Source organism: Odocoileus virginianus, chromosome 15, assembly GCF_023699985.2.
Source record: "Odocoileus virginianus isolate 20LAN1187 ecotype Illinois chromosome 15, Ovbor_1.2, whole genome shotgun sequence".
Lineage (NCBI taxonomy): Eukaryota > Metazoa > Chordata > Mammalia > Artiodactyla > Cervidae > Odocoileus > Odocoileus virginianus.
In genome coordinates, this window is record NC_069688.1 from 32840018 (window position 1) to 33357762 (window position 517745).

At 41.9% G+C, this 517745-nt stretch overlaps 1 protein-coding gene and 1 pseudogene across 1 annotated transcript; one reads left to right on the forward strand and one right to left on the reverse strand.

The window, feature by feature from the left end:
- Positions 1-15706: 15706 nt before the first annotated feature.
- EXT1 (exostosin glycosyltransferase 1) lies at positions 15707-324971 on the forward strand. Its single transcript, XM_020889053.2, has 11 exons — positions 15707-17485; positions 283881-283974; positions 285447-285554; positions 290959-291078; positions 299012-299144; positions 302882-303000; positions 304456-304551; positions 313108-313197; positions 318845-319005; positions 321861-322032; positions 324427-324971. Exons 1-11 carry the CDS (start codon positions 16524-16526, stop codon positions 324610-324612), a joined length of 2241 nt encoding a protein of 746 aa, XP_020744712.1. The 5' UTR covers positions 15707-16523; the 3' UTR covers positions 324613-324971.
- Positions 292653-293149, reverse strand: LOC110134499 (10 kDa heat shock protein, mitochondrial pseudogene; annotated as a pseudogene).
- Positions 324972-517745: the final 192774 nt, after the last annotated feature.

Here is a 517745-nt window from a genome sequence, read left to right on the forward strand (position 1 = left end):
GAAAGAAAAAGTATTACCCCTCCCCCTCTATTTTATCATATTTTGTTAATCTTTGTAGAAATTTGCTCTTTATAATTATTTCAGCCACAAAGTTAGAAACTTTAAAAGATAAATCATTTACTCTTTGCATGTAGGTCCCTGGAGTAGCCTCTGCAGAAAGACAAATACATAGAACGAGATCCCTTCTGCCAATGACATTGTGCTCACATTGTGAGGGGCTGGACACATATCTGTAGTTGGAAGAGAAAGAGGAAGCAGAAAAAAGGCTCCCTTTGCTTTCACGAGTAATATCAATGCCACTGAATCACTCTCAGACTTCAGAGTTCCTTGGGGAAGCAATCATTCCAGCTTTTAAAGGGTAAAACTGGTTTTCTCTGGCAGCATGGTTTTTTTTAGTAAATTTCATCTCATCATGTCTCCAGCAAGGGAAACCTTTATTTTAAAAGTTAAAAGGTTTAAAGTGGGGAACAGTTTATTGATGACACTGGCCATGAAGCCAGAAGAGGCACGCAGGTGCCCGCAGCCTTGGGTCTTAGCAGCTTGCCTCCAAGCCCTTCCCCTGCAGGAGACTTGGGAAGGGCCCAAGAAGATGGCTGAGTTGCAGAACTTGATGTTGGCTGCTTGGCCATGGGACCACTTCATTACTGTAGGGACATTCATTCTGGGACAGTTAATGACCACTCCTTAGAGCAAAATGAATTGAATACTTGGGTGAAGTCTTGAAAATGAGACCTAGACAGTAGTAAATCTATTGAGAATAAGACTCAGTGGGCATAGAGAAATAAGACAGCAATTCTAGATGTGTGACTCCTTTCACTGATTATAAGCAACACTGAAAAGTGAATGAAAGTCAGCTTATTGTAAAGAAAATCCCATCCTGCTAGTGGCCTGTATCATTTCAAAGATGATTTACCAGGCTGATTGATTTTCAAAATGCACTCGTTTCCAAACCTTTGACCTAAAATTTTTATTTTATCTTCCCAACCCTCTTGGTAAAATTACATTAAACTCGGGATTCATTCACTGCTCCCCTCATTCATTCCACATGAATTTTATGCAGACTTAGAGTGTGGCAGCTACTGTGCCAGATGTGCGGGAAACAGAGGTGAAAAATAGATCATCTTTGTCCTGACGAAGTTAGCAGTCCTTCTGAGACTTCTAGTGTCTCAATCAACAGATGAAATAAGATAGGAGCAGCATAACTATAGAGACATGGACAGGAGTGCTTGAGGCCAGATGAAATGATCAACTTCACACAGAGGGGATTCAGTAAAGGGAGCCTTTCATTCCATGCAGTTCTCTTCCACAGCTTTAGCAAGCTGAAGTGAGCCATTTACAAATTTCAGTAAATTAGTTGGTCTTAAAGCAAGACTTGGCTTAAACCATATATCTACTCCATTTTATTTTAATTAGCTTTTCTTGAGAATATGGGTTTATCTATTAGCCATTCATTCAACAAAAGTTTATTGCACACAATTACATGCTGGGTAGGTTGGAGAATTCCGGCTTTCAATGTGAGGAAGGAAAGAAGAGGTAAAGATTGGTTTGAAGGGAATAAAGGGAATAATAAGAATAATTGTGAGTCTAGGTCAGTTCCATATTGGTGACTAAGAGAATATTTAGGAGCCTGGGCCTCATGCATTTAAAAGCAATTTCCCACCTTAGATTAATAAGACCAACTGGTGCACATCACTTTCTTTCCAATTAAAGGGAGGATCTCAGTGCTGCATTCAAATCAGTAACTGAACTTCCTCATAAAAACAGCTCAGTCAACATAATATTGCTTCCCTTGTGGTTCAGATGATGAAGAATCTGTCTGCAATGCAGGAGACCTGGGTTTGATCCCTGGGTTGGGAAGATCCCCTGGAGGAGGAAATGGCAACCCACTCCAGTATTCTGGCCTGGAGAATCCCATGGACAGAGGAGCCTGGTGGGCTGTAGTCCATGGACTCATAAAGAGGCAGACACGACCAAGTGACTACCACACCCACACACAGCTTAATATTAATGATTTGACTTAAGGCCCTACTTCTGCACACACACACATGCTACACACACACATTTATGTACTACATATGATACATTTGTAGCTTTCTAGAAATTGATTTATGATTTAGACAAAAAGGACAGCACTAATACCATGATAAGTGAGAAAGTGAAAGTGTTAGTCACTCAGTTGTGTCCGACTCTTTGTGACTCCATGGACTGTAGCCCACCAGGCTCCTCTGTCCATGGGATTCTCCAGGCAAGAATACTGGAGTGGGCTGCCATTCCCTTCTCCAGGGGATCTTCCCCACCGAGGGATTGAACTCCAGTCTCCCATACTGCAAGCAGATTCTTTACCATCTGAGTCAACAGGGAAGCCCAATACCTTGATAACTTGCTTACATTTTAAAGATCCTTCTTCTCTGGCAATCTCAAGCATGTTACTCTGAATTCCACCCTGAGAAAGGCTTGGAAACAAGCCTGGAAGGAGAAGAGACCCAAAGAGCCAAGTGGCATGTGTAGTGGGACTAGTAGAATGTACCAGAAGCTCCCAGTGACAAGGGGACTTTCATTTGAAGGGTGTGGGGGAAAAAACAAATTAGACAGCAACTGAATTCCTCAGTCAGGTTGTTGGGCAGGAGTTAAGAGGTACACTGTGCTCGTGTAAGCAGTTTGTTGTTTTTGTTTTTTTTTAAGAACACCCAAGTGGAGAACACGGAGATATAATTTTTCTTGACACACCAATGTACAACGAGAACATATATTTAGTAACATTCGCCTCCCTGCACCCTGAGCAGCTGTTCGGCTCCAGCAAACCCTCCTCCTTCCTGCCAGGGAAGGAGAAGCGTGCCGCACGAAGATTCTGGAGTTGCCAGCAAGAGAGAGTCGGAGCCAGCCTTCCAGAGCCGCCTCTGCCTCTCCCCTCCACTAGGCAGCAGGGGGTCCAGCACCACCGTGGTCGGGAAGGAGAAGATGATGCTCAGAGGGAAGACCAACTGGAGAATCCTGTCTAACCACAGCAGGAAGAGCATTTGAAGTTCAATCCTCCTCCTCAAAAGCAGGGGGCAGGAAAGAGAATCTCTTGAAATTAACCCCCCGCTTTTGCTCCATGAGGTTGTAAGTCGCTAGGCAGGGTTAGGGGCCATTAGGGAATTATTTTGTATTGCCTCCAGGGTAGACTTGGGGGAAGTGGAAGACAGGATGTATCAACCTGGGGTCAAGTCATGCTTTTCCAAGGAGTGACAGAGTGGACATCTGGTTTTCTAGGCTCATAGTTACCTTCTTGACAGTTTTTGACAGGAACCTTGAGTGTACTGGTGGTGGTTAGAATGGGCCAGGGTGGAGAAAGGCCCTGTGTAAATACACACGTGATCCAGTCAAGGATTGTGTCATGGGTTTCCCTCTTCCTCTTCCGTTTCTTCCCTCCCTCTTCCCTTCCTTCTTCCTTCCATCCCTCCCTTCCTTCTACTATAGGCGTGGTGTTACAGTGTGGTCTTCTACTGGCAGCATCACTGTCATCATCACTTGAGAACTTGATAGAAATATAAATTCTTGGGTCCCACCCTGTATTCCCGCAGGAGGTAATCTCCAAGACTTGGCAGAAAGATGTCAACTCCTAGATGAGGATACAGAAAGACATGGGGTTGATCATAGATGTTCTCTGTCACTCACTCACTCACTGTGAGGGAAGCCCACTGCCATATTTTGAACATCCTTTTTGGGGAGGGCCCTGGGGCGAGAAACTAATATCTCAGGTTAACAGCCAGTAATGACTTAAGGTCCACCAACAGCCACATGAGTGAGCAGAGAACAGGATCTCCCCTAGTCAAGCCTTGAAATAGCATCAGCTCCCCGACACCCTGATTAGAGGAGCCTTTGAAAGTCTCTAAGCCAGAGAACCTGATTAAGCTGAGCCCAGACTGCTGATTCACAGAAACTGGAGATGATAAATGTTTGTTGTTATAAGCCTCTCATCTTGGGATAATTTGTTACACAGCAATAGAAAACTAATAGGACTATTGAACTTAAAACTCTGCAAGTGGGGCTCTGGAACGAAGTATTTTGACATATTTTCCAGGTGACGTTCACACAAGGTAGTTTGAGAAGCACTGCAAGTGACTAAGAGTCGAGGCTTTGGAGCCAGACTACTTGGATTCAAATCCTCGCTCAACTCCATCCTGGCTGTAAGAACTTGAGCGGCTTACTTAACCTCTCTGCGTCTTCATTTCTTCTGTAAACTGTTACTAACGATAGTATATACCTTTAGGTGATGTAAAGAGGATTAGTTGAATTAATATATTTAGAGCACTTAGTACATTGCCTGGCAACATCGAGTACAATACATTTAGTGGTGACTCATCACTCAACAAATATTTATAAGGCACCAACCAAGGGTGAAGCATTGTGCTAGATGTTGGAGTTACGAAGATGAATAAGACATAGGTTCACTTTTCCTGGGACTTTTGTCCCAGGAAATGGGCATAGAAAAAAATAAACACAGTGTAAAGTTAAAAGGCTGAGCTTGGCTTCCCCTGTGGTCCAGAAGTTAAGAATCTGTCTTGCAATGCATGGGACACAGGTTTGAGTCCTGGTCTGGGAAAACCCTACATGCTGTGGAGCAACTAAGTCTGCAAGCAACAGCAAAGACCCAGTGCAGCCAAAAATAATTTAAAATAAATAAATAAATTTTTTAAAAAAATGTTGGGCTTGATTCTGGAGTCCATCAGTGGATGAAGGCATTAAGGAGAAACTTGATAAATGGGTATTTGGAGGGATTTGGGCTTGATTGCCCCCAATGCCTTGTCTCAGTTTTTCTGAGTTTCTCCAGTTTCCTTTTTATATGGAAAATTGGCAAACCTATCATCACCAACAGCCTCCTTAGATATCAGCTGCTTGAATGCAGGGCCTGGTGTCTTATTCACAAGGCTCTAGCCACTCTGTCCTGTTTTCTGCTCCTGATAAGACAGCCCAGTTCATCTAGCCTTCGGGTGTCAGCATCTGCTCTTCCTTCGCTCTATAAGCTTCCTACCCCACCTCCTTGTAACAGAGGCTCCTACTTACCCTTCATGTCTCTGCTCTCACTGCCTGGTCACTCTGTTTAAATAACGCCTCCGTTTCAAGGCACTTTTCGTACCCTGAGCACCACTAGAATCTGGCCCTTGCTTAATTGGTTTATTTATTTGTGATTCTCCCTGAGTAGACTTCATGGTCTCTCCCAGGTAACGTTTGGTCTATTGTATTCACATAGCCCATGCCCAGTGCCCTCCCTGGGACATCGTAGGCTTTCAATAAATATTTGTTATTGATGGATAAATGAATGAATGGACATGTCCCTTTGCAGCCACTTTAACACTTCAGCATGATTTGCTGAAATGCCAATCTTAATCACAAAGGGCATTAATTCAAATTCTGGAAGACAGAATTGCTGAAACACCAATTGTGAAACCAAGTCACTCTAATTCTAAGGGGTTTCTGGAGAGTCGGGAAGAGATGGAGAGTAGGAGGCCATTATACTATTTAGCATTTACTAAGCACCTCCCCCTAGGTGCTGGGTGCTCTATTAAATGTTTTATATGCATTACTTCATATACATCTGAAGTAGTTATTATCACTGGGGAGAGCAGAGGGGGAGACTGAGGCTTAGAGCCCATAATTAACTTGCCTTAAGTCACAGCCAGTGTGATGTGGAAGTATCATAATGGAACCGAGATGGTCAGGCTCTGAACCTTCTGGATTTAACCACTCAACTCTCCTGCCCCCAGTGGAATGCAGCTCATTAGGTAAATATTCTCCACAGATGGAAGTGTACACAACTGAGCAGCTATATGACACTGTAACCAGACAGGGAAATATCAGAAAGGTCTCCGATGTCCACGAAATGACAGTCCTGCTGGTCATAGACAGAGGTAGGTCATTCATGGGGGCCCTTCTCCTGCACCTGGGGGTTTGTTGTTCAGAAGTCAGGTGGTCAGGACAGCTGCAGAGTGTCCCACCCGCTCCAGTTGATGTGAGTGTTCTCACTCTCCAAAACCAGTTTGGTGGTCTCTTCCTAAGCCCCTAAAAGATTAGCATCATCCTCCCCAGGACAGCTTGTAATTTGCAGCCATTGGCAATTCCTGTTGCAAGGGATTCTAAGATCAGACAAGCCAAGGAGCAGGTGACAGGTCACATCTGAACTTACGATGGACAAGTTGTCAGGGTGGGAGGGACAGTAACTGAGATGGGGGGCAGTTTTACAAAGCATTGGGGCCTGTCTGCATTGCACCTGGAGCGATCTTTGACCAGGGGTTCCTGTTAACAACAAGCCTCCACAGGCCTCAAAGAGCAAGAAAGGAGTCAGGCTTATCCAGTCTTAAACAGGACTAAAGTCTGCATTTTTCCTGTGTGATGAGGAATTATTGGGCCTTCAGTGAGGGCAGGCTCCTTCTTGGGTAGAAGAGAACAGTTAGGAAAAGTGAGAATGTGCTTCTGTGGGCAATTCCCTTCTCAAGGCTTAATTAAAGCCAGAATGTATATTTTTAGTCTGCTTTTGCATTTGTGACATTTAAATATTCAGATTTTCAATGAGACAAAGCCTATGCTGAAATTTACATATAAATATATTGAAATATATTTAAATATGAGTCTTCTTCATACCTTTTTTCTTAATGTTCCCAAGCTGTCTGCACTTCCACAAGGGAATCAGTCTCTGGGAAATGAAAAATAAAGGTGTCTAAAGAGAGAAGTAGTGAGAGATTTGCTGGGAAGTTGATGTACTTGGGTAGACCTAAACATTATATATCAGTTCAGTTCAGTCACTCAGTTGCGTCCAACTCTTTGCGACCCCATGGACTGCAGCACACCAGGCCTCCCTGTCCAACACCAACTCCCAGAGCTTACTCAAACTCGTATTCATTGAGTTGATGATGCCATCCAACCATCTCATCCTCTCTCATCCCCTTTTCCTCCCACCTTCAATTTTTCCCAGCATCAGCGTCTATTCAAATGAGTCAGTTCTTCGCATCAGGTAGCCAAAGTATTGGAGTTTCAGCTTTAGCATCAGTCCTTCCAATGAATATTCAGGACTGATCTCCTTTAGGATGGTCTGGTTGGATCTCCTTGAAGTCCAAGGGACTCTCAAGAGTCTTCTCCAAAACCACAGTTCAAAAGCATCAATTTTTTGGCGCTCAGCTTTCTTTATAGTCCAACTCTCATATCCATACATGACTGCTGGAAAAACCATAGCTTTAACTAGGCGGACAGTTTATAATTTGAGGAATGATTTTGTTTGTTTAGATTACAACTTTTCAGAGTGACAGTTTATCCAGGCCAGAGGTCAGTCCCCAGCCATGCAGACTTTGGTAGATGTATGTTTGTATTTATTTTAATCTATTAGAAAGGCTACAGGCTTCCTGAAACTGGCTTGGAGGCTTTCTCCTCAGACCTCAAGAGTTATGTTTCATAGAAATAGAGCAAATTTGATCAAATAACAACTTGAAGCATCACTCAAATAACTAGCTTTACAGTCCATATTATCACCATGCTAATAACTAGTTATCCATATACGATACATGGACCACCAACTTTAAATGATTTTGACAGTCATGAGCTGCATTTGAATCACTGAAATAAGACTGGATATAATCTAGCCTCCCTCGAGTGAGTTAGCAGGTACTTTTAAGATCCTACAGGGTCTCTCAGTTATCACTGCAATCATCAATAATTATGCACCAAGGGTAGTATATAAGTGCAAGAGGATACACATTTTTCAGCTGATAGAAGACAAACTTGATTCCACTGGGTATCAGAAGTTTAATTGTTGTTGTTGTTGTTGTTTTTTAAGTGAAGGGAATGTTGTCAGACTATTGCATAACAAAGAATAGTACAATCTAATGGGGAAAATTGGCTTGAATTGTGGGTGTCTTCCTGATTTCATCACCTTCAATAGTTGACATTTCCATTTCTCATTTTCTCTCAGTTACTCATCTATAAATGGATGTTCAAATGTTAATAGGGACCCAAACAAATTTAGCAACTTCCTGTTCTGGTAAATTATACTATGGAGCCAGTTTTATTGTGATTCTTTCTTCCCATGTCTGTTTCTCCTCCTGGAGTTTGGGCTGTGTGGTGCATGAATTGTTGAAGGAATGAAACAATTCTTTGGGAAGAAAACAGAAGCTACCAAGACAAGCCAGCAGGGTGGAGCTTGTGCCTTCCACCAGGGGTCAGTAAAACTTTCACAAGGCCCCTAGAATGGCATCCAGACTCACGTAAGGATAACTTCTTTGTCACCATTTGTTCCTCAGAAAACACTCACCAACGAAAGGATGTCCTGTCATGGAAAACAGCTGCCAGTTTCAAGTTGTGAAATACACATGGATGACACAGCTAAATATAAATATATATGAGTTGGACCATGTCAAGCACTGGAGTTAAGATCATAGAGGAAATTCTCAATTTAAATGTGCAGTTTTGATAAACTCTAAGACAGACTATCTTGCCTAATAATAACAGGCTAAGTATCCAGCAACTCGGCTTATTGGCTTGATTCTTGTCATTGTTTCTGTACCATGAAGACAGGACTTCAGTTCCCCTCTCTCCTGGCTTGCCGTCCTGGCTTCCAGTTGTTACTGTAAGGAATAAAGACTTGAGGAAAATGGACATGAATCTGAGCAAACTCCAGGAGATAGCGAAGGCCAGGGAAGTCTGGCATGCTGCAGTTCGTGGGGTTGCAAAGAGTGAGACACAACTTAGCGACTGAAGAAGACAATGCAGGCTTGACTTCCTGCCTTCGTTTTTGCTGTACTGTCAGTGAGAGGGAGCTGTTAAAGATGGAAATCAGATCATGTCACTCCCCTGCTTAAAATCCTCCAGGACTTATCCATCCCACCGAAAAGAAAATCCCAGTACTTTGCCCGACCTGCAGCACCAGGGCATGTACACGTGCCCGCAGCTTCTCTCTCCCCCTCCTGTCCTCTTCCGTGCACTCAGCATACTCCAGAAACAGTAGCCTTTCTGCAGATGCTCCAACTCAGTGGTTCTCAAAGTGTGGTTCCTAAACCAGCAGCATCAGCATCTTCTGTGTAGTGGCTAGAAATGCAAATTCTTGGGCCATACCCAAACTCTACTGAATCATAAGTTCTGGGGCTGGGCCCCAGCGATCTGTGTTTGCACCAGCCTGTCTAGGGATTCTGCTGCCTGCTGAAGTTTGAAAACCTCTGGTGTCGCTCCTCAGACTCACTTCTGCCTCAGGACCATGTACCGGTCAGACCCTTTGCCTGGTATGCTCTTCCCAGGGCTCTTTCCTCATCAGCTGGACATCAGCTGAAATGTTAGCACCTCACCAATCATCCTATATTTTATTTTATTTAAAGTCTTTGTTTTTTAAAGGAGTGTATGCACAATTTTATTTATTTTTTTAGGGAGAGTGTGCACAAGTTTATTTTTCTGTAGTGGTGTTAAATTTTTAAAGTGTTTATTGAATTTGTTACAATTTATTTTGTTTTCTGTTTTGTGTTTTTTTGGCCATGAGACACGTGGTGATCTTAGCTCCCCAACCAAATATTGGACCAGCACTCCTTGCATAGGAAGGCAAAGTTTTAACCACTGAACAGCCAGAGAAGTTCCTATTTTATTTTATCTGAGTAAAGTTGATTTACAGTGTTTTGTTAATTTAAGGTGGACAGCAAAGTGCTGCAGTTAAATGTTAATTGCTCAGTCATGTCTGACTGTTTGTAACCCTGTGGACTGTAGCCTGCCAGGCTCCTCTGTCCATGGAATTCTCCAGGCAAGAATACTAGAGTGGGTTGCCATGCTCTCCTCCAGGGGATCTTCCCGACCAGGGATCAAATCTGCTTCTCCTGCATTGCAGAATCTTGACCGACTGAGCCACCACATATACATATACTCATTCTTTTTTAGATTCTTTTCTCATGTAGCTTATCACAGAATATTGAGTAGAGTTCCCTGTGCTATCTAGTAGGTTTCTGTTAGTTATCTATCTTATATATATAGCAGTGTGTGTTTTCATCCCAAACTTCTGATTTATCCCTCTTAAGCATCTTATTTAAAGTGAGCCTGTTTGCCTCTCCTCATCTTAATCTATGCCATTTAATTACCCTCTATGTTCTCTGTAGAACTATCTCAAATTGTCTTGCTTATTTACTTGTTATTTTATTATCTCTCCCATTAGAAGGAGATCTGACACTCTATTTATTTTTATACTGTGGATTCTGAGTGCCCAGCATAGGGCTTGCACATAAGATGGGCTTAATAACAGTTTCTTAAATTAGTGCCTATGAGTTTTTTTTTTTTTAATTGTCTGTCTTTCAGAAGGAGATCAGTTAGACTCTCTAAAGGAAGCTGCAGTGTTGTGGCCAAGCCTTGTCATGGGGTCAGAAGATGAGGGTCAAATTCTAAATTCTCCACTTGAAAATCAGCTGATATTGGATAGGTCATTGAACTGGTTTAATGGGTTACAACAAGGAGTGATTTTGTCTCACTGAAGTGTTTAGCAGTGTCTAGAGATGTTTTTGGTGTCAACTGAGGATGCAAGTGAGAGTGGGCTGTGCTATTGGCACCTAATGGATAGAGGCCAGGGTTGTGGCTAAACATCCGATAATGCAAGGGCCAGCCCCCTACATTATGCTCAGGAAAATAACAGTGCCTCGGCTGAGAAAACCCAAACTAGAAAATTAGGATTAACACTCTCTTCCTAACTCATAGGGTCCTGACGATGCTCAAGCAAAATTCTTGTCATGAAATTGTTTTGTAAATGACAGAGGACTGTAGGCAAATAACCTGTGTCCGGCACTGCGCCTTACACAGAGTAGCTGCTTAGTAAATACCGGCTCAAGGAATGAATGGATGAATTGGACGATTCCATGAAATGGATGGTTGAATTGCATGGAGCCCCTTCCCAGAATTGAGTTTTTGTGTCCTCATTTGCAACATGGGATAAGGATAGTACTTGTGTCCTAAGAACCTTGGGCAGATCGCGGAGACGATGCGTACAAAGCACCTGGCTCGGGATTTGACACATCTTTGCGAGGTTGTCCTTGTTTCACCCTTGGCTATTGTCCCCCACCACCCGAGAGTTCCCGCTTCCTCCCTCCTAAGTGATTCCCCTCCTCCACTCCCTTGGTTTACACAGCGCTGCCCTGTCTGTTTCAGTGAAAAGGCATCATCAAGTCCTACTCCGCATTTTTCAGATGAAACACCTGTTATTCCAAAACCACCTGCTCCTGGTTTCCCAGAGTTCCAGAGAAGGGACTGGAACCCAGGCTCCTGTTTCCTGGCTGGGAATCTCTCCACCATGCCTCAACATTCCCTTGGCTCCTTCTGTTTTCTCACCTCCTACAACCAATCAGCACGTACCCAGCAGAGTTTCCCAACCTTTCTGAGAGCCGGCAATGCTTACTGTTAGAAACCCCAGCACACACCACCAAAGCATTAAAATGTGCCCACGTCAAACAAAATCTGTGTATAACTTTATGAAAATTGGGTTTCCTTGGCAGTCGACAGAAAGTTACATTTTAGAAAATTTAAGCACTTATCAATGTAAGTATTTTAGTTTGCTTTTTTACATTTTGAAGTCAATTTTCTTTTTTTCCCCTCCAGCAGATGTAATTATAGACCCTTGAAAGGCATTTGTGCCTTTGGTGCTTTACACATTACCAAAAAGGTCTTATTTACTTTTTTGTCCATTGGTGAGTTTCCCATCTTCCTTTTTCCTGTTTGCTTATAATAGTCAATGACCATTCCAGAGTCTGGGAAGCATCTGGAAACTGTTGAGTATTTGGTGGGTGATATTTCATGTAGGTAATGCTGTTGACTTGCAAACATGATCTCATGCACCATTGTCTAGTTTTGTCCAAGACTGTGACAGTCGAATCTTACATTTGCCATATGTTTTGTGGACTGCAAAGGGCTTTCTCATATATTACCCATTTGTACAGTACTTGAGCACAGTCTATATTATGTTACAGTTTCTCTTGATTTTACCAATAAGAATCCAAAGCTTAGGGAGCAGAAGTGACTGACTCACTCAAAGTTAGAAAGTCAGTGGCAGAACCAAGGTGAGAATTGCTATCTTCTGGGTATCAAGTGTGCTGTGATGCTTTTGGCCCTGGAAAAATTACTCCTGAAAGAAGAAATTAAGCAAGGATTGAATCACTGGGAATCACCAGGATAGCTTTAGCTTCGTGTGAGTGTGCGCATGCGTGTGTGAGACTGAAACTGTAGCCTTGAATATTCTTTATTTGCCTTACAGATAGTGGGATCAAATTAATTAATTAGGTCAACAAATACTTATTAGTGATGGACCCTGTTGTAAGTAAGTGCTGGGGATACAGCAGTGAACTAAAAGAGCCTCACAGAGCTCACATTCTAGATGCAACAGATAAATGAAAAGTTGACAAGACAATATATATTTGTAGTATATGATGTCAATTAGTGTTAGGATAAAAATTAAAGCAGTTGAGAGGATAGGAAAACTGTGGTGGGGGTGGGGAGTTGCTGTGTTGTTCAGGCAGGTCAAAGGAGGCTCATTTGTAAAGTGGTCTTGAGACTTAAAAGGGAGGAAAGATGTAGCGTGGATACCAGGGACAGACTAGCCCAGATGAACACGTGCAAAGGCCCTGAGACAGGGACATGTTTGGCATGTATGAGAAACCACAAGGAAACCAGCCCAGATGGAGAAGAGTGAGTAGACTGGGATGGAGGGAGAGGGTTATTGGTAGAAAATAAGGTGAAGAGGGGTCTGGTGAGGAGGGATGGGGGCAGTTAGGGAAGATCCTCCAGGACCTTATAGGGGCTTTTGGCTGGGATTCTGATGTATGGTTTCCTTGAGGGCTCTGACCAGAGGAATGACATGATCTGACATACATTGTGAAAGATTTTTGATGGACTGATTTGCCTTATGTTAAGATATTCCTAGTTTGTAATATGGAAATTACAGACTCAGACCTGCTTTGAGAGACCACGAGGGACACCTTTCTCTCCAAGCGTGTTCAAATGCTGAGGTGAAGTTGAACTTTAGTAATTGATTCATCATTCAGATCAGTGACTGGGCTCCACCCGAATACCAGAGCTACCTATGGCAGCCTTGGGGTTTGAGGAACGAGTAACACAAGGCTCCTGCACTCAGGAAGCTCCCCTTACAGTGAAGAAATACAAACAAACAAAGGATTTCAGCTACTGAGAAGGGCTGGGGAGAAAATAAAACCGAGGGAGACGCAATGATGATGCCATCGTAGAGGGCTACTTTAGATTCCAGTTGGCTTTTGAAATGTGCAACTTGAGCAAAAAGTGCTGCACACGTAGAGCAATTTACGGTATCTAGGTTCATTAAAAAATATTATTATTCTGACTTTTTAAGTGAGAAGCTGATATTCCGTGAGATTAAACCACATGCCCGAGGCTCTCGGAAATGACAGATCTGGGGGTCTGAATCCAAATTTTCTCTCATTTTCCGAACCAGAGTTTTCTCACAGTGTACACCACTATGGAATGTGACAGTAGGGCTGGATAACCCTGGAGCGTGGGATGAAGGAATCCGTAATGGTTAGGCAAGATGGGAAAAATATATCAAAGCAGAAAGAGACACAAAAGAGCAAGGGCTGTAACTTGCTCCCACTAAGGTCACACAGGATGGCTGTCAGGGGCAGAGGGGCTGCAGTCCCCATAGCCCCAACTCCACGGGGCTGAGAAAATCTGCACCCTAATCTCAACAGAAGGGCCTTTGCCTGGCATGGGTGCTCTCAGCAACCCGGGCTGGGGTGGGCCCCTGGGTCACATGAGGTTTCAGTCACTGCATTTATCTGCATCACTGTCATTGTATCTGGAAGATGACTGAAGCCTCATTCCTCTCCCGGGCCTGTCTGATTGTGCAGGGAGTACACGTCAAATCTGGAAAAGCTATCTCATCTTTGGCAGGTCAGAGACAGGGCAAGACTTCAGAAAGGTACAGCAACGTCCCACCCAGGCCCTTTTACCCCTTTATTAAAAACAAATCGGAAACAACAAATGTCTAAAATTTTCCACTTGATCATTTCACCCTGCTTCATTTATAACGATGTCCTTTTTCCACAATCGCTGGAGTTTCTTTTTCTTTTTTTTTTTTTTTTTGCAGCCTTGGGGAAAACTGGGATGTGTCTGTCCCTGGCTCTCAGTCCCTCCAGTGATAAACAATCACTAAACAGCTTGCTGCCCTAGGCAACTGTTTGTCGAATTTGGCCAGGCCCCTGTGACTTAGGCTGGGGAAGAGGGTGGGAGGTGTTCCCAGTAAAGCAGAATTCAGGCTGCAAGGCCAGGGACTTGGCTTTGACCAGAAGTACTGTTTGGGAGCACATCTTTGCAGTCTTGGAGGATCTTTAGAGAGACTCTGGATCTTTATCTGATTTGTCCAGTGATGGGTCCCTGAGGGTAGCAGGTGCTTATGGCTGGGGTGTGGGAGGGCTGCTGAAGGAAGAACTAGCTTGTACTAATGGTAAAAAAGGTCATCTCCTGCCTCAAGTGTCTCATCTACAACTGGCCATTCTACCAGTCATCTAGTCCTCAGAGACAGCTCCTTAAAAACCATTCCCCCTCTCCGCAAAAGAGAGTAACATCTCTTTCGGTACTGGGAGGAGCTTAAATCAACCGGGTTATTCTCGGCTATTAGAAGCTCTTTCTTTTTTCCACAGTGTGATTGGATCTCTTGGAAGCTTTCTAGAGAATAGACAAAGGGCTTCCGGAAGCTAGGAAAGGATGAGCGGAAAGTTACTGGTGATTTGGCATAGGTGAATTAGTGCACAGACAGACATGAAGAATCGAAACGATTCCTTTTGGTTGTAGCATTTCCTTTTTATTAATGGGGATTGGGGTGGTTCCTTGGGGGTAAGAAAAAAAAGATGGGCAATGCAGGAGACGCCGGAGATAATGGGTTCGATTCCTGGGTTGTGAAGATCCCCTGGAGGAGGGCATGGCAACCTGCTCCAGTATTGTTGCCTGGAGAATCCCATGGACAGAGGAGCCTGGCGGGTTACAGTCCATGGGGGTGGCAAAGAGTCGGACACGACTGAAGCGACACAGCAAACATTTAGGGGATAAGGGACCTGTTTAAATGCTTTGTAGGAAGGAAAATTTGGGGCCCTCAGAGGGTGGAAGGTGGGCAGAGAGAGGGCATCCTTCTGGTCAGCGGTCGCTTTCTATGAAGTCTTTTCCTTTTTTTTTTTTTTTTCTTCCTGCAACCTAAGGGCTAGCCCCACTGCTCCACTTTTCGAGCATTCTTCTCCAGGAGCCCGAACACTCCCCGCCGCCCGCTCGGGGAGGCGTTCCCGGCAGGCAGCCGAGGAGTAGGAATTCTTGAGGACGACCGGGGCAGCCGGAGCAGCGGGCCGGGGAAGCGCCCGCCGTTCCCTGGTTCCACAGCCTCAGCGCGCCCGCAGGCGCCTCTGGGAGGCGCTGGTTTCCCGGCGCGGCGGCTGCAGGTGGTGCGGCCCAGGCCGGGGTCCGGATCCCGGCGCGCCGAAGGGCCGCGGGACTCTCTCGGGGCAGCCCCGCGCTCTGCCCGCGGGGGCCCAGCCAAGGCGCCCCGGGGTCCCCGCGCCGCCCGCACCCCTAGCGCCGCGCCGGCGCCTCTGCCGGTGGCCGGGGGTTATGAATGGGCGCAGCGGAAGCACCGCCCCCCCCGGACGTGACGCTTGGCCAATGGCAGCGCGGGCTGCGTGGATGGATGAGGTCAGCGCTGTCGTGTCGGGAATGGAATGTGTAAGTGTAACATTCAGAACCGGGTAACATTCGGCGACCGAACGCGGCGGTCGGCAGCGATCGCGCGGGGGCCTGGGAAGCGCCGCTCGGGGCCGGCACTGCCCGCGGGGAGGACGCGCCGCCGCCGTCACCCAGCGCCGCCGCCGCCGCCTCCAGTCTTCTCCAGCCGGGCCGCCGCGCGTCCCGGGGGCCGGCCCCGCGAGCGCAGGAGTAAACACCGCCGGAGTCTCGGAGCCGCTGCAGAAGGGAATAAAGAGAGATGCAGGGATTTGTGAGGTTACGGCGCCCCAGCTGCAAGATGCACTAGCCGGCTGAACCCGGGGATCGGCTGACTTGTTGGAACCGGAGTGTTCTGCACGGGAGCCTGGATGAGTTGAAGTTGCTTTCCAGGGGCTCGTTTTCCACGCTGCCGAGAGGAATCCGAGAGGCAAGGAAATCACTTCGTCTTGCCATTGATTGGGCATTGGGAGCTTTTTTCTTCCCCCCTCTCTTTCTTTTCCTCGGTCTTGTTGCATGCAAGAGAATTACAGTCCGCTGCTCGCCCGCCCTGGGTGCGAGATATTCCGCCCCGCTCTCTCCCGTCCATTGTGCAACCCAAAGATGAAAGACCGAAGGGGAGAAAGTTAAAGAAATCGCCCACATGCGCTGGATCAGTCCACGGCTTGGGGAAAGGCATCCAGAGAAGGTGGGAGCGGAGAGTTTGAAGTCTTTACGGGCGGGAAGATGGCGGACTGGAGCTGAAAGTGTTGATTGGGAAACTTGGGTGATTCTTGTGTTTATTTACAATCCTCTTGACCCAGGCAGGACACATGCAGGCCAAAAAACGCTATTTCATCCTGCTCTCAGCTGGCTCTTGTCTCGCCCTTTTGTTTTATTTCGGAGGCTTGCAGTTTAGGGCATCGAGAAGCCACAGCCGGAGAGAAGAGCACAGCGGTCGGAATGGCTTGCACCACCCGAGTCCGGATCATTTCTGGCCCCGCTTCCCGGACGCTCTGCGCCCCTTCGTTCCCTGGGATCAATTGGAAAACGAGGATTCCAGTGTGCACGTTTCGCCCCGGCAGAAGCGAGAGGCCAACTCGAGCATCTACAAAGGCAAGAAGTGCCGCATGGAGTCCTGCTTCGATTTCACCCTTTGCAAGAAAAACGGCTTCAAAGTCTACGTCTACCCACAGCAAAAAGGGGAGAAAATCGCCGAAAGTTACCAAAACATTCTAGCGGCCATCGAGGGCTCCAGGTTCTATACCTCGGACCCCAGCCAGGCGTGCCTCTTTGTCCTGAGTCTGGACACTTTAGACAGAGACCAGTTGTCACCTCAGTATGTGCACAATTTGAGATCCAAAGTGCAGAGTCTCCACTTGTGGAACAACGGTAGGAATCATTTAATTTTTAATTTATATTCCGGCACTTGGCCTGACTACACCGAGGACGTGGGGTTTGACATCGGCCAGGCGATGCTGGCTAAAGCCAGCATCAGTACTGAAAACTTCCGACCCAACTTTGATGTTTCTATTCCCCTCTTTTCTAAGGATCATCCCAGGACAGGAGGGGAGAGGGGGTTTTTGAAGTTTAACACTATCCCTCCTCTCAGGAAGTACATGCTGGTCTTCAAGGGGAAGAGGTACCTGACAGGGATAGGGTCAGACACCAGGAATGCCTTATATCACGTCCATAACGGGGAGGACGTAGTGCTGCTCACCACCTGCAAGCATGGCAAAGACTGGCAAAAGCACAAGGATTCTCGCTGTGACCGGGACAACACCGAGTACGAGAAGTAAGTGGCGGCCTCAGCGGGTTAGCCCCGGGCCCTGCCCGCCTGGGTCCAGGCGTGAGGTTGGGGAATGGGGGTGGGACGGGGAGCCCCCCCGGTCCTCTTTCTCTTGCTCCGAGCCTGAGACAGAGCAGCCTGGTTCTCTGGTGTGTGACTCAGAGCTGAGGACCCAGAGTTGGCGCTCCTCGGGCAAACGGAAAAGCCTGGAGAAGTTTCTTGGGCCAAGTACGTGACAGTGTCTCCCTCTTGCTTGGAAAACCTTCAGGGTGATGTGTCTTCTATGAAGGGTGTGGGTTTGATCCAAGTTTGGAACCTGCGCTTCACCGGCGGAGCCAGGAGAGTGTTTGTGAGAGGTTATAGGGACCCCAGAGACCGTGAATCCACCCAGTCTAGGGACCTTCCACCCAAGATTGATGCTTTATTTGCTGTTCTCTGGAGGAGGGAGGGGAAGCTGCTTTCCCTGGAATTCTCCCACCCCCCAACTGTCATCTTTCCGTAAACCTTAAAGGTGTGTTAGTAGTGGAAGTGCTCTAATTTTAGCTCCTAAACTTTCTGTGCCTGTCTCTTCCCTACTCCCAGGTGGCATTGACTTTTATGAAGGGAGACTGTAAGCCGGTTAGGGCCTGTGGTCTTGCATGCACGCATGCATGCATGGGGCATTCATTCATGTGTGCTTGTTGGTATGTATATATCCTGCCTCCCCCCCCTGGGAGAAAGCCGTTTGTAAATCTGGGCCTCAGCTCTACTGCTGTAAACTCCAGTTGCTAATTTAGATTTCCTCTTTTCTTTTGTCTTTATCAATTTGCATGTAAATCGGAGACTGTTACTCTCTGAATGGGTGGTAAGATGCCTCCTCACCCTCTGGAGTGAAGCAAGTTTTGTCCAGTTGCTAAGTAACTGAGCTGGAGACTTTGTAGCCTTTCTCACTCTTGTTTTCCTTCAGGGTGATGGTAACCGACACACTGGACTTGGGGAGGCCAAAACTAGTTTCCACCAATGGGCTTTAAGCTGGGCTTGGAGGGTCCAGTTTCCTGGACGATGGGGAGGGAGCTCCAGTTTCTCAACATGTGTCTGGCTTTGAAAGAGTTAGTGAGCTCCTACGGTGCATTTCCACGTTACGCCAGTTAAAAACCAGAGCAGCCTTGTGCTACCCAAGGAAGCAAGGGGAACCTCTCCGCTGAGTACAAGAGTAACTGGCAGAGGTTGGCAGATTTTGCAATTGATTCATGAAATGCGGAATAGGGGAAACGCTTCGCAGACCTGATTGGAACAGGAAGGGGCATGGTGGGGAAAGGGCCCTGAAATGAAAGGTTTGATTGTTGTCTGTGGACTTCCGCAGACACTCAGGCCTCTGTTGGAGGGATTGGAAGGGAAGTTCAAGTCCGCATGTACTTGATCGTAGACAGTAAAGGAGAAGGGATCAAACACTGGGATTCCCCAACTCCCAGCACCTCTTTCCTTTCAAGCATAAGCAAAGCCCAAGGCTGGAGGGTCAATTATGAATCTAAATTGTCCCCTGCTTCAGGGGCAGTTACCTGTGAATGTTGGGTGCAGTTGCCCTGGCTTCAGTTTTTCTCACAAAAGAAACAAACTGTGGTTGGTAATGAATGCTTTGTTTACACGACATTTACATTGACCCATTCCTGTGGGTGCTTGTAAGAAAAAAAGGTTCATAGCCTTTGAAGAATTTCTTTGTCTGGTTTATGGTGGAGTAACTCGAGATGAAGTCTTAACCTTTCAGTCTAAAGCAGTCTCACTGTATTTCGTAGAAAGATCATGATGGTCTTCGTTCTTCTAAAGGAGCTGGACCTGAGATCTTGCCTTAAGAAATTGGAATTGTACATTTATTTGGGAAACACCCTCCATCCAATACAACAATCATATCTGCTTTACCCTCCTAGGCCTCAAATGAATATTAAATGTCTACATTCTCTGCTGAAGCGTTTTTCTAGAGATTTTGGCAATGAGGGAAGGAGGGGTTCGTTTTCTAGAAACTTTAATTTTTGCTCATTAAATTTCTATAATTTTTGATCCCTTTGTGACTGCGCCAAGAAATTTGACACCCACGTCCTTGTTTTGGTTTATGTTTAAGGCCACAAGGGGTCAGGCCCTCAAGATTGAGTCTCCTTTGAAAAGTGGCATTTAGTGAGGAAAGCAAGTTGCCTCTTTCTCCTGAGCAGGGATTTCTTTCACAGCCACTTCTGGATTTTCTTCATTCCTCTTTTGCATACTTTCCAGCGCTAACCTCCTTTCCTGGGATGGGATGGTGCCCTGGTCGACCTGGAGTTTTAACTCATTCCTCTCACTGAGTTACCTGGATGCTTTATCGTTGAGAAATGGTGTTTGCAAACATGATTGCCTATTGCGTTGACTTTGGAAGATATGAAGATGAAGAATGAGCCCTTATGTGGTGAGACAGGTGAACACAACCTGTCTTATGCTCTGAAGTAAGCCCAACTACTGTACTTTGCTATTTATCCTGATGTTTTCTGGAAGTCAGCCGTGCATGTATCAGACACAGAACTCCTCCAATCAAATGCTAATCTCGTTCCAGCATTCTAGAGGAGGATGTTGCAGTTAGGTCTATAGAAGTCATCTAAGTTCGACTTCTCATACTGCCTCATGGTGTGACTTCTGATTCATCATCTTGAACCTTAGTTTATCCTTTGGTGGAATGGGTTTTAGATGGTTTCAGGGCATTCTGTAAGCGTTCACTTGATAATGGCTTGTGAAAACAGAATCTGTTTTCATCTACTTTTTTTTTTTTATTAGCAAATGTCTATGAAAATGCTTCAGTTTAATTTGCTGCCACAAGTAACTACATATAACTTTGCTCTAGAATTAGGGGAATGATAATTAGATTGAAAATTTACAGTCTCATGGCCAAGTTAGGATACCATAGAATATGTACAACTAAAAAAGTTGATTTTAGTGAAATTTAGCCTTAAGTGACAATAAATATTTAGTTTCTTCACCTCACTGTCACTTTTGTGAAAAGCAGACATTTACTGCTAAAGGTATAGAAGAGCTAAGTGGAATAAAGGGAAAGACTTTTCTCTTGTAATAGAGCAATAGTTGTGACCCAGACGTCTAGGATTATATTAGAACATCCATTTTTATGACACTCATAATTAATTTTCATCAGTTACATATATTCACAGATGTAGATGATGCCGGCTAAAAGAAGTTGATGCGGTGATTACATGATTTGTAATGAGGCTTTAGAGAAATTCTGTTTTACATCTTTTGAGCTTCTTATGCATTCTTACAGAATGACCGTATTTTTTGCATGAAGTTCGTAGTTCAGATCCCTTCAGAGCGCATTATTGTGAAACTTCAAATTTGGCTTTCTGAAATAGACGAAAGAGAAGGAAATGAGAGGTGGCTTCTATCTTTGACCCCTCCAAGGAAAGCGGTGGAGAATATTTTAAGGCACTCTGCTGGTAACAGGCAGGATTCTGTGCAGGCCTTTTGGACACCTTTTTCCGGTGTTTGTTGAAGCTCACAATCCTGGTATTTTTAAGGGTCCCGAGGTTAAGGGATCATTCAACTTCCAAACATCCTCCTTTTACTGATGTGGAAACTGAGGGATAGACTGATGGATTTGCTTAAGGTCAGAAAACTGGTTCGCGGCAGGGGTAGTCCTAGAAAGTAAATCTTTTTCTGACTTTCTCTCCCTTGACCTACAATATTCTATCTTTAATTACAGACACACTTGAAAGGTCTCCAGCCACCAAAAGGTCCTTGTTGATGGTGTTTCTTATAGGATTTCTCTTGGACTCATTTGGGAAGTTGATAAAGACTTTGGACAAGCTTTGTGAGAAAAAAAAAGAAAGCACATACATGCATAATTTGTCATCTAGTTTTAGGGGTGATGCATAGCCACGACTAAAGGGCATTGTCAGACTTGAGAACTTTTGCTCTCAGGCTTGCATATTTCCTTTCATTGCCAACTAAGTTGGAGGTCCCTGGAGCTGTTGTGTCTGAGTAGGAGTTGTGGGAACCTTTCAGTTTGGCCTCAGGGAATTAATTCCCTGAATGAGAAGCTGAATTCAGATGCATTTACAGCAAGCACAAAATGTGTACAAGTAAATGATGTGTGTCTTCCCCCTTTTCCCAAACTATGTTCCTAGATACCTGAGCATGTTCGCGATCCAGCAGGGAACCTTGGAGGAATGAGAGGTGGAAATTGTGCTTCTCAGGTTTTAGATGTAGAAGCACCCTTTCCCCCACAGGGGTACAGTAGCACTGACACATTTCTAAAATAAACCACAAAAGCACAGTTTTAAAATAAAGCTAAAAAAATAAATAAATAAAATACAGCTAAGGCCAGCCCTAGGCTAATCTTGAAGTTGGCAATTGTGTCTTCTTGAACTGAGGTTCTAAAACTTTCTCTAACACTCCTCCCCACTACCCCCCCCCCCCCCCCCCCCCCCCCCCCCCGCCACCGCCTGCCCTTTTCTCAGTTGCTCTGAACTTGCTTTCTGGAGAGAGCCCAAGGACCTCATTTGTGAGGAGTCCCTGAAGGTTGGGGTTCCGTGTGCTGCTTCTAAGGACATTGCAGATTGATTGAGTCCAGTTCAACAAATGGCAGTTGCCAGTAGAATCCTTGACCTAAGCCTGCAGAGAATGGCTTGCTAGGAAGGCCCTGCGTGTGAGAGACCACTGTTGGTCAGCCCCGTGACTGGGACCTCAGCTTTGGATGGCACAGACTTGGCCAAAACGCATGTTCCCTTCGTTGGAAGGCCTGTGGATGTGCCTCGCCGGAACCGTGGCAGTGAGACACCTGCTGACAGTGACCTTGAGTGTGCTAAGGTCACACCAAAGGTTGTGTTTGGTAGGGCCTGGCTCCTCTGCTCACGGGTGTCTCGTCAGATTGTGTTCCAGGTGAGTAAGCTGAGGCCTGCTCTGGTGAGGTGCATCGTTGTGGGCTGCACAGCTTGTGGGGGCTCCAGCCCAAGCTGTGTGGCTCCTTTCATTTCTCTGAAGCCTGCTACTTGCTCGTGACCGTCACTTTCCCGCCTCTTCAGAGGAGCCTCTCTGGCTCAGCGGTCACTGGATGCCCCACACTCTGGAGTGTGTTTGTGTCTGGATGTGAACACAGGAGTTCGCGTTTCCTTGAGCTCAACAACCATCTGGTTTTCCTTCAAAGCTCTTCTGTTTGGTGGCTGAACTCCTCTAATGCCTAAGGACCTCCTCACAATTGCCTGGCATTTGTCCAGTGCCTGACATTAGGTTGCCTTTATTAGCGTCTTTAAGCCTTTCAACCAGTGTAAAATCTCCATTTTACAGATAGGAGTGCAGGCCTCGAGAAGGTCAAGTAAGGAGCCACAGTTGCGTCTGGTGAGGACATGGCAGTGTTCAAACCAGGCATTCTGAATACCGAAGACAGTGCTCTTTCCTCTTCAGGATGTTACCACCTTAAAGAATCAAACAGAATGTCCACCTGCTCACAGTTGTGTGTCAGTGAGTTTAATATCATTCCAGTGTTTGTGCATCGTATCTTCCCCCCCCAGCCCCCGCTACTGCTTTCCTTTCTATACATGTTTTCCAAGGAAAAATTTGGCTCAGAGATGGGATCAAGATGGCCCCATTTATCAACGTGGCGTGCTGCAGTTCATGCTGTCAAAAAGAGTCAGACGCAACTTAGCGACTGAACAGCAAAAACATTGAGCTCCTTCAGCTCTTCCGTTCAAGGGGTGTTAATAACTTTATCTATGTAGATTCTGGCTTTCATTCTCTCCTAGAGCTCTTCCCAGAAAAATGAGGAAGTGAATTGTGTGTGACCTTTGCCCTCACTGAGAGCACCTGGCGGGGTTTGCCCTGTACTGGGTGTCCGTGAACCCGTGAGATGGTACAGGAGTGATCATACGAGGTGTCAGTGAACCCGTGAGATGGTCCAGGAGTGATCATACGAGGTGTCAGTGAACCCGTGAGATGGTACAGGAGTGATCATACGAGGTGTCAGTGGACCCGTGAGATGGTCCAGGAGTGATCATACGAGGTGTCAGTGGACCCGTGAGATGGTACAGGAGTGATCATACGAGGTGTCAGTGAACCCGTGAGATGGTCCAGGAGTGATCATACGAGGTGTCAGTGGACCCGTGAGATGGTCCAGGAGTGATCATACAAGGTGTCAGTGGACCCGTGAGATGGTACAGGAGTGATCATACAAGGTGTCAGTGGACCCGTGAGATGGTACAAGAGTGATCATACGAGGTCTCAGTGAACACGTGAGATGGTACAGGAGTGATCGTTGCCCCAGGTAAGAAGGTGTGATCCTGCAGAAATGGGAGACCCCCTGGAAGGTTCCACTTCTGGCAGAATGGGCCAAGTTTCTTGAGTATAGCACCCCACTGCTCCCTACCCTCAGGATCCTTCCCTCAGGATCCCTATAGAAAAACAGCAGTTAAAAAATTATGAAAGTTATGCAGAGCCTGAGACCTGGGCTCGATCCCTGAGTCAGGAAGATCCCCTGGAGAGGGGAATGGCAACCCACTCCAGTATTTTTGCCTCGAGAATGCCATGGACAGAGGAGCCCGGTGGGTTATGTAACCCATGGGGCTGCAAAGAGTCAGACACAACTGAGTGACTCCCACAACCACAACCAACACTGCAGAGCTTTTGTGGAAAATTAGGCAAATGCAAAAGATATGAATATGAAAATTAAGTTTCTTCTCTAATCCCCACAATAAGAGCTCACCACTATTATTAAACTTCAGAAGTTGGCCTTTTATAACCAACAGGTACACCTCTGTGATTATGTCATTCTGTCTCTGCGTATCCAAGTACCTTGTATAGATATGTTAATTACTGCTTAATTAATAGTAAATAATGAATCTGACACATTTTCTTTAAGTGTCTTGTTTGTGCCAGACACATAAGTGTTGGAGCTTGGGGCATCCAGGAGCGAATACAGCAAACTTCCGGCCAGCCTCATCTGTGGGTTTTATGAAGTCAGAGTCCTACTTTAAATGTATTTTTACATGTTGCTTTTTTCTTAACATTATCTCAGAGCATTTTCCTCTCCCTTTAAATAGGAAAATCCTATTAAAATATTAAAGTAGGATTTTTAATGGCTGCATAGTTCTCATGGCTGTATCCTAGTTGATTTCCTTTTTCTTAGTTAACAGATTTAATTTGTTTCCCATCTTTTATTATACTTGGGCCTGTGATGAATTTCACTGTGCTGAGGATTTGTTTTCTTCTTGACTAAGGTCTCTCTCAGAAAATACAGCACTTCCTTTCTCCCAACCCCCACCCAGGTCCCTTTTGGAGGAATAGCTGTTCTTGAGTTGAGTCTGAGCACTCATTTAGTGAAGTAGCCATCCTGAAATGACTGCTTAGATAAACATTTGTAGGTGTTAATTGGTCCTGCAGGGGGTCTTTGAAGCTCCCACAGCTCTGGTCCCTTTGAAGTTTTGTTTTTGCTGGAGCCAAAAACCTCTGTTGTATCTCTTACTGAGCAGACTTCTTCCTCCCTGCATTCTGCAATCCTTTCCTGGGATCTCAGAATCTGCCGGCCTAACCTAGGTAGGTGTCATTTTTTAAGTTAATTGTATCAGTCGCTCAAAGTCCCTCATATCTTTTCTCTTTGGCTGTTGAGTTTATAGTTCCTTGGAGGTGAATTGAGGGAGGTGGCTTTGCCTGTGGGGTGTCCAGGTCAGATCTGGGATTCTAAGTGCAAATGAGGCACTATTCTAAGTGATTTAAATTCCAAGTCAGAGGGGAATTGGTTAGGGCTCAGGGCTTTCACTGCTGAGGGCCTGGGTTCAGTCCCTGGTCAGGGAGCTAAAATCCTGCAAGCCTCTCTGTGTGGCCAAGAAGAAAAGAAAAACAAAAAACCAAGATAGAAAACAAAGTGAACCACACTCCTTACACCTAGTAAGTTAGGCTCTCTTTGCATCATAATTGCTTTGAGCAGCAGTGAGAATTTTGGAGAACTTTCCTTGTCTTGTGTACCCTCTTGTCTCCTGCAAAGCCCTTTAGAAGAGTGCAGTGACCCCGGACCAGGGAAGTCACTGACCCACACACATTTCTGGATTAAGTGATGAACCTCTCAGCCTCAGTTTCCACATCTGTGAGTGGGGATCACAACCCCTCACCGGGACGTTGAAAGGAGGTAGTGTGGGTGCATGCTTCTGATGCAAAAACTGGTAAATGCTAATGTGCTCTACAAGGTGGTGGTGTTTATTAAAAACCATCTTCCTGCCATTTTCTAATCAGCCACAGAGGTTTGCTTCGTTTCATAACTTGGCTCTTAACTAAGCCACAGAAATAACTGCTCACCTCTTTCTTGATGTGTAATCCTCAGGAAATTGTGGTAGGTGCTCTGGAAGGCCACCCATTGTTTCTGTGGGCTGTGGAAAGACATAGATGGGCATTGGAGTTTGCAGGTGGGCTGGGGCAAGGGTGCAAGCAGGCGGAGCAGGCTGTCTCAGGAGCAGTCAGGAACTGCCTTGCCTCCACATCCTCCAAGTTCCCTGGGCAACTGCTCCAAGAATGCAGATGGTCACTTTTGCAGGTGACTTCGGCACCCTGATCGGTTGAGTGTAACTTTTGGAAGGATACCGCATATGAATGGGCTGGTTCCACAGGCCCTTAGGTTGCAAAGAGCAGAGTATCACTCAGGCCACCTTATGTCACAGGATTTATTGTGAAGGGCACACAGAAGCTGGATTGGAACTGCTCCAGTGAGTTCTCAGGACCCAGTGCAACACCTGGGTATCTCCATCTGGACCTTCATCTCTGCCCTGGCTGACACCTCTGTCCCTCCGTGTGTCTGCCAACCACGGGCCAGTCTTTCCTGAATTCTCTCATGCAGGCCCTGGATGAAACCAGCCTGATTGGCTGCCCTGGGGATCCTTGCTCCTTTGAAGGAGAGACATTCGTATTAGGCCACGTCTCTGGGTCTGGTGGTGATCTCATCAGTTAAAACGCTGCCCTGTCAGATTGTCATTCTTGATTGAATTGGTGGCTATCCTTTTGCAAAGAGCAGCCTAAAGTTGCTTCCTGAAACGGGGGGCTGTGGTTAGGGGAAGTTGGCTGTGGTAAACACTGTTGAAGCCATATCCTGTTGGCACTGACAGATTTGAGCCTGGTTGATGATGATGATAGCATTCTTGAGAGCTTACCGTGTGCTGGGTAATGGGCAGTATCTTCTTGAATCTTTATGTCCACCCAAGCAGGAAGATTTGCATTTGAGATGCAGAACGAAGTTCAGAGAATCTTTATAAGTGACTTGCCTAAGTGCACACAGCAAGGATACCAACCAAGGGCCGTGGGCATTCTGCGCCTGCGTCCTTCACATTGGCGTCTATTGCTTCCTGCACAGCTGGAGCTGATGTCATAAAGACCACACACAGATGTCAACAATAGTGTGATTGATTTATAGAGTATCACTCGTGTTTCTCACCTAGAATTCATTTCATCTTACTGAGGAAGAGACAGTTCTAACCAGCTTGGTAATCTGGTTTCTTAGCTCACAGCAGATTCAAAGCAATCAATTTAAAGAGAGAGCGATTCTTGGGAAGTCAGGTCTGGGGAGAAGGGACAGTTGGCAACCCAAATAGAAGGAAGCAGGCCAGGAAGGGATAACACCCAGAAGAAATAAAGAAGCTCCGCAATTTTTTAAAAAATTTATTTTTATGGTAGTGTAGTTGTGTTAGTTTCTGCTGTATGGCAAAGTGAATCAGCTGAACATATACACTTTTTCCCTCTTTTTTGGATTTCCTTGTTATTTACGTCACCACAGAGCCTTGAGTAGAGTTCCCTGCACTGTACAGTAGGTTCTCATTAGTCACTAATTTTATCCATAGTATTAGCACTAGTCTCCCAATTCATCCCACTGTCCCCTTTCCCTCTTGGTATCCGTGCATGTGTTTGTCTCTACATCTGTGTCTCTATTTTTGCTTTGCACATAAGTTCATCTGTATTGTTTTTCTAGATTCCATATATAAGTGATATTATACGGTATTGGTTTTTCTTTCTTACTCTTTATGACAGTCTCTAGGTCCATCCACATCTCTGCAAATTGCACAATTTCATTCATTTTTATGGCTGAGTAATACTGTATTTTATATATGCACCACATCTTCTTATCCATTCAAGAAGCCCTGCAATTTCAGCTCAGCTGGCCCAGAGCCTGAGCGTGACCTACAGATACCCCAGAAGTGTGCCTGTGAGTCCTGCCAACTAGCACTGTGGCGGTCACACCAACCAGAGCTTCTGTAAATATCGGATAAACTGTGCCATGGTACAGTGCCGACCACAAGCCATCACTTGTGTACATTGGCCTTGTAGGGGAGCATGTAATGAGTTTTATAACTTTTTTTTTTAACCCCTGTGGTGAAAATAAAAATATTTTGGTGGCCCTAAAAAGAAGCTCTCCATTTGAAAGGTTATCTATTAATACTAAGCTCAGCAAGTTCCCCAAGGGCTCGGGGTACAAGGGGTGTCCTTGGGGTTTGTATCAAAGTTCTGGTATTTGTTGCTAACTCAGATTTCTGGGGTTTTATGATACATATCAGTACGGTAATGAGAAATATGAAGTTTTCTAGTATTGCTGTATGGGCCTGTGATGTTATTCTTGGTTGACTAGTCTTCAAGTGACTTGGGCCCTGGGCTCGGGTAAAGAGCTGCCCCAGGTGTGCAGTGTGGAGGCTAGGAATTAGAGAGGGCATGTGCCCATAAAGGGATGAAGAGGTGCCTGTCTAGAGCTTAGAGGCTGCCCTGGATGGTGCGCTGGGGCACATGTCCTGCTTTCCCCCCCTTTCTAGGGGCATCCAGCATGGGAACTAATGGGTGGAAGCCTGGAATGGATTTCACACATCCTGCACACATGCCGGCATCCTGACAGACTGGTGGAAAGCACCCACAGCAGCACTGACAAACATAGGGTCCTGTCACCTGCGTACTCAGATTTGCCTTGGAGGCTTCTCGTGGCTCTTCCATACAGCGTGGCGGGGGCGGGGGCTGCGGTTGGTGCCGCTCCACCTGCCTTTCTGTCCTCAGGCTCTTAGTGGAGTCTCATTCCTCCTCTTCCTTTCCCCGCATGCCCTCCTCTCTCTTTCTTGGAAAGCTGTCCCTTGCTCCATTCATTTCTTTCGTAGTCACTTCCTTGATGCCCCAGACTTGGTCACAATCCCCTGTTGTGGGCTCTTGTAGAACTGTTCTATCTGGCATGGCTGTGTTTTTTTCCATTTGTTTAACTATCTGTTTTTTCTCTCTCCCCAGTAATTGTGTGAGCCCTGAGGGGAGGATTCAGGTTGATTTGTCACTGAACCTACTCAGCTGATACTTACTGAGCACCTACTGTTTTCCAGGCACTGGGGATTCAACAGTGAACCAAACAGACACACATTCCTGCCCCACGATGGTCCCAGTCTAACGATGGGAGACTGATAACCATGTCTATTGTGGCCTATGTTAGAATGCTTTAGATCCTGGGAAGAAAACAACCCACGGGAAGGGGTGAAGACATTGGATCTCAAGCTGGGAAGCTTCTGGAAATGGGGCCCAGGTCCCACTGCTGGCCAATCAGACTCTTTGGAGATGAAGTTCAGGTGTTTAGGAATGCTCACTATGTGATGTGGATGCACAGTAAGAGTGGGAGTGGGGCATTTACAGTAAATGTGGGGCAGGAAGGCCCTGTCGGTAAAGTGACGCTGAACTCACTCACTGCTGTATCTTCACAGCCCAGCCCTGTGCCTGACCCACCCCCACTGGGTACTCAGGTTTTGTTGGATAAATGAAAAAGAGAAATTACATTTATTTAAACAAGTTATGTTTATTTGTAAATTTAAAAAAATTATTTATTTGGTAAATCACACTTATTCATTTATTTTGCATGTATTTAATTACATTTCTTTAACATTTATTTATTTGATTACTGTGTTTAGTCAAAATGCTGTTAACCATTTATTCAATGTATGGGTCTGCAGGTGTCCCTGTCTTTGGTTTACAGCCCAGGAATCCCCGTGTTTTCCCCAAGTACATCATTTACTGATTCATCCAGTTTGTTTTTATTTCCAAAGGGGATATTTCTTCCAATAACCTTTTTCTCCCCCTCCACAGTAGTTGCCTTTCTTTCTTTTTCTTTTTGTTCCTGTTCTGTTGAATAAGCTATTGGTGAAACCAAATTAAAATGAACTGACAGGCTTTACCATGTAATGTGAGTCTAAAGAATTTATTGCTACAGGAGAAACCATTATGGTGTTTTTGTCATTTAATTTTAACAGTCTGTAGATATTGGGACTTTCTGTCCCCCCTTAATTGCAATTTTTCTCCCAAATGGTAGGTTGAATATAACTTTTGGCTTTCATTTCCTGCTCAGGTTACATCCCAACTCTGTTAACTGATATTGAAGCATTGCCCCAGAGTATATAGTAACACAGTGCTTAATTGAGCTATCAGGCTTCTAATGAATTCATATTGAGATTTATCATTTAATTAAAAAGGAAAGGAGAAAAAAGCAGAGGGAAGGTATTCCATTGTTCCTCCCATTGGCCTCCACTTCCTGCAGGTAAAAATCCGCTGGCTTGTTTGTGTTAGCTTGTGGAATTGTATGGATATTGCGTAGAAGTATTCGAGGTGTGTAGATCAGAGAGAAGACACTGGATCACACTTACTTGGCTTCTTAGTAGGTCTTAAATAAAGATTCTGGTTTGGTGGCCATCATATGACACTTGATTAAATATGAATTATGTTTTATGTTTTTACAAAGCTTAGGAAGGTCATTTTCCAAAATGATTTCTAGGTCTGTATATCTGAAGCAATCTGAAAATCTAATCAGAATGGATCTAATACCGAGATGCTTCAGCTTTACTGAGCAACAGAGAATACATTTTTCTTGAAGACATCATTTCTTAAATGCCGCACGCTCCTTTAAAATTCACACTGCATTAAAAAAGCTACCTTTAAGCAACACCTTTTATGATAACTGCATTTTTAAGCATTGCAAGTGTTATCTTGCAAATCTGTAAGTGTAGGGTCGTCAGTCTTTTACTGATTCAGGGACTGGAAATGTATAATATGCTCTGTATTTAGATTGTAGAGCTATATTGCATGTTTTTAAAAAAATTGAACAGTATTCTATATGAAGATAAAATTTAAGTACCTAAATGTTTAGTAAAGTTCAGAGAAGGAGTAGTATTTTCCTCCACTTGTTTTAGACTTAGCTGCCTCTAAGGAGTGACCCAAATAGGGTAAAAGAGAATGCTGCTGCTGCTGCTAAGTTGCTTCAGTCGTGTCCGACTCTGTGCAACCCCATAGTCGGCAGCCCACCAGTCTCCCCCAATCCCTAGAATTCTCCAGGCAAGAACACTGGAGTGGGTTGCCATTTCATTCTCCAATGCCTGAAAGTGAAAAGTGAAAGTGAAGTCGCTCAGTCATGTCTGACTCTTAGTGACCCAATAGACTGCAGCCCACCAGGCTCCTCCATCCATGGGATTTTCTAGGCAAGAGTACTGGAGTGGGGTGCTGTTGCCTTCTCTGAAAAGAGAATAACAAAGATGGAATATCAAAATAGACCCTTTTGAAAAATTGAGATATAATTGACATATAACATTGTGTTAGTTTTAGGTGTACATCATGATTTTACATATACATATATATGTATATATCATATATATTGCCAAATGATGATATATATTGTAGAATATTATATATATATGTATTGTGCCAGGCTCCTCTGTCCATGGAATTCTCTAGGCAAGAATACTGAAGTGGGTAGCTGTTCCCTTCTCCAGGGGATCTTCCTAATGCAGGGATCAAACCTGGATTTCCTGTATTGCAGGCAGATTCTTTACCGTCTAAGCTACCATGGAAGTTCACCTATATATTAGCAATATGTATATGTTGTGAAACGGTTACTACAGTAAGTTTAGTGAACATCCATCACCATACATTTTTATAAATTTTTTTCTTGTGCTGAGAAATTTTAAGACTTACTCTTTTAAGAGCTTTCAAACATACGTTATAGTGTTGTTAACTCTGGACACCATGCTATACATTATATCCCCAGGACCATTTATCTTAAAACTGAAAGTTTGTACTTTTTGACCAACTTTTCATTCACAAGTGGTATTCATATGGTATTTGTCTTTTTCTGACTTATTTCACCTGCCATAATACCCTCAAGATCTATCTGTGTTGTCGCAAATGGCAAGATCTCCCTCTTTCTTAAGGCTGAATAATATTCCATTGTGTATATGAACCACATTTCCTTGATCTGTCCTTAGATTGTTTCTGTGTCATGGCTACTGTAAATGATGCTGTCAGAGTAAATCTAAAGTTTCTATAAAAATAAGCTCAGAGATTAAGTGCTCTTTAATTCCAAGTATGAAGTAGATATTCCGGGGGTGTTGGTGGCATTTTGGGCCTTGCTGGGTCCTCAGGTTTCCCTTTACTGGTGTTCTTGCAGAGTCCTGTGAGTCCGTCCCTGATGGGAGCTGTCGGGTCTGTCTGCACACACATCCGCATGTCTTCGCATCTGTCTTTTCATCTGAGCAGAGGAGCCTGGTGTTCCGTCATGCTATCGTGGTGTCAGTTTTATCTGGAAGGAGGAGAAATAAGATCGCTAGCGTGATCTTAAAGATCTGGTGTAACTGTTGTATTATACAGATAAGGAAGTAGAGTCCAGGGATGTTGGGCAACTTGCCCAAGGTCATGTGGCTGGTTGTGACAGAACAGGGAATGAAGCGCCTGCCTCTTGACTTGCAGGAGTGTGACTGTATGGCACGGAGGTCATGCACTTGAGCTCTGGAAACCAGGGGCTTGAATTTGAATGGTAGTCCTGCCACCAGCCATGAAACGCTGGGTGACTTCTTTCCTCCCATTTCTTCACTTATAACATGCGGATGGTAATAGCTCCTCCTTCATAGGGTTGTGACTGTGAGGACTAAGTGAATATTACACATAAGATGCTTAGAACAATGCTTACAGGGTAAGCGATCAGTAACCATTGTTACTGTCATTAATCTTCCTGTGCCATTAAATCATCTTTGTCTTGTAGAGCTTCCGATTTACCGCTTGTGTCTATTTATCATCCCTTTCATTTCTTCCATTGGCTCTGTTTATAGCTCAGTCTAACTGTAACCTGCAATGTGATACAGTAGCTTGCTAGTCATATAGAAGTTCTAGGTGGTTTGGCAAGTGCCCAGAATTCCAACCACCTGTTGTAACTGTTGCCAAAATACAGCAGATTTTCATTTCCCAGAAGTTGTTTCACCAAGGATGCAGATCATTAATATGACTTAATGCCTTAGACATTTTTTTTCTTTTACAAATGTACACATCATGCTTCCCACCCATTCTGTGAAGCTGAGCAATGACATGAATCTTCTTGTTCCTGCCTCTTTTTTTTTTCTTATTTAAACTTTTTACTTCTTATTGGAGTATAGCCGGTTAACAATGCTCTGATAGTTTCTAGTGCACAGCAGAATGATCCAATCATACATATACACGTATCCATCCTCCCCCAACCCCCGCTTCCATCCATTGTTCCTGCTTTTTGAAAAGGCAGTAAAACAGTGGCAGACTTGCCAGTGGCATCTCCTGAAATGACTTTCTGAGCTAAACCTGCTTGAGACAGAGAAGATAATACTATTTTTTTCTTTTTTCTTCTCTCTCAATTCAAGTAGATGAAGGCGCAGTCCCCTCATGATGGGGGTACTTAGCAAATCAGGAAGCAATAACAGTGAATAACTTTCTACTTTCCCAAATTTGCATGATAGTTAACAATTGATGGCTTTTCTTTAGGAAGGCATTATCAGCTGCAGAAAGGACCCTTTCTGCGTGCTAAGTTAAAGCAGTGCTGTACCTACCCTTGATGATAAACTTGTAATTGCAGTCAGGGTGAACGTTGGGGAGGAAATTTTAGCCTGTGTTCTGAAGATCTGGGAGGGTTCAGACACATCGTAATTTATATTTTCATTCTTTCTCTTGGGAGACACAGCTGCAGTTATGAACAAACACGTGGTAGGAGCTGTTCTGAAATAACCATTTCTGCCAGCAAATCCAGATGTGATCTGATTCCTACTTTATTCCATACTGAAGCGGGCCTGACTGTGTGATTAAGATGTACCACACGGGCTGCACCTCATCCCTTGGCACTTTATTACTTCTCCCCTCCCCCAAAAGAACAGGATCATATCCTTGTTGTAAATCACAGAATCCTATAGAGTGTTCTTTAACATCAGCTTTTGCAAAAGAAACTCTCGGGACAGTTCATTAAGTGTAAGTGGGACCTTCTGCCGTCATCTCCAACACGATAGTGCTGGTGTGTATTTTATTCATAATAGCGACTCTAATCTTGTGTGTGTTTGTATGTGGAGGAAATATTTAAAATCATTTTTTTTCTGGGAATATTATTGGGTCAGTGTTGCATATTGTTTTCTATTTAAGAATCAGGAACTTTTTTTTTTTTTTGTCCCCCTGTCCTTGTCCTACAGTTCGCTCATCTCTTCCCCACAAAATAAAAACTGCTTTTCTTTCTCCCAGTAAGCTGACTTGCAGATTTAAGTAGTAGTAGAGATAAAAGGATCATTTTGTATTTCCAGTTAACTCATTTAATTAGATGAGGTGAATTAATTGGATTTTTTGACATGTCTTTTAACGTCTAAGATATTCGCTTTTGGAATTCCCAGGTACAGCAGCTTTCTCAGTCTGCTCCTTGGTTCAGGACTGGTGTAAGACCTGTCATTTGAAGCCTGTCATTTGAGTTCCCCTTGAGGGGGTAGAAAAGTGGCGGAGTGATCTTTCAGATAGTGGAGCATAAATCAACAGGCCCAGGGCATTCCCTGGTTATCACCAGGCTCATCAGCAGAAGCCTGGATTAAGCGGTGCTCTGTCCACACACAGCCGATGAGGTGGTGACCTAGGGGCCTGTTTCCATCACGTGTGACGTACTCTCTGAAGCTTCCTCCCCACTCTGTTTTCTCACCCTGTATAATTTTAGAGGTCTGCAAGCTTTGAGGGACCTCCTTGATGTCCCGTCATCCGGCCTGGGCAAGTTCCAGAATTTAGATTGGGGCAGTTTTAAACCTTACATCATTCTACTGTGCATTGTAATTATTTAGGTTTTGTCTCCCTAGATGCCTATTTTGTTGCTCTAGGTGTATACCAGGGTAAAGCTAGTTCCTTTTCCTTTGTGCCCCCAGAGTTCACCCCCACTTAAGCAGCTGACTTGCCAGGTCCTTAGTTAAATCTTAACTGCATTTGATTAGCCCATTGAAGTCCTTTCTTTGTTCTAGAAATTCCAGAACCCAAACAGATGAAGGTAAGACTATGGTGTATATACTGGAATTTTTCATCTTTTAAGAAAATATTGTTTTTTAGTTTAATTTTGCTTTAGTATCTGTCTTTTTCAAATACAGATTAAGGGGGCCAAAAAATTTACTGGGATCCAAGTACATAGCACCTCATTTCATGGTGGAAAAGTAACCGTAACAGGCTCTATCTCTACCATTTCCCTCCAGACGTCTTTTGATCACAAAGTTATTTGGAGGTTTCATACTTTGTATTCTACTTGGACTTAAGTAAGACTTAAATCATAAGTTTTATCTTTAGACTTGTGTATTTGTTTTTCATCTGTTTTCCTGGTTTTAACACAGTGCTGAACATATAGTAGCTCCTCTAGAAATATTTGTCCAATGAGTATCTTTTGGCCATGGTGACCTATAAATGTGGAAAGAAAGACTTTTGGAACTTAATAGAATTATTTCATTTTGTTTGGAATAAGCAACCCAAAGGGGATATTTAATAGAAAAAGTAAGTTTAGAAGACCCCCCCGCCTTTGTCCCCCCACCCCACATTAGGTTCAGTATAGTCAGTGTTAGTTGTTCAGTTGCGTCCAACTCTTTGTGACCTGCCAGATTCCTCTGTCTGTGGAATTCTCCAGGCAAGAAGAATACTGGAGTGGGTAACCATTCCTTTCACCAGGGGATCTTCCTGACCCAGGGATCGAACCGGGTCTCCTTGCATTGCTGGTGGATTCTTTACCAGGTGAGCCACAAGGGAAGCCCTATGATGTTAGAGATTCAGCAGAATCAGATGATTTGCAGCTTTGAAATAACTTGTGTCTCTGACTGTCATTTTAGCTATGAGCAGGTTCCCGGTCGTAATTCCGTAATATCCTGAAAAGCCTGCTTTATGGCCCTTGAGCTGCACTGTGTTGTCTAAGGCTTCGGTTCTTGGCCAGGCACAGTTTCTATCGCTTCAAAGTTCACTTCCTCCCGGAGGGCAGGCCGGGAGAGAGAAGCCCTTGTAGGGAAGTGTAGCGGGCTTTCCTGACAGCTCCGCAAGAGAAGAAGCCTGTGCCCACTCCTTCGGTGTTTCTACTGCCCCCTCCGAGGAAGGGACCAAGGTGCTTCTGGGACCGGAACCTCCGTCCCCACTGTCTGCTAATGAACGGGGCGCCGCCTGCCGTGCTGAGCCAACCGCTCTTGGTGCGTCAGTCTTTCTGGACTGTAACCTCATCTCAGAGACCGCACGCAGAAGGCCGAGGGGTGCAGTTCTGCAGCCTCATGCACCCGGGGCCGTTTCCCGCCCGGGGGCTTTCAGCTTCCAGGGTTCGTCTCTAGGCTTCTTCATTCTTTTCCTCCAGGCCTTCCATTGCCACTCGCTTCTCTGCAGAGCAGCTTCTGTCACCTCCCACTGCCTTTTGAAAAGGATGGGTTTTACACACCTCTTTTTTCCTGGGTCCTCTGTGGCTGTTAACCAGGAACTGTCAGAGGCGTTTCTTTGTGGCTGTTCCCGAAAACCCTCCCTCTAGTCTTGAGTCACCCACCCTACTCTCTGCTGCTTTTTAGTTCTTTAGTTCATCTTTTTTTAGTAACCCTCCCGCCTTACTGTGAGGGTTGTGTGCACACGCATACACACACACACACACACTCTCTCTCTCTCTCTTCCTGTTCCCTAATTCCCTTATCCTACGTCACCCCTCTTATTGCCATTCAAATCAAGCTGTTCTAACTTTTAAGGGTTCTTATCTCAGAAGCTGGAGTTTACATTTAACTTTCAAGATAGAGCCACCCAAAGGTATAGCGTAAACCACAATTCAGTGAGTGTTTGAGAAAAAAAGTTATTTAATTACGATTGCAGATTGCAGAACTAATATTTGAGCACTGTTCAAAGTTCAGATGCTACAGAAAGTGAAACTTACCTGTAATGCACCCATATATCATCTTGAACTGTTGAGTGTATATATCCTGTTTTTGAGGCACATAGCATATTATTTATTTTCTTGAAAATAGGATTATTTTACACACACACACAGAGCCTCCACCTTTGTAATTTTTTTTAATCATTGAATTATACATCAAGCACTGTTGCATGTCAGTACGTACAAATCTCTCCCTCGTTTTAATAGCTATATGGTATTCCATTGTGAAAATAATTCTTATTTAGTTTACAGCAGTGTATCAAGTATGGCATTTGAATCCTGATCTTAGTCTGTTTTCCTATATATTTAGCCTCCATTCTTGGTCTAAGAAAAAGAGGTATACTAAGTATACTTCTAGCAAAATGAGTGCTTTTTTTGGGGGGGTAGGGATAACTAGTAGCTTAAGTGGTGTATTTTTTTCAATTGCCTATGCCTGATTAAAAATCTATTTTAAAGGTTAAAAAGCCTTAGGATTTTAATTGCTTTTTAAAATACAAAAATAATGCAGTTTAGTGTGTCGATTTAACTGAAGGACCAAAGTCTGCTAACTGAAAAAAACGTAAGTTTTATGTACAGGAATAAAGAAATGTTTTCACAGAAATTGGGACTACTCTGAGATTCAGAATTGCAGACAGTGAAGTTTAGGGTGTGGCCCCTTAAATAAATGTAATTTGGGAAAGGGTTTTAGCACTGCTTCACATAGTACTTTGAAAATGTCTGTTTATTTTCTCTCGGCACAAGTGAGTACAAATCATAACTGGTTAGATGATATCAAAAGTCTGAGACTAGGGTAGGGAGTGGGTCTTACTCTGATTTGATCAAAAGCAAACAAAGCAAAAGCAAATGGAAAAAAAAAGTTAAATGTTTCTCATTGTGGGACTAAAATGCTGCATGCTGAGTTTTCACTTTCTGATTAGAACTGACAGTTGAACAGATATGATTTATGTCTTTGGGGTCAGGAAGAAACTGTCAAATTTTAGTGTGGCTGTTCTTTTCTCTGTCTCCCCCCTACTTTTTTCCCCCCTTAAGCATGGCTGTATTAATCAGATAGCAGCCAGTGTTTGACATGTCCTTCTGTGGTGTTTGCAGACTAAGTCAGAACCATGCCAAAAATCACTTTGCATTTTTCTGATGGAGCAGAAATGAACCTGTTTCATTCCATCTCAACAGCTTTACCCAAATGGGTCAGAGCAGACCTGCCTGATTTCAAGAAGGAGAGTAATGTGGGGTATGGTTTAATACAGGTACTATTAAAAGACTACCCCCCACCCCCCTCACCTCTAGGTTTTCTGTTTCCATGAATATTGGCCTTAATATATCCCAAACAAGCCTATGAATGACCTCGTTCTCGTATTGCTTGCTGATTTCAGCTCCCGAGTAATAACGCAGGAACGTTTTCTTTCTCAGCTCATCTAAGAGGGGGGAGCGGGATCTTCTGCAGTTACTTTGTGATACATTTACTTTCTACCTGCTGGCTTCAAACAGTATTAATTTTTATGTGCTCCTTGTGCATTGTGTTTAATTAAAAGCAGTTCTATTCGCAGAGGTACTTGTAAGATTCTTTTTTTCTCCCTGAAATGAATAAAACAAATAGGCATCTGGTATTTGTTTTGTATAACACAATCCCCATAAAATGAAGAGTAATAAAACATAATTATCTGTAAAGGCTTGTTTTATAAGCCTGAGAATGGGCTTGTTTCTACCAGCTTTTAAAATTCTGCTCATACTATAAAGAATCCCTTTTGTACATTAATACATAACAATAATAACAACAAAAACTTCCCAATTACATGCATGGATCCAGCTTATCTTTTATTAAACAGATTTTTTTTTCTGTTATGGCATAAATGACAAAAGTTTGTCATCACATTCTCTTTAGGTAAACATGTTAGGCTAAGAAAGGGGCAATATTTACTTCCTGTTCAATATTCTGTTCAATTGGGATAGCTCTATTTATGATTTTTCCCCATAATTAAATAAAAAATTTTATATCAGGTGTTGACTTTTTGGAGGGGTGGGTCACAGACCACTCTGTATATTCTAAAACCTTCCTTTCAAAAAAGCACACATCAAACTTTTGTATATATTTTGATAGGATTTGCAGATCTTCTGATCCTTGGTTACAGATTCCTGCCAATGCCTGATATTTATTTTGAAAACCATAGTTATAATCTGAAGCTAAGGTATTAGCTTTAGTATATGAATATCTGATGATGGAAATTTGCTCACTGGTTTAGTAGCATTGGATTTAATTTTGGGGTTGGGCTTCTTTTGGGAAATGGAGGAGTACTCCTGTCTGAGGGAAAGAAAAGAAAACAACCCTCAGATTGTGGAAAGTATAAAAATTATTAATTCAGAAGTGGATCTGTTGTCATATTGGATGACTGTGCCTACATCCCTGGGGGCTCCTGTTCCCAAGACCATTTTTATTGTTCCTATCCAGTGCTGGGTGCGAGCCTTGAAGTGGTGAATTCATCCTCTGAGGTTGTGTGTCCATTGCTGCAAGAATAAAAGAAGCAGTAACAAAATCATGCAGTGCAGTATTTCACGGTGACAGTTTTATGTGGTTGTGTGATGTTGCAGAGCCTTGTATGTGATATCGACCCCTTTCTCTTGAATCAAAGCCCAGGGTTTTATTGGAGAAGGGAGGCTTCAGAAATACCTGAGTCTACCACAAAGTTAAGCCCCTAGATAGTTAGCCCATTCTGTCTATTATTAAACTAATTGCTTACAGGAAGTAATAAAGTGCATATATCTATTATATAGTACATATACTTACGTCCAGTTTGAGTAATGATGTCTAATTTTAGACTTCTAACCCTTTCTCACCTTATCTTTTGGCATTGAAATTATACTAAAACATTCATATTATTATGAGTATGGATGAATTCAATAAGCTTAATACTTGATTTCTCTATCGTCATCTGTTGGAAAACAAATAGCTTTAAATAAGAGCATCAGTTCCTTATCCAAAGCGGGGAGGTTGGATGTTCCACTTCTAGATCGGCAGTTACTTTGCGTGCTTATTTGAAATACCATTTTTGAACATACTTGGCAACTTAAAGTACCCAATTAAAAAGCTCTGCGGAAAGAGGAAGTCTGGGGATGTGTAATTAGTCCTTAGGATTCAGAGCATTTCCTTTATGTGTGGAAGGCCACAATATGAAATCACTGGACACAATAGCTTTCTGCCAGGAACTCAGAATAGAAGGCATTTTTAGGATGGATTATTTTTGTACTCTGGGTCTTAAAATGGTTTATCCAAAGAGACTTCCAACTACATAGAAATACTGATGGTGTGAAAAAAACCTGGTTCTGTGCTTTCACAAAATTTTAGGTAGTTGACAACCATAACTAGCCATTTAATGAACAAGACATAATATTACACAAGCATTGCTGGCATTCTTACACTCTTTATTTTAGTTGATTGACAGCCTCACCCCTCCCACCTTTTATTTTGTTTTATTCTTAAAAGGATAAAGGTTGGGTTCCAGAAAATTGGCCCGATATGGTGCTGTTCCTTACCAAAACAGTGAAGTCTCCCTGGGTAAAGTCAAGTGAGCTGTATAGTCTGAGATTATTTATAGTGTTTACGATAGACCCAAAACACTAAGCACTTAATAGCTTTCCTTATTTACAAGTCAGATTCTTCTAAGGGATGTTATTCTTTATTTTTCTGCTGCTTGAAATGTCCCTTTAAGATAGATTATCAGGGGAATACACAGTGACAAAATTCGTTGGTGGTGAAAATGCAGGACAGATAAGCATTTTATTTTTAAATGCTCTGCAATGGAAAAGGTCCATTTTATCTAAGTAAAAGCACCACTTTTTTTCTAAGTGAAGTCACATACACACACGAGTAACATAGAATGGGTAAGTATATGTGAGAATGTGGCTTTTAGTTCCCAATTATATAATAGATGCCTTCCATTAAAGTTTGCAGCAAGTGAATGTCTATTAAGCAAATTATTTTTCCCCACTGATTTCTATTGTAGAAATGGTGTTGTCTTCCACTAGGCCATGAATGTAATATATTCTCTAGTAAGAATACTAAGAGAAAGGAAGGAAGGAAGGGAGGAGGAGGAAGGGAAGGAAGAAGGAAGGAAGAAAGCAAGAGAAAGTGAGAAGAGAGAAAAACCCTTTCAATACCATAAATCTAAAGGAAACCTGGACTTTTTAATGAAGCTTCTGTTGGATGCTCAAAGTATAGCCTGTCATAGTGTAATGGTTAAGGTATGGTGTATGACTTTAATAACAAAATGGGGACACACAATAATATCCAAATTCTGAAGGTGTTACCTTTTTCTTCACCCTTCCTCCCATTGTTCCTTTTGGAGAACCAACGTCACCAAGGAAACTTATGGGTTATTTTAATAGCCTCGGCATCCTTGTCTTCATACTGTATAATCTTGACCTCCAAGTATTGTTTTGTTAACTTGAAGATATAAGTTAAACATTACTCACCTCTTTCGGAACCATTTTCTCCTAACCCTTCACCAATTTGTTACAAGATATTTGCATGAGAAGTGATAATGGGTGATACCTAATACCTAGTGGTTGAAACATCTGTACTTTGTTAGCAATAAAGTCTCATCCTAGTTCCTTTCAATTTACATCTATTGTGGTGCAATGTGGATTGTAGAAGGCCCTGTGCTTTGGACTTCCAGCCCAAATACCTGACATGGATTAAACACCAAGAGTGTATCATCAGGAGGGAACTATGCTTAACACACACTTACCCTTGCAAAGGCTTCACTTGGTGTGTATTGGTCAGTCTCTATTTTACAGGATGGTGAGGTTTAGACTTGTCAAATGACTTGCCCAGAATCACTCAAAGAATAAGATAGGGTTAGAATTTGACCCCAGCTCAGGCTGGGCTCAGTAACCTGGAAAATGCTTAACTAACACCATGCCTTGGATCTCAGCCTGGTTGAGCTTTCAGAGTCATCCAGGGACTGTTTTACAACATTGCTATGTAAGGACTCAGCATCTCAAGGAGTGGGGTTCTGGGCATCTGTGTCTTAAAGGTATCACCAGTGACCCTGATGCTCCATCAGGCAACCTTGACAGTGGCTGAATTCTGTAACACGCCCAGTTTAGTTTCTTGCTTGTTTGTAGAACTGCTGAACAAAGATCCGATGCCCACTGTCTTTGAGCCTATTGTTGGGTCAGGAAGATGGATGTGCACACAGCCAAGCCTGAGCAAGACGCCATGTAACAAGTCCAGAGGTAGTGTCTTAATCTGGTCAAGCTGCTTTAACAGAATTCTACAGCCTGGGTAGCTTACAAACACCATACATTTATTTCTCATAGTTGTGGTGGTGGAAATCTGGGATCAGGGTACAAACATGATTAGGTTCTGGTGAAAGCCCTTTTCTAGGGGGCAAACTGACCCCTTCTTGCTGTGTCCTCACATGGTGTGTGGGGGGGAATGAGGGATCTGTCTGGTGTCTCTTTTATAAGGGTGCTAATCCCACTCTTGAGAGCCCCACCCTCCTGACCTAATAGGAGGACCCCAAAGGTCCCACCTCCTAATTCTATCCCCTTAGTGGTTAGATTTCAATATATGGATTTTGGGGAACACAAACATTCAGACTGTAGCGGGTAGGACAGACTGTTTGCTTTGTAGTAACTCTGATGAGAGGGCTTACAGTGGGTCAGGGAGCATCTGGAACATGGTCACTTCAGACCATAACATAATATAAACAGAATAAGACCTGTTTATTCTAGCTCAGTAGAGTTAGAATCTTTGCTCTCTAAACCCTATAATTTCCTTGGTCTAGGCTCTCATCAAGGTTCCCAGGCAGGGATTTGGAGTCTTCCGCATTGAGTTTGTCTGGGAAAGCTTGGGTTATAAAACCAGTCATTTGTACATTTCTTTGATTTCCCCCCCGCCCCCCTCCCGCACACTGACAGGTATGTTCTGCCTAGTCCACTTTAATGGGGTTATTAGGTCAGAGATAAGGCATCAGCCAAGACTTAAGCAGGCTGGAATGCTAATGTTCTCTTTTGTGCTTTTCCTTTTCTTTTTTTTGGCGTGTAATTGCGTTACAGTATTGTGTTAGTTTTTGCTGGACAACAAAGTGAATCAGCTGTGTGCATACATATGTCCCCTCCCTCTCACTCCCACCCTGCCATACCATTCCTACCTCCTCCCCATCCCACCCCTGCAGGTCATCACAGTGCACCGAGGTAAGCTCCCTGTGATCATGCAGCAGCTTCCCACCAGCTGTGTATCTTACACACGGTAGTGTATATATGTCAGTTCTGATCTTCCAGTTCCTCTCTCCCTCTCCTTCCTTCTCCATGTCCATATGTTTGTTCTCTATGTCTGCATCTCTGTTTCTGCCCTGCAAGCAGGCTCATCTCTACCATCTTTCTAGATTCCATACAGACCTGCACCTCTTTTACTCTTTTCTTATTGAGACCCATTGAACAAAAAAACTAGTGCTTGATTCCTGAGTTTAGAAAACCTCTGTTGGGCTTCCTATGTGCTGGGCAGTGAGAACACCAGGGTGAGAGAGACTTTCTAGGAAATAATTAATCTCTTTTAGGTGAGGAAGAGAGGTGTTGAGGTAACAACAACTAGGGCATTGGCAGATCTGTCTAGTAACTCTGGGATTTGGTTCTTGAATTCTTTGTTTTTGAAATATGGATTAGGGCCAGACTGCCATTGACAACCAGGATTATTAAATACTTATGGTGACTGTTGGGTGATTGACCACATAAGAAGAAGATAGTTCAGTGTTCTCCATAAAGATTCTTTAATTGTGGAGAGGACTGTTCTGTATATTTATTCTTTCATGCTTTGAATATGTACTTATTAAGTGATTTTGTGTGCCAGGCTCATTCAAAAGTCTTTAGATCTCAGTAAAGTAATTAGCCTCCAACTAATAAAAATAAATGGAAAAAAGAAAAAAGTCTTTAGATCTCAAATTTGGTTCTTAGATGACTCAAGTTCTGAGTTTAGCTAAAGGCATTGTTTTGTCCTGAGAAGGCGTTTTATCCAATTATAAGCATAATATAAAGGGAAACGTCAGTCTCTCCATTGCCCAAACTCCACCAGTTCTACTACTGATTGTTTTTGCCAATCAGCTCTAGGAGGTATAAAACTTTCTTGAACCATCAGTACTGTATTCTACTGCATATCCTGGTAACAGATTCAAAAACTGATTGGAAGAGAAGTTTAATCATTCATGCGAGTCTCACTGTTCAGAAATTTCAGACTTCTTTTCCTCACCACCAACTTAATTCTTTCTTCTCTGTTTTTAATTTCAGAAGAACTTTAGAATGTGCTAGGGAAATTGCAAAATGAAGTTGGGAGAATCAGCCAACATGTCATTGGTTCTGTGAATAGGGGCAACTTGTGAGAAAGTGACTTAAAGTTGGATTTTCAAAACTTTTATTGCATACTGGTCAGTTCACTATGTAACACTGTAATTACATTTAGCCCCAAATGGTGTTTTGGGTTGCATTATCTGTTAAGTTGGAACTTTTTGGTTGAAGAGAATATTGACACCTACATTTAAAAAAATGAGCCCATCCTTTTCTTGCTAAAAGAAACCATAGGCATCTGATAAAATCTCCGTTTTAGCATACTCAGTCTTACTATGACTTTATAATGGTTTTATTTCTACAAAGTTTATCCACATTGGTATGATTGAGAAAGAATAGATATCTCTTATGGGGGGAAAAATGGAGAATTTTTCAAATAATAATGCCACAAGATTTCCAGTTGTAATCTTCAGATGTTATCTCACGGCCTCCAGTTTTAGAAGCACATCTTTTCCCACCAGGTGTGAAGAACAATGCCTCTTAGGACAATGGGGAGATTTTATCACATTAGATTGTCCCTTTTGCATTGTGTTAGGGCGCATAGTGTGACAGCTTAGAAATAAACACACTCCTGGACACAACCAGATTCCATTAAGACACCCACTATTTTTAATACATTTTGCTATTTTGGGGCCTGTTATGTTTGGTCTCTTAGGGTGGGAAAAACTGTCCACTTGCTTTAATCTGAGGTCAGAGTTAGCCCTCAGTTCTCTATAATGGACTTGATGATGTTATGGTTTTGAAATAACTGAAAATAGGGGAAAAATGTCTATATGTGTATAACTGAGTCACTTTAGTGTGCAGCCAAGATTGGCAAAACATTGTAAATCAACTATATTTTAATTAAAAAATAAAATTTAAAAATGAAATTAATAGAAATAAAGCCCGAGAAAGTAAAAATAAGCAATGACTGAAAATGAACGTTTCCTGTCTCCAGGATTACGATGGTATCCCTCCATCATTTTTATGCTGTTAATCACACTCTTTTCAAGAACTAGCCCCTCTCCCCCGGAAGTTAAATGCCATCATTTAATACACCTAAGTAATACCTGGCTGAAATGCCACGGTGTTTTGTTTTGTTCTCAGCTTTTGTGACAGTGTGAAGAGGAAGGCAAGTAGCGCAGGCGTTGGGCTGAAAGAGGAGAAAATGGAACAGTTGGATTCCCCCAGGGACAGAGTAAGAGATTGTTAATACATTAGTGGTGGGAGGGCTTGTGCAGAAAATACGACTGTACAATTAAATGGGGCTATTAAAAGCACGCCTGCGTCAATTCATTACATGACAGTTGCGATTTCTTTATAAGCCCCGTTCCAAGTCTTTCTCCTCCTGGGACTCAGGAGCGCAAAGACTGCCAGGAAAGAGCCACAGTCACTAAGATGCCCAGTCCCTCACTCCCTGCCTTGGGGGCTGATTGATGAAAACATTTTATGCAAGGGAAGCCCACTGAATACCTCTTCTCATCTGTAGCCGGGGGATGAAAGCAGGGCATCCTTGGTGACCATCTAGATTTGCCCTCCCAAGCACACCTGGCTTTATAAGCAGATACTTGTATAGAAGACATCTGCTAGGAGATAAATCCAAGTGAGTTAGGTGGGAAATTTGGGGTTAGAACCTTTTACTCCAAAGAACACTGAATTGCATTTGTCAATCTTTTGTAAAAAACTGCTCAAATGTTTCTTTCTTTTACTAAAATGTGTTTTAAAAATCAGCTGGAATCTGATTACATGTATCACTTAGAACTTTGATTAAGGCTTGGGTTTAAGCATGTTTGATATCAAATGGTGTGGTAGAGATTTTGACTTGGCATCTTTTTTTTTTTTTTTCATGTTACTTAACTAAGATTATCCCATCTTCCACCACACCTCCATCCCCTACCCTATTTCCTCATTGGTAAAACAGGATTCTAGTATATGTCTTATTATAGTAGCTTTGTGAGATTAAAGGAGATACAGAATTGAAAGCATTTAGTACAGCTCCTGACACAGGATAAGTGCCTGCTGAATACTAACTACTCATTATCAATTTAATTTTGGGACCAAAATTAAAAAAGACATGTAGTCTCATCTATCTATTGAAGGGTAAGACTGAGGAAGCTAAGACCTAGAGATGATGCATTAATTAGTAGAAAAGCGAGATAAGAATCCAAATCTATGGCTTCCCATTGGACTCTGGTGCCACTCATAGTGTGAGGTGGTTCTATATTTTGTAAAGGAGGATGTACCCTTATGAATTTGGCCTGATTTTCCTGGGGATTGTATGAACTTCTCCATTTGGCTCCAACACCTTTTCCAGCCCCTGTTATTACATATGGGGGATGCTTTTTATATATTTAAGAACATAGTTTTCAGTTTTCCATTGCTCAGGTTCTTTTGGCGGCAGAAATCCCTGTGCTTTCAAAGGTATTATCATTGTCTGAGCTTTAAAAGAACTACCTTCAGAGGAAAATTCATTCTTTTTGATTATGCCCAAGGCCCGCAGAACACCATTTAAACAGCAAGTGATTTTTTTTTTTTAAAGGCAAGTATTTGATTAAAACCAATCTCCCTTAAAGACAAATGTTTCAGTCTGCATCAGGCCCTCTTCAAGGGAACTTCAGTGTGTTTTGCTGATGGCCAGATCCAATTTCTGGAGAGATAAAAGAAAAGGCAATTATTATTATTATTTTTTAATTCATCTGTTAACTTACAGACTTGATATGTTGGATCTAAAGAATGGTGTGAAGATAATAGAAGTCTGAGTACTTAAAAAAAATGTATGACATAGATTTCAGAGAAACAGCTACTTGATCAGATTTTGGGATGGCCTGAAGTTCTCTTTGATAAATGCTATTGACAGGCAAGTGACATTTATCAACTGAATGACTCAGGAAGCAGGTGATCTGAACCAATGGACATGCCTCCATACCGTTTTCTGCATTGCTTTGGTGACAGTCTGAGGTCTGTATGGAGGAGACATTGATAACTCTTGTTTTCAGTACAGATCACAGCGTTTGCTGTTTCCATGGCCTGCTATAGCATCTGCCACTTGCCTCATCCCAGCCTAATTTTTTGCTCACCTTTATTTGTTTTAAGACTCAGGTATAGGGATTTTCCTGTTGGTCCAGTGAGTAATAATCCAACTTTGTGATGCAGGGGACACAACTTCGATTCCTGGTCGGGGAACTAAGATCCCACATGCCGCAGGGCAACTAAGCCCATAAACCACAACTAGAGAGTCTGTGCACCACCAAGAAAGATCCCACAGGCTGCAACTAAGACCTTAGGTAGCCAAATAAATAATATTACAGAAATTAAGAAAAAAAAAAAGAAAACTCAGCTATCACATTACCCCTAAGAAAGTCCATCTTGTCTTCCTTTGTTGAACCATCCTAGTTAGAGGCCCCTCTCTTTAGGATCCCATAGCACCTTACTTTTGCTGCTTCTCCTAGCCCTTCTGGTGCAGTATTATAGTTATATTAAAATATTCTGTTTCTTGGTCTCTTTTTTCCTATGAAGCTTCCAGGTTTTTGGGGACAGACTATTTTTCACTCAGTATTGGAGCAGGGTGCCTGAAGGCAACAGTAAATGTTCATTGGCTAAACGAATGAATCACTTTATGTCCAAACCTGGCGTCCCTGGGTTTATAGGCCCTGGTAACCTTTTGTAAATGAAACTATTTTTATATAATTAGCCATTTCGCGTCTTCCTGTCTACCGAAGGGATTTTTTATTTCCATGTAAACCTTGTTTGTGCCCATGTGTCCCTCTTCCCCCACCACGCCCAGTGTGGCGCATGCTTTGTTTTGCTTTTTTTTAATTTTTGTAGGGTGTAAAGTACAAGAGAGACTATAATATAGGCTAAATCCCAGGGCTATTCAACTTGACTAGACCCTTTTAGCCTTCCAGAATGTTGAGAAGGTAATTAGTGAGTGGGGAGAACGTGTTAGAAGAAATGGCCATGATTCTTTGTACCCGAAAGAATGTTTCTCCTTGGTGATTGTCACCCTTCTGAATAAATCCTTAAGTAAAGTACAAAAACGCCAGTGGGCCGAACAATGACCAGCCGTCTCCCTTTGAGAAGGCAGTCCCTTGTATGGCAAAGTTCAGAAATGGGTTTCCTGTTCAGATTTTTGACGAGTCATAATGTTGAGTGGCAGGGTAACCTTTGAACTTTCTGCATTTCGAACATCAAAAGAAATTCTGTGCTTTACCAAAAAAAGTTGTATTCAAGGAATTAATACTCTTAAGGCACAGAGAGAAATTAGCATCAGACTTGTGGACAATGATGGAAAAATTAGTATCTTTCATTTGCTCAGTTTCTTTGGATTATAGTTTTTCATTTTTGTTTTTTTACGATGGAGAGGTCAGATTTCCCTAGGTTTTCAGTATGTTGCTTTTAATACCCATAAAATTAGTTTTCCTATGCAAAATTGGATTTGATGAAAATGGGTTTTTTTGGAATGACTTGAATATTCCCCTGATTCTTCAAGACACCTAATGGTGTTCATTTTACTTGTGAAAAATCTTGACTATGAGGGACAAGTTTTTAAGTAACATTTTTATAGCATCTGACAACTTTTGGAGCAAAAGTATGAATCAGTAAGTGCACGTGCTTTTAGCACAACTAAAAATTCTCTTCTTGGAATTTAAGATCTTAACTCTTGTTTTGGCAGCAAATTTTCGCATGTAGTAGGCTCTTAACATTGAATTGAATCCATTTGGACTGTTCTTTATGTTCTGAACATCTAATCTATGTTTCGTTGTGTCCTTCACTTCACTGTTAAGTTGTTTTTTTCTGGAGATGTGTCAGGGCAGATGTATTGTGCTTATTTCCTGATTATTAATTTAAAAAAACACAGCAGACAATTAAACACATCCATCCCTCAGCATTTCCTATTTATGAATAAGAGTGATTTAAAATTTTCCAACCTGGTTTGATGTGATGATGTGTATTGTAACCAGAGGTCACTGTTTGTTCACTTTACTTTCTTCTTCACCCTTCATTTTTAGAAAAACGACTTACATATTTATTGTGTAAAATGCCTTTCATAATGATCTTTGGGACTGAGTTGTTTTTTTTTTCCCCCTAAAGTGCTCCTGACCTCAGAAGGCTTATTATTGAAATTTTAAAATGTAATTAAATGCCCTTCACCCTTCAATAGACAAACAGTAAGATCAGAAAGGGTTCAAAGGGTAATTTGTAGAGTCAAAGGACTTAAAATATGTCACAAATTTTGTTCTATAAAATGGGCAAGACAAAATCATCCTGTCTAGGGAGGCATCCTTGGTTGATAAAACTATAAAGAAACGCAAAATATAATGAATGTTAAAAGTAATCTATAAACATGTTGCCAGTAGTGCATATAATGAACACTCAATTTATCATAGAAGCATTTAAGTACTTGCCCATGTTCTGATTTTTAAAGAAACACAAATGAAATCAGATTATATGCTATAGGTACAGATTTTTTTGGGGGGGGTCAAAAGTCTTAAATTTTGAGTAGGGTTATGTTGAGTCTGTAGACTGACATAGGGAGAATTTATATTTTTGCAAGGCTGACACTTGTAATCGGGCCTGGACACCTTTGTTTTACAGGTACAGATTTTAATGGTGGCTAATATGACAGTGCTGAGTTCTTAACAAAAATGTAAGGAATAGTTTCTGAGATATGGACCTAACAGAGATACTAGCTAGAAAGGTGACTGTATTGTTTTTTTTTAAATTATGAAGGAAATTCATTATCACTTTATTTGCTATTTATTTCTAGTCTTTATGTTAATTCTGGTTTTATTGCTTTTCAGAATAATGAAGACCTAAGTCTTCTGCTGAATTCTGCTCAATTTTGTGATTTCTTTTGCTTTGTCCATTCATCCTGTAAATGTTACCCAGCAGCTTCATAATGCCATACCGTGAGCTGGGGCTACAAGGATTAAATACAGCAAGGTAATCCTGCTTGTAAGGGTTTCCCAGGACAGGGTCTTGAATAGTAAGTAAAAATAATGAATAAGGATTTGTTATTTTTGCTCTAAAAGTTTGTGATGGGATTTTGTCCAGGGCAATCTCGGCTGACTTCTCAATAGGGACGCTTCTGAGCTGGACGCTAAGAGATTATGTAGAGCCTCGCCGTAGTGGCAGATGACTTGAGAAAGCTTGAAACTGGAAGCTCACCACTCATGGGTGACCTTTTTCTTATACTACACAACCCTTGACGTTCCTGGCATACTATCTTGAAAGACAGTTTATTGCCTCATAGGAATTCTGGATATTGTCAGAATCATTTGTTATTTTTCAAAATAAAATGGAAAATGCACTTTTTGGAAGAAAAATGAACCTGTTTATGTAACTGCATCGACTTGGGCTTTTCCAGGTGTGGTTTCTTTAATTGAAAGTTCTGTCTGGAAACAGATTTTTCATCTCCCTTCTCTTCTCTCTACTTTTAAAATGGGGAAAATTGGAACACTGCTTTCCAAACATTTTAATAAAAACAACTCCCAGGGTGAAATCTGTATGAAGTCTTTATTTTTATTATTCTATATATTTTTATTTTCCCATTAATAATTGTTGACTTCCTGCTTATCGGAAGTCCAATAAAAATGCTTGTGTAATTTCCATTTGGTTGCACCGTTTTGTCATCTAATTGTAAGATAAAAATAATTTCAGCAAATGATTTAATTTTCTAAAAAAAGAGGCGTCTCTAGCTCCTTAAAAATTCCATCGAACATTCATTCATCAGACACTGCTGTATAATAGTAGTATCTCGTGTTTATTGAGCACTTACTCTGTGTCAAGCATTGAGCATCCTGTGGAATTAACAAGACACCTTCACTGTTCTTGGGCATCAGGGTGAGTAACATAGGTTTTGGCCTCCAAAAGCTCAAAGATGAAGGGAGAGCTGTGGGGAGAAGGGGTCAAGACAGACACATGCCCAGGAGGAATTATTACTGATGATAATGGAAGTGCATACAAAGACTTTGAATGTCACAGAGAAAGAGATGGACACTGAAAACTTTTTTAATGTTTACATTTGTTGTTAAAATTCATCCAAAGCAGCCTATCGTACATACCTGCTCTGGAATGAAAGTCCATTAAGTGATTGCAATGGATGGTGTTCAAAATTCCGCAATTCACACCATTTCCCTTCCCTTCCAGAAGGGGAATGTAATGGAAAGTGGAAACTGAAATTTGTTCTTGAAAGCAGGGTACCTAACATTTACTTTTAAAAGCAGCCTAGTTTGTGTCTTGTGGACTTGGGGATCTTACAGTTCTTGTATTATCAACCGGTGACTTTTCTACGAGGTTCTTTTGGAATGATTTTATGGTTTGTTTCAGGAATATGCTTCCCTCAGCCTTGAATTACGTTCATGGTGATACATAAATCTATAAATTATGTTCGTAGTGATATATAAATCCCATCCTAAAGCCTCACCTGGTTGTATTTATTTTGTCTTTTCAGTATATAAAATGTAAAAGAAAACAGAATAATTACCCCCTACAGTACAAATAACAACTCCTTCTTCCACAAGAACTTTGTTTAAATAATGAGAAATTTGGATCCTTAGTACCATTCTTTAGTATACAGCACCGCCTTGGTATAAACTTTTCCATAGGGTCACAAAGAGTCCAACACAACTTAGCGACTGAACAACAAAAAAGCACCCTCCCCTCTTCTGCCACAGTGGACTCCTGAGGCTTCCCTAAGGTGAATGGATGGGCTTCTCTTCCTTTCTTGTGGCTTAAGCTTGAGAGTAGAGACACAGCACAACTGAGGTTCCTAAACGTGCAGATGTGTGGGTCCAGCCAAGTCCTGATTCACATTAGAATTCCCTTGCTCTGCTCTCTCTGAGCCCATGACTTTGGGTGCTTTCTGGAAGATCCTTTGACAGATGCCTTGGCAAGATGTTGCAGATAAAAGATTGGATCTCCATTTGCTCAGTCAAGTTAGATCTGTTTTGAGAATTCGGACCTGTGTTTAAGCATCACTTAAAACAGTAACATCTGTCAAATGTTAACCATGCCATTATATTTGAGAGGGGAGGAGAAAAAAAATAAACTTGTAGGAGGAAAAAAAAAAGTCCTTTAGGAGTGTGCGGTAATTGAAATCCCACTATCCCAGTAGTGCTTTATTGTAGTCATTGGAAATGAATGGGGATGGTAGCCACACCTACTGGAATGGATCTAAATAAAACTTGCAGCCAGCTCTCCGCTCCCCAAGAATCCCAACCTCCTGTGGTCCAGATTTTCATATTCTTCCCAATTTGCCCCAGAGCACGCTGTGACCCTCATCCATCTTTTTTGCATTTAACTAAGCTGTAAAGGGATTTATATGCTTTCCATTAGTCTTAGCAAAGCTGCTGTCATGAATATTTAATAGCGAGCACAGTTTGTTTTCTTTTTCTTTCTTTCCCAGCACCGCCCTCCCCAACCCCCACCTCTCGCTGGACTTTAGCCTGCCAGGAACAATGTAAATATCTCAACCCCTCGCCCCTGGTCCGATCCTAAAGTGGCTCTAGACGCAATTTAAAGCCTTGAACTCCTAAGGCTCCCCCCCCCCCCCGCCCCCCGCATTGGTTCCCCCCCTTCTCTCTTTTGGTCTCTCCCCGCTGGAATTGCTGTCCGTTTCGAGGTGGCGCGCGGTGGCGCGGGGACCAGCCTGCGCAGGGCTCTGCCTCCGCCGGGTCTCCCGCGTACTCCTCCTGCGCAGCAGCCCAGCCGCCCCGAGTCCCCCGGGACGGTCTTTTCCTTTGAACTTCACTGAAGCACAATAGCTGCCCTGCAACTTCGCTGGGGCTCCCTCGGATGCATTCCTGACACTTGCACGGGTCGCTGGTCCCTTTCTCTTTGCAGCCGCAAAAAGGATGAATGTCTGGGACAGAAAATGACTTTCTAAGACACTAAAAGATTTACCGCGCCTAGAGCAACCTCTGAACTTTGCGGTTGTTATCTTAGAAAAATGCACTTTTCCTGTTGGTGGCTAAGAGCGGTTCTGGGCCTTCTCTCCTCCTTCCCTTCTTCCTCTCATCTCAGCGTTTACTTAGGGAATTTCCTCATTTCACCGTGACCCCATCCTCCCCTCCATGCCTTCCCCCTTTTCATTTTTGCATTGTCTCCTCCTGGGCCTGGGAAATGAGAGGCTCCCAAAGGCAAGGGTCTATCCACAGTAAACTGAAGAGTTAAATCCTTCTCTGTAGGGGAATGTTAGGAGCCCTGCAAGCCCCTTCTCCTGCTGGTGAGGTCCCGCCCGTGAGAATGCCTGTGATCTCCAGTACCTGCCCTAAAGGCTTGTTGAAAAGTTGGACAAGGAAATCCATGCAGAATTTCAGTGTAGTAGTTGAAATATCAGTTATATGTTGTAATTAATGTCACTATATACACTTACTCATTTTTCTGAAAGTTCTCCTGGTCTCAAAAATTCTCATGGGTTCTAAATCTTTCCCATTTAATTAATTTTGGTAGAATGGAATAATGTTAGAAGTACTGAACTAGATTCTGTTTATCCTTTATATGTACAAATATAGGTTTTTTCGCATTAGTTAAAAAGCTACAGAGTTTATGAACTTAGATTTTTCTTTATTGGCTTTGGACTTTCATGTTTGACTTTTCACTTTCTCGGTGTATCCTGGACCTCTCCTCTCCTTCCTTCTACCTGTTGGATCCAACTTTAATCTTGGTTCTTTTTGATGTGATTTTAGACACTAAGCACATTGTATAAAAACCACAGAAGCAATATTTCTTCCTGATCCAGAGGGCAGAGCATTTCACTGGTTGCCATACCTCTCCCACTTCCTCTGTGTCTGACAGTAGAAATTCACTGTGCCTCCTGCTTTTAATTGCAGACACTATTAAAAGATGTTGTGACATCCCAGCAAACAAAAGTATTCGAGTGATAGCTAATTTATCTCTTAGTTTTCCCAGTGAAAGTTTTTGTAAATCTCATAGTGGAGCCGGCTCTCTGTGTAAGTCAACTTTATTTTGGGATATCCACGGATTATTTCTTACAAAGTGGAAAAAAAAAAAATAAAAATGGCTGCAGCTTAGTCACCAAGCAAATGCAATAGGAGTCTCTGTTAGTCTGCCCTTAGGCGCCTATGAAATCATTCTGTTTGCCTTCTAAGGAGTATGCTTGTGATAATGGTTACTTGATGAGTTCAGTGAATCAACCATAGGAACACTGGAGGAAATGAATGGGAACTCAAGTACGATTTACCTTCCGGGAGCTTATTCACCTGCAAAAGCTAGAAAAGCATATGACAGGCCTTGGATATGAGTGGTTCCCTTTCTCTTGAACGAATTATTTTTACTAGATCTTGTATCTTAAGTGCTTATCTATCTCTGATGAACGCCTACCATCTTCTGCTTAATTGATGAGAGTATTGCTTCATTTCTCTTTGGGTAATCTAAAATTTGAATCCATTAGCTTGCAGGTAACCTTAGCTCACTAATTTATTGTGTGGTTGCAGTTAGCTAAAATCTCTGAAAGATTTCTACAGGGGCTTCTAATTAAACATATCCTCCTTGTTCCTGTTTGGTAGACTTAACTACATATATCTTTAGATTAAATTTCTTCTCAATAGATTTGGCCCCAAATTCCAACTGACGAGATAATTTTGGATTCTGCCCCCAAAATCTACCAAGTTCCTCTTTCTCAGCTTCAGACCTCCCTCAGATTTTGTCAGCATACCCACTTGCATCTTTGGTGGCGATGTTGACAGAGCAATGGCAAGTAAGAGCCCTTCAGTGCATCTTTGGGATCTTCTTGCCTTGAATTGACATAGGCCCACTAGTAGATCGCTTTGGGTAAGAGTTCCTCTAAGGATTTTCCTCTTTAGTTTTTTTATCAAGCCATGAGGCACACTGGAGAGATGTTTTCAAATGCCTTGCTAAAATCTTGGCATACTTGTGAACAGATGTCGATATGATTAGGCTGGATGAACAGAAAATGTGTATAGCCAGATCCATCTCTAAAATAAACTAGTTTCCACATTGCTTTCGATCTTTTCCTGTTTGGTTTTCCTTAAGACTTAATCCCTGCAAATTTTAATTGACGTGAAGTTAAGAAGTCGGCTGAGGGTCTGGTCACCAGGTCTAGGGAAGAGGGATAGAAACAAATGGCGGCGGGGGGGGGGGGGTGTGGGGGGGTGGGGGGTGGGTTCCTCTCCCTTGGAGTAGGTGAGAATCTTACTGGATCAGACAATTAAGTAACAATGTAAGGAAACACTGTGTGTGCATGCTAGGTTGCTTTATTCAAGTCCAGCTCTTTGCAGCCCCATGGACTGTAGCCCACCAGGCTCCTCTGTCCATGGGATTCTTCAGGCAAGAATACTGGAGTGGGCTGCCATGCCCTCCTCCAAGGGATCTTCCCAGCTCAGAGATTGAACCCTGTCTCTTGTGTCTCCTGCATTGGCAGGCAGGTTCTTTACCACTAGTGTCACCTGGGAAGCCCAAGGAAACATAGATCAAATGCTAAATTAGGAAGAGTAGCGTATAGGCAGATGGTTGGGGAAAATGACTGTCTTACAACATCTCTGGAACGTGTCTGGAACAAATTTCTGCTCTCTATTCTGAGGCTGTTCACTGCTATTGAAACTTTTCTGCTTTCTTGAAGCAGTGATAATGTTTAACATTTTTCTGAGTACTTACTAATATCAGGAGATTGGTCTAAGGACTGATCATAACTCATTTGATCCTTTGCACACACCTCAGAGGTGGGTGTATTTCTTGTCTCCAATGTTTGATGAGGAAACCAAGGTGGGGAAGCTCATACCTGCCCGATGAGAGCTCTGATTAATTGCTTCTTCCTTTTGCTAGGACTTGATACCCTGTTTGCTGAGACGGTAAAGAATCTGTCTGCAATGCAGAAGACCTGGGTTTGATCCCTGGGTTTGAAAGATCCCCTGGACAAGGGCATGGCAACCCACTCCAGTGTTCTTGGCTGGAGAATTCCATGGTTAAAGGAGACTGGTGGGCTGCAGTCCAAAAGGTTGCAAAGAGTCAGACACGACTGAGCGGCCAACACTTTTGCTAGAAGGGTAGGCAGGGAGAGATGGGTTGCATTCTGAAAAGAGACCCTGAGTTTTTTATCCTGGCTTCTTTTTTACCTAGTTTCCTCTGTAGATAAGACCCTGGGCAAGTTGCTTCACCTGTCCGATGTTCTCAGTTGTAAAATGGGGCAGGATTGTTTGCTGGATTTAAATACCTCCTCTGCAATAGACACTGAAGGAATAGGCGTGCATGCATGCTTAGTTGCTCAGTTGTGTCTGACTCTTTGAGTTGAAGTAGGGTAGTGGACCAGAATGAGGAAGGAAGCAATGTCACCCTCCTCATGCCAGGCTTAGAAGTCTTCTCAAAGAAGACTTTGAGATCCCATGAGCTGCAGCCCATCAGGCTCCTCTGTCCATAGGGATTCCTCAGGCAAGAATATTGGAATGGGTTGCCATGCCCTCCTCCAGGGGATCTTCCCAACCCAGGGATCGAACCCAGGTCTCCCGCATTGCAGGCGGATTCTTTACATCTGACCACCAGAGAAGCTGTTAAGGGATGGGAACTATTGTTTATTCAAAGCAATGATAACAATGTCGTTATCACACTGTCTGCCCAAAGAAGATCTGTTAGAATTGCAGAGAAAAAGAACATATTTGACTTGATAAGTTTTTAAACCCCATGACTAAGTACAATATTCGTCCTTTATGGAATATTTGTGGAATGGACAGATGGAAGGACTGAATAGGACAGGGATCAGAAGAGTTCCTGTAGCAGGCGGAAATCATGTCATTTTGCAGTGGAGTTACTTTTAGCTTTTGTCATCATTCATTCATCGAAACAGTCCTTTTCTTACCCTTACTTTTCACCATTAGTGATGGTAATCATCACCATCTGACTTACATTTCTTGGGAAAACACATGCAAACAAAGCTATCTCTATGTCTTGAAGATTTTAACAGTAAAAACTCTCCTTATCATTAACTCCTCCTTGTAATTCTGCCAATGATAAAGAACAGTGTGCCGTCACAGTATGTGTCACCGCACACAGAGAACTATGGAATTTTACCCCATATTAATACATTGTCTTGAAGATACTGTCATCAGGTGGCAGTCTGTAAACACGGCTCCTGAACCAAGTGCTGGCACAATTATTTATTCTTCATTTATTTATTCCATCCTAAGTTTGGGAATGCTGACGGACACGGCAAGATGCACTACCTACCAATTTATAGGAATTGAATGACGGGCTCTTTGGCAGACTGAAGTAGCTTTTTATTGACACTATCTTTATGTATTTAAATTTCACACCTTAAGTGTGTTTGCAGCACCCACTTACATGACTGAAATGAGAGGCAGTTGTTCATAAAAGCTACTTCAAAACAAATAAATTAGGATTTAGTTTGAAAGGGTCAGATCGCAAATGGAGGTTTTCAAACAGCCTCATGAACATTCAAATTGCATGTTTAATATTTTATATGGTTTTATATTTAGATTGGATATTTTATGTAAAGTCTTTTTTCCCTTCTTAGTGCTTGGACCTCTTGAGATCCTTTTTCTAGCTGGGTTGGAGAGAAGAGTTACACTTAACTTCCATTTGCAGTAAGTAATTTCAATTTAATTTATGTCAAGGGAGATTACCAGAAAGTTCCAGCCTTGTCTCTTTCTTCCCCCACTTAACTGCATTGATAGGTACCATTCCTTTGATTCCAATATATTTCTACATGATAAAATATGATTCCAATGAATTTGCACTTAGCACCCATAGAAGAGTTAGTTTGGACTTCAGTTTAAGAGATTATTTATATTTGCATTGATTCTGGAATCTAAAAATGGAATCCTTCCCCAGATGGTATGGTTTCTTCGAAGATCAGTTTCAATTTTTCTTTAATCAGTTATTTTCAGTTTTGATTTTTCAAACTCATAGGTAATCCCCCAATTAATTGCCCTTTCCAAGACTTCTAAAAGGAAAGTAATTTTAAGTTACATTAACTTTAAAATATCCTTATGCCAAACACTTAATTGATTTGAGGGGGTTGGTTACATAAATAAAAGTCGTAAGGGAGAGAGAGCTTTTTAGGTGTTAAGAGATTATTTTTTGAAATACCCACGGTGCTTACTCTAGATATACATATGTGTGTACACATGTGTGTTCAGTTATGGCACACACAAACACACATATGGAAATATATGAGGTGCTTTAAGAATCTTGGGACCATCAGAAAAAAGTCAAGTAAATAAAAAACTTCAAAATAATCCCTGGAGTAACAGTGCAACTTCAGTGTTGCATTTCTGTATAAATCACGTTTACTGAAATTTAAAAGCAACCGAAAGCTTTTATGATTACTTTAAACTTTAGCAACAATCAGATACATCTTCTTTTGACAGAAGTGGCAGTGTGTAAATGATCACCTGTCTGTGCTGTACTCAGTTGGGTCTGATTCTTTGCAATCTCATGGACTGTAGCCTGCTAGGCTCCTCTGTCCATGGGATTCTCCAGGCAAGATTACTGGAGTGGGTTGCCATTCCTACTTAAGTAAATGATCATAGTTTTCCTTTAGAGCCTCATTCTTATGGATATAACAGGTATGTAAGGATATCATCTATTCACAGGGTTCTTGTCAGAAGTAAATGAGCTAGTATCACAAAAACCTTTCTAATGAGCCTGGATCATAGCTAACCTGTAGGGAAAGATCATTGAATTCTTACATTGTCAAGAGCTAGGCTTTCATCCTGGGTCTTATCAGAATCATTTCCAAGTCCTTTGCATGATACAGAGTGGGAGATTAAAGTAACCCTTTCAAATGTCTGTGACATCGCCACAAAGAATCTTTGAACCCTTCTGTGAAGTTTTTCCCTGACATTGAACTTGGCCATGGGTTGTCCTTTGTTGGTGTCTGTTTTTTTTCTGCCGTATGTCTCCTCCTGTCTGTCTCCACTAACTCCCAATCTGTAGTCCTTCCAAATTCTCACTCTACCTAGACTTTGCCAAAGAGTACTTTTCACTTCCTTTTCAGCAGCACAGGAGACTTTTATGATTTGTAAATGGAAGAGGGTGGCAGGTTTGCAAGATTGGCTTCCAGTAGGAGTTCTGAGGTAGCCAGCCCAGAGAGGAGGGCATGGAGTCAGAATGAAACAGGACAGGTGGGGAACTGGGCTGACAGTCGCCTTGGCGGGCAGCTGTTGCGGACTGATGCTGTCAGTCACAGGTGTGAAACTGCCCTCCTGTTCTGTTAGAAGAAACCTTAGGCTCAAAATGCTGATGGGTTGCTGTCTCACTTTGTGTGAAGTGTTACATACACATGGGAAGTTCACCTCAGCTATAGAGACAAGTCGCGGGCAAGTGGGAAGATCTCCATGGCTTAATTGCGTCCTTCCCGAACATCCTTTCTCATTCTCTCTGGTTGCATCATACTGTTTGCTACTTCCACCTGTTGCAAGCTAGGTTTCTGTCAGTCTGCTGTCTGTCAGTCACTTCATCGTGTCCGACTCCCTGCGGCCCTATGGACTGTAGCCCTGCAGGCTCCTCTGACCATGGCTTTTTCCAGGCAGGAATACTGGAATAGGTTTCCATGTCCTCTCCAGGGGATCTTCCCGGCCCAGGGGTCGAACCCGAGTCTATTGCATCTTCTGCATTGGCAGGCAGATTCATTACCACTTAGCCACCTGGAAGCCCTTCTCTCAGTAGAGAACTGCTGTTTAATGGATACTTGCTATGAGCCAGATATAGTACTGGGGGAGGTGGGGCGCATCTGTGCGGTATCCCTTCCTAGCAGGCTAGCTTGGCCGTATTTACATGCCAACAGGGTTCCAAGAGGGCAGGACTGGAAGCTGCAAGGATTCTTGCAGTTTTGGCTTGGACTAAACAAATAACAGCAAAATGATAACAGTGATAGCAGTAATGCAAATGCTCTTCTTTGGGACAAATCTCTTTCTTGTCCATAGAATATGAAAAATGTTTATCATTCAAGATGACTGTTAAAATTTTTTAAGTAGTGTCTTGTTTTTCAGGCATACGCACTTGGAATGACGTGTTTTTAGAACACATCCTGCTGATCATAAGGAGGCAGTTTTTTTTTCAGATACAGGTTTATCTGATAAACTTATGCAAGTTTATCAGTGCCAATTTCTGTTTATCTTTAATGTTACTACTTTAACCAGACCATTTAACATGTGATTAAAATCCAATATGATCTTTCTTCAAGACAGTTATGATTTCAGAAGTGTATCTACATTTTTGAGCTTTCTTCAGGATGCCACTAACATTCACTGACCACATTATTTAAGAACCCGGACTTTGGAGTCAGCCAGACCTGGGGTCCAGCCCCATGCAACCTTGCTGAACTCACTTGCTTAGCTCCAAAATGAACATGGTTTCTCCATGAAAATCTCTGTGAAGATGAAATGAGAGAGTGCTTGTAAGGATGGGAATGCAAGGAATGGGAGGCAGCTCTGGCAGTCAGAAAGGTATAGTCACTGTTGTTGCAGTTATAGAAAATGCTCTAAAACCAGGCCTCAGTGGTGACTTCTTGTAGCTGGAGATTTATGCTCACCTTCCACACTGAAGAAATCAGTGATTTACTTGCCTTTCATTGTTGTCACTCAGTTGATCCAGCCCTGAAATGCTTACAGCATGGGGCTCATGAATCATGGATCAACACAAATGTTAGCAAGCTAAGAGAGAGTTTAGCAGAAGTAGCCTGTGTCAAGATAAGGTCTCTGATTTAATGTGCAATTTCTGAAAACCAACCAGCATGTAACTGGCCTTAACCCTGCTGAGATAAGATCTCAGGATAGTTGTTTTGCAATTTTAGTAATTGGGGGAGGATAATGTCCGTAATTTCCAGTTAGTATTGATCTAACTACTGCTTTGGTCTAGGATGAAGCCCCTTTGTCTCTACCCAGTTTCCTTAGCTATGATGTGCACAGTTTAGTTTAATTTTTTTCCTAATATTTAGTTATTATTTTGCTGCATCAGGTCTTAGTTGCAGCATGCATTATCTAGTTCCCTGACCAAGGATCGAACCCAGGTGCCCTGCATAGGGAACACGGAGTCAGCCACTGGCCCACCAGGGAAGTCCCCAGCGTTTAGTTTAAAGCTAGGCTCAGTGATGTGCTGGGTCCACACTGGACAGCTTATTGGGCAGGAAACGGCCAGTGAGCCCTGGAGAGTTTCCTTCCATTCTGCTGGTGTGACTTCTTTCGTTCTGTCTCTTGCTGTCTTTTTAAAAAAATGCTCATCATAGTTTCTTTCCCAGGTTGATTTATTTATATACTGTGGCTGTGCTGTGTCCTGTTGCAGTGCTCTGGCTTTTCTCTGGTTTTGGCGCGTGGGGGCTTCTGGGTGCGGCGGCTTCTCTCGTGGAGCACAAGCTCGGCAGTGCATGCACTTCAGTAGTTGTGGCACTTGGGCTTGGTTGCTCCAAGGCAGGTGGGATCATTCTGGACCAGGTCTCGAACCCGTGTCCCCTCCATTGGCAGGTGGATTTCCCGGGCCACCAGGGAAGTCCTCTCATTCTCTCTTGTTCCTTGCTTCTTCCATCTAGTCCAAGCTATGTCTTAAGTCAGAATTGCCATCTCATGAACACTTGCTGAGAACCAGACCCTGTGCTGGTGGGATTTTAACAGACTCCAGGAGGAGAGAAAGCCCCAGACTGGTCCACATGGCTACAGTGTCCCAAGAGGACAATGAGTGGAAACTGCAAGCTTCTCACAGTTTAGGCTTGAAAGTCTCATAGTGTCATTTCCACTACATTCTTTGGGTCCAGGCAAGTTGTCTGGCTACACCCAGAGTCAGTGAAGAAGGACATTTCTCAAGATCTTTACATGGAGGGAGAGGATTATCGTGACCATGTTGCACAACAACCTACCAGAGACTTAGAGGTGGCAGCTACAATTTCCCCCATGTGGCTGTATCACTTATGAACAGACGTTTATCTAACAAATATTAGCTGGCGAAGCATCTAGGATATTAGGTTTTAGTTTTAAAACTTTTTCAGAAAGTTCAGCTCCATCTGCAAGTAGGTGATTAGCACATCCATAAAATTAACTAATTTTCAAACAAGTGTGGTGGAGAAGAACTTTTAGGACATTTCAGGCCGGAAACCTAATTAGAACTAGATGTAGACCTACAGTTGTCTTTAGAATCTTTTAGTCCAGTTTCTTCTCACCTTCTCTCATGAACTTTCCTTCTTTCCCAGTGTGACAGCTGGGACCCGCGGAGATTTTAGTCACATGTCCAAGGTCAGGTGGATATTTAGTGCAAGGGCTTCAGCCTCTTCCTGCAACCCCACCATCCAGTTGAAAGAATTGGAACAAGAGGAGTATTTAAAAATGCCCACCCACCAAATGTTATCTCCCCAATTTTCTCTATACACAGATATGCTAGAATTCTTAAACACTTATCTTCGGTGGTGCTTGGTTTGCAAAATCTGTGTTTAAAACCAGCCTTTCTTTAGCAAATTCGCAGGGTGTAAGTTCAAATGTCAGGGTTCTTCTCCCACCCAACCCCCACTCCCCACCCCCACCCCAATGCCTTAACACAGTAGGTAGTTTTATAACATGTACCAGATTCTCAGGTTCATTTGGGGAAGACTGTGAATTGAAACCCGTAAAAATGTTCCGACTTGAAACTGGAGAAGAAATAGAGAAGGGACACAACTTTGTGAAGTCGGGTGGTCCTGGTCTCTCTGGTCTGTTCATTGTTGCCTTTTAGTTGCTTGTGTCCACTCTACGGATGTTATTCTTTGATTCTTGGGGAACTGAGAGCCTTTTCAAAGCTTTCATCTGGAGGCACATTTAAAATCATATTTAAAAGCATGTCACTTGGTTTTATTAAGTGTATGCTGTTAGTCTCCGTGTAATAAGAGTAACACAATAATAGTTATGTAAGAACTGAGAAGCAAATAGTTCAATAAAACCTACAGCAAAAACAGCCTGCTGAATTGGGCTTGTGGTCTCACAGGTGGAAACTGAAGGCCGGAATTTGTAGCAAATTCTGCAGGGTTATTTGCGAGGGTATGTAGTCTGTCCTGGTTAAGTAGACTTCTCGGTGTTCCCTCAGAGAAGTCAAGCAGTTTGTTTTTAAGACCCAGAAGAGCAAACCATCTGCCTGTGATGGGACCATCGGCAAATGTAGTGAACCTGGTCGTCACAGCAATTGCTGTGTTTCAACTCCATCCAAGCTGTGATGGTGTGATTAGCGCTTCAGCAAAAGCTTGGGAACATGCCTCATCCACTTTTGTGGAGAGGTGGGAAAATAACTAAGTAGCTGCTTTCATTGAACGTGGCAAGCCTTGTTGAGGTGTACACCTTTCATACAAAAACCCCTAGATGAACTGCAGTGGAAAATAATTTTGAATGATGTGTGATTGCCTTGATTAGCGCTATAGTTACTAAGCAGATAAGCACTTCTTTGTTTTAAAAGGGAACTTGAATTTTTTTTTCTTTTTTTACTATAACTGCCAGTTGCTTAATCTCTACCATCTTTTGTCGTTTCAAAGAAAAAAAAAATTCTACCTAATCTGTGCTTGTCAGTGATGGCAAGTTTTAAAAGTAACTCAAGTTAAAAAAAAAAAACTCTTTAGAAGCTATCATTGGTCAAATGTTAGCAGTGGATTTTTCCTTTCAGATAGGTATGAGACGTTTTCTGCTTCTGTTTTGCATATTTGCATGTACCTTTAATGTTCCAGAAAGCTAGGCTTCCATATTATTTTGAGTTTATGAAATTATAATAACCTAGTGATAGCTATTGGAGAAGGCAATGGCACCCCACTCCAGTGCTCTTGCCTGGAAAATCCCATGGATGGAGGAGCCTGGTGGGCTGCAGTCCATGGGGTCCCTAAGAGTCGGAAACGACTGAGCGACTTCACTTTCACTTTTCACTTTCATGCAGTGGAGAAGGAAATGGCAACCCACTCCAGGGTTCTTGCCTGGAGAATCCCAGAGACGGGGGAGCCTGGTGGGCTGCCGTCTATGGGGTCGCACAGAGTCGGGCACGACTGAAGTGATTAGCAGCAGCAGCAGTGATAGCTATGGGGCGGTTGAGTGTGGAGGGGATAGATAGGTAACAGAAAAATGACAAACAGCATAAATTGTACATTCTTATTTTTTTTTTTCCATTTATTTTTATTAGTTGGAGGCTAATTACTTTACATCATTACAGTAGTTTTTGTCATACATTGAAATGAATTAGCCATGGATTTACTTGTATGTAAATCCATTCTTATTTTTTAAAACTAATTTATTTTTGGTTGTCCTGGCTCTTCATTTCTGCATGGGTTTTCCTCTTTTAATTGTGGTGACTGTGGCACTTGGGCTTCTTGTTGTGGTCATTTCTCTTGTTGCAGAGGACAGGCTCTCGGGCGTGGGCAGCAGTACTTGTAGCAGTGGACTCAGTAGCTGGGACTTCCGGGCTCTAGAGCGCAGGCTCAGTACTTGGGGCACATGGGCTTCGTTGCTTCTTGGCATGTGGGATCTTCCCGGATCAGAGATCAAACCTGTGTTCTCCCGCATTGACAGGCAAATTCTTTACCTCTGAGCTGCCAGCAAAGCCCATACATGCTTATTTTTGACAATATTCTAGTGTACAGTTTCCTTGCTTTCTTCCATCCACATATAGAACATCTCTTCCTGAAAACACTGGTCCAGTTACCAGCCTCTTGTTGAAAGCTTTCTGTACCTGCCTTTTCCAGTAGACAACAAAACAAAGAGACAAAAACAACCACAACAAAAATCACACTTTGAGGCATCCTTCCCAGGTTACCCTTACTTCTGTTTCTCATGAGTGGCTCACATCCCTATGCTGATAATGTGCTATTTTTCTCTGTTTTGAATGCCCCGAGAACCCCCTCCTTCTCCCCCAGCTGGTAACATTCTGATGATTCCTGTAGACTTGGGTCACCTGCCCTCACTTCCTTGAGTCTTGAGATCATGCCCCAGGTGACGCTGACCGGGTCATTTCCTCCTCCGCTTCCTGAGCCCTTGAGGGGGCCTTTTGTAAAGCATGACTCGTCCTGTGCTGGGAGTTTGTGTCTGCAAGTCTGCCTCCCTCCCGCAGATCCAGTTTATCGTTGGAACTGTAGGCCAGTCAGGACTTGACACATACTGGCCCTCTGCCTAAATATTGTGCAAGGCATTGAATGGCATGCAGTGGCATAGTTTAGCAGACCCCAAATGGTCTTTTCCTGGAACCCATGTCAACTGTGGAAGGATTGTGGAGAACTAGAGACCATCATGACTAGGAAGCTGAAAAAAAAAATCAGTGGAGGTGTGTAGATGTCTCTTTGTTGCTGTTCACTCACTCAGTTATGTCCGACCCTTTGTGACCCCATGGACTGCAGCACGCCAGGCTTCCTTGTCCTTCACCGTTTCCTGGAGCTTGCTCAAACTCTTGTCCATTGCGTTAGTGATGCCATCCAACCGTCTCATCCTCTGTTGTCCCTTTCTCCTCCTGCCTTCTACCTTTCCCAGCATCAGGGTCTTTTCTAATCAAAGCATTTTCTCATTTTACCAAGTTACTCAGATTTTTTGTCCTATAAAGTGGGGATAATGTCCTTGCTTTTCCTAATTTATCTTGAGAGAGACAGAATGGAAATATTTGATCTCCAAACCTTATGTGTAGATGAACTCAGTTTATTGGACTTTTTGTTAGAAACCAGCCTGTGCTTTTAAAATCTTGGAATGTTATTTGGTTGATCAACTAGACATATGAGTATTTTTTTTTCTTTTTATTTTATTTTATTTTTCCATTTATTTTTATTAGTTGGAGGCTAATTACTTTACATCATTACAGTAGTTTTTGTCATACATTGAAATGAATCAGCCATGGATTTACATGTATTCCCCATCCCGGTCCCCCCTCCCACCTCCCTCTCCACCCGATCCCTCTGGGTCTTCCCAGTGCACCAGGCCCGAGCACTTGTCTCATGAGATGGATGAAACTGGAGCCCATTATACAGAGCGAAGTAAGCCAGAAAGATAAAGACCATTACAGTATACTAACACATATATATGGAATTTAGAAAGATGGTAACGATAACCCTATATGCAAAACAGAAAAAGAGACTCAGATGTATAGAACAGACTTGTGGACTCTGGGAGAAGGCGAGGGTGGGATGTTTCAAGAGAACAGCATCGAAACATGTATATTATCTAGGGTGAAACAGACATATGAGTATTTTACCTCATGTGCCTCCTTTAGCTTCTTAGACTCTCCAGAGACCTAGTCAGTCCTGCTCCCCACCCTATGATGAACTGAGCCTGTCATGGGGAATTTATCTTACTTTACGCTTAAACGTTTGGGTAGAAAGCTTGGGGTATTGAACCTTGTGGGTTATGAAATGGTTTTAGGTGCGTAATGAGCCACACCACGAGTCTACACAGATGGAGAATTTTATTAGCACATTTTCTAGGAGATGTTGTTGCTGCTTACTCTTGAATGGAACCAAACACTAAAGAGTTTCCAAATTGCATTGCATACAACCCCCAGCTTATAGACTCTTGATTTATAAATGTCTCTCACTGGCGTGGCTGCCAAGGAATCCCCTTCCCAGCTTTGGTTGAATGTGCTTTTAATTTTGGCATGAATTGTCTGTGTTGATAATAATAAAACATAACAGTAATTTGAGCCTCCATTGAATGTGCACGCCAGCCCCTCTGCCAAGTGTTTTGCAGGCAGGGTTTATTTCATTCTCATGACAGTTCTCTTACAATGACTGATTTTAGCCGAGGAAGTCAGGGCAGCGAGGAGGGAAGTAACTGTCCCCAGTTGTCCGGCCACAGTTTGCAGACACGGACTTTTTGTGGAGTTTCCGTGTGTGTCTGCTGCGGCTCCTTGCTTTCAGGCTCAGGCATCTTGCCTGAAGATCACGTTTGCTTGAGAATGTCCGCTGGGTAGCCATTTCTGCTTTTCCTCTCACCTTCTCAGGATGTAAAGAAAGAGAAAATGATACCAGGCAGTGTTTTTGATAATAACAAGCAGATGCATTTTTATCAAATAGCTCTCCTTGGTGAAGAATAACAGGTGTGCTTCTCGGACTCTGAGCTGTGATTTTTACCTGGGGCGGCTGAGCTGGGTGGTGTTCCATCTTGTTCTTGGACGTGTTGATACAGCCTCTTAACTGCACAAGGTATGTACCTGTTAATCACCTCTCCTTTGACATGAAGGCTGTGCTATATTAGGACCTGGAAAATGTAGGCATTTTTAGCAACCCCAAATGTTAATGACCATTATCTACTGAAACCCCTCAAAACCACAGGTCACCAACTCAGAAACATCCTAGGGTGAAACAACTGGGAAAAGTCAACGTCATATAAAGGTAAACTCTTTTGAGCCTGCGAGGCCCTTGAGTGCTGGCTTCTTAAGAAGGCAGGTTGCTGGCTGCAGTCTGGAACGTTCTCCCAGCCCTCGCAGGTGTTGTGAGTGGAGAACAGGGTGGGAACTGGAGTGGTTGCCCTGCAGGAGAGTGGGGCTGGGGCAGAAGGGGTGCGGGGTCGGGGGAGACAACAGCAAGATGATCAGGTCTTTCGCGAGAACTTGGAAGTGTGGAATTTTAGAGGAAATCTCCCAATTTTCAAAATTGGAACCAGTTCAACTGTTTGAAAAAGTTGGGGGTGGGGGGGTGCCCAGCCAAACATGCCTGTGGGCCAGAATCAGCCTGCAGGAACCCAGCTTGTGACCACTGGTTTAAGGCATGTTGATAAATGAACTTACGGGTAGTTGACTAGATGGAATCTGAGAAAGATTTATCTTTCAGGTAAGAAGGAAGTCACTTAGGCATTATTGCTCAAGAGTTGTTGAATTGCAAGATGTTGGAAACTTGGCCGTCTTGGGGCTCTTGTGGAGAGCCGTCAGGGATGAGGCTGATATTTTGTGAAGACCGGCAGGGGTTCAGTGTGGTTCTAGTGTCTGGATGGGTTATGTGTGTGGGGCTATAGAAACATGTTCTCTAATGAGTAAGTTTTTGGTCCATGCATCCCAGTTGCATGAAATTATAAGTGATTTCAAAGTGGATCAGTAGTAGGCACAGGGGCTGTGGACTGAGGTCTTGTCTCTGTATTATCTTATTTATCAAATAAGTTTCAGACAAAGAAGCAGAACCATGGTGAGTGTTATGATGAAGGAATTTTTTGTTTGTTTTAATAAAAATTGGCTGTTTCTTGAATATGAGAGAAGTGAAGGCCTTGAGGGGTGGCGGGGGAGACAGAGGATTTAAAGAAAGTTCTACCTGGTCTTAAAAAGGGATCATACCAAAGAAGCCCATGAGAGTTCTCTAAAAATTGTTGTGGTTGCTACTTCTGTGGTCTGCAGTCAGATGTCTACTGGTGGCCTCTGTTACTCAGTAGGGCAAATTAGTTGGGAAGACAAAGATGTGAGAGTGTAAGCAAGGACACGCTGGGCCCTACCAGTGACCTTCCATCTGTCCATCAACCCTCTGAGAATCATGGACTGAACTTTACTTCTACTTTCCAAATCTTATACAAGCTCCTCATATGGCCAGCTATCACTGGAGCATAGTGGGAAGGGTATTCTATCAAATTAGGGCTCCTAGCTAACCAAGTTGACCCATGTACTGTCAGCATCCCCTGTGACTCCATTCTCAGAAGTGTGTACTGAGAACTACTGAATTCTCTCCTTTGCCCTTAAAAGACTTCTTGTGCTGACACAAGGAAATGAAATAGCAGATTTAGGGATTCCTGCTTTCGGCAGGCCAAAGGAGGTGCTTTTCTGTTTAGGACCCTTCCAGCATTTTATGAGTCATTCTTATGTATGTTAAGGTTAATTATTTTCTCTGATCTTCCTGGAAAATTTGAGTCTGGTGGGTTGGAGGAAAGAGGTCGTATCTGGGAGAAGCAAATGTAGAGATGTAGAGAAGTGGAGAGGAGAAGGAAACTTGAAGGTTAGGTTGAGGGAAGCTGAATTCAATTTTGCTTTGGGCCAACACATTAATTTGCTACCTTATAGTTTTGTCTACCTGCCGGCCTATTGTCTGCCTGACAATCAGTCAGACCGTTCATCCATCCATCAGTATCTATTTCTTTTCATTCTGATCCATGTCCATACACTTATCTATGTATTTATCTATTTGAATTTGTTTGCAGTATAATCTGTATCCTGTTATAAACACATACATCAAAAGCTTTTCAGTGGAGACTTTTATGGGTCTTTGACTATCTTATGTTGAAAGAATTTTGTATCAATTAGATACAGTAATCCTCTTCAGAGAGAAATTTCAGTTCTAGAAATCCTCACACAAAATAAACTCAAAACAGTCTTAGATGTCAGCCTCTTTTCAACCTTTCAGTGAGATAATTGGTTTCTCTCCATTTGAGGAGATGCAAGGATAAATGAGAACTCCAGCTTCCTAATTTGTCTGCCCTTTGTCTGACTACAGAGTTGTTACAGAATTACATACTTGCAGTTGAGGGAAGCATGTTTGTAAGTTTATGGCTGAAGTTGGCAGTTTTTGCCAAAGTGTGGGCTGCTTTTAGGTGATACTTCAGCTCTTATTGAAAAGTTGGCTACTTCTTCTTGACTGGTAGGCAGCATGACTGCTGAACAAGATAAGGGAAATTACTTTCAATCCTTAGAACCTTAATTTGGAAGTTACCTAGTGCACCACAACCAGTTTTCCCTCCTTATTTCTTAGCGCCGCAACCAGGTTTTTCCTTATCGCCTACTTTCAATTTGGTAGACGCCTTTTCATCAGTTTTGCTTGCTGCAAAAATGACCAAACTCCATCTTTCCTCCTGACGTTAGATGTTCTGGTGTGTATTGATGTCTCTGTGTATGTGGGAGAGGGAAGGGTTGTGTGATGTAGAAGTGTAGAGATGTGCTATCTTCAAGGAACATTCTCCCGAAACAGCTGAGCATTCTGAGTAGAGATAGTGGTTTGCTCACGTGCAGATCATTTTAGAATATTTTAAGAGAGCAGACATATACTGAATTCCTCCACGTTCTGGGCACTGACCTGGGTACTCGGCCCTCTTAGGTACTCAGTGGGAAGTCTGCTTAATTGTCATGGCCCAGGTGTGGAACAAAAGAATGGAAGTTGAACAGTCGTGAATTTGACTCATCACATTCATTAATTTACCTTGTATTTATTGAGCATCTGTTCTGCGCCTTAGGAATTGAGCTGAAAGGTTTAGTGGTGAGCAGAGCTTACATTGCAGCTGGGGAACAAACAGTAATCAAATGATTATACGAATAAATACATACACTCATTACTATGGTAAATACCCTGGGGAGGAGGTGATTCGGTGTTGCAGTGGGAGCACAAATTGGGAGCATAAACACAGCAGTTGTTTAGAGAGGCAGGGCTTTGGGGTGGAGATAAACTCGGGGAATAGGCTAGTCTGTCTGCCATGTCTGCATTAAGCCATCCTGTAGCTGTGGTCAGAAAAAAGAGTGTCCTTGAGGATGTTCCTGCTTCAGGTCCCAAGGCCCATTTGGAGGAAACTAGGTTGCACCTCTGGGGCTTCCCTGGTGGCTCAGTGGTAAAGAATCGGCCTGCAAATGCAGGAGACTTGGGTTCCAGCCCTGAGTCAGGAAGATCCCCTGGAGAAGGAAGTGGCACTCCACTCCAGTATCCCTGCCTGGGAAATCCCATGGACAGAGGAGCCTGGTGGGTCACAGTCCATGCGGTCGCAAAGTGTCGGACGTGACTTAGCGATTAAACAACCACAGAAGTCATCCCTCCAGCGCTCTTTGGTCCCAGGCAGAGCCGACTCGTCACCTGTGGAGTGTACTCCTCCAGGCTGACACAGTCAGCCTCGCGAGCTCTCCAACCACATCTGCCAAGCCCACCAGCTGCTTTGTTCCCAGGCAAGGTAGGACACTCACACAGAGATCCCCTCCAGGCTCTCCTCTAGTAGAGCTCCTTGACAATCTGTCCTGTCCTAGCTTTTCTTTCTCTCTCTCTCTCTTTTCTGATTCCATCGAGGTCAATCAGGTGCCTGGCCTCTCTTTGTGGAAAACTTACTGTTTATTTGGACCAGACCGCCCACTCCAGGATCCCTTCCCGGCTTCCTGGTAGAGGCTCGGTTGCTCAGTTGCTCAATCATGTCGGACTCTTTGCCACCCCATGGACTGTAGCACGCCAGGCTCCTCTGTCTTCCACTCTCCTCCAGAGCTTGCTCAAACTCATGTCCCTTGAGTCGGTGATGCCATCCAACCATCTCATCCTCTGTCATCCCCTTTTCCTTCTGCCCTCAATCTTTCCCAGCATCAGGATCTTTTCCAAGTGTCGGCTCTTGGCATCATGCGGTCAAAGTATTGGAGCTTCAGCTTCAGCATCAGGCCTTCCAATGACTATTCAGGGTTGATTTCCTTTAGGATTGACAGGCTGATGCTCACCCAGGCTCAAATCACACACGTTTCTTCTTCACCTGGGGCCAGCTGCTTCTCTTTCAAACACTCCCTTTTTAGACTTGCCTGCACATGTGCTGGTACAAGGGGTGGATATTAGGGGCTGGGTAAGTTGGGGAGGGGAGGTGTGGGGTAAGTAAATCAGGTACACGGAGCATTTATCACAGTCTTCATAGGAACTAGATGGGTTTCACTAAATCCATTCATTTCCTTCTTGCTGCTGAGTGAATAATCAGGTGACTCAGAGAGAGCTACAGGTTCGAAGGTTGCAACATGTTCTCACTGGTTCTGTCCTGTTTGACCTGGGAAAGAAGCTTCCATTGGGTGTGTTTTTAGGCACAATGTGTCAACTCTTCTGAGACTTCTATTAAATATTTTTTTCTCTTTCCTCCAAAGAAGGCATGGTTTATAAAACCATGAGAAGCACTCTGGTAGATCCTCTTTTTGTTTACTGTCTGCCTGCGAAGTGGTTGAGTGATCACTTAAGGTAAAAATCAGTCTAGAGGAATTTGGCACAAATATCAGGAATTCTGTGGTGGTTCAGATGGTAAAGAATCTGCCTGCAGTGCAGGAGACCCAGGTTCAATTCCTGGGTTAGGAAGATCCCCTGGAGAAGGAAATTTCAACCCACTCCAGTATTCTTGCCTGCAGAATCGTATAGGTGGAGGAGCCTGGCAGGCTATAGTCCATGGGGTTGCAAAGAGTCAGGCATTGCTGAGCCACTGAAACTTTCACTTTTCTCTGTTTAAAGGCATGATGGGGAGGCTTAGTCATTGTTTAATGATAGATAATCATATTAACAGCAATCTTATCCCATATTTATTGAATACTTATACATTGGGTACAAGGTTACAATTGTATGTAATCATCATCATTTAATCTTTACAACAGCCCTAGGAAGGAAGTCATGTTACCTTGCTTTTGTATATCAGGAAAGTGAAATAAGGTTAAATGATTACTAAGGGATGGGTCCAAATGACAAGACACACCATCTTCCTGGAAGAACATGTTTCTAGCTATTTCTGAAACATGCGCTCAATAAGGGAGCATGGTTTGGTTTCTCATCTCCATTTCTGTATGCTGGAAAGAGGGTTCAAAACCCAGTTTTATAATCTGGCAAAGTATTTCTCTGGATGTGAATGAATTTAAAAGGGAATGGCAGGACTTCCTGGTGGCCCAGTGGTTAAGAATCTGCTTTCCAATGTAGAGGATGTGGGTTTCATCCCTGGTCGGGAACTAAGATCCCACATGCTGAGGGGCCACTAAGCCTGCTCACCACAACCAGAGAAAGCCTGGGCATCACAATGAAGAGCCAGCATTTTGTATATAAGACCCGATGCAGCCAAGTAAATAAGTGGAAATAAAAAGAGAGAGAATGGCAACTTGTACATAGATGGATGTTCACAGCAACTATTTGTAGTAACCCTCAACTAATTACAACTCAGATATCCCTCAACATTTGGATGGAGAGACTGTGACATAGTCATACAATGGGATAATATCCAGCAATGAGAGGGAACGAACTATTCAGACATACTAACATGGACGTGTCTCAAAATATTATGCTGAATGAAAGAAGTCGGGGAGTGGAGAACAGTGTATGTGCCATATACTGCTGCTGAGTTGTGTCAGTTGTGTTGGACTCTGTCTGACCCCATAGATGGCAGCCCACCAGGCTCCCCCGTCCCTGGGACTCTCCAGGCAAGAACACTGGAGTGGGTTGCCATTTCCTTCTCCAATGCATGAAAGTGAAAAGTGAAAGTGAAGTCACTCAGTCGTGTCCGACTCCTAGTGACCCCATGGACTGCAGCCGACCAGGCTCCTCCATCCATGGGATTTTCCAGGCAAGAGTACCGGAGTGGGTTGCCATTGCCTTCTTCGTGTGCCATATGATGCCGTTTATTTAAAATTCCAGGAAATGCAAGTTAAGTTATAAGGACAAAAAATAAATCAGTGGTTGCCTGGGAGTGACTGGGATTGATGGTAAAGCAGAGGACCAGGAAGAAACTTTCAAGGGTGATGGCTAGATCATTAACTTGATTTTGGAGCTGCTTTCATGACTGTATATGTATCAAACTCTCCAAAGTATACAATTTAAATATGGGCAGTTTATGGTGTGTCAATTATACCTCCATAAAGCTGTGAAAAATATTTGCAGCAGGAGAAAGCAAAGAGAATGGTGTAGATATATGTGGGGGAAATAAAAACATGTACAGTGGAAACCTCATTCATGAAGTGGCCACTGAACCCCAATGAGGTCATTATTGTCAGGCCAGTCCTCCAGTGGGTGGATTTTGAACATTCTGCCAGGAGCCTGGCCATGGGACCTCTTCAGAGAGAAATCAACCTTTTCCATCAGTTGGGTGTGGATTTAAATCTGGGCTCTTCTGCTTCTCTTGGATGAAGGCTTTGAACTCCCTTAACTTCTCTGAGCTTCACTTTTAGTTGTGGAGAAAACAGAGGACAGTGTCTTTACTTGAGGGTTGCCTTTTGTGAACCTAAATATGGATCAGATGGTTGGCCAGAGTCTGGGTCCCATGGTAGGAATGCAGTGGCAGTGATCATTGTTATTAACCCCATGAGTTGGTGGAGCATTGTAACTTCTAAACTGGAGATGCAAATTCTAGGGGAAGGAACCAGCTACTGTGGGCTGGTCTTCTCAGGCAAAACCTCACTTGAAATAGCTTCTGATGGGAATTCCTTGGCGGTCTAGTGGTTAGGCCTCAGAGCTTCCACTGTAGGAGGCTAGGGTTTGATCCCTGGTCTGGAAACTCAGACCCCACAGGTTGTGCAGAAAAGAAATAGCTTTTGAAGGCTATACAGGAGTTAAGACAGATGGCATTAGCTGAGTAAAAATGCAGAGGTGACCTGACATGAATAAGTTTTGACAAGGGGGGTAAGGTGGGAAGAACAAGAAAGACTGCTTGTTAGGAAAGATGGTTTCCTAGCTAGTTTTGGATGCAAATAGCATGTAGACTTGAAAGTGAGGATGAAGAGAAGGAATGTGGGTAAGAAAGGTCTGTGTCGTGTGGGTTCTTATCTGATCATTCTGCGTTATTGGCATTTTGGTCAGGATAGTTCTTTGTTGTCGGAGCTGCCCTGTGCCCTGTAGGCTGTTTAACAACATCCCTGGTCTCTACGCAGTAGATGCTGGTAGCACTCTGGCACCTACCCAGTCATGACAATTCCAAGTATCTCCAGACTCTCAAGTGTCCCTGGGGGCCACTGAGGATGTGGAGTGGTTAGACCAAGCTTCATGAAGATGATATTTTCTTTTTCATGTTGGGAGGGAGAAAGGATTGGAGCTCATACAGTAGTAGAGTAAACCATTCTAGCTGTAGAGGTTTGTTTTAGCAGAAGTGGAACAGTTCAGAGCATTGATCAGACGTCAGAACTGATTTAGATCCCGGCTCCATCACTTACGAAGCCTCATAGCCTCTGGCAAATATCTGATTTGTACTTCAGTTCCCTTACCTGTGAAATGGGGACAATAGTGGTACTTTCCAATAGAGTTGTTGTGAGAATAAATAAATTGTAACAAAAACCATGAATTATCTGCTTGAAGAAAACAGCCTAGTGCTTCTTCCTTTATTCAAAAGACTTTGAAAAGCACCTATGGGAAGACAGTGGTGTCTTCCTGTCTCCAGGCTTCTTGAATTGATTTTTAAAGTGTCCATCTATTGAAGAGACCAGTTAAAAAATTAGTCTGAAAGGAAAGCATTGAAAGATAAATGTGGAAACCAGTACTTTGTCTCCACGCTGAGTCCTTCTCCCCGAGCCCATGGAGGGGTCCTTGTGTTGCTTCGTAGGTGCCAGGTGGCCTTCAGCAGAGCAGAAAATGACATCTGAGGTGTGAGATGGCTGTCACTGAGGTGAGTGGCTATGTGCTGGAAGAGAACTTCTCCGAGTGGCCTTGGCCTCAGGGAAATCTCCTTGGAACTGAAGGAAGCCCTTCACCGACACAAAGGCAAAAACATGAAAGGGCTCCATTCCGGTGGGATTTTTCAGTGACAATGGAGACCTGGAATGATGGCCAGATTGCCTCCTCAGACCATTTCCCAACCTGCGCCTTCTGCTGCTTTTATAACTTAGGAAATGCTATTAGGGATGTGTCAGGCTTCAACAAATGAGGACTTCCTCCCTGCCACCTCAGCGACGGGAGAGCAGCGTAGAGCCTGGCGGAATGACGGATGCAGTGGCTTATCGAGGTCATGAGTGGCAGCTGGCCCCATTGTAGCCTGCTTTCAAAGAAGGCTCCCCCAGCACTGCTACAGCCCAGGGCTCTTGCCCACATTCCGCACATTCCAAACACAGAGGAGGTACCCTCCTGCTGGAGTGATGTCCCCTGGGGGGAAAGGCAGATTATTTTTAAGCTCTTGTGTAGCCTTCTCTACAGACAGATGGGCATCCTTTGTCCTAAATAGAGGCTATTTGATAACATTTTGCTTCTTGTTATTAACTTTATTTACTCATCTCATGAATCTAAACTGTTTTGGGGACAGCATTTGAAATGTTCCAAAACAAAGGGAGAATCCTTTGGCCCAGTCTTTCCTTTAGACAGGTGAATATTAAATAGGGTTTAAAGATTTTTTTTTTTAACCTCAAAAAGTTGAAGCTAGTTCTGGGGCTTAACATATATCATTCTGTGAGTACGTTTCTTCTGTAAGTCCAGTTGTCCTAAAAGTATGCAAACTCTTCCCAATAATTCAGGTTCATTTGACGTGTGTGTTGCCTTTATTGGGGTTAGGGTGGAACTGAAGGAGAAAAACTGTAGAAATACAATCAAGCCCAAAAGAAAAAAAACTGAACAGCAGATAATGCAGTGTCAGTGGCTGGGAGTTTTCTACATTCTTTCTGTGTGCTGTGGTGGAGAAGACTCTTGACCTGTCCTAAAGTGGGAATGAGGTTTTCAGCAACATATTATTTCCATAAAAGCTCAATGTTTGTCCCTGTCTTGCTGCTCAGACTTATTGATTGAAATTTAAAAAGTGCAAAAATTAAAAAAAAAAAAGAATCCCAAGTAGGAGGAGGGAATGTCCCAAGGATTTTTTTTTTTTTTTGGATAGTCTTTCCTAAACATTTGAAAACTGATTGACAAAGAATAAAAATTGACCATATTCCCCACTGGCTAATGTTCTGTGGTACCTTAGTCTCTGAGTTCAGAGGAGTAGTCTTAATCATGTTGTTTAAGTTGCTCAGTCGTGTCCAACTCTTTGCGATCCCATGGACTGAAGTCCGCTGGGCTCCCCTGACCACGGAGTTTCCCAGGCAAGAACCCTGGAGTGGGTTGCCATTTCCTCCTTCCCAACCCATTTGATTTTCCCATTTGCCATTTGATCTTTCCAACCCAGGGATCAAACCCACATCTCCTGTGTTGGCAGGTGGATTCCTTAATCATGTTCACTTGCAAATCCTTTTCCCGTTTTTTTTTTTTTAATTAAATTTTTTTATTGGAGTTTGATTTACAATGTTGTGTTAGTTTTTGGTGTACAGCGCTGTGAATCAGTTATACACATACATGTCTTTTCTTTTTTAGATTCTTCCCCCCTTTTATCCCCCCACTCTTAAAGTTTTGATGATGCTAGGGGTTAGTTGATCTGATTCACATATGACTTTGTCCTAGAAAGACACTAAAGGGGCAAACACTCCTGGATTCTAAGTTTTTTTCCCTCTGTTCTCCTCAAAGTTGCTTCTGATGCTTAGAAATGCCGCCATCCCCTAGCAAGCATTTACTTTTTAGGAAGCATGCGGTATGGTAACCACCTTTTCAAAGGCCAATGGCAAGGCTGGGTTTGACTTCAAAACGTGGTTATATTTACACTTTCTGTTAGGAATGCATAGCAGAATATAACAGGCCAGCCATGTGGAGAAATAAAGCCAGAAAAGATAGTATATTTTTAGGAGCAATTTAGAGCACGATTGATCTTCCTGATAACTGCTAGTGTAGTGTTTATAGGTGACTAGGTTTACCCACAGCAACTAGCCAGAACTCTGTGTTTGGAAAAATCGTGGGAGAAAATACACTGATTAGTTGGTAAGTTAACTCCACACTCTCAAGTGAGGAAATCAGCCTGTTCCTGAGAACGTGGAAAGATGTTCCTAATGTAATATGTGCTCATCTCTGGCCAGGGTCACCTTTGTTTTCTCTGCCTAGTGACATCATCTCTCTACTTTGTTTTCCCTGCTTAACCAAATTTTCAACTGATTTTATTCGGTCTTCTTTTCCCATCAGAATAACAGAGGCAATTTTGCCCAAGAAGCAAACTTAATTCATAGGATGCTTCAGAGATCTAAAAAAAGAGATGAATTTCAAGGTTGTATGCTAGTTTGTGAACTGAGTTCATTTTAATTAAACATCGGTATATCTGCATGTTTCCTACTGTTCATGGGGTTCTCTCTTCCTCTTTACCTACTCTGAATTGAATCGACATGTTATCTATGAATGCCATAGAGCAGGGCTGCTGAACTACAGCCTGTGGGCGTAGAATGACTTCCACATTTTTAAATGCTTAAATTAACCGAGAGAAGAAAAACATTTTGTGACACATGAGAATCACCTGCAATTCCAATGGCAGTGTCCACACCTCAAGGTTTATTGCAGCCAGGTGTGTGCATTCATTGGCTTGCTCTCTGGCTGATCTCTTCTTACAGTGCTGGAGGTGAGTTACAGCAATAGAGACTTTAAGGTCAGCACAGCCTAGAATGTTTGCTCTCTGGTTCTTCATGGAAGAGTCTGCTGCCCCTGGTGTGGAGGCAGATTGAAAACTGAGAACCGTCAGTGAGAGAAAGAGCATAAGCTTTAGAGGCAGGCAGGATGGAGTCCATGCCTTGGTTCCTCAAAGGTAAGTCAACTGCAGATTGTTCTACTTCAGAAGATGTTGGTAAAGGTGAAATGAGATAATGAACATAAAGTATGTATATATATTATATATGATGTATATAACTACATGATACTTTATGTAAATGAATATGTATAGGTGGAATGCAACAATTTATAGTCCTATATATCTACATCTATTAGTATATACTATGTATAATATATATAAATGACACATAGCTGTATTATATCTAATAGCTATATTATGTCTAATAGCTGTATTATATATAATATGTATAATATATTTGTGTGTGTGTGTGCCTCATAGATACTCAGCTAGTACTTGTTATTGGTGTTACCGGTTTTTCAATTTCTTTTTCTTATCCCAGGTCACCTGTTAACAGAACTGTAACAGAAAATACTCTTTTCCAAGCCCGACAAGAGTTAGAAATGTATTTCTCACTCCTGCCCTCCTCCTTCCTTTATTCATCTGCTTCTTTCTTTGGCCCAGGAAGGCAGCGAAATGCATTTCACCTTGAGGTGAATAGGTGGATAGAACTGGTCTGGACCTTGAATGAGAGGAAAGCAGGCCAGGCATCCTCGTGCTGGGGGAACTTCAGAGAGAGCGCGGGGCACGGGGCCATGGAGCGCTGACCTCCAGAGGAGGGGTTCGCACCTGGCGTTGACTTTCCTGTCTCCCTTGAGGATGCGAGTGGCCCCGGGGGTCATGGGACCACCTCCACCCACCAGCCGTGCTTTTTCCAGTTAGCAGGCTTCTGGTTAAGCTGATGTGGCTCCTTCTAAACTGCATCTCCTCGGGCCAAAAAAGAACACAAAGCCACTCCGCGGGAAGATGACGGTTTTTTGGCAGTGTCTTCCTCTGTCTCTTAGTGAGCACCGCAAACAGAGAACTCCCTTCTTTCCTGCTTAAGTTACACATATTGTCCCCCCCAGCCCCCCTTTTTTTTACTTTCAAAGCTGGCAGCCTCATAAGAACAGCATTCAAGTTGGCTGCTCCAGGGGTGCCGGGCGTCATGAATGGGGCATTTCTTGTCTTCCTGGCCTCCTTCCCCTTTGTGCTGTCTCTGCCGCGTGTATTATTAGCCACCTTGCGAAGTCGGAACTTTGCCAGCCACTTGCTTCTGGGGCCTGTGGGTCACCGTCTGAATTTTGCTGCTTGTCCAGGAGAAAGAGTTTGTTTTACTCCTGTTTGTAGGGGAAGTTGAATCAGGTTGTATCAAACTCATTTAGGTTATTAGGACCTGTGGTAACTCACCTAAGTAAACGGGGAGTAAAGCTGATGCTCTTCAATGTGCTCATTGCAGCTGGGTTTTAATACGAGTTTTGTCTGGACTGGTGAATGATATGCCTATATGAGCTTTTACTTTTCTTACTGTTTTAAAAAAATTATTATCTTCTATCTTTCTGTCTTTCTCTTCCTTTAAACATATTTTCATGTAACCTACCATTCCTGATTAGTTGGCTGTAAAGAGGTTAGAAGGATGTAATTTCAAGCCTTTTGATACTTGGCTTTTTTTTTTGCGGCGGCGGGGGGGAAGAATGGATAACAGCGTTCGTTCTTGTTATTGGCTTATGATGATCATCTGGAATTATTTTATAGATTGTGTTTGGCTGCCAGCATGGTACTTGAGTGTGATTAATTTGTACAGCTTGCCATTGGATAAATAATATTCATTCCTTGGATCCTTGTTCAGAAGGGATTAGCCAAGTGAACTGGAAACCATGCCTTTGCAGGAGAACTTTGTCGCTGTTTGTGATAATCAATGAACAATCTAGTGGTTGGTTTAATTCATTTCTCATAGAACTAGCTGACTCATTGGCACTTAGTGCTTTTTATCTTCTTTTGTAGTTTAATCTGTAGTTTCTCACACATCCACCAATACTATAGTGGATACAGTTCAGAATTTAACATTTCCCTAGAGACTTTGCAAATTCAAAATGAATACCTTGTGAAAGAGGTTTCAAGAAAGTTGTTTTTTTAATGGGTCTGTTTTTTTCTGTTTTTCTTCTCATAGACCAAACATGAAATAAAGTAAAATAAGCTTAGTTTTTTGGAAAGGGAGGTTTAAAGCAAATATAACATTAAACAAAACACGTACTCTCAAAGTCCATAACATGACTTTGGGTTTTGATATTGCATCATTTGTAGGCTAAATAATTTATAATTAGGCTTTTGCCCTGTGGGAGGGTTGCAGCATGTTCTACCAGGAGGCAAGGGTTTCTTTTCAAATCTCCAGTTCACTTGATTGATGTGTAAGGTAAATTACTGAAAAACAGAAGGGTCCGTTTGGGAAAGCTTTCTCCCTTCTGGCTGTCCTTTGCCTTTGAATCATTTCCTCCAGGGTTTTGTTCATCTGAACAATGCATTGCCTTGTCCAATGTGGGGGGGCTGACTTGTTGTTCATAAAATGTAGTACTATGTCTTTTGGATACCAGGGAGTGAAACAGAAAAGGTACAAGGTACTAATTCCCCCCCCGCCTCGTGAGTTTGCGCGTGCATGTGTGTCTCCATGGACTAGACTCTGCTTCCCCCCTGAATTTTAGCCTAAATTTCAATAAAAGTTGAATGTAGGTTTGTAAGATTTTAACAGGTAGAAATGGAGTATAGCTAGGTAAATTTGATTTTCAGATAAACAGTGAAGTTTTTAAAAATTATATTGTAGTTACTATGTTTGATCATATTGAGTATACCCCTTTACCCAGTAGCCCTCAGTGAGTGCTGGTAAGTTAAGTTTCTCTATATTAAGGGCCCCCAAGTTGGATCAGGTATTCAGAGAGAATTGTGAGTGAAATGTAAGCGTGGGAAAAGAGAATGCCATTTATTAAGCATTTAAACAATATCAACTCCTTCATAGTTAGTCCTTAGCTTGAGAGATAGATACAGTTATTCTTCAATATCTATGGGGAATGGGTCCCAGGGACCCTTGGGATACCAAGGTCTGTGAATACTCAAGTCCTTTGTATAAAATGATTTAGTGTTGGCCTATAACCTATGCACACCCTCCCATATACTTTAAATCACCTCTGTCATTGTTGTTTAGTCACTAAGTCGTGTCCAACTCTTTGCCACCCTGTGGACTGTAGTCTACCAGGCTCCTCTGTCCATGGGATTTTTTTGGCAAGAATGCTGGAGTGGGTTGGCATTTCTTTCTTCAGAGGATCTTCCTAACCCAAGGATAGAACCCAAGCCTCCTGCACTGCAGGCAGATTCTTTACCACTGAGTCACCAGGATTACTTAAAATACTGAATGCAATGTCAGTACTTTATAAGTAGTTATAAATACAGTGTAATTGTTATGAAAATAGTTGCTGGGTGCACAGCAAATTGAAGACGTTTTGCTTTTTGGAACTTTCTTGAATTTTTACTTTTTCACATATTTTTGATCTTCAGTTGGTTGAACCCACAGGTGCAGAACCTGAGGATATGGAGGGCTGAGTGTATTATAAACCCTTTATACCTTTGCTGATAAAAGATTTATAATAAATAACATTTATTGCGTGCCTTCCATCTGCTGGTCACTGTTCTGAGAAGTTAAATGTATCCTCATTCAGTTTTGACAGTACTCCTATGAGGGTTAAGTACTGGAAGAATTCCCATTTTATAAGGGGTAGGGGATTGAGCTGCAGTCCTGTAGCTTGTTTGAGGTTTGCAGGAGAAGGACAAGCGAAGACCACCTTGGTCCAGGTCACATGATTTGTAATTAGTGGAGCCATGATTCCCAGAAAGTTCCCTTCACTCCAGCAGTTTTTACTTTGGCTGCATGCTGGACCCCCCTGGAGAGCTTTAAAAACCAGAGATAACTGGAACCCACCCCCAGAGAGTTGGATGTGCTTGGTCTGAGCTTGGCCCAGCTCTCAGAATTTTTAAAACTTCCCCAGGCGATTCCAGTGTGCAACCAGGGTTGAGAACAGCGGCTTTAGCCCATTTTTTTGGAGTGAGATGAATTACTCTCCTTAGGAAGTCTAGTCGCCCTATGTGGCCATTCCTTTAGTTCCTCCTCCTCCACAGTAACTCACCATTCCAAATCTGGCAGCTAATTTTTCATGGTTTTTGTTACTTCAAAATTATTTTCAGGAAGTCCCAGTGGATATATGTTGGGGTATAAACAAGCCACAAAGAAAGACCTCTTAGGGGTATTCTGTTGATGGATTTTTTTCTGAGCGATCTTTTCTTTTTCATTCATCTATTAGACTTCCTGGAGGAGGGAATATTCCTTTGTTCCTCATTTGGCTCCAGCTGGGTACCAGGCTGGGTATTTGAGGAAGTCCACAGATTAATAAAACTAAACTGCTGCCCTCCAGGAGTTTTCAGTTTTGCAAGGGAAGTATATAAAAGTAATTCTCGGTTTAATTTTCTAAAAGTCACATTGTTTTCAGTTTTGCAAGGGAAGTATATAAAAGTAATTCTCGGTTTAATTTTCTAAAAGTCACATTGGAGGATTTCAAAGTATTGAAGAATTCAGAGGTAGTGGAGGCAGGGGGCCGTGGAGTTGGGGGTGAGCTCTGCAGTCTACCCGCCTTGGTCTGAACTCCTGCCCCATCACTTACCCACTGCCCCTCAGTCTCCCTGCCCTCCTTGGCACAGCAGATGTTCCAGTCCTTTGCTGGGGGCAGCCAAGAGTCAGTTCCTGTCTGCGGAGTGAACACAGCTGACCTAGCCCAGTATGGAAGCTCAATCAGTATGAGCTGTCATTTTGTATCGCTTTATTTTTCATTTTTTCTGTGCATCACTTTAAGCTTTCCAGCTGGCCTTTGCTAAGCTGATGGGCCTAAAGTACTCATCTTAGGTCACTAACTCCTGCCCTGCAGTCTGTGGGTCACAAAGAGTCAGATACAACTTAGCAACTGAGCAACAATCACAGCAAAGCATGCATCCTAGCTCGCTAAACTTCTTCTGTTAGTCCTTGAATTCACAGGGTCAAGAATTTGCCTTCATTCTGGGTCCATGAGGGGTCAGGAAGATGTGTGAATGGGGGACTGGACATGGTTCTATAACTTGTGACCCAGTAGGAGCTGGAGTAGGATGTGATAGGGCCTCAAGATCCTGGCTTGGTCAGAAGGCAGCAGGAATAGAAAGAAGGGATGGATTTGGTGCAGGGACTCAGATACCTACTGTGTATGGTGAGTGGGGAGGAAGGGGGACTTCCCAGGCGGCACTAGAGGGAAGTAACCCACTGCCAACGCAGGTGACATAAGAGACGCGGGTTCAGTCCGCGGGTCAGGAAGATCCCCTGGAGGAGGGCATGGCAACTCACTCCAGTATTCTTGACTGGAGAATCTCACGGACAGAGGAGCCTGGAGGGCTGTGGTCCATAGGGTCACAGAGTCAGGCACGACTAAAGTGACTTAGCACGCATGGGGAGAAAGGGACTGAGCTTTCAGTCTGAAGGGAGACATTCACAGATGGACGGCACAGGATGAGAGGCTGATTGTTAAAGAGGAGAGGATGGTGAATGAGGTTCCAGGTAAAGTTACATTGCGGCCTTCATCACAGGCAAAGCAGTGTCACGTTATATATTTTCTGCGTGCCCCGACTGCCTATTTGGGGATACCGTAGAATCTTTCTCTCACTTTCACTGGTGTAAGAACTTGAATGAAGAAAGGTTCATACCACTACTAACATCCCATCTGTCCTTTATATTGAACTTGTACTTTCTTGCCCTGGTGTGTGTAGATCTGAGTATAGTATTTTGCATAGGGACTTGATAAATAATCTATTGCTCTTTGACTAAGGGGGCATTTTCCTTGCTACTGGACAGTTCTGCAAGCAACAGATACTTCTGATATTCCGAGTACATTTATTTCTGGATGGGAGCTGGAGTGGTAAGGCCTTCACTAATGCCACGCTCCACTTATAATTTAGACACAGAAGGCAGACAACTCGCAAAGACTGTTCCCACTCGGGATTTTTAAGGTCGCTGGAAAGCTTCCGTTTTTATTGCAGGCTCTGTACTTTGTGAACGATATGTTGAGACTTTTAGGGGATTGTTATGAGTTACACATTTTATCTTTGCCAGTGTAGCCAGGACCAGGGGTTGGCAGATTTGTTCTGCAAAGTGCCAGATAGTAAATATTTTAGGCTTTGTGTGCCATAGAGTCCCTGTTGAAGTGACTCAACTCTGCCACTGATACATGAAAACAGCCAGAGACCATATATAAACAAATGAGCTTTGCCATGTTCAATAAAACTTTCTTTATAAGTACATGTGATAAGCCAGATTTGGGCCTCAGGCCAAAGTTTTCTGACTCCTGGCATAGTATATGGGCCGTGGGGCCAGAAGCTTTTGGTTTGATTGGCCAGTTCTTAGCTGTGTAACTTACCCTTTTCTGAGCCTCCATTTCATCAGCTGTAAAATGGGATCCATAGAAGAACCAGCCCCGTGGGGGTTATTTTGATGTTAAATGAGATCACACAGGACTTCTCAGGTGGTGCTAGTGGTAAAGAACCTGCCTACCAGTGCAGTAGACATAAGAAAAGTGAAAGTGAAAGTCACTCAGTCATGTCCAGCTCTTTGTGACCACATGGACTTTACTGTCATTGGAATTCTCCAGGCCAGAATACTGGAGTGGGTAGCCTTTCACTTCTCCAGGGGATCTTCCCAACTCAGGGATCGAACCCAGGTCTCCCACATTGCAGGCGGATTCTTTACCAGCTGAGCCACAAGGGAAGCCCAAGAATACTGGAGTGGGTAGCCTATCCCTTCTCCAGGGGATCTTCCCGACCTAGGAATCGAACCGGGGTCTCCTACATTGCAGGTGGAAACACGGGTTCAGTCTCTGGATCAGGAAGATCCCCTGATGGGAGGGCATGGCAACCTGCTCCAGTGAGATCACACAAGTAGTTCTACAAGGTTGCTAAAAGTAGTAAGGGCGTAGAAAATGTTAAAGAGGAGAAGAAACCTAGCAGTCCATTTCAGTCTTCTTTATACAGTAATCTTGAGGTTTAAAGTTTTATTTTTTTTTTAATTTTATTTTACTTTTGCTTGCACCACACAGCAGGTGGGATCTTAGTTCCCCAACCAGGGGTTGAATCTGTGCCCTCTATGTTAGAAGCACAGAATCTTGACCACTGGGACCTCAGGGAAGTCCCAGTAATCTTGAGATTTGATTACAATCATTTTAAGGTTAAGAAGGAGAGACCAGCAAACCACAATTTTTGAAGGACCACTTGGAATCACAGTTCCACAACAAATGGATGTAAACTAGTTATATGTTAGCTTTTAACAGACAAGAAAAAGTTGATGAGATCATGTGAAGCCCCACATGGCCAGTATTGTTTATTCTTTGGATAGTTTGTCTTCTTGGAAATTTTGTGTTGTTCCCTTTCTGGAAGTGAGTTAGACGTTTACCTGTTTGGGGGAGATGTATAGTTGCCCCCCACCCCCCCATACGCACCCACGATAGCTGAAGTGTAAGGAATGATTTCACAAAGTGAAATGTAACAAGCACTTATTGAGTGCCTGCTGTATGTTCACACTGTGAAAGGTGTTGTGACCGCAGAGGGCATTTCTATAATCATGGACCTGGTGGTGAAGTTGAAAGAAAAATACATCCATGTGTGAAAGAGCCAGGCACAGTGCTCAGGCAGTATATAAATAACTGAAATAAGTAAATAAATAAAGACATAAATAAATAAGTGAAGGCTTGTGTGATGCAGGGGGCACTGTGTAAAGGTACCGAGGAAATTCAGCATGAAGACAAAAGTCCTATCAGATGGTCTTAACCAGTGAAAGCTTCAGGAAGTAAAATCTGGATGGGGCCCTTCCGAGGGTAGTTCATCTCATCTGGGAAGATCTCTTTGCTGGGTAATACTTCTCCTTCCTTCCCCATAGGCATCGAGTTTGATTTTAGATGGATAAAGTATCACTTTATTTAAAAAACGGCTCCAAATCACCAAGGCAGTGATGTAAGTAGGTGGGACTTGGTGGTGATAGCCCAGGGCAACAGTCACAGCTTTAGGCATTGGGTTTGCTTCACATTTCAGAGAACTTGTAAGTCAGGGTGATTTATTTATTCATGAAAACATGCCACGCACAGCCGCTGCTCATGCCTGGAATTCTTGTGGGTGGTCAGGCTGCTCTGGTGAGAAGGGTGGTGGGCAGAGGGAGGTGAGGAGCACTTCCTCCATTAGGATTGCAATTCCACTGGGCAGGCAGGCATTTGGGGCTGTTGGATTCATTGCCATACACCTGGCATACTGGAACCGAATGTGCTGCAAAGTCGGAGCTCAATAAATTACTTTCTGAATAAATGAGCAATGATATGTACCTGTTGCCTTAAATTTGATATTGGGCATTCAAGCAGAGTCTAATGACAGAGTGGATGTGAAACAAATCAGAATAATCCATAGGTGGGGCTGTGATCAGTCTTCAGAGGGGCAGAAGTGAGAGAACCAGCTGTCCAGCTTGGAGTTCAGGAAGGCTTCAGTTGTGCTTTGCAGGAACTTGGTCTTCAAGGATGGGTGGAGTTATGGCAGGTATGTCAAGGCAGGGAGCACAGGGAAGGGCATAGCTCGCAGCAGCAAGAGCTGGGCAGAGGCATGGTGGGGTTAAAGAACAAGGCAGGTTCAGGGGACACTTGACAAGCCTCTTGTGATTGAGGTGAAAGGTTCAAGAGAAGGGTTATTGATACACATACCCAGAGCACCTTAGCAGATGATTTTCGGATGTTCTTTGATGCTGCTGCTGCTAAGTCGCTTCAGTCGTGTCCGACTCTGTCCGACCCCATAGATGGCAGCCCACCAGGCTCCTCTGTCCACAGGATTCTCCAGGCAAGAATAGTGGAGTGGGTTTCCATTTCCTTCTCCATCCTTTGATGCAAGGACCACAATTTCTTAGAGTTCCTTCCTGCGCTCTAAGTATCAAAGACCACTTTGGTGTCCCCACCCTTAATGGGGAAAGAGGAGAGAGGACTATAGTCCTCATCCTTGTAGCCGGCAAATCTCCTCACCCAACCTGGCTTCAGTGGTGTCACGTGGAGTGTCACAAGTCACATGTGGGCACTGTATCTTTTTTTTTAAATACACCTAGTATATTTTCTGCAACTTGTAGGAATTGACATTTCTGGCTTTAATTAACAGCTACCATTCACTGTGGGAGCGTGATTCAATTGCCAGACCCTGTTCTAAGAGCCTCACCTCTAGTTCTTGGTATGGAATTCTTATAATAGCCCAGGGAGATAAGTATCCCAGTGAGACAGGGATTTGAATCCCTACTTTGTTGTTTTCAGGCAGGGACTTTATCTCTTTTGTTCCTTGCTGTGTCTCCCACACCTTGAAAGGTTCTTGGCACACAGTAGGTGCTGGAGTCTGAAAAGATCAATTGAGGGCAGATCATTTGACCACCTCATACTGGTTCTGTGGGGGAATTAGAAGCCAAGACTGAATGATTTCAAAGTCTGGATTCTTCACCCTGTGTGATATCACCTCCCTGATGCCTAGAGGAGGAAATCGCAGTGTTTTTCAGACTTGAGGTCTCCATGTTTTCTTATTTTAATGTTTATTTATTTATTTGGCTGCACTGGGTATTAGTTGCCACATGTGGGATCTAGTTCCCTGACTAGGAATTGAACCTGGGCCCCTTGGATTGGGAGCATACAATCTTAGCTACTGGACCACCACAGAAGTCTCAAGGAATTTTTTTTTTTTTTTTTTAATATTCTAGCTGTGGAATGTCCACACAGATACTTTTGGTCACTCTCTAATCTGTTCTGGATAAAAAGTTATAATAAGTCAGGTGCTGTTTAGAAATGGCTTTTTGTTTTATACTTTTGCAACAATGTGTCTGTTCACTTCTCCCGATTTCACACCTGCTAAGGGTGCTTGCTTTGCCCAAGATTGGGATCCCCTACTATAACCTAACTCTGACAGACTGGAAAATTTGTGACTTGGAGCCTGAATCCTCTCCTGGAGTCTGGGTCAGGCCTGAGTTTGGAGAAGCCCGAGGGTTGGAAATTTAGGGGCTCAGCCACCGAAACTCATGTGAAGAATGGACAAAAACAGTCCAAGGGTTTACTGAACAAGGACGGGCCATTCCATTCACAGATACTTTGTTAGTCATTATCCTCTGTACTGTGAGAAATGAGAGGGTTCTTTGCCCCTGGGAGCTTCTGGTCGGCTGGAGGAGGTAAACTTCTGGAAGTGGGGCAGAATGTGGCAAGAGCTTTAATCGAAGCTACACGAAGTGGGAGGACAGAAGAGATAGATGGCTTTTGGGTGCCTCACAGGCTTTTCTGTGATCCTGGGTCTGGAAGAACATGGTAGCATGGGTGATCTTGAAAGAAACCTAAAGGAAACTTCTACTAATAAGAGTTGAACACAGCCCTGGTCCAGTAGGCTTGCAATCCAATTTTTGGAAACAAAGCAAAACATAGACAAAGGGAAAGAGGTGATGAAGGGGAGATGTTTGAAATAATTAGTAACTCCAACAAATGTGCCTACCATCTCCTCCTATCCGCATCTCCTAAGGTTACCAAAAGGTAATTTCACAAAGATATGTAAAGGTAGTTTCCTGCACCCCTCCATCATTTTAATTACCCTTGGGGCTCCCGTCTCTGGGCAATGAAGATACTTGTAGGAGGAGAGTTTCTGTGGGGGTTTGTGTGAATCTGTGGTTTGAGGACTAGTCACCAGGGGTTTTTTTTTTTTTTGATGACAGAGCAGTTTGTTTAAAATGTTTAAAACATGCACACACTCACGCACACACACACACACCCGCTCCAAACTCTGGTTTCTTACTGTAATGAGATGGAAGGTTTCAGAGATCAAACGTTGTCTCTTTCTACTTCTCATTTGAGATTTTCGTGAGCCAGAAAGCTTCTTCATCAAACAGCATTTTCAACATTACTGGGCTGTGTGTTTTTTGGGGGCTGTTGTGCCTTCACAGAGGTTTTGAAATGTAACCACACTTCAGGATGAAAATGTGGTGAAAATGCTAATGTAATAAAGATCAATAGTAGAAGTGCTCTCATCGGCCTCTCTGCTTTAAGTGTTTTGTGTTTTTGGTGTGTTCATTTATTTTTTTGAAAAAAAAACCATCAAGCCTGCTTAGTCACTGCTCCCTCCCACTTGCCCAGTTGAAGGAAGTTTCAGACCTTTCACCTTCACTCAGAATTCTTGTGAATTATTGGCACCTGCTTGAGGGTTCAGTGAAAACACTTCATCAGCATTTTCTTCAAAATTTCCTGGCAGTTTTTTCTTGATATTTCCAGTTGGTGGTCTTTTCATTGTATTTCCTGGTTCTTAATGTTGAAATAGAATATAGGCTTACCTTTAGAGTGAAAGAATCAGGACATAAAATATCTGGGCATGTCTAGCCCAGCATACATTGAAAATGAAAAAAAAAATATATATATCTATATATTATCTTCCACTGTTTGGAATGAGATGATGCCACAAAATCTGATGAGTTATTTATTCATCCCTACAAATATTTTTTAAGCCCCATGTTCCAGATAGTAAGATATGGGAGAGTGAACTAGACGTTCAAAACCACTGCCTTAAAGGGACCTGTCTTCTTCTTCTTGGTGTGTATGTAGAGAAGATAGAGAATTCAATAAATTAACAAGACCTTTTCTGGCTACAGCAAGATCCATGAAAGGAACAAATTGTCCGTCTCAAAGGAAGGAGGCTAAGACAGGGGAGCTGGATGTTCAGGTCATGGTCAGTGTTCAAAGAGTCCTTTATGGAAAATGGGTGAGGGCAGAGTGGGCAGGCATCTTAGGATCATTTTGATATGGTTTAATGAAGAGTGCTGTAAACATTGTGTACCCTTCAAATTTCATGTTGAAACATAATCCCCAGTGGGGCGGTATTTGGAGGTGGGGTCCTTTGCAAGGTGGTTAGATAATGAGGGTGGAGCTCTTGTGAGTGGGATTGGAGTCCTTATAAAAGAGATCCCAGAGAGACCCCTGGCCTCTTGTGTGAGGACACAGAAAGAACACAGCAGTCTAAGAACTACAAAATGGATTCTTATGAGACACCAGACTCTGCCAGGACTTTGATCTTGTATTTCTCAGCCTCCAAGAACCATGAGAGATATATGTCCATTGTTACAAGCCACCCAGTTTATGGCATTTGTGCTATAGCAACCCAAGTGAACAAGACAAAGAGTAATGGCTTGACATGAGACAGGGCTAACTTCAAATCTCAAATTTACTTCTTGGATGTCCTCTTAGCAAGAGGGAGGAGTAATCTCTACCATGCATGTTTTTTTTTTTTTCATTTATGTTTATTAGTTGGAGGCTAATTACTTTACAGTATTGTAGTGGTTTTTGCCATACACTGACATGAATCAGCCATGGATTTACATGTGTTCCCCATCCTGATCCCACCTCCCACCACCCTCCCCATCCCATCCCCTGCATAGTTGTTAAGAGCAGTGAAGAGCATAGGGCCCCAGGGCACAGTCAGGGCTCAGTCAACAAGTGCTCTTATAAGTGTGAGGTGTCCTGTGTGTAGCTAGATCCTCAATGAATGCACGTTTGGAAGAAGGGGAATGGCTGATCATAAATGAAAATTAAGATCACCTAGTTTAATTAGGCTGCTAGCTGAGAGAAGTCCTGGAGGCTGTGTCAAAATAAGGGTCAAACAAAGAGTGGATGGCAGGCCTTGATAATTGCTGAGTTCTTTCCCCCTGCCTACTTCCCTGCCTTATATATTTAAACTGAATTTGCATTTTATTTATTAAGGGAGCAAATAAATCTCCAATACAAGTCATTAAATCGTGGTTTTTTTTTTTTAAACATTATGTTTTAAATACTGTTAGGATTTATCTCTCTCTCTCTCCTGCATTAAAACAAAATGCTTTTGGGACTCAGAACTCAAATTCTTTTTGAATTTTTTTTTTTTAAACTTCCTTTAAAATCTCTCCTTGATATAATGAGATAGCTGGAATTGTTTCAAAGGAGGACAATTGAAAGACTAAAAACTGACTCATCCAAGGATACTTAGCCAGCTGGTTATGGAGAAGATAATAGATTTTGGACCTTTCAGTTTTCAGTGGAGAACTCACATTTGGTTTTAACTAATGTGTAAAATTAGGTAGAGCATACTCAACAGTATGCATGCAGGCTGCATCGGAGCAGTCAGATCATTAAAGTGTGTGTGTATAACGGAAAATAAACACAGAGCCCCCTTTTCTGATTTGTTGTTGAGTGGATTGCTTTTCAGCATCTTTTCACCTGAAAGTTATAAAGTGCTTGAGGGCAGGCATTGGTGTTTAGATGTGTGTGTGTGCGTGTGTCCATGTGTATACCTGTGCATGCTCATGGCCACCTCTCATGCCTTTCCCTAATGCAAACTTGTACATCTCGAGGTCAGTGGGAGGCTTGTTTATTTCATACAGGTGTTTTCCTCAGAATATTCTGGAGAAAAGTTTGAAGAGAGCCATCCGCATTCATCATAAAGTTAGGAAACATGACCTGTAAAGTGATGCTGAAGTAGGAAGTTAGATTCCCTTTGTCAGTTTCTTGCAGGGAGTTTTTGAGGCCAGTGTTTCCTAGTCTTGCTTGAATCTAAGCGTCTCTTGGGGAGAATTTGGATTGCCTGGTTTCTTCCCCAGAGATTGTCATTGACTTAGCCTGGCTATGATAAAGCAGATTCTTAACACAGGAAGTTAAGACGGGAAGAAGATAGAAGTTCACTTGGAAGACGAGTATTGCAGGAATAGGGAACAGAGTTGACAAAGTCTTGCAGGTTCAAAAGAGCACTGGAGAAAGGGGTGTTGTGACTCGAGGGTGTGGGTGGTCAGGTGGGGAAGATGAACCCCATGAGGTAATGGAGACCGTGGCCCAGGGCCTTGTGTGTAAAGCTGAGAGTTCTTCATGGTGGGCCTGGTACCTCATTCAGTGTGTATGTTTTTTTGTCCTTACTGATGATCACAAAAGTAACATTTGTCCATTAAAAACAGAAACATTGAATAGAAATGATTGGAATAAATTGATCCCCAAAGCAAAATGTTCCCATAATTTTACCCTGTCCAACTTCAGTGAAATTACTATTGTAAAGTGTTTGGTGAGTCAGATGCTTTTCTTGTTCAGTCACTAAGTCATGTCCAACTCTTTGTGACCCCATGGCCTGCAGCTCACCAGGTTTCCCTGTCCTTCACTATCTCACAGAGTTTGCTCAAATTCATGTCCATTGAGTCCATCCATGTCCGTCTCATCCTCTGTCTCTTCTGTCTCCTCCTGCCCTCAGTCTTTCCCAGCATCAGGGTCTTGTCCAATGAGAGCCCTATGAATCAGACAAGTGATTTTTTTTTATTAGTTGGAGGCTAATTACTTTACAATATTGTAGTGGTTTTGGCCATACATTGACAAGAATCAGCCATGGTTTTATATGTATTCCCCATCCCGATCCCCCTTGCCACCCAGACAAGTGATTTAGAATTGCAAGTCTGGTGGTGGAATGCAACGGGAAAAGGGTCCAGCTTAGAGATACGGTGTGATATCATTTCAGTGTTCCAGGCAGGAGATGAATGAGGCTCTAAACTAAGGCCTAGGAGGATGCAGAAGAGGGGAGGCAGTCGAGAGATACTTAGACAGTGGAACGGATGGGGTGTGGGGCAGTGAGAAAGGCTGAGAGACCAGAGGGACCTCTGAGGTTTCTGGCTGGGTTAACTGGCTGGACAGGGGCATTGTATCCTTAAGAACACTTAGGATTCTGGTGGCAGATCATATGGTTGGAGACATGTCAAATTTGAAGGGCCCAGGGCTGTGTATGGATGAGGATATCTGTTAGCCTTCTGGCATTTTGAAAGTGAAATTTAGGAGTGAGTTGGAATTTTAAGAATATAGATTTGGAAGCCACAGAGACATGAACCAAAAAAAAAAAGAGAGAGAGAAAAGAGAGAGAGAGAAATACAGTGTCAGGGAGGCAAGAGAAATAATAGTAAAATGGGTCATAACTGGTTAAGTGCTTTTGTTTGTAAGGCTTAATGAGATAGGGCCAACACTCAGACTGCAGTAGGGACAGGGATGGGGGAAGGTATCTCCAGAGGTCACAAAGAGGTTATAGGATCTGTTCTCATGAATCCATGAAATTCAACTTCTCATGCCAAAAAAGTAGAACATTCCTACAGGAGCCATCATGTCAACTTTCTGTTATTGTTTTTTTTTTTTTTTTTAAACTTGAAAGAGGTTCAAATGCAGAGTATTTACAAATTCAGAGAAATGTTCAATTTAGATTCCAAGTGTGGTCATTCCCATAACTATGTGGTGAAAGAAATCATGTTTCTGATGATGATATGGTTTTAAATATTGTACTAAAAAACTGTGACTGTTGAGTTTTGGATTTACTGGTGTGTTTGTGTGTGTGTCTGTTTGTTTAATTGAGTTATAGAAGTTACATCTGAAATCATTTTTCTGGGGGACATTTTCATTTTAACATCAATTTTTTTCTATTTTTTCCTCTAAAAATTCTAGATTAGGAAGAAATGATAATCCTAAAGTTACAAAGTTTAGAAGTTTACAAAGTTTAAACTTTAAAAAAAAGGCAAATTTATTTTAAAAATTTACAATAGCTGTATTGTTGGTGGATTTGCAGCAGAGTCTATAGAGTGTGGTTTTGGAAAATACATTGACTTTTCATGGCTTCAGATGCAGTTGACTTCCCAGCGCTGCCACTCATGGGCTCTTGGAAATGACTCAGGACCTCTGAGCTCCAGGCTCCTGTTTGCAAGTTAGGATGGCAGTGCGCATTGCACGGGAGAGTTTCAGGGTTAAGATACACTTTGGATGAAAACCCGAGCCCAGTTCTAACCTGTCCTGGGTTGGTATTCAAAACATGTCAATTCCCTTTCTATTCTTTACTTCCCATCCTCCCTCCCACAAAAGTCATGCTCTGTTTTTGTTAAGACCCTTTTGTAATGTTCTATTTTGCATGCATTCTCTCAGTCGCTAAGTCATATCCCACTCTTTGTGACCCTATGGACTGTAGCCCGCCAGAACTGCTCTGTCCATGGAATTCTCCAGGCAAGAATACTGGAGTGGGTAGCCGTTCCCTCCTCCAGGGGATCTTCCCAACCCAGGGATTGAACCCAGGTCTCCCGCATTGCAGACAGATTCTTTACCACTGAATGCTCTATTTTAACATGATACTAAACATATTGTCAGAAACCATGCTTTCCAAAGCATCTGGTGTAGTTTTATCATTTCTAACTTGGCTATTTTCATTAAAAAATTGGAAAACATTTTAGCTTTATAAAGTCACCTTTTGTCGTTAATGTTTGGGTTGGGGGACAGTTTCTGGTTCTACTTTGCTGATGGCAGCTGCCCTGCTTGCCCTGCAGGGACCTCCCTGTGTCCTAACAGCATGATGGGTGTCATGCTTTGGCCACTGGTGCAGCTATTTCTCCTGCCTCTGTAGCCTTTGGCAAGGATAGGATTAGAGAGGTCCCTGACCCAGTCCCCTATGTGAATTGGTGGTTATCCTGAATGTCACAGTAGGCTGAAATGTAGACCCCATCAGGAACGCAACAAGTGAGAATTTTGTCCGGTGCTACCCCGTCCCACAGTGCTGCCTGTCATCGGGACCGCTGTGACTTTGGATGTGTGTGTGAAGCCGGGACATTGTCACATTTAAATCTATGTGATCTAATGCCATTTTGCTTTTCTGTCACCATCAGGGCTGCAGTTGTTTCTTTGCCTACAAATAACCAGCCCTCCATCTAGAACTCTGAGAGATGCTATCGGACTTTATCAGGCTTCTCTTTGAGAAGCAGATAGACTCTGCTCAGGTTCCAGAAATGTTGTCTTAAGATAGCTGGAAGGAAGTGTTTGAAATGGCACATATGCTTGTGATGCTGGTAACCAAGGAAACGTGTCCCTAATGCAAAGCTTCCTTTAAAAAAAAAATGATAGTACCTTTGGGGGATTGTCTTAGAATCACCCACAGCAAGACTCCAAAGGGACTGGAAATTAAACTAGGTCACTTCTAGAAATTGTGTCAAGAATGAACAAAGTACATGAAGAGCTGCCTCTATAAAAATGATATGTTTAGAAGAGCAACCTAATACATTGGGGATATAGTATTCTGCCATCTGAATAATCTGAGCCCTACATCCGTTATAATGGATGTTGGATAAATCTTACTCTGCTCTTGCGTTATTATTTGTATTATTGTCATCATTCTCAGTTTGTCTCCTATTCCCAATTAATCTTTAGATTCTGTTCGCCTTTTTTGTAACATGATTAAAATTATATAGTGATGGTTCAACGCAACAACTACCTAGCATGCATGAAGTGAAAGTGAAAGTTGCTCAGTCCTGTCCAACTTTTGCGACCCCATGGACTGTAGCCTGCCAGGCTCCTCTGCCCATGAAATTCTCCAGGCAAGAATACTGGAGTGGATAGCTGTTCTGTTTTTCAAGGCATCTTCCTGACCCAGAGATTGAACCCAGGTCCCCCACATTGCAGGCAGATTCTTTACCTTCTGAGCCAGCAGGAAGGCATGCATATGGAGTTTGTTAATACATGCATGTCGTGCAGAATCAGAGAAAGTAGAGTTGTTTTAGAAGATACAAACTTTTCTTTCCACAAATGAGACAGTTGAATTGAGTAAATGTTCCTTAGAGGTAGAAACCATGCCCTGAATCTGAATATACACGTTTTGATGATGTTCTTGACACAAAGACCTGAATGTTGATACAGTTCATATAGTGTGATCATCAATACCATTTTAACATTTCTTTTTGTTACGAAAGATTTCTGAGCACTGGACAACAGGGAGGAAAAGTACTAAATTTACAAACAGCCAAAGGATTAGGACAGTCTAGAATGGACAGATCTAAACCTCATATGTTACAGCAGCAAGGCAGTCTTTACAAATATGTAGACTGATCTGTCATGAAAGAACTGAGACTGGGGAGGTATTTGAGGAACCGCAGTGGGTGTAAATACTTAAAGTTACTTCAAGGACTCTTGACAGCCACATGGGTAGCAACTCTGCCTTAGACTTTCTTGTAATAAGTTGTAAACTGAACTGGTGCTGCCTTTTCCTAAAGTGATATGTTTTGTAATTAAAGAGGTTGAAGTGGAAAGAAGTGTACCTAGAATTTTCATTTGAGAGCTACTAAATTTACACCTGATGCCTGGTTATTAATGAAATTATATACTCGGGAATACAGTTTCAGTTTAGCTTAAAAGTTAAATTCCCACTGTGTATGAAAGATATTATGGAACCTTGATGGGATCTTAAAGATACTAGATTATGGTAGAGTCATGAAAGTGAGCACGGACCCTGAGACAAATCTGTATTGTCTGAAAGCTGTGGTTCTCAAACAGCCATGGGCACCAGAATCACCTGGAGGGCTTCCTGCTATAGGTTGATGGCCCTGGCCCCCATGTTTCTAATTCACTGAGGGTAGGGGAAGCCTGAGAATTGGAGTTTCTAACAAGTTCCCAGGAGATGTTGCTGCCTCTGCTCCAGAAACTGTGCTCTGAAGACCACTGGATTAAAGGAAACCCAACAGTTTACTTCATTTTACATGAGCATTCCAATTAACCTGGTGCATTCATTTTATTCTCAACCTACTTGTTCAGCCAGTGACTTAAAGACTATGGCCTCTTAGATGGCACGTCATAAGCTTGGTGCCTGGTCAGTGTTTCACAAGTGGCTATAGGGTTGAGGAAGAACTGTAGCTTGTACCGTTGCCAGTTTGAGTGGTACACATTCTCCCATCATGGCCAGTTTAAAGCTACCAATGTCACAACCATCACCTTGTGTAAAGTTTTTGAAAATTGAACTATCATGTTCAGCAAAGCCTGAGTCATGAAGAAGTGTCAAAGTTGACGTTGAAATTTAACCTTAAGAAAAGGGAACTCTTGTGCACTGTTGGTGGACATCACTGTTGGTACGACCATTATGGAAAACAGCCAGTATGGAGGTTTCTCAAAAATTAAAAAAAAAAAAAAAAAAAAATCTATCATGAGACCCAGCAATCTCACTTCTGGGTATATACTCAAGTGAAATGAAATCAGTTTCACAAACAGATAGCTACACTCCTATGTTCATTGCCACATTTTTCACAGTAGCCAAGATATAAAAACAAGCTAAGTGCATTGGAGAAGGAAATGGCAACCCACTCCAGTGTTCTTGCCTGGAGAGTCCCAGGCATGGGGGAGCCTGTTGGGCTGCCGTCTATGGGGTCGCACAGAGTCGGACACGACTGAAGTGACTTGGCAGCAGCGGCAGCACATGTACTTCAGTGGATGGAAATTAAAAATGGGGTATGTGAATCCAATGCAATACCATTCAGCCATAACAAAGAAAGAATTCCTGTAATTTGCAACAGTATGGACAAACCTTGAGAGTATTATGCTCAGTGACATAATCTAGATGGAGAAAGACAAATACTATATGGTCTGTATGGAGTCTAAGTAAGTCATACTCATAGAAGCAGTAAATAGGATTGTGGTTGTCAGGAGCTGGGTGTGGGGGAAATGAGGACATGTAGGTCAACGGGTATAAACTTTCGGTTGTAAGATGAATAAGTTCTGGGAATTTCATGTGCAACATGGTAAGCTTAGTTAATAATAGTGTGTTGCATACTTGAGACTTACCAAGAGAGTAGACCTCGGTTGTTCCTACTCCCACCACCAGAAAAAGGGTAAATATGTGAAAAAAAGGAAAAGAAAGCAAGGGAGGGAGGAAGGAAGAAAGTCCACTTACCCTTATGTGAGACGGACTTTGACCTTCTCTTTGAGGGTCAGGTATGGAGAGATATAAAAAGTCCATTTTTAGTTACAACATGGGTGGTCTGATGAAGATGAGTTTAATCGAGGGGAAGTAGACATTAGAGTTCAGAAGTCAAAGACTGTCCACTGAGGAGTTTTATTGGCTCTAAAGCCTTTTAATTTTGAATTATTTGCTGACTTTAACTGAAGATTTTTCAATAAACAAAAAAATCAAAGCCAAATTTCTGGCTCCTGTTGGATTGGACGAAAAGTTAGAAGCTGTGGAAACTGCAGCCCCAGATTCTTACTCGTTGGCTGTTAGCTGCTCAGTGCGTAGCTGCTGTTTCCTCCTCCACCTGTTCCCCACTTAGGCTAGGCAGGACCTTTCCTGTCCATCCTTGTCCGTCGCTCTCAGCAGTGACACCCTTGGACCTTTCTCATCCATCTGCGCTCATGCTGACTAGTGACGCCCTCTGCATCCATCATTAGATGCAGATCCAGCATTATGTGCATCCTCCTTCAGGGTACAAATGCTCGTGGGGAGAAGGGAAGCATTTAGTCACTTCGAAGACCTTTACAAATTGAACAGTGAAAGTGGTCAGGTGTCCCTTTTTTATTTCTTATTCTATGTTTTCATCCCCCCTTTACTTGGGGAAGGGAGAGGAGAAAAGAAGAATTATACTTTCTAGAAACAGAAGCCAAGACCCTGGGTTTTAGGCACTCAGTCATGTCTGACTCTTTGCAACCCCATGGACTGTAGCCTGCCAGGCTCCTCTGTCCAAGGGATTTCCCAGGCAAGAATACTGGAGTGGGTCGCCATTTCCTTCTCCAGAGGATCTTCCTGAACCAGGGATAGAACCTGTGTCTCCTGCATTGTAGGTGGATTCTTTACTCGCTGAACCATCAGGGAGGTCCAGAGAACTCGAATTTCTCTTTCTAAACTATAGACCTGGGATCTAGATGATGATATTCTTGATAAGAGAATATGTGCTCCTAGGTAGTTTAATTCTTGTTTGTATGGTATAGACATTTTTCTTTTCTGAATCCTGCTATTTGTCCCTCTGATATTTCTTTTCCCATTTGCTCTCAGCACCTTGAATCTACCCTACTCAGGTTGGTTTTTATATCCTTAACTTCTGTGCATCTGGGAACACACGGAGCAGAAGGAAATATTTCTCACAAAATCTTGGACTTGCGTGACCCACACTGTGGTTATTTTCTTTGAGGAAGATATTCTAAGTGTCTCTGGGAGAAAAGCCCGGGCTTAAATCTGATCATTATCAGATTGAGAGCTAAATACTTTGGCAACTTTCAGGAGGAAATATCCCTGGGAATTTTCTGGATAAACATATCATTCTTAAGTTTTGACAGTGTGCATAAATTCAGGCCACCCACATTGTGTGGGGTCCAGAACTGTTTGGTGAAGTTTAAATGATGTGTTTTCAGAGTTTGGTTGAACTTGTAATTTAACCTGGGGGAGAGTAAACAATACTTGTGGGGAAATATTTGTGCTCGAAATCAAAACGGAGCAGGCAGTACGTTGCCTACACTGAGAGCTCTATCTACTTTGCAGCTGATGTCAATACCGGGTAGCATTTGTCAAGAGCAGGAAAAGGAGTGAAGATGTTGAGTCTTGGTTGGGCATGCTGACTTGCTAAAGACCACGCCTACTGACTGTTTGTCTTAGGATATTCAAGTCAACGTTTATCCACAGACCAATAATCAGTGAGATTTATTCAGTATTTCCTTTGTGCCACGTGGTTCATCATAGAAATTTAGCGTTGTCAAGAGTTTCATTTTGGGGACAGATAGACTGTCTCTTGGAGAAGTCAGTTACCCTATGGTTTCACAGCTCGTATGTGAAAGAGCCAGACCTGAGTTCCCCTTTGTCATTTTTCTCTCTGGTGGCTCAGACGGTACAGCATCTCCCTACAGTGTGGGAGACCTGGGTTCAATCCCTGGGTTGGGAAGATCTCCTGGAGAAGGAAAAGACAACCCACTCCAGTATTCTTGCCCAGAAAATCCCTCCCAGGACGGAGGAACCTGGTAGGCTACAGTCCATGGGGTAAAGAGTCGGACACAGCTGAGCGACTTCACTTTCTTTCTCTGATTTCTAGTTTTAAGCCATTGTGATCTGGGTCCATCTTACTTTAAAATCAGTTTTTTAAGTTAATTATTTTGGCTCTGCTGAGTCTTCGTTGCTGCACAGGCTTTCCTCTAGTTGTGGCAAGTGAGGGCTACTCTCCACTTTTGGCTCACAGGCTTCTCCTTGCGCTGGCTGCTCTGGTTTCAGAGACAGGCTCTAAGTGCACGGGCTTTAGCAGTTGCCGCTCCCAGCCTCTAGAGCATCGGTTCAGTAGCTGTGGGGCACACAGACTTAGTTGCCGTGTGGCATGTGGGATCTTCCTGGACCAGGGATCGAATCCGTGTCTCCTGCACTAGCAGGTGGATTTCTTACCATGAAGCCACCAGGGAAGCCCTAGGTCCACCTTTTGAATCACATATTTTGTGTATATGTTCTGGCCCTTGGAAGACTGTTCTTTTTAACTTTTTATACTCAAAAATGTTGAATCTACAAACGCATCACTATAAAATTTCTTATTTTAAACTCCTAAACTAGGTGGTATGTAAATTTCTTTGGATATTGCCTAGCACACACCATCTATCTGACATGGCCTGAACATGTTTATATTTTTAATGAATATTGATGTATATGTTATGGCAAGTTCCTCTTACTTTGTAATGCATAGCTTTATGCCTTAAAATTTCTTTTTATTTTTTATTTTTTCCTTCTGTGGTTGATTCCTCCACCAATCAGCCATATGTACAGAGAAATAAATATTTTAATTTCCTTTCTTTCATTTAGGAAAATTGTAAGACACTAGGGTTTCAGACTCCCACCTAAATAAAGTAGGCAGATTACTATGTTCTGTAAAAAGCACAGCATCTGGTGAATAGAGCATGTTAGATTTTCCATTAAGAATTCTCACATGTATCCAGTTTTCTGGAGATACCTTGTACTCTCCCAGTTAACCCAGAAGTGTGTTTTTATTAAGAATTTCTTTTTCCTTGAGCCCGGATGCATCCCTGCCCTTTGGCTGAGTGATTCTGGGCCATCAGTGGAGTATTGGTAGCTCTGGAAAGAGAGCGGCTGCTTCAGGGTCCGAGCTTTGGGGTCTGTCACCATCTGCTATTTTTGTAGACTCATAAGCATTTTAGTTGTCCTCCCCACAAGGGCCTTTGAAGGTTGAGGTCACAAATTTCCCTCTTATTCTCTGGTTGTAGCTGCATAATTCATTGTAAAACTTTCACTTGTAGGTGAAAACTCTCTCTTTTTGGCAACCATAAATTCCCACTGTAATTCATTTAGAGACTGTGTTATTCCTATTAATGGAAGAGTAAGCTCAAACATCCAACAGCCTGGCTCATATGTGCTGTTAATTGTATATTGTTGATAACTGTAAACTCTGAAATTACACTAATAAAAGGCAATAATGCCCAGGACAGTCAGGAAGAGAGCTGAGGATGGCTTCAAATTCAGCTCTGGCCAGTTTGCCGTGTTTGGCTGTGTGCAAGCAAGCAGAAACTGATCTGAGTGATGATAATGCAATGGGAAATTTTTTTTGGACTAAATATTGGTGATCCCGACACAACGGACATGAACTTGGGCAAACTCTGGGAGATGGCGAGGGACAGGGAAGCCTGATGTGCTGCAGTCCACGGGTTGTGAAGAGTCAGATGCGACTTGGTGACTGAACAGCAACAGCAGGTGATGAGAGATTGAAGACTTTGTGTCAGTGTGAGGGCATGACGACTGCCCGAGCAGCAGATGGTTTCTTCGGATAATTGCTAAGGGCCTGCAGTGCATGGCAAGTGCTTCTCAGAAGTTGTAGCTCAGCCTTAGATGGCCAGAAACGGAGTCTCCTTGCTTTTGGATCCACATTTCATGGAAGCTGAGGGCTTCCCTGGTGGCTCAGAGAGTAAAGAATCTGCCTGCCTTGTAGGGGACCTGGGTTCAATCCCTGGGTCGGGAAGATCCCCTGAAGAAGTACATAGTAACCCACTCCGTTATTCTTACCTGGAGAATCCCATGACAGAGGAGCCTGGTGGGCTACAGTCCACGGGGTCGCAAAGAGTCGGACACGACTGAGTGACTCACACTTTCATGGAAGCTGGTACTCAAGGCAGGCGCTGGTAGAGGGAGATGAGGATGAGGATAAATCAGGTTTGGGCTTGGGGCTGGCTCAGCCCCTTGCTGAATGCCCTCAGCCAGATCCGTTCAACTCACTAAACTTCAGTTCTTCGACCTTTGTGGAATGTAGCTGCTTTGTTAGGGCCATTATGAGCATTCCCTGAGATAATGTAGGATGTTGAGAAGTGACTTTGTAAACTCTTTTAAACATGGGGAAACCAGATACCTCCCCGTTCTTAATTTCCCAGTGAGACAAATGGACCCACAGGATGGATCACTGTAAATCTAGTCTTTACACTTGAGGTTCTTTCAGAATACCAACCCCAAGTCCCCAGGTAGTGCTTGTAGTTTCTCTCTTTAAAAACATTATTTAAAAAGTCAGTTTTTGACCTATTCTCTGGGTCTAGAGGTGCTTTTTTTTTTCTTATGGTAACCCAGATTCTCATAGCTTGCACTGGGTCATTACTTCAGGCAGTCTGATGCCTGAGATCTTGTTCTCTGTGTTCCAAATGAACCCTCTTGGGCTTGGAAAAGGCACTGTCTAGAATGTGTGACTAACCGACTGTTGAAGGTATTAGATGTAGCCCAAGAATCTGGTGCATCAGCAGATGACGTTTGTTGTTAGTAGCCATCACCATTTCCCTCCAGAGATAAAAGACACCCCAGCCCCCAACAATTAAGTTTGACTGTAACAGCATTTATGGCAGAGCTGAAAATCAAATAAAAGTCAAGTTACTACTTGTGGCGTAACAGAAGTCAGACTCCTCAACATGGGTGGGGGAATGAATATATTGTGTCCTTCAAGGAGAGATCTCAGAAGTTTATTCTACCCTTTTGAAATTGTGGCATTTTATATCTTATTAAAAACTTGTAACTGGGAGGCATATTTGTTATGTTTAATTGCATTCAAAGAAATAAAAGTTGCAGAGTTGAAAGAGAGGCGTCTAGAAGACATTGTTACCTTTTAAAGTCTTTGTCAAGATTACGCCATGGACTATGCAAACAAGAAGTGATAACCCAAGCTTTTCATCTTGGGATTCTAATGAAGTACATCCTTTGGCTGTACTGTTTTCTCCTGCAGTCCTCACTTCATGCAGCACTGAGGGTGTCTTGGACAGGGGAGGTGGTATCCTCTCTGAAGTGGAGGCTGACTTCTCTTAGAAGAGTTAGTATGGATCCCAAGATCCCAAGAAGATCTCAGGGCTGGGCTTGGGCCCCCGCTCTCCTCCTGTCTGGATGGAGACCTCCGTGGAGTTTCTTCATGGCAAGAGGACGAGCCGCACATATCTCCTAGGCTCTGCATAACTGCAACCTCTAACTCGAGAGACAGCCCTGACAATGGAGCATCAGCCTGTCACATTCAGAGCGTGGCACCTCTCTTCAGCATGTGCTTTTTGTCTTGCATTTTTTGTTCCCTGCAAAACTTCCTGCAGCCAAAGATTGATGTGCCTGGGTGATTTATGGCAGTGATTGTCAGGGACTTTTGAAACCCATCCAGTTTCAGGATTTGGCTTCTCATTTCTTGTCGTTTGTGGCACATTTGATGAATTCTCACTATCAGCTGACATGTTTCATAATTGTCAAAACTTTGATGGAACTGGTATTTCTGGGAAAACAACAACAGCAACAACAATGGGAGAAAGAAAAAACAAAACTCCTTTAATCACTTTTTTTCCCTGTGCCCCAAACTGCACTGTAGGAGGTTCTCAGCCCCCTCGTTTAGCCGCTCAGTGACTTGCTGACCTTGCAAGCCCGCCCCGCCTCGCTCTCTTTTTTGCAGTCTTCTGCCTGTGCTTACCCTGCCTTGTATTTTGCTTGTTTGGACCTTTTCTGCTCCAGATGGTAAATGCTGTTGAAAGTAGCAGTTTGGAGAAAGTTTCTTTTCCCTTCAGTTGTCTTTCAAGGCACATCTGAGCGGGGGCCAGCATAGATAGTATCAAGCTCTTTCCCTTATCTTAAAGCTGGTGTTGTTTTATTTTGTTTTTGTTTTTATCCCACAGGCCAATGTTTTTTGGCTGGAATGTCGGCTCTGCAGGTCTTTGGCTGCTTTCACAACCTAGACATGCGTTTTGCACTTTGTTCCCTTCACAGTGAAAGCAGCAAGCATCAGTCAGGGATGGATCTGGTCCCTTATTAAGTAGAGTTGATTTTGTTGTTTATTTTGCTTTTCCTTTTCTATTCTTTTCTATTTCATTTCATTTTCATTTTATTTTTGCCCACCTTAGTCCTGTGCATCTTTCTCATTCAGTAAAAAAAAATATTAATAGCAACTGACTTCCTTCCCACTCTGCCCCCAGGATGCAATGACAATGAGGTCTTTCTTTTACCATGGCTTATAGTTTCTCAGTTTCCTTCCCTAGAAGCAATTACTATTAACAGTTTCTTTTGTATCCTTTTAAAGATATTCTATGCACATATAAGGATTCATTAGTACACATACATAGAAACACATATATACAAACATCAAGATAAAGTTTGAACTCATATAAATCTGAGCTTCTCACACTAGTGTTTAAAACATATTAATATCTGTCATCTCCCTCCTGCAATTTAGGTGAAAGACAGTCTGTTTAAGTCCTGTGAGGATGTGCCTCATGTGATCTGGTTCCTCGCTGACTCTCCAGCTCATTATCTGGGTCTTCCTCTTCCTCAATTCCCCAAGCTCACCCCTAGTTCTTCTGTTAGTCCCGCAAACAGAAGCCTTCCCTGGTCCCTCACAACAGTTACCTGGACTGTTCATTTATAGCATATATCATAGTTTTAAAATTCTGTATTTGTATGACTGAATAGTATCTTTCCTCTTCTCAACTGCAAGTTCCATGAAGACAGGCAGCTTTGCTTTGCTTTGCTTTTTCCTTACCCTTTGCTTTTTTCCTTCCTCCCTCCCTTTTCTCAATCCCTTTTACCCTGGAGCCTGTGCTTTGCCTGAAATATACATAGCAGAGTTGCCATAGATCACAGTTGCATGAATGGATAATGAATGACAAATGGTTGACTGGATGGATAAACGTATGGTCAAAGTTTCCTTTGGGTAGGGAGGAAGTGCTGCCTTCTGGAAAACAGTTGCATTTTACTGTCAAACACATTTTCAGTCCATAGCATTATCTTTTTGTTGTTCCTAACCAATTCCTAAGAAGTTAGCCATTCTAGAAAAGTTGATCATAAAACAATGTCAAGAAGAATCTTGGTTAAGTAGGGTACTTCCTTCTATATTTATTTTTATTGTGGTTTATTTTTTGAAACATAAACACCACCCCCCCTTTTTTTTTTAAATTCTTTCACATTGGCATGTCTCAATCCAGAAAATAAGGTAGGGTAGATTGGAGAGAAGAAGAAGGCAAAGTGGACTTCTGGTCCACTGAAGACGAGACTCCTGTCAGATATTCTTTGTTCCTAGCATCTGGCACAGGTGCTTAGTACCTGATATGAAGCCAGAATGGGACAGTGGACAAATATGTGGCAGAAAGGAAGAGATGGCACTGCCTGTTCCAGAGCTGACATTATCATGAGTGAACCACTCTACTTCTTTGCTCACGTCTCGAGTCTGATAAGCTGCTTGAGATCTGTATTACTTATGCCGCAGCCACTTTTTCAACTTTACCATCACTTTCTTCCTTTTTAGTTTTTTCCTTTAACTCTTGAGTTTTCATCTTGTGTCTGTAAAAATACAGAACGTATTGGGAGCATTTAGGGCAGGGCTGGTGTGATGAATTGTTAGGTGCAGCTCAGCATCTGGACGTGGCGCTCATTCATTTTTCAAGGTTGATCACTGTGTTTTTCTCTCAGCCTAGGATTCAGTTTGCAGTTACATCAGTCCACTTCTTGGGTCTCAGATGTTCAAGGGAATCAAGGTATTCCTGTTTAACTGAGCTTTCTTCTAAACCAGAGTCAAGGAAGGGGTACTTGTTGCTATTACCCACTGAGTGGATGGTGGCAGCCCCATACTTAATTGCCCATGGTCAGGAACCTTCCTTCTTACCAAGAATTCTGGAGATATTTATAATTAGCCCATTGCTTGTTTGTTACTGGATCTGAAGTGCTTGAAAAATCTCTCAAGTCAATTTCTCTCTACCTTATTCCCTACAAACTTCCATTTTCCTTAGCTAATCACAAAAACCAAGCTAACCAAAGTCATCCTAAGTAGTGAAATGGTTTTGCTCTTTTATGAAGCATTCAGAATACTGTGTCACATTTGGTTATTTTCCAGGAAGTAATGGGACCTTGCTCTGAAATTTCCTGTGGTTTGTGACTTCGGTTATGACACCAGATGGAAGCCACAGACTTAAATCCCCTACCCACTTGTTCCTCTTTTCCTTCCCTTCATTCACTTGACTTGACTTTTGATACAGTTCTTACATACCAAAATATGCCTAGGTGCCAAGCCTCATGTTATGAATGATCCAAGGATCAAAGTATTTGACCATTACTGTCTCCCCAGGCATTTTCCTCCATAAATGATGGGACACACTTTATTCCAGTCATGAAAAGTAATTGGTTGTTTCTTTTAATCTACCCAGCTGTGTTCCAGAAAGTAATAAATCTCTGAAGTTATTGAAATAATGAGCAACAATTACAGACATTATTGGGTTAACCTTGGGAGCTAATCTTAAGGGAAATTAAGAGTGTATCCTTTATTCTATGTCACTCCTCATTCTTCTTTCTTTTTATTTCCTCCATTGTACATTCATGTGTATCAGCTTCACAGATACCAAACAAGTTCTTGCTCTTTGGTAACACAATATTTGGTCTGCCCTGGTGGCTCAGTGGTAAAAGAATCCACCTGCTGAGTAGGAGATGCAAGTTCAATCCTTGGGTCAGGAAGATGCCCTGGAGAAGAAAATGGCAACCCACTCCAGTATTCTTGCCTGGGAAATCCCATGGATGAGGAGCCTGGAAGGCTATAGTCCATGGGGTCTAAAGAGTCGGACACAACCGATTGACTAAACAACAGTGTCCACAACAACACAATCTGTACCTAACATGAAAGCTGTTACTGAGGTTTCACTGATGGTCAGTTTAGCTGGGGTTTTATAAGTCAGAAGGTTTATGGAGATTCTTGGTTTTCAGCCAAGTTTCTATTCTATTTTGGGTGGAAAACCCAAGTCTCTTTCTGCATTCATTAAAATAGATTGATCAGGGTGACTAAAGTGATCAGAGCATAGCATGGTTTCCAGATGAAGAGCAGAAAGATAAGGACTTGAGAGTGGTAGGATGTAGGGAGATGTGTAGGGTAGGGGCAGGTGGAATGGAGACTTGCTCACCTAATCCCAGGATGCTGGAACAAAAGGGCACCTGTTTAAGCTGGAAGGAGCAGCTTTAGTTCAAATAAAGGGAAATGGAAAGGATCTTCCCAGAGGATAACAGGCATATCAAACCTATTATCCTAAGTGCCTGTGCCGTCTGAAATGCCAGGGCGTGTGTTTAGGGATGGGTGGTTTAGACAGAATCCAGTGATGACTTCTCAACATCCAGCAACGTTCAGACACCACCAACCTCTGAGTTCACCATCACATGGGCAGACAATCCTGTACAGTGTATGTTTTGTTGAGATTATCACACATAGAGTCCAGTGGAAACTTAGACTTCCGGTCTGACCCAGGGTGACGATTTTTATGTTCTTAATATTGGTCATCTTCCAGAAGTGTCCATTTGATCGTGCTCATATGTCAGGACCTGAGCTTCTAACAGAGAAATTTTATTTGAGTCATAAGTTTTTAATGTCAAACCTTCCTGAAATTATTAGCTCAATGTTTAGTCCAAAAGAGAGATTAAATACATATATCTTGTAACTTAGCTATCAGATGGCTTTAACCCAATGAAGATTTTCTGGTTGGAAGTAGTTTCATAGGACTTTGGCAGAGAGACCTAAAGATCTCATATTTTAGTGATCATAACAAAACCTTTGTAATATATTATTAATGACCCGCTGTATGAAAAACATGTTCCTAGAAGCAACCCAAAGTGTATGGTTAGGCAGGCCTTATCAATTAAAGACTCCCTCTTTTTAAAAAAATTTTTTTCATAAAAGTTCATATTTGCACAATAAATGATTTATAGAGAAATTTTATTGTGTAAGCTTTCCACCGAGTCTAACTGAAATTAGAAAGCTTTGAAATGAACTCATAAATATTATTCTAACATACAAAAATAAAGTGGAAGCTGTAAAACATACATACAGCAGTTTATCACTGAAAAGATAGGCTATATTAAAGGATATAGATTTGGTTTAACTCTGTCTTCCCCACAGGGCTCAGTGATAACTTTGATACTCAATGTTTTGCAGAGTCCTTTTTTCTTGCAATCGTATTTGTTTATCTTTGGCTGTGCTGGGTCTTCATTGCTTCACAGGCTTTTCTCTAGTTGTGGCATGGGCTTCTCACTGTGACGGCTTCTCTTGTCACGGAGCTCAGGCTCTCAGGCTCATGGGCTTCAGTAGTTGTAGCATCCGGACTCTATAGAGCACAGGCTCAATAGTTCTGGTGCTTGGGCTTACTTGCTCCACAGCATGTGGGATCTTCCCAGAGTAGGGATCGAACACGTGTCTCTTGCACTAGCAGCCGTCTTTTGTAAAGTACTTTTTACATATATTGTTTTATTTGATCTGTGGCACCACCCCCTCAAGTCAGAAGGAGAGTTGGTGTTACCATCCTGGCCATCCTGGCTTTGTAGGCAAGGGAGCTATGGTGGAGAGAGGCTGAAGGGCTTGTTGGAAGGAGCACAGCAGAGTGGGGACCTTAGAAGATGCAGATTCTATGATTCACAAGTCCAGATCTCTTTCCCCTCAGTCATGCTGATCCATCGTATAATACTGTTCGATCAGGCATGGTCCTGAAATGGCCTCAGACAGACCTTAGTGTTGAAGGGCATTTGCTTCCTTTTAATCAAAGAAGACCATGACAGCAAGGATTAGCTTACACTCATCCCTTGTATGCTGCTGGCTAGTTGAATATTTGAAAAAGCTCTATATTTGTATCTTTGATCAGATAATACACTAAGCATTGTTTTATAGAGGATTATCATAGCATCTGCAGTATATTTTAGATAACACAATTAATACAGCTCTGGTTTCACTCAATGCTTTTAAAACCATCTCTACCTTGGGTACCTCCATCAATAACTAGGTCTGGATTGAAATGTAGCACAAAAGTTAAAAGCAGAGGTGTATGGAGAAAAGACCTCGAGCTCTCTCTTTCTGATTCTAGCAAAGGGGGAAATTTGTAAATAGAAGCTCGAATAGTGTCAGTGAACTCAGTTGTTAGAGTGAACTGTTTTTGCTTTCTGTGGCTGTAGGAACTGAGACCAAATGATTGCAACATCTCCAAATGACATTTTATTAAAATTCTCTCCAGACAAGCATTTTTAGAAGGATTACAAATGCAGATTTTTGGTTCTTTTCCTTTGTCGAAATAAAATAAGTGTTTTTCCGAAGTCACTGGAAAAATGGTGAAATGAAAAAGGCCAATAAACGTGGAAGAGAAGCAGAGACTATGAATAATCTCCTAGACTGTTAACCAGGGCTGACTAGCCGGCGTGGCTACATTATCTTTTCCACGTTGGACTAGTCAGAGGTCTGCAACATGAGACTATAAAAAACATTCTGCATGCATTGGATGTATGACTTTTGGTTACTTAACCACTGCTTACTACAAAGCAGTGTTGGTGGTAGTGAAGATGCTAGAATCTGGAACCCAGATCCTGGGTTCCAGTCCTGGCTATGCCGCTTACCAACTGGGTAAGTAATTTGGGACAGTTGTTTAACCTTTGCAAATCTAAAAAGGGGATGTTAGCAATATTTCATAATACCCAGTATTTAAAATAGTGTCTGACACACAGAAACCTTGAGTGTGTTCAAATCATCATATTAAGAATGGCTGGGGAGAGATTTCCTAGGCAGTCCAATGCAGGGGACCCAGGTTTAATTCCCTGGTTGGGGAACTAGATCCTGTCTCCTGCATGCTGTTTCTAAGACCTGGTGCAGCCAAAACAAACAAAAAACAAAACAAGACAAGAAACATGTCAAAATAGAACATTTTAAATTAAAAAAAAAAATGGTTAGGGGTGAGAGGAAGAAAGATAAAGACTCCTGGGACCTTAGGGCCTGGGAGATGATCATTCCATTTCTACAAAGATGTAAGGGGTCCTCTTCTGGGTGTAAGTGATATGAGATGAATAACTAAGGAAAAGAACCTTTCTTACAGTAGAACCCACCATTTACTTGTGGTTCTGCTAACAATTTAATGCTGGGTTGCTTGTATTAATTAGTATTCCTGTTCTGCCCAACCTGTCCCTGATTCACAGATTTTTTCTTCCTCTCTCTCTCTCTTTCTCTCTCTCTCTCTTTCTCACACACACACACTTTTTTTTTTTTTTTTGGAGGATAACAGTTCAGAGAACCCCTTAGAATTACTTGTATTCAAGTCTTAGGCCACCTTCTGCATAGACATTTGAGTCTATTTCTCCCATTTTTACCTCCTTTTTTTTTTTCTGTTACTAACCTCATCTTACTCCCTCCTAAGGGAAAGAGAAAAGAATTAATTAAAGTTAAGGAAATCATAGTTTTCAAAAATGAAGAAACATGGATTTCTAAAGCCACTCACATTGGACTAGGTTATTTCATGTGTATTTCTTTAAGTCTTTTTTTTTGTTTTTAATTTCTTTTCCCTCTGCCTCTGGAGCTACCAAAAGCACATTGATCACTTTTTACAGCTTTGCCATGATAGGTGCAGTAGTTGTTTTTTTTTTTATTGAACCATAGATTGCAGTATTATAAAACACACTCATTCAGAGGAGTAATGAAGGCCATTTTTAATTGCACTTGGGAAGCAGGGCACTATTATTAAATTATACCTGTATCTGTATTGGAAAGAAGAGAGAGAAAACCAGGTTGTGTTTCTCTTTTGGGATTTGAGATTTCCCAGAGCTGAAGTGAATTCGGGGCTGCCTGACAAAATTTGGAGCTTCCGCCTTTGGGGAGTGTGAGTCAGAATTTCCCTGGTCCTGTGATTAACCTCATATACCCATAACTATTGCAGATCAAACAACCAAGGGGTCAGTAATCTAAGGTTATTCATTAGTGGGTGCCTATGTTTGTGCACAGACAAATAGGACACAGGGGTACATGAAGGTTTTCATTAAAAATTTTGTACATGTACATTGTATTAGTTTGCTGGGGCTTCCTTAACAGCCTCCATAAATTTGATGGCTTGAGTAACATCAACCTCACAGTTCTGGAGGCCAGAAGTCCAAGGTCAAGGTGTTAGCAGGCCTGATCCTTGTACAATCTGTTCTAGAGAGTCAGTTTTATATATTACACTTGGCTTCTGATGGTCTGCTGGCAATTTTGGTGTTTCTTGGCTTATAGAAGCATTGCCCCAATCCTTATATATATGTATGTGTGTGACACACACACACACACACACACACACACACACATAATCTGCCTGCAGTGCAGGAGACCAGGTTTGATCCCTGGGTCGGGAAGATCCCCTCGAGATGGGAATGGCAACCCACTCTAATATTCTGGTCTGGAGAATTCCATGGACAGAGGAGCCTGGTGGGCTCAGTCCATGGGGTCACAAAGAGTCGCACGCAACTGAGCGACTTAATACTTTCACTTTTCACTCCGTATTTGGTTTTTCTTTTAGTATTCATTTATTTCTTTATTTGGCTGCATGGGGTCTTAGTTGCAGCATGTGGCATCTTTGTTGCACCATGAAGGAGCTTTCCTTGTAGTCCACGGACTCTCTAGTTGTGGTATGCAGGCACAGTAATTGAAGTGTGTAGGCTTAGTTGCTCCACAACATGTGGGATGTTAGTTCCCTGACCAGGAATTGAACCTGCGTCCCCTGCACTGCAAGGCAGATTCTTAATAACTGGACCACCAAGGAAGTCCTTGTCCCAGTCTTTGCATTCTTCTTCACGTGGTGTTCTCTGTGTGTGTGTTCAAATTTCCTCTTTTTAAAGGGCACTCATCAGATTGGATTAAGGGTTTGCCCTGCTCCAGTATGACCTCATCCCAACTTAACTAATTACATCTATAATGACCTTATTTCCAGATAAGATCACATCCTAAGGTACTGGGGTTGAAACATAGGCATTTGGGGGGGCATTATTCAACCAGTTTAATCTTTATTGGTATATGTATATATCACAATGTTCTGCCATAAGTTGTTGAGAATTTCTAAGAAGTGTGGGAATGAGTTGCAAGGGGAGAAAAATTCCTTGTTCAATGAACAGCACTAATTTCCTTCTTGACATTTCAGGGAAGCATTCTGGAAAGTGAAATTGCTTTGAGTCAATGCGTGGAAAATCCTCTGTGAGTGATCACGCCTTTTGTTGCATTCTTCTAAAGATTCCTTTGGCAGCCATGTGCTTAGTCCAGAGGCCTCCACGTCCGGTGGTTTAGGCATGTGTGTACATGATTGTGCGCAGGGTTGTGTGAAGCCAATTAGGGTTGGAAACACTCGCTTAACCAGCAATTAGGTTCCTTACGGTCTTGAATTATGTTGCTTTAAATTAAGATTGTGCAGATTTGAGCTGCTTTGGTAATTTGCAAAAGACATTTTGGAGTTATAACTAGAAATGTAATCTTCCAATTAAGAGGTTTTCTATCTGATACCTGTTTTGTTCATTAAACTGCAGGCTTAGTTTTAGGATTTTTTTCTTTAGTTTCTAAAGCAATGGCATGAGTGTTTGCATGCCATCCAGGTGAGCAGGGATAGAGGCAGAATCCTGAATCTTTGTCTGGTCCTGACCTCAGCTTCTCAGGACCCAATTCTGGCTTTATTGCTGTTCACTTTAGCAACCAGGTAGAAACAAGCATCAAACAACTCTACCGTTGAATATAAAACTTGAGGTTTTGCAAGAGAGGAAACCTTTCAAATGTGAGATCTATTGTTTAAATATGAAGTAATATTCTATTATTAACCCAGGCCAGCCAAGACATGCTCTTTAATTAGCCTACAAAAGAGAGGATAATATGTAAGGAGAATGGAGGTGATTTTACTTAGTAATGTCTTAGAGGTTTAAAATTCATCCTAAGGTGATCAGATTTGGATTCAGGGGGACAAAGGGATAGAAATAATTAAAGTTCAAGATGATGGACATCTTATCTTTATAAATAGGATTGTATTAGTCCCTCTGGGGGAACAGGAGGCCATATGTTGCATTTTCTCTCTTTCATTGCAAATTTTATGAACGTACCATGCATATAGTGAAGTTCACAAATCACAGGTTCTCAGCTTAATGATTTTTCAGAAAGCGAACTCACCTGTGTAACCAGCACCCAGATGAAGGGACAGAATCCTGACAGGAAGTTGCATCTCTTCCAGTCACTTGCTCCAGCTTTTGTGATTGTGCTGAAAACATGTTTTTACCGGCAGTAACTATGATGATTTTTCAGAGCACACTTCCATCCTGGTGTTGTTTTAGTTGTTGGTTCATTTTTACTGGAAGCACTTTTTTTTTTCCATTTATTTTTATTAGTTGGAGGCTAATTACTTTACAACATTGCAGTGGTTTTTGTCATACATTGAAATGAATTAGCCGTGGATTTACATGTATTCCCCATCCCGGTCCCCCCTCCCACCTCCCTCTCCACCCGATCCCTCTGGGTCTTCCCAGTGCACCAGGCCCGAGCACTTGTCTCATGCATCCAACACTTTTATGGTTCTTGCACACCCTCCTGAAGGTTGTTTCAGTCCTGAGAGTGGCGCACCTGGTGCTGTGACACAGAGAGGATGGACTTTACTGCCCCAGGGAGAGTGTCCCCCAGCCACTGCCCACCTTTCCTTCTCCCCAAGTGCTCAGTCGCTTTAGTCGTGTCCGACTCGCTGCAACCCTAGGGACTGTAGCCCGGCAGGCTTCTCAGTCCATAGGATTCTCCAGAAAGAATGCTGGAGTGGGTTGTCCTGCCCTTCTTCAGGGTATATTCCCGATCCAGGGGTCAAACCCGTGTCTCCTGTGTCTCCTGCATTGCAGGCAGATACTTTACCCACTGAGCCACCTGGCAAGCCCAACCAATCTGAATTTCCTTTTTCCCACCAACCTGAATCCATGTGGTTCCTTGAAACCAAAGCCTTCTTCCCCTTTACCTCCAGCTTTTAACACTTGTTGTTACCCCTGCCAGGAGCCCGTCTGCCCATGCTGGCTCAGTCCTATTCTGTTAGTTTCCTTGGGTTGTCATAATAGAGTATCACACACTGGGTCGCATTAAACAACAGACATTTGTTCTCCTATAGCCCTGGAGGCTAGAAATCCAAAGTTATTTAGGTGTTGTCAGGGCCACGTTCTCTCTGAAGTCTCTAGGCTTCTCTGGTGTCTTTCAGCTTTGGTACCTCTAGATATCCTTGGTTGTATGACTGGCACATGACTGTTTTCCCTTTGTGTTTTGTGTTTCTCTGCAAGGATGTCATAAGGCATTCTCCTCCCTGTCTCTTTTTCCTTAAATTATCAGGACTCTAGTCATCTTGCATTAAGGGTCCAACCTACTCTAGTATGATCTCATTTTAATGAATTTTTATCTCTAACAACCTTATTTATGAAAAAAGAAATCACATTCTGAAGTGTTGGACTTAGGACTTCAACATCTTTTGGGGGTGATAAATTTCAACCTACTTTTCCTTCTTTCAACACCTACTTGTCCCTCTTTCTTGATTTAGATGTCACCATCTCCGGGAAGTCTTCCATGATGATTCTTTGACATTGATGTCACTTTGACATCACAACCCCCTCATTGTAATACTTCTTAGCATTTCTTAGAATTGTTTATTTTCATTCTCTATTCAACCCTAAGTAACCTGATGTCAGGGATAATTTAGGGTATTTTAGAGATGTTTGTTTTCAAATTATCAGAAGTGTTCCATTATAGTAATTTGCAGGCATTTATGCATTTTGAGATAACTTGAAACGTTGGTACCTGAATCATCTTCATTACCTTTCTTTTCGGGAAGGAAGGAACTGGTACTTATTTGTAAAAGCTGAAGCTTGGGTTGGGCATCACCCGCTGTCTTAAGTTTTTGTCATCGTGGAGGAACACAGTTTCTAAATCCTTGGCTTGAAAGCATATGACTGTCGAGCAGATGTGGCATCCAGTTCTCTCCAGAACCCTTAAGCAGCTTACTGATCCAACAGTTTAAAGATGTTTACCAGCCATGGTAACATTACTTCTGGTGGCCTGTCTTAATTCATTTTAGATTAATCTGTCTTGTAGACCGAAGGAAAATGAATTGAGTCAGTAACTTCGAGTTATGTAAAATCTGTACAGTGCTAAATAATTGAATGGGGTTTTATGTACAGTCTTGAAATTGGAATGTCAATTTGACACAAATGCTCCAAAACAGAGTATTAGATGAGTCGATCTGCTCCTCACAGAAAAGCTCTGAAGTTTCCATTCCTGTATCATTCTAGAATGTACCATTGCCCTTCTTCACAGAATATTCAGGGCCTGTTCATTTTCCTCAAGCACGTAAACTTTGGGAAAAGCAAGTCTGCCGCGGAGCTCCTTACTCTGGGTTGAGATGTTAGGGTGAAATGTGGAGTGTTAGTCACTCCAGTCATGCCCGACTCTTTGTGACTCCATAGACGGTAGCCCACCAGGCTCCTCTGTCCATGGGATTCTCCAGGCAAGAATACTGGAGTGGGTTGCCGTTTCCTTCTCCAAGGGTTCTTCGTGACCCAGGGATCAAACCCGGGTCTCCTGTATTGCAGACAGATTCTTTACCATCTGAGCCACCAGGGAAGGTTTTGGGGTGATGGTGCCCAAACTTCAGTGTATTTAAAGAATAACCCAAGTGGGCTATTTCAGAGGGATGCTTCCCGGGCTCCCCCTGGAAACTCTGATTTGGTAGGACTGTTGTGGGGGCCCAGGAGAGTTCTTTGTAACTACTGGTGGCTCTTCTGCTGATGTTCTCAGACCACATTTTAAAGAAATACTGCTTTAGGGGATATGAGGGGGAGAGTATGGGAACTCTGCAGAAGAAACTCAGGGCAGTTTCCCATCAAATACATTTATCGCAACCAAGTGAACCAAAATTTACTTTTCTGTCTGTGGGAAAGGGGATATTTTGTCAAGTCCTCCCAAGCCCCACCCTCCACACCCCGCCCCTCCCCACCCCCCCCAGATTAGTTCTGGAGGTTTCCCTGGAGACCTATGGGAGGAAGCCTAAAGTGTCATTCTTCCCAGAAAATATATTTGAATTCTATTACCAAACGCTTGGGGCTTCCCTGGTGGCTCAGATGCTAAAGAATCTGCCTGCAATGCAGGAGACCTGGGTTCCATCCTTGGGTCAGGAAGATCCCCTGGAGAAGGAAATGGCAACCCACTCCGGTAATTCTTTTCTGGAGAATTCTGTGGGCAGAAGAGAATTCCCCAGGTTAGTCCATGAGGTTGCAAAGAACTGGACACGACTGAGCAACTAACACTTTCACTTTTCACCAAAACCCTTAAGCCCATTTTACTGGGGAAAGACTTGACACTTAAAGAGCAAAGAAAACTAACATTGGTTGAGCATTAAATCGAAGCAGTAGAGATATTAGTAGTTATTATCATTACCTTTATTTCATATTTATTTCATATTATCATATTATATTTATTATACATATTATATTCATACTATATTTATTTCATATTATCATTACCTTTATTTCATTTACCCTTATAGAATAACCCTGTGAGGTGTTATCATGGTCATTTACAGATATGAAATGTGAGAGTCAGGTAGTTCCAATAGCCTGCCTGGATTATACCTTTAGTTTGTGATCTGATTGGGATTCACACACAGCTCTCTTGAACTCCGAAACCTAAGGTCTTGTTACTACATTAGGCAGATTCAAGATCTTTATGTGGCTTGAATTGCTAGATAACAGGATGGCCAGTTAAATTTGAATTTCAGAAAAACAGTGAATATTTTTACTATGGCCCATAAATTCATTGAGAGAGACTAAGAAATTAGTGGAATATATTTATACTTTAAAAGAAATATTTGTGGGTGTTGTTATATTGAAAAACACATTACTTATCTGAGATTCACGTTTAATTGTGCATCTTGTGTGTTCGTTTGCTAAACCTGGCAACTCTGTATATGGCTCGCGGGTCTCAGGTTGTAGGATCACCCTCTCCTGACTTCTGACTCCAAGTCCATGCCCCCTTCTCTAGGGTCCCACATCCCGTCCTCTGTCTCATGTTTTAATCTCTTCTCTTCATGTCTAGTGAATGGCTTATCTCCTCAGTTCTCTCTTCCTAGATCAGTGAAGCTAGCTCAGGTGGGAGGGAGATCTGTCTCACACCAGTAAGCACATAGACGTGGCTTTCACTTTCTTCAACCACAGCATGGGTAGCTTCATTTGCTGCATTTTAGAGACAAGAGTAAGAACCAGGGTGATTTTAGAGATTAAAAATTAGAACCCGAGTCAGGTACCTTTTGCAGTGATGATAGAATCAGACCTCCAGTCTGCTAACATCAGATTTAGGAAAAGGCTTTTATTTGAGGTATAATTAAAGGCAGAACAATAAAGGTGAGTTAAAAAAAATAGCTCCTGGGGTAAATTTTTGCCATAAAAATAATTATTTTTGGGGGGTTAATGTTAGATTAGGTACTTATTCTTTGGCAGGCAGTTTATGTACATCATTCTTACAGGCTGCCCTGTGAGGTAGTAATTATTATCACCCCATTTTAGAGATGTGGAGGCCGATAGAGAAGGATGCACACAGCCTCAGGTCTAATGGTGGTGCCTTGCAGAGCTGAAATTTCAGCCAGCTATCTTGACCCTACAGTCCTATTCTTTTTTCCTTTTACTTAATTTTTATTGAAGTATAGTTGCTTTACAATGTTGTACTAGTTCTACTGTACAGAGATGTGAATCAGCCAAATATTTACATATATTCCCTCTCTTTTGAATTTTCTTCCCATTTAGGTCTCCCCAGAGCCTTGAGTAGAGTTTCCTGTGTTATGCAGTAGGTTCTCATTAGTTGTTTATTTTATACATAGTATCAGTAGTGTATATATTGATCTCTCAATTCGTCCCTCCCTTCTCCCTCCGTATCAATCCATTTGTTCTCTATTTCCTACAGCCTCATTTTCCCCCCTAAACTTTTAATTTTTAATTGGAGAATAATTGCTTTCCATTATCCTGTTGGCTTCTGCAGCACATGAACCAGCTATATGTGTGCATACACCCCTTCCCTCGGGAGCCTGCCTCCCTCCTGCCCACCTCACTTTCCTAGGTCTTCTCAGAGCTCTCAGCCGAGCTCCCTTTATTATAGAGCAATTTCCGCTCTAACTGTTGTGCACATGGCAGTGTGTATATTTCAATGCTACTTTCTCAATTCGCCGCGTTCTCTTCTTCCCCCGCTCTGATTGTCTTCTGTTGCCGCCAGTGCTACAGTGTTGCAGCTGGCCACAGTCCTTCCCCTGCAGACTGCCCTGTCCAGGGGCCTTGTAGGGGGACTTCCCTGACGGTGATCCAGTGGCTGAGACTGTGCTCCGAATGCAGGGTGCCTGGGTCCGATCCCTGCCCAGGGAACTAGATCTCCCATACCATAACTAAGAGTTTGCCTGCTGCAACTAGAAATCCTGCATGCCGCAACGAGGACCCAGTGCAGCCAAAATTAAAGACAAACAAACAAAAATGTCACCTTGTAGGATCTATTCTCTGGGCTTGGAAGGCCCACAGCCCTAAAGGATGCTGTGAGCTCCACACGAGTGCTAGCAGGACTCAGGTTGAATGTGCAGGTGCTGGCAACTTTCTCCTTCTAGTTTTCCACATGGTAACTTAACAGGTGGCTCAGATGGTAAAGAATCTGCCTGCAGTGCAGGAGACCTGGGTTCGATCCCTCGGTCCAGAAGATCCCCTGGAGAAGGGCATGGCTACCCACTTCAGTATTCTTGCCTGGAGAATTCCATGGACAGAGGAGCCTGGCGGGCTTCAGTCCATGGGATTGCAAAGGGTCAAACACAACTGAGCAACTGACAGGCACACACACAGCTTCCCAGGAGCAGGGTCATTCCTGAGGTGCCTTCTGTTACTTGTGGTGCGTGGGGCGGCCACAGCGACCTCTTCAGGAATTAGACCTTAGCGCAGAGGAAATGCTGTTCTGTGTCTTCTGTGTGCAGCAGAAGCTTCCAGCAAACTTTCTTACTAACTCGATGATTGCTGAATTACTTTGAAATTAAAACCAGTATCTGGCACACACTTAAATAAAGGTTTCCTGCTTTGAGCGAGAGTTTTTGAAAACTTAACGTCTGTGAATTTTTCTTTATCAGTAAATGACAATGACGCTCTTTAAAGACAAGAAACAATGTTTGTGGTGGCAGTTGTGTGAAGGAGAAATGTGGAGACGGAGAGCCGGTCTTTGAAGTGTGGTACCCGGTGCCCCTCCTGCTGCATCCTTGAGCATCCCCCTCCGCACCAGGGCCCCCTGCGGCTGACGGTCTCTCGTCCTGTCTGGTACTCTGACGATGACACAGGTTCTCCCTTCCAGAATCATTTACAAAAACAGACTCTTCCCATTTTCTAAAGTGATTAATGTTTCCTTGAAATAGTGAGATCAGAAGTGCTGTTTGGAATTTATCTAAGTGAATATTAGCTGTGTCTTGGAAGCCTGGCAGAGGGGAACTGGGTCCTTTGAAATGCAAACGAAAGTCCTCTGAGCCAGAAAAGGGGACAAAGCGGGAGGTAAGAGATGCAGGGAGTTTTGGAGTCAGATGAGAAATGGTCACCTTCTACATATCTGATTTGGGGTGAGTTGTTTTAGAGTCTCAGAACCTCAGTTTTCCTAATCTGAAATACCATTAATAACATTGATCTCAGAGAGTCCTGGAACTAATATTACATGTGAAAGGCCAGGCAAGCTGACTTAAACCTAGTGCTTGTTCAGTGGTTTCTTCCCCCTCCTCTCCACATCTTCCCAGATGCACAGTGGTAAAGAATATGCCTGCAAAGCAGGAGATGCAGGAGATGTGCATCCAATCCCTAGGTCAGGAGGATCCCCTGAAGTAAGATATGGCAACCTGCTCCAGTATTCTTGCCTGGAGAATCCCCACGCCAGAGGAACCTGGTGGGCTACGGTCCAGGGTTGCATAGAGTTGGACGCGACTGAGTGTGCACAGCACCTGCCACATCATGATATGGTGGTGGGAAATGGGTTTTGATTTATAGAAATCTCATAGGCAGATTTTTATTTTTATTTTTTAACTAAAAAAAAAAGGCAATGCAAATTTATTCTCTTCCATTTGTTAGATTTCTGAAGGTCAGAAATCTAAAATCAAAGGCTGTTTCCTCCTGGAGTCTTAAGTGGAGAATCTGTTTCTTTGTATGGTTGGTTGGTTTAGTCTCTAAGTTGTGTCCAACTCTTGCAACCCCATGGCCTGTAGCCTGCCAGGCTCCTCTCTGCCCATGGGATTCTCCAGGCAAGAATACTGGAGTGGGTTGCTGTTTCCTTCCCCCAGGGATCTTCTCAACCTCGGAATTGAACCTGGGTCTCCTGCATTGCAGACAGATTCTTTACCAACTGAGCTATGCCGCTGCTGCTAAGTCGCTTCAGTCGTGTCCGACTCTGTGCGACCCCATAGACGGCAGCCCACCAGGCTCTTCTCTCCATGGGATTCTCCAGGCAAGAACACTGGAGTGGGTTGCCATTTCCTTCTCCAATGCAGGAAAGTGAAAAGTGAAAGTGAAGTCGCTCAGTCGTGTCCAACTCTTAGCAACCCAATGGACTGCAGCCCACCAGGCTCCTCCGTCCATGAGACTTTCCAGGCAAGAGTACTGGAGTGGGGTGCCATTGCCTTCTCCGACTGAGCTATGAGAAAGTCCATTTCTTTGTATAGACAGTTTTTTAAATGAAAAGAAAAAGCTGTTGCCTAATTCCAACTACGCATTCATGGATGTTTCTGTGTTGGCTCTATTCCTGGCACTCTTTAAGCAACTGGGGATAGAGTATGAATGGGTCAGGCATGATTCATGCCCCTCTGCAGTTTAGTAGGCAAATGAGCAGATGGAGTGTATTTTTAATGTTAGAGAGCATCTTGAAGGCAGAGCAGGTGGGTAATAGGAATACAAGGGTGTTTGACGGTGGTAGCCAGTGTGGGCTTCTCTGAGGAGGTGACAGTTGAGCATTACACTTTCTTGCCGTGAGTAGCTGTCATGCTGAAGTTGACAAATCGCTATCACTGGACAGATCAGTCTTTCCCCTGCGGTACATAAATTTTCTTTCATGTATCTTTATGGCTCTCACTTTTCCTCACCCCTGCTCGCTCCCTTCCACTGCCGTTATCCTGCCAGCATCATATTACCAGGCAGAATTCAATTACTGCCCAGAAAGCTCTCATCAATGTGGCTCTGCCGTCGAGGTGTTACTGTAAACCTTGGCACCATGAAAGTTGGCTGCAGAAGTAGCTTCTGGCAACAAGAGAACCTGAAGCCTGAGATGCGACAGGGTGAGAAAAAGTGAGCTGTGAGCTGAGAGAATTCTTAAAACTTTCATGAGATTCCACAGAGCCCGCTAGAATACCTGGAGGCCCCTCCGTTGTTGATGAGAATTGATGCCTTCAGCCCAAGGTAATGGAAGGCTCCTTGTAAACTGATGTGCTTTGTAAATATACCCCTGGTGGCCCTCAATGCTGATGTTAGGAGTAAACTCCTCTAAAACTTCTCTTTTTAACTAGTGAGATGGATTTGGAGAGGTCAGTGTAACTCACTCAAGTAGAATTTACATTGGTTTTGTCAACAGCCAGCCCAAGTTGGAATTTTTCCCAGCTGAGGGTCCCTGTTCTGTTCTCCCCTTGTTATTTTGCTGAGATTTGTGGGGAGGTGAAGTGGAGGGAGGGTCAGGGGAGGTGCAAAGTAAGCCACCAAGTCTGCAAATGTACATGGATCCTGCCAACTCTGGCATCCATCTTTTTTTTTTTTTTCTTTTTTGGATGCAGACCATTTTTAAAGTCTTTATTTAATTTGTTGCAATTTTACTTCTGTTTTTCTGTTTTGATCTTTTGACCTAGAGGCACATGGAATTCTAGCTCCCCGACCAGGAATTGAACCTGCCCCCCCCCTGCATTGGAAGGTGAAGTCTTAGCCACTGGATTGCTAGGGAAGTCCCTGACATCCATCTTCTGACAGGCAGATGAGACACTGAGAGGCAACAATTGTTCTAACTTATTTCTCTTATAGCTTCTTCTTCTCAGGGGTTCAGTAGCTCCGAAGCCTGTCTGTAACTTCTAGCACTTGATACGTTCATCAGCCTTTCCCTCCTTTTGTTTTGGGTTTAATGTGCTCTTGGTGGAGGCGGCTGTGGCCAGTGTTGGGACAGACAGCGTGCCCCTGCTGTCGCTGAGCCTGAAAACATTGGCCGGTATCTGGTCATTACTTGCTTTGACCCACTCGCTCGATGTCCTTTTCTTGAACTGCCTTCTGTGGACCAGAGCCACCGATCTCCTATGGCCTCATTTTCCAGTGCTGAAAACAGGGACATGTGATCTTGGCCAAGTGTTTAATGTTTCTTCTAGGATTGAGAGGTAATCTGGGAAATATAGCTTGGCTGCCAAGAATTGGGTATTTCTAGGACACTTGGGTGGTTTATGAGAAGAACAAAGAAGAGTTTAGAATCTGGGAGGGGAGATTATTTTCCCAAAGCAGTTCGAGAGTCACTTTCCACAGAAAGGACTTGCAAACTTCTGAAGTCCCTATGGTGACCTTTGGCCTTTTCCTGCCCCAGCGAAGTCAGTGGACACCTCATTTAACATCCCTTCCCCATTTCCTTTTAAATGTCTTGGTAATTCCACTACTGGAATCTGTGTTACATATATACTTCCATGGGTATGAGATGACCTATATATTTAATAATAGTGACACTTGCTGAGCCCTTACCTGATTTCAGGAGCTAAAGATTTTATATATTTCAAACTTATTGCATTCTTAAAACAACTCTTTGAGGTAGGACTAACAGTACCTCTATTTCTAAACAAGACAGTGGAGGCAGGAAGAAATTAAGTAACTTGACTAAAACAATTTTTTTTATTTTAATTTTTTTTTGTAACAACAGAAGATTGGAAGCAATCTTATATATAACTCTGGAATACTGTGTAGTCATAAAAGATGTTATTGAATATTGTCATGTAGTTACATGTAGAAATCTCCATGATATAATAAGTGAAAACACATAACTCTGTATAAAGAGTATAATATGCTGCAGTTGTCTATGGGTTTGATTGGAGGAAAGAGGATGTATTTTTTCTAATATCCAAGTGATGAATGGTAGTGATTATTTATGGTGGGAAGGGGCCAGACTGGCAGATGGGAGACACAAGTGGAAAGGAATCTTTTTCCTCACTAGTGTATTTTTGGAACCATGTGAATGTATTTTTTATTCATGATTACCTAAATATAGTAATAATAATTTCAGCAATACTGTTATGTTGCTCAGTCGTTAAGTCATGTCCAACTCTTTGCGACCCTGTGAACTACAGCACACCAGGCTTCCCTGTCCTTCATCTCCTCGAGTTTGTTCAGACTCACGTCCATTGAGTCAGTGATGCCATCCAACCATCTAATCCTCTGTCGTCCTCTTCTCCTCCTGCCTTCAATCTTTCCCAGCATCAGGGTCTTTTCCCATGAATCAGCTCTTCACATTAGGTGGCCAAAGTATAGGAGTTTCAGCTTTAGCATCAGCTCGGTTACTATTATGAGCCAAACATAAATGAACCAGCTAACTCTGTAGTTACAGAAAACAGCAACAAAAAAGACAACCCTCACAAATGTTTTATGACCCAAGCCCTTGTCATACATGATTTGATTCCACCAATCCTTGCATGGTAGATGTTATTAGCACCGTTGATAGTGGGAAACTAAAGCTTATGAGAAACAGTTGATGCCTGAAGCCCCAGATCTTACACAGGACTGGCTGATTCTAAAGCCCACTGCACTCTTTGCATTCTTTCTCTGTGTGGAGCTTTTGCATCTATTAGAAAAGGAACTCAGCATATGAAGTTAAACTCATTTGATCCAATTACAAAAATATATTTTACCAGGTTAATTTGAGGGCTCAGTGATGAGTTAGTGATGCTTTAAAATGTTAAACCTTAAATTATGAGACTCTTTTGCTAGTGCTTTCTAAAATGAATGCCTCTCTGAATTATTCGTTTGTCCTTTGAGACTTCATTTTCAAGAGTAAGACTAGGGAGTCCTTTAGTCTGGCATTTCTCTCTAGATTGTTTTGGCAAGAGTCAAAATACTGGCAAAATGCTGTTCTAATCTTGGGGGCATAGGTGGGCTTTTGAGGGTTTACACAACTCTAGGGAATGGGGGACAAACTTTTCTGTGTATTGATTTGCATGGAGGCATTTTCCTTGAGTGTGAGAGTAGTTTTAATCCAGTTTTCAAAGATATTCAGGATCTCCCGAAGTTGTTTAGGACTGTTATCCTTAGAGGTGCTACCGTTCTTCTGGAACCTGCAGACAGGTTTTCTGTGTCCATCAAATAATTTAAAAAATTGAATTAATTGCCAACTCCAATATTTGGGAGATTTCACATAAAAACCTGGATTCAGTGCTTAGGTAGAAAAATTGGAAGGCTTGACAGCACTGGGTTTGCAATTCTCTGGGGCAGTAGTCTTCTGGGGAAAACTTTTTTTAAAAAAATGTTTTTAATTGAGTTATAGTTGAGTTACAGTGTTCTGTTAATTTCTTCTGTACGGCAAAGTGACTGAGTATGCACATATATACATTCTTTTTTGTATTCTCTTCCATATGGTTTACCCGAGGATATTAAGTATAGTTCCTTGTGCTTTATAGTAGGACCTTGTTCTTTATCCATCCTGTATGTAGCAGTTTACATCTGCTAACTCCAAACTCATAGTTTGTCCCCGCTCCCCACCACGTAATCTCAACTCTGTTCTCTCCGTCTGTGCGTCTGCTTTTGTTCTGGATACATTCCTTTGTGTGAGACCTGGTTAATGGGGTGTGTGCCCTCTATTTTGCCTCAGACCACAAGCTTTAGGGCCAGTTGCAGTCTAAATGGCATTGATTTGACCTGGTAAATGGGTGTTAGTCTCTTTCCTCCCCAAAACAGCTCTTAAAACAGTGTGCGTCATTCTTCACAGAGGATGAGACTCAGTTTAGAGAACTAAGACTTGGGTTAGAGAGCTGAGACTCAGGTTAAATGACAACCCAAGTTGCACAGTGATATGGGTTAGGAGAGCATAGATCTTGAACTCAGATCATCTGACTTCTAGTATTTTCTCCATTGATCCACAGTTATTTCCTTTTTTGTTTGTTTAATTTGACAATCACAGCATTACTAACAATAGGTAAAGTGTTGTATCCATTTTGCAGATGAACAAACCAGAACTTAGTACAACTCTGAGAAAGGAAGGTAATGTCCCAGAAGGGCAGGACTGGTATTTGGTCCCAGGATTTTCTGAATCCCGACTTTATATGCCCTTTTAGTTGTAGGGACTTACAAACTACAGAGATCTATATGAATTCTGAGATTCTGTAAAGCCAAGATGTTAATGATTCTAACATGTTTGATTCTAAACAGAAGCAGGAAAGGTGCTTCATTGTTTCAGAACTGGTGGAAAGTTCCTGGGGTTAATCAGACCACAGCTTGTAAAAGACTCCTTCCTTGCAAGACAGGAACTGGTCTGGGATGTAGCACACGGCTAACAAGGAGAGATGTGAAGAGGGATAACAAACTGCTTTCCAGAGTCCTATAATCTTTAATGGGGAACCTAGCTGTACGTACCTGAAAGTATTTAAGAAGCTTTATAAAGGCAATACCTCAATAAGTACCTGTTAATGTTATTTTAACTGTGTTCTTACCTATAGCCTAAAAGGGATGGTATGTTCTATCAGTGAGAAGTGGCTGCTTGAGGGAGATGGGTTGTAAGCCATTGTATGGTGCTATTTGGGGCATATGCATCAGTGCTCTGTATTAGTCACTAAATTTGCAAAGTGGAGGTTCTCCAATGAAGAAACTTAGGGTGTGCTGTTTTCCTGGGTGCTTCTTTACTGGTTGACGAGTTCGCACTCAACCTGTAGTCTTCACTCGTACGTAATACAGAAGAGAAGGTGCAGGGAGAGCCAGAATCTCTGAAGACTGTTAGGTCTATTGTTGGAGACTCTTAGGTCTGTTAGGTCCTGGGCTCAGGACAGGTCTGTCTGGTTTAAATTCTGGCTCTGTCACTTTAAGAAGATGAACAAGGATGTGTCTATTTTCCTAGATTCGACATATATGCATTAATATACGATATTTGTTTCTCTTTCTGACTCACTTCACTCTGTGTGACAGTCACTTGGTCCATCCACGTCTCTGCAGATGGAACAATTTTGTTTATTTTTATGACTGAGTAATAGTCCCCCTGTATGTATGTGCCCCATCTTTTTTCTTTATCCATTCATCTCTCGATGGACATTTAGGTTGCTTCCAGGTCCTGGCTGTTATAAATAGTATTGAACCTATTTGTGAAAGAGACACAGACATAGAGCACAAATGCATGGACACCAGTGGGAAGGAAAGGGGCATGGGATGAACAGGGAGATTGCAGTTGATATAGACGCTACTATGTATAAAACGGATGTACTAATGAGAACCTGCTAGGGTGTAGCACAGGGAACTGTTCAATGTGACCTGGAAGCCTGAATGAGAGGGGAGTTTGGGAGAGAATGGATACAGGTATATTTATGGCTGAGTCCCTTTGCTGTGCTCCTGAAACTGTCACAACGTTATTAACTGTCTATACTCCAATATAAGAGAAAAAGTTTCTTAAAAAAAAGATACCTGCCTATAGAGTTTGTTACTTGTGTTTACTGCTTTGATTGTCAAGTGCTTGAGTATACCAGACAGTTCTCAGTTTTTTTATCCCTACTCCCCAGTTTTCTCTGAGAAACAGAAGTTCGTTAACCTGACTAAAGTTAATTAATATGAGTAGTGGATTCTATACTAGGAGTGGTAGTGATAGAGGAATGTAATTATGCAGATACTTTTGTTTTACAAGGAAAAAAAGTGCAGTTTGCTGCTCTTTTTGAATGTCAGACATTTTTGATCTCCAACCCTCATTATATTGAGTTGACTAAAATGTTTGTTTGGGTTTTTCCATAGCATCTTATGGAAAAAGTCAAATAAACTTTTTGGCCCACCCAATACATTTGGGCTTAGTGAAGTCTCTGTAGAACTTTGGTTTATGTGGTTATAACCATCACTGTTCACCATGTTGAAAATGGAAACCTAAAAAATTGTTAAGTACCTGTTTGTCAATTAATCTACAATAGACAGCAATGATGAACACAGTACCTCTTAACAAAAATAAGGTCTTGGTATATTGTGAAAATAACTGACTTCATGAATACTCTGAGGGAGAGCTGCTGACCTAAAGTATCAGTTTGTCTCAGAACATGAAATAATAAAGGATAAAACTTGGAAGGTGAATTGTATTTGTTTTGTTTAGAATGACCAAGCTTTTGAAGAAAAAGAAACAATAAAATGTATTAATATCAAGAAAATTTTGTTCAAAAAATTCTATCATTTACCAGGTTGTGTGACTTTAGATCATTCATTTATGTGGCCACTTATTGCCTTGGTTTTCTCCTCTGTAAAACCAAGAGAACACAAAATTCATATGCCTTGGAATTATTGTGAAGTCCAGTGAGTTATCTCTGAAAAAGACTTAGGACGGAATCTGGCGCATGCTAAGTAGAGCATGGGTGTTGGCGGCAGTTGCTGCTTTTATCACTGTTGAGACGCTGCTTCCTGCGTTGCTCTGTTGTGGCAGAAGGAGCTTGGGATCTAGAGCTAAAGAAACTGGTAGGCACAGATGCTGGGAATGGGCACCCTCTGGGGCTCCTTTCCTGAGCCTTCACATGAGGGCATCAGACTGTCCCAAGAGTCTGCCTAGCTGCAGACAAGTCTGGGATACCCTTCTGTCACAAAAAGTTTTATTCAGTACATGATGGCCTGTGAGGCTGGGACAGCCATGTGCACACAGATCCCTAGTTTTCAAAGGATGGCTGACTCTGGGGAGAACCATAGGCTCTGACTTTAAGCCTTGACTATACCACTCCAACTCCAGGATCTTACACAGATCTCTTCTGTTTAAGGCTTTGTCTCCTCCCTGCCATGTAAAAGTGGGATAATAAGACCATTTTCTAGGGTCTATGTTGGGAATGAATAGTTGTGTTTGGTGAAGGTCCTGCAGAGTGTAGTGGCCTGGTGCTCAGGAAATGGCAATAGCTCTGAGTATTGTGATGAATGAAAAATTCTGGCCTCAGATCCTGTAAATCAAAATACCCTAACTCCTTAAATCATCCACATCTCTAAAGACCAATAAATACCGTGGATTGCATATTGGAGAATGTGGGTGAACTAACTGCATCCAGGCAAGGGGGTGACTTGCTTGAGATTGAGTCAGAAGGAATTTGCTGGGTTTGTGACGTAAGGGAAGTCCATAGCCGTGGTGGTGGTCAGAGTAGTCAGGAGCTGAAATCCCAGATGCGAACCAAGAACAGTGATTACAAGCCGCTGTAAAAGTGATGGAGGGATTGAATGATGGACTGAGTTTAACTGGACATCTACACTGTGATCCGCATTCAGTTTCCTTCCTTTAATGGCTGAAAAATTTGGAGGTCAGCGCTCCTTCCTCCCCCAGCCAAGAACAGTTTCATTTTTTGCTTTAATTCTGTCCACACTATCTTTTCTTGCCTCTATTTGCCAATTTATTCAATAAATACTTATTTCACTTCTACTATGTACCAGGTCCTGAAGTTGCAATAGTCAAACACACATGTACACACATATAAACATGCACATATGCACACATATATATATACACATGTGTTCTCCAGTCCTCCCTTTGTACAGTTTATGTGCTAGTTGAAGAAAATAGAAAATTTCTTTTAAAAAGTGTTTAGTAAAAGATATAGTTTGTTCTTTTAGGACTGTTGTGTGTTTTTCTTTTTTTGTTTTTTTTTTGCCGATGCTATTTAGGGAGTTGTGTGTTCCCTTTCTTCCTCCTTAACCCATCCTTTCTGATCCTCTTCTGTAGGATATGCTAAACTCTGTTTTTAGTCTGTAGACTTGGAGCTTTTGGTGTGTATAGATTAGATCACCTTCTTTGTGTGTATAGAATCTTGGTCAGTCTCTGTCTTTCTTCCTCTCCTCTCCTCTCCCTCTCCCCTCCTTGAAGATAGTAATCTAACTCCAACATCCATGATACGATGACTTGCCAAATGCTCTATTTCTCTATTTCTGGCTACGGTTACTAAGGAATTGTAAGAAGGCACTGGAAAATGGCACTTGGCCTCTGCTTAGCTTTTATTCAGATTGGCTGTTTTCCAAGCCCCAGAAGATCAATGATGCATGTAGTGCGAAAGGGCAGCTGCAGGGTCAGGGCGTATTTATTGCTTGCTGGGGCATGTTATTGACCAATAAGAAGTTAAACAGTGCCTGGCTATACCGGTTAAGACGTTGCCTCTGAGCCAGGAAGATAAGAGATCACCTCAGGCCACTACCACTTACATGGACAGATGTACAAATGGACTCAATGCCTGTAGCGCTAGGCATTCCTGTGTCTACTAGAATTTCAGCTTGTTTGGTCCTGGTAGAAAGAACACGTTCATGACGCTGAGCCTTTTTTGACCCAGTTGTCCTCAAGGTGGATAGGGATTGATCACTTTGAAACCTCTGTAGGTACACCCAGGCTCTCTGCAGGTACCAGTTCATGGTGCCTGATGCTGATCTACCTCTTCTGTGTGTCTCTCTCCCTATGTATTTATCCATCTACGTGTCATCTACCTACATCTCTGTCACTTCTAGAACATCTCTATCATCTATCTTTATACTTTACAAACCTATTTATAATTTTCTCTCTTTTGAAACTGTCTTTAGGCATTGAATGAGGGACAGACAGGAGATTCTGGTAACATTTGATAAATACAAACACACTTTGCATGTGCTTAGATGCATAAGGAACTCCAGAGGTGCTTTATTCAAGAAAAAAAATCCAACTCTGTTTATATGTATACATATATATACACACACACTATATATATATTAAAGAAATATGTAGTGAAAATCTCCTTTTAGCTTTATGTTGTTTTCTGAAGCTCAGCTCTGGGGTTTATGTTCTGGCTGTGAAAAAAAAAATTTTATGAACTTATTAAAGAATATTTCTTCTCCTTTTTCTTCCTAAATGTCAAAAGTACTATTTGGGTGAAGTATTGACTGAGGAAGGAGAGGCTGGAGCAGGGAAAATAGCAGGAATCCAGATTAAAAGGCCCTAAAGAGTAAAAGCTAGTATTCCCCTGTCTCCCCACCCTGCCATGAAATAGTTGTTTCACTTTGGTTCTTTGAATGGAAATAACATTGAGGATTAGGCTTTCATGAGCCTCACAGCATTTGAGATTCCTGTGTTTTTCTTTTTTTTTTTTAAATTAATTAATTTATTTATTTTTCATTTATTTTTATTAGTTGGAGGCTAATTACTTTACAGTATTGTAGTGGTTTTTGTCATACATTGACATGAATCAGCCATGAGATTCCTGTGTTTTTCTAACCACCTGCCTTAGAGTGAAACATTTTAGCATGTTAAGGATGTGTTTTGTGTGTAGGAGGGTTAATCAGCAAATGGCATTAGAAGTTTAAGAGTATCTAAAACTATATCTAAAAGCACAGATATATTTTGGATTCTATTGTTTAATCATGTTTGATGAATCTGCAAGAATGGTAAGCAGTATGTATCTGAATTAAGAAGGGTTGTTGGGGTGAGGGAGCCTGCCCGCTCTTGTGACCACCTGTACTGTCTGCGGCTCTCATCTTTATGTGATCGACATGTAGGAGTTAAATTGTGGAGCATCTCCTATCAATTGGACTTCACTGGTGGCTCAGATGGTGAAGAATCCGCCTGTGATGTGGGAGACCTGGGTTGGATCCCTGGGTTGGGAAGATCCCCTAGAGAAGGGAAAGGCTACCTATTCCAGTATTCTGGCCTGGAGAATTCCGTGGACTGGGGTCGCAAAGAGTCAGACACGACTGACTTTCACTTTCACTTTCCTAACAATTTTTCCAGAATCATCCCTCTTATAACTGTGAATCATATACTGACTTGTTTGGTGGTTGGGCCTGATTTGATTACATTTTCATTGTTTCAGGTTGTGGGAACTGTTTTGTGCAGAAATCTGGTTGTTTTCAGTGCTAGAGTTAGGGGTTCCATTGTGTACCAGTAATTCTGGGAAACACTGAAGTAGACCAACCAACTTTGTAAATGATGGTACTGTTTGATTACTGTTGACTTTTCACAGTCTCCTTTAAAATCTGTGCAGCAGCCTCTCCTTCTGGAATTTCTGAAAGGGTGAGGAGGAAGTGAATGGCTATTTCCCTAGGACCTGCTACGTCCCGGGCATTGTCTTCTATGAGACAGACTTGCCCTTCTTTCTCGGAAACCTTGGGCTTGGGCCGGTACCTTCGGTACCTTCGTTTTACAAGTGAAGAGAGAGGTTAGCAGATAAGGGCAGGCCCACCCAGTTAGAGAGGAGTGAGCTCGGACCAGAACATGGTGCTGACTTCTGTGCCTTTATCTTTCTGCTTCTGTTTCTTGAAAATGGGCTCATTTGGACTCCTTTGGGGTTTTACCACTTGGCCTTTTGGTAAGAAGGGCCTGGAAGCCCTCACCTGTGTTCAGCTGTCTTGTATCTGTGTGCAGGGCATGGAGCGCTTTCATATTTGTTGTTCTTGTTTGCAGGATCAGCCTCATTCTACCAACAGGAATAAACTCCCTCCCTAAAAGTGCAGGGTTTACCATATGCATGAATGGCAGTGGATTCTCGCTCTCAAGGTCCATGTTTGCAGAAGCACAGGAGTGCCAGTCACAAGAGGAGGCCCCAGGGAAGCCTGCAGAGGCAGGATGACGCCACTGGTGAGGCAGGGTCCCGCGAGCTCCTCGGAGGGCAGAGGCGAGCCCTGGTGACACAGAGCTTTGTATTAAACCGCAGGCATTTGGCCAGCGAGGTGGGAGCTGGAGAGTGAGAAACACCCATCTCGGCCAACAGTTGCTTATTAGCTTGTTAAGAGAATAGCTTATTATTTCTTTTCAAGAGCTATATGAGGAGGCCAAACTCAGAAATAATCAAGAGTGAGCTTTACCAGGCAGGGCATCTCAGGACAGCAGTGTTTGTGTCATTTGAACCGCCTTCTGGAATCATTCTGACAGTGTGCAAAATGGCCCGGGAAAGGCTTGGAGAGGGAAACTGAGGCAGGAGGCGAGATTCTGTACAACCTGGGGAGGCTGGCTGATGAGAGCCTCCCTTTGGGGGATTTCCTTGCATGGAAGGGGGAAAACTGCTGTTAACTGAATTTTTAAAATTTCAGGTTGGGGTCTTGAGGATTGCCATGTGAGGAAGACCTAAGTTTTACTGTGGAAAAGAACTGAAAGAGTATAGAACTGTGGGTTAAACGGTGCTTCCTGCACATTTTGTTTTGTTGGATCCCATGTGATCACACAAGCCACTAAGGATGTCAGGGAAGTACCATCAGGCTGGGATGGCCGTATTCACAGATTGGCCAGTGTGTGGGTTTGGGTGAAAACCTGAGCTCCTGGCTTTGTTACCTGTCAGAGTTCTCACCTGATTCTCAGGTTGTGTGCTCTGCTTTCCTTATCTCTGGTAAAAACCATCTGGACAGTTGATGAATCCAGTGACCTTCGAGGCAAGCAATTTTTCTTTTTATAAACTTGGCACCTAAAGGAAATGGGTTTTGTAATTTTGTGGCTTCATCTGCATTGGGATATTAATGGAACAGAAATTGTGCTTATTAACTTATAAAAAATAATCAGAATAATCTAATCTGAGCTAATGCTTTCAGACAAAGGCCAGAATAGTCTGTTTACTGTTCTCTGCCTCTACCGAATGATAGAAAACATGTATATCAGTTCAGCCAGTTGATTTGCTTTAATTTTTCTTGATCACTTTTCCAAAGCAATTTCTGTTTGAGGTAATGGCATTAACCCCTTGTCTTTTAGTCAGTTATAAGGGGTTGCCTGACTATGGCTCAGACCCTTAACAGGAAAAATTTATCAACCTTGACCTATATTAATGAATATGGCTTTGTTGTATCTGTGCATTTATAATAAATTGCAAACCCTTCTTGAACAAAAGTAGGGGTGGAAATCTACATACGTATCTTTCAGTGTATCCTGTGTGCATTAGTCGCTCAGTTGTGTCTGACTCTTTGCAACCCATGGACTGCTCTGTCCATAGGATTCTTAAGGCAAAAATACTGGAGTGAGTTGCCATTTCCTTCTCCAGGGGATCTTCCCAATCCAGGGGTCAAACCTGGGTCTCCTGCATTGCAGGCAGACTCTTTACCATCTGAGCTACCAGGGATGCCTTCAGTGTATCCTAGTTGGTCATATTGGGAAGAAAATTAGCCCTTCCCATGGTGACTTGAAAGAAAAAAAAAAAAGAAAAAGGGAATGGCCACCATACATACCAGGAAGGGCCAGTGCCTAAATCCAGGCTATAACTTGGAGAGCCAATTGAAGGCATTTCATCTTCTCTCTCAGTTCATGCAAGAGCAGGATAAGACCACAGAGAAGTGTTCCACAGTGCAACTGGTGTTCTCCTGGTCTGCAGCCAAAAGAGGTACTGGTGGAAATTTTAGCTGCTTCTCGTATAAAATGTCAACTGCTCTGCTCAGCACAAGCTGAGGGTCAGTGACAGGGACTGAGTGTTCAGTTGTGTCACAATAAATCATTTCAACAACGACTGTTGGCTCCTTACCTGTTGCTCTCTGCTTCCTCCTTTACAATCCTGCATTAAGGAATGTAGGCATAATGGAGTTTTGCGAAGGGTCTCAGAAGTTCTAATAAGAAAGACTGTTCTTCCAGTTGCTATGACTGCATCACAAATGACTCCAGAATTTACTGGCGTAAACAGCCGTTTATTATGTTGACAGATTCTGTAGGTCAAGCATTAAGACAAGGCAGAGCACAGATGACTTGTCTTTGTTTCTTGATGTATGGGGCCTCGGCTGAAGAGCTCAAATGCTGGGGCTGGAATCATCTGAAACAATGCTGTCTAAGAGAACTCTCCACAGTGATACAAAGATTCTATATCTGCACTGTCCAATATAGCAGTCACTAGCCACTCAAAACTGTTGAGCACCCGAAATATGGCGAGTGCAATATGGAATTAAACTTATTTAGTTAATTTGGATATAAGTAGCTACTAGTGGCTGGCTTGTGGCTACCATATTGAACAGTACAAATCTAAAGGCTTGTTTTCATAGCTAGGTATAGATATGTACTATCCAATATGGTAGCCATGGGCCACTAGTTAACATTTAGTTGGGCCTGTCTCCAATGGAATACCTCTTTGTGACTTCTCCTTGTGGCCTGCTCTTCCTCATCACATGGCAGCTGAGTTCCAAGGGTGATATTCTTGAGAGGAGCCAAGGAACTGACCTACCACTCGAGTAGAGAGTGTTTCTTCCACTGTATTATATTCATCGAGGCACTTACAAAGTCCCATCCAGGTTCAAGAGGAGGGGCAATAGACTTCATTTATTGAGGACAAGTGGTAAGGTTCTGGAAGAGCGTTGGGACTGGAAACATTGCTGTAGTTATTTCTCGAAAGTGTCTTTCTGCCAGTGGTGCTCCAGGTACCCAGTCTGTTCACTCATTTATTCACGCAGCAGACATTGAGCACCTTCTCTGTACCCGCATTACATTTTTTAGGGGGGATATCAGTTGAAAGTAGTGAAGCTTATAACAGAGTGGACAGGGTGAGTGGGGAAGGCACTCAGGTATTTCCAAGGCAATGTGAAATGTACCGTGATAATATGTAGAAAGTAGAAATGATTTGTTGAGACACATAGGAGTCTATTTGAAGAAGCCACATGGAAACTGTATTTTAAAGTAATTCGAGAGGGACTTTCCTGGTGGTCCAGTGGTTAAGATTCCATGCTTCCACTACAGGGGGATGTGGGTTCAATCCCTGGTTGGGGAAATAAAATCCTGCATGCCATGCATTGTGGGCCAAAAAAAAAAAAAGTTATGCCAGACTAAGGAGTGTGCCAGGGAGGGACCAGTAATTTAGGCAAAAGGACAAGCTTATTGAGAATCAGGCGAAACGCTAGGCTTTTCCTAGGACTGTCTCAACACCAAGAGCTTGGTCAAGAAGGAAGACTGTACAGTTGCCCTGCCAACCACATCCTTCATTTCCCTTGTGTGTGTCCCCATCCACACTCTGCATATTGAGAACCAGCCGCACACCCAGCAGGTCACCAAACCAGAAAAATCCATAGCCCACGGGGATATCATTGATGAATTACCAACAAGTTGCCTGTCAGCAGGAAACATGGATTGGATTAGAGAGTCCTCATACCATGCCGGCTTTTCGAAAGAAGGTCTGGCTCTGAGAGAGAGGAACAAAGATGCCTGAACACATGGTCAGCATTGAAAGCAAATATTGATTGGCCCCTGCTGGGGGAGCCGAGCTACAGTGGGTTAGAGTCTGATGTCAGAAACTGCTGGGGTGGAGAAAACTATTAATTGTGCTGATTGACTAAAATAAAAGCTCCACCTATTTTTAAGATCTCAAAAATGAGGGGGAGTTATTTAAGCGGGTGGAAGGGCAAAGGGGTGGTTAGAACCCAAGCCTCGGGCTAAGGCACTTTCTTTGGGTTGGCCTCTGTTACTCTGGCCTGGATATCCTTTTCTATCTCGTGTTTCACATGGTGCTTCTCTGGACCTGAGTCTGTTTCTTAATGCGCTGCAGAATTCACTTAATTGAGTATGAATGTCCAAACAGCTGATGTTCAGCAGTGTTCAGATTTGGGATTCAGACCGTCTGCTGGCTGTTATTAAACTGGTAGAAAAATGCTCTGGCTGTATCAGATTGCATCTGACTGTCGACTGGGTTAGAAATATCTCCGTTCACTAGCAGATGTACGAAATACTGGAAAGCGAGCCTTCTCTTTAGCAAATTAGACTAGCCAGCTCCATGGATCTAGATTGACTAAAATAGCTTGTTGCGCCAGGGATAAGGCTGGTTGGGCTCAGTTCATTCCTTTAAAGTCTGATCAAGTCTTTTAATTGAAGATTTTCAAAACCTGCTCCTTTACTTTGAAACCTGTCCTGTGTTTGTCTTCTAGAGTAGCATTCTCCAGTAGAACTTTCTGCAGTAAAAATGGTCTAAATGTGCATGGTAACCATTAGCCACATGCGGATATGGAATGCTTGAAATGTGGTTAGTGCAACCGAGGAGCTCAATTTTAAATTTAAGTGTAAATAGCCACATGGGGCTAGCAGCCACCCCAATGGGCAACACAGTCATGGGTGTCTGTTTTTAGAAATAATATTTGCTGCCGTGATCATGACAGCTTTGCTAGCTTTCTAGTTTTTTTTAAATAATTTTATTTATTTATTTTTGCCTGTGCTGGGTCTGTGTTGCGGTTTGGGCCTTCTCTAGTTGAGGATTGCGGGGGCTACTCTCTAGGTGCAGCGCCCGGGTTTCTCATTGCAGAGGCTTCTCTTGGTGTGGAGCACGGACTCTAGGGCATGCCGGCCTCAGTAGTTGCCACATATGGGCTCAGGAGTTGTGGCTCCTGGACTTTAGAGCCCAGGCTCAGTGGTTGGGGTGTACCGGCTTCATTGCTCCGAGACATATGGGATCTTCCCAGGCCATGGATCGAACCCATGTCTCCTGCATTGGCAGGTGGATTCTTTACCACTGAGCCATGGGAAGCCTGACTTTCTAGTTTTTTGAGCAATATCTTAACTCAGGAGTCCAGTCTTTCCTGCAGCAGCAACCTGTGGAAAGAAGCATCAGCTGAGGCGGGCGGGTGGTCATGAGCAGATGGAAGGCTTGGGGTGAGGATGGAAGTTTTAAAGGGTCACTGGGTCAGTCACGACACTCATTTTCCCTCTGGCTTCTCTGAGAGAGAACCAGGGTATTGGTAGTGGACTCAGTAGCCAAAGAAGTTTGGGGAAAGCCAGGTTAATTGCAATCACACAGGTTATTTCTCAGCCTTAAATATGCTCATATGGATTGTGAGTTTCCAGATCAGGTTTCAGGGCCAGTATATTTGATCTCCTTTTCTCTTTCTGGTGTTTTCTATGAAATGCTTTGGGAAATACTGGTTTAAGCCATGACACTTTCTGCCACAAGAGCTGATAAATTTAATGTGTTACAGGCAGTGAGGGCTTCCCAGGTGGCACTAGTGGTAAAGAACCCACCTGACAATGCAGGAGATGTAAGAGATGTGGGTTTGACCCCTGGTGAGAAAGATCCCCCGGAGGAGGACATAGCAACCCACTCCAGTATTCTTGCTTGGAGAATCCCATGGACAGAGGAGCCTGGTGGGCTATGGTCCATAGAGTTGCCAAGAGTCAGACATGACTGAAGTGACAGCATGCATGCAGTGAATCTATCCATCCCTCTTTTGGATTTCTGCAGAGAGCTGGATTTCTGCATTTGTGCTGTGAGTCTGGTTGTTCAGTCATTCCTTCGCTGTGTGTGCATTGTCCGTTAGCTCAAGTCTGGAAATATCTGGGCTGGGCTGGCTAGATTGCAAGCCCTACAGGCCAAAGGCTCAGATGTCTGCTGCGGATAATTTCAACTTCTTGAGCCCTGGGTTGTAACGGCTAGCGCCACAGGCCTGAATATAGCCTTTTCTTTTCTTTCCTAGAAAAGGGCGAGACTTTTTAACCCACATATTACTGAGCCCTTGCTACTGACTTTCTGAGTGGTCAGGATTAGTTCTTGTAGTCGGAGAAATGCTGGTGTTTCCTGTTTCAGTAATTATTCTCTTTGCTCTCTCCTTGTATAGACTTGCATATGAATGCATGCATACTTCTCTCTCCTTTTTTTTTTAGTAACTTGATCAGCCAGCAGCAGACAAATCTAGCAGATCACAGCACCCTGTTCATTTAATCATGTGAGTTACTAAAGGAAGGGAAAGGTAGGAAGTATGAAAATGAAAGAGAAATATTTCTCCCCCTTCCTCTTTTGCCTTCCTCTCTCTTTAAAAAATTGTCCACCGAGTTATCTGCAGAAAACATCTGTCTCCCCAAGAATAAATGTAATTTCATTTCTGATCTCAGTGGGTCCCCCTCTGGTTGGAGGGAAGAGTTTTTGCCACGCAACAGAAGTGAAACCAGCAAGATGCTGTCTGTTGGGAAGTTGAAACACTGAACTTTATGAGATGGCAGTCCAGTGGGAAGAAGTGATGTTTTTCTGCTTGACAGCAGCACCATGGTGGGATAAGAAAGAATTCTGGGAAGAAGAGGCTCACAGATCACCAGGTCTACAGATGTCTGTCCCCATGTCCTTCCAGGCTTACTGTCATGGCAGTCCCACCACCTTGGAATGAGCATCATTTCTGCTTCCTCTGTGTTAGTGGTTTTCTGGCTTGTACTGATGATCTTATCAGGAGACAAAGGGTCTGCAGCATAGGTGCCTGAAGAGTGTCTTCTATAGCCCTGCAGAAAATAGGATGCTCCGAAGGCCTGAGGAGAAAATGCATGGCTAGTGCGTGAAGCCCAGAAGCCTCCTCTTTGTTAAAAAGATTCATGGGTCTCTGAAGAATGACATCATCAAGGCCAGGGGAAGATTTGGGGTCAAGCCTTTGTAGTCTATATCCATCTACTGAAAACAATTTTTCTTTTTTTGAGTTAGCAGAAAAGGGGAGGTCTCACTGGGGCTGTTTTGAACCAATATTTGCTTTCCCTAATTATGTAGCCAGAGCAGCTCTCCTGAGTGTTTAATGCACACCTTTGTATTGACAAAAGCATAAGGAAGAGTTTATCATGTGTTTGGGAGGCTTGTGAAGGTGGGGAAGTAATTCTTCTTTGCACTTCCTTCCTTAAGACTTTCCTTCCTGGGAGACCTCAGCCAGGTTTACCTTAGCCGCTGATCACGGAGCAAAGTGAGGAGACGAAACTCCAGAGAAGGGAGGAGCTACTTGGGGCAGCCACCAACATGTTTTATAGGCAAGACACCTGTCTTGGCCAAAAGTTTTGTGCCAGCCACCATCCTTTCTTTTCTGAGTAGGAGTAACAAGCAAGTCAGAGCTTACAGCTCCTTCCTGTTAGTGGGTCTGTGAGTGTCATATCGGGTGGGTGGCTGGCAGGCTGGGCTCTTGACCCTGATGGTGGTCTTCTGGCTCAGTCCCTCTTCTGTGATGGGCCAGACCGTCTCTTTATTAGACTCAAGATTTAGTGAGTCTTACTAAGAGAAGATTTGAAGAACTTGTCTACATGTTGAAGACACTGGGGTCTAAGGTAACTGAGTTCGAAACCTTCCTCCATCCTGTGTTTGGACTTTGGGAAGATTGTTTTACTTCTTGGTGCCTTGGTTTTGCCATCTGTAAAGTAGGCATAATAAACACCATTCACACATGCTTGGACTGATGTTTAGAGAAAGTATGTCTAGCTCTGGAGCCGGAGTGGACGCTTGTGTTGGATCAGTTCAGTTCAGTCGCTCAGTTGTGTCTGACTCTTTGTGACCCCATGAATCACAGCACGCCAGGCCTTTGTGTCCATCACCAACTCCCAGAGTCTACCCAAACCCATGTCCATCAAGTCGGTGATGCCATCCAGCCTTCTCATCCTCTGTCGTTCCCTTCTCCTGCCCCCAATCCTTCCCAGCATTAGGGTCTTTTCTAATGAGTCAGCTCTTCGCATGAGGTGGCCAAATTATTGGAGTTTCAGCATCAGCATTCCTTCCAATGAACACCCAGGACTGATCTCCTTTAGGATGGACTGGTTAGATCTCCTTGCAGTCCAAGGACTCTCAAGAGTCTTCTCCAACACCACAGTTCAAAAGCATCATTTCTTCGGTGCTCAGCTTTCTTCACCGTCCAACTCTCACATCCATACATGACCACTGGAAAAACCATGGCCTTGACTAGACGGACCTTTGTTGGCAAAGTAATGTCTCTGCTTTTAAATATGCTGTCTAGGTTTGTCATCACTTTCCTTCCAAGGAGTAAGTGTCTTTTAATTTCATGGCTGCCATCACCATCTGCGGTGATTTTGGAGCCCCCAAAAATAAAGTCTGACACTGTTTCCACTGTTTCCCCATCTATTTCCTGTGTTGGATCAGTGGGTACTAATTCTGAGAACACCTGTAGAGCCTTTTAACACCTGAGGCCAGCTTTATTTTGCAGGTTGGATAAAAATGGCTTCTGAAATCATTTCCTGAAATTTTTCTCCGTGCCATTCATTGCATCCAGAAGAACTCAAAACTGGTTCACTCAGGAGTCATGGTCTCCCCACAAAATGAGAGAAGAAAAGGGGGGGTTGTGGTAATACAGGGAAAGTGGTGAAGACTTTGCTATACACCTGAAACTAGCACAATATTGTCAGTCAGTTATGCATGTGTGCGTGCTCAGTTGTGGCCGACTCTTTGTGACCCGATGGACTGTAGCCCGCCAGGACGCCCTGTCCATGGAATTTCCCAGGCAGGAATACTGGAGCAGGTTGTCATTTCCTACTCCAGGGGATCTTCCCTCCCCAGGGATCGAATCTGTGTCTCCTGCATCGGTGCGTGGATTCTTTACCACTGGGCCAACTGGGAAGCCCATTGATCAACTACACAACAACATAAAATAAAAGCATTTTTTGAAAGTTATTTTTTTAAAAAAAAAAAAATGGGGAAGGCAATGAAGCACGTGAGTATGGCCAAGACCTCTAGGATAGTGATCCCCAGCTTTCTCAGCCCCTGGGACCAGTTTCATGAGAAAAATTTTTCCGTGGACCAGGGGGATGGTTTCAGGATGATTCAAGGGCATTACATTTATTGTGCACTTTATTTCTCATCTTATGCTACCATTGATCTGACAGGAGGTTCTGGTCCCCAGCTTGGAGGTTGGGGACCCTGCTTTAGGAAATCAGGTTGTGGGCAGTGAAGATATGAGTAGAACCTCTGTCCTCCAGAACTGGGTCTGTAGACCTAACTCGAATTCACCCACCTCACTGTTGGGAACTAGCTGCTGGAATTGCTGCCATGACTTCTGAGCATTTTGCTGTCAGGGAAAGCATATATTTAGGTGAAGATGTATAAACACTCACTTTCTGGGAGGCTGGAATATGTCAAGATGTCTCCTCTGCTGAGGAGTCTGCTTTTCCTGCTCCAATTTTTTTGGTTAAATCTGGTTCTGTGGATGATGTGCCCAGCGGTCAGGTGTCAGTTCTCTGGAGTTTGTTTAAAATAAAGCCAGTTGTTTCTTACCTGTTGTCTTGAAACAGAATTGTTCTTCTGGTCTTCATTGTTACCATTTCCAAGGTCAGGAAAGGATAATGTCCTCTACAGAGAGACAGGGAGTCACCACCTGGTTTCCAAGGGGTCCTTTGATTTAATTTCCCCTTGTGTGCATGCATTTGATTTGTAACATCATTGGTGTCACGTGAGCCTTGGAGATGGGAAAACATTGGCCATCCTCTGGCAGGGCCTGGCATCTCTGGTTCTTGGGCATTGACTTCAAATGTGGGTGGGTAATCTCAGCCAGATTGCTGACTGGTGATGCTGGCAGCTGACTTCCTGTCCTGGACTTTGTTGAGTGGTTGAGTGGGTGACTTGGCGGTTTGTTAAGTAATACTCAACAGGGCTTCTTTAAGTGGTACTTCCACACAAGAGGAATCACCACCACACAGAATGGGCTTTGGAGCTGGCTGGTTCAAAAGAACTATTGAATGAGCGTGTCAGGCTCTGTTCTGAGGCCTGGGGCCACAGCAATGAACTGGACTCAGCCGGTTCTTTGTTCTCTGGGAGGGTATAGTCTGGAGAGGGGTGGGCAGATGGACAGCAAACATGGAAGCCAAAATAAACAAAGATAAACAGATAAGACTGGAGAGGGGAGTGGACGCAGGGAGACCCTCACGAGGCTTTTGATGTTCTCCAGACCTTAGTAATGCTGTTTGGAGCGAGGTGAAGCCAGGGGAGATGGGATCTTCATCTATAGTTTGGCGGAGGATCAGAACCTGCCAGGTCTTGCCTCTGCTCTGGTTTGGTATTTAACTTCTTTTTAAAACCTTCATTTTCTTCTTCTGTAGAAGGGAGGTCATAGCAAATTTACTTCACAGAGTTGTACTGGTTAAAAATGCATGTATTTTTTTTTGTTGTGAGTGAAGGGGTGATGTGAGAGCAGGCACCTCTTGGTTTTCAAGGGGACGCCCTGTCCTGTCTCAGGATGTCCATTTGTCCCTGCTGCCACCTCTGCAGGGACTGCTCCTGACTCTGGGGGGTTGGGGGGCCTGAAGTGAGCAGCCGGGGGTGGGGAGGAGGGCAGCCCAAGGCCTGCACTGGTGTTCCTCTGTCTGGTCCGTCCTGCCTTCTCCCACTCCTGGTAGCTCCCGCCATCTTCTCTGATGCACAGTGCTTCCCCAAGAGCAGTGGGTACCCAAGTGTGGTCTGAGTCCCTTGGTGGCAGAACCATGTGGAATCTTTGTTAGACAGCTCCTCCCCAAATCTCCTGAATCAGAATACCCAGGGCTGGGCCCCAGAATCCCCACTTACTGATGGACTCTCTGTGCCAGCCTCATACACTCTAAATCTTGACACTGTCTTATTCTGAAAATTTGATTTTGTCCTTGGAGTCATGCTGCTGCTGCTGCTGCTAAGTCGTTTCAGTCGTGTCCGACTCTTCGCGACCCATGGACTGCAGCCTACCAGGCTCTTCCGTCCATGGGAGTTTCCAGGCAAGAATGCTCGAGTGGGTTGTCATTGGGTTCCCTGCCTTGATCATAAAAGTAGCTAATATTTGTTGTAGGTTTATTATATTTTACATGCAATAACCATGTCATAGATCCTAGTTATCTGCTTGTCTTATGAGTGAATAAAGTGTGTTCCTTTCTCAGTTGTGTCTGACTCTTTGCAACTCCATGGACTGTAGCACATCAGTCTTCCCTGTCCTTCACTACCTCCCAGAGTTTGCTTAAACTCATGTCCACTGAGTCGAGGATGCCATCCAATCATCTCATCTTCTGTCATCCCCTTCTCCTCTTCCCTTTAGTCTTTCCCAGCATCAGGATCTTTTCCAGTGAGTCAGTTCTTCGCATCAGGTGGCCAAAGTACTGGAGCTTCAGCTTCAGCTTCAGCATCAGTCCTTCCAATGAATATTCAGGACTGATTTCCTTTAGGATTGACTGGTTGGATCTCCTTGCAGCCCAAAGGACTCTCAAGAGTCTTCTCCAACACTACTGTTCAAAAGCATTAATTCTTCGGTCCTCAGCTTTCATAATAAACTAAGGACATTAAAGCAGTTTGTTCAAATATTGATGAAAGAGCCAATATCTGAACCCAGATCCCAGCTCTTGTCTGTCCCCTCTTCTTTTTCGTCTCCCTTAATGTAGCGATATTACGTGAATGAATCTTCTTAGTTTAAAATGAGGCCTGGGTGACCTCCTACTATGTAAAAAGTAGAAAGTTAAATGTGGAATGTTTTAAAATTGAGCTTTAACTTACATTAAAGCCTGGGATTTGGCTCAGAGTTTGACCTAAGTGTCCACCCTGATGACATTATTTTAAGGAAGGTTCCCTTTTGTTCACTTTGGTAAATCAGACCCTGTGGTGTGGCTCTGCGTCTCTAGTAAACCTTTACCCGCAACATGCCTTCATGTGCATGAAATGCTCGTGCTGGCGGGCCAGCACCTGAAACAGTTTCTGCTAAAGGGCCAGCACCTGGGCAGGTTGATGCTGTGGTACCCCGCCCCCAGCTTCCTGGGAGGCTGTGTAAAGAGACCAAGAAGCTGGGTTTCCCCCTTGTCTGGAGATCACTGTAGGTACATTTTTTTTTTCTTCTTCTTCTTCGTGATTCCAAGTTAGTGTCTGAGAAAAGTTGGCCGTAAAAATAGGACCAGCCCAAGCAGGCCTACAGATAAAAATCAATCATTCCATGCATAGTACTTTCTGACTTCAGATTCCTATTGCTTCCAACGCTAGGGAAGCAACGACCTCACACATGACTTAAGGTGGAAAGAGACTTTCCCTATATATAGACTTTATGTCTCTTAGAGAATATTATTTAGAAAAGGATAGGTGAGGGGAGGTCATGACTAACATTTTATCCTTGCATCTCACGTTCTGAAATCTTTAAAGTTTTTTTGTGCCCCCAAGCTGGCTCAAAATTGCATTTCTGAAAGCAGTTTTGCTGGTTTTAGCTTTACTTGAGTTGTGAGCACTTTGAAAATCCAAAGCCTAATCTTTAAGAAAAAGTACTTTAAAAATATAATGGTCTTGCATGCTGAACATTTGCAAGTTTGGTTTGTTTGTGACAACTTCAAGATTTACGACTAATTATCCCATTAACCATTTGCCAAATGTTTCTGAGTCGTTGGGATGCATTTTACCAGCTGTTGATAATAAGAATTTGTGAAGTTTTTCTGGCCAGTTTTCAGAAAACAAGCCTATGATCAATGTATATCTTTCTCTGAAACTAGGATCTCATCGTTAGAGTTTCTTCTCCACTGATCGGGTATTGAACACACAATAGTGGAGACACTGGACTTCCACGGTGCCCTGAATTTGTGGACTTTGGTATTTATAAAGTCGTAAAGTTATTCTCCATAAAAGGAGAGGTAAAGACAAACATTTTTTTAAGATTGAATTTTAGTGCTTTTTAAAATCATTTTACTTATTTGGCCATGCTGGATCTTTGTTGCTTCACGAGCTTTTTCTCTATTTGCCGTGAGCAGGGCTATTCTCTAGTTTCGGGGCATGTGCTTCTCATTGCAATGGCTTCTCCTGCTTCGGAGCGCGGGCTCTGAGGGCATGGTCTTCAGTAATTGCAGCTTGTGCACTCGGTAGTTGCGGCTCCTGGACTCCAGAGCACAAGCTCAATAGTCGTGGTGCACAGGATTAGCTGCTCCACGGCATACGGGATCTTCCTCCACCAGTGATCAAACCTGTGTCTCCTGCTTTGGCGGGTGGCTTCTTTACCACCGAGTCACCAGCGAAGCCCAGGACAGGCATTTCTGAGGTGAGCCAGGGACATCAGAAAGTTTGCACTTTGTAGAAAAGAGGAGTGCAAGGCACAGAGAAAGACATTTCTAGGCTTTGTATCAAGGGCAGAAAGAGGAGACTTTGAGCAAAGTATGTGTGTGTGTGTGTACACACATATGCATATGTGCCTAATTGTTGGGTTTGTTTTAAGCATCACAGAAAGACCTTGCCACCCTTTTATTCCTGCAACTAGTATAGGATATTGACTGCTAGTTAGCTCCTTTTTTATTTCCACTTTGAATATTTAGGGTGACAAATAGTCATAAAGTGTTTAGTATCACCATGAAGAGAATAGCCTAACACTCAGGAGCCACCACTATCCTTTTTAAACAAGACAAGTCTCCTGTAGGTTTCTGGAAAAGAAGAAATCCCCAGTCCAGAGTCACTGAAATTAGAACACGACATCAAATTCTAGCATTCCAAGCTAAGGAAGAATAGGCTGATTCCAATATACCTTATTCCAATATTATAGAAAAGTGATCTGTGAGTCAACTCTAACATCTGAGATTTGTTTCAGTCATAAAAATGAGAAATTAACTAAGGAGCCAACAATGGATGTCATCTCATGTGACATAAATTTTGACTTAAATAAAACAAATGTAATTTGTGTGGCTACACCCCCATCACTTCATCTTTACATAGTTGAAAAAGTTAGAAAAGTAATTCACATGAACAGAGTTTCTATATTTTTTCAGCTAAAAGTTTTTCTAATCTTTTCCTTTAAATGACCTCTTAATTTTTTTTCTCCCTATTTCCCTGAAGCTCCAGACTCCTTGTACCCTTAGAGCATCCAGAACGTGTAGACACACTTGTGTTTTTCTCCTTTGGACTGTTTTGCCATACCAGAAACACTTTCTATTTCTGGGGTCTTATTTCTAGAGATCTCCACGAATAGAGAGATCTGCAAATAGTGTACTGTGCCTGTGCTCAGTTCGGGGAAGTCTCCCTAATTTAGGCTCTGAATTACAAGGCATTTACAGGCAAGGTCAGTGCTTACTAAGCCTTCTCCCTGGTACGATGGGGGCAGGGGGACCGAAATGGCACCTGTGTGCACAGGAAAAGGCAAGTATGTGTGTGGGGACACATCTAAAACAACATTTCCAACTCCCACTGTCACCAGCCCTGCCTTAGTTTTTTCCAATGACAACTTGCATACTGTTTGTCTTTCCCATTAGAACTAAGGCTCCGTAAAAGTAGGGCAGTTCTCTGTTTTGTGAATCCTCCTATCCCTAGCATCGAGACCAGTGCCTAGCACATAATAGGGGCTCAATCTTTCTATGGTGAATAATGGGTTTTGAGTTTTCCATTTCTCAATGACATGCTCTCTGAAAATCACAATAGGAGGGAAGCCGGAGAAGACAGACAGACACCATATATGGGATAAAGATAGATCAATTCACAGTGTGGAGAACCAGGCCAGATGTGTCATCATGACTCAGAATACCTCCGTTTAAATATTGTTAGCTCTGAACAAAATAACGTTTGCATAGCCTTTTATAGTAAACACATACATACATTAAATCATTAGATTCCTCTAAAAGATCCTATTAAATGGTGCTAATTTTTTTTTTAATGGCTACAATATTGACCTTGTTTGTGGTAGGACTGTGTCTGCTTTTATTTTTATTTTGAGGGAAAGGAGTGGTGTTACAGATGCCAGGAGATGTTTAGAACCTGCCTATGCCACGGGGATTGACTACTACTAAGTTTGCATGTAGACAAAAGGAGTTTTCTCATACTTTTTTTTATTGTGATAGTCAAGTCTGATAGTCATTACTCCTTCTTCCCTGCCCATGCTGGTGTTACTTACCTAGAGAATAGAAAAGACAGACAGGGTTTGTTATATGCCTTCAAGGAAACCACAAATCTTATTTGATTGCACTAGTGGGTAGTGGCATCTTAAAACTATTTTATTGGCCTTGTTGAAGAGTCAAGAACATTTAAGTCAAGACCAGGAGAGTAGTGCTGACTGGGGAACAAATTTAAGTTTGTTTTTTTTTTTGTGAAAATCATCCTTAATTTTGAGTAACTGGGGTTACGCAGAACTCTAACATGGCCTCCAAGATTTCCACTCTGATGTACACACATCTTATCCTAGTGATCTAATCGAACATTGATGGAGGTGCTGCTCTGAAAAGATTATTGTAGATGTAATTAAGGTCCAAAATAGTTGACCTTAAGATAGGGAAATTATCTTGAGTGAATCTGACCTAATCAGACAAACCCTTAGAAAGGGACTGGACACTTCCTCAAGATCAAGAGTCAAGCCATCATTTGAATCACTTCTAATGAGATGGATGAAACTGGAGCCCATTATACAGAGCGAAGTAAGCCAGAAAGATAAAGACCATTACAGTATACTAACACATATATATGGACTTTAGAAAGATGGTAACGATAACCCTATATGCAAAACAGAAAAAGAGACTCAGATGTATGGAACAGACTTGTGGACTCTGGGAGAAGGCAAGGGTGGGATGTTTCAGGAGAACAGCATTGAAACATGTGTATTATCTAGGGTAAAACGGATAACCAGCTCAGGTTGGGTACATGAGACAAGTGCTCGGGCCTGGTGCACTGGGAAGACCCAGAGGGATCGGGTGGAGAGGGAGGTGGGAGGGGGGACTGGGAAGGGGAATACATGTAAATCCATGGCTAATTCATATCAATGTATAACAAAAACTACTGTAATGATGTAAAGTAATTAGCCTCCAACTAATAAAAATTTAAAAAAAAAAAAAAAAAAAAAAGAGTCAAGCCATGAAAGGGATTTGACCTGCGGGAGCTTTTCCTTTGCAGGCTTTGAAGATGGGGGGTAGGCAATGTGGCAAGAAATGGAAGTGGCCTGGCTGCTAGTGGCTGAAAATGGCCCCTGACTGATGGCCAGCCAGGAAGTGGGGACCTCAGTCCTTTAACCACAAGGAAATGAATTCTGCCACAGCCGTTTGTACTTGGAAGCAGACCCCAGGCTCCAGATGAGAACATCACCTGACTACATCTGGTGAGACCATGAGCAGAGAAAACATAAGCCAGGGCTGAACTCCTGACCTACGGAACCACTTGTTCTTAAACTGGTTCTTTCAAGCCTCTGTGTTGACAGTTGTTTATTATAGAAGCAATAGGAAACTAATACAGCGGGACATCTCATTCGGATTCAATCTTTAAAAAAAAAACAAAACCTAAACTTAAAAAAATGAAATGCAGTTTGCTTTTTGAAGGAAAATACTTCTTTTATGTCCACATCACCAACATACATGACAGCCTATGGAATCAAGCTTAGGGTTGATTGCCTTGCTCTGTTGGGCCCTGGCTAAATGAGTAGATTGAAAATTTGGGTAATTAGTAATCAAATGTTTATAAATTAATGGGTAGCTCCCAAGTATGAGAGGAGCCCTAAAATAGTTTCCGCCAAATGCTTTATCTATTCTTGGAACAGTCTTATTCATGCATTATCACTTGCTTAGCAATCCTTTCTTCACAGACAGGACAGAGATTTGTTTCTGCTCTCTTCGTGTCTGAAGACTGTAGTTACTGAATTAGAGTTGGAATTCATAGTTTTAAAAAAGATAAATAAATAAAGTGCTTAAAGTTCCCAGGGCTTCTGGTTTCACATAAAGAGGGAGTCTTTGATGAAGATCACAATATCCACAGACATTTTTCTATAAAGGCAGATTTTAAAGTGGGTTTGGGCAAATGAGGTCTCTTGCTGAGACGTGAGTGAAGCATGTTTATGCAGGAGGTGGTCTAAGTGCTGTCCGAATGCTCCTGCAAGTGGCCCTTTTGAAAGCCAGCCCCGGATGCATTTGTGGGCTGGCTGTCTTTAGCATGAATGACAGCTCAGTCCTAGGAAAGCATACGCCTGCTCCCTGGGCCACCTCCGCCACCGCCTTGCATGCCGCATGGGGCTGCCCTCCCGGCAGGAGAGTGTGTTTGTCCTGCCAGCCGGGGGACTGCGGTTTGGCCTTTCTGTTTACAAGAGAGAGAGGAGAGCAGCCTGTGTCCTCCAGCTGCTGTGAAAACAGTGTTGGAAAACCAGAGCAAAGTTTCCACTCAAGGACTCAGCCTAGAAAACACCCACCGAACTGACAAACTTTCCTTAATGAAAGGCCATCTGGGTTAAAACACAGCCCAGCGGGCCAGAACCCAGATGACAGGAAGAACATAATGAGAATAGTTGTTGTTTAGCAAACTTTCCGAGTGGGATTTCCATGTTTTAAGTTGGCAGAGGGCCCGATGGTGGAAAACAGGAAACTGGAAAGCAGTGTGTACATTTTGTAGTGAAGACTGGAGTGGTGGGATCAATGTGCATTTTGGTTCAGACCCCCATCTCTGAAGGTCTCCCTGCAAAGTGAAATAGGTTCTGAATCTGGCTTGGTATGACCTAAAATATGGGGAGCGGTTCACTGTGTCCTGGGCTTCCCTGGTTGCTCAGAGGGTAAAGAAGCCGCCTGCATTGTAGGAGAACTGGATTTGATCCTGGATCAGGAAGATCCCCTGGAGAAGGGAATAGCAACCCACTCCAATATTCTTGCCTGGAGAATTGCATGGACAGAGGAGCCTGGTGGGCTATAGTCCATGGGGTGGTAAAGAGTTGGACCTGACTGAGTGACTAACACTATTTACCATGTCCGAGGAATCAGGCTAGATTCTCAGCGGAACACTTGTGAAAAAACATACCACTATCTCAGCTTTCATGGGAGCTTGTACTCTCCTGGGGGAGCTAGAAAATACCAGTGATTTTCAATTGGAGTTTAAGCATAGTAATTGGACACTGTAACCTTCTCATTAGAAATTCTGCTGTGATACGGAAGAAACTCACCAGGTGTAGTGATACAGAAAGTGCTAGCGGCAGGCAGTGGGGGAAGTACAGTGACAGTAAAATGTGATTTTTTTTTTTTGGTGCCTCTTAGGAGAGGTGGCATCTAAGCAGAGTAAGGAATTCAGGATGAATCAGCTTATGAAGAGTTAGGGGAAGAATATTCCTGATGGGAGTAGTTAGGAAGCAAAACCTGAGTTAGGAAGGAGCTTGGGGTCATTGGAGACATCCAAGGAGGCTGGCATGACTGGGACGGTGATCACTAGGAGGGTGTCACCAGGTGAGGGTGGGGAGGTCATCTGGGCTTGCTTGCACAAGGTCTTTAAGGAGGTTTTGTTTTAGTGGCAAGGGAGCCACTGAAAGTTATATAGCAGGGGATGTATCCATGCTCTGTTGTGCATTGAGTAAAATCTCTCTGTTTACCTTTTTGGAGAGTGGACGGAAAGGAGCAGGGCTGGGCAGGAAGGCCAGTGTGGCAGCTCTTTCTGCCATCCAGGAGAGCGGTGATGGAGACGGGGAAGTGGGAAGTGACCGCAGGGGTGGCAGAGGCAGCTGGATTGGAGCAGGACTTGGGAATGGATTGCATCTTGAAAGCAAGGAATGGGGAGAGGGAAGTGGGGAAGGACCAGAATGACCCCCAAGTCATCCTTCCTTTTCTTCCTTTGCCCTGTCATTTTCCTCGAAGTTACCATCACAGGAAAAACGAGAAAGAGCCTGTGAGACAGGTGCTTTGCTCAGTCAAGGCCAGAAGCTAGTGATCTAGAATTCTGTGCAGAGCGCCTTGAAGCCTCTAGACATTGGTACAGAATATTGGCCCACCATGAATTAATAACATACCTAAGCTATCCTAGACTGGAAACCAGTTATTTACACTACGGGGGTCTCTCCATTACAGCTTTGCTACCTTGCCCCCAGGATCTACAAGCTTCACACTGAAGATTGGTCCCAGGGCATTACTGAAAACACCTGCGTTAACCCATGGGGCTGGTGGGGGCAGGGGGCGGGGGAAGGAGGGAAATACTGTGAAGCAGATGAGACTTCCCTCGTGGCTCAGACGGTAAGCAGTGTGCCTGCAATGCAGGAGACCCTGGTTTGATCCCTGGGTTGGGAAGATCCCCTGGAGAAGGAAATGGCAGCCCACTCCAGTATTCTTGCCTGGAAAATCCCTATGGACAGAGGAGCTTGTCGGACTACAGTTCATGGTGTCGCAAAGAGTTGAACAGGACTGAGACACTTTCACTTTCACTTTCAGATATAGAATGAAACAATTTGGTTAAATGGGAATTTATTTTCTAGCTTTTGTATGTCACTCACGAAAGGTACAATGGTCCAAATAAATGTGGTTTTATATGTATGTTTCCCCATGGCACTGTGTTCTGTTACAGAGCTTTGGAAAGGCGAAGAGAGTCACTTTATGCATTCAAACATAGAGATTAAAGATCAAAATCAACTGTGAACGGGAGCTAGCTTCGTCATGTTTCTATTATTCCTTTTTTCATTATCTGTTTACCAGGATGGTCTGAGGGCTTCCACTGGCTAGAGTAGTTTCTCTCCCTCTCTCTCTTTTAATATTCTTTAAGCAGCAGACTAAGTTCTAGAACTTTTAGAACTGCCTTATCTGCCTTATCATAACTGTGTCTCCCCCCCCCCCCCATTATCATAGAAATATTCCATTGTAATCAGTAATGAAGATAAACTTGGTGGATGGGGCTCATGGAGACTAAATGATCCCATTTGGTTTTTAACCCAACATAGTAATGTCTTCCTCCTGGGCTGAGGGCCTGGCGGACAGTGGCATGAGATGGGAGAAAAGTCATGTCTCTTGGAGTCATTTGCACAGGGGTCCATGCTGAGGTCTGCTGGTTACCAGCGGTGGAACTAAGGAAGTCACCCGTCAGCTTTGGTCTTTTGTTTAATCACGTGGAATGTGGTAATCACCATACCAGTCCTGCTTCCATCACACATTGGAGTGAGAACTCAAAGGAGAGGGGAAATCAGACGTGAAGTGGCTGGGTCAGTTGCACAGCGCTCTGTCACCATCTCCGGATGTTAGTGTTATTTCTAGACCAGTCGTGGGAGTGTTGGGTAGACCCCAAACCAAACCCAGCCTTTCTAGAGTCTTTTTCCTGGTGTTAATCACTGCTTTGCTTTCAAACATGTTACCAGTGGGTCTAAACTAAAAGTGAATCATTGTAGCCACAACACATTTGAAGAAAGATGAACCTTTCTGGGATGTCCTGGGAATGTTTAGTTTATCGTTCCTATATATATCATCCAGAGGAGGAAATCTCCCCCTCGCCACACCACCACATCCTGGGACAGACACACAACCCAGCCAACCCAGTCTGTTTCTTTTCCCTCGTTAGTTTAGATAAATTGCAATTTTTTTGTTCCAAGGAGAAACTTCGATAAGTTATTTTTATATAGTTGAATGTGACCTCTAGATTCTCTTTTTGGGTCTTAGCATTTGCATTAAAATTCCAAAGGGGTGATGTACTGGCTGAAGGAAGCTGACAGATAGGGATGGAATAAAGTCATTAACTCATTACTCAGTTTTTATTTTGTAACCGCTTAGAATAAGTGTATGTGTAAAAGGCGAGTGTAATGATGTGGTTTTAGCTGGAGCCAGATGCAGTCGTTCAGAAACAAGTAAGCTAAGGGTTACCAGACATTGACACATCACTGGGCCTCATATATGGTTGTCAAAGCTGGCAACGCTCCCCATGAAGTAAGGTATAATGTACCTACACCTTTCATCAGCAGAGAGGCTCCAAACATCATGGGACAGAGTAGATACTGGGTATGTATTCCATCTCCATCATCCAGATACTCCTTTAAAGATCCTCGATACTGAGTTAAGGCAACTTCACTGTTAAGTACTGTGTCAGGAATTCTTTTCCTTGAAATGAAACCTTATCAGCTCTATGTCCTCATTAACTCTTTAGTTAAGTGCCTGGATTATGTATAGCTCTCCTTAGGGAGCTCTTTGTTGAAGAAAGAAAACCTAGTGACTGGCTTCACTGTTTGGGTTCTTAAATTTGTCTTCTTTATTTTGTACCTACCAGGCCACTGGTCTTGAATGTTGCGATGTTTACATGGATCTCAGACCCTCTCATCTGATCCTCCATGCAACCAAGGCCAGTCAATGATTGACCCCAAAACTGAAGGACTAACGAGTGTCACATTCCATGCACAGACTCTTTTCACCTTCTGTCCTCTGTTCCTTGCTGCTTCTGTGTGTTTCCTGGTGTCAGGTTTGCAGACTTAAAATGGCTTTTGGTTTACCGTGAGCCTCACCTCTTCTTTACCTCTCAAGTTAAGAACTTCACATGTCAGCATCGGGCAATTTCTTTTCCCACTAGCACTTCTTTTACTACTTTGCCATACTGAAGGGGCACTTGATATGACCATCTATCTGAGAAATCTCAGGATTAAGAGTTATATTAAGTGTGCATGAAACCTTCATGTACTGTGTAACAATGAGTTATATGAGTGACCGAAAGATTCTTAGGACAATGCCCAGGGATACAGATACTAGGACCTCAATATCTAGGGCCACTCTTCCTTCAGGGGTCAGACCTGGGATCCAATGCCCTGACATCACCTTTTTGGATGTATCTCCTCATCCAAGAGGCACCCTGTCCTCCTCTTCTTACCTCCACCAAGGTCTTGCATCAGCTCCCTTTTCCTACCAGCCCTTCTGCTCCTACTGTGCTATTTCAGGGTCGTCTCCCATTTGAATTTGTTAAACAAACTTATACTTATTTAAACCTTCCCTGATGTATAAACTGACATCAAGCACCAAATCCTGTTTTTAGATTTCATACAAATGGAATCATACTGTACATATCTTTTCTGTCTACTGTAACGCAGCATTGTGTCTGTGAGATTCACCCACAAAGTTGTGTTTATCTGGGGTTCACTGTGTGTTCTTGTTGAGCAGTGTCCCACTTTATGAATATAGCACGGTGTGTTTACCCACTAGTACTGTGGATGAACATTCTAGTTGTTTCCAATTTGGGGCTATTTGTGAATAAAGTTTGTATAACTATATATGTATATATATATGTAGATAGATAGATGTAAACACTTATTTCTGTTTGACTGTACAGCCATAAGAGGATTGCTGCTGCTAAGTCACTTAAGTCGTGTCCAACTCTGTGCGACCCCATCCCTGGGACTCTCCAGGCAAGAACACTGGAGTGGGTGCCATTTCCTTCTCCAATGCAGAAAAGTGAAAGTGAAGTCCCTCAATCATGGCCGACTCTTCGAGACCCCATGGACTGCAGCCTACCAGGCTCCTCTGTCCATGGGATTTTCCAGGCAAGAGTACTGGAGTGGGGTACCATTTAGTAGGTTGTTCACATGAAATTTTTAATGGGAGAGGTTGAATTTGATATTGAGAATTATGCTTTATAGTAAGCCTGATGGGGTATCTTTTTCCATGAGTTGAAAAATAGCTCTAATACAGGTCTGACTACTTTTTTGCTTGATACTCTTAGAGAAACTTTATTCCTCCAAGTTACCAGGGCCATTTTGAACATGAATTAAGATTTGTTTGTGTGGTTTTTTTTTTAAACCCTAAGACCACTTCTTTACACTCATATTACTATTTTTCTGTCAATAGATTAGCCCATTTTATTTTCCAGCATTCAGATTATTTTTTAAAAATAACAACATGTGAGTTCAGGGTCAACACTGTCAGAATCTTTCTTGTAAAATTACTCCTGGCTTGACATTGAACTACAGATGACAAGTTTGCCAAATTATATGAGGTAAAAGTAAAGTGAGGAGGTTAATTTTTCAAGTGGATGTATTTGGGCACCAGGCATTTATGGAACACTCTGTGAAGCCATCACTCTATCAAGTACCCAAAAATATAGCCATTATTTGCAAGGAACTGACAGTTTGTTAGTGGGGAGCAGAAAAGGAAACCCGTGTATTTAATGTCCTTTAAATATTGCTTTGCATGTTAGAGGGGAGAATGGGACGGTGGAAGGGGATGGAGGCGGGGAGGGTGGTAACATGGGAGCATGGATATAGGGCATCTGAGTCAGGCTGAGACTCAGAGAGGGCTTCCTAGAGGAGTAGATTTTGAAAGAAGAGAAAAATTTAAATATTTTGGGGAGATAGGGTGGGGTCAAGGACTTGTATTCTAGGCAAAGGGACCAAATAGCATATTTAAAGAAATGGAGGCATGAGATAATATTATCCATCTGGTATCCAGTTTAGGGGATAAAACGTGTTCTGTTCCATTGGTGGTGCTCCTGCTGTATACATTTCTGCATTTCTGAGTGCCTCTTTTGTAATGACTTTCAGAGATAATTTTTTTTTTTTCCAGAGATAATTTTCAAACTCCACCAGAAAATCACTCGATACTTTATAGCTTTGACCCAAATGATATTCCCCAGCTGGGTCCTCACCAGATTTGTCTCCGGAATGCTTTTCACTCATTCCAAAGCAATACAGTCTGTCTTCAGAAGGTTTAAGATGTACCACTGTTGAGGACATTATGTGTGCCTTAGAACTCAGAAATCAATTCCAGAAGGCCAGCTATGTGCAAAAAGCACTTATTGGAATACGTCTATAACCTCTTAAGGTTGAAGTTCAGTTTCAGCTTTTAACCAAGTTTCTATTTTAGAGATTTTATGTCAAAATTGGATCATTTTGTATGATGAGAAATAGTGGATATGCCTTATGCCAAGCCCAAGTGCTTCTGGAGGAAGAAATGTATTCTTGTAACATTATAACTAGCCCTGGATTTGGCAAAACTGGCTTGTAGACCATGCAATCAAGGGTCATCTGGGAGACAGCATTGAGAAATGAAAGCCACATCCTGGTGATAATTGTCTGTGATATCTGCCAAATTGGGGTAACAGAAAGGCAGATCTGTGAAGCCATGGAACAGATTGGGACAGACAGGGGAAGGTAACAGAATAGAGGGTTCAAGAAGGCAGGAGGTGGAGTCTGGACGGTCAAAGAAGCTGACCAGCACAGACAACAATCAGTTAAATAGCCTTGCCTCCAGCTGTGTATTTTGAGTTGGCCTTTTCTTAGTTCAGTGACTCCTGTGACATGTGAGCAAAAATAAACCAAAACCCTCCCCACTGTCAATGTAGATCTGATCTGTTATCTCTCGTGTATTTAGTTAATCAATCCTAGTTACTTTTGAAGATGGGAATCATTTTATGGCCCAGTGAGTTGGGAGAAGGAAGGAAGAGTGATCAACTTTTTATCTTAGGTCAAGACTTTATATTTAAAGAGGGGCTAAACAATTGGAGCTGGTCTACACTGGTCTAAAAACTTACTTAAGATCCTGTTGGGTCCACTTCATTTATTTTCACTGTTCCAATAGCTCATGTGAGTTATTACTTTAACTTGGCTTAAACAGAGCCATCTATACCACATGCTTCAGAGTAATTAGATTCAAAAAGCTGTTTCTGCTCATGTCTCCCCACACCCTGACCCCCCAGCCCAAATGCATTTATAGACTTTTTCCTTTAAGGTGTAAAGGCCCCATCTTAAACTAGCATAGCAATCGTTGATTTGCACACATTTGGGGATGGAGATCCTAAAGGTGGCCAGAGTTTTCATCTATCTGTCCACACACATTACATGTTCTCATACAGTTTTGGTTAGAACCACAGTGAGGATCAACAGATTACCGCCCCCTCCAACCCCTACTTCGTGTTTCCAATATGGTTGTTGCAGTGGAAGGGGAGGGGTTTGCTAGCAGTTTTCACTCCCCTGTCATTTTATCTTGTATCTTCCATGGCCATCAATTTCCTAAGGATGTCACTTCAGTGCAGAAGCACCAGCCCTTAATTTGTCACAAATAGAAAATACTTTACAGTGGCTCTGCAAGTTCTACGACCAGCACCACATAGTTTGTGTCTGAAAATATTGTTCAGCCGTAAGGCAGCATCCTATACCCTGGTGGTTCAGATGGTAAAGAGTCTGTCTGCAGTGCAGGAGACCCAGGTTCAATCCCTGGGTCAGGATAGATCGCCTGGAGAAGGAAATGGCAATCCACTGCAGTATTCTTGCCTGGAGAATTCCATGGACAAATGAGGCTGGTGGGCTATAGTCCATGGGGTTGCAAGGAGTAGGACACAACTGAGCAACTGTCACTCATAAGGCAGCATCCAAACAGGTCTGTTCTTGGTTTTCAGAATCTTTCTTCACCGCTGGTGAAACGTATGAAAACTATTGAAGACAAGTTATTGGCCTTTGATTGTGCATTTGCCACTGTAATGTGGGGGCACGTGTGTGTTGTGTGAAAGTGTGCTTTTCCCCTTGGAATGGAAGAAACGCACTTACATAGTGAACGTGCTCTCTCGGCGCCTCTTCACCTCTTCCTACCATCTGAGCAAAAGCATTTCATATATTCTCTTCCAGCAATTGACCTTGCCTGTGTCTACCTATTACTTAACTAATTTTATTTGTGTCTGGCACCCTTGCCACAAATTTGCTTTTCAAGTGGAAAACAGTAAATATTCCTCTACAGTGTTTATTGCTCTGCAGAATAAATGGGCAGAGGTTATAAAATGTGCATCCAGCACAATGGATTCTTCAGCTCCTCTCTGGAAATCCAGGAGCCTCAATCAGTGCCAAACTCTATTTCATTTTTCTGCTGTTCAAGTTGTTACATGTTATGAATGGCCCTCCTCTTGGTGATCCCGAACACATTGGCACAGATCTCAATGTCTTTTGGGGGGGAAAAAAAAGGGAATGGCATTTACAAAAAGAGTCAAACCCTGGTGATTACTAGACATCAACAGTCTACAGCAGTGGTCCCTGTCCTTTTTGGCACCAGGGACCAATTTCACAGAATACAGTTTTTCCAAGGAGAAAAACTGTATAGTTTGGGGATGATTCAAGCATAGTACATTGATTGTGCATTTTATTTCTCATCTAATGCCACCACTGATCTGACAGCAGGTACCGGTCTGTGGCCTGGAGGCTGGGGATCCCTGGCCTACAGACTGCCATTCATTTAGGGGGATTTTCTAGTGTGGGGTGCAGGGGAAGGAAGGATGCTGCCTATTCTATAGCTTTTCATTGCTGATATTAACCCACATGGCTTTTTTTTTTTTTACTTCCTTGCAGTTTCATCATTAATAATCATGAAGTTTATAAACTCTGGATTTAATCTTCATTAATATATAAAATGCAGAGAGTGATGTCCTTTGAATATAAATAGACCATTTCTCCCCTGTATACTCAAAACTGCCTTTCCCCCTGTTGGTTTCTGGGATCCCCTTAACTCTAAGAAGGGTGTGCCCCAGCATGATTTGGATCAGAGAACTTCAGGAACTGCTTTGTGACTTTGGACCCCACCTGTATTTTGTGGGCTGGCCAAAGTTTATCACACAATGTCCACTCCAGGAATGTGCCCCAGTTGCTCAGCCTCTGGGGGAGTGGGGCAGGGGAAATGGAGTAGTGTTTGTGGGAAGCTTAGAAGAGATGCGTTTTCCTTTGAATTTCTATAGTGAGTGAAGTGGTCTGGTTTCAAATATGCGCTGGTAGGTTATGCAGGCTACTTACTACTTCCTTGGCAAACATGACAAATTCAGATCCTTCTGCTGTCTTGGGGCACTGGAGGCAAGCCGGCTGGACCCTAGGGGCTGGGGCAGGCCAGCTGCCTACAGCCCAGTGCCTCTGGAGGGAGTGGGGGCAGGAGAGGACGTAACGGGTTTCAGGACCTTCTCGGAACCCAGACCCTCACTAGGTGATCTCTCCAGGTTCCTCACCCTTCTTCCCTAGAATCTGGTGAGAGAAACCTGCCCACTTTGATTTTTTTTCAGATGAGAAAACTGAATAACCCGGGATTACACCAGCCATGAGTAACATAAAGTGTCAGAATTGGAGCCCTTGTCCTCTGTGCGTTCCCTCTCTCATAGGTGTTCTCATTAAAATCATTTAGCTCTGATTCACAAGGAATTTTTGTTCCATCTCAGCCAGGTCTGTAATTGCTAAATCATGATGTATGTGCCCAGATCATCAAGAATTTCAGCTAAACCACTCTTTTCCAAAGTGTGGTCTGTGGACCACACACCTTGAAATCTCATATGGCCTTTGCTGAAAATGCTGATTCCTGGGTCCTGCCTCAAATCAACTAGATTTCATGTTTTGAGGGTTGGGCCCAGGTATAAGCACCATGGGAATTTCTGTGGTACCCCAAATTTGAGAGCACTGGGGTACAATCTCTTCATAGTACTCTAGTAGAAAAATGTCTTGGGAAGAGGAATGGCTAAACCAGTATGTCTGCAGCAACGAGTCTGTGAATTCTGCCTGAAGAGTGTTTGGTTCTAGCTCCTCATTCCTCTCAAAAGGACACTGTGGTTTGGAAGGTTTAAGTAATGGTTAAAATAAATTCTCCTAGCTTCTTTGCAGTAAAGCAGAGACAAGGACCAGTTCTCCTTTTACCACACTGTAGTGCGCTGTCTCCAGCCTTTTAAAAATCAGCTAATCAAGGAAACTTGGATCCATTTCAATCCTTTCAGTGACCCTACACTCCACATAAAAGATGAGTCCTGGGAGAACCACCATTCTGATTCACACTCATTTGAATGTTGAAAAAAACAGTGCATTTCTTTGGAGTCCTCTGTAGGAGGTGGAAAGATTCAATAAACTAGCTAAAAAGGTTTCCATCTCTCTCTCTCACACACACACACCCCACCACCACCACCAAACAGCCTGGGTCTGTCACAACATGAAGGGTGGGGACTGGCAAGCATCCATAGTTTAGGCAAGATTTTCATGGATTTTTCAGTAGTTGCAGGCGATTTCTTCAACCATCTATTAAAACAATTCTGTCAAGGTTAAGCTGGAATTTCACTGTGGCCTCGAAAGGAAGAGGGTTGGCAATTGTGGGATTCATGTGCATATTTTAACGTGAGGCATTTCACCTTATGTCACAAGGAAGGTCTTACACAATGGCTGACATTTTCAGTATGTAGGACTGAATGCATGGATGGCCAGACAATAACTGGACCAACAGAAAGGTGGAACAGATTGCTTTGGAAAACTATGCAATTCAGTTAAGAAACACTTCTCTGCGTACAATTTGCTTGTTAGTTCTCAGAGAATAATGCAAAAGATACTTCTTGGGTGGGGGTCCTTGGGAGGAGACCAAATCCTGCTTATCCCCATTTTTACTTTGGATTCTGAGTCATGGGGCTTCTAGAAAGCTTGAACTTTGTCCCAAGGCCTTCCATAGGGGCTGACTTGTTCTCTAATTGTTTCATGTGTAAGAATCTTCCCAATAAAGATGGCAAACATTTTTGGACCAGATCTGCATTTTGCATTTTCCTCCTTTCTTTAAACACTATCATGGGGATGTAGTGCCTGTCTTCACTTAGTAAATAGTTTTGGGCATGAGAAGAGATATATGTTTATTCTTTCCACATAATACTGTTGAGTGCCTTCCATGCTCAACGTTATAGTGACGCTCCATCCAGGTTACTGAACACAGCTGTACACGGTAGGTAGGTTATAGTCAAATATTTATTGCTTTAGGTAAGGCAGAATGGGTTGTGTTTAATTAAGAGCATGTGTTTTGGGATGAGGCAGGTTGCATTTGAACCCCAGCAAAGATGCTTGTTGCCCCTTGTCATCATCTTGGGAAGATTGCTTAACACCGCTCTGCCTCAGTTTACTCTTCTGTGAGTTAGTAGTAACTCTCAGTAATGTTTTTGAAGATTAAGTAGCAGACTGCATAGGTGCTCAGTAAGTGACAAGTGCAATGGCTGTTATTATTTGTTAGCAAGAACCATAACAATGATAGTCATTCCATTATTGAAGGTATGGCTGTGCTGAATTATCTAAGTGTTTTTCTTATTTGACTTTTTGAACAGCTAGGCTTAATTTCTGGGTTTGGCTTTCCAACCTGCTCCCCTCCCCCCCAGTTTAGCTTGTTCAGCTCATATCTATATTTTGTGATGGTTCCTTTTGATCGTATTACCTCAAGTTTACCAAGTTGAAATTTTAAGCATGGAAGCCTGAAGAGGTCTCCTTTTCTGAAAGGATTTTACTTTTTTTAAATTTAATAACTGTTGCTTCTTAGGTCATTGGTCTGATGAAAGGGCAGTATTTCCTTGGCGGTTGGCCCAAAGACATAACAATAGGAGCTGGTCCCTGAACAGAAGTGTGGAGTTTGTGAGTGAAGAGTTGGTCACCCAGACAGCCCTCCTCCCTCAGACATTCAGGTGCATTCTGGGAAAGTTAACTTAATTCAAAACCCTCACCTTGTCAGGGTCGCCTTTAAGTGCCAGGCTCAAATCCGTAATGAGCTTCCTTTCTCATAATTCTTCTTTTCACGATTTTTCTCAGCTGGATTCTTCAAAGGATTATTTGTAAAGACCTTTATGGTGTGTTATGATTTAATCAGATGTAGCTCGAATTTCCCAAGATGTGTTAATTATCATTGCCACACAAGTGCATCAGAGGAAGCAAAATGTTTTTCATTTGGGCAGGTTGAGGGTTTGTTTAAAATGTACTTAGGGCCATTAGGATCAAATCAAAATATAGTGCATGGTAATTATGCATGAAATAAAAGATTACCTGCTGTTTAAGTAGCCAGTTTTCTGATAATATTGCAATAAAGTCTTGAGAGAAAATTGGTTTCCCAATAGCAGTAGAACGCCTTATTTAAGGGGACAAAGTGAACTGTATTCAATTGAAAAATGAGAAAGAGATAGGGAAAAGAAAAATAGATTTTATCATGAACATGATCAGTGGATATTATCCTCAGTCTTAAAGAAAAATTATTGTTTTAGTTATTCCCCTGATCCAAATTGAGAGTGATTTGTTTGCATTTAAATAGCAGTGGAGTTGTTATATTTCAGATTTGATTAAATAAAGGAAAGAATAAATATCTTATGTAAGAAGGGAAAGCATATGTTAGCTTTAGTATATGAGAGTAGTCAAAAACCTGACTTCAGAAATCAGACAAGTTCCCAAGTTGAAAACCAAACCCCAGGCTTACTAGCTACATGGCCTCCGCCATATTCCTTAACCTTCCTGACCCTCATTTTCTTTATCAGCAAAATGAGGCTGTTAATATAACACTCCTTGTGGTAAAGATTAAATGAGATAATGTAAGTAAAGCACTTAGCCAGACATGTTTATTGTGTAGGAGTGATGAATTAATATTAGATGTTGTTATTATCCTATCAGCTAGGGCTATGGCTGATGGAAAATAGTCTGAATAGAAGGGAAAGTTACTTTAAACTTCGGAATTCTGAACACATGTGGCATGTCTAAGGTAGAAATCTCATTCTGTGTGTTGGAAATGGATGTTGCTCTGTGGAACTGTGATGGTGAGGGTATGTTGACAAATATGCTGATACAGAGAATTTTCAGCATCACCCATTGGATCAGTACTTTTTATCTTTTGGAGAGAATTAAATGATGAAATAGACCTGTGTGTGGTGATTTGGCAAGGTGATTTCTGCGAAGGTTTTCTTGTCACAGACCTGTCCTTGAAAAGTGAAAAGTGTTAGTCACTCAGTCATGTCCAACTCTGAGTGACCCCATGGACTCTAGCCGTCCTTTGACTCTGTCTATGGAACTCTCCAGGCACGAATATTGGAGTGGGTTGCCATTTCTCCAGGGAATCTTCCTGACCCAGGGATTGAACCCAGGTCTCCTGCATTGCAGGCAGATTTTTTACAGTCTGAGCCTCCAGGGAAGCCCACAGAGCTGTCCCTGGTGAAGAAGAACTAATTTTCTTGTTTAATTCTCCAATAAGAAATCTGGACTTTGTCCTTTTGTTCATAATCGGCAAAATTTCTAGTTACTCCTTGTGAACTATCTGTGTAAATAGTTAACACATACTGATAGTTAAAAATTAACTAGTTACAGGAAGTTTTTTTAAAAACGAAAAAGTAACTTCTTTTTGGGTATTAGAGAAAAAGTTTGAGAGAGTCACTGGTTAATATTTATTGAACCAATTACATATCTGGCAGTGTGGTAGTGTTTTCACAGTTTCTGTGTAACTTAAGAATAACTGGAGGGGAAGAGGAAGAAAAAGATTCTTGTTCATATGAATTAGAAGACTATCCTTTAAGTTCTAAGAGTTGTCTATGGGCTTCTGAATTGCATGATTTTCAATCTGCAAGACCTTGAGACTGTTAAACTGGAAACTTCTGACCTCTGAATGCCAGCATCATTTTTGATGGTTTTTGGACTTAATTTCCCCTTGTTTTTAGGAACAGAATGGAGGTGATGCTTTTCTGCTGAGGGAGTCCTCAAACTGGCAGCACCATTTGGTTCTCAGTTGTTAATTGAACAGTAGCAATCAGCCAGCATGATCTTTAATATTCTCCGGCTGCTCACTGATGCCGAGGACATCAGACATTCTGTAATCCACTACAAAATCATTCTGTACTCAAGACCAAAGAGAAACAGCACATCGTTTGGACCATGTTTATCTTTATTTTCAAGGTCCAGAGGATAGGCTGGTTGTATCTTTCCATGGTCTCATTAACTCTCAGACATTCCATATCTCAAGCCCAACATGAAAGGTCTTGAGAGTTAGTTATGGTGAAATCATGTATTTCTGACTCTTCCTTTTACTTCATTTGTTTATCCAACAAATACTTATTGAATGTTCACTCTGTGCCAGGAGACATTCTTTTAAACACCTGGAGTGAACCAGTGAGTAAAACCAAGATTTCTGTTTGTGTGAAATTTACACAACCCACTCCAGTGTTCTTGCTTGGAGAATTCCATGAACAGAGGAGCCTGGTGGGCTACAGTCCGTGGGGTCGCAAAGAGTCGGATATGACTAAGCACAGCACAGCATGGCACACCTGTTGTGAATGGAGATGATTGGGATTTTTTAAGGCACCCTTAGCCTCTTGTCATTGCATATGGAAAGATGAATTAAATCAGAAGGCGAAGTACTGTACAAATCTTATTTTGGTGAATTAACATCTATTCCCTCACCTTCCACCACCTGCCCCAAACTACCATGCATACACACCTTTCTGGGAGGAGGAAAGGAAAGCAAGATAAAATTTATTGTATATGGCAGTGTTTGCTGTGGTCATACCAAAGGTCTGTTTAACTCAGCCTCCCAGTCTTAATAATTGGCATTTTATAGAATCAACTTTGACCATCTCCTTGTTGCCCCCACTGGACAGTTCTTTCTTGGTACCAAAAGTTCTGCCTTCTCCATACATCACAGTTATGGTAGTTTTTATTTTCTTTTTCACGTGCAGTACTTTAGAAGCCAATGTGATAGCTGACCTCAGGGGATCCTTATAAAAACTTAGCAGACAAGAATTATAAGCACTTCATTGGAATTCTACTAATTCTGGATTTCAGATCAACTGGGAGGGTTGTCTAGACAGAAGCTTATCTTTGCTTTACATTGCTATCTTCAAAGATAATGTAAATTAAAAGGATGGAGGGGAAATATTTAAAGTATATAAGTAAACAAATGATAAAAAGCACTCTAATTCCCCAAAGCAGACTCTTTGAGAATGCACAATGGTTTGTACTTAAAATTAATATTCCATGTTTAATAGCTTTCACTAGCTTTAATCAGCATAACCATTTCATCAAAATTATGGAGACTTTCATGAAATGAACCTGACTCCCAAGGGGTGAGGTGGGGAGGTGGATTGCATATAATAAAACTAATTTATATTTGGAGATAAACAGCCACCTACCCCAAACTCTTGAGAATAAAGTAGTTAGCAGTGGCTAAATTTGATTTGCCACATTTATAGAAGCAACCCAAGCAGTTTCTGCTTTTCATAGCAGATTCCTAGAAAGAAGAGCAGTCCAAATGGATAATGGCTTAATATAGACACTGTGTGGCTTGCAGTACATTCTTCTACCAGAAGGTGGTGGTTCTTTCAGTTCAGGAAGCCAGTCCTCTGGACAAGACTTACCTGGTAAAGAATGAGAGAAAACAGTGGCCAGAAGTGACAAATAAGGACTTTTTTGTGGCACTACCTATAGGGACAAGATTTGAGCCAACAGAAAGAAGGAAATGATTACCTTGCTAGTTTTTTCCCCTGTGCACTGATCATTACTAATTAATATCTGAAATCTCACCAAGACAGACTTTGTATCCTTCATTTATGGATGACACCAAGTGGAAAATTTATAGTTTACACAGAAAGTTGGGAGATCCATGTCTAAGACCCCTTTAAGGCTGAAGTAGCAGCTTAGCCCAGCAGATAAAGGCACTAGTCCAGGTATGTCTTGTAGTGAACCTGCAGTTTTTCTTGGATGTACTCCTGAGAAAGATCTAGCGATTCTTCAGATACAAGACCCATGCTTATCTTCTGCAGCAATACTTGTTCTCAACAGAAGATCAAGGAATAATCTCTATATATGTGACTTTTTAAAGTAAGTGCATGCAGGTTGCATGTTCTCAAGTAGCTTCCAATTTGAAAAAAACTCATTTTAAAAACTTTTAGGAATTCATAGGTATAGACTCATAAAATGTCAACTCAGCTTGTAATGACTCTTTTTGTACATCCAGATTTCTCTGTGCTGGGTTTGCTTAAATTCACTGTAAATCTTAATTGCAAAGCATATTCAAGTCAGTGATTAATGTCAAAGATAACTGTTTATCCTCAGGCTTGTATGCTAGGATTTTTTTTTTTTTTTCCTCCCTCAGTTCCATATGCTCTTTCCTTGACATCTGCTTTAAAATCAAGAAATGCTTTGGACAAGCAAATACCCTGAAATTTGGTCAAAGTAAGAGTCTCTTTAGGGCTTCCCAGGTCGCACTAGCAGTAAAGAACCTGCCTGCTAATGCAGGTAGACGTAAGAGACACGAGTTCAATCCCTGGGTTGGGAACACCCTCTGAAGGAGGGCATGGCAACCCACTCCAGTATTCTTGCCTGGAGAATCCCATGGACAGAGGAGCCTGGCAGGCTACAGTCCATAGGGTTGCAAAGAGTGGGACACGACCAAAGCGACTCACAGGAATGAACCAGAGTCTCTTTAATACCACAGAAAATGGTATTGAGATAATTCTGCCTTTTTAAAAAAAGTTTGTGAATGTCAGGCAGAGTCTTGTAGCTTCTGGGGTTTTCTCGCTGCTAGAATTAGCAGGATCAGGGCGGAGCATAGAACATCCCAGACAGATTTCACCCCTGTGGAATTCTTCCTTGTTATTAGTTGAAAAACAAAGGATTCCTTGTAGCCTTTCAGTGCGCTGACACTCGCATAGTTTCCCCCAGGCCTCTCATAAACAGCAGCATCTAAATGAAATGTCTGATTTCACCGCTTCCACATCCTCTGTGGGTACAACGTTCACGATGCTCATATCGCTTCTCCAAGATGGCCGCCTCGGGCGGTCGGTTCAGTCAAAACCAAGTTGTAACTAAGTTATTTTAGTTTTACACACCTGCCTTCATTCACATTTTTCACCATTTATTATGCATGGCGAAAGTTACTCACTGCACAGATCCAGGTACTCATGATGATGTATGAAAGACTTCAAACTGTTTCCTAAGGTTCATTCTTTTCTCTCATTTCCTCTCTATCTCTTCTCAGTTGAGTGCCTCTAAGATGACATGGTGGTGGTGGTGGTGAATAATTTGTGTTGGGTCTAGGTGAGTAAAACCTGGAAGGGTCCATTAGGTTTGGAGCTTTTGGTAAGTTTTTGAAGAAAGGAAAGGTGGGCTGGGGGGTAAAATGTTGGGGGGGGGGGCATTTAGATTATTTGTACAAAATAGCTTTTACTATGAAAAATGCACATTTTATTCAATTTGCTGATTAATTCATAGCTTGTGTTTTATATTTTATCATGTATTATACATTCTCATTGTGCAAAATCTGATGTTCTAACGAGTGGACTGGTCCTAACAACCCTGTACAGTCAGGTGGAAGCTTTTGAGATGTTGAGTAACTTAACCTTGGTTATAGAGAAAGTAAGTCACTAAACTGGGCTTTAGGGCACAGGTGGGATAGGAACTTAGACATTCAGCCTTCTTCAATGTGTTGCTCACCTCTAACACTGGACTCCAGGGCCTGACTCAGGGTGTTTGGACAGTTGTATTCTGAAGAAACATTGTGATGCATTCATTGTGAGCTTGGGTTCTGGAATTGAACACACAGGGGTTCAGTCTCATTCTTTCCCTTACTCTCTGTGACCTCTAAGGTTCTCACCTGTGAAATAGAGATAAAGCATCATTGTCGCAAGCGTGGTTGGAAGGTTAAGAAAGATCGTGGGAAGTGTTTATGTAGCATCTATATCCATAGGTGATGATGATGACAGTGGTGGAGACATGAGGATGGTGTAGATAACTGACTTGGTTACATTACCCTCTCCCTGTGTAGAGGCTTCCTGGTGGCTTAGACAGTAAAGACTCTGCCTGTAGTGCAGGAGACCCGGTTTCCACCCCTGGGTCGAGAAGATCCCCTGGAGTAGGATATGGCAACCCACTCTATTATTCTTGCCTGGGAAATCCTATGGGCAGATGAATCTGGCAGGCTATAGTCCATGGGATTGCAAAGAGTTGGACAGGACTGAGTGACTAAGCAGGCACTCTCCCTACGTAGGGCCCCCTCCCTAATAAGCCCCCTTCTCCTTGGCTATAGCTTGAGGGCACATCTGGTGAGGAATGCTAAGCTAGCAAACTTACAAAGGATGACACATCTTTATTTGTGGGGAGGTTAAAGCAGAGCAGAGTGATAGATGCTCAGGGCACAAGGCAGTGAAGGGTGGTGGTGAGACCAGGAAAGGAGGCGGGCGCCTGGGCAGGGCAGGCTTGTGTACCACGAGAGTTCTGTGTTTCCTCCAGAAAAGTGGCCTGTCCCTTGATGGCTTTCCCCAGTGAGGGCACCTTTCCTAGGCACAAGCCCGTCCACAGTCATTCTCATGCCCACACTCCAGGCACAACCTGTTGTCTAGGTGCAAAGAGGTGCTAGTTGAAGGAGGTGTCAAACATTAGAGGTCCTCAGGGTTCCTCTGGGGCCCTCTGGCTGATGGGCCCCTGCCTTAGAACTCGATCTTTGATAAAAGGCAGTAGTGAGGGAACCAGGGAGTCTAGGTAAACTCACCCTGCTTCTGGTTCACGGTAGCTTCAGAGAAGAGACTTCCACATGGACTAAAATGAGGATATTTAATTGAAAAGCCAGGGGTAGTGAGTGCAAGACCCATAGAGGGAGATGAATGGTGTATTTAGGGGGGAAAAAAAACACCAAAAACAGAAAAACAGCTCTTTGTGTCTATTTTTAACTGAATAAACTCCAATAAATTACTGACTTTTGACTGAACAAATTAAAAAAGTGTTCAGTTCTACTTGCAGGAACTAAAACTAGAGCCTGTGGGTACATAGTTAAATGCTCATGAATATTTGCTATGAACTCCAATGAAAATTACTGTGTTGCTCTAATATTTTTAGTTTCAGTCAGTTCAGTTCATTCACTGAGTCATATCCAACTCTTTGCGACCCCATGGACTGCAGCACGCCAGGCTTCCCTGTCCATCACCAACTCCTGGAGCTTGCTCAAGTTCATGTCCATCGAGTTGTTGCTGCCATCCAACCATCTCATCCTCTGTCGTCCCCTTCTCCATTGATACCATCCAACCATCTCATCCTCTGTCATCCCCTTCTCCTGCCTTCAATCTTTCCCAGCATCAGGGTCTTTTCCATTGAGTTAGTTCTTTGAATCAGGTGGCCCGAGTGTTGGAGTTTCAGCTTCAGTATCAGTCCTTTCAATGAATATTCAGGACTGATTTCTTCAGGAATTTTAGTTTAGTTTATTTTTATTGTGTGTGTGTTTTTTTAATTTGAAAAGTAGGTAAGCAGTCTAAAAATTGTATTAGATTTAGTGATTTAAATAGAAGGAAATATGAGTGGTTAGTCTATATGTGATTCACAAACTATTTTGATGACCAAGTTTTGTTTTGGTTTACAAGTAGATTTGGTGTCAGTGTTTCTCAATTACCCAATAGTGGGGTAGGCTGGGCAGTGGTTTGTGTTTAATCCAAGTACTCAGTTGGTAAAGAATCTGCCTGCAATGCAGGAGACCCCTGTCTGATCCCTGGATTGGGAAGATCAGGGATCAGAGTGGGATCTACCCACTCCAATATTCTTGGGCTTCTCTAGTGGCTCAGCTGGTAAAGAATCCACCTGCAATTCGGGTGACCTGGGTTCGATCCCTGGGTTGGGAAGATCCCCTGGAGAAAGGAACGGCTACCCACTCCAGTATTGTGGCCTAGAGAATTCCACGGACTGTATAGTCCATGGGGTCACAAAGAGTCAGACATGACTGAGCGGCTTTCACAAGTGAGAAACACACACTCCAAAGCAGGCTTGGTTCTTTCGGGAAGTCAAGTTCTTCGTAGGCGGTTTAGGGTCGTGTATAGAGCTGTGATGGCATCTCTCTGCATTTCATGTCCTGAACCCTGTCACACGTCCCAGTACTGCTGCTCACTCTCCTCCACTCCTTCTTCTGTGTACTTGCAAAGCTGGATGTTTTCCTATGAGATGGGGTATTGCTTACAAAGAACTTTTCACTTGGGAGAAGCTTTGGGGGACTTCCCCTCCGCTTTAACTTAGTCCCCATTTCAGTAAGTCTCTAAACCTTTGAAAATAAAACGCATCTGTTAAGAAGACTTGTTACCAGGAACTCTTGGGGGTAGAGGGTGGTTTCGTTAAAGGAATTAGAAGCTGCTCCCTTCTCCCTTCTTGAAAATAACCACTGAGTTCCACATTTACTAGTCCTCTTATTTTTAGAATGAGCTGGCTGTAATAGTCAGTTAAGATAAGATCATTTCAGTATCTACAGGCATTATTCTAAGAAAGCCTATTTCAACAGAAACATAGTTAAGTATCTTGAACTGCACAGATATGCTTTCAACGTTGAGCTGGAAATGAGTATTTTTATCTTCTTTAAAGAATGAATGAAGGAAAAGGAAAAGAATGAACTTTTTAAACTCCCTCTACCCCATAACCTCATAAAAAATTTAAAAAGTAGTACAAATACTCTAGAATTTCTTGAAATTCAGTACTGCACCATTAAAATGTCTCTTGAGAATATAAGCAAGACAGGGTTTTGCTGTCTTAAAGATTTACCTGAGGGGACTTTGAGGAAAATGCATTTCTATAACACCCCCACGCCTCAACCCTAAACACAGATGCACACACCTGTCTTGGTCAAATCCCCAGTCCTTTTCAGATAAGACTGGAACTGCGCAGGCAAGAGTTGGACCATAAAGAAGGCTGAGCGCTAAAGAATTGATGCTTTTGAACTGTGGCGCTGGAGAAGACTCTTGAGAGTCCCTTTAACAGCAAGGAGATCAAACCAGTCCATCCTAAAGGAGATCAACCCTGAATGTTAAGTGGAAGGATTGATGCTAAAGCTGAAGTTCCAATGCTTTGGCCACTTCATGCGAGAAACTGACTCATGAGAAAAGACCCTGATGCTGGGAAAGATGGAGGGCAGGAAGAGAAGGGCGTGAGAGAGGATGCATTGGTTGGATGGCATCGCCAACTCAATGAGTTTGAGCAAGCTCTGGGAGATGGTGAAGGACAAGGAAGCCTTGTGTGCTGCAATTCAGTGGGATCGCAGAGTCAGACACACCTTAGCAACTGAACAACAGGGTGTAATTTTGTAGTAAGATGGAGTCCTGATTAAAACATTGTATGGGGCGTATTAAGAACTTGTTTCAGTATGATTCTGGATTATTCATTCCACAACTTCTGTAGTAGTCCATACCAGAGTCACCAATTGGTAGAAGTATGCTGGTTCTCTGATTTTCTGGGGGCGGAAACATGGGCCAAGTGAGTGGAAGTGACTTCTGCAGGGCAAAACCAAGCTTGTGCCAGGGGTTCCTCATTTCCTATTTCAAGGTTCTAGGTCTGGCTCCCATTTAACTATCCCCCAGTGAAGGACCTGCAGCTGAGGAATCACAGCCTTTCTGTTCTGGGCAGAGAGCAGCACAAACTCATTGACACTGAAGGAATTACTGGCTATTTATCAGAACCCCTGGCATCAATTTAATTTAGTGGCACTTTGTTGCTGGTTGAAGGGTTTGCAACTTTTCACAAGTAATGGATTTAACCAATTCCTCTGCTTTTATCCTGGTGTCTTAGAAGTCTTCAGAAAACATCAGCAGTAATGAGGTGATGCAGACTACTCTTAAGGCACGCACGCCTGGCATCTTCCGCTCATCTCTTTGCTGCACTCTGAGCCTTTAAGACTCTTCACCTTGGTCGGAATATAACTCTTTGTGACTGTTAACATAGTTTTGTCGCCGAGACACAAAGCAAGGAGAACCACTTTTCCAGAACTTGTCAGGTGGTTCAAGTTACAAAGCAAATTATGACTGTGTTGTTAGAGCCCAGGAAAAGTGCAGCAGTGTGTTTCAAACTTGGCACTTCCTCTGCATGGGTGTAAATTGCCCTTGTCATAGGTGTGAATTTGGTGACCAGTTTCCAGTTCTCAGCCACTGGTGCCCACTGGGAAGGCCTGTACTGTGAGTCCACTCTTCAGTGTATTTCTACCCTGATCCTCCCCTTTCTCTCTTCTCTTCTGCTGTACATATGTATATTGATGCCCACTGTTAGGGAAACCTAGCTTGGAATGCCATTGCCTCCCGCTTTAGAATCTTAAGGTGAGAAAGCAAAGGTAGCTCTTTCCTCTGTTTTAAAATACTTCCTTGCAGTCCTTCCTGCCTGCTTATGGGATTGTAGTTGGGGTCTTTCCGCAGTAGTAAGGAAATACTATTTTTACTCTCTGTTTTGCTATTTTAAAAAATCCATGCTTGTCATTTTGGGACCTTTTTCTGTAGCATCATTATTTATTAATAACCACACTTAAAAGAGATGCAGGGAGTTCAGATGACCTGTAAACAGCAGCTATTTTAACATTACTATGATGTACTTTTGAATTCGTTGCTTTTGTGGCTGTTATTTTAGGATTCCGTCTTCTCTGAGTACTGTTGATTATATATAGTAAGCGGACTGGCCGTGTCCGGGGTGCCCTCCGGTTGGGTTGTGGTTCTAGGGGAGGCTGGTTTGGGTAGTGATATGCTATTGGCAGCACATTTCTTTCCATGATTCCCAGATGCAGGGAGTTGGCAGAATGGTGATGGAGTCTTGAATTATTAATATAACCTCGATGAGCTCTGTGGTGGGGTTTAAAGTAAGGCTTCAAATTCAGGCTTGGGTTTGACCTGCTGGTCTATTCTTGTCTGTATTGTTAGGCAAAGATGGCTGTTACCCTCCCTAACAAGGACTACGGTGATCGGGGCTTTTGACTTGGTTCATTCCTGACTCAGACACCTGGGTAGGATTGTAGGTACTTGACGCTTTTCCACGTTGCTGTCTCTGCACACCTGTGTTGGTCACAAGTTGACTCTCACTACATCAGGACAAGGCAACTTCTAGAAGTTTCTTCCTCGGGTCGTCTCTCAGGAGCATGAATATTCCTGGAGCCCCTTAATGGACTGTGTCTCAGCTTCCCACACTGAAGGGAGGGCAGAGACAAAACACCATGACCGGCTAACCCAGCTGGGAGCTGAACTCTGAGGGGAATCAGAGCTGGCTTGGGGCTAGTCTTCCTCTGAAGCAAATGGCCTGGGGAAGTGAGTAGACACACAGTGAGGAGTCTGCTAGAAAGGAGGATGGAGACCAAAAATGGAGGTTGAGGGACAAGGAAGAAGCTGGCCTCAGCCTCAGTTTCTTCTGTTGTGAAATGAGGACAACAGTAGTACTTAGTGGAATTATTGTGAGAATTCAGGGCTTCCTCATGGCTTAGCAGGTGAGGAGTCCACCTGCAATGCAGGAGACACAGGAGACGCAGGTTCAATCCCTGGGTTCATGTCCACCTCCTCTGCAGGAGGGCATGGCAGCCCACTCTAGTGTTCTTGCCAGAAAAATTCCATGGACAGAGGAGCCTGGGGATGGAGGGGGGCTACAGTCCAAGGGGTCTCAGAGAGGCCAACGTGACTGAGCGACTAAACACAGTGTTGTGAGAATCACAGGAGTTAATTCTCTAAAGCAACAGTCCCCAGTGTTTTTGGCATCAGGGACAGGTTTCGTAGAAGACAGTTTTTCCATGGACTGGTGCAGGGTGGTGGTGAGTGATGCTTTCAGGATGATTCAAGCACATATATTTATTGTGTGCTTTTTTTCTAATCTAATGCCTCTGCTGACCTGACAGGTGATACCAGTCCACAACTTTGAGGCCAGGGACCCTTGCTCTAAAGCAGTTAAGAGAGGTCCACTCACATAATGAATATTCAATATGCGGTAGCTGTGATTATTACAGTAATGCAAGCATTACAGTCCATTGGTGGTGTAATACGTGTTAAATTTAAAACCGATGATAAAAAAATGGAGGGAATGACCCAGTATATGGCTGCATAACGAACTACAGTCTGAACTGGAAGCAGAGGCATCCTTTGTCTGCTTTGTTTGGGTCTGGTCACTTGTCACATTGAACCTGAACATTTGGGGCTTTCAGGATCCACTGTCAGCAGAAGTATGGGCCACCGGATAAATTCCATCTGGGAGGAGCTAGAGAGAGCCAGCCCCTGAGAATGCAGGTCATTGATTAGGCTGTAAGCTTTTTGGGATTTGCAGCACTGGAAAACACCTTTCACAGAATAATGGAAGCAGAATGATCATTTCTCCCCGTAATCTGGGGTCTCGGGCCCCGTTTTGCTAGCTACGTAGTTTTATGAGCATGGATGAAAGCAGTGATACATGTATTTGTATTGCTGGATGAAGTGACAGCTGTGGGGCCAGCTGGGTTAGAACTCAAAATAAGATCATAGTCTCACAGATCCTCGGAGGTCCTGGGAAACAGGAGGGAATTGGTATTTGGGACACAATGGGGAAAGTGAGTGACAAGGAGAGAGGCAGATTAATTAAAATACACACATCCTTGCCAGAATTAAAAGCGATTACATCTCTGGTGTTCTAACTGCATTATTCAGTCATTTACTAAATATGGCTTGTAATACATCAGCCGATGGATAACCTTTATGTTACTGTAAAATTGATGAACCTCTTTGGTACACACAAATCCATCTTCGGTGGCTTACCTCATTTCAGCCAATGCAGAATTGAAAGGAGGGGTAAAGATTCTAAGGTTTTATTCTAGAGTGTCTTCTCGCCCACATATTTTTGAGTGTTGATTTTGCTTTCTGGATAAATTATAAATTCCTTTAAGGAACTCTGTCAAGCTCATCCTCTATTCCTGCTCTTTAGCGGAGTATCTGGAATGAAGTATTTATTCTGTAAATGTTTGCTGAGTAGGTGTTGAAGGTGTGAACCAACTACATTGTAAAGGTAATATGACACTAATTTTGTATTCAAATAATATTTTGGTATCTCATGCTTTATAATGTATATAACTAATGCAAATGCTACTTCATGAAGATGTGTGATAATGGACATTTTTTTCTTAAAGATTATTTAAAATTGACTGATGGGGGATATTTGTTCTAGGATGGTCACCAAATATGCTTCATCAGAAGCCATTAGGAATCCCATTTTTATGTGTGCTTGGTAGCTCAGTTGTGTCTGACTCTCTGTGACCCATGGGCTGTATGTAGCCCTCCAGGCTCCTCTATCCATAGGGTTTCTCCAGGCAAGAATACTGGAGTGAGTTGCCATGCCTTTCTCCAGGGGATCTTCCCAGTGGAGGGATCGAACCCAGGTCTCCCACATTGCAGGCGGATTCTTTACTGTCTAAGCCACCACGGAAGGGCGCCCCTCCATTTTTATGAGTTCTAATAATTAAACTAATAATTTCTGATGTTGATTCAGTTTACTTTTATCTTAGGTGAGATCCAAACCATCTAGATCAGGGGTCAGCAAGCTTTTTTCTTTCAGAAGCCGTGTAGCAAATATTCTTGGTCTTGTGGTCCATATGGTCTCCGTCATAACTATTCAGTTCTGCCCTTGTAGCTGGAAAGTATCCACAAGTAATACTCAAAAGAAGAAGCGTGGCTGTGTTCCCCCAAATTATTTATGAACACTCAGATTTGAATTTCATATATTCTTCTTTGATTCCCCACCCCCCCCAACCATTAAAACATGTGAAAATTGTTCTTAGCTTGCAGGCCGTCCCAAAACAGGCCCGGATTGTAATTGGGAGATCTCTTGTGTAGACCCAAGTCATCTCCTCAGTGTGCTGTCACAGAGGAAGTGGTCTCCATAAACAGCATCAATTGGAGAGGTCAGGAGTAGGCAGAATGGCTTGTGTGCAGCCATTTGCACATACGTCTTTTACAGTCATAATTCCAGTGAGTTTTGCTGCATGTCTTTTTTCCATGGGCAGTAGGTGTCCCTTATGAGGGCCGAGTCTTGGCCCATTCTTCTCCATATTCCAAGGGTCTAGTGCCTGTGAATGAATGAACGAAAGAATAAAAGCATCAATCCAATGTACATGTCGCAGTAGGTGCTAGGTTACTGAATAACAAAGGATGAAATTTCCTTTGAGAAAAACACAAAAACCAGAGGTCCACAGCATTGCTATCAGTTTGCCTACAGACACTGAACATTATAATTGGGCTTTGTATAACACATGGAAGAGGAACCAGCATGGGAGGGCTGTGTAAGGAGTGTGTTAGTTGCTGTTGTGTCTGACTCTCTTATGAGCCCATGGACTGTAGCCTGCTAGGCTCCTCTGTCCATGGAATTCTCCAGGCAAGAATAGTGGAGTGGGTTGCCATGCTCTCCTCCAGGGGATTTTCCCTACCCAGGTCTCCTGCTTTGTAGGCAGATACTTTACCATCTGAGCCACGGGGGAAGCCCTGTGTAAGGAGGGAAACTTGCAAATCATTCAGAAAGATTTCCATTCCTGTGGACTCTGTGTTGCCGAGGCATTTTGGTTCTTCCCTTAAAATGATGTCAACAGTGATACTCTAAAATGTTACCTTTTCTTTGGCTTTATGTCTTTGAAGAGAAACTGCTTAACCCTCAGGAAAGGTTTCCATAAGGAAATGATTTCAAATAAGATTAGCTTTTTTAAAAAAAACTAGGAACCATCTTCTTATGTATATTGATAGCATTATTTCTGATGTTGTTTTAATTGATCTTTAATTTGTTGTTGTTGTTATTCAGTCTCTCAGCCATGTCTGACTCTTTGCAAACCCATGGACTGCAGCATGCCAGGTTTCCCTGTCCTTCACCATCTCCCGGAGTTTGCTCAAACTCATGTCCGTTGAGTCAGTGATGCCATCCAACCATCTCCTCCTCTGTTGTCCCCTTCTCCTCCTGCCTTCAATCTTTCCCAGCATCAGGGTCTTTTCCAATGAGTTGTCTCCCCAAAAATACAACTGTCCTCTTAGTTTAAAAGTAAAGAAACCCATGTTTTTTTTTTGTTGTTGTTTCTCCATGGATACAATAATGTTGTTGTTGTTCACTCAGTTGTGTCCGACTATTTGTGACCCCATGGACTGCAGCACATCGGGCTTCCCTGTCCTTCACCATCTCCCTGGAGCTTGCTCAAACTCATACCCATTGACTTAGTGATGCCATCCAGCCATCTCATTCTCTGCCGTCCCCTTCTCCTCATGCCCTCAATCTTTCTCTGCGTCAGAGTCTTTTCCAGTGAATTGACTATTAGCCAGTAAAATCCTCCTATTAAACATATGGAAAAAGGCTGTGCTTAGTCTGATTATGCTCTGGGGTGGTTTCTGCTAAAACAGTCAGGGTGAATTTGTGTATTATCTTTGAGGGCAATCCATAGGCCATCCATTTAATGTTTCGGTATACTGATTTTTTTTTTTTTTTTACCTTTTTGTGGTCTGTCTTTTGATTCCATTTCTTACTCCTGTGTGCTCATGCCTGGTTCTGTCAGGTTAAGCTGATGTAAGCTTCAAAAGGACAATTCAGACTTGACCATGCTACGGGCACCAGGTAGTTTTGCTCCTATTGTGACTACTTTCGTTTAGCTGTTGTGATATTTTGACAAAGTGAAGGCTTATTGTGACAGGAGCTTAAATAAACAGGAATTGGACTCATACCCCCATTTCCAGGAAAAAATGGGAACAGCAGGTATTATCTGATGTAATTAAAGTGTATTGAATCCTGAACAGAGTCCTCATTGTAAATCCCCATTTGACCCTTACAGCCAGCAAGTTTAGAACCAGGGATGTGAATGACCTGCTGGTTGGAAGCTCTGTGGCCTCTCTAAGGGCATGTAGAGTGCATGGCAAGCCTGTTACAGTTTTCCTTGGTAGTTTTTAGAAAGATACTTAGATAGCATCCTGTCTCCCCTCTCTGAACCCCAGTTACCTTGTCTACAAACTGGATATAATTTTATCTCCCGTTGGGATTGATGTTGGTTGGGCTTAACAGAAGCATTTTAATTAAAGTGCTGAGCAGTTTCTCAGATTAGCAGACCCTCAAGTAAGTGACTGTTACTTCCTTTTCTTTCCTTTTTCTAAACATCCCCCCAAAATCTTAATTAGTAAAAGAATTCTTTCTTACTTGGTTGAAATGTTTACCATATAACCTAGTTTATTTTATATTATTGGAAACTTTCTGTGGTATTATAACTTATGTATGAAATAGCTGAACTCAGATCTCAAGCCGTTTATTTTGTAATTTTCTTCCACAGATAATTCATAAGCAAGCCTCAGAGAGTAGCTTCCAGATGTTCAGATTTTTTTCTACCTTGATATTTGTGTCAGTCACATATATATGTGTGTGTGTATAAGATATGTGTGTATCGATTATTAATATATATGTGTATGTATATATTGGGCTGGCCAAAAAGGTCATTCATGGTTTCCCATAAACTGCTATGGAAAAACCCAAATGAACTTTTTGGCCAACCCAATATATGTATGTGTGAGTGTGTATATAAAATAAATACATATAATTTAGAAAGCAGGTACTGACATTAGATTTACCTGCAGAATTATAAATATATCAGCTGTCTCTTTGGGTCACTGATTTTTCTAATGCTTTCAAATATTTCTAGAACTATAAGTGTATAGATTTATGATGAATCCTTTGACTTCAACAGGTGTTTGTTGTTCAACCTAAATATTATTCAGCCAGGTCCACTGCCTTCTCTTTTACCCAGATTAATTTTCTCTTTCTTCTGAGGATGGTTTTATATATAAACTGCTGACATATTGAAGATAATATGAATTGGGAAATTGATTGGGAATTTGCAGAATCATCTGGTTCTGGGTGAGAATGAGAATTTGGGATCTTTATCTCCCAAAGATACATAAACCTATCTCTTAAACACTCAACAAAGAATATTAACATCGTTAGACACCATTTAAAATTCGGGCGTATCCGCCCTTCCAGTTCCAAGTTGGAGTAGAGTTGTCTTCCACTGGGGAATAATTTGTCTCTATTAATTGAGAACAAACATGCATGGGTGTTTTAATTACACAGTAAATTAGGAGAGTTTAAGATGCAGAATATGTGGGAGCCAAGAATTCAAAACTAGCAGCTCAAAAACCAAAGTAGATTAAACAGGGAAAACATCTCAGCATACGAGTGCAAGCAGGTCCCAAGATAAAGAAGGGAGAAAAACAAGATCAAGACCAATTATTTGGGTTTTACTAAAACTCTTTTCAAGCTGAATGATTCTGACTTATGGTTATAAGTTGCTGCTGACTGGACAGGGCAGATGGAAGAAAACATATTCTTCATAGGTTTCCTTCAAAATGTCTGGCTTTGAGTGGCCCTTCTGTGCATTCAGTGAAGAATAACTATTGAAGATTTCTTACATGAATTTGAGTGTTAGAGAAGTATTCAGTCTATGTCCAAGGAACCCTGAGAGTATATGCAAAATCATATGATTATGAGCTTCTGTGAGGAAAGAGTCTAGAACTTTCCATAGCTTCTCAGTGGAGACCTTGATCCTAAAATGTCTGAGGAATCAGAGCTGCTGCTTGAGCGATGTGGACTTTTGTTGACTTTGTTCTCTGTCATTTGACCAGAATTGCCTTCTCATAAACTCTTAACAGCTTCTGATTTCGTTGTTGTTGATCATTTGCTAACTTGTGTCCAACTCTTTGCGACCCTGTGGACTGCAGCATGCCCGGCTCCTCTGTCCTCCACCAACACCCAGAATGTGCTCAGATTTGTGTCCATTGAGTCGGTGATGCTACCTAACCATCTCATCCTCTGCCATTCCGTTCTCCTTTTGCCTTCAATCTTTACCAGTGTCTGATTTTTAGGTGAGGAGAATCGGAATTTTTTCTCCCCCTACCCTCCAGAGTGCTTTCAACCAAATTTGGTATTTCCCAGCAAGACCAGCCCATTTGTCACTAGTTCAGAGCCTCTTTCTTTTTCTCCTGCAATATATACATGTTTAGATACCGCTGTCTATTCTTTTTTAATTAAAAAAGAAAATTGCCTGGTCATCTGAGTGTTTGTTGTGAACCACCTTAAATTCTTTCTGGAAGCAGGTTGGATGTGAAAAAAACACACGCCTCCTTGAGATCTCAGAGTGCTGGTTGATTGATTACAGGGCGAAGGAGGCAGAGGGTGTAGGTAATTCCTCAACCATCGTGAGGGACAGAAAACAGCCTCCAGTGGTGTGTTCTACTGATGGAGACTGGGAAAAGCCCTCTTCAAACAAGACAGGGAGGGAGGAATAGGGACTTCAGTTGACCTCTGAAGTAGAACTGAGATAATTTCTGCCTTCCTAGCACAACTAAGGCTAATTACTCAGTAATTACTTGTTTTTATGCTTCCAATAGGGGTTGTGTACTTGCTGGTTTATCTTGTTTCCCCCAATGGACTTTGCGCTCCTTAAAAATGAGGGCGCTCACTCTTTTTCTGTTGAGCATAATGTTTCTTTGGGCAGTACTTCTCACATAGCTGGCAAAATGCGACTGAAGTTAATGATCAAGACACTAATTATTTGGGAACCTAACACTGCTTCATGGAGGATCTTGAAAATACCATGAGGAGTTTTGTGTTAAAAATGTCATTACGCTCCAGAAAGTTTCAGAACTTAGTGATGATTTGTGCTTTCCCAAGACAAGCAACTATGCTAGCACTCGAGAGAAATGCTCCCTTCTAAACAGAGGGGATCAAGTTTAATTCATAGTAGCTGATTTCTGAAAGCTATAAGACATGGTTGTGTATTTTTTCTTCTAAACATTATCTCACAAGAAATCGAAAGAAAGAAAAAGGATGACTCTGGGAAAATGTCAAGGATAATTTATTGTTTAAATCCTGAACTATCTGTGAGATCTTTAGGCCACTGAGTACAGAACATTTTACCCTTCCGTCACTGGCATGGAAGTGTATTTACCTATTAAGGGTGGCTTATTTCCTAGTTTATGTGTGTTGTGTGTGTATAATCACGTCCGCCTTTTCCTCGCCCTCGCATCCTAAGTGGAATTAAACACTTATTATGGTCCCTTTAAACAAGACAGGGCAGATCTCTACTTAGAGCTTCAGAGGTCCCTCTATAACAGTGCTTGGCTCAGGCATCTCATGTGTGTACTTCTTAAAATTACATCCCATAATGTCCTGAAATTGGCTTCAGAGGCACACATGGTGTCCTCTGTGAGAAGCTCGTGAAGCAATGTAGAAGAAGGAAGAAGGAAGCATTGTCAAGGAGGGGCCAGAAGTCAATGCTTTTTTATTCCCCAATATACATTTCACTTTCCCCAAAGAGGAGGGTGGAAACGCCCTCAGGACTGTGCCAGGTGGCCTTAGGGCCAATGGCAAAGTCCACATGGGAACATGAGATGTTAATAATTAAAAAGCCCTAGGTCTCCCCCCTCCCCTGGATCAATGCCTGATGCTGAGACAAGTTGCAGGCCTGCTCCCAGTCCTCCTGCCAGGGCTTGGCTCTTTTTGTTGACAAAGCTTTTTGTCTGCTTCCCTTATGATCCCAAGTTACATGCTGGCTCCTGTGGGTTGTTCGGGCCCCTGGTTGTGTCTCTGCAGGCCCTGGCCTGTCTGTACCATCCTCCCGTGTGACCGACCAGCTTCAGATACAGGCCCCAGAGGGTGCTGAGCTCCACGAAGCACTTAGGTATGGCATTCCACTGTTCTAGAGTGTTGCATTGCATTTTATTGGTTCTTGCTTAGAACGCTGATGTCAAGTGAAAAAAAAAAATCATTACTTAGGCTTTAATGCCAAAGGGGAGAGAAACAGAGTCAAGTCAAATGTGCCTTGCTAACAAATCCCAATGAAACTGGACTCCCTCTAAACCCCAACCACACTTTTTAATATTCCATTACAGTTTCCACAGACATGACATGGGGAATCTTAAACATCAGCAGACACTTGGCAAATATTCTGTGACGTGATACTCCTATGAGAAGGTCCATCTCAAAGAGGAAGATGGGGTCCCCCAGATACATTAAACTTGGTCTCCTCTGTCCAAATGGCCTTCAAAGGGAAGCCGTGGAGTCCAGTTTGGGAATGTTGCCAGGGTCTCTTGGGGCTAACGTGGAGCTCACAGAGGGAGGGTGATGATTTGATTGAGGAAGGGTGACATGTTTACAGATATTGGGACCGCTGGCATCCATTTCTCATTTTGCAAACCTGCTAACCATATGATCTTAGTTACTTGGCCTCTCCAAGCCTCGGTTTCCAGTTTCCTCATCAATAAAGTGCTGATGCAAATGGGCTTATCTATTTTAGAGCTCCACCCATAGGCCGTATCATGTCATGTCTCGTTGTGACCCCAGGAATGGCCGTATCATTGCTATTTTTGTTGTTGCTATTATTAAAAAATCAATAATAATTGTTGTACTTTGAATTTGGGGGAGTAGGTTAAAAATTGAAACCATATCAGTAGTAAAAATTGCCTATTCTTTTAACGGAGCTTCCCCTGGTGGCTCAGACGGTAAAGAGTCTGTTTTTTAAATATGTGTGTTCTTCCTTGGGAAGCATTCCAACCATGATCTGAATTTTTCCAGCTTAACAGTCATGGAGCAGTTCTGTCTTAAAACCTATCATGTGTGTCGTTTCTGAGTAGAGTGTTAGGTGCCCAGTAGCTGTAGTGAGGCAAAGCTGTCATCTGTTTCACTTCTTCACCTTTATCACGTGGGGAAAAAAGTCAGTAGCTCTGGAGAGTAGAAAAGAAGTAACTCAGTGCCAGGACCACATACGGCCTCAGGGGCCTTCCACTCCCTGTGCCCACTTCATTTCCTGTAGTTAAAGGTAGAGTAGTGAAGTAAAGTGAAAGTTTCTCAGTCGTGTCTGATTCTTTGCGACCCCATGGGACTACAGTCCATGGAATTCTCCAGGCCAGAATACTGGAGTGGGTAGCTGTTCCCTTCTCCAGGGTATCTTCCCAACCCAGGGATTGAACCCAGGTCTGTCACATTGCAGGTGGATTCTTTACCAGCTGAACCACAAAGGAAGCCCAAGAATACTGGAGTAGATAGTGTATCCCTTCCCCAGGGAATCTTCCTGATCCAGGAATCGTACCGGGGTCTCCTGCATTGCAGGCGGATTCTTTACCAACTGAGCTATCAGGGAAGGGAGAGTAGGGTGGAGATCAACTAATAAAGGGCTTCCCAGGTGGTGCTAGTGGTAAAGAATCTGCCTGCCAGTGCAAGAGACTCAAGAGACGTGGGTTCGATCCTGAGGTCAGGAAGATTCCCTGGAGTAGAAACTGGCAACCCACTACAGTATCCTTGCCTGGAGAATTCCATGGACAGAGAAGCCTGTTGGGCTTACAGTCCATGGGTTCGCAGAGAAGTGGACGCAACTGAGCTATTGAGTGCAACTAAGAAAAACCACACACCCCATCTCCCTTGTATCTTTCAGTTCAGTTCACTCGCTCAGTCATGTCCAACGCTGCAACACCATGGACTGTAGCACGCCAGACTTCCCTGTCCATCACCAACTCTTGGAGCTTGCTCAAACTCATGTCATTTGAGTTGGTGATGCCATCCAACCATCTCATCCTCTCTCATACTCTTCTCCTGCCTTCAGTATCTCCTGGCATCAGGGTCTTTTCCAATGAGTCATTTCTTTGCATCAGGTGGCCAAAGTATTGGAGCTTCAGCTTCAGCATCAGTCCTTCCAATGAATATTCAGGACTGATTTCCTTTAGGATGGACTGGTTGGATCTCCTTGCAGTCCAAGGGACTCTCAAGAGTCTTCTCCAACACCACAGTTCAAAAGCATCAATTCTTCAGCAGTCAGCTTTCTTTATAGTTCAACTCTCACTTCCATACATGACTACTGGAAAAACCATAGTTCTGACTAGATGGACCTTTGTTGGCAAAGTAATGTCTCTGCTTTTTAATATGCTGTCTAGGTTGATCATAGCTTTTCTTCCAAGGAGCAAGAGTCTTTTAATTTTATGGCTGCAGTCACCATCTGCAGTGATTTTGGAGCCCTGTATCTTGTATTTCTTATTTTTCCCTGTGTCTGGTATCTATCCCTCTGGAGCCTTGGATCTATTACATCTCCTTATACAGAACTTGAGAGAGTGTCTCAGACATATGATTGGAACTAAGCCGCCATTATATGGGACAGTCAGTATAATGGGAAACAGGCAGTGAATGTGAGGCCATGGAGCTTGGTGAGGTTTGCTCTCTAGACCTGCTGGAGTTGCAGCATAGCTTACCCTGCAGCCAGAGCAGCAATGACATTAGGAATATGAGGCCTGAAGAACCAGCTGGCTCTTGAAGGAGGTGTGGGTATCACACCCTAGGTACCTAGCTTCTGGCCTATTTCACTTGGCAAATTAGAAACAAAATAGATTATCACACTGGTAATAAATATCAACGGTAAAAACAGAAAGCACTTACCATCATCTTACCTCTCAGATATTCCTGTTGATTGTGACCCGTGTGTCCATATGTGGACACACACACTGTACCTGGGCTCATGTCCTTTCCTTTTTGTTTTTAATTTTCTCTTTTTAAAAAAATTTATTTTGAACTGGAGGGTCCTTGCTTTAGAATGTTGTGTTGGTTTCTACTGTACAACAGCGTGAATCAGCTGTAAGTTCCATATATTCCCTCTCCCGAGCCCGCCCCCATCCCCACCCCCACCCCACCCCTGTAGGTCATCACAGAGCCCCGAGCTGAGCTCTCTGGGCTGCACAGCAGCTTCCCACTAGCTACTTATTTTACGCATGGTATTGTATGTATGTCAACACCACTCTTTCAATTTGTCCCACCCTTTCTTTTTCCTGCTGAGCCCACATCTGTTCTCCATGTCTGCATCTCTATTCCTGCCCTGTACATAGGTTCATCATTGTGTACTTTCTTTTGCAAGAATATCATCTCTGCTTTCTCTTTTTAACCCGATAGTCTCCCATAGACAGTTTTCCATTCTATTAAATATACCTCTGTAAACTTTCTTTCTGTGTGACTGTTTAGTATTCCTTGGCATAGGTGGACTATAATTTATTGATATAATCATATATGATTTTATCATGATTCTTATGATTATAATAATCACAGCCATTTCTTTGTACACCTCCTTGGCTCTTTCTCCACAAAAGACCTCCCATTCCACTTTCTTTCCAGCAGTTTATAAATTTCTACTTACTCCCACTCTTGCTGGTATCAGGTAATTATGTTATGGAAAAAAAAAAAATTCTTGCCCATTTGTCAGGCTGAAAAAGTTCCCTTCCTTTAACTTGTATGTCTGTGATTACTAGTGAGGTTGCAAGTCTTTTCCTATGTTTATTGACTATATGCATTTTTTTTTTTTCTTTTGTGAAGGGCCTCCTCATGTTCTTTGTCTAAGTTTCTGTTACTGTGGCTCTATCTTATTTTATAAGAACTCGTTTACATATTCAATCTATTTTCTCACTCTTGGTCATAAATCTTGGCAGAATCTTCTGATGACAAGGAGCTGATCTTCCAGGAAAGAAAATATTCTGGGCATAGTGATCTTCTGGAAGCAAGAGAAAAAAAAACCCCAAGCACAGCAGATTGTTTGGTTCTTCAGAAATAGGAAGACTTACTTTAGGGGATTTTTAGGGAATCCCAGTTGGTGCAGTGGTAAAGAATTTGCCTGCAATGCATGAGACACGAGAGGCAGGTTTGATCCCTGGGTCAGGAAAATCCCCTGGAGTAGGAAATGGCAACCCACTCCAGTATTCTTGCCTGGGAAATCCCATGGACAGAGGAGCCTGCAGGCTACAGCTCATGGGGCTGTAAAGAGTCAAACATGACTGAGCAAGTGCGAACATCCTTTTCTCCTTTAGGGATTGGTTGCCATAAATAAGGTACATTTCTAGTGAATATTTCAATGTTGCAGTTACATGTGCTCAACCAGTGTACTTGAGAGAAGACAGTTTCTAGTTTGGTAATATATTAAGAGCAATGAAGAATTTTCTACCTCTACTTTAAATAAAGATGGAATAAGAAAGCTATATCTGCAAACCAGTTACAGTGGCATGGTGGGGTATTCATGGTTTAAATCTGGATGGTTTAGGGCAAAATATCATATTTGCATGAAAGGTTTAAACAAAACCATTTTTTTAATTGCCTAGATAAATGCTTCCTTACTCCATGAACATTTCACACATTAAAGGGAGCTATAGAAAATGATATATGCACTGTTTTGTTTGAACATAAATATGATATCAACTATAGATTGGAAAGAATCCTTGTAACTACCAGAGACTTTCAACCCATTGGACTCATGTTCCAATGATCCATGGATCCGAGGATGTTCCCTATTTTCTCAGGGTCATATGACTTATACATGCCCAGGGCTAAGAGTAGACCCCAAGCCATCTGACTTTTTATCAAATGTCAGTTTTGTTACATCAGCAGAACTTGGTGGATTTTGAGTGTAGAAATTTGATCATCTACTCATATCAGCCACCCTGCTAGGCTCTGCGGATATAAAAGATATGGGCCGTGTCTGACCTTGTGCCATTATAGTCTCATAGGTAAGAAAGTTACTGTAACCTGGGAAAGTTACAGTAAATAAGTAAATGCCTGAAGTATCCAGGTGGTGTGTTTATGGTCTCTGCAGAAATGTAGAAGGAGGATGAAAAGTGTGATTCATTCAGAGTGAAGAATTAATGGAAGGAGGGAACCTTGAGCTGAGTTTAAAGAGGCAGGGAACTGGGGTTTAAGGGATTAATGTGGGCTCCATGTCAAAATGAGTAAGTTGGAACATTTGAATATCAGTGAGGATAAGGAGGCAGCAGAAGGTGGTGGAAAGATGATGGGCTGTGAAAACAGTTTGCCCTGTGTGTGTCCTGACTGGTTGAACAGCTGATATACTCTCTGTGAGCCTCAGTTGTCCTGTCTGGAAATAGGCCAATAATGTGTGTTGAATGTGTGGAATGGGGCTTGCAGTCTCAGCGCAGTGCCTGGTGGAGTAAATGGCAGAGAGTTCTAGCGGGGGTGGCAGCAGTGGCATTCACAGGGTGAGTCGCAGGGCGGGGAGCACTGAGACTCTCAGCCCCTGCGACCTTTCTTAACCTGTGTCATAAATTGGACGGCATGAGGCTGGACGTTGTGATTTTCGCCTTGTCTTTTCATTATAAAGTGAGGAGTCCCATGAAGAAAAGAGACAGTGAGTTTTGCGTGTGATGCTTTCTGAAGGACCCATTCTGGAAGAGCCGAGGATTTGGGACAAGGGTGTGAAATGGAAACAGAACCCTTCTGTGCCAGCCCTCTTAAGGGGTTGGTGTGGGGTTTGGGCTGCAAAAGGTGCACTTACCATCAGCCTTCTCTGTGCTGTGTGTGGCAAAGGACTTAGCTTACTGCCACCCTGCTGACTAGTGTGCAAGGCTGCGTCCGCAGCTGACCCTGAAGAATCCAACCTGTTTCCCAGCTTGTTCTTGCTCCCCTAGCTTCAGCCTTCCTGGAGTTTTCCCAGATCATCAGGGTTTGTTTTGTTTTTTAAAGTGATGAGCCTGGCCCAACATCTTTCTCCCTTCCTTAGTTTATGGTGGCCAAGTCCCCATATTCAAGCTTGGCAAGTTAGACACTGATTGATATCCTCTGCTTCTCTAAAACTTGCCAGTGGCTTTGCCTTCTGCATAATAGACTTCCTGCCATGACATTTGATACTCACCTCTGCATGCTTGCATGTTTGGTTGCTAGAGTTGTGTCTGACTCTTTGCGACCACTTTGCGCAAAGCCTTTTGCGGCTCTGGACTGTAGCCTACCAGGCTCCTCTGCCCATGGGGTTCTCCAGGCAAGAATACTAGAGCGAGTTGCCATTTCTTCCTCCAAGGGATCTTCCTGACTCAGGGACTGAGCCCACGTCTCTTACGGCTCCTGCATTGGCAGGTGGGTTCTTTACCACTTGAGCTACCTGGTATTCACCTGGACACCCTCTATATTCATCAGGTATCCACATCCCTGCTCCCCTGGACAGTCTCTCTTCCTTGTTTGTTGCCTGCCCGCTGTTGTAGGTAGGGTTCTTTGAGTGTGGATTCTCATGCAAGTGATTTATTGAGAGAATATTCACTATGGAAACCAGTGAAGTCGTGAAGGAAGCAGGAGAGGATGGGGCAAGAAGCTGGCCAAAGAGGGCTGTAGGTTCACTGTAGTCACATCTCAGCCCTGGCTGGCCTCAGAGTCATCTCACCTTGAGGCTAGAAGGATTCTTCACTGGGCCTTTGTATCTTGGCATCCATCAGTCATTGGCTGCCCTCTGGGTGGGGGGAGGTAGCCAGCCAGGATTGCTGCTGGAGGTGACACTTGTAACCTCAGCTACCAGGGCATTCACTGGAGACGTTAGTAGCTGGTACTCACCGCACGGGGAGGACTGTACTGGCCCAACATAAAGTGAATCTGGTCAGGCCACTAAGCTTCAACTGTACCTGCCCATCAAACTTCTACTGATCCTTCAAGACCCAGACATGCCCAACCGTGTGAAGTGTTTCCCCGGCCCAGAAGCCCTCATTCTCAGCTAGTGATGTTATCTACCATCTCTGCTTTATCTTTATGCCTCATTATAAGCCTTCTCAAGATCCACTTTGTAGCACTGTGGATTGGCTTAATGTGCGGCACCCTGCTCGACTAATGAGTTTCTCCTTGAAGGCACAGTATGTTTTAATTCACCTTTAAATAGCTACTCCCCAGGCCCCAGGACTGTCCCTCTATAGCTCTCTAGTAAAGGTTCTCTGAATTGGAATGAGCTGGAACATTCTTCCAGGCTGATTTGTCCCCAAGGGGCTTTTCCTCCATACCTTCCCGATTTGGGGGTGGGAGTTCCCTTCCAGGAATTCTAGCTCCGCCTGCAGTTCTTTGCTCCCCAGAATTCCAGAGCCGTGGCGATTTTACAGCCTAATCTAAGACTTCTGTCTGGACTTGTGTTTTCTTCCTCCTGCCTGCACCCCACCCCCACCCAAGTGTTGCCCGACATCACCTCCCCAGTGAACCCAGGCAGGTAGCCTGCTGTCATCTGCTCCCTGCGTAGACTGGGCCTCCTGGGAGGTGAAGTTGAAATAGGCATCTCATCCTGAATGCCACTCTGGCTGCCACCCAGAATTTGGCAGTTGGTAAATTCCGGCTCGTGTCACTGAATGTCATGGCTCATTGGACCAACCGTGAAAATTGTTCAGAGGACAGCCGAGACCTCTGTGGCTGATCTAAGAATCCTCCCTCGTGATCGGAAAGGACTACCACCTCGTAGTTTAGTCTAGAACTAGATTCAGAAAGTTATACTCATAATCCAGGAGTCACGTGAAAACACTCGTCCTTTCATTCTCTTACTCCATGATCTCTTCTTCTTTGTGTTCTATTTCTTGTGGACTGGGTAGGGGAACAATGAATGAGAAGTAGTTTTTGCATTTGAGGAGTTTATAATCCAGGGAAGGAAATGAGATTGAGAAATGTATGTACACAACTTGCAATAATCAGAGGAATTATGAGGTATGTACTGCGGGATATGAGGTATGAGGGAAGCGTTTAGGGCACTGGGGAAGAGTTTAGTCTCTGAAGTTCACCAGCCCTAGGTCATATCCCAGCTCTGTTATTATTAGCATTGGGACTTTGCACAAGTAGTTTAAGTTTCTTGGCTTTACTTTTTTTTCATCTGTCAAATGGAAGTAACAGTAGCACCCATTTCACAGGGTATGGATTTGTATGGATTTAAAAAGATTATCCATGTAAAGTATATAGCCTGGTGGAATTTATAAGTATTAGATATCATTATGAATATTATTATTGGTGAGACTGATGCTGAAGTTGTAGCTCCAGTACTTTGGCCACCTGATGAGAAGAACCAACTCATTGGGAAAGACCTTGATGCTGGGAAAGATTGAAGGCAAAAAGACAAAGAGGATGGCAGAAGATGAGATGATTAGATAGCATCACTGATGCAATATGAATTTTAGCAAACTCAGGGAGATAGTGAAGGACAGGGGAGCCTGAGGTGCTACAGTCTTTGGGGTCAGACGCAACTTAGCATCTGAACAACAGCAGCAAACCAGTCTTCTGGAGGGGTTCATGGAATAGGTGGCATTTTAGTGAGGCCTTGAGTATTTATAGGTAATAGAGGTTTACAATGGAAAGAAACAGCCTGAGAAAGAAGTGAAGGAATGGTTTATTTGGGAATTAGCAAGTGGTCTGGACTGGGGAGATACTGATCAATACTTGATGGGTTTCTCTGGGAACTGAAGCTATAAGATAGGTATGGTCTAGTACCTGGCAGATAATGAGTCCTCAATAAATATTTCCCAAATTTCTTTGATCTGTGTATCTTGAGTTACTTTTTTATGTTTATGCATTAGCCTTCATTCAAATTAAAGGATACTAGTAGGCAACAAGTCCTTTATTTTATTGCAACATAAAAATAATTCTGTGTACCACCTTGAACAGACTTGGCCTGCTCCTGAAATCTGCATTGTCCAGCACACCAGCCATATGTAAGTCACATGGGACCACCGAGCACTCGAAGTGTGGCTGGTTTGATGAAGAAACTGAGTTTTTAATTTTCTTTAATTTTAAGTTGTTTACATTTAAGGAGCCCCAGGTGGCTGAGGGCAACCATACCACATGGCATCGCGGTCCAGAAATGATTTTGGAGATCCAGAGGCAGTGTGCACGTGCGAAGCCCTGGATTTGGATTGGCGAGGGGCAGGGAGATGTTTCCTAGGGAGATTTCTGGTCCTGTCATTCAGGAAAAGAGGACCACTGAACCAGCTGTTTATTTTGATCAGTGTGGTTTCAGAGAGTCAGTCTCTGAAATAGGCTGCCTCTGACTAAAGTAAGCAGTTCTCCAATAGAGGGCCTTGAAAATACAAGGCAGATTACTGAATCCCCAGGAAGCAGTTGTCCTAATCAAACTCTGTTAATAAACTATAGACCACACACCAGTGTGTGTTCCTGTCTCTTCTTTCTCTCTCGATTCAGTGCTCACTCTGGCACAAAGCGCGCCACAGTTATTTTTCATCGCAGCCTCAGATTTGGAACAAATGGCAGGATGCTCTGAAGCCCCTTGAGTTCAGGGGAAACCTTGCAGCCTTTTTTGCGCGGGAACAGCTAATGAGGGAGTACACTTTGACCACAGCTGGCTCTGTGTGCCAGCTTCTGGCCTCCAGCCCGTTGATTCGCTCACTGGGACGACTATACTCAGGCGGGCCGGGTTGAGACACAAGGAGAGGGCGGCGTGAAGACGGGCAGGCTTCATAAATCAGACGATTTGGTGAGATTGCATTTGCATTGACTCTGGGCCAGGGGCCTTCACGCCGCGGAGTGTCTGCTGTGGAAGCTGACATTTTAATGATTTGATTAGTTTAGGAAGAATATTTTTATGGGTTATGTCGTCGACCGTATTAAGTCCTGAGTGGAGTTGTTACATGATGATGAGCTTCCATTACTTTGGCTGTGGACGAGTCTGTGCAGTGACTGCCGCCTGAGACCCTGAGGGTAATCTTGTGCAATCCTCTTAAAGAAAGCACATTTAATGACTAAAGCTGTTAATCATATTAAACACACACAGCCATGCTGGGAAAAATTGCCAAACAAGCATAAATTTTTTAAAAAAGGGTTTTGAATTAGCTAAACAGGGTTTTCTGGAGGGATGTTGGATGCAGAAGTAGCAGTGGGGGAAGGGAGCTGAGGAGGAGATGCAGAAAGATAGTAGTAATAACCTGGTGCTGTTTATTGATCTATGTGGCTGGTACTGGCTTGACTGAGTGTATCGGGATGCTTCGGGCCACATATAAGAGACTGCCCAACCCCAAGTAGTTTACACAATAAGGAAAATTTACTATCTTGCAGGAAAAGAATTGAGACGGTAGACAGTTCTAAAGTGGCGTTTCTTATTGCTGTGTCCTGTCTGTAAATCACTGTGATGTCAGGGTTCCGGGTTGACTTTGTGGAGGATGAGCTTGGTTTTCTCGAGATTTGGTCATTTTTGACCAGATGGAGGTTTATTTCTCCACTGGAGTTTCTTCTTGACCAGTGGAGGTTTATGAGACTGGTTGGGACGTGAGGAGTCTCAAGTAGATCTGTCGCAGAAGGGGGACCCCTTCCAGGGCCTGAGGGTGGGCTCTTGTCTAGCGCCCGACAAGGAATTGTCCGAGGAGACACACTTGCTGACAAAGCTAGAGATTTTATTGAGGTGGGGCGCCCGGGGGGAGAGTAGCAGGGTAAAGGAACCCAGGAGAACTGTGCTGCCACGCAGCTCGCGGTCTTGGGTTTTATGGTCACGGGGTTAGTTTTCCCGGTTGTCTCTGGCCCATCATTCTGACTCAGGGTCCTTCCTGATGGTGTGTGCATCATTCAGCCAAGACGAATTCCAGGGAGAAGGATTCTGGGAGGTTAATAGGGACATTTGGACTGGAGTCTCCCCTTTCCTTTTGACCTTGTCCAAATTCTTCTGGTTGGTGGTAGCTTGTTAGTTTCATGTTCCTTACCGGGGCCGCCTGTTGTAAGATAACTCATGCAAACGGTTACTATCATTTCCGGCTAGGGCAGGCATTTTCCATCAGTAGTTCTGACAGTGGAATTTAGAGCTTCTGGATCAGTACTCCACTGGAGGTGTTGGCTGAGAGCACACTCCAGCCAGAGGGTAATCTGGGACGTTCCAGTCCTGACGGTAACCCTCTCTGCCCATCCACCAGCCATCCATTTTGTGTTCTTTGTATGCATCTCAGGGGAATTACGCTGCCAAATCAGGCCGCCATTCTACTTGAGCAAATATGGCTGCACAGTTTTCCAAATACAGAGGCTTTGTGGGGTGATGGGCTGAACTGAAAAAGGAACAAGCCCTCTCTTCCCTCAGCCCTTATGTTGTCTTAGGTGAGAGTTGATAAAAGCAGTTCATTCATTCCCTTCTGCCTGGTGTTCTTCTGTAAACCAGAAACAGGGAGCTTTGAACACAGCACTGAGCTGTCGAGGTTGGTTGTCATTAAATATTAAATACCTGCCCTTAAAATTTACAACCTAGTGTTTTGACAACCCGAGTTCTCTCTGTACCTGTGATTTCCTGTGTTAAGATACTGTGACAGAGGTCTGAACATTAAAAAATATGAAATAGAGGTATGAGTTACCAAGATGCATATTTGCATTGGGATATTCAAGAACACAGAGTTTGAGTGCTGCAGGGTTGTAAGCATGATAGGTGACTAAACAGGATTTTGTGCAAGAAAAAGACTTGGGTCTGAGGAATGGAAAGATGACTGAGTAAAAATAAGGGGCTTAATGGTGGCAGTGATGATATCTGCCTTCTACCCCTGCAACTGCTGTGTTGTTTCATAAGAGCTGCTCCAGGGAAGTGGGCCCATGACCATCTAATTCTCACCACAATCCTAGGAGGTTTGTAGGTCTTCGTTTTAGAGATGAAGAAATTGAGGCGACCGGCGTTTAGTAAGCATCAGAGCAGATTTTCAAGCCCAGATCTGTTTTGATAACAAAGCTCTGAGACTTTCTCCCTGAGGATGCTCTGTAAGCTGCGTTCTGCTGAATCGTCAAGAATCCCTGGGTTAGGTGAACGTGTGGAATCAAGTCAGGGCGAGAGGACTGGAGTGGCCTTGTGGCTCCTGACCTCTGCTCTTAATTGTTTTTATATCTTGACGTTCAACGTTTTTGTGGAGGAAAAGCTTCTATGCTTTAAAAATTGATAGTAAAATAAGAAGCATGTAGACCCATGTCCTGTCCCACAGTACTTAATTCTGTTTTCCCTTTACTGGCAGCGTAAGCCAGAGTAGGGAGGAATTCTGGGCTTGCTTGCTTTATCTCGCTCTCTCTTAATTGAAGTATAGTTGATTTACAGTGCTGTGTCAGTTTCAGGCATACAGCAAAATGATTCAGTTGTGCACATGTATCTATTCTTTTTCAGATTCTTTTCCATGATAGGTTATTATAAGATATAGCCTGTGGTTCCCTGTGCTGTGCAGGAGGCCCTTGTTGTTCATCTGTTTTTTATATAATAGTGTGTATATGTTAATCCCAAATTCCTAGTTTTATTCCCTCCGCCAAGCTGCCTTTCCTCTTTGGAGCTCTGGGTTTTCAAAGCACCCATCTGGCTGACTCCCTGGGAATTCACTGCCTATCGGCTTTCATTCTGTAGCCAGAAACTGAAAGGCATGAGCCCTTTGAAGAGACAGACGAAAGCAAAGAGGGTCATCAAGATGAGAAGGGAGGGAAGTGGAGTGTGACATTTCTTGGAGGAAATTTCCCCAGTGGCCACCAGCTCCAGAGCTTCCACACTGAAGCTTAATGGGCAGTGGCTTCCTGGTCTCTGCCGAAGCCCTGGGGACCTCTCCCCGCTCATGGGCAGCTTCCCAGGCTCTCCCATCTCTCCTTATTAGAGGCCCAGAGCTTGCCTGCCTCCCTCTTCTCTTATAAAGCCAGCTCTGTTTCCAATCCTGCCTGCCTGCCTCCCTGGACCCCTTCTTCCTGAAGACAAGTAAAAGAGTTATTTTTCTTTTTTTTTAAGACATTACTCACTCTGGGGGGACAGATGGAGGAGAACAAAACAAGTTCCTCAGGATCCTGGTCTTCCTGTGTCAGAGGCTGGGATGCGATGGGGAGGGGGCCTCTGAAAGGGTGCAGGTGTGTCTTGGACTGCAAAACATTGTACTGAAGCAACGCGCATCAGAGAAGGCACAGGCTGTTCTGGATGGGAAAGATAACCTTTGTCCAGAATCGGAGTCAAGAGCGGAAGAAGTTGTGCCGGCAGGATGGTGGCAGAGGTTCTCAGAGCTAGAGTCAGGAGGGGAAGGTTCATGGCCCTGGGAAGCGGGCAGCCCCAGGTGGAGCCAGGCCCTCCCCACCCAGCCTGTGAGCCGGAGTCTGGACTTGATAATTTGGAAACGAAATAAGAAAAGTGTGACAGGTTCAAAATGTGACAGGTTCAAAAGGGGGATCATGGGCAGAGTTGAATAGAAGGGATAGTTGCATCACCTTTCTATGCCCTGTGCCAGTTCTTCATTCATTTGTTCATTTAACAAACGATTGATTGATAATGTGTAATGGGCTCAGGCGTATGGGTGTTGTTGTCATTTGTTGTTTAGTCTTTCAGTAGTGTCTGACTCTTTGAGACCCTATGGACTGTAGTCCGCCAGGCTCCTCTGTCCTTGGAATTTTCTAGGCAAGGTGGAGTGGGTTGCCATTTCCTCCTGCAGGGGATCTTCCTGACCCAGGGAGCAAACGCATGTCTCTTGCATTGCTGGCAGATTCTTTACCACTAAACCACTGGGGGATTCAGGAATATGGGATACAACAGTAAATAAGACAAAGAATGGCCCAACTCTCATGGTGCTTATATTCTGTAGACAGAGAATAAACTAGCCAATGTAGTGCCACCTGGGAAGTCCTAGATTAAAATATACACAATTCATGGAGGCTATACAGAGAATTAAAATAGGTTTATGATGTACTGGAAAGTGACTGGATCTCCTAAGACCAGGAGGCCTCTCTGAGCAGGGCTTTTGAGGTAGAACAGGAGTAGAGAAAGGTGCCAGCCTTGTGAATTAGAGGAAGAATATACCACGAAGGGAGGACAGTCAGTGCAAAGACCCTGAGGCAGACCGGAGAGTACAGTCAGGGAGCAGCAGGAGGCCCAGTGCAGCTGGAGTTGAGTGAGCGAGGAAGGGGGAAGAGTGTTAGGAGTATTCGGTTTTTGTTTTATATATGTTTAGTTATTTATTTGGAGCTGCGCTGAGTCTTAATTGTGGCATGTGGGCTCTTCACTGCAGTGTGCTGGCTTAGTTGCCTCATGGCATGTGGGATCTTAGTTCCCCGCCTAGGGATTGAATATCCCCTGTGTTGGAAGGTGGATGCCTAATTGCTGGACCACCAGGGAGACCCCGGAGTATTAGCTTTGTATTCCGACTGAGTGTCCTTGAACAACTTCCTCAGCCTCTCTGTGCTACTGCACACTTGCTGCCAGCTCTGGGTCTCACGTATGGATTCTGGACGTCCACAGATGTGAACCCAAGTTCCTTCCTTTCTTGTTTTCATTTTGATCATAACCTAAGAACAGTCATGAAGCATTTTCTGGGTCATCGTGATGCTCCTAGGACCGAGTGAAGCGATGGGTTTCATAACTGTTGATGTTTGTTTCATACCCTTGAATCCAGGCAGTCAGTACCATGCACATGTCATCAGTTGGATTCCCATTTTTATATGTCAGCTTGCCACATTTCTTAGAAGTAGTCTTAGGTGGTGTCTGCCCTAGCTTTATTTCCCTCAGCTCCCAGACTCAGTAATTGGATTAGCTACCATTTAATGCAGCTTTCAATGCCTCAAAACTAGCCTTATCTTCATTTGAACAAAACACCTCTTCAGATTTACCCAAGTGACTACTCAGTAAAATCAGCATGAAGGGATTGCTCCCTGGTCTACATTTGGGGAAGCTGAAGTCTGATTATCTTGAGCCTGCAAAGAAAACTTTGAAGTTCCTAATAACTTTTTGTTCAACCTTCTTATGTAAAAGAAAGTTAAAGGACCCCCAAAATCTTAACTACGGAACCCAACCAGAGCTCTGTTTTCCTACTGTAGAACTCAACATGGACCAATGACTTTTAGCAAAACATGATCTCAAATCAAAGTTAATTGACATTTCTTTGGTTTTTAAAATTTTCCATTTGTGCATAAGGAGTCACATTTCAATAAAAATAATTTGAGGGAATACATTTACTTAATGCTTTTCCACATGGGCATTTCCTTCTTCACATGTGGTCCATATTACTTAAGTTTGAGGGTCATTGCTTCAGTTTACAAATGAGCTACGGAACCTTTCAAGTGGTCAGAATACTAGGACCCAGATAGGATGATGTAGAGCTTTGGGATTCTGACCTGAGCCCCCAGAGAAACCTTAAGGGATGAATACAATTATTGCTATGATGCCCCAGTAAAGGAAGAGGTGTGACAAAGGAATGAGACTTTGCAGCACGTAGCTGTTCTTCACTGGCATTTCCTGAGTCAGGCCCCTTTGGAAGTATATTTTTGAAAATAGATGTCTTTACCCTCTTCCTACCTTTTATTTTTGGCTTCTGAATGACCAGTGAACTTGTTAAAATTCATCTTGTATATGTGTGCTCAGTTCTGTCCAACTCTTTGCAATCCCATGGACCGCCAGGCTCGTCTGTCCATGGCATTTTCCCGGCAAGAATACTGGAATGGAATGCCATTTCCTCCTCCGGGGGATCTTCCCGACCCAGGGATCATACCCATGTCTCCTGTGTCTCCTGCATTGGCAAGCGGATTCTTTACCACTAGCGCCTCCTGGGAAGCCTAAAATTCATCTTAATATCTAGCTAAACACCACTTCTAGGTGTTTGGTTTTTCTTTCTCCTTCCCACCCTCCTCATCTCTCCTCAACCTCCCTTCCTCCCTTATACATTCTCGCACACACACACACACACACACACACACTCTCTCTCTCTCTCTCTCTCTCTCTCTCTCTCTCTCTGTCTCACAAATACACAGCTTATATTTCAATGTACCTTTAAAGATTTATCAGTTCCTCAACATCTCAGTATACCCAGTTCCTAATCATGTCTCCACTGCTGTGTGTCCAGGAAATGTATTCATCAATCAGTCTGCTTGACTGTTGGAGAACACTTTGTCACCTCTTCTTTTGCTTATATAAATATAGACGTATATATTTAAACTTGATAGACATTTTTGCCACCATCTTCTCTTCTCTTCTCCCATATCCTCCAGTCCTAATCCATTTTTGGAAATGACTTTTGGTTGGGAGGGGTGGACCAGATGTGGATATACAGAGATAAGTCTACCCATTTTCCAAATGAAGACGTCTGTGTGGTCTTTAACACCTTGATTGTGTGGATAATGTTCTACTCTTTTGAACATATGGGTAAAAGAATTCATTTGCATTCAGTTGCCCAGATCTGTCTTCATAGCCTGGGGAGAAATGATGGTTGTCACTCATGGTTCCCTCCCACTCCCCACATTTCATTTGGTGCTTCATCTCTTCCTCTGGGTGTGTGTTAGCATCTCAAGAAAAATGTTGGCTGGCCCACTCGTGGGGGTGACAGTGAGTGACAGGCAGTCTCGCACTTCTGGATTCAGGATAAGATCACCCATTTGGCCAGCTTTCCACACTTCTATCAAACACATGCCTATGGATAGAGACCCATCTTGAAAGAAGTATCGGGCTGCCCAGGCTTTGCAGTTAGGAACTGCTGGGCAGATCTTCATCTTTGGTGCACTTCCCTCAACCTTGCCCCTCTGACCCTGACATGAACAGTTCTGGGGAATCTGGAATGAATCTTACCAGAAAAATGCATTGCGCCTACTTACAGTTCTTTGGTTTTTCTTTTCTTTTCAGTCATTATTTTCCATCAGTCCATTCGTTCAGCACTTACTCAGCTCCCACTCCATGCCTACTCACTGCTTTCCTGGCTGGTCTGTGAGCACAGCAGTAGGAGGCCAGTGCATGTGGTTTATTGCTGTGTTCCCTGGCATCTTCCAGGTTGCATAGCACGCAGTAGGTGCTTGTATTCCTGTTTTGTGCATGGAGTGATTGGGGGAGGTGCTCAGAGAAAGGGGTGCTTCTTAGGTTTAAGTCCACCTGCCTGTAGACAGTCTTTTTTGAGCTTGTGTCTGGTATCTCCACTGTGTGTATATTTTTCTGCCTTCTTTAAGGGAGCTCTCTCTCGAACTCAGCATTGCAGACACTACAATACAGAACACTACTCGGTCAGACTTCACCCATAAATAGGCAGCATGTATTGAGCACCAGCCCCAGCTTGTGGCTTAGACGGTAAAGCATCTGCCTACAATGCGGGAGACCTGGGTTTGATCCCTGGGTCGGGAAGATCCTCTGGAGAAGGAAATGGCAACCCACTCCAGTACTCTTGTCTGGAAAATCCCATGGATGGAGGAGCCTGGTAGGCTACAGCCCATGGGGTCGCAAAGAGGCGGACATGACTGAGTGACTTCATTTTCAATGAGCATTTACTTTATACCTTGCACTCTTTTATGCATGGCATATGCATGAGCTAATTTTCTCCTTCCAGTGACTTACAAGGTATAGGTGTCCACAAGGACCCAACTGCTAAAGCCAAGGAACAGGATGGATTGAGACTTGGCTCAAGTGACCCACCACAAAGGAAGTTTCTTTAATCAACCCGGGGCTCACTAGTTCAGTGTTCGATTTGGCCTTGGGCTTTTGAGGTTGTTTTAATGGGAACATAACTCAAAGTCCTTGGTCTTTGCACGCTCATTTTAGTCAATGTCACAAGCACTTGCTCCATACAGAAATGGTCTCTCTTTTACTTTTCTCTTTTAAAATAAAATTTAAAAAAAATCCTCCTCTGTAATGCATTGGTCTAATCTTTTTGTTTTTGAAATATCGACCCATGTGTCAAGAGACCCTGTGGGCTGTGAACACACGCACCTCTCGTCTCGTCTGACAGATAGTCAGGCCCTGGCCTGAAGTTTCATGTATTTGAGAGTTACCAGGCAAGGAGACTTATTAATAAATTCTGTTGGATGTAAGATCTGAGTCGGCTGCCAACGAGATCTGTCCACTTTCTTCTATTGTCGTGTTCTAAATCAATATTATTGCTCTTATCATCATCATCATTATTTTATGGTCCCTGTTTGGTGTTTCTGCAAAGAGACATTCCTTCCTTGAAGGACTTAAAAAAAAAACTGAAGATTTTTAAGAAAGTTTAAGCAAAGGAAACATTCAAATTTTTTAGGTTGTGTGCCTCCTGAGAAATAATGTATTTTTTTGCCTTTTTGGTTTGTTCCTTCATTTATGTGTGCATACATATATACATGAGCGTTCAACCAGGTATTAACTACATACTAGCAGTGAATGGAGCAGTTCAACAGTTTTCATCAAATAGAACTTGATGTAGCTGAGAGAGCAATAGCCTTGGTTTTTATCCTGTCTTCTTCCCAGAACTAACTGTTCATTCTTTGATGAGTCACCCCAATGTCCATCTTTTTGCCCCAAAATGAGGCCTCTGTCCTTGAGGTTCTTTTGACTCCAAAGGTCTGAGATATTGATGTTAAGGGCAGAGATATATGAGATCAGATCATCAGCAGCGTCATTTCAAGCCTTTTCTGTAAGGAGGACGTTGCCTTTTCAACTGGAGGCTCCACTGAACAAATATCAGGTCCTCTTCTGCCCCTCGACTTTCTTATTTGACCATAGCAGCTTGTATGAAAGGGAGCTGTTTATAAGCCAGAGACAGATGTTTGCAGGTCTTAGCCTAAAAGCAGCATCAACCACCTAATTTAAAGGGTCTTTGTTGTTATGTGGTCACTCAGTCATGTCTGACTCTTTGTGACTCCGTGGACTGCAGCACATCAGGCTTCCCTGTCCTTCACTACCTCCCAGAGTTTGCTTATTAGACTCATGTCCACTGAATCGATGATGCCATCCAACCGTCTCATCTTCTGTCACCCTCTTCTTTCCCTGCCCTCCATCTTTTCCATCATCAGGGTCTTTTGCAGTGAGTTGACTCTTGGCATCAGGTGGCCAAACTATTGGAGCTTCAGCTTCAGCATCAGTCCTTCCAATGAATATTCAGGACTGATTTCCTTTACGATTGACTGGTTGGATCTCCTTGCAGTCCAAGGGACTCTCAAGAGTCTTCTCTGGCACCACAGATTGAAAGCATCAATTCTTCAATGATGCTTTCTTAATTGTCCTTCTCTCACATCTTAATGGTCCAACTCTCACATCCATACATGACTACTGGAAAAACCATAGCTTTGACTATATGTTAAAGGGTCTCAAATCAAATGAAAATGCAGGCTGCTGATTAAGAAATTGATAAGATGCACAGTAGAGCATTAAACCCAGCCGAGGATGCTTCTGAGAGAGCTGGGTTTCTCTGTCATTGCCTGGGCCACCCACTCCTGAAGTCAGCTCTCCCTTTGACCAAATATGATGAAAGACAGAAGGATTTTGTAAGCTGATTTAGTGTATACTCCACAGTTTCACCTTGTATAAATTCTTCTTGCTGCTCCTGCTGCTGCTGCTAAGTCGCTTCAGTCCTGTCTGATTCTGTGTGACCCCATAGACGGCAGCCCACCAGGCTCCTCTGTCCCTGGGATTCTCCAGGCAAGAACACTGGAGTGGGTTACCATTTCCTTCTCCATTCTTCTTGCTACTATAATGTTGTTGTAATGTAATGGTTATAATCATTTTATTTTAGTTTTCACTGTGCTGGGTCTTAGTTGCAGCATGTGGATCTTCTGCTGCGGTATGCAGGCTCCAGAGCGCATAGGCTCAGTAGTTATGGCACACAGGCTTTGTGGACCCACAGCATGTGGGATCTTAGTTCCCTGACCCGGGGTCGAACCCACGTCCCATGCATTGTAAGGCTTATTCTTAACCGCCGTACTGCCAGGGAAGTCCCTATAATTATTATTTTAAAAGGCACTGCTCCCTCTGCCCATCTTCCTTTGTGAGAGTATGAACTCCCTTGGACAGGGATTATAGCTTACTTGATTTTTGATGTTCTCCCTACCCCCCACCCCTCAACCAGATACCTGGCATATGTTTGTTAAATGCAGTGAATGCTATGTTTAAAGAAGAAATTGTGATTTTTTTTTTTTTTTTTTTCCTTTCCAGAGACTGCTTTCCCCAGGGAATGGATTTTAAAAATCCAGTTTGGGGAGTTCCCTGATAGCCCCAGGGCTTAGGCTTCCAGGCTTTCAGGGCTGGGGAACTAGGTTCCTGCCCCGGGGAACGAAGATCCTGCAAGTTGCATGAAATGGCCATAACAACATCAAAAGATGCAAACAAACAAACCCAAAAATCAGTTTGAAGAAGGCAGAGTCATACTTAATATGATGTATATGGCAGTTAAGATGGGCTGTTCCCTGAGCTGCTTGGAAGGAGAACAGAGACTGGGCAGTAAAAAGGAAAGAGCCATGAAGCAGTGAGATGAATTTGTTTTGGTTTTATTTGAAATCTTTTGGATGTAACACAGTTCAGTGTTTTTGTGGCTGGTTGGGACTTCATGGAAGATGATAACCAGATGAGGGAGGACTAAGAAATCAGGGAGTGAAATTTATAGACTTGTGGTGTCGGTAGCTCTGCATTTCTCCTGGGTGATATTATAAATGTGTTCTTATGGAGGGGCTGGTTGTTATCTAAGTTGCTTCAGTTGCGTCTGACTCTCTGTCACCCCATGGACTTTAGCCTGCCAGGCTCCTCTGTCCATGTGATTCTCCAGGTAAGAACACTGGAGTGGGCTGCTATGCCCTCCTCCAGGGGATCTTCCCGACTCAGGAATCGAACTTGTGTTTCGTTTGTCTCCTACATTGGCAGGCGTGCTCTTGACCATCAGGGCCACCTGGGAAGCCCAGGGGTGCTTGTTACTACATTGTTACTACATATCCCACATGGCTGAGAATCCAGAAGAGGGCTCACTGAAGGAGTGATACATTGCATGTGTAAGCAGCTGGACTTCTGTGGGTCGGTAAAGCCTCTGAGATGAGATTGATGAAGGACATTATGCTATTTGGGGCTTTAGTTGTTAGTGTTCTTCTAGAATTTTTGGCAGGTCTTTAACCAAGAGACATGAGCAGTGCAGTTATTTTCAATAACCTGGACACTTTAGGAAAATTTAGAAAGCCGTCCAAAAAGAAGGTAAAGAAAGATGTTTATAAGCAGAGCCTTCTCTGTAAGTGTTTTCATTGGAGGTGGGTTGTCCAAATCCTTGGAGTTGAACCATCCACCCTCTTGCCTTACCTTATTCTCTTTAGTCACCTGTATTGTCGCTTTGGCTTCAGTGACTGCCCTTTTTCTCTCCCCTCCCTGCCCCAGTTTCTTAGAAGCCACTTGTATTTATGAGCTGAAGTATTTAAGTGCTTGAATTTACCCAGTAATTTGGGCAGTTAATGACCTTCTACGGATTCCATTCTCAGGCACCATCACTCTTTGCCTGTACGGGACCAGGACGCTCTGCATTAATGATGCAGCTGAAGTGATGAAATGCCATATGCAAGAAAGTAGGGGAAACAGAGCACTTAGTTTGGGGGACATTGAGGTAGAGACCCTGTCTGGGATTTTATTTGGTCCTCTTTGAAAGAACTCACCTGACTTCTATTCATTAGGATCACAAACTGTAAAGCAGTGGTCACTTTGATCCATTTAGGGGCCAGTGTGCATGCATGCTAAGTCGCTTTAGTCATGTCTGACTCTTTGTGACTCTATGGACTGTAGCCCGCCAGGCTCCTCTGTCCATGGGATTTTCCAGGCAAGAACACTGGAGTGGGTTGCTGTGCCCTCCCACAGCGAGTTTTCCCGACCTAGGGATCAAACCCTCTTACATCTCCTGCATTGGCAGATAGGTTCTTTACCAGTAGTGCCACCTGGGAAGCCCTTGGAGGCCCATAAATATCTCTGAAATACTTTAAATAGACAAAGAGACGTTCTACCACCCAAGTGGTCTAAAGAACGAGATCACAGTTTGCCCTGACAGGTGCATTGGGAATGTACCAGGTTAACTGACTGTGTTCCTATGAAGATGCTCACCACTGTCCCTTGAAGTGAGGGCGTCAACTAGCTGGAGGGGAAAGAAGCATGAACCAGGGGAGGCCAGCCTGGGATCCAGTGCAGGCTCTTCTGTGAACTTGAACTAGACCTGAGTCAGACTGCTTATGGGTCTCAGTTTCCTTAACTTTCAAATGAAAAAGCTCATAGAAACAACATGGGACATGACTATTGCAGGATCCTAGGGCTTTCAGCCCAGATTACCTCAGATATATTCTCATATACCTGGAACCATGTGCCTTCTGTAACTGGAAAAGGCTATGAAGTAATGATGGTACCATTTGTCTTTTGGAGAAAAAATCCTTTTCTCTGCAAATCTGCTGCAGCTTTGAAATACTGTACCAGGTCTCCCCCTACAATCATAAATTGTGGGTTATGTTTTGTTTTGTTCACTGATCCATTCATTCTTTCTCAACACTTACGTGCCAGTGTTATATTAAATGCTGTGGAAAGAATTGACGAAAAGGCAGATGTGGTTCCTGTCCTTGTACCTCTTAGAGCTGCCTCCTATCATGTGAGGAAAGCCATAGACTATAGCTGGGGTGGGGGAGTGACATCATAGAACGTTTAAAAAGCATTCTCGTTTCTAATCTAAAGATATCTGCAGTGGCACTGGGCTGGAATTAACATAGTCACTTCTTTTTTAAAACTTTTTATTTTATATTGAGGTACAGCAGTTTTCCAGGTAGCGCTAGTGGTTAAGAACTCACCTTTAAATGCAGGAGACATAAGAGACTCGGTTTGATCCCTGGGTCATGAATATCTCCTGGAGGAGAGCGTGGCAACCCACTGCAGTATTCTTGCCTGGAGAATCCCAAGGACAGAGGGGCTTGGCGGGTTACAGTGCATAGCGTTGCAGAGAGTCAGACACAACTGAAGCAATTTAGAGTGCACAGCCGATTAACAGACAGTGTTGTGATAGTTTCAGGTGAACGGAGAAGGAATTCAGCCGTAAATATACATAACATAGTCCCTTCTTACCTAAAACATTGCCAGTCTATATTCTGGGATATTTTCCTCCATAAAAATATGTCTATATTTATAATGAAAATCATTTAAGAGTCAGAAACTAACAGAATACCTACTTGTGAGTTTGTTAGGGAAACAGGTTGCTGAGATTTAAGCATCATTTAATGAGCCCATTACATATCAAAAATTGGATACATTTCAAGAGCCATTTACTTATATGCTTTATTGATAATGCATGTCTCTGATATTAAAATCCCCTTTGAACCAACAGACTCTAATATGCAGAATAAAGGGATGTTAATTTTGCCTAATCTTTATCAGACTTGGGTTAGGTTTCATGTCCTTCTGAACCATAGCGGACCAGACTTTCCCTTCTCCCTCTGCTCCTCTTCCCTCTATGTCTGTTACATAGAAAGCAGTGTGTTTCTCTGATTTTCTTCTTACTCTACCTGTTTGCCCTGTAATGATCAGTATTTTTCTCTGAAGCACATGATGTAACCGTGGAGGCCAATGTGAGGTCGGTGGTGCCCACATGGCACCGTAATTACTACCAACTGCTGATTGTCTTTGTGCTCAGATTTATAAAGATGTTGTGTAAAGGCGTAAACAGATCATTTCCTTTTAGCCTCTGTTAACAATACAACCTGAAGGGATTCTACTCATTGAGCATTGCTCCCCCTGGGTTTTTATAGCAGCCAAAAATAGCCCCCACCCCCGGATACTAGGTAGCTGATGACATGTAAAGTCAATCTCTTAATCCCATGTGAGCTATAGGTGGGATCAGCCAGTTTTCTGCAGTAGCTGTAGCCCGATGCCCTGTACAGAGAGGGCATTCACGAATTACATCACTAATACAGTAGAAATGGAAGAATTTTGGCCAAATCCATCTGTATGAATCATCTCATTATTTACTTAAAATGCAGGTTGTGATTCTAAATGACTCTAAATCTACTAAATCTCAGTAGATTCTAAATGAAGGCACAGTCTAAAATTCTGCATGTCTAACAGTTTTCTCCCATAGGATGTCAGTTCCCCTGGTCCCAGAGCCTCCTTTGGGTACCAGTTAGTCAGTGCTGGGGCCAGAATCTCGCTGTCGTGACTCCCACACTGGGAGCCCTTTCCAGGACATCAGTGATAGCAAATGCCTCCTTCCGCTTACGTGGTCCCCATCGCTGACTGCCTGCCAAGTTCATTCTCTCTGAGCCCCCAGGATGCCGCATCAGCTTCATTCTAACGGGGTGATGCATGCCCCAACTGCCATGCGAGTTGAATTTTACTCCAGATCATACCTGGAGTGGGGAGGCAGAGAAGGGAGTCATCCTTACATTCCGTTGCTTCTCTAAGTCAGCTAACTACTGTACGTCTCCTACCTGTGAACCTTCAGGATGTGAGCTTTCAAAGATGAGAGCGTGCATCCGCATGTCCAATCACAGAAGTTCTTGCGTCTGGCATGCGTTGTCACAAGCGTGCAACCTCTACAAGTGCTTGTGCTTTTGCATACTTTACAGTACTGTATAGAGTACTACAGTATCTTTATTTCAAGCCCAGGATGTCTAGAAGCAAGTATAAAAGCCACGGTGACATAGCTGGTACTCTACTTTTCACAATACAGTACTGAAAGATTAAAAATATTTTATTTCTTTGTGTTCGTCTTTTATGTATTATTTGTGTGAGAAGTATTATAAACCTATCGTAGGACAGTACTAGATGAGTGAGTGAAAGTCACTCAGCTGTGTCCAAATCTTTGCCACCCCATGAACTGTAGCCTGCCAGACTCTTCTGTCCATGAAATTCTCCAGGCAATTCTACTGGAGTGGGTAGCCATTTCCTTCTCCTGGGGATCTTCCCAACCCAGGGATCAAACCCAGGTCTCCTGCATTGCAGGTGGATTCTTTACCACTGAGCCACCAGGGAAGCCCACAGTACTATATAGTTGATTGTATTATTTGGGTACTAGGTTAACTTTGTTGAACTTATGAACAAATCGGACTTATAAATGAACTCTCAGAACAGAACTTGTTCATGTGTAGGGGACTTACTGATACTGATCATCCAAATTCCCATCAAACATTAGTCTTAGCAAATGATACCTCTTTATCCTCTGGTAAGTCCAGTGAACATTCTTTGCAGAAAATCATAGAACTGACTTTGACTGAGTTCACTAGAAAAACAAATTATTGAGGAATCTTGGACTGTTCACAGCGTTGATGGGGTGGTGACTGGAATACTGGTTGGAACCTTGACTGTGACCTCAGAAACAGCTCAGACACACTGGGTGCTAGGCAGTGCCTCCACTGGATCCTGAAAGCCTCATCTGGTTGGCCACCTTAGGTTCTACTTCTAACCCATCCCGGGCAAGGAAGGTAAGGGGAGAGAAAAGTTGGGCTCCTCCCTGCTTCCATAATGAAATCTTGTCTGCCCCCTCCCCCCTCCATGGATTCTCACAGTGGGGAATTCCTCTATCATAGAAAAGGGGATCATTTATTGGGCAGCCAAAGAGGCAGATGTCCACCGTAACTTTCATGCTCAGGAGAGCTACTTAGCAAAAGTTTCTAAATGCTGCTAAAACTTAACTACCAATCAACTCTAATAACATAGTGCAGGGTGCCCCTCTGTTCTTTTAATTGATGCTAATTGATGTTGGAAATCAGTTGACCTCTTCAAATGGTTGGAGGCATCTCCTTCTTTAGGAAGTAGGGTGGGGTGCTGGGCATGGAAGTGTTAAGGGCTGTGCGGTTCAAGTCGCCTGTGAATTTCTGGAAGACACATCTCCTTTCCAGAAGTTGTTGCCTTTGAACCAAATGAATTATCTCCCCCAGCAGCAAATCCAATTGACAATTGAACGTCTGTAGTTCTTACAGGCATTTAAGTGAAACTTTTGAAGCTGCCTTTTTTGTAACTGGGGTTAAAAAAAAAAATCTACATAAAGAGAGATAATCCTTTATGAAGTTTGAGCATATAGTTCTGTTTCTTCAATTGTGAATGTTTTCCAGGCAGATGAACAAACTTTCTGGAATGTTGAGTATATGCAAACATTCCAATCAAGGCTAATTGTTGTGTCTGTGTGCTTTGACTCTGATTTCGCTTTCTTTTCTTCATCTTCTGCTGTATCCTATAGAAATGTGATCCCAGACTTAGAAATAGAATTTGCGTTGGTATAAATAACGCCCATGCTATTTGGAGAAAAGACTTCCTGTCTAGGGCATAGTGTTTGGAGATGGCGTTTTCTACCTCAAATGTAGTCTTGGTTTAGGTAATACAAATTACTCTCTTATTTGTCCAAACATCAGAGTTCACTTAACACCTTTCCATCTGTCCTTTCATTTGAACCCCACAAAGTTGGCCAAATGGGCATTCTTATTTCTCATTTTGCCAGTGAGGGAGTGATGCCTAGAAGAAGGCATCTAGATGAGAGATTTCTAGGTCATGTTCCCAATGACATCCTCCAGTGTTCTCCTGTCAGGTTTATTAATGGGTTGCTCTTTCCTGCCTTCGTGAATGGGACACCTTTATGTGTCTCAGAGCTGCCCAGTGAGACTTGATGAGCAGTGTCTGTAAGATGCACCAAAATCCTCAGATAAGAGGTACACCGCTTAGTATTTATTTACTATGAAAGAGCGAGGCTTTTTGAGTAGCTGCTCCTGTGTCGCTAATGACACTGGCCAGAGGAGTTGCTGGTTCCTGGGCTTTGTCTGAAGGCTTTAGCGGTCATTACCATCAGGAAATGTACCTCGATCAGGATGTTACTTCATAAGCTGTAAGTGCATTTTTGGAACAGAGAAAGGAAAATAGAAATTGCCTTTTTGGTGTAACATGTTAAAGGATGACCTTTATCATTACTGTGACCCTTAGTTCTCCAAATTTGAAGATATACCTTTGTTCTGAATTTTACATCGTCTGGGTTTTAGGGGTGGTGGGGGCCTATAGAGCCATGATAGTGGTGGGGTCTCACTGAGTCTTGGGGAGGGGCACAGCGGGCTCTTTTCTGAACCAGCCACTCCTGGAGCCCCAGGACAGCTGTGGATAAGTCATCTTAACCACCATAGGCCTATTTCCTCCTCCCACCAGTAATCCCGAACATAATGATGCTGACCCCTATTCCTCAGACATTTGGAAAGAGTTACTAATGTAAAGTAAAGGGGCTTGCAGTGTATACAAGCATGCTGGAAACTTGAACTGCAAGGTAGCAGTTAGTAGTGCTCATTATGGCTTAAGTACCATCCTGGAAAGGGCTCGGGAACCCCCACTAGGCAGGATCCTTGCTGCCAGGCCCTCCCAGTGTGCTGACTGCACCGTGGGCGTCTGTGCATGTCTGCAAGAGCTCAGAGCATGAGCCTGCCAGTCAGTGAGGGGGGAAGGGAAAGGAGAGGATGAGGCACTGTACACCTCCAGTGCCCGCCAAGAGAATACCTCTGGGATGGAGAGTATGTTTGCTTCTCCAGGCACACCCTCATCTCCTGTTCTCTCTTTTCTCCCTACAAGACCCCACTCAACTGGACACACAGAGTGATATGGGTGTTAGTATGAGAATGTGCAAATATGCTCATCATACCGGGTCCACGGAGAGTTCTGAGTCTCTGAGGCTATTCCATTAGCTCTGTTAAATCAGTATTAAGACCATCCACCTCCAGAATTTGGGGTGAGAATTTTATGAAAGTGTCTTAACTTTGAAAATATCCAAGAAGCATAAGTAGGTTTTTAGATTTTCCTAGGAGTATTAGGATGAAGATAAGAAATGACGGTCGCAGGAGGAAGCTACTTACGAAAAGATGTCTTTACAGGGTAGTAGCTTATGAAAATCCTTTTTCTCTTCTCTTTTTTGTTCCTTCCCATCAGTACTAGTACTAATATTACTGTACTGGTACTGTCTGGGGAGAAGGGAATTGATTTTGATAGGTTTTCTTGAATTATTGTACTTCCTCTTAGCCATTATTCTCTGAAATAGCTTTCTCTTAATATTGTCAATAAGAGTTAGAAATCTGAATTTTTATTGGCAGTGCCGTTTCCAACTGTAATTCTGTCATTTTAAACTTCTTCCTACCTTGTCATGCCTTTTTAGTACAATAGGTATAGATATACCTATTGTAGATATACAATTTTATTATAATATACAATTATATAGTATATGAATTATATATAAACTATATAATATATGTTATATATAAATTATAAAATTATAATATATAATTTTATTATATAAAATGTAATACATAATTGTCCCTTCAAAAACTAAAATGCAAGCCTCTATCCTGATAATTATAAATCTCTTAGGAAAGAGGCACCTACCTGGGTTTCCTGGGTAATGGATATAGCATTGTGTGTGTGTGTGTGTGTGTGTGTGTGTGTGTGTGTGCGCGTGCATGCACACCTGCATGCTGATGCTCTGGGTCCTGGAGCCTGGTATCAGAATTACTCTGACCTAAAACCGCACTCTAGATTTTAACATACCTTCAGTCAAAGAGAGGCAAGCACACGTGCTGCATGGAATTATCAGTGGCATTACCACACAGGTGTCAAAGAAATGAAGCTTTTCTATTACAAGATTGCAGTAAATCACACAAGACACTGACAGCCTCGTTAACATGGGTAAAGTTACTGTGATTTATGTATAAATAACTTTTCTGTGTCAAGACATAGTATCATTCAGTCCCTCCAGAATAACATCTCTTCCATGAAAAAAGTGAAATGCCACAAAAAGCCGGTTCTGTCAAAGAAATCCACAGAAGACAGTGGTTTCCTGCTATCAAACTGGCTCTGACACAGCCCACAGCATCTCTGCTTTATAATTTTAGGTTTTCCTTTCAGCCAAAACAGAATATTTTAGGCCTTATCTCAAAGAGTGATTTGCTATACTGTTGGCTTTGATGTATCAATTGGCTGGAGACCAGTTTAGAGTCAGATTACATAAGGATCTCTGTGGTGTCCTTCGGAAAAGGGGCTGTGTTGGGTAAAGGGTCTCTACTATTGATTTTATACTTAAGGTAGTAGCCAAAAGGCTCCTTCACGTGGTTTAAGGAGAGATTTTGCCACAGCTCCTGGCATGGTGGAAACATCTAGAGAGAGATCCTGAACAGGCATCATGCTCTGAGGTCCCTGGAACTAGAAGTGAGGCCAAGCTGTAGTTCCGAGGCATTCACTTTGCTTTTGCATTAAGGCCTGGTGAAGGGACAGGCAAGCAAGGGAGGCCAAGACCCGTATATGAGCAGGAGCTCCTTGGACAAGCTGGCATCTTCAAACAAATGCTGAGTTTACCAGCTTGAACTCGACCATTCACATTTATTCTTTTCTCAGTTCTGCTGTGGCTGTAATTATCTGAAACCAATCTCATAGTTTTCAGTATGTGATTAGTGATAGAAATACCAGCTTTGATGTTCACATAAATTCTGGGATGGAATTTCAATTCGGATTGCGCTTGACTTGGGATGCTATATTCATATACTTCCTGGTGCCATGTTGTACGGTGAGTGATAGGCAATTCACTGGTTATGGTCAGGATCCAGTCTGGCCAGAATAAACTCACTGCATTTTGCTGTTCCACCACGGCCTCTGCAACCAAGCACTATAAACATGTCCATGAGATTGGTGTAGGAAACCAAAAGAACATGGAGCCCCAAATTTAGGAGGTCTGTGTCCTAGCCCCAGCTTGATTTCTCTTAAGATTCCAGTTTTCTTGTTGGTACATGAGGTTACTGAAATTAATCACTTTCAGGATCTCTTCTAGCCTTGAAGGGAGATTTTTCTTTTTAATTAGTTTTTTAAATATAAAATTTTAGTTATTTTTTAAACATGAAAGTACAACTTGATCATTAAAATAAACAAATGAAAGAGTTAGGAATATAGTAAAAAGTCAAATTTTTCCTGTTTCCTTCCTTGTTGTTGTTCAATTGCTCAGTCATGTTTAACTCTCTGCAACCTTAAGAACTGCAGCACGCCAGGCTTCCCTGTCCTTCACCATCTCCCGGAGCTTGCTTAAACTCATATCCATTGAGTTGGTGATGCCATCTGACCACCTCATCCTCTGTTGCCCCCTTCTCCTCCTGCTGTCAATCTTTCCCAGAATCAGGATTTTTCTAATGAGTCAGCACTTTGCATCAGGTGGCCAAAATATTTGAGCTTCATCCCAGTCTTTCCAATGAATATTCAGGGTTGATTTCATTTAGAATTGACTGGTTTGCTCTCTTTGTTGTCCAAGGGACTCTCAAGAGGTTTTTTTTTTTTTTTTTTTTCCTTTCTCTTACTTAAGTCTTTAAATACACAGTTTTAAAGGGGGAAATCTGAGTCAGGAAGAGATGATCTCTTTAATTGTTTTTAAAAAAATATTTCTTTGCCTGCACTTGGTCTTAGTTGCTGCATTGGGAATCTAGTTGTGACGTGGGAACTCTTCATTGCAGCATGTGGGATCTAGTTCCCTGACCAGGAATAGAACCCTGAGCCCCTGCATTGGGAGCACATAGTCTTTGCCACTGGACCACAAGGCAAGTCCTGAGATGATCTCTTTACATTGCTCTCGGAAGTAACCTCTAATGATGACGACATGCAGCCCTTGTAAGGTTTTCTACATGCTGTTTGGCAAGTGTGTGAGGCTGAACCATTCCAAGGGAAAGAGTCTTAGTTTCAGTTTTTGTCTCTTTCCCTTGCACAGATTTAAGTAGGTCTCATGAGCTAGTGGGCTCCTCCAGTGACTTAGCAGTAAAGAATCCACCTGTAATGCTGGAGACACAGGAGACTTGGGTTCAGTCCCTGGGTTGGGAATATCCCCTGGAAGAGGAAATGACAACCCACTCCAGTGTTCCTGCCTGGGAAATTCTATGGGCAGAGGAGCCTGGTGGCTGTGAAGCCTTGTGGCTTTAGACCCGTGGGGTCTAAAAGAGTTGGACATGACTGAGCACACATGAGCCTGTTTGTGGTTACAATACTTGCACCCGTGACACCGAACAGCAAAGCTATTTCTCAAACTCACACCTGAGCACTCATGGATGATACTATTTTGCTTATCTAGAGTCTTGTGGATCTTGCCATAATCTTGTGGAAAAAATATTGGTCACCTAGCTACGCTTTCTAAACCCTGGGCAGCTCATCTATAAAATGAGGACAATGACACTTGATGAGGTTGTGGCATGGTTAAACTGTGTAACATACATGAAGCAGAGCCTGGACTCTCACATAGTGGTTCTCAGATTATTTCCTTTTCCCCACCCCCCACCATCAATTCCTCTTCCTTCTTCTCTTCATTTCCTGATTTTTCTCACTTGCAGTCACTCTTGAGACTTCAGCTTATCTATTGCCAGGCTATAAGCAGAACTGGATGTGTTTATTGCTGTCTCAAGCTTGTGTTTGTAAGCTGTGGTTAGACCCCACACGAGGTGGACTGTCTTCCCTGGAGTTCTGGAGAGGAAAGAAAGCCTTGTTGTTTTAGTCACTCAGTCATGTCCAGCTCTTTGTGACTCCATGGACTGCCATACACCAGGCTCCTCTGTCCTTTGGAGTTTGCTCAAATTCATGTCCATTGAGTCGGTGATGCCATCCAACCATCTCATCCTCTGTCACCACCTCCTCCTCCTTCCTGCCTTCAGTCTTTCTCCACATCAGGGTCTTTTGCAATGAGTTGGCTCTTTGCATCAGGTGGCCAGAGTATTGAAGCTTCAGCTTCAACATCAGTCCTTCCAACGAATATTCAGGGATGATTTTCTTTAGGATTGACTGGTTTGATCTTCTTGCTGTCCAAGGGACTTTCAAGAGTCTTTTCTGGCACCACAGTTCGAAAACTTCTGTTCTTTGACACTCAGCCTTCTTTATGGTCCAGCTGTCACATCCATACATGACTACTGGAAAAGCATAGCTTTGACTATATGGACTTTTGTCAGCAAGGTGATGTCTCTGCTTTTTAATGTGCTATGGAGGTTGTCCTAGCTTTCTTTCTATTGAACAAGTGTTTTTTAATTTCATGCCTGCAGTCACCGTCCACAGTGATTTTGGAGCCTAAGAAAATAAAATTTGTCACTCCTTCTACTTTTTCCCCTTCTATTTGCCATGAAGTGATGGGACTAGATGCCATGATCTTAGTTTTTTGAATGTTGAGTTTTGAGTCTATTGGTAGAGAAATGTGCCACAGGAAGAGATGGCTAGCTTGTGGAATATATTCTCATTCTGATATCTCTTTCCTTTTTAAAAAAAGTATTTATTTATTTGGCCTTGCTGGATCTTTAGCTGCAGCTTGCAAACTCTTAGTTATGTCTTATGGGATCTAGTTTCCTGACCAGGGCTTAAACCCAGGACCCTTGCATTGGGACCATGGATTCTTAGCCACTCAGCCACCAGGAAAGTCCCTGGGAGTAATTCTTCTGGGAGTAATTCTTCACCAGCAGTGCATCTTGTCCTCCCAAGACTTGACTTGTGCAATCCTACTAGAGTTTGTAAAAATGATATGAGTCTGGCGGGAGCATTTAATCCACTATGGAGACACCCTCCTTAAAGGAAATAGAATGCAGATTACGCTTATCATGGGGAATGCATATTAGACCTCTCATATATAAATTCATTTTTACACTTTCTTCAGCAGGAGTTTCCATGAAAGGGAAATGATGGCAATGACAGGATTTCCCTGGTGATCCAGTAGTTAAGACTTTACCTTCTAATGCAGGGGGTGCAGATTTGAGCCCTAGTTGGAGAGCTGAGATCCCACATGTCTCATGGCCTAAAAATCAGAACATAAAAAACAACAAAAGCAATATTATAACATTCAATAAAGACTTTTTTTAAAAAGTTAGCAAAATTTTTAAAAAAGAAATGATAATGAACCAATGATTGCAAATGAATGGAGCACCCCACTGTGATTTTTTTTCTTTCTAAATGATTAAGAGCATCGAGTTATACACATAAGAAATAAAAATAAGTTTTTAAGAGAGGTAAGTCACCAGCAATTATAGGACTGCAAATCAGCCTTTCCTTTTTTAACTTTTTATTTTGAAATAACTTTATACTTAGAGAAAAGTTCCAAAAATAGTATGGAGAGTTCTTTTATATCCTTCACACACAGCATTCCCTAAAGTTAACATATTATGTAACCATAGTATAATTACTCAAACTAAGAAATTAGCATTGGTGGTAATACCATTAATTAAGCTATGGATAATTTGAATCCTTTTTTTATTTTTTTCCCTCGCTGCTTCTCTTTCTGTTCCTGGATCCAGACCAGGTTCCCACCCTGCCTTTAGTCTTGTCTTTATTTAGTCTTCTCCAGTCTGTGGCAGTCCCCAGTCTTTTCTTATCCATCATGACATTAACCGTGATTATTCATTTTAATGCTTCTTTTCGACCCTTATCTCTAACTTCTTTTATAGTCAACATTATACTGCCGTAGTTAAAATTTTTTCATTTGGCATCCCAATATGAGAAATTTTCAGTGCATGGCTTATTAAGTGACTAGAATTTCTCTCTGCCATAATGTTCAGAATTTGGCTAGTGATTCAGTTCTTAAAGCTTCCCAGGTGGCACAGTGTTAAAGAATATACCTGCTAAGCCAGGAGACGCAAGAGATGAGAGTTCAATCTCTAGATTGGAAGATCCCCTGGAGGAGGGCATGGCAACCCACTCCAGTAGTCTTGCCTGGAGAGAGGAGCCTGATGGCCTACAGTCCATGGGGTCCCAAAGAGACGGACCCGACTGAGCACATACATACTACTACACCACCACTCAGTTCTTAATACTCACAGGATGAACAGCAGAAGGACTTCTGATAGTTTTCTCCAAGGACTCTTGCCTTGAGCATAAAGAAGAGAGGGGAGAGGAGTAAGGGATGCAGGGGAGGATCACGGTTAGGGGAGAACCCCAGTCCTAGGCTGTTGTCACATGGGAACCACCCTTAAACCCTCCAAAGTTTTCCCTTCGCAGTTGGAATTAAATCTAGTGGCTACTGGCCTCAGCCTGGCCTCCCTCCCTCCTTCATGATTTTCTAGTCTCTCTTCCTCAAATATCCCAAGCTCATTCTTCCTTCCTATCTCAGGGCCTTGCTCTTGAAAGCTATCGATTTCATTTTGATTTTCCTAAAAGCTTCTCACTATAGTCCGTGACTTCAATGATAAATATTGGCTTAGACAATAAGCAGAGCTGTCTCTTCTCATCGTAAACTGGCCTCGACATGTTTTGTTTGCTTTATTAAGTCTTCCCTGCATTGCTGTCCGCTATAGAATGGGCTTCCCTGGTGGCTCAGATGGTAAAGAATCTGCCTGCAACACAGGAGACCTGGGTTCCACCCCTGGGTTGGGAATATCCTCTGGAGAAAGGCATGGCAATCCACTCCAGTATTCATACCTGGAGAATCCCCATGGACAGAGGAGCCTGGTGGGCTACCGCCCAAAGACACAACTGAGCGAATAAGCAGAGCACATAGAATGTGAACTTCTAGGGAGTTAAGGACCTCAGTCTGCTCACAACTGTCTCCTTAGGTCCAGAACATGCCTGGCATCTGAGAAATAGCTCAATAGAATCTGTGGACGGAGTGAGTACATTTTCTGAGAGCTGTGGTTACAGAAAGAAGAGCCCTGTTTGTCCCTTTTTCCCACAGCCTGTGAGAAGCATCATTCCTGGGTTACCTGGTCACCAGGAATTTATTGGAGGCCTCCCTGCCTAGCATCACAATAGGGCTTTTTAAAATCTGCCCTCTCCTCCCCACTTTTTCCTGTTTAACTTGAATACTATAAGGGACAGAAAGCAAAAAAGATGAGCATTTCAAAGGCTTTTAAATCAGTCAGCACTGGCACTAGCCCTTTGGTGGGTCCCCTTCAGTGAGAAATCCACCCCTCCTATAAAGGGTACCTCTTTCCCAAACGTTTGGAGTGGGACTGTACTGTCTTTGAAGGATGATAAAATGCCAATGCTTAAATACGTTTCTGTTACTTTTGACAGCTCTGTTATTACTCCTTTGTCATTGGAGGGGGTCCTGAGGGGCTGTGAAAGGCCTTTAACCTGCAGATCAAAAGAGCTGACAGCACCTCCGGGTTCTGCAGCCTGCAACTAGAGGAAGGTGGCTTCCTTTCTGAGGCCCGTGCCCCACCCCTGACTAGGCTTCACACTCTTAGATCCGGATGGAGACCTGTTTGATTTGAGAGCTGGGTCGGCTTTCATTAAAAACTTGTTTTGCCTTTATGAAGTTTCCTTAGCCAACTTATTTGGTACGAATCAGAGAGGTTACTGTAGATAAGCCTGCCGTCATGACGAGGAATGAACAAAATGCGTTATTCTTTACCTGTTCTATATTGAGTAGGACATTAGGAAATGCCAAATCAGGTCATTCATATGCGATTAGAAATATAAAACTATCCTTTTCATTTAGATCAAAAACCCCACTTTTAGCATACTATCCTTATAATGGTATCAATCCATTTACTGATGAGAATGCTGGGCTTTAAAAAGATCGGGTGCTGCTGTGCCGTACTTAGTCACTTAGTCGTGTCCAATTCTGCTACCTCATGGACTGTAGCCCACCAGGCTCCTCTGTCCATGGGGATTCTCTAGATAAGAATACTAGCATGGGTCGCCATGCCCTCCTCCAGGGGATCTTAAAAAATATGTAGATAGATAGATAGCCATGCCCTCCTCCAGGGGATCTTAAAAAAATACGTAGATAGATAGATAGATAGATAGATAGATAGATAGATAGATAGATAGATAGATCTTTCTTTCTTTCTTTCCTTTCTTTTCTTTCAAGTTCCAACCTAGGGATGGAACCCAGGTTCCAAATATTTATATTTATTTCAAGTTCCAATCCAGGGATGGAACCCAGGTCTCCTGCACTGCAGGGGGATTCTTTACCGTCTGAGCCCCCAGGGAAGCCCAAGAATACTGGCATGGGTAGCCTGTCCCTTCTTCAGTGACTGACCCAGTTATCTTCCCAGCCCAGTAATCGAACCGGGGTTTCCTCCACTGCAGCTCAGCTCAAAAAGACCTGGAAGTAGCCAGTAACAGGTGAACCAAAGTCTTTAAGAAATTATATACATAAATGTATCAAATCCTGCTTGTGGAGCTGCAGGCATTATACTGGTTCCACTTAGTGAACTGGATGAGTGATGAATAGGTTCTAAAAAGACTTTTTGGTGTTTGTTCCCATTTGTTTTATATTTATTTCAAGTTCACCAAACAACCAAGGTTAGATTGACCAAGAGTTCCTTGAAAAGGAAGGCCAGATATGGACCCAGGGGGCCTGGGTGCTGCCTGATCTCTTTCTGTTACCAACTAAGTAAGCTGTGAATTGGGGCAGCAAATAGCTCTTTAGGCCAGTGTCCTTTATCTGGCTAATTCTAAGTTATTATCCTTGTCTGATGCTATTACAAAATAATTTTTTTAAAGAAAGTGATTTGTAAGAGATATACAGGCTTTAAAGTTCTTTTTCTTTTTTTTCCCCTGTTTTGGAAAGTAGTTATCTTAAAAGAACAGATATCATTCCCCTTAATTATATATTATTGATAACATTTCTTTACTTGAAGAGACTTTCTCATGCACAGTATTTAGTGGATAACAAATAAACGTTGCCTAAATTAGTGAAAATGTTGTTTAGCCAAAATGAACCCAAAAAGTTGTTTCTTTAAAGTTTAGACCATATCTCAGAAAAAGAAATGTAGTCCATGTTGATAAGATTGTCCCTTGACCTTACAGATTACAAGGAAGCAGGATACCTCTCATCCAAAATATTTTTTAGTTCATGTTATCTGCTAAGTGTGAAAATCCCACGGGCAGCTGGTGTACTTTATAAGGCTTATAAATACCAGAACATATTAACAGGCTGATCAGCAAGCTTTATAGTTTGCATTAAAAAATGAGAGCTTTCTAATAGTGGAGAAATATCTCCAGTTCATTTGTTTTTAAAATGTGAATTTCATCAGGAAACCTAGGATGGATTCTTACCAAATGAAGTGTGGTATGACAGTAAACTTCACAGCACACTTTATTAAGTCATATGTAATATGGTAAAAGAGTGCCTATTGAAAACAGTAAAGCAGAGGGTATTCCTCATTCAGAGTATCTCATTTTCCGTTATTAATAATTAACAGAGCTTTTCATTTTTAAGTGTCACTACCGAAAGTGCCACTGTGCTCAGCAATAAGTGATTTCAGAATGTTGTTTTAAGGTAATGGTATTCCCACTGACAATATGTCAGAGGTTGGGCAGGATACACTCTTATTATCAGATACAGGCATCATCCTGAAATAGGCTTTGTGTATTGTTCCCCAACTCTTTGCACACAATTCTAATGCAGATGCCTTGTGCAAGCATTTTCTGATGTTCAGAAGCTTGGAAATTTGGATTGAAAGTGGAACACAGTTTTGTTTGTTTGTTTTTGGTCCCCAAATTAATTATTACTTCTGTTATTTTTGACTGCACTGGGTCAAAGTAGGCTGTAGGCTTCTTTGCTGCCTATAGGCTTTCTCTAGTTGCAACAAGTGGGGGCTCCTGTCTTGTGGTGTGTGGGTTTCTCATTACAGTGGCTTCTTTTGTTGCAGAGCATGGACTCTAGGGCACATGGGCTTCAGTAGTTGTGGCTCTGGAGCTTTGGAGCACAGGCTCAGGAGTTGTGGTGTACTAGGGAAGTCCTGGAATGAGGTTGTTGATGGTGCAAATTGCTAAACCCTTAGATGGGCAGACTGTTTTAGCTATTAAGATGCCAACATTTCACAGCTATCTGTTTGTGTCTGAGCAAAAATCTGGATATTAGTGGGCTTGCCTATATGAAAGCATTTGCTTCATTAGTAGCCTTGTTGGATCTGAGAATGGTTTGAGGGTGGGTGTGTGTGGTCGAGGATGTCAAGAAAGAAGTCCGTGAGGAAGGCTAAGTCCTTGAATAGAGAATTCAGGACTGCTATGGGTGAGTTTGATCCTTCACTGGTGGCTCAGTGGTAAAGATTCCACCTGCCAATACAGAAGAGCAGGAGATGTGGGCTGAATACCTGGGTCGGGAAGATCCCCTGGAGAAGGAAATGGCAACCTGCTCCGGTGTTCTTGCCTGGGAAATCCCATGGACAGAGGAGCCTGGCGAGCTACAGTCCATGGGGTCACAAAGAATCTGACATGACTTGGCAACTAAACAACAACATGGGTGGATGTGCAGAGTCAGGCATGGTCTAGGTTGTCATCAAACTGAGGGATGTGGGGAATGTGTTAAAAAAACAGGCAGTCTCCCTTCCCTTGTTTGTTTTCTGCACTTAGAAGTCTCCAGATTTTGAGTTATAATAGTTTTGTATTAGCTGGATGGGTTAAGACCTGTGTGACATGACCTTTGCCTTCTGATCTGCTAGATCTGACACCTACTAATGTCACCATATTCTTAAAATAGATGTGAAACATGTGTACAGTCTTCTTTCCCAAGGAGACAAGTGATTTCCCAGCAAAATATTTACAGTTCATTAATTTTTCAGATGCCCATTTTTTTTTTTTACCGTCTTTTTTTGTTACTGGTTTGAGGTATACCAGTTGCATGTAAAAAGCTTAACACACAAAATATGAATGTTCTGGGCTCTAAGGAATTACACAGGAAAATAGGGCATGTGATGGAACAGATTTTTGAAAATGTGCTTTGAGGTTACAAGGTCTTGTAGAACTGTCATTTGGGAGAATATTTATCCCTGGGGATGACTAATGGATTTCAACGGGTGGCAACTCATATTAATTGGTGGTGGTTTCCTGGACTGCTGTGTTGAGAAGGATTCAGAGGGCTTATGAACTCAGTGGGAAAGAAATCTGCTTCTTATGTCTGTCCAGGGCATGAGTTTTGTCATTTGTTTTAGCATTCCTAGTTTATATACTCCGCTGACATGAGACTCAGCAGGGACTTAGCATAAAGCACTGTTTAGTTGGGTTCTGAACCAGTGTTCCAAAATTAAATCAGGTCCAAGAATGAAGTCAGTCAGAATCAAATCTTTGTTGAGTTCTTACCCTGTGCTGTATGCTGTGAAAAAAACAAATATGCAGAGTTAAATGGAAAGGTAAGACATTGAATAGTGGGAAATGGTCACGTAATAATAATTGTGTAAAGAGTTAGGAAGAGAATACCAAACTGAGAGTCAGGAGAATCAGAGATAATAAAGAATGTCAAAGGGGAAGCCATTCTTGTAGGGAGAGATGGTTTTATATGAGTAAAGGCAGCTAGCACAATGGATAGCCTTTTCAGAGGAATGTTAGGACTTCACCCTATTTGGAAAGATTGTTATTTGGAGAAAATGGGAACCACCAGCTGGTAGAGGGCCTTAGAAATGGATTGTTTTCATGGTTTTCTTCTTGCTACTTTGTTCTAGACTCCCTGGTAGATAAGAAACTGGTTGTCAGTCACCTTCTTTTATTCACCAGGATCTATTAAGCAGCCCACCATATGTCAGGCACTATATTAAGATGGTAAGACTTGGTTTGGTCTCTGGTCTGGAGAATTTTTCAGAGTGGAATAGAAATAGGGAAGAATATGAATACCCATTCATACCTGTATGCCTTTTTAAAGGAACTCATGGTTAACTCTACTGTACAGAAGACAAGACTGAGGCTCATAAATGTTAATTTACTTAAGGTCACACAGCAGAGCTGGAAAGACATTTAAAGTATTTTTTTAAAACTAAGCATTTTTAATGAAGCATAATGTGCATATTGAAAAAGTCTACAAATCATTAATATTCAACTTCACCAGTTTTCACAAAATGAACACACTCCTTAGTGTGTGGTTCACAAAATGAACCACTACCTAGAGGAACTCAGGGGTTTCCCTGATGACTCAGATGGTAAAGAATCTGCCTGCAATGCAGGAGACCCAGGTTCGATCCCTGGGCTGGGAAGATAATCTGGAGAAGGAAATGCAACCCACTCCAATATTCTTGCCTGGAGAATCCCATGGACAGAGGAACATGGCAAGCTATAGTCTATGGGGTCGCAGGATCGGACACGACTGAGCAACTAACACCCACAGAGGAACTTAATGCATTTCACTTATTTAAAGTGAGTAGAAATTGACCATAAGGTAATTACTTTTTGCACATTTCCTCTCTCTCTGTTCTTCCCTTCCTTCATCCTTCTTCCTCTTCTATTCCCCATTTCTCTTATTTCCTCTCTCCTCTCTTTTTTCCCTCATTTCTTCCAAGCTAAATGTTCCCTTAAATTTGTTGATTACAGAACTCTGTTCCAAAGGACATCCAAACCTGGTGGTTTGGAGGGGACAGTGCTTATCTTTGGGAATCATTTCAGTTACAGAGAACATGAGAAATGCCAGCAATGTTGAGTGCTGATTTCATTCTCTTGAAGCCACCTTATACTCACATAAAATGTACCAATCAATGATATTTTAAAGAATATTTGCATGCCAATCTTCACAGATACATCCATTTTTGCCTACAAAGACACTGAAATTCAAAGCGGTTAGGTGACTTTTGCAAAGTTCTATACAACCTAATAAATGGTATATTTCTTTTACTCTCATCCATTTTTCCTTAAAATGCATCCTAGCTGCCTTTTACCTTCTCTCTTTGCCAAACTAAGTTTGCATGACTAAAATAAAACTAAATTAGTGAAAAAGGGCATAGACACACCAGGTTTGTTACAGGAACTGCTTCCTTCCTCCCCCCCCCCCCCCCCCTTTCTTTTTTAGAATAAGAACTCTGATTCCAGATAATTGCAGTCCTGGAAATAGAGACACAGTCTCGTATTTTGAGAAGCTGTTCTCACATGTCCAGATCTCTGTAAGAGCCTGTCTTTGAAGCCCTGTTCATAGTTACACTGTTGGCTTAAAGCTGATGCAACTGGTTTTCTTAGAACCAAAAGTTCCTGACGCGATACTGACAAGAGATAAATCAGCCTTTTTTGTGTTCTGGTTAATTACAAAAACAAATTTTTAAAAACCTCAGGTCAATTACTGTCCCTTGAATAACCCATGTTCTTAGGAAGTACTTTAAATGTACTTTGAGTGATAAGTTCATGAGAAGGGCATCTAAGAATTTGTTTACAACTTCTGTCATTAGAGCAACTCTTACAGTGGAGTTCTTTTGAGGTGAGAGTCTCCTTTATTATTTGCAGTTCTTCTCATGCCTTTGCAAACTCAGTGTTGGGATTAAGCCTCTCCTTAGATTATTAATTAGAGGCGCCATTTAATTTAGTATTTGGACAAAGACTGTTGTATGTCATTTTGTAAGACTGACTTCTTTGTGCAAGCAAATGGCCAGCAAAGAGGAGAAAATGAATTTCAGTAGAGCTCATTGGAGATTGAAAATAATTTTTTACACTATGACTCCTTTTAAGAGTTCCATTTTGATTTGTGTTCAGTTGAATCCATGATAAATCTTTGTTTCCATGTCTTTTAAGAGTCATTTCTAACTCAGGGGTGATCTGGGATATCTCTTAAAATGCTCTAGTATGTTCATAATAAACATAGCTTTTAACATAAAAAATGAGAGCATTTTCTTTTTCTTCTTTTGAGAGCATTTTCTTTCCTCCCATTACTCATCAGGGAGTTTGGGCTCATCAAGGGAGTATGTTCTGTTGGTATTTGGGAATTCCTGGAGCTAAATGAACACCCTCTCCCTTCCCCTGGTCCATTCCTTAATCTCTTCAGGAGTAGTGGAGTTTTTGCTTTGGCAGCTTCCTACTGCTTCTTATCTTTAGTTTGAGCCTTCAGATATAGTTTGAGCCTGAACGTAATAAAACACTCCCTAAATAGGTGAATACCGGCAGGACGGATACATGATTTGATGCTTCCTTTGTGCTGGGCTTGATTTTCTAAACAAATACCATCTTGTGTGCATATTAAGAACTTAATAAATATGGATGGAATGAATGAAAAATTTATGACAATGAAGGTTGTGTAACCCAGTAGTGATATGCACAGATCTTGGATTATCCCTCTTGTTTGTAGAATTGAAAAATGGACTTTCCTTTTATAAGACTGGAGATTTGATGGGAAAATCAAAGCACACCTAAGGGGCTAAAGGGAAGAAATCTCTAACACCCGGATTGTGGAATGTGTCTGTAAAATCGGTCTCTCTGACAATGACAGGACTCTATAAAGATTCGAGTGCTAAATCAAGAAGCTGAGAGGCTCCTGGGCTGTGAGAGAGGAGAAAGGAAAACATGAATGGGAGAAGACGAAAAAGGTTTCACTCACAGGGTTCTCCCCTCCTGTTTGCATAGGGCTACCAAAGGCTGTAGCAGGCTGTTGTATTGTTTTCTTGTATGTGTGTGTGCACACGCGTGGGTGCTCAGTTGCTCATTCGTGTCCAACTCTTTGTGACCTTATGGACTGTACCCCACCAGGCTCCTCTACCCATGGAATTTTCCAGGCAAGAATACTGGAGTGGGTTGCCGTTTCCTACTCCAAGGGATCTTCCCGACCCAGGGTTCGAACCTGTATCGCCTGTGTTGGCAGGTGAGCTCTTTATCACATTTTGCCATTTCCCTTGTTGGCTGGGAAGCCATACCAGTGATGGAAAGCTAAATTATAATAACAGTGCATGGGCTGGTACTCTCAAAGTCAGTGCTGTGGTTTTGCTAAGCAGTGCCTGGAGAATGCTGGACCCAACTCTAGATGTCATTTATTGATGACAGATGCCATTTATTGCTGATCAGAATTCTGGCTTCACTGGGACTTCTTACTGGATACTTTAGGCTCCTTCACAAGACTGAATTCTTGCAGAGTTTACACAGTGTCTACTTGGTAGGAATCAGAGGATGCTGCCAATGGCTTAAAGTAGGCTTTGGGGTCAGACAGACTTGTGCTGGAACCGTGACTGTTCTACTCATTAGCTATATGTCCCTGGATGTGTTACTTAACCTCTGAACCTCATCAGTAAATCTGAGGAGAAGATATCTCCCTCCTAAAGTCACAATGACTTGAGGAAAAGTAACTATTAATACCAATGGATGGTAGCTACTGCTGCTAAGTCGCTTCAGTCGTGTCTGACTCTGTGCGACCCCATAGGTGGCAGCCCAGCAGGCTCCGCCATCCCTGGGACTCTCCAGGCAAGAACACTGGAGTGGGTTGCCATTTCTTTCTTCAATGCATGAAAGTAAAAAGTGAAAGTGAAGTTGCTCAGTCGTGTCTGACTCTTTGCAATCCCATGGACTGCAGCCTACCAGGCTCCTCTGTCCATGGGATTTTCCAGGCAAGAGGACTGGAGTGGGTTGCCATTGCTTTCTCCGATGGTAGCTACTAGTTTATACAGAGAGGAAGGTTCCCTTTTCTTCTTCTTTTCCTAACCTTTCATTCTAGGAGCCATCAAGTCCATTGCTGAGAGGGAATCACAAAGGACTGTGAGAGTAGGGGGCTTGGAAATAGCAGACCAAGTCTTGGAGGTTGGCTCTCCAGCTAACCTAGGCTGTTGGGGTCATTCACCTTGGTCTCTGCAACTAGGCAATATATGGTAGTTTCCCCTCTTTGTCAGTAATGGGTGTAGAATAGATTCCTACCCCAGAATTAGACTTGTGGGGAAGACCAGTCTGCAACAATACATTTCATAGCTTTAGTGACAATGCTCAGCCCTGTATCCACTCTATGTCTTGAACTGGAAAGAACTCAGCAAGCAACTGTGCCCAGGTATGTTCTGTCAGACGATAACAATACAATGCAGTTGTTTTGAACTTGCTTTTAAAAACAGTGTCCTCATATGATTCTCATATATGAAAAGTACACAACATTTATTGAATCCTCTGCCTTTGGAGAGTGTCGGTGCTGATGTTGCCTTTAGCAAATGTTGTTCTGCTTAGCTGGGTGCTTCAAGACCAGCACTCAGGTGTCATCTCTGGCCATCTTTCCTCATCTCCCAGTGGACTTTCTCCTGATCATGCTCCCACAGAACACTTCTCTCAAAATAGCCCCCACATTGTATAGAATAAATGAGTCGTAGGTTGGCTTATCCCAGTAAGACCTGAGCCCCATGAAGGTGAGGACCTTCCTGTGGTCAGTGAACATGATATATCCATATCCTAGCCCAACACCTGGCATGGAATGGGAACCTGGTCCGTTTTGCTGTGATTGACCTCAGCTTCACCAGTGCATTTAAGGGCTTTCTTCCTCTTGTAGAGGAAGATTCAACTCCAGTTTGAATTCAGGTGATCTCTCAGGGAGCATACACAGTGTGAGGTAGGGTATTTTGACATCAAGGGTTCTACGCTCAAACTGCCACACAGAGAGAACCACTTTCCCCATTCATGTCGTTTCCTGATCCAACCCCAAGGAGGTATCAACTGCAAAACTGCAATGGCCGATAAGCTCCGATTTTTATGTTGGTTACATTTTCCTTGCTGCTTCTTCAAAACACGGGCCTGCACGTTGCCTCTGAGACATCCTCTTTGGTCTCCCCCATCTCTCTAGATTGGATTAATAGATTGATATAGCTGTTGAACACATGCTGCCTCAGAACACTTGTGTTTTAACCCAGTAGGAACCCCAGCTGATCCCTTCGAAAGCAACTTTTAAGAGAAACTGATGTCCTGTGAACACGTTAGCAAGCTGTCACTGTGAGTTTTGTCAGCAGGCTCATCTTAGAGCGGCTGCAGACATGTTTCAAGGTTGCCTAATTATTTATGTACTGGGTCATGCTCCTTTCCAGTGATAGGCTGAGACTGAGCTGGTTCTTAAATACAGAAAGATATGCTCTGAATCCTTTACCATTCAAACAGGTCACTTTTCTATTATGTTTTCCAAACTCCTAACAATAGCATTTTGTTGTTCAGTTGCTAAGTTGTGTCTGATTCTCTGCAACCTCATAGACTGTAGCCTACCAGGCTCCTCTGTCTATAGAACTTTTCAGGCAAGAATACTGGAGTGGGTTGCCATTTCCTTCTCCAGGGGATTTTCCTGACCCAGGGATTGAACCCAAGTTTCCTGCATTGACAGGTGGATTTTTTGCCACTGAGCCACCAGGGAAGCCCAAATGCTAGCATTAAAATATATTAGAATAAAGCTAGCATTTGGAAATTTTGTTTCTACCAGCTCCTAAAGATATAGAACTGTTCTTTCAAAAACTTGCTTTTTAGTGTTTGCAAATATGAGCACTGCATGTCTAACTGTTGGTTTTTAAAATAAATGTGTGCCTGGTGTGTGTATGTGTGTGTATTTAGACAGAGAATGTAAATTTCATCTCCGTAAGTGTTATTCTGAAGACCATCCTCTCTTTAGTGTAAACGTGTGCTTATCAGTATGGAATAAATGTATTCCCCCAAAATAGGAGAGTAAATGGCCTTTTATTCAAATTGAATTTTTTTTTATAATCGTAAAAGCTTTATTATCAAGCACATCATTTTTCTCTACCTACAGATTTGGAGGGTAGAAAAAGAAAGCATTTGGGGGCCAGTTCTTTGAATCAAAGCAAATCAAGAATTGGCAAAACTGTAGTTTCCTGACTATTTACCGACCTGATTGGTATCATTTTCTGAGCTTGGGAGAACGGTATTCATTCATTTTTATTTTACTTCTGCAGACTGAGTTTAGTAAGTAATGTGGAAGCCATCTAACATAAATAAATTGCTGCAAGATAACAAACAGAATTGGAATTCATGCTTGCATTCCCTTGGTTCTTTTTCTTCTTCTTTTTCCTCTCTTCTACCCAGCTCTCCCTGGGAAGGCCTGTAATATGCTTTACAGGATGTTGAGCGGTCTAACTTACCAAGCTTCACGTGGCCCTCAGTCATTCATACGTTTTCCAAAACCATAAAGGTGGCAGTGAGGGAGGAAGTTCAAATTCAACTTGTCATAGAGGTATAATTTAACAATAGCTGAATCAAAAAAGATGATTAAAATCATACCTGCTAATATGAGGACACCACGATTCTGTTAAACCAGGCAGCATTTCCGAGCTACTTCTGTCAAATTCAGCATTTCCATGGCTTTAAAGTCCCTAACCCCTTCTGTCTGCCAGATTTGCAAGACTGGAACTAGAAAATAAAGTGAATGTTCAGAACACCTCCAAGATGGCTTTGTCTGGGACAGTGTGCCTGGCATCCCATAGGGAAACACTTCCTCCAAGAATTGGCTCCGTAGACATTGCTTCTGAGAAGGAAATCAAAGCAGAGATTCCAGTATGAAGTCATGGAAGCCCCTTGCCAGTCCTTGGTTCATTTGAAGCTTCGATTGCAAAACCTGGCTACCTCCACTCTGGCTCTTTCTCCTCAGGATATTGCTTCATGAGGAAACAATAGGGTGTTGTGCTTTGGTGCTGAGACACGTTCAGTTCAGTTCAGTTGCTCAGTCATGTCAGACTCTTTGTGACCCCATGGACTGCAGCACACCAGGCAAATTAGGGAGCTCATTCTTGCCTTTGTTTCCTGGGGAAATGACTTTATTTTTCACCTGTAAAGTAGATGTATCAACAACAGTAACCAGTCAGAGACTATGTCCTTTGTAACAAGCCCCATGCTCAATATTATTCTTACGGTCCCCCTATGAGGGAAATTCTTGCACTCAAAGAGGAAGGGACTTGAGGCTTAAAAGTACCATCTTGTGACTGGCCAAGATGACACTCTTGAAATGCCGTGGCTGGAGTCTGTAAGACCACCACACCCTGCTACCTGGTGACTAGGTCCTTTTGAGAACTCGCCTCCACTCAGGTGGGAGAGAACATGTGCTCTATGCTCTGCTGGATGTGGTCTAATCTTCTTTTTTGGCCATTGGCGGTGGGGTCGGGTGGGGGTGGGGTGGGGCGGGGTTGACAGGCTTGTAGGTAAAAGCCACGTGCAACTAGTTTTGTCTACTATGGAGAGAATAACTTAATTCTGGCTGATTTTTTTTTTTTTAACTAGCTACTCCTTTGGTGTCATAGAAACATAGCGTTAGTCTCCTATTCTTCCCTGTCAAAAAATTACAGTGCAGCGGCCCAGCATAGCCGGAGGAGCTGGCAGGTGAGGGCAGTCTTGGAGCAGGGAGGAGGCTGAGCACCGTCCTTAGAGGTGATGGGACAGGAACTAGTGCACTGGGACCCGAGGGGGAAAGAAGCTGTGGACAGTGTTCATCCTTCTCCCTCGGGATAGAAACCTCTCAAAGTGAACCCCTTGTTTAAGGGCAGTGAATTCAGAAGGCAGCTCATCTATTTGTCCCCTGTTCTTTCTCTCAGTGTAATTAAGGAGACTTTGAAGAAGGAATATTGTGCTAAAGCCTAGATAAGAGCCCGCTCTCCATCCATCTCTGCAAATCCGTCAAACCTCATTTGATTTTAATATTTTTCTTGTGGATTTCGCTGTGCTGCTGTGAGGGGAAGCAGGTGGGGCAGGGGTAGAGAGGAGGGTTCCTGGGCAGCAGAAACCCTCGTGGAAACCCGTTTTTAATCTGGATGATGGCTTGGTAATGTAAGCAGTGAGAGTTGGCAGAGGAGTGAAAACTGTAGGATTAATGGCCCCAAGCCTAATTCCCTGATACCTTTTAAAAGGCCAGCTAAGCAGCTGGCTGTCTCCTTTCACTCCACATACACACTCTCCCATATCCTGAATTTTTTTTTTACCTTTAGCCATTTTTAACCCCTTCCCTGAATCTGATTTTTAGCATCAAATAAGGGTCAAATGAATCGGCTCTACTCCAATATAAAATGAAAAGCTTTTAAAAAATGTGTGTCAGAGAGAGTTGATGTGTATGATAATATGAATCAAAGATGCTTAATATTCTAATGGGAAGACTTGGTCATGAAACTTGAGATGGTTGTTTGCATTACAAAGTGATCTGGGACTTTTTTTTTTCCCCATGGTGCAAATTTTTAAAAATATAAACTCTTATGTGACTGTTTGCGCATGCTCACAGGCACATACATTCCTGCCTATATGTGCATGGCTGTGATTTTCCATTTAAACTCTCGGAATATGTGTTTTCTTATGGAAGTAGAAATAAACCCAACAAATGTTCCCAATTCTTGTAGATGTTCCAGATACAATCTAAAGGCAGGACCCTCCTCGTACTTTAAAATCTTACTGCTTTATCCCCGTTTTCCTCTAATGCCGGGCTGAAACTCATGGGATCTTTGAGAGGCAAGCCAGGGTAGCTATCCACAGCTGGTCTGGGCACGTCCGTGTGAACCCCTACAGGTGTAAGTGTGGAGGTAATGATCATTACTTCGGATGCAAGTGGAAGCACCAGGCAGGAAGCAAAAGGAGTGTGACTGACTCTGGCAAACAAGAAGTTGATGAGTGTTTCCAGCATGAAGCCTTTGAAGTGGGTCAGCAGGAAAGGAAGAAAAGGCAAGGCGGCGAGTTGCAGGGAGAAGAAAATTTCTTGTTGCCTAGGTTATTCCGGGCGATTCTGACATACCAGTCCCTGTTAGTGTGGTGGGTAAACAGTCTCATTATTGCTGTCATTTGCATTATTATTGGAAGATAATTAACGACACTAACATTTTCATATAACACTCAGACCTGAATGGGTCTTATGGAGATCCCTTCATTCTTGTGTGAAGTTGTTTACTGGTTAATTGTGGAGTGCTGGAAACCACTTGTGATTTGCTCTGGTTGTGAGTGTACCCTGCTGTGCCTGATATGTTTTGTAATCTGATTACATTGGCCATACCAGTCAGATTGGCTTAATTCTTTCCGCCCTAGTCTAATGCCTGGCAGTATAGGTGTTCAGTAATGACTGAGGTGATTACAATATGCATTAAACCAAAATACGGGAGCCTTTGTATAATTCTTGTTGTCATGACGGACTAGATAACATCTGATGTTTGAGGATCGTGGGGGTGCTTTTCCCAAATCACAGATAAACCCCCTCACATGTCTCTATGAGAGCCAAGTCAAACGAGCCAGGATGTTATTAAATTGCTCCCTGTAACTTCATAGACTTCCTTGGTTGACAGCCATTCTGATCATGTCATCTCTAGATTTCCCATTGACAGTGGATTAGTTTCCCCACCCAGAGGTTTCACCAATTTGATTACAGCAAGCCCAGGATGCTTCTAGAGATTGAATTCACCAGTTGACGCTTGAGCCAGTCTTCCTGTTTAGATTCAGTTAAACACTCACATTTACACGTTTCCATGTTTCTTTTTAGCTCCTTTCTCCACCGCTTCCCTTCATTTCCCCTAGCGGGCCTCTCCCCTCTCCAGATGCAACGCAGGGATTAAACTGGATGCCGTGATAAAGGAGGCAGTGTCATTTGAAGCATGTTTCTTATAATGCATTTAATTTGCCCCAGTCAGGATCAGCCGAGGGCTGTCTAATGACAAGTGACAGAGGTGGCAGCCTTGGGGAGGAGATGGGTATACTGTCCATGTGCTGCTCTGAAACAGGACCCTGCTCATGGTGGAAAGGATAACTAATTCAGACTCACTTTGCATTCATGGTGGACAGGAACATATTTCTCCGGTATTACTTAAAAAGGACTTGGAGGTGGGAATGAAGGCAGCAGGCAGAATTAAGAATGTAAGTACAAATAGCGCTGTCGTCTCTGTGGTTGTCCCTCTGGATGGAAGCTGTTAATTTTAACAGCGTTGTAAAGAGAGAGAGAATCGGGAACCTCGTGCTGCGGTCCACTGCTCACTCGCCTTCCCACCAGCCTCGTACAAAACCCAGCCCGCCCGCCATGGAGGGAGGGAGTCCAAGAGGCGTTGCCGCTGCTGCTCACTGTCTGTTCTCAGGAGACATGAACCAGAAGCACAGCAAGGGTGGCGAGAGTTCTTACCACTTCGCAGTCTGGTTAGTTCCACGCTGAGGTGGGAGCAGAAGGCGCCGGGGATTAGGGACAGGCTCAGATGTTCCGCAGCACCCTAGGGGTTGATCGGCCTGCTTGAGTGCCAATCTCTTGAATTGATGTTGCTGTCTGTACCCCAGGGAGGTCAGCCTGGAAGCTTCTTGCCTCACTGCCCAAATTCCATTTGCACCCAGCAACCCTCAGAGGATTGTGGAGACCTTTTGTTTCTTCATGCCGTTCTCCCTGTGAGCTTCCCATATGGCCTTGGCGTGAAACAGGTGGATCTAAACCCCGGGGTTTTAACAACACAGCTTTGGTTGTTCTCGGAGACCTTTGCTTCTGTCCAAATGGCTTTTCTGTGCCTCCTCTCATGAAAGATTACAAAATGCTCACGTTTTTTCCTCTGACTTCATCATACTTCTGTGCTTAGTTACTTAGCTGAACGTTCACAGGGATAAGAAAGATGGCATATCATGGCCATTTTTGTTCAGGAAGAAAGGACCCCCTCAAGGGAAGATGAAAAAAAGGGTGTGTCAACCAGCCATCAGTCACTTGGATGTATATACAGACACATACATATACATACAGATAAATATCTACACACTTGTGGCTCAGACAGTAACGAATTTGCCTGCAATGCAGGAGACCCAGGTTTGATCTCTGGGTCAGGAAGATCCCCTGGAAAAGCGAATAGCTGCCCACTCCAGTGTTCTTGCCTGGAGAATTCCATGGACAGAGGAGCCTAGCAGACTACAGTCCATGGGGTCACAAAGAATCGGACACGACTGAGCAACTAACACACTTACGTATGTATGTATATGTGGTGTATAGATGTGGCTATAATAATGTGTCAGGTACTTTTCCGGGATTGTCCAGAAGTGAAAGAGGGAACACAGTTTTAAACATATAAGATTATATTTTGGAATAACATGTCTACAGCCAAGTCTTCCTTCACCCTCCCAAATGTGCACCTTCTGCTATCTTCCCATCTCAGAAAAAAAGCAAGTCCTCTCTCCGTTTGCTCAGGCCAAAAGCCTTGATCTTGCCCTTGACTCCTTTCTCTCATAAACCACATCCAGCTCACGGGAACATCCTGTTTGTTGTAACTTTGGGAGACAGCCAGAGCCCAGCCATCGTCTTATCTCCAGGGGCTTATCTCCAGGGCTTCCTCCTGAGTCTCAGTCACGGTCACCTCTCACCTGACCGTTGCAGCGGCTTCTTAGTACACAGGGGCTGCCAGAGAAAAACACCCCAGACCGGGCGGCTTCTCAGCAACAAACATCCATTTCTCACGGTTCCGGCGACTGGAAGCCCGAGGCCAGGGTGCCAGCATGGTCGGGTGAGGGCCCTCTTCAGCGTCACAGGCTCCTTGCTGTGCCCTCACATGGCGGAAGGGGCAAGGGAGCTCTTGGGCCTCTTCACAGGGGCATTCATGCTCATTCCTGAGCACCCGGTGCTCTGGTGGTTTAAGAATCTGCCTGCCAATGTGGGGGCACTGGTTCTATCCCTGGCCCAAGAACTAGGATCTCCCATGCAGTGGGACAGCTAAGCCCGTGCGCCAGAACTCCTGAGCATGCTTGCAGCAGCTGCTGAAGTCTGGGAGCCTAGAGCCCGTGCTCCACCGTCAGAGAAGCCACCACAATGAGAAGCCTGCATGCCACAGCCAGGGAGTAGCCCCTGCTCGCCGCAACTAGAGAAAGCCTGCTTGCAGTGGTGAAGACCCAGTGCACCCAAAACAAAAAAGAAAGAGAGAGAAAAGTCTCATTTATGGGGGCTTTGCAGTCTTGGCCATATTCAGCTTTCAAAAACCCCACCTCCAAACACCATCACGTTGAACCTAAGGATTTCAACCAAAATTTAGGGGACAGGACACAAACATTCAGACCACAGTAGCTTCTTAATTATCCTTCCTGCTTCCCCCACTCACCATTTGGCCCCCTACCAGTTCTCCACCCTACAGCCTCCAGAGGAAAGCTTTGAAAAGATAAGTCGGTTCTTACCCTTCCTTTGCTCACAAACCCTTAATAGCTTCCTGGCTCACTCACAAGAGATCCATATCTCCTCCAGGATCTACAAGATGCTGTCTGATGTCATATCCTAACGCTTCTCCTCATCACTTGTCTCCCAATTGACACATATGCTCCAAACAGTAGTAACTGTAGCAGAACTGGGAATAGAAGTAATTTTCTTACCAGACTTCAGCTGATTTTTGCTAGCTAGAGTCTTCCTGTTGGAAAGTATCTTTATGAGAGCATTTGCTTTGGGGTCATGTGTTTTTCAGCATGAGCTACCCATTCTCTTTTCTTGGCCCTGCAGTAAAGCTTTTTCTGCTCCGGAGTGGGGGTGGGGAATCACTTATTTTGGGCATTTTCCTAGGTGGGTGCATTTGAGACTTTGCTGACAAATCCTGGGGCCTTACCTTGCAGTGGCTGTATTGTTTGGAGGTTACTGAAATCGTCCCGTGAGTGTCCAAAGCTCAGGAGATAACTAAACTGGAAATAGAAGGCACGTCAGGGATCAGCCTTTGTCCTCAGTGAGCTTGTGCCAAGGAGGCCTCCCCTGCCCCTCATTTGTCCTCGGGATAGTGCCTTCAGCACTGGGGTCCCTGGGCTGGAGGGAAGCCCTTCTGAATGCTTTCTATGTCTGGATTAGTGAAAAGCAAACTAGACACTGTGGTATTTGGTCCTCCTGCCGCGTGCAAAAGCGCTCGGTGACTTCTTTTGACTTCATATAAGAAGCATCTTTAAATAGATTGAATCCAAGGTGAGAATGTTGATCACGCCCACTCTGTCTTCCTGACTTGGAGCCTTTTTTTCCCCCTCAAGGGCATTTCCAACAAAGGAGTACAGCTTTCAGATTTGTAAACTGCCACCTTATTATCCTATTAGTCAATTACAGCTGCTGAAGAGCAGGGTAAGTGACAGTATGGCAGATTACAGCAATTTATTTGCCGTTCTCATCGTCTTATTCAGCATATCATCAGGCTGTTTAAATTTAATGATAGGACTTTTACATGTGTCTTAGAGCAGTTGAAGTTGTAATCAAAATGTTTAGGAAAAACCCCTACTGACCTGGGTAAGTGCTGCCTCCTTCAGCATTGCTGGTAATGCCTCATCGTCATTTTTATTAGCAGAGCTGATTCTAATTAGGAGAAGCAACCTCTTTTGAAAAGAAAAGTAGGGCTTTTTGGTGTGTGCAGGGCTCAAGAAAGATGGTGAGGATGGAAATCTCTTACTTAGGTTGATGTGCAAATAAGCGCCAAGTAGCTAACTTTTCCTGAGAAGCTTGGTGGAGTCTGGGAATGGAGGAGGTTGTGGGCGTGAGGTCAGGATGGGGTGTACAGTATTGGCACTGGGAGTAGTTTGGAGGAAGGAGAGCTGTGGAGGAAAAAATAACTGCCCTCTGGATGTCTAGTTCTCTTTCAAGCTAAACACCATCATTTTTTTTTTTTTTTTTTAGTAGTGGCTGCAGTGAAACAAAATCTGTATAAAAAGAAAAAGCAGTTGAGAACTTAGAATCTTTAGATCTTATGGTCAGGATGAAATAGTGGAGGACCTGTTGCCTTGAACTTGTCCACACCTTCAGTTTCCTTGGTGGGCGTGAGAGGTTGTTGTTAATAACTATATAATGGGGAGACTTCAGTCTTGGCAATACCCAGCTTATTCCAAACTTCAGTATACTCTCTGGTCTTCACTGATAGTTAAAGACTTCATTATTATTGAGCTCTCAGGATACCATTCAATTGTAAAGTCAACAACAACTGGTCTCCTATGAGTTTAAGCTCAACAGTTTAATACCCATAATCTCAGGGTTATGTGAGACCAGGGTTTCTCAGTCTTGACACTACTGACATACGGGGTTGGATAATTCGTTGTTATAGGGGCTGCCCTGTGCATTATAGGATGTTTAGCAACATCCCCAACCTCTACCCCATGGATGCCAATAAGACCCACCAATCACCCAGTTGTGACCACCAAAAATGTTTCTGATAGTTCTGAAGATCCCGTGGAAGACAAAATCAACTACTCCTGATAATTCACACTTTACATTATCACTAGCAAGTAACTCAGACTTTTGGCATATACTTAACAAATATGTAATGAATATCTACTCTGTGTAAGTCAGCACAGAAGGGAATGAAATAAGATACTTCTCTTACTGTTTGTGACAGTGTATAGTACCTGTTGGTATAAAATATATATCCTAAAGTGAAAGTCACTTAGTCATTTCTGACTCTTTGTGACCCCAAGGACTATACAGTCCATGCAGTTCTCCAGACCAGAATACTGAAGTGGGTATTCTTTCCCTTCTCCAGGGCATCTTACCAACCCAGGGATTAAACCCAGGTCTCCCACACTGCAGGCAGATTCTTTACCAGCTGAGCCACAAGGGGAGCCCACATTTCATAGTAACTTGGGGGAGACAGTTTTTTCATTCATTTTTTGAAATCATATATTCTTTGAAAGTTATTTCAAGTGGTTTTCTGAGAGAAATCATTATTTTGTTATATCAAATTTTACATCATGTGCTAGAGTCTAGCTGTAGGTTTTTCAGAGTTGGCAGAGTAATTGAATAGTCTGGGCACTGTATGCTATAAAGCCACATGGTGGTGTTGCTTGAACTTTCTTAAGCAGTTAGACCTAAAGATGCTGTCATATTTTTGGCACATTGCTTTCTTTCCATACTATTGAATCATTGAATTCAAAGTATGTTTTCTATACTTTTTTTTGGATGGCTTGGATCCTTAACAGTGGAAGAGCATGGGCTTAGGTCACCTGAATTACTTAGTAGTTCAGGGAGAATACAGTAAGCAAGTGCTAAGTGACAAGTGGTGATAGTTTAATCACTAAGTGGTGTCCAGCCCTGTGACTCCATGGACTGTAGCCCACCAGGCACCTCTGTCCATGGGATTTTCCAGGCAAGAATACCCTGGGGGATCTTCCTGACCCAGGAATTGAATCCGTGTCTCCTGCATTGGCAGGCAGATTCTTTACTGCTGAGCCCCTGGGGAACCTGACAACTGATGGTACTGGAATTTAAGTAAAGCATGATATCAGGGTCCAAGACAGTCAAGGAAGGCAAAAGGAAAGAATTGGGACTTGAGAAGGCCTTGAAAGAAAGACAGAGCTTGGAGAAGCAGAAAAGTAGGGAAACCAGAGTCTGTTATAAAGAGCTACATTAGCTCCTGTTTTCTTTAGAAATCACAGTTCAAAGGCATTTAGCTAAGACCTGAGAGCAATGAAGGACCACTTGCCTTGGGTTCTAGCAAACATTCAGTTTTCTCTAAACCATTTACAGAACCCTTAACTAACCCCTATTGCCCTTTTTAGGATGTATAAATATGGTATGTTACTAGAACGAGAAATATTATATAACCTTATTCTCCCTATTTCCAAAGCTATTAAGCAAGTAAAAGTTGTGAGACTCATGCTCTTACCATCTACAAGGATCATGAATCTTTCATGAATCTACAAGATTCATGAATCTATATGAATGTAATTGTATTGTTTAATCTATTATTATATCATCTATTTTTATTATCACCATAATGTTGAGATAGTTCAGTACAGCATAAAATGATAACCTCTGTGAAAATGACTTGACATGTATTTCTACTAACTTCATGTTTATTTAGATACCATAAGAATTTTTATTTTTAATATTCTTAAAAACAGGTATTCTGAGAAGCACTATTATATTTGAGTAGAATAGTGTTATTTTTATCAATTTTTTAAATATCTTTCAAACTGTGGATATTTGATAAAACAGAAAAGTCAGATGAGCAATGAGAGAGAGAGAGAAATTATTGTATGAAAAGAATAAGGGATTGGAGGTGTTCCTGGAAACATTTTGCTTGGTGGTGTGTCCTTATAATATTTTTGAAAGATTAAATGTAGCATGGTATTTCTTAGTAGAGGCAAGATAAAGAAATATCTCTGAGTCATATAGTACCATAGTCATATAGTATATATAAGCCTATAGCTCTATCTAAAGAATTATTAGCCAGTAGATGTCTTAGAAAATTAAGATATGGCCTGGAAAATAGATGTAACTGTTTCTTATATGTTACCAAGGTAAGAAAAAGGTTACCACTTTTCATGAAAAGAAAGCTTTCTTGGCTAAGCTTTCTGTTAAGCAGAGGTTTTATTATTGGTAGAGTGCTTCCAATGATTTATTTCTCTTTTTAAAAGATTTTTAAAACATTTGTTTAAAATGTTTAAAAAAAAAACGTTTATTTAATTGGCCATGCCTGATCTTAACTGTGGCATGTGGTATCTTCTATCTTTGTTGCAGCAAGCGGAATCTTTAGTTGCAGTATGTGGGATCTAGTTCCCTGACCAGGGATGGAACCTGGACCTTCTACATTAGGAGTGTGGAATCTTGACAGCCATTGTACCACTAGGGAAGTCCCTCCAATGATTTATTTCATTCCCATTTCATAAATGTGTAGTGGAGGAACATAGATTACTTAACAGCCTCAAAGTCACAAACTAGTAAGTTGTGAAACAGATTCAAACTCTGGTGACCCAGCATCAGATCCTAAGCTTTTGTTTGTTTGTTTGTTTTAATCCTAGGATTTTAGTCTCTATCCTATGTCATGTGGAATTTCTAACTAGGCATATCGAAGCCCTTGAGTTAATTTTACCCAATTAAAACAAGGTGAGCGGGTAAGACGCCTACCTTCTGAAACTGGGAAATGAGATGAACGTAATTGACTTGGCTACCTTGACCACAGAATAAGAAGACATAGGAAAAGCAGTGATCTAGCGGTTCCTACTGGGTCTTGCCCAGTAACTGGATAAATATCTGGTTTCTGTCTCTCAGGGATAACTTTCCCTTGGAATTTGATTTCTTTCTTTCTTTTTTTTTTTTTTTTTTTGTGCTCAGCCAATTTGCAGGTAAATCCATCACATCTGTCATGCTATGGTGCTGCCAATTTGGTTTAGTAAATGTTTACTAAGTCAACAGCCTAGCTGTTTTGCCTCTGAGAGTAGGAATGCTGACACTCATTCTTGTACAGAGAGCACAGTTGGTAGCCACTAAATATTTGTGGCATCAAACTGACTGATAGGTCATCTTTGTTGTGTTTCCACTAGAGCTCACACTGAAACGGAAAGAAGCTAACCCTGAAACTCTAGTGCCTGGCATTCACCAGGAGACTGAATTCAGTGCAGTGGGAGGTAGACCATTTGTTATTCTGCCCAAGAGGGCTTAATTGCTGACACATCAAAAGAACTTTATTCTGAAACCAGTTCACTTACAAGTTATACTTTTACATATAATGTTGTTGCCATTAAAAAAAATCTCTGTATTAAATGCCTAGTATTTAACAAATATGGGTTTCCCTGGTGGCTCAGTGGTTAAGAATCCACCTGCCAAGCAGGAGATGCTGGTTGGATCCCTGGATCAAGAAGATCCTTAGAAAAGGAAATGGCAACCCACTCCAATATTCTTGCCTGGAAAATCCCATGGACAGAGGGGTCTGGCAGACTACAATTCATGGGGCGCCAAAGAGTCAGACATGACTTAGTGACTCAAGAACAACATTTAACAAATGTATCATCTCATAACAACCTCAGGAGCTGTGTATTAGATTCATCACCTTAACATAAAAACTGAGACTCTGAGAGAGGTCACACAGTTGAATGTGTTGAATGTGTACAGTCATGCAACTTTCAACTGGTAATTGAAATCAGGTCTAGTGGACTCAAAATTATAAGTTCATTTTATTAATGCCATTCCCAATGCTAGTTTAAGGACCAAAGGGCCAATGTCCCCTGGAGAAGAAATTCTGTCTTTTGGAAGACTGTATAGTTGGGAAGTCCCTAAGTATACATACTGTGTTCGAGTGAAGAATAAGGTAAAAAATAATGAACTCTTTCATAATGTAGCCACCAGAAAGAAGCCCTCAGCTTCCTCGGAATATGTGGATGACTCAGAGGCAGGACATGAAGGAAGGTCTTGACAGGACAAGTTGGTTGGGATAAGACGCTTATCAAGAATTCCAGCACTACGTTTTGAGCCAGGAAATGTATTTCTTCCCTCCTCCTGGTATGTCATCCTTTTGAACCTGTAGGAGGCACTGTTGTTTCTTTATAACTCTATCTCAGAGTTGCCAATCTATATTTTTCTTTTCTCTGTTTTGTCTCATTTTAAAAAAAAAAAAAAGACACAAAAACCAAAGAACTATTTTAGGGTCCTTTTGTCACCACCACCAATATTAGCATCAATATTACTAGGACAACTTTAGCTTTTAGATATTAAGAAACATGGGACTTAATATAGCAATTTGATTTTGCTGTTTAATTTACATTTAAATCTAGACAAGCTCCCACCTTTTAATATTTACTTAAAATATTTACTCTTACACATATACACAGCACTTGATAGGAATGCATTGAAGATGAGTGTTGATTTATTTGGTTTGTTTTTTAGTAGGTAATGCTGCCGTCTATGGGATCACACGGAGTCAGACACAACTGAAGTGACTTAGCAGCAGCAGCAGCTGTCTGTATTGCTGTGCGTTACAAGGGGGTCACTACATCAGCAGCTCTTCAGTCTGAAGAGTGTACTGATGTGTAGGCTATGCCCTGACACCCTTATCTGTACTCTGATGGTATGGTAGCTTTCAAAATAAACACCTATTTGTAGCTGTTTTTAGATTCATCTCTAAAGCATTACTCAAGGAGAAAAAAAAAAACAAACTGAGCAGACCCTCTGTTAATGGGAAGCCCCTTCTGTGTTGCATTTCAGTCTGTTTTTAAGCTGAAGCTGATATGCACTTTGTGAAAAGTAAATCTAAATCCTTTGTGCTAACCAAGGGACGTTGAGCCATGTTGTTACTGCAGAAAGCTGGAAGGAAGAATGGCAAGTTTATTTATTTTTTATCATTAATCATACAGTATATAGCTTGGTGCCACACCTACCCTCTTCCCCAACAGACACCACTACTAAGTGCTGGTTTAATAAAGCAACCCAGCAGGTGAATATTTAGGGGTTAGTGGAATGCCGGTAGTTTCGCTTCAGTGCAGTGGAGAGAACAGAGGAGAATTTGGGGGCGGGGCCATTTCCAGCATGCTGGAAAGTGTGTGAGCTGACATACATTATGACACAGTCGTAATTTTGAAGCATGATGTGTTTGTGAATTGGCTCTGTTACTGTAATTTGTGGCTGTTCATCCTTGGGTGGTATTTTAAGATGCAGGTTTTATCATTATTATTCAGATATGGTGGGACTGACAGACCAGGAAATGATTGCTATTGAAAAGATAGGTTGTTACTAACAGTTTTGGGGTGGGGGTGGGGGGATGCCGTTCCACTCAGGGCCATGTGGCGAAGCAAGCACCTGGGTTGGTGAGGAAGCAAGGGAGGAACCTAGACAAATGTGTGTATGGGAGGTGGGGGGTGAGGGGAAAGGGGTTTGATGGGAAGGAAAGGGTGAGTCCCAGTAAACAGTCTTAGGATTGGCTAGTTGAGAATCACTTCAGCCAACTGACTCTGGAGCATACAAGCTGTCTCTTGTCTGGTACCTGGCCCTGGAATGAATAGGGTCAGGGGATGGTGGCATGGGTGGCATCTCCTCCCCTAACAGAGGAGGAGATTGGAGGTGTGGGTTCTGGGCTGATGGGTTTACAGTCTCTAGGAATTAGCTAGCTCTGAGAGGGGCAGTCCCTTCAGTGTCCACCAGGTCCCAGATGCCAAAAATACCAGTATAAAGATAGGCTTAATACAGGTGGTATAAAGCTCCCTGCCCCTTGGACAGCTGGCACTGATGATTGCATATAAGACACACACTCATCTACCTCCGCCACTTCCAGTTGCCACAAGCTAGGCACGTGAGCACATAGACTTGGCCTGCAGCTGATTTCATTCTTTACAAAGCAGTGGCACCAAAGAGTCATTTGTTGATTCTCTTCCTCCTTCATTTTTCTTTCAAGGCTCTTGAGAATGTGAGACTCCTCTTTGTTTTCTTACTGCCTAGTATGGAGTAAGGAATGATGTCAGGGAATGGGGTGGAGAAGAGGGAGGGAGGTCTCATAGTATTTAGTTGTGTTCTTTTTCATGCTTAAACAGACTTAAGGAATTTTCAGAGCAGAGTCTTGTTTCAAGTATATGACCATTTTCCAGTTAGAGTCACTTATTAACCTCCACTTCCATGAGCAGAAGCTCCCAAGTCTCTTTGAAGGCACAGAGCAAAGATTTCCTTCCTCCCTCCATCCCTCTCCAAATCCCCAGTGCTACTCCTAAGCTGGTTGAGAGGTTGAAAAGCTCACAGATGTGAAGACAGAAGCAGATTTGCACCTTTATGGCATGGACACTTTGATGTCTTCTTACAGAGAAACTACCCTGTGTAATTCAGAATTTTTAAATGTACATACAAGACTGATTGCAGTTTACCTGCTAATGCTGTTAAAATGGAATCTGGCCTTGATTCCAGCTGGTCTGTGGTCTCTGAAAAGACAACCACACAAAGCCACTCACGGAGCTCTCTGCCCTCCGGAAGCCGTCTCCAGGGTACACTCCACTGAAACCATTGCTTAGCTAGGGGCCTTTCCTGAGGATAACTCTAGTTTGGGTTTGTCTAGTTGTGCACTGCCAAGGTAACAAGGGATCTCAGAAAGCTAGAAGGAGAGAGGGTATCAATAGAAGTTCCTGGAGAAGAGGACCTGAATTGACTCACACTCCATTAGCTTGGGTTAGCTTCAGCCGTTCAAGATTGCCAATGGGTGTTTCATGGCTGTGATAATTTTCATGAGCTTTTATTGTTGCTTTCCCTGACAGGACCATTCAGGGCCAATGAGGATAAGCACTGTCTAGTGAAGAGCAGTTCCTGTGGTTTTCTGGAAGTCAGTTGTAATCTCAGAAGTTGCGGCCCAAAGGCCAAAAAGAAGTTTGTAAAGGAAGTAGAAGTTGACCAGGTGGTGGTGGTTTAGTCGCTAAGTCGTGTCCGACTCTTGTGACCCCATGGACTGTAGCCCGCCAGACTCCTCTGGCCATGGGATTTCCCAGGCAAGAATACTGGTGTGGGTTGCCATTTCCTTCTCCAGGGGATCTTCCTGTTCCAGGATTTGAACCCAGGTCTCCTGCATTGAAGGCAGATTCTTTGCCAGACTGAGCTAGGAGGGAAGCCAGAAGTTGACCAGGAGATGATGTCAAACAAATGAAACCTTGAGTTGATTTTTTCCCCTCAATGCTAGGTACCCAAGACCACTTTTAAATGCCAGTACTTAAAAGGATAATTCAAAATCACATCCCCTTTTTTAGTAGATCCCCTTTTTCATAACAAAAATATGTAATTGAAGACAATATGCATGCTTTGGGGATGGTTTAATTGGGTTAGAACTCTTCACTGAATATTGAGTGTTTTTATGTTTATTGCTTTCTTTCTTGACATTTCCCAGAAGGCAAAACCTTTTAAAAAAATTGTAGTGTATAGTGCCACATTATATTTTTAATACTCATAGCTCTTAGGACACTGATAGACTCAAGGACTGACTGTGTAACCTTGCTTTAGAGGAAGTAAGTTGACTTACAGACTGATGCTGGGCAAGATTGAGGGCAGGAGGAGAAGGGGGCAACAGAGGGTGAGATGGTTGGATGGCATCACCGACTCAGTGGACATGAGTTTGAGCAGACTCCAGGAGATAGTGAAGGACGGGGAAGCCTGACGTGCTGCAGTCCATGGGGTTGCAGAGAGTCGGCCATGACTTAGCAACTGAACAAAAAACAAGAAAATCTCTAAAGCTGTGAAGTAATGATCTATGTCATTTTTCTACTCTGGGGATTTTACTGAGGCTAATTGAGAACTGGTGGAACTGAGTATTGATGAGGGTGGAGGGTCTTAATAGCAGTGACATTAAGACAATAGGAAATTACAGTAGCCCACTAGACATTGCCTCCCCCCCGCAGCCACGAGCCCCACAAACAAACCTGCCATTGGCCATTTAAAATAAACTAAATAGCAAGAACAAAAATCCAACTCTCTTGCTTTTGTCTGGCTGCAGTTTCTTTCGTAGGCTTAGATCTTGAGGTACATGTTACCTGGCAGAAAATTCTCATTAGATTTATCACTACTTGATTTCTTAATAGTATTTCTCATCAGAATAACGTTTGGGGAAGATACTTTATGCCAAGCCAGTCCCAGGGAACCTCTGGAAGAAGACTGTGATTTCTGTCTGCAGCAGCAACCACAGTTTCGGAGAAGCACTGGGCGTGGTTTTGTGGCTCGTCTCTCTTTAGGGCTGCTCATCACTTCAACCACAAAATCACTGCCAACCTTCAGAAGGGGAAAGAAATACTGGCCAGCTGACTTTTTCTTTTCTTTGTTTTTTAAGGACAGTCAGTGACTTGGGTTTTTAGAGACCAGCCCCCTGAGTCGTGTTTGGAGTTCCCCAATACAGTCTTTGTAGAAATGTGGGTTAGTTTCTACATTGCTACAAACCAATCCTCTGCATTAGGGTTGGCCTCTGTCCTGGAACCACAGAAGTGGTTTGCTCTACCAGTTGACTCATCCTGCTTAACTTCTGTATCACCATGGAGAACCAGCCCATGAGGCTGTGAGACAGGGAATCTTGCAATGAGTGGTAAAGACTGGCCAACCTTCATTAAAAACCAAGAATCATTCATTCGTTTATTCATTCACTCAACTGTATTTATGGACTTCTCCAAATGACCCAGGCAGTTCTCCAAAAGCTATATGGATGCAGTAATGAACTAGACCCTCAATTGCAAAACTTTTTCTTTGAAGTGCCAGATAGTAAATATTTTAGGTTTTGCAGGCCTTAACTGTTCCTGTTACAGCTCAACTCTGCCTGGATGTTTTGGGTTTTTTGTTTGTTTGTGTGTGTGTGTGTGTGTGTGTGTGTGTGTGCGCGCGCGCACGTGTGCATAGTAGTAGCCGTATTGTTGTTGTTGTTTAGTTGTATCCGACTCTTTTGCTACTCCGTGGACTGTCTGTCTGTCTGTGGGATCCTCTGTTCATGGGATTTCCCAGGCAATAATACTGAAGTGGGTTGCCATTTCCTTCTCCAGGGGACCTTCCCATCCAGGGATTGAATCAGCATCTCTTGCGTTGGCAGGCAGGTGTTTTTTTTTTTTTTTTTTTTTAACCACTGAACCACCAGGGAAACCCCAGTAGCACATGAATAGCCATAGCAGTGTATAAATGACTATTAGCTGTGGTTCTAATGAAACTTGATTTATAAAAACAGGTAACATGTGACCCACTCTTTACCACCCCTGAACTAGACGATGATATTCTTGGCTTTGTTGAGTGTACATTCCAATAGTTTGCATTTAATTTCTACAAGGTAGTTGTATTTTATGCAGAAGATATGTTCCTAAAGGCCTCATGTAATTCACAACAAGAAAAGTTCAAAACTTAAAAGCTCAGGTTTAAAGTAAAAGACACCTGAAGATGTTAAGATGTCAATGTAACCAGCAAATAGAAAAACTTATCGTGTAAGAGTCAAAACAAAGCAATATTTTTAAAAACACATTTTTAATAGTTCAGTATTACTAATGATTAGTAACTATGGAATATAATTTCTAGATATTAAACATGCACAAGAAAACTAAATCATCTGTAGCTTTTTGATGAACTGATCATTCCTTTAATGCTGTAAAGACAGAATAGAAACTTGTCACCAATTTCAGAAATCTAAAGCTCTTAAGAACACCCCATCCCATACATCAAAACTACTGCAAATCCATAGATAGTTTAAAGAAACAAGTCATTTAGAAATTTGGTGAATGCAGAAAATTATTCATTTAGTATGCTATCTTTGGTGAATTGGCCATTCATTGATTTGGTAGCTAGGCATGTTGACTTTTGGCAAAGGAACCTGTAAGAGAGAATAGCTTGGTTCTAGATACATGTCATGACTCAAAATGCTCTTTGGCTGAATGGTTGCAAACATTATGATTATACGCATGTGGCCTAACTCGGACGTAGAATAGTATTAACTGGTTAAGTTAGAGGGCTTCTCAGATTTCTACATAGCACGGGAATTTCATTCACAATTCTGTATAGAGAAAGTTGGAGTTCAGAAGCTGATTCAGTTCTGGACCTGCTTACAGTTTTTCCTTTAAATGCTTATAAATTAATACTTATAAATTTTCATGCATATAGAAAGGTTGGAAGACTTGTCCAGTGAACACATACATGGCTTCAGTCAGTGCTCAGTCGTGTCCAACCCTTTGTGACCTCATGGACAGTAGCCCACCAGTCTCCTCTGTCCGTGGGATTTCCAAGGCAAGAACACTGGAGCAAGTTGCCATCTCCTCCTCCAGGGGATCTTTCAGATACAGAAATTGAACACAAAGGTGTCTCTGGTGTCTCCTGCATTGACAGGTGGATTCTTTACCACTGGCACCACCTTAGGCCTGTACCTGTATGGCTGGTGAGTTTCTAATAAGTGGAAGGCTCTCTGTTTCTAGAGTAGGTAAAAGAATATCAACTCAGCTTTTTTTTTTTTTTTTTTTTTTTTTAGAACTACAGCTTTTCAGGAGTGGTCAGAGACTGAACTGAATCATTTCTAGTTCTCCTTTGTGTTTCTTAGGAAAAACCATGAAATATTCCTTAGCTGTAGGTGGTACATGCCCTTATACTTACTCATTCTCACTTTCCAAGAGTTAAAAAAAAAGACAATGTTAGATTTCTTTAGTGTCATGGAATCACCATTGCCAAGCCTTACAGGAGCTGAAATCAGCATCAGAAATTCTGGGTATGAACCCATGTGGCTGGATATTTTTCCGCATGTTGTTTAGAAACTGGAAAGCCTAGGATGCCCTTCTGATTTGGTAAGATTTATCTTTCCAGTGTTATAATTCCATTTAATTGCTACAGAATAAAAATTCAAGAGGTCTGCGTTACCCCAGCCCTGTCTCTTTCCACATGTCAGTGTAAAGTATCATATGGATCTCAGGAAGAATTTACTAGCTGCAAAGTAAAATGCCATCTTCCACACTGTAATTTCTTGAGTTCCTTTTCCTTCATGTGGAAAGGAATGATTGAGGGGGAAAAGAAATCGTTTGACATCTCACCACAGAAGGAAAAATTAGTCTCCTCCAACTTCTCCAGTTTCTGTTTTTGTTTCATTCTACATTCTGTGTGCTTCTGGTCTGGTGAGGGATTATGATGTAAAAGGGACTTACTTTCTTTTAGAAGATTCAGTCACCATTTAATAGTAATCACAAGTTTGGGAAAATTGAAGGGTTGGAAATACGCTACGTCTTTCTGGATCGTCGGGTACCCTCTGATGAGTGCTCCAACCTACCCATCGTTGATTGTTTCGTTGGCCACTCCTGCCTGTAGGATAATAATACGTTCTTGCCCTGTTGACCTCCAGCTGTTGTTCTGTTTTGGGCAATGAAATAGTGAGCTCAAATCACCTGTGTCACTGACCACGAAAAGCTTTAAGAGCCTTCGAATGGTTCTGTCATTGTCTTTGGCCCTTCCCACCGGAAGGTGGTAAGGGCTTCCTAGAGGCAAGCTGCCTGGGGTCCCTGGGAGATGTGGGGCACAGCCCTCAGTTGGCTGACAGTGACCGTGTTGCGGAAAGCCACTGATACAATGCTGGGGCCGTTTATTACTGCAGCATAGCTTAGCCAGGCTGACTGGCATCCTACGCTTACCATACCCTAGTGCCAGTTCATGCTTCTCTGGTTCTAGAATGGAAATCACTGAAAGTTGTAAATGATCACCTGTGGAATTATGAGGGGAGGAGAGGGCTCTGGGCCAGTTGCATTTAGAACAATGGATTTTTCAGACTACAATAATTGTTTTGAAAATCCTCTTCCCCCTTCCTGGATTCTCCTCAAATTAGTCCTTTGAGAAGCTTTACGCTGAATTGCAAGCAGCTTATCCATCATTAATCAGAATAAAGCCTCCATGTGGCCCAGAGTTTGTTTTCAGTGATGCATCCCAAGTGTCTGCCACACAGTAGATGCTCACAGAATATTCAGTGAATGAAAGAACAATGTGATTTATTTCCAGTGGGTTTCTCTTTTGATTTTTTTTTTTTTAGTAAAGCATATAAGTCAGGATAATCACATTTCTGAACTTTGTTTCTGTGCCTCTAATAGAAAATCAGATTCTGGTTAATAGGTTGAATATTTCTTTCTCTTAATTAATTGACACTGCAAGATTAAATGATCAGAGGTCAAGGCTTCAGTTTATTATAACCAAGGTGTCATCAATTACTTGAAATACTACCTTTGCCTCTTTGAGGGGGAAAAGTTAACATGTAGTTTAAAAGAAAAAGTTGATTATGAACTAGTAGCTTTCCAAAATGTGAGATTCTGCTTGACTTCAGTATTCTGATAACTGAACTGGACCGGAAATGAGTCCTGTCACCATGTTATATTCACCGCCTTTGTGAGCCCTGCCTGCTTTAAGGGTGAGGATATTTCCCTGGACTTAGCGCAGCACTCATTCACTTTCTCTGCTTTGTCATTGTCAGGCTGGGTTTAAGTAGCATTACTGTAAAATTGCCCACTGAGAAATTTCAACACGAAGAGGTTTTCTGATCTCTTTAAAATAAAACGGTTAAAAATAGATGTTGTGGGAACAGTTTTCCACATCAAGAACAAAATCTTGCAAAAATGTTTGAATGCATATCGGGGACCCAATTATGTTTTCTCACCTCTGCTTAGCCGTAGTTGCGCTGCAGTGAGAACAAGGCTAGTTTTACAGAATGTAGCCAGCGAGGCCCTCCCAGTCCTGAAGAGGTCCTGTGTTGACTTGGCCGCCAGCTGCTTCCTCTCCCCTCACTGCGGCTTTGCTCGGGTCAGTGGGTCAAACTTTGCAGCCCTACCTCATAGTTCCTAGCTATTTCACTGACCTTCTCCTAAGAGACCAGGAAGGCCAAGTTGGTTCAACCACACTGGCCTATGCTGATTGCAAACGGTGAAGTCTGCCCTGGGCAAAGGGGAAGCCACTCAAAGGAGACAAGGCACCAAAGAGACTCTGTAATTAAGATCCAGGGTCTTCTATTCACTGGGTCACTTGAGCTGGTTAAATCCTGCCTCTGTGACATGCCCAGGACCTTGGTTAGTTTGTGGCCCATGCAGAGCATCTGTATGTGGCAGAACAGCCTCCTGACCGGCCATGGCGTTTTCTTACTCCAGTGTTATCCTCTTTCCCACAGCTTAGGAGCTTCCTTCTCTGTGAATGTTTGCTTGTGACCTTCCGTTACAGCTTTTGTTGCTGTTCTTTATTGCTGTCATTCTAACACCTTAGAACGGTGCCAGGGACTAAATATGTGCTCAGTAAAGAGTTTTCGAATGAAGAATGAATGGCAAACTGATAAAAGCATCTCCAGTATTCGTGATGACTAGTAATGGTTTAATTTTGTAGTGGTGTTTAGTGCTTTACGGCCTATTGGGTTCCCAGGGAAGAGACTCAGAAAGTTCCAAACATTGCCTTTTACAATATAATATGACCCACACTCATCTTTATTGTTTGGGTGATTATTATTTACCCTGTGCCCTTACTTCTACGTAGCAGGTAGAAAAGTCTCTCCAAGAAATTGTCACTGGACCAAACTTGGGTCTGCTTGACAATCTATTGGCCTCAGGTTGTGGTGAAGGAAAATGCAGTCTTCATTCCAGGGCACCAGCTGAGGAGTCCAGGGCATCTAGTCCGCAAAATACCTCAACTCCCCAATGGGTTTCAGGGAGGCATTTGGAAGGTGGCATGCTATGCAGCATGTTGGATCTTAGTTCCCTGACCAGGATCGAACCCATGCCCCTGCAGTGGAAGCACAGAGTCCTAACCACTGGGGCGTCCCAGGGAGGCATTTTTAAAGGCCGGGTGAGGGAAGGGCTTGCAGGATATGTGACACTGGTGGTGGTTTTAGCATCTCTAAAACAGCTCAGGAAGTGTGCATCATATACTGTTGTCTAGATCCTTCAGTTCAGTTCAGTCGCTTAGTCATGTCCGACTTTGTGACCCCATGAATCGCAGCACACCAGGCCTCCCGTCCATCACCAACTCCCGGAGTTTACTCAAACTCAAGTCCATCGAGTTGGTGATGCCATCCAGCCATCTCATCCTCTGTCACCCCCTTCTCCTCCTGCCCCCAATCCCTTCCAGCATCAGGGTCTTTTCCAATGAGTCAACTCTTCGCATGAGGTGGCCAAAGTACTGGAGTTTCAGCTTCAACATCAGTCCTTTCAATGAACACCCAGGACTGATCTCCTTTAGGATGGACTCGTTGGTTCTCCTTGCAGTCCAAGGGACTCTCAAGAGTCTTCTCCAACACCATAGTTCAAAACCATCAACTCTTCGGCGCTCAGCTTTCTTCACAGTCCAACTCTCACATCCACACATGACCACTGGAAAAACCATAGCCTTGACTAGATGGGCTTTTGATGGCAAAGTAATGCCTCTGCTTTTTAATATGCTGTCTAGGTTGGTCGTAATTTTCCTTCCAGGGAGTAAGTGTCTTTTAATTTCATGGCTACAGTCACCATCTGCAGTGATTTTGGAGCCCAAAAAAATAAAGTCTGACACTGTTTCCATTGTTTCCCCATCTATTTGCCGTGAGGTGATGGGACCAGATGCCATGATCTTAGTTTTCTGAATGTTGAGCTTTAAGCCAACTTTTTCACCTCCTCTTTCACTTTCATCAAGAGGCTTTTTAGTTCCTCTTCACTTTCTGCCATAAAGGTGGTATCATCTGCATATCTGACGTTGTTGATATTTCTCCCGGCACTCTTGATTCCAGCTTGTGTTTCTTCCAGCCCAGTGTTTCTCATGATGTACTCTGCACATAAGTTAAATAATCAGGGTGTCAATATACAGCCTTGAGGTACTCCTTTTCCTAGATCCTTCAGAGGGGAGCTAAAGCAGAGGGAGGGGTCTGTCCAGGGAAGGCCCCCTAGGATCCTGCTCCATTGTTGTTGTTCAATTGCTAAGTTGTTGCCAACTCTTTGGGACCCCATGCACTGTGGCCCTCCAGGCTCCTTTGTCCATGGAATTTCCCAGGCAAGAATACTGGAGTTGGTTGCCATTTCTTACTCCAGGAATCTTCCTGGACCAGGGATCCAACCCACATCTCCTGAGTCTCCGGCCTTGGCAAGCCGATTCTTTACCACTGTGCCACCAGGGAAGCCCCCTGCTCTGTTACAAACTAGCAAACAACCCAAAGTCTAGCAACCAAGAATGGAATGCAGTTCCCAGGATTCCCATTGGGCCATCTGTGTGGGGCATTTTTTAAAAGTATTTTTATAAGAATCCACTCCTAGCCTGTGGGTCCAGGGTCTGGAGTCTCTTCAGATGAACTTGAATGTTTCTGAGATACACTGCTCATTGCTGTTGCCTGTTTCTGTTGCAGACATCTCATTTCTCTTGTGCTCTTTTTGTACCCTCTTTCCACGTTTCCATGCACATGCTTATTCCTCCTGCTTTTGTCCCCATAATTCTGAGTGCATGCTCAGTCATTTAGTTGTGTCCAACTCCTTGCAATCCTCTTGGACTGCAGCCTGACAGGCTCTTCTGTCCATGGGATTGTCTTGACAAGAATACTGGAGAGGGTTGCCATTTACTCCTCCAGGAGATCTTTCCAACCCAGGGATCAAACCTGTGGCTTCTGCATTGGCAGGCAGATTCTTTACCACTGAGCCACCTGGGAACACCCCCTATAATACTATCATTCTTTAAAATTCAAGTGTTACTTCGTCTGGATGTGCTCTCCCCACACCTAGGAAGTAGATGCTCCCCCACCTCATTGCACCTGATGTGCTCTGAGACTATTTCCAGTGTATAGTACTTATCACCTTCTATTGTTGCTATTTGATGAACAGGTAAATGGTTAAATTCTTAATGCCTCTAGGCCACGACAGGGCTTCCCTTGTGGCTCAGCTGGTAAAGAATCCACCTGCAATGCAGGAGACCTGGGTTTGATACCTGGGTTGGGTAGATCCCCTGGACAAGAGAAAGGCTATCCATTCCAGTTTCTGGCCTGGAGAATTCCATGGACTGTATAGTCCATAGGGTCGCAAAGAGTCGGACACGACTGAGCGACTTGCACTCACAGGCCATGGCAAGAATATAATTCATCTCCGCTGGTGGGCAGAGATGGCATAGTGCCTGGCATGAATAGGTGCTCAGAATATTTGTTGTGTGAATTTAATTGTTTACATTCTAAAGAAAGCTTCAGGTAGATACTCACAGTCCTTGGCATCTCTTTTTACATGAGCCTATTATCCTTCTCACTGCCTGGAAGGTTTGAATTTAAGCCCAATTCAGCCTGCTATAGCAGAGCCCATGGCTATGGCCCACTTCTGTTTGGGAAGAAGGGCCAGAGGGCATTTGTTGAGCAGGAAACCTGGAATCTAGGGTCCTGGAATCCCATGTTTTCTCAATTTCCCATTATATTCTTCCCTATCCTTTTTTCCTGTCCCCTCAACTTCTCTCCCCTAAAGGCAGGACTTGACAACTGATTATTTTGCTCACTTAAGCATCATGGAAATATAGCAAATAAAACGATGACCCTGGCAAGTCACTAGAACACAGTTGGAACATTGCCGAAAACAGTTATGCATGTGGAATTAGCAGTCAGGGCTCTGAAATCACAGCTGTTTCTTGAGAAGCAAGAGGCTGGAAGGGCCAGATACTGAGACTTCTTCCTCCTCCATCCCCTGACTCTTAACTATAATCATCCCAGGCAGTTGATTCACAGCCTTATTAGCAAAGCACTGGGAAGAGACAGTGTCGCCATTCCTGTTGGCAAGTGTCTGTAGATGTCTCATGCATAAGAAAGCTGACCAACATCTTAACAGGTTTTCTTCACCACCGCCCCCTCCCCCACAAGCTCCAGCTTAAAATTTTTTCCCTCTAGCAGCTTCCATTTGTAGGAAGGAGAACAGCTGGCTGACCCAACTGTTGGATCTCCTACCAGACCATTGGAAAGAGGAAATTTAGGAAATAAAGCAATGTTAAAAATTGGGTAACGTAATTTTTAAAATGCAGCCACCTGAATATGTGATGTGAAACTCAGGGCCGATGAAGAAAGAATGTTTATTAGATTCTGTGATCAGCAGTATTGGAACCCACTGGGATGAGAGAATGTTTTTTCCTTCACCATTTAAGGCTAATTATAGAATACTGAATATGGTTCCCTGTTCTGTACAACATGACCTTGTTGTTTATCCATTCTGTATATAATAGTTTGCATCTACTAATCCCAAACTCCTTATAGAACCCTTCAACTCCACCCCTGCAAGTCTGTTCTCCATGAGTCCATTTATGTTTCTTAGATAAATTCATTTGTGTCATATTTTGGATTCCATTTATAAGTAATATCATATGGTATTTGTCTTTTTCTTTATGACTTCACTAAATATGATAATCTCTAGGTCCATCCATGCAGCTGCAAATGGCATTGGTTCGTTCTTTTTTATGACTGAGTGGTATTCCATTGTGTATATGTACTACACCTTCTTTATCCATTCATCTGTTGATGGTCATTTAGGTTGTTTCCATGTCTGTCTTGTCTGTTGTATATAGTGCTGCAGTGAACGTTGAGGGGCATGTGTGTTTTCAAATTCTAGTTTTCTCTGGATATATGCCCAGGAGTGGGATTGCTGGATCATATGGTAGCTCTATTTTTAGTTTTTGCGGAACCTCCATATTGTTCTCCATAGTAACTGCACCAATTTACATTCTCAACAACAGTGTAGGAGGGTTCCCTTTTCAGAATGAAAAACTTTGTAAAGTTCATGTTGTCAGGGAAAGACTGTCTATATTTTTATGCACATGTGAGCAAGGGAGAGGATCAGTTGGTGGGATTGTACTAGATCTCATTTAGCTAACTGCCCAGGATAAATGGGGTATAAGAGTTAGGGTTTTTATTTTAAGGATGTAGTGGGAATTGCATTGAAAAATGAAATTGTCAAACAAACTTGACAGTATATATCCATTCATAATCATGCATTATTCAATTATTTACCCATTTTATACCTCTCCACTCATTTCTATATTAAAAAAGAACTGATTATTTTCACAAGCTAGATGGATTCATTATTTCCAGATTTACTTACCTAAATAAACTAATACCCAGGTTGAGCTTGATAGGGTGAGGAAGGTTAAGATGTCTCATCAGAGGAGGAGGACTCTGAGGAGTTCTCCCAGGGCACTTGTAACCTGTATGCCATGCTACCTGTCTTTCAGGATGGAGGAAGATCGTCCTGGTGTGCTATGTTTTGGTGGCATTCTAAGCCAGAAATGCAAACCAGTAATACCAAATGAAACTCTTTTGAGTACTGATGAGCTCTTACTTGTATGAATGTCCAAAATCACTCTGACCTACTGGCACATCTGTATATATCATGTTAGTTTCCTTTTTTTTTTTTTTTTTTTACTAATAAGAGAGTTCAGTATTGGTCTTAACTGTGTTTGCTATTTTTTTCAGTTCTGTAACTCTCAATTTCTGTGGAAATTACAGTTTTCCCTTCAAAAAGAGTTTTTTGTTCGTAGATTACTCTTTTAGGGAACTATTTTGAACCAACCAACTGAAGTATTTCCTTGAAGAACTCTGAAACCCTCTCTTTTAATTTCTCCCTCATTCTCATTGTGAAAAATTCAGAATCTGTTACATAAAATTCTATCTTGCCTCCATCACTCCTAAACTGGACATACATATCCTTTTATCCTTTTAGTTTTTTCTCTCTCTGCCCAGTACTTGATTTGCAGGTGCTTAGAGTTTGAGTAAACTCCAGGAGTTGGTGATGGACAGGGAGGCCTGGTGTGCTGCGATTCATGGGGTCGCAGAGAGTCAGACGCGACTGAGCGACTGAACTGAACTGAGAGATTTAAAAAATTGAGTGAATAGAAGAATTTATAGTATAGAAGTTAGATACCAAACTGCATCTCATGATTCTACCATGTCTTTCTTTTCCATACTGATAATACTAAAAAGTAATTATCCTTCGACTAAAATACCAATAACAACGAGCAAACCCACCCAGCTTCTCTTATAATGCTGCACAATTAGCAGCTATGCAAACATCTCATGGTATACATATTAAAATCCACACCCTGTGCTTTTAGGTAACAAAATGTGCATTACTTCATTTTATAAATTAGGTAATCCTGGTAACATTTGATAGTGTTATTCTCAATTCTTATCTGTAGCTATACAGTCATTGAGCTGAATAAAATGTTGCAATGTAGCAATTAAGAATATCCTTTTTTCTTTTTTAATCCATAAATTCGGCAAATTACAACTTGTTTGTCTAAGTAAACAATGTTACCTGCTGTGGCTGCCTTGTTATAGAACAGAGTTCTGCAAGCAAATTATCAACAGTTATTTAATTCCCAGTATGACAGTGGCTATGTTTCCTATAACTTAGACCTCCTTTCTCCCACTAAATCAGGAAAACAGATTAAGATAAACACATTATCCATATTGGGATAGCTCAGTTGGTAAAGAATCTGCCAGCAATGCAGGAGACCCTGATTCAGTTCCTGGGTCTGGAGGATCCGCTGGAGAAGGGATAGGCTACCCACTCCAGTATTCTTGGGCTTCCCTTGTGGCTCAGCTGGTAAAGAATCTGCCTGCAATGGGGGAGACCTGGGTTCGATCCCTGAGTTGGGAAGATCCCCTGGAGAAGGGAAAGTACCTGCTGCAGTATTCTGGCATGGGAAATTCCATGGACTGTATAGTCCATGGGGTCGCAAAGAGTCGGACATGACTGAGTGACTTTTGCTTTCACTATTATCCATATATCCTCTTTCCTCAATTTCTCAGCCCCAGGCAACTATGCCCATCCCACCCCTACCCTAGGGGAGATGGTGGAAGGACACCCTCTGCCCTCTCAATTGCATTTAACAATTTCACCAAAGTGTATCCACCTAATCAGGATAGCCTGTTTGTGTGCTCCGTGGTTTAGTTGTGTCTGATTCTTTGCCACCCCATGGGCTGTAGCCTGCCAGGCTCCTCTGTCCATGGGATTTTCCAGGCAAGAGTACTGGAGTGGGTTGCCATTCTCTTCTCCAAAGGATCGTTCTGACACAGAGACCGGTCCATATCTCTTGCATCTCCTGTGTTGGCGGGCGGATTCTGTACAGTTGAGCCACCTGGGAGACTCTAGTCAGGATGGAGGCAGTGCCAACTCATTTTCTCATTAAAGGTTAGAAATTTGTCTGGACCAGACTGAGTATGCATAGTCATTGCTGCATTGGGGTAAACTGTGGTATTTCAGGGAGGTCCTGCTCTTGTGTACTGCATATGGTTCACTGTCAGATAATTTAACACCCAAGAAAATCTCCCTTGAATAAATTAGAATATATTTGCAAATTAATTGGTTAATTAGATTTTAGATATCCCTGGGGGACTGCGCTAAAACAGATGTGTGCAGAAGCCCCTCATAGAGCCAGGGATGAGGGCTTCGGATCCAGCTTTCTGAAGGAAGAACTCTCCTATTGCTTGATCCTCTCCTCGGCCCCAGAGCATTTCATTATGTGCATTTATACAGAAAGCAGGAGAACTGCGTTCCTGCCTTGGAGTTAATTGTTATAGGGACATACTCAGAAGGGCCCCCTTCTCTGCAAATAACTGTACTGTAAGATAAAGCACTATTAGAGTTGATGCTTTCTTGATTATGTCAGGAAACCATATGGGGATCCAGTTATAACTACAGGAAGACAAGCTAGGGAATACTTTTAAATACTTCTGTAAGACACAAGCAGTGCCTGTGAAAATACCCCGTTAAGAAAGCCAGAACTTGAGCTCAGGCCTTAAAGTTTGAAAGCAACCAGTATTTACTTCTCTGTTTCTCTTTTTGACTCTCTTGCTTTACCCTTTTGTAGGATGGAAACTCAATTGGCAGTACCTTAAATACTACCTAACATTAATACTAGCTTGAGTTTTTAAATTGCATCATTCAAGTAGATTCCATGTTGTTCCTTTTTTACTTTTTTTAAATAATATAAATGAAGCTTGTGTAGTGGACCCACTGGGTCCTAAGATGGATACTGGAGACAAAAGAGAATGACCCGGTCCCTGCTTTCAGTGACTCCCTGCTGCTTTGTGCAATGGTGAAATGGGTTTGTATCTCTTCTAGTACTTGCAGTGGGAAGAGGCAGCCCAGTCTGGAGCAACTTGCATGACAGGAGGATAAAAAGGTCCAGTTAAAGACAGATTACAGTTGAGTCATGTGTCCATAGCTATGAACTCACTATTGGCAGAACCACTCTTTGGGAGCTGGTGGACTGTTGGGCAAGGTGCTAAAATTTGGAAACAAATGGTGTAATCAGGATGGAAATATCAACATCAGGCATCTTCTTCCTTTCTGTATTTGATGCCCACTTGTTACAATGATTGTCAACTCCCAGAGGACACCTTTGTGTCACCTATATCTCAAAGAGTCCCCAGCAAAGAACAGACTGACAGCAAATGTTGAATATGAGTAGATGCACTGATGAAGCAGATGTTCAAATAAAAGAGCCACACCTGGAGAATCAGAAGGGAAGATTGGGGATCCCAGGTGGCTTTTTTTGGGTGGTGGGGGGGAGGCAGGGAGACATGCCGCATAGCTTGTTGGATCTTAGTTCTCTGACAAAGGATCAAACCTAGGCCCTCGGCAGTGAAATCTGCGAGTCTTAACCACTGGACTGCCAGGAAATTCTCCAAGATGGATTTTTTAAATGACTGTGCATCTCATTTTACCCAGAGATTCGAGGCATATGTTGTATTATCACCACAAATTTCTTCACTTTTAGTTTTGCTTACATATTTAGAAAAGTGAACCATCACAGAAATAACTGATGAATCGTGGCTCGTCTTTAAACCAAGTTTTTTTTTTTTTTTTTTTCGTTTTCTAAACCTGATTTTTTTTTTTTTCCCTAAGTAAGAGACAAAGCCTTAAAATGAAAGTATGATGTTCTCTTTTGAAATCAGTACTGTTTCCAGCTTGGGGGCCATTGCTTCTTGTAATAGGGGTGGCAGTGTCACCTCATATGATTTCCCTGTTATATTCCATGGTAAATTGGTTTTTCCCCTAAATCTTAAAAAATTAGTTCATAGTCTAAAGGATTATTATATTTGATTTGATTTTTTTTTTCAAAATGATGTTATTAAAAGTACTATTCACCTATCACAACCATATTTCAAGGAGAAAATATATTTAGTGTGAGGGAAAATGAATCTTTATGACAAAGTAATTTAAACTCTACCTTCCTTTTGCAAATGGAATCCATTAAAATATAGTTTAATCAAATAGGATTATTTTAAAATCAGAAACCTATATACCGGTATTTATATTCAACATTGAAATAGAGACACCATAAAATGAAATGTTATTTTAAAAATGGAGTTTGTTCTTGCTACACTGTTCTTCAGTAAGAGCTCGTATTTCCAGGGAGGGGTGGGAAGAAATTTACTAGGTTTGTTTGATTTTAATTTCCAGGCACGGTTTTTGAGGGGGAGGTAGATGTTTTGGAGGGTTCTGATCATTTTTGGTAATTGACTTCATCATACACTTGAGACCCTCTGCTCCAGAACCTGAATGGTCCTTTAGCCAACCCTGACTCAAGAGATGAGCTTACAGCTCATCCTTCCAGTCCTCTGGGTCGCAGAGACAAACTGCTCTTTATGGGCAAGAGCCACTCTTCACCCGTTGGTGTTTCTGTACACATACTACAGGCAGGTTGCCTTCCTTTCCTATAGTTCTTCCCCACTGGATGTGGCAGCAGGCTCCGACAGGTTAATCAGGGTTCTTGGAGCTGATGGCAGGATCTGGGCCTGGAGAGATGCCTTTCCCCTTGGAGGGGAGCGGACGCTAGGTGGGGTCCTGTAGGTGCCGACAGGAAGTCCAGCCAGCCAGGCAGCACGCACACAGAGTTGTGCAGAGTGAGGTTTCTGGCAGGCACTTGTCACTGAGGACGTCCGAGGGCCCCAGGGCAGCTGTGGAGGAAGCCTGCGAGCTAACCTGTCCCCAGAGCTTTAGTGTTCTGACTCTGGTATCAGGCTGTGCTTCTTGGGCTAGGATTTTGGCAGGACTAAAATTTGCCCTGAAAGCGTGTTTTTATTGTAACACATCAGCTGGTAGTGAGAAGGCGTGAAAGGGACTGTATGGTTTCTTCCTGCCTGGATTGCATCGACTGTCAACACTGGTTACAAGCACCTGACCAGAGGAAGCAGCCATATTGGCTTAAATGGCTCCCAAACTGAAAGTGAAAATATTAGTTGCTCAGTCGTGTCAGATTCTTTGTAACTCCTGGACTGTAGCCCACCAGGCTCCTCTGTCCATAGAATTCTCTAGGCAAGAATACTGGAGTGGGTTGCCATTCCCGTCTTCAGGGAATCTTCCTGACCCAGGGATTGAAGCCAGGTCTCCTGCATTGCAGGTGGATTCGTTACTGTCTGAGCCACCAGGAAGTCCCAGGCCTTATCTAAAAAAAACGTGGCCTGGTAAATGTACTGATGGCTTACACTTGCATCACATGCTGCCCCTAAGGCTGGGAGTAGGGGTCACCCCCATCCACGTCAGAGGGACTGGGGAGCTCCCGAGAAAAGTGGATGTTGAGAAGGATGTGGCAGCCACGCAGTGTGAGAACATACATTAATGTCACATGTGTTTGGATTGAAATCTACCTTGGGCTGTCTTCCATGAAGCTGTTCGCCCCAGCCTAGGGCCCCATTTGTCTGGAGAAGAGCGTGGGCAGACATGCTGTTGGCTAATGGTGGTCCTTAGAGCCAAGTTTCTGGGCCTGGAAGATAAAGTTTGGACTTGGTGTCTGAAACAAGGGGAAAGCCAACTATAAGAAGTTGAGACAAATAATTAAAAGAGCTAATGACTTTGGTCATGGGCTGAATCCCTGAATCTTGAACCCGGGCTTTTCTCTCAGAGGCGGGATGGTTCTAGAACCTCCTGTGGAATTAACTTGCCTCCACAATTAACTTGTGGTCATGTGTTTCACCATGGGGCTTTGAAAACTGTGAGTAGAGGATGGGCACCTTTAAATGGTAAAGCATACGAATCAGTTATTACTGGGTTGGTTGGTTAATAAGTATGTTCATGTTTCGAAGAATGTACAGCCTCCCAATTAGCAGGGAGGCTCTTTAAAAAAATAAAAGCTAAGAAGGGGAAATAAAAAGATGTGTTTAGGAGAAGTGGGTAGGCTTGAAGAAATGAGTCTCTTAGATTGTTAAAGGTATAAGTCCAAGTCTCCAATCCAGCCAGGGTGTTAGTGACTGAAAAATCATTATCATATGACCATTTGCTGTTTGGTGGAGTGTTTGGAATGAGCTAGTTAATCCCATTCCAATTCATAATGGGCAGGTAGCCAATTCATACAAAACACCTTGACAATCCATACTAATTGGTTTGTCTCCATGGAGCTGCCAAATTGAATTGCCCATGGTGATGGGCATTTCCCTCAACCCACCTTCTGTTTCACCCTCCTCCTCTCCCCTGCCACCACCACCACTGCACACACACACACACACACAGAGTCCTGGAATAATTTTGCATTGAAATAACATCATTTTTTCCACTCATCTTTCTGGGCTATAAATTTCCCCAAGCTTTCTTTTTAAAAGAAGGAGTCGATTTGAGGTAAGGAAAGAAAACCAAATGCCCTCGGGGTCTTTTCAGGGTCATTTGTATTTTCAGACTTGCAGAGGGTAGTAAGGAAAAAAAAAATCTGTGAACAAAGCAAAAATGCACTTCATGTTTTGGAAGGCCAGGGAGGCAAATTCCCAGACAAAGATTCATGCAGCCTAGAAATAGTTTCAGAAAGATCTACCAACCCACAAAAACTTCTAGCAGCCCACAGAATCATTTCCAAGAATGGCTAATCATGTACTATTGAGAAATACTCCCCAAAAGGATAAAAATGTAGGTTTGTAACTTTGATCGATAGCTGGTTTTTGAATAAATAATTACCCTTTACACCTGAACGTTGGCTTTCCCAAGCAAGTGCTGACTGTTTCTGGGCTCATTTGATTCTCTGGACCTTTTCTAAGGGGCGGTAGGATTGACAGCATTCCCTCCATTTGGTGAGTGTTCTGTTCCGCCGACTAGCTGGGTGAGCAGTGGGACATGGGAGCAGTTAATTTTGAGCTCTGGAGCTGGACTGAGTCCTGTGATCTTCACCAGCTGTGTGACCTTGAACCATCACCTAACCTCTCTGAGCTCCAGTTTTTTAATCAGCCATCTTTGTCCTTAGGGGCGCTGCTTAAATGAAAATCATAGTATATAATTCAATAACATGTTGTTAGATTTTCAGTTTTAAAAGACTTGACTTTTGGTGCATTCAGGTTTTACCTAAGGAAGGGAAACATCCATATAATGAAATGCTATAACACCCCCTTCCTTTATTAATGTGCTATGGCCCACCCCCTTCTCCCTCCATCCGAGGGTAAATTAAAGCAGTAAAACTCGGTGTAAACATTTGTCAACCCAGATGCATTTCTAGGCATTCGGTGTGTACAGACACCTGGTTATTTACACGATTTATACCATTAGTGCAGTCATCTTGAGATAGGATGAATTTCGAATCCCTGCTCCTCATAAGCCTTGCTGAGAGTTTTGACAGTCAGAAATAAATAATCTTACCTTTAATTATCTCTGTGTGTAGAATGTGGTAGATAGGGAACAATGAGTATGAAATACTCTATCCTCTTAAGGTCCAAGAGAGATGAAAGAAATAGAGGAAGTTTTCATAAAGAAAAGACAAAAGGAAGTCATTTCTGAGTAAGCCCATTAGATAGCTTTCTTACTCCCTAATGACAAAGCTTTCACATCCCTGAAAGGCAAATGATCTGATAGGCCCCTCTTTACCATTGCTTGAGGATAGAGGGAGGTTTGATCTGAGCCTCCATGAAAAGCCACATAAACAGAAAGTGAAATTTACAAGGGATCCCCGCAGAATCCACACAGGTTGGCATGGGGTGGGCCAGCATATGGAAGGCTCTCATCCTGGCTCACAGACGTTCATCTGGGCTTCCATCATGATAATTCCTCTTTTATGCAGAGGAATAATGACTGCCAGAGGCAGGAAAACTAGAAAAGAAACCTCAGCTCAGCTTCTACTCTTTTGAAAAGTCCTTGTCTTTCTGGAGAAGTGAGAGGGAAGTAGAAAATCTCTCCAGACTGCCTTAAAGAAAACCTGCACTCCATGGCAGTCCAGTGCTGTTCTCTGGGTTTTCTTATTATCCACATGCATCAGTTGCTAGATAAAGTCAAGGATACTTTTAATTGGGGAGAGAAAGAAAAATGTGTAAACCTATTCCTTGGACTGAGAAAGAATGGAGTTTTTAAAAATTTTCCCTGATTTTTATGTTTTTCTCATAGGTTTGAAATATATTCTTAAGGATTAAAAAAAAATGTTGGTAGAACACACTTTTCAGCATTACTTCTCTCCCTTTTGAGAGGACAGATAGGTATGGAATCACCTTGCTATGATGTCAGTGTGGTAAAATTCCCTACAACCAGTTGCTTGTGGAAGACATTGGAATAAATTGTTGCAGATGCAGACTGACTGGCAGCAGAAACTTTTTCCACCACATGTATGACTACTTCATCTTTTGGAAAACTGTATCCAGGTAGTAAAGGCTGGCAGTGATTTATGCTGACTTGGGCTATGGCTCCTTCTGTGCATAAGTGAAACACCACCAGTTCTAGGGGGCTTCTTAAAGAACTCCAGTAGATCCAGTTCTTTCATCCTTCCTCAGCCTCCATTAGTGACATGTCTGGAGTGTGATTTGAGGGTCTGCGGGAGGAAGGATCCAGGATCTGGAGCCATCTGGAGCCTGGGCGAGTAAGCACTAGGTGAACATCTGTTTGAAACTTTGTGGAAATATCTACTACCGCTGATTTACAGCCCTTTGGGGAGTCTGTGTACAGAACCCAGACTCGAGAGGAAGCTGGCATCTGGCAGGAGTCGGGGAACACAATTGGACTTGATTATCAGGATATGATAAGTCTATCTGGCCTTATATCCATTGCCAAATTGTAGATTTCTCATTTGGGCCACATTGGTCCTCCCTGCCATCAAAACCAAAAAAAAATTTTTTTAAAGTACAAGGGGAGAAAAAAAGCCCAATCTTATCACGAAAGTGAAAGTCGCTCAGTTATGTCTGACTTTGTGACACATGGACTATATAGTCCATAGAATTCTCCAGGCCAGAATACTGGAGTGGGTAGCCTTTCCCTTCTCCAGGGGATCTTCCCAACTCAGGAATCAAACCCAGATCTCCTGCATTGCAGGCAGATTCTTTACCAGCTCAGCCACCAGGGAAGCCCAAGAATACTGGATTGGGTAGCCTATCCTTTCTCCAGGAAGATCTTCCCGACCCAGGAATCAAACCAGGGTCTCCTGCTTTGCAGGCAGATTCTTTACCAACTGAGCTATCTCATGCTAAGTTGCTTCAGTCGTGTCCAACTCTTTGCGGCCCTATGAACTGTAGCCCACCAGGCTCCTCTGTCCATGGGATTCTCCAGGCAAGATACCGGAGTCAGTTGCCATTTACTACTCCAGGGGAACTTCCTGACCCAGGGATGGAACCCGTGGTTCTCACATCTCCCGCATTGGTAGGCATGTTCTTTACCACTAACGCCACCTGGGAAGCCTATCATACTCATATCAAAATATACACAGTCACACAGAACTATCCCGGTAAAATGATCTCCTAAGGATTGTGAGCATATAGAAGCTAAGAGTACGCACTTTGGAGTCAGGTGATTCTAGTTCCAGTCTAGGCTCTGGCACAGAAGTGGCTGTGTGACTGTGGGTAAGTCACTTAGCCTCTCTGTTCTTTTACATCCTCATCGCTACAGCTGGATGTTAGTAATAGTGCTTACTTTTTAGAATTATTTTGAGATTTAGATGGAGTTTATATATGTAAGGGATTTAAAATAGCACGTGGGAAATTAAGCACTATATAATTATGTGTGTGTGTGTGTGTGTTTCTGTGTTTCCAGTGGAGTAGATAAGTTTGATCACACCCAGGGCCACCCACTGCTCTGTCGGGAAAATGCCTTTGGGTATGTCATTTACCTTCCTTCCTCTGCCATCACTTCCCTCTCCACCACTACCACCCCACCCAGACTGGCTTGCTTTCCCTTGATCTTTGAGCGAGTCAAGAATGTTCCAAGTTGGAGCTCTGTACAAATATATCCCCCTTCCAGAATGGTTCTTCCCACACTCGCTCTAGGAAGCTTCCTTGTCTTCAGCTCTTACGCCCTGTCAATGTTGCTTCTTCAGAGCAGGCTTCCCTGACCCCTCCCGGTCTTGACTCAATATTGACCTTCTACCCACAGTCACTCTAATGCCCCCTTTTCTTTAGCCCCAGTAGGGCTTACAGCTACAAAGGACTGTTTGCATTTCTCCAGGGTTTGTATCGCACTATAGATGATGAAGTCTATGGAGCACATCTCATTTTTGAGTGAGTCCCCATCATAGGTCCAGCAGCCAGCCCAGTGCAGTGCCAGCCCATAGAAGGCCCTCATTAAGTGTTGCTCCTCAGTAAGTGACTGACCAGATGATGGGCTTTTCTAGATTACATTCCAGGTGGCTTGAGCTACCCATTCCTTCTGAGCTGGTCAACTCAGATTCCTGTCCCCCACCGGCCATCCCACTGGCCTCTACCTCTTTTATTTATATTGTAATATAATTGAAAGAGAAGTCAGGGAAGTAATCAAAGTCCTCTTTCAGAGATAAGATATGTCCTCCTTTTCCCCCTTTGGTATCATTTTGACCATCTGGTTGGGAGCGCTGAGGAGGAAGCAGCTACTCTCTGTGATCAGCAGAGTTCAGTGGAACACTTGCCATGTGGATGTGCCCCATCTACTGGTCGAATCGGGTGACTGCATCCTTAATGGTCTGTGATCCCCTGTGCAGTTAATACTGGCTGTCCAGTCTCATTAAAAGCAGCTGAGACTGGGGTTTCTATCGCATGTTATTATCCTGCCAGCAAGAGAATTAACAGTAAAGCATGGTTTTCTTGCAGAGCACTCATTTTTCCTTTCCAATGTCTATATTTGCATCAGGATTAACCATATTCTCTTGTGTGGAGTTTGCAAGTTTGAGGTGAAGAGTTTCACACTTGTGCCCACAGGTTAAAATCTATAGTTTAACATCAGCGTTCACTGTTGAGTTGTTCCCTGTGAACATTATGTTGACCATATTTGCAGCATTTAGAGAATCCCTTCTCTGCAAGACATCTGAAGATGTGAGCATCACACCCGTTTTTCAATCTTCCCGTAGGGATCGTGGGTTCTTAAGATAAAAGTTTTCAGGGAGAAAATAGAATCTCCTTGTGGTTTTCTCTCTCTCTCTGTCACACAGACACACACACACTCACTTTGGGACTTACATGGCCTGTAAGACTCAATAAGTAAATTGGGGAAGATGGAATTTGTCAGTTTGCTTAAAGAAACATGATTATTTTAAAATGACAAATGGCCCCTTTGTCAATAAATTATTTATGTCTTAGCTTCCATGCCTGGATACCTTGTGTAAATTATGAATTAGCTTGTAAGTAGGTTTAGCACAGGGTGCCCAGCAGGCCTCTGGGCTGAGGGCTAAGTGGATAGCACTTCTTTCATTCTGATGCTTTTCCACTGTTGCTGTCTTGGGGATGCAGATGTCTGAACATGAATTCAGGTGGCTGTAGCTGTAATGTGCGCTACTTAGAAGGATTCATCTAGCATTGCCGTCCGAAAGAATCTTACCTTACACCACACCCTCCAAATTTCAATAGCAGAGGTACCAAGCACAAGATGAAACCATCTTACTTCAGTTTAAGTTTTAAGGTCACTCTCAGTTATAGGTTTGTTTTTTTCCTTAAAAAAAAAATAAGTAGCTACTAACATTTTCTTTGGGCTTCTTTGGGCTTCTCCCGCCTGCAATGCAGGAGACCCAGGGTTGATCCTTGGGTCGGGAAGATCCTCTGGAGGAGGGCATGGCAACCACTCCAGTATTCTTGCCTGGGAAATCCCATAGACTGAGGAGCCTGGTGGGCTATATAGCCCACGGGGCTGCAAAGAGTAGGACATGACTGAGTGACTAACACAGACACACTCACACACAAACATACACACAATGTATTTTCCTCACTATTATTCCACAGAATCTCCACTCAGCCTCCCGAAGGGAAGGTTTTGAACAAGTAGCTGGGTTTTGCGCCTGTATATTTGATCACTGAGTTTATTTACAACCAGAGGATTTCACAGTGACAAGTAAACTGGATGGACCTGCAGCTTAATGTGGTTTTTCTCCATTCATGATGATTTCGGACAACTGAACACATGTCTTCAGCACCCTGTCAGAACAGAAATGAAAGACAGACTATGAATGCATTAACTTATCTGGACTGCAACAGTTGGAAAAGACTAGAAGTCAGCTATGTAAATGTCTGCATACCTGTCAATTCTGTATGTTAGGGTTTAGTGGTGCTTTCTTTGAATTATTGTTGTTTTTCAGTCACTCAGTCATGTCCGACTCTTTGTGACTCCACGGACTGCAGCACACCAGACCTCCTTGTCCCTCACCATCTCCCAGGGCTTGCTCAGACTGGTGTCCATTGAGTTGATGATGTCATCCACCGCCTTATCCTCTGTTGTCCCCGTCTCTCCTGTCCTCAAGCTTTCCCAGCATCAAGGTCTTTTCCAGTGTGCACTGCAGTGTTTTCAGTTCTCATGCTTTGAATGATCTCATCTGTCTCTCTTCTTAAGACTTTAGGAACTGCTCGTACAAAATGCCAGTGAAGCCCCCAGCAGCTTCTCACGCTTCAGGTGCAGACAGACTGTGGGTCTTAACTGGCCTTCTCTGCTGACTGTGTGACTCTGGACAAATTCGTGGACTTGTGTCAGCTTCAATGCTCAGTTGTAAAATGAGGATATTAACCTTAAATTGTGACCCTGAGATGGTGATAGTGTACGTAAAGTATTTAGCTCAGTGCGTAGCATATGAGTGTGCTAAAAGTCATGGCTATTGTCATAGCATTATCATTACTGTTATTTCTACATGTGAAGGTTCCTTGGTGGCTCAGTGGTAAAGAATCTGCCTGCCAATGCAGGAGACACAGGTTTGATCCCTAGATCAGGAAGATAACCTGGAGGAGGAAATGGCAACCCACTCCAGTATTCTTGCCTGAGAAATCCCATGGACAGAGGAGCCTGTCAGGCTACAGTCAGTCCACGGGGTCACAAAGAATTGGACATGACATAGAGACTAAACAACAAACATGTGAAGGTGCTATTTTATAAATATAGTTTATGTTTTTTACCAAGAGCTTTTCCCTGGTCTCTTAAATCAGCTTTCTTACTCTAGGAGAGACTATGATTTAAAGAATGGAAATTCATTTTGTGATATTTAAATTTATCTACATATATTTGTATTTCCCCCAACTTTTCCCTCTGATTTATTTTCTAAGGGGTTAGCAGCCTTCATGATACAGGTGGTAGTGGTCTGCTCTGGTCTGACCTCACAATACGATCTTGCGTTTGCTGTGTTGGAGGTCGTGGGCAGGTCTTGTAATTCCTAAATTTGCCTCAGAGGTAGGTGGAAGGAAACAGTGTCTTTGTTAGGTGAATCCAGTTTTGAGTTTTCTTTTGTTCTTGGCTCCAATCCAGGCATAATGCCTTAATAACTGAAACTGCCTCTTTCAGCCTTCTCACCTTAGACTGTTAAACTCAGTGAGAAGGGCTCATCGCTGTGGCAGAGATGCCTCCCAGGTCTCTCTGGGCCAGTGGGCCCCAGGCTGGCCCCACAGCAGTCAGTATTTGAGGACAGGTGGGAGACAGGGCCCCTGGAGGCTCCTCCTGAGCAGGCTGTCCCTACAAAAGCTCCAGCTTGTTTTCCTCTCTGGCCACTTCAACGGCATCCTAAAGCTGCCTCCTTTTGCAATTAAGTCATTTCATTCGTTTCTCTCATGCTTTCCTTCACCCTGGAGATGTTCAATGTTAGGACATTCTAGCTGCTCGTAGCATTTAGGGAGTCGGGGAAGTTGGCTTTTAATTACTGTGAAAATATGATTATTTGGGGACTCAGCACCATCTCTGCCGAGCCTGTAGGATGTTGAGGCAAACAGGAAGAAGGGTTCAGGTGCCATGCTGTGCTGCGCTTGGTCACTCAGTTGTGTTCGACTCTTTGTCACTCCATAGACTATAGCTCACCAGGCTCCTCTGTCCATGGGGATTCTCCAGGTAAGAATACTGGAGTGGGTTGCCATGCCCTCCTCCACAGGATCTTTCCAACCCAGTGATTGAACCCAGGTCTCCCACATTGCAGGAGGATTCTTTAACATCTGAGCCACCAGGGAAGTCCAGAAAGACTGGAGTGGGTAGCCTGTCCCTTCTCCAGGGGATCTTCCCGACCCAGGAGTCGAATCATGGTCTCCTGCGTTGCAGGCAGATTCTTTACCAGCTGGGCTACCAGGGAAGCCCAGAAGAGCTCATAAATAAGTCTCAAGTAGGGAAGTTGGCAGGTCCTGGGAGGTGCGGGCAGAGAGGTGAAATGAACTGGCATGATCCTGAGGATCTTTGCTTTTCTCTATTCAAGATGTCAAGCCTCTCACCTGTCGCAGCTTCCTTACCTGTAGTGTGGGTTCAGGTCTGCTGCTTAGCAGGTGTGTGAAATCTGGGAGGCTAGTAATATGATCAACACGCTAAACAGTTTCTGTTGTGTATCTGTCCAGACATCCAGACTTGAATACTCATTTTTCCAGGCAGCCCAACCTTTATTTTACATTCCAGCCTCTGAATCCGTCTATGTCACATTTGTTGGGATGACTCATTGTGGTGTGTATATTTTTCTGTATTGAATGTACTTTCAATTTCTTGATGGTCTTTGAGAGCTGGCTGTCAACACTGCTCACAGTACCCCATCTCTAGCCCCCATCCTGCTTGACCCTTACTTATCCTTTAGCCCCCAGTTTAATCCCTTCCTCCTGACTAGGTCAAGTTCCTCTTTCATGTGCTCCCTTAGGACCATTAGTCTCTCCTTGGAACACTCACCACAGCAGTTGATTTTATTATGGTTAATTATTTAATATCAGTCTCCCAAAAGAGACTGTCAGTTCCATAAGATAAAAAAACATCATCATCATTATTAAATTTGTTGTTTTGCTCACCACTGAATTCCCCACTGCTGACAATAGGATGCCTGGTACTTAGCGGATTCACAGTAAGTATTATCAGTCGATGGGGGGATGGATGGCTGAATGAGCACACAAATGAATACATGAATGAATGATGTGCCAGTGGCCGACAGGATTTTCTCTTCCTTGTTTGTTCTATTCCTGTGGCCTCAGGTACCCACACATGTAGTATGGGCTCCACAGAGTCTTCTAGGATATTTAAAAGGTATGCTGTAGTTCTGGGCACCACAGCCCCTCAATGGGATTGGAAAGAAAAAATTATATGCATTCTTAGAAAGAGGCCTTGATGTTTCTGTGTTCCAGAGTGGTACTGTCTGGGATAAAGTATAGTAGATGAACCACAGCTTGTTTCTTACCTATTCTCCCTACTCCCCGGGACCTGAGAACCATACTTTAAATGTGTGAGCTGATCTTGGGAAGGTGATCCTCTCTGATTGTGAGCTGGTTAAAAGATCCAGTGCCAGGCATGTCTCTGATTAGAAGATCATAAATCAGTCCAGTAGATTCCATAGTAGTTCTCATGGTGTCCCTCAAGGCAGGGTTCACTGGCCAGTCCCTGGGACGTTTTCTTGAAACATTATAGGAGGCACTGCACATACACTGTATGCATACACAGTGTGCATATTACTGTATAATAAGTTGGCCCTGCAGTCAGATTGCCTGAATCCAGATTCCACCTGCCTACTTATTATTATAAGTTAAGTTTAGACAAATTAGGTGTAATCTTCAATTTCATCTTCTAGGAAGTAGGAGACATAATGTTACCTACCTTCCCTGGTGGCTCAGCTGGTAAAGAATCTGCTTGCAATGCAGGAGACCTGGGTTCAATCCCTGGGTTGGAAAGATCCCCTGGATAAGGGAATGGCTACCCGCTCCCGTATTCTGGCCTGGAGAATTCCAGGGACTGTATAGTCCACAGGGAAGCAAAGAGTTGGACACCACTGAATGACTTTTACTTTCACTTCTCTTTTATGTCATTGGGTTGTTGGAAAATCAAATGGCCAAATAGACATAAAGTGCTATGCAGAAGGTCGGACGTGCAATAAACACAAGAAATGTTAGCTGTAATTATTATCACCATTTTAATTCATTGCAGGAGTTTCCATTGCAATCCCAAGCCAGTCGCTATGAATGCCTTTCCATCCTGTCCCTTTCAGACTATCCTGGGACCCACGTGTTTCCCTGCCTTTTCTGCCTGCCTGCCTTTGGCTCAGATTTTTACTAGGAGGACGCAAGCCCAGTGTCCAGAAATGGCACCAATTATATTGCATCTTGCCTTATAATACCTTAACCCATACGGTAAAGGCCAACTTGAATTGCCTGAAAATCCATGCTGTACAGTGATTTGGGCAGTGTGCACACTCTATACACAGGCATTAAATAAAGTAAATAATGCTGACAGTGTGTGTGTGCACTCAGCCAGATTGCCCCGCTTTCTTAAATCATTTAAGCACACTTAATCTAATGGAACGTGTTATGACTTCAGCAGCTTCTGAATAAGAGTTGGAGGAAAGAAAAATCCGAAATGTGGCACCAGCTAAAAATCCCCATCCAGTTATTTAAGGTGGCTGAAGCACGGAAACTGGGCTCTGCTGGAAAAATAGACACTCCTCTTACAGAATGAAAACGTTTTTTTTTTTTTTTTTTTTGCCTTTTAAAACATTCCTTCTTTTATTTTTAGATTTGGGATGAGAATTGGAGTCCAAATCAATTTTCAGGTGATGTCTTCCTTTTTCTACTTGCTTAGAACAATCCTTTTTATCTTGTTTCTGCCCCTGGTAGTATTATCTGGGGCCAGGTACTTGACCTCTCCTGGGTTCACTTTCTTCTGCTGGGGGTTTGCACTGGGTGATCTTTGTGGTACCTCCCAGCTGTTTCCAGTGTTTTGTCGTGTTGTTGTTTTTGTTTGTTTTTGATTTCATGATTTCTCTCTCTTGTTATTACAGAAAGCACACGTGTTGTGCCTTAAGCCTAAGATAGGAAAGTATTTATTGATCAGGTTGAAAAACCTCCACTTTCCAGGGCTCTGAGTTTGGGCTCAGAGAGTTACAGTGGTTTACAGGCAGTTTTTGTGCGAAGAGTGGTTGTGAATTTCTTTTCTGTTTTTCTGGAGACCTTATTTGGACGTCTGGCCATTTAATCTGGGAGAGAATACTGTGTCTCGACATGACACCAGTGCCCTTACCACTGGCAGATTGTGGAAGCCCCACAGGCGGGTCCCGAGGCTGCCTGAGTCACCATTAATGAACCAAACGGCCTGTGATGCTCCTGTGGTCGCCTTTTGGCACTTGGCAGGAAAATCCTTTTCATGTTAGTTTCAAGGTTGTCAGATATCATTATCCCCAAGTATTAAAAATTTCAAAGAAAGGAGGCAGTGTGTTTGATTTATAGAATAATTATCTAGCTTTAGCTCGAACTTGGCTTTGGCAGTGGTTTTGCAAGCACTCGAAAATTAAATCCATTTTTTATGGCACTACAAGGTATTATCTCACAGCAAATGATAATTAAACACCTGTGAAATCAATTAGCCCTTTAAGCAGGGAAAAAAAGTTTTCCAATTATGTTTTCACACCTCCAAAACTTTTGTAATTCCAAAACCCGGCGCTAGTGGAGAGGGATATGGTTGATGGGTGTTTCTGGGTTAACTTTCCATAAAGATCATCCCTGAATTTTGCTTTGACTTAATCCTGAGGAAAGCAGTTTGTGGTACCGGCTCCCTTCCAGAGAGGATGCAATCGCCTTTGGAGCTGACTCTTAGCAGCTATCTATCTGACACACAGCTGAGCTGTCAGCTCCTCTACAAAGGAGGTTACTCACTTTGTGTTTTGATGCCAAGTTTTACTTGACAGTTTATTTAAAAGCCAAGATACCTTAATGGAAACCAAGCAACAAGGCATTCCATGTGACATTATTGCTCTCTCTTTTAAAGGGCCCTGTAGCCAAGAGTTCTGAGCCATCTTCATTCCAAATTCATACCCCGTAAACAGACTGATGGGTTAATAGCTGAAACCAAACACAGTGGAAAACTGGGAATTGTGGCAGGCCTTTCAGCCCCACAGGATCATATGTGTTTTAATCATTGGCTTTGGTAACAAATTAGCTATTCCAGATGCTGCTTTTAGAAAATCATCTGCACTTCTGAAGAACTACATACATTTGGAAGAAAGGACATAACAATTTGGGACTCAAAAAAGAAGAAAAAGAAACAGGCCTTTGACATTCTCTGCATTATGCCTCATATGTACAAAGGCCATTCCAAAAATATGCTTGCTTCATCTTTACTGATATTACTTAAATTTGCATAATCTCTCATCTAACTGTTTCATTACATCCTCAGTAGACCTGATTATTAGGTAGGCAAGACTAGCATTATTGTCCCATTTAATAAATAAGCATGGATTCAGAACCAGAGTAAGTCACATAAGATCAAACAGTAACAAAGTCAAGACCAGAACTTATATTTTCTAGGGGTTATTTCATGCAGTTTTCATTCCATCACTGTATATAAACATCTCTTAAAAAGTCGTCTTTTTTTTTTTTTTCAGTTTTCTTTATAAAGACACTTTAATGGAACCTTGCTTTCATAGCAGATGGCATTTGGAGAAGTTGATGAATCTTAATGTTAACCAGAGATATCAGGCTGGTATGGCATGCTGCAAAGATGAGAGAAAGCTTCTCTTTTATCCTTTTAGAAACTTGTCCTATAGAATTACCCATGTGAATGTTCCCTGAGATTTGGACACTTTGTGACCTCACAGACATTATTGGCTGGGGAATAAGGAGATCTGGCATTCATTTGATAAATCTTTCTTAAAAAATGACTATGGTCCAAGTGCTGATCTAGCAGCTGGGGTCACAGTGATGAATAGGAGCAGCTGGCCAGAAAGACAAACGTGGGTGAATTCAGACAGCAGTAAGTCCTAGGACTGAGATGAAATAGGGAATTGGGGCAGTGAGTGCTGGGAACACAGGCTGGTCTGCGAGGGCCTCGCTGAGGAGGAGCCACTATTTGTTTGAAGGCTGATATGTGTCTTGAGGTAGATCTGGGAGAAGAATGTTCCAGGCAGAGGACATAGCAAGTACAAGTCCCTGAGATGGTAATGAGTATGGAGTTTCTAGAAACTGAGAGAAGGACAGTGCAGCTGTAGATGGTGAGTGAGGGGATGGGACTCAGAGCTGTGGGCAGAAGCCAGTTTCAGAGAGCCCTGTCAGCCAGGGTAAGGGGCGCGATATTATTCTCAGGGCTGTGAGGAGTTGGTAGAGGGTTTTCAGCCTTGGAGTGACATCATAAAGTTGTCTTTGGTTTCTCTATGGAAAATGGATTTTGGGGGGGGTGAGATTGAACTATTCTGATCTGAAACTAGTAAGAACCAGAGTATGCTTCTTGCTGCTATGCTTATGTGGGAACTCAAAGGAGTAGAATTAAAGAGATAAAGGCAGGAGGGGAGTGAGGAGACTCTAGTTCCCATGAAATTACAAAAACCAATATGGGGGCAGCTCCTGGGGCTTCTGTATCTTTGTTTCTGCAGTGCTCAGCATGCCACCTGGCATAGGAACTGCTTAGCTTTCATTTGTCCAACAAGTAAATACTAGGGCATGAAGGCATCTACAAGGCCATCTGGTCTACCTCTTCACCATTAGCTGCTTAAACATTCTCCCTGCCCCAAAACCTCTCCCCAAAATGAGGCCACCTAGGAGTTAACTAGCTGCTTAGCTATTTCTCAAGGAGAACAGTGCTGAGCAGAGATGGCTAGAGGAGAGGCAGAGATGAGTCAGAGCTTCACAGGCGCTTTACTCTGGGGCACTGTTGTGCTTCTGACAAAGGAAATGGCAGAGTCTAGACTTAAGTGCTTTCTCAATCTCCAGTGACCAAACCCCTCATGGGAGGGCGATATCATCAATAACAATATATGGCATCAGATTGTTCATCATCACACAGATTTTTGTGTCTTGTGGAGGCACATATGCACCTGTACATTTGTATATTACATACCCAGATGGGAGAGATTAAACTTTCCATAGACAACTAGCTTCATGCAGCTATCATATGACATCAATGTCCTATAATTTATTATTATTATTTTTGACGATGCACCGTCTCTGCCTGTGCAGAGTTCTGAGGTCTCCTTTGCTCATTAGGCCCAAAAGTGAGCTGGCTCTGACTGTCAGAGTCAGAAGGTGGAGCCTAGGAATGGCAAAGGTGGCAAAGGAGACGGGAAATGAGGGTAGCTGAAACCAGCATCATTTCGTTAGCTGTTTGTAATTGGATTCTCAAGGTATTTTATAATCCCTTAAGTGCAGGGACCAGATGAAAGGCTTTGGCCCTGACCAGGAATTCAGGGTATGTGAGATTGGCCACTGAACAGCTCCTATGTCGTGCCTATTCTGGTGACAAGAACAGCCTAGCAGGAATTCCAGCCATTGTCCTAATCCAGGCACTGGCTGACCAAGGTTGGCTGTGCAGGAAAGAATGTCTTGGCTCAAGAAGGGAAGCAGTCAGACAGTGGCGTGAGCCCAGTTTTTTGGGAGGGATGAGGAGCCGTCATCTTTGCACCGATGCAGTGTTTATGAGTTCTCCAGTTTTTTTCTTTAGTTCAGATATGGAGAAAAGCCAGGAGATGGTTCAGTTTGAATAGTGCTGTGCACACTTGTAGCTTGATTTGCAAATAATGTGATTTATCAGAGCTGCTGAAACACACATCCCCCGACTCCCTTCTCCCATCAGTGTGCAGAGAGAAGACAAAATTTTTAACAAACTGCCAGGCCTTTGGAAACAGAGGCAGAGAAGGGATGGAAAATGCACAAAAGGAAGACACTATATGTAAACCACACTCCTTCCCATCTCTAAGACAGTTGGGCTCAGGCTGAACCCAGGGAGTGCAGATCATCCTAGAAAGACCTGGCAAAGTCAAGAGTGGGCTATCTTGTGATAGTAGGTGGACAGAGATAGTTATAACGAAGGGCTTTCATCTCTTCCTTGTGTCTCCATTGCTTCCAAGCTCTTCTGCAAACCAGTGGACACAGAACTTTTCATCCATTTCAAGCCTATGCTTTTTTGTGTGTTTCTTTGTTAATATTCATTTATTTGGCCCCGCCCAGTCTCAGTTGCAGCATGCAGGATCTTTGATCTTTGTGGCATGTGGAATCTTTAGTTGAGGCATGTAGGGCCCCTGTTATTGTTCAGTCGCTAAGTCATGTCCAGCTCCTTGACGCCTGAGTCTCTGCAAAGAGACTGCAGCTCTTTGGACTGCAGCACGCCAGTCCTCCCTGTCTCTTACTATCTCCCGAAGTTTGCCCTAGTTCATGTCCATTGAATTGGTGATGCCATCCAACCATCTCATCCTCTAGTTCCCTGACCAAGGATCAAACCCGGGCGCCTGCATTGGGAGCACTGGGAATCTTAGCCACCAGACCTCTAGAAGTCCCACACACCTGTGATTGGAGTGGTTCCTATAGGCCAGGCCCTGGAAGTTGGTTCAAGAGGAAATTGGACCGTGATCCTTTGGTCCTGCCTCTTGAAGCCCAGTGGAAGAAAAAAAGGAAAACAGGCAACTTAATCCAGAGGGAGCAGTAGACAGGTCAGCCTGGGTACTCTGTGAGCAGCAAGAGAGTCTCTGGGCGGGACTCGGGGATCAGGTTTTCTGCAGGGCGGAGGGGAAGAAGGATGTGTGGAAGAAGGAGTGCTCCGTCCACAGGCTGCTCTCCGAGAAAAGGCGTCGCCATCCAGGCTTGACAGCCCATGCTGCTGGCCCCAGTACTGGCTTCTCAGCTTCAGTCCACACTTCTGGTCCTGCTCTACTTGGCTTATCTTCATGGCACAGAGCCTGGTGAAAGGTTAATGGTAAGATAATGACCTCAGGCTTCTCAGTTGTCTTCGAGCTGGTCCCAGACATTTAGCTTCTGCAGCCAAATCCTGGGTATGCCTCTTCTGGACCTATTTATCTGTCTGAGGTCACAGTCGCTGCTGGCTCCTTAATTATCACTCCCTTCTTTTTCCACCCTGTACCCAGAGAACCCTTTATTTAGCATTTTCAGAAATGCTTTATTTCCAATAAAAGAAAGAATTTAGACTAACGCGGCCTGGAATTGCATTTATCTCAGAGCAGTTTGGAATTTGGTATTGCTGAGCACAAAAGCAGGCGCTCCAAAAGCTCACCTCCTTCAGATAATAGGTTAACCTCCTAAGGTAGTTAACGTCCCCAGCACAGAGTGGGCTTCCTTGGTGGCTCAGATGGTAAAGAATCTGCTTTCAATGCCTAAGAACCCAGGTTCAATCTCTGGGTCAGAAAATCCCCTGGAGAACGGAATGGCTACCCACTCCAATATTCTTGCCTAGAGAATTCCATGGACAGAGGAGTCTGGTGGGCTCCAGTCCATTGGGTCCCAAAGAGTCAGACATGGGCACAGTATATTCAAAATGTTTCACTTTTCCCTTTGCTGGCACCATATTACTGCTTCCTTCTAGGCAGCTCTGAGACCAGAGGGTCCACCTTGTACAAGCCCCACAAAACCTGGGCTCCTCAACTTCATCGTCTGTAAAATGGGGCCACTTCACGTAGGGTTGTAGAGAGAAAGGGCAGGAATGAATGCGGATTGTTGCCCCACCCACAGGAAGCATTTAATCAGTGAGGGGATGATTGTTATAATTGTTACCATTAATGACTGTCATTTGCTTTTACACTTTAGCCATTGAGCTGCTATGTAATGAGCGGGAACCAAGGTGGTCTCCTGCATAGTATACCTAGTACGTGTTAAATTCATCACCGTGTGCAGGTGAAGACTACCATCTGGTCCAAGTTTACAGTTCTGAGTTTTCAGTGGGTATGAAGGGTAGAGATGGAGTGAGTTTAGACTTGATATGGGATTATGATCCAGTGTGTTCAGACACAATGTTTTTATTCCAAGGGTCCATCCCGCCCTTTCTTCTTCCCTGTGAAAAGCAGGTATAACTGTATCCATTTCCTGGGTGGCTCTGAGGCTTAAATGAGATAAAGTATGTGAGAGTTGGTGCCTCCTACCCCAGCCAGAGCCCACACACTATTCCTCCCTCCTTTCTCAATATTGAAATGAATTTAAATGAACATAAAAAGAAGATGGTCTTCTGTGGAAAGCCAAGAAGTGTGAAAGGGATTGGCAGCGTCATTCAGAGGAGCATCATTGAGACATCAATTCATAATCCTTGGCCTGACCAGGTGCCCCAGAGGTTCAAGCCCAGCAGGGTGACCTGTTCTAGAATCTCACCATTTCTGAATAGCGAGAACCTTTCTGTTGGGAGCCACTGAGCGTCCCTGAGTCTGCAGCCACTCTGGTTACCAGCACCTCGTGTGCATTTCCCTGACTCGGGAATGTGGAGTAGCTCATTCACGGGTACAGAAACTGTGCACACAGGTGGTGTGAAGAGATGGAGGCTCCATGAGTCCCTTGAATTCACAAGGACCACAGGGGGCCTATACTTTTCCCTGTGTTACTTACAAGACAACATGAGAGATAAAATTGTGGCCAGTGGACCCATTTTCCAGCTAAAAGGTTGGTTCCCACTCACGGGTTTCTCAGTTCAAATCTGTGCCTTGGACCAATTTCGTATTATTACATGCTATGGATTTGGCGATTTTCTCAAAAAATAATTGAAATTTATAAGTGTTAAATCTGTAGTAGTCTACAAAAGGGCCATAGTTATTAAATGACAGAGCACCATCTCAGACTGAGCTCCGGATGTGACGGGGCAGAATTTCGAGTAGGGGAGAAAGAATCCTTTGAAATGGGGCTGTCTGTTGCTAGAGCTTGAAACTAGGTGAACCGTTGAGGACGTCACTGTGTCAGAAGCTGCATTTGTGTGAACTGCCCCAGGAGGCAGCGTCATATAGTGGAGAGCAAAGGCCCTTTAAAAGCCTGGAGCTGGAGCCTCATGGCTCCTTCGATATGACCTGCATTGGCAAGGTTATGGGGCTCTCTGAACTCTGTGCTGGCCTGTCGGGTTGGCTTATATCAAGTCCTACCTAAAAGTTCATTCCATCATAGGTCGTTGAGCCATTCAGTGGCTCATGCCCACCCACACAGGGTCATGTCTGAGATCCGGCAGTTACCGCATGTGATCTTTCCAGGGAGACCCCGCCCGTACCAGCAGCCTCACTGGCCCCTCCCCACACCCGAGCCCAGACTGCGGGCAGTTTATCTCACTTTGGTTCTCTGTTCCTGTTCTGCTAGCTCCACCACCAGAAATGCCCATGGCCTCCTCTCAGCTCTTTGCCAGACCAATTCTTTTTTTTTTTTTAATTTACTTTTATTTATTTGTTTTTGGCTGTGCTGGGTCTTCATTGCTTTGCTCTGGCTTTTCTCTAGTTACAGCAAGTGAGGGCCACTCTAGCGGCGTGGGGGCTTCTCATTGCAGTGGCTTCTCTTGTTGTAAAACACAGGCTCTAGGGCGAGTGAGCTCCGATAGTTTCGGTGCATGGGCTCAGCAGCTGGGCTCCCGGGCTCTAGAGCACAGGCTCAGTAGTTGTGGCCCCCAGGCTGAGATGCTCTGTGAAATGTGGGATCTTCCCAGATCAGGGATTGAACCCATGTCTCCTGCATTGGCAGGCAGATTTTTTACCACTGAGCCACAAGGAAAGCCCCAGACTGGGTCTTGCTCTTCCTTTAAGACTTAGCTCAGAGTCTCCCTTCCTCCAGGAGACATGCCTTCTCACTCTTCCCACCAGAGCCAAGTGATGACTTGTCATTGGTCTTCTCTGCATCCTTGCCTCCATCCTCCCACATCCCCACTAAATGACAATCATTTGATAACACATCTACCTTCTCCCTGGAGAAGTGCTGTTTCTTGAACCGTACTAGACACAAGGTAGGCATTCAGCTCACATTTGCTGAATGAATGAGAGAAAGTAGAGGAGATGCTGGGGAAGCTTATTTCCCTTATCCCATAGCGCTTTAACTACAACAGTCATAAGTTGCTTTTGTGTTCTTTCTTTTTTTTTTTTTCCTTCAGAAATGTGATTCCAACCTGGGGGTAAGCAAAGAAGTTTAAGTACTTATGAGGATGGGGGCTGAGAGAAAACAAATCAGCTGTAAATGTTTATTTACTTTGATTTCTTTATTATTATTTTTAATTCTTAAGCCCAGTGTGAACACTTAACTGTGGCATGTGGAATCTAGTTCCCTGACCAGGGATCAAACCCAGGACCCCTCCACTGGGAGCCCAGAGCCTCAGCTACTAAACTACCAGGGAAGTCCCTCACTTGCTTTGTAAGTAAATACTTGAGACAAACTGTAGCGCCATTGGAGGAGACTAAAGCTGTGTGACTACAGAGATGCCGGCTTGCCTCACTTCTTCCCTGTCCTCTTTGATTAGCAGAAAATAGGCTTGCATGACAGATTCCTACCAAGGAATTGTGGGAAGCCCAGGAGGACCCGTGGTCACACTGTGCCAGCCACATTCTTGGCTATGGAGCTTTTGATAATAAGGCAAAATCCTTCCAATTAGAAGCTGCTGTTGTGATTCATAGCTTCTGTTTTTGTTTTATTTCTAAGGGTCTGCTCCACACTTCTCCCTGGCACTGTCTTTGGGAATCCAATCTTTTTCATGTGTCTGTTACTTTTTTTTTTCTCATTTATTTTTATTAGTTGGAGGCCAACCATTTCACAACATTGCAGTGGGTTTTGTCATACATTGACCTGAATCAGCCATGGAGTTACATGTTACTTTTTTTAAATGTTTTTATTCCTCTTGAATTTCTGTAGTTTTGACAAAAATTTGCAATTGTGTAGTGCATTGCAGTTTCTACTGTATGCACTTGATCTCATTTAATCCTCACATCTCTGAGGCTCAGAGGAGCTAAACAGTCTGTGCAGGGACACACGGAAAATGGTAGGTCCAGAACCCAAGTTCTTCAGCCCAGGCTTTCTGACTTCAAGTTGGCTATACTTTGCATTCTATTCGGTTGCCTCCCTTCCATCATCGTAATCACAGCTACCATTTATGGATTGTTTATAAAGTGCAATAGGCTTTCGTTAAAATGTATCATTTAATCCTCCCAGTAAAAGTATTATCCCCATTTTGCCAACCAGGAAACTAAGATCTAGACAAATTAAATAACTTTTCCCAAGATCACTCAGCTTGTGAATAGCCAGGATAAAAGTGGAACCCAGGCTTGGCTGGGTCTAAAGCTGCTTAACCACTAAGCTCTTAATTACTAAGCTCTTCACTACCATGTCAGTGGTTCTCAAAATTTAGGGTGCATCTTAATTACCTGGAGGGCTTATTAAAACATGGAATTCTGGGCCCTTCCCCCAGAGTTTCTGATTAAGCAAGCCTGGGTGGGGCTGAGAATTGACATTTCTACCAGTTTCCCAGATGATGCTTATAGTTGGATGAGTGTACTGTGAGGACCCCAGCACTAATGCCACATTGCCCTCCACCCATTTCCTGGTTGCACTGAATTGCTGCCAGCCAAAAAAGAAAAAAAGAATGTGTTTCATATGGAAGGGAAGGACTTCAATTATGCATTATTATATGACCCATTTTAAATGGGGTGTATCCCATATATTATTCAGTACATCTTTAAGGAGAAAATTATTACGGCCGTAGAATGGTTTTGGTTTCTAGGTTAAATACGGGGTCATATCATTTTTACTGCATTTTTCATTGCGGTAGTTTTTAGAGACTGTTCTAGCATCTGTATCATCACCTATACAAGCAGGGACTTAATGGCCATCTGAAAAGGGTAACAAACCATTATTGATTAAATCGGTATCTGAGATTAGTTGCCTCCCTCATCTACTTACCTTCTTGCTTAGGATCTCATATGTTCATTATTTCTTGTTTTTAAGAAGTTTATGACTTCAATATGATTTATACTTCTAAGCTTAAGTCATAGGTAAGAATTGGTCACTAAAATGATTGTCCCTGTCACTTGACCTGTCGTCTCCCCATCTTTTCCCCCGTCCCTATCCACTGATAACCACTAATCTCTTCTCCATCCCTGTAATTCTGTTAGTTAATGAATGCTATATAAATGGGATAATTCAGTGTGTGTCCTTTCAAGATTGGATTTTTCACTGCGAATAATTTCCTGAAGGTTGCTTGTATGTATCTGTATTTCATTTCCTTTTTTTTGCTAGTAAGTATTCTAAGTTATACATGTACCACAATTGGTTGAATTATTTACCCATTGAAGGATATTTGGATAGTTTACAGTTTGAGGCTATTAAAGATAAAACTGTGAACATTCGTGGACAAGTTTCTGCGTGAAAATAAATTTTCATTTCTCTAGGATAAATGCCCAAGTGTGCAATTGCTGGGTCATACACTAAGCTCATTTTTAGTTCTAAAAGAAACTGCCAAACTATTTTCCTATGGGGCTGTACCATATAACCTTCCCACCAGCAATATATGAGGTTTATATTCCACTTTCTCCTCAGTACCTGTTGTCATCTGTCCTTTTGATTATAGCCATCCTTGTGGTGTAAAATGATATCTCATAGTTTTGATTTGCATTTCCCTAATGACTAATGATTAAGTATCTTTTCATGTGCTTATTGGCACTTGGCATATTTTCTTTGGAACAATATCTATTCAAAGCCTTTGCCTGTTTTTAAATTGGATTATTTGTCCTGATTGTTGGTTTGCAAGAGTTCTTTACCTTTGCTGGATAAAGTCCCTTACCAAATTGATAATTTGAAAATATTTTCTTCTTTTCACTTTTTCACTTTCTTGATGAGAGCTGAGGGTAGAGGGATCCTAGTCTTCTCAGCTATACTCACCTACATTAGAGCTTCTATAAGGCAGAGCTAGTGAGGGTTGGTAATGGAGCGGATCTTGGCTCAGATGCCCCAGACGCTCACAGTTCTTGCCAAGATTCGGTAGATTTTCCTGAACAAATGGTTTTCCACTTGTCATGATGCTCTGAGGACAATTTCCAAAAATTTTCAATGAATGTTCTTTCTTAAACTTTTTATTTTATATTGAAGCACAGTTAATTAACAGTGTGTTAGTTTCAGGGGTACAGCAAAGTGATTCAGTTAGACATATTCACATATTGAACTGAACTGAACTGATTCTTTTTCAAATTCTTTTTCCAGTTAGGTTATTGCAGAATACTGAGCCACGTTCCCTGTGCTATACAACAGGTCCCTGTTGGTTTTCTATTTTAAATAAAACAGTGTGTGCATGTCATCTCAAACTTCCTAACTGTGCCCCCCCTTCCCCAGCTCTTACCCCTTGGTGCCATAAGGTCATTCTAAGTCTGTGAGTCTGTTTCTGTTTTGTAAATAAGTTCATGCATATCAACTTTTTCAGTGAATGTTCTTATAATTTGTACCAGGTAAATTGGTGTTTTGCTGGAAGGAGCATCCACAGAATTCCTTACTGTGTCATTCTGGAAGGCCAGCCTTCCACAGTATACTTAGAACACCTACCCTCAGGGAGATACTACCCCTGAAATCCTTGTCAGCCTCTTTTAGTTATCTGATGAGGCTTTGGTAGGTCTAGCGGCAGGAGAAGCATCTTCTCCAGGACTAGAACAGTGCTTGAAACATAGTATTTCTTGAAAGAATGACTGAGTAAATGAATGAGTTTAAAATCTTAAAAGGAGGTAGATGTGGGCATATGAGCAGACCAAAGAGCTGAGTGGGGAGAGTACCACACATACGTGTGGTTCTATTAGGACCATCATCCCCCTTGCAGGCATCATTATTTATTCACTTGTCATACACAGTCATTCATAGGCTCACTGTCACTGGAGCCGATGGTTCATGGGCTGAGCATGGTTAGAAATAGAAAAATCATTGTTTTAAGTTGTATGTGCTTATGTTTCTGTATGTCTTTGTATGTCAGTATAAATACACACATTGCACATTGTGTATACAGGCAGATTTCTATAGAAATATATGTGTGTCTGCATGCATGCACGCTAAGTCACTTCAGTCATGTTTGACTCCTTGTGACCCTATGGACAGTAGCCCACCAGGCTCCTCTGTCCTTGGGATTTTCCAGGCAAGAACACTGGGGTGGGTTGCCATGCCCAGGGATCGAACCTGTGTCTTTTTTGTCTCCTGTGTTAGCAGGCAGATTCTTTACCACTAGCGCCACCTGGGAAGTCCCTTAGACACATATACACACATACATACATACAGTGGTCGTGTAAACTTTTGGAGCAGTGGGATAGTCTCAAAGGGACATGAAATAATAAAAGAATAAAGAATAGTGGAAGGACTTCCCTGGCTGTCCAGTGATTTAAGATTTTGCCTTCCAATGTAGAGGATGCAGTTTCAATCCTTGGTCCTGAAGCTAAGAACCCACATGCCTCGCAGCTAAAAAAACCTAAAAACATAAAACAGAACAAATACTGTCATAAATTCAATAAAGACTTTTAAAACATGGTCCATATCAAAAAACAAACAAAATTCTTAAGAAATACTTTATTTTAAAAAAAAGAAAGAATTATGGAATGTTCCAGACAATCTTTACTCATCTTGCCCAACTGACTCATTTTGCAGATGAGGAGACTGAGGCCCAGAAAGCCCATCATTTCATTCTTAACTTCACAGTTTACCGAGTGGGTTCCTGATTCCAGCAAGAATGCTTCTCCCCTTTCTCCTGCTACCTATTATGTGAATGAACACTAGCTTCAATCATGAAGCTTTATTCGATACATCAGCAAATCCCTCTCTACAACCACTTAAAAATCCATGCCTTGAATAACTGTCATTTGAGTTTTTTCGGCAACTTTTCTGCTTTTCCTCTCCCTCTGCTCCTTCCCTCAAGTAAATTCTGCAGCAGAAAACTTTGAAACTTGTTACCATCCAGAACATTAATAGGGTTTTACATTTTTAGCAGCCTAATGATGAGGAGGTAGGGCCTTCTGTTCCAGCTCCTTAGAGGTTTCTATTCTGGGTATTTATTAAACTTTGCTGTAGCCTCAAGTATATTTGACCTTTTTATATTAAAAAAGTTTCAGTTTAAACTATACATGCATTGTGTGTGTGTGTGTGTGTGTGTGTGTGTTTCCCTGGTCTCCATTAACTAGATAGATATTCAAACATTATCAACAGTTGAGCCTGAGATCCTTGTCAATTATTTCCTTATGTTTGATGAGGAAAAGAAGAGCCATTACTATCATAATTTAATATTTTTTTCATTTAGCTAAATTTGAGCCCTCTTAAAAACCTTTCCACTCTGAAGTCTATTTTATGGTTTAATGAACGCAGCAAGGATATTCTTTTTTCTTTCTCTCTTTTTTAAAAATTTTACTCTCAATGTAGATAATCCATTCATGGTGACCTTTTCTTGTGCAAATTAGTTGTACACGCTTGTTTAAACAAATGGTCCTTTGCATGATGTCTCTTCTTAATGACAGGTTTATAATTGAAAATTGGCTCACTCCCATATGCCTAGTTTGTGTAAGATTATAAAAATAGATGTGGACTTTAAAAATATAAATGTATATATCAGTATCCCCCAAAGAGGAGGGAAGAATCCAATGCCTTCAGGCTATGATTAAATTAGACTATTAGAGTCAGAAAATGCCGGTGACATATGCTACTGTCAAAGTCACACCTGTCTGCTGAGCCCGGGAAGTTCTTGAAAAACGAGAGTGATTTCATACTAGTGTGATTTCATCCTAGCCCTGAGAAGCTGGGCCTTCCCAGGACATGAGCCATCTCCAGTTTCCCAACTTTGCTTCAACTCCGAGTGAACTTTCAGCTGTGTGTTTAGGACTGGGTTTGTGGAAATCATGTTTCAAGTGCCAGCCCTAAACAAAATGAGGTGCTTGTTGTCTTTCCCTGCACTCCACTGACATAAAGAGACAGGTGACATTCCTGTTCTATTTTGCATTTTTCTCAAGTGCAATAACAATGTGAGCTGGCTCAATGGTATTTGAGTAAAAGACACGATCATCTCATCTCTTGCCCAGTTTCCCACAGCCCTGAGTATTTTTTCTTCTCTTGTTATTTCTTCTCTTTCCCAGTTTCTTGGGCTGACTCCTTCTCTCTTTCCTCCATGCCAACCATTCTTACACAGGAGTGTTTGTCTGGGGTAACCGAATGTTCTTGGTTAAAAGTAGAAACTCCAGCTTGAAGGAGAAAATAAATGTTTTGTGCTGGGAATGGAGGTTTCCTGAGTAGATTTTACTAGCATGGTTTCATGGGGTAGATAGGAAACAAGAGCAGTCTTCAGGTTCCTGAATGATATGGCATTATAAAGAACGACTAGCAGTGATTATTTTTTTAAGCTGATGAAGGCAACCTATTTTTGCCAAGACATGAAAAAACCTGATTTGCAAAGTAAAGGCTGAGTGAGCCAAAATGTCACTGAGACCATCAGACTTATTTTTTACATATTGTTTGAAAAAGACCCTAATTGCTTTGTCCAGTGGGAAGGGTCACATTTCCATTCCTTCCCGCAACAACCCTTCCTGCCTTCCCCCTGGAAAAGTGGGGCTGGCTTGTGTAGCACCCAAGTTGCTCTGGGTGGTTTCATGCACCCTAGGTGTGCCCATTCACCCCACCCCCATTCTTAATGGTCTTTGTTTGCTGATGGTGCCTCTTCTCCTTCTAGGTATGATTATCGGGAAATGCTGCACAATGCCACTTTCTGTCTGGTTCCTCGTGGTCGCAGGCTTGGGTCCTTCAGGTTCCTGGAGGCTCTGCAGGTAAGAGACCTTGATCATCCCCAGTATAGAGCTGAGAACTGACGTCAGACAGCGTGTGGGATGGGGGAGGAGGGTTCACCTTAACAAATCTCCTGGGATCTAAACCAAACGCATGGTTTGCCCGGAACACCTGAAATCTGTTTTCCCCAGAAAATCTGCAACCTTTTATATGCGTCGGGGGGCGGAAGGAGGATTTACTCCCTGCCTTTGGACATGAGGAGATTCAGTGGGAATCTCAAGGGAAGGTGGGCTCTGAGAGATGGGCTTGCAAACACAGAGTAGATCTGACTGCCCACCAGGCAGCAGAGCTGGGCTCCTCATGCAGGCTCAGCCCTCCTCCTTGGAAGCCAGTTTCAACAGCAGTGAAGATGGCTGATGAGTGGTATTTTCCAAAATCAAACTTGTTCTGTCCCCATCGCAGTCATCACTTGGCTCCTCTGAATTTTGAGCATGACCCCCAGCAAGATAGAGGCACTGTCTCAGCCTGGCTCTTCCAGGTGCTACAGTTCTGAGGTCCCAGAGCTTTAGGACTTTTGTGCCATTAACCTTCACTCACGGTGGTTCTCACCCAGAAGTTGCATCCAGCCTTCCTTGTTGGCAAGAAAGCACACCTTCCACCTCTCACCTCCTCCGCTCCTGAACTGCTTGCTGCTGTGTCCTCTCCTCCTTTGTACTCTGCCCCTGCCTGAATCTGTGCTTTTGTCACCATGCTTCCAATATTCTGTCTTGTCCTTCAACAGGAGGGCTTCCTTTTCTTGAAAGTCTTTTCTGGCACGTTCTAGGAAGAATATCATCCCTAACATTCTCCTAGCCTCTGGGGATGTTGCGTGGAGCAAATTGGTCTCTGCTTAGGATTACGAGTTCTTTGCAACCAGAATTTGTCATTAGCCTGGTGTTTTTAGGCTCTTCGGTCACTGTGCAGGTAGTAAGTTGGTCAGGATCCCACCACACTGAAGGGACCAAGTCTGGTTCAGGTGTTTGCCTGGCCTGTTGAGCACCCTGTAAGAATCAAGTCCACAAAACGCTTTATCAGGAAAACCAAGTCCTGTTCAGCTCTTTGTTGCTCAGGACATTAGGGTGAAGCACTTTGCACATGAACTGTAGCATTTTCATTGACAAGACCATGTATGTTCAAGGTGGGGTTTGTGCTAGGATTTTGTTGGTGGACGATTTTATTATGTCAGTAAAACTTCTTCAACGAGGCCAGTTGTCTCCATAGAAGTAAGGTCAGCCAAACCAGGTACAAGAATAGAAATGAGGTTTTCACATTCTAAGGCACAACTTGCAACTGGTAAAATCTCAGCTGGATACGGACAACCTTCATGTGACTTCATAAAAGCCCACTTTTCTATTGACCTCAGCAGTCCAGGATTCATGCCAGTAATTGAATTTGTACTGATTTCACCCTCCTGATTGGAACAGTTCCTCATGCCACCCCCTCCCTCACACTCACAGTGCCCTTCTCTGCGCAGGCCGCCTGTGTCCCTGTGATGCTCAGCAATGGATGGGAGTTGCCATTCTCTGAAGTGATTAATTGGAACCAAGCTGCCGTCATAGGCGATGAGAGATTGTTATTACAGGTAAGGAAGGGGTGGTGGCCTTCCCCAGATCAGTGGATGATTGCTGCCCCCGTACAAACTTTCAAAGAAGATGAATCCAAAAGGCCAGCTCTATAAAAGAAATTTTATCAGGAGAAAATTGCCTGTGTCGTGGCGAATATGAAGTCGTTTAACATGACATCGTTGACTTCCTAGTACGCAATCTCCTCAGAGCCAGGGAATATATACTCGGACAAGGAGAAGGTACAGGTGGAGGACGTGAATGTTGATACTGACAGGAGGTGTATATCTACCCCCTTCGATTTCTGTAATATTTAGGAATCATGCCAGAGAGTTCTTGTACAATTCTGCTGCCACTTTGTACTCCTTTCCTGTTTCCATATTTGCCTTCAGATTAATTTTCAGAAAGACAGGTCTCTAGGGCTGATTCTTGCCATTAGTGTCATCATTGCTCAAATGATCTCGTCTGGGTGATGTTATCTTTAAGATGTATATTTAAAAGAGCAGCCTCAAATGAAAATGTGTGTGGGGGGAGTTATCTTGTATTTTTGGTCATGTAGATTTTTTTTTTCATTTCATTTTATTGTTGTAAAAACACGTAACATGAAATCCACCCTCTTTACCAATTTTGACGTGTACTCATTACGGTTGAGTATAGGTAAATGCAGTGTATTACAGCAGGTCTCTAGGCTTATTCATCTCACTTAACTGAAATTTTATGCCCACTGATGAGTAACTCCTCAGTTCCCATCCCCCAGCCCCTGGTCACTACCATTCTACTCTTTAGTTCTATGGACTTGGGAAGTGGAGAACTTCCCAGATGGCTCAGTGGTAAAATAATTTGTCTGCCTGCCTGGCGATGAAGGAGATGCAAGAGACGTGGGTCTGATCCCTGGATCAGGAAGATCCCCTGGAGAAGGAAATGGCCACCCACTCCAGTATTCTTGCCTGGAAAATTCTATGGACAGAGGACCCTGGTGGGTTACAGTCCATGGGGTCACAAAGAGTCAGACACAACTGAGCAATGAACACATGAAAGTGGACTCATGAAATATTTTTCTTTCCTTGACTGGTTTATTTCACTTAGTGTAGTGTCTTCAAGTTTCAACAATGTTGTCCTGTATTGCAGAATTAAGACTTACTAATTATTAAAATGTTCCTGTTACCCAAAGTGATCCACAGATTCAAGGCAATTCCTACCAAAATCCCAGTGGCTTTTTTTTTTTTAAACAGAAATAGAAAAACAGTCCTGAAATTTGTGTGGAGCCAGAAAAAACCCAAATAGCCAAATCAATCTTAAGAGAAAAAGAATAAAGCTAGACCATCATCATCCCTAGTTTCAAGCTATATTACAAAGCTACAGTCATTAAAACAGTGTAATACTAGCATAAAAACAGGTATACAGCTCAATAGAATAGAATGGAGTGCCCAGAAATAAATCCATGCATATGCATCAACTAAACTTCTACAAGGATGCCTAATAAAAGTCTGAACATCTCAATAGCTGTCTGGGAAGGGGGGAATATGATACTCACAGAGAAATCCCAGATCAGGAATAGTCAGTCACTGATAATTTCTAAAGGTATTTTGTGCAGTGATGTATTTAGCTTCAGCATAAACTGCCATACTCTTTTCTCTAAAATGATGTAATATTTTAATCATTTATTTCATGACATTGTACCTTGAACTACCACAAGTATTTGTAGAATGATTTTTTTTTTAATGTCCTGCTGGCCAGTCTGCTAACTGGCTGGTGAAATAACTCAGTAGTCTCTCTAAAGTAAAAGGTAAAATATCTGTAACTAAGAGAGCCATAATTAAGCAAGGCAAGCTGAACACAGCTTCTAAAACATGCCTTGTGTCTGGTAGTCAGATCTGTGATTTCCAAGGCTCCTGGGACCTCAGAAGTAGGAGAAGAACGTGTGACCTAGTAGAGTTCTCCCTAGGTGCGTGCCTAAAAACATTCACTCATGGAAGGCCTAACAAAGTGATAAATGTGGTTCTTTTTCATGTTGCCTTTTTCCTTCTTTGATTTTTTTTTTAAAGATGCATGCTCATTAAAGGAAATTTGGGAATGAAAAATACCAGCCATAATTTCTCCAATTGTGTACCCACGCTCTCGTGAATTTGATATGAATAAGTTGGGAGTTTGTCTTTGAAACAGAGTAGATTCCAGGGTACCAAGCTGTGGTTGTCTGATCTCTGCCATTTTACCAGAGTTGATTCTCCAGAAGCCTTTCACCTTCTGAAGCAACATTTTGGCTTGACGCTGGGGGTTTTGTTTTTCATTGTGCACCCACTCAAACTCGTTGGCATTTTCCTCTCTCGTATGCAGTCTGTCTGCACAGCTGCCTCCATATTGAATGACGACTGAACTGTCATTGACAATGGTTTTAAAGAACTGGCACCCAGCCCAAATGTCTGCTCTGGGAAATGTTTTTGTTATGTTACCATTTTTCATTTCCTGTTTTAGAACAGCTCAGATGTTTTTATTTGCATATAGTCTTGTCATGTCACCAAGAGAGCTTACTGTTGCTTTCCTGTATCTATCTTGGTAGATTCCATTAGTTTGGTTACCATGCATGACCTTTTATTAAGACTTCACTGGGTTCTGCCACTTCGAACAATCTGGCCAAATTGCAATTAATTTATCACTTTCCCATACCTGTCTCTCGGGACAAGCAGATTAATAACCAATAGCCAAATGCCATTAAAACTTGGAACTCTGTCTTTTCAATCAATTGGAATTATCTTCCAGAGCACTCTGCAGACTGCTGTCAGACATGTGTATGCACAGACGGGTAGAATATATTTCACTTGATATAGTAACAGCAAGATGTAGCTTATATAAGAGAGGGGATGTATTGATAGGCTCATGCATGATATACCATTCTGCCTTCATAACCACAGTCTACTAGTTTTCTGGAGACCACATAGTGATGATAGCTTTTGACAATTTTCTAATGGACTGCTTCCTCATCATCACAATAAAACAGTGAAGTGTCAACCTGTATGACTCTTAGAAAATACCACTGATACTCAGAAGAGGGCATGATTATGAAAAGTGAGGAGGATAATTCTTTTCTAATCTTCCTTTGGCTATCTGGGTAATTTTCTCAGTAAATAAAATTAAATGTTCTTTGGCTTATCAGGGATTGATGATCTAAGTGGTTTCTCCACCTTCTTCAAGGATATTTTATTTCCACTTTACCTTGTGCTCTGATTTCAGGCAAATGTTTTCTCTGTTACCTGTTGCCTCCATGCTGCTTCAGTGTTGAGAATCCAGATATGTACTGGGGCTGCAGATTTAGTATCAGTTTTTGGACATTGCCAAAACAAGTGAGCTTGTTCTTATGTAGGTACTGTGAAACAGTTCTCTGTCTTCCCGTAGAAGTGGTCTTGAAAAAAAAAAAAAATATGTTCCTACTTCCTTCCCCTCCACTGGAAATTCAGATGTAGTCTTAGTCAGGATGTCATGGGTAACTTTCTTATTAAAATAGCTAGTGGAGCATTCCTGCTTCAGTCCAGGCTCCCATGCGTCTCTGATTAGTTACATATTAGGGAGGCAGGCATGCAGAAAGAGGTGAGCACAAAAGGGCACTTGCTAATCACAAGGAATCTCCCCTAAGAATGTAGACTCTATAAATGAAATAGACCTTGGGCTTTAGGTGAAGATAGGGAGCAAGCCAAGGAAACTCACCAGACAACCAGGAAGTACATTTCAGAGCTCCAGACCCAAGCAAGTTCACAAGCAAACATTAAGCAATTGGTCCAACTTTGCATATCATCACCCTTAAGTCAATAACAATAGTAGTAATAATAATTACTTTGTCAGTTAAACTTCCCATATGTTAGGCATTGCATGAAGCACTTATGTGCTCTTCATTACAACCTTACAATGATGTTAGAACTCTGTACCTGTTTTGTAACTGAGGAGATGGAATCTTTGAGAGATCAAGTAACTTTTTCAAGGAAGCACAGCTAGTGAACTGTAGAGCCAAGACTCTTACCATGGTCTGACTCCCATTTTCCTGTGCTTAACCATTGAGCTATACTGCTAGTGCAAATAATAATATCCCTTCGGTGGCTTCAGATGGCCGTGGTCTATTTGACTTTTATTTATTAAATAGCTACTACAGGCATACCTCACTTATTTTGCTTTGATTTATTGTGCTTCATAGATGCTTTTCTTTTTTTTTTTTTTTTAACAAATTGAAGGTTTGTCATAAGCCTGTGTTGTCAGATGATGGTTAGCGTTTTTTTTTTACTTTGAATGAAGTATTTAAATTAAGGTATTTACTTTGTGCTTTCAGACATTATGCTACTGAACACTTAATAGACTACAGTGCCAAAGTAACTTTTAGACTGATGGCAGTGGCGGTGGTGGTCGTACACAGTGGTGTCTGACTTTTGTGACCCCGTGGACTGTAGTCACCAGTCTCCTCTGTCCATGGGGTTTTCCAGGCAAGAATGCTGGAGTGAGTTGCATTTTCTACTCCAGGGGATCTTCCTGACTCAGAGATTGAACCCGTGTCTCTTGCATCTCCTGCATTGGCAGGTAGATTCTTTACCACTGTGCCACCTGGGAATCCTCTGGATGCACTGAAAAACTAAACAGATTTTGTGTGACTTGCCTGATTGTGATATTCATTTTATTGCAGTGGTCTGAAACAGAACCCACAGTATCTCTGAGGTGTGTCTGTACATAAAAGCCACTATCCTAGCTAGAAAATGTTTAGCTGGATGGACAGGGCATAGATCTTTCCTTTAAAATTGTACAGCTTGATAGATAGCAGTGTTGGCTAAGCACACATGACAGATCGTGTTAGTTTGGGGTAAGCTCTAGAGCCAAAAAGAGAGGTCTGGGGAGCAGAAAGCTCTCAGGGAGAGAAAAGAGATATGTGCGCATAGAAATAATTACCCTCAGCTACATATTAAATGGACAGACTCCAAGACATTCCCTAAAAGGTCCTTCTGTAGTTTGTTAGTAGTCCTGGGGGTGGCATATCTTAGAAGTGCTTGGGACATAATGAATCTCAGCTTTGCTCCAAGACTATAGCCCCTTCTCTGCAGGATTTGATTGTCCACGGGCAGGTTCAAGGCCACGTGGGATTCTTAGAAAATGGCAGAGGCTAGTATAGGAATGCTATGCAAGTGATAAGCTGCTACCAAACCTCAGAGGTGAGCTCTTAACTGTCATGTATTAGGTCATTAAAGGTCATTAATGCTGACTCCCAGTAAGTGCTGTTTTTAGCTAACACTTCTTCAGGGCCTTTCAGTCTAGGGGTTTGTGGTTTTTAGTAGATCTATATGCTAGAAACAGACGCTATGAAGAATAAAAGTCTAACCTGAGCGGGTTATTTTGATCAAATGGCATCTCGTTGTTTTCCAGTTATAGTTATTATGTGTTCACCTTGTGTTACAGATTCCTTCTACAATCAGGTCTATTCATCAGGATAAAATCCTAGCACTTAGACAGCAGACACAATTCTTGTGGGAGGCTTATTTTTCTTCAGTTGAGAAGATTGTATTAACTACACTAGAGGTAAGTGAGATGCCTTGGCTTTCAGTCTCGAATAATGGTCCTTTGTATGTTTCTCTTAGCCTTCACTTTTGCTGTTGTCAATGTGTAATTGGTCAAATGGGGCAACACTGAACTTTCTGTCCTTGGATGTGTCAGTTAACCCCCTTTGACCTGCTCTCCATTCTTGACGAACTCCACAGAGGAACGCTGACTTAGGAGGAATTATACTCCTTGACACAGAGATCAGCTCTGTCTTACATCATTTCAGAGACAGGTAGCTTATGGTTGTCCTGTCATTCACACTCATGGCATCCTTTGAAGGCGTATTTCCGGCGTCCACTTAAGAAACAGAGAGTGAGCAAGTAGGGGAAAGTCTTCTCCCATTCTAAAAATATGAATAGTTTGCTGGGTACTGTAGTCCAGTGGCATTCGGAAACAGACAAATTCATTCTCACGATATACGCAACCCACCCCTCATTATCTCAAGGATGTGTTAAGGAAATAAGAATTACACTCATCTGGTGCAGAAAGTGTTAAGCTTTATGAAATCAGAAAATCTTCCAGGCAGATGGATGCCCATCTTCAAGTTGCTTTTTTTAAGACAGGAGGAAAAAAGGAAAGGGAAACATGGGGATGATTAAAACCTTTGGAAGTAGAGCAGAGAGCGATGGCCTGAGGCTACACCAAAGTAGCACAAATTGCTGAGAAAAGATTTCAGAATCTGCACTCATGAATTACAGGAAGGAGAGCAGAGGTTCTCAGGTGTAGCCCAGCATCAAGGTAATTCTGAGGTGTCTGTAACATGAGGTGGGGGCATTCGTGGCCTCACTTTCGAAGTATTTTCTTTGGAAACGTGATTACTGCTCCAGAAGCCAATGTCATTGGGAGTATGCAGTATGATCATTCTGAGGAATACTAAGAAAACGGAAGTCATCCTGTTTTGTGCACATCACTGCTGTCTTGCCATCCCGGGTAGCAGAGCCAATGCTGGTCATACCCCAGCCACCCTGGGACACTTACCTACCCGAAGCCTGGCCTTGGCTCCTGCTCTCGTGGGGCTGGGCTCTACCAAAGTATCCTCTCTGGTTGCACTGATTTCATCCTGGAACTTAATGAAAAGATATTTAGTACCCAGGTCCACCCATGAACGGGGACTGGGTAGAATGCCTTCCAAGGGCTTCCTTGTTGCAAGCAAATTCCTCTTATTCATCCAAATCACCCTCCTCAATGAAAATTAAGTTTCACTTGCATTCATAGCAGCAGATTTGAACATGTAGTAAATTTGTTTGGTTTTGCTCTTGCCCTCCATCTAAGACCCTTCCAAGAACCTTCTTAAGGAAAGTTGAATGTGAATTGTGTTTTAATTTTTTGTTGTTGCTGCTTTTTTCTTTTTTTTGGAATGAGTGCTTTTTATCAAAGAAGTGCATGTTCCTTTTAAAAAACAGTGGAAAATACTTACAGGGCAAAAATAAAATAATCTATCCATACAATTCACTATTGATATATATTACACATATATAAACACATACATATTCATTTTTTCCTATGCAAATACATAAATATGTTGTCATTTTTAATTTAAAGAAGTGTCTTTCTTTTTCTTTTTTTTTTTGGATATCCTTAGTTTATTATAAAAGAGAAACATGGATATTATTTACATGATGAAAGATTTCAGAACTTCAGTGGAATGGGCAGCTTCACGTGATGCCGTTTCAATAGTGACTTATTTCAGTCAACATATTTCCCAAGAATGTCACCATCTCTAAATAAATAATCCTTGTTGTCTAGAACTACTTTGGTGCCTCCATATTCTGGGAGAAGAGCTTTATCTCCAACTTTCACACTAACTGGTTGAATCTCTCCACCCTTGCCTTTAGAGCCTGATCCAACAGCTACCACTGTTGCTTGCAATACTTTTCCTTGTGATTTTTCTGGAAGCATAATGCCTCCTTTGGTTACAGTTTCGGCTGCACTTCTTTCAACTAACACTCGGTCAAAGAGGGGAAGAAACTTTCTAAATGCCTGTCCTGCCATGACTCCGGCTGCCGCAGTTCACACTCTGCACTCACGCCGCAGGCAAAAGGAGAGACCTACTGTCAAAGAAGTGTCTTTCTATACTTAGTTTATAACCTGTTTTTCTCCTTAATAATATATTTAGATTATCTCATTAGACTTTTCTATAGTTATTTAATGACTAATATTCCATTCATTATGTCACTTAACTCCATTAATTAATCCCCATTTGAGACTACTACAGTTGTTCCTGGTTTTTCATTATTATACACATCCTTGAAGCAAATGGCCTCAGTGACAAATTGTTATGCAAGTTCAAGATTACTTTCTTAGGATAAAATCCTTGAATTTGAAGTCCTGATTCAAAGAATATGCCAAATGCTAAGATTTCTACATGAACTGTCAATTTTCCTGCAATAGAATTAACTAATTTATATTCCCTTCAGCTTATATGAGAGAACTTATTTTAATTATTTTTATTTTTTTCACCTTCACCATATTGAACATTATGTCCTTCAAACTGATAAATCATTACTTTCTTAAGATTTCAGTAAGAAAGATTTTTCATGTATTTCTTGCTCAGGCAGCTCACAAAGAAAGAAATAGAAATGGCCACAAAATTTTCTCATTAATTTTTAAGAACTTATTATACAAAAAATATTAACCCTTTGATTCTTTTCTTACAAATATTTCCCCCTAATTTGTAGTATGCCTTTCTATTTTGTTTATGATTGGGAAGTCTTTCCACTTGTGCCTTTTCCATTTGCTACTATTTAGAAAGGACTTTTTGACTCATAATTTTATTTATGTACAACCTACACACACATGTTTTCTAGTATTTACTTTCATATTGGGGCTTCCCAGGAGACACTAGTGGTAAAGAACCTGCTTGCCAGTGCTGGAGATGTAAGAGATGTGGGTTCAATCCCTGGGTTAGGAAGATTCCCCTAGAGGAGGAAATGGCAACCTACTTCAGTATTCTTGCCTGGAGAATCGCATGGAGAGAGGAGCCTGGCAGGCTGTGGTCCATAGGGTCGCAGAGAGTTGGACATGACTAAAGCAACTTAGCATGCATCCACACACTTTTTTTAAAGCTTTGTATTTTGTCCTGGAGTACAGTCAATTAATTTTTTTAAATCCAATTTACTTTGTATGTGATCTATGTTGGAAAACCTAAACCTGACTTTTTTTTTTTTCTGACCAATTGTTCTGTAGTTGTCCCAATACAATTCTTTTTTAAATTTTTATTTGATTTTTTTTTTTTTCTTGGCCATACCACACAGCTTATGGGATCTTGGTTCCCAGACCAGGGATTGAACCCAGGCCCTTGTCAGTGAGAGCATGGAGTCCTAAGCAGTGGACCACTAGGGTGTTCCCACAATATAGTTCTTAAGTTACTCTTTCCTCAGTGTTTCCAAATGCCACTTTTATGCATCTTTGGCTATACACCGAGACCCCGTGTTTTCATTTCTTCACCCTGTATTTCATCTCTTGGTGAGCCTCTATTTATTAACTGACCTGCTATTGTTGACTATTACTGTTGTCTCTAATTCATTCATTCTTTTTTTTTTTTTTTTAGATAGAGATAGCCCTTTATGCAATCAATGACTATCCACATGTATCTTAGATTATCTCTTTAGAATGGAGTCCTTGAAATAGGATTACTCAAGCCAAGCGTCCAGGCATGACTAAGGCTCATGATATGTATTGCTAAATTACTCTTCAGAAAGGTTATATCCATCTAGATTCCCACAAGCCATCTGGGGATGCCCCTCTCTCACTGTAACCTTATCAACCTTCAGGATCATAATTAAAACACACACGTACAACTTTGCTAATTTGCCAGATGAAAGATTGTATTTCATTAATTGCGTTTCTTTTGTGTATGGTTTATTGCATAGCTCTGGTCTCTTGCCTGCTAACTTAGCAGTGCTCAATTATCCTATAATAGCAGTTGGATATGTTATATTCATCAGCATAGGATCTTAAGCCAAGCTGTTTTCATCTCTGTGCCTGGAAAGGCCTACTTCTCCTTGGATCTGAGCCAGGCAGTTCTTTAGAGAAAACACAGTTGTTTTTAAAACACTACAAACCATATACTTCATTCAAATTTATAGCAACTGTCAAAATCTCCTCATATAGTTCCAAAATTGGATCATAACAGTTTGACCTCTCAACTGAATTGCACGAGAGATAACATCCAGTTTCCCTTTTTAAATCAGAGCTCAGATTACCCCTGATCCAATGTAAACAGAAAAGCAGAGAAAAATAGCAGAAAATGCCATCCACATACACAGATAAACAGCCAACATGTTCATAAGAACGATTTAACTATCACAAATCAAAAATTCCTACTTGGCTTAGAACTTGGATAATGTGAATTCTTCAGTCCCTGCTGGAGTGCCTGCTGTCTGAGGATTATTCAACGTTACCCTTGGATAGCATAGATTTGAAGGTCTCTTGCAAAGGGGATGTTCTACACTTGGCTCTTTCTTGCTTCCGTGCTGTATTCTGGGTCACGGGAAGGGAATTACTTGCTCTTTGGAGATTATGAGCCTTAAGAGTTGTAGTAGTGCTTAGATAAAATTGGAAACAGGATGCTTCGTCCTTCTCTCTAACACCAGGGTCAAGTTGTGCGTATGCCTGACTGTGTTGCACTCTGTCCTGCTTGGGATTTGGCTAGTATTTCCAGTCTGATTGAAATTTCCAAATTCTGCACCTTAGAATCAAGGAGCTATTTAGTAAGAGCTAGGCTCTTTGGAGCTCGTTTTTTGGTGCAGATTGAGAAGTAAGGATAGGGACAGTGATAAAATGCTGCAAAAAATAATGTTCACGGATTCCATTATTTGTCAGAATATTGTACGACAGTAACTTGGCTCTAAGGGCTGAACCCTAGGACTCAGTCGGAAACAGACTGAGCAAAAGAAAAGGGCGTGAAATTGTCATAACACATGAGAACAGCTGATGGTAGCTTGGAAAGCACAATTTAAAGTGAAGTTCTATGAAGGAGTCTCCATTTCTCTCTTCACGTCTCTAACCATACGCTTTCAGACCATAGTATTGCTGATGCTGCTGTAGAATGAGAATTTAAAATCAGTGAGAGAATAGACAGAAGATTGCTTTAGTTTGGAGCAAGGTGGCATATGGCAGCCCTGCATGTATTAGGCAACACTGTGTTTGTCAAAAGACCGAGTCAGGGTCACCTAGAATGACTGTAACCTGTAACCAGTAGTCCATTATTTTAAAAATAAATGGCACATAAAAATGAAAAATAAGGCGCCTGTCATTCTTCCCTTTGAATTCACATTAATAAGAAATACTGTCCTTATTGAAGGTACCATGTGGGGCCTTTTATAAGGGGAAAAAAATTGTGTAAATTTTTTGTGATTGTGTGTTTTGATTTTCTTTGTAGTATCCAACCTTTAAATATGATGTCTTTGTCCACAGCAATTAAGAGTGAGTACCAAGGATCCAGGAAACTATCCAATGTAGCATTAGGGAGACTTAGGCATTAGGAGAGAGACGAAGTGACCTTTCTATTTGGTAAAATAAGATCTGTACTCTGTCAAACTTTTGATAAGCCAAGTTGATATCAACCTTTCAGAAAGACAGTTGGCAATACATATGAACAGATTTTAAAGTGTTCATACCCTTTGACGAAATCTTAAGGCATCAGTCCTAAATGTGGCAAGTTTTAGCTCATAGATATGTTCACTGATTTGCATGGAAATAATTGCATTATTTTTGGTCATTTAGGATAAGTAAACCTTAAATACTATTAATAATATGGAAAGATCTGTAATATGTAATACCTATGGTAGTATAGTTGTGTAAAAATGGGAAAAATCCATGCTTAGATAATGAACACAGGAATGAGATTGTTTTAAGGCAAAGAAAAAAATAAAGTCAAGTCATAAGTATGAACACTTAGGCAACTATTCCTAACAGATTCTGGAGGTTGTTGTAATTAATGTGATATTTTACTGCTTATTACATATGAGGATAGTAAGTGAGAAAGGTGGCAAATTGCTTGACCTGGATTATATTCAACATTTGTTATTGCTCTTCTACCTTTTTTGATATTGCCCGATCACGATCTGTTTGAAGAGAGTATAAAGTGCTTTTTGGTATTTCAAAAGAGTACTATGACTTATCATATCCCTAAATTTAAAAAAATGGCAGTGTTGTGATACTGAACCAGGAAGACTCGGCATTGAGAATCATACCATCCAGAGACCCAAAGTGAATGGGGATTCAATTTGTGACATCTCTGAGTTCTATGTCACTTGTATGTAGGTCGGATTTATGACACAGTCTTCTATCAATGTGCTCTGTGTCTTGATATCCAGAATTTAAGTGACCACATGTTTGAAGGTGTATAAATTTGGAAAGCAAAAAAAAAAAAAAAAAAAAAAGGATTGAATGAAAACCTATAAAGGAAAATAAGTAGACAGTAGAATACGAAAGTACAAATATTTAAAAACTGGAATAAATGGTGTACAAAGTGGAATTGCAAACCATGTAAAAACTCTTCACAACATGACAATTTTCTAATAATTAATGCCTAGACAACAGCATTTTAACATATCTCTGTTGCACCACAAAGAACAAACATTAACGTTTGAGTGAAGTTTCTAAAATCTTCCCCAAATTTGAAACCTCTGCCAAGTCATATAAAACAAGAAGTCTTGATCTAAGGAAAAGAGAAACTGCAGAAATCATTTTGAACTAAGATATTTGAGTTCTAAATTTCCTCCTTACTTCCTTTCTTCTCTCTTATTAAGAAATATAAACAAGAAATATAAATAAGAAATATAAGTTCTTATATAAATTTATAAGAAATATAAATAAGGTTTGCGAAGATAAATGTAGCTCACTTTATTACTTGTCTAGTCACCATGTGGGATGAGATGAGGGTGGTAATAACCTTAGCAAATAATACAGTTCCATTTAAAATGGTCTGTACTTAAATCACATTGCGTTAAATGGGGACCTGGAAAATGATGATTTTGGTCTTAAATCTCTAGAGATATATACTAGGCTTTTTCTTTTTTTTAAGCACACACACACAAAAAATTGCTGAAAACTTGAAATTCTATATCAAGTTAATTATTTGCCAAATCATATCTTAATGAGTAGATGGTATAATTACAAGAGTTTGAAAGTCACAGAGCGAAATCTATAAAGTAGACTAATCACATTCATCTGACAAATGATTCAGGATGGGAGAATGTTTGACTCTAAATGTAGAATTTAATGATCTGCAAGGTCTTCAAGTCCAAAGAAACTAATGAACTAGCTTGGCTATTATTAGTCTTCATATGCCATGGATTTTGTCCTATTATCTAGGTTGTTTTGAGCAATTGTTAGTTAACTCACTACTTGCGGAGATTAAAGATAGAAAAACTGCAGCTAACTAGTACCCCGAAGTCCTACAATTGAATTTGAAAGGGCAATGAAACTATGTCAAACAAATAAACCTGCCTCCTGAATTAAAGGAACAGATCAAAACCTCAGCTGCTTATAGAATGTGCATGCCTTCAAGATGCTCCCAGCTCAATCTCTACATGGACATCTCTGTGCACTGAGACCAGATCTTCATGTTGGGGATCTGGAAGATCAGCCATTAAGGAAAACAACTCTTCTACACACTCTACTTTGAAAGGAGCAGAAACTTAACAATAGAAAGACAAGATAGAATTTATGGTGAAACTGAAGTATAATTAGACAATTGGATTAACCATCTCTTTCCTTTCTCTCTCTCCTTCTCTTCCAACAGTCATGTTCTACGTATCCCAGACATTTTTATCATTGGAGAATGGAGGGTGGGGGTAGACCCAGTACTTTTACTGGCATCAGCCCTCAAATTTGGACTTAACGTGTTCCTCATCAGATATCATCAGAGTCTCCTCCTCACCATATGCCAATGTTTTTTTTCTAGATTATTCAGGACAGAATATTCAAGCACATATCACGTAACAGTTTAATATGGAACAAACATCCTGGGGGATTGTTCGTCCTACCACAGTATTCGTCTTATCTGGGAGATTTCCCTTACTACTATGCTAATTTAGGTAAGTGAATGCCTTCCCCGGAGCTATTCTGGTTTACCCTCTAAATGCTATCCGGAACTCAAGTCCCTCGATTTTTTTATTCCATCGCAGTGCAGTGTCTTTTTAACACTGTGTGTTGGAGACTGCTTTCTAAAGCCCTGTCCTAAATGGTTTATCAAGGTCATGAATTATAAATCCAGCAGAGCCTTGCAAAGTGAAAAACTCATTCCTGATCTGAGCTGCTGTTCTTTACATTTAGTAGAGTCATTGCTTTTTAAGAAGGCTCCCCACATTACAGATCATTCTGAACATGACAGTCTAAGTAATCTAAGTGAAAGTTGCTCAGTCATGTCCTACTCTTTTACGACCCCATGGACTGTAGCCTGCCAGGCTCCTCTGTCCATGGAATTCTCCAGACCAGAATACTGGAGTGTTTTGCCATTTCTTTCTGCAGGGGAATCTTCCCAACCCAAGGATCAAACCTGGGTCTCCTGCATTGCAGGTGGATTTTTTACTGCCTGAGCCACCAGGGAAACCCCAACATGACAATGAGCTTGCTATAATTTTGAGTCTTATCATGTATAAAATGAATCTAAGAGACCTCTTCCTACATTTTTTTTTCTCCACGATCCTAACTTCTCTGTCTCAGATCAAAGAAAAACCAAACTAATAAAGGGAAAGGGAAGAGATTTAAGAATATAGGACAGAGGACAAACTTATTCATTTCATTCCATATTTATTATGCTCCTCTTCTGTGCTGTGTTAATGCAGTGCTAGGTGATAGGAATAAAGAGTCAAAGGAGGTATAAGCTCTGCTCTCAAGCAGCTTTTGTGCTCAGTCGTGTCCTGCTCTTTGCGAACTCATGGACTGTGTCCCACCAGGGTCATCTGTCTATGGAATTTTCCATTCAAGAATGTTGGAGTGGCTTGCCATTTCCGTCTCCAGGCAACTTTTAGGCTGGTCGTAATAAGGAAAAGGAAACAGGCAGAGAGATGAAGCTTTACAGAAGGCTGCCCCGTTATCGCCACAGACATTTATGTATTGGGCTGGCCAAAAAGTTCATTTGGGTTTTTCTGCACCATCTTGTGGAAAATCCTGAACAAACTTTTAGGCTGCCCCAGTATTTGGATGGACGGAGGAGCCTGGTAGGCTGCAGTCCACGGGGTCGCTAAGAGTTGGACACGACTGAGTGACTTCCCTTTCACTTTTCACTTTCATGCCCTGGAGAAGGAAATGGCAACCCACTCCAGTGTTCTTGCCTGGAGAATCCCAGGGACGGGGCAGCCTAGTGGGCTGCCGTCTATGGGGTCGCACAGAGTTGGACACGACTGAAGCGACCTAGCAGCAGCAGCAGCAGCATATTTGGAGCCCTGCTTGCTCTAATGTTGGTAACATCTTGGACATTTCCCCTCAATCACAGTTCCAAATTTGAGAAACCTTGGGATAATCAAGCATCCTTCAAGTTGATTGGCAAAAAGACTTCAGATTTTTGTGTGGAGTTAGTCGAGTTAGCACGTTAGAAGTGTGTTGTGTTGCTTCTTAAACCATTACAGGAAAGTCTAAAAGCAGTGACTTGTTCTTACTGTTAAGGGAACCCCCTACATCATATTTATTCTTCTTTCTTGGCAAAGCCTTAAATGTGTATTTCACTAGTGGGGAAACTAGTTTCTTTCGATGTGAAACTGAAATACTAGTCAGATGATGTAATTTTCTCTGCAAAAGATCCATATAATTCTTTGCAATATACATTCTAATTCTTACCTTTGTCAGTCACTCTCAAAGTTTAATTTCAGTGTCCTTTCACTGTCTTGTTCATATTTAAATTGCTAAAATGTGAAATTAGTGGGTCTATACTAATGAAGTTTTTTAAAATTTAATTTGCTATTTTTATTATAATTCATGATGAAATTTGGATTTCACATTTATTCTTTTTGTTTTAAATGTTAAGCAAGTTTATTGGCAGCAGGACCCCTCCCCTCCAAGATAAAAGCTGTTCAATCATTGATAAATACTGCTTATTCTAATAGTCTAATAAGAGCTTTCCCATAGTATTAATGTTTCTTAGTCTGCTTTTCTTTTTTTATTCTTTTTTTTAATTGAACGATGATTGCTTTATTAGTTTAATTTCTGCCATACATCAACTTTAATTAGCTATAGGTGTACATATGTCCCCACTAATGAAGTTTTAGGAGGCTTTTAACCTGGCTCCTGTTTCTCAGTGAGTTCTCATGAAAAAACTCATTTGGAGAAGAAGCCATCTCACTGTTTTCTCTTTGGTGGCAGTTGTTATTTTGCATGTGTATGATACCTTTCCACCTTGGGCTTCAGAGCACACAGTTGGCAGAGGTCTGAACCATGTGCTTTTCCTCTCAGCTGTGTTTCCCCGCTACATAAGGAAGAGATTTCTTGGGAGTAGAGCAGCTTCCACCCCAAAATAATGATGACGGTGACAGTGATGGTGATGATGGTGGTGAGCTCATGCTGAGCTTGGTGTTTGCAGGTCCTGTTCTAAATGCTCTGTATGCATTAACTCATTTAAATTCGTTCTCCTAACAACCCTGTAAGTCTGTCGCTGTTGCCATCAGTCCCATTTCCCTGCTGTGGAAACACAGAGGGTTAAGTAATGATCCCAACACCACTCAGTGATGGAACTGGGCTTCAGACCTAGACACTTAGGCTCTGGATGTTGGCCTTTTAACCTTGACCACCTGCCGGTTATTATCTGAAAAACTAGTGATCAGGCAAAAACCCTTCAAAATGGCAGCATAGGAGAAAATATTTGCAAAGCCAGCAACCAACAAGAGATTCATCTCCAAAATATACAAACAGCTCATGCAGCTCAATATCAAAGAAAAAAACAACCCAATCAAAAAGTGGGCAGGAGATCTAAATAATCCTTTCTCCAAAGAAGACATATAGATGGCCATAAAGCACTTGAAAAGATGCTCAACACCGCCAGTTATTAGAGAAGTGCAGATCAAAACTACAGTGAGGTATCACCTCACACCAGTCAGAATGGCCATCATCAAAAAAATCTGCAAACAGTAAATGCTGGAGAGGGTATGGAGAAAAGGGAATCCTCTTACCCTGTTGGTGGGAATGTAAACTGGTGCAGCCACTATGGAGAACAGTATGCATGTCCCTTAAAAAATAAAAAAATAGAGCTACCATTGTGACCCAGCAATCTTATTCCTGGGCATATATCTGGAGAAAACCATAATTCAAAAAGATACATGCACCCCAGCATTCATGGCAGCACTATTTACAATAGCCAAGACATGGAAGCAACCTAAATGCCCTTTAACTACATCATTAAGAATAAGATATATGCAATACCCTGGGAGAGAGAGCACATTTACTAAATCCAGCCTAGGATGTAAGTAACTAGAGTTATACCCTTTCTTGAATAAAGAGTGTGGTGAGTAATGTTATGTGAGTGTGTATAATTAGACTCTGGGTGCCTAAAAAGCAGAAGGGAGATCAAAGATGTATCCCCGAGGGAGGAAGGAAAAGGCCATCAAAGGAAAAATCTGGAAATGGGCCTTGAACTGTAAATTATCCAGGTCTCTAAACTCAGGCAGCAGTTCACTAGCAGCTTTTCACCTTGTTTTTGTTCTATCAAGACATAAGAGGCAGAGGAAAAATATGCTAGAAGGGAACATTAGCTCTGGGGTGAGGCGATGGAGCAGAGAGGAATAATTTTCGAAGTCTTGTTTTTCAGTTGCTTCATTAGCTTGCTCTGCCCTTGCTCTTTCAGGTTTAAAGCCCCCCTCCAAATTCACTGCAGTCATCCACGCGGTGACCCCCCTGGTCTCTCAGTCCCAGCCAGTGTTGAAACTCCTCGTGGCTGCAGCCAAGTCCCAGTACTGTGCCCAGGTGAGTGGGGAGGCGGGAGGGTTGACCCAGCGCCTGCTCCCTGCCGCTTGGTGGACCAGAGACCCCCACTCCTTCCCTGCTACACACTGACTCATCTCACGTCCTGCCCCCTTGCTCCCCGTCCATTTGTCATGCCTTTTCATCAGCTTAGAGGTTCTTGGAAGTGAAACCTGGTACCGGTAATGGGTAGGTTACAAAGAGATCTTTGCTCTGGGGTAAAGTGAAATATATACCAACACTTTTTTTTTTTTTTTTTTTAAGATTCCACATATAAGTAGTACCGGATATGGTTGAGTATTTGTCTTTCTTTCTGACTTTCTTCGCTTAGTATGATAATCTCTAGGTCCATTCATGTTGCTGCAAGTGGCATTATTTCTTTTTTTTTTTTTTTTTTTAACTTTGTGGCCATGCTCCATGGCATGTGGAATCTTAGTTTTCTGGCCAGGGATCGAACCCAGGTTCCCTGCAGTGGAAGTGAGGAGTCTTAACCACTGGATCACCAGGGAAGTCCCCCAACACACTCTTTAAAGAATACATACACTCATTATTTCATCTTTAAGTGTCAGAGTGAAAAACGAACTTCGGAAAGGCCCCTGAAAAGACCCAGAAAACTAAGCTTCAACAGCAGAAACTGACTCGTTGGCGTCAGGAGGCGTCAACTTTTCTTTCACAGCCGCCGTGACTAATTATAAAATTGGGAGCAGAAGATGATATCTATGGTAACAGTGTTTTCCAAATTAGCATTGCTCTCCTACACTTAACAGTGGTTTTTCTGAATTGTAAATTACACGAGAAGGTTTACATATGAGAAAAGAATGGAGTCACGTTGAAGTCTGCCTTTGGGGGCTAAACATACTTATTGGCAATAATAAGGTCGCAGGAAATAAGCTGCCATCCTCGAGAATCCAAAACACGAGCTCACGCCAGTCACATCTTGAATTCTCTTCTTTCTCCCACATTGCCTGCTGTAGTGCAAGTTCATAGCAGATGTTCAATGTGCATTTTTCTTTAGTTTGATCAAGGCTGTTATCTTCCTCGTCATCATAAGACACCAGAATTTAGAAAACCACTTTTTTAAAAGCCAACAACCCTGCCATGCCTTCTTTCCTCCCCAGCCTTCTCCTACCCACTTGACGTAAGTTTTATTAGGTTACCCTTCTTATCCCCTCTCTCTGGTTGTAAGAGTGATGGGGTTCTGAGGGTTGTGTGGGAGTAGACGCACTAAAAAAAATTATTTTTTGGAGTATAGTTGTTTTACAGTGTTATGTTAGTTTCTGGTGTACAGAATGAAGTGGAGTCACTTTAAATTCAGTTTTGAGGTCTGCCTCTCTGCCTTGCTGAGAACACCATCTTCTCTCTTTCTCTCTCTTTCTATCTTTAAGAAGAAAAGTTGGGTTGGAAGCCTGTGTAAACCCAGCCTTACCAAGCCGTCTGATGACCCCTTATCCCTTTCAGATCATAGTTCTATGGAATTGTGACAAGCCCCTTCCAGCCAAACACCGCTGGCCTGCCACTTCCGTGCCTGTTATTGTCATTGAAGGAGAAAGCAAGGTAGGACCCGAGGGGACTTCACTGTGGAATCAGCATGGAATCTTCATTTCTGCAATGGGGCACCTAGGTGCTGCCCTTTGTCGTCTTCCTCCTGCTCCTGGGAGGTGCTGGCCCTGGACGACTTTCCCAAAACTATGCCTGTCTCTGACTGTCCTCCACTTTGACAGCCATGGACTTGTTGTTGTTGTTGAAGTATAGATGATTTACAATTGTGTTACTTCCTGCTGTGTGGCAAAGTGAGTCAGTTATGCGTATAGGCACGTTTTTAGATTCTTTTCCCATGTAGGTCATTAGAGAGTGTTGAGTACTATTCCCTGTGCTATACATAGGTCCTTATTAGTTATATATTTTTTTTTATTTTATTTTATTTTTTTTTTAACTTATTTTTTTTTTTCTTCCATTTATTTTTATTTGTTGGAGGCTAATTACTTTACAACATTGCAGTGGTTTTTATCATACATTGAAATGAATTAGCCATGGATTTACATGTATTCCCCATCCCGGTCCCCCCTCCCACCTCCCTCTCCACCCTATTTTTTAATTTATTTTTAATTGGAGGATAATTGCTTTTCAAGTTGTATTGGCCTCTGCCATACAACATGAATCAGCTGTAAGTATACATATATCCCCTCCGTCTTGAGTCTCCCTCCCATCCCTCTCGGTCATCACAGAGCACCAAGTTGTTTAAAGTATAGTTGATCTGGGCTTCCCTGGTGGCTCAGTTGGTAAAGAATTTGCCTGCAATGAGGGAGACCTCAGTTGGATCACTGAGTTGGGAAGATCCCCTGGAGGAGGGCATGGCAACCCACTCCAGTATTCTTGCCTGGAGAATCCCATGGACAGAGGAGCCTGGCGGGCTGTAGTCCATGGAGTCACAGAGAGTCAGACACGACTGAGTGACTAAGTACAGCACACATAGTTGATTTACAGTGTTGTTTAATTTCTGTTGTATAGCAAAATGACTCAGTCACACACACACACACACACACACACACACACACATTCTTTTTCATATTCTTTTCCATTATGGTTTATCACAGGATATTGAGTATAGTTCCTAGTGCTATGCAGTAGGACCTTGTTGTTTATCCAACCTATTTATCCTGTTTATAATAGCTTGCATCTGCTAATCCCAAACTCTTCAATCTTTCCCTCTCCCACTGCCCCCCAACCTCTGGGCATCTACAAGTCTGTTCTCTATATCTTTGTCTGTTTCTGTTTTGTAGATAAGTTCATTTGCATTGTATTTTAGATTCCACAGTTAAGTGATATCATATGGTATTTATCTTCTCTTTCTGACTTTGCTTAGTATGATATTCTCTAGGTTCATCAACGTTGCTGCATGCAAATGGCATTACTTCATTCATTTTAATGACTGAGTAATATTCCATTGTATATATGTACCACATCTTCTTTATCTCCTCATCTGTTGATAGACATTTAGTTTGTTTCCATGTCTTGGCTGTTCTGAATAGTACTGCTATGAACATAGGTGTGCATATATCTTTTGAATTATAGTTTTGCCTGAGTATATGCCTAGAAGTGGGATTGCTGGATCATATGGCAACCCCATTTTTAGTTTTTTGAGGAACTGCCATACTATTTTCCACTGTGACAGCCATAGGCTTTTGAGTCAGGGAATTCTGGGTCTTAATACTAACTCTTTAGGAGATATATGACCCTGTCTGTACTTTCCTTCTCTGAGCCTCAGTTTCCTCATCCACAAAATGGAAATAATAATACCTACCACGTGCATAGCTAGATATTAGGAGTAAAAGAATTCAGGACCTGGCAATAGTAATCTTTCTGGAAATCATGAGGATGAAGACAAGTTGGTGGTGGTGATGCATGAGCTAATCAATGCATCACTGAGCTGATTAATCTGAATTAGTTGTGTCAATGAAAGTAGTGGTTCTTCCTCGCATTGATCTTAGAAAAGACATTGCCACCTTACTTTTGCTTTGAGGTCTCCATCAGAGACTCTCAGGAGGGCTGGCTGCCTGGCTCGGCCCCTGATTCCATTCTCCAGCTCATTTTGCCTAGAACAGAATGATCTTCTTAATCATCTCATAGCCCTTAAGGGACTCCTTTTGCTAATGTTTTCAGTTAACATCAGAGGCTGTGTACAGTCTGGCCTTTGCTGGCCCTCCTAGACTCCTCTCCCATTGCCTTCTCTTTACAGATTTGATCATTCACAGTTTACTGCACTGTATCCCTGCCCACCTTTACCAGTGGTCTTTCCCATTTGCTGTAGGTCTTGACCATCCCTCCTTCAACTCTTCATCTGTGTTATCGAAATTTCCATATATTCTTTAAGCCCATGCTGCCTCCTCTTTGAAATGTCTTCTGTTTGTGGCAGCCAGAGATGAGTTCTCTTTTCTCAAGCTTCTGCTTTCTTATAGCTCGTATCCATGGTGAAGAAATTTGTTGTTGTTGTTCAGCCACCAAGTCATGTCTGACTCTCTACCACATGGACTGCAGTGCACCAGGCTTCCCTGACCTTCGCCATCTCCCAGAGTTTGCCCAAGTTCATGTCCATTGAATCAGTGCTGCCGTCCAACCATCTCACCCTCTGTCACCCACTTCTCCTTCTGAAGAGATTAGTCTCTATTAAGTGAAATTTAATAGAAATTAGTCTCTATTAAATGACACTGAGGTTGTCATCTAAGAGACTTTCCCTGTTGGTTCCCAAAGACTTAGGGTGTGAGAGATTGTCTCATGTTAAGTAGACTATCCTTGAGCCAGAATAAGAATTATCAGTGTATTAAGTTGCACCATTTGAAATCATCCTTTGAGCTGCCACAGTGACCTTTTCATGTAGTTCAACAGGATGCAGGGAGAACTGTAACAGTTGTGTGGACAAGATGATCCATACATTGTCTATTCAGTCCCAGTGTAGGCTGCCTACTGTATGCTGGACACTGTGCAACATGTGGGAACACAATGGGAGAGGTGACAGATACAGTCACACCCTTCCAAGGGCTGGGGTCAAGCAATGTGGTTATCAGAGAGCTGCTTGATAAGCATTAAATGAGGAAGTTCAGCTCAGTTCAGTCCCTCAGTCGTGTCTGACTCTTTGCAACCCCATGAATCTCAGCACGCCAGGCCTCCCTGTCCATCACCAACTCCTGGAGTTTACCCAAACTCATGCCCATTGAGGCAGTGATGCCATCCAACCATCTTATCCTCTGTCATCCCCTTCTCTTCCTGCCCCTAATCTTTCCCAGCATCAGGGTCTTTTCAAATGAGTAAGCTCTTCGCATCAGGTGGCCAAAGTATTGGAGTTTCAGCTTCAACATCAGTCCTTCCAATGAACACCCAGGACTGGTTTCCTTTAGAATGGATTGGTCGGATCTCCTTGTAATCCAAGGGACTCTCAAGAGTCTTCTCCAACACCACAGTTCAAAAGCATCAATTCTTTGGTGCTCAGCTTTCTCTATAGTCCAACTCTCACATCCATACATGACTACTGGAAAAACCATAGCCTTGACCAGACGGACTTTTGTTGGCAAAGTAATGTCTCTGCTTTTTACTATGCTATCTAGGTTGGTCATAACTTTTCTTGCAAGGATCAAGTGTCTTTTAATTTCATGGCTGCAGTCACCATCTGCAGTGATTTTGGAGCCCCCCAAAAAGTAAAGTCAGCCACTGTTTCCCATCTATTTGCCATGAAGTGACGGGATCAGATGCCATGATCTTAGTTTTCTGAATGTTGAGCTTTAAGCCAACTGTTTGGCTCTCTTCTTTCACTTTCATCAAGAGGCTCTTTTAGTTCTTCTTCACTTTCTGCCATAAGGGTGGTGTCATCTGCATATCTGAGGTTATTGATATTTCTCCTGGCAGTCTTGATTCCAGCTTGTGCTTCCTCCAGCCCAGCATTTCTCATTATGTACTCTACATATAAGTTAAATAAGCAGGGTGACAGTATACAGCCTTGACATACTCCTTTCCCGATTTGGAACCAGTCTGTTGTTCCATGTCCAGTTCTAACTGTTGCTTCCTGACCTGCATACAGGTTTCTCAAGAGGCAGGTCAGGTGGTCTGGTATTCCCATCTCTTTCAGAATTTTCCGCAATTTATTGTGATCCACACAGTCAAAGGCTTTGGCATAGTCAATAAAGCAGAAGTTTATGTTTTTCTGGAACTCTCTTGCTTTTTCAGTGATCCACTGGATGTTGGCAATTTGCTCTCTGATTCCTCTGCCTTTTCTAAAACCAGCTTGAACATCTGGAATTTCATGGTTCACATATTGCTAAAGCCTGGCTTGGAGAATTTTGAGCATTACTTTACTAGCCTGTGAGATGAATGCAATTGTGCGGTAGCTTGAGCATTCTTTGGGATTGCCTTATTTGGGGATTGGAATGAAAACTGACCTTTTCCAGTCCTGTGGCCACTGCTGAGTTTTCCAAATTTGCTGACGTATTGAGTGCAGCACTTTCACAGCATCATCTTTTAGGATTTGAAATAGCTCAACTGGAATTCCATACCCCCACTCACTTTGTTCGTAGTGATGCTTCCTAAGGCCCACTTGACTTCACATTCCAGGATGTCTGGCTCTAGGTGAGTGATCACACCATTGTGATTATCTGGGTCATGAAGATCTTTTTTGTACAGTTCTTCTATGTATTGTTGCCACCTCTTGTTAATATCTTCTTCTTCTGTTAGGTCCGTACCATTTCTGTCCTTTATTGAGCCTATCTTTGCATGAAATGTTCCTTTGGTATCTCTAGTTTTCTTGAAGAGATCTCTAGTCTTTCCCATTCAATTGTTTTCCTCTATTTGATGATGATAATAATAGTACCTTTCCTGTAGGGTTTATCAGACGTGTCTTATAAAATACCTCCCATCCTCCCAGCCATATTTCTGTCTGGACTGCAGGCCATTTGTTGAGTCCTAGTATTGACAGAGGAGCCTGGCAGGCTACAGTCCATAGGGTCACAAAGAGTCAGACACGACTGAGCTACTAACATTTCATTTTGCAGCCTTGACTTTGGCCAGTGACTCCAGTAGTTCATGTGGTTCCTTTCCCCTCACTGTCATTGCCCTGGGGCTGTGCATGCATGTGTGTGTATGTGCATGCTAAGTCACTTCAGTCATGTCCAGCTCTGTGTGACCCTATAGACTGTAGCCCGCCAGGCTCCTCTGTTCATGGGACTCTCCAGGTGAGAATACTGGAGTGGGTGGCCATGCCCTTCTCCAGGGGATCTTCCCCACCCAGGGAATGAACCTGTGTCTCCAGCAGATCCTGCATTGCAGGTGGATTCTTTACCACTGAGCTACTGGGAAGCCCCGCCCTGGGACTGTACCACCTAGTAAAGCATTTGCCCTCAAATCTTCCTTTAGACTCTGTATTCTAGGGCACCTGGGCTAAGATTTGGGCTCGTTTTGAAGAAATATGATACTGTATTACAGGTGCTCAGCCCCGTAATACACTTGGCATTGGATAAATGTCAGCTCCTTTTCTAAGGGGATGTTGTAAATTGATGGTTTGTCTTATGTGCTCTGAGGTCAGACTTCCTTTTTTGTGACCTCAGGAACATTATTTAACTCTCTGTGCCTCAACCCTCCCCTTCAGTAAATGGAAGAAATCCTAACACCTAACTGGTTTGATAGATAGTATCAATCACATAGTTTGATACTACACATATAAATGTACGTACAAAGTGGGTCTACATGGTAGGTACTTGATAAATGTCAATAATTCTTGTGCTTTGTATAATTACTTACAAACATTTCTTCACTTCCCAACTGGACAGGGAACTTTTTTTTTTTTAATATTTATTTATTTGTTTAGCTGCATCAGGTCTTAGTTGGGGCATGTGGGGTCTTTTGCTGCAGTGTACAGGCTTCTTTCTAGTTGTGGCATGTGGGTTGGGTAGTTGGGGCACACAGGCTTAGTTGCCCATGTGGGATCTTGGTTTCCCAACCAGAGATCCAACCTGTGTCCCCTGCATTGGCAGGCAAATTCTTAACCACTGAACCACCTGGGAAGTCCTGACAGGGAACTTCTTGAGCCTTTGTCATTTTCTAGTCATGTTTGTTCGTTCTAGAAGGGCTCGGGCTCCTGTGGTAGCTAAATATTTCTTAAACAAGTTAACAAGGGAAACCCAGCTTACTCTGGATTGACTTTGTAAGTACATACTCCTTTCATGCTAATTCGTGGAACTTTTAGAACTCCAGGGTATTTGAGAAAGAGCCACTAGTTTCTACACTAGAATTTGGAAGTGGCTGGCTTATGGGTGCTTAACTTTTGTTGATGAAGCAGGTTCAGAAAAAAGAAATGGATTCTTTTAAACCCAGTGGTTGGGCCCATAACAGGGGAAGGAAGTCATATGTCCTCCTCATTCCCCTTTTTAAATTTCCACCTCTAGCCTTGAGTTTAAAATTGATGTGTTGGCTGCTTTGGCTGGGAAATTCTATTTTGAATTTATAGGCCTTGTCTTTGCAGCTCTTCCCCTGTAGGCTTAACAAGGGAAAGGTCAGGGCATTGCTAAGCTGGCAACTAATGGCTTCTGTGTTAGTCAATGGACAAGGAAACAGTGTCAGGAGAATTGCTTCAGGCTGAGATTTCTGAGCCCTGTGCATATGGGGTTGCTGATTGCTTTTGTATTTTATTTTATTTTGAAAGCCTGAGGGGGGAAAAAAACAAACACTTGACCCAGTTGACAGATGTGTGGGAGCAGAGCCTGGAGCCATTTATGCTGTAGATATGTCCCTTGAGCTCCTAGAGGTGGGTTCTGGTGGACATTTTCCATCCTTTAACGTCCTAAGCCCTCCAGTAGCTTCACAGACTTATAAACTGACTCTGAGACGAGCCTTGTGGATGAGCTGACTTCCTGATATAAATATAGCTTGGGCTTTGGGCGGGATGAGTGGGTTAAGGCATTCTCAGATTTGTGGAGAGCTCACCCTTGGCAGCCAGACTAAGTGCCCCCTTTTCGCTTTGCCTCCAGCACCTAACTACTTCCTTCCCTGGCCTTCATGCCTTGAAAGTTGATGACAAGTGTCTTCTTTCTCCGTCTCCAAAAGTGAACTGGGAGAGGATGACATAACAGCTAATATGCCTTTTAGAGGAGGGTGGTGAATGTGAGATCGCCATGTGTGCTCCATGGTCACTTTTGAGGTCCTTTCAACCTCAAGACAGAAAGAGTGTAGCGACTAAAGTGTGCTATACCAGGGGGTACCCGACCTCTGGGATCTAATGCCAGATGATCTGAGGTGGAGCTGATGTAATCATAATAGAAATAAAGTACACAGTAAGTAGAACTGGGCTTGAATCATCCCAAAACCATCCCCACCACCACCACCACCCACCACTCACTGGCTTGTGGAAAAACTATCTTCCATGAAAACAGTCCCTGGTGCCAAAAATGTTGGGGACAGCTACCTAGGATTGCGAAGGCTGGATGGAATGTTGTGAGCAAGACACAACCTCTCTGTACCTTAGTTTTCTTACATATACAATGGGGTTGTAATAAAGATGAAATGAGAGGAACTTGGAACATTCCTTGGCACACAGTAAATATTTTAAAAATGTTGGTTTTTCTTATATCATCATTCTTATTAGTTATTCTATGGAAACCTTAGCCCAGAGGTATAAGATGTAACTGTCATAGTCTCTTTGGTCTCAATTTTCCAAATGATCCCCTAGATCCTTACCACACACACACAGGCACACACATACACATGTAGAAACAAACATACACTCATCTCACCGTGCCTTATCCTGGAGCTGCCCAAATCTTATTCATATACTAGCTTTACAGTTTTCCTTAATCCATGGGCCACATGTTCTATTGTTTATTTAATATTTTTCTTTAAATCAGCTTACTTTTCAATTTAATGAAATTATCTTTAAGTAACTCTACTACTACTCCTTATTGCTATAGCTGTTAATATGTATTTGTACATATTTTTGCTTCTCTGAGCTAAAATGAAGACTAGAAATTTTTAAATATTTGTCTTTGCACCTTCTAAAATGACCTGGTGGCGATCAAGTGGCGTGTGTCCCATGCTTGGAATCACTGCTCCTTTCATCCACTCTTTCCTGGCCTCCAGAGCACTGGCTGTCCACTCTCTGCCTTTGCATTTACTGAGCCCTCTGTGAGCCCTCATTTCTATTTACACTAGGTGGATTCCTAGCTATCAGGGTCACTTCTCAGAGGTCTTCGTTTCTTTTCCAAGCAGCTGGTTACTGCATCCTCCTATTTCCTGGCATTTCTCATAGCAGGCCAGGACTGATGATCTGCATCTTGGTCTTGGTCATCTTGGTCTCCCTGCAGACTGTGAACTCCTCCAAGACAGGGGGTATATCTTACTTACCTCTGGCCTCCCTTTGACTGGCAAGGTGTCTGTACACAGTAGGTGCCAAGTAATGGTGGAATTCAGTGAATCTGGACTGATGGGAAATGGAAGCCTTTTATGTTGAGGGGTGACATGATGGTTGAGCATCCTTTGTGAAGGTGAGGATGCGGGGGGAATTCTCCCTAAAACAAGACTCTCCATTTACCTGATTCCTTACCTCCTGCCTGTCCCCCCCACCCCCGTGCCTCCCAGGTGATGAGCAGCCGTTTCCTGCCCTATGACAACATCGTCACAGACGCTGTGCTCAGTCTTGATGAGGACACCGTGCTTTCAACCACGGAGGTAAGCAGCCTCTCAGGAGGGGTGGCAGGCCCTGCAGGCAGTCACCTCAAACCCCAGGGTGCCGGCACCTCCTCTGCCCTTGCCTTGGCCAAGCCCAGAACATTTTTCAGGACTTCCTGCAGAGTGGGTTTGAATCAACCCTGATGAGAGCATTTTCCCCTTGTTTCCTCTGCTAATTGGCTCCTCACTTGCCAGGCTGTGCTTCACCTCACCCTCCTGTCTGCCCTCCTGTTTCTGGATTTGTTTTTAAATGGCACAGGTGTGGGCAGGTGTACAGAGGGACCCAGAGGAGGCGGGCAGGGGTGCCTGTTTGGTATTTTCTTGAAACTACACGATCCAGAGCCCCCATCTTTCACGATCCTCCTACTGCTGTGCAGGCGTGTATGGCCTCTGTTGGGGAACACTATTTCTGGGTTCTAAAGGCAGCTTTTCCGTTTTGGTTGGAAATGCACATTTTCTTTCACCCACACGAGAGCAAACAGTTTCACTTGAAGGCTGAGATGGAGATCCCTGCCTTCTCAGATGTTCAGGTATTTGTGCCAAAAATAAGATGGCACAGAGCCACGTGTGAGGGGGAGAGAGAGAAGGTGAAAGATAGATATGATAGAAAACCAATTTTTACAACTCGAATGAGTATTGATCTCTGAAACCTCACTTAAAACCAAAGAGGGGACCAGAGACAGTTACACAAAAATGTAGCAGGTCGGAAATACATCATTCAGGGTAGTTGCTAAAAAGCTTGGAGACTTAGCTACTCACCCCATTCTCCTTCTTTTATTCCTTTTTATTCATAGGAATAATTTCATTCATATCATTATCTTCTTAATGTAAACATCAACACTTAGCCCCAGACGTTTTCCTGGGTACCAGTCTGATTCTAATGGCCTGCTGCCCCCATACCCAGGGCTCATGTTAACCTGGGCTGTTGGTTTCTGCTGCTCTTCAATTCCACAGATGTTTCCCAGTTTCCATCCAATGGAGTTCAGCAGATGTTCTGTGGAAGGGCAACCAAAATCACCCCCCGGGACACATGCCCTAGGTCAGATTCTTTCTATGCAGCGCAAGCCCTGTAAATACTTGGTGAATGAGTGATCCTGGGGAGATACGTGCTTAAAGGATTAAAGTGTGAACACACAGCCAACTGTGTCACGTGTGAGGCTGCAGGAGAAAGATGGGGCTGGGGTGGGGGGGAGAAGAGGGGAAAGATGCTTCATGTTCAAAGGGAATGACAGTGATGGAATGCAGGGAACGCGACACTCCAGCTTGCATTTTTCTGCTGCTTCCTGCAAAGGAAGCTGGCACCCCCGGTGCACATTCATTCAACAAGTATTTATGGTGGGATGGGTTTGTTCTGCTCCCCGTGCCAGGTACTTTGATTACACAGTTCCTGCCTGGAGCCGGCAGAGTCCTGGCAGCAAACAGAATTCAAATCAAGTGATTTAAACGAAGGGACGGAGGATGACTATGGGTTGGGGTTAAAGGACCCCATAGGAGCTGATGGAGAGGCACCTGAGGAGTGGTGAGAGCAGGAAGCAGCTTCTATTTCTATGCCTGAAGGAGTGAAGGAAGGGAGTAGTGTTTCCAGAGTCCCTGAGAATAACTCCCCTGGTGGCACAGTGGTTAAGAATCCACCACCCAAAGCAGGAGACGTGGTTTCAGTCCCTGAATCGGGAAGATCTCCTAGAGTAAGAAGTGGCTACCCACTCCAGTATTCTTGCCTGGAAGATCCCATGGGCAGGGGAGCCTGGAGGGCTACAGTTCACAGGATTGCAAAAGAGCTGAACATGACTTAGCAACTAAACAACAACAATAGCAGTCCCTGAGAGGAGGAATAGAGATGAAGAGGCCATCGTCCTGCAAGAACTATGATCATGGAGGGGTGCAGCAGCTGCCAGGACTCTGGTGCCAAAGCCAGGGCTTGCGGGGAGAGCAGGAGAGAAATACTGCCCTGCCTCTGTCCCACCTAATTTTCCTGCCAACAACTACAGTTGACCTAACCCAAGCAGCCAGCAAGGAAGCCCATGCTGAGCAGTCCATAGAGTTCCATTGTCTCAGGCGTGGGGCATGGCAAGAAGGATGGAGAGTGGATCTTGGTGAGTGGACAAAGGAAAGGCAGCACACTGTTATGGCAGAATGGATAGTCAAGACCACAGCACACACCTAAATCGTTACCCTAGGACCAGAAGTATTGGTTCACCTCTTGTCCTCCCCTAGGCATGAGGCCATAGATCTCATGCTAGGATTTGTTTCCCCCTGTCCCACGGTGAAATAACTTCCAGCTGCTGTGATGGATCCACATGCTAGTGGATATCTTTTCAAAGAACAGCAGTTCCAGCCTCTCAGCGCACACCAGGAAGAACATGTGTTGTATATGGAGCAATGAGAAGTCAGCTTGGCTTGAACATGAGATGTAAATTTAAGAGGCTGGCCCTCTGGTTTACTTTGTAACTGATCAGTAGCACAGTTGTGTTGCCCAACATGGTGGAGGACAAAGATTTCTGTTTTCTCTTTTAGGTGAATAGATGTTGGTTCATTTTATTTCCTCTCTAAGGATCCTTAGCTTGTTTAAAAGCCTCTCTGTGGTATTAAGGATAGATTTTTAAATAGCGTCCTATAAAGGGTACTAGACAGAGTTGGTTTTCTAGTTATTTACATTTATCTGGATTGCTGCACACTCTCAAAAGAAAACAGATGTTGGTTTTTAAGAGAAGAGGCCATAAGCTGACCTTTGCCTCCTTTGATGTGTTAATGAGCAGCCTGAAAAGAGAACTATCACAAGCATCATAGTTTTATCGGAATTTACTTTTGAGTTGCTTTGAAATGACTTGAAACAGCTTTGAGATTGGGAGGAATTCATGTGATGAAAACACCCCATCGGGTTCTATAGTAGTTGCCAGTGTCTGCGTCTCCCTTTCAAAGGATAATGGAAAACCCCAAAGAGTGCTGACAGTCGGGCTGTTTCTTTGCCAATGGACTGCATAATGCACTGTCCCACCAGTTGGCACCATTAGTTGTGAATGCCAGTGACAAGGTGCACGTTTTCACGACCTGATTTCTATTTTCTGACAAATACTGTCCACTCACCTACTGTATTTTAACTTTGAGGTTCCCCTTGCCCCGCCATACTTTCTTAATGTATATCCCAACCCCCTGCTTCCCCCTCCATGGCTTCTTCGGTGGCTCAGTGGTAAAAACTCTGCCTCCAATGCAGAAGGTGCAGAGACATGAGTTCAATCTCTGGGTCAGGAAGATTCCCTGGAGGAGAGCATGGCAACCCACTCCAGTTTTCTTGCCTGGAAAACTCAGGAACAGAGGAGTCTGGTAGGCTACCAACCATAGATAGGGTTGCAGAGAGTCAGACATGACTGAAGCTACTAAGCATGCACGCACAAGCTATATTGTTAAGCTTTTCATATCTTGAGTCAGGGCACCAGACTAAATTCTTCATAAAATTTTAAATTCATGGCTGTTTACAAAAATTGTGTCTTTTAACTAAGCCCCAAGAATTTGGAGAAAATAGGACCCTTGCACATCACTCAGACTGGTGTTTCCTAAACCTACAATTTCACTGACCTGTTTACCTAGAATGGTGCTTAAAAACAAACAAATGAAAGAAGTATAGGCAGTTTAAAGAAAAATATTAACTAAGTCATTAAATGTATATTATTGTGGGAATGTGGCAAAAGAAGCAACAATGGTAATGAATATGGTGAAAGCTTGGGAAATGCTCATCTTTAGGCTTATTCGCTCTGTCTTGTAATTGAGGTAAAATTCACAAAGCATAAAATTAACCATCTTCAAGTGGTATTTAGTACCTTCCCAGTGTTATACACTCATTACCTCTACCTCATCCTGAAACATTTTCATTATCCAAAAGGGACACCCCGTAGCCATTAATCCGTCACTCCCTGTCCACTGGAGCCACCAATCTGTTTTCTGTCTCTGTGGATTTGCTTTCCCTGGACCCCTGATGTAAATGGAATCACATATGGGCCCTTTTGTATGTGGCTTCTTGCACTCAACATAATGTTTGCAAGGTCCATCAATGTGGTAGCATGCATCAGTATTTCATTCCTTTTTAGTGCTGAGTAATATTCCACTGAATGGATATACCATATTTGGCATATTTATTCATGAGTTGGTGGCATTTGGGTCATTTCCACTTTAGGGCTGTTACTAACAGTTATTTGCTCCGCCTTCTTTTTTTTTTTTTGGCTGTACCATATGGCTTGTGGTATCTTAGTTCCCTGACCAGAGATTGAACCCTCACCCTCAGCAATGAAAGCACAAGAGTCTTAACCACTGGACTGCCAGGGAATTCCTAACTTCTCTGCTTTTAAACCCCTGGGAGGTCAGGAATTGGACTTGGTAGCATCACTCAGCCACCATCACAATGCCAAGGCTTGAAATATATGTGGAATATATGAAATTTCCATTTGCTTTACTTATAGGGAAAAGGTTGTTGATGGACGTGTAACCTGTATAAGAGAAATTGTTTTCCACACTGTAGCAACGGAGCTAAAACTGAGGCTATGATAACAGTGACCCTGAATCTGAAACCAGATGGCTTGAGTTCATGTCTTGACTCTGCCACTTACTAACTCAGAAAAATACTTGAACCTCCATATCGTTAGCTTCCCCGCCTCTGTAAACTGGAGACTATAAAATTACCTACTTCTCAGGGTTATCGTGAGGATTAAATGAGTTAAAGTATGTAAGTACCTGTAACCATGCCTGTCGTATTATAAGCATTACACAATTATGAGCATTTCTGTTACCTTTTTTTAAAACTTTCTGTGTATTGTTTTATTATTTATCAAATAATCATGGAAAGTCAGAAGTGAGCGCACACATTTGAAAACTGACTGTTCATTTGCTAACTACAAATGTTTGTAGCAGGTTCAGAGTACATGCTTTGGGTAATTTTGAACATTAGGAAGTCATTTCACTGCGTTTCCTTTAAAATAATCCCATGGCTTTATTTGGCCTTGTCCCCACTTACTCCTAGTGATTTTTCACTGTGGGTACATTTCTAAATTTCCCTTGCATTGAGCATCTTCACACCTGAGAGGCCTGAATTTCTGCTCTTGATGATACCTGCTCTTATTCCTGTTAGAACTTGTGTGCTTTTTAAACATCTTTTCTCTGGCTTTTAAGTGGATGCCTTGATTTTAGTCACTATGGCTTTGCTGTGTGCTGGTAATGTTACATGCTATATATTCATATGCTGGATGTATATAGAAAATCTGCTCCTGTTTATAAAACAGATGCGTTTGTTCCTCCCACCCATGAATGGTCATGTGTCCTCTGTGGGGCAGTGGGGGTGGGAAAAGCAACTGATTTTTTTTTTTTTTAATCTTGAACAGACTGGATTTCTATAGGACATATCCGCCAGTGTTTTGGTTTGGTTTTTTCTTTCTTTCATCTCCACACTAATCTGAAGTTTCTTTAACAGAAAACATTAAAAATGTGCATAATTATGGGGCAAAATGTCAAGCAGTCAGTTTAATTTGCTGATGAATACGTGGAATTAATGTTTCCCAACAGTCCCAGGATTTCGCATTACGAATTAGCAGGGGGAAGGTAATGTTTTGTTGACATTTGTTAACACTGTTGATTGCTTGTTTGGCTTGTGTTCTGCCTGCAGGTGGATTTTGCCTTCACCGTGTGGCAGAGTTTCCCCGAGAGGATTGTGGGGTACCCCGCACGCAGCCATTTCTGGGACAACTCTAAGGAGCGGTGGGGCTACACGTCCAAGTGGACGAACGACTACTCCATGGTGTTGACGGGAGCTGCTATTTACCACAAGTGAGGAGCCTGGACATCATTTTACACTGTTCCTTACATGACTTTCTGGCTGCTGCAAAAATTGGAACTTGGGCCAAGTCTTGTTAACAACCTTAGCAAAAATTAGTCTGCATCCCTGTTTTAGTTTTGTTGATGTGGTTAACATGTGTCTTTGAAACCAGTAAAACCTCTTGGCTTATTGCATCGTTAGAAGTGATGGTAGATCTGCATCTTCAGCAAGTCTGAGATGTGGAGACATCCTCAGGGTGTGTTGAGGGGTTGAGTGTGTAGAAGAACAACAAAGTGAATACTTCATGGAGCACCGCCCAGCATGGTTCTGGGGCTTACCTGATGACTGAGACTGTAGAGAATCCACCTGCAATATAGGAGATCCTAGGTTTGATCCCTGGGTCAGGAAGGTCCCCTGGAAAGGGGCATGGCAACCCACTGCAGTATTCTTGCCTAGAGAATACCTTGGACAGTGGAGCCTGGAAGGCTATAGTCCATAGAGTCGCAAAGAGTCGGACATGACTGAGCAACTAAGCAAGCATTGGTGTAGGTGCTTGGGATTTACTACTGAATAAAATAGAGAAAAGACACAGGTCTTGATTCTAGCAAGGGGAGACACAGTATACATAATAATCCTATAATATGTTAGGACATAAGCTATATAGCAAAAAGTCAACCAGAGCAGCATAAAGGATGCTGCTGCTGCTAAGTCGCTCAGTCATGTCCGACTCTGTGTGACCCCATAGACAGCAGCCCACCAGGCTCCCCCGTCCCTGGGGTTCTCCAGGCAAGAATACTGGAGTGGGTTGCCATTTCCTTCTCCAATGTGTGAAAGTGAAAAGTGAACGTGAAGTCGCTCAGTCATGTCCGACTCTTAGCGACCCCATGGACTGCAGCCTACCAGGCTCCTCTGTCCATGGGATTTTCCAGGCAAGAGTACTGGAGTGGGTGCCATTGCCTTCTCTGGCTTAAAGGATGAGGAGTACCAAAGGTGGAGACGAGGCAGGTTGGGGGGTGTAGGGTGATCCTCCCTAAGCGGGTGAGAGTTGAGAGGAGACTTGAGAGGAGGAAAGGAAGTTAGGCGGGAGAGTACCTGTCGGAAGAGTGCTCTGGTGCAGGGAGCAGCTGGAATCGATCCCTGAGGCAGGACGCCGGAGGAATGTCCAGAAGATCGATGTGACCCAGGTGGAGTGAGGGGCAGGCAAGTGAGAGAGATCATGGGAGCCCAGATGCCAGACACTGCTGTCCATTGTGAGGACTTGCCTCTCTTCTAGGTAACATGGGAACCAGTGGAGGAGTGTGAGGAGGGCAGTCTTTCTTATGTTTTAGCCATCCACTGTGAAGGCTGTGATGAGGACAGACTACAAATGGGGCCAGGGTACATGCAGGGAAACCTGTTAGGAGCTGACTGACCTTATCTAGATAGGAGATGATGGATCCTGGATTAGGAAGTGAGCAGCAGAGGTGGGAAGCAGTGATCAAATTGTGGGTGTATTTTGAAGATGCTCCAGCATCATGTCCTGACAGACCAGATATAGAGTTTGATGACTCAGGCTTTTTGACCTGAAGAACTAAAAGGATAGAGTAAGCCATCAGTAGAGCTGGGGAAGAGTATAGATGGAACAGGTATTAGGGAAAATAGAGGAGTTCGGTCTTGGGCATGTGAGAACATTGAAGAGTGCTTTGAAAAAGGTCAGGGTTGGGAATAAACATTTTGGAGCTATTTTCTTGGATTTGGTCTTTAAAGCCAGGGGACTCAGGTAAGATGGCCAAATTCATGACTGTAGAAGGCTAATGTTCCTGAGTCATTCTTGAAATCCCGACTCCTTTGTAAGGTGAACATACCACCTCGTCTTTTTTAGTTTAAAAAAAAAAAAATAGAGACTCCTGTTGTCTCAGGGATGGAGTTGGAAATGCACAAGGTATAAGCATTTGGGGTGACCGGGTCTTGATTTCAAGATGCCGCCTCTTTCTTCTTGCTGCCAGCACTCAGTGAATCGGATTCGGTCAAGTGATTTTTCCTAGAAATATGTGCTGTATATGCATGTGTGTGTGCTAAGTCACTTCAGTTGTGTTTGACTCTTTGCTACCCTATGGATTGTAGCCCACCAGGCTCCTTTGTCCATGGGACTCTCTCCAGGCAAGAATACTGGAGTGGGTTGCCATTCTCTTCTCCAGGGAATTTTCCCAACCCAGGGTTCTAACCTGTGTCTCATCTCCTGCACTGGCAGATGGGTTCTTTACCATTAGCACCATTACTTTTGAGCAACATGTGCTATATATATACCCCTCCAAAAAAATAGTAGGGTGAGAAATAATTCAAATTAATTGTGTGTTCTCCATTAATGATTGACCACCAGATTAATAGCTCTAACAGTGAGGAAATACATGGCTTAGAGGCTCCCCAAATGGAATGATTGTATTGTTGGAACCAGAGTTATGGGATAGTATTGAATACAGCTCTAATTAAGCCACTAATTAAAATTGTAAAGCAGCTTGTAATGATATGTGTAAGTAACTTCTTTTATATCTAAGTTTCTAACCAACCAGCCTGATTTTAAAGTTAGACTGAGCAGACAATATCTGCATCTGTGGCTCTCTGTATCTGGTTTCCTTGTCTGTAAAACAGGGATAATAATAGTACCTACATCATAGGTTCCTTATAAGGATTAAGTGAGGAATTTCTGAGAAGGCACTTTAGAACATTACCTGGTATACAGTGAGTACCATATAAATGATAATTGTCATCATCATCATCCATGATGTGTTTAGGGATTCAAAGAATGGGTATGTGTTTTCTATCAAGGAAGACCAGCTGTTATTATGCAGTGATGGCCCCTGCTGATACCTGTGTTTGGTTTTTACAGATATTATCACTACCTTTACACCCATTACCTGCCAGCCAGCCTGAAGAACATGGTGGACCAATTGGCCAACTGTGAGGACATACTCATGAATTTCCTGGTGTCTGCTGTGACAAAATTGCCTCCAATCAAAGTGACCCAAAAGAAGCAGTATAAGGAGACAATGATGGGACAGGTAAGGGAAGGAGACATCTCCTCCTTTGCTTTGCTCACTGGTGGCTCAGTCTGCAGTAATGAGGACAACACTTTTCTTGTAGGAAACATAACGAGGAGATACCAGGAAATAAACCACATCCAAAAGCCCTGAGGGAGCATATGGTTGGCACATAATTGGGAAGATGAAAGTCAAGGGTATCTTTATGTCAAGAATATAAAAGCTCTCTAAATTGGTGTGGCCACTATGGAAAAAAGTATGGAGTTTCTTTAAGAAAACTAGAAATAGAATTACCATATGATCTAGCAATCCCATTCCTGGGCATATATCCAGAGCAAACTCTAATTTGAAAATACACATGTACCCCAGTGTTCATAGCAGCACTGTTTACAATCGCCAAGATGTGGAAGCAACCTACATGTCCATCCACAGATGAATGGATAATGAAGATTCTTTATGTGGTGGAATATTACTCAGACATGGGAACAAATGAAATAATGCCATTTGCAGCAACATAGATGGACCTAGAGATTATCATACTAAGTGAAGTAAGTCAGACAGAGAAGTATAGATATTATATGATATCTCTCATAAGTGGAAGCTGGGGGAAAAAAAAATACAAATGAACTTATTTACAAAACAGAAACAAACTTCTGACTACCATAAGGTATAGTGGTGGGGGAGGAAAGATAAATTAGGAGTTTGAGATTAACATATACACTACTATGTAGTGGACTCTTTTCTTTTTCCATTTGTAAGAGAATAAGAATGAGCTTAGGATCTCAACAGTGTTTCCATTCACAAATGTGAGCACTTGCTGGGACACAGGGTGTCTGGCCTTTTGGAGATGAGCAGGTCATTCAGGAATGATCTACAGGCTCATCCCAAATAATAGGAGCAAAATGGAGCGCCCTAGGGCTTCCCAGGTGGTTCGGACAGTAAAGAATCTGTCTATGATGCAGGAGACCCAGGCTCAGATTCCCTGGAAGGGAATGGCAGCCCACGCCAGTGTTCTTGCCTGGAGAATTCCATGGACGGAGCCTGATGGGCTGCAGCTGGTAAGCTGCAGTTGCATCGAGTTGGACATGACTGAGCGACTATCACTTGAAACTGTCAACTCTGATATGGACTCAACTGGTCAGCTCAATCTGCTACTGTCTCTGACTTACCAAGCAGAGTTTCTCTAGTACCAATGGTAAAGAATGAAGCTTGGGGACTTCGCTGCCAATCCAGTGGTTATGACTTCACCCACCAATGTAATGGGTATGGGTTCGATCTCTGGTCAGGGAACTAAGATCCCACATGCCCTGTGGCCAAAAACCAAAACATAAAACAGAAACAATATTGTAACAAATTCAATAAAGACTTTTAAAATGGCCCACATCAAAAAAAAAAAAAAGAATGAAGCCTGAGTTCTGCCCCTTTCTAGCCTTGAACAAACAATTTTAACTTCCTTGAACCTGCTTCCTCATCTGTACAGTGGAAATGTTATTACACAGGTAGATCACTTGATTAGGTTGTTGCGAGGCTCAAATGAGCTCATGAAAACACTTTACAAATAGTATTTTGTTTGTTGCTTTGCTGCTCCAAGGCAACTTGACATCTGTGTTTACTTTCAAGCATGTTGACACTTGTAGTTTTACAGTGACTCTGAGTGATTCTCACAGCAAAATGTACCTTCCTATGAAAGTATTTTCTAACAATGTATGAGGATACAAACATGTTATACCACACACCTATATATAATATATATATATGCATCATTAAATAATCACCTATTGACGTTAGTGAGTTCATGGATTTTTTCCAACATAATTGGGCAGCCCACCTTTTCCTTGTTTCATACAAAGATGAAGACATTATGCTTTGTTGGTCCATTTCAATTTCAGCGCTGGAGTCATTTATGGCTTTCTTTTAAATCAATGTCAGTCATTTAAATTATCTAAACCAGTCTCAAGGTCAACATGGAGAATGAAGAGATGGCAACCATCTTTCTACTTAGCCAGAATCAACCAAGTTCACAGGAGGGCTTTGAAAAATTATCTTTGAAAGCATACACACATTGTGAGTCAATTGTATTTACCCCCAAGTGCAAAAAGAAGTTTTCTGTTGAGTAACCACACAGCTGAAACTCAGTTGGCAGGTCCTTCATGGCCCAGAGACTATGTCAGTGCCTGTGGATCTTTGTTTGGGACGTTAGGGAACATGGCAGGTCTGGGGAAGACATCTAGCAAGGCTGAAAATCTGGACCTGTGCTTGCATCTTCACCAGCCACGTGGATGGGGTGGCCATGGTGGCCAGGCCAGACCCAGAGTCCTAACATATGCCCACTGCACCCGACTTCGTTTCCCACCGTGTGTCCCTCTCACCTGGTACCCAACTCATCATCTCCCTTGTTTCTCTCCCTTTCCCCAGACCTCTCGGGCTTCCCGCTGGGCTGACCCTGACCACTTTGCCCAGCGACAGAGCTGCATGAATACGTTTGCCAGCTGGTTTGGCTACATGCCGCTGATCCACTCTCAGATGAGGCTGGACCCCGTCCTCTTTAAAGACCAGGTCTCTATTCTGCGGAAGAAATACCGAGACATCGAGCGGCTTTGAAGAACCCGGCCGAGTCGGGGAGGGGCTGCGAGAAGGGCTGGAGGACAGGGTCAGCTGTCTCTCTGCCGTGTGCAGGACCGCTCAGCAGCGGAGCCAGATTGTGCCAAGCATCCAAATAAACTAAGATGAACAGAATGACAGGAAAAAAAAAAATGGCCAATGGAAACTCTACTCCTGACTTGGGGGACTGCACAGGACTGCTCCAGATTCACCTCACTGGCTTCTATGTCCCAAGACTAGGTTGTGTACAGTTTAATTATGGAACATTAAATAATTATTTTTGAAATGATTGCTATGCAGGTTTAAACTTTTTTAATGATCAAAACTATTAAAAACCAGAGTTCTTTCTTTAATCAAAATTGTGTTGGTTGTGAATATTTCAAAGCTGCTGCCCCTCACCCTACAAACAGCATTGCTGTGGGTCACCCAGAGTGCCCAAAAGTTACAAAAAGCTCAGACTCCATGGAAAACACCCTGAGTCAGTCTCCCCTGTGTCAAGAAATAGTCGAGCATACCTGAGACAGCTTCACTCTTCAGCTTTGCCAATGCAGATTGCTTTCCATTTTGAATTTGCAGATCCACTTGAACTTTTATCTCTAAAATATTGCTGCATGAGAGAAGGTATTATAACCTCCACATAGACCGTTCTAACTGAAAACTTTCTGTTTGGGAAGTACGGTCATCTTTGTCACTGAGAGGGGTGGGGCAGTTAGTACCAAGAAAGCATCAATGTAATTAAGAAATGTGCAGTTTGCACACGGAACCATGCAGACAAGTCACCAGCATATTAATGAGGTAGAAGTCCTGACCCATAATAGTTATCCAGTGCTTTTCATGGAGATGGGTGAGATTACTCATTCAGCCACTGACACGAGTCTACTGAACGTCAGGAAAGGCTTTGGCTTAGAGGCAAGGAAAGAATGTATGTGCTGGTGGCACAAGCAGAAGTCATAAGACAAGTTCTTTCGTGGTTGTGTGGCCCGAAGTTTCAGAGTCGTTACTATTGAGAAGGAAATGATAATGTCTAAATTCTCAGCCCTGAACTTGAGGACTGCTGAGAAGTGTATCTCACCATTGGGACCCTGATACCACTTTTAGCCAAACATTGTTGTGAGCAAGAATCTGGCAAACAAAATAATCAGGAACAAATGTGAAAGCCATTTTATTTCATTTTAATTTTTAAATCTGTAGTGTGGTTGTGCTTTTTCTTAAAAAGAATATTTCTTTTCCTACAAATGCTGCTTTGGCTTCTGATTATTATAAAATTGCAATTAAAAGCTGAATATATATACACACACACACACACACACACACACACACACACATATATCCCTTAACTCCAATGTAAAAGATGGAGACTTCTGAGATGAAATGCTTGCTTCTACTTGGAGGAAGCAAGAGAGAATAGAGAAGAGAAAGACCTCTTATGCTAAATAAACAAGAAATACTTTAAATTTTTTTTGTCCCTCAACTATCATATATCTCATAAATTTTTTCCAGTATTGGGTGAGAAGAAGGTTTCATCACAGAATTGTGTTCAAATGACTTCAGGTGTCTGGCTTAGGTCAGTGGAAACCGTAAGTCCAGGAGACTTTAACTCATCCTTGTATTGTAGACATCTGGAAGAGAAAGAGGAACTTGCAAAGAGAATCCAAAGAGGGAGAGAGAAATGACTCAGTATGCTATCTAGTGACAGAGCAAGATCCAGAGCCCACATGTCCTGATTCTGTGTTGTGAGTGGTACACAGGCAATGAACTTCAATGAAAGACTGTCTTTTCTCTGCAGCCTTGCGACTCAGAAGAGCTCCCTAAATCTCTCATTCAACTTGACCCAGCCATAGCCCACTCCCATACATATGACTTCTTCTGCATAGTGGATGTGACTGTCTCTTAGGTATTTATTGAAAAATAATTCTTAGGTTCATGGTACTTGAACTTGTTTCCTTCTATAACATGCCCAGATAAATTCCATGCTATTTAAGCTATATCACTCAGCAACCTAAAGGGTTGTCAATTAATCCTTATTCATCTGGCCTCGGCAAATTTGTATTTAATTCTTCAGGTTTTCCAAATAACGCCTGTATCTTATCTTTCTTCTTTGCAAAAATGAATGCAGTGTTTTGTTCAACAATCCCAAGTCAACTTGAAATTCAAGTTGTCATCTTGGCTTGCAGATCTGTGTCCCTCATTGTACCAGCCACTCACATGGATGGATCTAGGAAACTGCTTTTCCATATTTATGTGTCACAAAGTTCACAGGGCATATTCTCCACAAGCAATGTATGTTACCTGGGAAAAAAAAAAGATAATTATAAATGAAAACAGGGTCTGAATACTTTTCAGCTGCTTGAAATCTCCGTGGCTTTATTTCATGTCATTCTCAGAGCACATCTCTTTAGAATGCTGGCTGGCATGTTATTTTCCCATTTGAAACCTACAGCTGGGAATTGAACAATGCTTAGCAAATCAGCAAGGCCCAACAGTAAGATGTAATTTTAATTCACTTAGGCAAAAGCTGTATTTCACTGCAGCAAGTTGACAAATCATAGCCATCTCTGTAGGATGTCAGGAGTTATCTCTCAGTCAACTTTAATGATAGCCAGGGGTCTCAAAGTCAGCCAACATGAACTGGGAAGGAGCCAAGACCAGAGAGTAGAGTGCCAACCACATAATGAATTTCATGCAGAAACTCCATAGAGGACTCAGCCACTTATGATTCCCACGCAGTATCTTTTTCCAGCCCCACATTAGGACATACGATCTTAAAAATATGTTTTGTTTTGTTTTTTAACTCTGGCTTATGTATTCCTTTGAGAAGGCTTATAAGGATCAAATTAAGTTTAAATATACATGAACCATATCACCCTTGTTGGAAAAGCAAAATGACCCGAAATTGAGGCTGTAGAGAAAAAGCCATGAAATAATCATTGTAGTCATGTCACAAAAGATAACCTAGCCAGGACATACCCAGACATACCATATTGACACACTTTCCAATACGATGTTTCAGAAGAAGTGAAATATATGCCACGTGGAATTTTATGTTCATGACACTAATTTCTTCTTCTTCCAAATGGTGCTCAAAGAAGGATCAATCTCAATCGCTTCCTTCAATTTTTCTTTCGGGGTGATTTTTGTTTTTCACTTACAGTAGGCTATGTTAGCCTTTATTTGAACGATTCTGGAAACCTGGTCATTTGAATGAATGTTGCGCTAGTTCGGTTCCATTTAGTTCAGTCGCTCAGTCGTGTCCAACTCTTTGTGACCCTATGGACTGCAGCACGCCAGGCCTCCCTGTCCATCACCAACTCCCACAGTTTACACAAACTCATGTACATTGAGTTGGTGATGCCATCCAACCATCTCATCCTCTGTTCCCTTCTCCTCCCACCTTCAATCTTTCCCAGCATCAGGGTCTTTTCAAATGAGTCAGTTCTTCACATTAGGTGGCCAAAGTATTGCAGTTTCAGCTTCAACATCAGTCCTTCCAATGAACACTCCAGGACTGATCTCCTTTAGGATGGACTGATTGGATCTCCTTGCAGTCCAAGGCACTCTCAAGAGTCTTCTCCAACACCACAGTTCAAAAGCATCAATTCTTCAGCACTCAGCTTTCTATATAAGTCCAACTCTCACATCCATACATGACCATTGGAAAAACACAGCTTTGACTAGATGGATCTTTGTTGTCAAAGTAATGTCTCTGCTTTTAAATAAGCTGTCTAGGTCAGTCATAACTTTTCTTGCAAGGAGCAAGTATCTTTTAATTTCATGGCTGCAGTCACCATCTGTAGTGATTTTCAAGCCCACAAAAATAAAGTCTGTCACTGTTTCTGCTGTTTCCCCATCTATTTGGCATGAAGTGATGGAACCAGATGCCATGATCTTAGTTTTCTGAATGTTGAGTTTTAAGCCAACTTTTTCATTGTCCTCTTTAGTTCTTCTTCACTTTCTGCCATAAGGGTGGTGTCATCTGTATATCTGAGGTTATTGATATTTCTCCCAGGCATCTTGATTCCAGCTTGTGCTTCATCCAGTCCAGCATTTCTCATAATGTGTTCTGCATATAAGTTAAATAAGCTGGGTGACAATATACAGCCTTGACATACTCCTTTTCCGATTTGGAACCAGTCTGTTGTTCCATGTCCAGTTCTAACTGTTGCTTCTTGACCTGCATATAGATTTCTCAGGAAGCAGATCAGGTGGTCTGGTATTCCCATCTCTTGAAGAATTTTCCACAGTTTGTTGAAATCTACATAGTCAAAGGCTTTGGCATAGTCATTAAAGCAGAAGTAGATGCTTATCTGGAACTATCTTGCTTTTTTGATGATCCAACATATGTTGGCAATTTAATCTCTGGTTCCTCTGCCTTTTCTAAATCCAGCTTGAACATCTAGAAGTTCACAGTTCACATACTGTTGAAGCCTGGCTTGGAGAATTATGCTAGTAGCCTTTCATAAAGTTGATTGAGCTTTAATTAGGGGTGAGTGAATAGTTCTAGATATTGTTAGGTGGGGGGAAAAAGAGCTCTTAAGAAGTAATGAATTTTAATCAAACCTGTTTAAAGGGTGGGGGTAAGGAGAAGGCAGCCCCGCCAGCTTAGAATCTGAATAAGACTTGCTAGACCAGCTGGGTTACAGATGCAAGAGCTGAGGCAAACTTCCCAGCTTAAGTCTTCCTCAGGTCTTCCCTCAGATCTCCAAGAGCTCCAGGTTTAAAAGGGACCAGTTATTACCATGAACTCTCAAATAAAAATGCCCCTGCTTTTTAATAGTTAAGATAATTGACACGCAGCCAGTACATCAAGGCTTCAGTTGTTCAAGTGATTTACCTAATTTCCACTGGCTGCGATGAGAGACAGGAAACGTTTAGGTGGCTCTGTCATTCTTGGCCAGATTTAACCAAGAAAGCCCTTTTGCTGCTGGCCTCGTTCTCTCAGGCATGATTGAGGGAGACAGGGCTGTTCTGACTTCAGTTCTCAGTGAATGAGTATTAATACCAGCCTGGGCCTCCTTTCGTCTTAGAACTTCAGCAAGTACACATTCAGTTACTCCCTGACTCCACGTCTACTTTGAAAGAATGGGATCAAGCATCTAAGAACACTGTCTCTCCTGTCAGTTCAGTAATGCTGTCCAGAGGCTGTGGCTAGAAAAGCTGCTGTTTACAATACAATCTCAGTAAGGAAAGTGACCCCCTGAAAACCATCTCTCCTTTCACTCTTCCCCCAAATCAAAGGACTTTATTGCTCTAATTTTTATTTACTAGGGACTATCTGTAGTTGTTACTAAATTAGAGTTCCAGGATGTTTCAGGGGCTTCCCTGGTGGCTCATGGTAAAGAATCTGCCTGCAATACAGGAGACTCGGGTTCCGTCCCTGGGTTGGGAAGATCTCCTGGAGAAGGGAATGGCTACCCACTGTAGTATTCTTGCCTGGAGAATCCCACGGACAGAGGAGTCTGATAGGCTACAGTCTATGGGGTTGCAAAGAGTCGGACACGACTGAGATGAACACTTTGTCTTTTCACTTTCATGCTCCCTATCAGGAGCCTAGATGAACTACCCAAATTTGGGACTCCATTCCACAGTTCCAGGAGAGAGGGAGACTATAGTATTCTCTGGAAAAGTGACAAGTGGGAACCATCAAGAAAGCTGGCAGATTAGCAGGGTCTCACCTTTGTTTAGGGAGACCTGGTGGCTTAGACAGTAAAGAGTCCGTCTACAATGCAGGAGACCTAGGTTCGATCCCTGGGTCAGGAAGATCCCCTGGAGAAGGAAATGGCAACCCACTCCAGTATGCTTGCCTGGAGAATTCCATGGACAGAGGAGCCTGGAAGGCTACAGTCCATGGGGTCACAAAGAGTCAGACAGGACTGAGCGACTTCACTTTCACCTTTGTTTAAAATCAAGTCAAACTAGCCTTTCAGTCAGTCTATTTTTGTAATGATTTACCTTTTAGAACTCAAAGGCCATTTGATTTCTGCAGTAGTTCTCTGTTCTTCTTTTACGGGAATCCATCCCTTCCCTTTCGATTGTAATTATTATGACAATGAAGGCCATGCAGATGAACTGGTTACATGTAATGAACCTTGTATATTCATTTTGAGAAAAAGATATGTATAGGATTGTTGAGGAGTAAAAGAAAGACATGGGAAACTGGAATTCTTTTAGGTGGCAAGTTGTAAATAAGAAAGAAGTATATATCTTATTTTGTATACGATGTACCTTTGGGACAGTTTTCCAATATGTTGCCAATGTTTTTTAGTAACATCACAGGTCTTCGCTGTAGTGTTTTCCCCATTTGTTATAGACTATTATTGAGCTAGTGCAATTAAGCCCTGAAGTGTGTGCGTTGAGAGAGCCTGCGAGAAAATACAAAGCCATAGATCTTGATTTACTTCACTGACCTGTGTAACTTTATGTCTGGGTTTTCCCATCTGAGATAGATTGTTTTATAGAGAGTGTCACCGAAGACTTTTTCCTTCCAATTTATAGAAGAAAAAAAAAGAGAGAGAGAGAGCCAGTATTAATAAATGACATGACTTTTCATCTGCGTGGTTTTCCTTCCATCCTTTCTGTTGACTACAGAAAGATGTCAGTTCTAAGGAGGATTTGATGTGCCAGGGAACACAAAGTGCAGTGGAGAGTCTGGGGGAGGCTGGGAGATGAGGTTGGACCACGTGCACTAGGAGGAGGCCCAACTCTCACAGCCTGGCTGCGGCCCAGTGCCCGGCCTCCTGGGGAACACGGTTCTGCCAGCAGCAGCCGTCTCCCAGTCCAGATGCAGCTGGTACTGCTGGAGGCAGGCCAGGGTGAACAGTGATGATATGCCCAGTTCTCAGCGTTCCTCCACACAGACTTGGGGACAACGTGGCAGGGCCTGGCTCCAGAGCATCTGGAGCCTGACAGCTGTGCCCATTACCCCCTTTGGTTTCAGCTGCTAAGAAAAGGTCATGAATTTCTGGCTGACGAAGCATTTATTAGACTGGCATTTCTGAAAAGAGTTTATAAATGGTTCCAGGTGTGAATGCAGCTCCCTGCTTCAAGACCACTGTAGTGAGGTTTTTAGGACAGCGGTGAACCTCCTCCTCATTCTAGTCTGTGCTCCTTCCTCTCCATGTCTGTTACTTTCCTTCAACCCTCTTTCTTTGGACATGTTTTAGAGAAAGGATATCAGTTACCAACTCCATGTATTTGCAGGGTAGCAAGTTCCAGATTGCACAGGGGGTGTTGATTTAAGACATCAGTCAGGTTTTATGTTCTGTATTTCAGTTTGTCCGTCTGATTGGTGGCTAAAGTGATGACTTCAGAATATTAATATACAAATATTTTCTGACCAGCTCTTATATACGGAACACTGTTCTAGGTGCATCCGAGAGAATAAAGATGGAAAAAAATCCTACTCTTTGCCCCAGGCAAGAAGTCAGGGTGAGGTCGGACCAGGCAAGCCTAAGGCAAGTCTTCTGAGGATGCTCAGACACAAGCTGGCCAAGTCCCAGGTTCCAAACTGGAATGTGGTGGTGACAGTGCTACTTGTGAAATTTGGCCGCACAGTGTGGCTGGTGATAGAATCATTCCCACGTGTGAGGACAAACAAGAAGGCTTGTTGAAGAAGTTACTCTTAAGTTCTGGCCAACCCAACATCACAGGTGTTTCAACAAATGCCATGGTGTGCAAAAATATCTTGAGCACTCCTGCTTTACAAGTAGGAGCCAGTGTTGATTTATGGTCTGAGCATTTACACCAAGTCTACCCATGACAAAGGAAAACCAGAAGTCATTGTGGATATCTGAGTCATTCCGCACTGGTCTCCTCTAATGTCTACTGACTCTGATTTGCAGGAACTCAGAATGTAGGGGAAGCAAATTAGGCTACAATGCCTACTGTTTGAGGCTCAACTGTGTCTTGGAGGATACAAAGACACCTACCCTATGCAATGGATGCAAGGTTTTTATTTGCTTTTGATTTCACTTAACTGCCCAAGTGTGCTATGTAAAGTCACAGTTTCACACCTGGGTTTGAATACTGATTCTGTCTCTTGGTAGTTCAGTGACCTTATAAAAAGTATAAAAACTATAAAAAGAAAAAAAACCTCTCTGCCTCAGTTTCCTTAGAATACTACTCATCTATACCTTATAGGGTTCTCAAGGGGATTAAATACATTAATCAATAAAACATTCTTAAAACAGCACATGGTATATAATAAGTATATGATTCATGGGTTTCCCTGGTGGCTCAGTGGTAAAGAATCAACCTTCCAGGGCAGGAGACACAGCTTCCATCTCTGGGTTGGGAAGATCCCCTGGAAAAGGAAATGGCAACCCACTCCAGTATTCTTACCTGGGAAATCCCATGGACAGAGCAGCCTGGTGGGCTATAGTCCATGGGGTTGCAAAAGAGTCAGACATGATTTGGCGACTAAACATCAACAAAAAAAATATATAACTCTTAGCTATTATTAATACTCAATATTTTTCCAAAATGGCTTTTTTTAGGAATCTTTCCCTGTTTTAGAATCTAAGCCTATTAAAGAGCAAACAGTCTTAGTTTAATGTTTAGGGTGTTAATACTGACGAACTGGCTTTTCTACTGTCACAGGCACCTCTTGTTTTCAACTACAATCACGTCTTGGTGTCTATCATCATGAAATCATCCTAGCATTCAGGAATGGGCAATCTATCAGCGGAAATTATACGAACTCGAGTTTTGATGTCCTGGCTGAACTTTGAGGAATGGTCTGTTTTTTATTCTCATTTAATAAAGTATAGTTGTGGTAGCTCAAGATGAAAATGAAGTTCGGGTGCCAAATATTATTGTTTTTTTCCTGGTGGCTTCAATTGTGTTAAGAAAGAAAACATGCTCTTGCCAATATATAAAGTATTTGCCAAGTTTGGATTTCTCTTCCAAACTGAACTGCAAATAACCTGCTTTCCTTGGCTAAATCTACTTAGGAAATAATCTTAAAATGTGTCTTTAATCAGATATGACCAGATCATTACATCTTGGGGTTTAAGAAAAAAGTTAAACTATGAAGAAGGGGACTTGGAGGCTAGTCCATATACACATATTGTTTTATAACATGCTTTAAAAAAGTTAATATATAGTGAACATATTTCCACACATTCAATCATCTTGAAGAGTCGGACTGTAATGGATGCATAGAACTCTCTTGTATGACTATTCCACATTTTTTTAACCTAATTCCTAACTATTGGATATTTAGGTATTAATTTTCTAACAATTATGTGTAAGTATTGTAATCATCATTTGATCAATGTGGTGTGTGCTGTGTGTGCTGTGGTAAATATTCTTAAGATAAATCTTTGTTCACACCCATGACCATTATCTTAGGACAATGCATAGGAAAAAATTTCACAAGTCAAATGTTATAAACATTTTAAAGCCCTGTGCTACATATTCACAGATAATTTCAATATATTATAATGGCTACTGAAGGGAAATTTAAATTAACCCAATAAAAAGCTATGTAGAAAAAAATCATAATAATTGCAGTCTGGCAGCTAAAATGTTTTTGGAGTCTGTGGAGGCAAAAGTAACAAAGGGTAATCTTCAGTGCTCAAAAAAAGAATTGAATATTATTCTTCTGGAGGGACAAATTTATTGGTATTAGCCCTCTTGTTGCGAATATGATGAAAGTGAAAGAGGAGAGTGAAAACTTTGCCTTAAAACTCAACATTCAGAAAACTAAGATCATGGCATCTGGTCCCATCACTTCATGGCAAATAGATGGGAAAATAGTGACAGACTTTATTTTTGGGGGCTCCAATATCACTGCAGATGGTGACTGCAGCCATGAAATTAAAAGATGCTTGCTCCTTGGAAGAAAAGTTATGACCAACCTAGACAGCATATTAAAAAGCAGAGGCATTACTTTACCAACAAAGATCTGTCTAGTCAAAGCTGTGGTTTTTCCAGTAGTCATGTATGGACGTGAGAGTTGGACTATAAAGAAAGCTGAATGCCAAAGAATTAATGCTTTTGAACTGTGGTGTTGGAGAAGACTCTTAAGAGTCCCCTGGACTGCAAGGAGATCCAACCAGTCCATCCGAAAGGAAGTAAGTCCTGAATATTCATTGGAAAGACTGATGTTGATGCTGAAACTCCAATACTTTGGCCACCTGATGCAAAGAACTAACTCATTTGAAAAGACCCTGATCCTGGGGTAAATTTTAGGTGCAAGGAGAAGGGGACGACAGAGGATGAGATGGTTGGATGACATCACTGACTCAATAGACATGAGTCTGAGTAAACTCTGGAAGTTGGTGATGGACAGGGAGGCCCAGCATACTGCAGTCCATGGGGTCGCAAAGAGTTGAACACAACTGAGTGACTGAACTGCGCTGACCTGAACTGAGCCCTCTTGTTGCATGCTGGAGGATTTTTCTTTTCCAGGTAACATGTGCCTTATGTCTTGTCTTTAGGTTGAAATAGGAAGTTAAAACAAAGCTTCCTTCTCATATATGGTCTTCATCCTTCTGGTAATACCCACATCAATTATATTTTAATGAAAGTATTTTAAATGCCATCCTCCTTGGCAGCTGCTGCCTCTTGTCTTCCAGGATAAGCCTGTTTTGCTTTTAAGGGAACCCAGCCCTCATGCTTCTTAGGTCCTATCATTTGTTTGATGCTGACCCCACCATTCGTCATAACTCAAGGGGAGTTACGTGCCTGTCAGGTCATTGAGACCCAATTCTCGATCATGCATTGGCACTTTTAAGAAGGATGTGCCATCTTTCCTTTAGCATTATGTATGTAGTGTAAGGCAGTAAGGATCACACTAACAATACAGCAAGGGTAGGTGTTTTGGAGAGGAGGCATTTAGCATATCTCAAAGGAGACTTTGTTGGTGTTGAAGATATGCATTTAAGAGAAATAAATAGCAGTTAACAGAAAAGAGTAAAAAGAGACATGGACCCAAATACCTTCCATTAGAAGTATGTACAGAGAGAAAAGCAAGAGCCTAGATCTGTGTGAAAACATCATCATAACATGAAGATTTGGTTGGTTCAGCTCAGGATGACTGCTTGGCTAACAGCAAGCAGTACTCCCAGCAAAAAGTAAAGTAAGCAGGTAAGTAATAGCAACAACAATAATAGTTGCCTGAGTCTCATTTTCCTTGCTCCTAATGCAAAAGTTTCGGTTGCAAACATGGAATTGAGGGTCAGAACTGATTCTGTGACACTTAACCAGAGAAAGTATGCCGAGGGGAGCAGAAAGCCTATGCTTCTCAAAATCTTTAGGAAAGATCTTGCTCTAAAGACTTCTGAAATGGAAAAACTAGCTTCCATTTCTGGTTAGGATGTAGAAAGTTGCCAAAGATTGCCACACTCATCCTTACAATGAGTACAAGTCCGACAAGCTACATGTCATGGTAATTGAAAGCCTGACAGAAATATGAAAATGCAGACAATGAAATGAACTAAATCTTAGGAAGAGATCATCCATTCCTAGGAGAAGAGTTATCCCATGGCTGCTTTCATTCTAGTAGCACTGGAAATTGTTTTCCATCAGAGAGGGGGGTAATGAGAGAACCAGGTGAACTGCTCATAAACATTTAGTGGCCACGTGTGGGCTGGCATGATGGGTTCAGAGTCCTAGGCGACACAGTCACCTGTGGATCTGTGCCCACCCACCGGTTCTTTCCTGGGAGAGCCTCACAGTTGTGTGCCGCAGGAAACAACGCAGATGCAGAGCGGGAGGATTGAGAGAAAGCCCCTGGAGGCGTGCTGGCTCTTCTCTGGGTAGAAGGGAATGGTCCACCAGGACCACGGAGGAGGGCGGAAACACAGAGAATCCCTTCCACCTTGAGATGTAGAAACTGCAACAGGGCGGGGCAATGGCCCACCGAAGATGGGGTGGGGGAGGGGAAGCAGGAAAGCTGAAGGAGATCTCCCCCTGGAGCACACCGAACCCCTTCAGGGTTCACTGACCTGCTGCTGAGGGCATGGCAGTGGCCAGCAGAGGCTGGAGGTGAGGCCTGAAAGTTAAGAAAAATCTTCAAGTTCATGGGACCCCCCAGCAAGTACAAGGCAATGACTCCCCACATCTTTGCATAGACATAAGGTAAGTGATAATCAATATAAAATTAATATGTTCATTTTCTTACTGCCTTATGACTTGACTTTCAAAAAGTTCTCTTTCTGTACAGTAGGCTTCTCTCTCAAAATTGGAGAAACTGCATATCAGCCTAGCATCACAGGTAAGTGTTTAAATATATATATATATATATATGTATGTATGTACAACAGACTCCAATACATCTTGCACATAATTTTCTATACAAATTCTTAGGCAGTGATGATGATGCAGAAATACCTCATACAATTCTTGCCAAACAGTTATTAGATTTTTCACATGAAGACACACACACACACACACACACAAAAGAGTTTATTAGCTGTAAACTGGAATCAAGATTGCTGGGAGAAATATCAGTAACCTCAGATATGCAGATGACACCACCCTTATGGCAGAAAGTGAAGAAGAACTAAAGAGCCTCTTGATGAAAGTGAAAGAAGAGGGTGAAAAAGCTGGCTTAAAGCTTAACATTCAGAAAACTAAGATCATGGCATCCGGTCCCATCACTTCATGGCAAATAGATGGGGAAACAGTGGAAACACGGGCTGACTTTATTTTTCTGGGCTCCAAAATCACTGCAGATGATGACTGCAGCCATGAAATTAAAAGACCGCTTACTCCTTGGAAGGAAAGTTATGACCAACCTAGACTGCATATTAAAAAGCAGAAACATTACTTTGCCAACAAAGGTCCGTCTAGTCAAGGCTATGGTTTTTCCAGTGGTCATGTATGGATGTGAGAGTTGGACTATAAAGAAAGCTGAATGCCAAAGAGTTGATGCTTTTGAACTGTGGTGTTGGAGAAGACTCTTGAGAGTCCCTTGGACTGCAAGGAGATCCAACCAGTCCATCCTAAAGGAGATCAGTTCATTGGAAGGACTGATGTTGAAGCTGAAACTCCAATACTTTGGCCACCTGATGTGAAGAGCTGACTCGTTTGAAAAGACCCTGATGTTGGGAAAGATTGAGGGCAGGAGGAGAAGGGGACGACAGAGGATGAGATGGCTGGATGGCATCACCGACTCAGTGGACATGGGTTTGGGTGGACTCCAGGAGTTGGTGATGGACAGGGAGGCCTGGCATTCTGTGGTTCATGGGGTCGCAAAGAGTCGGACACGACTGACTGAACTGAACTGATGATAATTATTTACTATTCACTACATAGAAGTGGATCATCACAAAGGTCTTCCTCCTTATCTCTTTACCCATGGTAGGCTGAGGACAAGGCGGAAGAGAAGGGGTGGGTCTTGCTACTGTTGATGCAAGTAACACACAGTGAAGTCAACAAACTGAAACATCAGAGCTTGGAGCACAGAAAGTTTTATTGCAAGGCCATGCAAGGAGACAGGTGGCCCATGCCCTAGAAGTCTGGAACTCCCCTGAAGCCGTTAAAGCACTTTTAAAACCCAGGTGAGGGAGGGGACTCTCACTGTCTGTGGTCAGCTTGTGTACAAGTCCCTAAAGAGCTGATGGTGTGGTAGCAGAGTGGCGTCACAGGGATTAACATTATCAGTCCTTTGGTTCCAGGAGGCCTGGGGCTATGTGCTCAGGGTCCTCAATAGCTAACACCTTCCATTGGCGGGGCGGGGGAGGTAGTGGTTTAAATCTTCCAAGTAACTCAGGAAATGTGCATCAAATACTATTATCTAGGTACTTCAAGAGGAGCTAAAGCAGAGGTTCTGTGGGAAGGCCCCATAGGGTCTTGGTGAGTTATACTTTCTCAGGAGTAGAAGAGATGGAGGAAGTGGAAGGGAAGGCAGGAGAGGCGGGCACACTCAGTGTAACTTTTCAGAAATGCATCATAATTTCTATCTGACTTTCTTGCTTTTTCATTTGTCTAATTTCAATATGGTACCCGTCCTTTCCCCACCATTTGATTTCATTTCAGTATGCATGTCATGGGAGAGTCCATGTGCTAAGAGAAGTCAGAGCAGCCTTGAATAGTCACAACCTTTCTGCCAGATTGTCTGATGTAAATTTGTCTGCTGGCAATGCTTCTTCTCCATCTTCTTCTTTATCATCTGACACTGGCTGGGGAGTGCTCAGCTCCATCAAGTTGAATTCTGTTAATTCTTCTGGTGTGGCATCCATTAGCTCTTGAATTTCTTCATGACTCATATCTTGAAACTCTTGACACACCCCTGACCCCCCCTTTGCCATGTCTACAATCTCATTCCTGACTTCCTTGATTGGCTCTGTTATAAATTCTGTGAACTCATACACAACATCTGAAACAGTTTTTTTTTCCTGGCAGGAATTTATTATTTCAGGTTTGATAGCTTTCACTTTTTTTCCTTTAGCAACTATGGCATCTTCAATGCTGTAATCCTTCCACACTGGCATGATGATCTCTCTGTTAGGGTTCTCTTCCATAGTGTTGAAAACTTTTTCCATAGAGTACTATGTGTAATGAGCCTTGAAGCCTCTTGTGATCCCCTGATCTAGAGGCTAAATTACAGTGTCTGGTGTCTGGGGGCAAGTAGATCACTTTGACTTTGTAGATGTTGGCCAGTTGCATTGTCCAATATCAAAAGAACTTTTTTTAAAAGTCAGTCTGTTACTGGCAAGGTACTTCCCGACTTCAGGGGTGAGCATTGATGGAACCAACCCAGAAAAAGGTCTCTCGTTGTCCAAGCCTTCTGGTTGTACAACCAGAAGATTGACAGTTTGCATTTACTGTCTCCCTTTAAGACTTGAAAGTGAGCAGCTTCATCGGTAAAGGCAGCCCTAGTCGTAAACCCAGTTGCATTTGCACAAAAACAGTAGAGTTCTCTTCTTCCTTCCTGTCTTAAATCCTGGTGCTCATTTCTCTTCCTTAGTAGTAAATGTCTCTTGTGCATTTTTTTTTCCCCCAAAACAGGTCTCCTGTTCAGGCAGAAATCCTTTCTCCTCAATAATTTTCTTAATGGCATTGGGGAACTGATCAACTACCTCTCTGTTGGCAGAAGCTTCTTTTCCTGTCTTGATATTTTTTAAGCCAAACCTTTCTCTGAAATGATCAAACCATCCTTTGCTGGCATCAAAGTCTCCAGCTTTAGATCCTTCACCTTCCTTTTGCTTTTTCTTAAGTTTCATTAATCTATGAATATTCCTTTCTTCTAGTAATCCTGCAAGTACATAAAAGCTGCATTTCCAATATGAGATAAAAAGATGCTTCACAAGAAGTGCAAGGTTTTCACACCTGCTGGGATAGCTGCAGTGCTGACTATGAATTTTCTTTTATTTACAATGCAATTCTTTTATCTTGAAATGGTGGGCAACTGCAGACCTCACTCTACAATATATATCCTCAAAATATTAAAAATAGAACTGCCATATGATCCAACAATGTCACTTCTGAGTCTGTTTCTGAAGGAAATGAAATCACTGCCTTATCTGTACCTCCATGTTCACTGTAGCATTAAGTACATTAACCAAGATTTTGAAACAAACTCTGTGTCTATTCATGGATAATGAGTAAAGAAAATGAAGTATCTGTCTATCTAATACCTACCTGTCATCTGTATCTGTGTATCTAGATATTATACATAATGGAATATTATTCAGTCTTAAAAAATAAGGAAATCCTGTCATTTGTAACAACATAGATGAATTTTGAGGGCATTATTTTAAGTGAAAGAAGTCGAACAAAAAAAGACAAATACTGTATGGGCCTACTTACACGGCAGATCTAAAGAAGAAAAACAAACTCATAGAAGTAGATAGTGGAGTGGGCGTTGCAGGGTGGAGAAATGGGTAAAGGTAGTCAAAGGTAAAATGTCCTCACAAGTAAGTTCTGGGGAAGTAATGTGGAGCATGGGGACTATATCAAATAACACTGTATTCTACATTTGAAAGTTGCTAAAAGAGTAGATCTTAAAAGACCCTATCACACACACACACATACAAACTGTAAGCATGTGAGGTGATGGATATGTTCACTAATTGTAGTGTAATCATTTTGTAATATATTATATAGATCAAATCATTATATTGTATACCTTAAACTTACAGAATGTTATATGTCAATTATATCTCAATAAAGCTGGGAAGGAGGTCAACATATGAAAATTGATGTCATTTAAGAAAAGATTGGAAACTATCTTTTGATCTTGGCCTTAAAATAAGCAAAAATTTGGTGGGATTAAAAAATTACTAATTATTAAAATAAATTGGTCTTCATCAAAATTGGAAGTCTCTCTTCATCAAAAGACACCATTAGGAAAACATTTTTATCAAGTTTGACATAGGCAAAACTAATATATGGTAATAAAAATAGTGTTTGCCCTTTGCCTGGGGGCCAGGTGAGAAATAACTAGAAGTGTTATGAGGAAACTGCTTGGTTAATGGAAATCTTTGTATACTTTGATTTGGTAGGCAGTTATATCAGTGTGTGTACTTTTTCAAAGCCAAGGAATTGTACACCTAATACTTGTACATTAATATATGTTATTTATACCTCAATTTTTAAAAAATGTTTATTATATGAAAATTCACTAGCAATAAGATAAATATGGTTTTGAAAGTAATTAAAATAACATGCAAAGGTTCCAGTTCTGGCTAATGGAGAGCTTAAATATCAACCAAGAAGAAGACAAAGCAGCACCTTTACTGAAAGTAGAGTGAGTGCACCTTGGTAAGACATCTGGAACTCAGAAGTGTAGGTTTTATGCTACTACAGGATGCAAAAGCAGTTGTTTTTCAACTATTTTTGGATTCAAATGCCTTTGAGAGTCCATCAAAGTTATGATCTCTGGCCCAAAGATATGTATATATAACCTATGTACACACAATATTTGACGTGCTATAAAAGAGCTTGCAGAAGGAAATGACAACTCACTCCAATATTATAGCCTTGAAAATCCCACGGACAGAGGAGCCTGGTGGGCTACAGTCCATGGGGTTGCAAAGAGTCAGACATGACTTAGCAACAGCACTTTAAAGAACTTCATGAAAGTGGGAGTATCGTGGATTCCTTGGAGGTTATCCATGGACTCCTGGGATTCCACTCATACCAAGATGAAAAAATGTTTTCCTAAATCTTCAAAGCCATAGAAATTTGCTGCACCAAGAAGCTGCCTTTTACTACTAAATAAGACGGTCATGTTTCTTTCTCTCTCTCTCTCTTTTTTTTTTATCATTAAAATTATTATTTTTTTTTCATTTATTTTTATTAGTTGGAGGCTAATTACTTTACATCATTGCAGTGGTTTTTGTCATACATTGAAATGAATTAGCCATGGATTTACATGTATTCCCCATCCTGGTCCCCCCTCCCACCTCCCTCTCCACCCGATCCCTCTGGGTCTTCCCAGTGCACCAGCCCCGAGCACTTGTCTCATGCACCCAACCTGGGCTGGTGATCTGTTCCACCCTAGATAATATATATGTTTCGATGCTGTTCTCTTGAAACATCCCACCCTCGCCTTCTCCCAGAGTCCACAAGTCTGTTCTATACATCTGAGTCTCTTTTTCTGTTTTGCATATAGGGTTGCATATAGGGTTATAGATACCCTATATCTCTCTTTTTTTTTTTTACTTTTTACTTTCTATTGGAGTATAGCCAGTTAACAATGTTGTGATAGTTTCAGGTGAGCAGCAAAGGGACTCAGTCATACATATACATGTATCCATCTTCCCCCAAACTCCCCTCCCATCCAGGCTGCCACATAACATTGAGCTGAGTTCCCTGTGCTATACAGTAGGTCCTTGTTAGTTATCCATTTTAAATATAGCAGTGTGTACATGTCCATTCCAAACTCCCTAACTATTCTTTCCCCCATTCTTCCCCCCAGCAAAACATGGTAATTATTCTTAATAGTATTTTTTATAGCAGGCTTAGACTTATTTAAAAAATAGAAGATAGTAAGGATGGTTCCCATACATCCCAAATCCAGTTAACATCTTCCATGACTATGAAACCAACATTGATACATTACCACATTACCATTAACAAAAGCCCGTGCATTACAGGTTTCTTCATTTTTACCTAGTGTCCTTTTCTACCCTAGGATCAATCCATCACATTACACTTAGTCGTCATATTTCCTGAAGCTCCTCAGAGCTGTAACTGTCTCAAAGACTTTGCTGTTTTTGATGAAGAGGGTCATGTTTCTTTAGTGGTCTTTCCAAATACTGGATTGCAATTTTGCAAGAACATTTCATCCTCCAGTTCTTATAACATTTCCACTAACTGTAGCATGTCAGATCCCACCAAACCTTCTGCTGGTGTTTTCTATCCATACTGGTATGGGATATGGATATGGGAGTGCCCATAGCTAATGATAATTATCCATTTCCTGTGATCCTAAAATGGAGTTGAGCTCAGTGGCCTGGGGATTCTCACTGGGAAAATGAACCCACCTCTAAATCCAAGTCGCTCTGAGTCAAAGGATCCATCAGTGTGTAGACATTACCAAGAATGTGATTCTCACCATGAACCACTTGGTGGAAATAATTGCCTGTAAGGTCATGTGTGTAAAACTGCTCCTGAATATGGAAAGAGAAATCAGAGCTACAGATTGATTGGTATTTGTACTTTTGGCCAGTGTGGAAAATTATCTGTGACTATTTTTTTTTCTTGATCTCAAGTCATTGGCCTAGCTCTATCTTAGACTATCTGTGAATGGATGTAATCTGACCTAGTTTTTCCAGTAAATGAGTATGTATTCCACTCTCTGCCTTAGGTAAGGAAGAGAATATTCAGATTTTTCACTGAATATTATATCCACGACCTATCTGTTTTCAACTTTTTTGAAGAAAATCTCTTTAGGCTGAGCATATCTCAGAAGCATTGCATGTTAGTTTCTTCTTTTTGCTCCCTAACTCCTTATTTATAGCTTCAAGATATTGGCAGGAACAAATTCCTTCAGCTATTTTTTGCATAACGTTGTCTAAATACTTTATTTTGGGACCCCTTTTTTCCTCACCCATCTACTTGTAGTGTCTGTAAAAATAGAGCCTCAAGCTGCTCAAAGGCAACCACTCTGCAGTATATCCCTGAATCTTTAATTATAACAACAACAGTCTTTAGGTTATTTAGGAGAATAGCTTAGGCATGGATGCTGAAAACTACTCCCAAGTTGGCCACCGAAAAACTGAGTATCCTTTGCTAATTAGTATGGGTCACAGATCATCCACGGGGATACCTCCTTTGCATGATTTGAGGTGGGTCATGGCTCTTGCATGAAGATTGTTCAGTTATGTTTACTCTGTTGTAATCTTCAAAAGGAAGGCCACATCCCTATGCGAAGTTAGGATGTCACGTGAGGGGTGAGGTCACTTATGAGGTGAATAAGTAAAAGGAAACAGAAAAGGCAGCATGTGGTTAGTCCTGGGCAAGAGTGAAGGTCTAGCCCTCATAGTCCTGAACAGCAGCCCCTAAACTTAGCTACCTATCAGCACTAAATTTTAAATTTTAAAACATAAATGAACTTCTAAGCCCATGTCTGGAGTCTGATATAGCAAGCCTGGGTGAGTTCTATCATGTGAATATTTTAAAATATGATCAGACATTTCTGATACATGTTCATATTTAGAATTACTTCTTATACCAGTGTCCATAATCCTTTTGCATCAATGATGCCATTCAGAATCTGATGAAAGCTATGGGCCAATTTCTTAGAGAAATGCATATATACTCTCCAAAAATGTATGGGGAGTGGATCATCTAAACACCATGTCTGATCACATCTCTCTGTGGCCTACAAGTACCCAATGATTCTCCTATAACTAATTGAAGTCACACTCCTTTACATGGCCTTCTAGGTCTTCCAAGACTACTTTACTGTGAACTTCCAAGTTTCTTCTAGTTTGTAAGCAACAGTGAACCGTATACTGCTACCTGAATGCTGTTTTAAGTCTCTTTACCTTTGTTGCTGTGCCTGTTGCCTGGGATTCTATTCTCTTTCCTTCTCCAACCTATGGTAGGTGACTATTCATTGATGCTTTTAGATTGAATTCAGACAATTCTTCCTCCAGAATTTCTGATCCAATGTCCCTAGTCCACTGCCCAAAGTGTATTCAGTTCTCTTCATCTGTCCTAACATAGCATGTTGTGCATATTTTTTTCTTAGCACATACCATTCTGAAGTTTTCTGTTTAGGTGACTGTCTGGCACAACATGGGGAGATAAGTGAGAGCAAGAAAGTTACCTTTGTCATTTTGTCAACTAGTCATTAGATAGTGCCTACCCAGAGTTTTTCCAGTAGTTATGCACGGATGTGAGAGTTGGGCCATAAAGAAGGCTGAGCGCTGCTGAAGAATTGATGCTTTCGGACTGTGGTGCTGGAAAATACTCTTGAGAGACCCTTGGACAGCAAGATCAAACCAGTCAATCCTAAAGAAAATCAGTCCTGAATTTTCATTAGAAGGACTGATGTTGAAGCCGAAGCTCCAATATTTTGGCCACCTGATGAGATGAGCCGACTCATTGAAAAAGACCCTGATCCTGGAAAGATCAAAGGCAGGAGGAAAAGGGGATGACAGAAGATGAGATTGTTGAATGGCATCACCGATTCAATGGACATGAGTTTGAGTAAACTCTGGGAGATGGTGAAGGACAGGAAAGCCTGGTGTGCTGCAGTCCATGGGGTGGCAAGACACAACTGAGCAACTGAACAACACCCAAAGTTAGCACTCAGTGAGTGAGTGTTGACAGAATACCTGGGAAGAATTTGGAAGACTTGGGAAGGTAAATTCAGGCAGGATTGATTCAATATGCTCTTTATAACATGGAAGCAAAGTAGGAAGTTGGAAGCAAGTTTTTGGTGAGGATCATGCGTTAATGTAACTGAACGTTTGAAAGCAGAGGGAACACTGTATCTGGCCAATCAGAATATCTAAATTCAGGCTTCTTTCACTCTTCTTTTGTTATCCCCCAACTTTAGTAAAATCATATTTAATCATACTAGCTCTTGTTTCCCCTGTGCTCTGAGAAGTCAAGGGCAGAATTTATAACTAGAGTGAAGGTTAAAATTGGATATTCTCCACCCTCACTCACTGCCCAACTCTCCACTTTGTGCTAGTCTTGGGAAAGCTGATGATTTGCTCTTTTGTTGGTTTTCATTAAACAAGGCATGTATGGCTGCACTAGTTGTTCATTTATGCACATTTATTCATTCAAAGGGACTTCCCAGGTGGTGCTAGTGGTAAAGAATCCACTTGCCAATGCAGGAGACACAAGAGTCATGGATTTGATCCCTGGGTCAGGAAGATCCTCTGGAGTAGAAAGTGGCAACCCATTCCAGTATTCTTGCCTGGAGAATCCCATGGACAGAGGAGCCTGGCAAGTCCATGGAGTTGCAAAGAGTCAAATACAATTGAGTCGGTATTTGTTATACATGCACATCCATTCAAAAATTATTTGTGAAATGCCTATTAGCACTAACCTTTGACTAACTTAAGTCTTATCCTCTTCTAGAAAAAGCCCTTAAGCTACAAAAATTTTTTGAAAATTCATCAGTAAGTTCTTTCTCGTCCACCAAACCACTCGTACACACACACACACACACACACACACACACATATTAAGTGGATCTGGCTGCCAGAAGTGTGACTATGGAAAGACTTTCTTATCTGAGACCCTGATGCTTTTATGTTAATGTAGAAGAGGTCTGAGGCTGCATCTGACATCAGTCTTGGCAAAATGCTAACAGGTGAAGCAGGAAGCTGAGGCCCTTTTGCCTCTTCTGTTTTTGACATTTACTTTCCTGTTCATACCACCAGATGGGTAGTGGTTCATCAGTTGATATATTTAGCAACCTGCAAAAAAATTACTGTACTCTGGAGAGAGGAAGGGGAGAGTATGGGTGGTATTTTTTTAAACTCTATTATTATTAGAGATGTTAGATTTTTTCTATTTTGATAGTTATGCAAAGCAGCAACCTTAAAACCATGCAGTGAATTATGAATCACATTATAAGAGCACAAAGCAGTCTTCTAGATAAGTCTGGGACAAGGTTCATTGTTGTCTACTGTCATGAGTGGGATGTGAAGGACACTGATGGTGGCTTATACCCTTGTCTTGCTCCACAGACCGTGGTGCACTATGAAGGAGTTCTGTCTTAGGTCTGGGGACTAGATGTCTCCTCGCAAGATTTGTGGAGGTCAAAAGAAGCATAGGCAGTGTCCACATCATACAGGGACAACATGGTCTTGGTGGACCAGAGATACTGTGGGTCATGTCAAAATTGGAGAGTGGGTAGAAGCGTAAGAAAATTCCAGGTGATGAAAATATGTCAGAAGTTAAGAGAATAGGATCATCAGGAACATACAGTGGCAAGAGCAGTGAACCAGAACACTTCATTCAAATAACAGTCAGTGAACGTCTCTTCTGTCTATGGTGGTGTAGCTGGTTGTGGGGGCCTTCCCAGGTGGTCCCAGTGGCAGAGTCTGCCTGCCAATGCAGAATAAGCAAGAGATGCAGTTTGGTCCCTGGGTCGGGAAAAATCCTCTGGAGTAGGAAATGGCAACTCACTCCAGTATTCTTGCCAGGAAAATTCCACGGACAGAGGAGCCTGGAGGGCTACAGTCCATGGGGTCACAAAGAGTTAGACATGACTGAACGACTGAACACACACACACACACACACACACACACACACACACACACACACACAGCTGGTAGTGGACCAAACACCATCAGGACAACTAGAAAAGCAGACAAAAAAGGCTGTTTGAAAAAATGGGTTAGGGGCCTAGACTGAGAGGAAAGAAGAACTTAATGAGGTAAGCACAATATTCTCTGCCCCACTTTGCCTGAGGAACATTTGCCTGTTCATTAAGCTCTGCAGGGTAAGGGGTTGAGAAGTTAGGCAGAGAAATGCGAAAAGAGGCAGGGATCTGGCAGAGCTCTTGGAAATCTCGTGGTGACAAGTAGACAAATATCAGGTTTGGGGCCATGACTTGAGACAACAAGATTCTGGAGATAAGATGCTGAAGGGTAGAGACCCTGGGTAATAAATTGAGTAAAATTCACAGGATAAAAACCAAGTTTTGGTATTCTCCCTGTACTGAGGGGACACAGATTAAAATTGAGACACCATGAAGGAATAAGTGTCTATTAAACATCCCAAATTCTTAGTTGGGACCCCTGAAAGGTTAGACTCAAGACTATAGGCAAACAGAAATAGAGAAAACTTCCAGTCTTAAATCTAGCTTTGAGATTGCTACTGGGAATGAGATAATCTATCTCACCAGTTTCACCACTTTTCTGTCCTTGAACCTGTTCAGTCATTCGTGCTCATATTCAGTTGCTAAGTTGTGTCTGACTCTGCAACCCTATGGACTGAAGCCCACCAGGCTGCTCTGTCCATCAGATTTCCCAAGCAAGAACACTGGAGTGGGATGCTAGTTTCTCCTCCAGGGGATTTTCCTGACCCAGAGGTCCAACCCATGTCTCCTGCTTCTCCTACATTGACAGGCAGATTCTCTACCACTGAGCCGTCTCAATGCAAAGATGCAAGTGACTCTCAGGGACTTATGAGGCTAAGACAAAATAGTGTATCTTCCACTTGCCCCTTTTGGAATGTTCTCTTTTAACATGTCCTCCTTGGGAAGCCATTTGCTTCTCAAGATGTCCTCCTACCTCGATACCATAATATATGGGAAGTGACTCCTGCTGGCTCTCATCTTTACTAGCTATCCCAGGAAACAAACACATGAGTAATGGAGTCAGCTCCCCAGAAGATACCACATGGAGAAGAACAGGGGCCCCAGTCATATGGGTCTGTTTGGTTCTATCTCAATCATCTCCAGCTATTTGAACTGCCACAGCTATGACCCTAAAAGGCATGAAAAAGAGATGAAGTATCCCTTCTGGATTCTACCTGAATTCCTGGCCCAAAAAATCATGATAATAAATTTCACCATAGTAAATTATTGTTTTCTTATGCAACTAACTTTTGAAGTGGTTTGGTTTAGCAGCAGTAATTAATTAAAGCCTGTCCTATTTGACTACCTGCCAGATGACGCAGTGAGTAACATCATCTCTGCAGGAAAATAAGATCATCCAAAATGTTTAGAGTTTTTCATATGCAATATCTGGCATTCAATCAAAAATTTTAAGTACGATCAAAAATAGAACAAAGAGAGAAATGAATAATTGCACAAAACTACAGGTGATCCAAAATTGGAACTAGTCAGATATAGACTTTAAAATAACTGTCATTAATATAATTCAAGAGAAAACAATATGCAACCTTTCACCAAAACCCTGAAACCCAGTTTTAAAAAAGAATCAACTGTAAAACCAAAAACATAATAACTGAATTTAAGAGTTTAAAAGGCTAATTTAGCAGCTGATTGAGCATAGATGAAGAGATTAGTAAGCTGGAAAATCTAAGAAGAAAAACTCAGATTGAAAGTGGAAAAAAACAAACCTGTAAGATATGAGAAAGATCATAGAAGACATGAAAGACAATAAAAATACCAACTATATAACTGCCATCTACAAGAAAAAGAGAGGTAAAAAAATAGGCACCACAATATTTGAAGAAAAAATGGTGAAAATGGCGAGAATTCCCTAAAATGGAATAATTGATATCAACTCAAAAATGCAAAAGTATTTATAAGTCCCAGGCAGAGCAAATACAAACAAAAGTACATCTAGACCCTTCAAAATAAGCTTCTGAAAAAAACAAGAAAAAGAGAAACTCAGAGAAGCATCCAGGGTAGAAAGGATCAAACTTCAAACATTGATTCAATTAGATAATCAGCTGACTTTTAAATAGAAGCATAGAAGCCAGAATGCAATGGAAAGAATATTTAAGTCTCTGAAAGAAAAATGATGGCAACAGAGCATACTTAACCCTGGAAAAATATCCTTTATATGTGAAAATGAAATAAGGACATTTCAACACAAATAAAAACTGAGAAAGTTGATTTCCCATAGACCTGCATGAAAAAAAGTGATGAGAATTCTTAGGAAAAAAGAAAGACTCCATGTATAGGTGTAAAAATACAAAAATGAATAAAGAAATACACTCATTACTTCAGTCACTATCATTTCATGTCTACTTTGGCAGAAGATTCTACTGCACATCCATCTTTGCCTTCAAACACAATCTTTGTATTCAGGGACAATCTGTTACTCAGCCTCATTCCATTCAGGTCTCATCTCTTTTATTTGACCATACCAGGCAAATTTCTACATCAAGGTCTTTACGCTTTTTGTACCTTCTGCCTTGAGTGCCCTTCCTCCAAAATACCTGCATGGTTTGTTCCCTCACTTCTTTCAGAATCTCACTGTGACCATCACAGTTGGTGCTTTCCAGACATCTGTATCTAAAATTTCAAAGCCTTCATATGAGAACTTTCTATCCCCTTCCTCTTTACCATCCACCACTATCTAATACATTACAGATTTTTCTTCTTAATGTTATTATTTTCCCCTAATAAAATGTAACATCTAAAACAGGAGTTTTCATTATTGTATTCCTAGTGTCTATAGCAAAGGTAATAATCTACTTAATAAGGGACTTCCCTAGCATTTCCACTGCTGGTGGCATGGGTTCAATCCCTGGTCAGGGAACTAAGATTCCTACATGCTGCATGGCACAGCCACAAGATAAAACAAAGTTAAAAAATAATAGTCTATTCAATAAATATTTGTTGAGTTAATGAATAAATTAGTTGAATACAGTGGATGGCTTATATTTTAAAAATAGAAGTGTGGATGCAATAGGAGGAAGGTAACATTTCTGGATTTTCAGAAGATAGCAAGGTCATAATGGATAAGTATGACCTCCAGTGCCATGAATTGGAGCTGAGTCTAAGAGGATGAATGGCAGCTGGAATTGGGAATTTGAAGGGTTTGAGGTACAGACTGATTCTTGGGTAGGAGCTGGAGAGGGAAATGTAAGATGTGATCGAGGAATCCTGAGAAGCCATGTGTGAATGAGTATACACAGAGGAGGGTTAGAAGATGAAGCTGGGGATGTCAGAATACCAAGGATCTTGAATGCTAGGATAGGGCCTGGGGTTTATTTTTGTAGGAAAAGAAGACAAGTCTTTCAAGCAGGGACTTGACAGAATTGGAGCTGTGCTGTCTGAATATCAATTCAGCAATCAGGAGAGTGGTTTGAAAAGTAGAGAGAGGGGAGGTGGATAGACCAGTTGTGAGGCCATTTTAATAATCCAAGCAAGAGTTAATGGAGGTCTGGATTAGGGTGACAGAAAATAGAATGGAGAGGAAGAGGCAGAAAGAAGAGGTGTCAGGGAGGTAGAACTGACGAGTCTTGACAGTTGATTAGGAATGGAGGACGAGAGACAGGACTCCCTCATCCTGTGAGGCTTCAAGCTTGAGTGATGGACAGGTGGTGAAGCCATTAATAGAATAAAAGAGCTGAGGGGAAGAAACTGCTTTGAGGGTGGAATTGGGATTTAGGTTCTTGTCTGGATTTGAGATTGCTTGTGGCATATTTATCTTTTGGGGGGCTTTACCCCTTCTCCTTCCTAAACCATGTTCCTTTGCCCCCTGGAAGTCCACATTTTCTAGTCTAACCTCATATATTAGGTGCTCGTGTGCTGTGGGATGTCTATAGGGTTCTTTCAGCGAGCCCATCTGGGCTGGGGCTCAAGATTTGGTGTAGCCAGAGTATGGTTCTAATTTATTCATTTGTCTCACTTGCTGTCAGCTGCTGCAAACTCTAAAGAGGATCACAATTGAGCCAAATGATGAGGATCAGTTTCCCAGAGGATTAGGTTCAAAGAAAGCAGCCTCTAGTGCCAAGGTTTCTGTAGGAAGGAGCTAGAGCTTTCCCAGTGTCTCCACCACACCCCCAGGGAGGCACCACAGCTCAAAGCACAAGGTTGGCCATCATGATGGATTCCTTCTGAGATGCTGGCTGGCAGTTTACTGATCATTTGTTACGTGTCATGTATCTACTTTAATGAACAGCAGAATACTCTTCATAACAAAAGAGTGGCATCCAGTGTTCCTGGATAGCTCCAATTTCATTTAATTCCAGAAAGGTGGAGCAAGGGAGAAGATAGATTTTATATGAAAGGATTTGCTTGATGTTAATGACTCATTCCTGAAAGTTCTAGGAAAATCAGAATTTTCTGTATTGTAGCCTCTTTTAATTGTTAGTGAGAAGTTCATTAAAGAAACCATGCTGCCATTCTTGTGTAAGAAAAAAGTTATTTAACAATGGGACCAACCATTTTTCATTTACTTGGCTAAAGTTTTTTCAGATAAGAAACAGCATGGTATACGGGAAAGAGTGCGGCCATTGGTATGAGACACACCTTGTTCATGCTCCAGTTGGGTCACTGTTGTGGACATTGTTAATTGCCTGTCTCACATACTTTCTGCCTTCCTCCTTAAGAGAGCAGCGTTTTTTCTGATTCTGGAATATGCCTGATTGGCTTAAGATAATCCTGTCCAAGGACTGGTTGATGCCAATGATTGGTTGATCAAAGGGCATGTGAACCCAAACTGGACCACTGAGAAATGAGGTAAGATCTGTTGGGGATCCTAAAAAAGTTCTTGCTCACCCTTTAGGGACAATTTCTTAAAGTAATTCTTTCTGACCACTAAATGTGAAATAAGGAGCCACCATCCCACGACTGTGAAAGGAGCTATCTTTAGGGTGACACTGAAATCATGAATGTCTGATGGAAGGAATCTGAGTCTTTGGGCATACTTTGGGGCTTCTAGATAGAGTAACCCTAAATTATATACCACTTCTGGACTTGCAGTTCTGTGAGCCAGTAAATTTCCTAATTGTTTACAGCTGCTTGGATCATGACTGCTTTAACTTGCCCGTGAAAGCGGCTTAATTGATACAGCCACTAACTAATTTAGGACCTAGGCAGATTGCTTTGCCATGCTAGCCTCAGGATTCACATCTATGAAAGGAAAAAGAAAAGAAGAAAAGCAATGGAGACTTTTAGAAAAGATGGCAATTTACCAGTTGAGCTAAGGTGTTTGGGAGTCATCAGAGATGACTACTTTAATGTTGTATTTCCACTGATGCCCATAGCTTCTCCCAGAAGAGGTTGAGGGGTCTCTAGTTGGACAAGACTCAGCAACATGACAATAAAATTGGCATCTTTTGCTTCAAACATGAGAAGCAACTGCTTCTTTTTATGTTCTTGATTCTTAAATTCCCCTGGTTCTGACTTCAATGGATACTAGGCAAATTCTTCTGCTGGAATAATGCCTTTGCCCCAGAGACCTTTTGTGAAAAGCCTCTTCTGAGTGTCAGGAAGGACAGAGCTAGGAATCCACTGAACTTCCAGACTTGCTTGTGTGGCTGTTTTCTGCAGGCTGTCAATAAATATCTAGTGGAACTGGGTGTGGTCTGGAATTAACTTTGTTACAGCTGTTGTAACAAAATATCACAGACTGGCTAGCTTAAACAGTGGAGATTGATTTTTATCATAGTTTGGAGGCTGGAAGTTCAAGATCAAGGGCCTGGTTGGCAGAGTTGATTTCTTCTGAGACCTCTCTCCTTGACTTGTAGATGTCCATCTTCTCCTTCTCTCTTTACATGGTCTTTCCTCTGTGTTCATGTCTGAGTCCAAATTTCCTCTTATAAGGACACCAGTTCTATTGGGCTTTCCTGGTGGCTCAGACAGTAAAGAATCCACCTGCCATGCAGGAGACCTTGGTTTGCTCCCTGGGTCAGGAAGATCTCTTGGAGAAGGGAATGACTACTCACTCCACTAGTAGTGCCTGAAGAATTCCATGGACAGAGGAGCCTGGTGGGCTACAGTCCATGAGGCCACAAAGGAACTCATTTTTTAATTTAATTACCCCCTTAAAGATCTCCAAATATGCCCCCATTCTGAAATACTGGGGCTTAGAGATTTAACACATACATGAATTGTATGTTGGTTGGGGGAACTCAGCTGAATTCATAACAGGAATACAGCCCAGCACAAGAAAGACAAATCCTGAGAGGCAGCCTATTTTGAATATGAGCTCTTTGCCCCTGATGCTCTCTTGGTTTATTTCCTGGGCCACCCCTCAGTGAAGTGATGGACTGAAGAGTTGCAAACAGATCAATTTTCAGCAGCAAAAGAGTTTTCTAGATGGGCTTCTGAATCTTTCCTTTTTTTTTTTTTTTTGCAAGAAACTCTGATCCTTTACAAATATATGCCATTACTCACTGACAGTACATCCTATTACTGTTTTTGCTGATTCTATGCAAAGTGATAAATTTAGCCTAACTCTTTCTGAGTTGTAGGTAAAATGCATTGAGTTACAGAAGAAGAAATAGCAAGCTGTCTGCAAAAATATGTTCAGTGGCAGGATGACTATAATCCATGGAGATAATGTTCTGCTGTAGCAGAACTACAATTGTGGATAGCCTTCATTAAGCATTTGTTCTGTTACAGGCTCTGTACTAAATGGGTCATGTATGCTACCTCATTATCCACAAAACAAGGCCATGATATTATCATTCCCATTTTTCAGATGAAAAAATTGACACTCAGAGAAGTGAAGGCACTTTGCTCAGGTTTGTTACTCTGTGTGGATCTGTCACCCATGCTATTATTAATTACCAAACTCACCTCTAGGAAAAGATGGCCTCGATTTTTGTTTAGGGAGGTGTGGAATGGGACGTCATAGCTAGTGATACTTTGCTGAACTTTAAATTATATAACTCTAGAGCTAGAAGAGCTCATGAGATCATTGAGTCCTTGCTCAATGTGCCTTCAGTGAGTTAAAAAGTTAGAACAATAATTCTGGTTTTCTGATCCCAGTAGGTCCCATTTACTGATTCCCCATTTACTGTGTAATAATGATTATAATGGGCTTCCCAGGTAGCTCAGTGGATAAGAATCCACCTACCAATGCCAGAGACATAGGAGGCACAGGTTTGATCCCTGGGTCAGGAAGATCCTCTGGGTCAGGAGAAGGAAATGGCAATCCATTCTAGTATTTTTGCCTGGAAAATCCCATGACAGAGGAGCCTGGTGGGCTATGCAGTCTATGGGGTCGCAAAGAATCGGATACAACTGAGCATGCACGCATACTAATCATAACAAAAACACCATGTTGTTTTTAGAGCCTCTTTTTTTCAAAATGTTTCCACCTACTTAAAACTAGAACTACAGTGACTTCCCTGGTGGTTCAGTGGTTAAGAATCCACCTTCCAATGCAGGGGGTGTGTTTTGATTCTTGGTCATGGATCAAAGATACCTCATGCCAAGGGGCAACCAAGCCCTGGCACTGCAACTACTGAGCTGGCACTCGGGAGCCTGTGCGCCGCAAGTGGGGAGAAACCTGAGTCTTGTAAGGAAGAGCCTCCGTGCACGCAAAGAAAGATCCCATGTGCCACAGCGGAGACCCAGCGTGTCGAGATAAATGTTAAGAATGAAAAAAACAGAACAACAGGCTTTAGCTGGCTATGCAGAAAATGGCCTGGGCTTCTCCAGGTGAAGAGGAAATGAACCTTGATGAACAGGAAATGTCTTAGCAGCCATGTTTCTCCCCAATGCGGGCTGTTGTTAACCTGGATCCCGCTCCTTAGGATTGACAGAAAGGAGCAGGCTGTAGCTCTCCTGGTCATCGCCCTGGGGCATATAACACAGCTTTCAGAATCGGAACACAAAGGGCTGATGAATGTTAAGAGCAGAACTTGCGCACGGAGTAAACTTGAAGGAAGCCGTTGTTTCCAAGGTAAAGCCAGAAATTAATATATCATGAAGTATTGTGGGTGGTGGTTTTAGTCGCTAAGCCATGTTGGATTCTTTGGGGACCCTATGGATTGTAGCCTGCCAGGCTCCTCTGTCCATGGGATTTTCCAGACAAGAATGCTGGAGCAGGTTGCATTTCCTCCTCTAGGGGATCTTCCCAACCCAGGAATCTGAACCTGTGTCTCCTACGTCGCCTACATTGGCAGGCGGATTCTTTACCCCTGAGCCACCTGGGTAGTAAGCCACAAAATCCATTGCTGGCCAAAACCCAGAGCGGGGGAAAAACAAAATAAATGCATTGTCTTGCTATAAGGCACTTCATAGGCTAGAAAAGAGGGTTAGAGAAACCAGATTTAGAACAGCGAGGAACCAGGAAACTCCAAAGAGTCTCTAAAACTAGAATAAACATCTTCTGTCATGGCTTTACTTTATTTGAGAATTTAAACTCCTGAAGAGAAAGGCCAATTGGCTCAGCTTAGATTACATGCCTGTGTGGAGTGGTTAATGAAAGCCTCTGTAGAGGTGGCCTGCAAAGGTCAACTTCAGCTGCCAAAATGAGAGGACAGGCACCTGGTTTTCTGCCCTTCCCACCAAGAACACAAAACCATCTCAGGACCCATTTTTACTCTTTTAAAATTTTTGAGGACCTCAAAGAGCTCTAGTTTACGTAGCTATCTTAATAGAAATTACAATTGATACATCTTTTAAAAATGTTAAATGTTCATGCATTTATCTTCATTTAAAAAATATGCCACTTATGTTCATATTTATGAGCATATGAATATTTATGTTCATAAGTGGAATATTTTAAGAATGGAAGTAGTTGTATTCTCTAAAACCAGAAACCTTGGTGGAGAGAGAGAAGTCATTTTATATTTTTTGTAAATTTCTTTATATCTGGAAGACAGATTTTCATACCTGCTTTTGCATTCCTTTTGCTATACTGTTTTATGTTGGTTAAAGTTTATGAAGGAAAGATGTGAAGTAGAAAAGGGAGGAGTATTTTAAAGCTTGTCAGATGATTGTAGAAATTCTTCTTTGGTATTATACCAGAACTTAACAAGTAGTAGTTTCTTACAGTCTGAAACCTGGCTGATAAACTTTCATGCTGAGATACTTTAAAATCCATTAGTAGCTCTTGCACTTTGTATGGGTCTCTTACACATGCCTGACTTTTGTATCATCAGGCATTGGTCATTTGGAAAATATTAACTGAGTTATGTGGATCTTTCTTTTTTTTTCCATTTATTTTTTATTAATTGGAGGCTAATTACTTTACAGTATTGTAGTGGTTTTTGCCATACTTTGACATGAATCAGCCATGGATTTACATGTGTTCCCCATCCTGAACCTCCCCCCCCCCCCAACAACCTCCCTCCCTATCCCATCCCTCTGGGTCGCCCCAGTACACCAGCCCCGAGCACTTGTCTCATGCATCCAACCTGGGCTGGCGATCTGTTTCACACTTGATAATATACATGTTTCGATGCTGTTCTCTCGAAACATCCCACCCTCGCCTTCTCCCACAGAGTGAAAAAGTCTGTTCTGTACATCTGTGTCTCTTTTTCTGTCTTGCATATAGGGTTATCATTACCATCTTTCTAAATTCCATATATATGCGTTAGTATACTGTATTGGTATTTATCTTTCTGGCTAACTTCACTCCATATAATGGGCTCCAGTTTTATCCATCTCATTAGAACTGATTCAAATGTGTTCTTTTTAATGGCTGAGTAATATTCCATTGTGTATATGTACCACAGCTTTCTTATCCATTCGTCTGCTGATGGGCATCTAGGTTGTTTCCATGTCCTGGCTATTATAAACAGTGCTGTGTTGAACATTGGGGTACACATGTCTCTTTCAGATCTGGTTTCCTCAGTGTGTATGCCCAGGAGTGGGATTGCTGGGTCATATGGCAGTTCTATTTCCAGTTTTTTAAGGAATCTCCACACTGTTCTCCATAGTGGCTGTACTAGTTTGCATTCCCTATGTGGATCTTCCAAATGTTCCCACACTTCACTGGTGGTATACAAAATCATAGTGATAAGAAACACCACCATCTCATCCAAAAAAATATTTAAGCGCTGAGACACTGTCAGACTTTTAGGGGCAGTCACTGTTTTCTATTATTTTCTAATTTTCACATGAAAACTTAAATTTTTTTAGTAGCAAAAATACTATTATTGTCTCTGAAATGACATTCTCACTTCACTCATTTTTTATAAAGTGCCCAATATTTAGGTCTGAATACTCACAGTTTATCTGTTACTCTTTCAAGGCCAAAGGGAATTTTGTAGGGGAAATAATAAAACAATTTGGCTCACACACAAGCCCCTGCACAAGGGCTTCCTCTCAAAACAACCACCTGCTTCTGCACACAAAACAAGCACTTTGTTTCAGTTCAGTTGCTCAGTCATGTCCAACTCTTTGCAACCCCATGGATTGTAGCATACCCGGCTTCCCTGTGCATCACCAACTCCCGTAGCTTACACAAACTCATGTCCATCAAGTTGGTGATGTCATCCAACCATCGCATCCTCTGTCGTCCCCTTCTCCTCCTGCCTTCAATCTTTCCCAGCATCAGGGTCTTTTCCAGTGAGTCAATTCTTTGCATCAGGTGGCCAAAGTATTGGAGTTTCAGCTGCAGCATCAATCCTTCCAGTGAATATTCAGGACTGATTTCCTTTAGGATTGACCGTTTGGACACCTAATTTCATCATAAAAAAATATTTAAATGACATGTACTCGGGGGCCAAGGCTTAATAAATTAATAATTTATATAGCTTCATCAATTACATTTTAAAATGAAACTGGCTTTTAAAAGAATTGTATGTAGTGGTGAAGAAATGGATACAATGCCTACTAGTATTATTTGGTGGCACTTCTTGAATTTATATAAAAGTACCAGTGATTTGACTTGCTTTTTTGAGTCACTTCTTACTGAGAATTGATTTAAAAAAATTTTTTAAAGGTCACAGAGCATTTGTTTGATGCTTTATTTCTCTATTTTTGGCTATGCTAGGTTGTTGCTGTGCATGCAGTGAATGGGGGCTACTCTAGTTGTGGTGTGCAGGCTTCTCATTGCAGTGGCTTCTCTTGAAGCATGGAATCTAGGGCATAGGAACTTTAGTAGTTGTGGCTTATGGGCTTAATTGCCCTGAAAGGTGTGATCTTCCTGGACCAGGGATTGAACTTTTGTCTCCTGCATTGTCAGGCAGATTCTTAACCACTGGACCACCAGGGAAGTCCTAGAAATAACCTTAAACTTCAAAAAATTTAAAAAGTAAAAATCATACAAATAACACCTGTATATTGTATTTTTGAGTCACCAATTTTAGTATTTTGTTCCTTTTTTGCCTTATGCCTTTTGCCCTCTCCTTTTTTTTTTCCCGGAAACATTTTAGGATAAGTTATACATACAATTGTCATTTATCGCTAAATATTTCAATCTGCATTTCCTACGAAGGGTATTCTCCTGAGTAATCCCAGTACTTTGATCAACTTTATAAAGTTACATTGATACAATATCTCTATTGCTCATATTCCAGTTTTGTCAGTTAGGCTGATGAGGTCATTTATCTGTGCAAGACCCAGTGTGGAGTGAGGTATTGTGTTTAGTTCTGTTATCTATTCAGCTTCTTTTTTTATTTCGGGATATACTTCCACAAACTTTTCTTCTTTGAAAACATTGACATTTTTGAGAGTAAAGGCCACATTCCCTCCTCTATGCCTCCATTTAAAAAAAAAAAAAAGCAACTTTTTTTAAAAGAAAAAAATCTTTATTTTCTGTTCATATAATGTTTTATTATGATTAGATTATGATTGTGCATTCTAGGTCAGAATCCTGCATGGGTATCCTTCTCAGGAACCACATCGTGGAGCCCACCTTGGTCATATGTCATAATGTTAATGGTGATCACCAGTTAAGGTGTGATCTGAGTTCTCTTCTGTACAATCACTGTGCTTTATTTTTCTCCTTTACCACAATAAGTAATCTGTTGGGGAGATACTTTAAGACCATGCAAATGTCCTGCTGCTTATCCATTGATGAGACTTAGCATCCATTGATGATTCTTGCTTGATCTAATGTTTATTATGGTGGTTACAAAATATATATATATATATGTCTATCCTATGCTAACTATCCATCCATCATTTATCTTCTATCTTTTTTTTATCTTCTTTTACTGACATAAATTTATGACTTCTTATTTTTTCAAATTTATGACTTCTTATTTTTTCAGTTGTTTACAATACATTCTTGTACTTAATTATTTGGTTGCTAAAATTGTCCCAACTCTTGCCAGAGGGAGCCCTCTGAGCTGCTTCCTATGTCTTTGTGTTGTGTCCCAATCACTTTTCATTCTTCTGAGCACTTTCTTACTTTCTGGCATAAGGTATCACCTCATTTTGTACCTACCTACCCTGCCCCAGACCCTGACTCAGCTGTTTCTTCAGGGTGGCCTGATTCCTTTTAGATCCTATTGCTCTTGCACTATCACGGGGTCAATGTCAAGTGAAAAGGGCAAGTAAAGTCTTAATGTTGTTATGAAAATAGCTTTGACCTCTTGGACCTCCTGAAAGTGTCTCAGGAACTCCCAGAAATCTGTGGGCACATTGGGAACTGTTAATGAATATAAATTATGCTTAAGTCTATGGTCAGGTGTTCATGATCTATATTGTATAATGTGTGTTAAATCAGCTTCATTGGCGAGCTAAAGATGCCCACTTAGCAGCTGTGAGATCTTAGTTACTTGGCCTCTCTGGGTTTCATTCTCATCATCTGGAATTAGGGATGATATTACTTCCCAGTACTGCTGAGGATTAAATGTAATAACTCACCTAAATGTTGGATGAAGGGCCTAATATGGAGTGAATGCTTCATAAATATGTCTTTAGGGGGCAGGTAGCTTGTCTCTTTAGTTCACACATCATCAGATTGAGGAATGGTATTCAGGCATGAAAGGAACTGCGCTCACAGCTAAACCTTTTTTAGTTGCTAGCTCCTGGACTTTGAGCAGATGCCATAATGGTATGAGGTTTGGCAGTCTTAGGAGAGGGATAAATATATTTTGTATGTGAGAGAGAGGCAAATTGTGGTCAGAGGGCAGACTCTGGTGGAATGTAGTTTCCAAGATGGTCACAGCAAGATTGCCCATCCTGCCCCTTGTATAGTGTGAAGTGCTACTCCTTGCATTGAGAAGTGAGGTCTGTATTTCCTCCCTATGAACCTGGGAAGCCCTTTGGCTATGGTAGAACTGATGCTCTGAGTCATTCGATGTAATGTCCTAAAAATCAGTGCAGCTTGCACTAGGATGTCTTAGAATGCTCGCTATTGGAAGCAGCCCAGTCTGTGAGGAAGCAGCAGCCACAGGGAGAGGTCACATGGAGATGTTCTGGTACACAGTCTTAGGTGAGGTTTCCAATCACAGCGCCAACTACCAGACACGCAAGTGAGGAAGTCTTGATGAGATATTCAGTACCAGCCTCTCTCTGATGCAGCCACATGAGCAAGCTGAGCACAGACTGCTCAGTTCAGTTCAGTGCAGTTCAGTCGCTCAGTCTTGTCTGACTCTTTGCGACCCCATGAATCTCTGCACGCGAGGTCCCCCTGTCCATTACCAACTCCCGGAGTCTACTCAAACTCATGTCCATCGAGTCGGTGATGCCATCCAGCCATCTCATCCTCTGTCGTCCCCTTCTCCTCCTGCCCCCAATCCCTCCCAGCATTAGGGTCTTTTCCAGTGAGTCAACTCTTCTCGTGAGATGGCCAAAGTATTGGAGTTTCAGCTTATAGCATCAGTCCTTCCAATGAACACCCAGGACTGATCTCCTTTAGGATGGACTGGTTGGTTCTCCTTGCAGTCCAAGGGACTCTCAAGAGTCTTCTCCAACACCACAGTTCAAAAGCATCAATTCTTTGGCCCTCAGATTTCTTCACAGTCCAACTCTCACATCCATACATGACCACTGGAAAAACCATAGCCTTGACTAGATGGACCTTTGTTGGCTCTGCTCAGCCCAAACAGCCCTCAGAACCTGAGAGATAAGAAGAAAATGATGTTGTTGTTGTAAGCTACTACATTTGGAGTGCTTGCTTACACAGTGATAGATAGTAGTCCCTATCCATAGGTAGAAGCTAAGAATGGGTCATCTCTACCAAACATGAGCCATGAAGTAGGTCATAGGTGAGGTGAAGACACTTGTCCAAACTTGGCAAATGCCCCAAGCAGAGGCCTGATGAAGAAAGATGCTTTACAGACTTACAGATAATGACTTTTGCTCTTCTGGAACCAAATTGCAAAGTGTGGGCTAAGTGGTTTCTGGCGTGGATGACACCCACTGCGTGCACTCGAGGCAGCTGTAGAAGTCCTTCCATTCTTTCCTTCCTTCCTGTTTTCTTTTCTTCTCCTCTCCTGAACCTCCTTCTCCTCTTCTGCCTTGTCCTCACACTCTTTCTTCTGCACCCATGGCAGTTTGATGAAAAAGGGAAAGAATATGAATGTTGAAGGTAAGCTGGCCTAAATTTAAACCCACTTATCAGTAACTTGAGTTTGGGCCTGTTCTCCTGTTCTCTTTTCTCTCCTAGCCTCACTTCTTCCATCTGTAAATTGCAGTTTACAGGGAATCATTGAGATGATTAGAAGGTATTATTAAAACATTCAGCATGTTGCTAGGTATGTTGATGATCACAATCCACAATCCATGTTTCTCTCACACAACCTTTGCTTTTTCCAAAGCTCCTTGGCCTCTTTCCCAAGATAATCCCATTTCACAGATGCTGTTTTGTTTCCACTCTAGGTTTGTTCTGCCAGTGCCCCCAGCAGACCTACCAATTCCAGATGCTAAGAGAAAAGCCCTTGATCCAGGCTGAATGCAGGGATGATATTCGCTAACATGCAGATGGCATGTTAGGTACCTGTGAGGAGCTTGTGTTCTGGATTGGAAACTGGCAAAGACAAAATCTCTTGGCAGAAATGGACTCCTGGTCACGGATAGGCAGGAAAGAGCAGAGACAAATGAAGGTTGACTGATGGTGCTAAGTCGCTCCCCTGGAGTTGAAATCTGCACCCATAGCCCAGGTACAAGTGAAGTAGCTGGCCCCTGGGAATGAGTGGTTTATCTGAATGAGAAGGGGATATGGGATTTGGGGGAGAGAATATCTTGGAGAAGAGAGTTGTACCCACAGGGTGTTTAATTACCTATCTTTGTATCAGATGCTTGTGTGGGTTAAATGGGCCTGATCTGGCAATGAACTCACAAAGTCAACAGGAATTTTGAGGGCAGATCAAATGCACCACCAGGAGAACTGTGCACTTTGCAGCCAAACAAGGCTCCAAGGCTGAACCAAATGATGTGATAGAACACAGCATGTATCTAGGCATTTCTGAAGAACAACAACAACAACAAAAATGGTGAAACAGGAAATTGCATTTATGAAGACCATTGCAATAACCACATGGTGGGAAATAGGACTCCAGGGTAGACAGTGAGAGCTCTTTTTGTCCAAGGAGCCTTTGTTATGGATACTTGTATTTCTATACAAATCTTTTCCTCTTGGCCTTGGTTTCTATTTTCAAACTCCAATCCAAGGGTTCACAGATTGGACTCACAGATTGCTAGTACTAAAGAGATTCTTAGAAATCACCTAGTTCCACCCTGTCATTTCTTGGCCAAGATTACTAAAGCCCAGTGAGGTCTAATAAATTCTCTAAGAACACACAGCTAGTTTGGAGTCAGGCCACGACTGGAAGCTTGGCTGCCTGATTCCTTCTTTCAGTCTCTCTTTATTCCACAGCTTCTCAGAAAGTAAAGGGTCTGCACTTTCTTTGGTCAACCACTAAGTGTGAAAGAGTTAGTCACTCAATCATGTCCAACTCTTTGCAACCCCATGGACTGTAGCCTTCCAGGCTCCTCTGTCCATGGAATTCTCCAGGCAAGAATACTGGAGTGGGTATCCATTCCCTTTTCCAAGAGATCATCCCAACCCAGGGATCGAACCTGAGTCTCCTGAATTGGCAGGCAGATTCTTTGCCATCTGAGCCACCAGGGAAGCCCCTACACATGAAAAATATTTATTAGATGCCACCAGCAATTTTATAATATGTCCACATTTTTGCTCTAAGTGAAATCACTTCCTCCTTCAGGGAGATTCCTAATAATCTGAAAGAGAAGTACTCTTTAAATATAGGGCATAGTTCAGTGGAAACTAGCTCAAAGTTGCTTGTACATTCATTCAACAAATATTTGCTAATCACCTACTGTGTTCCAGTTACTATATTCATCATCATGGTTTCAGTTATGAACAAAACAAATGACACAGAACAGAGAGACTCAGTACATACATGTCCAGTAGAAACAGATCCAGCATTTAGAGTTGACCACACCTTTAATACATTGTGGGGGAATAAAAGGAATATGTTCTATGAGGGCTGGGAGGTAGTTATTTTTGCTGTGAATTAGTCAGATCTTATAATGTCATATTTGGCTCATAAAAACTGTTGACGAGTCAGAAAAAAAAAGATTATTATAGCAATTTTTAAAAATGACTCTTATATTCCTATAAGGACAAAAATAAATGGGAGTGAGGTATTTGAACTAGAATTTAGAAACTCAAGAATGGCTTGAAACTAACTTGAATATGGGGAAATGTTGACTGGACAGGCTCTATCTTCATAGGGAACTTTGCAAAAGACAATGAGCTTCAGGCACAGTGGGAGAGATTGAGGATGGATGTAAAGAAATTTTCTTAGCATTCAAAGTGATACACCTGGATTTGGGGATCTAGTCTACACAGTTGGTAGAGGAAGGGGAAGTTTCTTTTCTGTTGATCAGTTCTCTCCTTTTAAGTTCTTCGTCAGAAACTGTGCTGGTAATGTTTTTAGTTTCTTTCCCCAAAGTTTAGGCAGAATCATGAAATGTTTGAGGTTCTGCAGTCCCTGAGTTCCTGCTCTGTCCCCCTGAGCCTGTCCATCAGCATCAAGTCCCTTCAGACTTCCTCTGATGAGAGCAGATTCTCCACATCGCAGTGCCTGTGAGTCTGAGTGGTGGCTGCTCTCAAGCACAGACATCTAAGATCTTGATCTCCAGGTGTGGCTCTGGGTAGGATTAGCCCTATCCCACATCAACTGAATACCCAGTGATTTCTATGCATATTAAAGTTTGAGAAGCTTTGTTCTGGAACACTGGCCACTGAGGGGGACATGCTTGACTTCAAACCTTGGCTCTGCTGTCATCTGACTCTGTGACCACGGCTAAGTCACCCACCCTACTGAGATTCCCTTTCCTCATCTGTAAAATGGATACAAGAGTTCTTGCTTCTTAGACTCTCAGAAAGACCTTTCCTGGTCATCTGACTTCATATGCATCCTTTCTATGACATTGACCTCAGGTTATTAAATTTCTCCATGATCACAGTTACTACACCTTGAAATTACTAGTGTCTATCTTGTTTATAGGGCTTCCTAGGTGGTGCTAGTGGTGAAGAACCTGCCTACCAATGCAGGAGACTTTAAGGGATGCAGGTTAGGTCCCTGGGTTGGGAAGATTCCCTGGAGAAGGAAATGGCAACCCACTCCAGTATTCTTGCCTGGAGAATCCCACAGGCAGAGGAGCCTGGTGGGCTACAGTCCATGGGGTCACAAGGAGTCAGACACAACTAAAGCAACTTAGCATGCACATCTTGTTTAGAATGTTTGTTCTGTGAAGGCGGGAACCATGTCACTCCTTGATATTTGATATTTTCAGGACTTCACACAATACCTGGCACCTAAAGGGTGGTTCCATATTTGGTGAATAACTGAATATTATAATGGTTGTTATGTAATGCAAGAGAAACATTAGCTCTATGTCTGACTTGGAGAAAATGTCCGCTAAATGGTAGCTATTGGTAAAACTGACTGCTAAATTGTGAAGCCCAGCATAAAATGAAAGTGCAAAGCCCCTTGTTCAAAAAAATTATGAAGAATTTCAAGATGATGACAACAGAATATTAACCAAAGGGTCCTTCTCAGAGTTGGACCCTTTGTAACTATGTGAGTTGCATGCCCAGGAGCCCGGCCCTAGGTATCGATAGTATTACTATTACCGTGGTTACTCTGTGGTTGACATGGTCACCACCCTAGGAGGGTCGTCTCTCCCTTCTCCTTGTGGTGTGACATCAGGCCAAGAGTCCCACAGGCCACCTTGCCTCCTGAGACTCAGCCTGCCCTCCTCCACCTGCTCCAGTGAAGAGACCAAGAGATAACTGGAAGCTTGACAAATTGCAAAACAGACCCTGTCCAGTCAGCCGGGCCTAAACTCTTCCTCACAGCAGAGTGCTGATTTACACCTGATTAGTAAAGGTAGTGTTTATTGAATCAGCAAAAGTTCTGCAAATGTGCGCCGAACAGAATTTCAGATGAGTTTCTGTAGTGCATGTATACATAATGTATGGCTTTTAATTTCCTTGATAATGTAAAAGTACAGTCTGAGATGAGGAACGAGGCAGGCAGAGTCACTCAGTTCTAATATAACAACTTCTCTTTATGAGAAACTGAAAATCAGGGCAGGGCTTAGAATATAAAACAGTCAGGAGGAATTGAAGCTAAAAACAGGGAGAGATGAATCCTCTCGAAAACAACCAGCACGGTGGCGCAACTGGTTCTCAGATCAGCTGAATGTTGGGGGCCTGATGACCAAAATCAAGGTCTTCCCAGGGGTCCCAGCCCTGCAAGGCTTAGCATGACATCCTTACTGGGCTACATTTATCCTTTCAGAGCCTGGGTCCCTTGAGCCGTTCAGCAGGGAAAATCACGCACCTCCTGCCTACCTTTGTAGGCAGAGAATAAAGAATGTTACTCTTGTGAAAATGTTTTGTTCAACATGGGACACAAAAGCAAGACAGTATGCTCTGTAGAAAGAGCACTGTCCTGGAAGTCAAAAAGCGCAGTTTCTGATACATATTTTCCTATTTATTAACTAACCTTCTTCAGTGCTTTGGAGCCGAGTGGCTAGATCTGGGAGAAAATTTCAAAGCTGTTACTATCTGGCTGTGTAAACTTGGACAGAGAGGAGTCATTTAAGTCTTCTGAGCCTCACTTTTCTCATCTGTGAAATGGGACTGAACTAAATCCAAGAAAATATTTAGCACACCTGGCAAGTCCTCAACATTTCTTTCAGAGCTCCATTTTCCCTACTGTTGATTGGAATGTTAGAAAACCTCAAAGCACCATCCTGCCATATGACACTCCTGTGTGCTGCGTTCAAGCTGGGGACATCTTATTGCCCCTGTAGCTCCTCATCCTCTCTTCCACCAGCCCCAATTTCCCAGAAGTTTTCTGGTTCTGGTACTACAGGGCCTTCTTGTTCAGAGTTATATGTCAGCCACACTTGCCAATGGTATTAACTTGTAACTGTGGTGGAAGCTCTCTTGTAGAGACTTGTGCTTGAATCGAAAGATTTTGAAACCAAAAACACTCTCCAGAGGCAAAAGAGCAACAGGTGGGTGGAATTTATACCTGGAGACACGGGCCTTACTGGATGTACCTTCCAAACATACAGCTCAGGCACTATATACTTGTGAGGTCCATTTGAGCCAAGATTTTAACTACCTATGGGGTTTGAAATGCAAGAATAGCTTAATATATCTGCTCAGCCTTAATGACTGTGTCATTTTGATGATGACCTCAATTCTGCCATCTATTGTTTTATTCTGCACCATCCTCGGCATTACATAGAAATCTGCTTATGCTGTGCTCAGTCATGTCCAACTCTTTGAGACCGCATGGACTATAGCCCGCCAGGCTCCTCTATCCATGGGATTCTCCAGGCAAGAATACTGGAGTGGGTTACCATTTCTTCCTCGAGGGGATCTTCCCAACCCAGGGACTGAACCCACATCTCCTACATTGGCAGGCAGATTCCTTACCACCGCCATCTGAGAAGCCCAGAAGTCTACTTATTAGACACAAGTCACAGTGGCTGTACAGTTCATGATTTTCCCAGAAGCTGTGTATGTGTTTCCCAGCTTCCTCTAGCACAGACACTACCCCCCTCTAGCCAACCCTGTAGACACAGGACCCTAGGCTGCCCCAACTGCCAGAGCTTCCCCTGCCATAGTGAATGGCTCAGGAGGTGGCCATGTCACTCAAGGCAGACCAATTTTGTCCTTTCTCTAGATTTTTCCAACAAACTGCTAAGCACACTGAAAAAATGTGAGGCCAGAGTGATATGCAGCCCAGCTTCCCTGTTGGCATATAGCTATAGAAATGAGACAGATGGACAGTCATATAGATCACTGATGATATTCTAGCCAGTGCATTGCTGCCCCTTCCAAGGTCATGTCACTCACAAACAGAAGTCCTCATTGTGTAGTTTGATACAAACATCCATATGGACAAATGACAAGACGTCATTTTTCTCAGAGTTACAATTACAGAGGTGATGTTATAGTGGGTAATAGAGCACAGGGTGTGATTAAGTAAAGACTGGTGGGTACAAATTACTCTTGCAAGAATGCTGGTGGGGAGAAGAAGAAAGAGGTCAGGCAATAGTGGATGTGATATTTTGATATAAGAAACACAATTTGGTCTTCCTCCCCAGTTTCTGGCATAGAACTTCTAAACCCTCTGAGTTTCTGGGTGACAAGAAGAGTGAGAAGATTTCTTTGCTGTTTTTTTTTTTTTTTTTTTGACTGTGCTGGATCTTAATTTTTGGCACCTGGACTCGTTGCAGCCTGTGAACTCTTACTTGCCACATGTAGAATCAAGTTCCCTGACCAGGGATTGAACCCTGGGCCCCCCTCCACTGGGAGCACAGAGTCTTAGCCACTGGACCAGCAGGGAAGTTCCATTGGACCACCAGTTCCTGTTATTCTTAATAAACTTTTAGAAATATACCACGTTTATTCTGATGAGGTCACTCTTGGTGGGCTTCTAGGTAGCTTCTGGTCAGGGGCTGGTTACCAAAGGAACCAACCATGTGGCTAATGAGACTTTCAGTCCCACCCTCTGACCTCTCAAGGAGGAGGGGCCTGGAGATTGAGCTAACCACCAATGATCAGTGATTTAATCAACTATATTTATAAAACAGAGCCCCCATAAAAGCTCTAAAGAAAGGGGCTCCCAGAACTTTTGGTTGATGAAATGCATCTACCTGCCAAGAGGGTGGCATACCCCGAACTCCATGGAAACAGAAGCTCCTACACTTGAGATCCTTCTGGACCTTGTACCTCTTCATCTGGCTGTTGACTTGTATCCTTTCTATTAGCTTCTATAATGAACCAGTACTAGTAAGTAAAGTGTTTCCCTGAAATCTGTGAGCTGCTCTAGCAAATTTTTGAGCCCAAGGAAAGTGTCATGGGATCCCCTGATTTATAGCTGGTTGATCAGAAGTACAGAAGACCTGGCCTTGTGATTGGCATCTGAAGTGTGGGCAGCCATGTGAGACTGAGCCCTTTAACTTTTGGGGTCTAACTCCAGTTAGTGTCAGAATTGAGTTGAGTCATTGGACACCCAATTGGTAAGCTGAGATTTGATTGTTGTTGTGGAAAAAACCCTGTGAGAAAAACAGGCTATTTACCCAGCTGATCTTTCTTTCATCTCTTGGTCGACTGCTATAAGGACATTTCCCAAGGGGATGTTTTCTGATGTCCTGATCCCACGGGGATTGTGGAGAGTGACTGTCCTATGGTGCCATCACTCTATATTTTCTTCTGGTCTCCAAGATGGCAGACTCATCTGAAGCCTTAAGAGAGTGTCACTTGTGTTAAGAATATTCTAGAGCCTACTAGGTTGTTTGTCAGCTTGGATTTCTGTTTTTATTTTGACTTCACAGTTGAGAGAGTATCAAATATAGAGGATAAGACTCTGATCATATAGGTAGGTGGATCTTGTTTGGAATCTCACTGCAACTCTGATGATTCTGCATGACCTTCACAAAGTTATTTTAACCTCTTTACTTTTCTTCACCTTTAAAGAACCATTGTTCACCTGTAAAAAGACATGAGTACCTACTTAATCTACTATGAATATTAAATGAGAAAACATATGTAAAATTCTTAGGTATAGCCAGCATGTAGTGGGTACACACATAGCTGAATTCAAAGATGGCAAGAGAGGGAATCCAAGGCTCCTTATTCCTTCTTGTATCACAAGATTTGGGGACTTTTTTGTTTTTATTTATTTATTTATTTTTTAGTTAATTAATTAATGTATTTTACTTTACAACATTATATTGGCTTTGCCATACATTGACTTGAATCTACCATGGGTGTACATGTGTTCCCCATCCTGAACCCCCCTCCCTCCCCATCCCATCCCTCTGGGTCATCCCAGTGCACCAGCCCCGAGCATCCTGTATCATGCATCGAACCTGGACTGGTGATTCATTTCACATGATAATTTACATGTTTCAATGCCATTCTCCCATATCATCCCGCCCTCGCCCTCTCCCACAGAGTCTGAAAGACTGTTCAATATATCTGTGTCTCTCTTGTTGTTTCGCATACAGGGTTATCGTTACCATCTTTCTTGATTCATTTCACATGATAATTTACATGTTTCAATGCCATTCTCCCATATCATCCCGCCCTCGCCCTCTCCCACAGAGTCTGAAAGACTGTTCAATATATCTGTATCTCTCTTGCTGTCTCGCATACAGGGTTATTGTTACCATCTTTCTAAATTCCATATATATGCATTAGTATACTGTATTGGCATTTTTCTTTCTGACTTACTTCGCTCTGTATAATAGACTCCAGTTTCATCCACCTCATTAGAACTGATTCAAATGTATTCTTTTTAATGGCTGAGTAATATTCCATTGTGTATATGTACCACAGCTTTCTTATCCATTTGTCTGCTGATGGACATCTAGGTTGCTTCCACGTCCTGGCTATTATAAACAGTGCTGTGATGAACATTGGGGTACATGTGTCTCTTTTGATTCTGGTTTCCTCAGAGTGTATGCCCAGCAGCGGGATTGCTCGGTCATATGGCAGTTCTATTTCCAGTTTTTTAAGGAATCTCCACACTGTTCTCCATAGTGGCTATACTAGTTTGCATTCCCACCAACAGTGTGAGAGGGTTCCCTTTTCTCCACACCCTCTCCAGCATTTATTGCTTGTAGACTTTTGGATAGCAGCCATTCTGACTGGCATGTAATGGTACCTCATTGTGGTTTTGATTTGCGTTTCTCTGATAAAGAGTGATGTTGAGCATCTTTTCATGTGTTTGTTAGCCATCTGTATGTCTTCTTTGGATTTGGCCCACTTTTTGATTGGGTCTTTTATTTTTCTGGAATTGAGCTACCGGAGTTGCTTGTATATTTTTGAGATTAATTCTTTGTCCGTTGCTTCATTTGCTATCATTTTCTCCCATTTTGAAGGCTGCCTTTTCATCTAGCTTATGGTTTCTTTGGTTGTGCAGAAGGTTTTAATTTTAATTAGGTCCCATTTGTTTATTTTTGCTTTTATATCCAATATTCTGGGAGGTGGGTCATAGAAGATCTTGCTGTGGTTTATGTTGGAGAGTGTTTTGCCTATGTTTTTCTCTAGGAGTTTTATAGTTTCTGGTCTTACATTTAGATCTTTAATCCATTTTGAGTTTATTTTTGTGTATGGTGTTAGAAAGTGTTCTAGTTTCATTCTTTTACAAGTGGTTGACCAGTTCTCCCAGCACCACTTGTTAAAGAGATTGTCTTTTCTCCATTGTATATTCTTGCCTGCTTTGTCAAAGATAAGGTGTCCATAGGTGCATGGATTTATCTCTGGGCTTTCTATTTTCTTCCATTGATCTATATTTCTGTCTTTGTGCCAGTACCACACTGTCTTGATGACTGTGGATTTGTAGTAGAGACTGAAGTCAGGCAGGTTGATTCCTCCAGTTCCATTCTTCTTTCTCAAGATTGCTTTGGCTATTCGAGGTTTTTTGTATTTCCATAAAAATTGTGAGATTATTTGTTCTAGTTCTGTGAAGAATACCGTTGGTAGCTTGATAGGGATTGCATTGAATCTATAGATTGCTTTGGATAGTATACTCATTTTCACTGTATTTATTCTTCCAACCCATGAACACAGTATATTTCTCCATCTATTTATGTCCTCTTTGATTTCTTTCATCAGTGTTTTATAGTTTTATATATATATAGGTCTTTTGTTTCTTTAGGTAGATTTATTCCTAAGTATTTTATTCTTTTTGTTGCAATGGTGAATGGAATTGTTTCCTTAATTTCTCTTTCTGTTTTCTCATTGTTAGTGTATTGGAATGCAAGGGATTTCTGTGTGTTAATTTTATATCCTGCAACTTTACTATATTCACTGATTAGCTTTAGTAATTTTCTGGTGGAGTCTTTAGTGTTTTCTATGTAGAGGATCATGTCATCTGCAAACAGTGAGAGTTTTACTTCTTCTTTTCCAATCTGGATTCCTTTTCTTTCTTTGCCTGCTCTGATTGCTGTGGCCAAAACTTCCAAAACTATATTGAATAGTAGTGGTGAGAGTGGGCACCCTTGTCTTGTTCCTGACTTTAGAGGAAATGCTTTCAGTTTTTCACCATTGAGGATAATGTTTGTTGAGGGTTTGTCATGTATAGCTTTTATTATGCTGAGGTCCAGTGTACTTTGGGCATGAATCGAAATTAAAGTGTTAGTCACTCAGTTGTGTCAGATTCCTTGCAACCCCATGAACTGTAGCCTTCCAGGCTCCTCTGTCTGTAGAATTCTCCAGTCAAGAATACTGAAGAAGATCCCCTTCTCCAGGAGATCTTCCTGACCTAGGGATCGAGCTCGGGTCTCCCTCATTGCAGGCAGATTCTTTACTGCCTGAGCCACCAAGGAAGCCCTACTTTGAGCATTTCTTTATGTAATTAAGCAGAGAGGTCAATTTAAAGCTTCTGTCATTAGCTTTATTTTTAATTAAGTGACTTGTTGAAAGGTAGACCACTTGGTCTCTCTGGTCAGTAAATTTTATCATATACTAAATCTAATCCATTGATATTGACCACTTAGGGCATGGTAGTGAGGATTTTCTAGGCCAGATTGAAAGAATCTAGGCTATGATTGATTAGTGATGTCAGCCCAAGACATGGTTAGGATTGTGACTTAACCTCTTCCACATATGTGCTGACTCTATAGACCCTGAAGTCATGGATCACAGATGCAAGTCAGAGGCCAAGGAATGTTACATAAATTGCAGAATTGCCAATGCTTATGGAGAAGTTACCTCCTGATTTGAATAGACCAAAGCTGTGGCTGTCATTAAAACCAAGGTCACTGAATAGTGGATGGCTATAATGAGAAGGAAACAGCATTTTGCAGTCTTGTACCTGGAGAATGACAGTGCATTGTGAATGTATAAATCTGGAGCCTCTAGAATTGACAGGTTTAAGAGTGTGTCTGCACAATCTCAGGGAAATGTTTACAAAGTTAAAAAAAAAAGTGCCAACCAACTGGTTGATGACATCAGGACTTGCCTGATTTCCTGCTTCGTGTCTGTTCCTCCCCACAGTTGGAATTATCTGAGTTCCATGTGCAACTCAGCTGAGGTCACCCCGTACTCTGAACCTAATTCTTCCTGCTGTCAACAGAGATTTTAAGAACTCTAGTGGGCTTTGAGGTCATCTAGCACCACCCACCCTGGCATCTAAGCCAGCTTTGGTCTGAGTCTGGTCTTGTTGCCTTGAGCTTTCAAGGGTTGGGATGCACCTTTCTGATGTCCTTGAAGGTACGCCTATTATCACTTTGTTGGTCCAGATCTCTAACATGATTTTTTCCACTGGATTTTACATACATCTGTAAGGATGTCTGTCCTCTTTCCTCTTCCTTTTATGTATCAGAGGCTTTCTAATTATACAGCCTCTACCTTATTAGTAAGATTTTTCACTTCCACAGGGGCATGTTTAGGTGATGGATACAAGGTGAGCTTTGAAATTAGCCAGACCTAGCTTCCAATTTCAGCTCAGTGTTTTCTTAACTATGTGACATTTAAGCACATGGGTCCATTTTCTCATTTATAAAATGTTAATAACACAGCAGGGTGTTATATCCTGAAGGAAATAGACAAACACATTGGAGGACCTAGCATATAGGAGTTTCCAACACATGAACTACTGACAAGAAAATAACACTAACAATAGCTATTATTTATTGAGCACTTACCATGTGTGAGACATTGATCCAAATAGTCTCCATAGTAAAATTAATTCTATACTTCACCTTTCATAGACAAAGAGTCTGAGGTTTAGCAAGGTCAGTAACTTACCCAACCTTACCCAGAGAATCCAGGGCAGAGCCTGGGTTTAAGTCAAGAGCTGCTTATCCAACCTAAAGCCTGACCTCCTTTAATCATACTACAGTGTCAACAATAACATAAGCATCTTTCATCCATTTGAGTGAATGTTCTTGTGTTCTCTGAAGCTGACTTTGTCCCAGGCATTTACTGTGCCCCTCTGACATAGATGATGGCAGTTTTCCTCTACCCACTCCCCTCAGTATGCCTCATTCTGTTCCCATGGAACATTTTATGGCTGACCGTGTCAAAAGATATGACACCCTCAAGTCTATTAAGACAAGTACATTTGAGTTTTAAAATACTGAGTTGATTTTATAAATAGTCTGGGGAGCAATTTTCAAATTTGGGGTCCCAAATAACAAAGTATCAATAATTTCCCTTTATTAATGGGAAAATAAGCATCTCCTTGGAGAAGGAAATGGCAACCCACTCCAGTATTCTTGCTTAGAGAATCCCATGGACAGAGTAGCCTGGCAGGCTACAACCCATGGTGTCGCAAGAGTTGGACACAACATAGCGACTAAACCGCCACCATCAAACATCTCCTATAAATGGGTTTTTCCTTCCATGGCCCTTCTCATCAGACATACAGGACTGAATGGGCATATTTCTTGCCTGAGGATGTCATGTGAGACTAGGTGAACAGGTTGTAGATCCAGAAAAGACCTTATGTATGAATCTGCTTGGCCCTGCCCTATGATGGTGCTTCCTGCTCCCTCTGTTCCTGTTGGGTGTTGTTTCTTATCTTTTCATTAAAGGTTAGGCAGAACAATGAGAATTTGCTGTGACTCCAGGAACTCAAACTGGGGTTCTGTAAAAACCTAGTGGGGTAGTAGCGGGTAAGGGCTAGGAGGGAGGTTCAAGAGGCAGTGGACATATGTATACCTATGGTTGATTCATGATGATGTGTGGCAGAAACCAACACAATATTGTACAACAGTTATCCTTCAATTAAAAACAGATTTAAAAAAATAGATCAAAAAAATAAAAATTGGAAATTTTTTTAAAAAATTTAGGTTGGAGTAACACTGATGGACCTGGAGATTGTCATACTGAATGAAGTAAGTCAGATTTGGAGAAATAGCATATGATATCCCTTATATGTGAAATCTAAAAAGTGATACAAACTAACTTATTTACAAAACAGAAACAGACTGGCAGACTTAGAGAACAAACATGGTTACCAGAGGCGGAGGGTAGAGGGAAGGGATAATTAGGGCATTTGGGATCTCCATGTACACACTGCTATATTTTAAATGGATAACCAACAAGGACTTACTGTGTAGCAGGGGAAACTCTGCTCAATATTATGTGGCAGGCTGAATGGGAGGGGAAGGGAGTTAGGGGGAGAGTAGATACATATATGGCTGAGTCCCTTTGTTGGCCTGAAACTATCACACCATTGTTAATCAGCTATACTCCAATACAAAATAAGTGTTTTAAAAACAAAAACAAAAAACAACAGTTAGGCTGGAGTCATGGGGAGTGAACTCTTTTTGTAGGGTGGCTGTAATCAAGCCAATGAATTATGAGGAAGTTGTTAAGATTTGGCTACGAAAATACCAAATGACCATGAAGGTGATCTGGCAGTGGAGAACAGAAACAAATTTATTGATCCAAATACTATTCCAAGTACTTTATGTACATTATCTTATTTAATTATCCAATAATCCTGGGAGGGAGTCATTATTACTTCCATTTTTACCACACTGTGAAAATTAAATAACCTGTTACTAAACAGACTAAACAGTTACTAAATAACCCTACAACCCAACACATTTTATTATAAAACCTACCTTTTGATTCCAAAGTTCAAATAGTGAATAATGAATGTAAACTCTCCAAATTGGTGTCAGAATTTCTCACTGATTCAATACCTATTATACCAGATGCATAATTAGAATCTACCCAAAACTGATGTGAGTTTACAGCCAGAGTCTGAAATTGAGAGATGCCGTTCAGCTATTTGCATACAAATAGACTACAATTATTATGAAGGATGGTCTATTACAGAATTCAGTTTAGCTTGCATTTTAGCGAAACCCATAAAGTCAGCTAGGAAAGAGTTAGCTTTATCAATTACACTTTTTGTAAGCCCAGTTTTGTTTTTGAAGGTTTCTTAATTGATGTGCTCAAGGGAAAAAAATACCCATGGGCTAAAATTGAATAATCAACATTGTGGGTAATGAGACTAAAGTTTTTGAAAGTTTCGGTCTCTTTCAAAGGAAAGCACCAGAAATCTCAACCATCGTTAGATTTTGCCTCTGATCTCAGTGTTAAACCAGTGCTTGACTGTCAACTTGTGGGACAAGCGTTGGTAGGATAATCTCCTTGGAGCATCAGAAGATTCCTGGATTCCAGACTCGCCACTCTGGCTCTTTCTCTGTCTTTGTTCTGTGCTGACAAAGGTCTGTATAATCAAAGCTATGGTTTTCCCAGTAGTCATGTATGGATATGAGAGTTGGACCATAAAGAAGGCCAAAAAACTGATGCTTTTGAACTGTGGTGCTGGAGAAGACTCTTGAGAGTCCCTTGGACAGCAGGGAGATCCAACCAGTCCATCCTAAAGGAAATCAACCCTGAATGTTCATCAGAAGAACTGATGGTGAAGCCAAAGCTCCAATACTTTGGCCACCTGATGCGAAGAGCCGACTCATTGGAAAAGACCCTGATACTGGGAAAGATTGAGGGCAGGAGGAGAAGCAGGCGACAGCATGAGATGGTTGGATGGCATCACTGATTCAATGGACATGAGTCTGAGCAAACTCTGGGGAATAGTGAAGGAGAGGGAAGCCTGATGTGCTGCATCTGTGGGGTTGCAAAGAGACACAACTGAGCAGTTAAACAACAAACAATAATAGTCATGGAGGCCACTCTGCTGGGGTTACCATAAGAGATAAAGTATGGGATTTAGAGTTAGAAAATATGGGTCTGAAAGCTATATCATTGCTTACTTGTGTCTGTGGAAATATTTATTTTACCTCTCTTGGTTTTACAGCCTCCTCTGAAAAATGAGAATTATAATGGCATATTACCTCAAAGGCGTGCTATAAGAATTGAGTGAGATAAGAAGATGAAGTCCTCAGCATCGTTCATGGCATAAGGTAAATCACTCTGAATAAAAATAGTTAATAATTGTTAGAGGATTAACTTAGTGCGTGTAACCTAATAAATTCAGTAATGTATGTGGTCTAGTCAAAGAGTTGTGTGTCACATCCAGGGAAACTCAGTCCTAAACTAAAGGCACTTAAAAGCAATAGAAATCTCCTATTTGCATTTCTTGGAGAAGATCAAAGAGAATGTCATTACTAAGCCACCTTGACACTCTATAACATCCCTTTTCCTTTTTTTCTCCCATTCACTTACACCCTGTAGCTGCCTCAATATCTCTTTCTTTATAACCTCAACTCCAAAAAAGACTCTTCCTTGATAACTAGACTTCAAAGTTTTTTGATCTCTCATCTCCTTACCCTTATTTCTATCACTTTATTATGTAGGTCAACTTAGCTTCTCTCTCAGTAAGCAAAAAATATCCTTTCTTAGTAGAATTGAGAAGGAGTGGGAACTGAACAGGCATAGCAGGATTATTTTTAAGGGGCTGGAGGTGGAGTGGGGGTGGCAGTGAGCACTCATGGACAGAAAGCTTTAGTTACACCCACAGATATAATCTCTGGAGCAAGGAAAGTTCTGGCTTCTAAGCTGTTTGCCCTATACCTGAAGCCCTACTTTGTGAAGAATGTCATTCCACTTAACTGTGTAGAGAGGGAGTGATCCATAAGAAAATCCTCTGTGTCGATGCATGATCATTCCATAGGAACTGGCCAAACTCAAGGATGCCATGACAGCTGCTTTTAGATATTTAAAAATGGCCAAACTAGAATCAATAGAATTGAATAGAATTGAGAGAAGTAGACTTGTAGCTTGGTTGAATGAAGAATGTTCATCTAGTCAAAGCTGTTGGAAGACAGAATGAGCCTCCTGAGGAGGCAAAGAGTATCCAGTGCCATAGATATTTAACATAAGGCTGATGATTTCTTGGCAGACATATTGTAAATGGTGAAAGCATCTGAGCAGGGTTGGATGAACCATAGAGGTCTCTTTCCTTGCTGAGATTCCATAATTCTCTTAGAACAGAGTTTAGTGCATACTCAATATTAACAGCTTGTAACTCCTAATCTGTAGTTCATGGCATCTAAGAAGGAATTTTTTTGGGGGTGGGCTTCTGTGGTCTAGTGCTTTCTCTGATTCTGTCTCTTCTTTCCTTGGCTTTAGTAGCATAGTTCTTGTCCTCACCCCAGTGCTTGTATAATTCCTGTGAAATGGCTGGTGTGATTTCAAACTTAATTGGTCTCTTCCTGTCAATCTAGGGGTCAGAGGAAGTATGAGTCCAGGAGAGCAATATTATGGGAAGGGCCATATAATGGCCACATGTCTGGACCTTAGGGCTCTTGTCCAGGTTCTGGTGCTAATTCTGTAAACCCCATCTCCTCTCTGAGTCTTTAAGTGAAGTACAACATAGCTTCTTTCTAATGTTCCCATGGTTTTTTCAAATCACAATACTCAGGGGCTAAATGCCCCTCTGATAAGAAGTGAAATGACTTGGGAAAATTGTTAATAAATTGAAGCAGCATTTGATATCTTATTATTATGCTATTCAACTAATATTCATTATGGGTTTCCCTGGTGGCTCAGTTTTAGGAGACACAGTTTCAATCCCTGGGGTGGTAAGATTGCTAGAGAAGGAAATGGCAACCCACTTCACTATTCCTGCCTGGGAAATTCCATGGCCAGAGGAGCCTGGCAGGCTACAGTCCATGGGGTTCCAAAAGTGTCAGACACAACTTAGCGACTAAACAACAACAGTGTTCATTCTGCACCTACTATATGCCACATACTCTATTAAGGCATAGAAGATGTAGCAGCTGACAGGGCAGATAAGGTGCCTGCCCTCACAGATATTATATTCTGGGGTCTACAGAACCTCTTGACAGGTCAACAAATAGACAAGCTCATTTCATATTGTGAAAAAGATAAAATAGGATGTTATGTTTGAAACTGATCATGGAAGTCTAGAACAGCTGATTTGAGCTGATTTTCTAATTAGGATAGGGACCAACTATATAAGGACATAGGAGAGAGTGAAAAATAAGGGCAAAGGCTTTGGGTTTGTTTAAGGAGCAGAAGGAAACCTGCTGTGTCTAGAACATGATGGTAAGGAGGGACCAAGATGCTCGAAAAAGTAGGCAACACACAGATCATCATCAGAAGAGTTAATATTTAATTTCATGTGTACGGGGCTAGTGCATTTCTTGAAGGACACCACAGAGAATCCCATTGCTAACTACCCCAGCACTTGTAACTGCCCCAGATGGTGGTAAATTCAGATGAAGGGCTAGAACTGGCATGATAGTGACTGGGGCCAGGTGGTAGCAGGAGAAGTAGAGAGAAGAGGATGCGTTCTGAAAACATCACAATAGAGCCAGTGTGACTTACATTGGAGTAGGTATGAGGTATGGGGAGTACAGAAGGCAAACTCGAAATCTAGAATTACTTTTTGCTTTTTCTCTCTGAGCATTTGAGAATGGATGTATCATGGGAGAGGAATAGGTGTTATTAAAAATAATGGAAAAAAATAACAATGGCTATTATTTATTAGACATTTATAACATGAGATCTGTGTCTGCTTTATGTCTCCAGCTCTATAAATTTGTTGAAAGTCATTGTATGTCAGGCATGATTTTAAGAACCTTGCCTACATTATTTTATTTAATTCTTAGTATTGGTTTACACAGTGACTCAGGAAGATTAAGTAACATAGCAAATAAGCTACAAAACTAGGATTTAAACCCAAGTCAGTCTAATTCTGAAATCTGGTTTCTTAATATCTATACATTTATTTCCTAGCATATCAGACCATATAAAGGGAACTGCTAGCTAGTTGTGGGGAGCTGAGTGGCCTCCCAAGAGGCACCCTCAGGTAATACCAGCAGAGAACACCTACAAGAAATGACTTCAGTAAAAATGGAAGAAACATGGAAGTCGATTTGAGCATCTGAACTAAACTAAGGCTTCCATATTATGTATCCTCCTAACACGACCATGGCAAGACTCTAATGCTGTTTCCAAAATCTGGTTTGGAATTCCCCAGTGTTACAGATACACAGTGAATGAAGCCTGAACTATCTGTACAATAAATAATGACAAGTCTAGTCCATGGATACTGGCTTTTTTTAACTGACAGAAAACACTTTTTCCATATAGAAAGGTGGCTGAACGTGTTAGTATCATCTAATGATATCAAACAAGGAGAATATTTTTTTTTATCTGTTATAGTTACCAAGAACTAGGCATACTGGGTAATGTGTTCTGATTTTCTATAATTGTGTAGCCAGTCACATCCTCAGAGATCAAAAGAGCCTTTAAGAGAGAAACTTCTAGGCTGATTTTAGGAACAGGAATCAATGTGAAGTTACATGTTTAGCACATTAACTCAATGCTAGGAGAATGTACTCTTTTCCTTCCTTTAAGATGTTTGGAATAATGACAAAAATTGATGAAGACATGAGAATTAAGCCAAGTTCTGTAGGGACAGGTTGGGTATATTGCCAATTTCTCATTGTTTAACCATCATTCCTTGACTGCCCTTCAAGGACTAATGAATATTGGTGAATCTACCTCTCTTAAATCTTTGCCAACTCCTCCTTCTTATCTGCCTATATTTCTGGAATATTTTTCTGCTCTACTCAACTAATAAATTGCAGTGGTGTATGATTTCATGTTAATGCTTGGCTATGAGCTCTTTGAGGGTTGTTCATATCTTATTTATCTTCATCTGTTCTATGAGTTAGAATCCTCAACCTTAAACTTATATACTGTGTTACATAACTGGAAACCCAGATACAGAACAGAAAGCTGAGTTAATCTGGTGGTACTGCCCTGTTTCCCTATAGTTCTTTTGACTCTTGGCTTTTCTGTCTTTAAGCTGGTGGCAAGATGTGGGCAGCAGTTATAAACTTCACATCCATCTATGGCCATAATCAAAGCAAAAGGTCTTCCTGGTGGCTCAGTGGTAAAGAATTGCCTGCAATGCAGGAGTCGCAGGAGACACAGGTTCAATCCCTGGGTCAGAAAGATCCCCTGGAGTGGGGTATGGCAGCCCAGCCTACTCCAATATTCTTGCCTGGAGAATCCCGTGAACAGAGGAACCTGGTGAGCTACAGTCCAGAGGGTCACAAAGAGTAGGACACAACTGAAGCAGCTTAGCACACATGCAAGCCTTTCCTGTGATGATTTCTTCAGACCAAGGAAGAGCTTTTCCAGAAGCCTACAAATAACCTTCTTAGTCTCAGTGGCCAATGAGGAATAAGTCGCAGTCAAGATGAATGAGTTTACCATGGTTGTCTATTATCCCATGCAGGACTATAAGGAAGAAAGATCACAATGTTCTCCACCCAGGTCCAAAGCCTACTATAGAACTTGAGGCTTAGATAATGCTCAATGAGTTTTTTTTTTTTTTTTGAGTAAATAAGTGAACTACAATGACCCACTGCCTAATAAGCCCTTTTCAGAACTTCTGTATTTATAATCAGCACCATTTCCTTGGCTTGGCACTTAATTATATATTTTGTATTGTTCTTTGATGGTGCCATATGTGTTAGTCTTGTTTTAAGAATTTGTATTAACTATCTAAAGGCAGGATCCATAGCAAATAAATGTTAATTGATCAAATGAATCTTGCTTTCTTGGTATGCTCTCAAGTGTGAGACCAAGAGTGGACATGTAAGACATGTAATGGTTTATTTGTGAACTTTACTCTGCAGTGAGGAGCAAGACACATGTTTCTCTGATAGGAAACCAGGTAAAAAGGAGAAAAGTTCTTGTTATATTTAATTTAACTAAAGCTGTATGGAATTCAATTTAAATTTAGGATGAAGCCAACAAGAAATTAATCACTGGGATAAGAATGTCATATGTGTGTGTTAGTCGCTCAGTTATGTCTGACTTTTTGTGACCACATGGACTATAACCTACCAGGCTCCTCTGACCATGGAATTCTCCAGGCAAGAATACTGGAGTGGGTTGCCATTCCCTTCTCTACAGGATCTTCTCAACCCAGGGACCAAACCCAGGTCTCCTGCACTGCAGGCAAATTCTTTACCATCTGAGCCACCAGGGAAGCCCAAAGACTTGCCTCGCTCTGCATCAGGCACAGAGCATCTGTTTAACAGCAGTGTGGTCAGAACTGGTCATGGAGCAACAGACTGGCTCCAAATAGGGAAAGGAGTGTGTCAAGGCTGTATATTGTCACCTGCTTATTTAACTTATATGCAAAGTACATCATGAGAAACGCTGGGATGGAAGAAGCACAAGCTGGAATCAATATTGCCGGGAGAAACATCAATAACCTCAGATATGCAGATGACACCACCCTTATCACAGAAAGTGAAGAGGAACTAAAAAGCCTCTTGATGAAAGTGAAAGAGGAGAGTGAAAAAGTTGGCTTAAAGCTTAACATTCAGAAAACTAAGATCATGGCATCTGGTCCCATCACCTCATGGGAAATAGATGGGGAGACAGTGGAAACAATGTCAGACTTTATTTTTGGGGGGCTCCAAAATCACTGCGGATGGTGACTGCAGCCATGAAATTAAAAGATGCTTACTCCTTGGAAGGAAAGTTATGACCAACCTAGATAGCATATTAAAAAGCAGAGACATTACTTTGCCAACAAAGGTCTGTCTGGTCAAGGCAATGGTTTTTCCAGTGGTCATGTATGGATGTGAGAGTTGGACGGTGAAGAAAGCTGAGCGCTGAAGAAATGATGCTTTTAAACTGTGGTGCTGGAGAAGACTCTTGAGAGTCCATTGGACTGCAAGGAGATCCAACTAGTCCATCCTAAAGGAGATCAGTCCTGGGTGTTCATTGGACGGACTGATGCTGAAGCTGAAACTCCAATACTTTGGCCACCTCATGCGAAGAGTTGACTCATTGGAAAAGACCCTAATGCTGGGAGGGATTGGGGGCAGGAGGAGAAGGGGATGACAGAGGATGAGATGGCTGGATGGCATCACCGACTCGATGGGCATGAGTTTGAGTAAACTCCTGGAGTTGGTGATGGACAGGGGGGCCTGGCGTGCTGCGATTCATGGGGTTGCAGAGTCATACACGACTGAGCTACTGAACTCAACTGAATTGATGCTTTCTTCACTGTCTGCCGGAGTGAGCCTGGCCTGGGTCATCAGATGTAAAGAACCTGGGAGTGGAACAGCATTGAGACAATGAACTGCCCCAGGTTGACTACAGTATCCACATGGCCATAGAGGTGGCAGAAAAAGTGCCTCACAGTTGTTGACACTTATTGAGCAGTGCTACAGTGTCAGGCATTGTTTATTTGTTTTGCATATAAACCATTTTGTCTTCTCGACAATTCCAGGAGGTAGATGCCATTATGAGCACCATTTTTCGGTTAAGAACATTAAGGTTTAGAGAATTAAAATGGCTTGCCCAGGGTCATACTGTTAGTAAATGGTAGTGTGAGGATTTAATCTATGCTATTTCCCACTGCTAAAGACGGTCTTGAGTTCAAAGCTAGATGCACAGAGCCAGGAGAGGTCAAAAACCAGGTTTAGAAGGTTAAAACAAGGGGACTTCCCTGGTGGTCCAGTGGTTAAGAATCTGCCTTGAACTGCAGGGGACTCAAGTTCGATCCCTGTTCGGGGAGCTGAGATCCCACATGCTCTGGGGCAACTAAGCTCGAACACCACTGCTACCGATCCCACGTCAAAGATCCCAACACAGCCAAGTAAATAAATAAATATTTTTTAAAAAAGAAAATTGAAACCAGGAAAATTATCAATGGCTCAGGAAGAAAGATTGAGGTGAGTAAGAGCAAATTGTTCAGGACTTAGTACAAAAAAAATAATACAAAGCATTGAACGAAGCTGGTCTTTTATTTGAAGCCAAGCATAAGATATGTTGAAAGAAGGTGTCTTAATAGCTTGAATTTATTATATAGAGCTTGATAGTCTTTGCTCTCTTACAAACTTTGATCTAGCTAAGATGATGTGGACATCATGTATATGAAATGGGGCTTCCCTAGTAGCTCAAACAGTAAAGAATCTGCCTGCAGTGCAGGAGACCTGATTTCAATCCCAGGGTCAGGAAGATCCCCTGGAGAAGAGTATGGCAACCCACTCTGATATCCTTGCCTAGAGAATTCCATGGACAGAGGAGCCCGGCAGGCTACAGTCCGTGGGTTCTCAGAGTTGGACACAACCGAGTGACTAACACTTTCACTTTCATATATGAAATATTAGTAAATTATGCAAGAAAATAGGTACTCAAGGGCAACTGAATGGCATATGGACTATAAAGAGATTGTATGAGAGGTCTTTTTCTATGTTGTCATCATTCTGTATTTTATATGGATTGGATTCACAGGCAAAAACTGGGCATTGTCTTCCCTAGAGTTAGATGTTCCAAGTGCCAGGGACTATTTCCCTTCAGTCTATGGAAAGAATCTGCCTGTAATGCAGGAGACCCCAGTTTGATTCTTGTGTCAGGAAGATCCCCTGGAGAAGGGATGGGCTACCTACTCCGGTATTCTTGGGCTTCCCTTGTGGCTCAGCTGGTAAAGACTCCGCCTTTAATGTTGAGGACCTGGGTTCGATCCCTGAGTTGGGAAGATCCCTTGGAAAAGGGAAAGGCTATCCACTCCAGTATTCTGGCCTGGAGAATTCCATGTATAGTCCATGGGGTCGCAAAGAGTCCAACGCGACTGAGTGACTTTCACTTTCACTTATGGAAATATCTTTATGAGCGGCACTTTTTTTTCATTTATTTTTATTAGTTGGAGGCTAATTACTTTACAATATTGTAGTGGGTTTTGTCATACATTGACATGAATCAGCCATGGATTTACATGTATTCCCCTTCCTGATCCCCCCTCCCACCTCCCTCTCTACCCGATCCCTATGAGCGGCACTTTAAGAAGGCAGGAACACAGCAGCTCTGGCTTGCCTGGCTGAAGCATGCCCAACGGTGCTGGATCATGGAAACCTTCTCACCCTGTTTGCAGTGTTGCCTGACCCTGCTTGTTGAATGTTGTTCATGTGGGCCTTCTGTGAGAAGGCTTATTTCCTTTACTGTATTTGGCTGAGACAGCAGTACCGTGGGTGGCTTCAGTATTAAGTTTGGAGCAAAGGAAATATTGCAGTGCATGCCAACTATTGAATTTTATTTTTAAAAGCTACTTTTCACAGAACTGAATATCTTGACCCTCCCTGGTTACAGCAGACCCATCACACATGGGAATTGGTAGAAGGTGGGTGACTTGAGTATCCTTTAGTGACAAGTACATTTTCTTTATAGGACTAATCTCAAGAGATAACACTTCCTTTTGGGGATGCTTATCTCTCAAAATCTTTTTTATGGCTCCCCCCAACCCCCTGTTCTCATTTCTAGCACTGTTTTAGCATCATGACAAGCTTTGTGACTGAGGTAGATTGCTTTGCTTTGTGAAAGAGCAGATGTATTTTGTGGTTTCACACTCAAGTGTCCTGTCCTCTGCATGACCACTGGGATGAAATAGTTCAATTGTAAATCTGGGAAGTGGGGTTGATGGAGAAAAGCAAGACCACCAAAAGCTTAACCCTGTGACCTTCAGAAAAGCATTCACTTATCTTCCCCTTCAAATGGTTCTAGATGATACAGGATGAGAGCATCCTTGGAAGATGTAGTGAGACAAATGATGAGGCATGTAAGACACTCAAGATGTCTGCAGGTATGAGGCCTTGGAGCATCAGTGGCACCATTACCCTCCACTGGTCCTCAGGCTTTATTTCTTAGTTGCAACAATGCCCAGATTTTTAGGAGATGAGTACACTCCAGAATTCTTGCCTGGGAAATTCCATGGCCAGAGGAACCTGGTGGGTTATAGTCCATGGGTTTGCAAAGAGTTGACACAACTTAGCAAGTAAACAACAACAAGAAACACTCATGACTTAGAGTACAGTAGGTAGAAATTCCAGGTCTCGAGTGCAAAGGCAAAGCTGACCCACTGAGTGTGAGAGGAGAAGGCGTATCTGTTTTCTCAGCTGTAGCAGGGAAATCCTGATGTAGCTCCGTGAAGGCTACAGGCAGGATCAATGTGCTAGTGTGGTTGCGGCGTCAGGGAAGTGTGTCATAGTGTTTTGGCTTGTGGGTGGTCTGCCTTCCCCCTCCTCAGCTTTGGCTCGTAGACCTGGAGGCCTCTCTCTCCAACAAGACTGTGAATGGCCAAGCTGCCTGCTGGGAAGGACTTTGGAAGCCTTACAAAGCATGCTCTCTATCAGATACCCGCTAGGGCAAGTTTTGCTCAGGATTGCTATCAAGTTGGCTGTATCTTCCTTTGAAATGTGCTTTAAGAACTGATGTACTGATTTTTTAAAAATTCTATTTATTTATTTTTGGCTGCACTGGGTCTTTGTTGCTGTGCACAGGCTTTCTCTAGCTGCAGAGATTGGGGCCACTCTCTAGTTGCAGTGCTTCTTCTTCCTGTAGTGGCTTTCATGTCCTAGAGGCCACTGCATCTTCAGGCAGGTGCAACTTCTGGTTGCAGTGGCTTCTCTTGCTTCCGAGTATTGGTTCTAGGATACAAGGGCTTTAGTGATTGTGCACGTGGGCTCAGTAGTTGTGGCGCCGCGGCTCTAGAGTGTGGGTTCAGTAGTTGAGTCACATGGGCTTAGTTGCCCCTCATTATGTGAGATCTTCTCGGACCAGGAATCAAATCGGTGTCCCTGGCATTGCAAGGCAGATTCTTGGCCTCTGTGCCACCAGGGAAACTCGATATATTTGATTTTTGACTTTGCTTAACATTGGGTATTAACTCAATGCTCAGTCTTGTTGGCTGTTAGTGCTCTTTGGAGAGAAGTCCTCACGGTAAGGCTGCGTCCCAACCCTTTAAACGTCTGTTTGTACTCAGGTGCTTGAAATGAGAAGGGTGTGAGGAGCACCTTTGAAGGTTTAAATGTTTCAGAACTTTGAAATGATTTCAAGGATACTTTAACTCCATGTAAATAAGATTTCAGAAAAGGTAGAGCCTAAGAGAACAATACGCTCTGGGTCCAAAATTCATAATTATCAACTAAAGACAAAAGGATGCATATAGCTTTGATGATTATTTATATATGTGTACATTTATTTATTGGTATCCAGTCTCCAGCAGGGAAGACATGAGAAAGGAAGGTGAACATGTGAAGATCCCAGAATTCATTGACAGAAAGGTCCTGTTCTCTTTTCCCAAGACTGGACCCTGAGAAGTCACCAGGTGTGAGGGATAAGTCACACGTCGAGTCGAGGTTGAGGTGGACGGGACCGGACATATGGAAAAGCCAGAAACTGTAGAGTAAAAGTGCCGTGGATCAAAAGCAGGTAGCAGGTCTCAGGATAAATGTAACTTCAGAGCCATCTGGCCTCTAGGAGATGTTCACAGCCTCTCTCCTACTCCAAGTTCCAATTTTTACCCTCAGGGAGAAATACTGGTAAAGGATTAAGATCAAGGTCATTTATTGTGCCTCACTGCTAGAGGTTGGAACATCTTTCCTAACAAAGAGGATGAGCCCTGGGTCCCCTGTGGCAGAAGTTTCTCTGCAGTCCTCTGGCATCTCCTGGAATCTTATTTTCTTTCTTTCTTTCTCAAGACATATGCAGAAGGAAGGCCTGAATTATAGGTTCAGGAATTGACCTGCTCTAGCAATGTCCTGGAGTTGACGACTAGACCAGCTGAAAAGGACAGATGCTAACTCTCTAGCTTGTCTTGGCCTTGACGTGATTTTCTGTGGATCTGCTTTCCCTCTTCATGGCTATGGGCCCAGGGGAAGAAGAGGAGAGGATTGCCTTTATCCTAGACAGGCCTTCACATTGTCCAGCTTTGCTCTTTGAGAACTGCAGATGGAGATTAATGTTGGAGCTTAATTCTCATGGAATAAAATGTCTGTGTTACACTTTTCTTCTCTGTACTTATCTTCTTGGGTTCCTTGTGGAGGGCATTTGTAGAAGGGCAGGATTCAAGGATTTGGGATTCTGTATCTTGGCCAAATACAATTTTCTCAATGTCTTCCTGTCATGTCATGATTTATGGCCCACGGAAACTGAAGAGGCAGAACAAAGAGTTTGGACACAAGGGCAGGATGCCAGCAACTAGGAGAACCATAGAAATTTAGAAAAATTGGTCATTCATTCTCAATCATTCAAAAAATATATATGTTGGTGCTGTGTAAAATGGAATTACAGATTTACCTAAAATGGGATCCCATTTGTTGAAGGGTTCACTATTTAGCAGGGCAAATGTACTTACAAGTGAATATTTATCATCAGTGGGAGACGTGCCATATTGAAGAGGAGTTTGTAGTAAGTTACAACCACTGGGCAGAGCTCCAAACTCTCCCTCCCCAAACCCTGCCCCATTCTCCACTCCTTCCTGTTTTTCTATCTTTGTAGTTATAATTTTTAATATCTGTAAATATATAATGCATTCCCCTGGATGTAAAAATTCAGCTGCTGAAAGCTTTCTCAAAGCCAATGTGGGGGTGGTAGATGGTAAAGACCAGTCCAACCCTGGGCTCCATTTTCCTTTAGTCTCTTCTTCTTGGACTTCTTTTTTTCTTTCAAAGGCACTGGTTATACATACAACCAAATAATAGGTGTGGTTCTCAGGGGAAAAGGAGAAAGGACAGAATAAGGGATGTTAATGCCAACACGGGCACATTCTTGACATGTCATGTGACCTAGGCTGGCTCACCAAGAGTGAGTACTGGCATATGGGGACCAAGCCTCAACCAGCAAGAACGTTGCCTTCTCCTGGACTCATCACCTGTGAACATCAGGGAGGTTGCCTGCGACAGGATAGAGGGTTGGTCGTTTCCTCACTGGGGACTCCAGATCTCCAATGGAGCGGAAATGGGTGGGTTGTGATTGGAGATAAACCAGGGATGAGAATCCTGTTAAATACGATGTGTTGAAGAGAATGGATTCCTTTTCCTTTCCCTCCCAGAAGAGAGAAGTTGTCCGTTGCTTGGCATCTACATCTCAAAAATAATAAAAGTATACTTGGGAGTTTGGGAAGATAATGTCTAAAGACTGTGGAAAGATTAATAGGAGCCCTTTATCCCTGCTGGCAGCAACAATAGCAAAGAAACAGCCCACCAAAAAACAAGGCCCAGTCTACCAGTGTAAAGTTTCAGCGAGCCAAGATAACTTGCCTCTAGAAAACCACTGTACAACATTGTATCTGTAGTCAACAGTAATGTTTAAACTTGTGTTTAGAGGGTAGCTCTCATGTTAAGTTCTCTTACCATAATAAAATAAAATTTAAAATAAATAAATGAGATTTCCTTGGTGGCCCAGTAGTTAAGAATCTGTGCTTCTATTGCAGAGGATATGGGTTTGATCCCTGCTCCAGGATCTAAGCTCCTACATGCCACATGGGATGGCCCAAAAATAAATAGATGAAAATAAATTTTTAAAAATGCATAAAGACAAAGGGAACAAAGGGAAATGCAAGGTGCAGATTGTGAGGTTGGGTCAACAATGCCTTCCTGGTGTGAAGGAAGCGTGTCCTGGGTGGAAGAGGTTTTAGCAGTAGAGGACTGGTTGGAAGCCTAATTCTACCACTTACTGGATGACACATCTTGGGAAAGTGACTCAACTTCTACAAGACTGTTTCCTCATCTGTTGCATACTGTTATCTCTAGTCTCAGAGAGCTGTTACATGGACAAAATGATATGCTATATGTCTGTGCATGCATGCTCAGTCACTTCAGTCATGTCTGTCTTTTTGTGACCCTGTTGGCTGTAGCCCGCCAGGCTCCTCTGTCCATGAGATTCTCTAGGCAAGAGTACTGGAGTGGGTTGCCATTCCCACCTCCAGGGGATCTTCCTGACCCAGGGATTGAACCTGAGTCTCCTACATTGCAAGTAGGAGATTCAGGTTTACCGCTGAGCCACCTGGGAAGCCCAATATGCTAAATACCTATATATATATATATATATTATAATACATATACATACATACATATATACATACATACATATACATAATACATATAATACATATATATAGATATAGATATAGATATAGATATAGATATATATACATACACAGCCCTGGCACAGTCCCTGGCATTTAGAAAGAGCTGAATAAATGATGCTTTTGCTGTTGTGATTAAAAGATAGCCTTGTTGGGGATAGCACTGCCTGAGTCAGCCTTCTCAAACTCTCAGTGGAGAGGATGAGGCAGGCTATGTTCCTCTTCCTGGTTCAGAAAGGTGGATATTGGACTGGAAAAGCAGAGTTCACATCTTTTCTGGGTTTTAGGTTCAAACTCCTGTTTTGGTTTTCTAAAGCTGCCTAACAAACTACCCCAAAACAGTGATTTATTTATTTATTTTTTTGTATAATGTCTAACAGGTAGCTTTTTATTTTATTTATTTATTTTTATTAGTTGGAGGCTAATTACTTCACAATATTGTAGTGGTTTTTGTCATACATTGACATGAATCAGCCATGGATTTACATGTATTCCCCATCCTGATCCCCCCTCCCACCTCCCTCTCCGCCCGATCCCTCTGGGTCTTCCCAGTGCACCAGGTCTGAGCACTTGTCTCATGCATCCAACCTGGGCTGGTGATCTGTTTCACCCTAGATAATATACATGTTTCGATGCTGTTCTCTTGAAACATCCCACCCTCGCCTTCTCCCACAGAGTCCAAAAGTCTGTTCTATACACCTGATTTAAAATGACACTTATTGATTTATTCATTATTCTGCAATTTGGATAGGACTTAGCAGGATCAGCTCACCTCTGCTCTGTGTCACATTGGCTGCCATGGCTCACCTGGGGTTCAAGTGGGGCTAGAGGGTTTTCTTCCAAGATGGTTCACTAGTGAGTTGATGTTGGCTGTTGTGGGAGCTTGACTGGGACTTTCGGTGAGGACCTCCATTCTCCTCATGTGGTTAATTTGGTCTTCTCTCAGCATGGTGACTGGGTTTTGAGAAGGTGTATCCCCAAAGCACACATTCCAAGGGGACAAACCTCTCCTTTCACCAAGCTTTCTAATATCCCATTGGCCAAAGCCAGTTGCATGACCAAGGCTAGGAAGTTGAAGAGGTGGAAGAAGGAGGGGATGACACCAGTCATGGGTGACATCATTCATGGTTCATTGGTGGCCACCAAAGTAAGGTTCACTAAAAACAAAAAAAGTGAGATGTAAGAATTTACAACCAAAATTCTGAATTCAGAGCAGATTCTCTATCCACTAGCTTCTATTGTTCATTGTAACTGATTCTTATGAATTATTCTTTGGATTGATGCACTCACAATCTTCAAATACCCCTGGAAGATGCCAAGCAGGCTTTGCTAATGTGCTACTTCCGTCTCCCTTCATTTTCCAAAATATAAATATTTTAGATGAATGTACAAGGAGTCTAGGGCTGGTTGGATCAATCAGTTAGGTCTAATACGTGCATTTTTGTGAGTCTGAATTGAACCGTCTAAAAACATCCTCAGATCTGCTCACCTCCCCCTGTTCACTCTGTATGAACAAGTTTTTAAAAAATTTTATTGACAAGGAATGAATTCTCTGAAACCAGCTGCAGAACCATTGTATTTTACCAGTAGGGGCACATTACCTGAATAAATGAATAAAATACTTTATTTGCAAGAGGGAAAAAAATCCATTTAGTGATTGAAACAACTTTCTCTTTTATAGCTAGTAGTATTAATTAGCCTCCCTTTTCTCTCCCCTTTTAAAAAGAGCATGTTTTAATTGTTACCTTTTTCCATATCCTTTTTTTATGTCTGCAGTTTCCAAATTGATACCCGGCCTACTAGTAAGATCTTAAAAATAGGCTTGCATTACTTTTGAGAAAGACAGTTTTCAATGAATTAAAAATTATTTCATTTCAAAACTTAGAAACCTACTGTGAATCCCGAACCTAATACTTATGTTCTCTAATTGCATGAAGGAGGAATGCAGAAATAAATTTGGTTGAATGTGTAATTGGCATGCTTGTAGTAAGATTACTGTTTCAGCCTCTTGTACTTCCCAGGGAATGTACAGAAGTCTCAACTTCCACCAAAAGCTTTTGAATTCTTTGGCATCAAGTGGTTTAGGAGTGGAAACATGCAGAGAGCAAGTGGGGTACCCACTGGTGGGCTAAAGGAAGAAAAGGTGAGAGCACCCTCCCTTGGGGTCCTCTCCAGATTTCTTTGTCTAGAGGAAGTAGTGCTTGCATATGTTCCCTGTTTCTTATTTCTCCTAGAGCTAGAGACCTGAAAACAGCTGTAACATTCCCACACAATCAAAACTGTGTTGCTTTCTCCTTTTTTCCTCCAAATGAACCTCCTTCTTTGCCAGAGACCTGCCTCAATATGCATTACTGTAAAGAAGGGGAGGTGGGAGGGGGGATCGGGATGGGGAATACATGTATATCCATGGCTGATTCATGTCAATGTATGACAAAAACCACTACAATATTGTAAAGTAATTAGCCTCCAACTAATAAAAAAAATAAAAAAATAAAGAAGGGTATTGTTGATTAAGCCCTTAGATTACTGGAAGGGGGACCCATTCCAGGGCTTGAGAATAGGCTCTTCTCTAGCACACTGAAATGAATTGTCCAAGGAGACACACATGTTGACACAGCAAGAGATTCTGTTGGGAAGGTGGGGAGCACCAGGGCAAGGGAACCCAGGAGAGCATTGTTGCCATGCGGCTCATAGTCTTGGGTTTTATAGCCATGAGGGTAGCTTTCCAGACTGTCTCTGGCCAATCGTCTTGCTTGTGCTTATATTTGGTCCCATTCAAGGCTCTTCCTGGGGGCACACACATCTCTTTGTCAGATGATTTCTAGCACAAGAATTTCTGAGAAGTTGGTGTGTGTATGCTAAGTCGCTTCAGTCATGTCTGACTCTTTGTGACCCCGTGGACTGTAGCCTGCCAGGCTCCTCTGTCCATGGGATTCTCCACACAAGAATACTGGAGAGGGTTACCATTTCCTTCTCCAGGGGATCTTACCAACCCAGGGATCTAACCCGTGTCTCTTACAGTTCCTGCATTGGCGGACAAGTTCTCTACCACTGCGCCACCTGGGAAGCCCTCGGACAATATTATGGGCTGATGTCTCCTCCCTCCTATTGACCCCTCCCAGATTCTCCTGGCTGGTGGTAGTTTATCAGTTCTGCATTCCCTATTTGGGTCCTCTTGTTGTGAGACAATGCATGCAAGTGGCGATTATCCTGCCTGGCCAGGGCGGGTGGTTTCAGTCAATGGTTCCCTAACACTTATGGGAACTTGGACTGGATGATGCTGCTTACATGTATTATCTCTCAACTCTAAGAAGTAGATGTCAATATTTTTCTCTTACAGATGTGGAAAATCAAGACATAGAAATGTTCGGTGATTGGTCTAAAGTCACACAGCTTGGTTCTGAGCTTAATTCTAAAGTCTGTTTTTTCAATCATTACTTTATTGCCTTTCATGTTAGTAAGGGGAAAGTTACCCAAACACCGAAGGTTCCGTTTCCCTGTGTAGGTAACTTCTCCTAGGAAAGACATGCTTTGGAGGCAGGATAGTACTTTTGAGAGCATAATTTGGGACCAGCATATGCCAGATCTTTCTTTGGTTGTCTGTGTGACTGTGGGCAACTGTTTCATTTCTCTGAGCTGCAGTGGTCTTGTGTACCAAGTAAGAATCATAGAGGAGCACACTGTAATGGATAAGACTGTGACCTACTTAAAAATGAAGTAATAGTACATGCTACTACATGGATGAACCTTGAAAATATGATGCTAAGTGAAAGGAGCCAGTCAAAAAAGACTATTATATAATGTCCAGAAGGGGAAAATCTATAGAGACAAAAAGTAGATTCGTAGTTGCCTAGAGCTGAGAAGAGAGGGGGAAATTGGGAGGTGACAGCTAAATGATATAGGACTTCTTTCTGGAGTAGAGAAAATGTTTTAAAATTTGGTATGGTTGTGTATCTCTATGACTATGCCATTAGCCACTGATGCACACTTTAAATGGTGAATTGTGTGGTATGTGAATTGTTGTTTGTTGTTTAGTTTCTAAGTAGTGTCTAACTCTTTGCGACCCCGTGGACTGCAGCATGCCAGGCTTCCCTGTCCTTCACTATCTCCCAGAGTTTGTTCAAGCGCATGTCCATTGAGTCGGTAATGTTATCTAACTATCTCATCCTCTGTCACCCCCTTCACCTTTTGCCTTCAATCTTTCCCAGCATCAAGGTCTTTTCCAATGAGTTGGCTCCTGGCATCAGGTGACCAATGTATTGGAGCTTCAGCATCAGTCCTTCCAAAGAATATTTATGGTTGATCTCCTTTAGCATTGCCTGGTTAGATATCCTTGTTGTCCAAGGGACTCTCAGGAGTGTTCTCAGCACCACAATTCAAAAGCATCAATTCTTTGGTGCTCAGCCATCTTTATAGTCCAGTTCTCACATCTGTACATGACTACTGGAAAAACCCCATTAATGGGGCGTCTATGCCTCAGCATCCTCACTTGTAAGATTGGGATCAGAGTACCTACTCCATGGGGTTGTTGAGAAGATTGAATGCACTAAAGTAAACAAAAGCATGGAACAGCATATGGCACCCATAAACTCTTTTGGTTTTGACTGGGGTATTTTTAAAATTGGGGTATAGCTGCTTTTGCTACAATACTGGAAAAGGTCAATTTTTAATTCTAATCCCAAAGAAAGGCAATGCCAAAGAATGTTCAAAGTACTGCACAATTGCACTCATTTCACACACTAGCAAAGTAATGCTCAAAACTCTCCAAGCTGGGCTTCAACAGTACATGAACGGAGAACTTCCAGATGTTCAAGCTGGATTTAGAAAAGGCAGAAGAACCAGAGATCACATTGCCAACATCTGCTGGATCATCACAAAAGCAAGAGAATTCCAGAAAAACATCTACTTCTGCTTCATTGACTACACTAAAGCCTTTGACTGTGTGGATCACAACAAACTGTGGAAAATTTTTAAAGAGATGGGAATACCAGACCACCTTACCTCCCTCCTGAGAAATCTGTATGCAGGTCAAGAAGCAACAATTAGAACCAGACATCGAACAATGGACTGGTTCCAAATTAGGAAAGGAGTAGATCAAGGCTGTATATTATCACCCAGCTTATTTAACTTATATGCAGGGTATATCATGCGAAATGCCAGGCTGGATGAAGCACAAGCTGGAATCAAGATGCTTGGGAGAAATATCAATAACCTCAGTTATGCAGATGACACCACCCTTATGGCAGAAAGCAAAGAGGAACTGAAGAGTCTCTTGATGAAAGTGAAAGAGGAGAGTGAAAAAACTGGATTAAAAATCAACATTCAAAAAACAAAGATCATGGCATCTGGTCCCATCACTTCATGGCAAATAGATGGGGAGACAGTGGAAACAGTGACAGACTTGACTTTCTTGGGCTCCAAAATCAGTGCAGATGGTCATTGCAGTCATGAAATTAAAAGACGCTTGCTCCTTGGAAGAAAAGCTATGACCAACCTAGACAGAATATTAAAAAGCAGAGACATTACTTTGCTACAAAGATCCATCTAAACAAAGTTATGGTTTTTCCAGTAGTCATGTATGGATGTGAGTGCTCAGTCACTTCAGTTGTGTCTGACTCTTTGCGACCCTGTGGCCTGTAGCCCACTGGGCTCCTCTGTCCATGGGATTCTTCAGGCAATAATACTGGAGTGGGTTGCTGTTTCCTTCTCCAATGGATGTGAGAGTTGGACCATAAAGAAGGCTGAACAGCGAAGAATTGTGATGTTGGAGAACTGAACTGTGAGAACACCACTGAACTGTGTTGTCGGAGAAGACTCTTGAGGGTCCCATGGCCTGCAAGGAGATTAAACCAGTCAATTCTAAAGGAAATCAGTCCTGATTATTCATTGGAAGGACCAATGCTGAAGCTGAAACTCCAATACTTTGGCTACCTGATGCGAAGAACTGACTCATTAGAAAAGGCCCTGATGCTGGGAGAGATTGAAGGCAAATGAAGAACAGGGTGACAGAGGATGAGATGGTTGGATGGCATCACTGACTCAGTGGACATGAGTTTGAGTAAGCTCTGGGAGATGGCAAAAGATAGGGAAGTCTGGCACGCTGCAGTCCATGGGGTCTCAAATAGTTGGACAGGACTGAGCGACTGAGCAACAACATAGTTGCTTTGAATTCTCAGATGGCTCAGTGGTAAAGAACCTGCCTGCCACTGCAGGAGTCTCTAGAGCTGCAGGTTTGATCCCTGGGTCAGGAAGGTCCCCTGTAGGAGGAAATGGCAACCCACTCCAGTATTCTTGACTGAGCACGCATGCTCCAATAGTTGTTTTACAATGTTGTATTGGTTTATGCTTACAATGAAGTGAATCAGCTATATATACACATATATATGGAGAAGGAAGTGGCAACCCACTCTAGTATTGGTGCCAGGAGAATCCTATGGAAAAGGAGCCTGGTGGGCTACAGTCCATGGGGTCACAGAAGAGTCGGACACGACTTAGTGATTGAACAACAATACATATATCTCTTCCCTCTTGAACCTTCCTCCCACTCCCTTACCCCATCGGTGCTCTGTGGTAACAGAGCACCGAGATGAACTCCCTGTGCTATATAATACTTAAGGTTCCCAATAGATAGCTGTTTTACACATGGTAGTGTGTGTATGCAAAAAGTGTCATGTTTCTATTATCAATATTAATTTAGTACAACATCTGACCTATGAGAAATGTTTTGTAACTGGCAGCTATTGGTAATAGCAACTAGGACATCACTGTTTAAGGGAATTATTCTGAATTTTAGAAATCCTGTGATGGGACTGCTTTTGGAAATCAACCACAATGGATCTAAAGAGTGTTCTGCTCATCCTGCTGAGAAGCTCTGAGTTTTGGGTTCGAGTCTTACTATCTTGACTCTGTGCCCCTGATCACATGGACAGGCATTCAACGGTGTTTGACATCACCACCGTCGTCGGGAAAATCCCAGGGGTGACTTCATCCTGTCAGCCCCTGAAGCTTTGTGCCTGTGGGCCTGCCCAGTCCCAGGCTGGATGGGAGCGTCCTCTCACCACCTGTGAAGCTCTCTCAGGAAAGAGATGCTGGGACTTACCTGGTGGTTAAGACTCCCTGCTTCCAATGTAGGAAATGTGGGTTCAATCCCTGGCTGGAGACCTAAAATCCCACATGACACGTGATGTGACCAAAAAATAAGACTTCTTAAAAAAAATAAAAAGGAAAGAGATGCTAAAACCCTCCTCCCAGCTTCTCAATATTTGAATTCCTCAGCGCTGACTTGCACACACTTGCAATCTGTTCCTTTTTCTGGCTTAGCTTCAGGAAAACTTTGAAGCCAACATGTTGCCTAAGAGTGATAATCGACTTCATTCAGGCTACAAGTAACACTTACCCCTTCTGTTTCCTTCAGATGAACTGTGCTCTGTTTTCTTCTTAAACGGTTAGCATTGTTTCTCAGATCCTGTCAAGAGCAGACGGTGATAAAAACCTTAACTTAATGAAAACATAAACATTTTGGCATCGCAACCTTGTAATATGTGGAAAGTCAAAATGATGTAAGGGGAATTATTTTTTAATTCCTCAACATGAAGGTCATTCAGAACCTACATAGATGACTCAAAGCCAAAGAAAGTTTAAGGAGGAAGACAAAGACCAGGACCCAGCTTCTTCACTGTGTTCATGAAACTTTGGGGAGATTTGAACATCCTTAGCTACTTGAGAGCAGACTGGAAGCCCATGCCTTTGGCGAGGCTCATCACTTACCTTGTTATTTACCGGGAGGGAAGTTGAGTGCTGTATGAATGACTGACAGAGCTGGGCCTTTTACTGGGCTGCTTTTTTTTTTGAAATGGGTTGAGTTCCTGTGAAATCCTTCATTCCTCACATGGCCGCAGTGAATCATCACTGGAGCCAGATCCGTCATGGAATGCCAGGAGCCTGATACAGGCTGATGCATTGCCTTGGCCAAGAAATCTGGGAAAGCGGCATTGTGATAAAGTTGCTTCTTATTTGACTGCCTTTCTTTTAAAATAGAAACTTCTGTTACTCACAGGAAGGTGCCAGAGGCTGTTTGCATCTCCTTTTTCTGTGCAAAGTGATTTGATTTTTAAGCAGCCTATCTTTATCATCCATTCCCAGACTTTATAATGCTGTTTTAAGGACATGGGAGTATGGCTTCTGAGCTTGAACCTTGTTGGTGTGCTGTGAGGCTGAGGGCAGAGGAATGGACCATGTGGTTTGCTTGGCTTCTGTCCTATTTGGAAACTGGAGAAGAAGTCACATTCACAGCGCAAGTTAGAGTAGTTGAATGTGCATCAATCGCTGGGACCATTTCCCTTGAAACAGCATTCATTTCAAACACTTGTATTAAGTACCTGCTAAGGACCAGGTGCTGTCCTAGGGGCTTGGGTAATTAAACATTTGATGTGGTCTCTGTGCTCCAAGGAGGAGCTAATGGCGATGTTGTAAAGGACACAGGCATGTAACTAATAGGTGTAAGTTATGTTTGGGGTGCAGAGGAAAGGGTAGGCAGTTCTACCTATGGGGTGTCAGGGAAATAGTCATATTGGAAGTGATACTTTGGAGCTTTAAAGAGGAATAAGTGTTCCTCTCATGGATGGGCTTGAAGGGCATTTTTTTCCCAATGATTCATCCCAATATGGTATCAGGGAATTTTTTTTTAATGCAACAAGGATTCTCCACAGTAAACCACAAGGACCATGCTTGATGTATCATTGGATTCCTGACAGATAGAAATCAAAGAGGGACAGTAGGGTTTGTATATGGCAACAAGATTGGACCATGGCATTCTTAACATTTGGGACTGGGTAATTTCTTTTCATGAAGGGGCTGTCCTATGCATTGTAGAATTTTTAGCAGAAACCTTGCCTCTACCCAATATATACCAATGGTACCCTACCTCCATCAGTCATGAGAACTCAAAAATGCCTTTGACATTGCCAAATGTCCCCTAAGGAGCAATATTACCCTCGATTGAGAAACTCTGGGCTGGAGAGACATTTGGAACAATTCTGGAGCTGAAGAATGGCAAGGGTGGTTGACAGAACTTTAGAAATACTAGACACATGCAGCCTACATGGGTTGGCTTGGGAGAACTGTTTATTAGTATATAAATAGCTCTTCAGAGCTACTCATCTGGAGATCTGCTTATCACATGGAGAGCAGTGTGGAGTATGGGGCTTGCCAGGAGGCGCTCGTGATAAAGAACCTGCCTACCAATGCAGGAGATGTAAGAGATATGGGTTCAATCCTTGGTCAGGAAGATCCCCTGGAGGAGAGCATGGCAATCCACTCTAGTATTCTTGCCTGGAGAGTCCCATGGACAGAGGAGCCTGGTGGGCTACAGTCCATAGGGTCACAAAGAGTTGGACATAACTGAAGCATCTTAGTAGCAGCAGGAATATAGCGAAGCAGCTTAATAATGTATTGCTGTGCTGTGCGTAGTTGCTCAGTCGTGTCCACCTCTTTGTGACCCCATGGACTGGAGCCTGCTTACCTTCCTCAGGGGATCTTCCCAAGTCAGGGATCAAACCCAGGTCTCCTGCATTGCAGGCGAATTCTTTACCACCTGAGCCACCAGGGAAGCCCAATAATGTATTAACACCTGCAATTCAGAACATCTGTTCAGATGACTTTCCACTTGGAACTCATAATTGAAATTACCTTTGGTTTCCTTAGTCTGAGTCCTAATACATTGAGGAGGTCTCTCCCAATTGGCAACCAAACCAGCTTTGCATTGCAACTTCTCTGAAAGCTACCAGCCTTTCTTTAAGAGGTGATCCCAGAGTGTCACCACATGAATTTCCCTTTTGAGTCAGACTCTCAGAAAATGTGCTCACCAAAGGTGACCAAATTCATCTGGCCATTTCTGCATGACTTGGTAAGATACAGAGGACATTTCCATTTTATAAAACAAAGTGTGCAGATCTATTCAAAGCATCAAGATAGAGGCCATTTTTTAGAGCCAACTAGTTATGGGGCATACAAATATGAGGGGCACAGAGTCTCTGTTATACAAGGGTCCTCGGAGCTAAGAGTCTTAATAGAATTCATGGTGATTTGAAAGAAGTTAATTAACCTCTCTGTATCCATTTTTTTTTCTTTGTAAAATGAGGTAATATAAATATGTATCTTTTTATGGGGTTGGTGAGAATTGAAAGGAAATCATCCAAGAATGATATCAGCAGAGTGCCTGGTATGCAGTGAGCACTTTACACATGTTAATTGAAATTTATTGTCACCAATATTTCAATGCCATCATAATACACTTGGAAGCTCTGAGAGCATCAAGACGGGATCCTTGATTGAGGGCGGACAGTGGGAATCAGCGAAGGCTCTGTAATGGGAGAAACCCAATAGGAGTCCTGAAGGATGAAGACCTAGAAGCTGGGCAGAGTGAGCAGGACAAGGGCGTGATTTCAGCCTTGCTGTTCTCTCTGCTGAGCCAACCATCCTCAGATCTTGGAAAGACTCACTGCCTCCCTCCAGTGGGACTTCGCTCAAATTTGCTTCTTTCTCATTAAGTCCTTCTACCCACATCCTGCAGTCCATGGGGTTGCAAAGAGTCGGACACGACTGAGCGTCCAAACTGAACCCACGTCCTGTGTAAAACTGAACTTTTCATTCTTTCACAGCCTATCTCCTTGCTTTATGCTTCTCCTGGGAGTATGCCACCATCTGACATTTTGCTTATTGATAATGTTTATTGTCTACTGGAAGGCAGGCTCCAGGAGGATGGAATATTTCTAAAGTTCATTCACAGCTATGTAACTACCCTCTAGATTCTAGAACAGTGCAGGGCACAGGGCCAGAGTTTAAGAAATATTTGTTAAATAAATGAATTCCAGGCATGTGGTCTGAAGCATAGGGTGAAAGAGAACATCTGTTTAGGGAAATGAAAGCAAATTGATATGGCTTAAGTATAGAATGTATGTTTTGAAGAATGAAGAAATTAGGCTGGGGAAGTAACCAGGAGCTTGATCATAGAAAGCCTTCTTTGACCTTGACCTTGACCTGAGGAACCATTTGAAGGATTTAAAGGATGGTCATAATTTTATTCTATAAAGCTCACTCTAGCATCAGTAAGGGGCTTGCCAAGGGGGTGCTAGACCTAGAAGCTGGGCAGAATGTGCAGGACAAGAAGGTGATTTCAGTCTTGCTGTTCCCTCTGTTGGACCAACCACCCCCAGATCTCTGAAAGACTCACTGCCTTTCAGACGGGAAGGATGCAAAGAAGAGGAAGCTGACTAAGGGCAAGAGGAGCAGTCACTTGACCTTGTCTGTTAAGATGAAAATGAATGAAGGTCTGACCTGGACACAGGTATTATGGATGAGGAGACGTCTTTGAAATGAGGTTGCAAAGGGCAAGAAGTTGATGGTTAATTGGATGAGGAAGGTAAATGGTGAGTGGGGAACCTAAGATTATTATTATCAAGCTTTTAGACTTGGACATTACCCAAGCAGGCAGGTGCCCAAGACTGAATCCATCTTCCAGTTTATTCTGAGACTATTTTATTTATTTATTTTGTGATTGGAGGATAAAAGCTTTTTAATGTTGTGCTGGTTTCTGCCTTCAACAATGTGAGTCCGTCATAAGTATACATATACCCCCTCCTCTTGAGCCTCCTTACCACTTCCCTCCCATCATACCCCTCTAGGTCATCACAGAGGGCCAGGCTGGCCTCCCTGTGTTATGCAGCAGCTTCCTACTAGCTATATATTTTACATGTGGTAGTGTACATATGTCACTGCTACTTTCTCAATTTTCTGGAGTAAGGTGTACAAAGACAATGCACACCTGCCCCCCCCAGCACCCCCCCCCCCCGGAATGTTTCAGGACCCCTGAGTCAGCAACAGAGGTAGCCATCCTGGTAAAATGATTCCGATTATTTTTCTTTCTGCCCATTTGCCCTATGACTCTGCTTTTGTCTTGGTTTGTATTAGACCCAGAAGCAGATACTGAGCTTAGGATTTGAGTACAAGCAATTTATTATGGAGATGATACCTGAAAACACAGATAGAGAAATAGGTACATCTAACAGAGAAGGGAAAGAAGTCAGGAATGAGTGCTTGATTGAGCAGGTGACCATTGTGAGCATCTGGGACTCAGTTCACTGATACCTCTGGGGAATTGGGTAAAATGTGGTTCTCAAAATATGGACCTAGGTGCAGCAGCATTGGCATCAGCTGTGAACATGTTAGAAGTACAGGTTCACAGGCTCCACGCTGATCTACCGTCTTAGAATCTCCAGGGAGGGAGCCCATGAAGGTATTTTAACAAATGCTCCAGGTGATTCTTCTGTATATTGAACTTTAGAATCTCTGGTATAGAATATGTCTTAGCATTAGCCCCATGGACAGCAAAAGGCTGGGTGTATTTTTTCTACCAACTCTGATTCTTTGGGGTCATTAAAAATAAAAGTAAAGAGTAAATGGGAGATGGATTGTTGTCCTGTAACCTTGAGTGAATTGATTTTTAGGTATATTCTGTGCCATGAATGCTTTCCATGGTTACACCTGAATTTGGCTTACAAGGTGATGTTTTCTAAGCACTTTGGGAAAAGTTGAAATTAGTCCTATTCTATTTTATCCCCTTGCTGGAGCCCGGCTTCACCACTTGTCACATTTCTTCTCACACTGAGACCTCTTTTCCTTGTGCTTGACCTGTGGTGAGTTGGACATCATTTATAAGAGTCATAGAGAAAAAAGAAACAAAAAAGAGAGAACAGCAATAGGTACATATTAAAGATTAAAGTTCGCATAATTGAAACAAGCTGAATGACAAAGATCCACTGGCTCTTGATGTGAAGTTTTGAGTAACCTTGGTCAGATTTCTGAAAAGTTTCAGAAGATGTCATAGACTCAGAGGTTTTTGAAACTTAGACTTCAGTTGTTGCCTAAAAACCAACCTCAGGACTGATATACTGTTTGGAATTTGACTCTTCCTTTTGTGATGAACTGTTGAATTTCCTAAAGCTTCTGAATTGCAGGATTTGATCACTACTCTCTGGCTCCTTGCATGATTTCACTTGGTTGACAGGGGGCACTCATGGGGAGAAAAACCTAATACCCAGAAGTAAATAACACACACCCAACAGAGTATTTCTCTACTCGCATTTAGCAAGGCTCCTTACATCCCAGTGTGCTGTACTTTTGTGGATGAATTTCAGATGGTAGCTGCTGAGGTGACCAAGTCATGGGCATCCTCCCTTCCCCCACATCCTAATCTCATCATTTTAATGGAAGAACATCTGCCCCTTATTCTTTGGGAACTCAAAACCGAGCCCTCCCCGGTGACAGTTAATAATAGTTAATTCTGTTGGTAACCACATCTCACTGCTTCAATCTCTTCCCCATTTTCACTCTCCCTAGAGATGTCCTCACTCACAGATCTTTAAATATCACCTTACAGTCACTCAGTCAGTCACTCAGTCATGTCCAACTCTTGCAACCCTGTGGACTACAGCCTACCAGACTACTCTGTCCATGGGATTTCCCAGGCAAGAGTACTGTAGTGGGTTGCCATTTTCTTCTCCAAGGGATCTTCCTGACCCAGGGATCGATCGACCCGTCTCCTGCATTGCAGGCAGATTCTTTACCACTGAGCCACTCGGGATTCCATGTTGATAAATTCAAATTTTCTATCTTCACCTCATTCATCTTTATCTCAGACTTCTGCTGACAGCTCCTGTGGCTGGCTCCCAAAACTCAGCTCATCTGGAAGGAGGCTCCTGATCCTCCTCAGGGGTCCTGAGTGTGCTCCTTCTGCAGCGTTTCCCATTTCTAAAGAGCATACCTCCAGCCCTGCTGTTGCTCAAGTCAGAAATTTGGGAATTGTCTTTGTCAGTTTCCTTTTCCTCATCCTCTGCATCTCTTCATTTACTTGGCTTTGTTGATTCTGTCTCTAGACTGTGTCTTGAAGCCATCTATTTTTCTCCATGTTCGTTACTCCTACAATAGAGCAACCAGTGGCCTCTGAACCGGTCTCTCAGTAGTCTGTCTGCAATCTCCTCATCCCATGGCAGCTAAGGTGAACTTTATGAACACAGAACTGATCGTGTGCCTCTCCTGCTTAAAATTCTTCAAGGACTTGCTGTAGCTTTTAAGATTAAGTTCTAAAGATCCACAAGGTCCTCTAGGATATAGCTCTCCAGCTTCAACTCTTGTTTCTCTCTTACCTCAAATTCTCTCCAAACTCAAGGTCTTTCTTTCCCCTGCTCTCAGTCTGGATAATGCCTATCTTTTTCCCAAGGAAGCTTTCCCTCATTCCACTGAACAGGTTAAAATTGTCTTGTTCATGATGTCCTGCTCATACAACTTTTCTTTTACAGAAAATTTCAAAAAGTGATTCATTTTCATGTGGTTATGTACTTACTATCTATTGGCCAAACTAAGCTATGAATTTGTAAGGACAGAGACCATATCTGTTTTGTTTACTGTTAAACTGTTGGCATGTTTTACAGAGCTGACACTAAGTGAATACTCAAGTGTCAGTTGAATGGATGGATGAGAGATGTTGGCCGTAGTTAAATTCCAGAGTGATTAAAGATAATTAAGGTGTCTAGGAAGACTTGGGAGAGAAAACTACTTAGTGAGCCAGTTGTGAGAGATTCAAAATGGAGAGGCTGGGATACTGCCTTCCTCTGTTCTGTGTACTAAACTATAGAGAAAAGATTTAGGGCTCACCAAACAAATAGGACCAGAGTGTCTTCTTAATGAAGCTCTTCAAGAGTCGGTCATCTCATACAATTCAGAGCTCCTGATAACGTGGTTAGAGAAGCTTGTCCACTTAGAACCTTGGGCCTGATTCACACACCTAGTGACTGGTACAAGATGGAAATGGGGATGGAAAAAGGAGGGAGAGGAGACAGGGAGAGTGGGAAAGAAAGATCCTGTGTGGTGGGGGAGGCACATACTGAGACAAGAAGCAGAGAAGAAAGACCCTTTCTGCCTAAGAGTCCAGATGTCAAGGGAGCAAGACATCACTTTGAGGGGGCTTAATGAATGGCAGCTGACTATCCAGCCTGGATACTGCCTTTATTTTGGGAAGAGAGTAAGGCAGTAGTTAGTGGAATAAGAGGGCTAGGTGCTCGTTCTCATATACCTCCCTTATTGGAAGTAAACAAAACCTCCTCTTCAAGAGCAAAAGAAATAAGTTTTCTCCTCCTGAGGCCAGGAGGCTGAATGTTATTACATGTCCCAGCAGCACCTCTGGAGAGGATCCTAAGAATTTCCTCTTTGAACTATTAATTTGGTGATTTCCCATTGTGAAACACTCCATTATTCTTACCTGGAGAATTCCACGGACAGAGGAGCCTCTCGGGCTACAGTCCATGGGGTCGCAAAGAGTTGGACACAAGTGAGCAACTAACACTTTCACTTTCCCCATTATACCTTATATCTATATTATGTATATCCGTCATATTATTAGACAGTTATTACCTCTTTATGAATCAGTTTTTTGGAGGAAAGACCACATCTTTTTAACTGTTGCAACTTCTAGGGCTATGAAGATTTTTTTATACTCAATAATGTTTACCATATGCATATGCACACAAAAAAGTGGTCAGGATCTGAAGATGATGAGATACTGTTCATAACATTCCAGCTTTGAGGAGATTCTCTGTTTTTGTCTTTGTGTTGTTCCCGTACTGTTCTAAATCACTAAAGTCAATCCATGATCATTACAATTCTGTACTTCTCCAAATAATCCATGAGTATATATTTTAATTTTCTCCCTAAATAATCCAGGAAGAGACAATAGGAAGCCATGATTTTAGGTATGCAGAGTCCACATAGGTTTGCAGGAGCATTTCAAGTTTACAAAAAATCTCTGGAGGTTGTTGCAAATTATTTATAAATAATGAACCAAAGTGATTAACCTCTTCATGTGTATCTGAATGAGATTATCCTTTTTATTTTTCAGCCCAGGTTTTGTGTGCATATGTGTGTATTGGGAGACACTTGGAAATTAGAATATTAATAACTATACCCTGCTTTTAATGAGGACCTGGAGATAATGAGATCATGGCAGCATAAACCTAATGCTACACAGCTAATTTAGTCCAAGGATTTCTATGCTACACAACAAGATAAAGGCCTTAAACTCTGCTGAGGTCTCTCTCTCTTTCTAATGATGGATTTCCCCAAACACAAGGGTGTATGACACAGCCACTCATGTTTAAACTAAAAACTATGTTTTTCTCTTTGCTGTATGATCAGTGAAACGTGTCAGTCCCCAAGACAAGACCAAACAGCATCACAGAAGGAGTGAAAATGCAGACAATGTCTGCATAATACTTCTGAAAGCCACCGGGAGACTATTAAGAGATTTGAGACCAAACACTACAGTAGTAAGATTCTTAAGAGGGGGCAGTTAGTTGTTATGAGAGTCACATCTGTGTGTTTTGGAAATGGAGCATTGTTACATGTAGAGCAAGGAGTGAAAGAAAGCAGACTGAGGTATTCAAAGATGGATTCTTGGATTTTTTTTTTAAATGGTTGTTTTAATTTTAGATTTTTTTTTTTTTTAGCTCTTACTTTAAAATTTTATATATCACGTTAGGTAATTTTACATATTTAGGTATTTTAGTGATTAAAAAAAGTATTGGGAAGACTTTTGACACTGAGTTATGTTAACCATGTATCTGTAAATTTTTTTTTCTTTTTTTACTGTGCAGTGCAACATGTGGAATCGTAGTTCCCTGACCAGGGATCTAACCTGTATCCCCTGCATTGAAAGTTCAGAGCCTTAACCACTGGACCACCAGGGGAGTCCTGGTGTCCGAGCTTCTTGGTGTAGATTGAGAGATGGAGTCTCAGGTGAGTCTAAAACAAATTCAGGCTATCCAGGCATATCTATGAAATGGTGGAGGCAGTAGCCTTCAGCGCTCTATTTATCTGAGATGGTTTATGTGAGATTGAGTTTTTCTTTTTGTTTTTTTAAAAAAAGCCTTGCTCCATGGGAAAACAAAAAGATTTAGGGAAATGTGGAACGTCAGAGTGTCTGAACCCAGACCCATGGATTCATACTGATGCCCTGTGGTGGGGTGGGGGTGAGTAGAGGGACCACTCTGCTACAGGTTAGAGGACCCATTTCTACCAGTGAGACTTGAGAAGATAGTCCTGTTTTGGGGAAATGTGGAATGATGATATAGTGGAGACTGTGAAAAAGAAATAAGTCCCTAGCTCTCTATAATGTCACTGCTTTAGCATTATAAAGATTTGTGTATGGATCACACATGGACACCAGTGTTAGCATTTCCCTGGACCACTTGTTTATGTTAGAGAAAGGAGGCGCTCAGTGTAGACCTGATGTTCTTAGAACACTATGGCAAATGAATGTTATATTGTCAGAACTCCATCCCTTGGACAAGACTGTATGGACTATGGTCCATACTCAGCATGTCATCAGGCTCACACTTTCTTTCATGGAAACTCCTAGTATGTCTCATAAAACTCCAGGTTGAAAACCACCACAATCAATAAGAATTAGGATGGTCATTGCTGGTGGTACTTGAGGGAAAATGTTAGTCATCTAAGTTCAACAAGTGTTCAACCCAGACTGAGTACATCAGAATATGGAGAAAGGCTTCAGCCCTCTTCAGCCTTGTTCTTCACCATCCTCTCCAAACAGGATGGTTAAAGTGAATATTAAACAGGAGGGATTGTAAGTGGCCACAGTGTTGGCCACACAGTCTCTTTCTTCCTTGGGATTCTTTTCCTCTAACATGCAATACTCCTGAGATAGGTAAACTACATAGTCTTTATCACTGGGGACATTAGATGTTATGAAAAAAAGTGGAACTTGGGCTTCCCTCATAGCTCAGACAGTAAAGAATCCACCTTCAATGCAGAGGACCTGAGTTCTATTCCTGGGTTGGGAAGATCCCCTGGAGGAGGGCATGGCAACCCACTCCAGTATTCTTGCCTAGAGAATCCCATGTATAGAGGAACCTGGCAGGATATGGTCCATGGGGTCGCAAAGGGTTGGACATGACTGAGCGTAACTAAGCACAGGGGAGTGGAGCATTTGATGAGGAAGAAAGAATGCAGGAAGAGAAAGGATAGAATAGATCACAAATTTAACTGACATTACAGGTTGGTGTGGGACAAGCTGTGCTCACAGCCATCTTCAGTTTTTAGTGTGTGGGATCCATCTTTGGTGTTTCCACCTCAAGATGCAATTTTGTCATCCCTGACTTTGCGTATTCAGAGTAAATGTATTCCTATGAAACTTGAAGCCAATGTATTACAACACAATGTGGATTTCCCAACATGATCAATTCTGGTTGTGCATTGGCCATAAAGCAGGATCTTTCATCCAAGCATGACAAAGTGCTTTATACATAGTCTGTATTTTTCTCCACTTTTTACAGTTAATAGAGAGAAAGGTATTGGGTTAGCCAAAAAGTTTTTTTGGGTTTTTTCATACCATCTTATGGAATAACTCAAATGAATTTTTTGGGCAACCCAATAGAAAACTGCCTGGCTGGCTAGAAAACAGAGGCAGAGCTAGAAATATAACCTAGAAATCTAACTTCTCTTTTTCACACTCCTTCTAAAATTATGGGACTGTTTCCTTCCTCCTCCTCCTTGTCCCATTGCTCTTCCCACTTGTGACTGTTGTTCACACCAGAACTTCACAGAAAAGACCTGCCTGGAAGTCAAAAACATAGAATTGTGAAAGCAAAGTCCTGAATTTTCAACAGCCTATTTTCTTGGAATACCAAAGTAGAATATTTCTCATCATTGAGAGAGCTGTTCAGAACTCATTATGAAAGTGTTACTGAGAGGTTTATATTCATATCTAAGTCAGATATTATTGGACTGTGTTTCTTATGTTAAAACTTGATATTATGACCTGTAAAAATGGGATTAAATTATATCCTTGGTAGGATTTTCTGAGGATTAAATAGAATAGTTTATATTAGATGCTTAGCTACTTTTTATTTTATGGTTGTAGATGAAAGGAGAAAAAGGTACCATATTGAAACCTTCAATTTAACATAATTCAAATAATTTGAGTTCCATAAATATTTCCTGTGTATCTATTTTGTGTGAAGAAGTGCCTTCTATTCGCAGAAAGATGAGATGTTAACTGAATTATATCACATTTGGTTCTGTGTGGATGGTTATAGGAACCATTGTGCAGGAAAATAATAAACCAACAGTAATATTGGTACCATCTTTGTTGGACATTTCTTTAACATAATGGCTCAGAGCATGGGCTCTAGAGCTAAAACTGCCTTAAATCAAATCCTGCTTCTGACCCTTTCTGGCTGTCCGACCATGGTATGTTTCTTAATCTGTGCTGCAGTTTCTTCATAATATTAATAGTACTTATTTCATAGAATTGTAGAGATTTTACTTTTATTTTGTAAATATTTATTTATTTGGCTGCACTGGATCTTAGTTACAGCATTCAAGATCTCTTAAAAGTTCAATTCATGTAAGACATTAAGAGTCACGCTTGACTTGATGGTAAGTGCTCATTCACTGTTAACTCACCCTTATGTGTTGCAGCTTGACCAGTCAGGGTGTACTGTCCGTCACCTAGAAGTTTTGGCTGGCTCTCCATCGCAGCTTCAAGGGAGGAAGTACCCTGTTGGGTCATGGTATCCTAGAGTCTATCCCTCCATTTACACATTCAGACTCACCGTTTTGTAAATGCACTGAATCTTATCTGAAGGCTGACTTATTAATTTGCCACAAAAATATAACCATCGTGTACCGTAATGGTTAAAAGTCTGAACTCCAGAGATGTGTTTTAACTTAGCTTCAAGCTCTGATATAGCTGCCTGTTCTTGGACAAGTTACTTATCCCATCTGAGCTTCAGTTTCCTCTCCTGTAAGATTGAAATCAGAAGTATACCATTTTCTGTGGAATGTGATGAGGATTACATGCTATAAATCATGTAAACCACTTAGTACATGGGGAAGAAGCTGTGAAGATGTCAATTCCTAGGTTCTCCTTTCTCAGTTCTCGGCTTCCCTTACGGTTAGTTGAGACCATGTGCCTGAACTCTGGCCACTGGAACGTAACACTGGTGATGTGCATCAATTCCAGACTCGCTCACCAAGCCTCCATGTGCATTTTCTGTTCTCTTTCTCTATCTCTATCTTATCTCTAATAAGTCTCTGCAGACTCAGGGGACAAGAATGCCAATGACAGAAGAAGTTGAGATTCCTGATTAAGTGTAGGCTAGGGCCTCCCTGTTCTTTCCAGCCAAAATGCACACACAAGCATAAGTGAGGGAGAAATTGTAACACTTTTATTGGGTTAAGCTGCTGAGATTTAGGGTTTTTGAAAAGGGATTTTTAGCCTAGCCTGTGTAGCACAGTACCTGACTGATCAAAATGATCAGCAGATGTTAGCTATTAATAATAACCATCATCAGCAATCAGACCTTGATGCTCATGGTCACAGTTCTCTTCCTGTCTGTGGCTCCATGTGAGAAATTAAATAATGGCACTCTACATTTCTCAAAACATGAGTAAAGGAATCAGAACAGAGGAATATGCTTGTTAGAGCCAAAGCAACAGTGATTCTGACAAACATCTGAGAAGCAGTAATACAAACCCACTGGTTCCTCAGTAGTGAACTTGGGTTGACCATAATGTTTCTATTTTCTGATTCAGTCAAGACAGGTCTAGGTAAACATTGATACATATGTTCCCTTTGAAATAGCCTTTTAGAGATGATATGTCCATCATCCTCATAGTGCTTGCATATCCTTTCTTCAAGCAAGGTCCAAAGCAGTTGATGCAATAAAAGTCTCTAAGTTACCAAAAATCTATTTTTTTCTCTGTTACATTGATTCACCCTGACATGCCAAATTGATGCTATGTGTATGCAGTTGGAGATATATTAGTATAACTTATGCTTCCTCGAGGCTCTTCCCTATCACCCTGATTGGAATTTTAAGCATTACTCTAAGCTCTTTTAAGAACCAGTTTTTTGATGTTGACAGCTGGGTTGGGTCATATTTGAGGGATAGATTTTAGTAATTAATTTTCAGAGAATGACCTTGTCCTTAAGTTCTTAAAGCCGCCTGACTTTTGCCCATAATATTATCTCACTGCTTTGCTTTCCATTTATATTTTGTGCCCTTCAAACCTTTACTGAGGTCACTTGACATCACTGGACATTGTTTTTTTTTCCTTTTAAAATATTTATTTAACTGGGATAGTCAATCTTCATTGCAGCCTGTGGGATCTTTAGTTAACTGGGATAGTCAATCTTCATTGCAGCCTGTGGGATCTTTAGTCGTGGTCTATGAACTCCTAGTTGTCACATGTGGGATCTAGTTCCCTGACCAGGGGTTGAACCCTGGCCCCATGCATTAGGAGCATGGAGTCTCAGCCACGGGACCACAAGAAAAGTTCCCCCATTGGATGTTCTTTTACATCTCACCTTCCCCAGGTATCTGCCACCTCCTACACTACTTTCAGAAGCTTGATTAAGTCCCTGTGGTAGCTAGCATGACGTATTGGCACAGCACAGTGGAAACAATGGATTTCTAGAGATTTACCATCTACCATCAGAGGAGTTAAAGAGAGCCCTCTAAAAGGGGAAGCATAATAAACTTATGCCCTCATATTACTGTAATTCTGTTTCACTCAATGGGCTTCCATTTTGGCTCAGACAGTAAAGAGTTCACCTGCAATCCAGAAGACCTGAGTTTCATCCCTGGGTCAGAAAGATGCCCTGGAGAAGGTAATGGCTACTTACTCCAGTATTCTTGTCTGGAAAATTCCATGGACAGAGGACCCTGGCCAGCTACAGTCCATGAGATCTCACAGAGTCAGGCACGACTTAGCGACTAAATAATAGCAGCATCAACAAAAACAAAGGTGCCAAGAAGTAAGAGTATAATTATGAATAAGTTGCACTTTTGTGCTGGGAGAGGTCATGAACTTGTAAGGGAGAAACAGACATATTATTATTCCATGACTGTCATTTATTTTTAATAGCTAACTTGTTTTTTTCATTTAAAGAATGCCTGAGTTATACACACCTTTTGTACCTTTTAACTAAGACCTGATTCATATACAGTGAAGCACACAAATCTTAGTATAATGCTCAATAAATTTTTACATGGACACTCACAGAACTATCGCTCAGTTCAATATACTTAGCACCTCAGAATATGTACCACCCAAAAGACACTATAGATTAGTTTTGTGGTTTTGAATTCTGTAGAAATGTACTTATATGAGCCTCTTGTGTCTAGCTTCTACTGCCTAAGATTATCTGTAAGATTAGTGTTACTGAGTGTTGTCATAGATTCATACATCTTGCTCTTGAATGTTTTGGTTATTTATAATTTGGGGACTTTATGATAAAGCTACAGTGAACATTCCTGTATAGGCATTTGGTGGCTATAAGAAGAACTCATTTTTGAGGGCTATAGACACAGGATTGTAATTACTGGGTTACATATTTGCTTTAGTAGATTCTGATAAACAGTTATCCACAGTGTATCAATTTGTATTCCCTCTAGTAATGAGAATTCCAGTTGTTACCCATCCTCACCAAAACTTAGTTTTGTTAATTAGTTGTTTAGTTTTAATTGTGTATCTTATCATGATTTTAACTTTTATTTCCTAGTAACTAACAGATTTATTTATTTATTTAGACATTTTTATATTCCCATGTGAACTGCTTTTTAAGGATTTTGCCTTTTAAAACAAAAAAGTATTGTTTCTTTTTCTTATTGTATGTAGAAATTCTTTACACATTGTATTTGTGAATATTTGGTAGGACCTATCTACCCATCTATCTATCTACATAAATACATATATATGTGTATATTCACTGTATTATCCTTATAAGTTCTGTAGGAACTGTAGTGATGGATTGTTTTTTTCCTTCCCTAATTTGTTTTCTCTCTCTCTTTTTCCCCCTTGATCAATATTGTTTGGAGTGTATCAATTTTGTAAGCCTTTTAGAAAACATTTTTTGCCTTTGTTGATTTTTCTCAACGGCCTTTCTCTTTTCTATTCAGTTGATGTCTATTTTTATTTAATTGGTGTCTATTTCTATTTATTTGGTGTCTACTTTTATTGTTATTAACTGTTTCTACTTTGGGCTAAATTTTTCTTAATTTTTTAGCTTCTTGAAAAAAATGAAACCTTAAAGCACTGGTTTTATTTTATTTTTTTCTAATATATGCACTGTTTTAGCTTTATGTCACACATTTTAACATGTGGTATTTCATTGCTATTAAGCTCAAAATAATTTTTAATTTTCCTTTTGACTTTTCTTTGAATCTTGGACATAGTTGCAGATTTGCTTTCTTCTCCTTTTAGTTTTGTTAACTTTGCTTTATGCTTTACACATTTGGAGGCTGTGTTAATTGCATATAAATTTCAGCTCTATCTTGTTGCATTTTCCCTTTTACCATTATAAAATGCTCTTCTTTAACTCTTGCCTTTAAGTATACCTGATATTAATGTAGCAACCTCAGCTGTCTTTTGATTAGGTTTGATTTGTTTAGATGTTAAAAAAATTATTTTACTTTCACATTTTTAAATAGACTTATATTTACATTCTGTTTCTTACATATAGCATATAGATTTGGGTTTAGTAGTCTGAAAACATATACCTTTTAATTTGATTTTAAAAATCATATCTATTTAATGTAATTGCTGATATAAGTTTTATGCTTACCATCTTATTTTTTATTACATTTCCCCTTATTTTTGTCTTCTTGTAGGTCAATCAGGTTTGTATTTTGTAAATACATTATATGTTATAGATTCCACAAGATATTACCAATGTTGTTACTTTAAAATTTAACATGTATGTTTAAATCTATGGTTGTTACCAGGTATTTTCTGCTAAAAGCTTGGGGTCTGAGTGGGGCTAGAATTATTTTGCTACTGTCAAAGAAAAAAGAGACTTTGCTTAATGCATGATAAAGGGGGACATGCAGAAAGGGAGGCAGAGGAGAGGTAGAACAGGAGCTAGTGAGATGACAGAAGGTCAAGAACTATGAAATCATTTCTTCTTGAAATGCCTAATTGCCAGGCCTTTTATCACTACCACGGAAATATTGAAGTGCCTGCTAGGTATGTATTTTTTATAGAATAATTTACTCGTTTATTCAACCATTTTTTCCATTCATCTGTAAAACATCAACAAAGCATGTATTCCAGTTCTGGGCTAATTGCTTAATATAAAATGATTAAAATAGTATAGACATAGTTCCTGGCCTCAAGGAACTCATAGTCTATAGACAAAGCATATATATATGTATATACTATGAACAGATATGAATAAGGTCTCATTTAATTCAGAAAAATGGTTTGAAATTTAGTTAGGTCACCCATGTCTTTAAAAATCCCTAATAGATTTCCATCAGACTTGGAAAAAATCTAAATCTTTGAGGTGGTCTGCCTGTCTCTGTCTTCATCTTTTATGGCTGCTCTCTCACGTACCTTTTCCCTAGGACCCAGATTCGTTGCTACCTCAGAGTTTCTGCCCTCATAGTTCTGTCAGTTTACACCATTTGTCTCAAACTTGCCACGAGACTGATTCTTTCACACCTTCAACTGTCAGTTTAAATGTCATGTCCATAGTCAACATCTGACCACTCTACCTTAATTCTGTCTATCTTGCCAAGTAATTTTTACATTAGCAAAACCTGAAATCATCTCATTTATTAATTTTTTCTGTGTTCCCTCTACTAGGATGTAGGTTTCATAACAGTAGAGATCTGTTTTTCTTCATTTCTGTATCCCAATTTCATTGTCTATAGTGGGTGTTGAATTCATGAGGGCTTAGAGTGTGACACCTCCCTCCATGATACTCTGTTCTTACTCTCCTGAAGTTCCTTCATTCCAAGGTTTTGATAATAGTTGGTGCCAGGATTCTGGAGGGCACTTCTTTGCCATAGACTGTGTGAAGAATTTGAGGCATTATTCTACTTATAAGAGATAAGGGGAATGTGGTAAGGGTTGGAGTAGAGAAGATATTAGAGGCAGAGTGCTACCCTACTTGTCTCCTTTTGGTGCTCTTCCCTCCAAATCATGAGACTCATGAATAGTTGCTATTGATTATAGAGATCAAAGTGTTGAATTTCACCCCAAAGTGGTCTAATGATGGAAAAAAGCAAAAATCAAGGAAACTAAAGCTTGAGAGAGAGAGCAGAGGAGATGGGTGTTGGGCTGCACCAAGAAGGCCAGCAAGCCCTGAACTTGCCCAGCCTCAAGTCCAAAAAAAGAGCCTGGAGTCAGCAACAGAGACATCAATGCTTTGAGGGATAGGGAGATCTTATATGTTTGAAGCAAGGTCCTGGAGTGAAACCCTGCTGTGTGCAGCAGATGGCAGGCAGAATATGAAGCTATGGCAGCAGTCTTCATTGGGATATGCTGGGAGGTGGAGAGGGGTTACCAGTTACAGGTGGAATTGAAGTCAGGTTGGCTCATTGGTTACCAGGGAAACGAGCAGAGGAGCAAGCCCTTCACTGCCCTTTTGATAAGCTACTCTGGTGGAGATGTTCTGATATAAATATTAGAACAATCATTAGCTGGAACTAGGGGCAGGTATGTAGACATTTGCTGATTGGGCTCTATGATTAAGAGGAAAGATCAGTCATGTGAGTAGGGTATAGGTGAGGCAGAGGCAGGTCAAGTGAGGATGTTCAGAGAGCAAGAGAAAAGTCATCATGAGTGGCCTGATCATATGCAGATATATTGAAGGGGTACTTCTTGAGGCCACAGAAATGGGAAGTTCAATACAATCTTGCCTAGCTCTCGTAGGGTAGGGAGAGAATGATAATTAAAATCTTTGCTACATAAAAGAATTGTGCATTAAAAGATATTCTAAAATGGAGGAAATGATTGAGAAATGATTAAGCCTGTCCACTGGATGCAAGAAGGGGGCTGTTCTGTAAAGCCTTTTCATACTGTATGTAATGACTAAGGTAAGTCTTGAAGAATCAGTCAGTGTTTTCCAGGTAGACAAAGCAGTTGTGAGTGAAGACTGCTTCAAGAAGAGATAGCAACATGTGAAATAGCATAGTGGTGTGAATCAGTATTCATTTTTTAAAAATATCATTCAATCACCTTTAGCGAGTTCCTACTAATTGCCAGGCTCTGCACCCATCGTGGAACTGCTGGGATTCCATTTTGCTCTGCAGGCAGCAGACCAAGGTAGAAGTTCGGAGCATAAGCTCTGGTGTCAGATGGACTTGAGTTCAAATCTTGGCTCTTCTGAGTTGTGCAACCTTGGGCAAGTTATTTAGTCTCTTTGTGTCTTGGTTCACTTGCTATGCGTATACATAAGAAAAGGCATGCTGGGCACTTTGCCCGGTGCCCCGTGCTTGTGCTCCGTCGTTCAATCATGCTTGACTCTGTGACCCACGGACTATAACCCTCCAGGCTCCCCTGTCCATGGGATTCTCCAGGCAAGAATACTAGAGTGAGTTGCAATGCTCTTCGCCAGGGGACCTTCCCAACCCAGGGATTGAACCTGGATCTCCTGCACTGCAGGCAGATTCTTTACCATCTGAGCTACCGGAAAGTGCCCAGTGCCTATACGTGACCCAACTGTCAGCCACTAGTCCTTCTATCATGTTGTAAATTTGGTATAAATGAGTACAAAATACTTGTGTGGGTGTACAAGATAATGAACTTTGTAACTGTTGCAGGAAGGAGGACCCCTTCTAGGGCCTAAGAGGAGGCCCTTGTCTAACACTCAGAAATGACTTGTCTGAGGAGACACACGTGCTGACACCCTCTATTGGGAAGAGGGTGCCTGGATGGAGAGCAAGAGGGTGAGGGAACCCAGGAGGACTGCTTTGCCACAAGGCTCACAGTCCCAGGTTTTATGGTGATAGGATTAGTTTCCAGGTTGTCTCTGATCAACCACTGTGACTCAGGGTCCTTCCTAGTGGTGCACACATCGTTCAGCCAAGGTGGATTCTAGAGAGCAGGATTCTGGAAGTTTGGTAGAACATGTGGCATTTCCCTTTGACCTTTCTTGAATTCTTCTGGTTGGTGATGGTTTGTTAGTTCTGAGTTCCTTACCAGACCTCTTGTCATAAAATAACCCATGCAAGTTATGGTGCATGGCCAGAGTGGGTGGTTTCAATCAATGTTTCCCCTAACATAACCACTGGCAGGTCTTTTTTGTAGTACATCATTATGGGGAAGGCTAGAAGTTTTTCCAGACTCTTCTCCTGGGGCCAGGGGTGGGGATTCTTGATCTCATTCCACTGGTTATGAAGAGTTTTCACATAGAGGCAAAGCATCCTTGCCTCTATGGGGAGAGTTGCTGGCAGGGTACATCTGCATCACAGCTTTCTGGGTAAACTGGTCACTCCCTACAGATTTGTTATCATGCTAAAAGTGTCTCCTCCCTTCCTTTCTGGAGCTTTTGCAGCTGTTCCTGGAAGGAGACCCAGTTGAAAGGATTGTTATAGACCGGGAACAGCTGGGATCTTTAACGATCTGTCAACAGCTCACAGCGAAGTTCCAACACCCTGAGGTAATGATGAGGGTGGTGGAAGGCTCTGAGGAGGAACTGATTCTGCAATAAGCTAAAAGCTCCTTAGAAATCTTGTGACACAGCTATGGAGAGCGTAGTGGCCTGGAGAGGGACATGGAGAAGGAGGAGAGGAGAGGTTCTTCTCCAGAGATGTCTGGAGGGCAGACAAATGAGATCCTGGGGGAGACTTCCATTGTGGGCAGTGTGGGAGACATCCTGGGGCCAAGAAATTACAGGCTTATAATAAACTGGTCAAAGCAATCAATAGTCACATTGATTGTCATTTGCTCACAAATTGCACACCTGATGTCCCTCAGAAAATCTTGGCCACAAGACATAGACTGCTGATTCTGAAGGTTATGGACAGTAATTACTCTCTGTCCATCACCTGTCACAGTATCAGCCCTAAGACCCTTGGTCTCTTGATTCCAAAACAGGGTACAAAGGACCCAGCAAGTTACTATGGAGAGTGGTGCTTCTTGCATGGCTGCATGGTCTGATGGCCCCATTTGCTTGGTTTTCAGGAACACCAGTCATAAACTAAGAGATCCAAGGCCCTGTTATTTTTAAATTCCTTCCATAACCCGGATTACCACCCTGCATTTTTCAGACTTTTTTTTTTGGCTTTTGTTTGGTTTGTTTTCCTTCGTTAGGATTAATGACACAAATCCAGCCATAATGAATAAATAAGAAATTGTTCATGTCCGTAAAAATTTAAGTCAGAAGGGATTTTGTTTGTTGGTAAATTCAGATGATGACAAGCTCTGGACGTGGCTCTATCCAGAAGCACATGATGTCTTCGGGTGTCTGTATGTCTCTATTGTCATCTCTCAGTTTTACATTTTCCTGCTATTCTTTATGTGAGAGGTCTCTGCCAGAAGGTGGCAGAGAAAGTCACTAGTGGCTCTGCGCCTCTATCCTACTAGTTTCCACAAGTCCAATGTACAGAGGGAACCCCTTGCTCAAAGGCTTTAGTGTAGAGGACTCTCGCTGGTTAAATTGTCATGTGTACATCTTGGAACCAGTCATGGTGCCCCTTATCAGCATAGCGTGTGTCACAGATGAGTCTATCCTTGGTAGGGGTAATAGGGTCATTTGTATATGATCAGCTTTGAATGAAAGTGAGAGTTGTGGTGGTTCCCCAGTGGCAAATTGGGGTGCAGCAAGCAGAACATGAGTGAATGTGTGCAGGGGAGGTAAAAATTCCAGATGTTTTCTCCATACTGAAACTGTTTCAAGTCTGATTTCTTCCAGCTTTGATAGGTGAACTCTTTACCTCTGTGCCATCGAGAAAGCCTGTACTGCTCTTCCAATCTTGAGTCCCCACAACAGTGGATAGAAAGTCTGGTTCAATTCAATTCCACAAACATTTACCAGGCACTTAGTATGTGCCAAGATCTGTGGAACGCCCTGGGAGAGCAAAGATGAATGATACATAAACTCCACTGTTAGAGATCTCACAGTTGATGACTAAGACTATAATAGTATGGATGAGGTTCTGTAGAGTCGGATGGACAAAATCTCACAAAAGCACAGAGAAGGGAGTATTGATTATTGATCACTGACTGACTGGGTGCTGAGAAGACTCTCTCAGAGGGTCTTCAAGACTTTGAGTTTTTAAGGGTGAGGAGGGTTTTGTTGGAAGAGTGAGAAGCAGGGGAAGCATTCCAAGCAGAGGTACTGGCATGTGCAGAGGTACAGAGGTATGCTGTGTGGTTGAACCTGGATGAGACAGGACAGGGAAAGAAGGCTTGTTAGGCTATGTCAGAAGCTTAAGTGAAGTAATGAATTCCCAAGTTTGGGAGGGGAGAGTGGTAGGCAGGTTCTAAGATGACACCCAGTGACCAATTCCCTTGTATAGTCTCCTCCTCTTGTGTGTGGGTGGACTCTATGTATATGAGGACATATTACTCCATGAAGAGGTTATGTTCCATGGCACAGTTGACTGTAAGCAAAGGAGATCTAGTGGGATAGGCCTAATCACATGAACTCTTTAAAAGCAGAAACTTTTCCCCAGCTGGTAGCAAAAGAGGAAATCAGAGATTTGGATGCATGTGGTCATATGGAAAATTCTGAGAGTGGTCTTTGGCAGCTAAGAGCAACACCCAGCTGATAGCCAGCAAGAAAACAAGGACCTTGATCCATAACCACAAAAACTAAATCTACCTATCCATAAAAGAGCTCCAAGTGGATTCTTCCCAAAAGTCCTAGCTCAGCCTGGCTGGCACCTTGATTTTTGCCTTTGTAAAACCTTCAGCAGAGAACTCAGTTGAGTCTGCCCAGTTTTCTGAGATCCAGAGCTGTGAATTAGTCAGTGGGTGTTGTTTTAAGCTGCCAAGTTTGTGATGGTTGGTTCTTTATTAATAGAAAACCAATATAGATGAGAACAATGAAGAGCTCATCATAGGATTGTACCTAATTGATTCCAAGACTCTCACAGAAGTATAGGCTCCCTGGGTTTGGAATTGTGCCTTGTGTTTACCAGTCTGTAACCAGCACCCATCATTCTGCCTGGTACACAGAAGACAGAATGCAAGAATCAACTTGAATGAATGGATTTATGAACGATCAATTCTAACCACTATTATACTTTGCACACTCTCTAGATGGCTAGTGAGCATATAGCCTGTCTGTGTGTGTGCCACTCTGCCTGCAAGCCTGAATTCCTAAGATGAACCAACAGCAGCCAAATAACTATTTCCTAAGCCAACAAGTTATTTTGGAGTACCAGTTCTACACACAGTGCTATGCTAGCCTTTCTGCAGGTACCACCCAGCAGCTTAAAGCTCTATCTCCAATCTTCAGGAAGATTGTTGACTTATTGGGGATTGAAGGTCATCAAATGGAATGTAATTAGAGGCAGTGTGTTATGGGGAGAAAATCAATGGGTTTGTAATGAAAGGACCTGGCTTTGAGACCTGGCTCAGCCATTTACTAGCCTTGTGACCCTAAAGTTGAAAGTGAAAGTTAGTTGCACAGTCGTGTCCAACTCTTTGTGATTCCATGGACTGCAGCCTGTTCTGCTCCTCCGTCCATGGAATTCTTCAGGCAAGAGTACTGGAGTGGGTTGCCGTTTGCTTCTCCAGGGGATCTCCCCCACGTGGGGATGGAACCCAGGTCTCCCACATTGCAGGCAAATTCTTTACCAACTGAGCCACTAGGGAAGCCTCTGTGACCCTAACCTACTATATGATATTTTTTCAGCCTCAGTCTCCTCATCTCTTGGGCACCATGGTAATATTTATATCTCACTGCTGTTGTGACACTCATACAAAATGTTGGAGGAAAGCAATTTGCAATCTGTAAAGTGATGTCCATATTAGTAGCAAAATGAACTAGGAAAGTTAAAGATAACCCTAGAAATTGCTAGAGAGTCTGGCTTGGGTTGAGATTTCAAAGAATTCATGGTGGCAAGGATTTGATAGAAGGTGGCAAGGGCATGGAAAGGTGGGGGTGACTTTGGGGCAGAAGTATATCTAGAATTCATTTTTTAAACTGTTTAATGTGCAACCTTAAATGGCTTTTCTCCTCCTGGGAATCAAGTACATTCAACGAGTGCTGAAAAATTTGGCAAACAAAGAGCACAGAGACCTTAATATTCTTGGATTATTCAAGGATTCCATCCTTTCAGCATGGCTGGAGCAATCCAACAGTTACGAAGATTTTAGACAATGACTCTGATCTCAATGAAAACACAAATTGCTTGATTAGGGTAATTACCAAGTGCTTTCTTGGCAGTCTGATGGGGTCAGTCAATAAGGTCAAACTAAATTTCTTTCCTGCCAGAAAAGAATGACTCAAAGCAGAGTCCCTTTGTGTGGTATCCCCAGGGACTTGCTTCAATTAGTCCAGACTGTAGGTTTGAGGGAGTCCGGAGGCAAAGCAGTTTCCAAAATCTTCAGATGCCAGCTCTTTTCCTGTTTGGTAAATCCCTAACCACACTTTGATGGTGTGGGGCTGGGGCAAAGGGAGATGCTGAAGAAATATTTTAAGGTGACTGCAGAATAATGATGGTAACAGATAGATGGTAAGAAGAAGTACAGAATGGTGTGAATTTCAGCCAAAAGCATTGAGCAGACTGAATTGAGGAGGAAGTACAAGCTATAGGATGATGACAGACTAATCTGTTGGTTTGTCTATATTATATCCTTTCCCTCTTCTTCTGGTAATATAACTCTTCTTTTGTCTGGAGGCTGAATGAGGCTAACTCATCTGGCTCTCCCCTCTAGTTACAGTGTTGGGCATGTGACCTAGATATGTCCAGTAAAATACCCATACCTTTTGGTCATAGTGACTTAAGAATGAATACACATCCCAGGCTGAACCAAAAAATCAGAACACTCTGATTCCCTTTTGACATATGTATCAGGGAACATGTCTTTTGTTAGGCTGCCAGGGTTGCAAAACTAGATCTTGGGCTTCTGGAAACCATCATAGAAGAGATACCATAGAAGACATACCAAAAACATGGAGAGGAAGAGACTGAGCCCTGATGACTTATTTTGAACCTCTGTGTCCAGTAACGTTTGAAGTCACTCATTTGACTTCCCTGTTATAGATACTAAAATTCCTTTTTGCATGTGTGTCAAACCTCTATTCCTTGCAATTGAAATTAGCTTAACTTATATAAATACCAAATCTAAGGATTAAAAAACTTCTCACTTGACAACTCACATTAATTCATTAGTCTAGAGCCATCTAGGCATTAAGTACAAGGCATTATTCTAGATGTTAGCAGCTACCAAGATTCCTTTAACTATCAGTAAGCATTACTGAGGAACATGCATGAATCAGATGCCAGAAGTTATTGTGGCACATTCTTTTTTGTCCTTGAGGACATCCCAATTTAGAAAGACATATAAACAAATCACTAAGTCTGTAAGTGTTTTGAGAGTACAGAGCATGATGCTTCATGGTTAAAGATTACTTGGAAGCAGGGATACAAAAATGTGATTAAAATATCTAAAACATAATTCTTGCTGTTACTGAATTTGCTGTTAAGATAAAGAGGAAAGGCATTCAAAAAATGAAAACTCGTGCTAGAAAACAATGTGAGATTAGAACCCAGTGGCAGGTGGTATAGCCAGCAGCTATAGAGTTCAGACAAGGGAATGATCCCAGAGAACTCTGTTCATCAGGGAGGGCTTCCTGAACAAGGTTAACCTTGGAAGGGGCTTTCAAGACCAGGTTAGATTCTGATTGGTTGCACATGATGCAGCTAGGAACTTTGGATCTAGATAGACAAGTTAGCAAGAGGGTGTACCTTTGGCCTCAGCCAAGATCAGCCTTTTCTGGTGTCTGGGAACCTTTCAGGGAGGCTGGAAATCCTAAAGTGAGGGTTTTTCATTAACAAAGCTTGGATATTCCGAGATCTCCTAACACCTTCCAAATTTACTTTCATCTGCAATTATGAAAAAAAATGAAGACCTAGAATATCCATGGTTTAAACAAGAGAGATGTTTATTTCTCTCTCAGATGACTGGACATAAGCATTTGGGGTCTGACGTGGTTTCTCCAGGGTTCAGAGACTTAAGCTTCTTGTTGTCTGCTTTCTAGAGGGTAGTGTCCTTGTCCACATTGTGACTGCTATGTTTGAGTCTCATAGCAGGGAGTGAGGAAGAACAAAGAGGGGACCCACATCCCTTTCCTATGAAGGCAGGACCTAGAAGTCATTACTGCTCATATTTCGTTGGCTAGAACTCAGTCACATGGACACAGCTAGCAGCAAGAGAGGCTGGGAAATGTAATCTGAGCATTCATGTATTAAAACCCAGGGATTCTAGAGTTAAGGAAAAGAGAAGCATAAATATTAGGACGCAACCAGTCTGTGTTACACATTACTTTTCTAGGAGGCTGTTGGGTTGATGACTAAGGAACACATGCCCTGAAACCCTTAACAAGAGCTAATCCACTTTCTTCTTTTTCCCAACCCCACCCCTTAGCCTCCAAATGACATTGAGAAAATGTAAGAAGAGAGAGAATATTTGTTAAACACTATTTAAGGAACTTTCTGAGGCAGTTTAATCTCTACATCACTATTATGAAACAGACATAATTATCCCCACTTTAAAACTAATGATCTCAGATACAGAGGTGGGGAAGTAGCATTAGTGACCCATTAAAAAGAACCAGGCACTTTATAATCATTAAATATGCCCAGCATTTAATGTTTGTTAACTCATTAAATCCTCACAATTCAGTCAGATAAATATTATTTCTTCTTGCATATAGGAAAACCAACATTGGGAAGATAAGCCTGGAATTTGAATTCAGTTCTAACTCCAAAAGCCAGAATATTTCCATTGTACAAACATGCTACTTCCCACCATTGTCAGCTACAACTTTTTCAGTATGAGTTGGTCCTTTTATTCACTTACTAATTAATTAATCAATCCATCACTTTAACAAAAGATTTTTAAGCACTCAGAGTGTGTTAGGCTCAAGGCTCTGACCTCTTATGGCTCACATTCTATATGGGAAAATTGAATCATTGAAAAAAACATTTATTGTTTGTTTATTATGACAAAGTCTGGTGTTATAAAGACAAGTACAATGCTTGACATATAGTAGTACTCAATAAATACTGAATTAATTAAAGATATAACCCTAAGGGACATCATGGTCTCTTAGTTCAGATTCAGAACAATGTGAGTTGGGTAAAGGATGCTACTTGCCTACAGCTCTAAACTGAAAGACAATCTTTAGATATGCTGGGTGTGAAGAACTGTTGGAATCAGGACCATCTTCTCAATGTCTCCCTTGTACACTCTTCTCTGAGCTCCCTGTGAGAAGCATATGCTCTGAGCTCCCAGTGAAAACCAAGCAGAACCCAGGCAAAAAAACACTATTTGAGCTTTGAGCCAGTGACTAGCAAATGAGTTCATTCCTTGGCTTGCAGGGATTGCCTTGTACTAAAAGTCTGGTCATGGTTTCAGGGTGACTAAGGGCAGCTTGAGAAAGAGGAAAAAATGACAGAAACCCCATAAATACATCTGTTTCAAATCAACCCTGGACTTGTTAATGAACACAAGGCATTCCTGAGTCAGATGGGCCCAACATGGGGGAAATGTTGCTGCATACATTCAATGTATTGCCCTTTTGGTTTTCCCCCCACCTATCACCCGCCAGCGTACTTCTGAACCACATATCTAAGAGTTATCTATGCGAGAACCAAGGGTAATGATGGCTTCCTGATGGAGATTTCTTAAAAGAAGAATGAATTTTAATATTTGGATGGATGCCCAGATGGAAAAAAAATATGAAAAGAAAGAGCATTGAAATAGAATGTGTGTAGAATGGAAAATGAAGTGAGAGGGTGCAAGAATTCTCATTATTCTAGGCACCTCTATGGGGCTGCTGGGTTTTTAGTGGAATAAATGATATCTCTGTTCCTATTGTGCTGCTGATAGCTGACAAGAGAATCTCTGATTCTGAAAAATTGAGGGTAATTATAATTCCTGTTGAACTTTGGGGTCATCTTTTAACCTGTCTCATAATGTAGTTGTGTTTTGAGTTGGGGAAATGGCTAAAAATGATTTCTTTAGGTGTAGAAACTTTCAGTTGCAATTTGGGTGCACACCTCCAGAGTGGTATGAAGTTTGGAAGATCTGTAAGGGGGAGAGGAAATAAGTAGAATCAACCAAGGAAAGCAATCAATCCAAATATTTATATCCAAAATGAATGGTGTCATTAACTTAGTCACCTCGGGAAGTTATACACTGATTCCTCTGAAGCTCTCACAGAAAGAGTGTTTTTGTGAGCTTTCTTCTTTTCTTTTTTATTATTGTTATTATTTAGAGGAGGAAATGCGGCTATGCTACACAGCATGTGGATCTTACTTCCCCAACCAGGGATGAATCATGCACCACTTGTAGTGGAAGTGCAGAATCCTAACCACTGGACTACCAGGGAAGTCCCTTATTTTCTTTTCTTCAAAATGCCTTTATAGCCATTATCTGTGCTCTTCAATAATGTAATTTTCATTGCTTTCTGGTTTCTCTTTGTTTAAAAATATACCAGCATATTAGGAAGGGTGGTAAGGAGATAGAAAAAAGAAATATAGTTGATATCTTAGCATGAAAAAATGATCAAACAACCCTTGTTTATTGTAGATAATGTCTAAAGTTAACAAAGAAAGAAAAGAATTTTCTTGTAATCCCAGCCACAATGGAAAACACTTGTAACATCTTTCAGGCTTTTTAATGCCTACTTATGTGGCAGATTTGATGACTCATTATCACAGCTGAGGTGGAAGAGAATAAAAAGATAATTAATTTCCCCATTTCACCCCTTCCCTTTCTACCCTCTTCTCTTAAGACATTCAAATTCTACTGAGGGGAAAAAAAGCACTCTTGTCTTTGTTTTCCAAGGTTTACGCTCATTTGTGTTTGGGTTTATGTGTGTGTGTTGAGTGCGTGTATGTGAGTTGGGTTTGAGGGATGAAAATTGAGATGTGACCAACCAAGGCTTTAGTTTCGAAGATTAGGCTTGTGGAATTAAGAGGGAATTGTGCCATGTTGGGGAGGAAAGAGGTAAATTGGCGCTTTTGTATAAAGGGTGGGGACAGCCCTGGAAGAGAGCTGATGTGCCCAAGGGAGGTTGAAAGGAGAGAATGGAGGTTGCAAGGGTCTGAGAGCTGCACCCCTCCCACCCAGCACCCCAGAGTGGCATAATCTCTGGTGATGTGTCCCTGGAGAGACAGCAGTGAATATCACTGTTTTGAGATTAGTGGCAGAAACTTCCTGCAGCCAGACCTATGACAAATGCAGGGCTCTAAGGGGCACCTCTACTCATCTCCAGGACTGCTGCCCTTGTCAACATCAAGATATTCTGTGAGGAATTGTGGTAACAGAGGCATTTGACCATAGTCTAGAGGTAGGCACCTTTTCCATTTCTTGGTACCACATTATCCCTGGGTTAGTAGGAAGGTCCAAAGGAAAGTATGTGTGTAGGTGGGGGTGGGAGAGGGGTATGAACTAACAGTCCCTGACATGGTTCTTCCTTTCAGCTAGGCAGGGTGGGACTCTAAACCAGGTTTCATCCAATTTAGAAAAAGAAAAGTGGTAATTCTAGCATCTGTATGGAAGGAGCAAATTCATGCCTGATATAGATGTGTTTTTCAAACACAGTCAGAATGGAATCACACTGTATAATGTATCATGATCATTCCATGCTGTTAAATATTCTTTGCAACATAATTTAAAGTAGCTGCATAATAACTCTTTGTGTGGCCAAAGTATAATTTATCTACTTCCCTGTAGCTAGATATTTAGGTGGTTTCTACTAGTCTTATAAAAATTTCTGAGATTAAACAATTATATTGCTATATGTCTTTACTCACGTCCCTTATTTCATTAATTTCCAAAAGAATTCCTGAGTTGAAGATTTTCCAGAATTCTAAAACTCTTGAACTCTTGATGCATATCACTGAATTTTCCCACAGAGGGAGTGTCTTACTTCTCACCAGTAGAATAGGAAGTTGTCCATTTCCTGGCACTCTGGTCAAGCCTGGGAAGTAATGTTTTAAAAATGTTGGCAGTTGGGTGGGTGAAGAATGGTATAGCCATCTTTTAACACTCCCTTTAAAATAAAAAGGCCATCATTTCTGTTCATCAGTCACCTTAGTTTCAGACTTTTAACTAATTTGTAGACCTGATCTTCCTCCATAGATCATTGACTGCCCTGCTGAGCACAGATCACAATTGTGTGTTGTATAATAATAAAATGACTAATAAAATGACTCCACCTAGATGCAGAGGAGTTGGGGGTCAGATGTAAGACAGAAGTGTCCCTGGCTTAGCTGCTACTACCCAGCCATGGTTCTCTGTTATCGAAGAGGAGACATGTATCCTGGGGGGCAGGTAGCCATCTTTGTGATGCCTAGTTGCAAACTATGCACCTGGATGTGTTACTTCACTTCTCTATGTGTCCATGTTCTCATCTGTTAGATGAGAAGGTGATCATTTAGAGAAGGTAATACCTACCTTGTTGGAGGACTAAATGGGACAGTTTTATAGTGCTGTGAGCAGAGTGGTGGCATATAGTAAGACCTCATGAAGAGTCAGCTGCTCTTTTAAATATTTAAGTCTTTATTTTGGGATCCTATGTTGGGATTCACCTTTTACAAAATTGTAGACATTATCTGTGCTTCATTTATCTGTATATGTATAATGACTTGTTTTCCTTAATAAATTTTGGTTTTCAAGAAATGTACACTACAAAAATTTAAAATAGAGAAAAAGGAAGAGAAAAAAAAATCCAAAACTGTGATTCTTTTCTGTATTCTTTCCAGCCTTTCTTTATTTGCATATGTTCGCATAGCTATAATCATCATGTGTATATAATTTTGTACCCTAGCTTATGCATTTATGTTAATTTCACATTGACATCTTGTCCTTATATTTGTCCTTTCTGGTGTTGTCTGTGTTGTTCCCTTGAGTGAATGTCCTGTAGGTTCTGTGATGATTCCTGTAATATCAAACACTTGGGGGTGTTTCTAATTTTTATTGCTATCATAAATAGCATGATTATAAACATTGTCTTTTGCATGGTGTTTTACATATTTTGACTTATTCCTTGGGATTTGGAACCATAAATTAATTGCCAAATTGCATTTACCAACTGACAATGTCACCAACAATCTGAAAATACATTTTACTGCACTCTAGGTAGCAAGGCTTTCTAGCTTTCAGTTATAAATATCATACAAACTTGCAAAATGTAACCTCAGTGCCTTTTAAAAAAATTATCTTTCCTTTATGTTTTTCTTTTTAAAAAAATATTTATTTTAATTGGAAGCTAATTACTTTACAATACTGTAGTGGTCTTTGCCATACATTGGCATAAATCAGCCATGGGTGTACATGTGTCCCCCATCCAAACCCCCCAACCACCTCCCTCCCCATTCCATCCCAGGGCACTAGCCCTGAGCATCCTGTCTCATGCATCAAACCTGGACTGGCGATCTGTTTCACATATGGTAATATACATGTTTCAGTGCTAGTCTCTCAAACCATCCCAAGGGACACATACAGACTGAAAGTGAAGGGCTGGAAAAAGATATTCCATGCAAATGGAGACCAAAAGAAAGCAGGAGTAGCAATACTCATATCAGATAAAATAGGCTTTGAAATAAAGGCTGTGAAAAGAGACAAAGAAGGACACTACATAATGATCAAAGGATCAATCCAAGAAGAAGATATAACAATTATAAATATATATTCACCCAACATAAGAGCACTGCAATAGGTAAGGCAAATGCTAACAAGTATGAAAGGGGAAATTAACAGTAACACAATAATAGTGGGAGACTTTAATACCCCACTCACACCTATGAATAATCAGCCAAACAGAAAGTTAGCAAGGAAGCACAAACTTTAAATGATACAATGGACCAGTTAGACCTAATTGATATCTATAAGATATTTCACCCCAAAACAATGAATTTCATCTTTTTCTCAAGTGCACACGGAACATTCTCCAGGATAGATCACATCCTGGACCATAAATCTAGCCTTGGTAAATTAAAAAAAAATGAAATCATTTCAAGAATCTTTTCTGATCACAATGTGGTAAGATTAGATGTAAACTACAGAAAAAAAAAATTCCTGAAAATGCAAACACACGGAGGCTAAACAACACACTTCTGAATAACCAACAAATCACAGGAGAAGTCAAAAAAGAAATCAAAATATGCATAGAAACAAATGAAAACACAACAACCCAAAACCTATGGGATTCAGTAAAAGCAGTGCTAAGGGGATGGTTCATAGCAATAAAAGCTTACCTCAAGAAACAAGAGAAAAACCAAATAAATAACCTAACTTTACACCTAAAGCAACTAGAAAAAGAAGAAATAAAGAACCCCAGGGTTAGTAGAAGGAAAGAAGTCATAAAAATTAGGGCAGAAATAAATGAAAAAGAAACAAAGGAGACTACATCAAATTCAACAAAGCTAAAAGCTGGTTCTTTGAGAAGATAAATAAAATAGACAAATCATTAGCCAGACTCATCAAGAAAAAAAGGGAGAAGAATCAAATCAACAAAATTAGAAATGAAAATGGAGAAATTACAACAGACAACTCAGAAATAAAAAGGATTATAAGAGACTATTATCAGCAACTATATGACAATAACATGGACAACTTGGAAGAAATGGATGAATTCTTAGAAAAGTACAACCTTTCAAAACTGAACCAGGAAGAAATAGAAAATCTTAACAGACCCATCACAAGCATGGAAATTGAAACTGTAATAAAAAATCGTCCAGCAAACAAAAGCCCAGGACCAGACGGCTTCACAGGTGAATTTTACCAAAAGTTTAGAGAAGAGCTAACACCTATCCTACTCAAACTCTTCCAGAAAATTGGAGCCAAACTCATTCTGTGAGGTCACCATTACCCTCATGCCAAAACTCAGTGCCTTTCAATTTGCATTTCTTTCCTGACTTGTGATGAATAGTTTTCTCTTTTACTTTCTAGAGCTAGTTATTCTTCCTCTTTTGTGATTTTTTTTTAAGAACCATTATGATAGCTTCTTGAATTGAATTATCATAAAGCTGGTTTTCTCTCTAACTCAGAATGCTATTACATTGTCACCAATGGTTATTTAATGCCTACTTTATCCACAGAATTGTCTGGGCATTTGGTCTGGGTATAATAATGGGAGAGAACTGGATCTGATGGAGAGATGGGACTTGGGCATTATAGGAGATGAAACCCAAAAGAAGATAATGAGGCTGAGTTGAATGAATGAACACCTTCTTGAATGTTTATTGGCATTTGGTTTATTCTTTTCTGAATTGCCCATTTAAGTCATTTGTTCTTGATCACTTATGGATACTCTGTATATTTTGATTATGTTTTGAAATGTTTTGCTGTATGTGTATGAGACAAAGGAAGTTGTATATAGATTGCATTAAACTATTTTGTTATGGAGCCACCATAACAAAATTCCACAGACTGAAAAGCTTAAACAACAGACATTTATTTTCTTACAGGTCTGGAGGCTCAAAGTCTAAGATCAAGGTATCTGCAAGTTTGGTTCTCTGAGGCCTGTCTCCTTGGCTTGCAGATAGCTGCTGTGAAATAATAGAAAATGTACATATTGGTCTCTGTCCTCATTTGCTGGCATAGACCTCCCGAAACCTTTGTAATGTCCTAAGTGATAAGACTACTACAAACATCTTCTGTTCTAATATTTGGTCTTTGACCCTGGTTCCTGACACAGAGCTCCTAAGGCCTTTGGGATTTCCTAGGTAACAAGAGTATCTTTTGTTCTAAAGAGGCAACTCCTAGATGGCTTCAGGTTGGGGGCTTGTCACAAGATAGACCAAGTCATGATTCGAAGCTTGGAAATTTCAGCTCATCCCCCATTCTCTGGGAAGGGAAGAGAGGGATTGGAGACTAAGTTAGTGATTGATTATGACTATGTGATGAAGTTTCCACAAAAATTCCCCAAGGTCCCCAGTGGCTCAGATGGCAAAGAATCTGCCTGCAATGCAGGAGACCCAGGTCCCTGGGTCAGGACAATCTCCTGAAGAAGGGAACGGCTACCCATTCCAGTATTCTTGCCTGGAGAATTCCATGGACAGAGGAACCTGGCAGGCTACAGTCCATGGGCTTGCAAAGAATCAGATACGATTGAGTGATTAATACTTTCACTTTTTTATGTGATGAAGTCTCCACAAAAATTCCCCAAGGTGGGGGGTTTGGGAACCTTCCAGGTTGGTAAACACCTCTTTGTTCAGGGAGAGCGATGGATCCCACCTCCACGAGAATAGAAGCTCCTGCACTGAGGACTCTTCCAAACTCTTCCTTATGTATCTCTTCATATGGCTGTTCACCTTATCCTTTGTTGTATATTTTATTAAATAATCAATTGCTAAATGTGTTTCCCAGAGCTCTCTGAACTGCTTTAGCAAATAATAGAATCCACAGAGAGGGTCATGAGAACCTCCAGTTTGTAGTCAAGTAAGACCGAAGTTCTATGGTTTTTCCAGTGGTCATGTATGGATGTGAGAGTTGGACTGTGAAGAAAGCTGAGTGCCGAAAAATTGATGCTTTTGAACTGTGGTGTTGGAGAAGACTCTTGAGAGTCCCTTGGACTGCAAGGAGATCCAACCAGTCCATCCTAAAGGAGATCAGTCCTGGGTGTTCATTGGAAGGACTGATGCTGAAGCTTAAACTCCAGTACTTCAGCCACCTCATGCGAAGAGCTGACTCATTGGAAAAGACCCTGATGCTGGGAGGGATTGGGGGCAGGAGGAGAGGGGGATCTCAGAGGATGAGATGGCTGGATGGCATCACCGACTCAATGGGCATGAGTTTGAGCAAACTCCGGGAGTTGGTGATGGACAGGGAGGCCTGGCGTGCTGTGATTCATGGGGTCGCAAAGAGTCAGACACAACTGAGCAACTGAACTGAACTGAACTGAACTGAAGACCAAAGCTGCGGGTAATCTGGAGACCCACTACTCGGGGAAAGCCTTGTGAGACTGAACCCTTAACTTGTGGGGTCTAATTTAACTCAATTTAGTTTCAGAATTGAATTGACTTGTAGTTCACCCAGCTAGTGTCAGAGAATAGGTGGGCATGGGGGGAAAAATCCCACATATCTGGTGTCAGAAATACTGTGTTTGAGAAAAAGGAGAAACACAGGGAGTTTTCCCTAGACAGCTGCCTTCTCATTGTGTGTTCACATGGTTGTCCCTCTGTGCAAGTGTTCCCTTGTCTGTCTAATTTCCTCTTCTTGAAAGGGTGCCGGTTAGATTGGACTAGGGACCACCCTAACAAGCTCATTTTAATCTAATCATATCCTTTAAGGCCTTATCTTCAAATGTAGTCACATTCTTAGATACTTGGGGTTAGTACCTTAATACATGAATTTTGGGGGTGTAGTGACGCAATTCCACCGATAACATATATACCTATATTATAAATGTATATACATATATAGATTTTATATACATGCATACATGCATATATACATAAATAAAAACATCTTTTAAAATTTATTCATGATAGCTCTCCACGTAATATTTATTTGCATGTTTATTTAGTTAAATCAGATATTACAGTTGAGTTTCCTAGAAGCAAAGGCTGAAATGGCAATTTGTATACAGGTGATTTATAAGAGAAATACTCCCAGGAGAAAACTGTAAGTGCAGTGAGGGAATTAGGATGGGGAAGGGGAAGAAGCTGGGATGTGATTTGTGGTTAGGTCCAGACTCAGCTTTAAGAGAATGGGAAGAGCAAACAGAAGCTTTGACTGAAAATGACAATGGCCTCAGATTCTCTAGAGAACATTTGTAGCAGTACCTGCAGAAGGCTAGGGCACTCCCAAGAGAGAAAAGATCCTGGGACACCTGAACCAGGTACTAACAGCATTTGCAATATCACCTTTTGCTTCATTTCACCTGACACTTGGCCCATATGTAGAAAAATGGTCTCCTACATTTGCTAACTTTTTCTTCTGATATTTTTATGGCTTAAAAAATACTTGAAATTTATTTTCCTATCTAGTATGAGGTAGAAATATCATATAATCTTTTCCTATTGGCGAATGAGTTTTCTCTTTTTTTTTTTCCACTTATTTTTATTAGTTGGAGGCTAATTGTTATTCCAATGGTCATGTATGGATGTGAGAGTTGGACTGTGAAGAAAGCTGAGCACCGAAAAATTGATGCTTTTGAACTGTGGTGTTGGAGAAGACTCCTGAGAGTCCCTTGGACTGCAAGGAGATCCAATCAGTCCATCCTGAAGGAGATAAGTCCTGGGTGTTCATTGGAACGACTGATGCTGAAGCTGAAACTCCAATACTTTGGCCACCTCATGCAAAGAGTTGACTTGTTGGAAAAGACCCTGATGCTGAGAGGGATTGGGGGCAGGAGGAGAAGGGGACGACAGAGGATCAGATGGCTGGATGGCATCAGCGACTTGATGGGCATGAGTCTGAGTAAACTCCGGGAGTTGGTGATGGACAGGGAGGCCTGGTGTGCTGCGATTCATGGGGTTGCAAAGAGTCGGACACGACTGAGCGACTGAACTGAACTGAATTACTTTACAATATTGTAGTGGTTTTTGCCATACATTGATATGAATCAGCCATGGATTTACATGTATTCCCCATCCTGAACCCCCTTCCCACCTCGCTCCCCCCCATCCCATCCCTCTGGGTCATCCCAGTGCACCAGCCCCGAGCACTTGTCTCATGCATCCAACCTGGACTGGCGACCTGTTTCACACTTGATAGTATACATGTTTCGATGCTGTTCTCTCAGATCATCCCACCCTCGCCTTCTCCCATAGAGTCCAAAAGTCTGTTCTATACATCTGTGTCTCTTTTTCTGTCTTGCATATAGGGTGATCATTACCATCTTTCTAAATTCCATATATATGCGTTAGTATACTGGATTGGTCTTTATCTTTCTGGCTTACTTCACTCTGTATAATGGGCTCCAGTTTTATCCATCTCATTAGAATTGATTCAAATGTATTCTTTTTAATGGCTGAGTAATATTCCATGGTGCATATGTACCACAGCTTCCTTATCCATTCGTCTGCTGATGGGCATCTAGGTTGCTTCCATGTCCTGGCTATTATAAACAGTGCTGCAATGAACATTGGGGTGCATGTGTCTCTTTCAGATCTGGTTTCCTCGGTGTGTATGCCCAGGAGTGGGATTGCTGGGTCATATGGCAGTTCTATTTCCAGTTTTTTCAGGAATTTCCACATTGTTCTCCATAGTGGCTGTACTAGTTTGCATTCCCACCAACAGTGTGAGAGGGTTCCCTTTTCTCCACACCCTCTCCAGCATTTATTGCTTGTAGACTTTTGGATAGCAGCCATTCTGACTGGCATGTAATGGTACCTCACTGTGGTTTTGATTTGCATTTCTCTGATAATGTATGATGTTGAGCATCTTTTCATGTGTTTGTTAGCCATCTGTATGTCTTCTTTGGAGAAATGTCTGTTTAGTTCTTTGGCCCATTTTTGATTGGGTCATTTATTTTTCTGGAATTGAACTGCAGGAGTTGCTTGTATATTTTTTAGATTAATCCTTTGTCTGTTTCTTCATTTGCTATTATTTTCTCCCAATCTGAGGGCTGTCTTTTCACCTTGCTTATAGTTTCCTGTGTTATGCAAAAGCTTTTAATTTTAATTAGGTCCCATTTGTTTATTTTTGCTTTTATTTCCATTATTCCGGGAGGTAGATCATAGAGGATCTTGCTGTGGTTTATATCGGAAAGTGTTTTGCTTATGTTCTCCCCTAGGAGTTTTATAGTTTCTGGTCTTACATTTAGATCTTTAATCCATTTTGAGTTTATTTTTGTGTATGGTGTTAGAAAGTGTTCTAGTTTCATTCTTTTACAAGTGGTTCACCAGTTTTCCCATCACCATTTGTTAAAGAGGTTATCTTTTTTCCATTGTATATTCTTGCCTCCTTTGTTGAAGATAAGGTGTCCATAGGTACATGGGTTTATCTCTGGGCTTTCTATTTTCTTCCATTGATCTATATTTCTGTCTTTGTGCCAGTACCACACTGTCTTGATGACTGTGGCTTTGTAGTAGAGACTGAAGTCAGGCAGGTTGATTCCTCCAGTTCCATTCTTCTTTCTCAAGATTGATTTGGCTATTCGAGGCTTTTTGTATTTCCATACAAATTGTGAGATTATTTGTTCTGGTTCTGTGAAGAATACTGTTGGTAGCTTGATAGGAATTGCATTGAATCTATAGATTGTTTTGGGTAGTATACTCATTGTCACAATATTGATTCTTCCGATCCATGAACACATTCTTCATCTATTTGTGTCCTCTTTGATTTCTTTCATCAGTGTCTTATAGTTTTCTATGTATAGCTCTTTTGTTTCTTTAGGTAGATATACTCCTAAGTATTTTATTCTTTTTGTTGCAATGGTGAATGGAATTGTTTCCTTAATTTCTCTTTCTGTTTTCTCATTTTTAGTGTATAGGAATGCAAGGGATTTCTGTGTGTTAATTTTATATACTGCAACTTTACTTTATTCTCAATACCGGTCATTTAAATAGATTACTGGGGCCTAAAGGGGGCCATAGTAAGTGGGAAATTGCTATTTGGTGCCAACAGGGCATTTCTCTGAGGTGAGAGCACAAGCTTTTTGCTTTTTTATGATAATAAAATATTTTATTTATTCTGCCTCAAATAACTACTATTTGAGAACACATAATATTTATAATATTAATGGAACTTAATCCCTGGTGGATCAGATGGTAAAGAATCTGCCTGCAATGCAGGAGACCTGGGTTTGATCCCTGGGTCAGGAAGATCCCCTGGAGAAGGGAGTGGCTACCCTCCTAGTGTTCTTGCCTGGAGAATCCCAGGGACAGAGGAGCCTTTCAGGCTACGGTCAATAGGGTCGCAAAGAGTCAGACATGACTGAGCAACTAACACACCATTTAAGAGAAAGCCCAACTTACATTTTTTTTCACATTTCAATACTGGATATTAATCAGAGAGATAGTCAAAATAAGTATGGTCAAAGTTATTAGGTCAAAAACTTACAATAAACGTTGGATGTTAATTTTGTTGTTCTTCCTGTTTAGTCACTAAGTCATGTCCAACTCTTGTGACCCCATGTAGCCTGCCAGGCTACTCTGCCCTTGAGATTTCCCAGGCATGAATACTGGACTGGGTTACCATTTCCTTAACAGACAGTTCCATTTTTGGTGTACAGTTCTTTGGCTACAAGAAAGAACTTTTGCTTTACTCCATTAATAGGAGTATCTCAGTGCTGGGGTGGCCTCCTCTTCTTATTTCTTCTGCTGTTGATTTTTAGCATAGTTATTTGAGATTGTATGAATGGAATTGAGTGGAAAGGTACTCATTGTGTTTATTCTAAATAAGAGAACATAACCGATTACTATAGTAATAAGAAGGTAGAAGATCAGTGCAATTGCCCAATATTTTTGAAGCCAACGGGTTAGGCCTAAGAGGCTCTGACTAATTATTCTTGATCTAGGATCAAGTATTTATCCCAGTTATTCTCCCAGAGTGAGCAGGTAATAGAGGCAGAAGTGATGAAATTGGCCACTAGGAAGGTGCTTTATATTCAGCATTGATGTTCAACTCAAGCAGTGAGTTCCTATCACCATGTCTGAGAAGGTTTGTTCTTAGGGGGTGCCTGGTCCCTAGCCTCCTGGAACTGAACCTTTGAGAAGATGGAAGGTTAAGTCTGACTCCATGATCCTTGTTCCTATCACTGCTTCTTTTTTCCTCTCAGGAGAACTGGCCCACATGAACTTCCAGACTCTCTTCTTCCTGGAGATGCTCTTGCCCCAGTGGTTGTCACTGCTGCATTTTCTTCCTTAAGGAAAGCACCTCTGCCTTGGCTCATGGTGTATTCTCCTTCCTGGGGAGTCCTAGGAAGATGCTTTTGTCCATCTTTACAACAACTGACTCCTCCAGCAAGTGACCTTCCTTCTAATCTTGGCAAAACCCTGCTGAGTCCTTAGTTGACCTCTTATTCCTTTTACAGTAGAAAAAGAGTTGTTCTATTATTTATCTTAACTTCTCATAAAATCTTCATTTTATTCTTTGCTTCACTTTTCTTATCAAGTTGGTGCACTCCCTTCACCGCCAGCAAACTTCCCCTTCCTCCCTGGGAAGGATACCTGCTGTGTATATTTTTATAATTCCTGCGGCTTTCTCTTATCTTGGATGACTTCATGTTAAATTAACTCAGTCTGGCTTGGGGATTCACACCCATGATTGCTTTGGTGCTACAGTGACCTTGCTGGAAAGATCTAGTATTGCTGATGAACTCTCTGAAAAATGCTGACTTTAGCTTAGTGTGTGACCTGTCAGGGATGGGAGTTGGACATATCCCTGATTTCAGACCTGAAATTTGCTTGTTTAGTTGAATCAGAAACTAATGTAACAGGAAGTGAAGTCTCCTAGCTATAGTAAAGAAGGAAGTAGGGTTACTATCCAGTGTAAATTGTACCATGTGACTATTAAGTAGGAAAATGGTCAGAGAGGTTGGTGAAATTGAGGCTTGATTCCTTTGAATCAGCCTACAAATGACTCTGTCAAGGTCATAATCAGTGAACGAGACAGGGTCAATGATATTTGGGTCTAGCTGTGGGTACTGAATACCAAACATATCCTGGGTGGCAGACGTTCTTCCTGAAGCTATTTGTTGTGCAGCTCCAGTAGGTCAGAAATGTTTGGAAGGTAAGATCAATACAAACGATCTGATCCAGTCTCTTAACAATTTAGATCTGTTATACTCATTCATTCATTTGTTCATTCATTCATGGCTCATTTTTAAATTTTATATAACAGGGCCAAGGTAACCCTCAACCAAAACTGTGAAGTAGATAATTATTTTTGTGCCAATCGCCTCCTCTTTTGAAATATTCTGCTTCTGCCACCTTTCTCGGGTGCTGAGGGTCATCATATTTGCTCTTTCCTTCATCTAACATTGCATTGCTTTTCTTGACTCTTGCTACTTCTCTAAAACATACCCCAAAGGTTCTCTTCCCACAGAACCCTGATATTCAGGGTTAGACAATCCAGCTAACCCCAAACTCACTGGACAGTATGGTTAACCATTCATCTAAGCTGCTGTAATATTTCAAATTCAACAGTGAGTTACTAACAGGAGAATTTCTGACTTTAGGGGGCGTTTTTGGAGAAGTCCTTTTAGAAGGTCCTGGTAAATTGAGAGGGTCAGTGGAGAATATGCAAGTGGCTGCCTACTTTCAAACATAATTGTTAAAAAGCTTTTTGAAAAATACTTTCCTATAAAATACTATGGATTTGGGTTAGAAATAGACACTAGATAAAATACCAAGCTGCGTCATATTCTACAGGACAATGTAACCATAACTTTAGGGGTTATCTTACTACTGAATAGAAATCATTTGCATGTGTATTGTATAAAAATGTACAGGTTAACTTGTGAAGGTGTCCCCTGTAAACAATAGCAAGAACAGTGTCAAATGGAAGTATATTCTCCTAGGTAATTAAAAAAATCTTTGGGTAGGCTTGTGAAGCAGTGTTGCAATTTCACACTGACAAGGACATATTTCATTTTTTCCAGGGGTTGAAGATACAAACACACTGATGTTTTATATGTGTATGTATATACATTAATATATACTACATATAGTATTTTGTATGTATAACATATAAAATGATATAAATATATATTTATACAAATACATGCATATATATTTGTTTCTCTCTATATAAAGCCTACATAACCACTTTTTAAAAATTGAAGTATAATTGACTTATAATATATATTAATTTCAGATGTAAAACATAATGATTTGATGTTTTAATAATTTATAAAATAATCACCATGATAATGCTGGTGACCAGCTGTCACCGTGCAAAGTGACTACAATATTATTTCCTATATTCCCTATGCTGTACATTACATCCCTGTGACTTATAAGTAGAAGTTTGTACCTCTTAAACTTCTTCACCTATTACTGCCATCCCCCCTACTGCCCCCCCCACCACCCCCGCCACTTCTAGGAACTACTAGATTTTTCTCTGTATCTAGTAGTCTGTTTCTGTTTCGCTATGTTTATTCATTTGTTTTGTCTTTCAGATCTCACATATAAATGAAATCATATGGTGTTTGTCTTTCTCTGTCTTATTTCATTTAGTATAAGGCCCTCTAGGTCCATGCATAGTGTCACAAATGGCGAGATTTCACTCTTTCTTATGGCTGATTTCTCATATGTGTGTATCGTCTTTCTCAAGATTGCTTTGGCTGTTTGGGGCCTTTTGTGGTTCCATACAATTAGGATTATTTGTTCTAGCTCTATGAAAAATATCATTGGCATTTTCATATGGATTGCCCTGAATCTGTGGATTGCTTTGGATAGTATGGACATAAGAACAATATTCATTCTTCCAGTCCATGAGCACAACACATATTTTCATTTGTTTGTGTCATCTTCAGTTTCTTTCATTAAGGCCTTATAGTTTTCAGAGTATAGGACTTTCACCTCTTTGTTTAAATTTATTCCTAGGTATTTAATTATTTCTGATAGAATTGTAAATGTATTGATTTCTTAATTTCTCTTTAGGATAGTTCATTATTAGTGTATATTAATAGAAATACAACACATTTCTGTATATTAATTTTATATTTTACAACTGTAATGATAGTTCTAATAGTTTTTTTTGGCAACACCCTTTTATAGCATCATATTGTCAGCAAATAGTGAGTGTTACTTCTTCCTTTCAAATTTGGATATCTTTTATTCTTTTTATGTTTGATTGTTGTGTTTAGGACTTCCAGTACTATATTGAATAAAGTCGTTAGAGTGGGCATCTTTGTCTTGTTCCTAATTTTAGAGGAAAAGCTTTCAGCTTTACACTGTTGAGTACGATGTTAGCCGTGGGTTTGTCATATATGGTTTTTATTACATTGCCATATGTTTCCCTCACACCTGCTTTGTTGAGGCTTTTTTAAAAAAATCATGAATGGATGTTGAATTTTGTTAAATCATTTTTCTGCATCTGTTAAGGTGATCATAGGATTTTTATCCTTTGTTTTGTGAAAGTGAAAAATGAAAGTGAAGTCAGTCATGTACGACTCTTTGCAACCCCAAGGACGATAGCCTACCAGGCTCCTCCATCCATGGAATTTTCCAGGCAAGAGTACTGGAGTGGGTTGCCATTTCCTTCTCTAGGGGATCTTCCTGACCCAGGGATCAAACCTGTGTCTCCCACTTTGCAGGCAGACGCTTTACCATCTGAGCCACTAGGGAAGCCTCTAGTTTTGTTAACGTGGTATATCACATTGACTGATTTGCAGACATTGAACCATCCTTGCCTCTCTGGAATAAATCCCACCTAATCATGGTATATGATCTTTTTAATGGATTGTTAAGTTCAGTTTGCAATATTTTGTTGAGGATTTTTGCATCTATGTTCACATGGGATAGTGGCCTCTAACTTTATTTTTGAAGTTCCTTTGTCTAGTTTTCATATCAGGGTAATGCTGGCTTCATATAATGAGTTTGGAAGTTCTCCTTCCTCTTCAGTTTTTTTTGGGAACCACTTAAGACGGATAGTTATTAACGCTTTAAAGTTTTGGTAGAATTCTCCTGTGAATGTCTGTTCAAATTTTCTATTTCTTCTAGTCTTGGAAGAGTGTATGTTTCTAGTAATTTATCCATTTCTCTAGGTATTGTTCAATTTGTTGATGTATAACTCTAGTACTCACTTATAATTCATTGTATTTATGTGGTATTGATTGTAAATTCTCTTTTATTTCTGATTTTATTTATTTGGGCCCCTTTTTTCTTGATGAATCTGGCTAAAGGTTTATCAATCTTGTTAACTTTTCAAAGAACCAGCATAGTTTTATTGATCTTTTCTATTTTTTTGTCTGTATTTCATTTATTTTCACTGTGATTTTATAATTTCCTTGCTTCTACTAAATTTGGATTTTATTTGTTATCTTTCTAGTTACTTTAGGTAGAAAATTAAACTGTTTATTTGGGACCTTTCTTGTTTCTTGAAGGTAGGTCTGCATCACTATGAACTTTCCTCTTTTTCTATGTTCCATAGATTTTGGATCATTGTGTTTCCATTTTCCTTTGTATCAAAGTTATAAAAAAATTTCCTCTTTGATTTCTTCATTGGCCCAGTGATTGTTAGTAGTATATTGTGTAATATCCATGTGAAGACATTGTGTATCTTATGTTATTTGTCTTCTTTTGGTCTCCTTGTGGTTTTATAATGGTCTTTACTATTAATATTGTGTTTCTCATGTGTGTGTGTATGTCTATTGTATTGTTTTCATTTGTGGTTGCCATGAGGATCATAGATCAGTTCAGTCACTCAGTTGTGTCTGACTCTTTCTGACCCCATAGACTGCAGCATACCAGGCTTCCCTGTCCATCACCAACTCCTGGAGTTTGCTTAACTCATGTCCATCTAGTTGGTGATGCCATCCAACCATCTCCTCTTCTGTCATCCCCTTCTCCTCCTGCCTTCAATCTTTCCCAGCATCAGGGTATTTTCCAATGAGTCAGTTCTTCACATCAGGTGGCCAAAGTATTGGAGTTTAAGCATAAGTCTTTCCAATGAATATTCAGGACTGATTTCTTTTAGGATTGGCTGGTTTGATCTCCTTGCAGTCCAAGGGACTCTCGAGAGTCTTTTCCAACACCACACTTCAAAAGCATCAATTCTTCGGCACTCAGCTTTCTTTATGGTCCACCTCTCACATCCATACATGACTACGTCAGCAAAGTAACGTCTCTAATTTTTAAAATGCTGTCTAGGTTTGTCATAGCTTTTCTTCCAAGGAGCAAGCATCTTTTATTTTCATGGATTCAGTCACCATCTGCAGGGATTTTGGAGCCCAAGAAAATAAAGTCTCTCACTGTTTCCATTGTTTCCCCATCTATTTGCCATGGAGTGATGGGTCCAAATGCCTTGATCTTAATTTTCTGAATTTTGAGTTTTAAGCCAACTTTTTCACACTTCTCTTTCACTTCATCAAGAAGCTCTTCAGTTCCTCTTTGCTTTTTTTCATAAGGGTGGTGTCATCTGCATATCTGAGGTTATTGACATTTCTCCCAGCAATCTTGACTTCAGCTTGTGCTTCATCCAGCCTGGCATTTTACATGATGTACTCTGTATATAAATTAAATAATCAGGGTGACAACATACAGCCTTGACATGCTCCTTTCCCAATTTGGAGCCAGTCCGTTGTTCCATGTCCAGATCTAACTGTTGCTTCTTGACCTGCATACAGATTTCTCAGGAGGCAAGTAAGGTGGTCTGATATTTCCATCTCTTTAAGAACTTTCCACAATTTGTTGTGATCCACACAGTCAATAGCTTTGTCATAGTCAGTGAAGCAGAAGTAGATGTTTTTCTGGAATTCTCTTGCTTTTTCTATGATCCAACAATGTTTCTGACCTACAAAGTTTCTGCTGAAAAATCTGCTGCTGATGGTCTTATGAGGGTTCCCTTGCATAAAACTAGTAGTTTTTCTCTTTCTGCCTTTAAAATTCTCCATTTTTAGCATTTGCCATTTTAATTACAGTATGCCTTGGTGTGGATCTTTTGGGGTTCATTTTTTGGGGACTCTCTGTACTTTTTGCATCTGGATATCTTTGTCTTTTCCTAGCTTTGGGAAGTTTTCTGTCATTACTTATTCAAATAAGTTTTCTGCCCCTTTCTTTCAAGGCTTCTTCTGAGACTCCTATAATGTGAATGTTAGTATGCTTGATATTGTCCCAAAGATCCCTTAAATTGTCCTTATGGTTTTAAATTCTTTTTTTCTTTCTGCTGTTCTTATTGGTTGATTTCTATTATTCTTCCTCCCAGATTGCTTATATGTCTATCTAATCTGCTATTAATTCTCTTCAATTTATTTTGAAATTTCACTGACTATATTCTTCAGCTCTGATTGGTTCTTTTTTTATTGGAATGTAATTGCTTTACATTGTTGTGCTAGTTTCTGCTGTACCCTGAAGTAAATCAACTCTATGTATTGGACCTACCCTCTTGGACCTCCCTCCTTCCCTCCACACCCTACCCCACCCATCTAAGTCATCACAGAGCACCGAGCTGAGGTTCCTGTGCTTTATATTTATAGTAGGTTCCCACCATCTATTTTACACATGGTAGCATATATATGTTAATCTCAGTCCCAATTCCTCCCACCCTTCCCTTGCCCCCTATGTCCACATGTGCATTTCTCTAAGGAAATATGGACACAGGTAGTCACACACATACAAACACGCGGAGAACTCCATGTGAAGATGAAGGCAGAGATACACTGATGCTTCTACAAACCAGGGAACCCCAAAGATTGCCAGTAAACCACGAGAAACTAGAAGAGAGACATAGAATAAATTTTTCCCTCTTAACTCTCAGAAGGAACCAACACTACTGACACCTTGACCTCATATTTCTAGCCTCCAGAACCGTGAGATAATCCATTTCTATTCTTCAAGCTCCTCAGTATGTGCCCTTTGTCGCTGCGGCCCAAGGAATCTAATGCAGGGACACCAGAGCACGGGGCCCCTGCTTTCCCTTCTCTTTGTCCCTCATGCACCAGAGCGATTTCCTCCAAAGTGTGTTCCCTGGAGATGGGTGCTTCCCCAGGTCTTCCTGAGGGACCAGAGGAGACCAAGCCAGTATGTTTATAGGCTCATATCTCAGCAGAGCAGCCCTGCATTCAGTGTTTTTATACCTTTTAGGCCTCCATGTAAAAATTTGCCTTCAAAAGCAATTCATTTGTCCAAACAGTTAGAAACCCCTGTAGCTACCCTAACAGTGGGGGGCTCCTTTTTTCACCACTTTATGAACCTTCCAAATGTTCTTGAGCAGTGTTTTCTTAGTCTGTGCTGGACTATGATAAATTCTCTCTTGTGATCACTGTTTGCGAGGCTGAACAATGGACCTGCTCCTGGAAATGTGAAGTCAGGAAAGAGGAAGTCTCCAGGCACTGAATTAACAGGGCTGTTTTTCCCCACCCAGCTCCAGAAGGCCAGGTTTCTAAGCCCTCCCCAGAGAGCAGGGTGTGCCAGCAGCATGTCTGGGGTAGGGAGGTGGGGGTGATTACAGGCAGGAAGGGGAGAAAGAGAATGTCATGATTTGTCCTGACCCCATGATGGTTTTTGAAAAGCAGTTTTATCTGGCTTGGGCTCCTGCCTCACCCCTCTGGCCCAGGGTGGTGCTCACCACCTTTGCTCTCACCTGTAGGTACTGCTTTCCTCTTTCCAGCTCATTTGCTCCATTGTGTGGTGAGTACTATGGGTCATCTCTGCTGTGGGTGGTATGGACCTAGAGATGTACTCTGCCCTTCTACTAGCCTCCCAGAAATCTTCACTCTTCTCTTTGCCCCATGGTCCAACTGCATCACACATGCACGGAGCAGCTGATTAGGCCTTCATGGTCAAGTCTGTTAGTTGCTCAGTCATGCCCTACTCCTTGCGACCCCATGGACTGCAGCCCACCAGGCTTCTCAGTCCTTGGGATTTTCCAGGCAAGGATACTGTAGTGGTTTGCCATCACCTTCTCCAGAGTCATGGTCAAGGGTGCTTCGGTAACTACACCTGTGACCACAGGCCATGGAGAGAGTAGAGCAGTCTCAGTAATGAGATAAAAATTAGCCCTGTGCTCTGCATGGTTCCGAGAGCCCTAGCAATTCTATTAGGTAGGTACTACTATCCTCATCTATTACTGCTGTTGTTTAGTTGCTATTTCATGTGGCTCTTTTCGCAACCCCAGAGACTGTAGCCCTCCAGGCTTCTCTGTCCATGGGATTTCCCAGGCAAGAATACTGGAGTGGGTTGCCATCTAACTAATGATGAAATTGAGGCTCAGAGAGGTTACATAAGTTATCTAATGTTGCGTGGCCCATAAATGAGAGAGCAGGAATCCAACCCAGGCGGTCTGGCTCCAGAACCCTGCTCTGAAGCACCATGTACATCACCCTTAATGGAGACTCACAGTAGAAGGCCTCAGTTACAGGCCCAGGAGAATGAATGTTTGGGTGTGTTTCTGTGGTCTGAGAGGGTGTTGAAAATAATGGGGAAGGTGCAGGTTAATAGTATTCCACTAATTAACAAGGATATTACCTGTTATACAAAGAGCATAAGAACTATAGTAATTACTGAGGTAAATTGCCATGGTGACTTTTTTTTTTTTTTACCAAACACAAACAAGTGGCAGATTATCATAACCTCTCATTAGACCTTAGGCTAACCTAAAGGAAATATTAAAGTATCAAAGGGAACCCCTTCTCTCAACCACAGTAAGGTGGTTCGGCATCACTAAAGGTGATAAATAGCCAGTATGTTTTATTGTTATTTCCATATCTGATTTCCCTGGGAAGTTAGAAGTCTTTGCCAAGAATATCCTAAATGCAAGCAAAGAATTCTTTTCTTAGTACCTGTTTTTAATGCCATGTTGGTTCTATGGCCCTTCCTCTCCAGGTTGTGGAGTTGAGCTACTTTTCTGGATGGTAGCCTTTGCCACCTGTGGGGTTAGCTGTCCCAACCCTCCTCTGGAGACAGGTTTCAGTGTGATTTCCATGGCAGGGTCCAGGAGTGGCCTAAAGCTGAGAGCCCAGGTCATACCTGATTGATGGCCACAGCTGCCTGGCTAATTGGTGTGTGGGCCTCCCTGCCTCCCTGCCACACCTGGCTCTAGCTTATAGAATGCCATTGTTTGCTTGTCCTCGCACTGGTGGAAAGTGCAGTTCTCAGCTTCAACATGGGGACCACGAGCTCCAGTTCACCCAGACTACATGCCCGTGAAGCAGTTGAAGCCGGAGCTTCCAATGGACTCTCAGTGCTGGGCTGAGCAGGAGGTTAAAAGACACAACTGCTAATAGGCACTGAAAGCAGTGCTGTCTCCCGGCGGCACGAGGCGCTCGCACAGGAGATCGATATGGCAGCGATTATCCCGCTTCTATCACTGTCCCTTTTCACCGAGACCGGATAATGGGAGGGTTGTCCCCAGAGTCAGCTATTAATATCACGTGGAGAGCTGGAGGTGAGACCAGCGGAGGCAATGGCCCTGTTTCCAAGTGTCTTCTGCTGTGGACTTCTGATTATTGGACTAATGACCAGTCTATTCTTCTAGACAGATCTCCTTAAAAAAAAACCCTCCATGGAAATTCAGTTTATGAAACAGCAATGAGCACAGGTGGCAGGAGTCACTGAGGCCTCGTTCCCTGTTACCGTGTCACCAGCTTGAGTTCCCCTGCTGAGGTGGGCAGTGTGTGTGCCTCCTTCTCGGTCTAGCAGTTTTCTTCTGCAGCCGCTGCAGCGGCTCCTCAGCTGACCCACAGGGTCACAGGGAATGGAGGGGTTTGTGATGCCCCAGGGGCCACCCTCAGGCTTCCCAGGTGGTGCTAGTGGTTCAGTACCTGCCTGCCAGTGCAGGAGACATAAGAGACACAGGTTTGATCCCAGGGTCAGGAAGATCCCCTGGAGGAGGTCGTGGCAATCCACTTCAGTACTCTGGCCTGGAGAATCCCGTGGACAAAGGCGGTTGATGGGCTACAGTCCGTAAGGTCGCACAGAGTCAGAAACGACTAAAATGCCTGAGCACACAGGGCCACCCTCAAACAGTTAGGTTCCAGACATGGCAGAAAAGTACTCCAGTTTTCTGTCACTCAGTGGGAAATATTTGAGATGAGTTCAACACAAATCTTCAGAGTGTCCCTAATAGATTGTGGCCCTGCTATTCTCAGAGATAATCTACTTATGAATACACCCTTTGTGGCTTCTTTTACCTTCCTAGTTTCTCCTTCCCCACCTGTGCTTCCAGGGATCATCTTTCAGTATATTATACTACCCATGTCTTAATCACTTTCTCAGGATGTTCATCTGGGGGCATCAAGTCAAGACAGCAGGGAGAGAGGCTCAGAGCTAGATCATTTGGCTTCTTCCTTGCCCCTGCCCCTGGCCCCACTCTCCTCCTCCCTGAACCCCCTGTGGAACTCCAAGCATGCTATCCAAGGCCTGTCTATCACCTTTTCACACTGAAAACCCCCCAGGATTAATTGATTTGTTCCCCCCAAGTCCTGCTCTTTTTCTTGCTTTGCTTATCTTTGAAAATGGCCCCACCATTCCTCCAGTTCCCCAGGACCAGAAACTCTAGTCTAGTGTTATACTTCTTACTGTCCATCCACTAAGCTCCTCTTGCTCCTCATATACAATGAGTGTATCTCTGCCCAAGTTTATCATCTAAGTAGTTCCTGAACACTGTGGTTAGAACCCGTCCTAACCATCTGCACTACCATAACCCTTCAGACCCCACATGTACGGGCTGGGGGCTGTTTGCTTAATGTTCTCTGCAGTGGATGCTGTTGGTTCCACATCCAGAACTCCTTGACAGCTGCTCTGGGTGAGTTCAGCAAGTGCTGCAGGTAAGAGCTTAAACCTGTGGCCTTCTGCAAAGACTTATGCTTGGCTTACAATCCATCTAATGCAGGGATGCTGGGAGATTAGACCCTCTTACTCCCCGGGAGCATCTGATGACTGATGCAGAGTTCAGTGACGCCCAGACCCTTGTGTCAAGGTGGGACCACTGTGTGGTTCAACCTGAACTTCAGCACTCTCTGGGGATCAGGTCAGGGGTGGGCTATCTGGGACCAAATCTTTGCTGTGTTTCTCTCCTTTCCTTATTCTTTTCTCTTATTTTTTTCCTGGATAGCAGTCCATTTAAATCACATGGACCAGAACACTCATCTCAGGCTCTGCCTCTAAGTAGCTCAACATGAAAATCTTCATGAACTAGTGGCACTAACGCTACTCTTTATAAAATATTCTCTGCTGCAATCAAACGTTTGGGAGATTCTTATAGGCAATATTATCCATTCTTTGCTTCAATCTTCTTTGGAGTAAGTTTCTCACTTGTCCTTTTTGCTGTCTCTTTTCTTTTTCTCTCCATCCCCTTTGAATCAATAGCCCTGTGAAACCATAAAATTTTCTTGCTAAACTGTGTGAAGAATTTTTTTGTCTGTTTTTCAAAGTATTTGTATCAGTCTATTAGTTTTCTTTTTTTTGAAAGATCCTTTTCTAGTTTGGGTATCAGAATAATGCTGACTTCATGGAATGGGTTGATAAGCAAGGCAAAGTTAATTTCAGTTCTTCCTTGAATACTTGATGTGTGCACAGTCTCATCTGACTCTTGCAACCCCATGGACTGTAGCCTGCCAGGCTCCTCTGACCATGGAATTTCCCAGGCAAGAATACTGGAGTGAGTTGCCGTTTCCTCCTCCACCTATATACCTGGTTTGCCACTTGTATCTTTTCTCCATCCCCAGCATCCAGCCTGCCTCTGAATTCGAGAATGCTGCAAGGCCTTCTGTAGCCATGTTATAATATGCTGGAACTTATTTCCTGCATGTATAAACTGAGAATGGTAAAAATATATAAATTTCTGAATCTCTCGTTGTGCTGGCATTGGGTTTTCCAGATGGATTTGCATGCTGTTTACATTTTTACCTTTTTAAAGAAGAGGATTTTCCCATCTATCCCCAGTGAGTCCTGATTGATAATAGACTGCAGACACACTGCAAGTATATAAAGATCAAACAAATGCACATTTCTAATGAATTATTTACATTGTGTATAAGCATTAGTGCAAGTGGTTTTGTTGAAATGGAATCACAAGTCAAAAATCAGTGCTGGATGAAGGGAGGGAAATATTTCTCATTTCCAGTTAGTTGGCGGAAAAGAGTTCTGGGAAGAGCAGAAATTTTAAGGACTTTTGTATCAGGGCAGGAAGAAGGCCCAAAGGCATTTTGGCAAAGAGAAAAATCTTCCAGTCACAGGATATAGAGCAAGCGAAAAACTAAGATGAGGAAGAAAGAAGTATCTATTTAGATCTTTTGCCCATTTTTTGCTTGGGTTGTTTGTTTTTTAATACTGAGCTGCAGGAGCTGTTTATATATTTTGCAAACAAACTTATGGTTACCAAGAAGGGAGTGGGGAGGAGGGATAAATTGGGAGATTGATATTGACATATATATACTACTACTTATAAAATAGATAGCTAATAAGGACCTATTGTATAGCACAAGAATCTCTAGTCAATATTCTTTAATGACCTATATGTGAAAAGAACCCTTAAAAAAAGATAGATATATGTATATATGTAACTGATTCATTTACTGCATACCTGAAACTAACACAACATTGTAAATCAACTGTATTCCAAATTAAAACAGAAAGAAAGAAAAGATGAAGGAAAAAGAAATGGTGAATGTGGTGGGCTCTATGTCCATCCTGAGCAAAGCAAAGCCCAGGGACTCCTGCACTGTCAGTCATGTTGCATTAATATTGAAGGTAGGAGTTATTAGGTGCTTCATAAAGAAAGTGAACTGGAAATACTGTGGAAATAGTAGTAATAGTGAATATAAGTATAGCCAATATTTACTTAGCGCTTACCATATGCTAGATTTTGGACCAAGTGCTTTACATGTATAACCTTGTTTAATCACCCCAACATGGAGATGCAAAAGATAGTATCATGATTTCCCCTTTATCCATGAAGAGACTGAAGTATATTATTTCTAGCAACTTTTCAAAGGCCATGCAACTGTTACATGTTGCAGTTAGAATTCAAATGAAGTTTTGTCTAACTCTAAAGTATGATACTGATTCTGATTCACTAACATAAATCCTAAAATAAATAAATAATGTGCATACTTAACAAGTTAGAAAAAACTTATCCAGGAGGATATTGACTGAATTCTCTGGTTGAAGTGACCTCAGTTCGAAATCTGAGATTTTCCCTTCTTCTGAGCATGAACTATTTAAATCCTCAGCACATTCTAAAGATTCAAACTGTTTTCTCAGAAATCGACCAGTTCATTTCCTTGCTGAGAGTTATAATTGGGGTAACTTCAACAGTGGTAGCCAAACTTTCAAATTACATAAATATAAAGAAATGCTGATGTGCTTTTCAGAAGAGGAAAGGTTATCTTTTTTCTTTCATATTTTCCCCTTTCTTCCCCCCTTCCTTTCTACCTTCTTTCTTTCTTGCTATGCCAATCTTAATAAAGTCATCTGCCTTTCATGTTCCGAAATAAGTCTTGCCTTACAAAAGAAATAGTACCTGCATGTTTAATTTTTTACCCTGAAATATTAGAAGGACAATTTTAAATAACCAAATCTGACATCACTCCTTGTGAAATCCTTATTAATAACTGAACATCTCTTACATGTCAGACACAGTGCTTAGCACATATTTTATTTCACAACATCCTTTGAAACTGAGCACTATTATTCTCATGGGGTTCAGTGATAGTATTCTTTCCAGTTTGAAAAAGAATAAACTGAGGTTGAAAATGAAAGTGTTAGTCACTCAGCAGTGTCCGATTTTTGTGTCCCCATGGACCATATCCCACCAGGTTCCTCTGTCCATGGAATTCTCCAGGCACTTTCCTTTAGTGGAGTGGGTTGCCATTCCCTTACTTACCAGGGGGTCTTCCCCACCCAGGGATTGAACCTGGGATTCCCTCATTACAGGCAGATACTTTACCATCTGAGCCACTAAGGAAGCCCAAACTGAGGTTGATGGAGGATAAATCACTTACTCAAGGTCACACAGATAGTAAATGGTGGAGGTAAGATTAAATCTAAGTTGTCTGATTTCAAGGACTGTGCACATAATCCTAGCATCATATTGTATTTCACCAGAGGAAGAGGTAGTCCTACCAAATTCACAGGAGACATGAGTAATGGTTAATTCTTAGACATCTATGCATTGTTTTGTCCATTCTTTCATCCATGCATGCATCTATCAATCCATCTATACAAAAAGTATTCATTACATGCAATGTACTGGCTTTCCAAACAAGCAGAGAAATTAGCTGCTTGGAGTTTTACATCCCTTTAGTATTCTGCAATGTTTCTATAAGATAGAACTTGAGGAAGGATGTGCTAGAAGAAAAAAAGTTGAATGTCTTGTTTCTCCAAATAATTAAGATAGTGTGTGATTCTTTTTATTTTAAAGAAGTTAGATTTATTTATTTATTTCTAGGCTAACTGACTTAGTTCCCCCATCAGGGGTCAGACACTCGCCTCCTGCATTGGAATGTTAACCACTGGACCACCAGGGAAGTCCTGATAGCATATTACTTAAATAGGCACAAGATGAAGGAGCGGGGCAGGACATAACAAGAGAGGTCAGAATAATGCATCCTTACTCTGCCAGCACTTTCCTTTAATGGGGACAGAAAACTTGATATGACTCACTTGCTCTGCTCCACTTTCTTCCTGCTGTAGCAGACTCAACAGATTTTTCCTTGCAAACCCTTGCTTCTGTGGAGTTCTTCAACCTAGAATATACTCAGCAACATTCTGAACCTGCTATGTGCCAGGTGCTGAGTCATACAGAGTCCCTTCTTTTCAGTAGAGCTCAATAGATGATCATTTTCTCATGTTTCCCTGTGCCTTGCTTTCCAAATGCCAGTCCAACTGGACTCATCAGAATCACCCAGGGGGCTTTAGTAGCCAGTTTCTGTTTTTGAGAATCAATGGAGCAAAATGATTGAAGGCAGACTCCAAAGGCTAAGTGCCTGGGTTCAAACTCAGAAATTGTAACTTGACTAAGGTCCATGGCCTTAGTCAGGTTACTTAACCTTTCTGAGTTGTAGTTTCCTCATCATAAAGGAGAATAATAATAGTTCCTAATTCACAGAGTTAGGATGAGAATTTAGAGAGTTAATATTATGCATAAAACACTTAGAAGGAGTGTCTGCCAAATAATGTTATAGTTTATTAGCCATCATTATTATTAAAAGTGTGAATCATGAAACTCTGCTCAGATGGACTGGATGAGAATTTTTGGAGGCCGGGCCCAGGATTCTTTTTTGTTGCTGTTGTTCTGTTTCCCAGGTGATTCTGTTTCTGGGTCTTGTTTTAGACTCACTGACAGAATGAAGTGAAGTGTTCTTAAATGTGAGTCTGAGTACAAAGTCTGTTTATCTCTCTTTTTAATCAGTGTTGCTCTTTAATTAGGTCCTGTTGTATGCTAAGTCACTTCAGTCTTATGAGACTCTTTGCCAACCTATGGACCATAGCCTGTCAGGCTCCTCTGTCCATTGGATTCTCAAGGCAAGAATACTGGAGTTGCCATGCCCTTCTCCAGGGGATCTTCCCACCCCAGGGATTGAACCTGTATCTCTTATATCGTCTACATTAGCAGGCAGGATCTTTACCACTAGTGCCACATGAGAAGCCCCTAAAGGGTCTCATTTTTTCCCAAACATCTTTTTCTTGTCTGGATTCTACTGAGTCACCCTCTTAAGATATGAGTTGATCAGTTGACTCAGAAACTATCAGCTGATTAAATCTGCCCCTGCATATGATCCATCTGGTTATTATTCATACGGTTTGGTTCCCACCTGTGAGATTATAAATCTCTTGGTATAGACCCACATCTGTGGGGTTGTATAGCCAAAGCTTAATAAGTGTCAAGTTCAGTAATGAACCAGACACATAGTTCAAGCAGATACTCTCATTATATCCACCACAATCATTTACAGTCTTCCTTCCACTGATAAGAATACTTTTCTTGATATTAGTCATGATAAATAAGTATTCTATTTTTATAAATCTTAAAAATATAAAACCAGTGTGAAAAAAAATCACATAGTGAATCAAATATCATGTAGTTTGGGTTACCAGTCTCATATATCTAGGACTCTTGTCTTTGTGATATTGACCACACAGCCTAAGTAAGACAAAGAAAGGAAGGAGAGTTCTATGAAAAGCAAGTAGGTTGATTAAACTTGCTGGAACACTATATGCTCAATGACTCCAGCGTGAAAATTGATGACTTTAGGAGATACAAATTGGCTTCCTGGTCAACAGTGATCCCTGTAGGGCTATGGAGCAGTTGTTCCTCTCCCTCCTAAACCACTGATTTTACAAGGGACTGCTGTTCTGATTTTTCCACGGTGTGGACACAAGACCCTTGTTGGGAGTTTGAGTTTGGACTGCTTTAACAAAGTAGCAAAGATTGTGTGTGCATGTGCATGCTCAGTTGCTTCAGTCATGTCCAACTCTTTGAGACCCTGTGGATTGTAGCCCGCCAGGCTCCTCTGTCCGTGAGATTCTCCAGGTAAGAATACTGGAGTGGCTTGCATTCCCTTCTCCAGAGGATCTAGGTTGGCTTTCTTATAAAGAGCAGAAATTTACTTCTCACAGTTCTGGGGGTTGGAAGTCCAAGATCTGTACCAGTGTGGCTGGTTCTGGTGAGAGCCCTCTGCTAGATTTCAGATAGCTGACTTTTCATATCTTCACATGGCAAAAAAAAAAAAAAAAAAAGGATCAGTGATGTCTCCAGGGTACTTTTATAAAGGCATTTGTTTCACTTTTGAGGTTCCATACTCATGACCTAATTATCTTCCAAAGACCCCACCTCCTATTACCATCACACTGGGGTTAGAATTTCAACATTGGAATTTTGGGTGGACATATACATTCGGTCCATTGCATTGGTCAAAAAGAGACCTTGTGTCGGAGTTCCTTCTTTACTTTAAATTGTGTTTATGTTTTTTTTTTTTTAAATTTAATTTTTATTTGAGTATAGTTGGTTTAAAATGTTGTGTTAATTTAAGGCATACAGCAAAGTGAATATTATACATGTGGTTGTTAGTTTAGTTACTAAGTCATGTCTGACTCTTTGGAACCCCATGGACTGTAGCCTACCAAGTTCCTCTGTCCATGGGATTTCCCAGTCAGGAATATTGAAGTGAGTTGCTGTTTCCTTCTCCAGGGGATCTTCTTTACCCAAGGATCAGACTGGCATCTCCTGCATTGGCAGGTGGATTCTTTACCACTGAGCTACCAGGAAATACATGTACATATAGGTACAGGGATATATGTATATATATCCACTCTTTTTTTAAGATTCTATTCCCATACAGGCCATTACAGAGTATTGAATACATTCCCTGTGCTATACAGTAGGTCCTTATTCATTGTCCATTTTATATATAGTAGCGTATATGTCAACTCCAACCTTCCAGTTTATGCTCCTCTTCCCTCCGCTGCCACAGTTACCCACTGGTAACCATGTTTGTTTTCTACATCTGTGACTCTTCTTCTGTTTTGTAGATAAGTTCATTTGTACCCTTTTTTTATGTTCCACATACATGCAATATCATACGGTATTTTTTGTCCTTTTCCGTCTGATTTACTTCACTTAGTGTGACAATCTATAGGTCCATCCAGGTTTCTGCAAAAAGGAATTTCTGAGTTGAAAATATAGATGAAGATCACTGTATGGCCATGGACAGCCTCATGCAGTTGGTGGCTTAGAGAATAAATTCAGCAGGCAGAGAGATGCCTTGATAAAAGATAGTAAAGGGGAGGGATGGAGTCAAAGCAGCATTTGAGGCCCTGATAAGAGTTCTTTCAGCGTCACTCCAACCCCATCCTCTCTACAGTGTAGTATGTGAAGTCACTGCTTTCTCTTTTTTGCTTGTGTTACTATGGATTGGTTTCATTTGAGTACCATGGAATTCTGACTTGGTAAAGTGAAATTAAGTTTGGAGTTTTATACTTAGTATTCTATTAATAGAGCTGTATACCAATATCCTTATTAATATACATTTTTGATGTCTAAACAGTGCCACGTGGTTGGCTCACCACAAAGCTGGGGTTAACTAACACCCCCAGATGTTTTTTGGATAACTGCTGTCTAGTTCTATTTCTGTCTCTCTGCAATGGGCATTTAATTTTTTCAGCTAGATGGAAGATTTTATCTTTATCTTTCTTAAATTCTGTCTTGGAGATTTTAATAGCTCCGTATTCTAACTTATTAAAGTTTGAACATTGATTTTTGTCATCTGTCATATCATTTCTCCCTTTTGAGTTGTGTCATCTGCAAATTTGACAAATGTATGCTTTACATCTTCAAATGTGCATGTGTTATACAATATTAAAATTTTGAAAAAGTTGAGTGGTTTTGACCTTGCAGTTTCCCTTCTAGAACCTTATATATGCATAGCTTCTCACATATGCATATGGAGATATGCTGAAAGCTATCCCATGCAGCACTGTTACAGAGAAAAGTGAGAATAACTACCATATCCAGTAATTGATAAAATAGATGTGTTTTATTCAATGAACTACATTGTTACAATTAAAAGAAGTGAATTAGAATGTTAAGTATAAACACTGATTGTTCTCAAAACATACTGATGACACAGTCAATGTGCAGAGTGATATGTACAGTGCAGTATGATATCAAAACAAAATGTTATGTGTCAAAATGGTAAAAGATAGTGAATTTGGGGCAGTAGGAACATGGGTAGTTATTATTGCCATAGACTGAATACTTGTGTTTCCCAGAGTTCGTATGTTAAATGCCAGTCCCTAATGGAATGGTATTTAAATGTGGGACCTTTGGGAGTTGTTAGGTCATGAGGGCAGAGACCTCAAGAATGGGACTGTTCTCTAAAAGAGACCCCATAGAGTTTCCTTGCCTCTTTCAGCCATGAGCGGTTATAGCAAGAAGAAAACCCTCTATGAATCAGGGAGTAGGCTACCATCAGACATAGAAGCTGCTAGCACCTTGATCTCAGACTTTCCAGTCTCCAGCATTATAAGAAATGAGTGCCTGTTGTTTAGGCCACCTGTCCTTGGTATTTGGTATAGCAGTCTGAATGAACAAAGACTATTATACTATACTTGTGATTTTTCTGAATTTAAAAAATTCTGAAATATAGTCTTTGGCACTCCAATAGCAGCATCCATCAATGTGATTGACCTACTTAATAAGCTTACAAGAAAGCAAATGAACTTGGTTTGACTTGACAAGTTCTATGGAGACTGGCTGGTCTGTTCCCAATTTTTTTCTTGGGCGTAGAGGAAGATTACACTGACCAAGGTCCCTTACAGTTGGATCAGGGTCACCTGACTGTGTTCTGGTCAATGGGATATAGATCTGGCCAACAAACTCCCTGGATGATCCTCTATGCGCACTCTTCCCTTCCACAGTGACAGTGAAGCCAAGGGATGAAAGGAGTTACCAATCAGAAGACAGCCATTCAGGGCCACTGCCCCTACTACATCAGACTATAGTGTAAATGACTGATAAACCTTAGTGGTGTTACGTCATTGAGAACCAGGGGTGTTATTTTAGTGGTTAGTGCTGTTTATCCTTTAGATGCCCTATCTGTTCTACCAAGATTTATTTATTGAGAGAGTAATATTAAAATTATAATGGAAAATAGATAGCTTTTTACTATCCTGTCATCTTTTAACATTTTTCTCTCTTCACTTTCCACTATAATCTGTAGATGCATTTAAAGAGAGCTGTAATTAACTCACTGCAAAATAACTTGAAAATAATTATTCCCTAGGGACAACATTTTTGAAGTTGTATTTTTTCCTTCTTTTGAGAGTTATTTTAATATACATTCTTGAGGCACAGAAATATTTACTTTTTTCAAAATAATTACATCAATTTGTAATACTATCTGCAGTTTTCCTGCAATATTACAAGTGCTAGCTTTTAGCAATTTTGTTTTTAAAATGAAAATGGTTGTACCTTCCTGTATATTAAAAAGAATATTACAGTCTCCTTTGGGAACTTCAGACAGTACAGAAAAAATTTATGTGTGTGAATACACACATTCATGCACATGCACAAAAATGTCAGTTATAAATCTCCATATATCCTACCTTCGCAATATATTATGGGCATTTTTTATGCCAACAAATACAGATCTACATTATCATTTTAAAACATGAGCTGTCCTTATCATAAACCACTAGTCAATGTGGCTATTTTAATTAAATTAAAATTCACTAAGTAACACAAAATTAAATTGAAAAATCACTTTCCTGTAATACTGCCACATATGACCAGAGACTGTTGTATGACACAAATGCAGAACATTTCCATTAACACTGAAAAATCTGTTTGTATAGCACCATCATAAATTTATAAAGGTTTGCATAGGTTTATTGAACAAATCCTCTATTTTGATATTGTTATCCCCAGTGTATTCTTTTTTTATATAAATGTTTCAGAGCAAACGTTATGCTCTAAGTGCAGTTTTTGGTCCTTATAACTTGGTGATACTTATCTTTTATGATTATTTTTCTTTCAGTTTTATTGAGACATAGTTGACTGCAACACATCTGGAACATTGTTGTTATAAGTGTAAGGTGGGTGGCAAAATGATTTGACTTCATACATCATGAAATGATTACCACAATAAGTTGAGTGAACATCTGTCATCTCATATAGCAAAATTAAAAATATAGAAAATAATTTTTGTGTGTGTGATGAAAACTTTAGTATTCACTCTCTTAACAGCTTTCATATATAACATATGGCATTATTAGTCATCTTTGTACATTACATCCCTAGTATTTATCTTATAACTGGAAGTGTGTACCTTTGGACCACCTTGATCTAATTTCCTTTCCCCCAGTCCTCTTGCTTCTGGTAACCACAAATCTGATCTCTTTTCTTATGAATTTATTTGTATGTTTTTGAATTATAATCATTCTATAATTCTAAGTTTATGTTCTACAACATGGTGATTTAGTATTTCTGTACCTATCAAAATGACGGTAGAATACATCTTGCTATGATATGTCACCATGTGAAGATATTGCCTAGTTACTATGTTCCCCACACTACACAGTTCATACTCATGACTGATCTATTTTGCAGCTGGGAGTTTGTGCCCCTTAATTTTTCTCATCTATTTCTTTCTTTCCTTGACCTCCTTCCCTTGAGGTGCCACCTGTTCTCTGTATCTTTGAGCCTGTTTCTGTTATGTTTGTTCATTTGGGTTGTTTTTAGATCCCACGTATGAGTGAAAGCATGCAGCATTTGTTTTTCCCTGTCTGACTTCTTTCATTTAGCATTATACCCTCTGGGTCCATCCATGCTGTTGCAAATGGCAAGATGGAACTGCTCAATGTTATGTGGCAGCCTGGAGGGGAGGGGAGTTTGGGAGAGAATGCATATACATATAAATATGTATATACATATTTACATACATGTACATACATGTACATGTATGGCTGAGTCCCTCCACTGTTCCCCTGAAACTATCATAGCATTGTTAATTGGCTATACCCCAATAAAAAACAATTTAAAAAAAATGTGTCATTCCTTTTTATGGCTGAGCAACCTATTGTATAATCTGTCACATCTTTATCCATTTCTCTATTAGAGTTGAGTTGCTTCTATATCTTGGCTATTGTAAATAATGCTTCAGTGAACATAGGGGTGCATATATCTTTTCAAGTTAGTATTTTTGTTTCCTTCGGGTTAATACTCAAGAGTGAAATTCCTGGGTCACATGGTAGTTCTATTTTTAATTTTTTGAGGCATCTCAGTGCTGTTTTCCATAGTGGTTGCACCAATTTACATTCCCAGCAGCAGTGCACAAGGGTTTTCCCCACATCCTCCCCAACACTTGTTATTTGTTATCTTTGGGATAATAGCCATTCTGACAGGTGTGAGGTTGTATCTCTCTGTGGTTCTGATTTGCATTTGCCTGATGATCAGTGATGTTGAGCATCTTTCCATGCACCTGTTGGTCATCTGTATGTCTTATTTGGAAAAATGTCTATTTGTATAGGTTTATTGAACAAATCCTCTATTTTTGATGTTAAGTAATTTGTAATGTATCCTTTTCTCTATTCTAAACAATATTTACAGGAATATTTTTGTAGCAACCTTTGGGCAAATCTGATTACTTTCTGAACTCCGAGGTGGGGCTCCAGCAATGATGGCACAAGCCAGTTTCACCTCTGACCCAGCTCTTGCAACATTTATTTCCTAATTTTCTTTCTTTGACTTTGCTTCCTCACTGTTAATCACATCTGGATTCTGTCTTAATTCATTTGGACTGCTATACCAAAATACCATAGACTAGGTGGCTTAAACAACAAACATTTATTTCTCTCAGTTTTGAAGACTGAGAAATCTAAGAACAAAGTGCTACTAGATTCTGTGTCTGGTGATGGTCCTCTTCCTGGATCATAAATGGTTTTCCTCTTGCTGTAACCTCACATGGTCTAATGAGGGCAAGGGAGCATTCTGAGGTCTTTTTTGTGAGTGCTAATCTCATTCATGAGGGCTGCACCTTCATGATCTAGTCACCTTCCAAAGGCCCTACTTCCAAATACCATCACACTAGGGGTTAAGACTTACCAAAATTGAGGGGATATACAGATATTCAGCCTAGAGTTGATGCTTTGTCATCTCATTTTTGAGCTGTTGATCCATAGACCTATTTGACCTTTAATGTCTCTCGGTATAAAAAAACAATTATTGTCTACTTTTTGCTTTTTTTCTGGAGATAACTTTTCAAAAATATTCCCTTTATTTACTTCTGTATAAGTCAGTATAGACTAAGTTGTGCTACAGTAACAAAAACCCAAACTTCTTAGTGACTTAGCACGACAAGATTTTCTTTTTCACTCATAGCTGGCAGCTGAGGCTCTGTTTCAAGTTATCCTTACTCCAGGATATAAGTAAGATGGAATGCCCACTGTTTGGAAAGAGGAGGGATGGAAGGGGAAAGAGCTTGGCAAATTCACACACTAATTCTTAAAGCTGCCTCCCAAAAGTGTTACATATGACTTCTACTCACATTTCAATGATCAAAACAACTCACACCATCCTGCCTAACACTAAATGAGATGGAAAGTACACGTGCCTACGAGAACAACCAGAAACACTCAGTAGAAAGCATTAACAATGCATCCAATATTGTTTCTCTTTTACTAGTTGTGAAACTTTTGCAAAGGCATAGTAATATAAGGATATTATAAACCTAACATTTACCGTGTGTCAAACATTTTGGTAAGTATTTTATATACTTATCCCACTTAACTGCCACTGTCTTTATTTTCCATAGTGATTAACCTCAGTTTATAAATGAGGCACAGAAAAAGCAATTATCTTGTCCAAGATTGCATGGCTAGAAAATGGTAGAACTCAGATTCTGATTCTAGAACTTGCATGCTTAAATGCATCCTATATTACTTTGTGTTGGTTTTTCAATTCATAGTGGTGGTTTTCTCCTCATGTGTGCTCAGTCTGTACAGTCATGTCTGACTTTTTTTTTTTCATGTCTGACTCTTTGCGACCCTTTGGACTGTAGCCCTCCAGACTCCTCTGTCCATGGGGATTCCCCAGGCAAGAATACTGGAGTGGGTTGCCATGCCCTCCTCCAGGAGATCTTCCCAACCCAGGGATCAAATCCACATCTCTTATGTCTCCTGCATCATAGATGGGTTCTTTAACTACTAGTGCCACCTGGGAAGCCCCAGTTTTCTCCTTATTCATCTTTGAATGGGGGAGGTTCTGTCCAGACCTGCTCTCTCTAAATAACTCACAGGAGAACTTCCTTCTGTGGTTATTTGAGTGCTACCTGGTTTTTCCCCATAGAAATTAAATAGAAATCTGGATGAAAGAGCATCTTAAGAGTAGAAAAGTCTTCAGCAACCTGAGAAAAGGGAGAAAGGCCCCATGAGTCAAGGGCATTGGAAACCTGGGTACTTTGCCTAATTTTTCTCTGTTGAAACTACTGCGGAAGTGGTGGCCTCACTAAGCTGGAACAGTATCTAGTTTCTTAGGAAGGATTTTTTTTTTCAACTCAACAGAAGAATAATATTAAAAATAGTTCAGTTAAGAGAAAAAAGTCTTTGGCCTCTGGGTTTTTTGCTTGATGTGGCTACAAATGCATTCTCCCAAACAGCTGCCTTTGTTATTCATATTTGATTAATCCCAGTCTCTCTCCAATATGCCTTTGCTTCTAGGCCTTACTCCTTCAAATCACAAGAATATTTCCCTCTCAAACCTATAGTCCTCTGACTAGTGTCACTTCATAGTGAAAAATGGCTTGGAATGGCACAATGATTTCTTTTTCCTATTTAGCCAGAAGAGCTATGGCTTGGCCCCAGCTATAGAGAAATTGACTCCAAGTGTGGCCATCTTCCATCTGCTCTTAACCTGCTCATGAGCTTTGTCATGATTACCCTCCTTTCCTTCCTGTAACTGCCTTAGAGGAAAGGTAGTTATTGCTTTTCACAGTTGGTACTGAAGCTGGCAGGCATTCCTCAATTTGTGGTTTAGATGGGGTTGGCACCATTCCCTGGTTCACAGTGGGTGATTCTGTGTTCTCCCCCAGCCCCATCTCTTCCTCCATGGTCATTTCAGTGATTTTCCCTGGGGAGGAATAGAAACTGTGTTTATGTTGTCATCCTTCCTGTAAGTCTGTTTTCTATTTTCTCAAACTTTTTTTTTTTTTAACTTAGCAGATGTTGCAGAGTTGCTTAAATTTGCATTTCTTGATTACAAGTTAGCTGGAACATTTTCCCAGACATTTGTTTTCTATTTGTATTTTCTCTTGTGTAAATTTTGTTTGTTTGAGACTTGATCATTTAGCTATTGAAGTCCTATGGGCAGTTTCTAAAAATATATGAATCCATTCTGAGCCCATTAAGGAATTGTTCCTTTCTATAATTTTTGATGGAAATATTTTCTTTTCAATTATGTTTCCTTTTCATTTTATGTACAGTTTATAATGACTTTTTGGTCATGTTATTACTCTCCTGAATTGTTTTCTTTCCTAATCTGCTTACCTGTTTAGTGCTTGGCTCTTCTCCCTAGAATGTAGGCTCCTTGAGAGAATGAGTCTTGTGTGGCCTGCTTATCACTGACTCCCTAGGACCTAGAATAGTGCCTGGCAGAATAGTTGGTTAGTAAATATTTATTATATAAAAATGTATTTAATTGCAAAGTAGCCATCTCTTCTTAATGGTGTAAATGTTGGACCTGTCTTTTTCCCAGATTATTTTATTAAGAGAAAACATTTAGGTTTTTTTAGTTTTACTGGAATATATCTATATTTTTTACCCTTCATATTATTATCTTAACCCCATATATTATGTTTGTTTTCTTCCTTTTTTATAGGAAGTATTTTAAAATCATATATTAAATTATTGCATTCTATAACTTTTCTAATTTTGAAATATTACCATATGGGTTGCATAATTATTACTTAAAATAAGTTTTAAAATAAACCTCATAAATGTCACCTTTTGTCATAGTTCTTTTAAGAATATTCTTTAATAACGATACTCATATTCTTCCATTTTAATTTTAGAATTTTGGGGGGAATTATTATTGATGGCTCCTCATAATCGCTACCATCTTTTCTAGATGCCAAGAAACTAGATTAATTTGGTTGTGGATTGGCATCAAACTTACCTGTTTGTCATATCCAGTATGCCTCTTTCCCCATTTCTAAAACTCTAAATATTTCACTATCTCTGAACTTTTGAACCCTCTTCCATTTTTCACAGCTGCTTGAATGCTATTAACAATTGCTTTCAGATTGTAACTGTGAGTGTCTTTAGTATCCTGGAACATAGTTCTCTTTGTATTGTTGATTCAAATATATTAAATGAGTGAGGTGCATTTTTGTTTTGTTTTGTTCTTTTTTAATTGGAAAATATTTGCTTTACAATTTTGTGTTGATTTCTGGGGCTTCCCTGGTGGCTCAGATGGTAAAGAATCTGCCTGCAATGCGGGAGACCTGGGTTCCATCCCAGGATTGGCAGAAACATAATGATGTATATTTTGAATTGTCTTCATTGATATCTTAAGTTGCAATTTTCATCCCATATGCTTTCCAACCTTCTATTGTAAAAACTTGAACCACAGTTAAATCAGAAAACTAATTCATTCCTCTTTTATATAATCTATGTAGTCATCCATTCACATTCTCCATTCATTCAATCAAAAAAGTACTTCTTTTCCAGGTTTTATATCTGGTTCTGGAGGTTATGACCATGGACAGTATCCATGCTTTTATGTAGCTTAAACGTGGAAGTCTTTTCTTTCCTCAGTACTAAAAATAACTAGAATAAGGGATAAAGAAGGATAAGAAAGAGGAAACCACTGAAATTTTCTTGTCTTCAGATTTTTAATCAGAATAGTAGAATTTTTAGAGACACATTTCAGTTATTTTTCCCCAGTTTTATCGTTTATTCCAAAGTTAATCATCAAAAGTTAGTGGCAAATTGTGGGCTTGATAAACATTTTAGACCCTCTGCCTCATCTTGTGTATATATTCCAAGACCACAAACCTACACTATTAATTGGTCAGGTCTGAGCACCATAGAAGGGACTACCAACCACCCTGATGAGTCTTTCCCTTTTTTAAGGAACTACCTGTGTTCTTTCACAAAGGATCAGCCTTTGATTTCTTCCTAGCAGTTGGTACAGGATGGTCTTACTTCATCAGGTTTGAAATTAATCTCCACGTGGAAACTCTATTGTGCTTTCCTCATTATCTTTTCTTCAGTCTCTCATTCTTCAACTCTCTTAATACTTACCATTCATTTCTCTATTCCTTATCAATGGCTTTATTGATTTCTGTTTACAATCGTTCTACTGTTCTCTTTTAAGAATCTATCATTCTCTCCTATAAGGGTGGTATGGGAGGGCATTCCCCAACACTTGCATTCATTTTCTTCTCTAACAGATTATATAAATAGCAAATGCAGTTGAATTTTCAACATGAACTTCCATAAGCCTCTTATCCTTCTCCATCAGAGGGCAGACAAACTGAAAACCACAATCATAGAAAACTAACCAGTCTGATCACATGGACCACAGCCTTGACTAACTCAGTGAAACTATGAGCCATGCCATGTAGGGCCATCCAAGACAGATGGGTCATGGTGGAGAGTTCTGACAAAATGTGGTCCACTGGAGAAGGTAATGGCAAACCACTTCAGTATTCTTGCCTTGAGAACCCCATTAACAGTGTGAAAAGGCAAAAAGATATGACACTGAAAGATGAACTCCCCAGGTCAGTAGTGCCCAATATGCTACTAGAGATCAGTGAAGAAATAACTCCAGAAAGAGTGAAGAGATGGAGCCAAAGCAAAAACAACACCCAGTTGTGGATGTGACTGGTGATAGAAGCAAAGTCCAATGCTGTAAAGATCAATATTGCATAGGAACCTGGAATGTTAGGTCCATGAATAAAGGTAAATTGGAAGTGGTCAAACAGGAGATGGCAAGAGTGAACGTTGACATTTTAGGAATCAGTGAACTAAAATGGACTGAATGGGTGAATTTAACTCAGATGACCATTATATCTACTACAGTGGGCAAGAATCCCTTAGAAGAAATGGAGTAGCCATCATAGTCAACAAAAGAGTTTGAAATGCAGTACTTGGATGCAATCTCGAAAATGACAGAATGATCTCTGTTCGTTTCCAAGGCAAACCATTCAGTATCACGATAATCCAAGTCTATGCCCCTGACCAGTAATGCTGAAGAAGTTGAAGCTGAATGGTTCTATGAAGACCTCCAAGACCTTCCAGAACTAACAGTAACTAACACTAACAAAAAAATGTCCTTTTCATTATAGGAGACTAGAATGCAAAAGTAGGAAGTCAAGAAACACCTGGAGTAACAGGCAGATTTGGCCTTGGAGTACAGAATGAAGCAGGGCAAATGCTGATAGAGTTTTGCCAAGAGAACACACTAGTCATAGAAAACACCCTGTTCCAACAACACAAGAGAAGACTTCTACACATGTACATCACCAGATGGTCAATACTGAAATCATATTGATTATATTCTTTGTTGGAGAAGAAGAGTTGGAGAAGCTCTACACAGTCAGCAAAAACAAGACTGGGAGCTGACTGTGACTCAGATCATGAACTCCTTATTGCCAAATTCAGACTTAAATTGAAGAAAGTAGGGAAAACCACTAGACCATTCAGGTATGACCTAAATCAAATCCCTTACAATTATGCGGTGGAAGTGAGAAATAGATTCAAGGGATTCGATCTTATAGACAGAGTACCTGAAGAACTATGGACGGAGGTTTGTGACATTGTACAGGAGACAGGGATCAAGACCATCCCCAAGAAAAAGAAATGCAAAAAAGCAAAATGGCAGTCTGAGGAGGCCTTACAAATAGCTGTGAAAAGAAGAGAAGCAAAAAGCAAAGGAGAAAAGGAAAGATATACCCATTTGAATGCAGAGTTCCAAAGAGTAGGAAGGAGGGAGAAGAAAGCCTTCCTCAGTGATCAGTGCAAAGAAATAGAGGAAAATAATAGAATGGGAAAGACTAGAGATCTCTTCAAGAAAATTTGAGATACCAAGGGAACATTTCATGCAAAGATGGGCTCGATAAAGGACAGAAATGGTATGGACCTAACAGAAGCAGAAGATATTAAGAAGAGATTGCAAGAATACACAGAAGAACTATACAAAAAAGATCGTCACAACCCAGATAATCCTGATGGTATGATCACTCAGATCCAGACATTCTGGAATGTGAAGTCAAGTGGGCCTTAGGAAGCATCACTACAAACAAAGCTAGTGGAGATGATGGAATTCCTGTTGAGCTATTTCAAATGCTTAAAAAAGATGCTGTGAAAGTGTTGCACTCAATATGCCAGCAAATCTGGAGAACTCAGCAGTGTCCACAGGACTGGAAAAGGTCAGTTTTCATTCCAATCCCAAAGAAAGGCAATGCTAAAGAATGCTCAAACTACCGCACAATTGTACTCATCTCACACGCTAGTAAAGTAATGCTCAAAATTCTCCAAGCCAGGCTTCAACAGCACATGAACTGTGAACTTCCAGATGTTCAAGCTGGTTTTAGAAAAGGCAGAGGAACCAGAGATCAAATTGCTAACATCTGCTGGATCATAGAAAAAGAAAGAGAGCTCCAGAAAAGCGTCTATTTCTGCTTTACTGACTATATCAAAGCCTTTAACTGTGTGGATCACCACAAACTGTGGAAAATTCTTAAAGGGATGGGAATACCAGACCACCTGACCTGCATCTTGAGAAATCTGTATGCAGGTCAGGAAGGAACAGTTAGAACTGGACAGGGAACAGCAGACTGTTCCAAATAGGTAAAGGAGTACATCGAGGCTGTATATTGCCACCCTGCTTATTTAACTTATATGCAGTTCATGTTGAAAACATGAGTCAAGTCAAGGCTATGGTTTTTTCAGTAGTCATGTAAGGATGTGAGAGTTGGACTATAAAGAAAGCTGAGTGCTGAAGAATTGATGCTTTTGAACTGTGGTGTTAGAGAAGACTCTTGAGAGTCCCTTGGACGGCAAGGAGATCCAACCAGTCCATCCTAAAGGAAATCAGTCCTGAGTGTTCATTCGAAGGACTGATGCTGAAGCTGAAACTCCAATACTTTGGCCACCTGATGCAAAGAACTGACTCATTTGAAAAGACCCTGATGCTGGGAAAGATTGAAGGTGGGAGGGGAAGGGGACGACAGAGGATGAGATGGTTGGATGGCATCACAGACTCAATGGACATGAGTTTGAGTAAACTCTGGGAGTTGGTAATGGACAGGGAGGCCTGGCGTGATACAGTCCATGGGGTCACAAAGTCAGACACAACTGAGCAACTGAACTGAACTAAAAGAGCATCTTTGGTATTCATCATTTTGCTCCTCAGATTAGTGAACTCCCACCCCCACCCCCACTTGCTCCACCCACATCTGCTCCCAAGCTTTCTGTAAAACCTGCAAAAAGAGTTTAGAAAAATCAAGTTGTTTTTCATGGAAATTATAAAGTTGAGAGATACAAATATGGACTGGGCTTCTGGTATATGTAGCAGTTGATAAAGGAAGTTAGAAGGAGGTTTAAGCTATATAAAAATGGTACCCTTAGATGAGAGAGGCCAATTGACTCTGATCTGCTTCAGAGTCCAAGGAGAGGCTTATTCTGGTCAGTGCCCCAGGAATGACTGAACCTAGAAAAGTTTGTACCACCAAAATCACTCTAGAATTGGAGGAAAATCCACAACTAGAATAATTAGCATTGGCCTGGTCAGCACATCTCTTTTCTGTAGTCAAATTGTATTCATTAATTCAACTCTTTTTCATTTAGCATCTATAAAATATCAGATATTGTAATAGGTTCTGAGGTTATGTGAGACAAACAACCCCTCATACAGAAATCTTAAGGAGGTGTTGAAGTACTGAGGTGCAGATGATAATAAACTGGATAAGCAGGGCAATGATAAAGGAAGTGCGAGATGCTATACAAACCTACAAGGGAGGCGTCAAATTTATATCAGAGGCATTAGAGAAGGTTTTCCAGGAATAAGTCACTTCTCCATAACCTAATGGTTAAGAAGTCCTTAGCTAGTCAAAAGTGAGATGATTATGGGTTTGAGTGGTGGTCCTGGCTGAGGGAGCAAGGGTATATTGATGTCATTTACCATTTAGCTGTATTATAGTTGGACCTCTATTTCATCATAAATAAGTGAAGACTTAGATCATTTAAAATCTGTTGTTTCTGTCCAGCTACATATTGGATTGGGCTTCCCTTGTGGCTCAGACAGTAAAGAATCTGCCTGCAATGTGGGAGACCTGGGTTCAATCCCTGGGCTGGGAAGATCTCCTGGAGGAGGGCATGGCAACCCACTCCAGTACTCTTGCCTGGAGAATCCCCATGGACAGAGGAGCTACAGTCCATGGGGTCACAAAGATTTGGACATGACTGAGTGACAAACCACACATATTGGAGTTATATTACCCTATTGACTAGAATACTCTGAGTCCAATGGCCAAGGCTTTGTTCTCCCTGGACAGTGCTTGGCTGGGTACTGCCAACATTGGCCTTGATTACTTCCTTTCTAATTTTTTCTCATAATTGGCCAACTTTCTCCCTTTCTCCACCCCCAACTCCAAGCTGGACATACTCTCAAAAGCTATGATAATGTATTCCAATATATTGTCTCAAAGTTCTGTTGCCTTAGAAGCTATTCTGCCTCCATCAAGGGTCTCTGCATATGTGTGTTCTGACCAAGAGTTCTTATTTTACAATTTCTCGGAAGAAAATCTATTTTTCTGTTGCTAGGAGTCATCTGATTGTAGTTTTCCATCTTCTCATACTCCAGACTTATGATTTGCTTTCTTTTCAGTAGACAGAAAAGAGCACATATTTAATTTGGAATGAATAGGTCTCCTACCCAAAGGACCACTGTCCAGTAACAGATGCTGCTCAACACTAAAAATACTCATTCATATTCAAATATTGTGATTGTCTATAAGAAATGGTACAATTGTGATCCCAGCAGTTGAGAGGAAATTGACTCTGTTTTCTTAAGATCCTTTAAACCTTAGAAATTAATCTCCAAGAGGAAACACTTGTGCTTTTCCCACTTAAAACTAGAAGATGAGTCATGAGAAGATAAATTAGAGTTGGTATAGTTCAGTAGCACAGAGTCTCTGAAATGAAGATAAAAATGTCAAGAACAAACGATTATAAAGACTATTGCTCTTGTTGTATGGAAGGGGGAAAAACATGTCTTTATGAGATTCTTGCCACACTAGCACTGCAGAAAAATCAGGTCATGCTGCACTTTAAAAACTCTTAGATGACCTTTCTGGCCTGTCAGAATTAGTGGAGAAAATTTTAATGATACTCAGATCTATTGACGTTTTATGTGCTGAACTTTCTTGAGAAATCAGGGGACAACATGCCATTTTAATTTTCAGTTCTACTTTTCTCTTAACTGTCATAACTTTTGATCACACCCATTTTTTTCTTTGCCCTTTTTTTGGGAGGGAAATGAAGTGCTTTAGAAAATGTCATCCTTGAAAGTTTTGGTTGATGTTATCAGGGACTGTCATTTTTGTTAGTCATGAGATGGCTCCGTGTCATTTATGTCAATATATGAAAGTAACTAACCAAGAAATTTCATCAACTGATGGTGTGGATTGTTCATATACAAGTATCTAGACCTCTCTGCCATAATTTTTTTTTTTTTTTCAGAATAAAGCATTCCATAACTCCCCATTTTCAGCCCCCAAAAAGTGACTTGCTCTTTAAGAGTTACATGACTTTTGACCTCTCTGCTTGAGGGAAATGAAGGGTGACTTGTCTGTGGGTAACCACGAAATGGTCCTTTGGTTATGAACTCATCCAGAGTTGACTGGCCAGTGTTTGTGTAATAGATACACAGAACCTCGAACACTGTGGGTAGATTGAGAGGTATCTGGGAAATGTAATATTCTTTAAATTACTAAGAAGTAATTTGATCTGAATAAGGCAACTCCAAAGAGAGCTCATTATGGTTCACCAAAATGCAATTGCAAACTGTAATTGGATTTCTTTTTAAGATGAACAGCACACCCAGGGAAGTGGTGCATTTATCATTTTTGTCAATCCTTTTCTAGAACTTGAGCACTAGGGGCGATGGCACACAGTGTCACCCCCTTGGGAACAGAGCGTGCTCTCTAACTCAGGGTAGGCAGACATGCTCTTTCTGTACACCATAGCCAATGATGTGCTTTGAGCAGAGGAGGCATTATTCAGTGGGCATTCTTAGAAGGTTAACCTGAGAGCAGTATTTAGAGAAGATTGGAGGTCATGAAAGAAATTTGAGCATGGTAGAATATGAGACTGTTGTATTAGCTCAAACTTGTCATGTTGGGTGTCTGGACCTAGGAGGAGGTGGTGGGACTGGAATAGAAGGTGGGGGTGTGAGGGATAATTCAGTGTGACTGCACCCAGAATGATTAATAACTTGTTTCGTATTAGAGAGAGTGTTTTATGGGAAGAACCCTGGTCTTAGAATCTGGAAGAATAAAGAGGTTTCCAAGGCAAGATTGAGGCTTTATTTTCTATTTTAAGAAAGAAAGAAGTTGAAATACAATGATCTCCAGTTCCTTTCTAGGCCTAACATTTTAAAATGGGAAGACTTTAAGGCATTACAATTTTGCCCCTCATCCCTGTCAGGATGCTTAACATTAGGAGACAGAAAAAGGCACATTTGTTATTTGGTGTATCTCTGACTTCTCATTGGCACCCTGACATCTTTAATAGATCCCTGGATAAGCAAAACCCTGTTTTACAACCACAAGTTTTCTGACCCCTTCCAGAGTCAAGATCAACTGTCTTGTATGTACATATATTGGTGGATGGCATCTCATAAACTAATTTTGTGGTAAGGAATAATAGCCTATAATGGCTAAAGCAGAGCTTCAGGTGGTGCTATGGTAAAGAATCCACCTGCCAGTGCAGGAGACTCAAGAGATGCAGGTTCAATCCTGGGTCAGGAAGATCCCCTGGAGTAGGAAATGACAAACCACTTCAATATTCTTGCCTGGAAAATTCCATGGACAGAGCAACTTGGTGGGCTATAGTCCACAGGGTCACAGAGAGTCAGACATGACTGAGCATGCACATTCCTCACCCCAATGGCTGAAACATTTTTTTATTAGAGCTGATAATATTAATAGTCTTTGTATAGTTGACCTAATTTTTAGAAATATCCCCATATCATTTAGACTTCTCAGAAACACTATGAGGCATATATCAACATTGGAGGTGTCAATACGTCTATTTTACAAATGAGAAAACTGAGGTTTGGGGCAATTTAAGTAGGTTGCATAAGATCACCTAGCTAATAAGTGGCCAAGAAACTGAAATGCAGACTTTCTTACTCTAAGTCTGTTGCATTTTCCATTCTATTAACATTTTAAGTCCCTAGGCAAGAATATAGAAGAAATATTTTTGGTCCAAGGGCATTTGAAACCACCCAGTGATCACCATTTGGTCTTTTTTTTTTTCTTTCCTACTTTCAGATATAGTCCCTGCAATAGTCTCATTCAGAATGGTTCTGACAACATTCTATCTAGTAATCCATAGCAATAATGATCATAATCACACTTTCTCCCCGACCATCCCAAAGAATGTTTAATGTGTTAATGCTGTTAATTAATCTTCATGACATCTTAGCAAATGAAGCAGACTGCAAGCAGGAGGTCCCACTTGGCTGACTGGGAAGCTGAGGTAGGAAGGAATGTTAGGGAGCTGCCTCAAGGTGAGAATAAATCAGCAGAGTTGGTGAGCCAAGAATAGCCTTTTCATAGCTGAAGCTTAAGAGTCTATTGGGAAGGGACTTGTGCTATTCTCCTTAGAAGATTACTGTTCAGACACCAGAAAAAATTGCCACTTTAAAGCCAAGCTTCTCTTTGCTTACTTATTTTTCAGTGCTTTTGAATTCACTGCTTCTTTTCCTTTGGGGTCTGCACCTTTTTGCAACTGGGGTGACTTCATCTTTCTCTCTTCTGGGAGAACATGCCTAATTGTCCGGCAGATGACAATCGTTTGCCCCTGAAGTGACCATCTCTGAGACCAGAGCACTCCAGTTTTTAATGGTTTCCCAGGAATTTGTCCTCTGAGTCTCCCCCTCCTCTCTTCAGGGCCCTAGGGTGGAGTCCTGTCTTTACAGCTCCCACATCTCCATCGGGATGAAGAGCGTTTGTTTCTGATGTTGTATTTCAACAGTTTATTTTCATCAGAGAGAAGATTGAGTGACTGCATCTCTCTGTGTTAGAAATGATGACTGTGTCCGTAACCACATGCTCGGTCCAGACCCCGTGTGGTTCCTGTGGTTACTGCACACTGGGGACGGGGACTCGGGAGCAGGGACAGATTGCCCTGTGGCCAAGCGAAGGAGAGTGTTGTCTCTCTGTGGCAGGGAGTCCGGTTACACTGGGGGGAAAGGAACGGGATTCCTGTAGGCTGACAGGAAGACCATAGTTGTCTGTGGGAAAAGGAATGATTATGTTGCTCTGTTGTTGGGAAATGAGGTAGCCTTTAACCTTGAGCCCAAACGAAGAATCCTGTTATGATTTACTTTAGCACTGCATTTAAACCCTCCACAATAATTAACCATCTTTCAGATATCACCAGGATGTTAGTTATCCAAAAAATATTATCTTGATGGTAAAAGTATCTATAAAAGCCTAAGCCACTTAGTTCAGCAAAGATAACAGGACCAAAACAAAGCCCATGCTAAAACATGACCAAAGTATTTGCTCTACCTCTTTTCAAATCATTGTCTGATGTTTTCTTAAAAGCATCATGAAATCCAGGCAGGTGGTACAAGCATGAGGAAGGGCCTAGGTAATCCTTTTTTTTTTTTTTTCAAACAAAGCATTTGCTCAATACTTATCTTCTATGACTGGAGACAAGTGAAATGGTAGAGGATAAGATTAAAAAGCTGGCAGATTTCTAGCAGCTTCAAGGCCAGGGATAGGAAAATAAATGCTATACATGTTGCCACCTGCCATTCTCAAGTTCATGGCAGACATCACTAATGGATCGCATTGTTCTTCCCTGCTGAGTCTGTCCTCTGTTCACAATCTGCCTCACTGTGGCACTAAACATAGTCACAGTCAAGCTTTAGGACTTGGTTCCCCAGTAGAAACTTCCGTGATGGCTCAGATGGTAAAGCATCTACCTACAATGCGGGAGAGCTGGGTTCAGTCCCTGGGTGGGGAAGATCCTCTGGAGAAGGGAATGGTAACGCACTCCAGTACTCTTGCCTGGAAAATCCCATGGATGAAGGAGCATGGTAGGCTGCAGTCCATGGGGTTGCAAAGAGTTGGACACAACTGAACGACTTCACTTTTCCCTTTTTTAGAGCAAGCTGACTTACCTTGCTTTCCTCCAGAGTAAAACCAAAGGTACAGAGAAACTGGACATGTGCAGTGGGTGGGATGGATTGGTATAAATATAATTAAAATGTTTTTCAAGATATCTAGGCTAATCTGAAGTCTGCAGCTATGATAGAATTATCTCCAAGTTTAGAACACTTAAAATTGCACCACTAATGAAAGAGATGCAATTTAAAACATCAATATTTTATCTTTTGAATTAAAAATTTGATAGTACAAAGAGTTTCGGGAAGGATTGTGGAAGCATGTAACCTCATAGATATATATATAGTATAGGTTGATACATAGTTTTAAGGATATGCATGACTTTATAGTATACTAATTGCAAAATAGTTGATTGAAGAATTAAAGATTACAATCTCTGTATCTCTCAGTAGAGTACTATGTAGGCATTTAGAATATTGAGATAGGTATGAAATGGCAAATGGCTTTGTTTCTTTACAGTTCTTTAATTCCTAGCTAATGTTTCCCTGCCTGTTGTCTTCATGCTTGGCCATATAACATGCGTTGCCCATGAGGCGTGAATGGGTATGATGTTTGTCACATTCTGAAATGTGATTGCCTAGCTTGTCTGGGACTCTAGTTCCAACTCTCTATCACATGAGCATAATGTCACATAGTGGCTACTTTCCCAGTTTGGGTTCCAAAATGAGAAAGTGAGTTGAACAGAACTTATTAGAGCACCAGATGACTCCAACTAAGTCAAACCAAACCCAAGAACTACAGTTGATCTACTACTCTTGGTGACATAAGCAATACATAAATGTTGTAGCCACTGAGAGTTTGAGGTTATTTGTTGCATGGCATTCTGGCAGCAAAACCTGACTGATATACCTCATGTAGAAAAAAATGTCAGGAATATGCTGAATGAAAAAAGCTAATTATATAGCAACGTAATATGATTTGCATTTAAAATATCTATCTATCTATCATCTATCTATCCATCCATCTTTGCTTGTATTTTTTGTTTGTTTGGGGTTTTCCTGTAACATCTTAAGAAAGTTTCTTAATTGTTTATTTCTATAACATCTTAAGAAAAACCCAAATGACCTTTTTGGCCAACCCAATATATGTATAGAAAATATCTGAAGATATAGAGAGAACTGTCAACCATGGACACCTCTGGAGTGGTTGGGGGCAGGAGGATGAGAGGGAAGAGAGACTTAGTATTTAATTCATGTTTTTACTATTTGACTTCTTCACCAACAAAGGGTTACTTTAATATGGGTTACTTTAATAATAAAAATATTAAGAAAAGTTTTCATTTTTAGTATTTGCTATTTCAGGTACTATATTTTAATTTTGAGCATTGCTTTCATCAAGTCATTATACTTTTAAAATACTATGATTTCCGGTGGGAGAAAAATCCATAAGAAATGCCCAAGCGCTGATAAAACACAAATATGATCTGTATCCTTTCAACAGAAACATAATCTCTAACTCTCAGAGACTAGTCCCCAGCACTGAGGAGGTCAGTGGAGAAGAGTGGGGGGAAGTGGCAGTGATGAGTTGCTACTGGGCTTGTGTTCTTTTGTCACCAAAACAAATGCAAATACTGAGAAATTTGAAAGCAGAGTGGTAGGTTCTTTCTCTCTCACTCTCGTTCCATTTCTTAAGGCCAGAATTGACTCTTTCCCTGTGTGAAGCAAGAAATCATATTCAGAACATGTTTAACTTTTTTCTTTCTAATTTGAGAAATTACAAAAAGGGGTGACCCCAGATAAACGTGAGAAGTAATCCTTTCCCTGGTCTATCCCAGACTAAGAAAACTGGTCTTCCCTTTGTCTTATTCTTTTGTGGGAAAAACGAAGATCTCTTTTCCCTTGAGGCCATTATCCGGCGGTTTCCTCTCAGAGTATTCCTCCCACACCTTTACCTTTCCCTTCATTAGTTCCTGGTCACATTCACAGCTCAGGGGTCACATCATTCAGACACCTGCTGTGCCCCCCAGGCCAGGAGTTGGCCCCCTGTGTGTCCCAGCCCTCCCTCCCATGTCTGAAACACAAGCGTGGAACCATCACATGCTGCTTTCAGTGCCTCTTTATTTGTCTTTCTCACCCATTAAGGTCTTTAAGGTCAGGCACTGTGGCTTATTTATCATCATACCGCTACTAACCAATCTTGTGTGTGGAGTAGAATGGCTGCTCAATAAATATTTGCTGAATATTTGATGAAAAAGAGTGCTGATAGGATAAAGTAATTTGTTCCCAGATGTTACTGTCTTGCCCTTTAGGAATGTTTGCCTTTTAATATTGGATTGGCCCGAAAGTTTGGGGGGGAAAAAAAAAAAACGAATGAACTTTTTGGCTGACCCAATAGAAAAAGGTAGGTAGGAATTTTTGATTCTTCTACTAACAGGCTGGTAGAAGATCTACTTTTTTTCCAAAGGAGTCTTCTGATTCCTAGGGTGACCAAGGGTCTGGATTTAGCTGAAACTGAGGAGTTTCCCAGGATGTGGGACTTTTCCCTGCTAATATGGGCGTGCGTGCATGCATGTGTGCTCAGTCATGTCCGACTCTTTGTGACTGCATGGACTGTACCCCTCCAGGCTCCTCTGTTCATGGGATTTTCCAGGCAAGAATACTGGAGCGGATTGCCATTTCCTCCTCCAAGGGCTCTTCCTGACCCAGGGATAGAACCCGGGTCTCCTGTGTTTCCTGTATTGACAGGTGGATGCTTTACCACTGTGCCATCTGGGAAGACCCAATATGGGGATAGTCTTGGGCCAAGTAGGATGACTAGTCATTCCACTTTTAGATCAATCACATAAGAATTACCAAGTCTTCTTATATACAGATCAAGGCAAACTGTGCTATTCTCCTCTCACTAGAATTCAGAAGGGATACCACCACTAATATGTTGTTGACAATATTTTCATTTCTCCTCCCCACTAGGGATCATCCCATCTAATTGATAAAATTCATTTGGTTTCTCAATGGATACATCAAAGCTTTCCCTCCCTTCCTGCTGTGTCCACAGAAGGTTGTCAATCAACATAAGGAATTTAGATATTAAGTACTTAAAGGGCAGGGACTGTGGCTGTTTTTATAGTGACAGGAATAGTACTGAACCAATGCACCTTTCTTATGATAGCCCTTTCATGCCAATAGTGGTGATGAGAGAGAAAATGGTTTCAAGATTATTAGGCATACTCAGACTTACCATGAGTTATGCAGTCTGGCTAAGAGTCAGGACTCTTATGTAAATACATCTCAAATAATCCTCCAAGGGATGTTTATATGCTGGAGCCAAACAGGCAAAGCTCTTTGTCGAATCTGAAGTTTTCTACCAGAAATCAAACTGCTTTGCCCCAGAAGAGAAGGGTTGGCTAAGGCAGCTGTGCTGGGCACAGCTGTGAAACCCAGCGATTTCTAGATCCAAACTCTGTCAAGAGATCAGCTCTCTGGCCAGCAGCTGTGCCCCAGCTGTGATGAAACACGAAGGGCTCCCCCAGAAGACAGCTGAGACTGAACCAGACACCTGCTCCCCGGTGCTCGTCTTCTCTGGACACTGAGGTTTGCTCTGGAAGCATCATATTGCACCAAGTAGGGATGTTTTCCAAACTGTGCCTTGGCTGACCTTTGACCTCTTAGAGACTTTCTCCTTTCTGTGATTTTCTGTAGAACCTATGATCTGGGTTAAAAGGGACAGAAAGAGCACATTAATTAAAATGAGAAGTGCCTTGACCACCTACTCAGTCACCTACCGTCACTTGTGCTTCTCTGTGGCAGTGGGCACATCATAGGTAGTTTTATCACTTTCCTTGCTACTTCTATCCATGAAGCGAGGCTCTTAAGCAAGCTTGGGGTATGTTTCTAAGTGGAAGCACAGTTTACAAAAGGGATGTATTCAAAAAACTTTTTTAGGAAAACAGTACAGAGGTTCCTTAAACAACTAAAAATAGAGCTACCATATAACCTAGCAATCCCACTCCTAGGCAGATATCCAGAGAAAACTATAATTCAAAAGGATGCAAGCACCCCAGTGTTCATTGCTGCACTATTTACAATAGCCAGGACATGGAAGCAGCCTAAATGTTCATTGACAGAGGAATGGATAAGGAAGATGTGGTACATAACAGTGAAATATTACTCAACCATCAAGATGAAAAAAACAACGCAATTTTCAGAGACATGCATGAACTTAGAGATTGTCAAACAGAGTGAAGTAAGTCAGAAAGAGAAAGACAAATGTCATATAATATTGCTTATATATGAATCTAGAAAAATGATACAACTGAACTTACTTGTAAGGCAAAAATAGAGTCAAAGATGTAGAGAACAAATGTATGGATACCAAGGGGGAAAGGAGGAGTGGGATGAACTGGGAGATTGGGATTGACATATGTTTAAACAGGTAACTAATGAGAACAAACCGGGTAGCACACAGAAATCTACTCGGTGCTCTGTGGTGACCTATATGGGATGGAAATCTAAAAAAGAGTGAATGTATACATACGTATAACTGATTCAGGCTTCCCAGGTGGTGCTAATGGTAAAGAACCCACCTGCCAGTGCAGAAGACATAAGAGACATGGATTCAATCTCTGGGTTGGGAAGATCCCCCTGGAGGAGGGCATGGCAACCCACTCCAGTATTCTTGCCTGGAGAATCCCATGGAGAGAGGAGCCTGGCGGTCTATAGTCTATGGGATTGCAAAATGTCGAACATGACTAAAGCAACGTGGCATGCATGGCATGCAACGGATTCAGTTTTCTGTACAGCAGAAACGAATACAACTTAGTATGCAACTACACTCCAATAAAACAAAAACCAAAGCCACAGTTTTAAAGATAACATGTTGACAGGATGGTTATTAAAACTGTGGTAATAAGCTATTAGAAGAAGCAGTCTAAATGGATGATAGTAAAACAGAGAGAGTAGGAGGTGAAGGGAAGGACATTAAGGACTGACTGTGTAGCCCATCCCTTCCTCCTTTCCTTACCCTCATATTAGGCTTGAGATCCTGACCTTACAACTTGGTTAAGCCTCATATTCCAGGGATGCTTATGATGCCTGCTTTGTCTGCTTCTCCTGTGGCTCTTGGGTAGAGGTGACCCCCTAGATTGGAAGTGATCACTAACCATGAGTGGTGTCGTGGCAAGCAACATCTCTGTCCTCAGTAAGAGGAAAAGGAATATCTGCTGCACTAGCTGCCATTGCTGAGTAACAGACCACCCCCAAACTTAGTGGCATAAGACAACCTTTATTTTTGCTCGCAGATTCTGTGGGTGAGGAATTAGGAGAGGGCAAAGCAGGGGTGACTTTTTTCTGCTCCATTCTGTCTGGTCCCTCAGTTGGGGAGACCTAAAGACTGGAAGTGATGTGATGGACAGAGGCTAGAATCATTTGGCTGCATCTTTACTTACATCCTTGGAGATGGATGTCAGCTGTCAACAGGACCTCAGCTGGGCTGTTGGCTGGACCACTTACATACGATTTTCTCTCCATGTGTTCTCTTGGCATGGGCTAGTTTGGGTCTCCTTATCACATGGAGACTGGTTTCCAAGACCGAGGGTTTCAAGACAACAGGAGTGCCTGACACTTTTGAGCTTCCTTTGGAGGTCACTTCTGTCCTTCCCTGTTGGTTGAGACAATAACAAAGTTCTATTCAGCTCAAGGTGGAGGAGACATACACTTTATCCCTTGATCAGGGGAATTTTAAGGTCACATTATAAGATGAGCTTGTTGGTTGGTTGGTGTTGCTGTCATCTTTGAAAAATATTACCTGCTGCATCCTTCTAAGTTAAACATTTTAGAAGAGTGGTTAGAATTTAGGAAAGGTTGGGGGACTGGAAGTCATGATTTTTTTTCTTTGACAATTCTTCTGAGTTTGCTTCCTAAGTACATTCTGTTGATTAAGCTCCTTACATTTGTTCTTGCAACTCACTCTACCATGAATGCACTTTCTTGTCATCTTTGTCAGACATACTTTGAATGTTCCAGAGAATTCTATTGGTTACTCATTGGTAAAATATTCTCTGGTAAACCAAGGTAGAATTAGTCACACATTTCTCTGTGCTTCAGATAATAACTAATGTGTAATGAGCACTTTTCTATGTATGAGGCACAGTTCCAAGTAATTTGCATGGTTTAAATAATTTATTCTTCCCAGCAAGGCTGTAAGGTAAAGGACATTATTATTATTTTAACTTTACCAATGAAGAAACTGAGGCACAGAAATTATATAACTCAGCTGAGGGCACATAGCTTTAAAGTGATGGAGCCTAGACTGAAGGCAGAGTCAGATAGTATGCCACTCCTAGAGGGACAGTTGGGAAAAGACTTCAGAATGATGCCTATAGAAAGTTATTTACCAAGTAATTTGGCCAAAGAGTGTAGGTAGGAAGTGGAATAAAATTCTTGAAACTTTGGTCAGTTCAGTCTTTTCAGTAACCTTAGACACCAACTCCCTCCAGTGAATCAATTAAGATCAGGTATTGAAGCACTAACAGGAAAAAATTTTCAGCCATGCAAGCCAACTTACACAAAAGGAGCATACCAGGAGCCTGAAAACACAGTTTTAAAATCATTATTTCATAAATGTTTCTGCAGTCAGGGAAGAGTTAAGGATATGATTGTCTCTTTTCTCCTCATGGAAGAGAAGGGGAATTTTAAACAGCTCCTCTTCCCCAGCTTGGCAGTATTCTGATTTTGGAGGATGTCTCTAATTGCTCAGATGCACAACCTTCTCTCCTTGAGAAACCTGGCAAATGCTTTAGGCTCTTTCTTTTTTTTCCTTTGCATTCTTCCCAACTCTCTCCACCGTCCTTCCACTCAACACACATCCGTGCATTTACTAAGCATGAACGTTGATTTGCCTGACCTCACACTCCAGGCATCTTTTTACTTTTAGAAGAGTTTCCAAAGTGAAAGGGTGAGAGGTGGTTCAGAGTCATTGGGCCATTCTTAATTTTTCTTGAGAGATAATAATGGTAACTGTAGTCTGATTACATGGGTAGTTAGCATCAAATATGCAAATACCTCCTATGTTTGGAGAGTGTTAGTCCTCTAGATGCCAGGAAAAGCAGAAGCTCCACAGAGGAGAAAACTCAAACTTCTCAGATGCAGAAATTTCATCCAAAAGTCATCCTAGACTTCCATGTCCTTTAAGAGGTTTTCCAAAGCCTTCATGGTCCCATTTTTCTGCTGCCCATACTGATACTACTGCCTCAGTCCTGAACTCCCCCTCTGACATCTAAGTGAGATTATAGGCAACCATGCATTGTGTTTAACTTTGGAAATCCAACACTCACTCTCTGAGATTTCAAAGTGGTCCAGTACCTTCATGCTGGAGGAGCGTATCAGGAGGTCATGTCAGCCGGTTGACATTGGAGCTAGACCAGGGCAAGCAGTAAGGTTCTCACCTCCTCCCCTGTTCTTGGAAGGTCTTTCTGTCAGCAGTTTCCAGAGTGGGAGCTGCTCCAAGGATGCAGCCTTGAGAGAATAAGGGGTTGTTGAAACCATATGTTTAGATGGAAGGTATATGTCACTGAATCCAGTTAAGGCTTCTATATAAACTTTTAAGATTCTGCTGGGCAGATGCAGACATCTATTCATCTTGTGGTACCCAAGACAAGCCTTGCATATGAGTTCTCTTGATTGTAAAGACTGCCACCTACCAATCTAGAGTGGCTGCCTCTTTCTTTAATCTCTCTTTTCCCTCCATGTATGGGGCCAGTGTGTGAACCCACACTCCATGTGACCAAGTCACTGTCTCCCTCCCCCAAGCCCAAGATTCCCAGCGTGGTGCTTATCTGAATGCCATGCTAGTCCTCTCCAATTCATCTTTTTATAGCCCTACTTTCTACTCTTTCCCTGTGATTGAACAGTGGAAGTTTATAGAAATAATGCTTCCATCAAACTGTAAGGTTTGAGATAGAATATATGACTTCAACATTTACAGAATTTTCATTAAGTATTGAATTGGCCAGAATGTTCAGTAAGATCTTACAGAATAGTCCAAATGAACTTTTTGGCCAACCCAATATTCCCTAAGGGAACTATTAGCCCTTGAAAGTGATCTTTAGAGACCAGCATTGTCTTCTTGGTGAGTTTCAGGTTCCAACATGGCTGTTTCAGCCATTTTTGTATGCTCTCTTTCTGGGTCTTTGTGAGTTAATTGATTGAAAATTCGTTCTTTGGTTTAAGTTTTATCAATGTGCTTTTTCTGTCTTGATTTTTTTTTTTTTTTGCTATTCTTTTGAATCTCAAGAATTTCAGATGTGCCCTATTGGCTCGGCCTGTGGCTACTTCATGCTCAACTCGATCCAAAGATCCAATTTTGGAGAAGGGACACATGTCAAGAAATGTAAATTGCTGTACTCTGCTCCTTGGCCATCAAACATCCTTTGTTAGCATTCTCATTTTCTACTAAATGAGCTATTGTGGCTACAAGTCAGTGGTTCCAATATAGAATTTGTAGCACAATAAACAAAGTGTAAAATGTATGTAATGAGGACTGCCTCTAATTTCCCTTAATTGCACTTTGAGTTACAGCCAACACGACCCTGACACCAACATTACTTCCTCAATACATAGCCTTGATGTACAGCAAATTTTTCTTATATGACAGGTTTATTTCTTTGTTGAAGAACTATTTAAGAGGTATTTCATTGTCTGTTGCAAAGATGTAATTGGGCTCTGGCTGGTTTAGTCACTTAATAGGTATGGTCATAATGATATGTCACTTCATAGTATATGAGCTCCTCATTCCTTTCCAGGTTGATTGCTTTATCTTGGAGACATCAAATAGAGTCCACCGAAAATAACACCTATGGGAAGATGAACTGGAGATTTATTTCTCACTTTAAGTTCAGGGCTTTGGTATGTTCAGAGAAGGCTGGTAGCTTCATATCAAATAAGCCTGAAAAAAGAAAGGTAGTGAAATCTATGAATAAAATTATTATCCTTTAAGATTTAAAGCGTATTTTCCTTGAACGACAGGGAAAATCTGTAGGGGTATTGACTACTCACCAATTAACCATCAAGCTCAAAAGGCTTGAGGTGCTTTGGGATTAAATTCCCAGAAAAACATTTATGGTGATAGTGATATCACTTGCAACATATCATTTAATCCAAGATTAGTTTTTAGTTTATTGTTTGTATCACCAACCTTAGTACTAATTGCTAATTCAGTCTGAGTGCTGTTCTTTTTATTTTCTTTTTGTATTTGTCTCCATTTGTTTTCATCACTGTATTTATCATAAATAAGCTATATTTATCATAAAACTCAGAAATAAGAACATAAGTATTGAGGACAGGTAGATTCAAGAGAAGAAAAGATGTGAAAGTTTGGAAGGGCCAGGTGATTTTGGGCACAGCACAGTAGGACTCAATGACTAAATCCCCAGTGGTGATCTGATCTGAGAGGACATTGGTTTGGGTGATGGCCAAGTGGCATTGTTTTGAACAAGTGTAACTATAGTAACATTGGTGGTGACAGGAATGTGGCTGGCTGTGGTCATCAGTGGTGGCTGCTGCAGTGATCTTGTGGCTCCATATATATATTCAGCAGTAGCAGCATCAATAGCAGAGCCTCTGTCAGACAAAAGCATTTGCCATGATGTCTTCAGTGGGTACCAATGACATGATCGACAGTTTTAATGTCAGGAGTGACTTATGACATCACCACAGCAGTTAAAGAAAGTGGGGAGGAAAAGAGCTGGAGCACTGAAGTTTCCAATTAAACGAGTGTTCCAAGCGAGATACCTGCTGTGGATTGTCAGAGGCTGAGCATTAGGTGTGGGGTAAAGAGGCTATTTTTTCAGGAGAGTTGATAGGAGCAAAGTCAGAGAGGACTAATATGTATCTTGTAAGATTGTATTAAATTGAATAGCAAGGTGTAAAGCAGGAAAAACAATGTCCTGGTGCTTATTACAAATTAGCTAATTTTACTAATATAATATAGCAATAACATTATATTACAGTTTCCTCTTGTTAAGCAATTATTAAGTTCAGGGGCTGAACCAAGGTCTTTATTTGTAAAATATAGACAACATTTTTGTGCCACGACTCTGGTTTATAGACTATTATAGACTGAATTGTACCCTCCCCATCCCAAATTCACATGTTGAAGCCCTGACTTCCAGTAGAACTGTATTTGGAGATGGAACTTCTAAGGAGGCAGTTGACTAAATGAGATCATAAGTGCTAAGTCACTTCAGTTGTGTCTGACTCTGTGCGACCCCATGGACTGTAGCCTACCAGGCTTCTCTGTCCATGGGATTCTGTAGGCAAGAATACTGGAGTGGGTTGCCATGCCCTCCTCCAGGGGATCTTCCCGACCCAGGGATTGAATGTGCATGCATCTCTTATGTCTCCTGCATTGGCAGGCGGGTTCTTTACCGCAGGGTTCTAGCGCCACCTGGGAGATGATAAGGGTGGGGCTGTAATCTGATGGGACTAATGTCCTTAGAAGACAGGGACACTAGAGCGCTCTCTCTTTCTGCTCACACAGAGAAATGCCCATGCCAGGACACAGTGAGAAGTCATCGTCTACAAGCCAAGGAGAGACGTCTTGCCAGAAACCAACCCTTCTGGCACCTTGATCTTCAGGCTTCCCTAATGGTGAGAAAACCAATTTTCATAGTTTAAGCCGCCTAGTTGATGGTATTCTGTTGTGGCTGGTTGAGCAGACTAATACATATACCAAAAAACAAACATAAAAACCAGCTCTTCCTCCCCAATCCTTTATTTTCCATAATTCATTTTCTAGGACCCTACTTGCTCTCCTACCCAAGTGACAGGAAGAACACTTGATCTTGTCAGTGAAAGCTTTCTCAGCTTTCTGATTTTTTTAAAGTTTTAGTTAACTTTTACTAGATTATAATTGCATTACAGTGTTGTGTTGGTTTCTACTGCACAGCAAAGTAGATCAGCCATACGTACACACATATCCCCTCTTTTTTGGCTTTCCTTCCCATTTAGATCACTGCAGAGTGCTAAGTAGAGTTCCCTGAGTTATCTAGCAGGTTCTCATTAGTTATCTATTTTATACATAGTATCAGGCTTTCCGATTTAAAATGAACTATTTGAATAATTGCTCTCTCCCCTCTGTTTTCCCAAGATGGCACCTGGGAGCAGAGTGACATTTCTTTCCTTTTTTTTTAAGCCTGGGTTTAAAAAAAATATATCCTTTCCCACTGTGGTTTCTTATAGGATAGTGAATATAGCTCTCTGGGCTGTACAGTAGGACCTTGTTGTTTATCTATTCTATATATAATAGTTTACATCTGCTAACCCCAAACTCCCACTCCATCCCTCCCCCAACCCCTCGGCAAACATCAGTCTATTCTCTATGTCTGTGATTCTGTTTCTGTTTCATAGATAGGTTCATTTGTATCATATTTTAGATTCCACATGTATCATATGGTATTTGTCTTTCTGACTTAGTTCCCTTCTGATAATCTCTAGGTCCATCTATGTTTCTGTAAACGGCGTTATTTCATTCTTTTTTTATGGCTATATATGTACCACGTATTCTCTATCCATTCACCTGACAATGGACATTTAGGTGCTACTATGAACATAGGGGTGCGTGTATCTTTTTGAATGACAGTTTTGTCTGGATATATGCCCAGGAGTGAGGTTGCTGGATCATATGGTGATTGTGGTTTTAGTTTTCTGAGGAACCTCTTTACTCTTTTCCACAGTGGTTGCACGAATTTACATTCCCACCAACAGGGACACTTTCTTCTGCTTGAGGTGTTGAGGTCTGAGGTCCTTCTGGTCATCTTCAGGGAAGGAATTTGTGCTGTATCCATGTCGAAGTGCCTGCAGTGGAGGAACTTGCTTGTGTGTCACTTTTAGGGCCTGGCGATTCCCTCCATGGTGGACTTGGGCCTCACCTTAGTTGTCCCTGGGGCTGCTGATTGTTAGGGTCTGACTGAGACGCTTCTTCCATCACTGGGGCTCCTGGGAACGTTAGATCCCCCACAGACTCTGGGAATGGGGTGAGGGCAGGGTTGTGGGTAGAGGGTGGAAGACTAGTCTCTCAGGCAGTTTCATGTGGTGTTTTCCTAGGTCATTTCTACTCCACCATCTAGATGCCATATTGATCTTCCTGCCTTATAGACTCAGTCAGTCGATTAGTTCAGTCACTCAGTCATGTCCGACTCTTTGCGACCCCATGAACCGCAGCACGCCAGGCCTCCCTGTCCATCACCAACTCCCAGAGTCCACCCAAATCCATGTCCATCGAGTCAATGATGCCATTCAACCATCTCATCCTCTGTTGTCCCCTTTTCCTTCTGCCCTCAATCTTTTCCAGCATCAGGGTCTTTTCCAACGAGTCAGCTCTTCGCATCAGGTGGCCAAAGTATTGGAGTTCCAGCTTCAGCATCAGTCCTTCCAATGAACACCCAGGACTGATCTCCATTAGGATGGACTGGTTGGATCTCCTTGCAGTCCAAGGGACTCTCAAGAGTCTTCTCCAACACCACAGTTCAAAAGCATCAATTCTTCGGTCCTCAGCTTTCTTTACAGTCCAACTCTCACATCCATACATGACCACTGAAAAAACCATATCATGGCCTTGACTAGATGGACCTTTGTTGGCAAAGTAATGTCTCTGCTTTTTGATATGCTGTCTAGGTTGGTCATAACTTTCCTTCCAAGGAGTAAGCGTCTTTTAATTTCATTGCTGCAATCACCATCTGCAGTGATTTTGGAGCCCAGAAAAATAAAGTCTGACACTGTTTCCACGGTTTCCCCATCTATATGCATGACAGGGCATCTGTAAAAGTCAGCAGCTCTGGGAGGCAAGGAATACATGTGTTACTTTGTAACCCTTGTCTCTAACTGAAGGCTTTTAGATTCCCCCCAACATTATCCTCAGAAGGACAAGGAACTGAATTCACTTGTATCTGTCCTCCAACTTTTCTTCTCTCATTCTGAGACTCCTAACTGCTTATTTTCTGCTTCAACTCCATTGACACAAACTGCCCTTCAGTCCAGTCCTCTCCCTTCCTCGCCTCAAGGGTTATGCTAAGACCCTGGGCCCTGGTCTTTCTAGCTTTGGCTCTTGATTTATAAAGCTCAGCTTTCAGGGTTCGAAGAAAACACCTCATCAAAACCTGAGACTCTGAAAATTAAAAGCACTTGTCTTTAGCCTATCGTCCTACAGTGAACAGCATCAACAAATCTATATTTTAAAACTCAAAGCCAAGCAATGATTTACTTGATCAAGAGTAGTCTATCTTCCCCCTGAAATATTGAATGTCTCAAGGGTGACAGGGAAATGAGCAATAATTAAGGGTTTAAAAGGAAAGACAATACATTGATTAAATATTTTCAGGATACTCTAACTTCAGTCATTTCTTTTCAGTAAATCTTTCCACATTCAACCTTTCCCCACAAAGTATCTTTGCCTTTATGTCTCTCCTGTTTCAAAGAAAGTAGGAGCTTATGTTTGTCTAGATTCTGTTTTGATCTCCCCTTCTCCACAGAGTTCAGTCAGCAATAGCTGGCAGGGTTTTTGCAGGGAACAGAGATGAGCCTTGAAATGACCTTGAATTACTAGAGGGTGTTAAGCAGCTTTTGGGGGGGTAAAATCTAGAGAAAGTGAAGGGTGCTGACCCCAATCCCATCACCTCCCAGCCTTAGTTACTGTTTTGTCTCTGGCAACTGGAAGCCAAAAGGCAGCACTGTAACCCAAGTTATGGGTTGACTTTCCAGACAGACTTTGGAATCTAGTTTCTTTCTCTGAAACACAACTTGTCCAAATCAGTGAACTAATGATGTGACTTGCAGCTGCCAGAATCATCCTTGCCTTTCCAAGAAAGGTTTTGGTTCTTTCAAATATTTCAGTTCAGTTCAGTCACTCAGTTGTGTCTGACTCTTTGCAACCCCATGAATCGCAGCACACTAGGCCTCCCTGTCCATCACCAACTCCCGGAGTTTACTCAAACTCATGTCCATCGAGTCAGTGATGCCATCCAACCATCTCATCCTCTGTCATTCCCTGCTCCTCCTGCCCGCAGTCCCTCCTAGCATCGGGGTCTTTTCCAATGAGTCAACTCTTCTCATGAGGTGGCCAAAGTATTGGAGTTTCTGCTTTAGCGTGGGTCCTTCCAATGAACAATATTTAGGTTTCAAGAAATCAGCTTTAAAGTTGCTTCCCCTGCTCATCCTTTTCTTCTTTGTCTTGGTTATCTCTGTATACTGTTCCTCACTAGGTGCATTCATTCTCTTAGAGAAGTCCCATTATTGGCAACATCCAATTTCCAATATGGTAGAGTAAGCATGGAGTAGCAATGGCCAAGGGATGGGCATGAAAGCTTCAGGTAGCCTCCCAGGGTTTTATCACTCTAGTAGGGTATGAATGAAGTAACAGAGTTCCTTAGACTCTCAACAGGGCTACAGAATTGGAGAAAGGACTGATGGATAGGAAAATGTCTGAAGTCTGGAGAAGGAAGCTGAAGAAGGCAAGAATCTTTTGACAGAGGCTTTGGCTGAGAATGCCAGCAAGACATCACAAAGATTAGACTTGATCAGTCCTATCTGAATGGATGTCAGATCTTGATGCTTAGGGCTTGGTGGTTCCAATTTTGGCAGAACAGATGAACAAGGAAAGAGGCCAGCTTCCCAAAAGTCATGCATAATATGATGCCTCAGTTGCAAACTGGCAAGGGTTAGAAGCTAGAACATCATATAATATTCCACTCCACAGACTTACTTATCCTCAGATAGAAGGTGAGATGCAGCAGGGGAAACCTTAGAAAGAATGAATTCTCATGCAGGTGGTCTAAGATTTGAATGGGATAAACACTGAGAAAGGTATACTTTAATTTGGATTTATAAAAATCACTGAATAAGAATGGAGTGGACTAGAATGTGATAAAATATATCTTCTGCTATAGACAGATGGGCAGTTTATAAAGTTGGTTTCACTAATTCAAAAAAGTTATTTTTTTTCAAATTTAATTTTTATACTCACCCACTGTACTCGTTTATTAATCAATCCTGTAAGGAAATTAGGCTCTGAGAGATCAAATAATTTGCTCAAGGTCATAGTTAGTAATTAGCAGAGCCAAGACTTTAATTTATCTGAAATCAAAGTTTGTGATTCTAACTACTGTGCCTATACCTTAGAGTTATATGGCTATTATTTTTAGACCCTGTGTTGTTTTTCATCTATAGGAGGGTGTGGCCTGAAAAATAAGAGGTATTAACTATAGCCTGTTGTAAATGTCCTTTATTTGCCTTTGTTCTTAGTTCTTGTTTTTTCTTACCCTCTACTTCTTTAATCTCTCTGATTTTGTCCCCTTTATCACGCTAATCCTCTATTTTGTCCTTTTTTTTTTTTTAACCACTGCACTGAGCCCCCACGGGTGATGATCAGTTCCTCTCAAAGCCTTCTATGCCTACAGCAAACTGTATGGCCCTCAGACCATATCACATGGAGCCACCTGGCCTGGCATCTTCTCAAATCTCAAGCAGGAGGCAGGACATGAAGACCACAGTGCTGTTAGCTTTAGAAGCCTCCAAATGAAGAGTTTATTCTGTTTTAGAGGTCCAGGAGGATTGAGTTTCAGATGAATGGAATAATCATCTTCTGGAGAAGTAAATTTACTTGGCAGGTTTCCACTAAAACGGATTTTTAAAAATGTCAGATGGAACTGAAGCATTTAAGACATATGGTGCATTAACTAAATGTTTAAACATTTGCCTTTAGCTGCGTGAACATATCATCGATGAGATGAGCTCAGTGAGCTATGCTGAACATCTTTGACGGAATCACTGTCCAGTAGAGAGCTCTATTTCTTGAATCTATTTAATATAAACCATCCCCAGATGCTTACAACAGATACCAAATATGTGTTATAATTTCACTGCTGAATGCAAATGCACATAAAAATGAAAGATCCAAAATGAGAAAATCTATCTGTAATCTCAGTCATTACCCTTTATTTGAAATTGCTTCTCTATGAGAAGGGTGCAAAGAAGAGTATCATTAGGCATGAAGCAATGAAAGTTCTGGGGTCCCATCATCCCATTCTACTGTTTTCCAAAAATCCCTTAATACTTTGCTGCAGAGTCAGCTTACATGCAGCAAGTGTGGGAGTGCACCCCCTCACCCTGTGTCCATAGCAGACATTGTTAATCAATCACAACACTTAATTTTCCTGCTGAGCCTGCACTTGGCCTGAGACTTTTTCTCCACCCAGCACTCCAGGCAACCACTAACGATTGATCCAAGTTGGCACTTAAAACAAAACTTATCTGCAATCTCCAGACACAGAGCAATGCTGGAGAGGAGTGTTTCTACATCTGATGTACCTAACAGATGTGATAATTGTTGGTCCTAGGCCATTGGATACTGCTGGGTCTCCTTGGGTTCTGGAAAAACCTACCAGGAATAGGACTAGCCTCTATCTAATTGTATAAAGGGCCAGTATTCTGTCTTCTAGGCAGACTGATTCCACACAAACCTATATCCTTTCCTTCTTCACACTCTGAGTTTCAGATCCTCAAGCTGAGAACTCTAAGCCCATTTGAAATAGAATGAGTCAGGAACTACCAGAGAACCTGAAACGAAGGTAATCATTTAAATTCTGGATACCACAGAGAACTTCCTAGAGTAAAGGTACATGTATGTTGATGGGCAGATGGAGTGGAACTTGTTTTTAAGATGTGATCTCACATGCATTCACATTTCCTATGTTGGCTGTAAATAATAACAGCTACTATTTATTTATCTGCAAGGTATTAAGCACCAAAGGGCATGCACTTTTTTTGTAAAAAATTAATGTACTTAATTTACTTATTTTAATTGGATTAAAATTGCTTTAGACTGCTGTGATGGTTTTTGCCATACATCAGCGTAAATTAGCCACAGGTATACATGTGTTCCCCCCGCAGTCCTGAATGCCGCATTCTACCTCCCTCCCAACCCCATCGCTCTGGGTTGTCCCAGAGCACCAGCTTTGGGTCCCCTGCTTCATTCATTGAACTTGCACTGGTCATCTGTTTTACATATGGTAATATACATGTTGCAGTGCTATTTTCTCAAATCATCCCATCCTCACCTTCTCCAACTGAGTTCAAAAGTCTGTTCTTTATGTCTGTGTCACCTTTGCTTCCCTGTATGTAGGATCATCAGTACCATCTTTCTAAATTCCATATATATGTGTTAATGTACAGTATTTGTCTTTCTTTGTGTGATTTGCTTCACTCTGTATAATAGGCTCCAGGTTCATCCACCTCATTAGAACTGACTCAAATGACTCCTTTTTATAGTTGAGTAATATACCACAACTTCCTTATGCATTCATCTGCCGATGAACATCTAGGTTGCTTCCATGCCCTAGCTATTGTAAATAGTGCTTCAATGAACATTGGGGTACATGTGTCTCTTTCAGTTCCGGTTTCCTCAAGGTATATGCCCAGCAGTGGGGTTGCTGGGTCATATGACAGTTCTTTCTTCAGTTTTTAAGGAATCTCCACACTGTTCTCCATAGTGGCTGTACCAGTTTGCATTCACCCTAGCAGTGTAAGAGAGTTCGCTTTTCTCCATACCCTCTCCAGCATTTATTGTTTGTAGACTTTTTGATGGCCATTCTGACCAGTATGAGATGATACCTCATTGTGAGTTTGATAGGCATTTCTCTAATAATGAGTGATGTTGAGCATCTTTTCTTGTGTTTATTAGCCATTTGTCTTCTTTGAAGAGATGCCTGTTTAGGTCTTTTCCCACTTTTTGATTGGATTGTTTGTTTTTCTGGTATTGAGTTGCATGAGCTGCTTTTATATTTTGGAAGTTAATCCTTCATCAGTTGTTTAATTTGCTATTATTTTTCCCATTCTGAGGGTTAGGACATGCACTTTCATTTAATCTTTATATTATCTCTCTGAATACAACATCCCCATTTTATCACTAATGAAACTGAGGCCTATGATGCTGGGGATCTTAATCTAAGATCAGACACACTGTATATGTCTGTGTCGGACACAGTCTTGATGGAAACAGATGGCTAATTCTAAAAGATAATTGAAGACAGTTTAATGAAAGAACTTTTTACAGAGATGAGGATAGGATTCCTGAGAAATCTGTGTGCAGGTCAAGAAGCAACAGTTAAAACCAGACATGGAACAACAGACTGGTTCCAAACTGGAAAAGGAGTACGTCAAGGTTGTATATTGTCACCCTGCTTATTTAACTTATATGCAGAGTACATCATGACAAATGCTGGACTGGAGGAAGCACAAACTGGACTTAAGATTGTCAGGAGAAGTATCAATAACCCCACATACACAGATGACACCACCCTTATGGCAGAAAGCAGAGAGGAACTAAAGAGCCTCTTCATGAAAGTGAAAGAGGAGAGTGAAAAAGCTGGCTTAAAACTCAACATTCAGAAAACTAAGATCATGGCATCCGGTCCCATCACTTCATGGCAAATAGATGGGGAAACAATGGAAACAGTGAGAGACTTTATTTTGGGGGGCTCCAAAATCACTGCATATGGTGACTGCAGCCATGAAATTAAAAGATGCTTGCTCCTTGGAAGAAAAGCTATGACCAACCTAGATAGCATACTAAAAAGCAGAGACATTACTTTTTGACAACTGTCTGTCTCGTCAAAGCTATGGTTTTTCCAGTAATCATGTATGGATGTGAGAGTTGGACTATAAAGAAAACTGAGTGCCAAAGATTGATGCTTTTGAACTGTGGTGTTGGAGAAGACTCTTGAGAGTCCCTTGGACTACAAGGAGATTCAACCAGTCAATCCTAAAGGAAATCAGTCCTGAATATTCATTGAAAGGACTGATGTTGAAGCTGAAACTCCTATACTTTGGCCACCAGATGTGAAGAACTGACTCATTTGAAAAGACCCTGATGCTGGAAAAGATTGAAGGCAAGAGGAAAAGGGGATGACAGAGGATGAGATGGTTGGATGGCATCACCAACTCGATGGATATTAGTCTGAGTAAACTCCAGGAGTTGGTGATGGACAAGGAATCCTGGTGTGCTGCAGTCCATGGGATCTCAGAGAGTCAGACATACTGAGCAATTGAACTGAATTGGATACGAATGAGGGAACTGATGCAGAATGATTCCAAAGCCTCCAAAGATTGGCAATGATTGAATCTGTTTTACCACTCTAGGCATCATGTTGCTGAAACAGCAAAAACTTGTGTGAGAGATCCCTGAATATGAGCTGGTGGCTTAAGGGGAGTAAGTTCCTTAGTGCCCAAACCAACCATGTCTTGGCTGGCTGCAAAGGACATGGGAGAGGACAGAACCTGTGTCTCAGATTGTTCAGATCTAACTAGAAGCTAGAGCTGAAGGAACTCAGACCTCCACAGAATCAGCACAAAGCAGAATGAAGATCTGAGGGGCAATGAGAAAAATGAGCTGACTTGTGGACCAGCAGTGAAACACAGTATTACTCTGAGCCCATTCTCGTAACTGCTGCTGTATATTTCACCCCTTGCCTAAGGTTTAGGAGGTCTCGATCTAGAGGTTTCAGCCAGTGCTTTTTGTCACTCCAGAGAAGAGAGAAAGAAAACTTAACCACCCTGAGCAAACCATGGTAGTGCACCCTGTCCTTGGCACATAACAAGTGTTCCATGAGTGCTACCTATGATTATTTCTTCCTCTTCCTTTTTCCTCCTTTTGTCTAATTCCCTCATTTTGTGCCTTAGTTACTTGACCAGAGAATTGGTACTCAGTGCACAGGAAACTGATTTATAATTTCCAATGCTTTGCTTACAGTGTTTAATTTATAATGAGATGTGAGTGTGTTAGTGTTAGTTACTCAGTCGTGTTCAACTCTTTGCGACCCCAGGGACTGTAGCCTGCCAGGCTCCTCTGTCCATGGGATTTCCCAGGCAAGTATACTGGAGTGGGTTGCCATTCCCTTCTCCAGGGGATCTTCCTGACCCAGGGATTGAACCTGGGTCTCCTGCATCGCAGGCAGATTCTTTACAGTCTGAGCCACCAGGGAATATGAGGTGGGTATTTATTCCCAATTTCTAGAAGAGGAAATTCAACTGATGTGATAGCCAGTATTCATCTTCAATGTGAAGTTTCCTGTAGCAAGTCAGCAGTAGCATACTCTCACAGGATGAAAAAAGAAAGAAGATGACTGTTGAAAAAACAAAAACAAAATGTTAGCTATTTTAATAATTGTTAAATTTACCCAAGATTTATCAAGGCATAGATGACTTAAACTAAATCACAGGAGGTTCTGGGACTATCACCCATTCATACCTCTCTGTCTCTCTTCCTCAGTCATTCTTCCTACTGCTAAGTCACTTCAGTCATGTCCAACTCTTTGTGACCCTGTGGACTGTAACCTGCCAGGCTCCTCTGTCCATGGGATTCTCTAGGCAAGAATACTATTGTGGGTTGCCATGCCCTCCTCCTGGGGATCTTCCCAACCCAGGAATAGAACCTGTGTCTCATGTCTCCTGCATTGGCAGACAGGTTCTTTAGCACTAACGCTACCCCTACCATTTTTACCTTAATCCCATCACCTTCCATTTACCCACCACCTTTCCTCATGCTTCCCCCCTCCCTTCTTCTTCTTTTACTTCTGATCCTGCCCTTTCACTAGTGTTGATGAGCTATGTCTTAGGGGTGATGCTTGCAAACTCTAAATTCAAACTGTCTAGATTCAAGTCCTACTTATGTCATTGTTAAGAATGTGATCTTGTGTAAGTTATTTCATCTCTTTGAGTCTCAGTTTCCTTATATGTAAAATAGGATAATAAAAGTATTCATAATGGAAAAATTAATAATGAATATTAGGACTTAGCATCATAATTATTATTTCTCTCTCTTCCTTTGTCCAACACTCCTTTCCACATTTCTCCCAAAGTTGTAGTCTTCAGTGTCAAATGTTTGCTGACTTGTAAATTCATAAAAAGGCCAAAGACTGGTGAATTTTATGACTCATTGTAGAAGAAAAGTGCAATGAGAGAGTTAGCAGCATTGGAAATGTGGTAAGGAATGCTTACAAATGAGAAGTTGCTTGTTCATGTGTGTTTTGAAAATGTGTTCTTGTGGTTTGAGAGACTTCTTGAAGGCAGCGTCCCTGTTGCATTCAGTTGAAAGATGGCAGCAGCCGCAACCTCCAGGAATGGCAGGTATTACTGGAGAGGCGTCCTTTCAGATGGAAGCTGCAAAGACCCACGGGTTGACAGAAGAGTTGCGTAATTGCTCAGTATTTAACTCTCCCTGGAATGGCTTAAAGAGGGAGCTATGTGCGAAGTGAACTTGTGGATAAATAACTCTGGCACAGAGCTCTGCACCATCTGCAGACGTTGCAGAAATGAGCAGGGGAAGCCAACGAGCTGTGAGTGACAGAGATTAATCTTCAAAGTCACAAAGGCATGTAGTTCTCTCTGGAATTCAGGCAACACTGGAGAGCGTCACAGCCCCAGAACATTTCTTTGAGGCAATGAAGACATTTATCAGCCATAACTCTCAGGTGACTGCATGTCCTGGAATCCTTGATACCATAAAATCAAAAGAACCCAGAAGAAAGACACTTCCTTTTAAAAGTAGGAGAGGTAGGAAAATGATTATGTTCAATTCTTCACTTAAAACGACTCACCATGGTGCCTTAGAGGAAGTTGACCTACCACATCCAAAGGGCTGGGAAGGACAGAGAGGTCACCACACAGAGGCTGCTCTTCTTTCCAGTTGGCGTATGGATTCCCCATTTGGGATGTTTGGGAATTATACTTGTTGAAATATTCACTTATTGATCAAAATGTGTTTTTGATCACACATATCCATTTACATTTAACAAAATAAAAAATTTTTATTATGTTGATTATATGAAACATTAAAAATGACATACACAGAGTAACAGTGCTTGATATAATTCCCATACACTGATCAATTTCTTGGTATTAACTGCTTCTAATACCATTTTTCTGGCATTCTAAAAAATGTGTTTTTTTTTCCAACTTAGTCTCATTGAAAAATTTTTTTCATAAAATTGCCTGTGGTCTTTTTTAAAATATAGTTTATAGCTAATAAAGTATAAATTATTGGCATATTTAATCAACTCATCTGTGGCCCATAATATTTTTAGTTGAGAAAATATTCTTTTCAGATATAGAAGTAGATAGTAAGCTAGGAGAAAATACTGCTAATGAAGCATATTCTCAATTCTGTTTTTAAAATAAAAATGTGTAAGTATGTCAGCCCAAATATTTCCATGAATACTCCTTTTTGCCTCCATTCAGAATATTTCTCTGAAAGATATTTTAATCAAAGTATTTCAGTGGTGCTTTTGAATGCTTCCCCGAACTCAGATGCTGCAAAATCATGGGCATTGTTACTTTCATTCCATTCCAGTTTGGAATATATATTTATCCAGAAAAATAGGAGTTATATCAAGAGTCTCACTACAAGTTGAAAAATTGTACATTTTTCAACTGTGCAAATTACATTATAGAATTTTAAATTTAAATATTTTACATAGCAAGAGGATTCATCCTTTTATTTGTTCACTTCTTTATGTGAACAGAAAGAAGTTCTGTGATATTTTAAAGATAACTTTAGTGATGTTTCACTAAGTCATGACTTTCTGGAAAACCTACACCAAGTAACTGTTAGGTTTTGAAATCATTGCTGGTTTTTTCTCAGCAGATTAGCACTTTACAGTTTCACACGGTCACAGATATCATTATGGCTCCCAAGTTAGACAAATGCTAGCAAACATTTTGTGCAAGTAATGTGTCCATCAACTTTCTTAAGTTTAGTTCTTAAATTTTCATTAAACATGTGATTGCTTTCCCCTAGAATTCACTGCTGCTAAAGAGTTATTCAAATATTTTTTAAAGTTACCAAATAGTAACATAACTAAAAAGTTATAGATTTAGAGCATATGATAAATAATAAAACCCCTGTAGCATGAATTATTCTCTACATGCTCTGTGGAAGGACTTTCAGTCTCTGTTTCCCATACGTTTTACATTCACCTAACCCACAGTTTCTCGGCTTCCCCTGCGCCCATGCCCTGGTACCCTGCTGGCTTCATGCATCTTGCCTGTGGCGCTGGCCATGGCACCGTTTGCCTGTGTGCTCATTGACTTGGAAGGGGCGGCAGTGTTAAACACTTCAGTCACTAACACCACCAAAGCCTGAAGGAGCTTGCTTCCCAAGCCCTAGTGTAGAAGATCACTTTATTTCCTTCCAAGAAAGGTATTATTACACTGCATCTAGGAAGAAATAAGAAAGAAAGGTCATCTCTGGTTGGTTTCCAAATCCAACCAGCTATTAAGTTGAGAACTCTCTTTATGACATGTGCAGTTCACATATGGACTAGCTGAAGCCATGGCAGAAGCTAAATGTTAAAGTGAAAAGCCTAGAAAATTCAGAATGTTTTAATATAATTATTAACAATAATACTTTTATAAAAATGAAAAACCCGAAACACATGCTTAAACAGATGGAGTGCCAGGACATTAGACATAATTATACTTTGAGGCAAACCTGGATATTTGCGTCCCCTACTTGGCATTTAAGAGGCCAATCTTCAGACCATTCTGGACCAGATTCTGGCTGTATCAATTAACAGCTGCATGCCTATAAGCAGATGTCTACCCTCAACCTTCTCATTAGCAAATTGAGAACTAAACTTCCTGCCTTACTGGGCTGTTGTAAGAATGCATGGAAGGTGTCCAGATCAAGGACCAGGTACACAGGGCACTGCTCGCTGCTTGAAACAGAATTGTCATCACCACGCTCCTCTTGTGCTGTGCTGTGCTAAGTCGCTTCAGTCATGTCCGACTCTTTGCGACCCTGTGGGCTGTAGTTTGCCAGGCTCCTCTATCCACTGGGATTCTCCAGTCAAGAAGACTGGGGTGAGTTTCTGTGCCCTCCTCCAGGGGATCTTCCTGACCCAGGGAGCAAACCGCGTCTCTTATGTCTCCTGCATTGGCAGGTGGGTTCTTTACCACCTGGGAAACGCCTGCTCCTCTTACCAATGACTTATTGGGTACAAATGTCATGGGACGATTGTTATCCAGGTTGATTTTTCCCGTGAAGTCTGAAACAGGATCAGAAAGAATCAAGAAGAACAGAAAAAGGAAGAAAAGAAGGTGGTTGAGTGATATAACAGCCCTGCAGTATTGATAAGGTGGTTTAGATTTGTGTTGTTATTCCTGCAAAACAAGAGGAGAACCACTGTTTATCAAGCCCTGTCTAAGCCCAGCCCTTGAGTAAATATTTACTCCTTTTTATTATGGGACTCTATCATTGTCACTGACGTCCATGGATTCACAAAGAGTTAGCGATAACTTAGTGACTGAACAACAAATCAGCATCACTGGTGCTTTCCCTGTAACTGCCATATGGGGCACTGTGATTATCTCCATTTTACAGATGCGGAAACTGAGGCTTCAAGAGTTTAGAGGACAAAGGACTTCCCTGGTGGTCCAGTGGTTAAGAATTTGCCTTCCAATGCAGGATATGCTGGTTCGATCCCTGGTTGAGAAATAGGATCCTACCTGCTGAGGAGGAGCTGAGTCTGCCCACAATATCTACTGAGCCCGTGTGCCACAGCTAGAGAGAAGCCCATGCATCGCGAGGAAGATCCCCATGCTGCAACCAAGATACAACACAGCCAAAAGTAAATAGGCATTAAAAAACAGTTTAGAGAACAAGAGCTAACACAGAATGTGAAAAGTGAAAGTGATAGTCACTCAGTCATGTCCGACTCTGCAACCCATGGCCTGTAGCCAGACAGACTCCTCTGTGCATGGAATTCTCCAGGCAAGAATACTGAAGTGTGTTGCCATTCCTATTGATATAAAACCCATGCTCCTAAGTCTATGCTTTTTAATCTACATTACTTCTCAGAAGTTACAAGTGCCCCTAGTGCACTTACATCTGGCGTGTCCTACCTACAGTTATGTCCAGCAATACTAAGTAGTATTTTATGAGAAGATTAGAAAATTAGAAATCCTTAAAAGATGGTTCATTTCTAAACTTATCTAAATGGTTTTCAGATGTGTTTGTAATTGTTAGCTATTGGCAATAGCAAGTTTTATAATGTCTCATCCAATAAATATAAACTATTAATAGTCTATATTGCAGTAACACATAACCTCCACATCTCAGCTGTTATGGTAGCAAAGATTATTTCTTGGTCATGTTACCTGTCAATCACAAATCCTCAAGGTAGGAACTCAGGAAATGGGATTGATAAGATAGTCACTGTCAGTTACCAGCCAAAAGGAAGAGATCTCTTGAGGATCTCATGTGGATGATCCAGCTTAGAAGTGACACACTCATATCCTCAGAAAATTCACTGGGCAGAACTAGCTGCATGGCCTCAGGTACAATGGACCTAAGGAGTACAATTCTGCCATGTGTATGGGAAAGGAGAAATGAAAATATTTGGCAAAAGCAACAGTCATTGATACAAAGCAATCATTGATTCCTACAAATGTTGCAAATTATTATTTTCTCTTAAGTTTTGTAAAATGTTCTGTTTCAAGCTTCATGTGGTTCCCTCTACTCAATGTATTCTATTATTAGGTAAAGAAATCCTTGTTCACATATTTTAACAAAATTTCCACCTTGTTTCCAATGGAAGAACATCAGGTTGAAAAGTTACTTCTGTCTTTTTGAAGAAGTTCTACTCAAAAAAATGACATCAACTCCTACCTAAGGGGGATTCCTTAAGGAAATGTGTCATTTTCTTGTCTGGAAGTCAATGACCTCAAAGAAAAATAAGGGTAGGGCTGAAAGGATGTGGAATAAAAGATCCAGTTAATGCCTGAAAGACGCCAAATTGGAAAGTGTTACTGTTCCTTGTATCATCCATCACTGCAAATGGCTCAGCAGGAAAAAGACCATCTCAAGCTGGCAGTCTTGCCATAGAAATAGATCATTTCAATACGGGTGGCAGAACTGCGGAGCTCAACATGGCCAGTGACATTCCATCGACTAGTGATGAACGAAGAAAGGTAAGAACTGAGTGAATGAAAATTCAATCAAGTTCTAATCAAAATAATGTTCAATAAATCTGGGAAAGACTCTTGTATTGGATTTTTTTTTTGGTCCCTAAATATTAATCAGCTATAAATTACTTTCAAGTTATCCATTCAGCTTTTTAAAATGAATTGGGCTTTTCATAGAAATCTATATTCAAAAGTAAAGATGGAATTTAATGTCCTTAGCTTAGATGTACTTCAAAAAGTGAGCCGTCTTTTTGGCTGCATTCTTCGCACAGAATAAGGGACGAGAGTGCAGGAGACATTTCAAGTGCATGGAGCTGGAGACATGCAGTGTAGAGACTGGGAACAAACTCAAATTTCAGGGCCTTCAACACCAGCCACAGACAATTCTTCATTGTTTCTTTGTTAAACTCCTAATGGGTGACCAAGAAGAAGTAGGATAATTCAATTCCAAATATAATTATTGAGCACCTATGAATATGCCTGAAAGTTCTTTGCATACTTCAGTGAACCATGTGAGGGGAGAAGTACTATTATTGTTGTAACGGCACCACACTTGAAACTGCCAAGGAATGCAGGTCAACAGAGCAGGCAATGAAGAGAAAAGTGACGAAATAATCAGCCGTTAGACTGAAGCATTGATCAAGGTTTATGTTTTACAGAGTAAATGTAAGTCCAAAGTAACTATTGGTTAAAAATTAGTTGCTTAATTTGATGTCCATGTCAAAGCACATTTAAAATATTATAAAGCAAACATTTAAATCTCATTTTATACCTGTGTAATTCTAACCTGTAAAATATTAATACTTTATCCCATCAGCTGATGAGTGAAGATTCTTTATGTGATGTTAATTAAGTTGGCATTCATTTGCAGCCACATGAATGGACCTAGAGATTATCATACTAAGTGGAGTAAGTCAGACAGAAAAAGACAAATATCATATGATATCACTTACATGTGGCGTCTAAAGTATGATATAAATGAATTTATTTACAAAACAGAAATAGACTCACAGACATAGAAAACAAACTTATGGCTACTAAGGGGAAATGGGGTGTGGGAGGGATAAATTAGAAGTCTGAGATTAGCAGGTACAAACTACTATATATAAAATAGGTAAACAACAAGGTCCTAGTGTATAACACATGAGAACTATATTCAATATCTTATAATGACTATAATGGAAAAGAATATGAAAAGAATATATGTGTGTGTTATATAATCACTTTGCTGTATACACCTGAAACTACCATAACATTGTCAACCAATTGTACTTCAAAAAATATATTGTCAGCATATTTAGTTATCATTCAAGACATGGACATGACTGTGGGTGGTTAGCACTTCACAGCTAATAGATTTTTTAGAGACTTTAAAAAATATTTTAATGAAAATTAAAAATTTTCGCCTTCAAATTTTTTAATTCCCCAAATTATTATTGATTTAACAATGGTACATTAAATATAAAAGAAACTTAATAAACTTACAGTACTAGCTGAAAATATATGATTTCAGCTAATTGATATATTTATATTAATATATGACAAAATATATTTTAAGAAGGAAGAATTACTAGAGATAAAGATGACCATTAATCAATGATAAATCATTCAATTTACCAGGATGTAATAATTCAAAATTTGTATATGCCCAGTAACCTCAAATATATCCAAAAAATTAACAGGACTACAAGAAGGAAGTGGCAGTTTCACAATGTCTGAAATTTTAGTTTTTTCTCTTAATTGACACAACAAGCATATAAAAAAAAATCAGTAAGGGCATTGAAGACTGAATGAAACCTGCTAGAGATTTAGAAAACACTGTATCCAACAACTGCAGAATACATATCACTTCTAATTAAACATAAAAGATTGATGAAATTTTCCATGGCGAAACCACAAAATTAGTCTCAACAGATTTCCAAGGATGGGTATCAGTGGCAAAGATTAGTTAGATGATTACTAACTATGCTTCCTCTTCCTGCGTCCACCACATTTCAGTCTCCTTGCACCTAGATGGGAATATGGGATTAATTCTGGTCAAAGGAAAGCAGGTGAAAGTGATACTGCTATTTTCAAACCTGACCACTGACTATATCCTATGTGATCTCTAACCACTCTCTCTCTGCACTCATCAGCTAGCTCAGTGCCACAGGGTGTTCAGTGAGGCCCTGGGGGACAAAGCACCTAGGTACATCTAGGCTACCTAGAGCCACTGAAACAGTAGCTTGTTTTGAGAAACGTGTGTGTGTGTGTGTGAAGCCACTGAGATTTTAAAGGTTCTCATTCTACCAAGTAGTTGACTAAAATGGTATTTTGCAAATTGCATTCTCTGACAAAATTGCAATTAGGTTAAAAACTTAGCATAAATAATCATGAGAAGAAAAGCTGTAAGCTCTAAAGTTTCAAAACACATTTTATAAACAACTCAGGTACAAGAATAAAGAACAATGAAAATTAGAATGTACTCAAAGCTGCATAATAATTTAAACACCAATTATCTGGATGTGTTTGAATAGCTTAAACAGTATTTATAGGAAAAATATTGCCTTAAGTATTAACATTAAAAATAATGAGGGCTCCAGAAATAAATCCATACACCTATGGTCAATTAATCTATGACAAAGGAGGCAAGAAATACAATGGAGAAAAGACAATCTCTTTTATAAGTGGTGCTAGCAAAGTTGGACAACTGCATGTAAAACAATGAAATTATCAATAGAACATTCCCTCACACAAAAATAAACTCAAAATGAGTGAAAGACGCAAATACAAAACATGACACCATAGAACTCCTAGAAAAGAACACAGGAAAGACATTTTCAGACCTCAGTCATATGAAAAATATTCTCAGAGCAGTCTCCCAAGGCAAAAGAAACAAAAGCAAAAATAAATGAGATCTAATCAAACTTAAAGCTTTTGCATAGCAAAGAAAACCATCAGCAAAAATAAAAAACAACCTATGAAATGGGAGAAAATATTTGCAAATGATGTGACCAAACAAGGAATTAATATCCAAAATATACAAACAACTCATACAACTCAATATTGAAAAAAAAACAATAAAAAAATGGACAGAAAACCTAAACAGACTTTTCTCCAACAGGCACATGTAAAGATGCTCAACATCACTAATTATTAGAGAAATGCAAGTCAAAACCACAATGAGGGGCAAAAATATAACAAACTAGGTTTCTAACTTAAAGAATTAGAAAAATAACACCAGAATGAAGACTGGAACAAAAATTAATGAATAGAAAACAAACACATAGTATTTAAATAAACTCATGTGAAATATAATTTATATACCATGAATTTTGCCATTTTAAAATTGACAATTTACTAATCATTTTTTTTTGGTATAGTCCCACATATGTGCAACCATCATCACTAATTCCAGAACATTTTCATTACCCGAGAAAGAAACACCATATCTACTTGCAGTGATGCTTCACTTCCCTGACCCCTCAGGCCCTGGGAACCTCCAATCTACTTTCTATTGTTAAGGCTTTGCCTATTCTGGATATTTCATATGCATGGGATTGTACGATAAGTGGACTTTTGAGTATGGTTTCTGTCACTTTGCATAATGATTTCAAGCTTCATCTATGCTGTAACAACTATCAGTCCTTAATCTTTTCAAAAACTTTTTAATATGTTCACCTACCTCTTAAGAAATCTATATGCAGGTCAGAAAACAACAGTTAGAACAACAGACTGAACAACAGACTGGTTCCAAATAGGAAAAGGAGTATGTCAAGGCTGTATATTGTCACTCTGCTTACTTATATGCAGAGTACATCATGAGAAACACTGGGCTGGATGAAGCACAAGCTGGAATCAAGATTTCCGGGAGAAATATCAATAACCTCAGATATGCAGATGACACCACCCTTATGGCAGAAAGTGAAGAACTAAAGAGCCTCTTGATGAAAGTGAAAGTGGAGAAAAGGTGGCTTAAAACTCAACATTCAGAAAACTAAAATCATGGCATCTGGTCTCATCACTTCATGGCAAATAGATGGAGAAACAGTGAGAACAGTGACAAACTTTATTTTCTTAGGCTCCAAAATCACTGCAGATGGTGACTGCAGCCATGAAATTAAATGATGCTTGCTCCTTGGAAGAAAAGTTATGACCCACCTAGACAGCATATTAAAAAGCAGAGACATTACTTTGCCAACAAAGGACCGTCTAGTCAAAGCTATGGTTTTTCCAGTGGTCATGTATGGATGTGAGAGTTGGACTATAAAGAAAACTGAGTGTCAAAGAATTGATGCTTTTGAACTGTGGTGTTGAAGAAGACTCTTGAGAGCCCCTTGGACACCAAGGAGATCCAACCAGTCCATCCTAAAAGAAATCAATCCTGAATATTCATTGGAAGGACTGATGTTGAAGCTGAAACTCCAATACTTTGGCCACCTGATGTGAAGAACTGACTCATTTGAAAAGAAACCCTGATGCTGAGAAAGATTAAAGGCAGGAGGAGAAGGGGACAACAGAAGATGAGATAGTTGGATGCATCAGTGACTCAGTCGACATGAGTTTGAGTAAACTACAGGAGTTGGTGATGGACAGGGAGGCCTGGTGTGCTGCAGTCCATGAGGTCTTAAAGAGTCGGACATGGCTGAGCGACTGAACTGAACTGACTGAATATGTTCACTTATTTGCATATTTATTTTATTTATTCTTAATCTTTTTATAGTCAAATAATATTTCGCATGTAACTATTTCATGTTTTGTTTTTCATTCATCAGTTGACAGATATTTGGGTTATTTCTACCTTTTGTCTACTATGAATAAAGGTTTTATGAACATTCATAAACAAGTTTTTGTACAAACTTATGCTTAAATCTGTATATATCCAAGGGTACAAATGGGACTTCCCTCATAGCTCAGCTGGTAGAGAATCTGCCTGCAATGCAGGAGACCTCGGTTCAATCCCTAGGTTAGGAAGATCCGCTGGAGAAGCGATAGGCTACTCACTCCAGTATTCTTGGGCTTCCCTGGTGGCTCAGCTGGTAAAGAATCCACCTGCAATGTGGGAGACCTGGGTTGGATCCTTGGATTGGGAAGATCCCCTGGAGAAGGGATAGGCTACCCACCCCAGTATTCTGGCCTGGAGAATTTCATGGGCTGTGTAGTCCATGGGGTCACAAAGAGTCAGACACAACTGAGCAACTTTCATTTTCACATAAATGGGTATAAAGTATATTTACACTTACATATACCCAACTATCCTGTGTATATACCTAGCAATAGACTTGCTGGGCCTAATGGTAATTCTATGTTTAAGTTTTGGAAGAACCGTCAAATTTTTTTTCAAAGAAATTCTACCATTTTACTTCCCTACCAGCAGTTCATGAGGGTTCCAATTTTTTTTTTTTTTTTTTTTTTTTTACAGCCAGAGTAAATTTGAAGTGGTATCTCTGTGACATCCTGGATGTCCAGGAAGATCCCTGGAGAAGGGAATGGCAACCCACTCCAGTATCTTGCCTGGAGAATTCCATGGACAGAGGAACCTGGCAGGCTACAGCCCATGGGGTTGCAAAGAGTCGGACACGACTAAGTGACTAACACACACACACACAATTTAAATCTTTTTAAAAGATTTTTTAATATGGACCATTGTTAAAGTCTTTATTGAATTTGTTACACTATTGTTTCTGTTTTATGTTTTAGCCTTTCAGTCTCAGGCATGTGGGATCTTCGCTCCCTGGCCAGGGATTGAACCCACACCCTCTGCGTTGGAAGGCTGAAGTCTCAACCTCTGGACGGCCAGGGAGGTCCGTGTGTACACTGTTTAATGTGAGGCGGTGTTCCCAGCACTGCCAGCTGGAGCTCTGGCCCTCCTCACAAAGCTGCGATTTTTGGCCTCGGCACCCTTAATGCAGATGTTACCTATAGAGACACCCAGGGGAGGTGTCTGGAGAAGCTGGAGAACCCAGAAGAAACTGCCCGCCCTTTCTCCAGCAAAAGTACACTGTAAAACGGAAAGACACTGAAAAAAAATCTGAAGGGAAAAGCTACTGCAAAAGGGGAAATCAGCATCCCTAAAACCAAAGTGTTGTACATGCTTAAAATATTAAATAAAAATATTACATTAAAAACACTTTTAAGACAAAGAGTACATATTTCAGGACGCCTTCATCGGGTCTCCCCGCTTGACTGCAGTGCTTTGGGGCCCGAGTGGCACAGAGCGGGCGCACTGCTGGGCTCACCCATTGCGCCAGTGGACCCGTCCTGTCCACGCTCCTCACACGCGCAATCAGAGGGAGGGTTGCCCAGTCTAGACTGGAGAGCAGGTGGGGCGTCCTTCGGTCCATCCTTTGGGTGCTCAGGGGCACTGGCTAAGACCCTGCATCTCCCCCACAATGTCCCGGGCTCCCTGCCCTGCGGTCGCCCTTAAAATTTAACGCCCCCACCTCCATGCAGTGTCAATGGGATGGCCCGGATGATGGGTGTTGTGGGGAAGCCTGATGAAGGCGCCGAGCGGCTCCTCCCCACAGGCCTGGTTGAAGCAGGGTCGCGGGGTTTTCCCTCCCCAGCCCGCGGGCCCTGTGGGCGCAGCTGCACTTGGTCTCACTGAGGCACAGCTCCCGGAGTCCCTTGCTGGCCGACTTGGCGACCCTTTCTTTGGGCACGCAGTGGCTCTGGAGCCAGCCCGTGAGGTCCTTACGCATGGGCTTGGGCCACAGCGTGAGTCTGGTGCGGCCAGGCTGGCTCTGGCACCAGAGCAGCCTGACCTGAGCGATGCCACGCGTCTCCATCACCGCCCCCCGGGCCGTGACGCCCTTGACCAGCAGGCTGACCAGCCAGGACGGCAGCTCGGGGGGCGTGGCCATCCGCAGGTGCGGCAGGTCACGCGCTCAGTATGTGCCGCCCGAGGAGAGCGAGGACGCCGAGGGCGGCTCCCCGTAGGTCCAGGTGAGCACGCCCGGCTGGCGCACTGGCTGGATACCCCTCTTCAGCATGGCCCAAGAGCAGAAGGACAGCTCGGGGGCCCCAAAATGCGGGAAGAACTCCCAGCCCTGGTGCCAGGCCATAGGCCGTCGGGTGAGCTGCTCAAGTCCTGTCAGCCGGTCCTCCGGGCCTGGGCAGCCAGAGTTGAAGATGGCGCCGCTGGTCAGGCCGCCCCGCAGCACCAGCTCCCCAGAATTCAAGGACAGTGTCAGCCTCTCTAGTCACAAAGCTGCAGGATCCAGGTAATTCTGAGCTTCTTAGGGTTCTGTTAGAAGCCGGGGACTTGGTGTATGTGTGGTAGCGTCCCCTTCCTCCAACTGGGTGGGTGTCGGCGCTCGCTCACCTGAGACCCCAGCCACCCTGGGCAGAGGTCAGGGAAGCCCGGACTGGCCCAGCCGCAGGAGCAAGAGGGATGGCTGGGCCCGTTGACTCCCGAGGAACCACCCAGAGGGATGCCCAGGCCCTTAGACTCCTGTTGGAGCCACCAGTATGGAGTAGTGGGCAGCTCCTCTGCTTGAAGGTACCCAAGCCTCATTCTCATTAAGGTCCAGCACATAGAATTTTTATTTCACTGCTTGTGCTTCTGGTGTCATATCTTTTGTATATGGTATGACATAGTGGTACAGTTTCATTCTTTTCATCCAGTTGTCTTAGAACCACTTGTTGAAGAGAATATTTCCCCCCATAGAATTGGCACCTTTGCTAAAAATGACCATAAATGGGCCTACTTGTCAGTTCAAGCCTAGTGATCAATTTGTTCTTTTGCCAGCACCAAACAGTCTTGATTCCTGTATCTTTGAACTGGATGTTTTGAGATTGGGAAGTGAGAGTACTTTTAAGTTTGTTCTTCATTTTCAAGTTTACTTTGTCTTTGCTTAGTCGTTTTCATTTCCATAGGAATATTAGGCTAAGTTTGTTAATTTCTGGGGGGAAAAAAAGGTAGCTGAGATTTTGATAGAGATTCCATCAAGTTGATGAATAATTGGGAAAAATTGCTCTTTTTTTGCTATGTTGGGTCTTAGTTGCAGCATGTGGGATCTTAGTTGTTGCATGGAGGATCTAGTTCCCTGACCAGGAAAGGAACCTGGGTCCCCCACGTTGGGAGTGTGGAGTCTAAACCCCTAGACCACCAGGGAAGTCCTAAGAATTCCTAGCTTAAAAGAGTCTTTCATGAACACAGATGTCTTTCCATGTATTTAGGTCTTTAGATTCTTTTGATGCTGTTTTGTAGTTTTTAGTGTATAACTTATTTTGTTAATTTTATTACTAACAATGTTATTCTTTTTGTGGGGTTGTAAATGAAATTGCGTTCTTAATTTCATTTTTGGCTTTTATTGCTAGTGTAAAGAAATGCAGTTGGTTTTTGTGTATTGATCGTAAATTCTGCAATCTTGCTGAGCAACTTTTATTAATCCTAATGGTTTTTAAAGTGAATTTCCTTAGGATTCTCTGCATACAGAATGATGCATCAGTAAGTAAGAAATTTAAAATCTTTGTTTTCAATATGCTAGCCTTTAAAATTTTTTTCCTAATCTATTTTCCTCACTAGAACTCTAGTATTATATTGAATAGGCGTTTTTGTCTTGTTCCTGATCTTAGCATGAAAGGAATCAGTGTTTCACTGTTAAATATAGTGTCAGCGATGGGCTTTTCATAGGTATCCTTTATCATATTGAGGAAGTTCTCTTTTCTTGCTCTTGAGTATCTTTATCATAGATAACAACCATATTGGGTTTTGTCAAAAGACTTTTCTACGTGTATGGAGATACTATTTTGGTCTTTTACTCTATTACTTTGGTGCATTACATTGACTGATTATATTTTATATGTTGAACCAACCACCTTGCATTCCTTGGATGAATCCCGTTTGGTTGAGGTGTGTAATCCTTTTTATATGTTTCTGAACTCAGTTTGCCTCTATTTTATTGATAGTTTTTGCAACTCTATTTATAAGGTATATTGATTTATAGTTTTCCTTCTTCTTTTTTTTTTTTTTTTTTTTTTTTTACTGATTTGTCTGGTTTTCACATCAGGGTACTACTTGTCTCAGATGGCGACTTGTGAAGTGTTCCTCTTATTTTTTTTTTTTTTAAATTTGTGAGGGATTGTTATTAATTCTTCTGTAAACATTTGGTAGTATTCACCAGCAAAATCATCTTGGCCCTGGGTTTTTCTTTGTGGGGAATTTTTTGATTACTAATTCAGTCTTTTACTTCCTTAAGCTCTATTTAACTTTATTTTTCTTTTGAGTCAGTGTTTTTAGTTTGCATCTTTATAGGATTTTGCTTATTTTGGTAGAATATTTAATTTGCTGGCACACCATTATTCTCAGAATTTCCTTATAATTTTGTCAGTTTGGTAGGGATGTCTTCTTTCTTTCTTGATTTTAGTAGTTTTAAGCTTTTCTTTTTTCTTTGGTCAGCTTAGCTAAAAACTTCTCAGTTTCATTGATATTTTCAAAGATCCAACTTTTGTTTTGTTGATTAGTCTCTGTTAAATTTTTAAAATTTCCTTTATTTCCACTCTATTCTTTATTATTATTATTTTCCTTTTGACTTTAGGGTAGTTGGCTTTGTTTTTTTATATTTTTAAGGTGGAAGGTTATTAATTTGAGGTCTTTCTCTTTTAAAATACAGGTATTTATAGTTATAATTTCACTTTAATCACTGCTTTATCTGCATCCTATAAATTTGGGTATGTTTTGTTCTCACTTTTATTAACCTCTACATATTATCTAATTTTTCTTGCAATGTGTTATTTGACCCATTGGTTATTTAGTATTGTGTTGTTTAATTTTCACCTATGTGTAAATTTCCCATATTTACTTCTGTTATTTATTTTTGTTCCACTGTGGTCTGAGAACATAATCTGTATAATTTCAGTTCTTTTAAATTTACTGAGATTTATTTTATGGCCTAACAAATGGTCTGTCCTGAAGAATGTCCCATGTGCAGTTGATGAGAATATATTTTGCTGTTGTATGTATGTCAGTAAGGCCACCCAGAATGCTGGTTACCCCTGGATGGGAGGATTATGATTGGGGATGGGTTCACAGGGTGCTAAGGGGGTTGTCATGCTGGATATCTCTAATCTTTGGTGAATACATGAGCATTTTATTATTTCTCTATTAGATGTACATATATATTTTTATTCATCCATATATTTTACTGTTAAATATATTCAGCCAGCCATGAGACTTATTTTGTGTCAGTCCCATGTTCTGCTTACAGAGAAAATGGCTTAAGGACCAGGATAAGCTACAAGCGTTCTGGATTTTTGAGAATATCAGGAAGAAGAATAAGTGTTTGCTATGAGCACAAAAGTGCTTTTGCACTTGCCTTCTCATGGCTAAATGAGATGGTGTTTTTAAAAGTTAGCTTTGAGAAAACAAGTGCATGTTAAAGGAGATACTCAAATTCTTGCAGTAGTATTAGAATCTGAGCAGACTTTACTGTCCCCAGAAGGATTTTATGTCAGGTAGCATACATAAGGGACTTCTCAGCTGGCTAAGTGGTGAAGAACCCACCTGCAATGCGAGAGATGTGAATTTGGTCACTGGGTCAGGAAGATCCACTGGTGAAGGAAGTGGCAACCCACTGCATTATTCTTGCCTGGGAAATCCCATGCGCAGAGGAGCCTGGCGGGCTACAGCCAGACATGACTTAGTGACGGCACAGCAGCGGTGGCATTTATAAGGCTGTGTCACTGTGAGTTCCTCTGCAGGTACAAAATGATAGCCAATGCCTGATGTTAGAGTTTTGTATTTAGACTAGTCATCCTACCTTCCAGGTGTCTACACACAAGTGATTATAGGTTTAGAGAATGTTTTCAGAGGCAACCAAAACATTATAGACACAGGCAAGAGAGGTTTGCGGTGTGACCAAGAGAGTGTGGGCTTTTACATCCTGGGCAAATCAAGAACTTAATGCTGAGAAAATTGATGTCATAAGAAAACATGATGTCCTGAAGTGACTTCTGCAGTGTGAAAAGAACTGAGATAACATAGGGCATTAAATGAAATTTCTGAATAAATACCTAAATGGGCCAGAGAGTTAAATTAATGTCAGATGACTTTGCAATTTGTTTCTGGAAGCAGTCTCCACTCACAGTTCTTTTGACTGCTATGATCAAAGGAAAGATCCTTTGACATGCCAAGAAAAGTTTAATGCAGGCACAGCTTAAGAAATATTAATGAGTTACTGGACAGGTAAGTGTGAAAATAAAGGCTACAGTTGGGTTTCAGCACAAAGCTGAAAATTTTTCTTACAAATTACACAGACAGAAAAAAAAAATTCTCTGGAAAAAAAAAAAAAAGTGAATCAGGACGAGAGTAACTGATACGGAGGTTGGTTTCTAATTATAGTGCCACAAATTAAACAAGAAATCTTTACTTACAACAATGCCTAGGGCAATTCAGTTAGCTCTATTGGAGGGAAGGTTTGGCAAAATTAATGCTGTTAATAAATGACAGAGATTTTAAGTATTATATTGTATTAACATTTAAATGTGGATTTTTCCAGGTTTCTGGGGAAAAGCAAAAACAAATCAAATGAAAACATTTTGTGTACTCAGCACTATAGTGAGTAGTGGGGCAAATCAAATGAACAATGAATGAAATATATTTCCTTCTTGTGTAGACTTTATAATCTAGTTAGGGAGACACCATCTGGGTGAAATAATGAGATAAAAATATGAGGCAGAATCAGGATACTTGCTCTCGTGGACGATTCTTAGCAACCTCACTCTCTGGGTACTGGTAAAGAACTAGGTAGTGAAAGCATTTGCTGCTTGACCACCCAGGGCCCCTCATTCATTCTTACTGATTTCTAATTGTACCTCCTTTAGCTTATATGCAAAAATCGCAATGCCTCCTAGCGGTTCTTTGTTATAGAGCTTTCTACAAATTAAAAACAGGAATTTAAAGGAATGAAAATTGCTTGGAGCAGGAGCATTGGAAATGATAAAAGAGCAACTAATACTGAGAAAGAAAACATAAAGTCATTCATACGCATGACTTGGAAAGCAGAACCAGCTGAGAACATTTAGCAAAGGAGCAAGCAAGCAAGCCTTCCCCTCTGTTGCCCAGTGCGATGGCTGATAGCCACGTGCTGACTTCATCATTAACAATATGTTTATAGCTTTTGTATATATTTGATTAAGCCAGAAATTGTGTAATACGTTTGGGAAATCTTTCCATCAAAATTAGTTCAAACACAACCTTTTGGCATGCAAAGGGAATAAGCTTTAGTTCTCAGGACGAATCACAGTGGACCACCTCATTACCCAACCATACTGGATAAATGAGGCATTACTCTATATCGTTGAGTCTGCTATTGTGTGATGCAGGACATATTTTCTATATTATTATAAAATAAAATTATAATGCGATTTTTGCAATATCATAACTTTTATAGTGGTTCCTAAGGCAGCAAACTAGCCAGATTTCAGTCACACTAATGAAAGGATCTTCTGGATCAAATGGCTTATTAAATAAACTCAAATGAAAATAAGTATATATTTCATGTAGGTCTTCTGTTTTAATATTTGAATATAGAGTTTTTCAGTGTTCTGGGATAGTGCACAGCACAGTAAAAGGCAATGGCAAAGAATATCACTACCCATGCATATTTTATTGTAAAAAGAAAACTGTGCATCTAGATTTGTGATTGGAACAGAGTCTAAGGGATATTTATCATGATGGCAACACTGATTTTGGAAAAACAAAAGAAGATGAAGGAAGCAGAAACCCAGGCTTAAGCAACAGCAGGTTTTTCTTTTATTGATTATTAATTTATTTTGTGGGATTTCAACAGTGAAAGAGACCTGGGAAACCATAAAATCAATCCCTCAAATTGAAGTTGAAAGAAGTGAATCATTTCTTGTACCCACCGAGTGGTAGTAATTAACTTGAGGGCATCTCAGTTACTCTTCTATTAAGCAGTTTTCTTAGGGAATCAAATTTATTTTAGTTTACTTATTGGATTCATCCTCAGCACTCAAGGTGCTTTTGAAGGATATGATGCAAATTGTTAGCATCATTTAACATTTATTGAATTATAGCATCACATGACTTAGAGCAGACACTAGACTTAATGAGAAAAGCAAGATGTTCCATTCCCAGTTTACAGAGAGAGTAACCAAGACAGGTGGGAGGGGAAAGACTTGCTCAAAGTCAGACAAAATTTTGAGAGGCCACTAGGACCCAGTTTGCTTATCCTTGGTAGATTGCTGTTTTCACTTGTACATAAGCTGAATTTGCTGGGAAAATATATATCATGAAGAAATAAAATGTACTGAGAAAAAGAAGAGTTAATTTTTGAACTTGGGAATATAGTTGGGATGTGTAAGCATAAATAATTGCAGGAGTGGTGGTTAAAGTCCTGTATTTACTTAGCTATCATTCTGTTTGCATTTGTAATCAGTCTCTGCCAATTGCTATTTGTTACTAGCCAACAAAAGAAGGGAGGGACAGGAATGGGAAATAGTGAACCCAGATTATCTTTTATAAGTGTGTAAATTGATGGATATGGTAGATTTTTTCAGTGTAGAAACTTAAAGTTCTGTACCTCGTTCTGTTTCAGAAAACATTTTGGTTGTGTCAGTAGACCCAGAGCCAAAGGGTTTATTTACAATCCTCTTTTCCAACTGGAATGAACAAAAGGGAATCCTAGATCACAGAGGATTTTAGTCTCTCAGTTGGGACTCTTCAAACCCCTCAAATACACAGACAGAGCTGACTCTGAGCTCTTTCTACGCTGTTTCCATGATCATGGCTGCTCACTGTTCTGTTCCATCCCAAACTCTGCTGTGATTTCAACCCTATGTCTCTGGCTGAAGCAGGCTGCTTGGAGTTCTGGGTTGACATTTGTGTATATGGAGGGGCATGTGTCTTTCTTTCTTTGGGTTTGGCCCTGTCACTAAGTCTATAAATAGGATATTAATTCTCTGTACTTCTTCCTGGGAAATTCCAACTTTGGCTGGAATTTTATATTTTAGAATTTTCTGTCCATGTAATTAAGTCTTTTTGGCCTCCTGTTCTCTGCCCCCAACATCTTATTTTATTCGTTTATCTCAAATAAAGGGATTTCTACTGAAGGGGAAAGAAAGTGGGACTAGGGAATGATGAATACTAGAGATGAATTAATGTATTACAACCCAAAATGATTGTTTTTGACTCATGACTTCTGAAAATATACATGATAGATCTTCAACATTAGGAAAAAGTGAACAAAAAGAAAGAGAAAATGTTTACTGTGTTATTGATCTTCCTTAACTGAATTCTTTCATCTCAGAAATAAGCTTGTACAAAAGCTTCTGCTTGTACCTGCTGAGTAGATGTCTGCTTCTGAATCCACATCATTCCTATTGCTTCTGCCATTTCCCAGACCTTGTCAATGGCCACCTCTTCTCCTACAAACAGAACCATACAAAGCATCTGAAGGTCTCCTCATTTCTAAAGGGATAAGAATTTGTTTCTGAACTGAAAGGAACTTTTTCCTGACAAAATCTGATCAGTTGAGGATAAAACAAACTAACAGGTCAATACTGCTTTCCTGGTGACAGCCCTGAGTGGGTGACCCAGGAAAAAGATCCAGTACAAATGAAAGGCAAAAATAAAAGGAGTTACTGTGCTCAAGCCCAGGAGGGGTGAAGGACACACCAACAGTGATCATGGATATTCCAAGTATAGTTACTATCATAATAGATTGGATTAGAGGAGAAAATTGTGAATGTTTGGGGAATAAGGAGACTTGAATGAAGAGAAGACTTTAGAGGCGGCTGTAAAAAATGTCTGAGAAGAAAGTAGAGGTTGGTAGTTTCAGACACAGGGGTGGTTATGCTGAGTGTGTCTGGGGAAAACAAACTGACTGTAGATACATGAGAGAGTGAAAGATGAATCCAGGAAAAAAGCCTATTGCAGAGGTCTGAAATATTTATACTCGAATTGGTTGCCAATGGTGTTTAAGCATGATTGTAAATCAGTTTGAAGTTGGAGAAAATTGAAGGGTGGACTAGAAAGACTGGAAGGGAAGTAGAATTAGCAATCAGGAGAATTTTGTAATAGCATAAGTGAGAAATCTTGAAAATCTAATGCCCAAATTTCACTGGCTATGTCTTCATGAAGCCAATGAAGCTAGTGATCAAATAAGCCCTAGATCCCTTAGTAAATTTAGTAAAAATCTCTGGAAACCCTCCAGAAGAATATCAAATTTGCACATACTTAGAAAATGTTGCTTATATTTCAGGGTGTTTATAGATCCCTGGGAACCAGGAAGCATTTAGGAAACTATGAGCTACGAGCTAAGCACCTTTGAGTCTGAATGACTTGATTGGCATTTGAAAAATGAATCAGTTATATAACAAAAATTGTTTACCATTTTGACATAATGTAGATTGGCATTTCACAACTTTTTTTAAAAATAACCTGAAATGGAGGTCATGGTCAAACAATTTTGGCAATGACTGCACAACTCTGTTATCCTCTGGAAAATGAATATCACATACCGTCATGTTAAATATTCTACAGTAAAGAACACTGACTTAACTCTGTTTACTCCAGGGCTTCTAGCCATTAATCCAATGGTTGTCAGAACCTGTCCATGCAGCCTTCACCCAGAGACACCTGTTAAATTGTTTCACAGTCTTTAGATATAAATGGAACTCAGGCTCCAAGGACGTCAAGTCCCTTTGGATCTGCCTTAACCTCTCTCAGCCCTCCTTCCTGTGAACCAGGAGATGCACATTCTGGCCAGCTAACCAGCTGTGTGATCTTGGAAAAGTTGTGTGCCTCGGAATTCATTTCTGGAAAAGAGGAGGGCGAATATCTATGCCCTGTTATCAGTGGTCCTCAAAGCTGAATGTTCATGAGAATCACCGAGAAGACTTCTCAGAGCCCCATTTCAGAGTTTCTGAGTGTGAAGACAGGGCTGAAACCTGAGAATGTGCATTACTGTGGAGTTCCCAGATGATGCCACTGCTGAGGGTCCACGGACCAAGCCTTGAGAACTGCTGCTCTAGTATGTTTAAGGTCCTGTGAACACTTAGACTCTTTCTCATTTAAGTCATTTCTTCTCCAGAGCTGGTGACTAACTCACTGCCTGCTAACTCACTGCTCCTGTTTTGAGTCGGCAGGGCCACACAATTCTCCATGTGTTATTTTTATGATGGTCACTATTGGTGTTTTCTGAGGAAGGCTTTATCATCATTCCTGTTGCTCTTGCCATTTCCCTGTCCTCGTCAAAGGCAGCCTGTCTAGTACAAACAAAGTCATACAGAACATATGCTTTTTATAATTTTTGATACAAATGAACTTCTTCACAAATCAAACAGACTTAGAGCACACACTATGGTTTTTGAGGGGATGAGATAGGGAGTTTGAAATAGACAGGTATACATTTCTATATTTAAAGTGGACAACCAGCAAGGACCTATACTGTATAGCACAGGAAACTCTGCTCAATGTCATGTGGAAGCCTGGGTGGGAGGGGAGTTTGGGGGAAAATGGATACATGTGTATGTATGGCTGAGAACTTTTTTCTGTCCACCTGAAACTATCACAATATTGTTAATCAGCCAATGTATTTGTAAACTCCAATACAAAATTAAAAAGTTTTAAAACAAAAAAAAAATTCAGATGTGTAGAGAGGACACTAATGAAGTATGTCACTGTTGCTGACATGGTATATGGCAAAGATTTTTTTTTGACTAGAGGATGATTACTTTGCAGCAGTTTGATGGCTTTTGCTGTCCATCAGCATGAATGGGCATTAGGTATACATATGTCCCTTCCCTCTTGAACCCCCTCCCACCTCCCTCCCAACCTCCCACTCCTCTAGGTTGTCACAGAGCACTGGCTTTGCGTTCCCTGCATCGTGCATCGAACTCCCACTGGCTGTCTCTTCATACACCCTGAGGAAACCAGAATTGAAAAAGACACATGTACCCCGATGTTCACCATACCAGTATTTACAATAGCTAGGGCATGGAAGCAACTTAGATGTCCATTGACAGGTGAATGGATAAGGAGGTTCTGGTACATACACACAGTGGAATTACTCAGTTATAAAACGGAATGCATTTGAGTCAGTTCTAATAAAGTGGTTGAACCTAGAGCCTGTTATACAGAGTGAAGTTAAGTCAGAGAAAGACAAATATCATCTATTAACACATGTATGTGGAATCTAGAAAGATGGTACTGATGGTCCTGCTTGCAGGACAGCAAAGGAGACAGACACTTTGGACACAGAGGGGGAAGGAGTGGGTGGGATGATTTGGGAGAATGGCTTTGAGGTATATAGCAAACTTTTTTGGATACTACATATTTGATGAATCAAGCCAACATGCAGTTAGACTTGGTAATACAAAGAACCTATTTACATGACATTTCTGTTAGGGGAACACTGCTCTGTTTAATGTGTATGTGAGTGTAAATGCTTCTCAAACACGGGAAGGATTCCCTCTATTCAAAATGCATGGAAGTAGCTTCTACAGCCAGGGCTGGGGCAAAGTGATGACATTGATAAAACTTGACTTTGGGGCCCCTTCACTTTGTGTTCAGTCATTTAATAAATATTTACCGATCATTGGCATAGAAGGCATTAAGCTAGATCCTTTGGGGGATGCAAAAATAAATCAGATCAAATCCTTGCCCGCAATGGAATTTATAACCTAGTGTGAGACTTAAGATGTGTGCATTCATGGAGACAGTGAGCAGGGCTGCTGCTTTATCAGCTGGGCTCAGTGACAGCAAATCTAATTACTAGCTATGTGACCTTGGACAGTTTATGTAACCCTGTGAGCCTCAGCTTCATAATGGTGGGTGAAATTATGCCCCATAGGATCAATTATGGCTTCATTGTAAAAACCCCTATGAAATACTTTCTGCCATGTTCAGAATATATTGTGTATTCAATAAATGTAGCAGTTTTTAAAACTATCATCCTAAAAGTAGAGTGATAAATATAATAGATAATTTTTGAATGCTTATTATGTGTTGGATATTCAACTGAGAATTTTTCAGTTGAATGTATTACTTCATTTGTCCTACACCAACCCTTAAGAAACATAGCGTTTCATTTTGAAGATGAGAAACAGACTTCAGGGGCCTTAAGTAATTGTCCCAAGGGGCTGCAGCTTACAAATGCCTGAGCTGGCACTTCAACACCACCATTCTGTTGCTAGAGCTTGTACCCTTAACCACAATGTATAATGCAACTTAGTGGCTTCCCAGGCAGCTCAATGGTAAAGAATCCACTTGCGAAACAAGGGACATAGGTTCACTCCCTGGGTCAGGAAGATCCCTGGGAGAAGGAAAAGGGAACCCACTCTTGTATTCTTGCCTGAAAAGTCCCATGGACAGAGAAGCCTGGTGTACTACAGTCCGTGGGGTCGCAAAAGAGTCAGACACAATTTATCAACTGAACAATAACAACTAAATCAATGCTCAAAGAGGGATAAACAAGATGTTTGAGGAAGTCAGAGGTAGGAGCAAAAACGTCTGTCTAGGAGGAACTGCTACTATGATAAAGACTTAAAATTTGAACTGGGGCTTGAAAGAAAGGGGATTTTGGCTCTACATGTTTTCAGCTACTCTTTTCTTATTAAACATATTTATTGATTCTATAAATATATATCCAGCACTTATTTTGCATCAGGCATCATGGGGTGTCAGAGATGCAGCAGGCAGTAAGAAGGACAGTATCACTGATTCAGTGTTCATATCTTCATGCAGCCTCTGATCCATAGGGGGAGGTGCCATTCAATAGACACTTAATGAGTAATTATGAGGGAGAAATTTAGAATGCTGTTGAATTTAGGTACTATGAACTGAGGGCTCACTCCATCCTGGGCTGTGCTACGTGTCATGGAAGACACAGACATGAAGTGAAGATGTTAGTCTGTTCTGCTCAGTAATTAGACTTCCCTGAGAAGAACTTTAGGTTTTCTTCATCTTTCTCACAGCTGTATATTCCTTCTTTCATTGGAAATGTTTCCAATCTGAAATACATTCATTGGTAGTCACTTGTGAGCTCTGAATTTTTAAAAACTAATGTGATTGGATAACATTATAAAACTATTGACCTATTCCTGCCCCTCCCCTACTTTTATTATTGATTGCTGTCTTCTACCATACCCCTCCATTCATGTAGCTAGAGTTTGGTCCATGCATTGCCTAAGAAAATGGGTAATACAGGGCAGGAAATAGAGAAAGGTCAGTCTTTCTGGTTCTAGTTTCTAAGAGCCTATTTCCTGAAAGGGAGGGATAGGACTTTTGGCATAACCCACTCCAGTTGGAAGGGCTCCCTGGGCAGAGAATGCCATTAGCAATGTTGGACAATGACTGGGATTAAATTTCTGCTTTATCTCATCTGTGAATGAGGCATTGAAAAAATATTCAGTTAAATTAAAAATAAAGGTTATTACTTCTTACTTGATGGCATTAGTAGATAATATTGGAATCCATTGCACTGATTCATGCTAAGATTTATAATCCTTCCCAGGTAACTTTTAATATGATATTCACTCATTCAGCAAATATTTCCTGAGCATCTCTCTATCTTGTACCAGGGAAGAGGTAGAAACTAGTATGAGAAGTTGGAGCAAGAATAGACACAGTTCTTGCTGAATAATTTTTATTTTT

What these genes read in the sequence shown, in the direction of transcription:
- EXT1 (XM_020889053.2), top strand. Translation starts at nt 16,524, where the DNA reads ATGCAGGCCAAAAAACGCTATTTCATCCTGCTCTCAGCTGGCTCTTGT. An exon ending in ATGAGAGATTGTTATTACAG is followed by an intron (nt 285,555 to 290,958) that starts GTAAGGAAGGGG and finishes CTTGTGTTACAG; the next exon opens with ATTCCTTCTACAATCAGGTC. An exon ending in TTGTATTAACTACACTAGAG is followed by an intron (nt 291,079 to 299,011) that starts GTAAGTGAGATG and finishes TTTTTTTTCTAG; the next exon opens with ATTATTCAGGACAGAATATT.